This window comes from Hemicordylus capensis, chromosome 13 (genome assembly GCF_027244095.1).
Source record: "Hemicordylus capensis ecotype Gifberg chromosome 13, rHemCap1.1.pri, whole genome shotgun sequence".
NCBI classification, from domain to species: Eukaryota; Metazoa; Chordata; class Lepidosauria; order Squamata; family Cordylidae; genus Hemicordylus; species Hemicordylus capensis.
In genome coordinates, this window is record NC_069669.1 from 7,024,064 (window position 1) to 7,593,389 (window position 569,326).

The 569,326-nt window shown below is 46.6% G+C and overlaps 18 protein-coding genes, 1 long non-coding RNA gene and 2 other non-coding genes across 76 annotated transcripts; 9 read left to right on the top strand and 12 right to left on the bottom strand.

The window, feature by feature from the left end:
• Positions 1 to 25,760: 25,760 nt before the first annotated feature.
• SPSB3 (splA/ryanodine receptor domain and SOCS box containing 3) lies at positions 25,761 to 39,123 on the bottom strand. 4 transcript variants are annotated; one of them, XM_053276682.1, is made up of 7 exons: positions 38,984 to 39,123; positions 33,635 to 33,783; positions 32,223 to 32,395; positions 30,541 to 30,728; positions 28,271 to 28,373; positions 27,893 to 28,018; positions 25,761 to 26,733 (listed from the first exon to the last, which is right to left on the bottom strand). In XM_053276682.1, the coding sequence occupies exons 2-7, from the start codon at positions 33,700 to 33,702 to the stop codon at positions 26,387 to 26,389; spliced, it is 1,005 nt and encodes a 334-aa protein (XP_053132657.1). In that variant the 5' UTR covers positions 33,703 to 33,783; positions 38,984 to 39,123; the 3' UTR covers positions 25,761 to 26,386. The 4 variants fall into 4 exon arrangements, with proteins under 4 accessions (XP_053132657.1, XP_053132655.1, XP_053132658.1 ...); XM_053276680.1 differs by having other exon boundaries at positions 32,223 to 32,400; XM_053276683.1 differs by having other exon boundaries at positions 38,964 to 39,016.
• Positions 39,124 to 39,470: 347 nt separating this feature from the next.
• On the top strand, positions 39,471 to 55,841 carry NUBP2 (NUBP iron-sulfur cluster assembly factor 2, cytosolic). Its single transcript, XM_053276684.1, has 7 exons — positions 39,471 to 39,633; positions 45,958 to 46,076; positions 49,320 to 49,518; positions 51,107 to 51,261; positions 51,930 to 52,040; positions 53,050 to 53,119; positions 55,152 to 55,841. Exons 1-7 carry the CDS (start codon positions 39,615 to 39,617, stop codon positions 55,295 to 55,297), a joined length of 819 nt encoding a protein of 272 aa, XP_053132659.1. The 5' UTR covers positions 39,471 to 39,614; the 3' UTR covers positions 55,298 to 55,841.
• A 2,216-nt stretch (positions 55,842 to 58,057) lies between these two features.
• Positions 58,058 to 67,565, bottom strand: IGFALS (insulin like growth factor binding protein acid labile subunit). Of its 3 annotated transcripts, XR_008311920.1 has the most exons (4): positions 67,419 to 67,565; positions 63,390 to 63,431; positions 58,551 to 61,236; positions 58,058 to 58,490 (listed from the first exon to the last, which is right to left on the bottom strand). XR_008311920.1 is itself a non-coding variant. In XM_053275753.1 (3 exons), the coding sequence occupies exons 1-3, from the start codon at positions 67,432 to 67,434 to the stop codon at positions 59,435 to 59,437; spliced, it is 1,860 nt and encodes a 619-aa protein (XP_053131728.1). In that variant the 5' UTR covers positions 67,435 to 67,565; the 3' UTR covers positions 58,058 to 59,434. The 3 variants fall into 3 exon arrangements, 2 of the variants coding, with proteins under 2 accessions (XP_053131728.1, XP_053131729.1); XM_053275753.1 differs by having other exon boundaries at positions 58,058 to 61,236; XM_053275754.1 differs by having other exon boundaries at positions 58,058 to 61,233; positions 67,419 to 67,564.
• A 3,352-nt stretch (positions 67,566 to 70,917) lies between these two features.
• LOC128336444 (WW domain-binding protein 2-like) lies at positions 70,918 to 89,578 on the bottom strand. 2 transcript variants are annotated; one of them, XM_053276110.1, is made up of 8 exons: positions 89,451 to 89,578; positions 86,900 to 87,008; positions 85,585 to 85,705; positions 84,690 to 84,779; positions 82,089 to 82,175; positions 78,489 to 78,599; positions 77,610 to 77,694; positions 70,918 to 70,989 (listed from the first exon to the last, which is right to left on the bottom strand). In XM_053276110.1, the coding sequence occupies exons 1-7, from the start codon at positions 89,501 to 89,503 to the stop codon at positions 77,627 to 77,629; spliced, it is 639 nt and encodes a 212-aa protein (XP_053132085.1). In that variant the 5' UTR covers positions 89,504 to 89,578; the 3' UTR covers positions 70,918 to 70,989; positions 77,610 to 77,626. The 2 variants fall into 2 exon arrangements, with proteins under 2 accessions (XP_053132085.1, XP_053132086.1); XM_053276111.1 differs by having other exon boundaries at positions 77,606 to 77,694.
• Positions 89,579 to 91,273: 1,695 nt separating this feature from the next.
• MRTFB (myocardin related transcription factor B) lies at positions 91,274 to 199,135 on the bottom strand. Of its 6 annotated transcripts, none has more exons than XM_053276106.1 (17): positions 199,000 to 199,135; positions 189,844 to 189,905; positions 175,363 to 175,529; positions 121,140 to 121,205; positions 120,155 to 120,210; positions 118,298 to 118,373; positions 117,180 to 117,341; positions 115,738 to 115,916; positions 113,450 to 113,593; positions 110,642 to 110,889; positions 108,690 to 108,837; positions 103,593 to 104,606; positions 102,850 to 102,996; positions 101,714 to 101,869; positions 101,336 to 101,473; positions 101,011 to 101,071; positions 91,274 to 99,883 (listed from the first exon to the last, which is right to left on the bottom strand). In XM_053276106.1, the coding sequence occupies exons 3-17, from the start codon at positions 175,514 to 175,516 to the stop codon at positions 99,348 to 99,350; spliced, it is 3,285 nt and encodes a 1,094-aa protein (XP_053132081.1). In that variant the 5' UTR covers positions 175,517 to 175,529; positions 189,844 to 189,905; positions 199,000 to 199,135; the 3' UTR covers positions 91,274 to 99,347. The 6 variants fall into 6 exon arrangements, with proteins under 6 accessions (XP_053132081.1, XP_053132082.1, XP_053132083.1 ...); XM_053276107.1 differs by lacking the exon at positions 199,000 to 199,135 and adding an exon at positions 198,624 to 198,644; XM_053276108.1 differs by lacking the exons at positions 175,363 to 175,529; positions 189,844 to 189,905; positions 199,000 to 199,135 and adding an exon at positions 144,967 to 145,346.
• On the top strand, positions 137,162 to 141,723 carry LOC128336445 (uncharacterized). Its single transcript, XR_008311974.1, has 2 exons — positions 137,162 to 137,270; positions 141,406 to 141,723. It is a non-coding gene; the product is annotated as an uncharacterized LOC128336445 (long non-coding RNA).
• Positions 199,136 to 201,371: 2,236 nt separating the features above from the next.
• Positions 201,372 to 230,441, bottom strand: ERCC4 (ERCC excision repair 4, endonuclease catalytic subunit). 8 transcript variants are annotated; one of them, XR_008311960.1, is made up of 12 exons: positions 230,181 to 230,441; positions 228,882 to 229,062; positions 225,903 to 226,098; positions 224,520 to 224,727; positions 221,840 to 222,020; positions 219,902 to 220,030; positions 218,462 to 218,572; positions 217,012 to 217,579; positions 215,366 to 215,458; positions 212,870 to 212,982; positions 209,925 to 210,769; positions 201,372 to 207,435 (listed from the first exon to the last, which is right to left on the bottom strand). XR_008311960.1 is itself a non-coding variant. In XM_053275998.1 (11 exons), the coding sequence occupies exons 1-11, from the start codon at positions 230,424 to 230,426 to the stop codon at positions 205,222 to 205,224; spliced, it is 2,070 nt and encodes a 689-aa protein (XP_053131973.1). In that variant the 5' UTR covers positions 230,427 to 230,441; the 3' UTR covers positions 201,372 to 205,221. The 8 variants fall into 8 exon arrangements, 2 of the variants coding, with proteins under 2 accessions (XP_053131973.1, XP_053131972.1); XR_008311956.1 differs by having other exon boundaries at positions 201,372 to 208,616; XR_008311961.1 differs by having other exon boundaries at positions 201,372 to 205,736; positions 208,487 to 210,769.
• Positions 230,442 to 230,505: 64 nt separating this feature from the next.
• MRPS34 (mitochondrial ribosomal protein S34) lies at positions 230,506 to 234,038 on the top strand. The gene is made up of 4 exons (XM_053276001.1): positions 230,506 to 230,664; positions 231,513 to 231,836; positions 232,226 to 232,268; positions 233,071 to 234,038. Exons 2-4 carry the CDS (start codon positions 231,519 to 231,521, stop codon positions 233,355 to 233,357), a joined length of 648 nt encoding a protein of 215 aa, XP_053131976.1. The 5' UTR covers positions 230,506 to 230,664; positions 231,513 to 231,518; the 3' UTR covers positions 233,358 to 234,038.
• Positions 234,039 to 235,004: 966 nt separating this feature from the next.
• NME3 (NME/NM23 nucleoside diphosphate kinase 3) lies at positions 235,005 to 240,865 on the top strand. The gene is made up of 6 exons (XM_053276006.1): positions 235,005 to 235,186; positions 235,754 to 235,884; positions 236,956 to 237,057; positions 238,242 to 238,354; positions 239,177 to 239,290; positions 239,520 to 240,865. The coding sequence occupies exons 1-6, from the start codon at positions 235,144 to 235,146 to the stop codon at positions 239,524 to 239,526; spliced, it is 510 nt and encodes a 169-aa protein (XP_053131981.1). The 5' UTR covers positions 235,005 to 235,143; the 3' UTR covers positions 239,527 to 240,865.
• Positions 240,866 to 241,266: 401 nt separating this feature from the next.
• Positions 241,267 to 318,241, bottom strand: MAPK8IP3 (mitogen-activated protein kinase 8 interacting protein 3). Of its 23 annotated transcripts, none has more exons than XM_053275988.1 (33): positions 317,924 to 318,241; positions 307,217 to 307,337; positions 305,870 to 305,940; positions 303,791 to 303,882; positions 299,452 to 299,475; positions 296,057 to 296,105; positions 293,209 to 293,455; positions 292,332 to 292,431; positions 290,777 to 290,895; positions 287,153 to 287,164; positions 282,879 to 282,896; positions 276,816 to 276,873; positions 274,860 to 275,012; positions 272,664 to 272,745; positions 270,190 to 270,341; positions 269,999 to 270,055; positions 269,113 to 269,283; positions 267,079 to 267,205; positions 265,496 to 265,591; positions 263,872 to 264,033; positions 262,662 to 262,827; positions 261,277 to 261,462; positions 258,550 to 258,736; positions 257,632 to 257,754; positions 256,565 to 256,645; positions 255,388 to 255,455; positions 254,350 to 254,498; positions 253,163 to 253,334; positions 251,750 to 251,863; positions 250,163 to 250,201; positions 248,710 to 248,892; positions 247,893 to 248,036; positions 241,267 to 246,734 (listed from the first exon to the last, which is right to left on the bottom strand). In XM_053275988.1, exons 1-33 carry the CDS (start codon positions 318,239 to 318,241, stop codon positions 246,613 to 246,615), a joined length of 3,963 nt encoding a protein of 1,320 aa, XP_053131963.1. In that variant the 3' UTR covers positions 241,267 to 246,612. The 23 variants fall into 23 exon arrangements, with proteins under 23 accessions (XP_053131963.1, XP_053131948.1, XP_053131964.1 ...); XM_053275973.1 differs by having other exon boundaries at positions 295,964 to 296,105; XM_053275989.1 differs by having other exon boundaries at positions 270,190 to 270,320; positions 296,057 to 296,108.
• On the top strand, positions 288,520 to 288,588 carry TRNAA-UGC (transfer RNA alanine (anticodon UGC)). Its single transcript has one exon. It is a non-coding gene; the product is annotated as a tRNA-Ala (tRNA).
• Positions 318,242 to 327,730: 9,489 nt separating the features above from the next.
• On the top strand, positions 327,731 to 351,247 carry LOC128336412 (major facilitator superfamily domain-containing protein 1-like). Of its 2 annotated transcripts, none has more exons than XM_053276000.1 (13): positions 327,731 to 327,826; positions 332,383 to 332,483; positions 333,491 to 333,615; positions 333,716 to 333,771; positions 334,741 to 334,884; positions 336,402 to 336,560; positions 339,063 to 339,178; positions 342,545 to 342,645; positions 344,806 to 344,917; positions 346,470 to 346,607; positions 347,268 to 347,407; positions 347,486 to 347,597; positions 348,576 to 351,247. In XM_053276000.1, the coding sequence occupies exons 3-13, from the start codon at positions 333,569 to 333,571 to the stop codon at positions 348,690 to 348,692; spliced, it is 1,242 nt and encodes a 413-aa protein (XP_053131975.1). In that variant the 5' UTR covers positions 327,731 to 327,826; positions 332,383 to 332,483; positions 333,491 to 333,568; the 3' UTR covers positions 348,693 to 351,247. The 2 variants fall into 2 exon arrangements, with proteins under 2 accessions (XP_053131975.1, XP_053131974.1); XM_053275999.1 differs by lacking the exon at positions 327,731 to 327,826 and adding an exon at positions 329,789 to 329,941.
• An 827-nt stretch (positions 351,248 to 352,074) lies between these two features.
• JPT2 (Jupiter microtubule associated homolog 2) lies at positions 352,075 to 365,770 on the bottom strand. Of its 3 annotated transcripts, none has more exons than XM_053276004.1 (5): positions 365,549 to 365,770; positions 356,971 to 357,116; positions 355,963 to 356,105; positions 355,036 to 355,090; positions 352,075 to 354,452 (listed from the first exon to the last, which is right to left on the bottom strand). In XM_053276004.1, the coding sequence occupies exons 1-5, from the start codon at positions 365,590 to 365,592 to the stop codon at positions 354,271 to 354,273; spliced, it is 570 nt and encodes a 189-aa protein (XP_053131979.1). In that variant the 5' UTR covers positions 365,593 to 365,770; the 3' UTR covers positions 352,075 to 354,270. The 3 variants fall into 3 exon arrangements, with proteins under 3 accessions (XP_053131979.1, XP_053131978.1, XP_053131980.1); XM_053276003.1 differs by lacking the exon at positions 365,549 to 365,770 and adding an exon at positions 361,638 to 361,708; XM_053276005.1 differs by lacking the exon at positions 365,549 to 365,770 and adding an exon at positions 357,912 to 358,060.
• Positions 365,771 to 366,617: 847 nt separating this feature from the next.
• CRAMP1 (cramped chromatin regulator homolog 1) lies at positions 366,618 to 420,791 on the bottom strand. 8 transcript variants are annotated; one of them, XM_053276764.1, is made up of 21 exons: positions 420,549 to 420,791; positions 416,430 to 416,785; positions 406,306 to 406,499; positions 404,629 to 404,782; positions 401,929 to 402,012; positions 399,604 to 399,652; positions 398,701 to 398,786; positions 396,680 to 396,803; positions 395,041 to 395,122; positions 392,921 to 394,168; positions 389,048 to 389,225; positions 386,566 to 386,747; positions 384,724 to 384,798; positions 383,630 to 383,711; positions 382,730 to 382,834; positions 381,722 to 381,900; positions 380,382 to 380,462; positions 376,116 to 376,353; positions 374,007 to 374,171; positions 372,352 to 372,497; positions 366,618 to 371,638 (listed from the first exon to the last, which is right to left on the bottom strand). In XM_053276764.1, the coding sequence occupies exons 2-21, from the start codon at positions 416,782 to 416,784 to the stop codon at positions 371,468 to 371,470; spliced, it is 3,978 nt and encodes a 1,325-aa protein (XP_053132739.1). In that variant the 5' UTR covers position 416,785; positions 420,549 to 420,791; the 3' UTR covers positions 366,618 to 371,467. The 8 variants fall into 8 exon arrangements, with proteins under 8 accessions (XP_053132739.1, XP_053132737.1, XP_053132734.1 ...); XM_053276762.1 differs by lacking the exon at positions 420,549 to 420,791 and adding an exon at positions 419,780 to 419,942; XM_053276759.1 differs by lacking the exon at positions 420,549 to 420,791 and adding an exon at positions 417,910 to 419,225.
• A 536-nt stretch (positions 420,792 to 421,327) lies between these two features.
• On the top strand, positions 421,328 to 518,845 carry IFT140 (intraflagellar transport 140). The gene is made up of 30 exons (XM_053276148.1): positions 421,328 to 421,521; positions 427,378 to 427,538; positions 428,791 to 429,012; positions 430,452 to 430,573; positions 433,003 to 433,145; positions 436,087 to 436,259; positions 437,008 to 437,099; positions 440,137 to 440,243; positions 442,083 to 442,225; positions 443,832 to 444,035; positions 445,977 to 446,049; positions 447,044 to 447,135; positions 448,762 to 448,889; positions 451,016 to 451,133; positions 451,479 to 451,612; positions 453,238 to 453,388; positions 455,865 to 455,996; positions 459,686 to 459,882; positions 500,395 to 500,572; positions 504,058 to 504,248; positions 507,611 to 507,706; positions 508,343 to 508,475; positions 508,570 to 508,713; positions 511,047 to 511,175; positions 511,446 to 511,628; positions 512,441 to 512,647; positions 514,199 to 514,411; positions 514,488 to 514,654; positions 516,631 to 516,772; positions 518,174 to 518,845. The coding sequence occupies exons 2-30, from the start codon at positions 427,395 to 427,397 to the stop codon at positions 518,381 to 518,383; spliced, it is 4,368 nt and encodes a 1,455-aa protein (XP_053132123.1). The 5' UTR covers positions 421,328 to 421,521; positions 427,378 to 427,394; the 3' UTR covers positions 518,384 to 518,845.
• Positions 436,224 to 493,457, bottom strand: TMEM204 (transmembrane protein 204). 2 transcript variants are annotated; one of them, XM_053276153.1, is made up of 3 exons: positions 492,305 to 493,457; positions 480,860 to 481,015; positions 436,224 to 436,743 (listed from the first exon to the last, which is right to left on the bottom strand). In XM_053276153.1, the coding sequence occupies exons 1-3, from the start codon at positions 492,582 to 492,584 to the stop codon at positions 436,715 to 436,717; spliced, it is 465 nt and encodes a 154-aa protein (XP_053132128.1). In that variant the 5' UTR covers positions 492,585 to 493,457; the 3' UTR covers positions 436,224 to 436,714. The 2 variants fall into 2 exon arrangements, with proteins under 2 accessions (XP_053132128.1, XP_053132127.1); XM_053276152.1 differs by lacking the exon at positions 436,224 to 436,743 and adding an exon at positions 461,218 to 465,097.
• LOC128336463 (60S ribosomal protein L30-like) lies at positions 505,298 to 505,709 on the bottom strand. Its single transcript, XM_053276154.1, has one exon. It carries the CDS (start codon positions 505,675 to 505,677, stop codon positions 505,330 to 505,332), a length of 348 nt encoding a protein of 115 aa, XP_053132129.1. The 5' UTR covers positions 505,678 to 505,709; the 3' UTR covers positions 505,298 to 505,329.
• TELO2 (telomere maintenance 2) lies at positions 518,807 to 545,845 on the bottom strand. 3 transcript variants are annotated; one of them, XM_053276150.1, is made up of 21 exons: positions 545,512 to 545,845; positions 544,145 to 544,482; positions 543,501 to 543,778; positions 542,134 to 542,202; positions 540,652 to 540,799; positions 539,189 to 539,291; positions 538,105 to 538,173; positions 537,752 to 537,893; positions 536,131 to 536,267; positions 534,331 to 534,419; positions 532,977 to 533,078; positions 532,753 to 532,841; positions 531,977 to 532,068; positions 530,137 to 530,253; positions 528,677 to 528,748; positions 527,261 to 527,431; positions 526,459 to 526,550; positions 525,865 to 525,964; positions 524,981 to 525,045; positions 524,349 to 524,464; positions 518,807 to 520,266 (listed from the first exon to the last, which is right to left on the bottom strand). In XM_053276150.1, the coding sequence occupies exons 2-21, from the start codon at positions 544,468 to 544,470 to the stop codon at positions 520,160 to 520,162; spliced, it is 2,484 nt and encodes an 827-aa protein (XP_053132125.1). In that variant the 5' UTR covers positions 544,471 to 544,482; positions 545,512 to 545,845; the 3' UTR covers positions 518,807 to 520,159. The 3 variants fall into 3 exon arrangements, with proteins under 3 accessions (XP_053132125.1, XP_053132124.1, XP_053132126.1); XM_053276149.1 differs by having other exon boundaries at positions 544,145 to 544,485; XM_053276151.1 differs by lacking the exons at positions 543,501 to 543,778; positions 545,512 to 545,845 and having other exon boundaries at positions 544,145 to 544,180.
• A 1,104-nt stretch (positions 545,846 to 546,949) lies between these two features.
• On the bottom strand, positions 546,950 to 557,947 carry RNPS1 (RNA binding protein with serine rich domain 1). Of its 3 annotated transcripts, none has more exons than XM_053276421.1 (8): positions 557,804 to 557,946; positions 553,577 to 553,766; positions 553,138 to 553,293; positions 552,024 to 552,215; positions 550,610 to 550,712; positions 549,594 to 549,747; positions 549,240 to 549,381; positions 546,950 to 547,928 (listed from the first exon to the last, which is right to left on the bottom strand). In XM_053276421.1, exons 2-8 carry the CDS (start codon positions 553,645 to 553,647, stop codon positions 547,823 to 547,825), a joined length of 924 nt encoding a protein of 307 aa, XP_053132396.1. In that variant the 5' UTR covers positions 553,648 to 553,766; positions 557,804 to 557,946; the 3' UTR covers positions 546,950 to 547,822. The 3 variants fall into 3 exon arrangements, with proteins under 3 accessions (XP_053132396.1, XP_053132397.1, XP_053132398.1); XM_053276422.1 differs by having other exon boundaries at positions 557,668 to 557,805; XM_053276423.1 differs by lacking the exon at positions 553,577 to 553,766 and having other exon boundaries at positions 557,804 to 557,947.
• A 1,638-nt stretch (positions 557,948 to 559,585) lies between these two features.
• LOC128336552 (uncharacterized) lies at positions 559,586 to 568,934 on the top strand. The gene is made up of 5 exons (XM_053276420.1): positions 559,586 to 560,343; positions 563,271 to 564,350; positions 565,009 to 565,187; positions 565,609 to 565,743; positions 566,606 to 568,934. The coding sequence occupies exons 2-5, from the start codon at positions 563,849 to 563,851 to the stop codon at positions 566,993 to 566,995; spliced, it is 1,206 nt and encodes a 401-aa protein (XP_053132395.1). The 5' UTR covers positions 559,586 to 560,343; positions 563,271 to 563,848; the 3' UTR covers positions 566,996 to 568,934.
• On the top strand, positions 561,265 to 561,336 carry TRNAA-UGC (transfer RNA alanine (anticodon UGC)). Its single transcript has one exon. It is a non-coding gene; the product is annotated as a tRNA-Ala (tRNA).
• Positions 568,935 to 569,326: the final 392 nt, after the last annotated feature.

The window sequence follows — 569,326 nt, forward strand, 5'->3', positions numbered from 1 at the left end:
AGGAGAATATCTGCTCACACATAGTCTCCAATGTAAATGCAAACCAGGGTGGGCTCTGCTTAGTAAAAGGGACAATTCATGCTTGCTATCACAAGACCAGCTCTCCTCCCACAGACCAGCACTGAACCAGTAGACTTCCCCCTGGGCATGAATCAGTTACTTTTTCTGAACTTTTGAAGCGGTTCTAAATTTTTGATCCTCAATATAAATTGACAAGCTGATGAAAGAGTTGCTTTGTAAACCTGGTAACGCCAATGGATTTTTTGCCCTCTCATGTTTGAAAGGGACTGTTTGTTATAGATCAATAAAGCTATTGTACTTTAGAAATTAAAATTTCCATTCTTACAGCTCTATCAAACTGAAGATCATAACTAAAAAAAAGTTGTGAAAAGGATTATTGCTTGATTGGCACAATTGACCACAAGAAAGCAAGGCACTGTATTACCAGGAGAGGAAAAGCTACATTGTCTTTTGTTACCAAGAGGAAAACTACTTGGTCGTTTACAGGGAAATTCACCAATCAGCTGCTTGGTGATAACAAAATATCTTTCCTTCTACTCTCCTGTCTGATGTATTACAGTGTTATCAGTTTCTAAGGTACAAAGAGAGATTTCCTATCTAGCTCCCAGAATCAGAGTTTTGGTTTTCTTTTGTTAAGTGAAAAAGAGAAAAGGCAAACTATCTAAATGCAAAACCAAACAGGAACAAAACAGTGGCTCATTAGCTGGATGGCCATTCTTTTGTAAGTCAAGTAACTGTCTGATGGCGAAGAGGATGTTCTTAAATAGCTACTCTCACTTTCAAAAAAAACCACCACCAAGAAGCTTGAAAGTGTCACATTTCTCCCACCAGGACGTTTTCCCAATTACACACTGCAACGTACTCGCAACATGTCCGCTAAGTGTCCCTCCGTATTGCCCGGGTTTCCACATTGGAGTCGCTGTGTTGTCAGCAAGGTGCCATTCATATTTCCCATGCCCTTGATTCAAATTTAAATGATGATGTGTTTTTGCCCTACAACGTTATAAATGTGCTGCAGGAAAGTAGCGGTATTTTCCCTTTGTAGGGAGCCTTGCCCCGCATTTTCTGCGTTGTAGCGTGATGCAGTATGGACAGTTCTTTCCTGCCCCCCCCCCCACCCTTGCTTGCCTCCTCTGCCCCCTCACCACGGGGAAAGAAACAGGCAGGGAGAAATCTTGGCTTTCCCCTCCTTTCCTCCCCACAGACCCCAAACCCCACACCTCCCTGCTCCTCTGCTTGCTTCCAATATAACTTGAGCTTGTCAACACAGAAGGGGAGGGGAAAGCAGCCGAGCAGATTTCTGAATCCAACTCTTTCTCGCATACTTTTTACGAAAGAGGAAGCCCACTGAACTAAATCATTGGAACATAGGAAGCTGCCATATACTGAGTCAGACCATAGGTCCATCTAGCTCAGTATTGTCTACCCAGACTGGCAGCAGCTTCTCCAAGGTTGCAGGCAGGAATCTCTCTCAGCCCTATCTTGGAGATGCTGCCAGGGAGGGAACGTGGAACCTTCTGCTCTTCCCAGAGCGGCTCCATCTCCTGAAGGGAATATCTTGCAGTGCTCACACATCAAGTCTCCCATTCATATGCAACCAGGGCAGACCCTGCTTAGCTAAGGGGACAAGTCCTGCTTCCAAAACCGGCTCTCCATTTACTTCTGTGCCATCCCACTTGCTTTCTACAAGGCAAAGGGCAGGGAGAGAGAACAGTCCCTTACTTAAAAGGAAGCCCATTGAACTGAATCGTGATTCATTTACTTCTGTGCAATCCCACAGCCCTCACTGGAGGAGCGCTCCCCTCCCCTCTGCCTCTTCCGTCCTGTGTATGTATGTATGTATGTATTTCTGGGGAGGCACACCAGTTCCTGTCTTTCCCCCATCCTGGTTCGTCACAGGATTCCCTTTCGTGTCCCCCCCCCCATCTTATTCATTTGTTATTTCTCTGTGTAAATCGCCCCGAGCCATTTTTGGAAGGGCAGTGTAGAAATAGAATAAATAAATAAATAAGCAGTTCCCTTGTTTTGTCACTCCAAAGGACGCACCCCCCACCCCCTCAATTCCATTGGCCCACTTAGAGCACCCATCCGGGTGGGGGATGCCCAATGCAACATTTGTGCCACGTTAAGGGATAACTGGAAGCCAGAACATTAAGGGATACCTGCATTAAGGGATACCTGCATTAAGGGATACCTGCATTAAGGGATACCTGGAGGCCAGAACAACAAGTTCTGGCCCCAGATCCCTCTGCCCTGCTCCATGCAGATATAGCTCATATAAGCTATAATTACCAAAGGCATCCAGATATATGCATGCTTGCCTTAATATTCATATCCTGGGGTTTGCTCTTGATTACCAGCTGAAGGTTAAAGTAAGTAAATGCACCGCATTAACCCTCTGTAAATGTAAATATATATATATATAATTATTATTTTATTTTACATTTTATATCCCGCTCTTCCTCCAAGGAGCCCAGAGCGGTGTACTCCATACTTAAGTTTGTCCTCACAACAACCCTGTGAAGTAGGTTAGGCTGAGAGAGAAGTGACTGGCCCAGAGTCTCATGGCTGAATGGGGATTTGAACTCAGGTCTCCCCGGTCCTAGTCCAGCACTCTAACCACTACACCACGCTGAGTCACCCATGGCCGCTGCTTTAGATGCCCCCAGTAGTGTGGATGGTGCAGAACCACCCTCGTTTGCCTGCACCGAACGCCAGCCAATGATTTGCCAGGCACAGGCAGCAAAAGCCGAGACTGAGGTCATTCACACAATCAAAACCTGTGTCCTACCCGGGTTTGGGAGCCTCCGATGTTAGCTGAGGAGCAGATGCCAGCCGGGAGAGCATTCCAAAGTCAACTTGAGTTGAACATTTCAGCTTATGCCTTCATCAGCAACAGCTGAACACACACACACATATACAGGATTGTAAATTGCTCAGCAAGGAAATTGTTCCTGTAGAAGGGAATGGCAACAGGGAAAACCGAAGCCTTTGAATCAGAGACTTCTTTTGTGTCTGAGGATGACCCCACTGAACTCCTCTCTACCTTGGAGGCAGCTGCAGGAAATTACAACTCACCCACACCTTGTGTCTGATGGCCAGATAGCGCTGCTTCCCCCAGACGTTGCTCTCGATTGGAATCATCAATATGTTTTAAAAGAACCCAAGCATGGCCATCAGCTCATGACATCTGCACTCTCTTTCCACACGATGACACAGGACCTGGTGAGGGAAATTAAACCGCCCCCAGTTCCTGTCCACTGCCAGACACCGGGCCCGCGCAATAACAGATATTTCCAAAGGATAACAAGGCCTTGTGCCAAAATCCAAAAGGCAGCTGACACGTGTGGCTACAGAGAGGTTGATAAACAGGTATCCTGGATGCCTGAGGGGAGCTTATGTCCCTTTCTTAATAGGTGCCAAGAGATTCCCAACCTTGCTCTACTCTCCTAACCACCGATATTGCCCAGGAGGCATTATACAAGGACGAAGACGATGAATATTTAAATACGGACGCAGCGGGGAAGCAACCTGCCTAGAGAGCAGGAGGCTAGTGGTTCGAATCCCCACTGGTGTGTTTCCCAGAATATGGGAAACTCCTATATTGGGCAGCAGTGATATAGGAAGGTGCTGAAAGGCATCATCTCATACTGCGTGGGAGGAGGCAATGGTGAACCCCTCCTGTATTCTACCAAAGACAACCACAGGGCTCTGTGGTCGCCAGGAGTCAACACCGGTTCGACAGCACAACCTTTCCTTTCCTCACAAAAGTTCTTCATTGTTTCACGCACTCTGAGCAAGGGAGAGAGCAAGGAAGACACCCAGTCCATTTTGTGGTCAGTTGGGAAATGATGTCACATGGGGGGGCAGAGCTGGTGTGCAAGGGTGAGACCGTGTGGCAGAAAAGGCTGGGGTGGGGAGGCCAGCTAAAATCTGCAGGGGAGATGACCCTGCACACAATTCCTGGCCAGGAAGGAAGCTAAAGGATTGACTCAGCTCCTGAGAGGCTGGAGGAAGTCTCCAACATCGTGAGCTGCACTGGGAGAGCAAAAGGGGTAGCAGGGAATATTGGGGGGTGGGGGGACACACCTGCTACCCCTTGGAGTAATCCCTGCAGGAATGAAGGCCCACGTCTAATATTCTGAAAGAGTATCCCTTCCTTGAATGCTCCATTTTATTAATCCCAATCCCAATCCCTTCCTTGAATGCTCCATTTTATTATTGATGATGATGATGATGATGATGATGATGATGATGATAATGATGAGTCGACAAAAAACAATTGGAGAAAATAACTAAATACAAGGACCTTCAGATTGAAATTGAGCAGCTCTGGAAAAAGAAAACAATAGTGGTGCCAATAGTGGTTGGCGCCCTTGGTGGAATACCAAAAGAACTTGAACACCATCTTGACACCTTGGGCATCCATAAAACTGCAACATATAGAAGGCCACACTACTCGGGACAGCACGAATACTCAGGTGGTATCTTTAATTCTTCTTTAGTTATCCTTGACCAGCGTGGTGTAGTGGTTAGAGTGCTGGACTAGGACCAGGGAGACCCGAGTTCAAATCCCCATTCAGCCATGATACTAGCTGGGTGACTCTGGGCCAGTCACTTCTCTCTCAGCCTAACCTACGTCACAGGGTTGTTGTGAAAGAGAAACTCAAGTATGTAGTACACCGCTCTGGGCTCCTTGGAGGAAGTGCGGGATATAAATGTAAAATAATAATAATAATAATAAAATAATAGACCCTTGGAAAGGGCCTGATAATTAAACACCAAATCCAGTCAATAACATCTGGTAAACTGTGTGTAAATAGGAGTAAGAAGAAAGAAAAAGAGAAAGAAGAAAGAAGAAAAACAACAACAAGGCAGCTCACAACACAGCATAAAAACAGGAAATAAAAAAACATAACACATTAAATCATAACAGACCAAAAAGTGGAGGGGGGGTCAAAATACAATACAAAGCATTTAAAAACTCTTTTAAAATCAGTTAAAAATCAAAAATCTAAATCTAAAATGCCTGAGTGAACAAAAAAGTCTTTACCTGGTGTCTAAAAGAATAAAGTGACGAAGCCAGGAAAACCTCACGGGGAAGGCTATTCCATAATTGGGGTGCAACCTCTTTTGTTCTTAACTTTCAAAGGGAGGAGAGCTGGTTTTGTGGTAGCAAGCATGGTTTGTCCCCTTTGCTAACCAGGGTCAACCCTGGTTGCATGTGAATGGGAGACTAGAAGAGTGAGCACTTTAAGATACTCCCCTCAGGGAATGGAGCCGCTCTGGGAAGAGCACCTAGGTTCCAAATTCCCTCCCTGGCATCTCCAAGAAAAGGCTGAGAGAGACTCCTGCCCGTGACCTTGGAGAAGCTGCTGCCAGCCTGTGTAGACAATACTGAGCTAGATGGACTAAGGGTCTGATTCAGTAGAAGGCAGGTTCCTATGTTCCAAAAAGATAAGGGAAAGGATATGTAGGCTTGCATTTCAATAGTTCAGAGTCAACCAGCTGCTCCTCTCCAGGGTTCTACCAACTGAGCAAGCACCCCCCCCCCCTTGTTTTTAAAATTATGCTGTGCAATACAATTAAAGTTTAAACATTTTTGGCTACCTGTATTTAGGTGCTAATGAAGTTCTGCATCAATTTTTCTCCACCACCACCAGCAAGTTCCTCACCATAGAACTTCGGTCTGCAGGTCTGGTAGGGACAGGTGTGGTTGTACAGTCACAGTTGCTGGTGCCCCTAAGGTAAGAAATGCAGGTGAACATTCAATAAGGTGATCAGAACCCAGATGCTAACTAATTGCTCTCTTGACTACAGACAATATTAAAATATCAAAATAACTGTTGATTTAAAAAGAGTAGAAATTGAAAGTTAAGGTGGTAGCCTTAACTTCCTTACCATAAACAGTAAAGACTTTGTGCAATCTTGTATATTATGTTGGTTTTCTGCACCCACCTTTTGCCTTGCTCTTTCAGCTCAATATTGGCCTGGGGAGGGATGTGCCTTTTTTTTAAAAAAAAAGTAAAAAACCCTATATTTATGTAAACCACTTTGGGAAGTTTTGTTGAAAAGCAGTACATAAATATTTGTATTTATATGTGTTCAGGCAGAAATTCAGCAGGTGCAGCTTCCCCAATCGCTTGCTAGAAACGCACTTGATGAATTTATGGTGCATCTTCTACGAGGCACAGTGCTTCCTCAAAATGCCACCTAGTATAGTAATTGTCCAGGCAGAAATTCAACAGGTGAAGCAGATTGTCCTGTCTCCCCCTCTATTCAGACCAATGACGACAGAAGAGGATTATGGGCCTTCAACCTGCATGTCATCTTTTCTTTCTGAGATAAAAAATGGAACAAACACTATGGCTTCTCCTCCTCTCAAAGGTTCCCTGGATCATTTCTCTTGCTGTATAGAGCAAGAGGCTGTTGGTTCGAATCCTCACTGGTGTGTTTCCCAGAATATGGGAAACTCCTATATCAGGCAGTGGCAATATAGGAAAAGAAGAGGAGAGATAGTCTTATGGTAGCAAGTAAAGGATTTTCGCTTCGATTTGCTAAGCAGGGTCTGCCCTGCTTGCATATGAATGGGAGACTACAAGTGTGAGCACTTAGGGGATGGAGCCGCTCTGGGGAGAGCAGAAAGTTTTGAGGTCTCTCCCTGGCAGCATCTCCAAGATAGGGCTGAGAGAGATTCCTGCCTGCAGCCTTGGAGGAGCCACTACCAGTCTGTGAAGACAATATTTGTTTGTTTATTTATTTAATACATTTCTATACCGCCACAAACACAAGTTCTCTGGGCAGTTTACAAAACAATAAAAACAGCCAATAAAAGATTAAAACATTTCAACTATTAAAATTAAAAAGTTAAAACTATCAAAACACAATTAAAACAGGATCTAATTAAAAGCCTGGGTGAACAAATGCATCGTGACTGCCCTTCTAAAAGTTGTAAGCGATGAGGAGGCTCTCATTTCAGCAGGAAGTGTGTTCCAAAGCCTCGGAGCAGCAATGGAGAAGACCCGTCCCTGAGTAGCCACCAGATGAGCCAGTGGCAACTGCAGACGGTCCTCTCCTGATGATCTCAGTACTAAGCTAGATAGACCAATGGTCTGACTCAGTCTATGGCAGCTTCCTATGTTCCTATGTAAGGTGCTGAAAGGCATCATCTCCTTCTGTGCGGGAGATGGCAATGGTCAACCCCTCCTACCAAAGAAAACCCCATGGCTCTATAGTTGCCCAGAGTCGACACTGACTCGACGGCACTACCTTATACAGCCTCGGGGTACCAGGGACCGCTCTCACCTGGCTGCCCTGCTTTGCCACTTCTTGACGCAGCATGTTCTTGACATCTTCAGGTCCAGCATCAGCTTGTTTCTAATTTGCACCAGAACCTCTGAGTGACATAACCAGAGGCAACATAGCGCGCCTGTTTTCATTTGTTGTCTTTCCAGGGTGCATAATTATAGAAGCATATGCCTTCCCATCCATCTCAGAAAAGCCACCCTTCATCCGTTATTATTGCTTATTAAAGCCTTCCGCTGACTTGATTGAAGTGTGTGGGCTGCACTATACTTACCTGAAAATAAAGAGTACCTCTTCGGTGATTTAAGTTGGTTCAGTCACGGTCCCCTGCGATTATATACCTCCATTTCACATCATGGAGTTCTCTTAGCTGCCTTCCCAAACATGTTTATTGGTGGTAGACAGGCAGACGTAGACATCTAGGTTCGAGCCTCCCTGCTACTTGTCTCTCTTCCAACTTGGCAATTCAACTCGCATTATTTATCTTAATTGTTTTTCGACTATATTTCAAAAATAGTTCAAGATTGTATGTTCTATTACTTCTCTGGGCTGGCAGGAGGGGCAGGGAGAAGAGCGAATTTAGAGGCAACAGACAAGCAGGGAGCAACACAGGAATATATGAAGTCCAGCCATTGGTCCATCTGGCTCAGTATTGTCTGCACTAACCAGCAGCGACTTCTCCAAGGTTTCAAGCAGGCGTTTTCCCCAGCCCTATCTGGAGATGCTGCCAGGGATTGAACCTGGAACAGTCTGCATGAAAAGCAGGTGCTCTATCACTAAGCTTCAGCCTTCCCCTCCAGGGGTCAGATCTGCCATATGTTCCCTGGTCTGTCTCAGACACATATCCCTTGCATGATATTATCCCTTGCCACTAACAGCCATCTGGCTGGTGAGGACTAGAGACAGGGCCTCATTGGTTGTGGCCCTTCATTTTGGAACGCCCTCACAGAAAAGCTTCGCCATGCTCCCTCTCTCAGTGTTTTCGAGAAACTGAAACACCTTTTTAAGAGAGGCTTTTTAATATTTTATCTGCTGCTTATATCTGGTAGATTTCTTAGAGTTTGGCTTTTATTGATCACTTTTAATTTCAAAAATATTTAAATTTGTCATTTTAATTGTGGGTTTAGACTAGTCTTTTAACATTTTAAGTAAGTGTGTGTGTGTGTGTGTGTGTGTGTGTGTGTGTGTGTGTGTGTGTGTGTGTTAGACCCTTCAGGGTCTTCCTGAAAACAAACAGAGAAGATGCTCTTATTTCAACTGGGAGCATATTCCAAAGCCCTGGGGCAGCCACAGAGAAATCCAAGTCCCAAGTCTCCACCAGACAAGCCAGCAGAAACCATAACCAAATCTCTCCAGAAGATCGTAATAGGTGGCAAGGTTCATGACAAAGAAGGCGCTCTCTTAAATACCTGGGGCCCAAGCTGCTAAGGGCAGTGGAGCACCTTGGTCCAAAATCAGCCTGGACCCGAAGGGCTTCAGAGCCCCCCCACCATGAGCCCCCCTTGCCATGAGGCACACCCCTTCAATTTTTTAAAAAAATACCTCCTGCAGGCCGCAGTGGGCTGGCCTGGCTGCAGGGGCGTAACTAGGGGTAGGGCAGGCAGGGCATGTGCCCCGGGCGCCACTTGAAGGGGGGCGCCATTTTTTAAAATTAATTTTTTTAAAAAAATGGCCACTGAAAACAAAATGGACACTGTGCATGCTAAAATGGCCTCTGTGAGGCCCCCATGCCAGGCCTCGCAGAGGCCATTTGAGCATGTGTGGCAGCCACCACACATGCTCAAATGGTCCCTGCAAAGCCCTAGAGGCCAGCGAGGGGAGCGGGAACCTTTGCAGACCCACCCCACAGCCTTTAGGGGCTACAGGTTTTTTTAAAAATAAAATTAATATAATATGTCACTGTACACATATTCAGTTTGGCACTATGTACAGAGAATCAGGGCTTGTGAATATTGAGCTGAAGCTTATGAGCTAGGATTGTATTCATTTGCTCTTTGCTTCTTGTTATAAGTGAGTTAAATGTGATGTCTTAATAATATGGCTATTAATGGTGAGTTTGTCTTTCAATCAGTGTGAAATTAGTATTAATTAGCCTTAGTATTAAGGCCCACTGGGAGTTTCTTGCTCTCTTTCTCTCATTTTAACTGTCTTTCTGAAATACTAGAATATATTCCAAGCAGTGACACAGTTTACTCTGCATATATTTTAATTATTTTCAGAGTAAATTGGGAAAAGTCAAATTCTCCATTTCTTTTAAAAACTTATGTAATAGTGATGCTATAATGCATAGTAGAGAATTAGACATTAGTTTTCCAAGTATACCTCCACATAGTATTTGGGTATTTCATGAGCCCCAGCATACTGAAATTTGTAGTTTTCTAAATTGTTTTTGAAAAATTAAAAGATTAACGAGCTTGACTTGTATTTTTCAGCTGATATTATGGTAAAGTTATCTGAAAGATGGGTGTTGGATGTTTGGACAAGGGGCGCAATTTCAGTGCTTGCCCTAGGCACTATTTTCCCTAGATACGCCTCTGCCTGGCTGCCAGGAGCAGCAGGCAGCACCAGCAGGCTACCCAGCTACAGGGAATTGGCGGGCAGGTGAGAGGAGGTGGCAGGCAGGTGAGAGGAGGTGATAGGCCAGCTTTCTGGCTGGCCCGCCAGCCAGAAAGCGCCGGGTGGTGGGGTGAGAAGCAGCGGGCCTGCCGACCAGCCAGCCCACCAGCCAGAAGCCACGGGCGGGGGGGAGAAGCGGGCCAGCCAGGCAGCGGAGGTGCAGATGCTCTGCCCCCGGCCCAGCTAGTTTCTCCATATTTTATAAAATCATAGTTGGTGGGGACCTGTGATGCCATTTAGTCTAGGGGTTCCCAACATCTGTGGTACTCCAGATGTGAATGAACTACAACACCCATCATCTTCAGCCACAATACATTTAGTCGACGGTGATGGGAGTTGTAGTTAAGCCACATCTAGAGTACCACAGGTTGGGAACCCCTAGACTAAATGGCATCACAGGTCCCCACCAACCCTGATCTAATCCTACTTCCTATGTCCTGGTCAATGCAAGGAATCCAGAGAAAGAGCATCCGCAACCTATGGGGGCCACCAGTGAGGGAGAGCCCAGCCAGGTAATTGGTTCCACGGTCAGATTACCTATGAGCCGGGGTGAAGAAACGTTGGCTCAGTTTATCAGTCAGATAAAATATTACTCATCAAGCTATGTTGTTACATTGCTCATCAGGTCATTTTTTCACTCGCCAGGCATCATTTTTCACTCATCACAGACTAGTAGACTAGTGGATTTCCACAGCCCTGCCCATGAGGGCTATATTTGCCTTTTTCTATTCCTACTTCTGCAATGGAAAGCTCCTCAAGGGCAGCTAGCAGCGTCATAGTTATGCAAGCAAAGGAGTGCCTGGATAGTTAAGGAGGATAGTACAATGAATGCTCTACCATGTTAAACCCTGGATATTCTTCATGAAGATCTAATAACTCTGCTGCTAGCAGCAGCCAAGACAGAGGTAGCTAAACATTAGAAATCCTCAAAGGGTCTTTGCATTGAAAATTGGTTCAATAAGGTCTGGAAGGTCATATTATCCAAAAAGCTAACCCATCAAATCAGATTAGCTAGAGGAGTAACAAAACAAGACAAGTTTTTGGAAATATGGTTTCCATGTATTGAATATGTCAATAAGGGATGGTCAGTTTGTAACCCTCCATCCACTCAAATCAAATTTTGGAATGATGTTCTTTCTTGAATTTTATTTTCAATTGTCTCCTATCAAGTTATACCGGCATGCTCAGCAACCGACAATCTCTTCTTTAACACTGGACTTGCGTATAACCTCAAACGGCTCTTAATTTCTGGCTTATATATTCGAGTTTTTATTGTTTGTTCTTTTCCATTGCTGCACAGTTTTACATATGTGCTGTATTTGTTGAAAATAAAATAAAATGTCCGAAAACCAAACCAAACCCTGGATATTCTATTAGGTATAACATCCCAAACACTTGTCCAGCCTACCTGAAACCTGATACCAATCAACTCGGAGACAACTGCCATCACAGGTCCAAATTTGGTGCATAGCCATTGAAAAATTACAGAGAGAGAGCAGTTTGAAGACTGACCCATAAGAAGCAGATTTTCAACAACAGAGAAAAGCCCTAAAACAGGGTTTCCCAACATGTGGTCCTCCAGATGTTGCTGAACGACAACTTCCACCAATCAATTGTGGCTGGGGATGGTGGTAGTTGTAGTTCAGCAACATCTGGAGGACCAAAGGTTGGGAACCCCTGCCCTAAAAGGTTAAAAAAAAAAACTAAAGGGGAGGGAGGGAGGGTGCAAGAGAGGAGCTAGGTAGGACAGTGCCATCCTACTCCATGCAGGTACCCATCACTTTAATGAGCTGGGACGAAAAGCCATCTACCTAGATCACATCCTCCTCTCACAGATTGTCACTCCTCCCTAGGTTTTTGATGGCACACGATCACAAAACGGGGACATGCATAGCTCCCGAAGCTGGGTAGAACGCTTGTCCTACTCAACTATTGATCATGTGAACAGCCTCTCAGATTATTTTCCTTGTTTTGTTCACAAGCAAATAAGTAAACCAGAACATCTGGTATGTTCTCCTAAGATCCATGTATCTTCCAGGTTTTAACACCACCAACCCGGATATCTGGAGCATGCTCAGCTGGGCATTGACAGCTCAGTACTCCTGCTCTCCTCCTCAGCTCCATCAAAGTCCGGGAAGAATTCGCTTGCTTTTGTAATACCTCGACACAATTCCTGTCAAGATCATTATGCGGTGCTGTCTCGCCAACATCACCCTAGGATTTGGCAGTGCTGCAAAATGCCTATAGAATCAATGACACAACATTCTTTACCATCTCATCTTCCTTTTTGTCGATCGATAGATACAGTGGCTGCAGTTTTCCGCTCCTCTATTTTCAAAATGTGTAAGGAGGTAAGCATAATAGGAGGAAAGATCACGGTAAAAACCTCTAGTTGTCATCTCTTGTCAGCCTGTTCTCCACAGGAGGTGAAATCAAGTAATCAAATAGCAACATTTCTTCCAGCAACCTTTGCCTCAGAAAACCAAACGGGGCGAGGGAGAATTCACAGTTCCTGCATATAAGCTGGTTGGTTCCCCCCCCCCTTCTTCTTCACCCACTCTGCCTTGCAGAATTGAGTTGTGCAGGTAAAAATATGCCAACCACGAAGCCAGGTCTTTGCTTGTCAAATGGAAGAATTTCCTTGCTCAAGTCTGTTCTCTCCTCAAGAAAGACTTTAATGGCTGCTGTTTCTCAGCAAGGCGGAGGAGAGAATAAGTTTAAGGAAATCAGGCAGCCCAGAAAACAGCTGGGACTTCAAACCAAGGGCTGTCCTTTCATGAAGCCGGGTGAGGTGCTGGCCTCAGACGGCAGATTATTGGGGTGGCAGCAGAGGAGCAAGACGCCCCCCACCACTACCATCAGAGCAGGACCAATCTGAATCCAAATCGCTATCCAAATTGCAGCACGATTAAGGTGCAGGGAGAAAGCAGCCTAAGAGAACTCCCCAACTAATTTAACCAATGCAGTGGAGGTGTGGCAATTTTGGACACCTCCTCCTCCTCCCTCTGTGCGACTCAAAAATATGCCATCGAGGGTTGTACAGCCTTCGGGGATATATTTTCAAGTGGCAACAGGTTTTCTAGGGAAGGGAGGGTCAAAAATGGCCACTTCTCCACTGCAGTGAGTTGGGAAGTTCTGTGTTAGGCTGCTTTCTCACTGCACTGGTGAATCCTTGCTCTATGTCAGGCCTGCTCAACTTCGGCCCTCCTGCAGATGTTGGCCTACAACTCCCATAATCCCTGGCTATTGGCCACTGTGCAGGGAAGTAGCTATAATTGAGCGGATGGGTTCAAAGGACCCGGGGGCCCCCAGCTCGACCCCTCCCTATTTTCTTCATTATCTCCCTCACTTCGAGGGGCCACCAGGGAGAGGGGCAAACATGGGCCCATTCTTCCCTAGTTACACCCCTGCCACTGTGGCTGGGGATTATGGGAGTTTTCGTCCAAAAACAGCTGGGGGCCCAAAGTTGAGCAGGCCTGCCCTATTTCAACTAATATTATAATCTGTGCCCTTGGACCTTTTCATCCTGTCCTGAAATGTTCCCTCGCATCCTGTCCCCTCCGTTCCCTCGCATTTTTGTTTTTGTTTTAATGCTTCATATCAGAACTAAGGAAGGACTTTGATGAACTCAAAAGCGTGCTCACTTTCTGTCGAGACTGATAAAGGTATTACCCGACTGCTCCTTGTGGATTTACAGAGCATCGTAGAAACACAGTCCTTTCTGTCTGATTATCTCAGATGAAGAGCAAAAAATGGAAGAAGGGGCATCACTGAAAGCATGAAGTGGAATGAGGACATTATTGTAAAAAAAAAAAAAAAAAAGCGTAGAGTGATCAAAGAATGATTGCAAGTAGGTGGATTTTGTTCCAAATGTAGAAATCCAACAGTGCCATCTCGTGGGAGGATTGGAGTTCAAGTCCCCAAATGCAGCTTTGCATTATTTGCCAAAAACAAAAAAAAGGCATGTCTAGTGGCACTAATCCATTTAGCACAGAAAGAGTTTTTATAGGTGAGAGCCTACTTCACAAGGTGCATGCACAGGAAGTTACTGGAAACAGAGAGAAAAATAGATTTCCACACATACTATTAAATCTGTAGGGATACACTTTAGAAGAATCTAGCTAAACTGTGCTGCTTCAAAGCCACCTGGACACTGACAACCATTCCAAATACACAAAGCGTATTGTTTATAAAATATTTGCTAACAGAGCAAAGAGGCACCTTTGCTGATTCGAGTTGCTTAAACATTTCAATCAGCGGGACATTTACACGTGTATATTAAACAAGGAAGTTACAATGAGAAACCATATTTACCCTGCATGATCAGAATGCTCCAGACAGGGTCTTGCAAAGCACGGCTGCCATCACTGTCTGCTAAAGCATTATTCAAATCCCCAGGGACCTTTCCCCCAAAATCTATTTCAAGCCAAACCCCAAGCTTGCCATTTCCTGCCTGCCTGATAATAATAATAATAATAATAATAATAATAATAATAATAATAATTCAATTTCTATACCGCCCTTCCAAAAATGGCTCAGAGCGGTTTACAAAGAGAAATAACAAATAAGATAAGCCAGATGTCTAGACAGATATAGATATAGATATAGATAGATAGATAGATAGATAGATAGATAGATAGATAGATGGAGATATTATATATATATATATATATATATATATATATATATATATATATATATATGGAGATATTTTATATAGAGAGAGAGAGAGAGAGAGAGAGAGAGATTTTATATATATATATGGAGATATATATAAGGATAGGCAAGGGTCTGCGGAAAGAGGGGTCGTGAGGGAGGAAAGAGCCCCTTCAGGAGAAGGAGGCTGCCGTTGTGTGAATTAGATGAGGGAACAAGATGAACAGATCTGTTAACTCAGGAAGGGAGAGAGAAAGAGAGAGGGGGGAGGGGAAGAAAGACAGAGGGGAAGAGTAAGTGGAGGAGAAAGAAAGAGAGAGAGAAAGAGAAGGGAGGGGAAGAGAGACAGAAGGAAGGTTGAGGGATGAGCCCAAGCCTGTCAGCAGCCTGAGGGGAAATGAGCGGCCATGGTGGCAGCAGAAAGGAAGGGTCCAGTCAACCACTGCTGCTGTTTGGGCCATTGGCGGAGGCAGGCAGACAGGCAAGCACGGGATGGACGCAGGCCTGTCAGTGGCCTGAGGGGAATGAACGGCCATGGTGGTGACGGCAGCGAAGAAGGGTCCGGTCAACTGCTGCTGCTGCTGCTCCTCCTGTGGGGAGGAGCAGAAGCGGGGTGAGGGTGAGGGTGGGGAGGTCTCTGGGGATCGGGGGCTGCAGCTTGGCCAAGAGGCACCAGCAACACTGCAGCCGCGACCAAGAAAGTGAGGGGGATGGAGTAAAGGGATGGGGGAGGAGGAGCAGGAGTGCGGCTCAGGTGAGGGTGGAGAGATCTCTGAGGTGAGGGGCTGTGGCAGGGATGAGGGGAGCAATCAAGTACTAGCGCACAGACGCTCTGTGTGGGTTAAGCTAGTTATTATTTAACTTTGAATGCATTTTAACAAGGTATTCTTCAGAGGCAAACACAGGGGCAGCGAATGTAACAAGGCAGGTACCCAAAGGTCATGAAAAGCAGCCCTTGGGGATAAGGCCAGTTTGCAGGCATGAGAGTTTCATCTGGACCCATTCCCAGTTGAAATCGCACCCGCCGCAAAAATGTTCTTTGAGGAACAAGAGCTTGGAACTGGGAATGGCAACTCTAGCCTCACATTTTAAAAAAAGAATCATAAATGAGTCCAAAAGGCTAGGTTAAGGTAAAGTCAGTTCTTGAAATATTACATGAAACAATAGAGAGAGAATACGAGTGAGCAAGTGCACAGTGATTGATGCAGCTGCTTTATAAAAAAAAAACAAAAAAACAGTGCAGGAGAAAGTGAAAGACCAGAACATTTCAGCACTTTGAAGTAGTTGCAATTGCCATGGAAACCACCTCCATCCATTCAGCCCACCTGTCTCACTAGGCCTTCTGTAGGAAACCACACCGTAAAATGATAAGAGGACACAAGAGCGCATTGTACACAGAGCACCTGGGAAAGCGCGTCCAACATTGAAGGCCATTAAGTTGCAACATCTTTTTCCACATGGCCCATGCTCTAGGCTAGGATGAGAATTTACTCCTTTTCTCCATCAATTTCTACTTCTTTTTTAAAAAAATCCCTTTGAGTACCACAGAGTTATCAGCATAGGAAGAACATAGGAAGCCGCCTTCTACCGAGTCAGACCCTTGGTCCATCTAGCTCAGTATTGTCTACACAGACTGGCAGCGGCATCTCCAAAACTGCAGGCAGGAATCTCTCTGAGCCTTGTCTTGGAGATTCCAGGGAAGGAACTTGGTATCTTCTGCATGCAAGTCTGCAGGTGTTCTTCCCAGAGCGGCCCAGATATCTTACAGCACACCCATGTACAAATACGATGGATATTTATATACCACTTTTCTAGGTTCCCAAAGTGGCTTACGTAGATATAAATAAATTAATAAAATGGCTCCCTGTTCCCCAAAGGGCTTACAATCTCAAAAAGAAACATAAGATAGACACCAGCAACAGTCAATGCAGGTACTGTGCTGGGGGTGGATGCAGGGAAACCGGAGCTAAAACACCTCAATAGATCCAGTCTCTGCTGGAAGAATTCCAGCAAGGGAGAACCCATCCCTCCCTAGGGCAGCTGGTTTCTTCACAGTGGCAGTTGGCAGCAGGGAACACCCACAGCTCACCTGCCCTCTTTGCATTGGGTAGTGGCGGCAAGGCAAGCAAGCACGCACTCCCTGTTGCCCACCTGTGGCGGATGCTGTGGGCAGGAGAGCACCCAGGCTGGCAGCATCTGCCCAACTGTCATCTCCGGGAAGGCTTCACCAGGGGCACCCCAAGCCTTGGGTCAGCCTTGTTATATCCTGTTTCCCACAGTGGCCCATGAGACACCTCTGGGAAGCCCACGGGCAAGAGGGGAGAGCATGCCCCCTCTCCTACTGATGCTCCCCCTGCAACTAATATTATCATGCCCTTATACAAATCTATGGTGCCGCCACATCTGGAGGACTGTGAACAGTTTTGGTCACTGTATCTTAAGAAGGATATTGTAGAACTGGAAACGGTGCAGAATAGGGCAACCCAGATGAACAGGGACCTGCCTGGAGCACCTTCCTCATGAGGCTAGGCTACAGCATCTAGGGCTCTTTACCTTGAAAAAGAGACTACTAAGGGGATACATGATCGAGGTGTATAGAATTATGCATTTGATTGGAGAGGGTGGACAGAAAGAAATTCTTCCTCCTCTCTCACAACACTAGAACCAGGGGTCGTCCCATGAAACTGAAGGTTGGGAGATTTAGGACCAACAAGAGGAAGTACTTTTTCATACCGTGCATAATTAATCTATGGAATTCTTAGACATGGGATGTGGTGACGGCCAACAGCTTGGGTGGCTTTAAAAGGGGCTTAGACAGATTCATGGTGGACAGGTCTATCAATGGCTACTAGTCTGGTGGCTGTGGGCCACCTCCAGCCTCAGAGGCACGATGCCTCTCAATACCAGTTGCAGGGGAGCAACAGCAGGAGAGATGGCATGCTCATACCTCAATCGGCAGGAGTACTCAAGAGTAGGGCCTCTGAAGAAACTATCAAGGTCCAGCTACATATGGGGCAAAGTGCTCTCTCTGGTAGGCCATCTGGTCCCAAGCAACTTGGGGCTTTAAAGGTTAAAATTAATAAATTAACTGTTGGAATGAATTCCTTTTGAAGAGGGATTGAAGAGGGTTGGTGTTTGCTAGTTTGTACAGCAGAGGGCACCTGTGATTCAGAAATATACTTCCCCAGAGGATCTTTGAGTTTTCGACAAAGTTCCTCATCAAAGACACCTGAGAAAACTTCGCAGTCATGGGATAAGGGGACAAGTACATGTGTGGGTTGCTAACTGGTTGAAGGACAGGAAACAGAGAGTAAGTATAAATGGAGAGTTTTCACAATGGAGGGAAGAAAGAAGTGGGGTCCCCCAGGGATCTGTACTGGGATCAGTGCTTTTTAATTTATGCATAAATGATCTAGAAGCAGGGGTAAGCAGCGAGGTGGCCAGATTTGCAGAAGATACCAAACTCTTCCAGGTAGTGAAATCCAAAACGGATTGTGAGGAGCTCTGAAAGGATCTCTCCAAACTGGGTGAGTGGGCGACCAAATGGCAAATGTGGTTCAGTGTTGGCAAGTGTAAAGTGATGCACATAGGGACGAAAAACCCCAACTTCAAGTATATGTTGATGGGATCTCATTGAAAGTGTCAACTCAATGTGTGGCAGCTGTGGAAAAGGCCAACCCCATGCTAGGGATCATTAGGAAACCAATGGTGCTTACTTCTATGCATGCATAGAATGGCATGCATAGAATTTCAATCCAATGTCCTTAAACATTACAACACACAGTCTGGTAGGCAGGCAGTGATTTACATAAAAAGCAAGCTATCCTCTCAACTGCCAGTAGAGAACCTCTGCTTATAAAAAAACAAAGGCAACATTCCTCAGGAGATTACTGTTCTTGTGAACCCCTCCCTGGTAGCTTCCTGTGCTTTACCTGCCTTAATCCAAGTCCAGCAGTTGAGCAGAATAGTGACAATATATTTTGTTTGTTTGATTGATTGATTGATATACCGCCCTTCCAAAAATGGCTCATGGCGGTTTACATCAAAATAAAAACAACTGAAATCAATTAACAATTAAAATCATTTAAACATTAAAATCATTAACATTGAAATCATTTAAAACCAGTTGCAGGGGAGTAACAGCAGGAGAGAGGGCATACTCTCAAATCCTGCCTGTGGCTTCCAGCGGTATCTGGTGGGCCACTGTGAAAAACAGGATGCTGGACTAGATGGGCCTTGGGCCTCATCCAGCAAGGCTGTTTCTATGTTCTTAACACTAAACATTTAAAGCCATCAACCTAACTAAAAGCCTGGGTGAAAGAATGTGTCTTCAGTGCCTTTTTAAAAGTTGCCAGAGATGGGAAGGCTCTTATTTCAACAGGGCACACTTTCCAAAGTCCAGGAACAGCAATGGAGAAGGCCCGTTCCCAAGTAACCGCCAAACGAGTTGGCGGCAGCCGCAGATGAACCTCTCCAGATGATCTCAACAGGTGGTGGGGCTCATGGTGAAGAAGATGTTCTCTTAAATACCCTGGGCCTAAGCTGTTTAGGGCTTTAAAGGTAATAACTTTATAGGTCATAAAGCTGCCAATAAAGAAACGTATCAGCAATCAGTGTAGTTCTTTCAACACGGGAGTAATATGGTCTCTCTGAGATGACCCAGAGACCAACCTGGCTGCCGCATTCTGGATCAACTGCAGTTTCCAGACTATGTACATAGGCAGCCCTACATAGAGCGCATTGCAGTAATCTCTCCTTATTTGGCTCCATAACTCCACTTCTACAAGGGCTAGAGCTTAATTGTTGTTGTTGTTTAATGAAAGCTGAAATCTGAGTAGGCCAAGCAATCCGAGTGACATGCTTAAAATCCGGTTACTACCCGGAAAATCAGAGTTGATGGCAACCCCAACGTCTAACTCGGTATAAAAGGTCTAACATGGGTTTGTTTGTTTTTAAAAGAAAGCTTCCTATGTTCCTATGAATCTCATTCACACCTTCTTCTCTCTGCAAGGGGAGCAGGATAATTGAAACCCGGATTGCAGCCTGAACTGAACCAGCCCCACGCCACCCACTCACACCTGCCTACGCCTATCCTCCCAGGCATTTCAGCAAAAAGGATAAGAGCTACCCCTCCAGCTTGGAGCAAGAATTCTTTTTAAATGACAGCCAGTTCTAGTCCCAGTTAGGGGTGCCCGCCTCTGTTTCCCTCCCTTCAAGAGCCGGTTTGCTTATTCTATACAAAAGGTGAGGTGGAGGAGGGTGGAAAGGCGAGACTTGTAAACATGAAATAAGTGATTTCCCATTTCATAAAAAGGCTCTTTTCAAGTTTGAAGCATCCTGCTTGATTGAAAAGCGGAGTGAGTGTTTGGCCTGCAAAGATAACAAGAATATTCCCTGCCTGTGCTAAACTTGCCGTGCCTTTGTTATTTGCTTTCTTCTCCCCGCACAAGAAATCTGCCAGAAATAAATAATCTGCCAATTTACTGCCCAAAAAACGGGGGAAAGGAGGAGGAACACAGAGCGCAGTTTTCCCCGAGAGTACTGCCCTCGACAACAGACACTTCCTTCTCTATTCTTGAGAGAGAGAAACAATACTTCAGATTCTCTTTATTGAAATGATCGCTGCAAAGCAATCCCTTCTGAGCCGCGGTGGGGAAAAGCAATAGGTAAGAATCCTCAAACCTTGTGTTTGGTGCTCAACCTAGCAATGGATTTTATTGTTTCAGTGCAGTCTCCAACCCCGTTAGCAGTTTCAGCACATCCTTGAAGATTTCTTTTTTGTGTGCAGTGATCAACTGAAGGGGAATGATGTTGTTTTGCAAGATACTTCCTATTTCCCTCCTCATTTTAAGAGGCTTTACAAGAACTCATTCAGCTACAGCACCATTGCAGTCCTACAAATGTCCCTATCCTATATTTGTTTCTGAAAGAGTTGGAAATGTTATCATCTTTAAAGACACAAGCACCTGTGGGCAAGAGGGAAGTACTGGCAGACTCGGGGTAACTCTCAGATACATCAGTTTCAGAACAATTTAAGGAAAAAACCCAGTGGTACCAAAAAAAAACAAAAAACCCAACCCTCCAGAATTTAATGGAGTGGAATGTTTGTGGACTAGCAGTTAACAGGCAACCAGGTGGGCGGAGCAAATGGAACTTTGAGCAAAAAGAGCGAGAAATGTCTCCACTTTGAAAATATTTCCTCAAGACAGGCACAATCCCTTCTCTTGAGGCAAAAAGTTGTCATATCTATTTCCAAAAAACCTGGAAATTGATCCCTTGTCATAGCGATCATGTTATAATCCAATGGAGTCAAATGTTTGTGGACTCAGAGGGCACTTAACAGGCAACCAGGTAGGCGGAGCGAATGGAACTCAGTACCGAAAGTGAGGGGGGAGGCGAGAACCAGGCACAGAGAGGGACCACCGGTGGCCTGTGTGCAGCCGCGGCTGCAGCCCCAGCCCGCTGACCCCGCTCCCCGCGTCTGACATCAGACACGGGGCTAGCCTTAGTTTAGTTCCCAAGGGGCCATGTGGCCCCCGCTCAGGCGGTAAACTAGCACTCCCGCGTCTGACGTCAGATGCGGTGGGTGTGTCGGGACAGCAAGATGCGGCCCCTGATTGGGCGTGGCCCAGGTTCTTTGAACCTGTTGGCCCAATGGTGGCTCCGCCCCTAGCGAGAAGGGCTTGAATAAGAAGCGTGGGGAATTTCTCAGCCTGAAGAATACTCCCTCAAGACTGTCACAACCCCTTCTGCTTCTGAAGTGGAAAGACATCTAAGACACTTTCGTTTTCTCACCAGCTTTGAGTTTCTGAGGGGGAAAGGGTTGAACATATGGAAGCTCTTCCTGTATGGAGGGGTTAACCCTCCCATCAAAGTAACATTTTTAAAAGGAATGTGTAGGTACTCTTTCCTGAGGAATGGAGTGCTGATCATTGTACACACACTCACAACATTCACTTTGGGATGTTTTCATACCAGGGATATACTGCAATATTCTGCTGCAGGTCCATACTAGTTACTATTGTAAAAGCACCACATCCTATCGAACAAAAGGAAAGTTTTGGGGCTGGAAAATGAATTATCTCTGTCCATCAAGAACTCTTGTGGTTGCCTAAAGAGAATTCAGCAAGATGTATCATCACTGATGAAATCCGAGTCTTTCCTTCTCCAGAGATTAAAAAAAAAGAAGACCGGGGTTGGGCGGGGGGCCCTATTACCAGACTGACTGTTTTGCAAGTGTGTTCTCTGTACACAAGAATAATTTAAAGAGAAAGAACATTTCAAAGACTTTGGGTCAAAAGCAGACATAATCCATGCATATTCATTGCAACACTTAGCTGCTCTGTAATTGTAATTGCACTTGTAAGTTCCAAAGCACTTGACAAACATTAATTTATTAACCCTCCAGACAAGCTTTATGAAGTCACGCAAGTGTTTCGCTCTCATCTTCCACAGGGAGAGCTGACAGAGAGACGTTAAGTATCCTGCCAGAAGCTAGAGAAGGGTCAACACCACCAATGACGACAAGTTCAAGGGTTTTCCTGCATTCTGTTCATGGAATGTTGCTTCCATTCTGGATTCACTTGAAGGAATTAAGAAAAGCCAGGGTTCTCAAACATGGGTGCCCAGATGTTGCAGGACTACAATGCCCATCATCCTTCAGCTCTTCTATGACTTCTGCCCTGTATGCCTTCTGTTCACTTGTTGTGCACTTTAAACCAGGGGCTCCCAACAGGGGGTATGAGCACTCTTGAATTGTCCCCTTTGCTAAGCAGGGTCTGCCCTTGTTTTCATTTGAATGGGAGACTAACTCTGTGAGGACTGTAAGAGAGGGAGTTTCTCTCCCTGGCAGCATCTCCAAGACTGGACTGAGAGAGACTCCTGCCTGCAACCTTGGAGAAGCTGCTGCCAGCCTGTGTATTATTATCTTCTTTATATAGATTTCTCTAAGGCGTACCCGTCGCTAATCCCATGCGTGGCAGCTCTTGTGAGAGTTTATGAGCAGCTGCCGGATAGCCACAGGGATGGGTGGCGAGGAGAAAATGGCGGTAGTGGCATCCAGCCGGCTGGTGGGCAGGGCAGGCAAGGAAAAAATGGTGGCAAATGCCGGCGGCAATGGGCAAGGGAAGAAGGCAGCAGCGACGGGCGGGAGGGTGGGGGGAGAAGGCGGTGAGAAGAAGGAAGACGACAGGCGGGCAGATAGGAGGAAGAAGGTGGAGGCGACGGGCAGGCAGGAGGAAAACAATAGCAGCAGCGGACAAGCGGGTCGAGCGGGGGGGGGTACGGAAGTGGTGAACTAAAGGCACAGATGCTCTGTGCCCTGCCCAGCTAGTAGTAGTTGTTATTACTGATGATGATGATGATGATATTTATATCTCACCTTTCAACAAAAATTTCCAAAAATGTTTACACAGAAAAATCAATCAATCATAAATGATTCCCTGTCCCAAAATTCTCACAGTGTAAAAAGAAACTTAAGGTAGACACCAACAACAGCCACTGGAGGGATGCTGTGCTGGGGTTGGAGAGGGCCAGTTGCTCTCCCCCTGCTAAATATAAGAAAACCCAACCTTTGCCTCTTTGCTTAGTGAGCAAGGTGTAGACAATACTGAGCTAGACTGGAAGCTCAATACTTCCAATACTCAATATTGGAAGCTCAATAGCTCGATACTGAGCTAGATGGGAAGAGAGCTGGTCTTGTGGTAGCAAGCATGACTTGTCCCCTTGAGCTAAGCAGGATCTGCCCTGGTTGCCTATGAATGGGAGACTTGATGTGTGAGCACTGGAAGATATTCCCCTCAGGGGATGGAGGAAGAGCATTGGGGTTCCAAGTTCCTTTCCTGGGATTTGGATATGGACAGCTGTCCTCAGCCATTGTGTGATTTGGTTTAGGGGTTCCCTCTCCAAAATGTTTGGGAATCACTGGAGATGCAGCATTGCTGCAGAAAAACATTAATGAGAAGATGTATACTGGAATCCCTGCAGCATGTTGAGGACCACAGGCAAGAGCACCCTCTGCAGGATTTAGCTGTTGGTTGTGCTCAAAAAGAAATACAGGAAGCAAATGCTGAAGATTGGTTGAAATTGGTGAGGAAGCAAGAAACTGGACAGAGGGAAGCTAAAGGGACAATTTAGTTGTCTAAGAACCTCAAGGAAAAAACAGAAGTGACTGAGAAATGACATGAATTGCAGAAACGCATGGTCCAAAAGCCAAGGGGGCTGTAACATATTTAGAGATTAAAGCTGATGAACAAGGAAGGAAGCAACAGTTCAGCCTAACAGAACTAACTGTGCAGCTGCAGTGTGGAAGTGGTAATTTTTGACACACCGCTGCTTCCCCAGGAAGGGTGCCACCTGAAAATATGTCCCCAAGGGTTGCAGAGCCCTCTGGGACATGCTTTTGGGTGGCCCAGAGGGCTTTCTGGGGATGGGGAGGCCGTCAGAAACTGTTGGTGTTTGTAGCTGGAGTGGGTAGCTTCCTTTGTTGGCACTCTGAAAAATAATTACAGAGTAGAGTGCAGAGTTTTGTTGCTGCAGTTATCTAAAGAACATGCATGGAGATTGTTGTACAATCTAAACTAAGTAAGTTTATTGGTGAAGTACATTCTGGATAGGAAGGACCTAGCCCTGTCTAAAGGCTACATAATGGATAGGTGGAGGGAGAGATGTTTCCATCTGCTCTCTAAGAGGAAAGGAAGAAGACTGACTCCCCACAGGAAATACCTGAAGAGTCAAGGCAGGGGTCATAGAGTAGAGGCAAGCAAATCTATGAAAGAGAAGATCTGGTCTTGTGGTAGGAAGCATGACTTGCCCCCTTAGCTAAGTAGGGTCAGCCCTGGTTGCATATGAAAGGGAGACTAGAAGTGTGAGCACTGTAAGATATTCCCCTCCGGGGATGGAGCTGCCACTCTGGGAAGAGCAGAAGCTTCCAAGTTTCCTCCCTAGCATCTCCAAGAGAGGGCTGAGAGAAATTCCTGCCTGCAACCTCGACGAAGCCACTGCGGGTCTGTGAAGACAATACTGAGCTAGATAGACTCAATGGTCTGACTCAGTCTATAGCAACTTCCTATGTTCCTAAGCAGGGAAAGGTAAGGAGACCCTCACTCACTATCTCTACTCCCAATGCCCCTAGTGGTCATTAGGATAGTCAGTGCAAAAGGTCAATGCACTGGAACGCCAACTCCAACAGAAACTGCCCCTTCCCTGCTCCACTGCTGCAGTCAGTTGGGAAGTTCAGTTAGGGTGCCGTCTTGCTGCATCCTTGCCCTGTATGTCAGCCTGTTTATTTACTTACTTACTTATTTTGTCTAGCAGATCTTTATACCAGAGAGTTATTTTCATAACAAACAGCCACTTCTTTTCCTCCCCACTTGTTCTAGGACTTTAAAGGAAAGTTTGTTGCTAGCTCCCTCATCTTTCTCTTACTCTCATCCCACTCTGGAGGGTTTTTTAGCTTCCAATAAAATGTGATATTTTAACTAAAATTACTAATTGTACAATTTCAAACTTATCCTTTACTACAGAAACACCCATTTTTAGTTTTTAAGAACTGAGAGATTATTGCCTTCTAGCTACGAGCAACCTGACAGGCACAGCTTGAAAACGAGGGAAGTCCAGAATAGACAACCAGCTGCACCTCTCTTGCTCTCCCTCCCTCTAGTCCTTATACCAGTTTTTGTTTGCTGCTGGTTGCTTATTTTGTGTTTTTAACTTTTTTTGGTGAGTGATAATAGTATTGAAACATGAGATCTTCAGCATAAATTCTTTGGTCAGGTCTATAAACTATATGGCTTAATTTTCAAATCTGATAAAGCAAACGCTGCATAGAACTGCAACCAATTCTATACTGTTTCTAAAAACACCTGAAGCCATGTTGCTGCGATATGGTCTTCCAAGGGTTATAAAGTGTTGTTTGTTTTTTTAAAGTATCTTAATTGGTTTTAAATGGATTTGTTTTTGAATTGTTTTTATATTGTTTTTAGCACTGTGTTTTGAATTGTGTGTTTTTATGTCTTTTTAAAAGTTGTTGTACATCACTCAGAGCCTTTGGGGTGGTTCATTCATTCATTCATAAATAAATAAATGGGACCTCCTGATTCTGCCGGAAACCACTATTTTGACAGATCGTAATGAGACACATTTATCTACCCTATTTTAATCAATGCTGTTTGTATTTTAATTGGGTTTTTTATTCATACAGTTCAATACAGGAGAGACAGCCGTTAGACATGCAAAGCAAATAAGGAAGTTGCAGGGCTTGGTGAGATCATTTACAGTTCCAATCCAGCAAGTAATGCTCTTTCCCAAAGCTGTCAAATGTCAAAGCAGCCGGGGGTGGGGGGGAGACCTACAGATATAACAGCCCTTCTCTCTCTCCAATTGCCGGACCTGTGTCCCAAATATGAGAAGCATCCATCGCAAGTGCCAAACCCACACAGCACGTGGGGCAATCTTTCCATTTCCTTGTATAATATGGAGTCATGCGTTTGAAGGAAACGCTCCTTTATCCAGTCTGGCTGCTTCAAGTCCAAATTTTCAACAGCCTTGTTCAGAAAACCTGTCCAACCTGGATGATAAGCAGGAAACAAACTAAGATGGTGGGTGGCAGGAGTAACTTGTGCCCTGAAAGCAGATCTCTCTCAAAAGCAGAAGCTTGCAGTCCGGAGATATCAATCAGGACAACAGAGTTCTGAGTTCACAAGGAGGATGCCGGCTCAAATCACCCACCTAAAGGGACGCCAAGGGAAATCCTCAGCCCACGAGATGTCCTGTCTTTTTAAAAAGAGATCTATGTCCTCCTGCACCGCTTCCGTTGGCAGGCCTCAGCGTCTGAGCTACAAGAGCTATCCGAGTCGCTTCCCGAGGAAGGGGAGGACGACAGCGGGAGCGAGCCGCAGTTCATGCTCAGCACCCAGCCGAGTTTGTTGTGCAGAACTTGCTTGAGTCCTGGAGGAATGGGCAGCACCTTGAGCGTGTCCACGTAGTCAGGAAGCAGCTGGCGGAGGCGGTAGCAGCAGAGGTACTGCAAGGACGTGTGGCTGGCGCAGGAGCGGATCACCTTCATGCTGCTCTTGGCTGCTGTCGAACACACCATGGGGTAGACCTTCTTGTTCTGCAGTTTGGTGGCGGCAACCCCTGGGTGCAAATGTTAACAAGGAGGCCCAAGGTTAATTAGTGTATAGACTGAGGGTAAAAGGTAAAGTGTGCCGTCAAGTCGATTTTGACTCCTGGCGCCCACAGAGCCCTGTGGTTGTCTTGGGTAGAATACAGGAGGGGTTGACCATGGCCATCTCCCGTGCAGTGTGAGATGATGCCTTTATGCACATGCACAGAGCCTAAGCTTCACGTATGTGGTAAGCTACTTTATAGCAACTCAGACCATTGGTCCTTTGAGTCTGTGAGCCAGGCCCACAAATACTGGCCATCAGTACCAACAACAACAAATATTTATGTACTCCTTTTCAATAAAAGTTTCCAAAGTGGTTTACACAGAGAAATAAATACATAAGATAGTCCCTTGTCCCCAAAGATCTCACAACCTAAGAAGAAACATAAGATACCAGCAACTGTCACTGGAGGTACTGTGCTGGGGGTGGATAGGGCCAGTTGCTCTCCTCCTGCTAAATAAAGGAGAATCACCACTGAAGAGGTGCTGTTAATGGAACCCAGTTAGCAGGGGTGAGTGCCCATTCATCCCTGGTTAATTGCATCAAATGAGATGAATGCCCATAGTGTTTTTTGGCAATGTCTACTTCCCTAGAGATGAAAAATAGGCAATAACACACGGAAAGCTGTAAGTGCAGCAGTGCTATCTATTCCCTCCACCCCCATATGATTAGGGTAAAGCTGCCATCGCTTCTGCAGAGAGAAGGTAAAAATGAACCAACTGTATTCTCTCCATGGAGCAATCCTGGGAGGACATTCCTGCCAATTTTTATCTCCATTCCTCCAACAACATCGATTCAAATTTTGTAGCCGTTTGTGTGTTTCTAGAACACCATTGCACTGTTGGAAAAAGGATGCCTTGGACCTGATCCAGCAGGGCTCTTATGTTCTTAAGAGGAGTTATTGTTGGTCTCTTGAGTCTTTTGTTTGAGTCACTCTCACTCCCTCTAGAGTGCCTTTTCTCAATGATCGCATTCTTATAGGAAGACAGAAGGAGGGGAAACCATTTACACAAGTGGTGGAGTATGCCCTTTTCTACCATTAATCTCCTCCCATCCCACAAAGCTGTGAACTAGACCCGTCGCTGGTGCCAAGTTCAGCTAATCCAAGGCCACCCCCTTCCTCTTACCTATGCACTTCCTGTTCTTGAAGAAGGTCAGCGTTCCATGCCACGTGTCCAGGTGTACCCCAATAATGGAGCCTTGACCAAACCTAGTCGAGAAGTTGACCCTGTCTCCCTTGTGATGGAGAAGCCCTAAACGAGAATTGGCAGCCACAGTTACAACACGGTAGCAGTCATCCCATCTTCCTGCATGTTCCTACTTTTAAACAGGTTGCAAAATACAAGCTGCAGAGAAAATATCCTCCCAATTCTTCTTGGATACAAGGTACACTACCTACTAGGCCTGTACTATTTCAGCTCCGAGTGATCGAAGCCAAATAAACTGCACTGAGTAGTAAACCTTCACATTCCTCCTTTATTCCATGAATTCTTTGGTGCCATTACCTGTATAGGAGAGTCCCCAACTGTCTTCATCTTTGCCCAGCAGGCTGCAGAATGTGTGGCGGTACTTGTCCAGATTCACATCCGATGTCCCAATTCCCACCATCTTGGTTGACAGCAGATGGTGAGTGGACATTAAAAAAAAAAAAAAAAAGGACCACATTCAGTCAGAGCAGCAACTACACAATCACCCAAACCTCTGCTATTGTAAACCGTTTCCATATCCCAAGCACCTAAACATTCTGTTCCTTGGCTACAACATATTGTCTTGTACTGCCGGAAGGAAGACTCCTGCTCATTACACTGTTGCTTAGTAATTAATTGGGCCTGGTACAGGTATGTGTCTTGTGTTGAACAGAGATGGAAAGGTGGAGGATTATGCTGGGGCAGCTATTCCAATGGTGGTGGGGAGACTGACAAAGATATGGCATTGGTAGGCCAAAGGGCTATTACAGCGAAAGGAAAATCAGAAATTTCATTGCTGTTTCACTTTCGAGCAGGCCTACCACCTCTTTGACCTTGGAGCGCAGTGCCAACAGCCCACAGAACATCACCTTATTACTCTGTGATGCCAGTTCGGCTAAATCTGAGGTCATCCATGACATGATTATGAATGAAGGAGCTGACCTGGTAAGTATCATAGAGAGCTGGTCGGGAGAGACTAGTGGTCCAGTTTGGTCCCAGCTTCTCCCAGAGGGTTACTCCATGGTGGAGCAGGTGAAAAGATGTGGGCAGGGAGGTGGGATGGCTGTGGTCTATAAGAACACCATCTCCCTTACTAGGATCCCTGTCAGGGATTTGGCCTATACTGAATGTGTGTCTAAGTCTAGGGACCAAGAATAGACTGGGACTTCTGCTGGTGTACCAAGCACCCCGCTGCCCAGCGAAGTCCCTAATTGAGCTGATGGGCCTAGTTGTTGAGTTAGCATTGGAGTGGCTCAGGCTGTTGGTGGTGGGGGACTTCAATATTCATTTCAGGATAGGGTTGTCAGGAGCGACTCAAGAGTTCATAGCAGCCATGACGACTATGGGCCTATCCCAACTGGTCTCTGGACTGACACATGATGCTGGTCACACGCTCAATTTGGTCTTTTGTTCTGATGAGGGTGGTGTCCCGTGGGTGGGGACTCCTGTTCTTTTCCCCTTGTTGTGAATGGACCACCATCTGGTTAATGTAAAACTTACAGCCACAACCCACCTCTGCAGGGGTGAAGGACCTATTAGATTGGTCCGCCCAAAGAGGTTACTAGATCCAATAGGATTCCAAGAAGCCTTGGAAGGCTTTAGGGTTGGTTCTGTTAGTGATTCTGTTGATGCTCTGGTGCAAACATGGAATAATGAACTCACTAGAGCAGTAGAGACCATTGCTACTAAGCATCCTCTCTAAGAAGGTCGGAGAGGCCTGTTCTCTTGACCCTTGCCCAACTTGGCTTATCTCATCTGGTAATTATATTATCAGAGAAGGTCTGGTAAATATTATAAATGCTTCTCTGAGGGAAGGCAGGATGCTTCCTTGTCTTGAGGCTATTATTAGAACACTTTTGAAAAAACCTGCATTGGTTCCCTCAGAGTTAGCTAATTACAGACCTGTTTCTAAGCTTCCGTGGTTGTGCAAAGTGATTGAGCAGGTGATGGCCTCTCAGCTCCAGGCAGTTCTGGATGATGCAGATTATTTAGACCCATTTCAAACTGGCTTTCATGTGGGCTATAGGGCTGAGATTGCCTTGGTCAGCCTGATAGATGATCTTCAATTTACTATCAACAGAGGGAATGTGACTCTGCTGATCCTTTTGAAAGCTCAGTGGCTTTCAGTACCATTGACCATGGTATCCTTCTGGACGGCCTGAGGGAGGTGGGACTGTTCCTATCTCTCTGGTAGATTCCAGATAATGTCACTTGGAGACTGTTCTGCAAGTGAGAACTAGAGTGTGGAGATCCACAAGGCTCCATACTGTCTCCAATGCTCTTTAATATCTACATGAAACTGCTGGGAGAGATCATCAGGAGGTTTGGTGCTGGGTGTTATCAATATGCTGATGACACCCAGATTTACTTCTCCATGTCGACCTCTTCAGGAAATGGCATATCTTCCCTAAATGCCTGCCTGGAGGTGATAATAGACTGGATGAGGGATAACAAGCTGAAGTTGAATCCAAATAAGACAGAGGTGCTGACTAGCAAGGTAGACCCTGCTTGGAAAGGGGGACAATTCATGCTTGCTACTGCAAGACTGGCTCTATTCCAGCCCTGCTACCGTTCACCATTCAACATACCATATCGGTGCCATAGACTGGCGAGGTCATCTTGATTTCCCAGAAGTGCTGCCCGTCTCCCAACTCCTTGTTCCCCCGGATGGCAGCAGTGCCGCAGCTGTAGTCCGTGTGGAAATTCACCTTGCGGTTGTCACAAGTCAACAGTGTTGCTGTCGATTTGTTCAGGTCATCCCACACCCAGTCAAAATCTGTGGGTGGAGAGAGATGATGTACTTACAACATGAAGTTATTGGAAGAATCACGATCAGCTTATGCAAGTTGGCACCAAACAATAGCCCGCAACTTAACACACACAGAAAAGCAGCCTTCCTAGGCTTACACATGGTAAACCTTAACCTGAAGGAAGGGGGGGGCCTTACATGATTGAATGCTCCTCCATACAACAAAAAACCCTTCCATGTGTAAGTTAGCAGGTCAGGGAGAGGGTAAGAGCCGGTAATACAATCTCTGCTCCAACATAAAACTCACTGGCTTGTCATGAGCAAGCTGAGTTCTCAGCTTAATGTATCTTAGATACATTAAGCAGTATATGGAGGCAGTGTGTGCACACATGCATTCAGAGTGGGACCTTCCTGATTCAACCTCAGCAGGATCTAAAATCAAACTGAGCGGACATCCAAAAATGTGTGAGCACGCACACACTCTATGCACCCCATAACATTTAGACAGTAAAGCAATTCACACAATTGGAAACCGGGTAGGACACTTGTCCTCCCCAGCTTTGGGACTCCCAATTGCCAATTGTGTTTGAGCAAACAACTAGATAGGAGGAAGGGAGAGGGATCATATGTGGGATAGGAGCTGGGTAGGACAGCACTGTCCTACCCAGAGTTTTAACAGCATAGGAGGAAAAGCCATCCCACCCAGCTCCTGCCTTGCACATGATCACTCTTTCTACCTAGTCTGCTCACACACAATCCAAAATCAGGAGCACACACAGCTCCCAAAGCTGGGTAGGACAAGTGTCCTAGTCTTCAGGCATGTGAACTGCCTCACTGTTTAATTACCATCATTAATTTTAGATTCTGCACAAGCTGAATCAGGAAGGTCCCTTTCTGAATGCACATGTGTAGACACACTGCCTTGATATTGCCGCCCAGAAGAAAACTCATTCCGCACACAGATGAAGAAAGTGAGAGAACTCTGCTCCCCACCCAGACCTTTTCAGAGCTGACTCTTAGGAACAGCCTGTTCTAAGTGTGCATTTTTAAAACTTCACCCATGCTGTTGGCCTTTTCCATTTTGCTTGGAAAGCAGCACCTCAGCTCATCAGGACTGCCACTAGCCCAAACCCAACCCTGCTCTACGTGCAATGCTTGACCTCACCTAATGGGTTCATTGCTAAGAGTTGCGGCATAACCAGGATTAGAGTCAGTTACAGAATACACTGGAACCATAAAGGTCAATTGCACTTGTCGCATAAGCTGGATTGGACTCTCGGTCTCCAGAGAGGTCTCCCACTGGCAGAGTCAGTCTTAACTATAGAGTATTTCACAGAGTGGCAACATGGTTACAAGCTGCAAAAGTCAAGCTACAGCAGACTCCATCTCCCCCAAATAACCCAACCTTCTTGATCCCGCACATCCAGGTTGACCTACAGAACAGACAAGACACCTTATCTAGCGCTCCTTAGCTTGGGGGAAATGAGGGAACCCAAAGCAAGCATTCCAGCGCTTCCTTACATTCATCTTCTTCACCACACTGGCAGTCTTTGATCCGGTGCATGGCGTGGAGGCTTGAGCAGTACGGCGCTTCGTTCTGGTTCTCACAGTTGCAGTAGGACTCTCCGGTAACGGGGATCGCTGTGGGTATCGAAGGCGACAGAGAAGGGAACTCCGTCTCGGAATCAGAGTCGCTGTGCTGCCAGAGGAAAGAGCAGAACCAGTTGTGCCAGCTCTAACCAAAGGGTGCTCAGCAACCAGCCAGCAATGCAGTTGCCACAGAACTCTCTGGGGGTCCAAGCATTCTTTCCTGTAGCAGCGATCCCCAGATGTTGACTACAGCTCCCAGCATTCCCAGTCAAAGGTCATTGCAGCTGGGGATGATGGGAGTTGTAGGCAACATCAGGGGATCCCTGTTCCAGGAAAGAAACACTGGTTCCAGGTCAGAGTCTTTCCCAGTTCTGCTACTTAGGAACCTTTTAACCTGGGCCTTGTGAACTCAAAGCATACAGTATGCTCTACCAACTATAGGCCTACATGCTTCACAAAGATTAACCAATGATTTGCACTGAAGTGAGGGAGCCAATAGACCTCATTCAGCTGGTATAATACTACAGTTCAATTCAGATAGCAAACCATGACTGGACAGAACTATGGTTTGCGCTTCCAAAGGCACAATCAGCAAGCTACAATTTTAAGACACTTGTCTGCTTTAGTTTCTCAGCTTTCAGCTTCATAATTTCACACATCCATTCCTGCCTATGTAGTCCAACAGCCTCTGGAAGTGGACTGATGGCCACAGGTACATAGGAAGCTGCCTTGATACCAAGTCAGATTATTGGTCCATCCAACTCCATATTATCTACACTGCCTGACAGTGACTCTCCAAAGTTTCAGGAAGGAGTCTTTCCTAAAAATGCTGCCAGGGATTGAAAGTGGGATGTTCTGCATGTAAGAGAGATGCTCTACCACTGAACTATGGCTCCATCCCTAAGAGGGATATACAACGCTCACATGTGGCCACCCTTCCAAATGCAAACCAAGGCAGGGCCTGCTTAGCAAAGGGGACAATTCATGTTTGCTACCACAAGACCAGCTCTCCTTTTAAACAAAGGAAGCCAACAAATAATGCCCAAATGAAGCTAGTTGCTTCGTTTACTACACTTGCAGATTTACATTGGTTCCTGGGAAGAAAGTTCAAGGTAGTTTTTTTCACTTCCTGCTCCCAGATAACAAAACATGGGAACTCATAGATTTTGCTATCTGCTTGGTCCATGTGCTCTGAAAAGCTAGAGACCTCAGGGTCAAAAATCCCAAGTGATGACACATCAGCAGCCTTGATTCAAATGTGAGAAGAGTCTCATGCATCTGAGACACACCGGATCCTAGGAGGGTGGTTTTGCTTTGGATGATGGAACCCTAAGCAGGCCTACCTGTCCATCAGAGTCGTAAGCCCAGCCCCGTGTTCCAGAAGCCAACGCTGCTGTTCGTGGGTCTGCATCACGGCGCACCCCGCTCAGGACGTAGTGCCAAGCTCTGCTGTTCCGCACGCGCCGTGCCATGGCGTCTTTAGAGAGATAATCTGAAAGGGGGGGAAAGCTTCATTAATTTATAGAAAGGATTTGGGGCCACTTTTTTTATTTAAAACCTGCAAATCTGGTACATGGAGCTCGTGTATTCCATCATTTTAATTGTTTCGCCCTAGCCGTAACAAAAACACCGTACTTACCCAAATTGAAGATGGCCCTGAATTTAAGACAACCCCCTTACAAAATATGGGTTAAATATAGGTCATATATTATCTACCCAAAAGGAAGAGGACCCTAAATTTAAAATCAACCCCTCCTCCATTCCCAACATCAAATAACTTGGAAAAAACCTAGTCTTGGATTCAAGTAAATTCAGTATTTAATTCAAAGTTAGATTGTTAGAACAATGACAAAAATTTGCACGAGGCTCAAAAACGCAAACATTGACTCGGAATAATTTAGAGCAATTAGACTGTATCGGCTTGCCAAGGACTTTGATGGCAAAAACTAAAAAGCTGGCTACTTTTCTTGTAATAAACTGTCTTATTTTGATGCTCCATTTCCCCACAGGGAGAAGTCAGATTATTATTTAACATGTGTTAGGCAGAAATGTAAGGACTGTTTTATAAAGTAGACTGAAAACTGCTGAAATCTTGTTCAATTTGTTTAACCATTAATATGGTCAGCACTGATTAAAAAACTAATGTGAAGCCCGCAGCCTTCAAATGCAAAAGAACAATGTGGTTAGGTTTAGAGTTTCACATTCCTAGCAATAAACACTATCATGTTTTGCCTTCAGCTCTTTTAAAGGGGAGATACTGCAAAACTGGTCCTTGGAACTAAGGTGCCGCTGACTTAGTATTTTGTGTATTCTCATATTGCTTTTATTGTCATGGCGTAATGGTAACTTTATTTCCGCCATTATTTCCTGGCAGATCTGATGAGTTTTATCTTTGTTTTTATCAGATCATGTTTGGTTAATAAGCAAAAGAGTAGCAAAATACGTTTCTGCTGTGATTTGAATTCCCCAAAAGATTCCTGAATTGTTTACCCTGAGCCATGATCTGTGTTTATGTTTCTTATTAATGTTTTCAATGTTTTGTTTTACCTTGAACCCTGGTTTTGTTTTTTTAATGCGTGTTTATGGTTTATGAGCTTTTGGAAGTTTTTCTTGGATTTCCTCTGTTCATTAATTGGTCTCAAGTGGAAGGCATCTTGGATTTTGCTTTTTCAATAGACGAATAAAAATGCTATTCTGTTCTAATGGTAAACACTGCAGAATCCCACCCACAGCCTAATAATCCGCCCATCCTTCTTAAAAAATTGTTTAATTGATAAATTGTTACATTCTGTAGTGCAGTTATCATGTGGTGTACCTGATTGTGCTGGACTAAGACCAGTGAAAACCAGGCACACATTCCTGACCTCTCTAGCTGACCTTGAACCAGTCATTCTCTTTCAGCCTATCTTAAACTTTGCAGGGGTTGTGTGGATGAAGTGAGACCAATCTGGCTGCCGCATTATCAGGACAATAAAAGCATGACTGGACACTGAAAGCAGAAACTCTTGCCATGCTGTCCCCTATCTTCCACCTCTAGGGGTGAAGACCTTGTCAAAAATCACAACAAGCATTCACCCCCTCAGATCAGGCCTGTTCAACTTTGTTTCCCTCCCCACAGCTGTAGCTGGACTACAACTCCCATAATCCCCAGCCACAGTGGCCAGTAGCCAGGGATTATGAGAGTTGTAGACAAACATCTGCAGGAGGGCCGAAGTTGAGCAGGCCTGCCTTAGATGGTACTAACCACCCCAGATGACTCACGTACTATTAGTGGCTTTAAGGCATTCAGTGGAGCTTCTATAACCCAAATGGTTGCTAAGTGATAGAGTGCATGCTTTGCATGGAAGAGGACCCAGGTTTGGCCAACAGCATCTCCATTTAAAGAGTTCAGGTCACAGGCAGCAAAAAGGGTCTCTAGCAGATCCTGGAGAGACACAACAACCCATCAGAACACACAATGCTGGGTTAGATAGACCAGTGATCTGATTCAATACAAGGAAGCATGTTCAGTGACTAGCAAAATGAAGCCTTGAATCCTGTCCAAGTCAATAATCTTCAAGTCTGCCAAGCCCAGGAATCACATAAAGAACACCAGGATGGGCATAATGCGATTAAGGCTACTCAGGTCAGTGATCAAATGAACTGCTCCATGCAATTCAGCAGGTACAAAACTGAGCCACTCCGTGAGATTGATGCAAGTGAACTGCAGCTAGGTCAGCGTAGGATAAAGAGAAACGTCCATGGAAAATGGGTTGAAACACAAGACATGGCCAGCCGGCATCAAAACATGGAAGGGGTCTGGATGCAAGACACATAATATGACCCCTGCTAACTTGGCAAAGAGGTACCTTTTAACGTGGTGATTCTCTTTATTTAGCAGGGGGAGAGTAACTGGCCCTGTCCACCCCCAGCACAGGACCTCCAGTGACTGTTGCTGGGATCTATCTTATGATTCTTTTTAGATTGTGAGCCCTTTGGGGACAGGGTATCATCTTGTTTGTTATTTCTCCGTATAAACCGCCCTGAACCATTTTTGGAAGGGCGATATAGAAATTGAAACAACAACCACAACCAAATATGTAAGCCAGTACAAAAACATTGGTGCCAGAAAGGAAAGCACTCCAATATGCCAGTCTCCAGGGAAAGAGAATGGTGCATCATCAGCATACATTTAGTGCTCTAAGTACATAAGAACAGCCCTGCTGAATCAGGCCCAAGCCTATCTAGTCCAACATCCTGTTTTCCACAGTGGCCCACCAGAAGCAGGAGATGAAGGCATGCCCACTCTCCTGCTGTTGCTCCTCTGCATCCTACCTCTAAGGTAGCCTGTAGCCATCAAGCCTAGTAGTCACTGACAGAGCTGTTCTCTCATATTCAGTGTAAGAACAGCTTCATATATCCCTGCTAACTGGGCAAGGAGGCACCTTCCAACTCTTATGTATTTAGCAGAGAGAGAGAGAGAACTGTCCTTATTTGGTCCAGCATAGCATCTCTCCTGTGACTGTTGCAGATGTCTACTTTGTGAGGCATTTGAGAAAAGGAACCATCCACTGGTATCTTTTGCTATGTAAACCGCTTTAGAAACTATTTTGGTTGAAAGTAGCATACAAGTATTTTTACAGCTTACACTACAGGCAAAATGCCAGGGTCCCAAGGAGAAACCAGAACAGTAGTAGCCAGAGCCATTCCTGGATATCACAGAGAACTAGTTGTCTCAAGAATACAGTCCTAGGTAATTAGCTGAAGGAAAGGACCTTTCACCTGAAGTAGCCACAAGACTGTACCCAAAAAAATAGGGTGACCACAAAACACAGAGGCACCTTTTAATGTGGTGATTCTCTTTATTTAGCAGAGGGGAGAGTAACTGGCCCTATCCACCTCCAGTGACTGTTGCTGGGATCTATCTTATGTTTCTTTTTAGATTGTGGAGGAGGCAATGGTCAACCCCTCCTGTATTGTACCAAAGAAAACCACAGGGCTTTGTGGGCACCAGGAGTCAAAATTGACTCAACAGCACACTTTACCTTTAATCAGTTGGATTGTCAACCATGTATGAAGAGCTATTAATGGAGATTTCCACCTATCCTTATTTTTAAAAACACTTTTTCACAAGGCCAAGCCATGAAAATCTTCAGGATTGCTTTCTAGTATCACCTGGAGATTGATGCTAATGCCTGGAGTTTCCAGGCCAATTGTGGAGGGTTGGTAACCCTAGAATGATTCTAAGTGTACCCTCTTGATTGAGAAGGACCTTGATGGATCACACCCTCCTTTGGGGAAGGACCACAGCCCAATGGAAGAACATCTGAACTCTTGAAAAAGGTCCCAGGTGCAATCCCTGACATCTGAGGGGCTGCGAGAAATATTCCTGTCAGAAGTGCTAAAGAGCCCTTGCCAGTCAGTGTAAACAAAACTGATCCAGATGGATGGATCTAAATATAGGGCAGCTTCCTACACAATCTCCTCCAGCATTCTTTACAAGGATCCTAGGAACTAAAACACTGGACATCTAGAAATTGTTCAGTGGCCCACCATAGCCTCCCTGCTTTGTGTTCTCTACAAAACCCTGCGGTAAACATGGTAGCATCCAAAATCTGCCGGGCACTGATAAGCAGTGGGTCCAAGCAGTTTAGTTAATAAACCACCTTGCTGCATACTCAGTATCACTGTTTAGCATCCTTTTGCTCGGGGTCAACTGACCAAGATGAGACAGGGCACCTGCTTTGCATGCAGAAGGTTCCAGGTTGAGTCGCTGGCAGCACCTCCAAGCAAGGCTGGGAAAGACTCCCACCTGAAACCAGTAGTCTGACTCAGTAGAAGGTACTTCCTGTGGAAGGAAGGTAGCTTGGCAGCTGAGCACCTGCTTTGCACACAGAAGATCCCAGGTCCGGCCATGGGCAAGAGCTCCAAGAAGGGCTGGGAAAGACTCCCACCTGAAACCTTGGAGAGCTGCTGCCAGTCAGTGCAGACAATACTGAGCTAGATGGACCATGAGTCTGACTCAGTATGAGACACCTTCCTACAATTTCCTCCTTACTTCCCAGCCTCTCTCACACTCTCGGGATCTCTCCACACCCAAGCAGTGTTCCCTCTAATAGGGATGCCCAGATGTTGACAACTACAACTCCCATAATCCCCAAGCAAAAGCTACTGCAGCTGGGGATGTTGGGAGTTGCAGTCAACAGCATCTGGGCATCCCTCTTAGAGGGAGCACTGCAGCCAAGGCAGCCTTTTCAGATACAAAGCGAGTCTGACAACCCCACGGTCACAGGCGATTGCTACCGACAACCACCTGCAAGCCTCTATTACTAGCCCTAACTGCGAACCATGTCTCTAGGCGCCTAAGGCTCCTCGAGGCTTCGGGGCACCAGCAGCGCCTCGCTGGACCAGGCCAGGGCAAGGATCCCGGCAGCCCGCCAGCATCCCAAAGGAAGCCAGCCAGTCAGGGGCGGCCCAGCCAGCGGCCTCCTTCCCGAAAGAGGCCCAGCAAAGCCACCCACGGGCCCGCTGGGAGGAGCCCTGCGCCGGCCTTCTGGCCCACCCCACGACAAGGCCCCAGGCTTCGTTCCCCTCGGCCGGGCCCCAGACCCAGGCGGAAACAGGGCAATTCTTCCCGGCCCTCAAGCTTCCGATGCTCGTGAGAGAGAGACGACGACAGCCCTCGTCCCTTACCCTCCGATCACTCTCCTCACCTCAACAGGAGACGACGCCGCCGCTTTCTGCGCGCCCCTCCTCGCTCCCCGACAGGATATAAACACTCCTCGCGCCGCGCGCCCCCCTCTGCCGCGCCCATTGGCGGCTCGGACCCCTCCGCGCCCGCCCCCTCGCCACCTGCGTCACTCCTGCCGGCCAACCAGAGGCTGCGCCAGCGCCTCCCGCTTTCTGATTGGACGCTGGCCTCGCGAAAGTTTTCTTCGCCTTTTTCTTGGTCGCCTTCTGCTTGCCCTCCCCTCACTCCCCCTCGGCTCCAACGCGCGGTGGGCGGGTCTGACAGGAGTCGCTGCGAGCCCTCGCCTCTCATTGGCTGGCGTAGGGGAGGGCCTCGCGCGCGGTCACGTGAATCGAAATGCGTTCCTTAACTTCTTTCTTTCTTTTCTTTTTTTTAATGAAATGAAATAAAAATGAAGCGTTACCTGAAAGGTCAGGGGTGGGAAAAAGACGAAGGGGTGGAAAGGGGGCGGGGGGGAGACGGTTGCTCCTCCCTCCTTGGGCAGGAGGCGGGCCAGGCGATCCCTGAAGTCGCCTTCTTATTAGTCGACGTTAGTGTCATTCCCTGGCGGAGGTTCAGGAGGAAGCGGAAGCGGTGGCAGTCAACGAAGCAACATGGAGGAAGTGGCGTTGGGTGAGTGCGTTTCAGAAGCATATATAGAGAGAGCGCGCGGGGCAAGGGATGCATGCGTATAAATAAATCATTTTAAATGTCATTTCAAAATTTGGTTTTAAAAAGTTTTTAAGTTGTGTTGTACCGTATTTAGCAATAGCACTTACATTTATATACCGCTCTATAGCCAGAGCTCTCTAAGCGGTTTACAATGATTTAGCATATTGCCCCCAACATTCTGGGTACTATTTTCTTGTTTTGTGATTTCATGTGTTTTTACTCGATGTTTTAATGCTGTGTTGTGAGCTGCCCAGAGCACAATTTGTTATAGGGTGGCTAACAAATACAGGTTGTTGTTATTATTATTTATTAAGGGATGCTATCTGGGTTGCTACTTCTATTTCAACTAGGGCTCCTAGCAGTGTTCTCTCATCTTTTTTTAGCCTACTTTCCAGTAGGCTTATGAGATCACCCGGCATTCCTTGTGTGTGTCCATTTGTGTGCCTTCACAATGCCTAGACCAGTATTAACCAAATTGGGTATAGTTGTAGAGACACATAGGGACAGCTCAGCGGCATAGTTTGTGATGATGTCACCCACCCCGATTGAAGATGATGAACACGTAAACCTTTGAGTTGCAAGTGGGATAACTTGTGAACCTCCTGTAGGGACACATAGAGATGCCCCAATGGTTTAGTTTGTGATGATGTCATCCACCCCAATTCAAAATGTTGGATGTGTGAACGTTTGAGATGCAAGTGGCCTAACTTGTGGACTTTCTAACCAATTTGAACCAAAGGAGGTACAATTGCAGTGAGTGACACACAGGAACACCTCAGTGGTGTAGTTTGTTATGATGTCATCCACCACATTTCAAGATGGTGGACATGTAAACTTTTGAGGTGCAATTGGGCTAACTTGTGAACTGCCCAACTGATTTAAACCAAACTTGCTATAGCTGTAGGGGTGCATGGGGAAACCTCAATGCTATAGTTTGTGACTTCTGAGGTGCAAATGCACTAACTTGAGGTCTGCCTAACTGATTTGGACTAAATGTGGTACAGTTGTAGTGAGTGACACAGAGGGGCACTTCAGTGGTATAGTCTGTAATGATGTCATCCACGCCGATTCAAGATGGTGGATATATGAATATTTGAGGTGTAGGAGATCTAATTTGTGGGCCTCTAGTTGAACCTAGTTTAATCCAGTTGTAGAGATAGTGAAATGAAAGTAGGCAGATTAGTTCTCACTAGAACAACTTGTTTCACCTGTGTGCAGAATGAGTTTTGTTCTGGGCGGCAGTATCAAGGTAGTGTGTATGTGCATTCAGAAAAGGACATTCCTGATTCATCCTGAGCAGAATCTAAAATTAACTGAGTGGACTAAAAAAAAAACTTCTGAGTGTGCACACATACACGCGCCTCTGAGGGAACACTGCCTCCCAACTCTGCAAGCACCTAGAGGAAGAGCTTCAGGCATTAAAAATGTTAAAAACAAGTTCTAGTAGGGACTAATCTGCCTACTTTCCTTTCACTATCCCTACAACTGGATTAAATTTGGCCCAAATCGGTTAGGCGATTCACAAGTTAGCCCTTTTGCGCCTCAGACGTTTGTGTGTCTGCCATCTTGGATTGGGGTGGATGACACCATCACAAACTCTGCATTTGAGGTGTCCCTATGTGTCCCTACAACTGCACCAAATTTGGTCCAAATTGGTTCCCATTTGCACCTCAAACGTTCACATGTCTACTATCTTGAATCACGGTGGATGACATCATTACAAACTACACCATTAAGGTGTCTGTGTCACTACACCTGTAGCAAATTTGGTTCAAAATTAGCTCACTCGCACCTCAAACGTTTACATGTGAGCCATCTTGAACTGGGGTGGATGACATCATCACAATATGCCATGGAAGCCCTGTTCCTGATCAGCACCAGATGCATCTGTAACAGTGGCAGGCCAGAGAGCCAGCCTTACAAGGCTGATCTGAACACCCAGCAGGTTCATTTGGGCATAGGTGCTCCATCATTTACCTTTGTTTTAAAGGTTAACACCAGTTTTGAATTGGGCCAGAAGTTAAATTGTAACCAATGTAATGGGCACAAAATGGATATGCCACAAGCCTAAGTTCTCATTCAGTTGCTTCTTAATTGGGTCTACAGTAAAATTAGTTTTTCTGCTCACTCTTTGGAACATAGGAAGCTGCCTTGTACTGAGTCAGAGCACTGACTTGCTTGCTTGGTGATCTGCAGAGGTCAAGAAATGTTGGCTCAGTTCACCAGACAAAAACTTTACTCGTCAGATGGTTCGCCGACCTAAGATTTTTTACTCATCGGGCATAATTTTTCACTCGCCACAGACAAGGAGGCAAGTGGCTTTCCTGCGCGCCGGTGATCTGCAAAAGCTTTTGGTAACAACTCAGTGGTCCATGTAAAGCAGGCCTGCTCAACTTAGGCCCTTCAGCTGTTTTTGAATCCCCCACCACAGTGGTCAATAGCCACTGGGAATTGTAGACCAACATCTGCAGGAGGGACGAAGTTGAACAGCCCTGATGTAAAGGAAAGGTTGGGAACCATTGGTCTACACAGGCTGGCAGCAGCTTCTCCAGGGTTTGGGGCTGGAGTCTTTCCCAGCCCTACCTGGGGATGCTGCCAGGGATTGAACCTGGAGCCTTCTGCATGCAAAACTGAGCTATATCTATATCCAATATCTTACAGTGCTCTCCCATCCAAATGCAAACCAAGGTGGCTCCTGCTTAGCAAAGGGGACAATTCATGCTCACTGGCACAAGACCAGCTGCCACTCCCCCTTCTTCCCTGCCCTTGCCGCCCTCGTTTGGCACAGCTACACCTGCCCGTTTTCCCTGGGCACTGCCTTTTTACCTGTTGTGTTACTTATTCAGCCCAAAGGCTGAGATTGTCCTGCACTTCACCAATATGTGGGTGTAAGTTTGTGGTTGTAACCCACCTGGCCTTTAATCTGCCTTGATCTTAGCTCAGAATTGCCTAGGGAAATAACAGCATCAATGAGTGTTTTAGCCACGTACCAGATCAGAGCTATGCCTGCTGCCTGGGCAAAGAGGCACTGTTCAAAGTGGCAGTTCTCTTTGTCTTTAGCAGGGGGAGAGCAGTTGGCCCTATCTAGCCCCAACACACCCTCCTTCCAGTGGCTGTTGCTGGTGTGTACCTTACATTTCATTTTAGACTGAGCCCTTTGGGGACAGGGAACTTCCTTCCTTCCTTCCTTCCTTCCTTTCTTTCTTTCTTTCTTTCTTTCTTTCTTTCTTTCTTTCTTTCTTTCTAAACTGTTGTTGGGAAGCAGTTTATAATTATCCATAATGGTAGTAGTAGGCGTCTTGCATTCATTTAAAAAGCACCTGGTTCTCTGCTCGCTTACTTCTCCCTGCAGCCATTTGACCATGTTTATGAAAAGGGGTCTTGTTGCCCAGGGTCACCCCAGAGCAGTTCCATTAACAGAATCATTATCTGCTTGAAACAATAGGGAGGAGAGTTGGTCTCTTCAAGCATGAATTCTTCCCCTTGCTAAGCAGGGCCTGCCCTGGTTTGTGTTTGAATGGGAGACTATATGTGAGCACTGTAAGATATGGGGCCGCTTTGGGAAGAGCATCTGCCTGTTTGCATGCAGAAGGTTCCAGGTTCCCTCCCTGGCATCCCAAAGATAGGGCTGAGAGAGATTCCTGCCTGCAACCTTGGAGAAGCCGCTACCCAGTCTGTGTAGGCCAGGGGTGCATAACTCAAATTTCCTGGCGGGCCGGAAACGACCATGACTTGGTGTACAGGGACTGTGCACCCGATTCTGCCTCCCTGCCCACCCACCCACATGTGCGGTCGTGTGGATAGCCCCTTTGTATCTGAAATATGGAGACAACAACGCTGACCTATCTTACAAGACTGCTTGTTAAAAGAGTACTGGAATAAGGTGTTATATAAAAGCTAAATTAAGCCATGAACCAGGAGAATTACAGTGTAAAAATAAGCAATTTCCATTGCAAAGAGCTAGTAGGGGAACCTAAACTCCCGGAGCATCTCTGTAACTCTTCTCATGGACAATTAATTAGCTTGGCACCTTAATTAAGGCTCACAAATGACTGTATAAAATCAGGGTTTAAAAGAGAATACTATATTTGTATTTTTACACACACACCCATTATTGCATTGATTTAAATGGAGTATACATGCCTTATCACATCCGATCTCCTCTTAATTTTGTAGTAGTTTTCATTTTACAACCACAAGCCACTCTGACTTGTTTTAGTTATTTTATCACTACCACTCCCCTGTTTCTGTCCCCCACCCTCTTTTCTTTGCTCTGTTAAGAAAACAAATTGCCACTCACTAGCCCTTTTCACACAATCATTTAGATCTAGGTTTAATATGGCTTATCACTATTAGTGTGATTGTGTGAACTCATGCCAAGGTAGGACTCTTGGGCCATAAACCACATTCATTCATTCATTCATTCATTCAATTTCTATACCGCCCTTCCAAAAATGGCTCAGGGCGGTTTACACAAAGATATAACAAACAAATAAGATGGAACCCTGTCCCCAAAGGGCTCACAATCTGAAAAGAAACATAAGATAGACGCCAGCAACAGTCACTGTCGGTCCTGTGCTGGGGGTGGACAGGGCCAGTTACTCTCCCCCTGCTAAATAAAGAGCATCACCACATTAAAAGGTGTCTCTTTGCCAAGTTGGCATGCATTCACACATTCCCTTCAGCGTTAGTAACATTAAACCTAGATCCACTTTAAACCTTGATTCAAATGACTGTGCGAACAAGCCTACCATCTCCCCTTTGAGGATGGCAGCTGAAAAGCTTTCAAAGGGAGTGAGGGAACAGGCTTAGAAATATGGTGAAGCCCAGCCAGAGATCTTTACTGATTTTAACAGTAGAAATTTGAAGTCATCACAGTGTTACCTTTAGTAGACTTCCTGATTATTTCTGCCAAGGTCATTGGAGACTCTTTTTCCAGTAGAATTAGCTGGCCCATCCTGCTTAACTTGTTTTGTTCTCCATTAGAATTCCAAGCGTCTTTTTCCAGAAGATCCATCTTCCAGTATTGTTCTTAAATGTTCCAAACTCTCTGGAAGGAGGAATAGTATCTTCTGATTCTAATCCTCAACTGTATTCCTCAGTTTAAGAAACTACATCAACCTGGCAGTGTAAAACTGCAGGAAATTCCTGGCTGACTCAAGGTGTCCGTCCTTATTCACCTTTTGGTCCCAGGTTTATCATCATATAATGGTTGTGTTTACATGTCTGAAGTGTGACATCCTGGATGTCTTTGTTGCAAGGGCCGATGACTGAGGTACCAAGGAATTCTAATTGCTGTGCTGCCTTGGAATTCAGCTTCTACCAGACATAATCAGGATGCCACAATTACTAGTGCAAGTGCCGACACTGCTGTGAATTGAAAAAGTGGGTTGTACAGATCTGCAATGCATAGCAGACTTTGGCTTCAAATATTGTGGGAACTCAGCCATTAAGCATTTAGTGAAGATAAATAATTAAATAAATGACTTTCATACTCTGAATGCAGATAACTTTTCCCACTGCAATTTATAGCACACTGGGAAGTGAGGCCTGTCATTTGACCAGGCAAAGTCATTTTTATGTAGATTGTGCCTATAAGAAAGCTCAAACAATTAAATATATGTAATTTTAAAAATACATTAATGTGCTTGCAAAAGGGAAATAAAAAAACCAGTTTGAAATCTGTAGGATTTTAACTTCAAACATTATTTGTTTTATTGAATAATTATGCTCTATGGTAAATTTGAATCATAGGACATGTGCATCTGAGAAAGAGGTGCTTCTCTTGGGCATAATGTCATTTTTGAACTATTGATCTGATTGAGTGTGAGAAATCTGCTGACAACAACCACCTTTATAATAAGATGATTATAGTCAGAATTTCTTCTTTGAAAATATTTATTTTGCATTTCATATCCCGCTCTTCCTCCAAGGAGCCCAGAGCGGTGTACTACATGCTTGAGTTTCTCCTCACAACAACCCTGTGACGTAGGTTAGGCTGAGAGAGAAGTGACTGGCCCAGAGTCACCCAGCAAGTCTCATGACTGAATGGGGATTTGAACTCAGGTCTCCCCGGTCCTAATCCAGTACTCTAACCACTACACCACTGTGGCTGCCACCAATTCCCTCTTGTCCTTCCAATCCTTTCCCGGCACACAGGGAGAGGGCTTAGGAGGGAAACAGGCCTTCTGTCCTTTGCCCTGGGAGAGGGCAAATTTCGTTGGTACGAAACGATGGGATGCGATGCTTCAGGCGATCTCACGCTGGTCCTCTTGTGCCTTACAGAGAGCGGGAACCTGGCTGGGGTCCAGCACATCGTTCTGGTGCTCTCGGGAAAAGGGGGCGTGGGGAAGAGCACCATCTCAACCGAACTGGCTCTGGCTTTACGTCACGCTGGCAAGAAGGTAGGTGCCATTTTGTACCGCGTGGGGTCGTTTTTAGCGCAGTGCTCACCACTCTTTTTCAATTTTCAAGTAGGGGCCACTTGGGCAAAACACCCTTCGGTGCGAGAGCCGTTTCCCAGTGTTCCAACCTCTGTTCAGGACTGCACTTTTCTCAGTGCTGGGCGGGCCCTTTCAGAGAGACGGAGCCCCCTCTAAGGAGCTCTCTCTGGGGAAAGGACCGGGAAAGGCTGCCCTTCCCAGCAGTCTGTGCAGGCCTTCCAAGATGGCGCAGGGGCTCAAGAGGGCTCCGTTTCCCTCCAAGAAGCCCTGCATGGAGATCATCATCATCCCCACATGTACCAAGGGAACTGTGCATTCCACCTCCACCAAAGCCATGCACAGGCACAACAAACGATTAGTTGGGGGGCACACTTAGGGTTGATGGGGCCACCACTGACCCCCAGGCTTTACAGTGAAGAACAAAGAGAGGCACATAAGCTGAATCTTGCCCACTTGATCTGTGCACTCTCTTCCACTGTAATTGGAGCCCATCCTAGAATAGCGGCGGCAGACGGAGCCTATCGCACCTTACGTGCATCCCTCCGCAAACGGGCAGGGAGTAGAGGATCCTCCTATTTCCGAGGACACAGCCGCATGGCTGAGAGAGTTTGTAGCCAAAGAGTTTAAGGCTCTGCCCCTGGGACCCAAGCTCCAATTACAGTGAAAAAGAACCCTTCACAGGTAAGACCAATGTTTCTTTCCCAGGCACACGTCTCCAAATGCTTTGCTTTCTTTCCCTGCCCTCCGATATAAGGATTTCAAAGCTTGCTCATCGCAGTCCCCGACAAGAAGGCTGAAAGTGCTCCTCAATTAAGCAGCGGAGCAGAGGGAGTGTCCTAGTGTGGCAAATGTGAGTCAGTCTAGCTGAGAGAAAGACATCTGTCTAATAGCCGCCTGTCTTTCCGTGTCATTGTCCAAGCTCTTACACCTCACTGACTAATCGCTGCCCTGCTGGACCAGTGCTGTTTCACAGTCCTTCCTCTCTCTATAAGTGGATGGAAGCTGGAAATGATCTAAGAAGGGAAGTGGCTTGTGGATTTCAAATGAGAGCCCTTAGTCCATGAGCCAGGAAGGGGTGTGCACGGAACCATTTTTGGCGTCCTTCAAACTGGGTCAAACCAGCTCGACCTGGTTTGAATGATCGGACCAGATTGCTGGCCGATTCGACCAAACCGACTTGCAGACCAGGGGTTCGCTTCGAATTTGAACCGAACCACCGGTCCACAAACCGGTTTGGTCAAACCAGCCGCAATCCAGTCTGATCAATCGAACCATTTCGAACTGGTTTGACCCAGTTTGAGGGGCTTGCAAAGGGGAATCCAGTTCCCCTTCAAACTATTCTTTTACTTCCCTTTTCCCAACACACAAATAAAGCCTTCTATTACATATAGTTAATTTCTTGAACTTGCCTCTTAATTGTGAACTACACAAAATGACTTTGTCAGGTCAACAACTGGCCTCACCTACTAGTTTCATATATAAGGCTTGTCACACAACCAGTGGCAAGATAGATAAGAGTACCCAGCCTGGATAGGTGGCCATATCCAGCCAACTGGTGGCCATATCCTTACAAACATTAAGGGAGGAAGAAGAGAGCGTGATCACGTGTGAGGTGGCCGCTGGGTAGGACAAGCTGTTAGGATGACCACGCCCTACCCAGATTCCATCCCAGCTTTTTTTTTACTAAGGTAGCTCCATCTTACCAAGCTGCCACCTTGAAGATGATCATTCTCCCAGCTCCTGCCTTAACGTTTGCAAGCACATGATCATTGATCGGGTGCACAGCCGGATTTCCTGTCCAGGCCTGGCGCTTCTCTTAGAGCATATAAGAACAGCCCTGATGGACTGGCCCAAGGCCCATCTAGTCCAGTGTCCTGTTTCACACAGTGGCCCACCAGATGCTTCTGAGAAGCCCACAGGCAGGAGATGCTGAAGGCATGCCCTCTCTCCTCCTACTGCTGTTGCTCCCCTGCAACTGGTATCGAAAGGCATCGTGCCTCTGAGGCTGGAGGTGGCTTATAGCCACCAGAGTAGTAGCTCTTGATAGACCCGTCCTCCATGACTTTGTCTAAGCCCCTTTTAAAGCCACCCAAGCTGGTGGCCATCACCACATCCCGTGGTTCACAACCCCTGCCAACGGTTTATAAACATCACTGCCAACTGAGGGAAACATGTTATTTTGTGTGTTTACTTGCCTTGGCCAAGATTCTAGGCAAGTGCTAATTAAAAGCCTGGCCGCAGTTGCTTGTTGGGCCGTTGATTGCCAGCTTTACGCCTGCTAAGTGAGCAAAGAGGCACGTTTTAAAGTAGTGGACCTCTTATATTAAGCAGGAGGAGAGCAACTGGCCCTATCCAGCCCCAGCATAGCATCCCTCCAGGGGCGGCTGCTGTTGGTGTCTACCTTTTGTTTGTTTTAAAATTGTGAACCCTTTGGGGACTGGGGCGGGGGGGCATCTTCTTATTTATTATTTTTCATTGTAAACAGCTTTAAGAATTTTTATTGGAAAATCTTGGTAGTAGTGGTAGTAGCTTGCTCTCTAGGGCAGTGTTGCACTTTGATACCAGTCTTTGTGTGGCCATGAATTTGCTGCAATCCCTGGGCAAACAACACTTTGCATTGTTGCTGGGTTCATAGGAGTACGAAGCTATTTACACACTCAGAAGAAGTACAACAGAGGTGATCCTAGGAACAGAGAAAGCTGCCTTCTACTGAGTCTGACCACTGGTCCATCTCGCTCATCATTGTCTACACTGACTGGCAGCGGCTTCTCCAAGGTTGCAGGCAGGAGTCTCTCTTGGCCCTATCTTTGGGATGCCAGGGAGGGAACTTGGAACCGTCTGCATGCAAGCAGGCAGGTGCTCTTCCCCGAGCGGTCCCATCCCCTAAGGGGAATCACCTACAGTGCCTGAAAGAGAACCCCTGCCTTATACGATGGTGAACATGGGTGCATCAATTCTATGCAGCAATAGCTCTTGCCTTGCCAAGCCTGGAGGTGCCCAGGGAAGCTTCTGTATGCAAAGCAGATGCTCTGAACAGAATTAGGGGGCCTCCCGTGTTCCATAATAGCATCCAACCTGCTTTAGCACAGCAGTCCATTGAGAGGTAGACTCTGGGGCTGGGGATTGTGGGAATTGTAGTCCAACGTCAGAGGACCCAGGTTTGAGAACACCCATTTTAACTGAAACGGGCTCTCTTAAATGCAGGTTGGGATCCTGGACGTGGACCTCTGTGGCCCCAGCATCCCCCACATGCTCCATGTGCAGGACCGAGACGTTCACCAGTGCGATGGCGGTTGGGTGCCTGTCTTCGTTGACCAAGACAAAAGCATCTCCCTCATGTCCATCGGCTTCCTCCTGGAGAAGCCGGATGACGCCGTGGTGTGGAGGGGACCGAAGAAAAATGGTATGGAACACTCTGACTTTCGCTAACCAGGATGGAGAATCTCTCTTGTGACAAAGCCATGACCTTGCGTGCATGTAACAGTAGGGGAGAAGCATTTATGGCGGAGGTGGGGGAGACTGAAGAGAGGAAGCTGCCCAATGCCAAGTGGACCACTTTTTAAAAAGCATCGTTTCCAGTTCCTAATCTTACATCTCTTTCCAAAAGAGCTGGAAATGTTGTTATCCTTATGGACAGATAACTGGAGCACCTCTGGGCAACTGGGAAGGACCAGAAGACTCAGGGTGGCAATGCACTAGGAACCTAGGAAGCTGCCTTCTACCGAGTCAGACCATTGGTCTGTCTAGCTCAGTACTGCCTACACAGACTGGCAGCAGCTTCTCCAAGCTTGTAGGCAGGAGCCTCAGCCCTATCTGGAGATACCAGGGAGAGAACTTGGAGCCTTCTGCTTGCAGGTGCTCTTCCCAGAGCAGCTCCACCCCCTAAGGGGAGTCTCTTTCAGTGCTCACACATGTAGTCTCCCATTCAAATCCAGACCAGGGTGGACTTTGCTTAGCAAAGGGGACAACTCATGCTTGCTACCACAAGACCAGCTCTGCCTAGTCCACACTGACTAGCTGTGGCTTTCCAAGATTTCGGGCTTCTTCACTTTTGATATACAGTGAGGTCTAGATGCATAACGTTTTCAGAAGCCAAAGCCAGTGTCTTCAAAATTCCAGGGGAGAGCAGGATGACCAGTAGTGTTTCCGTCAGCCCAGAAAGGCAGCTACGTCACACCTCTGTTTAGGCTGCCTGGTGCAAGCGTGTTCACTGGCATGGTCTGCAGTAAAAGAATATTTGGTTCTGGGATGCACCAAGATGAATCTGAGATACCCTTCCCTCCCTGCCAGCCTTCCTCTCTCTCCAAATCCCTGTTGGATGTGCTCAGGCAATTTTGATTATGTGATGGGGAACGGAGGGATGACGTCTTCAGACAGCTCTCCTTAATCAACATAGAAAGCTACCTTATACCAAGTCTGACCCTTGGTCCATCTAGCTCAGTATTGTCCACACTGACCGGCAGCAGCTCTCCAAGGTTTCAGGCAGGAGTCTTTCCCAGCCCTACCTGGAGATACTACCAGGGATTGAACCTGGGACCTTCTGCATGCAAAGCAGATGCTCTACCACCAAGCTACAGCCCCATCTTGTATGAAGCTGCTGTCTACTGAGTCAGACCCTTGGTCCATTCATTTCAGGATTGTCTACCTTGACTGGCAGCGGTTCTCCAAGTTTTCAGGCAGGAGTCTCTCCCAGCCAACCTGGAGATGCTGCCAGGGATTGAACCTGGGACCTTCTGCATGCAAAGCAGATGCTCCACTACTGAGCTGCGGCCCCATTTCAGCAGCTAGTCAAGACTCTCTTGCAGCCTTGCTCAAATCGGGTGGCTCAGCTTTGGCCCTCCTGCAGATGTTGGCCTACAACTCCCATAATCCCTGGTTATTGGCCACTGTTCCTGGGGATTATGGGAGTTGTTGTCCCAAAACAGCTGAGGAGCCTAAGTTGAGCAGGCCTGCTCCAAAAAATGCCTTTTCAATCTTGTCTATCTGAACAGCTTTGATCAAGCAGTTTATCTCGGACGTGGCCTGGGGAGAACTCGACTTCTTGATCGTGGACACGCCCCCCGGGACTTCCGACGAGCACATCTCCACCGTGGAATCCCTGCGGCCCTATAAGCCTCTGGGGGCAGTTCTCGTCACAACGCCGCAGGTATGTGCCCCTAGCTACGCCATTCGACTTGGCCTCTGGAATGCGCTCCCTTGTGAGACTGTGAGATGCGATCCTCCCCATCTATGACTATTTTTTTAAAAAAATCTGAAGACCCACCTCTTCACCCAAGCTTTTTCAGCTTTTTAAATCTGTAGTTATAATTTTATACTGTTTGTTCTTAATTTGTTAAAACTGTTTTAATCTTTTATATTTGTTTTAATTGTTTTTGTGTTATTGTTAACCGCCCAGAGACGAAAGTTTGGGCGGTATACAAATTAAATAAATAAAATAAAATAATAAAATAAGAAGTAGAGCCAGAAGTTAGCTGTTGACGGATTTTGACAGCAGATGCACAAAATTTTGCAGCATTGTGAGTGATAGAAGGTTTCTTCTCTGCAAGAAGAAGTGTGGCATAAAATTCAGCAGTTCGGCCAGGAACGTATGATAGCAGGGGAATAATAAGATTACGCTGACTGTCATTTTAAAAAGAGCCAAATTTCAGCACATGGTGAACAGATTCAACCTCACCTGAGCCACCAGAGCAAATCCAACTGGCCAAAGGGATTTTGTGCTTGCTTGTCCCTGGCGTCTTGGCTGTATACTATTTCCAGCCCAACGGATCCAGGCCTCGGTCCAGCACTGCAACATGTGACCCTTTCTTCCTGTAGGCTGTGTCTGTGGGGGATGTGCGGCGAGAGTTGACCTTCTGCAAGAAGACAGGATTGCGGGTCCTTGGGATTGTGGAAAACATGAGCGGCTTCGTGTGCCCTCACTGCTCGGTGAGAGAGGGGGGCAGAGTTTAAACTTGGCACATGCAAATGTAGCTGTAGCTGCAATTGGTGGCAGGGGCAAGGATTTTGAAGTGTGGCATCTGCGGGAGGGGGGGCCTGGCTTCTGATTTCCGGAATGTGGGCAGAATAAGCCAGTCGTATCGGACTGGATGAGCACCTCCAGGAGTCACCGTTACAAGGTGGGTGTGTTTCAACCAGGGGTGGGCAAACTTGGTCCTCCAGCTGTGGTTGAACAACAACTCCCATCATCCCCAGCCACAATTGTGTCTGGGGACGGTGGGAGTTGTAGTTCCACACAATCAGCATAAAAGGATCTGCAACTAAGAATTCAGCTCACAACCCAAAAGACCCAATGGTACAGTAAATGCGAAAAAACCCACGAGAAACGAAATGTTAACCTTGACTGTATTATAAATCATAGAATCCTATGGAAATAGTGATAGTAATTGATCATATGAAGCAAACATACTAATAAAACATGATACACTAAATAACATCCAATCAAATAAGAACAATTTAATCTATAATATGACAGCAACCCAGTGATAAACCGTGTCAACCCGCTTGTGTCCGTGTATAAGTTTGTATTGTTTCTTCAACAATATCTTCACTGTGACTCAAGAACCATGTTAAAAAATCTTTTGAAGACATGGAATAAATCCTCTTTGTAAGGAACTTCAAAATCTTCTCTTATAATGTAATATATCCTATAGGATATACATACATATTTCCACTCATATATATTAAACTAATACTAACGACATACTATATACTACTTTTCAGACAGACAAAATTTCTCCATAGAGCCAATACTCAAATAATGTTAAATGTCCCTAAATGGTTAATACTCAATCATACAATTAACATGTCTAAAAATTATTGGGGACCCCCTGGTTTAAACAATACTGAGCTAGATGGACCAGCGTTCTGACTCTGTATGTGGCCGCTTCAGCTGTCACTACCTGCTCCTGCAATTAATTTCCCTCTTCTCTTCCAGGAATGCACAAATATCTTTTCCACAGGGGGTGGGCAGGAGCTGGCCAAGCATGCTGGAGTCCCATTCCTAGGTAAGTGGTGACGGGAATGCCGAGTCTCCTCAAGGAGAGTGCTTAATATCCTCACCTATTCCAGCACCATTGGGGGATCGGGCCGTTGCTCAGTGGCAGAGCATCTGCTTAGCATGCAGAAGGTCCCAGGTTCAATCTCTGCCTGCCTCTCCAGGTAGGGCGAGGCAAGACTCCCTAAAAAGTGGGGGAACAAATCACCTTTTTTGCAAAGCTTCTCCATCTGATCAGCTGGAGGCCGCGTTCCTCACAGACAACCAAGCCAGCGGCTTTTGGCAGTTTGATTTTATTTACTTGATGTTGTCAGGTGGGCATCGCCAGGATTTGGGAACTAGAAACGACCAGGTGGGAAGCTTTGCCAAAGAGAGCGGGAGAGAAAGCGGATGCTTGTCTGTGTTACATGGGAACACCATGTCACTTACTGATTGGGAGGACCAGACTTGTAGGGGAAATTTTAATTCTCTCTCTTTTCCGCCCTTGAATAGGAGCCTCAGTCCATGATGCGTATAATACATGGAGATATACCTTTGCAAGGGGGGAGGAATGGGGAGCATTCTAATAATCCCTGCCTCACAAATCCACTTCTTTCTTTGCCTCTCAGCCGTAGGCTCCTGCCCCGTCTCCCCAAACCAATGGACTCAAAGCACCTCTAAGTGACTGGACAATCGTTCAGTGATTTGCTTGCCTGCTCATCTCAATATCCTGTAAAATCTAAGTGCAAGCAGTTCTTCACGCTGCCAGCAGGAAAGCGGGTCCCTGCTTCCTGCCAGAGCAAGTTATAGAATCTTTACCAACTAGCAGTAGCTCCCTTTGTCCAGGCAAAGAAAGGGGAAGAGAGCGAAGTCCCAAGTTTGGTGGTGCGTGTTACACATGGAAACGATGATTTTCCTCCATTTTAGAAGGTAGCACTATGTGCAGCACGTGGGGGCGGATTATAATTGGGAGACAGTGGGAAACGCTAAGGCTTCAGTGATGTCTGTCCAGCTTAGTCCATGAGCCAAGCCCACAAATTTTGGCCATAGGTTCCATATTGGGGAACAAAGGCTCATAATGATTTCTGACAACATCTACCCCCCGAGATAGAAAACTGGTGGTGGCATTTTTGTGCTTACAGCTTTCTGTGTGTTCTCACCCCTTCTTTCTCCCTACCCCCAAACGATTAGGGTAAAATTGCAGTCATTTTTGCCCAGGTGAAAGGGTCAGGGTAACCATGAACAAATTATTGTCTTCTCTCCATGGGAGAAGGACATTCTTTGGAGGACATTCATGCCCATTTTTATTTCCATTCTTCTGACATCAACAAGATTCTGTGTCTTTTGAAACTTTGTTAGCATCCCCTGGTAACTGAGCCAAGAGGCACCTTTTTAAAGTGGTGATTCTCTTTATTGAGCAGGGGGAGAGCAACTGGCCCTATCCATCCCCAGCACAGCATCCCTCCAGTGGCTGTTGCTGGTGTCTACCTTGTATCTTTTTTAGATTGTGAGCCCTTTGGGGACTTTTGTTGAAAAGCAGTCTATAAATATCTGTCGTATTTGTTGTAAAGCTTTTAAAAGACCACTGCAAATGTGGCTGTTATGCAAGCTAAAAGACTTGCCATGCTATCACCTTTTTCCCACCCCTTGGGGTGTAAAGTGTGCCATCAAGTCGATTTCGACTCCAGGCACCCACAGAGCCCTGTGGTTGTCTTTGGTAGAATACAGGAGGGGTTGACCATTACCACCTCCTGCAAAGTACGAGATGATGCCTTTCAGCATCTTCCTATATCGCTGCTGCCCAATATAGGAGTTTCCCATAGTCTGGGGAACTTACCAGCAGGGATTCGAACTGGCAACCTCTGGCTTGGTAGTCAAGCCATTTCCCCACCTCGCCGTTAGGTATCTGCCTTCGGGGTGTAGACCTTGTCAAAACCCACAGTGAGCATTCATGCCCCCAGCTGCTACCAACCACCCAGCTGGCTCATGGTCTATCTTTCGGTCTTGTCTCCCTCCCCGCTTGCATCTCTCCCACCGGTTTTCCATTCTGCCTTCTTGCACAGGGTGCGTGCCGCTGGATCCGCAGCTCAGCCAAAGCCTGGAAGACGGCAGAGACTTCATCCAGGAGTTTCCCAAGAGCGTGGCCTACCCAGCACTAGCCAGCATCGCCCAGCACATCTTGGCTGGCGTGTCCACATCCAGCTCCTGAGGCCAGGGCAGAGACTTGGGATCTACATACACCGACGGCTCCTAGTTGAACAAAGAGGAGTGAGTCCATCTGGCCTGGAAAAGTGGCGACTCTAAAAAGTGCTCCCCAAGGTGGGAAGTGTTTTTGGAAGGCAACAAACGTGAAGAGACTTGAGTTGGGCAAAGCACAGCCCCAAGTGTCTGAGAGATACCCAGGCCCGTCCGTGCAAACAAGAGTCACTGGTTGATAGTCCAGCATTCCACACTTCCACCACTCTGAGCTCAGCGCAGTGGCGCTCCTGCCCACGTCCATGTCTGAGAAAGAGGTTGCCTGCATCCCCAGCAGAGCTAAATAGTGCCAGCAGGACTGCGTTATTTGGCACTTCTCGGTTTTCATCCTCCTTCAGCCCTCTTGCACTGAAGCCTTAGTAAGTCGGTACAGCATACGCCCCAGCAGGGCACATCCTCAAGCCTTGATCCATCTTTGTCACTTGAACCCAGCAGAATTAATCATGACTCAGGGATTCTTCGCAACCTTGAATTCATTAAACATTGCTAGTAAGACATGCTTGTGTGTGTGTGTGTGTGTGTGTGTGTGTGTGTGTGTGTGTGTGTGTGCGCGCCCTATCTTGCCAGTGATTTGTGGCAGGTCCGAGTAGTTCTACACTTTTCTCTCCTCCCAGATCTTCCACCTGTATGGAACCCAGTCTGTAGTTTTCTGGTGACTCTGTTCAGCCTCTCCCTGTACAGCTCCAGCAAAGTGCAGGATAACAGGCAACACAGAAGAAAATATATTTATGGCCCAACATGTTGGGCCAACTGGGAGGAGAGCTGGTCTTGTGGTAGCCAGCATGACTTGTCCCCTTTGCTAAGCAGGGTCCACCCTGGTCTGCATTGGAATGAAAGACTGCATGGGTGAGCACTGGAAGATATTCTCCTCAGGGGATGGGGCCGCTCTGGGAAGAGCACCTGTATGCTTGCACGCAGAAATGAAATTCTGGTAAGAGAAGTTTCCAAAGAATGGGAGTAATTCTGGCAAGTTGACTGCCTGAAAGGAATTTAACAACCGTGAATGTGTATATATAACAGGAAGTCCCTTCCTGTTCTTCTGCCCTCTGTCCAGCTGCCCAGGTTAAAGCCCTCTACCAGTGCCAAAAATATGAGCATGTCTAATTTCAGTTTTCTGCCTCAAGTCCTAGCCAACCGTTGTACAGACAAAACAAATCTCGTTGCAGCATCCTTAATCATTGCCCAAGTGGGGATTCTTTCAGAGCAGAATCCCAGGCCTCTCCCTGCTCAGACTACTCTAAGTTAAGAACTTAGCACTGCCAGCCAAAGAGTTATAAAAAGCATGTCTGTATTTTTGCAGGGCTGTGGCTGGTTCCTGAGTGCACAACCTTCTGTGTCCAAAGCCAAGGCCCATTTGTTTTTTGCAATAGCTTGTCTCCCAGAGACGTGTAGCCAGTGTCTGCTGGAGGTCGCAGTTTTCTTCTGAAAGGTCTGGCTGAGCCAAGGAAGAGGACACCTCAGGCTCTTCCTCTCTGCATGCTGCCTAGACCAGGGATTCTTGATGTTGGGTCCCCAGCTGTTATTGGGCTTCAACTCCCATAATCCCCAAACAAAAGCCACTGGGGCTGGAGATTATGGGAGTTGAAGTCCAATGACATCTGGGGACCCAGCGTTGAGAATCCCTGGTCTAGACAAGCTCTATTGAGACAAATAGAAGCTGTGAAAGAGCAGTCAGCGGCAGTCCTTCTAGGAGGCAAGGGGAGGTATTAGTCACCTCAAGTGGCCGGTTATTGGGATGCCGGTGGAACATCAAGATGCCCAACCACCACCACCTCCTCCTCCTCCCCTGCATCCCTCTACTGTAGTCCTTGAGCCAAGCCCCACAAATGTTGGCTATTGCTACCATCTCATGGGAAGAAGGGAGCTGGTCTTGTGGTAGCAAGCATGACTTGTCCCCTTAGCTAAGCAGGGTCTGCCCTGCTTTGCATCTGAATAGGAGCCTACATGTGTGAGCACTGTAAGAGATTCTCCTTTGGGGATGTGGCCGCTCTAGGAAGAGAACTTGCCTGCTTGCATGCAGAAGGTTTCAAGTTCCCTCTCCGGCATCTCCAGATAGAGCTGAGAGAGACTCCTTGGAGAAGTTGCTGCGTGTCTGGGTAGATGATACTGAGCTAGATGGACCAATGGTCTGACTCAGTATATGGCAACTTCCTATGTAAGAATTCTCATAGTGCTTTTTGGCAGTGTCTACCCCCTTAGAGATGGAAGGTAGGCAACAGCATTGTTGCACCTGCTGCTTTCTCCATGTTATCACCCCTTCTTTATTCCTACTCTCAAATGTTTAGGGTAAAATTGCAATCATTTTTGCAAAGGGTTAGGGTCAGGGTCACTATGAACAAGTTATTGTCCTCTCCCCACAGAGTGAAGGACATTCCTGTCAATGTCCACAAGACCAGAGGAGAGCTCGTTTTGTGGTAGCAAGCATGACTTGTCCCCTCAGCTAAGCAGGGTCTGTCCTGGTTGCATATGAATGGGAGACTAGAAGTGTGAGCACTGCAAGATATTCCCCTCAGGGGATGGAGCTGCTCTGGGAAGAGCATCTTGGTTCCAAGTCCCCTCCCTGGCAGCATCTCCAAGACAGGGCTGAGAGAGACTCCTGCCTGCAACCTTGAAGAAGCCGCTGCCAGTCTGTGAAGACAATACTGAGCTATATAAACCAATAGTCTGGTTGTTTCCTAGCTTCCTATATTGCTAATTTTCATTTCCATTCCTCTGACATGGATAAAACTTTATAAAACTTTAGTGTTTTTAAAAGCTTTTAACACACCATTGCAGATGTAGCCACTGCAGACTTGAAGGCACCACAATAAAAGCAGGATAACACACTGAAAGTGTTGCGATGCTATCACCTGTTCCCCATCTCTAGCAATGCAGAGCTTGTCAAAAAATCACGATCAGCATTTGTCCCCCCAGATGGTACTGACCACCCCAGCTTGCTCATGAACTGCTGCCCTTTCCACCACGGGAGCAGATGTTTGCTGAGGGATGGCAGCCGCTGCTGCTCAGCAAAGGATTGCTCTGAAAGGGTCGTCTTCTCTTTAACCTTCTCTGCAGTGGCACCTTCTGCCTCAGCACGTGCCCACTCCCCCACTCCTCCTACAGTATGCCTGCTCAATTTTGCCCCCCTAGCTGTTTTTGGACTACAACTCCCATAATCCCCAGCCACATTGGCCAATAGCCAGGGGTTATGGGAGTTGTAAGCCAACATCTGCAGGAGGGCTGACGTTGAGCAGACCGGTCCTACAGGCACTGCTGTGCTGGTTATGAAAAGGGGGAAGGAGCAGGAAATGTAGAGCAGCACAGATGCCCTATAGAACATCTCCGGTACTCTACTGCCTTTTAAACATTTCCTCCCCACTTTTCATCACCAGCCCAGTGGGAGGGCAGAGCACGCGTTGTGCCAGGTGGCAGCAGTACTACTGCAAAGAAGGTGGAGGAGGAGCGCGCCTTCTCAGAGTGGCTCCAATGCATGGTGTCCCCAAGTAGCAGATGATTGGAGCACCAGCAGGGTGGCAAGATCATCGCCTCACCTGCCTTCCTCCATCAGCCCCCTCCACCACTGGAGTGGCTCTTTGCTGAAGAGGGTCAACAGAGGGAGGCAACAGGAGGCACCCTGTTCCCCAAACAATCCGCCTACTTGCAATAACTGGAGAACCTTCCATGCCATTGCATTCCAAGTGCTCACTGAGTAGCCTGTTTGCTTGTATGAATTAGATCTGAACAAGTGGATTACACTGCTTAGGTTCTGCCTGTGGGTCTCCAGTCCCTAAGGAGTGCAAAGCAAGAAGGTATTGCAGGTCTACAGGAGGCTGAATACCCAAAGAGAGAGTAGGTATCAAAAACAAATTGGGAATATACCTGCTTTAAAGGAAGCATGATCAAAACCTTCCCTCCCCCACCACCGCACCCCACCCCAAGTGATAACATCTCAAATTGAGGGGAAAAGAAAGCACTTGAATTTCACATGGGTTGGATCACCCTCCTTTCTGAAAGACAAATTTAAGTCAAACCATGGAATCCAGGACATAGATGCCAACACCAGCTACCCAGAAAGCAGGATGTTTTGGAGAACACGATGGAAGAGCAGTCCTTAGCAATCAGCAAAATGGCCTTCGTGGATATCCCGCAGGTCCAGTCCTGCCAGCTCCACTGGGCTAAGGCAAGTGATATTGTTGTAAAAGTACAGAAGAGCGTCTCCTTCTGTGATGGATTGCGCATACCGCGGGACCATGTTGGGATGCTGCAGAGCAAAGTCTCGGAGTCCTTTCAGTGAACAATTGCATTGCCACTGATTGCCTTCCAACCAGAGGTGAACTAGCGAAGGGGACGTGTTGAGCCAGCCCACTGGGAAGGTCCTGAGCGAATTGTTCTTGACGTTCAGATATTCCAGTTTCGAAAGGGACGTCAACGCATCACCATCCAGCATCTCCAAGCAGTTGTTGGAGAGGTCAAGCCAAGAGAGCCGTTGAAGTGGGGCAAAGGCTTCTGGAGAGATTTCCAGCAGCTGGTTGGAGGAAAGGAGAAGATATTCTAGATTTCCGAGCCCTGTGAGGTGGCTTGGAGAGAGCCTGGTCAGCCGGTTGTGCTTTAGGTCCAAGCCGCGGAGTTCATGCAGGTCGTTCAGACTGTGGTCCTCAATCACGGAGATGGCGTTGTGCTGCAGGAAGAGTCTCCGGAGGCTGGGAAGTTCAGCGAACATCTGGGGCCTGATCCTGCTGAGACAGCTGTTTTCGAGGTGAAGGTTGTGCAGCTTGCTAAGACCCCTGAAAGCAAAGTCTGGAAGGGTCTTGAGGCAATTGCCAGACAGGTTCATTACAGCTACGTTAGAAAGGCCAAGGAATGCTCCCACCCTGATCTCCTGGATCTGGTTTTCATTAAGGGTAAGAACTTCCAGTTGGGTAAGCCTGTCGAAACCCCTTTCTGGCAAGCCCCTGAGCCGGTTGTTTCCTAGCTGCAGTTCCTCCAAGAACTGAAGGTCTTTGAAAGTCCTTGGCCTCAGACTGGCGATGGAATTGCTGGAAAGGCGCAAGACGTGCAGGTCCAGAAGACCCAAGAAGGTGTTTTCATACAGCATGGTCAGGCGGTTGTGGGACACGTCCAGCCATCTCAGAGATTTCATGCCCATGAAGGCCTGGGGAGCAATGGCGTTGATTTGGTTCCGATTCAGGTAGAGCTTCTGCAGCTTCTGCAGCTTCATGAAGACATTGGCCTTGACACCCTTGAGGGAATTCCCACTCAGGTCCAGTTCCCTCAGCTCACCAAGGCTACAGAACAGCTGGTGCTGCAGGTATTGGAGTTTGTTGCCAGCCAAAACCAGCTCCCTCAGGTTGGGCAGGTCATGGAACACTTTGTCTGGTAGGACCACCAAGGAATTCCACCCGAGATTCAAGTACCAGAGGTTGGAGAGCCCAGCAAACACACCTTCCTCAAGCTTGCTGAACAGGTTGTTGTTGAGATTGAGGGAGGCCAGGTTTTGCAGGTGGAGAAAGATGTTGGGTGTCAAAGTCTTCAACTGGTTGCGTGCCAAGAACAAGGTGTACATGCCTTCCAAACCATGGAAGGCATGCTGTTTAATACTGGACAACTGGCTACCCTGAAGGTTGAGGAATTCCAGGCTGGAGAGGTTTCTGAAAGCAAGAGCTGGTAAGGAAGTCAAGTTGTTGCCATCCATCCACAGCGACCGGACCCCGCGGGGCATGTCTTCGGGAAGGCCCGTGAGGTTCCGGGAGCTGCAGTAGATGCTCAACTCATCGTTGTTGTCGTCATAGTTGCAGATGCAGGGGCTGGGGCATTTCGGGCTTTCGGGAGTGGTGGGGTCCTTGGCTGCTCCTTCGGGATGCTGCGATCCTGCTGCCAGGGCCCAGATGAGAGCCACTGCCAACGCCAACTCTGCTGGGCAGATAACAACAGCTGACAAACAGGCTGAGGTCTGATAACAGCACAAGGTATCCTTGAACAAAGTCTAAAAACTGGCCAGTGCACACAACCTCGGCTTTCATTTACAACAGCTTTCAGTCTTGTGGTTGTGGAAGAAAAAGAAAGCTGTGAGGCAAAGCTGGGCAACCTTGGCTCTGCAGCCTGGCCTCTACCAATCCACTTGCCAGTTGCCGCCCAATGGTGGCTCCGCCCCTGACAGAAGACCCGCTACTCTCCTAAGACCTCTGCCTGTGTGCCAGAAAAGGAACTAAGGGGACTGACAATGACCACAAATAATGGCTGGCGAATGAGCTAAGCAAATATTTGTGGATCCCCGTCTCAGCTGTGGTTGAACTACGAATCCCATCATTCCCAGCCACAATGAATTGTGCCTGGGGGTGAAGGAAATAGTAGTTCAACCACTGCTGGAGAGGAGAACCAAGGTTGCCTACCCCTGCTGTAAGAAGTCTGACTGTCAACCATCAGGGGTTTCCCAACCTGTGGTACTCCAGATATCGCTGAACTACAACTCCCATCATCCCCAGTTACAATTTATTGTGGCTGGGGATCATGGGAGTTGTACTTCAGTGATATCTGGAGTACCACAGGTTGGAAACCCCTGACGTAACAGATAGATGCACCAGCACAAATTTTTAGAATCAGGATTGCCGGCATTACAAGACTTTAATATGGGTGAGTTTGTGATGCCTCAGAGCAAGGCAGCCCCACAGGCTTTCCTGTCATCTGGTCTCCATTCCTGGAATTTGCTGAATCCCTTATTAGGCTTGTTCATACAGTGGTTAACTGGGTAGGACAAGCATCTTACCCAGCTTCAGGATCTGTGCGTAGTCCTGATTTTTGGTCATGTGTGAGTTAAAAGCTAGGTCAGAGGCGAAGGAGCTTGATCATCAGCTAAGTGTCAGCTGGGTAGGACAGTTCCCCCTCCTACCTTGTTCAGAAGCTGGGAATGAAATCTGGGTAGGACGTACTCATCCTACCCAGCTGATGCTTAGCTGACGATCATGCTCCGTGCCTCCTACCATGCTTTTTACTTGCACATGACTAAAATCTGAAGCATGCAGAGCTCCTGAAGCTGGGTAGGATGCTTGTCCTATGCAGTTAAAGATAACATGAACAAGCCCGTACCACAACCATTCAAATATCAGTCCACTTATATCTATGGCCTAGCCACCCATCCTCTATTACGGGTGTGCACAAACTGTTCGATCGTGAACCGGGCAACCACGAACCGAACTAGTTTGATCGCAAACCAGACTGGCCTCTAGGAAAGCCTGGCTGGTCAGCGATCGAACCGAACTGAGCCTGGTCCGCGGCAGACGAGTTCGGCAGTTTGAGGGGCTGTGCTTGTGCAGGGGAATCTGGTGAGCATTCCCCTTTACAGCAGACCGCCCACGTGGCAGTGGTGCAGTTCCTGAACTGGCCTGGCCGCCGCAGATATGTGGAGGTCTGTGCATCTACGGCAGGCAAGTCAGTTCAGGAACTGTGCCGCTGCCATGTGGGTGGTCTGCTGGGGTGAGGGGACCACCGGACCAGTAAGCACCTTACAGTTACTTTTAAGGTTGCCCTTTTGCCACCGCCCCCAACCACCCCTTACAAGCCTTTTAAGCCAGGATTCCTCTTTGCTTATAAAAGGGAATCCTCACCAGATTCCCCCTTACAAGCATAACCCCTCATACTTACGAATCAGATTGAACTGGTTCAATCGAGCAGCCAGTCGGTTCGACCGAACCGGTTCGTGGACCAGCGGTTCGGTCTGAATTCGAACCGAACTGCTAAAATCGGTCCCTGCATACCCCATCCTCTATTACAGGGCTGCACAACTTTGGCCCTGATTTTGGATGACTCCCATCATCCCCAGCTACGGCAGCCAATAGTCAGGGGTGATGGAAATTGTAGCCCAGCATCTGCTGGAGGGCTGAAGTTCTGCAGCCCTGCTCTATTACTTTCCCAAAGGCCAGTGAGCAAAATACCACTATTAACTCTCAAGTTAATGGTGGGTGTTGTTCCTTGTTGTTCAGGCTAAAAACAGAAAGCTGGTCTTTTCAAAAGTTATAACCACTAGTATGCTAAGATGCAAGATGGCAAACTGTATTGTCCACTATACTCACCACTGTAATGAATGGACAATTTTGTGGGATTGCAATGGTCACCTGTAGAGGAAAGAACAAATATGTTGGGTAGAGAGGCATTGGGATTGCCTGACGTGTGGCTGCCTTATTTACCCTCCAACATTTCACCAATTAAAACAGGAATGTGCCCGTGAATGCATAGGGGGCGTGGCCAAGCACCCTGGGAGGCGTGGCCTATAATTCTAACTACAAGGATACCAAAAACAGGAAACAGGTCAATAAGGTTCATGCATGGCACATGATTCCAAATTACCGATGCAAATGAGCCAAGCCAAAACCCTCCAACCTTTTGCAGATGAAAACCGGTATTGTAACAACCAATTCTCTTCCCAAGGTTACAACCCAAGCCACACACCCCTCACGTTACACCTTGCTGAAGCCTGGATTCCGCCTGCTTCTAGCCAATGGGCGGGGTTGGGGGGGAGAGCTCCTGCAGAGATCGATCTGCATTTCTGAAGAGAGCATGCCTGTTATCATGCTAATGATTCTACATCAGTGCCTCTCCCATTTGCTCTGGCATTTTCAGAAAAGGTAGCTTAAAACCAGCATTTTAAAACCCCGGACATACGTCGAGATAAGCTAGAATTCTCATCACAGAACCCGGTTTGTGTGTGGAGTGGGTCCAAAAATCATGAAGGGACTTCAAGGTAAGTTTGGCTGGTGTGTATGCACACACTCTCTTCTGAAGGAGATTCAGGGCAGAAGCCCTGTGTGTCAAGCTTCCAGGCAAGCAAAAACTGCACCTCTTTTCTGGAGGAGCTTTACACAGATAATTCGGCCACCACCTCCTAAGCTGTTAGGAAATGTTGCAACTTCACTTACTTATTGCATCAGCTACAGGAGGCAAAGGGTCCCTAATTTTCAAGCATTTTCTCTCTATTTCCTGTTGGGGTTTTTTTTTGTACTTAAAGAACCAGGATTAATTGAAATCATTCTGTGTCAGGAGTGATTGGCAAACCCAGATTTCCTGCTTCCCAAAATGTAGAATGTCCTTAAACCTGCTCGCTTGAAAGTTATTGTTGGAAAGCAGTAAATATTTTTAACAACAACAAAAATCCGCAAAACAAATTAAATAGCAAAAGGAATGAGGCGATGGTGGTTCCTTGTCCAAAAGAGCACACACCAGGGAGGTGCCTGCAACAGCCACTTGAAAGACACTAGCTCTATTCACATGTTATGTCTGACACTCGTACGGGTTTGCAGAGATACAGATCTGTACACAGGTACAGTTATTCACATGTTATACCGAACACAGGAATGGTAGTACACTTTCTATCTATACCGTGCATTTGAGGGGCTTTACCCAGGTTCAATTTAAAATGAACACAGATACAGGCATTCTCACAAAAACGTGAATGAGTGTACAGACAGCTGTAAACATGTACAACATGATGTCTGAATAGGGTTTCTACACTGGGTTGAATAGGGATAGTTGCTCTGCTCCAGAAAAGGTGAGCTACCACTTTCGACGGTGCTTCTTAGCCCAGTTAGCAGGGACAATTGTTTAAATATATTAGCTACATTTACAAATTGAAAATATATACCACTTTTCATTTAAAAAAATCCTCAAAGGGGTTTGCATAGTCAAAGGAAGAAGAAGATAGCCCCCTCTTCTTAAATGTATTTAACTGGTTTTAAATTTGCTTTTGTATTGTTTTAAATGTTTGTTTGTTGTTTTGGATTGTTGTACACTGCCCAGAGCCTTTGGATGGATAGGGTGGTATAGAAATGTAACAAATATCTCAAATGAGGCTCACAATGTAAAAGAAGCACAAGGAAGACACCAGCAACAATCACTGGGAGGAATGCTATGATGGGCTGGATAGGGACGGTTGCTCTCCTCCTGCTAAATACAAGACATTCAAAGGTGCCTCTTAGCCTAGTTAGCAAAGTCAAACCACTTTCCAACAACAAAAAAGTGTTCCGAAGTAGTTGACATAGCAAAAGGAACAAAAAGAAGGAGGAAGGAATAGTTCCCTATCCTCAAGGGGCTGACGATCTAAAAAGTGAAACTCAAGGGAGATACCACCAGCAGATACTAGAGAGGGGATAAATGGGGATAAACAGGTTCTCCCATTGCTAAACACAAGAGCAGCCATTTTGAGATGGTGCCGCTGGGCCCAGTCAGCAGGGGCTGCTTAACAAGGCCGACCTTTCCCTCGGGGGGAAGGGGGGAACTCATTCATAATTGATTTAGCTCCTGTCCACTCTGCTTTTCAACCCCAAAAGTTCCCAAGGTGGTTTACAGAGCAAAAGGGATGAGAAGATGGTTCCCTGCCCCAAAGAGGATCCCAATCTAAAAAGAAGTGCAAAGGAGACCCCAGCAACAGCCATTGGGGGTGATGCTATGCTGGGCTGAAAAGGGACAGTTGCTCTCCCCCTGCTAAATATTGTGAACCTCCCGGGGTCTTTTTGTATGGGATGGTATATAAATATACTAAATAAATAAGAGAGCTGCCATTTTGAGAAGGCTCCCCTCAGCCCAGCCAGCAGCAGCCGCTTAACGAGGCCGACCTTCCCCTCAGGGGGGCATCTCATTTATTGTGGATTTTGCAGCTGTCCGCTCTGTTTTTCAACCACACAGCAGTCTTCAGAGCCCAAGGGATGAGAAGATGGTTCCCTGCCCCAAAGAGGCTCCCAATCTAAAAAGACGTGCAAAGGAGAACCACCCCCCCCAGCAACTGCCACTGGAGAGATGCAATGCTGGACTGAAAAGGGACAGTTGCTCCCCCTCCCCCCGCTAAAGAGGAGAGAGCCGCCATTTTGAGAAGTTTCCCTTCAACCCAGTCAGCAGCAGCTGCTTAATGAGGCCGACCTTTCCCGCGGGGGGGGGGGGGGGGAGGCATCTCATTTATTATTGATTCCGCAGCTGTCCAACCCAAAGAGTTCCCAAGGTGGTTTACAGAGCAAAAGGGCTGAGACGATGGTTCCCTGCCCCAAAGAGGCTCCCAATTGAAAAAGCAGCCCAGAGGAGACCCCAGCAAAAGCCACTGGAGGATGTTCTGCTGGGCTGAAGAGGGTGAGTTGAAGAAGAGGGGTTTTGTGGAGTCAAAAGGGAGCAGCCACAGGTTTCGTCTCTGCGGGCGAAATTTCTCTTAAAGGGACCGAAGAAGACCTGGCCTTTTAAAAAAATACATAAATAACCAGTTGGCAACTTTACCACTGACAATATGCAGTACTTATGTGTGTTTCTTTGTTTAAGGGATTTATGCCCCACCTTTCAACCAATTGGCCCTCAAGGCAGCTTTCCGTGGATTGCAGTAGTAATAATTACAACTAATTAATTGGTTTTAATAATTATAATTAAAATTCACACACACACACACACACCTTAGCAGCCCATAGCCGCTCAGGCTGATGGCTGGAACGACGAGGTGCTTCACATTGCTTCTGCTTCTAATATTTGCTTCTAATGATTTTTTTTTACTTCTAATAATGTTTGCTTCACTTTGCATCTGGGATTCTGCTGCTGCAGACCATTAATTCTGCAACAGCACACATGCCTTTATGGAGCAAGCAAGAAGAAATTCGGCAGGAGCACCAAGATCAACTGCGAAATGCTTTTGCTTCACTTCCCCTTAACACAGGGCTAAACAACTTTGACCCTCCTGCAGAGGGCGGACAAAAATTCCCTTTGCCACTGTTGGGGGGGATGATGGGATTTGTAGTCCCAAGAGTTGGAGGGGTAAAGTTGTGCAGCCTTGCTGAAACAAGGCTGCTTTTCCAAGTGGGCATCTGACATGCCCGGGGCACCCCTCGAGATGTGAAAGCCGGGGGGGGATTTAAAAAAACACCCTAACATTTCCCAGGGTGGGATGGGGTGGCAGCCCAGGGGAGCTTGTTTTTTCCTGGGTTCCCCCCACCCCAGGCTTTCTTACATCTAGGCAGGCCTACGCTGCACAACTCCAAAGAGACACTAAACGAAAAACCTTTCTTAAAACAAAACAAAGTGCTTAAAAAAGCTCGGTGGGGGGGGGCAAGGGAGTGCATGGAAATGTCTCCCCTTACCTCTCCGCAGGCTCATGCTTGCAGGCCAAGCCGTGGCAGCCAAAGTTCTGCACAGCACTCCCAAGGCAGGTCTGCTCTCTGCATTTCCCCACTACTGATAATGTAGCAATACAGCCAAGCACACTTTGACACTTGTCCAGCTGCCTGTGATAAGGTCTGCTTTTAACCCTTCGGTCACCACTCAGGAATGCCCGGTGGGTTTGCCTTCCTAACCCAGGCCGTTTTTATGACCCGGAGTCCTGAAGGCGCCCCTGCACAGAGAGATTGTCGCAGATTAACAAATGCCTTTAAGTACAGCAAGGGGGAGAAGAAGTCTCACTGGTCTATGTAGCCCTCTGCGACGTCATCCGGCTGGCAGCTGCTCTTCAAGGTGTAAAAAGCAGAGGGCTTCTGGCCACCTGGTAGTCTTTCACCGGCGACTGGACCCAGGGCCTTCTGCAAACAAAGCGTGTTCTGCCGCAGAGCGAGGGCCCCTTCAGGTAACTCAAGATAAGGCACTGACAGGTTGGGAAGGCTTCGGAGGAAATGCACGAAGCATGAGGAGAGCGGTTCTTGTGGGAGCGAGCATGAATGGTCCCCTTTGCTAAGCAGGCTCCATCCTGGTTTGCATTTGAATGGGAGACTAGTGCATGGAACCGACTCAAAGAGGGGGATAACTTTAAGGATATGGGAGGGTGCTCTTACCCCTCCCACCACATTTCCCCCACCAGTGCTGTCTTTTAAAATGGTCCAGAGGGGTGACAGTGTACCTCCCTGCCTCCCAAGTGCACCTGGCACTTCCGGCCACTTCCGGGCCAAGGAGAACATCGGGGCAGCAGGGAGGTACACAGTCGCCCCGCTGGACTGTTTTAAAAGACAGCGCTGGTGGGGAAAATGTGGCGGGAGGGGTAAGAGCACCCTTCTCCATCCTTAAAGTTATCCTCCCCCCATCTTTGAACCAGCCAAGCCACCGGATATTCGAACCGGTTCATGCACATCCCTATTGGAGACCACACGTGAGCACTGTAAGATATTCCCCTTAGGGGACAAGGCTGCTTTGGGAAGAGCACCTTCATGCTTGCATGCAAAGGTTCCAAGTTCCTTCCCTGGCAGCATCTCCAAGATAAGAAAGGCCTCCTGCCTGCAACCTTGGAGAAGCCGCTGCCAATCTGTGAAGGCAATAGTGAGGTAGATAGACCTATGGTCTGACTCAGTATATTGCACCTTCCTATGTTCCTAAGTGTTTGTGGTTTATTGCAGGAATTCTTTACTGCAGAGCTGGTCTTGTGGGAGCAAGCATGAATTTTCCCCTTTGCTAAGCAGGGTTTGCCCTGGTTTGCATTTGGATAGGAGACTACATGTGTGAGCACTGATAGATATTCCCCTTAAGGGATAGAGCTATAGCTCAGCGGAAGAGCATCTGTATGCCTGCATGCACAGAGTCCCAGGTTCATCTCTAAGTAGGGCTGTGAGATATATTCCCCTTAAGGCAGGCCTTCCCAACAGGGGGTACAAGCTAGCTGAGCAAAGAGACACCCTTTAAAGCGGTGATTCTCTTACATTTAGCAAGGGGAGAGCAACTGGCCCTATCCTACCCTGCTCAGTATCCCTCAGTGGCTGTTGCTGATGTCTACCTTATCTGTCTTTTTAGATTGTGAGCCCTTTGGGGGACAGGGAGCCATTTTATTTATTTGTGTTCCCATGTAAACTGCTTTGAGAATTTTGTTGAAGAGTGGTATATAAATATTATTGTTGTTGTTGTATACACAGTCAGACAGGTGTTATTGACCGGTTTGTTTTATCCAGACATCGAGTCCTTCCCAAGGACCTGGGACGGCTGAATTTTATTATTATTATTATTAGTAGTAGTAGTAGTAGTTTAAGGGTTTGCAAGGGGTACTCAGAGCCCTCCTGCCTCCCTATGCTGCAGCCACACAATTTGTTCCCCATCTTAGGATTGCTAGCTTGAAGCCAATGCATCCCCAGTGATGTATCTACTGCAGAAGGGGAGGGAGGAGAGTGACGACCCTCCTCCTCTGCTCCTGATTGGCTGGTTACATGCTGAAGCTCAGCGTACCCCTCCCCTCTACCTAACTGACAGCCTTCAGAAAATTAGCACGGCATACTCTTAAACTTGCCCCATTAATCTCAGCGAGAGTACTCTCATGAGTATTTTAGTCTGGACATAAGCCAGTGACAAGAAATAGCCTGTCTCATAACTGTAAGTTGTGTGTGTGTGTGTGTGTGTGTGTGTGTGTACATGAGCACACTAAGTGGAAGGTCTGCAACAGAAGGGGTACTCTTGCTAAAAAAAGGTTGAGATTGAATCCTTGACTTAGGGGATGGGGCCATAGGCTAAGGGGTAGAGGTTCACTCCCTGGCAGCATCTCCGGGTAAGGCCGCTGCCGCTGCCAGTCAGTGTATACAGTACTGAGCTCGGTGGAGCAATGGTCTGACTCAGTATGAGGCAGCTTCCTATGGATTCTCAAACTTGGGTCTCCAGGTTTTGCCGGAGTACAGTTCCCATCTTCCCCAGTGGCCAAAGGACATGGACAGCTGTATTCCAACATCCGGCAACACAAGGTTGGGCACCCCGACTTATTGGGCTGGGCTAGATTTCCATGAGGTGTATTGGAGCTGCAAAGAATGTAGACATTTATAGGACTGGAGCCAAAGATATGCTGGTTGTTGCTGCTGATCACGGATATGCTGCTGGAGAAAGGAGGAGGACACGGCCCAGAGTTCTTTATTGGTTCTAAGAGAGCTTTTCAAATATTGGCCCGATTGGAGACAAAATGCATGCAAAGAGCTGGGAGAGATCTGAATCATGGGAGAGGAAAAGAAAGAGAGAAGATGAGTCCGGAACACCGTTGTTCTGTGTGCTTTCACACAAAAGAACTTTGCTTTTCAGCCCCTTCCCCAGTTTTACTTCTATTTGGTTTAGGTGTTGTTTCCCGCTCTATTGTAGCCGTTCTGTTCCTGGAAATTATAGATCAAAAGGGAGAAATGAGAAAAGCTCACAATCTCACAGGCACTAAGTACATATTGACAGAAGCTGCCATCGCCTGGACACTCCAAAAAAAAAAAGCACCTGACTCAGCAAGGACTTTCGGGCCAAGAAATGTGAAATCAGGAATTGGGAAAAGGGCCCTTGACGTTTATATTAAAGAGGTCTCCTAAAAAGGTGGCTTTGCACGCACCCACCCATATTAAGTTTCTCTCAAATGGCTGGGTGGAGCCAGAGTTCAGAGTCCGTTTTGTACAATGTAGAGATTTGCCATGCAATTGGCCAAGGTATGTTCCAATAGCATTTTAGCCGTTTTAAAATATTTTCCATGCAATCGATTGAAGTATGCCCCAATTGCGTTTTAGCTGCAACAAGCAGTCTTGTCGGAGAAGATATTGAGCAGCCCGCTCAAAAAGAAAAGCAGCAGCATTGATGATCCCACCCCCTTGCTCCTGAGGATTTGACTAGAAAATTGGGGAAATTGCAAGTGAGAAAAAGAAAGGGAGACTCAAATTTCTCATAAGCCAGCAATGAATTATTATTGTAATAGTCGACAAGCATAAACGATTATCATTTCCACAGCATCTGGAAAAGGAGGAAAACAGAAAATTATTGTGAATGTACTGTGGAGTCAGAATTAGCAGCAGCTAAAGTAATATCGCTAGAATGGCTGGAACTTTAGCTATACAAGATGGGGGACGAGGGGCCATTTACTGATCTTCAGCTGAACAGCATTTGCTGTCACAGTAGGGTAGGACAAGCATCCTACCCAATTTCAGGAGCTGTGAGTGCTCCCGTTTGTGATTGTGCACTTGTAAAAGGCAAGGCGGAAGGTGCAGGAAGTGTCCTTGTGGCTGGGGATGGTGGGAGTTGTAGTCCCACAACATCTGGGGGACTCAGGACTGAGAACCCCTGCCTTAAACGAATGCAGATACGGCATTTGGAAGTTATAGCCCGTTGACTTTCTTTCCCTGCCCACTCTTGATTGAACCTGCTGCGAGTTCTTTCACCGAACGGTCAAAAATTCACAGCCGCCGCCGCACAAATTTTGCAAATGTAAATGGCGCATATTTCTGGGAAACAGGCTTCTCACAATTTTCAGCTCAACAGAGTTGGTACAGATGGCCGGCAAAGGTCAGTCAAACATCTTTTTTGTTTGTTTGGGAAAACTATCAGGCACCAGGCTAGGTGCTATGCCAAACACAGCCACCACCACCCCGCCCCCAGCTGCATTCCCTTGTACACTCAACAACCCCCTCTTCCCCAAGGCCTCCCCAGTTATTGGCAAAGGGACTGGATTTTGTTTCCGATTTATTTATTTTTGTTGTACCATACCCTTCCTCGAGCGCTTCAAGTGGTTTACACACGTGGTTTTCCACGTGGAAGAGGAGATGGCCGAGTGAGTTGTCCTGTCATGGGTCTTCCAGGTGTCCTCCCTGTTCACGAATCGACTTCCTCTCGATGCCCTCGTGATGACACAGGGAATGCTAGAGGAAGCCCATTTGCACATGGGGCAGTGCCTGGAAGCCCCAATTTTAGGAGCTTATCTTGGGGGTGGAGGAAACTGCAGCAGCCCAGAGCACTTCCTAGTGTGGCCATTTTTTAAAAAACCAAGAGTGCAGCGCTCCTGCCCCATTGCTGTATGACTGTGAGACATAGCAAGACTGAAGTGGACCCTGGAACAAGATGTGAAGAAGGGATCTTGGACCTCTGCCGCCGCCTTCTCTTCCTTTCCACCCCCGGCAGAAGAATTAGGAACATAGGATGCTGCCTTCTACTGAGTCAGACCCTTGGTCCAGTCTAGCTCAGTACACTGACTGGCAGCAACTTCTCCAAGGGTGCAGGCAGGAGTCTCTCCCAGACCTACATGGAGATACCAGGGAGGGAACTTGGAACCTTCTGCATGCAAGCATTCAGATGCTCTTCCAAGAACAGCCCCATCCCCTGAGAGGAAGATCTTCCAGTGCTCACACATGTAGTCTCCCATTCAAATGAACCTGGGACCTTCTGCATGCAAAACAGATGCTCTTCAACTGGGTTATGGCCCATCCCCTAAGGCAGGGGTGGGGTCTCCAGCTGCTGTTGAACTACAACTCCCATCACCCTCATTCACAATTTATTATGGCTGAGGAGATGGGCATTGTAGTTTGGCAACAGCTGGAGGGCCAAGTTTGCCCACCCCTGCCCTAAGGGGAATATCTTACAGCAGACAGTGCTCACATGTAGTCACCCATCCAAATGCAAACCAGGCCAGTCCCTGCTTAGCAACAGGAACAACTCATGCTTGCTAATGCAGGACTAGCTCTCCTCCCCTGTATTAAGTGTGCTTTACTGTGTTTGCAAGGAGTTTTTAAACCAGAAAGTGCGGAATTCCCCCACCCCCATCACAACAGCAGAAAAGAGGTTGCCAGAAAAATACTAACCTAGCCTGCTCCTGTCCCTTTAACAGATGTTTGACCTGCTAAAACCAGCAGGCAACAATCTATATACCACTTTGCAACAAAAGTTTCCAAATCAGTTTACATAAATATAAACAAAGAAAAATGGGTCCCTGTCCCCAAAGGGCTCACAATCTAAGAAACATAAGATAGATACCAGCAACAGCCACTGGGGGGGTGCTGTGATGGGGCTGGAGTGGGCCAGTTGCTCTCCCCCTGCTAAATAAAGAGACAGCGGACAGTTGGGCTGTTGAGTCGGTGTTAACTGCTGGCGACCACAGAGCCATGTGGTTTTTTTGGTAGAATACAAGAGGGGTTTACCATTGCCTTCTCCCGCGCAGCATGAGATGATGCCTTTCAGTACCTTCCTATATCGCTGCAGCCTGATATAGGAGTTTCCCATACTCTGGGAAACACACCAGCAGGGATTCAAACCAAGAGCCTCCTGCTCTCTAGGCAAGTTACTTCCCCGCTGCACCATTTAAATATAGAGAATCACCATGTTAAAAAGGTGCCTCCTTGCCCAGTGAACAGGGTGCTGGTTCAAAAGCTAGAAACTTTGGCCATGTTTACTGCTAGAGGAGCCACCTAATGGTGCAGAGGGGAAATGACTTGACTAGCAAGCCAAAGGTTGCCGGTTCGAATCCCCACTTGTATGTTTCCCAGACTATGGGAAACACCTATATTGGGCAGCAGCCATCTAGGAAGATGCTGAAAGGCATCATCTCATACTGCATGGGAGATGGCAATGGTCAACCTGTCCTGTATTCTTCCAAAGACAACCACAGGGCTCTGTGGTCTCCAGGGCAGCACACTTTACCTTTACTGCTGGAGGACCACAGTGCAGTCCTAGCAGCATGAAGAATGGGATCGTTTCTCCCAACAGACCTGCACATGCCTGGGGCCAAGATCTGCACCTGTAAGTAACACACAGCGTCTTCCCACAACAAACTCCACCTCACCAGTGTTGCTTCTCCTTCTGTGCTCCCCAGGTTTAAAAAGGAAGATGGCGGATGGAGCAGAAGAGGAAGCGTGGAGGAGAGGCAAGTGGTGGGCTAGAGTGTCTGCCAAGAGGAAAGCAGCTGGGGGGGGACTACAATTCCCAGCCTGGAGTCCTTGCTTCTGGTCTGCAGCCATCTCAACATTCCAGGCATCAGTGAGGCCCCGGGGGACCAAGGAGAGAGGTGCCAGAAGTTGGAAAGGTAAGGAAGGGTGGGAGAGAGCTTTGAGGTGGGGTGTGTGGACTGGCATTAAGGTAGGGCTTGGATTATATTATCATTATTTAATTTATGTATGTATGTATGTATGTATTTCATTAATATACCACCCATCCACCCAAGAGTGGCTCAGGGTGGCTTACATTAACAATTCAAGCCATTTACAATATTAACATAAAACATAAAATAAGAGCAGTTAAAATATTATCATAAAGCCAGGCTGAAAAGTCTTTATGGCTCTCTTGAAGGCTTCCAGAGATGATAAGCCTCCTCTAACCATGCTTTTCACAACCAAGGGGTGACAACTGCGAACTGTTTGGGGTTGTTTGGGGGTTGTTTATTTTTATGAACCTTTTGCAAGCTGTCTCGTGGATTCTTTATAAGTGGAAAGGCAGTTATAAGTTCCTTAAAACCAACAAAGAATGTTTGGATGCCGCTTTGGAAACATTAGCTGAAAAGATGTACAGAGCATTTTAATGCCCTTAAAAGAATGTTTTAAATGCTTTTGTCTTCATATTGGCTGGTACTTTTGTTGTTGTTTTGTTTTGTTTTAATGTGATGTTAATTGTGTATTTTATCCTCCTGTTTTGTGAGCTCCTCAAAGAGCAATTTGTTATGGGATTAGGGTTTTATATAGCCATTTAAAAGTCATCGTATTTATATTTATTTATTTATTTATTTAATACATTTTTATACTGCCCCATAAGCAAGTCCCTGGGCGGTTCACAATCTAAAAACACAACAATTAAACAACACAATCAAAACAGTTTAATATATATTATATATGCATTACGTTGTATGTGGCGAGCCCTGCCCACACAGTGCTTAGCCAATCGGCAGTGACATTGGAGGTCCAATCAGGGTGTGCGTGGGTGGGGCTACCAAGGCCAGCAGGCTTCTCCGATGGCGAGTGGCCATGGTGGCGGCAGCAAGGAAGGGCTCAGTCAACCGCTGCTGCTGTTTGGGGCTACCAAGGCCATTGGCGGAGGGAGGCAGGCAGGCAGGCGAGTGGCCATGGCAGTGCCAGCGGCGAGGAAGCGCCTGGTCAACCGCTGTTGCTGCTGCTGCGTGCAGGAAGGAGGAGGAGCAGGAGCGGAGATTGGGTGAGGGTGGGGAGGTCTCTGGGGTTAGGGCGCTGCGGCTGGGTCACTCAGTGCTGGTGACCAAGAGGGGTGAGGAGGGTGGAACAATGGGATGAGGAGGAGAGGAGGAGTGTGTTTCGGGCAAGGGGGCTATGGTGGGAGGTGAGGGGAGCAATCAAGTACTAGCATGCTGGTGCTCTGCATGGGCTAAGCTAGTACACCTTCAACTATAAATTAAAAACCTGAATAAACAGGCATGTTTTCAGGTCCTTCTTAAAAACATCCAGAGAAGGAGAGGCTCTAATTTTGTTAGGAAGCACATCTCAAAGTCCCAGGGCAACCCTAGGCCTGGTTTCGAGTCGCCACTAATCGAACTGGTGGTAACTGCAACCAGACCTTCCCAGATGATCTTAATAGGTGGCAGAGTCCATGAAGAAGAAGGCGTTCTCTTAAATTCCTTGGACCCAAGCCATTCAGGGCTTTATAGGTAATAACCAGCACTTTGTATTTTGCCCGGAAACCTATTGGCAGCCAGTGTAGTTCCTTTAAAATGGGTGTAATATGAGCTCTTTGGGGTCACCCAAAGAGATGAATTTATTTATTTGTTTATTTATTTACATTTATATTCCGCTCTTCTTCCAAGGAGCCCAGAGCAGTGTACAAGATTATGTTTATCCTTACAACAACCCTGTGAGGTAGGTTAGGCCGAGAGATAAGTGACTGGCAACCTGGCTGCTGCATTCTGTACCAACTGCTGTAGTGGTTAGAATGTCTTCAATCAAAAAATCCAGCCACTCAAGTCTGATTCTGCTTATTCAATGCAGCCATGGCCATATGGACTTTCCTTCTGTAGCCTTGGTGGCACCACTGAGTTAATGATCACAGTGATCTTCTATTTTTCAAGCAGGGAGTTATTTACACATTGCTTCAAGCTTTAGGGTAAATGTTGTGCAAAGCCACTTTGAAGTACACTCGTGGCATTGAGGGAAGCAGCCTCTCCCCTCTGCTCTCGGGTTTTGTTTTGATGCAGGTTCATATGGCATGCCTCCATGTTTTCCTTCTAGCCAATAGTGGGGGTGGGGGGAGAGATTCCTAAAGAGTGATATCTACATTTCTAAAGAGAGTATCCTTCTTATCATGCTAATGATTCTATGTCAGTGCCTCTCCCTATTTACTCCGGTTTTCAGAAAAAGTAGCTTAAAACCAGCATTTTAAAAATGGGGAAATACGTCAAGTTAAGCTAGAATTCGCATCACAAAGCCCAATTTGTGTGTGGAGTGGGTTCAAGGATCTCAAAGGGACTATGTGGTAAGTTTGTCTGGTGTGTGAACGCACACTCTCTCTTCTGAAGTAGATTTGGGGTAGAAGCCCTGTGTGTAAAGCCTCCAGGGGGGCACTTTGGCAAAAACCCTTCAGTGTGAGAGTCAAATCCTACAGTGCTGACCTCCACACAGAAGGGCCCTTTAAGAGAGATGGAGCCCTCCCTTAAGAGCTTTAGGTGGAAAGCCCTGGGAAAGACTACACTTCCCAGCACTCTGTGCATGCCTTCCAAGATGGTGCAGGCAGGGGCTCAAGAGGGCTCCATTTCCCTTAGAGGAGACCTGCTCCCCCAGTGATGGGCAGTGGGAACAGTCATCTCCACATAATGCCGGGGGACCATGCAGAGTAGACCACTCTGGTCAAAGCTTCACATAGATCCAATAAATAATTAGTCAGAGGGATGCAAGTTAGGGTTGACAGGCAGGGGCGTATATAGGGTGAGGCAGGCAGGGCACGTGCCCTGGGCACCACTTGAAGGGGGCGCCATTTTTTAAAATGAAAATTTTCTTTTAAAAATGGCCACTGAAAACAAAATGGCCACTATGCATGCTCAAATGGCCTCTGCAAGGCCCTAGTATCTGGGAAAAGTCAAATTCTCCATTTATTTTTAAAACTTATGTAATAGTGATGCTACAATGCACAGTAGAGAATTAGACAGGCACTTCTGTTTAGTTTTCCAAGTACACCTCCATATAGTATTTGGGTATTTCATGAGCCCCAGCATACTGAAATTTGTAGTTTTCCAGCATTTTTTGGTCTGGCTACATCCACTGCTAAATAGTTTTTGAAAAATTAAAAGATTAACGAGCTTGACTTGTATATCTGAGCTGATATTATGGTAAAGTTATCTGAAAGATGGGTGTCAGATGTTTGGACAGGGGGTGCAATTTCAGTGCTTGCCCTAGGCGCTATTTTCCCTAGATACGCCTCTGTTGACAGGGACCACCCTTGACATGAAGATCACTGCCTTAACAGGAAGATTGTGAGCCCTTTGGGGATAGGGATCCATCTCATTAATTTTATTTATTATTTATCTATGTAAACCGCTTTGGAAACTTTTGTTGAAAAGCGGCATATAAACATTTGTTGTGGTTTTAATGGGAAGGAAGGAAGAAAAAACTTGTTACAGTTCTAGAAGCTGCACTTGCTTTTCTGCACTTGCTTGTCAGTCCTGTCTGTTTCTTGGATCCTGGATCCTCTGTCCTCTACAATGGCAGCAACCTTCTTGGGTCTCTGGCAAGTAAAGAGAGAGCAGGGACCACATTAACACAATCACTAATGCTGACACGTCCTTCAAATTTATCCTCCACCTCTTTCTACCGGCCACACAAGATCTCCTTCTTCATGGTCAGCCTGACTCATTAATCAACTCAATGGGCATCACTGAGACTAAGTTAGTCATGTTTACATCCCATGGAAATCAATCGGACCCAAGTTTGTCATGACTAACTTGTCTCATTTCTCACCACCACCAAAGGTGGCGCCTCAGCCTCCCAATCACAGAAATGCCTACCATGATGGATATGACATTTGGATTTTGAGATGAACTCCACTATAACCCTGAGGAGTGTGCTGCTGGAGGGCAGGGTGCGAATCAAGGGCTGGGGCAGGACCTCTGGCCCCACTCTTGACAATTGTACTCTACAGCATCTGTAGAATAACGGCTGAATGGGGCTTTAGCCTGGACCCCACCCAACAGATGTTTATTCTGCCCCACTTCTGGGCCACTATTTAGTTACAACCTGAAACCGTGAGCTGAAAACTGATGACGAATACGGATACGACGGATATTTTTTTACCGCTTTTCAGCAAAAGTTCCCAAAGCGGTTTACACAAATATATAAATAAATAAAACGACAGAACTCCTCAAACTCATCTTCTTAGTACACCAAACAGCAGAAGATGCAAAGCAACAAAATAATACACAAATCAAAGCAGAGAAGGAGAAAATAGCAGAAAACAGTTGAAACATATGAAGTCTTGAGGAGTCTGAACACAACCACTTCTGAGATGCTTGGCTGGTTCACCTGGAACTCGGCTTTCCCTTGGGGACATTTCTTCCACTTCCGAATAGGGTGGGGGAAGGTCTGGTGGTCCGGGATAAGGAGGTGGCCACAGTGGAAGCATGTTGAGAGAACCTGTGAATACCGAGAGCAGAAACCTCTTGAGAATTGGGAGGACGATGAATTGGCTCCTGGATGGGGTTAACCTCTTAGAACTAGGAGACTGACCCATTATTCCCTTTTGTTGGTCCCTGATTTCTGAGAGGTTTGGGGCACTAGGACCCGTGAAAGGGCCTTTTCGGTTGCTGCCCCACTTCTCTGGAACTCCCTTCCCCTTCAGATTCATTTAGCCCCTTCCTTACTGATTTTTAAATCTCTGTTGAAGACTTCTTTTTTGCCAGGCTTTTGCCCTGTAGTTTACCTATTTGGTTTTTTCCTTCTTTGTTAGTTACTTTAGTTTTTAATTTAGAATGTATTTTTAATGTTGTCTTGCTTTGCATGTTTTTGTACACCTCCCAAAGTCTTTAGAGTGGGCGGTATATTAAACAAACAAACAAACAAACAAACAAACAAGTAAATAAATGATTCCACAATGAACAAACGTAAAAAGGAGCAAACTGACATCCCATCGTGCTCTACTGGGGATCATTTAGCTGATCCCCTTCCCCAGTCTGCCCTCACAGATGTCCTCTTTATTTGGATACTTGGCTCTTGGAAACAAACAGTTGTGCAAAATAAGTAAAATGTGTGCAATTGCTTGAAAATGTGGAATTTGAACATGGGGTATGTTGATGCAAGCACTGGGCAGACATGGCCATGAAAAATGGAGAAGCAAGAAATCCAGCTGGCCTTGTGGTAAAGAGAGCTGGTCTTGCAGTAGTAAGCATGAATTGTATGCTTTGTTAAGCAGAGTCCACCCTGGTTTGCATTTGAATGGGAGACTACTTGTATGAGCACTGTAAGATATTCTCATTAGGGGATGGGGCCGCTCTGGGAAGAGCACCTGAATGCTTGCATGCAGAAGGTCCCAAGTTCCCTTCCTGGCATCTCCAAGACAGGACAGGGAGAGACTCCTGCCTGCAAACTTGGAGAAGCCGCTGCCAGTCTATGAAGACAGTACACTGAGCTAGATGGACCAATGGTCTGACATGCTATAAGGCAGGTCCCTGTGTTCCTAGATGGGTGCTCTTCCTGTTCCTGACTTCTGAACACACTTGGTGATTAGATATATATATATATACACACACACAACAGCAGCCCTGTTCAGACATTACATTGCAGGGGCGTAACTACCATTAGGCAGGGGGAGGCAGTCGTCTTGGGGCCCCACTGCCTCGAGGGGCCCCCCAGAGGCACATCACATGACTCCCCGCCCACCCGTGTTGCACCCCCTATGAATTATGTTGCGTCTCTTGAAGATCGGCAGGAACAGAGAGTAAAAGAAACTCAATTCAATGTGAACTAAGTATTCACCGTATTCATAATGGGGATGTGAGTGTGAGTGCACTATATATTGTGAAGTGTGTTTGTGTGTATATATCAGCGGGGGGCCCATTTTAAAATCTTGTCTCTGGGCCCACTCCAACCTTGCTATGCCCCTGTTACATTGCATACATGTGCAGGTGTCTTACATCTGTGCATGCTTTTGTGTGGATGACTATAACGGCATTCATTTCAAAATGAGTTTGTTGAGAGTGTCAACTTTTGCTGTGCATGGAACTGGCACCTGCCAGTTCGAAGGTGGAGGGGGAATATCTCTAAGGACAGGGGAGGGTGCTCTTACGCCTCCCGCCACATTTCCCCCACCAGTGCTTTCTTTTAAAACAGTTCGGTGGGGCGGCAGTGTACCTCCCTGCCGCCCCGGTGCCTCCACGGACCAGAAGTGGCTAGAAGTGCCTGGTCCATGTGCTCATGTCATACGGCAAGGAGGTACACTGCCGCCCCGCCGGACCATTTCAAAAGAGAGCGCCGGCGGAGGAAACACAGTGGGAGGGGTAGCAACATCCTCCCCCATCTTTAAAGCTATCCCCCCCAACTTCGAACCAGCGGAACTGTTGGACATTTGAACCGGTTCAGAGGCCCGTAAAAGTTCATGCACATCCATAGTGTCAACAGGCATGTGGATAAAGGTGATCTAGTTTGACATAGTATACTTGGACTTCCAAAAAGCTTTTGACAAAGTTCCCCGTTAAAGGCTCTTAAGTAAACTTAACAGTCATGGGATAATACAGGTTCATGTGTGGATCAGTAACTGGTTGAAGGACAGGAAACAGAGGGTAGGTATAAATGGACAGTTTTCACAATGGAGGGAAGTAAGAAGTGGGGTCTCCCAGGGATCTGTCCTGGGACGAGTGCTATTTATGATCTAACCAGTGAAGTGGCCAAATTCGCAGATGACACTAAACTATTTAGGGTAGTGAAATCCAGAACAGATTGTGAGGAACCCCAGAAGGATCTCTCCAAACTGGGTGAGTGGGCGACAAAATGGCAAATGTGGTTCAGTGTAAGCAAGTGTAAAGTGATACATATTGGGGCAAAAACTCCAACTTCACATATACACTGATGGAGTCTGAGGTACTCCAGTATATGGCCACTTCCTATGTTCCTAAAAGCAGGGTACATTTGATAGGAGGAGAAGTGTCCCCTTTGCTAAACTTTTCCTTGGTTTGTATTTGGATGGCTGACTACGTGTAAGATATTTCCCTTTTGGGGGATGGGGCCATAGCTCAGTGGCAGAGCATCTGCTTTGCAGTGCAGAAGGTCCCAGGTTCAATCTTTGGAGGCATTTCCAGGTAGGGCTGGGAAATACCCTCATCTGAAACCCTGGGGAGCTGTGGCCAGTCTGTGTAGACCAGGGGTTCTCAACGTTGGGTCCCCCGATGTTTTTGGACTTCAACTCCCATAATCCCCAACCAAAGGCCACTGGGGCTGGGGATTATGGGAGTTGAAGTCCAAAAACATCTGGGGACCCAACATTGAGAACCCCTGGTGTAGACAATCTGGGAGCTAAACAGACCAATGGTCTGACTCAGTATAAGGCAGCTTCCTGTGTTCTTGTTATTTCTCTGTGTAAACCTCCCTGAGCCATTTTTGGAAGGGTGGAATAGAAATCGAATAAAAAATAATAATGAAAAAATGTCCCTACAGCCTGCTCTTTGTATTCAGTGAGGTTATAGGGACATAGGAAGCCACCTTCTACTAAGTCAGACCATAGGTCCATCTAGCTCAGTATTGTCTACCCAGATTGGCAGCAGCTTCTCCAAGGTTGCAGGCAGGAATCTCTCTCAGCCCTATCTTGGAGATGCTGCCAGGGAGGGAACGTGGAACCTAGATGCTCTTCCCAGAGCAGCCCCATCCCCTAAGGGGAATATCTGACAGCACTCAAACATGTAGTCTCCCATTCAAATGCAAACAAGGGCAGAGCCTGCTTAGTTAAGGGGACAATCCATGCTTGCTGCCACAAGCCCAGCTCTCCTCCCTCTGTCATACCCAATGAAATAGAGAACCATTAAGTTCAGCTGAGAGATGTGAGTTTCAGTTCAACCCTGGCTTTGCAAGCCTCCCTGGTACAAAGAGTAACCAAGAAGGCACCCAGTAACAAGAGCAGTCTATCCCAGTGCTTACGGGCTGTCCGAGACGCAGTGGGGTGGGCATAAGTGTAGATAGAAGCAGTGGGGTATTCCTGAAGACTGGTGCTCTCTCTTAATATCTCTGCAAGATGAACAAAAGAAAACAGAAAATCGTGCCAAGATGGCCATATTTTTGCATGTCTCTAAGGGCAAATTCATACCTCAAACTTCTTAAAACAATTTTTCTTCATCCATATCAGAGAAAAGGACATCACCTTTTCTTCTAAAGAATAGTAACAACTTTATTTTTATGGCCATCATATAACAAATTGTTCTCTGGGTGGCTCATAAAACAGAAAAAAACAAACCATTGGACAAGAATACAGCTAAAAACACATTAAAGGAAAGGTTATAAAGAGCTCATTGCAAATCACAGAATGCATTTACAAGATTGCGTGAAACATGGCGTCCTGTACCGATATTTATTCACTTAGTGCAACTTAGCCCTGAATATGGTCTTGGATGGCCTAACCCTGTTTAAAACAAGTGAAGGCTTTATGGGACATCCGATGGCTTTTATTTAGAGCAGTCACAATCTCTTCCTTTATTATGTAGTTTATGACTTATACAAAATGATCTCATAAATGTGACTATATTTACTGAAATAGTTATGTGTCCCCCCCCCCAACTATAATTATCCAGTATTCCATATGATATAGTATTGTTTGAAAGGACAGCTGGTCTTGTGGAAGCAAGCATGAATGGATTCTCTGTCGATTAAGTGGACAGAGAGATGTTTTCCTCCCTCTCTCAACCGATGTTTGTGAGTTTTGGGTGGTATTAAAATATGTTAAACAAATAAAAATTAAACCGATGACCCAGCGTCATTGGTTGAAACTAAAATGGCAGGAAATTCAGGAAAAGCAAAAGAAAGCACTTCTGTACTCAACATGTACTTGGAATTCGCTGCCACTGGACCAGTCTAAACTGTATTAGCAGGGGATTGGACACATTCATGTCGGATCGGGCTATCAATGGTTACTAGCCTAGAGAGCTGTAAATTTCCTTCAGGATCAGAGAGAGCATGCCCCTGAACACCAGGTTGGTGCCACCAACGAGAGGGGGCCATCTTTCCCCCACTGGGGGGCTTCCCTGCTGTGTGAGGCAGGATGCTGGACTGGATGAGCCTTTAGCCTGACCCAGCATATGACCCAGATGACTAGCTATTGTCATGGAAAGTCATTGAGGCGATTCTCACGATCGGCCAAAATCAGGCTAAGGGAGCCTAGCCCGATTGCGGCCGAGTGTGAGAGCGAGCAGGCTCGCAGGCGAGCCCCGTTTCTCCAAAGCAGGTGACCCGTTTCTACAACCCTCCCCTTCAACGGGGTTAGCGGAATGAGCACTTCGCTAACCCCGTTTACTTGGTCGTGTATCGCAGGCGTGGCTCCGCACCACAGCAACACACGAGGAGACCCCCAACCAGGATGCACTCTCATGGGGCATCCTGGAACTTCCGGGCACTGCGTGGTCCCCAATCCCCGCAGCCCTTACCAGCTCCATGATGGAGCTGGCTGTCGTATGGGCAGCCTATCCAGCCACTCAGGGCTGCAGGAATGTTTGTCTGTGGGGAGAGCGGGCTAAGTCAGCTCTCTCCGCTAACCCCCTTACAGTGAGTCTCACTGATCGTGAGACTTGCCTCATTTTCTTCCTTCTGCGGCAGTGGGGTCCCAACCCTACAATCAATTGTAGCTGAGGATGATGGGAGTTGTAGTTCATCAACATCTGGAGGAACCCAGGTTAGGAACCACTGTTGTTGTTGTTGTTGTTGTTGTTGTTATTAATTCGATTTCTATACCGCCCTTCCAAAAATGGCTCAGGGTGGTTTACAAAGAGAAATAAAACAAATAAGACGGCTCCCTGACCCCAAAGGGCTCACATTCTAAAAAGAAACATAAGACACACACCAGCAACAGTCACTGGAAGTACTGTGCTGGGAGTGGATAGGGCCAGTTACTCTCCCCCTGCTAAATAAAGAGAATCACCACGTTAAAAGGTGCCTCTTTGCCCAGTTAGCAGGGTTAGGGTCTGTTAGGGTCTGGCTCTTACTCTAGAGCTCAAAATGGAGATGACTTGTAGGGAAAGGTGTAGGATCAAAGGAGTCACTACACACTACTGCTAACTGAGCAAAGAGGCACTTTTAAAAAGTGGCGATTCTCTTTATTTAGCAGGGGAAGAGTAACTGGCCCTCTCCACCCCCAGCACAGCATCCCTCCAGTGACTGTTGCTGGTGTCTATCTTGTGTTTCTTTTTAGATTGTGAGCCCTTTGGGGACAGGGAGCCATCTTTATTTATTTGTTTATATCTGTGTAGACCGTTTTGGGAACTTTTGTTGAAAAGTGGTATATAAACACCCATCGTATTTGTATGCTACATAGCAATATTGTTTCTAGATCCAACATCATCATTCCTTTCTTGGTGACAGGGGTTCCCAACCCTAGGCTTCCAGATGTTGTTGGACTATAATTATCCTGATTGTGACCATAAAACCCCTTTTTCATGGCATGCAGTCAAACCAGAAATCCAAAATCTCTCTCTCTCTCTCTCTCTCTCTCAAATATCACTAGCAAAAAACCCCAACATTTGTCTAGCAACTCACCTGCTTCTGAAAGGTCTTTGATCATGTTTAAGCAGTCCATAGCTCCATACTGGAAGGTGAATTTGAAGTCAATAACCCCCTGGTTGGAAGCTAGGAGGAGAGACTAGAGTGAGAACTTAATCAAAATTCTAGTTCAAATTCTGTACTGTAAGTAAGCCAGATACTTATGCAAATACTGATACCATCACAGATTCTGCCCAGTTTATCCCTGCTTTGACTTCCTGACCATTCATCTGTTATCTCCACCACCCCCAGCACAGTACTTCCAGTGACTGTTGCTGGTGTTTATCTTATGTTTCTTTTTAGAATGTGAGCCCTTTGGGGACAGGGAGCTATCTTATTTGTTTGTTATTTTCTGTGTAAACCGCTCTGAGCCATTTTTGGAAGGGCGGTATAGAAACCAAATAATAATAATAATAATAATAATAATTATTATTATTATTATTATTATTATTATTATTATTATTATTATTATTGGGTTCCCGAACGTGGTCTCCCAGATGTTTTTGGGCTACAACTCTCATTATCCCCAGCCACAATGGCCGAGAAGTTCTGAATGGAGCTAGATCCCCAGAAGCCTGCACGTCTTCCCAGCAGATGTGTGGGCTTCCTAGGCTGCCCAGCGTCACTCCCTGACCACCCCACCCCACCCCACCCTACCCCAAGCTGTTCTGACAAACTGCCCCCACGCCAGTGCTGGGCGGGCAGTTAAAGAGCCACCACCACCAGCGCACTAGTCTGATGCCTCCTGGTGGTGGAGGCCAGGAATTTTGACATTGGAATTCTTTTTCTGACATGCACTGTCCTACTAATAACCCCCATAGGGAGAGGATTCCTCCTCCTAATTTGGGAACATTGACTACAGCAGCTGAAGAATCCAGGTCATGACACATACACAGAGTTCCTTTGATGTTCTGGAACTTAGAGCCTTGCTCCTCCTCCAAAACACAGTCTTCGAGGAGCTGCAGTGGGAAACGAATGATGGTGGACCCTTTGTCTTTGTGCTGGAATATCATCTAAGAAAACAGTCAAGAATAGACCCATTGGTAGGTTGCTACGTTTCTTACAAAAGCAACAGAGAAGCAAAGGAAGTGACCCCTCAACAATAGATCAGGCGATGGCTAACTCAGACCAAAGTGAGAATGATAGGACAGAGCCGTAGCTCAGTGTTAGAGCATCTGCTTAGCATGCAAAAGACCGCAGGTTCAATCCCTGGCATCTCCAGGTAGGGCTGGGGGAGACTTCTGCCTGAAACCTTGGAGTCAGTCAGCGTAGGTAATACTGAGCTAGATGGACCAACGGTCTGATTCAGTAGGAGGGAGCTTCCTAAGTTCCAAAGCAGACACTGGATTGTGCTGATCTGGTCACAGCTCATGTCCGAAGGCACATGATAGAACAATCCCTTTAAATCCGTGCAGTGGCTAATCAATGGTGAAATAATGAGTTCATGAGCCAGCTAGGGTGGTTGGTAGTGTCTGGGGTGGGGGGCACACAAATGCTTATTGTGATTTTTGTGATTGTGATTTTTGACAAGGTCAAAATGGCGGAGCTGGGAAATGACTTGACTAGCAAGCCAGAGGTTACCGGTTCGAATCCCCATTGGTATGTTTCCCAGACTATGGGAAACACCTATATCGGGCAGCAGCAATATAGGAAGATGCTGAAAGGTATCATCTCACACTGCGTGGGAGACGGCAATGGTAAACCCCTCCTGTATTCTACCAAAGAAAGCCACAGGGCTCTGTGGGCACCAGGAGTCAACACCAACTTGATGGCACACTTTACCTTACCTTACACTGTTAGACATGGAAAAGAGGCGATAAAATTGCAAGACTTTCCATTTTCTGTGTGTGCTCATGCTTTTATTGTCCTGACCACTGGGCCTGCAATTTGCAATGGGGTTTTGAAAGCTTTTTAAAACCAGAAAAGCTACTATAAAGTTGTATCAAAGTTATCAGAGGAATAGAAGTGAAAATGAGCAGGAACGTCCTCCAAAGAGAGACGGGTTCTCCAATTCGCCAAAGAAGTAAGTGCAAAAGTATCACTTATTTTCCATCTCTAGGGGGACTAGATGTTGCCAGAATTCACTATGAGCGTCCATCCCTGAGATGGTATGATTGGCCAAAATTTGTAGGCCTGGCTCAAGGTCTAAATGTGGTCAGGGTGCAATGGGGCTTAATCAATTACCCCTTTCTAGTCTGAGCTCTTACTTTGTACTGAGTGAGGTACAGCATCCCTTTCTTGGCTCCTCGGAGCTCATCTGGAAAATCTGGCCTCTCCTCCAGCAATAACGACACTTCACTGTAGTGAGCGAGAACCCTGCAGACAGAGGAATTGGGAACATTACATCTCAAAGAGGACACCATGAGGAAGGAAGGCAGTAGGGAGCCGCATGGGAATAACAGAAATGGGAAAGCAGATCGGGGTCTTTTGTCTTGGCGGGGCCTGGGATAAATTGCTCCCAAGATGCCTGCTCATTCAGCCACCAGCAGGATTTGAACTCGTGCAAATGTCCTCATTTGTACACACTGCGCCATCTTGCATTAGCAAGCATGAATTGTCCCCTTTGCTCCGCAGGGTCCACCTTGGTTTGCATTTGGATGGGAAACTACATGTTAGTGCTGTAAAATGGTTCCCTAAGGAACTTACATTAATAATTTTAATGTAGTCATTTTAATGTAATATGGTTTTATTGCTTCATAATCTGTCCTATCCTAATGTATGCGCTCCTCATAATTACTGCCTCACACCATCTTATGCTGGTCTTGGACTGTAATAAAGATGATTGATTGATCCCTTAGGGGATGGCGCCGTAGCTCAGTGGTAGAGCATCTGGCTGCATGCAGGAGATCCCAGGTTCCCTCCGTGGCATCTCCAGGTAGTGCTGGGAGGAGGGACTCCTCTCTGAAACCTTGAAAAGTTGCTTTCGGTCAGTCTAGGTCCAGTGGTTCCCAACCCATGGTACTCCAGAGGTTGCTGAACTACAGGTAGGAAACCCTGGGGTAGACAGTACTGAGCTAGATGGACCAAGGGTGTGACTCAGTAGAAGGCAGCTTCCTGCAACCACCACCCAATGCATTTTTCTAATCTGCATTGCCCCAGGGTACCAATACGTTTTATCCTGTGATAGAAACAGCAATTTTGGGAGAGGGGCTTCAGCTCAGAAAATGATGCAGGGGACGGTTCATCCTCTCTTCCCCCAGCACCATGGTCCCAGTGCAAATTGGGGATCCTGCATTAGGCCTTTAAAAAAATAATAAATGAAGACCCACCACAGATCTCTTCTTCTTCTGTGCCATCTCCGTCTTGGCCCATCACTCACCTGTCTTTCCAATCAGGTGCCCTATCTTCTATATATTTAATTCTCTAAGATGTACCCGTGCCTAATCCCATGTGTGGCAGCTCTCGCGAGAGTTTGGAGAGCTGCCGGATAGCCACGGGGACAGGAAAGGAAACAGCCACGGCGGACGGCGGAGGCGGCCTGCAGGTGGAGCCACGCTGGTGGGACGAGGAGGTGAGCCAATGCTGGTGGGCGATGCCATGCTGGCGGGAGGCGGCCGGCCGGTGGAGCTGCGCAGCAGGAGGAGGTGGCTGGCCAGAAAAGCTGCACCAGCAGGAGGCAGCGACCGGCCGGCGGGAGGTGGTGGTGGCGGGCCGGGCAGGCAGAGGTGACTGGCATGCGGCTGGGAAAGTAAGCACCGGCAGGCGGGCAGCGAGAAAACAACGGCAGTGGGCTGGAGAAAATGGCTGGGCCAAACTGGAGGCGCAGATGCTCTGTGCCCGGCCCAGCTAGTTTTTAATTAATGTGCTTTATAGCTTATATTTTCCAGTTTGATATCCTGGATTACTCACAAGTTCTTTATATACCGCTTCTCAACAAAAATGTTCTCACATGGAAAAACAAACCAATTAGATAGTTCTAAACACAGTTCTAAACTGTTGAGAACAATCCAGGATTTTCTGGATTGGGACCCAGCAAGCAATCCTGCTTCATTTTTAACCAGGAACAAAACCAATCAGTCGTCTTCTCTCCTTCACAAAAGAGACACATCTGAGGCTCGTGCCAGCGCTGCTAAAGCTAAATCATAGTTTACTGGTCCATCACAACATGTCCAATTTGTTGCTTTTTCCATTACAACCCAGTCCCAAATTTTAAACAAACCATCTTTATCCTCCTAGGTTTTTCTACATTCAGGCAATACTTTTTTTGTGTGGTCACTCTCAATATATGCTGAGTAAAGTCACCCTAAACCAGCCCACTATTTAATGAGCTTACCTACTCTGTCCCAGAGAAGAGCTTTCTCCCTTGCAAGCTTTAATGCACTTCCATCAGCTGTATTGGAGGGTAAAGTAAAGTGTGCCATTGAGTTGGTGTCAACTCCTGGAGACCACAGAGGTATCGCAAAATCCCTGTCACTAACTGGATCTGTCCTTGTGGCCAGGGTGTTGAGACTGTGACACACGTCCTTTTATACTGTTCATTTTATAGGAGTATTTGTATCTCTCTTACCTCTCCCTTTTCATTAAATATCCCTGTTAGAACGGCTGATAGATATGCATCCTTTTTATTATCTGATCGTTGTTTACCCATAACTTTGTATGCGGCCAAGTTTTGCGCGGTCTGAGCTGGTTTGAGTTATCGGTATTATGAAGACCCTAATGTTATCTTTTGTACTATTTGTATAATAATTACTGTGATTTGTATTGTTGGGTCAGTGACTGTAAAGTTGGGATCCTACCTGGGAGAGAATTCCTACTCACCTTTCCTCAGAACTGTTGGCTGACCTGGAGAACTGATACCTAGTCACCTCCATGGCAAGAGGCCCCGCTCTCTTCCCCAACTCCCCACACGCTCCCTTTGGCTGAAGGGGCACTGCTGGGGAAGACAAGTGGCTGCTGGACCATGTACAGCTCTCTGTGATGTCAACAGGTGAGGTAACAGAACAGGCTCTGACCTGAAATTGGGATGACTGCAGGGGTGTTCAAACTTGGGTCCCCAGACACTGGATTTTCAGGAAATCTAGGACTAAGAAAAATATTTCTTTCTACACAGCAAATCATTAATCCGTGGAATTCTCTGCCACGGGATGTGGTGATGGCCACCAGCTTGGATGGCTTTAAAAAAGAGGGCTAGACAAGTCCATTGTAGACACGTCTCTCAATGGCTACTCGTCCTCATGGCTATAGACTACCTCCAGGCTCAGAGGCAGGAGGTCTTTGGATACTGGTTGCAGGGGAGGGGGCATGCCTTCATCTCCTGCTTGTGGTTCTTTGGAGGCATCTGTGGGAAACAGAGTGTTGGACTAGATAGGCCTTGAGTTTGATCCAGCCGGGCTGTTCTTAGGACAAAAACTTCCACCATCCCCAGCCACCGTGACCAAAGGTCTTTGTAGCTGGGGATGGTAGGAGTTGTAGTCCAACAGCATCTGGCGACCCAAATTTGAGCACCCTTGGATTACTGCAAACTCATTTTCCCCAAGAGTTGCTCCTTTCTGCCAATAGGGCACTTTCTTTTTGGAACACAGCGCCACTGTGGGGGCATTTAAATTATTTTTATTTCCAAGTAGGAGACAGCACGAGAAAAGAAATAAATTACACACACACACACCCCTCAAATCTTTCCCGTGTGCGAGATTAAATCACAAAGCATCCATTCATATAATGAAAGAGAAGCACACATCAGAGTGAACATAACATTTCAACTGAGGCTAAATGTAATAAACTGAGGCTATTTACTGGTCCTAGAATAGACCAAGTTGGAGCTGTGTTTGGTCCATTAGGAAACAATCTAAAAGCTCTAATAGGGCATTGTCTCTATCAGGGCCAACTAAAATGTCAGTACGGCAGGACCTTGAAATCCGCAGACTCTATATTCACGGATTCTCTACACCTGGAAGTGGCGGGGGGTGGGATGCATCAATCTTACATATCTCTGTGTTGGATGTGGCCGGAAATGACAGCGGAGGTAATTTTATCCTTATCCCTACCCCGCAAAGAACTGTGGTAAAATTCCACTCACTTTTGCACAGAGCAAAGGGTTAGGGTTGGGTCAGGGTAACAATAAAACTAATTGTGGTACTCTCTCCATGGAGTCATCTTTGGAGGACATGCCTGCCAATCTCCATTTCCATTCCTCTGGCAACATCCATAACATTTTTTCATAGCTCTTGTGCTTTTAAAACTGTTAAGAGCTTTTAAAAGGCCATTGCAAATTTGGCTGCTGCAGGCATGATGGTCCGGGGTGGGGGGGCAACGAGCATGAGAACACACTATTGAAATAGCAAGCCTGGAAGTAAAAGGAGAAAAACAGTGTGGGGCGGGGGGCGGGGCAAAGCCTGCTGCTGTGGGCAGACTAGGCAGGCAAGGGCTTAGCCCCTCCCCCCCACTCCAATGTTGTGATCCCCCCCCAAATTTTTTAAAGGAATATGATGCAGTTGATGCAGCTGTAATTTCTGGTTTTTCTTTAGCTGGGAACAAATCCTGCTGAACTTAGACAGGCTTTCCACTAAGCAAACATGCACAGGGGATCAGGCTGGGTATTTGAAGAGAAGGATACTACCAAACAAATGCAAGTGGCCACCACATATATTAACTTGTTTATTTGACACACAGATTGCAAAATTGCTGAGATATCAAACATTTTTCTCATTAGCTACAAGATTGCCACTATGTACAAAATATATGATAAAGGTACTACACATATAAAAATACAGTATGCCTTACATATATACAATACAATGTGCAAAACATGGCAAAAATCAACATATGGAATTGATTTCAGGGGTGCAAACGGCAAATACGAAGGCATCATGGTTTCTTATACAGAGGCAATCACAGGATGCTCTGCTGCCTGGATATTTTTCTTTAATCTAGCGCTTGAACAAAGAGGCCTGTACAGAGGGGTATCTGTCTTCTTTTTTCATAAAGTGAGATGCCAAGACGTTCATTGTGACTATGAAAAGAAGAAGAGAAACACCCTACCATGCTGAGCACTATTTTCTACTGCAAGCATTACAATGAAAGAAATCGGCCTCCCTTTACACGGAGACCTGTGCTAATTTCTTAGTTTCGTTTCACCACAAAACAATTGGTGCTGGACATCAAAAACAACAACAAAAAAAGCCGCCTCAAAAATATCTACATCTTCTTTAAAACAAACTTTCAAATACTGTACGGGGGCTTCTATTTTCTTCTTACAGATTAAAACAAGAGGTGTTTTCCTTGGCAGCGGAAAAGGCAATGGTTTGGTGCTTCTCATCTTGTGGTTATGCTAGTCCAACTATATTTTAAGGCTCTGGAGCTTTGAAATGGTGTAACGTGCAAAACTTAAAATGCTGGTATTAAACAGGCTTGCCATTGCTGGTCACTGCGCCTGCTCTGTCAAAGGCTTCTTTGCAAATGATCATAGGGACATAGGAAGCTGCCATATGCTGAGTCAGACCATCGGTCCACCTTAGCTCAGTACTGTCTACACTGACTGGCAGTGGCTCTCCAAGGTCTCAGGCAGGGGTCTCTCCCAGCCTTACCTGGAGGTCCCAAGGACTAAGCCCAGGACCTCAGATGCTCTTCCACTGAGCTACGACCCCATCCCCTAAGGGGAATACCTTACAGTGCTCCATCCCCCAAGGGGAATATCTTACAGTGCTCACACATGTGGTCTCCCATCCAAATGCAAAGGTGGACCTTGCTTAGCAAAGGGGGCAATTCATGCTTGCTACTACAAGACCAGCTCTCCTCCGCATGGTGGATCATGGAGTTTACCAGATTTATATGCAAGGGTAACCACATACTGGTTCACAAATATTCTGCCCTCAGCGACACAGAGGAGAATGACCCCTTCACTTTTCAAAGCCAAACTGCAGTCAAGTAAGAAATTTCTATTTGTCATAACTTTACGTTTTTGAGCATTCTGTAGTGCAGTTTAAAAACCACTTGCTTCATCACAGGGGCTTGTTTCTGAGCAGATAAAAGTGTGTGGCAAATAGCCAGAGATCATTCCTTTTAGGCCCTTGTAATATTTCCTAACTTGATGTATATTTTAAAAAGCACAGATACATAGAGGAAAACTTAAAATGATGATTTCTTAAGAGGAAATCATCTTATGCTGTGGCAGCCCAGTTCAATTTATGAATAACAATTGTTTCTATATTCCAGTTCTATCAGAACTTTTAGTGCTACTGACATTTAACATCTTTATAATACCAACCGCACTAGAGGTTTTCAATCTGCATAACAAATTAATGCACAGGCCAGTCAAAATTAAGTTGGTCCTGATTTTAATGGGGCGTAAATTGGCCGGATTGTGTTCATGGTACAGATACCATCCATTAAACCTGGCTCACACATCAACAACCTATTTAATGCATTTAATGTCCCCTGCTAATGAGCAAAGAGGCACCTTTTTAAAGTGGTGGCTTTATTAGAAGGGGGAGAGCAAGTGGCCCTATCCATCCCCGTCATAGCATTCCTCCAGTGGCTGTTGCTAGTGAGTATCTTATGTTTCATTTCATTTCATTTATTTATTTGATTTTAGCCCTTTGGGGATAGGGAGCCATTATTGTGTGTGTGTGTGTGTGTGTGTGTGTGTGTGTAAACTTGCTTGCTTTGGGAACGTTTTGTTGCAAAGCAGTATATAAAAATTTGTTGTATTCGTATTTTGTCAGCAGTACAGTGCCTTCCTAAGCCACCGAATGGCGCAGCGGGGAAGCAACTTACCTAGGGAGCAAGAGGCTGTCAGTTCAAGTCACCGCTGTATGTTTCCCAGACTATGGGAAACACCTATATCAGGCAGCAGCGATATAGCAAGGTGCTGAAAGGCATCATCTCATACTGCATGGGAGAGGGCAATGGTCAACCCCTCTGGTATTCTACCAAGACAATCACAGGGCTCTGTGGTCACCAGGAGTTGACACCGACTCGACACCACAATATTTCCTTTCTTTCCTTTACAGTGCCTTCCTAGGGTTTCTGAAAGTTGTATGACAGTCAGGCAATCTACCCTGGACTTCTACTTCTCAAGGACATGTCATAATCAAAACTTAGAAATATTATTAGGCAAGCTATTTGCTCTGGAAGAGTCTTCTAGAATTTCATGACGTCCGGGATTACAGAGCACAGATTTACAGCTTGAAGCAGCTATATCTTGGCAAATCCAATTTTTCAAGAAATAATTACTGACAAAATGAGTGTTTTGTGCAAGCATACAGCAAGGTATCCACACGCACCGGCTAGGACAGCCCAGCCTGGGTTAGGCTGTCCGTGCGAAGCACCGGGAACGAGGCTGCTAACAGTGCTGCACCCACACAAGCCCCACTTTTAAACCCGAGGTTAGGTGAACCTTGGCCAGTGATTGGGCAGATGCTGCCAGATTAAATGGCTTCCCCCCTGGCCCGCCACCATTTCTGGCCACGGGTTGGGGGGTGAAGGAGCAGCAGCACTGAGCGTGACGGCTGCTTTAACAAGAGCAGCCTCCGTGCTCATGCCCTCCTGGGGCACCCTGGGATGCAGGAGAAGTCTTTGTGTTCCTTGTGTTTCCCTTCACCACACGGTTGCTCATGTGGGCGCGCCAGCCGCTCATCTGCTAGGGAGCTCCTGCCTCCCACCAGCCGGCGAGATTGTATGCATGACCTCAGTCAGTCGGTCACACTGAGTTTAACAGAACACATCTCTTACATTGTTTGAGTGGAGTCAAACATCGTAAGGAACATATTATGTGATCCAGAAAGCAGTTATTTGATCAACTCTGTTATGAATGTGTACACTTCAAGTATCACAGATTTCTTCATGAGAAGAATTCTGCACAGCCTGGAAGCATACATATTCCTACAACTTAAATATATCACTTAAAATAATATTTTTGCCTCTTTGGATGATCTTTTGACGATCTCTCTTTTTTTCTGGGGCCTGCATAAAAGACAGCACAAAATGAGCCTGAGAAAACAGGTCACCTTTTTTCCTTTGATATGGTGACCTCTGTAGGCCACTTCACAGATCATGTTTTAAGTGTACACCTTATGTACAAAGTGTAAACATGTCAAACACACAGGTTGCACACAGGGGCGTCACACAAGGACCCTCATCAGGGAGTAGCCAAGGCTCCCTGGTATGGGTACATGGTGTGACAAACCCCGTTTTGCTTCTTGTGTGCTGTGGAAAGGCTCTGCAGATGAATCCTACTTTAGCAAGGAGGGCGTGGTTTGGTACTGCTGCAAAGATTTAAACTGTTCTTGCGCTTTTAAAAAAAAAGTATACAAGTAGTGAGTGCCACATAACCGAGTCCTCAAATTTTAAAAAATTTAAATGTCTTGTGCTACAAAATAGTCATGTGCACAAAAGTTACACAAGCAATTTTTTTTTTAAAAAGGAAACTTTTCACAAATACCAGGTTCACAGATATGTGGTAAATATCGTACAACAGATTGCAGGTTTCCAAACATACGACCAAAAGCAAACCGTTATTTAGAAATGTCTGATAATAAAGCTCTATTTTGAAATGCACAAAGAAAGATCACACATTCCTATTCTAGAAAATAAATACTTTTGTTACAAATGTTTCATGATCCCTTTGAAATTTTCGTAGAAGAAACCAGTTCTGCACTTGAAGGGATTTTATTCAGAGGGGGTTTCTTGTTGCGTATGCTCCTGAGGCTTTGATAGCGCACCCAGTGGGGAGGCGTGCAATGCAGCCTCACACAGTATTGCAAATTTTAAGCGATATTTACACGCACTCTGCCAATTGTACAATATCCTAGTCAGTCTGTAGTTGCAAGACGACAAAAACCTCCATGACACCCAAGAGACTAACTGGCTTAATTGTGACACAGTCGAACCAAGAAGGCAGCAGATTAATCTGATGATGTAGGCTGTTGCCTACAAGAAACCAGTTGCTTTCCAGGGTGCGATGGCCCTTTTTCTTCTTTGCTACTGCTCTGGACCAGGATCCAAAGAGCAGGGAGGAGTTCCCTTTGCCTCAGCTCCCATTGCTGAAGAGGCAAGCTACCCTTTAAACTGAATGGATCTTTGCTTCAGCTCCCATTGCTGAAGAGGTAAGCAGCCTTTTCAACTGAATGGTTCTTGGTTTCAGCTCCCATTGCTGAAGAGACAAGCCACCTTTTTAACTGAACAATGGCTTGCCTTTTGGGGCAGTGAGAGCTGCTGCATAAAGAACTTCAAAAAGTGGCTCTAAATGTGTGCCTGTTTCTTACACACAGACATCTCTTTGGATGATGGCTCAGTTCTCTAATTGTTTGAACAAGTGATATTTCTATTCATCCCTGTAAGTACAAGGTACAAACAACAGACGCTATCTCATGACTCTTTGGTCTATAACTCTGTATACAACACAACACAAGAAATATGCTAGCAGACAGATAGTGTAGTGTTTAAATCTCACAGGGCTTCCTGCTATACCCAGGACAGGCTCCATCAGAGTGCCAAGTATCCTAACTAAACTTTGTGTCGGGGGGCGGGGGGAGGGAATGATACTTGGCATCTCATGGGAAAATACTCAGCACCTCACAAAATTAGCCTCCAGAAGAGGATGGCCAAGTGGAATGGTAAAGGTGAAGATATGTAGTCTCTCCTAAAACCTCTTATCCAATGAAAAATGCTATTGCACATATGCTAGGTCACAAGTTCTAAGCCAGCTAAAGCTTAATGCAAGCAAGGTATCCAATCACTGAACATACAACTTCAGTGGCAGTGCCAAGACAAAATGGCATAAACACAAGTCCCAAAGTATGTGGGTGGGGGGGAAGGGGTATAAAGCTACCCTGACATCAATAACATTTTCTATACTTTAAAAGCCTCCATTAATTCCAAAGCAAACCGAACTGTCTGAATTGGCATCTTCACAATTGTGGCTTTAAGAGGAAAGACACTGCAAATGAATACTGCAGGTGCAAAATTGGTGTGAAACACTGTATGATCACTGAAGAAATGCCAAGTTATACAGGTCTTAGTTGGCGTGATTGGATTTCCTATTACTGATTCTTGCACTGATGCCAATTTTATGGGAGTACAGATACACCCGATCACAAATGTATGATCAAAGACTGATTACCAACAGTACAAAGGTTAACAATTTTCTATGGGTTTTTTAAAAGTCAAATGATTTTGTGGCACTGGGCAAGAAAAAAAGTGTCTTCCTGAAAAATGCTACTGTATAAAGTAAGATTAATTTCATTTTGTAGTTTGGATTTATTAGCAATTGTTGCAATTTTTCCAATATTTTTTCATGGTTAAAAAGAGGGAAGAGCTTTCTGAAAGAAGTTTAAAAGAAGGAACCTGATCGTGAAGTTTTTAAATTATAAAGTTTTGGTAGCAGAACAGACAACAGGATTATCCACCACAATGCTTCTGTTTCACTGTTGCAACAGAAAGGATGGGAAGACAATGGCCTGATCCAGAGCTGTTCAAGAGCAGTCTGGGACTGGCTGTACAGGGATGCACTCAAGCATCCCTCCTCCTTTTTGCCAAAACACATCATTAGCTCTGATTACCTGTGGCTACTGCAAAAGGGATGCATGGACTCAAAGGGATCACACCTGAACCATTCGTGCTGCTCCAGTTGCCTGACTGAAGGGAGAGCCCATCTGTTTTTCTTGATTGTGGGGAACAAGCATGGCTATCATTTACTTCATTCAGCATTTCCCAAAAAACCCAGACAATTCAGAGATCATAGAAAAACAACGATTTGGGTTTGTTGAGCGTATGTACTGAAGATTCATCACTCATAGTGTTCTTGCAATTTGATTTTCAGATCTCGTGTCAAAGACACTGAAATGAAATGTTCTGAATGCTGAACTTGGAAGCATTTAATTTTCTGTTCATGTTTAGCAATGGCTAACGTTAATTCAGAGTCTGTGTGTTGGATGCAAGGAGCCATAAATGGAAGGAAAATAGCCACTAGCACTGATATGGAAACACTTGACAAAGATTTGTTCATGAGTAGTGCTATAAAAAGCGGATCATCGTCTTTGGATTTCATTTCACTGGCTGACATCCAGAGTAACCCTGTGTCAATATCATCATGCAAGGGTGTGTGGTTTTCAGCAATTCTTCCTTCCCTCTGCGTCACCTGTGCCTCAAGAACCTATATTCTTGAGAAGTGTTCCCTCTAAGGCATGCGCACATATGCACACTAACAAGTTTTTCAATGTTAGCTCCGTTAATTTCAGATCCTGCTCAGGTTGAATAAGGAAGGCCCCACGCTGAATGCACATGCGCAGACACTGCCTTGATACTGCTGTCTGGAACAAAACCCATTCCGCAAACAGATGGGGGAAAAATAGAGATAACACTGTTCTTGACGGTCCCCCAAACCATGGAGACACCGTTTCAGGAGGCACAGTCAGCTACGGAGGAAAGTGGGGGTGGGGGGGGGACACACATATCCCTCACATGATGCAGAATGCTAGTGTATCAGTGTGGAGTTAGTCTGGATCTTGGCCACAGTCTTGTGGGACATTCTAGAATAAGGAGTAAAACCGCTCTTCTGCAAGCGGAAGATGCTCTTCTGCATGCAGGACACCTTCAGATCCAACCCTATGGTAACAGTTGTCAAATAGCCATACTATCCTTTCTGTGATGAATACATGTAAGGAAACAGTGGTTACATTTTTCTACTACATATTCCATTCTTCATGATGTTCAGATAAAATTACGCAAGCTACCTGCTGAGATGACTTTGGAAGTCTGATCCAAAAGAACAAACAGAAGTACAATTGATTGTCAGTATATAGCATATAAGTGACGATGGGTGTTTTCTAGTGCGCATTGCATGTGTGTAAACACATACACATCTGGATTCAAATTCATTTGTCATCTAACTAAATACATCTTGATCGATTGTATGAGTTCTAGTTGTTCAATTGATGAAAACTGTACAAGAGTTGCATATGAGAATACCCAGTCATTTGGGGGTGGGGACTATCTTTCCTCTGTTTTTAGATGATGCGCACATGTGACCCAGCAAACACCATCTTAGAAGACAAGGGTACTTCTAACATGGTGCTTTTTGTTGCAGTTTTCATAAGGACTTGTACTAAAAATAACATTTTAAAAAAATCTGCTGCCCAGTTAATCAAGTACCCAATTTTTAGAGACCAAAATGACTTTGGGTTGATTCATATATTCTAACCAATTAAGTGACAAACTTTGCAGCACTAAAACTAAGTATTAACTCAAGGCTTTCAACTGAAAGCACAGAGAGATTTTTCTTCAAGTTGTAAAGCAATCCCAGAATACAAACATTTACAACTTTCCGTCCATTTCATGGAATTGGCCAGAGCTTTCATGATGCAGCTTAAGCTTGGCTCAAGTTGTCCACAGGAACAGTCAGGTGCAGTGATATTATTGCCTTCGCCCAAATATATGTTGCTCTCCCCTTTTACCATGAGCTATAATCCCATTTCTCTTTCCCCCCGCTTAATCAATTGCCAGTGATAGAATCTGGAAGGTGAGAAAACCGTATTCTCATACTTCAATTTTGGTGAAACACTCTGATCATTTTTACTATACATGCTTTCTTAAAAAAAATGTCATCCCTATGGATCTCTTTAAAGATTATCCTGAAAACAAGGATAGTGAAACAGTGGACCTGTACTGTAAGAGAATCTGGAAAAACCATGATCAAGTCGGCGGTGTCTTTTCATTCCGTTAATCCCAGTGCAACTGCAGGTCTTGAGGATCGAGAAAATCTGTCGAAAACATACTTGGCGCAGTTGAGCTGAGTGGGGTTAATCCTGACGAAGTGTTTGGCATGGTAATGTCCAACCATTCCATGTTGTCCAAATTTGTGTCCGGAAGGTCAAGGGACAAACAGGAATTAGAAGTGGTGAATTGCGAATCGGATGTTTCCATAGGCGACTGTGAGTGATCGAGTATGCCAGAATGGTTGAGAAGGTCGTTCTGCAGGTCCTCAATGAGAGAGAAAGACTCTGTGTCCTCACTGCTGCTTGTCAGTTGAGGGATTTCATTCCCTGAAGGCAACGTTCCTTCCAAGAGGGCTTCCAGCTGGTTCTCCAGACTTACAGAGAAGTTGTTTGTTGGTTCTAAGGAGAGAGGAGGGGCCGTTTGGACTTGGGGTGGTGGACGGGACACCACAGTGTTCACTGGCATTGTGGTGATATTGGCAGTAACTGGCCTCATTTTGGAAATCAAAGAAGGTTCTTCCTTGGTAGGCAGAGAAATCTCTGTTTGCATGAGAGGAAAGGATGCATAAATCATGACCATTATTTTAATCATTTACATAAATAGTAAAAACTACACTTGTTCACTTTGATACATCACATTTACCATATTTACCTGAATCTGATTAGGCTTTTTCCAAGTTCTTTGATGTAAAAAATTGGGAGGTCTTAAATTCAGAGTCCCCTTCCTTTTGGGTAGATATAGGTATTTAACCTGTATTTAACCTGTGCTTTTAAAAGGGGGTCATCCTAAATTCAGACTTCCTGCTATTCAGGTGACCCTGAATAGGGTCACCTGACCCTATTATGTTTTGGTATGCTGAATTTACATTACTTTGGGGAGCAGTGAGTTTCTAATTAATTAACTGTTTAGGCCTGCTCAACTGGGCCCAAAACTCCCACAATCCCTGGCTACTGGCCACTGTGTCTGGGGATTATGGGAGTTGTCGTCCAAAAAACAGCTGGGGGGCCAAAGTTGTGCAGGCCTGATCTAGAGCATGCCCTCTCTATCACCTCTACCACACAAGGGGGCCATGTCGCGGGTAATATTCTCATTTTCATGAACTGGCTACTCGGACTGGTGCAAGCAGCCATAATACCTGCATGCAAGACCTTCAGCCATTTAGGTTCGTAGACTGTGGCAATGACTGAAGGTGGCATGATCTCTGTTCAGCTTCATGGATACCAACTGGTTACTTGAGCTCACTACAACATGCAGTAAAACCTGTTGGCTAATAAACTGTTTTTGATGTACTGAAAGGCTTGAGGTTTGAGGCTTGAGGTTAGGACCCTGCCTTATAAGGACTATGATTATTTGCATAGTCAAGTCAACTCGCATTGAGAGTGAGCTGCTTCTCTACGCTACATTAAAGAACTCCCAACCTAGCACAAGTTATTCCTCCAATAAAAGGAAACAATTTATTCTGTATCTGATCTCTCTAGACCAGGGATTCTCAGCACTGGGTCTCTAGATGTTATTGAACTTCAACTCCCATAATCCCCAGCCCCAGTGGCCTTTTGTTGGGGATTATGGGAGTTGAAGTCCAATAACATCTGGAGACCCAGTGTTGAGAATCCCTGCTCTAGACTAAACAAGGGTAGCAAGGCTCAGTCTAGCTTCATGAGCTCACCTCCACTCTTAATGAGGATATCAAAGAGGTCATCCATCTGCTGGCTGTGGGAACTGGAAATCTGAAACACAGAGAATTCTTTATTTAGCTCAGGTTTAAATAAACTGAGGCGGGTACCATGGATTGGAAGTTCACGGCCTGCTAAAGAGGGCCAGAAATTCACAAGAGAGAAACTTGGCAGAGACACGGCGGGGGTAGAAATGTTCAGGGAAACATGTCCCCCTTAATGCTGGTGCTCTTCTGAGAAGATGCACAAACCAGCACATGATTATTCTATGGGAAATGGCTAACCGCACCCGTCACGGCATTTCTGTGGACACTCTACCTCTCGTTGAGAAGCCTGCACACTGCGGGTCTGTTTGATGGCTTCTTCATAGCGTGGGGGGTCTTTCGTCTTGGTTACTGAATTGCTGAACAGAGGCTGCTGTATCAGGTACTGCTGGGACTGAAGCGGGGAGGCAGGCTGTATGAAGCAAGGGCAACAATAAGTAAGCAAGCGAGGGCAACAATAAGCCAGTATGGCCACAGAAATCCTTAAATGGTGTCCCTATGAAGAACTGCATAGCTCTCTGCTTCCTTTGGAGCAATACGTGTGTTGCAATGTCAACATGCAACCAAACTATCTAGCAGGAGAGTGCACAGAAAGAGCAGCTTCCCTTTATATTGTACTATGTCTATCTAATGACTGCTCAATGAAACCTACCTTCTGAGGGGCACTGGGTCCATTTTGCACCAAGGGTACCTGGTTCCCTGAGTGAACTGTAGGATTTGATGCTTGTTTAAACAATGGTTGCTGCAGGGTTGAGACAGACTGATTTTGATAGGAAAACGCTGAATTTGGTGAGGTAGGAGGAAATACCTGTAAGAAGATATTTAAAACTCTCTTATACTCATTTTTTCCCCCAAGGCTAACTTCGCCGCAGTGCACAATTTTATTTTTTGTTACCCATATAAAGTTGAAATTAGTACATATTAGTAAGAAGCCACCATAAAAACACCAGCAAAGTCTACAAACGAATCCGACATAAACGATTAGAACAATTTAGAAAAATATATAAATACACTATACCAGCAACAAAAAAGTGCACACTTTGGAACAGTTTGACAGAAGTTAATAAAACATGTTGTCTCTGACAAATTTGTTTAGTCTTAAGAGCTAGGCCTCCTATTTCTTCTGGCTATTCTCTCAAGAGAAGTATGACTGAAAGCCTCCACTATTTCGCATAAAGAATCCTAGCTGCCATTACAACAGATGATGATGGTAATGATGTTATCACCTGATGATGTCAATTCTATATCATCATCTTTTTGAATTTCATCAATAGCACCACTTAAAAGAAACAAAGTTTAGTCTGATGGAACAAGGGATCCAGTATCTTTTTAAAGAACCATTTTAATTTTCCTCCAGGTTTGTTTGCTTTTTAAGCAAAGTAACAATTTCACAACTTTCTCTATTCAAAATAATGTGTAACACCACCGACCATTTCCAAATGAACGCACTTTGCATTTAGGAATACCTCAGTGTTCTAATCACCACTGTGGCTGGGGATGATGGGATTTGTAGTTCAGCAATATCTGGAGGACCACAGATTGGGAACTCCGCTTTACTATTTTAATAAGGGAAAACATTAGTAGTATTTTCATATAGGAAAAACTCAGAAAGAGAACTGAGAAACATGGTACTACTAAGCTCTGCATCCAACTCCACAGTACATCCTACTTTACAGAACACGCTCATAGAGCACATGGGTGAAATTAAAAGCCATGAAGCAGAAAATCAAATTAGTTCGGCTATAGCAAGCATGTCATTAACTGGTAAGTAAAGAACTCGTCACCAACCTTTCGAATTTGTGGGGCCTGACCCAGTGCATGCTGAGGGGAAGCATTTTGTTTGGGTGGTGTAGGATGCATCTGTGCTACTTTCTGGGCCAAGCTAGAGGAAGTAGATACTTGTGCCATGCTTGGAATTCCTGCCTGGGGCTGGGCCTAAGGGAAGAAAACAATGATTCAATTTCATTGGGAGAACAACGCAGTTTTTACATTAGGAAATCTCAGTGGCATTTTTGTCCAAGGCCTCCAGAAATCAGACAGTTCACATAAGTTAATAGATCAAGGTTATCATGATTAGTGTTTTGAAAATGAAATGCTAAACCTCTCTGAAGGCGCTGCTCTCTGCTAAGGGTTAAAAGAGCATGTTCCCAGCCCATGAGTTGCAATTTCATCAGGTAGTGAATGAATGAATGAATGAATGACTACTTTGACTGCCACTGGCATAGATCTCTGATGTAACAGCAGACCTTGCTAGCCATGGCCCAGGCAGCTGGGTGCAAAGAGGGGATCTTGAAATTGGAGCTGTATGGTCAATAAACAACTCATTAAGTTGTAGAGCATCTGCTTTGCATGCAGAAGGTCCCAGGTTCAATCCCTGGCAGCATCTCGAAGTACGGCTGGGAAAGACTCCTGCCCGAAACCTTGGAGAGCTGTTGCCAGACAGTGTAGACAAAACTGAGCTATATGGACCAATGGTCTGACTCAGTATAAGGCCGCTTCTTATGTTCTTAAGTCGAGGAAACCTTTCATACCTGAACCTGGATATTGCCCACAGGTAGATGCACTGAAGTGGCTGAACTTGGACCCTGGAGAGAGAGGGGGAGCAGCAGTTGTGCTGTGCCTTGTGCAGTTAGTAGAGCCTGAGGCTGGGCAACAACCGCAGTTTGAGGCTGTCTCTGCGAACTTACATAAAACTGAGATATGACATTCTGTGGTTCAGCTTTGGCCAAAGGTACCTCTTGCTTGATCACAATAGCCTTTTTGGCAACTAGGTTCTGGACATCCATTGACATGGGTTGCCCTAAAGAATGGCTAACTTCCAGTATGGATTGTCTTGCATCAGAGCAATCAGCTAATGTGCCTTCCTCTTTGACAGCAGAACCGACTTGCTTCTGATTCAACGTTGGTGTGGAATCCATTGCTGCTTGGGGCGGCTGTTGGCTCCCTCGCTTTTCAGCTTCCAGCTGCATCTTCAGCACTTCCACCAGCTTCTGCTCTCGTTCCAGTTTTCTTTTGAGCTCTTCAATCTGCTTCTCTTTTTCCTGGAGCCTACGGTCTTTCTCAGCTGCATCGAACTCCATGTTCGATATGCCTCCACTGGTGTGGCTGTCCTCATTGGTGGTCGCTCTAAGAGGCGATGTGCTTGAGAACTGCGACGGGGACATCATGGTCATAATTTCCGTCAAGGTGTCGCCCACGTTAGTGTCATCGGCCCCAAGGCTGGACTGTTCGGAAGGAGCTGGGGAGATGGGCAACGGGGAGCTGATACATTCCATGTGCGTCAGTTTGCTGCCAGTTGTGGTTTCTGAAGAAAAGCTGGGGACTGAGCTGGCTGCTGGCTTACTTAAGGTAGCAACGGGGAAGACGGCTGCTACTTCTCCAGAATTACTGGTACCATTAGTGGAAGGAGTTACTGCGATTGCATTAGTTGTGCTGAGAGAATTGTTGTTAAGATCCTGATAGGGTTTCAAACGTTCAATGAGATCCATTTTTGTTCCAGACACTGGCAATCCCCTTAGTTTTAATTCTATTTTCAGTTCAGGTACCTGCAGTTAAAAAAAAAAAAAAAAGCAAGTCAACAATAGTGTTTAAAAAACAACCACCAACCAACGAGTATCTAGACAAAAGCCTGATTCAGAAGATAGGAACTCCAGTTTGTTTATTTGTTTATTGTTCAATTTTTATACCACCTTTCATAAGGCATCCCAAGGCAGTTTACAACAGTTAAAATACAACAAAATTTCATAAAAATCACATACAAACCCTTAAAATCAGTTAAACAGTAAGAACCGCCCCCCCCCACACACAGAGATAACCATAAAAAGATAAACAGAAGCAGGGAAGCTGGAAAACCTAGCAGCCCCTGAACAAACAAAAAGGCCTTTCATTGTTTTTTAAAAGCAGCCTCAGATGTCAAAGAGTGGGTATTCACTGGAAGAGCATCCCAGAGCCTGGGGGCAACAACAGAGAAGGCCCCATCCTGTGTCCATGACAATTTAGCTTCTCTCAACATGGAGCAAAGGCCCCCCCTGACAACCTTGCTGGGCAGGCAGAAACCCTTGGGAGCAGGCGGTCCTTCAGGTATCTAGGTCCCAAACCTCCAAGGTCAAAACAAGCACCTTGAATTGAATCTGGAAACAAATTGGCAGCCAGTGCAGCTCTTTCAAAATAGGTGTAATATGCTCCAAGTGAGTAGTTCCAGAGAGAACCCTGGCAGATGCATTCTGCACCCACTGAAGTTTCTGAATATTCTTCAAGGGCAGCCCCACAAAGAGTGCATTGCAGTAATCCAGCCGCAATGTGTGACAAAGGCATGGGTGACTGTGGCCAGATCTGCCCTCTTGAGAAAGGGCTGCAGCTGGCACATTAGCCAAAGCTGTGCAAAGGCACCCCTAGCCACTGCCTCCCCTGAGCACCCCAAACCAGAGTTGAGTCCAGCAACACCCCCAAGCTATGCACTTGCTCTTTCAAGGGGAGTACAACCCCATCCAGAGTTGGTCGAATCGCCCTATCCCAACTGGCTTTTCGACCAACTCTGGATGGGGTTGTACTGGTGCACCTAACATCACTAGACAGTGTACAAAAATTAAATAGGCTCTGGCCACAGGTTTACAGACTGAAGTTGAAAACAAGACACACTAGGAATGAAAAATTAAGTAAAGGAAAAGCAGGATGAACTGGGAAGAACCAAGAGGAACAGATGTGTCTGACGAGCTTGGGTGTCAAAATGGAGGAAGAGAGCTGAGGGGAAAAAGAAAGCTGCCTTTTACTGAGTTAGACCCTTGGTCCATGTAGCTCAGTACTGTCTGCTTTGACTGCTAGGGGTTCTGCAAGGTTTCATAGGAACATAGGAAGCTGCTATATACTGAGTCAGACCATTGGTCTATCTAGCTCAGTATTGTCTTCACACACTGGCAGCGGCTTCTCCCAGGTTGCAGGCAGGAGCCTCTCCCAGCCCTATCCTGGAGATGCTGCCAGGGAGGGAACTTGGAACCTTCTGCTCTTCTCGGAGCGGCTCCATCCCCAAGACCAGCTCTCCTCTCCTTTTGGGCAGGGGTCCTTCCCAGTCCTACCTGGAAATGCCACGAGTTGAACCTGGGACCTTCTGCATGCTGCTACCACTGAGCTATGGGCCCCATCCCACAAATGGACCAATGGTCTGACTCACACATGCAGCTTCCTATGTGGGTCATGACCCTGCACAAGATGAATGCATGCATTGATGTAGTAAGCTATGGAATGATGAAGAACTGATTCACATTTGCACAGGGAATGTTCAATTCCAACGATCGCTACATCAGTGTTCCCTCTAGCAGCGATTCCCAGATGCTGTTGACTACAACTTCCCTAATCCCCAAGCAAAAGCCATTGTAGCTAGGGATTCTGGAGTAGTAGTCAACAACATCTAGGAATCCCTGTTAGAGGGAACACTGGACTGCATGCACTCAGAGTTGGAGAGGAGAGCTGGTCTTGTGGAAGCAAGCATGACTTGTCCCCTTAGCTAAGCAGGGTCTGCCCTGGCTGCATTTGAATGGGAGACTAGAAGTGTGTAAGAGATTCCCCTTAGGGGATGGAGCTGCTCCGGGAAGAGCAGAAGGTTCCCAGTTCCCTCCCTGGCAGCATTTCCAAGATAGGGCTGAGAGAGACTCCTGCCTGCAGCCTCGGAGAAGCCGCTGCCAGTCTGGGTAGACAATACTGAGTGAGATGGACCAATGGTCTGACTCAGTATATGGCAGAGTCCTATGTTGGTGGGATCATTATTTTTTGCCCAGGGGGTGGGTGGGTAAGATTATTGCAAGTCCTCCTCTACAGCATTACTATCAGGATGCAGCAGAGGCCAAGGCCTGAGGAGGACCAAGTACCTTCTGGACCCTTCCCTCTGAAAATGCTTTCTCCCCTTTTGGTTTTTTTTAAAAAGACCAGTGAGCCCTTTGGGGACAAAATTATTAATGTTAATGCTGCTCTGAGCCTGTCAGAGAGCAGGATATAAACGTAACAAACAAATGCCTGTCCTGCCTTCCACTTTTGCAGAAGCTGAGAACGTGTTCACTTCTGTTCCAGCGGATGGAACAGAGTGTTCGCTAGAGGTCTCTCTTCTTCCACCCAAAAGCCTTGTTCTCCTTTATGTGAAGAACACAAGGAAGAGCAGCCCTGGTGCCACTGGAGAGACTCACTTCAAAGTATATGCTGCTCTCAGCCGCAGGCAACTTACTTATTGAATTCCTTCCGATGTAATTCCCTCCTCACAGCCACACCAGAGGCAACTGCATCACTCTACCTCAAAGAAAAGCCTCCCCTGACTATGGACATGCATTCCGATTGGCTCTTTAAATGCTAGCAACTGGAAAAGAAACTAGTTTCGGGCCTGATAGGAACACATGAAGCTGCCATATACTGTGTCAGACACTTGGTCCATCTCGCTCAGTATTGTCTTCACAGACTGGCAGGGGCTTCTCCGAGGTTGCAGGCAGGAATCTCTCTCAGCCCTATCCTGGGAGATGCTGCCAGGGAGAGAATTTGAAACCTTCTGCTCTTCCCAGAGTGGATCCATCCCCTGAAGGGAATATCTTCCAGTGCTCACACACCATGTCTCCCATTCATGTGCAACCAGGGTGGACCCTGCGCTGCTACGGGAACAAGTCATGCTTGCTACCACAAGACCAGCTCTCTTGACCGCATCCATTTAGTCAGCCACAGGGAAAGACTTCATCAGGCCGGCTTCCAGCTGCGGTAGCCTGCCATGAGCTAACGGTGTCCCATCTGTTGCCTCACACTGGATGAGGCTTGTGGCACGCTGCTGCAAACCCACACTTATAAGCTTCCACATTTCTGGAAGTGTTCTTGTTCGATTCTCACATCCCAGTTATCAGCCAGAGATTCTGCTTCCTGGTTTCTTTGCTTCTTTCTGGGATGTGCCACCGAATGCCTGGCTGCAGGATCACATCATCAGGAAGAAGCAGCTGGCACTAAAGCAGCAGGTGATCAGGGCTGTGAACAGGCTGTGAATAGCATAGCACAATGTGAGCAAAGGAGGCCGATCTGGGGACATTTGGAGCTCTTCAAAGCACAACTTCAGGGGCAAATATTTTCATTCGTCAATTAGTCCATGAGCCAAGCCCACAAACTCCTGCCCCCCCCACCTCCCCCCGAGCCGAAAAAGAGGCAATACCACTGCTACGCTTACAGCTTTCTTTGCGTTATCACACCCCCACTTTTTTTTATCGCTACCCCAGAATAATACAATTGCAGACATTTTTGCAGAGTAAAGGGTAACAATTAACAAACTGTTGCATTTTCTCTGTGGAATCTTCTTGGGAGAACACTCCTGCTAATTTTGATTTCCATTCCTCTAATAACACTGATACAATTTTATAGTAGTTTTTATGTTTTCAAGGGACTTTTAAAAGCTTTTAAAACACCATTGCAAATTTGGCTGCTGAGGGTCCAATGGTCAGGACAAGAAAAGCATGAGAACGTACTGACAGTTGAAAATCACCTGTTTTCCATCTCTAGGGGTATAGAGCTTGTCAAAATTTACAGTGAGCACTAGTCCCCTCAGATGGTACTGACCCCTCACAGCTGGCTGATGTACTAAACAGTCAGCACAACCGCACTATTTTTTTTTTTACCTTTAAATCATCCAAGCTAGGAGGCAGAGGTCCTGGCTTTCTGTTGGAAATATTACTATTCTGTCTTGCTGTGTTGGAAGGTGCTGAAGATGTGCTCAAAGTATTCAGCGATGAATTCCCACTGTTGCTTGGTTTGTCGTTCACTGGCCTTCAAGGAAAAACAAACAGTTTAAAAGCTTAAAGCCAACATTTCTCTCTTCCATTCGTTTCCTTTAACGGGCATGGTCTTGAATCTTGCTCATTTAACTATAAATTTGAATACGATGAATATTTACATATCGCTTTTCAACAAAAGTTCCCAAAACGGTTTGCATGTACGTACATACATACATAGGCTCCCTGTCCCCAAAGGGATCACTATCTAGAAAAAGAAACCTAAGAGAGAGACCAGCAACAGCCACTAGTGGGATGTTGTTCTGGGGCCAGAGAGGGCCAGCTGCTCTCACCGTGCTAAAGAGACAGAATCACCACTTTAAAATGGTGCCTCTTTGCTCAGTTAGCAGGGGACTAACTATGAAGCATTCTGTGTACTGTACAGGAGTAGAATAGCTAGCATCCCAACTAATTAGTCTTGACGAACTTAAGCCTTATTAATTTCAATGGATCTTAGTTGTGACTTAGCTTGGATGTTGCCCATGATTTACAAGTAAATTATTCAGAACACCTAAAACTGCTTATTTCGATTGTTCTTGACAATGTATTCCATCAATATAAGAGAGACTCTAATCTGGTATTTAAAAAATGCTGGAAAGACTTAATTCTAAAATAAGAAATTGTAAAGCACTTTATACACTGGATCCAGCAACTGCTTCCTCATGGCTTCAGCTACACTGTGGATTGAGACAACCCACATTTCACCACGCAAAAAGATTTCTCTGAACTGATCCTGGTTATCCTGGAGAAAGAACATCTGGCATTCTCTCCAAACAACTTAAGTAAAATTCCTCAGTGAAACAGACAAATGCAGCATCTTCTCCCACTGAAAGAGTCATTCTTGAGAGTTTTCACCCTGCCCCAAAGCAGGATTGTGCCCACATATTTCATATTCTGAAACCCACCAGCTTTGGAATACAAAATCTGTACTTATGCAATACATGCTTAATATGAACCGCTGCATATATTGGACAAATGCAGGTCACCGTTTGCCTCTGATGACCGTGATTGCCGCCCCTGACTGAAAAGGAATGCTGTTGCCTCAGAATTTGCACCAGGGCAAGATACTTTGCTTCCTGTATTCTGGTTTGAGACACGGGCTTCAGCTCTTTGTACTCGTATTTGGGGAGCAACTGGCAGAGTTATTATTTACATTTACATTTTATATCCTGCTCTTCCACCAAGGAGCCCAGAGCGGTGTACTACATACTTTCACAAACAACCCTGTGAAGTAGGTTAGGCTGAGAGAGAGAAGTGACTGGCCCAGAGTCACCCAGCTAGTTTCATGGCTGAATGAGGATTTGAACTCAGGTCTCCCCAGTCCTAGTCTAGCACTCTAACCACCACACCATGCTCGGAGTTCTTCCTCGTCCTGTTTATGGGAGCAGAATTCTGCTTAGAATCGTCAGTGCTCCCTGGAAGAGGGATTCCCAGATGTTGCTGACCTCAACTCCCCCCAACAACGGCTGTTGCAGCTGGGGATGCTAGGAGTTGTAGTCAACAGCATCTGGGAATCCCTCTTACAAGGAGCACTGATGCCTACCCTGCCCGTTAACCCACCCACACCTGGTGGATGATGCAGCAATGACGCCCCGCTGCTGTCATGTGCCCCATCCCGGGGGGTCGGGGAAGAGGCTGCCATGACACTTCACTGGTAACTAGAGCCCTCACATCCAAGCCCATCCATTTCTGCCTTGCACCTCGGACCACATGACAAGGCTTTAGGCTCTCACACCTCCCGGGTCTCCCGGGGGGTGGGTGGGGGGAGAATAAAGGAGAACTGGCAAAGCCGCACGTACTTGAGAGGTGCCGGGAGAATCGTCTGGTAGTTGTAGTGTTGCTGCTGCTGGCTCAAGATCTGCAGTTGCAGAAAAAGCTGCTGCTGCTGCAGCAGGCGGGCATAGTTGGAGTCCATCTGCGGCTCGTTCTTCTCGCTTTTCTGGTCAGGCGGGATGTACTGGTGGTACTTCAGCTTCTTCACTCTGGGCTTGGGCTCTTTGCATTTCTTGCTCCGCGGCTTGTCGTTTGGGTTCTTGGGGTGGGGCTGCTAGGCCGAGACAGAAAAGAGACGCCATCCAAAAGTGCCCTTCCGCTCGCGGAAGGCGCCTCCTGCTCACCAAAGAGCCGCTTCACCCCTCCCGCGAGAGCAGTGAGCGCCACTCTTTGCCCCTTTGGCCAAACACCTTTGGGGCGAGAGCCCTTTCCCAGCGTGCTGGCCTCTGGCCTCTGCACAGTGCAGGGAGGGCCCTTTCAGAGAGACCCAGCCCTCCCTTGAGAGCTCGCTGGTGGGGAAAGCGCCGGGAAGGGCGACACTTCCCAGCACTCCCTGCAGGCCTTCCAAGATGGTGCAGGGGCTCAAGAGGGCTCCGTTTCCCTCCAACGAGCCCCCCCCCCCGGCACTGGGGAAAGGGCAGCGCTGCGTGGCAAGACTGGTTGCTGGGCAAGGTGCCAGGGGGTCTGGGCAGAGAATGGCCCGTTATTGTACAGGCCCAGGAAACAAGTAGCCAGAGGGCTGCACTTGGGGTTGATGGGGGCTGCCACTGGCCCACGGGCCTTACGGCGAAGGACACTGCATTAGGCTGGCTTCAGGCTGTAGCTTAGATGGCTTTAAAACGGGATTAGACAACTCAGACAAACAAGTATGGCCCCACAACAAAACGCGATCCCTGGTGGGTATGTGTCACCTGAGCCTGTGGCTGAGCCTGCCGGCAAACAAAACAAAAGTTAGCAACAAAGGCAGGAGGCCTTGCTGGAACTTGGGTCTTATTTCATAGGCACATTTTTATTTTATTTTTTTTTCATTTTCTGCAGGTTTTAGTTGTTGATGTGATGAGGGAAGAATTTGTGCTCAGTCCCAGCCTCTTTTCACCCTGTTGTGATTTTGAATACTCTGCAAGCTGAGAAACTCCCCACTCTTTTTATTCAAGCCCTCCTTCCGCCGCTCCGTACCACTGAGTTCCATTAGCTCCACCCACCTGCAATTTGTCTGTTAAATGCCCTCTGAGTCTGCGAACATTCTGCTCCATTCGGTTACACTGGGGCAACTCCTACGTTTTGGCCACTTGGGTTCTACTGTCTCCACATTTTTGGGAAACCAAGGTATCTGTAGGTTACCCCGAGTCTGCCGGTACCTCCCTCTCACACCCAGGTGCTCCAATTATGCACCCATAAGGATAACAACATTTCAATTTCTTTTGGAAACCGTGATAAGACTGATGGAGGAGAGGTCTGTCACTAGTGATTAGTCACAATGGCTATGTGAAGCCTCCATGTTTCTGATGAAGTATACCTCCGAATATCAGTTGCTGGGAAGAGGGGAAACGGAAGGGGAAGACGTTTCTCATCACACATCGCTTGTGGGCTTCCCAGAAGCATCTGGTTGGCCACTATGCAAGACAGAAAGCTGGAGCTGGTGGCTCTTTAGTCTGATCTAACCACTCCAACAAATACCGGCATAGTCTATAGGTGACATCATTTTTGTCCACTTAAGTAAGGGAAATGTCTTATAAAACAGGTTTATAGAAACTGGCAGGGAGGTGTCCTTTCCTGCATTTTCTTGACAGCCACTAATCCAGCTGGATGCAAAACAAATTCTAGCGAGTGTCTGAAGTGCATAATTCTACAGCAATGCCATATCCAGAGACGCAGAAGTGCAAAATGCTAGTTTTAGGAAGAGCCTGGAAATATTATGTCTCCCCGCACATGCTTAAAATTCTAAGCTAAGAAATACCAAAGGACAGATTCTGCAACCGGATCAGACAAAATGGACAATGGGAAGAATTTTCATCTAATGTCAAGTCTTTATTCTGCACTATTACATTAGGACTGTTCCTAGGATACTGATAAGTTTGGAATAAATTTGAGGATTCATAAAACATTGCTGGGGAAAGGTACTTATCCTTGAAAACTGAAGGAGTCCTTTTGAAAACTTGAAGGAGTCTCTAATTCCTCCTGAAACAAATATTCTACTTTTCATTTCTGTCCCATACACTTACATGTATCACACTGCTGCTGCTGCTGCTGCTACTACCACTACCACAGGAGAACAAATCATGGGTCATGGGTTAGGTTAATTTCCCACTCATTTGCAGGAAAGGATCAGTGGGCAGGCAAGGCCTCCTTCCAGTTCACCCCTGCTCATGGTATCTCAACACTCACAGGACTGAGAATACAAATTTGCCAAGATAAACATGAGCTTCTGTTCACATTTTTCTTTCTTCGAGTGAAGAAGAGTTGTATCACTAGGCATACAATTCTTTGGATAATTTGAAAGTGAACTATCTGGCAAAAGCTGCAAATGAATAAATGAACACATATTTCATATCATTCTTGTTTTCTTCAATGCATGCCTTCCGTGAAAGTTAGAAAACTGGATTCTGGCAAAAGTTCAGTGCTTTAAAAGAGAATGTTGGCCAATTAAAGATACAACCAATATTTGCACTGCTCTAAGAATGGCTTAAGTAACAAACTAAGAAAAAGTCCCAATTTTCACAAGATCCACATTACCAGTTACTGTATCTCCCTTACTTCTCTTGTTTGAGATTTTGCTTCTGTGTAGGTAGAAGAGTAATCTAAACCAAACACATGAAACACATGTTCTCACCTACCTTTACTAGACTTGGCCCACTGCAGTGTTTTGCTGCAGACACTATATTTGTGGTGAGAGGAATAGCAGCTGTAGAGCGTGTAGTGTCTCGGTCCGCGATAGACGGCTTCAGAAATTCAGGTACCGATGGTGGTAATGCAGGATACTGATTAAAAGGGAAAGTAAACAAAAGTGAGACACTCCCACCTGAACAAAGGCACTGGCTCTCCTTCAGAAAATGTTCAAATGTCTTGTAAAAAGTTCCCAAAAAGGATGAGAGCAGTGAAATTCTTCCAAGTCTCCCAAGAAGAGCAATGATGGGAAAGAGTCTTTGCATCTCCTGATGGTTTATCTCATAGCCTCGTTTTTTGCTCAGAATTCCCCCCTACCCCATTACTCATACCCGTATCTTTTGCCTCGTGGGTTAAAAAGCAGCTGGGGAGAGGGGGCAGAATTTGAGCAGAAAAAGTGGCTGAGAGTCTAGCATCTCCCTCATTCTTCCAATCAAACTTTGGAGAATTGCCCAGATCTATTTCTCTTTCCCCGAGTTCTTTTGGGCAGACCTATTTTTCTATTTGATTTGGAAATTGGGGGTGGGGCTGCTGCTGTGATACAGTGGGCAGAGATTTCCAGCTAACTTTAACAAGGATAATGACAAGCTAAGTTCTTCCACCCAAGTTTTCATACTGAAGAGGGAGGGAGGAGAATTCAGTCCTGGTCAAAATCGTGAGCTCTTCAACATCACCTTTTAAAGATAATGCATCTAACACACACACACACACACACACACACACACACACACACACACACACACACTCGATTGCTTTGTGATGTAAGAAGGCTGGTCGTTGACCGTAATAAACTGAACTGAATTATGTGATGTAAGAACATTGAACAGGGCTAAAGGGAACATGATCTGCAAATCAGAGAGCTGTGTTTAGCCCCTAGATTAACTGAACGGCACTGAAAGAGATGTTAAATGCTTTCATCAATGGACATTAAGACATCAGTTTGAGTCTTCTGGATATCTCAACAGTTTGCCGTTCCCTGCTGCTGGCAAGGAATGACTGGCAAGGAGGCAAACGGGAACGCTTAAGCCTTCGCTTGCATTTGGGCCACTGCCAGCACTGTGTATATTCAGTGATTTCCAAAAACACACAGACAGTTTGGTACTGGGCACAGAAGACATCATCCCTCATTAAAATGGCAAGTTCCTAGTCTCCAAGGCTGAATGCCCTAAGGCACTTTAAATGTCTATCTTGTGGAGATGTGGTCTGTGGAAATCTTAGAAAAAGAACACTGGGGAGGAGAATTGCCTGTGCCCAGGAAGAACAAGGTCTCCATTGCTCTGAATAGCTCTCTAACCACACTCGGCAGAAGCAGATTTTTGTCAAACTGTTTAATCTCTTCTTCCCCTTCCTCCCTCTGCCCCACCAGGAACCTGTTCAAAGCAACTAGCACAAATTGTGCAAAATAAGCCACCCGGGGTAGGCAACCTTGGCTCTCCAGCTGTTGCTGAACTACATCTCCCACCATCCCCAGCCACAATCAACTGTGGCTGGGGGTGATGGGAGTTGTAGTTCAACAACAGCTGGAGGGCCAAGGCTGCCAACCCCTGCACTAGAGTAAACATAATAGTGGAAGAATTTGCTTTTGCTTGGCATACCAAACCCTGGCGACTACATTCCGACTCTTCAGAGAAGGTTCCAATTCCTGCTTGCTCTGCCTGCACATCTACTTAGAGTGAATGGACAGATATCGTTGAAATGGTGAATATTTTTAAACAATCAAACCCTGTTACGATCTTCTGGAGAGATCCCGTTACGGTTGCCACCAGCTCATTTGGTGGCGACTCGGGACTGGGCTTTCTCTGTGGCTGCCGCGGGGCTTTGGAATCAGCTCCCTGCTGAAATAAGAGCATCTCCTTCTCTGTTTGTTTTCAGGAAGACCCTCAAGACTCTCCTGTTCTCACAGGCTGTTAATCAGAATTTGTTTTAGTAATTTTAATTGTTTTAATAACTGTTTTATACTATGGTTTTTATTGTGTCTTGTGTATTTTAATCTGTGCTGTCCTTTAAATATTATTTTAAATTGTGTACACCACCTAGAGATGTACATATCAGGTGGTATAAAATATGATAGATAAATAGATAGGTAGGTAAGTAGGCAGGTAGGTAGGTAGAGCAAGCTGCATATAAAACCTAACATGACAACATTTAACAAGTGGAGATAAATGCCTTCTAAATAAGACTAAAATGGACAATGTAACATTTTGACAACTAATTCAGGACATGGATTCCGACACGGTACCTGGTGAGTCGAGGAGGTGGGTGTGGCTGGGGACGGTACTTCTCTTGCTTTGGGCTCACCAGGGGATGCTGCGGAGCCTTGGGATTCCTGACTAGCAGGCTGATCTGGAGATAAAGCGTCACTGCTGTCCTCATCAAATAAGCCCTCCAAAACTTCCGGATAGTTCTCCTGACCCACTGCTAAAATGAGAGAGAGAGAATACCCTCCTTTTAGCTCTATTAAGAGAGACAAAGGGCGGGTTTCCAGGACCCGTCGGAAGTCAGTCAAAAGTCTCCCGTGGTGTGTGTGTGTGTGTGTGTGTGTTCATGTGCTGTGTGCCATCTGAACCTGCCCAAGTCTGGTTGGCAGCTGGCCAATCCGACTTGCTGGCAACCTTGTCATGCCAAATCCAGTCCTTGGTTATGAACCTCAGGTTGAAGTTGGTAACAAGTCGGGTTGGCCAGCTGCCAGCCGGATTGGGTGGGTCTGCATGACACTCTGCACAGGAACGCGTGCACCACGGGAACCTTCGGTCCCCTCCCCCAGACTCCTTACTGACTCCCAGGGGGGTCATGTGAATCCACCCAAAGAACCCACGGTACTCCCAAGCAACAGACTTCTGTTGTGGATAACCATTTTCTGTATGAAAACGAAATGTGATCATGGCAGACGTGTTTCTTTTTCAAGTGCCCACACAATTCACATATAAAATGTTGTGGGGGAGGTGGGATCTTACTGTCACAATAAAACAGCACATGGGAGAGGAGGACCGAACTCTTCCTCTCTCCCTTCCTCCCGCCAGCCAATTGCTACAGGCACTTTTCTTCCCAGCTCACTTCCTGTATTGAAGCCAAGAAGGGAGAAAAATGCCTGGAGACAGCTGGGAGGTTCAAGTGTGGGCGGGTTCGACACCCCTCTCCTGTGCATCCCTTCTGGCTATTCAAGTCGCCCCTGCTCCCCCAAGTTTTTATGTGAATGGAACAGACACATATGATGGCCCCATCACATCTACTTTGGCCTTTTGTTCAAGGTTATTTGGCTTAATTCCCAATTACAGCTGGTGCACAGCACACATTCTGTATAATTCTTCAATAAACCAAAACATGCTTTTTTCAATAAGCAAAATGTCAAGCTGGATAAAATGGAAAGGGCAATAATAAACAAGAAGCCAGTACCCAATTAAAAGAAAGCCCTGTCTTAATAGTAGAAACAAAATCTCTCCCTGGGGTGTGCAGAGGAAGAAAATAAATAAATAAAGTGGCTCAATAACATGTCAGAGTATTATTAAACCATCACAAAATGGTGCCACTGATCACAAATGATGGCATAGGCACTATACTAAGATTTGACAAATTCACATTTATCCCCACAACAAACTGCCTGGAAAATCCTTTTAAGGTTAGGCTTCTCATTTCCTGAACTTTCTGGCTACAACAGGTCAAACACACAATGTTTCTACTTGCCTATAATTGCTTCTTTAACACTGGAGTCTACTGGAAGGATGTTTTTTTCCACAAGTTCCATAGGACCAGGCCTTTGAGCAATCTTCTCATTCAGATCATCTGCTAGCCGGGCTCTCTTTAGTTTCATCTGAGTTGCCTGCAGAGAGGGTTCTGCGAATGTCTCTGGAAAAACAGAGCATATGTTTGAAAGAAACATGCATAAAAAGAACTTTATCTTTTTTGAGTTCAGTTTTTCTAGCATTTGAAGGTTTTGAACTTTGTGGTATGGTCACAACTCAACACTCGTGAAAGTCTAAATCACATATTTTAATGGGCTGTTGTGTCCATTAGCATGTTGTGATGCAGGGGCAGTCAACCTTGGCTCACCAGCTGCTGCTGAACTACAATCTGTTGTGGCTGGGGATGATGGGAGTTGTAGTTCAGCAACAGCTGGAGAGGCAAGACTGACTACCCCACTGTAGTGAATAGAGTGTTTGGGTATACAGAAAAATACTGTGAGGCTATTCTCATGAGCGAGCAAAACCGGGCTAAGTGCTGAGTTTGTCTTCATACTGTGGTTGCTACATCCATAAGTTTTGAAAGTTAGATACATGTTGGATACCATGCAGAATCAAACATGTGTGAGGCAGGACACTTCCAATCATGCAAGCAGGGAGGAGAAATCCTTACCAATTCCCCTGCAGCCCACTATATCCACTGAAAGTATGTCCCTGAGGGTTCCACAGTCCTCAGGGACATATCAACAGGCAGAGGGGGCTGCAGAGGGGAATTGGGGTGGGGTGGGAATAAGAGAAAATCACACACACACCCTCTGCCCAAACAAAGTCTTAATGGAAGTGCTCTGCTCATGCACAATTTGCTCTGGATGTGACCCATTGTAGTATTTTGGTGAATTAGGGCCTTTGTGCATTTTATGTGAGAGTCAAAAGAAGTCAGCAGTCTTTTTCCTGTGGAGGAAAATAAACCTCCATGTAATCAGGACAGGGGGAGTGCAACAACACATATTCATTATACATTTTTTTCAAGGGAGATCCACCATCTTTGTTTGAGGAGATCCAGGTTCCACAGTTCTATAGTTCTAAATCTCTTAACCAGAAACAGAAGATCAATGACCTCACCTTCGAGAATATGCATTCTGACTAACTCTGACCGATCAGGTCTACTGCGTATCTTGTGCTTCAGGAAGTTTTCAGTCTGGGGGAAAATGCAGACACACACTGTTACTGGCCACTGAGCAAGAGATTTCCAGTTCACACAAATGCTTTCGGTATTTGTACTAAATGGGAAATGGGTTCCAGAATATGTACCACTGCCTCGGTTACAATCTTGTATGGCAGGCAGCAATACACGTTATTTAAATTCTTTACTCAGAGAGAAAATGGTAAAATTATTATTAAAAGAATCATTTATTATCTGCCTATCCCACACTCAAGGCAGCTGACATATACAAATAAGAAATAAAATAAAACCTGAAAACACAAAATACAGCTGAGATACAGTGCAAGATCAGACAAGACTAACCAGCTGTGCCAAAAGCTAGCAGGAAGAGGAGGATTTTACAGCCCTTCCAAAAAACAAAACAAAACACAAAAAACCAACCAACCAAGCAGACAAAAAAACCACACCAGAGGAAGCGTCACAAGTCTTGGAGAGAAGATCATTCCAAGGCCCCAGAACAACCAATTTAAAGACCCTGCTTATAGTAAGCCAGTAATAATTTATTACGGTCAATGACCAGTCAACATACATACCAAAATATAAATCAGCATAAAAATAAAATCAAAACAGTAAAACTTAATAACACCACGTCAGCTTATGCAAAAATCTCAGTTACAACTAAGTTGCTCCCATCTCAGTTTACAGGCTGCTGCAGAGAATCTTGCTGTCCCCGCTGTGACGACCTTGCTTATAGTTCTGACTATTCTGGCCTCTTGCGGAGATGGAGTCAGAGCACAGGCCTGACGAGATGACTGAAGGAGACACGGGGGACATTGGAAGGAGAGGCAGTCTCTGAGATGCGACTTTTTAAAAGGTGCAAACTGGCACTGTGAATTGAGCCTGGAAGCAAACTGGTAGCCAGTGCAGTTGCAATACAACATACAAGGGAGAGCGTTTTGCAAGCTGATGTCTTATGTTTATTAAATCACTTAAAGAATATTAGAGGACATCAGGTTCCTGGCAACTCGCACAAGCAAGGCATAAATTGCAGGCTTCTCCCCGTCAGAGTTTGACAGAACAAAATGCGTCTCATAATTTTTTTCTCTTTACAGAGGACACATTCCAAACCTATTCCTCTAAGAATGCAAACGGGTAAAATATAAATTGTTCTGTGAGAGTGGAACCTTAAAGAAAAATACGTGACACAGAAAGTAGAAACAAAATGAGGCAAGATGCGATTTAACCCCAGGTTCATTTTTATTTTATGTTTTCACTCACAGTTATTTAGAGAATCACATACAGACAGGAAGTTCTAGGAACTAAATGCATGGCAGTGAATTCAAAGCAATGTGTGTAAAAAAAGAACATTCTCAGAATAAACATTTTCCAAACCACTTGTCTGAAACAGACCAGAAATGTGTATCTGATCTATTGGTTTGGGGAAGGGAGCAGTGACCGGAGGACCTGGTAGGTTTGGCTGGCTTGCAATAGTAACTGTACTAATTCTAAACTATTTTAGATAGTTTAGAATTAAATGATCCTATTTTAGCCCCCCAAACTAATGCCACATATTACAATTTGTTACAGCAGGGATTCTCAAATATGGCTTCCAGGTGGAGTTGGACTACAATTCCAATCATTCCCTTTGGCCATTGTGGCACAGGATGATGGGAGTTGAAGTCCAACACCGCCTGGAACGGAAATCTGAGAACCCCTGTATTAGTTTGCTGTTGCCTTACGAGTCTTGCATGTGTCACCCTTTTGAAATGCAATGAGTCGTGCAGAATGAAGAAACATGTTTAAGCTGGACCTCTTACCCGGGCTCTTTCCAAGCTCTTGATCTGCTCATGGAATGCAGCTGGGCTTTTCAAAGCTAGAACGGGGAAGAAAAAGTGACACGAAAACATTAGAATATGCTCACAATCTGGTAGTAAAGATGGATGTCTCCTCCCTACCCCCTGCAAAAGGTGGAAGCAAAGACAGGAGTTCTCTCTCTCAAGACACTGAGATTACTCTAGTATTTTCTAGGGATGAGCCTGCAGCATTTCGGCACCTCTTCGGAGAGGCGCCAAAACGCTTCAGCGCGGGGTTCCCTTAAGAAGAGGCCCGCCCGCCCGTTCTCCAAGCCCCCGCCACCCAGCAGTGCTGTTCAACCGGAAATACTGCTGTGCAAGTGGTAGCTTGTGCTGCTTTCCCCTTCAGAATGCCATACTGCGGCGAAGGGATGCTTCTCCAGCATCCTTCATGCGGCGTCGGCATGTGAATGGCACCGGCGCATGCGCCGGTACCATTTACATTCTGACGCCGCACGAAGGATGCCGGGGAAGCATCCTGTCACTCACAGGGCGGCATGGGCTTGGAGGACAGGCAGATAGGACCTGCCCCCCTCCTCTTAAGGGAACTCCTCGCCACCCTTGGGATGGCACTGAAGCGTTTCAGTGCATATCCCTAGTATTTTCTTTTCTCTATACCTTTAACATTCCATAAGATCCTGCAAGCTCAACAGGCCTTGGAAGGTCAAAGGGCCCTTTTTTTGGGGGGGGGGCATTTAAAAGATATGTTTCTTTTTAATTTACAAGTGTATACAAGTCTTCATACACAAGGAGTCTCCCATGTATGTCGAAATCATGACTTTATTTTTGGGTGGCCTCATTTTGCTTCCAAACTCGGCACTTGATCATCCAAGTTCATTCCTAGTAAATATGATTAAATGTTGATGTTATTGGTGACTTCCTTTCATCTTGAGCAAGAAAGCAGAGAATTCAACATCTTACAAGCTGCAGAAAATAAAATTAGTCTTACGTGGCATGATTCCCTGGTCCACCAGCTGTTCTCTTGTCCGCCTTTGCTGTAGCCTCAGCTGAAGTACTGGCAATAGAAAAAAGGAAATCATTATTTGACAAGCAAGAACACAATCTTACAGACAGGAAAATACACTGGGTGCAATCCAGAAAACACTAGTGTACATAATGTTTATTTTGTTAATCGGACTGAAATCCTACAGTGAAATGCTTAGGTAGCACCTATCGCTTTCAATGGGACTTATGTACATGTAACTTCCTTACCAGTATTTTAAATTCTGTAATGAAGAGATGTAGATTTTACAATGCTATATTAAACTAGGCTATGGTGGTAACTGCCATGGCTGTGATGGGGAATCTTTAAAATATAATTTCTTGAGCCTTTTTGTGAGATGGGATGTACAACTGTTTCAATTAGCATCTGGCCTCCTATATACAGGCACTTTTAACAGCAATCAAAATGATAGCACTTTGGGCTTATGCTTTAAATAGTATTTACTCTTTCTAAGAAGGAGTTATAATTACTATGAAGCACTGAAAAGAACCATGACCCAAAGGTGTTCACAAATAAAATAGTCAGACACAACAAATGAGATCCAGTTACCACTGATATTTCTCCCTCAGTGGTATTAACACCTATTCCTGCAGAGTGGTTATTACTATAGATGAAAAATAGCTACCTGGCAGGTGTTTAAATGGCCAGCAAGAGATAAAATAAAGACACCTATGGACACAAACTGGCAGGAGCCCTCTGGGAAGCAGAGGACACACGGACACACACACCCCCTGCATTTTAAATTGCCACGTCAACAGTCTTTCCATAGATGAATTTATGATCTCTTTCCCAAGAGGTGTGAGCAAGGCCACTTTAATTACACTCTCTACACTTTATCCTCAGACATTCCAGACAAAATGAACAAAATATTCTTCCTTTCAGTGCTAAGCAGCCTGACAATTGTACCTTGGACTCCTATACTGCCGTTATATAAACATATCAGTCTATTTCATTTGAGGACAGTAGAATCCTGCCAAGACGTCAGGCTAATGATCTGCGGTATATGAAATTTGTCTTCGAAAATGTCTGTTTCTTCCATACATTCCCCCGGAGATGCTTGCGTCATATGAGGCTTTCTTCCAACCCTGAATGAAAAACCTCCATCAGAGCTGGGGTCGTGCAGTGGCGAAGAGCGTGAGCTGGGAAGCCCCCAGTTCTTTTGCCAGGGACCCACAAACTTGGGCTTAACTCACTAACCAGACATCGTTTTGCTGTCACCCTCCTCTCCTTCCTCGATCCTTTTCTGGGACACAAGCAGAGGGCTTAGGAGAGAAGCGTGTCTTCTGACATTTGCACTGGGATATGGAGATGGTAAGAAACAGGGGGAGCCCTCTCCTCCTGCTCAGAGAGGATCCCTGCTGTTTCTTAGAAATGGCAGTGGAAAAGGAGCCTCTGAGGAGAGGAGCTCTGTGTGGTGCTGGGGGGGACATGCTGCTGGCAAGCGGATCTGTAGATGCCTGTCACTCACTTTAGGAACATAATGTTATATGCCTTGTACTGAGTCAGACCCTTGGTCCATCTAGCTCAGTATTGTCCACACAGACTGGCGGTGGTTGCAGGCAGGAGTCTCTCTCAGCCAAGGAGGGAACAATGTGTAACCTTCTGCATCAAGCATGCAGATGCTCTTCCCAGAGCAGACCTATCCCCTAAATGGAATATTTCACAGTGCTCACACATGTAGTCTCCATCCAAAGGCCAATCAGGGTGGACCCTGCTTAGCAAAGGGACAATTCATGCTTGCTACCACTAGGCCAGCTCTTCTCCTTGAAGGAAGACTCTCTTCTTTCAGCTCTCCATCGTTAATATGGAGAGAACAATACTGCCAGCACAATGAGTGTGAAAGGTGCTATCATGAAAGGAACCATCTCCAGAGCTTTAAAATGCATATTTACGTTCAGAGAAGCTTCAACAGGATTATGATTTCTTGCTAGCTTTCTAGCTATCCAGGTTCAATTACAACATTTGATTATGCCTATTCCTTCTCTAAACTGACTGACAGCTTCACTGATTTCTTCCGTTCTCGTCTTCCTCATCTGCAAGGCCAGGATGAAGTAACTTATTACAAGGTTCCTACGCGAACATCACTTGCATGCGGCTGCTTGTGCCCCACATACACAAGACCACGCATGACAAAGTTGTGTGTGTCTCCTGCTCTGAGTTTAACCCCTGAGGGTCAGACACTGTGTCACTGCTTTGATACCTACCACTACTATTTATATACTGCTTTTCAACAAAGGTTTCTAAAGCGTTTACATAGAAAAATAATATATAAGATGGAAGATCCTAGCTCACATCTTCTCAAGGAAAGAGCAATCTTGCTTTCTTTCCAAATTGCACTCAGTTACAAATCACAGCCAGCTATTAACGATTTACCTATGACCACTGTTCTTTCTAACAGGGATTCCCAGATGTTGTTGACTACAACTCCCAGCATCCCCAGGTGCAATGGCTTTTGCTTGGGGATTCTGGGAGTTGTAGTCAACAACATCGGGGGATCCCTGTTAGAGGGAACACTGCCTATGACTATCAAGACCTTTACTATTTGTGAGGGATATTGCTGTGACACAGCGGCAAAGCAAGACTGGAGTGGGTCCTAAGACAAAAGGGGGAAATGGGCCCATGCCCACCCACCTCCATGCCATCTTCTTTGCAGAGGCCGGGGGGGGGGGGGAGAGAGTGAAGAGGAAGCTGTTGTTCAGCTCTCCCTCAGGGGCCCCGGGACATTTTCACCCTCATTGTACAATTGTAGCTACACCCCTCCTGTGACACACATAGGAAGCTGCCTTATACAGAGTCAGACCATTGGTCCATCTTAGCTCAGTGCTGTCTACACTGACTGGTAGCGCCTCTCCAAGGTTACAGGCAGGAGTTTCTCCCAGCCCTACCTGGGACTTTTACACACAGCAGGCTTTACAGCAAACTCAAAGTTGTCCAAAAAAAACCCAACGCAAATAGCAGATTAAAAAAAACAAAACAAAACAAAACAAACCCTGGCTAAAAATCAGGCTACACTGTAACGCACAGTGAAAAACCCGAATTGTGTGTGAACTGCTCCCTGATAACTTGCAGGGACTTTGGTGTAAATCTGCCCGATATGTGAACGGACCCATTCCATTCTGGAAGAGATACGAGTTAAAAGGCTTTAAAAGCCCCGTGTGAAAAACTTCCTGCAGATGCTGCCAGGGATTGAACCTGGGACTTTCTGCTCTTCCATTGAGGAGAATATATCTTACAGTGCTCACATGTAGTCTCCCATCCAAATGTAAACCAAGGTTGAGCTTGCTTAGCAAAGAGGACCATTCATGCTTGCTACCATAAGACCAGCTCTCCTCCACTCAATAATTGAAAGGGATGTTTATCTATTTTCATTTATTTAGTACATTTATATTCCGCCCCATACAAAAAAGTCCTTGGGCAGTTTATTTATTTATTTTATTTAACTGTTTGTTTATTTATTTATTTATACTGCCCCAAATTTATTTCTCTGGGCAGTTTACAACAAAACAAAATAAATGACAACAGAAAAATTAAAACATTAGTTAAAAAGAAATGACAGCAGAAACCATAAACACATTATAACAAATTAAAATTTTAAAACAGTATTTTAAAGCAATGTTAAAACTGTTAAAGCAGTCTTTAATTAAAAGCCTGGGTGAACAGATGTGTCTTTAAGGATTTTTTTAAAAGTTGTCAGAGATAGGGAGGTTCTTATTTCAGCAGGGAGTGCATTCCAAAACTTCGGGGCAGCAATGAAGGCCCGTTTGATTGAAGTTGTGTGGTGTATAGCCATAAAGGACCTGATCACTACAAGCATTTATTGTGTAAGGAGGCTTGCAATTTTTGGGAGACCGATTGTTATTCTGGGACTGCAGAAGAGAGAGAAGTGTACTTTGCCACTGGGATACTTTTATTCCTACTTTTAGTTGTGAGTAGCCTTAGGGATCATTTTAATTGAAAGGGGATATATAACTCTTTTAAGGACGACAAGCAAATTGGTAAAGCCCCATGAATTTCAAGTATTTATTAGCAGCCTGATCCAAACCAAGTTTACCAATAACTGTACTGATTTTGGTACAACTGCCAAGTTAGAACACTTAGCCCTGAAGCTTAAAATAAATATGGTCTGCAGACTGTTGCTGTTTTTAAATCAGTTTTTTAAAAAAATTACATCCTAGAGTTTATCGCTTGAGATTTGATACTGGAGAAAAGTAAACTCAATTTAAGCAAACAATTAACCTAACTGTATATACATCCTCTCCCAAAAATGTGTTTTGAAGAATATTTTAAGCTAGAAAATATATACAATAATAAACTATATTGCATTCTCCTGATTTTTTCCTATAATAACTTATGGCTGTATATTAAATGCCAACTAATTTTAGGAATTAAGTTCCTGTTCTACTTTTTTTGGTTTTTTGCACAAGAACAAAAGTCATTGCCAGACTTGCCATTAGGCATCACCTCCTTCTAAAATTCAGGCTGGATTCAGGGCAGGTTGGTCCACCTCATATATCAAGGGCTAGTATTGCAGCATCAGGCTGAGAAATACTCAAGTAGCACCAAGTCATTCCCTCCTAACTTTTCATCTGAGGTCACTAGGATCTGTGGGCAAAAGTCTGCAAAGCCATTCGGAACAAATGGAGGCACATACAGGAATATAGGAAGCTGCCTTCTACCGAGTCTGATCCTTGGTCCATCTAGTTCAGTATTATCTACCCAGACCGGCAGCAGCTTTTCCAAGGTTGCAGGCAGGAGTCTCTCTCAGCCCTGTCTTGGAGATGCTGCCAGGGAGCAAACTTGGGACCTTCTGCTCTTCCCAGGGTGGCACCATCCCCTAAGCGGAATATCTTACAGTGCTCACACATCAAGTCTCCCATTCCTAGACAACCAGGGCGGACCCTGCTTACCCAAGGGGACAATTCATACTCACTACGGCACGACCAGCTCTCCTCTCCTCTCCTAACATATTGTTGGCAAAGACATTTTTTGCTGATTTAAGCCAAATGTGGAAATCTCTCTCCCCCCCCGCCACTCCCGTGGTAGCTCAAGACCTCTTCGCACCGGAGGTAGGTGCACCTGCTGCCCACCTGCCTGCCCTTCCTGGCCCCACTTTTAAAAAGAAATCTTGCTGCCACCAGAGGCGACTGCCTCGCCTCGCCTCACGGAAGAGCCACCCCAGCTCCTTTCTTACAACAAGTCTGGGCCGGGAGCTGATGTGTGGCCACTCACTCACTACTCCATGCTATTGCAGCTCTGGGGTGTAAATCGACTGGTTTTTCAGCCCTCCCTGCAGGTCTCAGAAGATGAGGAGCAAAACTGGCTTTTGGCCAGTCGGTGAAGAATACTTCAGATACCATCTCAGAACATTCTAAAAGAGAGTGTCCCGTTCTTGCTCTGGGATGAACATAAAGTCACAGAGAAAGCGGCGGTGTGTGTGGGTGTGTGTGTGTGGATCACACAGGAAAGACTTCCTGATTATATCTGACACAGAGGCTAAAAGGTATCACTGGAATCCAGGACAAGACCTCTTCTTACCACTTTGACAAGCTTTTATTTGTGCCTTTATTATCATTAGTACAGTAATTTTTATTTGAAATAATATATTATACTTCACTTAAGGCACAGGCTCAGTGTTTGAACAGTCACCCTTTGATGTGGAGGACAACTGTTGAAGCTTGCCAATGGAAACAAATGATTTTAAGTAATGAGCAATTCACCTTTCAGAAAGATCTTTCAAAACCAAATTGTTGCAATTAGGAATACAATAAGCAATTCAAGTGGACTGCAGTGCCAAACTTTTGTATCTGGTATGTGGTTGTGAAATCTACCTGCTTAGTACAATGAACAAGCCAGAAATACTGGTGCTTGTTTTACAATTAACAGAAATGCAGGAAGCTGCCCCATACTGAGTCAGATCACTGCTCCATCAAGCTCAGTGTCATCTACACTGACTGGCAGCAGCTCTCCACGGTTTCAGGCAGGCGTCTCATCTGAGGTCACTATGATCAGTGGGCGAAAATCTGCAAAGCCATTCAGAGCAAACAGAAGCACATATAGGAACACAGAAAGCTGCTTTCTACCGAGTCAGACCATTGGTCCATCTAGCTCAGTATTGTCTACACAGACAGGCAGCATCTTCTCCAAGGATGATGCCAGGGAGTGAACTGCATGCAAAGCAGATGCTCTTCCACTGAGCCATGCCCCATCCCCTAAGGGGACTAACTTATGGTGCTCACACAGAGTCTCCCATCCAAATGCAAACCAAGGTTGACCCTGTTTAGCAAAGGGGACAATTCATGCTCGCTACCACAACACCTCCTACAGTATGGATTCAGAAAAATACACACACATCTGATGCCTCAAGTCTATTGGAAGGACGAGTGTTGTCAAAACAGCTGCTGCCAAAAATGCAAAGTATATGAGACAAGCAGAAATTCTATTAGTTATGGGGATTAGCAAAATGTTTCCCATTGCCAGAAATGGAATACAAGCCTTGTGCAGGCTCCAGTGTGGGATTTATGCCCCAAACAATTTAATAATGACAATTCTCCATGTAGAGTGAAAGAAATGGTAATGCAAATATGCTCAAAGGCAGGGGCTGGCAGGGGGGACACATATTGTCAAGTAACTATTTCTTCTCTCCCCCTGCCCATTTCTGTAAGAACTCTAATAATATAATCTAATATAATGAGATTCATAATCTCATATTCTTAAACACAAACTCCATCACAAAGCAAAATGCTCTGTTGCACAGTTCTATTAAAATCTAATAAAGTGTTCACCAGGATAATGTATATATACCCATGCTAACGCAAATTTGAACTTTATGCATATAGCGACCATAAAATTAAGATCATCTCGAGCCAAAGACAGCACCCTGGTGGATTTAGATTTCATTTGCTTGGCAATGCCGAAAATGTCCTATGGGAACTCTGGATGGCCTCACCCTGGACTCCTTAAGTGGCAAATTAAACCATGGATTTTTTTGTTGCGCCTTTGAAGGGGCCGGATGCTATAGTAGGCCATGGCTGCTTGGCGGGAGGCAGGGTCAGGGTCTGAGTTGCACTTTGCTCTTGTGTTGGTTGTTGCTTGGATTTTTGTATATTTTGAGCGTTTTTTAAATTACTGCAAGTCATCCTAAGATTTGCTCTATCAAGAAAGACAGGATAAGTGTTTTGAAACAAAACAAACATAAATAACTGGCACTTCCACCCCATCTTTCAACTCAAAAGCCCTCATGGAGTTTGACAGGCTTTATTTCCAGATAAGCATGCACAGCTTGCAGCTTAGAAACATAGGAAACACCATTGGTCCATCTAGCCAGTATGGCCTACCCTGCTAACTGAGCAAAGAGAAACCATTTTAAGTGGTGATCCAGTTGCAGGGGGAGAGCAACTGGCCTTATCCATTCCCAGCACAGCATCCCTCCAGTGGCTGTTAGATAACTGCCTTAGTTTCTTTTTGGAATGTGAGCATTTTGGGGACAGGATTCATTGACTGATTAAGTGCCGTCAAGTTGGTGTCGACTCTTAGCGACCACATAGATAGATTCTCTCCAGGATGCTCTGTCTTCAACTTGGCCTTGAAGGTCTCTCAGAGGTGCATTCATTGCTGTCATAATCAAGCCCATCCACTTTGCTGCTGGTCATCCTCTTCTTCTCTTGCCTTCAACTCTTTCCAGTATTATGGACTTCACAAGGGAGCTGGGTTTTCAGATAATGTGTCCACCAAGCTATCCACCATTTCAATGTCTTCATTATCAATTCTGAAGTTGGTTGCTGTACCCGTTGTCATTAGTTTAGTCTTCTTTACATTTAGTCATAGTTCCCATTTTTCACTGTGCTCCTTGACTTTCACTACTATTGCCTGCAGATCATCCACATCCTCAGCTATAAGTGTGGTGTCATCAGCGTAGCACAAGTTATTGATGTTTCTTCCTCCAATTTTAAAGCCACACTCATCTTCTTCCAATCCAGCTTCTCTCAGTATATATTTTCCTAAGGATATTCCACAACTTGACATGGTCAATGCAATCAAAGGCTTTTTTGTAGTCAATAAAGCATATATTGGCTTCTTTTTAGTATTTTTTGGCTTTCTCAATTATCCAGCTTGCATCAGCAATAATGTCTCTTGTTGCTCAGGCTTTTCTGAAACCAGCTTGGACATACAGTAGTTCCCTTTCCACGTAGGGCTCTAATCTGCGTTGGATGATCCTGAGCATTATTTTGCTAGCATGTGAAATTAAGGATATTGTGTGATGGTTAGCGCAATCTGTTAGGTCTCCTTTCTTTGGTATGGGTATGTAGACTCTTCTTCCAATCTGTTGGCCACTGTGTCATTCACCAAATTTGCTGGCATAAGTTTGGTTAGAGCCTTGACTAATTCTTCTGTAGCTATTCCATCAATTCCTGTAGCCTTCCAACTTGGTAATGATCAGAGTGCTGATCTAACTTCATCTTCCCGTACTAGAAGTTCTTGCAAGTAGAGAATATCGTCTAGAGTATCTTGGATTTTGACAGTGGTTGAAGAGTGGTTTATAAATATCCGTAGTACCCTAATTGGCAGCAGCTTTCCAAGGTTCCAGTCTCTCCAAGCCCTACCTGGAGACGCTGCCAGGGATTGAAGCTGGGACCTTCTGCATGCCAAACGCTCTACCACTGGGACGCTCTACCACTGAGCTACAGCCCCACCCTTAAAGCTACAATGTGAAGCATTCTTAGAAATAAGTTCAATTTATTTCAGTGCAGTTTATTGCCGGAGGGGAAAATAAATTAAAATCAGGGTATAAGAAATATAGTCAGTTTCAAGGTAATTTTCCATCAAAAGTATTCTGTTCATTTGTGCATCAATCACTACAATCAGTCTGTTTGAGGCATGTCAGTATGAAACTGTTCAAATTCCAGAAAGAATTTCCAGGCTCATTAGCTTCAGTCAAAAGACTCTATTCAGTGCATTTTCATTAGCGAAGTATTTGCGTGACAGAAGTGACTCCCCTTGTTAATAATTCATTTGGCTTTAGCAAAACAGGAAAGAGCCATATTTATAGACGGATTCTCTACAGCAGCATGCCAAATTCAGGACATCAAGTCAAATCCAACCCACCACATCAGAGTATATGGTGCTTGAATGCATAACAGCAAATCTTAAGAAAAACCGCTTGTTCATCTTTAAGCTGCGCAATACACTCTGGAGAAGCAACACATTTTAATTCAGGTTTTAATCGGATTTGAATGGTAGAGCAGATGAAAATAAAAAGGAATTATTAAATATATTAAGGTGACCCATATTTATGAAAGCTGTTAGACTTAAAGATAATATTACTTGGTATCTCTAGAACAAAGGTGCACTGTTTGGGGTTTTTTTGGAGCCTGGACCTAAAGGCCTTTGGAGGGGGCCCCCATGCTGGAGGCCACCCCCCCCTTCCACTGCAAGTTAAGCATCATCCCCTCCCCCACACAACATATTTTTAACACTTGGGATATATTTATGCAAATATGCACTAGCAGAAACATTCCAACACACAACTTAACATATTCCAATCCCACATTTTTCTTTCCCCGCTGCCCCCTCTGTTGCTAAAGCACCCGGCATAGGTCATAATCACATTCGGCCGCCTGGCATAGTGCAGGACAGCAGTAACCACACCATGTGGGACAGTCTAAAGAGGATTTGGGCACCCCCCAGGTGGTGTGGAGGCCCTGGACTTCAAGCCGAAGTCCAGGGGCACCACTGCTCTAAAGTGTTTTTCCTGAGAACTCTAAGCACTTCATGTATATTAGTAATCCATACAGGAGTTCCCAATCTTTTATAAAGAAAAGTACCCCATAGCTCATAGGAACATAAGAACAGCCCTGCTGGATCAGGCCCAAGGCCCATCTAGCATCTTGTTTCCCACAGTGGCCTGCCAGATGCCACTGGGAGCCTACAGGTAGGAGTTGAAAGGGGCATGCCCTCTCTCCAGTTGTTACTCCCCTGCAACTGGTATTCAGAGGCATCCTGCCTCTGAGGCTGGAAGTGGCTTATAGCCCTCAGACTAGTAGCCATTGATAGACCTCTCCTCCATGAAGTCATCCAAACCCCTCTTAAAGCCATCCAGGTTGTTGGCTGTCACCACATCTTGTGCCAGAGAATTCCACAAGTTGATTATACGTCATGTGAAAAAGTACTTCCTTTTGTTGGTCTGAAATTTCTTGGCTCAGGTACCCCCCAGAGTGTGAGTGTGTGTGAGAGAGAGCGAGAGAGCGCACATGCACAAATTTAAATATTACAGTTTTGAGACAAGCTACCCCAGTCATGGCTTACATCCAGACTAAGTTACTCATAAATACTCCTACTGAAATTAATGGGACAAGTCCTACTAACTTCAATGGGAATACTCAGGGCTAATTTTCTGAAAGCCTGTCAATCAGGCTGAGGAGACGGGTATGCTGAGCTTCAGCACCTAGCTAGCCAATCAGGAACAGAGGAGGAGGCGCTTCACCCTCCTCCCTCTTCTGGTGATCCTTAGATGGGGAACAAATAGCGCGGCTGAAGTCTGGGGAAACAGGAGGCCTCCAAGTACCCCCCCGAGAGCCCTTCAAGTCCCCCTAGGGACACTAGCCCTTCAAGAACCCTTAGGGGCACTAGAGGTTCCCACTTTGTTGGGAAGCTCCGCCATACAGCGATCCTTTAAGGTATTAAAAGATCTAATGCAGATAATAATGGATATATGGAGTTGCGGCTGAGAGAGTTCAGGGAGTCTATGGCTGAGGTGGGGACCAAAGCACATAGCTTATAAGCACAACACTATGCGACCTCTCCACAAAATTACCATCCATAGCTTCTGGGCTGGCTAGGAAGGGCATCCCAAAGCTCCAGGTGACTGCACTAAAAGTCCTGCTCCCAATATTTGGCGGTTTTCCTTAAGGTAACCAGGTTAGAGGGAACAAGACCTGACCCAATGACGACAAGCAATGCAAAGGGTCATGGGAGGGGGGCGGCTTCTAAAAACAGCCTTATTTATCTGGATGGAACAGCTCTCATTATAGCAAAGTCTTATACAAGAAAAGAAAGTGTATCGTTTGATATTCCAATTCGTCTTGTAGCATGTTCTGCTCAGCTTCTGAAGGAGGTACTGTATTATGAAACGTGTCATCTAGATGTCCAGCTGCAGTTTGCAGCAGGTGGATATTATAAACATTGTGGTTTACAGTGCGAGATTCACTGGCATGTGTATACATCTCAAAGCAATAAGAAACAAAAGGTAGCAGAACATCGGTTCTCTTTTCTCTTAAAGCAACCCCGGCTGTTTAGTTCTTTAAAAGTGTACGAGCTTCTTTCCACGGACATCTTCATCATCATTATATGTGAAGTTATGATGCCACTGAGCAAAAACCAGAGCTGGCAATCAATATAGCCCTGACTAAGGCTTTGGCACAAGGACTGCAGTGAGCTATTGCAAAGCTGTGCGGCGGCGAGGGAGAGCTCCTTCCATCTCCCCTCCTCCCTCCTTCCCTCTCTGCACAGAGAAAGGCCCATAACGGACTACAGACGGAGGCGTGCAGTCATTTGGGAGCTGGAAGGAGCTCTCCCTCACTGCCCCCGCAGCGGCCTTGCTTTAAAGGTAAAAGGGGGAACTTTCCCCCCGCTGTGCAGCCATTGCTGCCACCGTCCCTCCCCTTTAAATAAGGGGAGGGACTTTCCCTTCACCACCCCTATCCTCACTGCGGTGGTAGAAGCAACAAATCCTTGGCCGCCTACAGGAAGCAAAAGGCTTAATCGGCCCGACACAGAGACTGAAATTTCACATCAACCCAATGTGCCAGCAAGCACTTCCTGCATCAGGGTCTGTTAGATGTTGCTGACTACAACTCCCATCATCCCCTGTCAAAGGCCACTGCAGCTGGGGATGCTGGGAGTTGTAGTCAACAACATCTGGGACACTGGTTACAGGGAACACTGGTGTCAGCAAACGTTGTCACAACTCTTGTGTTTGGACAGAAATAATCATGTCCTTCCATCATCCCTTGTACACATGTGAGCATCCCATTGTAAGTCACTTTATGATCTGACAACTGGCAATAGATAAATGAACTAAATACATGGGCTGGAATGAGAGTAGTGTCCTCAACAGAACTGGTGAACCATCCTCATTTTGAATTGACGTTCTCATGGTGCTAGGATTGCTGGCCAAACTGATGCTTCATGTTCTAGATTCTACATGGCTTCAGCAACATTTGAATTTGTCAGGGGATTCTGGAGTTACAACTAGGAATATTATGGTAAGTAGCAGGGACCGAGTCTAGTGAGCCACCCTGGACTGTGTGCACTCAAATCCACCAGCTCTCTTCAGGAACAGAAGAGATGTGTGACGTCAGAAACCATTCAACAGGAGCAGCTTCCCAAATCACTTGCTGATGAATTTCTATCTCGTGTACAGCGTTTCCCTACAGTTGTGCCCAGGCAGAAACTCATCAGACTCACAAGCCATCCATAATCAGTTCCTACAGATGGATTTCTGCCAGATGCATTCTGACATTATCGACAGCACCCCAAAACTAAGTGAAGAGAACGTACCATCAATGCCATGAGACAGAGCTCGCAGCATCCAGCTGCAATCCTCAGATAACTTGCACTCGATTCCAGTGGTCCTTTCAGCTCTGGAAAGCTGCCCAGGGTGACACTGCTTGCATCTCAGCCAAAAGTGGTATTAGCAATTGGATGAATTACAGAAAGAGTAGAATCAAGTCTTGGATTCCTCCCAAGTTTTTAAGGCAAACTTCTTTCCAACTTGGAAAAAAACCATACAGCAAGTTTGCAAGCAGAGGAGATTCCATAGCCATCTCAGTGGCACTGGAAACAGTCCTGGCCTGTCTTTTGATTACACAGAAGAACAAAGCAAACTGAAGTGACATCTTGTACGGAAAGTGGAAGCATGGAAGGGAATGTTGAGTGAGTGGGGAAGTGGCAGCTAGCTATGCCAGCTAGAGCTACGCCAAATAAGGACTAGGAGGAAGCATAGTTCACACACATTTTCAAGTCCACCACAAAAGTGTCCTGAACATAAGAACCCAAGAAAAGTCCTGCTGGATCAAGACAAAGCATCCCGCCCCATGCAGTGGCCAACCAGGCACATTCAGGAAGCTCACAAGTTGGGAAGAGAAGGCAACTGCCCCTCCCCTTGAAGCTCCCTAGCACCTGGAAGTTTTTCACATGGGGCTTTTAAAGCCCTTTAACTCGCATCTCCTCCAGAAACAAGGGGGTGAGTTCACATATCGGCCAGATTTACCCGGAAGTCCCTGCGAGCTATCGGGGAGCACTTCACACACAATTCAGGTTTTTCAGTGTGTTCGAGTGTAGCCCGATTTATATTCGGGGTAAAAAATATCCACTATTTGTGTTGGGTTTTGGGGACAACTTTGAGTTCGCAATAAAGCCTCCCAGTAAACGCGCAGTAAAGCCTGCTGTGTGTAAAAGTCCCTGGCGTTCAGGGCCATGCCACTTCTCATCCTGGTTGAAGTATATAGCGATCCAGGGTATAGTCGCCAATAGCCCTATCTTCCATGAATTCGTCTAATCCCCTTTTAAAGTAGTCTAGATTGGTGACTATTACCACATCCGCCAGCAGCCAGTCCCATAGTTTAACAACATGTGGTGTAACGAATTACTTCCTTTTGACAGTCAAGGATCTCTCAGCATTTATGAAAGAGAGAGAAAAACTTATCTCTGTCCTCTTTACTCACACTGTGCATAATTGTATACACCTCCACCATGTCCCCCTTTACTTGCCTTCTTTCTAAATGAAAAAGGCCCAAACTTTGGCTCTTTTATGGGAGGGGATGTGCTGTGGTAATGTTCATCTCCTTGTTCTGCACTGGCAGGCAAGGAAATGCGGTGAAATTCAGGGCAAAAAGTCAGGAAGAGATGCAACAGGGTGATCCTTCTCTGGTCTCCCATTCAGGCTGGGGGCCAGGAAAATTCTTGCATTGCCATCAGCTTGAATAGAGGGGAAGGAAAGTTCACCGGAAGAGGAACACGTGAAGCTGTTGTACCTGCTGAATTCCTGCTTGGACATTTACTACAGTAGGTGGCATTCTGGGAAGCACCAAGACGAAATTCATCAAGTACATCTCTAGCAAGCGAGTTAGCAAGCTGTACCAGCTGAATATCTTTCCAGCTGAAAGACCAAGGTAAAATGTGAGTGCACCGTGCCTAATGTGTAAATACACCATCATATGCAAGAATGTTGCATGCCCACCGCACCCCGGCCATACATTATTTGCTGCTTACATAATGTGGACATTAAGGTGACTACCTTAACTCGAAGCATACAACTCTAGGATGGTGGCACATAAGCAACTCCAGAGATCCCAAAGAGAATCCCAATTACTTCAGCATAGCCCTGTGAGTATATTTATTAAAATATGTATTATGATTATTATTTAACACACTTCTATGCCGCCCAAAACTCATGTCTCTGGGCGGTTTACAACAATATCCTGCCATTCCAGTAGAATGTTCAAGATGGCTTACAAGATGATTTTAGAAACCTCACATAACCAATAAAACAAACATCATAAACAAAACGAACAAACACAAGTGTAGCAGCCAAAAATAATTCCTTCACCCAAAAGCATTCCTAAAAAGCAGAATTCTGGCCCATCGCCAAAAGGCCAGCAATGGGGTGGATATGAGCATCTCTTCGGGAAGGATGGTCCACACCCAGGCACTGCAGTTGAAGGGATCTTGCTGCATGCTCCCCACCACCACCGCATTTGAAGGAATGGGGGTGACCGTCAGCAAGGCTTCCACTGTTGGATGAAGCACCCAGGATGGTTCTAAGTGGTCCTTGATCTTCCGGTCCCAGAACATTTAAGGCCTGAAAGCTTAAGGCCAACACTTTGAACAAGTAAGCGAGTCCTCATTCTCACCTTCGGCTACACATGTTGAGCTAGCACAGAACCAAAAGGTGAGTGGGGTTATTCTGGAATGCCTCACCCAGGGGTCCAGAATTATTTCCTGACCTTGGAGGCCAAGCTTCATGATTTTCTTTCACACTCGGAAGAGCTGGAGAGGCAGGCACGATGCTTGCCTAGACCAGAGATTCTCAGCATTGGGTCCCCAGATGTTATTGGACGTCAACTCCCATAATCCCTAGCCCCAGTGACCTTTGGTTGGGGATTATGGGAGCTGAAGTCCAATACTATCTGGGGACCCAACACTGAGAACCCCTGGTCTAGCCCATATGGCCTGACCTCGGTGCTCCGGGTTTTGTGGCTGAGCAGCTGCCAAGGAAGACTGCCTGCTTCTCCTGCTGCACAGAGCAATGCAAAAGCAGGGCTGGGGCTTGCCCTCTTGGATGCTACAGCTGAGCGATGGCCAGTGCTGGGAGTAACCACCAATCTCCCTTCCGTGACGTGACGTGTCTACACATACAAAGATAACTGTTCGGACAGTGGTTTTTCCTGTGACACTCAATGGATGCGAAAGCTGGACTTGGAAGAAACAGGACAGGAAAAGTATTGACGCTTTTGAACTTTGGTGCTGGAGAAGACTTTTGAGGATACCATGGAGCGAGTTCTTTTTTATTCTTATTATTTGTATGGAACTTTACCTGCTGTTTTAGTATCGGCAGTTTGTGGTTTTCAAATATGCATGCTCTTTTATCATCGTTACTGTATTAATGGGAATACAGAGGGGAGGGGGCAAATGGGAGCAGTCCCCCTGCCCTGGATTGAGCCAGTCCCCTTGAATTCAATGGGGCTTACTCCTAGGTAAGTGGTATAGGATTGCAGCCTTTGCTCTGCTCTCCCTATGCAAGAAAAAGCCCTGTAGATACCCATGATTGTACATTGCTCTGAATGCCATTTTAACAACAGATAAGGCGGCGGGCGGGGGGGGGGGGGGCTAAACAGAGAGACCAGCGCTTGAGATCTGCAATGTCAGGTCACATGCAGTGGCCTTCTAGCACTGCATTCTGCATGCCAGAGGCGAGCCAGACACAGACCACAGGCATGGCTGGAGAAACGGGGCTTCCAGCGTCCTCTCTCCGATGCTTGCAAGCGCCCCTGCAACGGTGCTTGCTGCCATGGAAACCTGGTAGGGTCCTTTAAATTTATCCCAGTTGTACCAAAACCTTATTTCCCCCTTTTGAAAAACAATAATTAAAGTAATTTTCTTCCACTTTGGCAATCTAGAATGTGTGCACAATGTCTTATACAAAGCTGCCTGGATGTTGGGCCAAAAACTCAGTCCTCGGCTGCAAAGAAAGACAGCCCCTTAACAATCCAGGCCCTGCAGTTTTGTTTTCGTAGGGACAGCTAAACGTTCTGTGGGAATATGCAAGACAATTCTGTCAATTCACTGGATCCTGGAAGCATTTGGCCAGCATTTCAGTAATGCTGCATACGGTGTCCTTGCAAATAAGAGAGTGTGTTCTCCCCTTCCCTTTCTGGAGGCCAGAGCCCACAATGGAATCCCTCCCCCATTGTTTAAAGGCCTTTAAGAAAGGATGCCTCCATCCCCTTATGAGCTGTACTCATGAGCTGTACGCCATGATCATCACAATTATAACAAATTAAGGCTTGACTTATCTCGCTTTGCATGTAATGCGTCTGTCTCATATATCAGTTTCACCTTTTAATTTGCATTATTGAAATTAATGAACTTTTGCACAATATTCTAATTTTTCGAGTTTCACCTGTACCTGGGTTTGGGAGTTGTGTGTGCTCTCAATTTTCAGTTGTGTGGAAGCAAGGTAGGAGGAAAACCTGGGTAGAAGTGATTGTGTGGAAGTAGGTTTTCCTCCTACCTTGCTTCCACACAACCAAAAACTGAGAGAGCACACAGCTCCCCAAACCCAAGTAGCACACAGTTTTTGACTGTGTGAATGACCTCGTGTTTTCGTTCTCCAAGAGGAATTTATGGAGCAGCTCACCTTCCATCAAGATCTTTTCTGGTGCTTCCTATCCTCACTGACCACAGGACTCAAGAGTCAGTACAGGCAGGAGCAAGCAGAATGGAAAGGCCTGGAGTGAGGAAGCTCAAATGAGCTCTCTTTAGCCAGAAATTGTTCTGTTTGTAACCAATCAAGATTTCACTGAGTTGTACATCTGTTATAGGAGCATCAGCTGGGATCAATGTATCTCATGATATTAAGAACAGGTATTAAGACTATATAGGAAAGGTCATCAGAAAACATTGGAGAACACAGATGTAATATTCAAAATAATTGGACTGGAGAACCATTACTGGAACATTTCTGCCAACACAATAATAGGTTTACTCATCTTTGTCTTTGGGGCTGTAGAGCACACGGATGGCCAAAATGACATTGTGAAGGAAAAAAGAAGCTCAATGGATTCAAAAACTGCAGAGTTTGATCCTCCAAGAGCTAAACGAAGGTATAGGATATCTACCACTTCTAAAAGGAACCATATTATATTATCTACAGTGGGATTGATTAGACTACAAATCAGTGTGATATTTTTGGTTAAGATGAGAAACAGGTGTACCTTCAGGTAGGTATTTATGAGTCACTATGGTCAGCATTCAGACTAAAGTTAATAATAACCCTGTTTAAATTGATGGGGTTTAAATTAGTCATGACTAACTGGTCTCATTGACTTCACTGGTGCTTAATCATAACTAATTAGGCTGGATGCTATCCAATGGATCTTGCAGAGGCTGAATGTTTCAGTAACTACCTGTATATAATGGATACCAGAAGTATAATTGTATTACTCATCTTCTATGCTTCTAAAGTAATATATTTAGATAACACGGAGTCTTCGTTCCCATAGCACTAATACTTGCACCAGAGAAGTATACCTATTACAGAGTATACAATTTCCCTCAAAATAACAGCCACTTATCATCACAATAGAATGCAGTCCGTGAAATTGGGAAACAGGACTCTCTAGGGTGCTGTGGCCAGTTCTTTTCCAATCACCTGCGTTTCTCTTCATTGACTTAGAAGGCAGAAGTCCAACCAAATCAATGAAATGCAGAACGGTTCATGATCCTTCCCATGTGTGGATGGTTGATGCTGTGCTTGGCCAACCTTCTCCCCCTTGTGCAACTTTGTTTGCTTTTGCCTCTTTAACAGCCATCTGGGTGTGTCTATACAGCCCTCCCTCCTCCTCCAGTCAATTTGTCCTAAGGCCCAGGACAAAAATGGACACCGCCAAATGAACATCTGGGGGTCGATATTTTGCCTTCTTGACTTCCGGAGGCTCATGACAACACAATTGGATCAAATTTGTCCTACAAAAAGGCAAGGTGTAGCCCCTCCACATGTTGCTCCAAAAAGTCCAAATTTGCAAGAATAAATCATGCAAACCACAGAATGGCTTTGTTTGATCTGCCAGCACCATCTGTGATGTGCTTACTTCTTAGCAAGAAAATCTTAGTAACAACTGAAGAGAAAGATTCAGAGTACATTGTGAAAGATGAAAAACCCCACCCTTTGGCCTCTGGAAGGCCCACTTTCAAATCTGCAGCAGCTATTGCTACAATGTGTTCTGTGTCTTCTCCCTATAAAGGCTATTTTTAAAAGACAAAATACTGTGATTTAAAAATAAATAAATACTGCATCTCAGATTCTGCTCTTAGTGGCACATGGGACACCCAGAAATCACGGAAAAATACAGCCACCCAGCATTAATATGTTCATGACAATCTAGTCATCTTTTGAAATAATGTATTACAAACTAATCTAACTGAACTTCTACTAGGATGTAACCATGACTACCAAGATGATCTAAAATCTTATCCTTGAGGTAAGACATTCTAAATGAAACAGTAGAAGCGACAGGTCAAAGTCAATGAGGCTCTGACATCAAGTATGTGCTTTCTCTAGATTTTTATCCAGAAAATGTCAATTCAATAAAATTAGGTTTCAAATAGTGCCAAAAGGCCAAGTTGTTACAGGATGAGAGAGCAATGCAATTTCATAGGATGCCAAAAAACACAACTGAAGTATTCATTACTGGTAAGCAAAACATAGTTAATTGCCATCTAAAGTCATAGCCTCTTTTTCACATTAGTGGTTTTCCTTTCTAAATTTGGAAAAATTTGGCACTTTGAAAGAGAGATTATGTTTTTAATGATGCAAGGAGAAGTACGGCAGGCATCTTTAGATTATCGGGGAGACCATCTGATGACTGTGTTTAAAGCTGCAGGATGGCTTTTCCAAAAAGTGAGATTTTTTGTAATAATAGAATTTAAAAAGACAAAAATCACTGTGCTTGCAACGAGATACTTTTGAACTTCCATAAGACATTCCAAAAACGTAATATCTGTATGAATTAACCATAAACACCCAATCCTAAATTAGTGAGACTTTCCCCCCTCCATTTTCTTCCTTTACTTTCTGCATTTTTAAGACCCGCATTAATCAGGATTTTCATGCATTTATGTATCAATGCATCTTTGTAAAACCGTTTTTCTGCCCTATCAAAAATATTTCAAGGATGGTAGACAATGCTAGCTCACATTTTAATGAGTTACTATTCTAGTGATGGTGCTTTCCAAACAATTATAGTGCCAATTACAAATGTATAGTAGGACCACATGTCTGGCATCCAATGAAATTTTCTAGCAATGTCATAAAAAATGCAAGTGGAACCTTTCACAAGAGTATTTTATTTAAATTGTTTTCTGAAAGATTCTGGCACCAGAGTTTGGATTTTAAAAAAAATATATTGTTGTGTGGTGTATATCACATAGATATATCTGTATGCACTATAGCATTACTTACTGCTGCTCCTTCTAGCCTGTAAGATGAAAGCAGAGGGAGTATATAAAAGGACAGAAAAAACTTAAAACTGCAGTGGCTAACTTGCTCACAACTCTGAGTATCACAAGGGAGTCAGAAAATGAAGTGCCAGAGCTGATTTGCATACAATTTACATAGCTGAAGCAGATGGCCACAGATGGCCAGTATGATGCAGTAATTCTGATTACCTCAGTCCACAAATCTTTTTTTAATTAAGAAATTTTAATATTTTTATTGGATAAACATAACACACACACAACAAAAACCAACAGTCAGTCCACAGTTGGTAACCTAGTACTTACTTAACTGGGCTTTGAAAGTACAAAAACATAGCCTTATCTCCTTTTCTTTCTGCTTCTATACTTTTAACATACTTACTATTGCCATTACATTTTCAAAGTCATGCTTGCAACCAAATGACTCAAAATTTGTTTTTTTTGGTTGTTTTTTTATCAGATTCTGAGGATTTGTTCAAGGGATGCATGGCAGTGCCAGGAAGCTTCATGTATGGCCTCCCTTGATGCTAAACAGCGACAAAAATCAAGGATGAGAAAGGACTGTTTCAATTGCATAATGAAATGAACTTCAAAATACACAGATTAAGGAGAGAGATTTTAAAAATGCACTCTCTGCTACAGGTGCCTTCACATCTACTTCTCCCAACACAGTCATATATTCCTCAATATCTCCTACTGCCCCCCACAACCCCTGCTCAGTTTTTCCGTTGCACTTGTATTGAAATTTGCATCAAATTATAAAGGTCTGGATCTGCAAGGAGCCTGTAATGCAATTCTTCTAGGTTTCTAGCCGGACTCATTTTTAAGGCTCAGGGCTGATCAGAATTCCAAAGAAACACGTATAAAATATCCAACCAACTCCAATTAAAACCAGATACTAGAAGAGTCAACCCTAGCTACCACAAGCTAGCCCAAATCAAAGGTCTTATAATGCAGTTAAATAATGTAAAGGGGTTTCAAGGGAAAGAAGTTCCACAGGAAGGAAACAGCTGCTCAGATCTCTTCTCTGAACCCTTGCAGTCGGCACAAAAATGGAATGATCAAAAAGGGACTGGGTGAGTTGGTACACAGGTCTCCGATATGGAGGGCCTAAGCCATACATGCAGAGTCCAAGATATAAGGCTCTATCGGTCAAAACCAATATGAGTGAACTGTGCCTAGAAGGCGGGGTGGGGGTGCGGGATGCTGAGGCAATAAGGTCACATCTGCTGACCTGACTGTGGCAGGAATCGGGCTACCAATCAATCAAAATTGTCCCTGCATCTGAGGAAGTGGATTACAACTCACCGAAGTTCATGCATTAAAATATTAGTTAGTTTGAAAGCTACTGACTTATTTATTTTTTTAAATCAATACAGTTGACTAATGCCATGAATCAAAATTGTATTACGGTCTATTCACCAGCAAAACATAACATGTTTTCCAATTAAGGCTAATTAACCAACAAAATAAATGTGAGGGGTGGGCTTAAAAACACTCTTAGAAAACTTAAACAAGCATTAATACAGAAGAACATAGCTCAGGATAAACACAAATGGGGCTACTACATTTTGCACCAGAGGATTTTATTTTTTTTTTAAAGTCAAGTTTGCACTGCCATGTAGCTCATTTAGTGACTCTGGACCGGACAACCTCTCTCAGCTTAGCCCACCTTGCAGGGCTGTTCTGAGAACAACATGAACACTGTACACCATCCTGAGCACATTGAAGAAAGGCTGGCATACAATGATTTTCAAGAGCGGCCCACGCAGCATGCCTTGAGATCAAGACGACACAAATGGTCGCTGATGAAAGCCACTCCAGGGCAGTGTGCCATGTTGTTGACTACAACTCCCATCGGCCCCGGATGCAACGGCCTATGGCTGGGGATTAGGGGTTTTGCCGTCAACGGCATCTGAGAATCCCTGTTGCAAGGATCACTGCTCCTGTCCCTCCTGCTACCTCCAAAACCTCTACTTCCTACAAACACCTCTCCACACAAGCAGCCACAGGACTGCAACTGCACAGGGAATTGTCCGTGTGAACCAAGTTGTACATGAAGACGGGAGCAGCCAGTTTATTATCACTGTTACCCTGCTCTTATATCCATGGACCCTCCTATCCATGGACGATCCAGCCCACATGAATGCTTTCCCCATGTTGTGGCAGGCACAGAAAGGGTCTGCGGTTCCTCAGGTGTGTGAGAAAGAAGGCACAACTTTAACATGCATTCTGAACCCCCCACTGCCCACTTTTTGTTAAATAGCAGCCATTTGGGGTGGGGGATAATGAAATCATGATCGGATACCAGCAAAAAGATAGATTCCTTCCACTCTCACCCCACCCCACCAGGCCATGGTCCCAATCTGCATGGCTGCTTAACAAGCAAAACAAAACACGACAAGGAACAAACAACACGTTTAAAGTCACGTTCTGTTTGGCCCAAGACGGGTTCTCGGTCTGACAGCATTCAATGTGTAGCAAAATCACGGGGCATGCATTCCATTTTCAATCACTCTTTTTTATCAGTGTTTTGTAGTGAGAGAGAGAAGAGCTATGGTTTTGCTCTGAGCCACATCTGTTTATATTCTAGATATCCCATTTTTGTTCGACTTTTGACTTATTCCAGAGTAGCAGTCAGTCTTTGAGGAAAGTGGCATTCAGTCAAGGTCTTGCAGTTTTCTTATCTCAATTTCCCAACACACTTTTGTTCTTCACACTTGTATTATTTTGAAGTAGAAGGAAAAAACAATCTCTCATTTGAAGGAAGTGCCAGTTCTGTATCAAAGGAAACAAGCACTGTTCTCTGGCTCACAACCAGATATTCCAGAGTGCTTAGGTAAAAGAATGGAAAACTGGGATGAGGCAGGGAAAAGGAAGCAGGATATTACTCTCGGCAGAGGGAGGAAAGCGTTTTAGCAAGACCTAGTCTGACATACTCTATGGGGAGAACAAGCATTTGGTGAGGAGAGCTGGTCTTGTGGTCATGAGCATGAATTGCCCCTTTTGCTAAGCAGGGTCTGTCTTGGTTTGCATTTGAATAGATGACTGCATGTGAGTGCTGTAAGATATTCCCTTTAGGGGATCGGGTCGTAGCTCAGTGGTAGAACATCTGCTTTGCATGCAGAAGGTCCCAGGTTCAATCCCTGGAAGCATCTTCAGACAGGGCTGGAGGAAACCCCTGCCTGAAATCTTGAAAAGCCGCTGCCAGTCAGTGTACACAATACTGATCATCAATCAATACTGAGCATCAATACAGATGTATCAATGGCCTGACTCAATATAAGGCACTTTCCTATTTTCCTAAGTACCATGTATCAAAATACAAATACAAAATTCCTACTACTTATACTGCTTTTTGCCTCATAACATGATGCATATGCACAAGGTGATTCAGGGAAATAGTCTATTTCCACTACAGCCAGGAGAACAATACGTTATATATTTCCTGCACAGTCTCTTTAATAAAGGTTAGCATAGATGCTATCAATAAGTTCTCCCAAGTCTCCCAACTTCACTAATTTTCTTGCCAATTTAAGTGGCCCTGCTTTATCCATTGCACTGTTCATCCAGTATAGACAACCGTAAACTTCACAATATATAGCAGATGAATACAAAGGCAAAGCAGAATCTTATCTACCAGCAAGAGCTAGAGAAACTCAGCAGCAGCAATTCTGAATTAGATTTCTACCAAGATATCTCGAGTTCTGTTTGACTTCAGTTTGTGATTATTATTATTATTATTTTAATAGTGTGTTCCTTGAACTGGCAAGCATGAAAGAAGCACTTGCCTCCAATGCATAGCTGAAAGATTAATTACCCTTCAAGCACCAGCTTTTGAGACCAGCAACACACCCAACCCCTTTCCGGATTTAAGACTACAGCTTTGTACGGATTAATTCTTAATCATCGATTCACATACAGGCTTGTAAATTCTCACCCATCTCATTTAAACGGAACTCGGTGCTGCACATTTGCCCGGCTTCGCCTTCTCGTTTCCACCCCCAACCGTGAAACTGACCTTCCTTGAGACTTTTCTGGCTGTTCGTGTCAAGCCATTCCTTCTCTCTCAGTGATTCAATATCTCCAACAGGTAAAATCTCTGGGAAACCCTGTGGCTGCTTCTTGGAGCTATCGATCATGATGAGGCTCCTTTAGAAAGGCGACATCCAGCACAGGAAAGAGACCAATTCACAAGCCAGCAGTTCGCTGCGGCTCCTTTTTGCTCAGCGCAGTGATAATTGAGCAATTATGTCTTTAAAGCATTTGAAAGCAGCCATTACCCTTTACTTCCCAGCTTGACCTGAAAGTACATTCAAACAGCCAGAAGGCTTAACTCTCTCTGAGATCCAAAGGCTGAGCCTGTGCGAAGCGCCTCCAAACCCCACCTCCTTCCCTAGACAGCCCCTCCCCGTCCTTCCGCCTTCCAGCCACCCTGGCTTCTTCTGTGCTTTGCATTCAGGATGCTGCTTCATGGTCAGAATCATCTGACAAACTCTCTGAGTCAAGCAGTTAAAAATAAATCCCTGCAGTTGGGGAAGGAGCAGCATTTGGCGATACCCAAGATGACAAAATTGGTGCTCTGGCCTCTCCTTGTGCTCTGCTGCCCCAGGCCGGGGAAAGATTTTTTTGCTGCCTGGTATTTGTTTTGCATCACATCCCCATCAAAACAGAAGTAGTTATCTGAAGCATCAGAAGGAGGAAAAGAGAGCGAGAACGTGTTAACAGAACTAGTACACATGTTCATTTTTAGAAGTTGCCTAGGACGGGGTTGTGGCTGGGGATGATCCAACATCGTCTGAAGAGGGAACCCTTGGTCTGTAACAGGGGTTCTCAACCTTGGGTCCCCAGATGTTCTTGGACTTCAACTCCCTCAATCCCCAACCAAAGACCACTGGGGCTGGGGATTATGGAAGCTGAAGTCCAATAACATCTGGGCACCCAATGCTGAGAATCCCTAGTCTACTACAACGTTTTATGGGTCCATGCGCAGGAAACCCTTTTTCTCTGCCTTCTTTTGCTTAACCACTTTGCTGGCATGGATGGCAGATGTATTATTGGGAAATGAAGAACGATGTTAGCCACCAAATGGTGCTGCAGGGAAATGACTTGATTAGCAAGCCAGAGGTTGCCGGTTCGAATCCCGGCTGGTGCGTTTCCCATGGGAAACACCTATATCAGGCAGCAGTGATATAGAAAGATGCTGAAAGGCATCATCTCATACTGCACGGGAGGAGGCAATGGTAAACCCGTCCTGTATTCTACCAAAGACAACCACAGGGCTTCTGTGGGTGCCAGGAGTCGACACCTGGCATCTCCAAGATAGGCTGAGAGAGACTCCTGCCTGCAACCTTGGAGAAGCTGCTGTCAGTCTGTGTAGACAATACTGAGCTAGATGGACTTATGGTCTGACTCAGTATATGGCAGCTTCCTATGTCCCTGTGTTGAAAGGCATTATCTCATACTGCGTGGGAGATGGCAATGGTAAACTCCTGTATTCTACCAAAGAAAACCACATGGCTCTGTGCTCTCCAGGAGTTGACACTGACTGACGGCAAAACTTTACTATAACAAAACCCAAGTGCATGTTCCTGAAATAATTGCATGTTCTTCCCCTGTTGACCTCTGCCTCCACTTCCTCCATTTACTCTGTTTCTGCTGTGACTGAAATTTACACTGAAAGATCCTCAGGCAAAGGAGCTGTTGTTCTGCACATTGTGAAATGCCATGAGCATCCATGGTGCTATATACTGTAAAGCCACCAAATGAATAAAAAGAAGGTGCCCCCTTTAATGCTGTGTTATCTAACCCCCAATTAAATTGGGGGTTAAGCTGACAACCCCAAATATATTCACTGGCCACAAAACCACCCAAGCCCATAACAAAGAAAAGCCCAGTTCTGCTGCAGTAGAGGTCAAAACCTGGTAAATAATTCTGCAAGTTGCTCTGTTACGGAGTTGACTACCACCCTCACGTCGCAGTTCTGTGGCTCCTTTATGGGCAACGGCACCCTCTCGAGCCTTTGCACCGTCTTGGAAGGCGTGCAGCTCTTCCCAGGACTTTCCTCCTAGAACTCCAAAGAGAGGCATAAAGGGCCCAATGGCCAACCCCTCCTGGATTCTACCAAAGAAAACCATGGGGCTCTGTGGGCACCAGGAGTCGAAATCGACCTGACGGCACACTTTTCCTTTTAAGGGCTCTCCCAGCACTGAGAAAAGTGTGTGGTCAGCAGAGTAGGAATTGACTCTCACATTGAAGGGTATTTGGGGGGGATTTGGGGGGGGGGCCAAAGCAGCCCGTGTTTAAAAAAAACTATGAACTCCCTGCATTAAAGCAAGAGAAGTCTCTTTGTGATAAAATGAGGCCCTGTTGCCATTGCTCGCTTCCTATTTTATTCGATGTGGCTTTCCCAATGTAGCAAAATTCAAGGGTTTGCTTTATGCAGCAACACTCGCCCTCATTAAATCACTCCACAGCTCCTCCTCCTCCACAGGCTTTTTGATCTGCGATTCTCAACTAGCAGCCTTTTCATCTTTTCAATTAGTAATTGAAAGCGGCTCTTCAATGTCAACCATTCAACAGGCGAACACAGTTTTCCGTAATGGTCCCCTGGAATTCTTTGGCACAACCAATGCCAGTTTTTTGTTGTAAGAGGAAATCACTTCTGCTCTGGTGTCAGTTAATTTTATTGCCCCTTTGAAAGCAACTCATAATCTGCTCTCATTTGCAATTCCAGTGAACCCCAAGGAGTTATCTTATGTCTTCCAGCCAGACCATGTCATGTTGTTCAGCTAATGCAACCTACTTCAGTCAAGCCCACAGCATCAACATTAGTCAATATTTTCAAGTGTGTGTGATGCTTCCACTCTTACTTCCTTCAGATTCCTCCTCAAATCCATGTTTCCTGTGAGGTCTTTGGCAAATAAATAAATAAATATTTCCCATCCCTTACTATTGCCACCTAATGGCGCAGCAGGGAAGTAATTTGCCTAGGGAGCAAGAGGTTGCTGGTTTGAATCCCCGCAGGTATGTTTCCCAGACTATGGGAAACACCTATACCAGCAGCGATATAGGAAGAGAGAAGAGCCGATCTTGTGGTAGCAAGCATGACTTATCCCCTTAGTTAAGCAGGGTCTGCCCTGGCTGCATATGAATGGGAGACTAGAAGTGTGAGCACTGTCAGATATTCCCCTTGGGGGATGGAGCACTGTAAGGTATTCCCCTTAGGGGATGGGGTCATAGCTCAGTGGAAGAGCATCTGAGGTCCTGGGCTTAGTCCTTGGGACCTCCAGGTAAGGCTGGGAGATATGCCTGCCTGAAACCTTGGAGAGTCACTGCCAGTCAGTGTAGTCAAGACTGAGCTAGATGCAATGGTCTGATTGGCATAAGGTAGCTTCTTATGCTCCTGTTCAGAAGACTTCCTTCTCCACGGATGGTCAAGGGCATCTCCACTGTTCTGACAACTTTAAAGACAGGGGACACCACTGCTCCCTCTAAGGCGTGCGCACATGCACGCGCTCACAGTTTTTTTTAATGTCGGCTCAGTTGATTTTAGATCCCATTCAGGTTGCATCAGGAAGGCCCCACCCTGAATGCATAGGCGCACACACTGCCTTGATACAGCCATCCAGAACAAAACTCATTCCACACAGAGATGGAAAAAAACTACAGGGATCACGGGTGGACACTCAAAGAAAAGGGTGCAGCCTATTGACATGGCTTTCGCTCAGACAGGCGCGAAGTGCATGAAGGAAGCCTGACCCACTCACTCTACTGAGATGGGGCCCTTGCTCAGTGGGAGAGCATCTGCTCTGCATGCACAAGGTCCCAGGTTCAATCCCCAGCAGCACCTCCACAGGGCTGGGAAAGAGTCCAATCTGAAACCTTGGAGAGGACAGAGAGGCTCTATCGTCCGTGCAGACAATGCTGAGCTAGCTGGAGCAAGAATCTGATTCAGGATAAAGTAGCATGAGGGGCAGGACAGTCGACCAAAAAGATAGTGCATGGTCTGGCACTCCCAGCACTCCCCCCACTGCCACTTCATTCCGAGTTACTCTCCAAACCAGCAAACAGTTAGATAGGCAACGGTAAAGTGAGCCGTCGAATCAGTGTCGACTCCTGGCAACCACAGAGCCCTCTGGTTTTCTTTAGCAGAATACAGGAAGGGTTGACCTTTGCCTCCTCCTGCTCAGTATGAGATGATGCCTTTCAGCATCTTCCTATATCGCTGCTGCCCAATACAGGAGTTTAGTCTGGGAAATATACCAGTCGGGATTCAAACCGGCAACCTCTGGCTTGCTAGTCAAGTCATTTTCCCGCTGCGCCATTAGCTGGCAAAGCTGCAAGTCACAAACTAGGCAAGGGTTTCCTTGTGTTTACTGTGGTGTGAATATTCTGGCAAAAACCTAAATTCTAAAAAACCACCAACTAGTCAGAGGTGGCCTGGGGCCATATTGGCATTAAGCCCCCCAAATCTCCCTTCTCTTAAAAAAAAAAAAACACCCACCAAAAACCCACCACATATTTGGGTCAATCCCCACCATCTAATAGCCATGAGCTTAGGGGCAGAAAGATTAGGTCTAAAGGATGGGGAAGAATGCATACTGACGTTAGAAGGAATGGCAAGGATTAACATTCCATGTTCCTCACAGATTAACAGAGGAAATATTTGAAAAGGAACTAAAAGATACTTTCATTATGTTATGAGAATAATGTCTTCAGTGTTGCCAGGCAGAGCAGCATACATACAACAGCCTCCTTCCTCCCAAGAGCATAAAATAAACTTCAGCATGAACCAGACAACTGAGCTATACAGACAATGGATGGGATCCAGAAAACGGCAAGTGCAGCTGGATCCCACTGTTGGCTATGAAAGGCGAAAAACCGGAGGCACAGGCCGTTCCCTAACAGACAATGGGAACGCTCCAACTACACTTTCGGTACACACTTGCTAGATCACAAGTGCCAACACAAGATCTTCGCCTCCCAGCCCAGCCCCAGAAGTCATTATTTTGCAGATGGCAGCAGCACTTTGCAAGCCAAATGTATAAGTCTGCCTGAAACGGAGTTCTTGACTGTGTGCATTTGCTCCTGCACATGGGCCACAGATAACGGGCCTTCCCACATCAGCTGGCTCCTGATCTCACAGCGCTGTGTGACCAGGCTGAAGGACCCTGACATCTATTGTGCTATCCTTCACTTTTGTTATATGGAAAACCAAAGAGAGAGAGTCTACTTTGAGGGAGGAGGGGCAACAGGGAATTCCAGATGTTGACTACCCCAGCACCCCCAGTCAAAGGCCACTGCAGCTGGGCATGCTGGGAACTGTAGTCAACAACATCTGGGGTTCCCTATCAAAAGGAACCCGGGTGGGGGGTATCTCCGCTGAAGCTGTTGAATCTGTTCAGCAAGATTACCATATTCTAAAATATAACTTCTAAAAGATAAACTACTCTGAGATGGACAGGGGTCATATTGGCATTAAACACCGAAAATCACCCATTTCTGGAAAAAAACAAAACCCACAAATTTGGGTCAATTCTGAATCACATTCCCCCTTTAGTAATTTGTTCTATAAATGATGGCAACAGATTATATTTGTCAAGAGTATGGGTTTAGATGATCTCATCCTTCTATCTAAATGGTGTGAGATCAGTCTTTATATTGTCATAAATCTTCTTTCATGGTGATCTTTTTACTGTTCAAAAACACTAACAATTCCATAAATCAACATAGTTTTCCCATCACCTCAGTGTAACTATTTATTAAGCGTGAGAAAGAAGGGGGGTGGAAAGAGGCTTCCTGGCAATTCCAGCCAAAACAAACTATTCCTAAGGGATCTATATCAAATTTGGCAGGGTCAATGTATTCTTACACAATTACGCCAAGCTATTATTTTTACAAATTCAGTTTAAAAAATGGAGAGAAGAAGAGCGTCTGTTGATTTTTGAAAAATTAAGTGAGAGAATATTAAGTAATTTAACTTAATGTATCCACTATTGTTGAACACAAAACATATAGCATAACAAATTCCTACATTTGTAAAACATTTTGATAGGGAAACAAGTTTTTTTTAAAAATCCTTTTTTCCTCCATATCTGTCTCCTTCCTATTCAAGACTGAAAAATATTGGGGAGGGGGTGATTATTAGACAACGTTTACTGATACAAGTATATGGAGACTCTGGAATTATGCAGAGTTCTTCCAGCAACATAACAAGTTTGCTAATTCTCCACTACACAGAAAACAATATTACAAGTGCACCTTGTAGTTAATTCAATGTTACAAAGTATTCCCCATTTAAACCCATGTAAAATAATAATGAGCATTAATTATACTGACCCACAGTAACTGCTTCCATCTTTCTTTCCCTCAAGAATATCAACAAACAGATTCTCAGAGAAATGAACATTGGTAAAACATGAAGACTTCTTCTTCCTCAGTGTATGGAGGGCATTGCTTTAAGGGTTGTGAGGTCCCGTTGCTCCCAATAGACAGGGCTGAATGCAGATCAGAGGCAGGCAGTCCCATGGGCACTGGGAGCAGACAGCTCTCAGTTCCAGGACTGTGTGGCGTATGAAAGAAGGAGCTCCAAAGAGAAAAGTCAACTTGCAACAGATATGATGAAAGAATTTATAAATATGTACAAATTAAGACTATATGTAGTGTAAAAGACAAGAGAGAAGGTTCCCCAATTCCCATAACTCCTTGAAACCTCACTCATAAACCAGGGTGGGTGGGATACTCTCCGTACAGTGAGGAGAAAGAACCTTCATAGTGAATTTTACCAATGTTCCTATCTTTCTCAGGGTAGGAGGATATCTTTTTAAAATGGGACGTACCAGAGCAGTGAGAAAGAAGGGGGGAGAATTGTTTATGAATGGACAACTGGCTGAAAAATCAGTGCCGCCAAAGGCTCCTCAAGCTGGTTGATACACATGAAGCTTGTGATGTTTGATGAAAGGAGTGCATATTTCTGAGATGGGTGCATAAGCGGAAAAAGCTACAGAAGTTGATGCACTCCTGGTTGAGTGGGCTGTGATCCTGCCCATGCTAAAAGAACCTTTTATCAGCTACGGCTGATACACCAGCTGCGTCCATTTCTTGAGATAAATGACCTTAGAACAGTAGTACATCTGCTGGTCACCTCCAGGCTTGACTACTGTAGTGCACTCTATGTGGGGCTGCTTTGTACGTAGTCCGAAACTGCAGTTGGTCCAGAATGTAGCAGCCAGGTTGGTCTCTAGTTCATCTTGGAGAGACCACATCACTCCTATCTTAAAAGATCTACACTGGTTGCCGACAAGTTTCTTGGCAAAATACAATGTCTTGGTTATAAGCTATAAAGGTCTAAACAGCTTGGTCCCTGGATATTTAAGAGGATGTCTTCTTCGCTATGAACCACACCACCCACTGAGATCAGTATACGATAAATAAATAATAAATAAATGTCAATTTCTTTCATCGGGGATCATGATCGAGTGCCTCCCTGTCTGTCAATGTGAGCGCCATTCCCTCTAAGACACGATGTCCGCTCAGTTAATTTTAGATCCCGCTCAGGTTGAATCAGGAAGGCCCCACTCTGAATGCATGTGCGCACACAGTGTCTTGATACTGCCACACAGAACAAAACTCATTCCACACAGAGATGAAAAAAATGAGAGGAATCACTGGATGTGGGCCTTGGTGGAGGTATTGTCTGTGCGTATCAAGACATGCTGACCTCTAACTAGTGGTTGGAAGTGAAGGAGTACTAGCTGGACTGCCCTCAGCTCTAACCAGTTTATGCTGTGGGTCACTTCTGATGGAGACCAGAGCCCCCGTGCCACTGAGGTGCAGCAATGAGCTCCCCACCCCCTATTACTTGCATCGGTAGGAAGTCTGAAGACAGGGTGGCTCTTTGAGTGGGAGTCTGTGAGAGATGGCTGCTGATGTCCACAAATCAAAGAGAGATGTGAGGGATCAAAATTCTGATGTGACCTTTCACCATGATTTGATCCTGATATGAAAGGAGGAGCCACTGACATGCCAACATGCCCATGGAACAGAGTCCAGGCAATAAATCATGGACCGCAGTAGTTGCACCAGGGCCATCAGGTCTGCGGATGAGGGATATAGGACATTTTGGACCAATACCCAAATTCTCTTCCTTTGTTCTAGAGGTAACATCAGTGTTTTCAACAAAGTGTATATTGTTACACCCAGGTGTGTAATACTCCAAGAAGGGATGGTTGAAATCTTTGCCAGATTTACCAGAAAACTGGACTGCACAGCCCATCTTAAAGGGATACCCTCCTACACTGAGGGAGAACAGATTTAATGTGCAGTCAGAAGAAATGAGCCGTGAATTGCTTCTAATGTGAAAAGAACATTCTAACCCACTATTTCTACCTGGGAGGACAGAGGTAGTTATTCCAATATATAACCTGACAACTGACAACAGGTTCATCCAGGATACCCATAACTGTGAAAACTTCCAGATTAGTTTAAATCACTTTTAAGCCTGAATTAGCACTTCTGGCTTCAGTCTCTCTAACATACCATGAGACTTATACACACAGCAGTTATACTGCGAGTTTACTGGGAGGCTTTACTGCGAACTTGAAGTTGTCAAAAAACAAAAAACCCCTGACGCAAAAAGTGGAATTTTTTTTACCCCAGATATAAATCAGGCCACACTCCAATGTGCAGTGAAAACCTTTGCTAAGCAGGGTCTGCCTTTGTTTGTACCTAGATGGAAGACTACATGTCTCCCATCCAAATACAAATGGCACTGCACGGTATTCCCCTTGGGGGATGGGGCCATCGCTCATTGGAAGAGCATTTGCATGCTTGCATGCAGAAGGTCCCAGATTCACTCCCTGACAGCATCTCCAGGTAGGGCAGGGATGCCCTAATACATCCTGCCGTAACCTTGGGGAACCACTGCCAGTCTGTAACCAGTACTGAACTAGATGGACCCAATGGTCTGACTCTGTGTAAGGTAGCTTCCTATGCTTTATGAGCACTGGATTCGGCTCATTCTGGCAGCCTGTTGTCAATCCTCCTCGATTTGCTCCATGAATTGTAGATGGGAGGTTAAAAGGGACACCTTTGCCTCTTCTCTGTCTCCAAATTATAGTGCTCCGTCAGGCCACTAGATCTTGAAAAATGATGTTGCTAGGGCTTTGCTTTGCTATGCTTTTGCTTTGCTATGCTCTGCCAAAGGCCACTGAAGCCAGGGGGGGAGGGGAGCTGTAGTCAACATCATCTGGGAATTCCTACCTGGAGGTGCAGCCAGGGACTGAACCCAGGACCTTCTGCATGCATGCAGGCAGATGCTCTTCCACTAAGCTGTGGCCCCACCCCCTAAGGGGAATATCTTACAGTGCTCACACATGTAGTCTCCCACCCAAATGCAAACCAAGGTGGACCCTGCTTAGCTAAGGGGACAAATCATGCTTTCTACCACAAGACCAGCTCTCCTCCTCTAATGGCACCATTTTGACATAACCCTAAGGGCCAAGATGCTCAAGAACAGCCCCATCATCATTACTGTTGTCGTTATACTTCTCTGTAGCTCAGAACCCCTAACATGCGTTTGCCACTGATCTCTAAATGCAGGCGCAGATTAGATGTACACCTTCTTGGCTTCACCACTCTATTACAATAGGTTAACTATTTCATCCATGGCTATTAATTTATGTATACTCACTTTAGCTAAAGTCACAGATAAGACTTCCACCACACCTCTTCCCCCTCACAATTCCAGTGGTAATTCTGTATCAAGTCAAATGCTCATAAACAGGACACCTCAGTTTTTTTTTAGTTGTTTTTTTTTTTAAAAAAAATCTGTATCTTATTTGGAAATAAATGTATATCACCTGAACAATTATTCAACAACTTGCAAGGTCTCAACAGTTACAGCTGTTGACTGAACAGAGTACCACAAAAAAAGAATGATGTATAAAACATAGTTATAGTAGGGTTTCCAGGGTCAAGGTCTCCAAGGTAACAAGGATGTTTTTGAATAAGGTGGTCTCCATTGCATTGTATGCATATACAGGAAAGACTTACACAGAAGGTTAAGAACCAAAGAATAAAATATTTTTCTTATTTATCTTTAACAGCTGCACTTTCTGCACTTTAAGTGTGCATTTTTTTAATTACATTGTAAACTGCTTGGGGATTATCTTAATGAAATGCAGTATAGAACTCAAACAATAAATAAATCTAAAATAAATAAACCTTGAGTTGACAGAACAACCAAGAACTAAATTAGATGAGCATATGTTAGGGATAATCTCCTCTTTGGGGGGAAAAAAAATCACTGAACAAGATGACAGTTAAAGACACCAATTATCGTGTTAGGAATACCATGTATAATACGATGTATGAGGCAGCTCTGGCTACAATTCAAGTTAAGATCTTCCATTATAAGATCCTACTTTCAGCTTGAATGAATTTTAACTTTGGGGCTTATATCGTGAGGGTTAAGTTCAAAATGATGTTCTCAGACATGTCAAGAGACCAATTTAGGCAGTGTTGGTTTTTTTTCCTGAGAATGAAAAAGTTGGAAAATATGATGGTTAATTTCTTAAAACTTCTAGCCCGTTTAAGAAAAACAATGAACAGCTGGTCATTGTGCTGGCTTTCTAAGGAAGTTGGAATTGGGTCTTTCGCAGCTTATGCTCATTACTGTTTCAACTGATTTTAATATTTTAATGTGATTTTTATCGAGTTTTATTGTATTTTAATTTTTGTAAACCGCCTTGGGAGGTTTTATGGAAGGTGGTATAACAGTGCAGTAACAAAAACACGGTTGGCTTTGACGCCACTCACATGTCAGGTGCTAGGGACAGTCCCACTGGCAATGAGACCAACATCTCAGAATTAACTTCAGCACAAGTTACAAACAGATGCAATATTAAAATGTATACAAGCCTCCAAAGGATATTTAACTTCGAGCAAACCTGGCATGCAGTATCAGGTTCAGAAAAAGTATGTAGCGTTATAATTAAATATTTTTTAAAATCATTTTTAAAATCCATCCAATAAAGGTAACCTGTGTGCTGCCAATTCAGAGGTCCAGAAGTGTTCCAATGCACACTTGAAGCTCCTGGCTAGCACAGATTTCCCAAGTCATTACAATGCTGCAGGCCACAGAATGAGAAACTTATGCTGAACATCCCCTACAAAGCAGTGAACAGGGAAACAACTGAGAATGAGAAGCTGCTGCCAGTCTGTGTAGGCAAAACTGAGCTAGATGGACCAAGGGTCTGACTCAGCATAGGGCAGCTTCCTAAGTTCCTATGTCCATGAGCCAGGCCCACAAATTTTTGCCACTGGTACTCAGGCGGGAGAAAGCAGTAGTAAACCACTCCTGTATTCTACCAAGAAAACCTCAGGCGGGAGAAGGTAATGGTAAACCACTCCTGTATTCTACCAAGAAAACCAGATGGCTCTGTGGTCACCAGGAATCAACACTGATGCGAGGCACAATCTTTCCTTTCCTACCATCTTGGGGGATGAAAGCTCATATTCATTTCTGGCAATTTCTACCCCCCTTGAGATGGAAAAGAGGTGATAGCATGGTTGTACTTACAGCTTTCTCTGAGTTATCACCCCTTCTTTATCCTGATCCACAAACTATTAGGGTATAGTTGCAGTCATCTTGGCACAGAGCAAAGGGTTACGGCCAGGGTTAGGGTAACAGTGAACAAATTGTTGTGCTCTCTCCATGGAGTAATCTTTGGAGAACACTCCTGCCCACTTTCATGTCCATTCCTCTGACATTGATAAAACTTTACAGTGGTTTTTGCATTTTTAAAAGCTTTTAAAACACCATTGCAAATGTGGCCAGTACAGGCCCGATGGTCAGAACAAAAGCATGAGGACACACTGAAAGCAGAACGTCTTGCAATGCTATCGCCTCTTTTCCATCTCTAGGGGTGTAGATCTTGGGGGGAAATCACAATGAGCATTCGCTCCCCTCTCCCTGGACAGGGGTTCGTAGACAGGGCTTTCCCCCCAAATCCAATCAAGATTGGAGTCTGCCAGTCCATATATTCGCTGGATTTAATCCGACCTCCCTGCAGGCTATCAGGGACCAGGACAGACAGGACTTTGTTTCTCCCCAAATGGAGGCTGAGAATTCTGGCTTAGCCCGAGTTATATCCGGGGTTAAAAAAATCCTCTATTTTCAGCAGCTTTTGAAAAAACCTCCAGGGCTTCTGATTTCTCTGAAGGAGTTGATGGAGGTGCTGGTGGCTATGTGAATGATCCATCTAATCCCTCAAATTAAAATGCCTCGAATCTGCTGCGAAGCAAATTCGCTCGCTCTTCAGATACCCCGGGCATAAAGACCTGTGTGAAAAACCTGCAGGTGTACAAATTCAGGAGCTCTAACATGGAAAGAGGACAACCAGCAGCAAGGTGGATGGACTCGATTACGACAGCAACAAATGCACCACTGAGAGACCTTCAAGGCCAAGTTGAAGACAGATTATCCTGGAGAGAATCTATCTATGTAGTCGCTAAGAGTCGACACCAACTTGACGGCACTTAATCAATCAATCAATCAACCAACCAACATATAAAAAGAGCTCCTGATTTAGGGCATGAATCTCTGCAACTAAATAATATTCTAATAGGTTGTGGGAAAGCTACCATGTCCGAAAGAGAACCAGAAGCTGTGTATTACTGTAACTGAATTGGTAATATACAAACAAGAATGAAGTCACCAATGATTGATTTATGTGCAATAAAAGACAGATCTTCTAATGATGAGTAAACAGTCTGCTGACTGGTTTTTTCCTTTGTACTTTTAAAGTACAATTTAAGGATCGAGGAGTTTTTCTGAAAAGGGATTTCTGTAGATTTTTTTGTTTACCTTTCAAAACAAGAAACCTTTCTGAAATGATAATGCTAAGCAGACAGTTTGCCCGGCTCAAAAGGGAACTCCGGCACAACAGCAAAAGCAAAAACAGTTACTGTAACAGCATCCTTAGTGCAGGAAGACTGACAGCGTTTGAACATCACACAAGCTGTTTTCTAATGCAGAAACATGGTTTGCATTAAGATGTTTTAAGGAGAAATGCTAAAAACATGTCATCCTTGGGTGCCCTGTTTTTTGTTTTTAAAAGGCTTGCTGTGAAAAAGCAAGAGAAGTCAAGACAGAGTCATAGAAAACAAGTCTGGGAATTTTACTTACACAAATGATGCTAAACTCTTAAAGCATGCAGAGTCTGTAAAGCCAGAACTTGCGAGGAACAGCAATAATGGAACCGAAAGCACTTCTAGAAGAAGGCAGATACATCACAATCCGAGAGTGTCTTTTGAAAACACCAAAATGGAAAGGTTTCAGCAAAGGATTGCGCTTTCATCATCAGACGCTCCAACAACACACGGAAACAACAATCTTGTCTCTTCACTCCCAGAAAGTTGTTCTCATGACAAGGGCATGCTCAGATGAACCAATCACATTTCCATCCAAGTTTATGAGCTTTGAAGCCATCAGCAAGTCAGGAGGATAAACTTCATTTAACTCTTTCATTTCTGTGCAATAGGACTGGGAATGTGTGGGAAGAATAACAGACATATGAGTAAGCTGAGGCACTTTTAAAAATGACATTCTGCTGGGCTACTATACAAGGGGCTTCACTAACACAAACTCTTTGGCAATTCAGTTCATTTTTGTAGCTGAAGTTGAGAAGTATGATACTGGGAAAGCAGCAAACTTTAAAAATCTTAGATTCCTCTGGTGTTCTCTTAGGGCAATGCTTCGAAACTATAGACTTGAAACACAGAAGGAAGCTTAAAACCAAACGTTGTTTTTAAAAGTGAAGTGAAGAAAAGTGCGCCATTGTGTCGGTGTCAACTCCTGGTGAACACAGAGCCCTGTGGTTGTCTTTGGTAGTATACAGGACGGGTTTACCATGGCCATCTCCCACGCAGTATGAGAGGATGCCTTTCAGCACCTTCCTATATCACTGCCACCCGATATAGGTGTTTCCCATAGTCTGGGAAACATACCAGCGGGGATTCAAACCAGTAACCTCTGGCTTGCTAGTCAAGTCATTTCCCACTTTAAAGAGGGCTAACATTGATAAAACACACCACCCAATCTTTGTACTTTAGCACCAAATCCCTTAAGTGCAAGATTATTTCCCACACACTTAAAATTTCTGATATGCAAGTAGCCACTAGGATATTAAAAATGTTCAAGTCCTAATTATCACTTTTCAATGCAAGCAGAACAAGGACCTGACCCCTTTCACGGTTTGTGCTCGAATCTATATTAGCATCTCTGTTCTTTACTCCTGGCAAACCACAGGAAACCACAAGTTTCCTTGTGCTTAACTTAGAAAGCACAATACTCTGTAAGAACTTTCAGAAAAGTTGCAATGCTGCTTGATCCTTGACACCCAGCTTCTAAAGATGTGTGTAGCTGGGAAAGCACACGGAGCGACAAGCACTGGAGTTGCTCTAACAACATCCTGTGAGATCCAAGTAGGGAAAATCCTTCCTGTTAGGCACTGTACCAACAACAATCCAATTCTAACACGTGGATATATATACACGTACATACATATGTATAGTACACCACGTTGTATGCAGCGGGGAAATGCCTGACTAACAAGCAGAAGGTTGCCGGTTCGAATCCCTGCTGGTACTATATTGGGAAGCAGCGATATAGGAAGATGCTGAAAGGCATCATCTCATACTGCGCGGGAGGAGGCAATGGTAAACCTCTCCTGTATCCTACCAAAGAAAACCACAGGGCTCTGTAGGCGCCAGGAGTTGAAATCGACTTGATGGAACACTTTACTTTACATATGTATAAGCCTTTAGGATAATTGTGCAAGTTGTTCCTAAACCTGAAATGTCCCAGTCAGCTGCTGTTATCATGTGTCAGGATTGCATAGTACCACCAGCAGGCGTGTAGGTATAACTGAGCAGTTGACCCCCTAGTCTTCAGGGGTCACCTCTGCCCCACCCCCCATTTTCTTCCTCTTAAGGCACCTGGACACCAGAGCACTTTATTTTATTCATTCATTCATTCATTCATTCGATTTCTATACCGCCCTTCCAAAAATGCCTTAGGGCAGTTTACACAGAGAAATAACAAGTAAATAAGATGGATCCCTGTCCCCAAAAGGCTCACAATCTAAAAAGAAACATAAGATAGACCCCAGCAACAGTCACTGGAGGTACTGTGCTAGGGGTGGAGAGGGCCAGTTACTCTCCCACAGTTAAATAAAGAGCAACCCTTTACCAAAGTGTCACTACGGATCTGCAAAGTGTGCTTCTGTACTTCCTGTGTTGTGACACCGCAGACCCTGCACTGACAGCAAGGTGCTGCTCACAGTTCCGCTGCCTTACTTCGGATTTTATATTTGCAATTTAGTGCTACAATGCTGCAGAAAAATAGCTGTATCTTCCCATTGTACGGGTTGGAGATTCTGGGGATCATTTTGATTAACGATCCTGCCCAGCCAAAGCATTTTACTGCTGTATTTATTTATTTATTTATTTATTTATTTGATTTCTATACCACCCTTCCAAAAATGGCTCACACAGAGAAATAACAAACAAATAAGATGGATCCCTGTCCCCAAGATGGACACCAGCAACAGTCACTGGAGAGATACTAAGCTGGAGGTGGATAGGGCCAGTTACTCTCTCTCCCCCTGCTAAATAAGAGAATCACCATGTTAAAAAGTGCCTCTTTGCCAAGTTAGCAGGGGTATAATCTGGAAAGCGCCCAAGGTTGCCAAGCTGCTCCAGATTTGTTTCTCTTCCAGTGTGCCACCACCACCATGCTGGGCACTGCTAGGCATGGAGCGCCCTGCCTTTGTGGCCCCCGCCAGCCATGTGGTTGCCCACTCGCTGCTGCCAGCCATGATGCAATCAAATGACATCACTAACACTGGCTCATGCGAGCACAGTGGCATCATTAGACAACACCGCAGAACAGCAAAGGCTGGCTGGCGGGTAAACAAGCAGCAAGTGGTGGGTGGCTGCCCAAAATCCCAGCCTGGGACTGCCCTCAATGCTGCTATGTCTCTGACCTCCAGCAATGGTTATTCCTGGCACAGGATCCGTCTTGACGCACCAGTGTCCCATGTCTGCTAATGATGGTACTGCAGTGACACAGAATTACCAGAAATTACCTATGCAGAGCGTGGATCCGGAGCTTGCATCACTTAAATAAGATCTAGTGACTGTTGCAAGCAAAGTTTGCTTTAAGGTGCAGAAACGGTCTGTTAACAGATTATCCTGTTGCATCAAAGAAAGCTATTATCCCACTTAGGGATGGCGCAACTGTTAAGAAACAGAAATTTCCTGGAAAACTACTGAAAGAGATCTATACAGATAAGATGAATCGGGGTTGTTGGGAAAGTCGCTTCCCTATTTTTGAACTGTGCTTCAGTTTAAAAGATATCAAATAAATTTTCTAGCTGAAATTAATGTTGATATGGTCAACACCAGATGTGTACACTTCATAGCCAAGAGCATGCTAATCAGTCAAGAGTATTTACTAATCATTGTTCTTTGAGCTCACTGATTATCTCCTGTAATTCTAACATGGAATCTGAAAGCAGTCTCGTGTATTCCAAACCAGGGTATAAACCGAAACAAAAATCATTCATTTTGCTCCTTCTGGCAATGAATTGTGTTGAAAAAGGCTAATCTGTGACCACAAATAATATTTATATACCGCTTTTCAACAAAAAGTTCCCAAAGCGGTTTAAACACACACAAACAAATAAATAAAACCACAGGACTTTCCTTGTGCGACTGTAACTCATAAGGAAGCATGACAATCACAAAGAGATATTCATTTGACAACAGAAGCTGTAGGCAAAAACAAACAAACAAAAAACCCAACAAACCACAAATCTGAATAGGAATCTCTCCTGATCCCTTCAAGCTGTGGATGTGTGTGTGCACACACAGACACACACACGCGCGGCTGCACATGCACACACAGAGAATGTCCCCTTTCATATAGAGGGAATCTTGGGAGGTTAATAGTTGGCCAATTTGGGGACCTAGACCATGAGAATATTCCACTTTCCAACAATCTAGTGCAACATTCAGCCAAAACCATCCAATCACCAGCAGTTCTTCCTTGAAATCAGTGCTGCAATGTCCACAGAGAGCACAACAGAAGGGTGCCCGGAGAGGTAAGAACTGCAGATGATTCAAGCAAGAAAAATCACACTCTTACTAGGTATTCTCTTGTAATCTGACCACAGGGAAAACTCCTTCCCTAACCCAGATATAACAGCAACACATGCACACGATTAGTTTCACTTGGGATTATTTAAGCACAACAACACACAACTTCCTGTCTCTGTGAGTCCCTGGCATGCTCAACGAAGTAGGAAAAGCAGGCATTGAACAGAACTTTGTAATCATATGTTGTTAGAAAGCTTGCTGCACCTCATTCTGATAACTTTCTGGTGCAAATACTAACAAACTCAGACATTTGCCTATGTGCAGAAATATTAGGTTAAAACTCCTGATTAATAACTAAATCCTAGTGTTCCCTCTAACAGGGATTCCCAAATGTTGTAGACTACAACTCTCATAATCCCCAGTCAAAGGCCACTGCAGCTGGGGATGCTGGGAGTTGTAGTGAACAACATCTGGGAATCCTTGTTAGAAGGAACAGTGTTAAGACAGTATTGTTTTGAAATGCTAGAAGTTGTATGATTTTCTGGATATGAGTTTATTGGGTTTCCCCCTTGTCACAGCTCTTAGACAGGTTTTAGTTGTGTTAGTCCAGAGAGAAACAAAAATGTCTAAAAATACACAGCATAGAAAAAATGAAAGTCATACCATCTATCAAGTCCTAGCAACAATAAAATAAACCATTTAAAAAAAGAGAGAGAGCAAATAAACACAGCAGCAAGAGCAACCAATAATATACAATAAAATCCAGTAAGGAAGGAAATACAGTACTATAGAACTAAAATAGTGTCATCACAGCTCTTACAGAATTTATCTGTAAAACACAGATAACATGCCTTCATTACTGTGGTGTGGATTCCTATAACATAAATCAGAACTATTTAATTTCTTAAATAAACTTATGAACTATAAAACAATTTGTTCAAAAGGAACAGGGTTAGATTTCACTAGACCAGAATTAAACCATAAACTTGGTTATGCCAGCTTTCAAACATATGCCTGTTCTAACACACAAATTTCAACATATACCTGATATCTAGCATCTTCATATTCTCAACACAAGTCAATGGAAGCCCAGTTTCAACAGCTGCTATATCAGGCAGGAATATCATTATCATTATCAGCAGGAATACACCACTGGAAGTATTACTAGATTTAACTGTGGCATTTCTCCTGAAGGAATAGGAAACTGAATTTCCCAATGCAATTGCACCAAATAGATATGGAGATTTTTAAAGAGCAAGCTCAAACAGGAGAGACATGCTAGGAATGTTTATTTTATGTTAGAGCATATGCCAGCCTAGTACGACTTACTCTAACTCCACTGAAATTGTGATTTTATGGAATCACAATACCCATGTTTTCCTAAACTGCACATGTACGTACGTACACACAGACACAACCCTATCTCTACCTTTTTTGGTTGTGCAATGTGTTGTTCATATCATGGGGACTGTAATCCCTCTTCATATCATCTCAAGATATGCTTAGGAGAGAAATTTGAAGGTGTTTAGCCACAAGAGAAAATGGACATTATCCCTTGAGGTATTGCCACACTGTGAAGAAAACAGTTATAGACAGTGTTCTCTGTAAGAGGGATTCCCAGATGTTGTTGATTACAACTCCCATAATCCCCAGCTGCAGCTGGGTATGATGGGAGCTGTAGTTCTACAACAGCTGGGGAACCAAGGTTGCCTATCCCTGCTTTAAAGCCTCAAATGGCTTAGGACTTGAGCACTTGGAGGAGTACCTTCTCCAGTGTGTGCCTACCCAAACATTCTGCTCATCATCTAAGGATCTGCTTTGGATGCCTTTGCCATTTGAGATGTGGCAGACCTACTAGGAGTGGAACCTTATTGGTGGTGGCACCGACCTCTTGGAACGCTCTCCCCCTACACTTTACAGTGTACACCTTTCAGGACCAGGCAAAAACCTGGCTGTTCCAGAGGATCTTTAATCTTGTCTGAGTTTTTATTTGCTGATCTGAGAAACTTGTTCCTGCTGGTTCCGTTTTTGCTAACTTTGAATTTGTTTTATGCTTTGCTGATGCTTTTGTTGTATTTTTTGTGGATTTTTAAAATTTTTGTTGATATGTGTTAGTCACTTTGGTTCTATATGAGAAAAGCAGGATACAAAGGACTTGCGGGTTTTTTAAAAAGTAAAAACTATTACAGTAAAATGGGTCGAGGCAAGAAAGAGCACAAGAAAAGTAATAATATGGCAGCTAGTGGGTGTTCTTCACAATTCCTTTCTGAACACAGCCCTCTGGCAAGTGTTGGCCCATCATCCTTGGCTACTAGCCACTATGACTGTGGATGATGAGGGTTGCAGTCCAACTAGGGATGTACACAAACCGGTCCGGAGGCCATCGTAGAGGCCTCCAAACTGGTTCGAACGTGATGCAGTTTGAAGGTTCGGCGCCAGGGGTGTGTGATTCTTTAAGGGCAGGGGGTGCACTTACCCCTCCCGCTGCTTTCCGCCCACCAGCGCTCCTTAAAAAAAAAAAACTTCTTGAGGCAGCAACATACCTCCCTGCTGGCCCTGCCTCTGTTTTCGGCCGGAAGTACCGTGCACACGTATTCATAGAACATCATTGTTGCCCGTCTCAAACACATGCCTGTGCTCTTAAAACATCTTGGACATGGACAGTAGTACTTTTTTTGCTCTTTTGCAAGTCTCCATGATCCTTGCACAGGACCCTTTCCGAGAGGACTATGCCCTTTGCTGAAATGGGAATGCTCATTCAGATGTGTAGGCCAACATGTCTTTAGCAGCAGATACGTTAATTCACAATTCACTATCCATCTGAAGCTGTCTTTTATTGTGACAAGAAAGATATGGCCAGACAATATATACAAGATCCTGGGGCAGTGGTGAAATGCATCCATGAGATTATTTAATCTTCTCACTGGGGATTTAAATTAAATTTTCTATTTCACTTTCGGCTGATATGATTAATTCTACTTGAGAGACTGCCATTTTCTAACTGACTGACAATAACTCAAAATAAATACCTCTATATAGAAAAATTAATCTCTGTGGATATATAAAACAGCCATGAACTATCTGCAAGGAGAAAGAGAAATGCCTCTCTCTTACAACAGGCTCCTGAAAAGACTCATATTGAAGATGTTATTCTTGGCTTGGCCATAAAGCTCGCTGGGTGCTCTCAACCTAACCCACCTCAGAGGGTTGTTGTAAAAATAAAATGGGTGGGAACCATGTACGCCATCCTGAGTTTCTTGGTAGAAAGGTAATTTGAAGTTATCAACAGAGATACCTTCTTTTTTCTTGTGCCTGCCTTGTATTCACCCATTGGAACCTATATACTAAGGGTTAGGACACCAACCCCCCAAAATCCTGTTATGCTGCCTCAGCGTGGCGGGGGGGGGGGTGTTCCTGGGAGGGATGAGCAAAGTATATAGGAGTTATATTAACAGTAGGGTCACCCAAAGCGCAGAGGTCATCCCAGCTGCTCAGCTAAAGCAAGCAGGCACCTATATTGGGCAGCAGCGATATGGGAAGGTGCTGGAGGTGGACGATCACTTCAGTGACAACGACAAAGGCATCATTTCATACTGCACGGGAGAAGGCAATGGTAAACCACTCCTGTATTTTACCAAGAAAACCACATGGATAGACAAAATGGAATGATGGTTGATCTATCTATGTGGTCGCTAAGAGTCGACACCGACTTGACAGCACTTCATCATCAATCAGGACACCGACGGTCATACATTTATTGCAACAGGCCATTGTATAATTGGTAGTGAAGCGTAAACACTCAGGGCAAAGCAAGAACAAATTCACCATCTGCCTCCTCCCCCAAGATACAGAGATCTGGTTCTGGTAAATGTGTGAACTGCCTCTAAATATTTTAGAAGTTATATAGAAACATTCTAGAATATCCTGTTGCATTCATCCACACACTCCAAAATACTGCATTTTGCACTTCGTAAGCTGCTGAAATTAAGACTGGAGCCATGCAGTCCATTTAATATGCTTCAGGGTGTGGAGGCTCTGGACTTTGGCCCGGAAGTCCAGGCATAAGAGCGCCTCTGGGTCCACGCCCTGGCAGCATCTCCAGGTAGGGCTGGGAGAAACTCCTGCCTGGAACCTTGGAGAGCCGCTGCCAAGCAGAGCAGACAATAATGAGCTAGATGGATCAAGGGTCTGGCTCGGTATCAGGCAGTTTCCTATGTAAAAAGGTGGAATATCAACAGTACTTAGAATACCAAGAACGTGATTGCAATTCACAAGTCATCAGCACTGGAAAACAAATGAAGCTATATTAGCGTCAAGGGCCGATGACTCATCATTGAATGTTATGCAAAGGGTTAAATTAATGCGAGTGTCGAGCAGCTTTGCTCTTACTTTTAACAGAACTTTCCCACAGGTCAGCAAGGCGTTTACCTTCACACAGGCAGACTCGAGCCTCAAAGAATGCCAGAGCTAGGAAACTGCCATTAGAGTCCCTCAAGCAAGACTGTGTAGGAAGTGATGGATCATCGCCGTTATCTCAACAATTCCTGTCTGGTTAGAACTATGGGAGAAATGGCTAACCTCAGTTTCAAGTACCAATGATATGAGAAATGAAATCAGGAACATATGTGGGCAATTTTATTGCCTCATTAAACATGAAATAGACGAACAAACATACCATTAATACTGCCTGGATCTTATCTTATGGGATTCATCCTATTACTCCTCGTAATGTCAAGCTCAACAAAGCCCTCCCCACCTCCCAACCTTAAAGAAAACCAAACACACAGATTAAGGGAAGGCCAGCTATAAAACTAGGAGAGCTATAAAGCCTTCCTCGTCGTAAACTCAGATAAAAGAACTTTTTCAGCTAACCCTATGAGACTGATCAGTTCATTTTTTTCTCCTGGAGAATGCTATGAGAGATTAAATCTATTTGTCTTCAAACAGCAAGAATTCAAAGTCGAGAAGAATCTGTTTTTCTTACCGTATCATACCGGTACATGCCAAGGACAAAATACTCAAAAATGCAATGAATAAGTGTATAGATATGCCACTAAAATCATATTTGTTTCTAGTTTCAGTGGGAACGACAAAGATGTGAACACTGCTGCATTATATCCTTACCCATAAAAGCCTTGGGCGTGCGTCCGTGCCGCCCGTGTCTTTTTCGCCCGTTCTGGGCATGCGCGGAGATGGGCGGCCATGTTGGACCCGGCCGCCGGTGGGCGACTGGCCCCGATGGCGGCGGCTGCCGCCACGGGAGACCAGAAGGAGCAGAAGCGGCGGGCGGAGAGTGCGGCCGAGGCGGCGGCGGAGCCGCGGCCTCGGCCAAAGGAGTGCGGGCCAAGGAGGCGGTGGCCGTGGCGGAGCGACTGGCTCCGATGGCGGCGGCCGCCGCCACAAGAAACGGCGGGCGGAGAGAGCGCCCGAGGCGGCGGCGGAGGTGTCGGCCCAAGGAGTGCGCCCGAGGCGGGTGAGGCGGCAGCGGGAACCGCCCCCCCACTAGAGCCCGTTATTACAACGGGCTTACACATACTAGTATTTTATAAAACACTTACCACGAAGGGGGGAAAGGACTGGTTGAAAAAATATTAGCAACCCTATCCTAAACACATACAGATTCTTTTGCTACTTTGTCTTTTATTCAGAATTCAATACAAAATCTCCCAACTCCCAGAATTCAGTTACAAAATTTGTAAATAAGAATTTATTTATTTTTTTTGCAGGAAGGGTACTTTTGCCTTTAAGTTAGCCGTCAGCCACCTTTCCCACTTTAACTGCATCACTTCAAGTTGTTAAGGAGGGGAGTAAAGACTATAATATATCTGACTAATCATGACAGAGGTTTTGTTGAAAACTTTACCAAATGGAATGACTCTACCGAAATGCCTTTAAGTAGCCTGTGAAAATGTCAGAAGAGACTCAACTGCAGAGGTCAAGTCTCTGGAGAGCACTGAGTTTTGGCCTGTGGGTCTTTTCACATGCTTTAATATTTGAAAATTGTTCCTTGCAGACACTGACTGATGCCCAGGGAATGCAAGGATTGTGGGAACTGGCAGTCCTAGTAACAATGACAGACCGAAGGAGAAATCAGTATATACAAAATTTGCCTTCTCAGTTCTTAATAATATAATAGATGTCATCTCCTAGATAACGCACACATACTCGCAATGGGTCAAAATCATTTCACACATCAGAAGAATGTTCTTCCTTCAGCTCAGTGACTTTAAAAAAAATCAGACATTGAGAAAAACAACTTTAAGTGTGATAAAACATTGATTGCAACATATTCTGTTCCCCTAGGAGTTAGGATTAGGAATACTTTGTTCTAGCAATAATGAAATATTTTCATTTTTAATGCATTATGGATTTTTAAAAAAACAAACAAATTTCAGTTTTAAATAAGACAAAATGGAGTTTAATTAGTAATATCTAATCTAAGATGTACTTCAAAATTTGATATTAGCATTTTATTTGAATTTTTGTGTGTGAATGAAGTCCCAAGAAGCTGAGGGTGGAACTAGACAACACGAGGGTTTTCTGCCATGTGGGGCAAGGGAGGGGTCTTCTTTTTTAAAAGCACAAAAAAAGAATATGCAGGGGAACATATAAGGGTGAGGGGAGCTAAAACTTGCCACCTCTCATACCTTACTTTGCTCCACTTTGACCCTTATGTTTTCAGGTGGCTTAAGAACGTAAGAAAAGCCCTGCTGAGTTAGGTCAAGGTCCATTGGAACCGACCCCCTCATAGGAACCTAGGAAGCTGCCATATAATGAATCAGACTATATACCATCTAGCTCAGCATTGTCTACAAAGACTGGCAGCAGCTTCTCCAAGGTTGCAGGCAGGAATCTCTCTCAGCCCTATCTTGGAGATGCCGCCAGGGAGGGCACCTGGAACATTAGATGCTCTTCCCAGAGTGGCTTCATCCCCTGAGGGGAATATCTTCCAGTGCTCACACTTCTAGTCTGTCTCCCTTTCATATGCAACCAGGGCAGACCCTGCTTAGCTAAAGGGACAAGTCATGCTTGCTACCACAAGACCAGCTCTCCCTCCTAGAACAAACCTGCTCAACTTAGGCCCCCCAGCTCTTTTTGGACTCTAACTCCCATAAATTCCCAACCACAGTGGCCAACATCCAGGGATTATGGAGATTGTAGGCCAACATCTGCAGAAGGGCCGAAGTTGATCAGCCCTGTCCTAGAACCTAGGAGTTCAGGGGCACACCCCCTCTGACCCTGATGGAAATACAGTATACAGCTATCCAGGCTAGCAGTGTTCCCTCTAACAAGGATTCCCAGATGTTGTTGACTACAACTCCCAGAATCCCCAGCCAAAGGCCACTGCAGCTGGAAATGCTGGGAATTGTAGTGAACCACATTGGGTATCCCTGTTAGAGGGAAGAGTGCAGGCTAGTAGCCATTGATAGCCTGATCCTCCATGTATTTGTCTAATCCCTTTTTTAAACCATCTGGACTGGTGGCCACCACAACAAAAAGTGTGGGTGCTCCTAACATCAATGAAGCACTAGTCCCTGCAATGATCTGCCATGCATGCTTCCAATGTGTGAGCACTCGTCCACTCCTGTGCAAAAGTGCAAATACATTTTGGAGCTTGCCAGCACTTTAGGAGTGCTCTGCTAGGCTGGAAACAAGTTACTCGACCCTCAGCAACATGTTTCTGGTCTACACACCATTAGTCAGGATGTCAGCTGAGGGCAGGAGGGAGTCATGTGGCTTTAGATATTATTTTAGTGAGTCACAGCATCAACAGGTTTGTAAGCCCCAGTCGACACTGACTGGCAGTAGATTTCCAAGGTTTCAGGCAGGGGTCTCTCCCAGCCCTACCTGGAGATGCTGCCAGGGAGTGAACCTGGGACTTTCTGCATGCAAGCATGCAGATGCTCTGCTACTGAACTATGGCCCCATCCCATAAGGATGTCCCATATAGCCACCTGTCTATATGGATGTCCCATATGGCCACCCATCCAAACACAGACCAAGGCAGACCCTGCTTAGCAAAGGAGACAATCCATGCTCGCTACCACAAGACTAGCTCTCCTCCCCGGACCAGCTCTCCTTTCCAGTTGAGAGAACATACTGGAAACCAAAAGGACTGAAAGAAATGAACCAAAACTTCAGGTTCCGGAAACAATTCATGACAATTTGAAAGCTGTTCCAGATGATATGTGATTTCCCCCCATTCCGGAGGACTAGCTTGGGTTTGTATTCTTCCTCGCTACCATGAAGGTTAACTACAGCCTTGTTTCGAAAAACAAGAAGATTGAGATTTACACCATTTTGAAGATCTGAAGGCTGCACAAAGTGTTTCTGTGACCACATGCAGATCTTGAGCTTTATACCGCCAGGCTTAGAAAAAAGGATTTTCAGAATCAAAATCCAAGATCAGCACGCAAAGCTTTTTCATTAAAGTATTGCAGCATTTCATATTTGGAAAGTGGAACTTGCCAGTGGTTGGTTTGTGCTCACTGTGTACAAAATGTCCAGAAACCAGAAATGTCCACTTCTGATCTTTCTGAGGGCCCCTCCATAGAAGGCTCTGGTTTTCTATGTCTATTAATATAGTCCGAATGGGGCGGAAGGATCTGCAGAAAAACACTGTGTGTGTGATAGAACCAAAAAGGCTTTTCACTGCTGTATCCATAACCTGCTGAACTCCAGCAAGCATGATGGACAACATTCTTTTTAAACTCTAAACTTAAATTTAAAAATGTATCAGCTGGCTATTTTCATGGGTATTTAAAATGTAGCAATCCACGGTAAGGAAGGGAACACACAAAGCAAAGAAGCAAAAGAATACAGTGACCAAATTGCACTATACCAGGGATTCTCAAACTTGGATCCCCAGATGCTGAAGTCCAGCAACATTTGGGGAGTTCAGCAGGTTATGGTACAACCATGAAGTGCCTTTTTGATTCTATCACACAAACAAAAAATATGGGGGCAGATCTTTCTGCCCTGTTCAGAATCAGGAAACAGTATATTAGACATAGCAAACTCCCATAATTTAGGTGCCATGGTTAAATTTCTAGGCGCCATGGCTCCCTGGCGCCTTGGATTTGTCAAGCCCTGTGTTAGGGAATACTATAGGGGTTCATAAATGGCTGCCTCTTCTGGCCCTTGGACACATTGTCCACATTCTCCCCTTAAGAAGGAAGGGGCAGAAAAACCTGCAAGTGAACATAGGAAGCTGCCTTATACCAAGTCAGACCATGGGCCCATTCAGTTTAGTACTGTCAAGTGGCGCAGTGGGGAAATGCTTTGACTAACAAGCAGAAAGTTGCCGGTTCAAATCCCCACTGGTATTATATTGGGCAGCAGCAAATATAGGAAGATGCTGAAAGGCATCATCTCATACTGCTCAGGAGGAGGCAATGGTAAATCCCTCCAAAGAGAACCACAGGTCTCTCTGGGTGCCAGGAGTCGAGATTGACTTGACGGCACACTTTACTTTTACTTTACACTGACTAGCAGCAGCCCTCCAAGGTTTCAGGCAGGAGTCTCTCTCAGCCCCACCTGGAGATGCTGCCAGGGATTGCACTAGGGACCATTTACATACAAACAGATGCTCTTCGGCTGAGCTACAGCCCCATCCCATCAGCTAAAGGCTGGCTGATGGTAAAACCGGCTAATGAACAGAAGCCCATTGAATGGGGATAAAAAACATGTATTTTATTTCCCTCAATTGTCCTTGTAGCTTTATTTTCTATTCTTCTCTTTGTATGCCTTCAGCACTAATGGCTTCTCACTGTACTAAGAAATAAACCAGCAAGAATTGCCTTTGAAGTCAACATCAAAGTTGACTGCCCATTAATTTGCCCCTCAAAAACATCCGCTTGAGTATCACAACTGCTGGGAGAATGCCCAACACATCCACATGAAACAGTAGTAATAGATTCCTGACACAGCTGTTGCCACAGTAATGTTAAGGCACAAGGATTCTTGTCAGAATAAATCTTCAATGAAATGGGGGAACTAAAATTAAGGAATTGGCTACTGAATGTACAAAGAACCTATATCTTAAAAGCTGGGATCGATGGCTATTGGACCTGCACGTGATCAAGCAAAAGAAACCACTGTGAACCACCCGTTCACAAGATGCTGTTTCCCCACCCCCAGTCTGTTGGTTCTCATTTTAAATGAACACCTTTCCCAATATTAAGTGCAGGCTCAAGTCACAACAAGCAGAAGATGAATAATCAATTTCATGCTGCAACGTTGCCCAAGATCAAGGTTGAAAAGAATGCCAGAAGAAATCCAGTCTGTTCAGAACAGGATGCCAATAAGGTGCTATAAAAACCAAATATCTGTTTTCAAGATCTGAATGACTCATTGGCAGTTACGGCACAAAACCCAGATCAGTGACATCTCTGTTATGCTGAAGAGGCCAAGTTACAGGCCAGGGGTAACTTGGGTCCCCAGATGTTGTTGGACTTCAAGTCCCAAAATCCCTGGGTGGGGGTTGTAGGAGCTGGAGTTCCAACAACATCTGAGGACCCAAGATTGAGAACCCTTGCGGTAGACACGTGCAACCTGATCCTCAGCACAGAAGTCAGTCCTGCACTGATCAGTTGAATTGATTGCTCAGGACTGTAGGCTTCATGAAACTGCGCTGGGTATCTCTTGGTTAACCCCATTTTAAGTATTTCCCTGCAAGCCTGAGGGCTGGAAAAGGAAGAGTAACTAAAGAGGGCCGTCCTGATCCAGAGGAGATGCTTCTATGCAGGGATCATGAACTATGAACATTAATTGGAATGCAGAAGTTGACCCCTGCTCACTCAGCAAAGAGGCCCCTCTTGGCAATCCTTTAATGCTGAGCAACTGACCCTGTCCAACCCAAGCACAGCATCCCTCCAGTGGCTGCTGTTGGTGTCTACTTTATATTTCTTTCTAGACTGTGAGCCCGTTGAGGACAGGAAACCATCTTTTTCAATTATTTGTCTATGTAAGCGGCTTTGAGTTCTTTTCTTGGAAAGCAGTATATAAATATTAGCAGTAGACTAGTTGTCGTAGTTCACATGCACTGCCTTAATGTCAGTGGGGTCTGCAAAGGGGCGTGGCAAGGTTGGAATAGGCCCTAGGCAAAAAAAATAAAGATGGGCCCCTGCCAGACACCCCACTCCCCACTGGCGTCTTCAGAGAGGCATGAGGAGGAGAGCCAAGAGCATGCCGTCACCTGGTCGATAGGCCACACCTCCCTCAGGGGCTCCAGGACCATTTGTCCCCCTAGGATTTGCTTCTGCAGGTGAATCTGCTTCTCTGAATTGCAACAGGTAACAGCAAAAGGGCTCTTCTTCATAAAGCTTGAAATGGTCTCTGGGTGGGCATTTAATATTTAAGTTTTCTTCAAATCACTTCTCTCAAAGACCAATCATCATCTTCATCTTCTACTACTACTACTACTAATATAATGCTCTGCAACCAAAGTTCTCAAAGCAGTTTACATATAAAAATGAATAATACATAAACATGGCTCCCTGTCCCCAAAGGGCTCACAATTTCCCCTGCTAACTTGGCAAAGAGGCACCTTTTAATGTGGTGATTCTATTTATTTAGCAGGGGGAGAGTAACTGGCCCTATTCGCCCTCAGCACAGTACCTCCAGTGACTGTTGCTGGGGTCTATCTTATGTTTCTTTTAGATTGTGAGCCCTTTGGGGACAGGGATCCATCTTATTTATTTAGTATTTCTCTGTGTAAACCGCTCTGAACTATTTTTGGAAGTGCGGTATAAAAATCGAATAAATAATAAATAATAATAATCTAAAAAGAAACACAAGGTAGTTACCAGCAACAGCCACTGGAAGGATGCTGTGCTGGGGATGGATAGGGCCAGTTGCTCTCCCCCTGCTAAATAGAAGAGAATCCCCACTTTCAAAGGTGTCTCTTTGCTCAGTTAGCAGGGGTTACAATATAGCCACAGCACAATACAGTATTACCATGGTGAAAACTGTTTTGGATGAAAGAGGGGCTTTTTTAAAAAGTCTACTTCTCTTTACTCCTCTACCGAAAAATACTCAACTATTGGTGCTAACGTTCTTATGCACATATTCCGGCATCATTAGGGGGTGGCCCATGGGGCACAGGGCCCCAGTTACTTGCTCAGAGCCCCAAATCTCATCAGACATCTCCCTCTTCCATGATTTTTCCACGGAGGAAGTGAAGCAGCGGAGAAAGCTCCAAGCCTCACCTTGCTCTCCGCGGCTTCAGTCTTCAAAAGTGCTTTATGATCATATTAGAGGGTTTAAAAACATATGTCATTATTCGGGGGGGGGGGAGGTGAAGTATGATTGCATCTAATTATCAAAAGGAGGGGCTGTGGGCTCAGACCATGAATATTTCAAGTACTCAACTATGCCCCTGGTTTAAGACAGTTAATATGGCGAGATTTGATTTTTCCTTCTATGAGATCATCTCCAGTTTTATGAAAATGTATCCTCAGTTGCCTCCCAAATAAGAGAGCTGAAAAAGCAATAGGTGGGATTACTACTTGGAGCATGCAATTCGGATCCTGGAAATCAGAAGTTATAGCAATGCATTTGTAAAATAAACCCAGATGTACCAGAATAACCCAGTCGCAAATAGCTCTAGGAAGCAATTCTGCGTTGGTGTAACGGAGGCAGCAGATGACCTGCTGCAAAAGATGGAGACCACAGCAAATGGAAACATATTTGGTTTATAAACCAGACTCTTCTGTCATCTTCTAGCCAAAAGAAACAAAGGAAGGATACCACATTTATCCAAATGGAAGGCAACTCTCGAATTTAAAAATGACTTCCTTAAAAACTAGAGCTTAACTACAGGTTAAATCTGTATTCACCCAAAAGGAAGAGGACTGCATTTAAGACAACCCCCCCAATTCCTAACAGCAAAAAACTTGGGGGGGAACTAGACTTGTATTCGGGTAAATACAGTAATCATCACTAAGTTCCATCAGTGCCCAAGAAAACAGGCTGACAGTTGTATTAGAATTTGTATTTTTGGAGAAACTCGGCACTCATCGGGAGTGCTATTCATTATGCAAGCCACAGAGGGACATTATACCAGATATTACAAGTCGCAAATAGGCATCCGTGTTTAAGACAGAGTCTACAGCAGGTTTTGCCACATTGCTCAGCACCACTCTTTATTTTCATCCTGTTGGACAGAAACAAGCACTAAACAAAACATTAACAATCCAATTGAGCTAGCACAAGAAACGACAGCAGATCATCCGCCATGTCTTGTACTCACCGTTCTTCCTTTCATTGAGGGGAGGCAAATAGTGGCTGGGTTGCAGGGAGAGCTCCTGAAATTCATGAGCGACTGCTTCACTATGAGGACTAGGCGCAAGGCACGGTGATGACCCTGGATCCTCTTCCAGTTCCACTGTCCCCAAGTGTTCCATTGTGCTCAGGCAGCTGAAGAAATTGAGAGGAAAGGGTGATTTAGCCACAGCAAGTTGACCAAATGGATAAGGGGGGAAATAATTGCACGCAAATAATCAACTGTGAATCAACAAAAAATAGTAATTATAACAGAGGCAATACATTTTCCTAACAATACTACCTTGTTTATAAATTATAGTCTGAAATGGAGGATGATCAAAAGGCAGCATGTGGCTTTTCTTAAAACACACCCTTTTGTTGGCTTTCCACAGCAACCAAGTTGATGAGGCCTATTTTTCTCTCTGTATAAAATGATAAGCACATACAGTACTCCAGACCACTCAATGAAAACGCAGTTACAACTAACTACGTGTTTCAGGTTGTAACAGTTACAACCTGGAGAGGTCCGTCTCCAGTTGCAGCCAGCTTGCCTCTTCTTCTCTTTCCTTCAAATTTTCCCAGCATTACGGACTTCTCAAGGGAGCTGGGTCTTCGCATCATGTGGCCAAAGTATGATAGTTTGAGCCTGGTCATTTGTGCCTTGAGTGAAAATTCAGGATTGATTTGTTCTATGATCCAATTGTTTATTTTCCTGGCTGTCCATGGTATCCTCAAAAGTCTTCTCCAGCACCAACGTTCAAAAGTGTCAATACTTTTTCTATCTTGCTTCTTCAAAGCCCAGTTTTCACATCCACAATAATAATACGATATTTGCACATTATTCCATTTATTTTAGTAAAACAACAGATGCATAGGCCAAGCATTTCAGCTGAAAATAATCTGCATCACTTCATCATGTGAATAATGAAGTGATGGGGCTGACGCTCAGTAGTAGAGCATCAGCTTTGAATCCCTGGCAATTCCAGGTAAGGCTGGGAAAGATTCCTACCTGAAACTCTGGAGGGCTGCGGCCAGTCAGTGTAGAAAATACTGAGCTAGGTGGACCCTCAGTAGAAGGCAGCTTCCAATGTTCCTATCATTAGCAGTCAACTCTGGATGAAAGACACCTTGTGTATATCTACAAGGCATCAATCCTGCCATTTTGCTTCTTCGTACTGGCATGCTTCCTCCACACCGTGGTGGGAGGGCCTCCGACAAACATAATACGGACAGTTCAGCCTTGACAGAACGTGAAGTTCTTGGCCTTTGCTAAATTGTGCTAATTAAAAACAAACTGTGGCAATGTGCTCATAATGCTGAGGCTAGGCATCTAAGAGATCCAGCTTGTTGAAAGGAGCTGGCTGAGCAGAACAGGCTCTCTGCCACGCAAGATGAAGCACATGCAAGAAAAATGCCAAGAAATGAGAGAGTACGGGCTGGTTCAAATGTGTGCCCAGATAACTGCTTTGTCCTGCATGTGGTGGTGTGCAACTTGCCTATTTATTTATTGAGAGGATTTGCGATTTGCTTTTCTGATAAAGACTCAAAAACAACTCACAGTAAACCACGCAAATATAGAATTTCGAGTGTAAATTGATACTTTAAAACTGTTCATATTTTTCTGCTGCTGCTTCATTTCGTGTTTTCTCTCTCCCTGGAACGCGAACAGCGGCATCTGCTTTTCTGCAAAGGCCTCAAAAGATTCAAATCATGGGAGTGCCATCTGCATATTGCAGGGCATTTCAAGGTGGACCTCCTGCTTAAGGCTGGTTAAGAGCTAGGTAGATCAACGGAGACACAACAGAGACAAATTTGGTACAGACTAAACCAAGCTATTTTTCATATTCAGGAAAACAGTATTTCCCCCTCAAGCCTATTTCTGAGCCCGAGTATGTGAGGTCTCCCCATCTGTAGCATTCAGTATGGTTATTGAATATCCACATAAGAATTTTTTTTGCAGTAGTCAAAGCCATTCTATGAAGGGAGGCTAGCATTTCCCCTCCAAAACCCTCCCCTTGTGGTAGTTTGTGTTTCTTCGTGCCTGTTCACACCACTGATCTGTTGCTTCAGCATCATTTTTAGGGCTCTTCCTTGTCACGGTGTGACCCCTTGCCTATCAGAGATGATGTTGTGATCACAAGGATATCACACAGTCAATCAGATTTGGCTGGAGAGCATCCGTGAGGACAAGCTAAACTAATCTCATTGCCCCCACTCCCAATTGAAAAATGGATCACAGGCTACAGCGAATGAGTTTGTGCGTTATATGTAGGTTGGCTTGAGAAAACAGCAGCAAGGTAGGAGTTGAACTCCAAGGAGCCGAGACCTGTCTGGTTGCTACCATGAAGTCCACATGGCTTCAGGTCAGTTAACACACATTTCTCCATGTAATCGTTTACTTAGATAACTGACAACAATTGATAAAGATGCAAAGCAAGAGATAGAGAGGAAAGTGGAAGAGTGTCTATCAGGGATTGTCGACAACAAAGACGACAACAAAAAATCTTACAGACACAAAGGCAAAAAGGTTGAACACTGCATTTTCCATAATCTATCTCCATACAACTCTTGGTTTTTAAACACACAATGGCTGTCCGGCTTTCTAAAATAGGCAACCACTCATATTACTAGCGTATTTATATAAAAAACCTTTGATACCATAGTGGAACATTCTGGCTTTACACCCTCATAACTTCTCATCAAATCAAGAGTTACCATTTTAGCATTCTTATATAACTTCTCAAAATTCATACATACGAAAGAGAAAGTGTTGCTTATGAAAGATTCTGTGGGTGTATCATTTGCAAAGCTTTTCGCTTGTATGTCTGTGACTCATCTTCTCTTGTGAAGCCTTTTTCACTTTCCCATGTTGCTTACTTTCTACTCATCAGCCCAGTGTTACTTCTATCCTTGACTAGGCAACCTATGGAAACCAATAATATTCAATACAGGCTACCAGAGCCATGATTTTACATGGACTAGAATGGGAGAAACTAGGGATGTGCACGAAAGGTTGTTCGGCACGGCGGGGGTAGGGCTTTAAGGGCGGGGGAGAGTGTACTCACCCCCCCGCCGCATTTCCCCCGCCGGCGCTCTCGGAATTAGAAGCCCCTCGGGACGGCAGCGTTCCTCCCTGCCGTCCCGTTGCCCCCGTCGGCCGGAAGTGGCCGGAAGTCCCGTTCGCGCGCGCGCGGCCGTACGCGCGCGCGCATGACGGGCACACGCGCAAACGGGACGGCAGGGAGGAACGCTGCCGTCCCGAGGGGCTTCTAATTCCGAGAGCGCCGGCGGGGGAAATGCGGCGGGGGGGGTGAGTACACTCTCCCCCGCCCTTAAAGCCCTACCCCCGCCGGCGCCGAAAGGCCGAATCGCCCCCACCACCCGAAACGTTTCGGCGGCCTTTTCAATGGCCGCCGAAATGTTTCGGGCTCAAGCCTAGGAGAAACCCTACAAAAGGAAAAGAGAACCCTGAGCACCATTCAAAAAGACCATTAAACTACATAGAAGCATAGGAAGCTGCCTTATACTGAGTCAGACCATCGGTCCATCTAGCTCAGCATTGTCAACAGTGACTGGCAGTAGCTCTCCAAGGTTTCAGGCAGGAGTCTTTCCCATCCCTACCTGGAGATGCTGCCAGGGGTTGAACCTGGGACCTTCTGCATGCAAAGCAAATACTCTTCCACTGAGCTGCAGTCCCATCCCCAAAGGCGCTGCTGGTATCTGAACCAGGGTCTCCAGTTTACTAGATAGGTACTTTAACCAACTAAGCCACAGCTCCCCTTGGTCATTTTAATATCCTAACTGACAGAGAGAATATTGCTAGGGGTGTGCAATTTGATGCAATTCAGGTGGTTCGAGCACCATTTTGAGGCACGTTTTTCCAAGAAGAGCTGGAAAAACTGGCCTCAAAATGGTGCTTTTTTTCCATGGAGAGTTGGTCTACCAATTGGGGTCAGCAGGTAGATCGGCCCTCTACTCTGTACTTAGCACGTCAGCCCGCCTTTGAAGACTGGAGCAGTCCTCTAAATTCTGCTTGGAGAAACAACAACAATCCATAATTCTGTGAATCAGATACAATTTATTTATATTTGCTTAATTTAGACCCCTCATTCTATTGTACAAGGAAGGGAAAGTAAGGACATAAGATTTGAGTAATTGACATTCTTGTGTTCTGTACGTCTTTGTACATTGTGAATAGGTACTTTTCAGGGATTGGTTCAGCCAACCAGATTTATATGTAGAGAAAAATGATGTGAGAAGCAGCATTTAGATCTAATTAAGTTTACAATCATATGCAGTTGCTTCTTGCTTAATAATTAGATTTTAGAAAGCAGAGCTTGTCACACTCCCATTACATTTTATGACATTATATGCTCCCCACACTCCCATTAAAATAGGTACATCATTAGGAGAGTATTTTCAGAGCAGAATTCCTATTAAGACGCTTACACAGATGCAAACCGCTATCTCAGTGGCTGCAGCACTATGCCCAACAAGAAGACCAACAGCTTTCAACTGCACACATTTTCATGGAACAAAGTTCTACTAAAATCAGCAGAACTTGAAAATAAATTTATTTCAGATCAAGGCCATAACAGCAGCTCTGTGGCAAGCTTGCCTCCATTTCAAATTAAACTGCAGACAAAAACAAATTTAAAAGAGGCAAATTAATCATTCACTAGCATGCATTTTAGAATGATGAATTTCTTCATAAACCTATGTTTCAAGAGAAGGGGTGATGTTAATGACAAATTATATGCACATAAATCAAGTTGGGTTTTATCTGCATTGTCTATTTTATTTGTCACGTTTCACAAAAAGGCCTACTTAGTGAAATCTACCAACCAGGAAATAGAGGTACGGTACCTAGCAACAGTTTCTGGTGCTCCCAATTCTCATTACTATGGTTACATGCCATATAAAAAGAACCACTACTGTATTATCTGAGGAATGCAAATGTTATAAGATGATATCATTACTGCCAAAATCTCAGTTTAACCCATTTGACTTCTGCTACCATTAAAAGGACTGCAAGCCTGATGAACCAGTGTTCTTCTGTCAAGAACCAAAGTTCTTTCTCAGGGCTACTACTGGGATATTTTTTTTAAAAATCTGGCATACTCTTTGAGTGATCATTCTCCAAGATGCAGCAAGGGATGCTGAACCAGCAGATTCACCCAACATAGCTGGATGTTGGGTGGTTTTGAGAGAAGCAGAAATAAGAGGGAAGTCTTCTTCTGAAGATGTGCCCAGCAAAGTCATAACAATGTCTGGGAACTGAGCCAAGATGTTGGATTGGCACTTATGATCCAAGGACATGACTCTGGACAGGTGACGGCATTTGTTTTGGGGCAAAGGGCCTTCTGAAAGGAATTCGACAACAATACAGGCACACCGAACATGACACCAGGGGCAGAAGAAATGTGAAAGTGGGATGGTCAAGGAGGGGAGCAATGACTGCATCACAAATTCCAAAATGTCCTCCAACACAGAACTCACAGCTTTTGCACATTCCAAAGGAGGCAAATATTCAGTAATTATATACAGGAGGTTTCCAACACTCCTGAATCGAGCTGGAAACATATTTCAAATGCTTAGTAACCAGGTTCATGTTTTTTAGGAGCCAGCATCAAAGGATTAAGGGTGCCAGTCCTGAACAGAGTTGAATATTTTAAATTCTTAGACACCAAATCAAACATTTAGGCACATGGGAGTGAGATCCTTGGGATTTCACCAGTCCAGCTCACTGTCTGAACAAAGAAAAACTGACAATATATAGGAAACATTTGGCAAAAATTAAAAAAAAACAATAGTGAACATTTGGGTGCGGCTTCCAAGAAGAGAAACATGTTCATTCAAAGCCACTTCTTCAAGTCCTGCCAAACCTACACGCTTATGGCCACCTGGGTTCCATAAAGCACAGCCTTCCTTCCTGCGCGTCTGCCAAGAAGACTGAACCAAATGATTTCCTAGTCTACAAACTCCAATTCTGCAACCCGAACAAAGTATGCTAGTTAAACAAACGCTCACAGAAACGCTGGTGCATGCTTACAAAATCTGCATCCCACGTTTCGATCAGGGTCTACAAACCAGCTTACTACTGTCATAATGTTACCCCTGCTAACTGGGCAAAGAGGCACCTTTTAATGTGGTGATTCTCTTTCTTTAGCAGGGGGAGAGTAACTGGCCCTATCCACCCCCAGCCCAGGACCTCCAGTGACTGTTGCTGGGGTCTATCTTATGTTTCTTTTTAGATTGTGAGCCCTTTCGGGACAGGGATCCATCTTATTGATTTGTTATTTCTCTGTGTAAACCGCCCTGAGCCATTTTTGGAAGGGCGGTATAGAAATCAAATGAATGAATGAATGAATAAAGCAAGTATTTGTTGTGGGGAAAGGGAGGTAGAAAACTTTCCATAAGATTTACACTAGAGAGTTGAGGCCATAATGACGTCTCGTCAAGTAGACACAGCACTGTGTACATGTGAAGACCTCCGCATAACCCAGCGAAAAGGCGGCACCGCATGCTTTTACAGGGTATATAGGAAGTGGGCAACAATGGAGAGGAGAGTGAAAGCGGATGGCGCTGGGGCCTTGCTTTGTTACCAGCAAGAGTCATTAAGTGATTAATGTGCGCTATCCAGCACGATGTTTATTTAGGAAGGTTGCACAATCTGTTCACTGTCCTGAGCTCATGGCTTTAATCTCCAAAAGCAAAATATGATCGTGCAGCAGGGCTTGAGAAATCCCAGGCACTGGAGAGCCATGGCACCCAGAAACTGAACTGTGGAGCCCGTCCTGTCCATGAGGCTGGCTGAGGCTAGGCTGCAGGACCCTGGAGAAGTCCCAAGGAACAAGCTGCCTTGCCACTGTCTGAAGGCAGACCCTGAAGTGCTCTGGAGCTTGGACTTCTCCTCTTCCTGGGCGCCATCTCCATGCCTGGTGGGCTTGAGCTTTAAAGGGGCTGCTGCCCAGGGTCTGGCACTCCTCCATTCAAGCTGTTCTCCCTGGCTTGCTGGTGTGCTGATTTTAAGGGAGGAGAGTGATGGAGGAGAGGCTGGCTCTGTGGTGGGTTCGAGTCCTACACGTGCTTTCTCGGGAGCTCTAACCCCAGGACGTCCTTTGTTTCTGGTCCAGTGGCATGCTCTAGGGCTGTTTCTACCTCCACTACAGTGGTAGGATCTAGGGAGAGGGCCAGCGTCAGTTCCACTCCTCCGCATCTTGCTTGGAGAGGGGGTAGTGACAGGCTGGGCCATGAAAGCACTTAGACTAGAATAATCAGAGGTCATGTTATTGAATTAAATAATAAAATATTTATTAAATGACAGTCAATTCTGTTTCTGTTCTGTTGCTTGAATAAACGCATTTCGGTCACTGGCCAGAACAAACATTAGAATTTACCAACAATTAATTGGGCAAAGAGGTTTTTTTAACATGGTGATTCTGTTTATTTAGCGGGGGAGAGTAACTGGCCCTGTCCACCCCCAGCACAGGACCTCCAGTGACTGTCGCTGGTGTCTATCTTACGTTACTTTTTAGATTGTGAGCCCTTTGAGGACAGGGATCCATCTTATTTATTTATTTATTTATTTATTTCTCTGTGTAAATCGCTTTGGAAACGTTTGTTGAAAAGCAGTATATAAATATTTGTTGTTGATTACAGCTCAAAAAGTAAATCTAAATCTGTTGCTTGTAAAGGGGATAAAGAGAAGCCCATTTACTCTCCTCCTCCACAATGTCCATCACTAAGTCTGGTAATTTTGTTATATCCATGGTCTGGCTCATAGATCCAAAGAAAATTTGTCAAGGCCTGTCTTACAGTCAGGTTAGTTTTAGTTCCATATGAGCCACAGGCAATAACAGAAGATGCAATTCATGGAAACAACAGAAGACCCATTCTCTTAAAATCAGTTTCCTCTGTTTTAGGTTCCCTATACCATAATACTCCTAGATTTTTCTCCATGCTGGTAGACTTTATTTGTGAACCACCCAGATAACAATTTGTTATAGGCCAGCTAACAAATAAAGTTGTTTATTAATTACTGTTATTATTATTTGCTACTCCTCCTCCTCTACCATTTAATAAAGGGTTAAATTCATTTCTGATTTCACTGGGATGTTTGCATGCCAAGGTATTTCCATCTATGACCAACTTGCAGGTGCTACACTGTTTATTCATAGCCAGCAACCCCTTGAACCAAACAAAGCAAGGAAAGCATTGAAATCAAGCTACAGAGGAAGGAAACTCAGGTTTGCTTCCTATGTGTAGAACAAACCGTTTTTCCAGCTGCTTTTTGAGAATGTCTGCCCTGTAGCGGAAGGGCTATGAACAATAAAATTTAATCTAAAAAAGAATGAACCTACCTGATTATAAGATCTAACACAGGAGTACATTTCATGTGTCCAGAGAGGTGGAAAAATAAATTTTTATATAGAGGCCTTCATTTCCCACTGGGCTGTCCTTAGGGCAGGGCAAGCAGGGCAACCGCCCAGGGCCCCACTCTTTGGAGGGTCCTTGGGCACTTGTTGCTGCCATTACAATTAGCTGGAGGTGCCCACACTGGTTGATTTGCCCAGGGTTCTGCATCCTGCCAGGATTCTCTAAGCTTCCTAAAAGTGGCAACAAGAGTACAGCAAGCTTTCCCCTATTTATTGTATTTATTTACTATATTTATATCCTGCTCATCCTTCAAGGAGCATGGAGGATGGTTTATGTTTATCCTCACAAGAATCCTGTGAGGTAGGTTAGGCCGAGAGAGAAGTGACTGGCCTAGTAAGTTAACCCAGTAAGTTATATGGCTGAACAGGGATTTCAGCTTAGATTCCCCCGGTCCTAGTCCAACACTTAACCACTACACCACACTGGCTAGATCCTCCACAGACTGCGAGGATGAGGAAAAGATCCAGCTTTCCTGGATCCTTTCCACGGGGGCTTCAGAGTGTCTCCCCAGGACTCAGTTCCATAGATAGCCACTGCCACGGCAGCCTCTCCGCTCCAACTCAAACAGAGATTGAGCAATGGTTATGACTGTCTTTAGAGCCAGCTCCATGGAGACCCATGGCAACTTCTCTTCTTGAGCCAGATGCTTCCTGGATTGAGCAGCAAGGCTGCAGTGGGGGAAGCTGTCCAGTCCCTTGCAATGACTTCATGAGGCACACCAAGTGTGTGAGCTTGCTCGTAGGATCATAAGAAGCTAACACAGACAGAGTCAGACCCTTGGTCCAACTTGCTCAGTTTCGTCTGCATCATCACCATCATCATCATCATCAAAAACATTTATACCGCGCCCCTCCAGTACATTACTGCCCGGGACTAGCAACAGCTCTCCAAGGTTCCAGGCAGGAATCTGTCCCAACTGTATCTGGAGATGCTGCCAGGAACTGGGACCTTCTAAACACAAAGCAGATGCTCTTCCATTGAGGCCCCATCCCCTAAGGAAAATCTCTTACAGAAGACAGTACGCCCATGTCGCCATCCAACCCAATGCAAACCAGGGCCGACCCTGTTTAGCAAAGGGTGCAATTCATGCTTGCTACCACAAGACCAGCTCCCCTCCCACAACCCCAGCACTGCATGGGTTCTTACACTTGTGGGATGAATGCAGTAAGCCTCACAAGGGCATTGGAGCTGAAGGGGGAAGCAGCCTCCTCGCAGCTTAGAATCTCCTGAGGACAGGAACTGAGCTTGGAGGATACATGCCTGTCCTCTGCTGTCAAGCACTGCCTGGCAGTACACCTCCCTAGTTTTGTGGGGCTGGGAAGAAAGAAGGAAGTCAATAAAAAATGTTAAAATATTAGCCATGCTTCAATGGATTACCCATCCAAAGGGATGCACCCCAGTAATTTCCCTTCCCCAATTTTATGCCCTAGTGCATCTGCACACTTCACTAATATAGGGCGTGATTAATACTTTCAATCAATAGAATACACTTCCCACACGTTTTTAGCACTGTGATTTAAAACATTGTAATTGCTTTCTGTTGGCAATAGATGCAAACCCCAAGAATTAGCTTCCATGGAAACCAGTTTTATAACTTATTGTAATACAGTTGCTAGTCAAAAATAGCAATTGAGTGTACTGGTAAACTAAAGACATTCAACAATTAGGCCTGCATTTAATATATAATTCTCTAGAGTCCCTTTCTTGTAACCCTTAAAGAGTGATGACATATAATGTCATGAATTTTCTCTACACCTATTTAAGAATGTGTGAGAAAGAAACCGCACTTTTAGAATGCGTTCACAAAAAGATTTGTCTTAATCCATTAGCCAGGCCCACAAATTTCGGCCATCTGTACCAGCTCAAGGGACAAAGCTTCATAATGGTTTTTGACAAAATCTACTCCCACAGAGATGGGAAATAAGTGGTAGGATTGTTGCACGGGCAACCTTATCTCTATTTTTACCACTTCTTCATCCCTACCCCCAAACAATGAAAGTAAAATTGCAGTCATTTTTGCACAGAACAAAGGGTTAAGGTAGCCATGAACAAACTGTGGTATTCTCTCCATGGAGTAATCTTTGGAAAACACGCCTGCCAATTTTCTTTTCCATTCCTCTGACATCGACAGAATTTTACAGGAGGTATTGCATTTTTAAAAGCGTTTAAAACACCATTGCAAATGTAGCCACTGCAGGCCCAATGGTCCCGATAATAAAATGCGGGGAGACATCATAGAGGTCTATAAAATCATGCATGGTGTGGAGAAAGTAGAGAGAGAGTAATTCTTCTCCCTCACACATAACACTAGAACCAGGTCATCCCATGAAATTGATTGCCGGGAAATTTAGGACCAACAAACAGAGGTACTTTTTCACACAACGCATAAACAACTTGTGGAATTCTCTGCCATGAGATGTGGTGACAGCCAACAACCTGGATGGCTTTAAGAGGGGTTTGGATAACTTCATGGAGGAGAGGTCTATCAATGGCTACTAGTCGGAGGGCTGTGGGCCACCTCCAGCCTCCAAGGCAGGATGCCTCTGAGTACCAGTTGCAGGGCAGTAACAGCAGGAGGGAGGGCATGCCCTCAGCTCTTGCCTGTGGGCTTCTCAGAGGCATCTGGTGGGCCACTGTGTGAAACAGGATGCTGGACTAGATGGGCCTTGGGCCTGATTCAGCAGGGCTGTTCTTATGTTCTTAAAAGCATGAGGACACACTGAAAGCTGAAAGCCTTGCAATGCTATCAGCTGTTTTCCATCTCTAGGGGTGTAGATCTTGACAAAAATCACAATGAGCATTTGTCCCCCGCAGACGGTACTGACCACCCCAGCTGGCTTTATCTAGGCTACCAGCTCTTCTTCTACACATTTATCACCTAACACTCGAGAACACATCCATGAAGGATGCTCCATCATACATGTGCTCCATTTGTTTCAGCAAGAACACAGCCCTCTTCTATTTTTGGACAAACATTCTATCAAAAGCAAATTCCTGAATCCATAATTGCCACATTTAAACATCTGCCATCATCACATGATTGAGTTTTACTTGATTAAACTAAGCTCACAGCTGCATGAACTGTACCATGTGAAACAGCTCTTTGAATCTTAAGAACCAGAACCGTCAATTTGAAAATCCTTCCTGATTGGAAAACTATGTAAAAACTGCACAGGTCAAATACGCTCAAACTTTACTAATTTCCAGCACTCAACATTGCCAATGTCTTTAAAAAGCCGTTTTTTTCAATTAAAGCCTCTAACCTTGATCTGAAACCTAAACTGATGCAACAAGAGTTTATGTTTTGCACCTACTGGACACCCTCAAAAGCAAATGACAGACTCTTCTACTTGCTGGAGTGGAAAAGTAACTGGCCCAGAGTCACCCAGCTAGTTTTATGGCTGAATGGGGATTTGAACTCGGGTCTCCCTGGTCCTAGTCCAGCACTCTAACCACTACATCATCATCATCATCATCATCATTATTGACATTATTATTATTGACATTGCAAAAAAGAGAAACTGAGAGTCAGTTCCTTAGCCAGCCAGAATGCACTGTTCTAGTTTACCGCATGGAACTGGCAGTTAATAAAAATAGGCTATAAGTTCCATGAGGCAAAACTTCAGTACACATCAGAAGCTCGTGTACATAGATACAGCTGAAAAGGTCAGCTTCCAGAGGAGTAGCCATATTAGTCTGCTGCAACAAAAACAACAAAGCATCATTGAAATAACAGATTTTGGCACAGGCTTTCATGGACTACAGTCCAGTGTGGTCCACAAAAGCTTTTCCTGAAAAAATGCCATCAGTCTTAAGGTGGTATAAGACCCTTTGTAACCAAAAGGGTGTGTTAAATAATTTCTTCCAAAATTCCTTTTGATATGCAGGGATTTCCCAGTTCTTATTATCCTCACGGCACAATCTTTAACACGTTCACTCAGAAAACTTAGTGGGAGGAGCATATGCTCCAGTTCAGCCATGCACCAAAAATCATCCCTGGGATAGGGTAGCTGACATCCAAGGGCATGGTCTGAAAGCAAATGATACAGCAATCTTGTGGGAGCTCAGCAGGTCCTGGTCTGGTCAGTGCCTGGATGAGAGACTACCTAGTAGGAACCTTGTGAATGCCATTTTGACTTTGTCAGAAGCTAGCCCTAATATTGCGAGGATGGCAATATGCAGGGCCTTATTTGTAGTGGCACCTTCATTCTGAAACTCCCTTTCAAAAAGGGCCTACCAGGCTATGTTTATTTTATTTTCAAGAAGTTGAAAATAAGTTGAACGGTTCTGTTCCAGCAGGCCTTTAGAGAGTGGGGCCTACTGATTAACAAGGTGACATAGGTCTGTAAGTCTCTAGAGCCGATAGCGAAGTTTTTATATTTTGCTCCTGCTACAGATTTGTATTTTTATAAAAAGAAAATTATTTTTGTAGTTTAAAATTAATGTTGTTTTATTATTTATTTTGGCCATCCTGGTAGCTTTGTGGAATCAAGGTGGCGGAGTATAAAGCTTAAAATAAATAAATAAAAATTACAGGTAGCCATGGTGGTCCATGATAAAAAATAAAAAGTAACTTAGTACTTTATTAGGACTAACAAGAACTAATAATTGATCCCAATAATAAAGGTCTTGCATTACTGTTATTGAATACATATACTGAAGTTAACACATAACCGTTCATATCTGGCAGTGAAGAACTTTAGAGGTCTTTAGAGTTTAAACTGTAATGCATAACAAACTATGATATTTTTGTCTATCCCTTGGGTTTCTGAAATTCATCATACTTCACTAATTGGGAGGAAGGAAAGAGGAGGCGGCACTTGCAGGAATGCCAGAAGTCTGGTCCAAAAGTACATTTTATTTAGAATTTTTTTTTTAGTATTTATTACTAAATAATAAATTTGGTATTCTAAACTTAGAATAGAATTGTAGTAAATTCATTCGGCTATTCAGATTCTGGGTGTGATGCTATTTTCTGCTGGACACAGTCCTAATATAAAAGCTGGTACAATTGAAGAGAAACAACAAGCACAACTTTAGCAGACTAACAGGGTGATTTCCCAACTGACCTTTTCAGTTCTAAGCAAACCAAGCAGTTCTGCAGCTTGTAACCTGAGGCAATGTACTTACTGTCTATTTGTGCATCTTGCTCCTACCCTGCCTTCCACCATATCTTGGACCCCAGCAGGTTACAGATTCAGTAAAACAATCTATCAATCAAGACACCTACTGTTTCAGAAAATGCTCACTTATTATTTACCCGATTCTTCAACCATCGCCACCGATACATCAAGGACTCTCCCAACAGCTAGGTGAGAGCAACTGCCATTTGGTCCCTCCCCTCCCAGGACCATCTTCTAAAGCAGGGCTGCTGGGGTTGATGGGAGTTGTAGTCCAAGAACATCCGAGAACCTAAGGTTAGGAACTTCTATCCTATAGCAACCATTTCACCAAGTCGTTATGTAGCTTTGGCTGCAATCCTAAACACACTAACTAAGGGATAAGCTGCAGTGAAATCAGGAGGACACTTCTCAGCAAGCATGTACAGGAATGCATTCCTCATTATGTAACACTACAACAGAGCTGGATTTTGCTTATTTTCTTTTCCCCTCCCCACAGCACCTTTTTGCCTCATTTCTCTTAGATTGCAAACCATTATTTTCAACTGTCAACTGACTTGATTACTTCAGCAGAAAGCATATTCATTAAGGTACAGAGGTAATTTAGGGTTGCGATCCCCCCCGCCAAGGCATTGTGTTTTTAAGAGTAGCAGCAAAAAGATGAGGAACTCTTACTCAAGCAATTATTTTTCTAATCCATCTAAAAATACACAACAAGCCAGTGGAGACAGCAGTACTATCAAAAACCGAGTGCAAGACCAATTTACTACTAGTAAAGGTAGAGCTATCCGTGCTCTGTAGAAAGTTGGTAGATTTGATAATTCCCACAAATTGTTCCTTTCAACGGCAATGTATTTTGAAAAAAATATAGGGGGAAGTAAAGCATGCTGATATGTAAACTCGCTTACCTCAATACGAAGCACTTAAAACGGTGTCCCTTTCGGTTCGTTCCAAAACATTCACTGTGAATCTGAAAAATAAAAGATCACAAAAGAGATAGCTAAGATTACCTCTTTATATATATTTATATGCAAAGACTTAATCCTAGTTTCTTGAGCAGGAAGCCACCTTGCGTAGCTGGAGGTGATCCAGCTTCTAATTAAACACAAAGAAGACAAAACTAATGTAAAGGGGACACTTACCAGTGGTGTAGTCACAAATTCGGAAGTGCAAGTGCTCTTCATGACAGTCCCCATGGCCACACCCACCCCAATGGCCACACGCATCATTTAAGACAGGGGTGTGTGTATGAGAGTGTGTGTGTGTGTGTGTGTGTGTGTGTGTGTGTGTGTGTGTGTGTGTGTTGGAAAAGGTTTCATTTATTTTGGTGAATGGCCAGTAACTACAACAATACAAATAAATACAATATCAGATAATACAATATAATACCCGATAGATGCAATAGTTTGGGGGGTTCTGTTACAAGAAGTCAAGGATAATTCCTAAATCCTACAGAGCTTGAACCTCATGTGGTTATGCTTCCAGGAGAACAGTCTGGATTGTCAACCATAAAGGGTGGAGGGTACTCCTCCTTGTAACAGAAGACAGAAAGAATGGTAATAAAATCAAGGATAGTCCAACATTCAGTTATGGAACAACCTGTCGGAATAGCAAGAGCAGCATATTCTTTCGATTTAGAAAGTAAGAGGATTTGCATCCCTACTGAGAGCCTGGAAGAAGAAAAGTACCAAGACAGCATCCATGCAGCACGACACCACTGACCCCCACAAATCAGCATTCATCTATACTGTTTGTACAACATAATATATATCGTCCAGACGGACAACTGGACATACACTTGAAAATTCTGTTAGCTTTATAGGACAGCATTACCAGTATGTAAGAATTGGTTGTGCTTTGCTGTTTCTATATAGAATTGAATCTAGAATATGCAATCCCTTAATGGCCAGCTTCTCCAATGAGAACACACCTGAGCTGTGATGAGATCAGCTACAGGGGCCCTGTTCTCTGGCCCACCGCTAAAACCAGGCATCCACAAACCCACTTGCCAGTTCTCCAATGGCAGTGCTCCCAGCAGAGGAGATCAGTGGCAACTACAAATAATGGCTGACTAGTGAGCTAAACCTACATTTGCAGATCCGTGACTGAGAAAGATTTGGCAGGTGGGTATCTTATTTCGCACAACCTTGTCCTGAAATGTAGCACCACAGCTGTGAAACTTCCTTCCTAGCCCTCTCTCACTATGTTTAGATGACTGGCAAAAACATTCCTGTTCCAGAAGGCTTTTAATTCTGCTGAATAAATCAGTCTTTCGTTTCTGCCATCTTTCCTAGACTGCTGCTATCCACTTTTAATTTGTTGATATGTATTTTTTCCAATTGTTTTTATTGTAAGTCACGTTGGTGGGGGGTTTTTTTTAGTGGGGTATGAATTAATAAAACAAATTATATAAATAAGTGATCATGATTTTTTAAATAAGCATGTACAAACCTGACTATTACAATATTGGTTTTACAATTAACAAATTGTTGGACAAAATGGAGATGTTTAAAGTTCTCCACTATTAATATAAAGCCCAGGTGGGGTAGGGGAGCTTGGTGCCTAACACCTATGTACCAAGCTTTTGCTATGGCAGTGATCAAGGCAATGAAAATTCATAATTTTATTCACACACATCCATTACAGCTATGCTAAAATAATGAAGACAAGTAAAACCAACAATATTTTCCCTTTCCAGCTCTAGTTTATATTCCATATTAGGAGCATCCCCCCAAATGTCAATTTCTGAGAATGCTACATAGCAATATTTGCTTTTGTGGGAGGCTTTTGCCAAAAGGATGTATATGCGGTATGCATTCTCATCCATGAAACACTCTGAGAAAATCTCCCATTGTTGCAGGACAGCTTTATGTCAAACATCTCCTTTAATATACAAAATATGTTCTGAGCATAAACCTAAGCTTCGAAGCATTTCAACATACAGAAATCACAAGTGAACATAGGGTCATCTGAGGACAGTTGCTGGTTAGCTTCTAGAGGCTGCTGTACTTTAATTATTTTGTTTCCTTCATCTCAGTCCAAATATACAAAGAGCCACACATTATTTCTGAAGCATTGAGCATATTTAATTTTATGACCTTTCATATACACAAATAAAACTTGTAAGATCAGTGGGATAACGCTGCTGGGTTTTAACTCTTGTTCACAGTATTTACACAAACACACACTAGGTTATGTAAATATTACCACACTGACAGCAGCATAAATTTCCCAGCTAGTCAATGACTGCAAACTGAATATGCAAAGTATTCCCTCTATTTATCTGTGTAATTACTGCAACCAGGACTTGATATGCTCATAATTGGCACGCTTCTGAAGTCCCCTCTTTAAATGATTGGTTTTTGAAATTATGAGATTATGCCTCAATTTCTAAAGTTTCAGCTTATATGAATGAAGTCTCCACTGAGTCATTTATGTCAACTTGGGATCCCTTCATAAACTTTAATATTCAACAAGGACATCATTTGTTCCCATTGTCTGGATTTGATTTGTGAAGCTTTATGTACCCAGCTTTACGCAACCAAGTGTTGATCAGAGGTGATCAGATGCTGATCATTGCTTCCGAATTTTCTTAGAACTGTTAATATATTCAGAATGTTTTCTTTCTAGTACTTGCTTAAAGAAATATCATTGGGGGGGGATATTTATCAGCGTGGTTTCTCTGTTCTTTTTCCAGCACAGAAAAGAAAGAAGAGTGTATCCCATCCCTAATTAATGTGAAGGCACCTTCACTGAAACAACAATGTAGCCTTTACACAGCCTGTGGGATTGCCCTACACCCCAGAATGGGCAGGGTGTGTGTGTGTCCTTTTCTGCTCCCTAGTTTGCAGACGTTCCCAGACAGAAAAAAAATGACACATCCATTTATCATTCAAAGACTTCCCAAAATCAGCTTAGCAGGGAACCCCATCTCCTCATCATTTTCTCAGAACAAAAAACAGGAAGTGGAAGTCAACAAGGGACTGATGCAAGGACCAGCACCAGAATCTGTTAGAGATGTGCATGAACCAGTTCGGAGGCCCTTTTATGGTTTATGTCCTTTACTGTTTACATAAGGAATGTCTCACTGCAAAGGAGGCAAATTGTCATGGGGGTCTACAAGTCAGAGGGCCTCCAACATAATATTACTATGACCTATTGACAGCATTTGGGGGGTAGGGGTGCAGGATAAGGCCTGAAGACTACATTGTGCCCTGTACCCTGGGTTACGTCTCCATGACCCCGAATTAAAGTACTCATTAATAAGTGATTTCAGAATGTAGCAATCTTTTACATATGCATTCAGTCCTTTAAAACAGAAGTAATCAGGATTTTTGACTAGCTGAATCTTGAAAACTATATGAGAACTTGACATTTCTATCTTCTGAAAGGTTGGCTGTTGGAAGACTTTTCCTTCGCAATTGCAAGAGCCCAAGTATAAACACGTTACGTGATCAAGCACATTTCTCAGAGGGCAAATATTAATCGCAAATAAGCGTGATGAGTGCTATTCCACAACGTATGGCCTTGTTCCAACATCGCCTTATATAATTTGGAAGACTGAGCGAGAAGCGTGCTCAGCAAGTTTGCAAATGATACGAGGAGCTGCAAACAGCATAAAGAATAAGATTAAAGACAACCTTAGATATGCTTCAAAAAGGGGGATGGGGCTGTAGCTCAGTGATCGAGTATCTGTTTGCATACCGAATGTTGCAGGCTCAGTCTCTGGCAGCATCTCCAGGTAGGGCTGAGAAGGTCTCTTTGAAACCTTGGAGAATGCTGCCAGTCAGTGTAGACAAGACTGAGCTAGATGGACCAAGAGTCTGACTCAGTATAAGGCAGCTTCCTGTGCCTGTGAAAGGATTCAGAGGACCCGGGCAAGTGAGGAGTTGACTAGCCTACAGGAGCACCATGTGACACAGCCAAGTAGCCAGCAGACCAACAACGTGGTAGCTTAGTAGGTTCTGAGTGTGGTCAGACAGCAGGGATGCGTTGGGCCAGGGAAGGATTTCGTTCTGTTAGCCAGTCGCAAAGAAGTCACTCTGGTTTTGTTTTGCCTTGTTAAAAGTAAGAGAATTGTTACATGTATTTACATGTAACATTTAGTATGGCTCCTTATTTCTCATATAGTAAAAGTTTCCCAGAAGTAGAGAGACTTTCCAAATACTCTTTCACATGCTTTTTTAAACTGTACAGATTTTACAACTGTTGGTGAGTTCTCATGTGCGATCTATACAACTTTCCTCAAAGGAGCACTGCTGTTGCAGGGAAATCTCATTTTCAGCAGTCCCTGTAGGCTAGAATTCATGATAGTTAGCACCTATGATGTCATAGTAACAAACAAAAGTAGAAAGACTTTCCAAAAGACTCTTTCAGATGATTTTTTAAAAAATTGTATAGTTTAAAAATGTCATTTTGTGTTCATTTTAAAACCAATTATAATATGTTGTTACCAAATATATATATATATTTACAGAAGCTAAGAGCTCTGATGCACCAGTCAAGCATAAAAGCACTTACCTAGGGCTCTAAAGCGGAGGCAGCCCACGGGCCACATTCAGGCCCTGTAACAATTTTTCTGGCCCCTGGAAGCCCTACCAAATTTTCTTTATCTATCTCTTGCATGTATACACTGCCTTTTGACCACAGACCTCCAAGGCAGAAATAAAGGTAAAATGAGCCATGAAGTCGGTTTTGACTCCTGGCACCCACAGAGCCCTGTGGTTTTCTTTGGTAGAATACAGGAGGAGTTTGCCATTGCCTCCTCCCACACAGTATGAGATTATGCCTTTCAACATCTTCCTATATCACTGCTGCCCAATATAGTAGCAGCGGGGATTCAAACCGGCAACCTTCTGCTTGTTAGTCAAGCATTTCCCCGCTGCGCCATGAAAAGCAACAGTGAGAAAGGCAAATTCGAGAAAGGCAAATTCCATGCTAGGGATCATTAGGAAGGGGATTTAAAACAAGAATACTAGTATTACAATGCCCTTATACAAATCTATGGTGCAACCACATTTGGAGTATTGTGTACAGTTCTGGTCACCATATCTTAAGGATATTGTAGAACTAGGAAAGGTGCAGAAGAGGGCAACCAAGATGATCAGGGGCCTGGAGCACCTTCCTCATGAGGCAAGGCTACAGCATCTGGGGCTCTTTACCTTGGAAAAGAGGCAACTATGGGGAGACAGAGCCACCTAATGGCTCAGCAGGGAAATGACTTGATTAGCAAGCCAGAGGTTGCCAGTTCGAATCCCCACTAGTATGTTTCCCAGACGCTGGGAAACACCTCTATCAGGCAGCAGCAATATAGGAAGATGCTGAAAGGCATCATCTCATACAGGAGGCAGCAACGGTCAACCCCTCCTGTATTCTACCAAAGACAACCACAGGGCTCTGTTCTTGCCAGGAGTCGACACCGATTTGATGGCACACTTTACTTTATGGGGAGACATGATAGAGGTATATAAAATTATCCATGGAGTAGAGAGAGTGGACAGAAAGAAATTTTTCTCCTTCTCTCAAAACACTAGAACCAGGGGCCATCCCATGATACTGAACGTTGGGAAATTTAGGACCGACAAAAGGAAATATGTTTTCACACAGCACATAATTAATCTATGGAATTCTCTGTCATGGGATGTGGTGATAACCACTAGCTTGGATGGCTTTAAAAGAGACAAATTCATGGAGGACAGGCCTATCAATGGGTACTAGTCTGGTGGCTATAGGCCACCTCCAGCCTGAGGCAATACCCCTGAATACCAGTTGCAGAGGAGCAACAGCAGGAGAGGGGGCATGCCGTCACCGGTGTTTGCTCTCATTTTTTTCATCTGTGTGCAGAATGAATTTTGTTCTGGGCGGCAGTGTCAAGGCAGTGTGTGTGCACCTGCATCCAGAGTGGGGCCTTCCTGATTCAACGTGAGCGGGGTCTAAAATGAACTGAGCGGACATCAAAAAATGTTTTGAGCACACGCACAGCTTAGAGGGAACCCTGGCCATCACTTCCTGCTTGTGGACTTCCCAGAGGCATCTGGTGGGCCACTGTGTGAAACAGGCTGCTGGACTAGATGGGCCTTGGGCCTGATCCAGCCGGGCTGTCCTTATGTTCTTATGCATTTTACAGCATCAGTAAAAACACAAGATATGAAAAAGCCACCATAAAACTACAAGATGAACCAAGAGAGTCACCAAGAACAGAGAGAGAAGAACTGAGGGGAAATCACCAACCAGCTCTCTCTTAATTACATTCCAGAAACCTGAAATGTCATTGAAAACTCAACTGCCTATGGAAAGACAGAAAAGAGGGGGCATTGTGGATCTCCCCTGGGACGGCATGTCATGGTCTAAATATTAAAGCAGGCTACTGTAAAAGGTTTGGCTGCATTCAAAGAGTTTCAAACAAAAAAGGCAGTAAGGCTCTCTCCACGGCAGCAGGAGGGCCAAAGTTGTGCAACCCTGAGCTAGGGGGATATGCACACAGAAGCAGGCATCTGCACATGTATTGCTTAACTGCAAGAGGAGCTGCTCACTCAAGTGAGTGGTCCACACATGATTTCCAGATGCATCTAGCAGCTGAGGTGGCACATGCACACCTACTCAGACTATCAGTGGCAGTGCAGACCAGCTATTCTGTGGTAGGAAGGGGAGCGGAACTGAGGTTTGGCTCCACACCACCATCACTCTCCTGAAACAGTGGTCAGTGATATCACTGATAGTCTTGAGTAGGGCTGGACATGTACAGCCCAGGCTGCTGGGGAGAACGTTTAGTGGTAGGAACTAGGGATGTGTACGGAACCAGTTCGGAAGCCCTTTTATGGACCTCTGAACCAGTTCAAAAGTCCAGCGGTTCCACTGGTTCGAAGGTGGGTGGAGTAGCTTTGAGGCCTGGGGAGGGTGCTCTTACACCACCCCCTGCCATGTTTTCCTTACCAGCGCTGTGTGCAAAAATTGGTCCCACGGGGCGTCAGCATACCTCCTTGCTGCCCCGGTATGTCGCGGACCAGAAGTGCCCGGTGTGTGTGCCGTGATGGATGCACGTGCGTATATGCACCGGGCACTTCCAGCCCATGAGGCACCAGGGCAGCAAGAAGGTACACTGCCACTCCGCAGGACTGATTTTGCACACAGCACCGGCAAGGGAAGCGTGTGTGTGTGGGGGGGGGGGAAGAGCATCCTCCCCAGTCCTTAAAGCTACCCCCCCTTCCAACTGGCAGTCGCCAGTTCCATGCACATCCCTAGTGGGAACTGTGTGCACATGCAGAGAGCTGGGCCAAGGCCAGAGAGTTTAGCTGGTCGAGCTCTTGTCCTGGGTGCAGGGTACAGACAAATCAGGAGGAAATCAACAGGAAAAGGGAGGCACAGAGTTCATGTTACCACACTGATGTGCACAGAGATGGATCTTGAGTCCACAAGAACACACAACAGGAGTAGTTATTAGAATGTCCAGCTTAGGAGTTGAGGGATCCAAGGTCAAATTAGCACTCATAGTACCCTCACTCATACATGAAGCTCACTGTAGGCCCTTAGACCAGTCACTATTTCTTTAGCATAACGTATCTCACAGGACTGTTGTTCGGATATAGTAGGTGGAACGACATATGCTCCCCTGAGATCCTCAGAGGAAGGGTGGAATATAAACAAAATACATTAAAAACAACATACCTCCCACTAAAGGACCAGGGATACAGTATAGAACATTTAAAAGTCATCAAGATGAATAAGGCCATTACAAAACATAATCATTTGAATATTTCTCAAAGTACATCTAGGCATCCAACTCTTTCGAGAACTGTGATCTAAAGTTTCTCAGGATTCTCCAGCCCCAAAGAAAACAGAAGTGAAACTGTTTGAACTTTTGGGGAACTATTACTACAGAAATCGGAATCTCTTCTCTTTTGATGTTGGCTCAGCAAATCATGAGAAGATCCAATCATGAGAAGAGTACCTCATATGTTTTTCACCTCCTACAGAAATGCATTAGTAATTTCCCCCTTCATTTTTATTCTTAGCATTTTTAAAATATTACAGCCACCTAAGATAAAGTGTTTGTATAATACTTCTGCATTTTGTTTTTAAGTATACAAACCAAACACAACTGGAATCTCTGTAACAGAAGATAAACCCTCATCTCATTTTAGCTAAGAAATATGAAACAGTCATTTTTAAGGTGCATATGATAGATGTTGTAGTTAACACCAAGGCATATTACTTAAATGCTAAAGACATATTACATTTTATTTCTACCAAATAAAACCACAGGGCTCCGTGGCCGCCAGGAGTCGGCACCAACTGGGCTGGACGGCACAACCTTTCCTTTCCTTAGCAAGCGTTCACACATGTCGCCTCCCATTCAAATGCAAACCAGGGCAGACCCTGCTTAGCATGAAGACCCCATTCATGCTTGCTCCCACAAGGCCAGCTCTCCTCCCGTGGGGGGCTCTGGCTGCAGCTTCCAGGGCTCTTTCTACAAAGTTTCACGGACACCCCTGAGATGGCAGGCGGGGCAAAGGAGAAGTTTGATCATCATCACCATCCCTAAAATACTGCACTTTCCTTCTCTTCTCTCCCCCCCCCCCCACTGCTCAGTCTCCCTGGTTCTTGGTGGGGTGGGTGGGGGGGGTGGTCGGGAAGCCACCGTCCTCCTCCCTGCCCGGTGGCTCCTCCCCCCAAAATCCTGTGCGGTTACCTAAGAGCCCGCAGGTAAAAGACCCTGCTGCGGGGTGCGCGCGCAGACGCGGCTCGCGCGACCCCCGCCCTGCGGAGGCGCTTGGAACGCAGCCACCTCGGGGGGGAGGGGCCTCCTCGGGGAGCTCGCGGGGAGCCCCGCCCCCTCAGGACCCTAAGGGATCCCGCCGCGGTCGCTCCGCTCGCCTGCCCTGCCCGCAGCGCACGGCGAGGAGGGTAGGGGGGCGCCTTCGCTGGGCTAGAAAAAACAGTTGTGCCCCCACCCCCCTGCAAGGAATGTCTCCCCGGCGCCCTCTTCTCCTTGCGCAGGACCCGCACAAGCGGACAGCCCCCCCCTCCTCTCCTCCCCCCCCCCCAAGTCCGCCCCTCTCACTCACCCTCTCTGGCCGCCGCTACCGCGGACATGTCCTCTCGCGAGCTTTGACGGCGAGACCTGGGAGGAAAGGGGTTGGAGAAGGGGCGGCAGCCGCGTGCGTCTGCGCGTGACTGCGCGTGCGTGCGCCCCTAATGAGTTCAGCGGCTGAAGCCAGCCAACTTTGTAGGCGCGCGGGGTGGAATAGAGCTGTGTGTGTTGGTTTGAACAGCGCCTCCTTTCCTGTAGGGTTTTTTAAGATGCGGTAGATAGATGGCCATTGTCTCCTACCTCAGATGTTCTGCTTTCCTGATACTTTCATTATTCCCTACCCTCCCACCAGTTTTCCAGCCCATTCCCATGAGAAAAGCTTACCACGGGAGTCGAATAGGGGGTGAGTGTGTGTAATGGCATCTGACAGGGTGCTGGAAACTGACACTCCAGCCCATCAGAGAAAAGCGTACGTGTTTCATGTCCATGTCTTAATCCCATGAGTGCTCTGGGATTAAGTTGCGGTGGTATAACATGCGTGGGAGCTATTTTCCATTTGTAAAAGCACACTGGTGGAGTTGTGGCAGTTCATCCATGACCACTCTCCTTGTTCCATCACTTTGCCCTCCGTCCTCTTGCAGTTATTCCTTTCCAATAGCAGGGGTCAGGCAGACGAAACCCACTTCTGAAACACGTGTGAAAACAACAGGATGACATGAATACAGCATAACCGAGGCAAACATACATCTTAAGTGTCTTGTTTGCTACATGTTACATGTCCATGTCCTGAAAACTGATGCTCAAATCTAGTCCCTCAGAAAAAAGTACCTTGATAGTGCAATTTGACAGTGTGCTGCCAAACTGACACTCTAGTCCATCAGAAAACAGCACCCATCAGAGTTAAAAATGTGGGGGTAGTGGAATCTGTTGGGGCCCAGCCCAGGAGTGAAAGTATGCTCCTTGAAAACTGATGGGAGTCCAGTCCAGGACTGGAACTCAGGACCTGTGCATTCAAAAAGTACTCTTTGCTGTTATCCTACATAATGACAGCTCCTCATCTGCTAATAAAGGAACTTTATTAATAAAGGAAAGATACAGCTTTACATTAGCAAAGCTGCACAGTTGATAAAGCTCACCCATGATCTTGCAGGACTAAACTTATAGGAAGCATCCAGACTAATTAGTCATGGATAAGTGCCACTTAAATCAATTGCCCAGTTGGTCACAACTAACAAATTCCATTCATTTCAATAGGATTTAGCCATGGGATCTCCTCTTCCCAGCATCCTCCATCTCACCCTCAACATAGCATTTTCAGTGTTGTGATATATTAATGTGATAGCTCTTATATTAATATTTATGGTGTAATATTTATTTTTATTTAGTTATTTACATTTGTAAACCACCTTTTGTCCTGGGACTGGGATATAAATATTTCAAGTAAATAATAATAATGTACTACATTATTAGATTGCATTAACAAAAGCAACAGAACCTTTATCTATCCATTGGACAGCCTATATGTCTGCATAAATCTGGATTCATAGTTTTCTGACCTCCAATACCCACCACATGCAGAACTGTGACTCCTTACCCTCCCTCTGGATCTATTCCTGACAGGAATATGGCAACCTTGTTGGGTCAGTTTGATTGGGACCAGAGTGTCATGCTCTATAAAGGCAAAGCGTGCCGATGCCGTCGAGTCAGTGTCGACTCCTGGAGTCCACAGAGCCCTGTGGTTGTCTTTTGGTAGAATACAGGAGGAGTTTACCATTGCCATCTCCCGCAAAGTATGAGATGATGCCTTTCAGCATCTTCCTATATTGCTGCTGCCTGATATAGGTGCTTTCCATAGTTTGGGAAACATACAGCTCAACTAATGATTAATCCAGTCCAGACATTGTCAAGTAGGGGATTCTTTTCATATTTGTAATAGAAAGAATAAGACAGCACCTTTTAAATGAATATTTTAATGCAAGAGCTTTTGTGGGTTATAACCTACGTCCTTCCTATGCAAGGTGAAAGCAAGGATGTTCCATTCCAGGCAGGTAGTGATAAACATTCTCCGTACCTTTAAAGACTAATTTAGTTTAAAGTTTCTTTAATAAATGTATACAAAATGTTTGTCACTACCTGCCTGTAATTGACCATCCATGCTTTCACCCTGCATCTGAGGAATTGGGTTATAATCCACAAAAGCTCATGCATCAGTATTAGTTTAAAAGAAACTATTATTTTTAATCTTTTCATATTTGACATTCTACAACATAACTGTTATTCCCTTTACAATTCTAATGTTCCATATATGAATAGGCCTGTTCTTGACCAGTACCCACAACCCATGGCTGTATAGGATCTCAACATTCAAATCCATTTCAGACCAAAGACCACCAAAGTAAGGCAAACCCGATGGAAAGTGCTATTTAATGTATCATTAATAATGCTAACAAACTATGCACAGAGGTTTGAAAGCTGGCCAAAAGGAACAAGGCCAAATCAGTTTAACTTCCCTGTAAACAAAAGTCTTACAACTGATTCTGCTTTAAGTCCATAACAATTGTCTTTTCCCAAAAATAATCGTAAGAAAACAAGCGGACTTGATTGCACAACCAAATGGGCTTCTCAAAAGAAAGCATGCCAGGAGGTTCCAGTTGCCAAACCCCAAATCAAGATAAAAGGCACATTATTAGATCTTCAGGGAAGAACTATCCGCTTGGAATGGGGAAGTGTTACATGAGTACATTGCCCTACAACATCTAATTAGGCTTGCAAAAATAAGCTTGCAAATCAGATAGTAAAATGAACAATCTCATTTTCTGTCCCTTGCCAAAGATTGCCTAGCAATCTGGTCGTATCTTTTTACACTCGAACCCAGACCTTGTAGTATCTTTCTACACAGTTGTACATACAAAGGCAACAGTCGTCTTAATGGAGGATCCGTCCACCAAGCAACAGCTCTTCCAATGAACCAAGGATCATCCCCATTTACTGATCCCTGGCTTGTTATCTTTTACCACATGCAATGTCTTGGAAAGCAGGTTGGCTGAGCACACTAGGGCAGAGGTTCCCAACGTTGGAACAAAGGCCACTGTTGCTGGGGGATGATGATGGTTGTAGTTCAAAAACAGCTGAGGACCCAAAGTTGGAAACCCTCTGGGCTAAGGAATGCATTCAGATTCCCTACTTCTCACATAGGGAACATATGTTGGACTACAACACCCCATCAGTAGTAGTAGTAACAATTTCCATTCACAATGGCCAGCCAAGGATGGTGGGAGTTGTAGGCCAACATCTGCAGGTGGGGCTACAGCTTGAGATCCCTGCCTTAGCCTGTCCAACCAACCTGTTCCCAAAGGCCCAGTGTTCAGCAGAGGACTTTTGTCTGCATCACAACACTTTGGCAGATGATGTTAGAAGCATAGGAAGCAGCCTTCTACTGAGCCAGACCATTGATCACTGACCATTGATCCATCTAGCTCAGTATTGTCTACACTGACTGGCAGTGGCTCTCCAAGACCTGAGGCAGAAGTCTCTCCCAGCCCTGCCTGGAGAGGCCAGGGATGGAACCGGGGACTAAATGCTACTTTGCCCCACAACCCTGGTGGGGACCGGCTTTCTTTAACAACCTTTGCAGACTGGAAATGGCACAGGGAGTAGAGGAGGAGGGAAGGTTACCAGCCTCCTCTTCTCTCCGCAAAGCTTCTTTGCAAACTTTGCAAAGAGTGTGAGGAGATGCACTCCTTGCAAAGGCCAGACTGGTCTTGAAGAAGTGTTCTGATGGCAACAGCAGAGGGAATCTTGCCTCAGTAATCTACCGCCTGAGGCTACCACTTTGCTAATTACTACTACGAATATTTATATACTGCTCTTCAACCAAAGTTCACAAAGTGGTTTACAAAGAAAAATACATAAATAAAATGGTCCCATCCCCAAAGGGCTCACAATCTAAAAAGAAAGATAAGGCAGATACCAGCAGCAGCCACTGGAGGGATGCTGTGCTGGGGCTGGATAGGGCCAGTTGCTCTCCCCTGCTAAAGATAAGAGAATCACCACTTAAAATTGTGTCACTTTGCTCAGTTAGCACGGGTTCTAATCCAATTGATTAAAGGGTTCGAAAACATTCAGAGAGCACTGGATTTCTTTAGAGCAGGGGTCCCCAACTGGTGATACTCCAGATGTTGCTGAACTACAAGTCTCATAATTCCCAGTTACGATGTGGCTGAGGATGATGGGAGTTGTGGTTCAGCAACATCTGGAGTGCCAGATGTTGGGAACCCCCCTGCTTGAGAGAACATGAAAAGTTTGAATTATTAAAACTGCGGGGATTGTGGGCCTGAACCCCAGATCTTTTAAGTACCAAGCAATGTCCCTGGTTAGCAACCCATACTGAGCTACACTGCAGTTCACAGGTTACCTTGTGAACCAATCACACAGAGAATTCACAAATATGTACGGGGACACATTTGCACACACTGGAGTCACTCACTCTTGGCAAACGTCATGGGGAAAGTCGACAACCACTACACTAAATGGTTGTAACGGATTACATTACATAAACAGGAGAGATTTCTGCCCTTGTAACCGGAGTCCGTGCCGTATCTATGAAAATGACACTTGGTAAAGCAAGCTCAGGACAACGTCCCTTTATATATAGAAACGGTTTTATTTGTAGACCATACCCAGAATAAACAATGAGGCAATTTTTAAGAGGATCCCAGAATAGTTGGCTGTTAAGATAACTGCACGCTGGAGCACCACTTCCCTTTTGGTTTCTGGAAGTGGTTCATTATCTTGGGACTAGCAATCACTTGTCAAAGGCTGTATGTATTTTATTATTATATATATTTTTTAAAAAAAACAACAATCTTTTGGCATGAGTCACAAGAACTCTCACTGAAGATCTTCTTAAACTCTTTGTTTGTTCAATTCAAAATACCCAGGCAGCCCTACCTTATGTAAATGTCCTTGGAAGAAAGCCCCATTAGGCTCAATGAAGCTTCTAAACAAATACGTGTGCAAAAAACCACAGACTCACTGAACGTTCAAGTGGGAAGGGGTCTCGGAGGCCTACTAGGGTAACCCCCTACTCAGTGCAGGAAACTGCTATAGGCAAATGGCTGCCCAGCCTCCATTCAAAAACCTCCAGCAAAGGAGAGGAGCTCAGCGCGTTCATACCCTGCACCCCTGCTGACTGGGCAAAGAGGCCCCTTTGAAAGTGGGGGCTTCTTTATATTTAGCAGAGGGGAACGAAACTGCCCCACACAGCAGCCTTCCAGTGGCGGCTGTTGCTGGTATTCCACCCACTAGATGCTGTGTGCTGCCCAATTCTGTGCGCCTATTAACATGTATTTATCTACTTACCGATCTGTTTTTACATTTGTAGAGCAGCGTACATGGTTACGCTGATCCTCACAAGAAGCCTTAGAAGTAGGTTAGGCTACCTCACCTTAAGGGAACAGCTTGGCCCAGCCCCCCAGTGGGTGACTGGGGATGTGAACCCAGATCTCCCCGTTCCTCATCCAACACTCTAACCGATACACCAGGGATGCAGGTACAGTAGGCATAGGATGCCATCATCCAGCATTTTAATCCTTTTTGCTTCCGCTCTGTTCTTTTGCTCCTTGTTGTTAAGAGCCTCTGTCAATTTTCGAAGGCCAGAAGTCGGGATACACATTTTAAAAATAAAATACTAGTAGGAGACAACACAGCCTAACAAGAACACAAGGCACCCAAAGTGGGTGGACACTGCCCCCCACCCCCGGGTTTTTGCTATTAACCTGAGACTTCCAAGCAGCACATGAGTCGATGTGTGTGCTCCGGGCCTTTTCTGTGGCTGTCCCAGGGCTTTGGAACGTGCTCCCTGCTGAAATAAGAGCATCTCCTTCGCTGTTTGTTTTTAGGAGGACCCTGAAGATGTACCTGCTTTCCCAGGCTTTTAACTGAAATTTGAATTTTAAATTTTAATGTGTTTTTATCTATTGTGATTTTTATCTTTTATGATTTTAAAATGTTTTATATTTTATATTATGTTTTAATTTGTACACCGCCTAGAGATTTCCATATCAAGTGGTATAGAAATTCAATAACATGAAATGAAATGAAATAAAATACACACACACACACACACACACGTGTGTCCGTCTGTCCATCCGTGCCTATGTTTAATACACATTGGCTGCAGATCATGGCTAGCTAACTACGTTCGGTTCAGTTTCAAGTTGTGGAGGCGTAATCCAGACAAAGCTCAATGAATGCTTTAGCCGATTTCCATGGAATCCTGGCTGCTTCCTTTGTTCCAGACTGACCACAGCAAAATGCAAAACAAAGCAGTGCAGGAAATTAAAGTGTTCAGTTCTGCTTTTGGATTTCTCCCTCACAGTTATGTTTTTCAAGAACATTTCTCGTCATTCACTCTCTCAAAAGCCACAATTGCAATATGAAGAGTGAACAAACACTATTCCCCCCCTCCACAACAATAAAAGCTCAAGTGAAAATTCATTTAATGCAAGTAGAAAATTCCTTTTAAATCAGCTGACCTGTCTTGCCTTTGTAGAGTACTAGAAACATGGAGAGACACTGGGCCATTACAGCAGAGCAGAAACATCTGTAGAAATATTCTACCAATAACATCTCCTAGCCGCAGCGGGATAACTTTTAACTCCCAAATTTACATTTTTGCTCGATTTCCATGAAAGCCAAAATATTTCTCAGATAATTCAATGCTTTTGCAGAAACATTTTTTCATCCACTTTATCGTCTGCCTTCATAGACCTAAGAATTAAACATGTAATGACTGCCTCGCAGGCAATCATTAGAGCTTTTTGCATAGGGGACCGCATGCAAACCATAATGAAGAAAATACTCGATAAGATTCCGTACTTAGTATACATCTGTACTCCCCCGCCCCCCAAGGATCACAGTATGGAGAGATTCCTTTTATTCCATTTCCAACCAGAGGTTTCAGAATACTAACTTGCCCAATTTCCAAATGAAATACTAAATGACAGGCCTGATAGTTCCCCATTCTAGAGTTGCTAACCCTCCAGGATCGGCCTGCAGTCTCAAGGATTCAGCATCGAGATCCAGGTAATTATTGAAAGCAATTCTGGGTATTTCAGAGGTTTGATACTGTGGGGGGGAAATGGAAGGGGGGAAAACAGAAAACGGAGTCTGCTGCTGTGCTAGGCCCTAGAGTGCAGAAGCCCTGGAGAACGGAGAGTAAATCCATATGCGAGTATGTGTGCAGGTACCTCATGCAGGTACCTGCACAGCCTCGGCAAATGCCGAGCTAAGCCCCTGCTAACTGGGCAAAGAGGCACCTTTGTCCAGTGATGCTTCTCTTTACATGAAACAGGGGGAGAGCAACTGGCCCTATCCAACCCCAGCACAACATCCCTCCAGTGGCTGTTGCTGTGTCTACCTCAGACCAAGACTGCACAACTTAGGCCCTCCAGCTGTGGGACTACAACTCCCAACATCCACAGTCCCAGTGGCCGATAGTCAGGGGTGATGGGAGCTGTGGTCCAATAACAGCAGAAAAATGCAGGGGTAGAGCATCTGCTTTGCATGCAGAAGGTCCTAAGTTCAATCCCTGGCATCTCCGGGTAAGGCTGCTACTAACAAGATACCGCTTCCAACAAACCTTTTCAAAGCGGTTTACATAGGGAAAAAATTAAGAAGATGGCTCCCTGTCCCCAAAGGGCTCACAATCTAAAAAGGAACATAAAGATAGACACCAACAACCGCCACTGGAGGGATGCTGTGCTGGGGTTGGATAAGGCCAGTTGCTCTGCTAAATATAAGAGAATCACCACTTTAAAAGGTGCCTTTCTGCTTCAGCAGAGGCAGCCCCTCATCGCTGGCAACATCTGTAGGTAGGGCTAAGAAAGACTCCGGTCTGAAGCCTGGGAGAGCCGCTGCCAGTCAGTGTAGACAATAATGAGCTAGATGGACCAATGGTCTGACTCAGTACAAGGCAGCTTCCTCTGCCTACAGAGTCCCCTCCAATTCTAGGATTCTATCAACTTGTCCCTCGACAGACGAATCCCGCTTGAGCACAGGGGCTGAAGGCTACTTATAGCGCTTTCTCACCTCCTCCCACCCCCTCAGGAAAAATTAGTCTGTAGGATGCAACTGTAGTCTGTTAATTCTAAGTTCATCCCAGCACTTACATGTTATATAACAAGACAAACTGAGGGAGAAAAGTCTTCCTCTGTGCTAAATAAAACATTGGGGGGTGGGGGGTGGGGGGATAATCAGCATGTGGGTGACAAAGCAATGCATTGATTCACAGATATTATGTCCTGCCTACCTTGGATGCTGAGAAGCATCATTAAAATAGGACACACAGTTTCAGCAGACGATCAGAAGCCCATAGAAATTATCTCCCCAAAGATGACAACCATACCCACACAACCCACATATAATCTCACCCTCCGAAGACAGAAGGACAACTTGGTTTTGGATTTTTCTGAAAGATATAAAGGTCAGCCAACACTGTTGCCCAAACAGAGGCTGATTTGCTCTGGCAATGTCTGCATCTCGCAAGTTGCAATGCATAAATACAGAAACCGGTAGAAATAGAAGCAGTATCCTCAGAATGTCAACATTCAGATACAGGAGTGGCAAATTATTGGGTTTTAAGGTTGCAAAGGAAGTCTTGAAATGGTTGTCAGTGCCTGGATAAACTGAATCTAAGGAGGGAAATGAAAAACGGGGAGGTGGGGCTTCTAAGAATTTTCAGCACGTAGGATGGTGGAACTTCATCAGCCAGCATCACCCTTCCCCATGACTAACAAATGCAAAGTGTTGTGTCTGGACCATGGGTGGGAACCCATGAGGAGTGTCTATGAGGGCAGAGACTGGTAAGGCAAGGAGGCAAATGGGAGTTTCAGCACCATGGACAGCTCCAAGGGAGAAGTGTGCTCCAGCAGAGACCAGAGGAGAAGCTCGGAGGGACCACTTTAGAGAAGCCACTGCCAGTCAGCGTAGACCAGGGCTGCTCAACTTCGGCCCTCCTGCAGATGTTGGCCTACAACTCCCATTGGCCACTGTGTTTGGAGGTTATGGGAGCTGTAGTCCAAAAGCTGGAGGGCCCAAGTTGAGCAGCCCTGGTGTGGACAGTACTGAGTTAAATCAACCAATGGTGTGACTCTGTATAAGGCAACTTCCTATATGTACTGAGGTTTTAAATCTCCCTGTACTCCACCTTCCTGTCGGGAGAGTGGAGCAGCCCTCTGCCCTGGAGTCTTGCACACTTTCCCCCTTCTATCAAATCCCATCTTGTTTGCAGACAGAGCTGGTGTACCAGTACTGGGGAGTGCAAGGTTGCTGGCTTAGGAGGTGCCAGTTCTTTGGTGGGGGGGCTCATCTCACCTCCTCATGACCGAATTCTGAGTCACTACTCAGGGGAGGTATCATGACACAAAGTACATCATACAAAATAAGCAATTACATAGAATCTGTCTAATTTAGCGAGGAAACAAATTCAGCGCCTCTTGATGAATAAATCATGGTTTTACCTTGGCACAGAATTGCAATACTTCCCCTCCTCACACTCCTAGGACATGTATATATAGCCTCTGAGAAATCTTTAAGGACTGTGGTCTCTTTTTTCCTTCTGCACAAAACTAAGCTCTGGAGATGGGTGGGCTAGAAATCCAAATGAAATACAATTAGAGGGTGTGCAGTTCTTCCTTTGCAGAAGATAGACTACTGGCCAATTTCAAGTGCAACACTTAGAATTTGACAGGTGCTGGGATTCTAACAAAGGACTCTGGATTAAATGGAGCTTGACCTCATGTGGAAGACACATAAGATGAGAATGTAACAAGAGTGCTGCTGGAGTAGACAGGGGCTCTCAACTTTGGGTCATCAAATGCTGCTGGACTTCAACTCCCATCATTCCCAGCCAGAACGGCCAAAGAGAGTTGTAGACCAACAATATCTGGTGACTCAAGCTTGGGAACCTCTAGATTAGACCAAAATTCATCAAACCCAACATCCAGTTTCTCACAGTGGCCAAGCCGATCCCTCCAAGAAGCCCACAACCAGGAGATGAAGTCAACCATCATGTCCTACTGTTGACCCCCAGCAACTGGTATTCAGTGGTATTCAGTCCCTCTGAACACGGAGGGTCTATATAGCCATTGTACTTATCAGCTACCAACAGATTTCTCCTCCTCCATGAATTTGTCAAATCCCCTTTCAAACCCATCTAACTAGTGACTGTGAATTCCATAAATTAAAAATGTAAGAAGACTAGAGCCCTGCTGGATTAGGCCCAAAGCCTAGGTAAAAGTCAGTGCTATGGCATGGGATGAAAGACAGGCCTACATCTGGCTAGACCTTAATGTACTGTATACATTTGTCCCTCCAGAATAACACCAACTTGGCTATTCTCATGCTCATCACAAAATATTATTTATAGACAGTCACATCATGTGGCCTGCATTCCACCCCCATCAGAAGCTTCCCTTCCCTTGGTTGTGCAAAGTTAATTGGTGGCATTTTTACCTATCCTTATTCATTAGTCAATATTTATAGGACACTTCATTTAAAACTTCTAGGATGATCACACAAAAGACCCAAAGGCGGTACACGCTTTAGAACAGGCGCAGGCAACCTCCGGGCACGCCAAATAAATTGCGGCTGGGGTTGATAAGAGTTGAAGTGCAACAGCTGGAGTGCCCAAAGTTGGCCTATTCCTGGTTTAGAGTCAATCATCACATCCTGAAAAGAGGGCCTGGTAGAGCAGAGTGGGACTATATCATTTCAAACACACAAGAGGGGGGACTGTAGGTTTGAAATGTCTCTTCTCGTTAAAAAAAGATCCCTGGGTGTAGAAAACTAGGATAACGAAGAAAAACCTATGCTAGAATCCTTGCCCCTTATGTTCGAGTTTCCCACAAGCAGGGAACTTTTGACACAAAATAACATTCAAAGATGTAACCGCTTCACCTGCACTCTGAAGTGGAACAATTTGGAGAGAATTGTAGCATGTCGATTTCCTGGAAAGGCAGACTGGTCCAAAGATGCAACAGTATACCCTCAAGGGGCCGATGCAATTCATCACCTCTTGGTTTTCCCTTGAGCAACGGCTTCTGCGGAGGGTACATGAATGAATTCGTACAGCTGTCTGGCATTGGCAGCATGGCCCAGAAGTTCTGCGAGTTTGTCTTGCGAAAGGGTTACGAGCTCTGCAATGCTCTTTATGCGATTCATTAAGGCCTGGCAGTTTTTGGCATTGACACCCGGCATTTTTAGTAGGAAGTCCTGAGGACCTGGGTTGTATTTGTCCGAGTCGGGGAGGCTTTCCGAATCTGCGGTGATGGCCGTGGCTGTCACCGCATCAGGCTGAGGCCGATTCTGCTTCAGTTCCTCAAACAATTCAGCAGTTGCGTGAGGAGAGGGGCACCACAGGAGCCGAAGGCGGGGGAAATGGAGCGTAAGGAGGGTGAGCCTGGAAATGACATCATTACTGGAGATCTCCTGATGGAGAGAAGCCCGTGGAGTGAGAGAGAAGGATTTACTGGGGTCAAACTCTAGGAGGAGAACAGGCCGCTTGTAGTAACGGGACATGGAGATGCACTGTGTATAGAGTCTTCCGTTGTTCAAGGAGCCAATCAGATCGCTGATGCTCTTTCGCTCCACGCAGATGTCAGGCGTCAGAATGTAGTCGCCAACTTCCAAGGTCATGGGCTCAATGTCGATGCCGCGGCGGTGAATCAAAGAGGGAAGCTCGCTACGAAATTCACGCATGTCTACTACTATGCTGTGCTGTACGCCCTTCTGTTCCTGGCCACCTAATAAGAGACAATGTCAGTGTTGGCAACTCCCAGCGTGAAGCAAACCTGAGATCTGCACACTATTCCCTCTGCTATGCCTACATTTCGTGTACCCTTGTGTGGTCGGTGTAGACATCCGCATGGCAGGGAACAGCCATCGCTCAGCGGCAGAGCATCTGCTTTGCATACAGAGGGTCCCAGGTAGCCCTGGCATCTCCAGGTAGCGCTGGGAAAGACTCCTGCCTGAAACCTTGGAGAAGCCGCTGCCAGTCCGTGTAGATAACACTGAGTTAGATGGGGCAATGGCCTGACTCTGTAGAAGGCAGCTTCATATCTCAAACCATAACTCAGTGGCAGAGCAATTGCCTTGCAGGCAGAGGGTCCCACGTTCAATTCCTGGCATCTGCAGTTAAAAAATAGGTGGCAGGGATAGGCTGGGCAGGAAACTCTGAAGAGCTGTTGCTGGTCAGAGTGGAGAAAACTACTAGCCTAGATTAACCAATGGGAACCAACTCTATAAGACCCGTTGGGGAAGGAAGTAGGGGCCTATTGCCATCCGCATTTCAGACAGAAGGTCCGAAGAAGCTGCCTGTCCCAGTCTACCAGCCCAACTACAGCAGGGGTTCTCAAACTTGGGTTGCCAGGACTACAACACCCACCACCCACAGGCACAATGGCCAAAGTGGCTAGGGATGATGGGACTTGCAGTCCAATATCTGGAGACCCAAGTTTGAGAACTGAATGACAGTATTACAACATCTGAGCTGTCCCTACAGACCTGCGGTCCAAGATCTAATGGTTATCAGCCTACTTTCCAGTAGGCTTATGAGATCACCCGGCATTCCATGCATGTACCCCACACCATCAATGCCTGGACCAATAGGAACCAAGTACAGTTGTTGGGACACATAGGGACACCTCAATGGCATCGCTTGTGAAGATGTCATCCACCCCAATTCAAGATGGCGGACGCATAAACGTTTGGGGTGCAAGTGGGCTCACTTGCAAACTGCTTAACCAATTTGAACCAAATTTGCTTCAGTTGTAGTGAGGGGCACAAAGGGGCACCTCAATGCTGTAGTTTATGAAGATGTCATCCACTCCGATTCGAGCCTAACCTACTTCACAGGGTTGTTGTGAAAGAGAAACTCAACTACAGTATGTAGTACACCGCTCTGGTCTCCTTGGAGGAAGAGCGGGATATAAATGTAAAAATACATACAATACATACATACAAGTGGGCTAATTTGTGAACTGTCTACCAGCCTCTGACCACGTGCATCTCCACCTTTTGCCCAACCTTGCCCTGGGCCTCTCCCGCAGACTCCTCTCACCAGCCACCGCTTCCATCTCTTCCATATCCCCAACGCCTACATCACAAAGACAGAGACCCCAGAGAACCAGCCTGCAGTCCTCTCTCTCATTCCCATCACAGACTGCCCAATCCTCAGACGCTTCTCATTCCTTGAGAGCCAGGCATCTACAAATCCACATGCCAGTTCGCCAGGGGCAGGTGCCCCCAGCCCTCTGGCAAGCAGGACACCCAGCACCACACAGATCTCCATAGAGGACTCCTTTCCACTGCCAGTTTTGAGAAGCTAAGGAACAGCAGGAATCCTCTCAGCGGGAGGAGAAGGCTCTCACTGTTTTTTACTATCTCCTTATCCCAGTGCAATTGACAGAACATAGGAAGCTGCCTTCTACGGAGTCAGACCCTTGGTCCATCTAGCTCAGTATTGTCCACACTGACCGGCAGTGGCAACTCCAAGGTTGCAGGCAGGAGTCTTTCCCAGCCCTCCCTGGAGTGAACCTGGGACCTCTTGCGTGCAGATGCTCTTCCACTGAGCTAAGGGCTCATCCCCTAAGGAGAATTTTTTTACAGCACTCTCACATGTAGTCTCCCATCGAAATGCAAAACAAGGTGAACCCTGTCTAGCTCTCATGCTCACTTCTACAAGACCAGTTCTCCTCCCTATTTCTCGCTTAAGCCCTATGCTAGAAAAGGATCCCAGGGAAGAAAGGGGATCAGTGGCAACCACAGATAATGGCTGGCCAGTGAGCCAAGCCTAGATTTATAGCTCCCTGTTGAGAGCTGACCTAGCCACCTGAGCTACTTACCTGCTTTGCGTGTATCAGTTGAAACGGTAGCTGAAGTAGCATCTCTTACTAGATCCAAGTTTGTTTCATCTCTCCCTTCTCTTTCCTCAGGGATGACCATGCTGGCTTTCTCTCTGGGGAAATCACAACACAGAAATAAGCAGGTCACCTTATGGCTACCCACACCAGCATTCATATTTAAGCTCTAAGCCAGAACTGCCCAACTTCAGCCATTCAGCCTTTGGACTACAACTCCCATCATCCCTGACTACTGTGGCTAGAGATGATGGGAACTGTAGTCCAACCGCAGCTGGAGGGCCGAAGTTGTGCAGCCCTAAGGATAGCCCAGCAGCTATCCTAAGGTGAAACAGGAAGAGAGGGTACAGACATAGGATAGCTCCAGCCAAGGAATTGTAAGAATGGTGTTGGTTACTCTGAGCTTTCATCAATTCTCAGTATGCATATCCCATCTTTATTCCTAGATGGAACTCGAGGAGGCCTATACAGGGTTCCCAGGCAATCTCTCATCCACTGAGAAATGCATCGTTGTACAAAAGAATGAAATGAAAATATTATTCTCCAGTTTGCATCAAATTTGAACATATTTATCAACAATCGGCAACTCATAGAGGAGCCTTTGGGCAAGAGATTTAGGACAAATCTCAGAGGATATTTTTCAGAGCAATTGTGTGGAAGCAAGATAGGAGGAAAAGCTACCTAGGTACCTCCTACTTTGCTTCCACACAATCACTTCTACCCAGGTTTTCTTTTTACCTTACTTCCACACAACCAGAAATTGGGAGCACACACAGCTCCCAAACCTGGATAGAACACAGTTTTTGACTGTGTGAATGACCTCAGTGTGTAACAGAAGTGGTCTTACAGGACTCTCTTCACCTTCTCGGAAGTGGCAACCTTGTGGATCTTTTTGGAATTTGAGAAATGAACTGGACAGAAAATTAAAATATAGGTAACTATAAGCAATCAACATGGGGGTAATTTCTGGCAAGCAAAAAGAACTTCTTGATGGTTCTTTGTCATCATTCACTTGATGGCAAATGTAGGACCACAAGGGTGGTAGGACACATGTGAACCTGCCCACATTTGGGCATTGCTGGCTTCCCATCTGCAGTCACCCTTCAAACCCAAACAGCCCCTCAGAGAGGAAAGAGGACTCCGGAGAGGAGCAAACCTTTCCTTTGTACATATTCTATGTTTATATCCTTACATAATCCCATGGCCATCCTGCACGATATTCAGATTCTTACATAAGTCTGCTACCTTGGCAACACACACACAAAAAAGGGAAAAGAAGCCAGAGCTCAGTACTGCATAGCAACCGAAAGCTACCCAACATGCTTTCTCAGCCTTTTAAAAAACAGGTGGAAAATCTTGCTGGAGAAACAGATGCTCTAAAGCAGAACACCAGCGTGATTTCACTAACTTATAAGGAGGAAGATTGTTTCCCTAGGAGCCAAAAAATTATCCGGCACCACATAATTCCTCCTGGATGCCCACGAAGGAAATAAGAGGTGGCAAAGACACCCCTTCTGTCGGCTTGATGGGTACCAAGTACCGTTTGGCCAAACATTCCAGTGACACTGCTCCTGCTCATGATCTCACTTCATTATGGAATGGGATGAAGGAGATGGGACTTGGATGGGCTTTCAATTCCTCTTCCCTGGGCACCCCCACCTCCCAGCCCACCTGCTATGCCAGCTCCTAAATAACCATCCAAACTGCCCCTCCATGAGGCAGGCCCACACATTTTGGCTATCATTACCATCACGGGGGATACCAAGATGACGGATATTTATATACCGCTTCTCAACAGAAGTTCCCAATGCGGTTTATATAGATATAAATAAATAAATGAAATGGGATGAATGCTCACAGTGATTTCTGGCAACATCTACCACCCCAGAGATGAAAAGTGGGTGATCGCACGGTTGCCCTTACCGTTTTCTCTGTGTTATCGCCCCTTCTTTATCCCAGCCCCCCAACAATTAGGGTAAAACTGCAGGCACTTTTGCACAGAGGAAAGGGTTAGGGTAACAATGAACAAATTGTTGTGTGTTCTCCATGGAATAATCTTCGGAGGATGCTCCTCTGATAACATTGTGGCTGCTACATGCCCGATGGTCAGGACGATAAATGCATGATAACACACAGAAAGCTGAAATTCTTACAATGCTATCACCTATTTTCCATCTTTAGGGGCATAGTCCTTGTTAAAAAAAACCCAAAAAACCCAGAATCAGCATTAGTCCCCCCAGAGAGTACCAATCACCCTCGCTGGCTTTGAACTCCCTGGTTCAAACAGGACCAAAGCAATATTTGAACTGCACGAAGAGGGGCAGTTCAGAACAATCACTCCTTGCACCCTACCGAGGCGTGTGCATTCACAATCCTCTCCTGTTCAATTAAAAGGGGCCAGATGGAGTATCGTCCAAACCAGTCCCATCAAATTATAGAAGGCCGACGTTCTGTGTTGGTAGCAGGAAAGCTGAACATTACCGAATAAGTTTCTCAAAGGCTTCCTTTTCTTTCCTCAGCATGGTAAGGTAGCGCTGCTCTTCTGTCGAACCCCCATAGATAAGGAAGTACACCCTGAAAGACAAAGTACAAAGATCGGTCCAAATCCAGAAGACAGCTTGAACCCCAAGTATTTGTTGTCCTTGATGAGTGTAAACCGATAGTACTTATTTAAAGTTTTATTAAAGTGTAACTCTTTGGGTGTTATCAGGCAACCCCACCCTACCTCACCTCTCCTTAGTTCTATAATAACTATTCTTATAGTATTAATATTATTTAATATTATATAATATTACATAATATCTCTATCTCTACCTAATGGCGCAGTGGGGAGATGCTTGACTAACAAGCAGAAGGTTGCCAGTTCGAATCCCCACTGGTACTCTATCGGGCAGCAGTGATACAGGAAGGTGCTGAAAGGCCATCCTCTCATTCTGCGCGGGAGGAGGCAACGGTACACCCCTCCTGTATTCTACCAAAGAAAACCACAGGGCTCTGTGGGTGCCAGGAGTCGAAATCGACCTGACGGCACACTTGACCTTATATCTATAAAAGTTATAGAATCTCCCCCGCGCTGGGGGAGAGTACAAAGAAAACGCTCAGCCAACAACTAAACCAGCTGGTAAATTAGCTCTGGAGGGCCACGCAGGTCCTTCCAGGTGCTGGCCACGCCCCCTGCATGTGACATCACTGGCAGGGGGCGTGGCTGCCACACACGCGGGGCTGCTCTGGGGAAGGGGGCAAACACAAGCCCACTCTCCCCTAACTACATGCCTGAGCCTAACCTCTTCTGAAGCAGCCAGCTGAAATGGTTGCCATGGAAGACAGTTCCAGCAGTGAACAGGTCCTTAATTTCCACAGGCCACAGACCCAGCTTTTCTTAAGGCAGAGGTTCTCAAACGGAGGTCTCCCGATGTCGGTCGACTACAACTCCCGTCTTTCCCAGCCACAGCAGCCTTTGTGGCTGGGGCTGATAAGAGTGATAGTCCAAACATCACCCAAATTTGACAATTGACAAATTTGTGCTGGTTATTACCTTTAAAGCCCTGAACGGCTTGGGTCCAAGTTATCTTAGAGAGCGCCTTCTTTTACATGATCCCCACCGCACGTTAAGGTCATCTGAGGAGGTCCGGTTACCACCGGTTCGTTTGGTGGCGTCTCAGAGGCAGGCCTTCTCTGTAGCCGCTCCTGGGCTGTGGAAGGCACTCCCAGCAGAAATTCACAATCTTAACTCCTTACCGACCTTCAAGAGAGCCCTTAAAACCCATCTGTTTGGCCTGGCCTTTCAGGGTTTTTAATTAGTTTTAATTGTTTTATGCTAACCTGGTTTCCAGGGTTTTAATTGTGCTGATAGTTTAATTGTTTTTATGATGTTTTAATTGTTATATTTATAGTTCTGTTTTAATTGTTATTGGTTTTAATGGTTTCTGTTTTAACTGTAAACCGCCCTGAGCCATTTTGGAAGGGTGGTATAAAAATCGAAAAAATAAATAAATAAATAAATAAATAACCCCTTTCCTGGGAGGTAAGCCCGGATTCTAAGGATCCACAAGGGCTCAGTCTCAACGGCCCTTGTGAATATCACGAGAAACTCCCATTCCGGCGGCCCTCTCTTGAGGCCAACGTACCTCAGAGGCTTTCCAGGCCTGCTTGCTTTGAAGACCTCCAGCTGACGGACGAAGGACAGCTCTGCGTCATACAACACCACGTAGCGGGGCTCCACCTCGTGCAGCACCCGGGTGAGGGCGTAAGGGTCGTTGCAGCCGTTCAGCGGATGGATGACGGTCAGAGGCTCCTTGAGGATCCCGTAATAAGCGTCCGAGGAGAGGTTGAGCTGAAGGTCTCCGGGCACGGCTTCACCGGCACTCTCCTGGCTGCTGCTCAATTCCTCGCATTCTTCTCGACCCCCTGGGGGCTCCTGCTCCCCTCTGCCCAACATCTGCGTCAGGGTCAACTCTGGCTTCTTCTGGCTTTTGTGTGGCTTAGCGGGCCCCAGCTTGGCTTTTTTCACCCGGGGTTCTCTGGCATGGCTGCCCTGGCTCTTGGCTGCCCTGGGGCCTTTCAGGCAGCCTTCGCCCTTGTCAGCCCCAAAGGTCTTGTTGTACAGCCTGGTGAGAAACGCTTCCGCGCCAACGGTGCAGTACTCCTTGAGCTGAGCGCAGGTCTGGTCGTCGGCCGCACAGATCAGCACTTGCCCTGCAGCCAAGGAGGACCACGGCCACGGTTACAGGGTGGCGCAGAGATCCTATCCCTCTTCCCCGCCTCTCCAAATACAAGAGTTCTCTTTGGGGGGGAAACAGTTCCTTTCTTTCCAGTTTCCGGGGGAAACACCAGCCATTCACAACTGGAAAAACGTTAACAGAGGGACTTCCCGTCTCATCTTACTTCAGGATGAGGAATCTTACTCCAGGGTGCAGGATTCTACCCACCATTTAAGGACTTCAGGACAGACTCAGGTCCGCATGCTGATGCTTCCCAAGCAGTTTCCCCTCTAGCAGGGATTCCCAGACGTTGTTGACTACAACTCCCAGAATCCCCAAGCAAAAGCTATCGCAGCTGGGGATTCTGGGAGTTGTAGTCCACATCTGGGAATCCCTGGTAGAGGGGAAACCGTTTCCAAGGCTCGTGTGGAGCGAACAAGCACATAACGTGCACATGAGTGTGTACACACACACACACACACACACACACACACACACACACACACAACAGGGCCTTCTCTGGGGCTGCTGCCACCCCACCCGCTCCCCTCCAGGCTCTGGTATGACCTCTGCCTCTTCCTTCCTGGCTTTTTGAAGGTGTGTTAAGACATGGCGATTCCATCAGATTTGGGGGGCTGTACGGTCTGGGAAATCCCATGGAACTGTGCTATTTGAACTGTATACATTGAGTTTTCAAAGGCTTGCAGCTGCTTTGTTGGGCTTGGAGGCCGATGCAAAATGTGGCCAAAGCATTTGATAGGGTACGATGGGATGCCCAAGTCTGAGAAAGTGGGGGGAGAGGTTTCTGCAGCCACCGCTCCCCACTGCCCCGCTGGCAAACTCCGTTACCCAGAAGACACTGCTCTTGTTGCCTCACCTGGCCCACCGAGAGCATCGCTGCTTGCATTCTCCGTTTCAATCTCCGCCAGCACCTCTCTCAGAGCCTCCCACTTGGGGTTGCTTTCCAGGACCAATTCCCTTTTCGGCTCTGAAAGGAGAAAGGGATTGTTTTCCCCCGCATGCCTCTAGCTTGGCTTCCAAGCGGGCAAGGGGCCAGCTACAGCTTTTGTTTTCTGTCCTCTCGAGGACTCGGCCGCAAAATGTCACTCCTGACTCAATTGCACAGTGGCTCCTGGAGGCTGGAGTGGCCACTTCCGCTAGGGTATGTCAAGCCATACACATGAACATATGGGGCGGCTCTGTGCAGAATCAGACTCTTGCTCCATCCATCTAGCCCAGTATTATGGACAGGAAGCTGCCTTATACTGAGTCAGATCACTGGTCCATCACTCTCAGTACTGTCAACTCTGACCAGCAGCAGATCTCCGGGGCTTTAGACAAGGATTTTCCCCGGCCCTACTTGGAGATGCTGCTAACAAGTAAACCTGAGACCTTCTGCATGCAAAACATGGGCTCTACCACCAAACAAAGACCCCTCCCCTTTATGCCATCACACCAAACCGTAGTTAGCAAAACCACATTGCTCAAATGCAGCAGCAACTGGTCTTGTGGCAGCAAGCAAGCATGAATTGTCCCCTTTGCTAAGCAGGGCCCACCCTGGTTTGCATTGGGACGGGAGACTACAAGCGCGAGCGCTGTAAGATATTCCCCTCGGGGATGCGGCCGCTCTGGGAAGAACACCAATATGACAAGTATTTATATACCGCTTTTCAACACGAGTTCCCAAATAAATAAATAAATGGCTCCCTGTCCCCAAAGGGTTCACAACCTAAAAAATATAGACCAGCAACAGCCACTGGAGGGATCCTGGGATGGATAGGATCCGTTGCGCTCCCGCTGCTAAATAAAGAGAATCACCACTTTCAAAAGGTGCCTCTTGGCTAAGGTTCCAAGTTCCCTCCCTGGCAGCATCTCCAAGATAGGGCTGAGAGAAATTCCTGCCTGCAACCTTGAAGAAGCCGCTGCCAGTCTGTGTAGACAATACTCAGCTAGATGGAACAAGGGTCTGACTCAGTATATGGCAGCTTCCTGTGTTCCTAACCTCTGGTTGGCCCACGTAGACATTACACTACACTGCAGTGAAACTTTTTTCACCGAAGCCTGAATAGTAAAATATTGTCCGTTATGACCTTGCATAAAGTGGGATTATAAAGTAATTCAAGATGTTCACCAATCTACAGAAGCTTTCCCAAGGACTTTACAGTCCACTTATCCATTATGGGAAATTTATTAATTGTCCTTGTAGAGGCTAAAATCAGATTCTGTCTCCTCTTGTGTGATAAACACATCTTCTTATAGCAATGTTGTACTAGAGTGTGTGCTTTTTAAAGTTATCAATGGAAAGTGTTTGCTGTACCTTTTCCTTCCTTGATGTCTGTTTTCTCTGAGGCTTTTCTCTTCTTATTTGATTTGTCATCTGGAAGGCGGTACACTCTGGCCCGAGCATTTAGAAACATTGAAGTGCTACAATCAAGAAAAAGCCAACCTAGGAGGGACCCCAAAAAAGATATTAAATATATTGCGAAGCGCTTGTGCTCATTTCCATGGATTTAAGCAATGAATTAAATATAGATATACAACCAGTTTTGAAGAAAAAACCCAGTTTGCTGTCAGATAATTCATTTATATGTTGCACAGAGGACACCTTAAAAGCAGCAAAGCAGAATTTCACACAGGAATAAATACCTTCTTTGAGATGGTGCCTGCCATAATATTGTCCCAAGGAGTGCTTCTATGAAAAAGTTACTTTTTCTTTAAAAAAAATAAAAGTGTTGCCTGATTGACCAGGGGTACCTCTTTAGTCTATTAGAAGATTTTTAATAGATTACTCTAACCAATTAATCAACTCAAGCTTACAGCCCAAATACTATTAGTGTTTGCAGTAAGGGAGTGCTTGAAAAACCACAGGCACACGGTATCATGGTCTTCACTGCATTTGTGCTACAGAGGGAATGGGGAGAGCTGGTCTTGTGGTAGCAAGCATGAATTGTCCCCTTTGCTAAGCAGGATCTGCCCTGATTTGCATTTGAATGGGTGACTACGTGTCCCACTACTGTAAGATAATGGATTTACAGAAGAACAGCCCTGCTGAATCAAGGCCTCTAGTCCAGCGTCCTGTTTTCCACAGTGGCCCACCAGATGCCCCTGGGAAGCCCACAGGCAAGAGCTGAGGGCATGCTCTCTCTCCTGCTGTTACTCCCCTGCAACTGGTATTTAGTGGCATCCTGCCTCAGAGGCTGGAGGTGCCCTATAGCCACCAGAGTAGTAGCCATTGATAGACCTGTCCTCCATGAATTTGTCTAAGCCTCTTTTAAAGCCCTCCAGGCTGGCTTTAAAGCCATCCACATTGTGTGGCAGATAAATCCACAGGTTAATGATGCACTGTGAAAAAAATACTTCCTCTTCTCAGTCCTAAACTTCCTGGCGCGCGCGCGCGTGTGTGTGTGTGTGTGTGTGTGAAATTTGTCTCTCTCCATTTTTTCCACACCATGCATAATTTTGTAGACCTCTTATATGTCTCCCGTTACTTGCCTTTTTTCTAAACTAAACGGCCCCAGATGCTGTAGCCTTGCCTCCTAAGGAAGGTGCTCCAGGCCCCTGATCATCTTGGTTGCCCTCTTCTGCACCTTTCCCAGTTCTACAACATCCCTTTTGAGATATGGTGACCAGAACACAGCACTCCAAATGTGGCCAGTTTGACTGACCTGACTTGCCTGCTCCCATGTAGGCCTGATCTCCTGGCTCTGGACCTTGACTAGACCTGATTTCCATTCCTTCTGCATGGACCTCACCTCTCGGCTTCTGACCCTGGCTTGTAACTTGTCCTCAACTTCTGCCTAGCTCTCCTGCCGAGTCCTCATAGTGAGACCAGCACTGACTGATCCTGCAAGACATGACACGATCCCCAACTGAATCTCCAAGTAGGGCTGGGGGAATCTCCTGCCTGAAACCTTGGAGAGCTGCTGCCAGTCAGTGTAGACAATACTGAGCTAGATGAACCCATGGTCTGACTCAGCATAAAGCAGCTTCCTCTGTACCTATGTCCTTATTCTTCAGCAGCTAAGTTCTTCTTATGTAATTATGTTGGCCTTGGAAGAAGGAACAAGTCAGGCTTCTGACGTGAGTGCTGCATTTTATCAAGCAACAGAAGTTAAGTGGGAGGCTGGATATATTCGCTGTTAGTCAATCCTACATCCTTATGGCTGGAAACATTTATGTTTTGGTTTTTTTCATAAAAAATAAGAACTTTTCCCAGCCCTGCTCAACAGCTTTGAAGACACCAGGAGGCTCATACCTGAGTTTTGACCAAAGGCTTTTTCAGATGCTCTTAAGGACTCCAAAAGGTTAAGAAAAGTGACGCAGTCATACTGAGTCAAGTACTGCAGCAACGTACGGAGGATCTTCAAATCCTGGACCAAAGACTTGGTCTTGCTTCCAAGCTGGTGCCAAAGAGGGTCTAAATAGTGGCGGATTGTCTGGAAACATAAAGGAAAAAGAATGGCTAGCAGACTGTCCAGATCTGGGCAGGAACACGGCAGTCTTCTTGATCCAGGTTGGTGCAGTTTTAAAGAGAGAGGTTTCTAGTCCTCATGAACATACACAAATAACCTGAGAGTCACCCATGACATTTGTATCCCACTTGTCCTCCAAACTGATCAGAGCAGTCAGATATCACACTGTGGAAGGCTCAGATATAAAGGGAGGGAGGGAGAATTTATTTATTTTTTAAGGTATTCCCCTTAGGAGATGGGACTGCTCTGGGATGAGCATCTGCATGCAGAAGGTTCCAAGTTCCCTCCCTGGCAGCATCTCCAAGACAGGGCAGAGAGAGACGCCTCCTTGCAGCCTTGGAGAAGCTGCTGCCAGTCTGGGTAGACACTACTGAGCCAGATGGACCAATATGGCAGCTTCCTATGTACCCATGCCTATCCCTGGTAGATATTGCCCTTAGGGAACGGGGCCATCGCTCAGTGGAAGAGCATCTGCTTACACGCAGAAGGTCCAAGGTTCACTCCTTGGCATCTCTGAATTGGTGCCTCAGGCAGCTGCATTTTAAAAACCTGCAGGAGACCCAACTGTGGATGTCTTGCACATTTACTAGATTTACTGCCGAGCTCCACTGAATTGTTGTCTCGGACTCTCTGGGTCACTGAATCAAAGCTCTCCAGTGCAGATATATGGACTCTTGTGAAGAACAATCCCAAGGATGTTATGGTCCTGGCACACGAGGCCCAAACAAAGCAGGTTTATTCCATTGTTAACAAGCTTACGCTAAGCAAGCCAGAGGCTTGGAGAGCTAATAAAACACTCTGAGGTTAAAAAAGAGACAGTTAAACTATTAGCAGATGTCGGAGTTCTTCGTGAAAGAAAAGAGATCCAGGCTTTCCCTGCCCCAAAACAGCACACAGCTGGCGGGAAGGGAAAGGGAAGGGGGGAGCGCTGGCTGTCTTGTGCCCGTGACAGGCAGTGCGCCCTGCCAAAGGAAGGACCACATCAGCTCCTTCCAAAAAAACAGACACACAATCTGGAGAGCAGAACTCCAAATTAATGAAGACGTGCGGAGCGGCCATTGGAAGACAAGCGCTTGCCAAGCAACGTGCTGCGCTCTGGAAGTTGGCGCATGCTCAACCCAAAGATGTTGCCGCTCCGCGGTCTTTGCATACAAGCCAGAGCTGCCCAGGAGCCAGAATTCATCCCTAGAATCAACTTCGAGTGCCGGAGGTGCACTCTGGGAGACGGCAAAGCAATGATGCTAAGGAGAGCATCCCTGAACACGTGCAGAGAACCCTTCCCTCACTGTGGAGGATGGAGGAACACAGAAACATAGGAAGCTGCCATATACTGAGTCAGACCCTTGGTCCATCTAGCTCAGTATTTTTCTACACAGACTGGCAGCGGCTTCTCCAAGGTTGCAGGCAGGAATCTCTCTCAGCCCTATCTTGGAGATGCTTCCAGGGAAGGAACTTGGAACCTAGATGCTCTTCCCAGAGCGGCTCCATCCCTTGAGGGGAATACCTTCCAGGGCTCACACATCAGGTCTCCCATTCATATGCAACCAAGGCAGACCCTGCTTAGCTAAGGGGACAAGTCATGCTTGCTACCACAAGACCAGTTCTCCTCCATCCGAGTACTGCCCACTGTAAGATATCTGCCTTACGGGTCTATTTCACCCAGGCTTTGAACTAAATATTGTTTTAATAGTTCTAACATTGTTTAAAATGTTCTAAGGTTTGAATTGTTGTACTGTTTTAACTTTTGCGGTATTATTTACTTGGTTTTAACTGGTGTTTTAATTTTTGCTGTCATTTATCTTAACTCATGTTTTAACTTTTTCTGTTTCTTTGCTTGCTTTGTTGTAAACCGCCCAGAGATGTGAGGTTTGGGCAGTATAAAAATATGTTCAATAAATAAAATAAAATAAAAGTAGGGGGCTGGCCTAAGTGGTAGAGACTGTGCTTTGCACGCAGGGCTGAGGTTGAGTCCCTGGCAGCAACATCTCCTGATAAGCCCTGCTAACTGAGCCAAGAGACACCTTTTTAAAGTGGCGAGTCTCTTACGTTTGTCAGGGAGAGAGCAACTGGCCCTCTCCATCCCCAGCACAGCATCCCTCCAGTGACTGTTCCTGGTGTCTATCTTATGTTTCTTTTTAGATTGTGAGCCCTTTGGGGACAGGGGGGCATCTGATTTATTTACTATTTCTCTGTGCTTTGGAAACTTTTTGTTGAAAAGTGGTATAGAAATGGTTGTTGACAGGGCTGGGAAAGACTCCTGGCTGCTGCCAGCCAGAGGAGACGACGCTAAGCTAGATGGACCAAGGGTCTGGCTCAGTAGACGGCAGCTCCCTATGTGGCGAGTGTAACGGGATCAAAGAACGAGGCGGCTACACTGCCTGCCCGGGCTTGAAGAAAAAGTGATACTAGATTGACCACAGAAAACCACCTCCCAAAAAAGCCAAAGCCATGAGAAAGAGCTACCTTGTCGAAAGACTTTCCAATTGCATTTTCCAGCGACAAATCCTCCGCTTGCAGAGCAGGATGACACTGCTTTAATTCCTTCAAACATGCATTCAGGACGTCCAGGACGGAACTCTGAATGGCACGCATGGCCGGGGTCATGGCAACGTGCATCTCCACCACTTCAGGCTTGTGCTTCTCCAGAAAGGCGTGCACCGCGGCGTGAAACCTGGATGCGGGAGGGGGGGTGGAGGTCACAACCTTGGAACATGTGGGCATCTTGACGCGAGCAAACACCAAGCCTAGTTTTCAAACAGTTTTCAAAAATGGGCCGTTCTCAAGTCGGGGGACAAAGACGCATTTACATGCTGGGAATAAGGTTCCGTGGGAGGGCATTTCCTTTGCATGCAGAAGGTTGTAGGTTCAATCCCTGGAAGCATCTCCCGGTTGGACTGGGAGAGACTCCTGCCTGAAACCATGAAGAGCTGCTGCCAGTCAGTGTAGACGATCCTGAGCTAGATGGACCAAGGGTCTGACTCAGTACATAAGGGAGCTGCCGTGCTGGTCTTGTGGTAGCAAGCACAAGTTCGCCCCTTTGCTAAGCAGGGTCCACCCTGGTTTACCTGGGAAACTACATGTGTGAGCACTGGAAGATATTCTCCAGAGGGGATGGGGCTGCTTTGGGAAGAGCATAAAGGTTCCACGTTCCCTCCCTGGCAGCATCTCCAAGATAGGGCTGAGAGAGACTCTTGCCTGCAACCTTGGAGAAGCCGCTGCCAGGCTGTGTTGACAATCCTGAGCTCGATGGACCAAGGGTCTGACTTGGTTTAGAGGAACATAGCAAGCTGCCATATACCAAGTCCTACCATTGGCCCATCTAGCTCAGGATTGCCTACTCTGACTCGCAGCATCTCTCCAAGGTTTCAGACAGGCGTCTTTCCCAGCCCTGTCCCAGTATTACCATAAAAATGTATATATAAGCAGCTGCAAGTGCTTGTCAGTGGTTGAATTCTTAAATTTAGCCCACAAAGAAACTCTTGAAATGGAATCCCTGTTAGAGGGAATACTGGAAAGGTGGTATGTTAAATAAATATAACAGCCTGCCTTGTCCAGCGGCAGACCCTCCTTCACTGGAGGTTTTCAAAGAGAGGCGAGGCAGCCATATGTCAGGGATGCTGCAGGGGATTCCTGCACTGATCGGGGGTAGACTAGAGGACCTCTGGATAGCCCTTCAAACTCTGACATTGTATGATTCATGTGGCCAGCGGCCAGCACCGGCAATCTGAGGTATATGGTCTCGATCCTAGAGGCTCTATTTTTGTCCAGAACGGTTAATTGCCATTGAAAGATGCATTCTCCCCGAGTGTGGGAAATCTGCCACAAGTACCAAAGGAAACGGCCTACCTTGGCCAGAGGTAAAGCTTCCTCACAAAGAGATTTCGCATCACTCTTTCCACATGACAAAAGCCAGTGCTGAATGCAACCGCATTGTCTGTGAAGGCTTTAACGAAGCCCTGCTTGTTCTTCTGGCGATAGAGCCGCAAGATAAAAGCTTCCTGGCAGGATTCGATGATTCTGTGGGCTTTGTACACCAGAATACCTGGCAGAGCAACAAGACGAATAAACTTGAGTCACAGGAAGAAAACAAAACAGAACAAGACGTGATATTTTGGCAGAGGGCGTTACAGGTTTCAGAAAGGTTTGACCAATTCCAGCATAACACATTCTCAGTTTCCTTTAATCAAACAGGGCTAATTGTTGTCTTCCACTTGTCCCCAAAGCCGAGCCAGTGAAAATATTTCCACAATTGGATTTGAAAGAGAAATGACAGGCACCGCACTTAATTTTTAAAAAGCACGCTTGGAAAGCACTGGGGTTGTAATTCCATGCATGCTGACTTGGGAGTAAGCCTCATTAACCTCGGCTGGATCAACTTCCAAATAAACATGCACAGGGTAGTGGTGCACAAACTAACAAGAGACGTCTGCGGGATCAGTCAGGAAGCCTGTCTAGACCAGGGATTCTCAACGGTGGGTCCTCAGATGTTACTGGACTTCAATTCCCATAATCCCCAGCCCCAGTGGCCTTCAATTGGGGATTATGGGAGTTGAAGTACAATAACATCTGGGGACCCAACGTTAAGAATCCCTGGTCTAGGCCAATAGTCTGTTTTCATAGGAACATAAAAAGCTGCATTATACCGAGTCGGACTATTGGTCCATCTAGCTCAGTACTGTCTACACTGATTGGCTGCGGCTTCTCCAAGGCTGCAGGCAGGACTCTTTCTCAGCCCTATCTTGAAGATGCTGCCAGGGATTGAATCTGGAACTTTCTGCATGCAGAGCACATGCTTTACCAATGAGCTATGATCCCATCCCCAATTACAGCACTCACATCACCCCTCCAAATGCAAACCAAGGCGTACCCTGCTTAGCAAAGCCGGCAAATAATGCTCACTACCATAAGACCTGCCAGATGGCCCAGACAAGCAAAAAGCGACTCGCTGCCCCCGGCAAACTGATATTCAGAAGTTTACTGCGCTAGAAAATGGGAGGTTCAATTTATTATTATGAAGAATATATTTATATACCGCTTTTCAACAAAAACGTCCTCAATCTGGTTTACATCATAAAAAGAATAAGATAATGTCCTGCACCACAAAGGTTCACAGTATTAAAAAGAAGCACAAGGGAGGCACCAGCAAGAACCACCAGAGGGATGTTTTTCTTTGTAACCCGCTTTGAGAACATGTGTTGAGAAGCGCTATATAAGTAGTAGGAATTGTTGCTTTCCTCCTTCTAAATATAAGAGAGCCACCACTTTTTAAAAGTGCCTCTTTACCCAATTAGCAAAGGTTCCAGTGAAGACACTGCATCATGGAATTTCGTTGCATTTATTAACCTGAAGGCCCCATAGCTCAAGAAAACCTGTGCTAAAAAGAGTATATATGATCCCCTTAAAAATCCATCCAAATCAGTGGCTATCACATCACTACTTCACTTTGGTTCTCAGCAGAGGAACAGGGGCAAACACGTATGGGACAGGGGAAAGTCCAGAAAGCAGCTGCAGGGCTGCTCATGGTAATGTTTCATTTATAGCCCTTATGTCATACTGACCTCTAGTGGGAATGACACTGTACTTTCCAGGACTTTCCAGTCACTTAAGAAGCGTGCCTGGTCTATCTCAAAGCTTTACATAGGAACCTAGGAAGCTGCCATATAGACCGAGTCAGAGCATTGCTCCATCTAACTCAGTATTGTCTTCACAGACTGGCAGTGGTTTCTCCGAGGTTGCAAGCAGGAGTCTCTCTCAGCTCTATCTTGGAGATGCTGCCAGGGAGGGAACCTTCTGCTCTTCCCAGAGTGGCTCCATCCCCGGAGGGAAATATCTTACAGTGTTCACACATCACACATAAGCAACCACTTAATGGCACGGCAAGGAAGTAACTTGCCTACTCCTGACCCGACCCCATTCCTCCCCCCTTCTCCTCTCCGTGTAGCCTCTTACCCTGTTGGCTCTCCCTCCAGGAGAGGATGGGGAGGAGTGTCAAGAAGCATCCCTCCCTCCTGCTCCTCATGTGACTGGCTGGCTAGGTGCCCAGGCTCAGCCTACCCCTCCCTCAGCTGATGGACTTGGCAGCAAGGACAAAGCAAAATACCAGCCAGCATTTCCCTCGCTGCTGAGCCTGTCAGTCAGGCCGGGGTGGTGGGGCTGAGCACCAAGCCAGCCAGTCACAGGAGAAGGAGGGAGGGATGCTGCCTGACACTCCTCCTCCCTATCTCCTCCTGGAGAGAAAGCCAACAGGATAGCATGCAAGTGAGCCAGGGAGGCAGAAGGGGTGTGTGTGTACTCCTTGTGCACCCTATGAGACTTCAAAGTATCCCCAAGGATTCAGGTAGAAAGGTCATCTTATGTTTGCAAGCATGAATTATCCCCTTTGCTAAACATGGCCCCCCATGGTCTGCATTTGAATGGGAGACTACATGTGAGCACCAAAAGATATTGCACTCTCCTTAAGGGATAGGGCCACTCTGGAAAGAGCACCTGCCTGCTTGCATGCAGAAGGTTCCAAGTTCCCTCCCTGGCATCATCTCCAAGAGAGGGCTGAGAGAGATTCCTGCCTGCAGCTATGGAGGAGCCGCTGCCAGTCTGTGTAGACAACACTGAAGCTAGACGGACCAATGGTCTGACTCAGTAGAAGCCATCTTCTTATTTTCCCATATACACTTGGTCAAAAACACCTGCTGTACACACTGCAGAAGAGTTAGCAAAGGGGAACAATGGCCAAACATTTGCAGCCAGGGTGAGAAAGCAACCCAAACGATGCAGGAGGATGGGTGCAGAAAGAGGGTTTGAACCGGCTCCCTCTTGCAAATGTCTTACCAGTGATCAGGTCCGAAGGAATTCGGTCTGTCAGGAAATCGACCACCAGAATCCGACTGGTTGCAAAGATGATACCTCCTTGGGTGTAAACTTCATAGCGACTGTTGCTTGCGATTTCATTGGTAACACGTCGAGGAAGATGAGCGACATTATCCGTCCTTAACGTCTCAATAAAAAACTCCTAAATCAAAGAACACAGTTCAGAATAAGTACAGACGCAACAATGCAGACAGCCACAAGCAAACAAGGAAGAGAGACAGTTTGGAGATTTGTCCTTAGGAAAACCAGCCTAAGACAAGCAACAATAAGGAGATCATGTTATTGGCCTACCTTACGTGGTACTTGTCAAAGGCCATATATGTGAAGTGATTTGAACACTCAAAAGTAGCGTTTGGAGCTGAACCGACTTCCAAACTGATTTGGCGCCACGGGGTGGGGAGCGGCGACCTTTAGAAAAGAGGAAAGCAGGTCCTTACCCGCCCTCTGACACGGCATGCAGCTTCCTGCTGCAATGGCGCTGCCCCCAACAACTCATGCACATGGCGTCCACACCATGTGCATGCCGACACCATGTGTGGGTTCTTGGGGGCAGCGCCGTCGCAGCAGGAAGTTGCATGCAGCAGCAAAGAGCAAGTCAGGACCTGCTCTCCTCTTTTAAAAAAGACCATGCTCAATTTTCCCCTCCCAGCGGCGCCGAACTTGTTCAGACCTCCGAACCCGTGCATAGACCTCGGTTTGTGCACATTCCTACTCAAAAGTGCCATACAAATGTGAAGCATCATTATTATAGTTTGCATACAAGCAATAAGCAGCAGCCAGTCAAGTCTATTAAACAGATCCATCATAAAATAAAAACGAGATTCAAAAGCACCAACCCGCAGAATTCAAGCAGACCAAACGATTTGAAGTGGGGGGGGAGAGACACCATATGGAATAGCTATATGAAATAGCTATACATAAATGCAGCGAGCAGCATCGAAACGGCTCTAAAACCAGCAATAAGAGGAAGCTGCAACCCAATGCATACTTCTCTGAGAATAAGGCCCATTGAATGCAGCGGGACTTGCTTCCTGGTAAAGATGCATAGGGTCGCACTGCCAGTAACTGGAGGGTCAGGAATAAAAATGAACCAACAGCTCAGGTCTGTCTACTCTGGTTCTCCAAGGCCTCTTGCACAAAGGAGACTCTCCCAACCTCGGAATGACCCACATGCAACTCCCATTCACCTACTGGCAGCCTCGGCCTGCCCCAGTTCTTCGTGCCTCCCCCCACCCTTCAGCCCGAAACAGCCTTCCTGACCTCCTCTGCAGGGCTGGTGTTCAGCACCAGCACCAGCCTGGCGGGCTCGCAATAGAGGCGGAGAAAGCGCAAGAGGAGGCGGTCGATGCCCAGGCCCCGGGCGCAGATGACCAGCCCGTCCTGATGGAAGAGGTCCAGGAAGATCTGGTTCTCATGCTCCAGCGGCGCCCCCGCCGCCATGACAGCCCAGACACCGGCGGGCGGGCCAATGGCTTGGCTAGCGCCTGGGCGGCCAAGGACGGTCATAAAGACACAAAAAGACTAGAGAGGCTGTAGTGCCGCTCTATCTCTAGCGATTTCTATGGTGAATGTCTCCGACACTTTGAAGGGAAGCGGAAATCACTCCACACTTGACTGCGATTGGATGCTTTTCTCCCCGCTCGTCGCCTTAAGTTACGTCACGACCGCGCCAGAAGGGGATTCTGGCTAGCATAGTGTTGCCGCTCGTTACAAGGAGCAAGCTCTCTGGTCGGGAAGAGTCCAAGTAAGTCCCATATTGTTCACAGGTTTCGTCCTTTCTCAGTGGTGGGTCGTTGCCCTTTATCCTCAGCGTTCTGCAAGTATCTGGCTGCCTACTGCTGGAAGCATGATGCTGGGCTCAGAGGAGCTTAGGAAGCTGCCAGAGTCAGACGCTTGGACCAGCTAGCTCAGTATTGTCTCCACAGACTGGCAGTGGCTTCTCCAACGTTGCGGGCAGGAATCTCTCTTGGCCCTATCTTGGAGATGCTGCCAGGGTGGGAACTTGGGACCTTCTTCTGCTCTTCCTAGAGCAGCTCCATCCCCTGAGGGGAATAACTCACAGTACTCTCACATGTAGTCTCCCAATCAAATGCAAGCCAGGGAGGACCCTGCTTAGCAAAGTGGACAGTTCATGCTTGTTACCACAAGGCCAGCCTCTCTTTGCTAGGTACAGCAGTTCTTTTCTTAAAGCTCCCAGATTTTGTAGCAGAGAAAGTTCCACTTCTTGAATTTTATTTGTTTTCCCTCTTACTTGGAAATGCCATGGCAGGGAAAGTTTCACCTCCTGAACTTTTTATTTTTATTTTTACTTTGACATTTTATATCCCAGGGGCTGTGCAGAATATTCAGCTTTGACTAGAACTCTGCACAGAATGAATAAACCATCAGGGAATCACTGTTAGGCTTAATGGGGAACTGCCACTGGTTCCTGGGCCTTGCAGTAGAGAACACTGACTCAGTAGCTGAGAGGCTGGAAAAAAGATGGGGGAGAGAATATGGAAGGGTATCCCATTGAGAGGGGAGCAGAAAAGGGGATGATGGCCGTTATTTCCCAGTAGTGCTGGTCCTCCATTTGCTGTTGCCTTTCCTCAGGCAGCCATGGTACGCAAGAAAGTGCATCGCCCGATTGCGGCCATGGCCAAACAGATCCGCGAAGCCCAGGCCCTGAAGAACCAGCCCACCGATTCCCAGCGCTATGCCGTGGACTACGAGACTATGACCTGCTTATTTACTGGCAAGCGCCTTCCCGTGCTGGCCTGGGAAGACGTGAGGAATGAGAACCGTCTCTTCACCCTGCTCAGCCGGCTGCGTCACTTTGGCATTGGACGCATGGTCACGCGCAAATCCTGGCTGTGGCAGTATGATGAGCCCTGTTATTGGGTCATCACCAAAGTGAAAGTGGATTACACCGCCGAGGTGAGCACCTCCCATTAACAAGCAATAGGGAGTGGTTGGGGGGGTTGCCTTGCCCTGCCCTGCCCCCTATAGCTGTACTTCTCTTAGAAATTATTTGGATGCATTTCCCTACCCATATACCACCCCCGGGCAATGCATGGTGAGATGAAAAGTAGACCCCTAGCTTGTGTTCTTCCTCCCTGCCCTTTCCCCACTTCCCTTATCTGTAGTCTGCAATGTCTGAACTGAGAAATGTGGGTGGTGATTCTCTTTTTTGAGCAGGGGGAGAGCAACTGGCCCTATCCAGCCCCAGCTACAAACTGGACTCTGGCCTTTCTGTGAAATGGGGAACTGTTTTTTATGTTTTGTTTACAACTGACCGGAAAAAAATCTTGTGTGCTCTTTTACAGAACATGGATCACGGAAAAGCCTGGGGATACTTGACATTCAGAGGTATGGAAAAACTTTCAGTACAAGAGGCAAGCTCATGGAGAAGGCTTTAGCAGCAAATTAGAATCCTCAGGGCTTCGTTCTTGTATTCCAAGTCCCTTACTAACTTAGGCTAGTGAAAACTGGAATTGAACAGTGAATCCACAAAGGTGCCTTCTGAGTGAGACTACTGGTCCATGTAGCTTAATATTGCTTGCGCTAACTGGCAGTGTATATCCAAGGTTTCAGACAAGTCCATTCCCTGGCATCTTCAGGTAGGGCTAGAAAAGCTCTCTGTCTGTAACCCTGGAGCTGCTGCTGCCAGTCAGTGTAGACAATAGTGACCTAGATTGGAGTCCCACCAAGGGGTACTTGAAGGGCTACTGGAGCCCTTCTGCCTCCCCACACTGCAGCTGCGCTATTTGTTCCCCATCTGAGGATTTCCAGTTTGAAGCCAATGCATCCCCAGCAATGTGTCCACTGCAGAGGAGGAGGGAGGTGAGTGAAGGCCTCCCCACTCTGCTCCTGATTGGCTGGCTATGTGCTGACGCTCAGCATGCCCCGCCCCTCAGCCTGACTGACAGGCTTCAGAAAACTAGTACTGAGTACTCGCATTGAAATCCCATCAATATCAGTGGGAGTACTCATGAGTAAGGTAGCCTGTCTCATAACTGTAACATTTAAAGTTTTGTGTATGTACACGTAACCTCTGTGGGGTACCTGAACTGAAGGTTTCTGATAGAAGGAAGCAGGAATGTGAACACGACTGCTTAGTTTCTAGTGTGGAACTGCTTCATATCTTCCTTCTTTGTCGATTACTTCCTAGGGAAGACAGAAAATGAAGTGAAAGAAATTGACAAACCCATGTATCACGACTGGCGCATGGTACCAAGACATGAGGAGGAGGCCTTTAAGATTTTTACTCCAGTGGAGGAGGAAACTGTCCAGTACGTCCTCTACCCACCATTGCTACGGGCCATGATTTTTGCTCAAAGACAGAAGGAAGGTAACCTGAGCACAGAAGAACCCATGGTTGACTTGAAACGGAATGTTTCCTTCACAAGGGAGTATTTTGAAAACTTTAAGAAGCAAGCTGAAGGGACGCCAGTGTGAAGATCTTGGACTCTTGTGTTTTTGTTTCCACAGTTCTTCATATTTTCATTTTTCAAGAAGATGTGTACTTGGGAAAAGCAATCAAGTATCTGTAATAGAAAACCTGTTATAATCACTTGTTCAGTCACTTCAGTGTGTTTTAGTGGTCTAACAATCCTCTTTGAATCTACAACCCTGAGGTCTCATGGGCCCAAATTTGATATCCAGTTATTGGAAAAAGTAAAGCCCAGGTCCCGATAGAGTGCTGTTCATTACATCACACAAACTCGATATCCATGAAGGAAGAACAGGGCCGGTTTGCTTCCTTGGAGGACGGTGAGAGGGCTCACTCCAAACAAGCTCAATAAAATGATTCAGCCAGTAATCTTGTTGTTGTTTTCCCCCCAGTGTCTAATTTCTAAAGCACTTTCCATCCTATAAGGTGTTTTGCAAATTTTTGCTTATTAATCATAACAAATGCATAGAGAGAAGGGCTGGCCTAAAGTCCTTTCTTGATCTTCATGGAGATTTAAATATGGGTCTTCTGCAGTTTAAAAAAAAAAAAAAAGGACCCTGCTTTAGATTGAGGTAGACCATAATTTATAGTTAAATTTCTATACTGTCTTCCTTGAAATCATCCCAAGGTGGTTTACAAAACCATGTTAATACACTAAAATCAATAAAACAGATTTTGGAAATACATTCAGGCACAGAGCATACTTTGAATGTGTCTTTTGATCTGAGTTCTCTTCCACTAGCTGATCTGCTGTCCATCTTGAGGAGAGCTGGTCGTGTGGTAGCAAGCATGAATGGTCCCCTTTGCTAAACAGGGTCTGGTTTGTGTTTGGACGGGAGACTACATGTGTGAGCAGTGTAAGATATTTCCCTTGGGATGGGACCGCTCTGTGAAGAGCACCTGCCTGCTTGCATACAGAAAGTTCCAAGTTTCCTCCCTGGCATCTCCAGATAAGGCTTGAGAAGAACCCCTGCCTGCAACCCTGGAGAAGCCGCTGCCAGTCTGTGTAAACAATACTGAGCTACATGGACCAATGGTCTGACTCAGTATAAGGCAGCTCAAGCAGTGGCTCATCGGAAGAATCTAGGGATAGACCTGCACTAACTGCCATGAAAAACTACTTCTATTTATATACCACTTTTCAACAGGAGTTCTCAAAGTAGTTTACTTAGAAAAAAGTAAATAAGATGATAAAATAAAAACTACGAATCTGCTAGGTGGGATTTCAAAGCTCAGTTTTGAAAGGAAAAATGTTGCGCAGCAGACAGAAATTCAACAGGCGGAGCACTGGGGTGTCAATGCAAGTGCGGAGGAGAGAAACCTGCTGTGCGGCTGTTAGGCTCTATCCCTTCAAAAAAGAGGCGGCGTTGCAATCCCAGCCGGAGCCCTTGCTCCATGCAGCCCCGCCGAACACAACGCACTTTGCACATGCTCAAGGGCGCTCTCAATCAATCATCTGTATTAGGGTCATAGACCAGCAAGGGCGCTCTCTGCTTCACCAGCCGCAAGGCTACGTCACGCAGGTGGAGGAAGCTTTCCTCGCAGCAGGGGCGGAAAACAGCGAGGACGAAAAACCCGCTTTGCAGCCCTAGAATCCAAGCAGGGGCCAGATTCCAACGATCGCACCAACGCGCGTCTCTCTCAGCCCTCGGCATCTCGCCCCGCCCACAAAAGCAGCGCGCGCGCCCCCGCGACAAATCTCCCTGCTGCCTGCGTGCGCGTTCTTCTGGCCCACCCTTTCCTTCGCCGGCTGACTCTTTCTTCCTGCATTTACTGCCGCCCGCGACCGTCATGATTTTCCTGCTGGCCTTATTTGCTAGCATCTTTCAGACAGGTGAGTCTCCTGTGTGGCCTGCGGGGGTGTCTTAGGAAGCTGCCATAGACCGAGTCAGAGCATTGCTCCATCTAGTTCAGCACAGTCTGCACAGACCGGCAGCAGCTTCTCCAAGGCTGCAGGCACGAGTCTCTCTCCCAGCCTTCTCTTGGAGATGCTGCCAGGGAGGGAACTTGGAACAAGCACACAAATGCTCTTCCCAGAGCGGCCCCATCCCCTAAGGGGAAGGTCTTACAGTGCTCTCACATGTGGTCTCCCATGCAAATGCACACCAGGGGCCCTGCTTAGCACAGGCAACCATTAATGCTCACTACCACCAGACCAGCTCTTCTCCTTTGAAGGGAAGACCTGATCCGGGTGCCTCCTCAGCCATGCACCCCTCTTTTCTCCCCTCTCTGTTTTAGGCTCCTATGTTTTTTCATTCTGTAGGTCAGGCCTGTTCAACTCCCCCCCCCCCAGCTTTTTGTGGACTACAGCTCCTATAATCCCACAGTGGCCAATAGCCAGGGGTTATCACCAATAAAACACTGAACTTTCAAGCAATTAGCTCTTCTTTCGTGTGTCCAGCTTACACCGGCGTCCATGAACGTACCTTCCTTGCCATCAAACCGGATGGGGTCCAGCGTCACCTCATTGGTGACATCATCAGGCGCTTTGAGAAGAAGGGCTTCAAACTGGTGGCCATGAAACTCATGCAGGTAAGAATACTGAGTCAAATCTATTCTTACTTGGCTCCTTTCCAGTGGTCCCTCTAATTTTTTGCATCTCTGTGCGGAATGAGTTTTGTTCTGGGCGGCAGTATCCAGGCATCCGTGTGCGCATGTGCATTCAGAGAGGGGCCTTCCTGATTCAACCTGAGTGCGATCTAAAACTAACAAAGCAGACATTAAAAAAAAAACTTGTGTGCATGCACACATGCACATACCTTAGAGGGAACACTGCTCCTTCCCCTCCCTCACTTTATAACTCTTCTGACCCTTTAGTCTGACCCTGCAAAACTCTGCAGTATCCTAGTGTTAATTTCCTGAACTTCCATCTCCATCTCCATTATTTCACTGGGTTCAGGGAAATCAACTTTCTCTTGGATTCTCCCAGTCTTGCATGGTTTCTCTCCTGGCCCTTTCCTTTAGTAAGTCTGTGAAGATCTCATTGGTATTAGCTTGGTTTATGTAATACATTTGGTTCATAGTTACAATAAGTGTTCCCTCTAACAGGGATTCCCAGATGTTGTTGACTACAATTCCCAGAATCCCCAAGCAAAAGCCATTGCAGCTGGGGATTCTAGGTGTTGAAGTCAACAACATCTGGGAATCCCTGTTGGAAGGAATGTGGGTTACAATAATGTTTACTTGGCTGGCGGGCTCAGCTTTTTGTCTGTTTTCAAGCGGTAGTTTTATCAAAGTGTAGGGATTTTAGTGACATTCTAAATAGGTGGTCTTCATTGTTTTTCACTTGAAAAATAATCTCATTGTACATAGTCTGTGATGTGTTATTATTTTGATGGTGTCATGATGTAATTTAGTGTAATACATTTCTCATCTTTTTTCTTCTTCATGTGCTATTTTGTAAGTAAAATATTGCTCCGCTGCTCTTCTGCAATGCTGCATGTTCTGTGCTTTCAGTGACAAGGTATATTTAAAAACTGAAAAATCGTTGTTGGAAGTGCCGTTTAAGAGATAAATTCCCCAAGCAAGGGAGTGAGGCCTAGGCAGTATTCAGCTTGTATATATGTCGAACGTGGTGATTGTGATGACCTGTCTTTCGACCAGGCCTCAGAAGACTTGCTGAAGGAGCATTATGTCGCCCTCCGTGAACGCCCTTTCTACAACCGCCTGGTGAAATACATGAGCTCGGGGCCTGTTGTGGCCATGGTGAGTGTTAGTCCGAATTGGTAGAACATATAAGGTAGTGTAGTGGTTAGCGGGGAGACCCAGATTCAAATCCCCTTATGGCCAAAATGCACACTGGGTGATCTTGAGTTAGTCTCTCTCTCAGCCCAGGCTACCTCACAGGGTTGTCGTGAGGATAAAGTGGTGGTGGAGGCTGCCCTGAGCATCATGGAGGAAGGGTGTGTAAAGTACAGTCGCCTCTCACCAACTGCAAGGGTTCCATTCCTAGAAAACCTTGCAGTTGGTGAATTTGCGGTTGACAAGGCATTAAAACCAGTGGGAAACAGGGTTAGGGGAATCACAGTTGCGAAAAGACCCAAACAAACAAAAAATCCCCACCCAGTTACAAATAGAGCCAGTGTGGTGTAGTGGTTAGAGTGCTGGACTAGGACCGGGGAGACCCGAGTTCAAATCCCCATTCAGCCAATGAAACTAGCTGGGTGACTCTGGGCCAGTCACTTCTCTCTCAGCCTCACCCTACTTCACAGGGTTGTTGTGAAAGAGAAACTCAAGTATGTAGTGCACCACTCTGGGCTCCTTGGAGGAAGAGCGGGATATAAATGTAAAAATAATAATAATAGAAAAAAACTGCCTCCTGGCCCCAAAATCCTCCCCAACCCCCAAATCTCCAAAAATTCTCACTAAACTGCAGATACTTGGGTCACAGTTGGCGAGACCTGCCACAATTTCCCAGTCGCAGATACTCAAATTTACGATTGGGGAAACCGCGAAGGTTGGTGAGGGACCACTGTATATAGATAGAAGTTACATTGCATTCTCTCAGGCTACCGCAGGAGGCAGCAGAGTATGCCCTACACACCTTTTTCGTTTTCACCAGAATCCAAAATGGAGGATGGAATAAAAGTTTGTTCTCAGTATCAAATGCATACCTGCCAACGTGTCCTAATTTCCCCACTGACCTGAATGAGAAAAGAGGGACATGTTGGCAGGTATGCAAATGTGGTCTGCCTGTTCCTGAAAGACCAGAACATAACCAGGTGGGATAGAAATGATAAGCTGTACACGTTCAGGTATTTGGGGTTATCCGTGGCCAGGCAGGTGGCGGAGGGGGATGGACGGCTGGCAGCCTGTCGCTGGGCTGCTTGCAAGCCCCCTATGCTACTGATTACCAGTGAAGATGGCCTCATCCTTTCACCTCATGGCAGGTCTGGCAGGGACTGGAGGTAGTGAAAACCGCTCGCACAATGATCGGAGAAACCAACCCAGCAGATTCCAAACCTGGAACGATCAGAGGCGATTTCTGCATTGAAGTCGGCAAGTGAGTGAAACACCTTTTCAGTTTGCTTCCACTGATAGGCCTCCCTCGTGGAAGCCAAGAGGCTCTCCCGTTACTGTGCTGCGTGACGTATCACATCCTACAGATAGGAACATAGAAAGCTGCCATATACTGAGTCAGACCCTTGGTCCATCTAGCTCAGTATTGTCTACACAGACTGGCAGCGGCTTCTCCAAGGTTGCTGGCAGGAATCTCTCTCAGCCCCGTCTTGGAGATGCTGCCAGGGAGGGAACTCGGAACCTAGATGCTCTTCCCAGAGCGGCTCCATTCCTTGAGGGGAATATCTTGCAGTGCTCACACATCAAGTCTCCCATTCAGATGCAACCAGGGTGGACCCTTCTTAGCTAAGGAAACAAGTCATGTTTGCTCCCACCAAGGATGTGCTGCCAATCAAGCTTTGGCTTGATCCAGCATGCCAACTCCTCCACTAAGTCTGCCGAGGGGTGGAACATAGGAAGCTGCCTTCTACTGAGTCAGACCCTTAGTCCCTCTAGCTCAGCATTGCCCACACAGACTGGCAGCAGCTTCTCCAAGCCTGTAGGCAGGACTCTCAACCTTACCTTGGAGATGCCAGGGAGGGAATGTGGAACCTCCTGTATGCAAGCATGCAGGCGCAGGGTGGAACATAAGACGCCAACTCCCATCATCCTTAGCACAATGGGCAAAAAGACTGGAAACCCATGCACTAGTTCCTCATGGGTCACGTCCTTAAAGTCGCATTGAGTTTGGGTCTAGACTGCTTTCTGTCTGGGACAAACTACCTTATCCTTGTGTGGCTCAGCCTATTTTTCCCCTTTCCTGCAGGAACGTGATTCACGGCAGCGATTCGGCGGAGAGTGCCCAGCGAGAGATCTCCCTCTGGTTCCACACAGATGAGTTGACCTGTTGGGAGGACAGCACAGAGCACTGGATTTATGAGTAAGCAGCAGCACTCCCCAGAAGCGGGCGCCTTCCATGGCCGCTCAGCAGGGCCGTCCACTCTATTTCCGCTTCCCCAGGATTTCGCTGGACTCCTGCTATTTAATGTATTCCCTCCTTGTGCGTGGGGAGAAGTAAGGGAGAGAGTGTTCTGGATCTGCAGAGCAGATAGCCATGCCGCTGACAATTCGTTCTTTTCCTCCTTTTCTCCCCACCCACTTTATCGTAGCCTTTGAATGCAAAACTACAGAGAGCTCCATGAAGGTGGAACACATCTGGGGGGGTTCTGGTGCTTTTAATTTTAGAATGTCTTTTTCAAAGGGCTCGGTGAGGGATTTGGATGCTTCCTCCCCTTTTGAGACTTGAAATTCTATTCGGCTGGGCTCTGGACAGGCAGCAACTTTGGTTGCGTCGTTTTGGGGTGGGGGGGTTGGGGGGCATGTTTCTTTAGCAAAAGCTAGGCTTCCAACAAGATGGCAATAAGGCTGGAATAATTGCCTAGCAATGGAATATAAAGACATGGGGACAGTTCACATGACCGTAAACCGAGTAAGCGACGAGTCCGGTCTAGTTTCGGGAGGTGGGCACGCTCCTGGGTTGTGTTGGTGTGCTTGTAAACAGCAAGTTTGGAGATGGGAAGCTTGGTTGTCGGCCGGACCCAGGTGGGTAGGAAGGTGCTTCTGGCTACTTTATTCGGAAGCTGGGAACGAAATCTGGGTAGGGCGCACTTGGCCTATCCAGCTCGTCATTAACACACGACCAAGCTCCCCGACTCCTCTCCTACCCTGTGTAAGGTTGCGTGAACTGCCCTCTTGCCTCCTGGGCATCAATGCCGGTAGTGACTCCTGCTGCTTGCTGTCTCGAATGCTGTCGTCGCCCAACACTAACGGGAACTTGCAGACTGGAAACTCAGTGCCTCGTTCTCATGTACCTGCCTAAAATGATGTTTCTAACCTTTCAGGCCTAGCATTGGGGTGGGGCGGCTGATTCTAGCCCAAGTTTACCTTTTCTCCAGAGGACAGTAATGTCCAGTGGCAAGAGCATTAGGCTCCAAATGTCCACAAATGAAAGACAAGCAAAACAAGGACGACCTTTAGTAGGAGACAGAGCAGCAGATGAGAAGTGTGGCTGTCACAGCTAAGATGAGGTCATTCAGACGATCAAAAAGTGTTCTACTCAGGTTTGGGAACGGGGTGTGTGTTCCCAACGTGGATAGACGTGATTGTGTGGAAGCAAGGTAGGAGGAAAGGCTACCCAGGTTTTTCCTCTTACCTTGCTTCCACACAACCGGAAATTGGGAGTACAAACAGCTTCCAAACCCAGGTAGAACAGAGTTTTTGATTGTGTGAATGACCTCGATATGTCTAAAGCCTACTAGGCAGTTGGGAAGATGCTTCTGTGTTACTGTGGTACCTGTAAGTATCTCTGGATCGTTGCAGGTTCGTCATCCAACTGAAACTGACTGTACTTCCACATACTTTCCCCAGAGAGATTGTTTACACCTATAAATATGTACAGAATTTTTTTAAATATTGGCTGTGCATTTGCTTTTCACAATAAACTTTGGAAAGATAACAGTCTTTGATTTTATTTGTAAACTCCTAAAACATTATATAACTGCAGGCTGATGGACTATCTGTAGTGAAGGCTGCCTAATGTTGGTGTATTGGCTGTTAGACACGACTGTAGCTGAGAAACATCCCTCTGCCCCAGTAAAAGACTGAGAAATTGCTGTTATGACTTGGTGGTTGTTATTCAAAAATCTCACTTTCACCCTGCCCACCAGCAGTGTTACCTCCTCTCATCTATGTGTGGCATGACCTGGCCATCAGTATCAAGGCAGTGCGTGTGTGCGTGTGCATTCAGAGTGGGGCCTTCCTGATTCAACCTGAGCGGGATCTAAAATGAACTGAGCAGACATCCAAAAACCTGTGGGCATGCGCACGCCCTCGAGGGAACACTGCCCACCAGTGCTGTCTCGTGCATGATGTTAACACGTTTTATTACGTACAGAACAGATATGATTCATCTTGTTTGGTAGCATACATGGGACGAAGCACAGGAAGAGGTTTTTTTTTCCATACAGCAGTCTCTTTACACCTTCAGACCCAAACAGCGGAGTTTACAGGCCTTTAAGACACTTTTTAAAAAATTCTTTTATAACATACAAGTTTAACTTTACATACATCACAGTGGAGATGTGGCGGGGAGGTGTGTGTAAGCCCATCAGCTTTCACCTTGCTGCCAGGTGGCCACTGCAGGTAGCAAAAGCCAGGACCGCACGGCTCTTTCCCTCGGCTCCCTCTCTTCTTCCTCCTCCTGCCGCCCCACCCCACCCCACATCCACCCCTTTGAACATGTGCTTCTCTTCAAGGAAAATGTACTTCAACCTGTGAAAGGTTCTTCTGGCATCGATGTGGGCAGGTGAGGCAAAGGAGGGTTCTAAGAAAAGCTGGAGAACGGGAAGGGCTGCATAGGTCTGTCCGGGTCTACCCCCTTCCCTTGGTTTGATTTATACGCGAGAACAACCCTGTGTCTACACTTCTGGCAACAGGTAGATTGGTTTGAAACTGTGGCACGTGGTCTCATTCTAAACTGTGCGTGTTCATCTAAGCCAAGGCTGGGCAAACGTGGCCCTCCAGATGTTGTTGAACTACAATTCCCATCATCCCCGGCCACAACTGTGGCAGGGGACAATGGAAGTTGTAGTTCAACAACTTCTGGAGGGCCATGTTTGCTCCGTCCTGCTCTACGCAGTTGGCTTCTGCAGCCTGTTGACTAAACTACACACTATCTTTCCCTTCCTCCCACCACAATCTCATCTGTCTATTCTTTAGTTATACCACACCCCTCTCTCTTCCTTCTCTTATTCTACAAGCCAGGCCCATGGATTTTAGCCACCAGTGCCATCTCAGGGGATGAATGTGGAGTGATTTTTGGCATCGTGTAACACTCCCACCCCACCACAATGGAAAATAGGTGATAGCATTGTTGCACTTAACAGCCTTCTCTGTGGTGGTGTTATTTTATCACATTTATATACCACCCAAACTTTCGTCTCTGGGCGGTTAACATAAAACAATTAAAATACATATAAAAAGTTAAAACAAGTCAACAATTTAAAATCAATCACAAAATTAAAACCAATAAATTTTTAAGAGGTTGAGAATGCTTGATTAAAAAGATGGATTTTCAGATGATTTTTAAAAATTACCAAGATGGGGAGGATCGTATCTTAGTAGGGAGCGCATTCCACAATCTCGGGGCAGCAACCGAGAAGGCCCGTCTCTGTGTAGCCATCAGATGAGTTGGAGGTAACTGGAGACAGACCTCCTCAGATGACCTCAATGGGCGGTGGGACTCATAGTGAAGAAGATGCTCTCTTAAATACCTCTCTTATCACCCCTCCTTTCTCCCTACCCCCAAACAGGATAAAATTGCAGTCATTTCTGCACAAAGAAAAGGGCTCGAGTAGGATTAGAGTAACAATGTGTAACTTGTATGAATCGCCACTGGTATGTTTCCCAGACTATGGGAAACACCTATATCAGGCAGCAGCAATATAGGAAGGTGCTGAAAGGTATTCCAAAGAAAACCACAGGGCTCTGTGGTCACAAGGAACCGAAACTGACTCGACAGTTTTTTGAGAGTCTTGAAATGATATCACCTCTTCTCCATCTCTAGGGGTGTAGGCCATATCAAAAATCACAACAAGAATTCATCCCCTGGAGATGGTACCAAACACTCCAGCTTATGCTGTGCTGAAGAGAGCTTAAATGGTGGCATCTCACCTTCCTGTATCCGCCCTCTGCAGAAACCAGCAGAATGAGTGGCAAGGACCTTGCTTCATTCGCTCATTCCCCAAGGTGGGAAAAGAACTATGGAACAAGCCAAGCGACATATTTTGCTTTTGAGGACTGCAAGAGATTTTTATATCAAATTTCAATTGGGTGAGAATAAACATTCTTGATTTTTATTACTTGTATGTGTGTCTTCTGGAATCCCAGAAGGTTGGAAATCAGCCAGAGATGAAAGAACCTAGACTTTCGGAAGGTTCCTTTCCCAATTAGTGAGGAGGGAATTTTTGATATAAAAATCTCTTACAAGGCTCGGTGATGCAGCTGCATTTTCTGTGCAGCACTTTGTTAGCCCAGGGAAGAGCATTGTGGCGGTAGTGCTAGAGAGAGAAGCCCTATTCACACATTATGTTCCAAGCAAACTGATTAAGTATGACTCCAGCACCGTCCTAGATGCCCTCCAGTCTAGAGTTCACCTCTGCTGCCCAATGAGAATTTCTTGGCCAAAGATCAATGCCATTTCCCAGAACATAAGATAATCCTTGCTGGAACAGACCCCAGGCCTATCTAGTCCAACATCCTGCATCCCACAATGGCCCACCAGATGCCGCTAGGAAGCCCACAAGCAGGAGATGAAGGCACGCCCTCTCTCCTGCTGCTGCTCCCCTGCAACTGGTTAGAGGCATTCTGCCTCTGATCCCGGAGGTAGCCTAGAGCCATCAAGCTGAGGGCCAGCAAGACTACCTCCATCTTTACTGAGTCACTCAACTCGCACCTTCATGCACCTCTTTATTTCCCACTTGCTGGTCCTCCTCTATTTTGCTCTGTGTTGGCTTTCCATGGGGGAACCTATACATCTTTCCCTCCTTATCCTGTTTTCTCTTAATGGACATTCTGTTCTTTCGGCAACATGTGCGAGCAACCAACATACAGCCCCACCCAAACTGATGCCTTGATGGGGGACTGAAGGTCAAATCTCTCTACCCAATGGCGGGAGGTGTAAACGTGGGTTGAATGAATCTTTGCAAGATCTGGTACGCACTCAAGGGCATACCCAATGAATGCACCCCCAAGCTGAAATCCAGCCCATGCTTCCTACTTCACCATGAATGGGGAATATGTTGCAGTCTGGCCAGGGTGGACCGGGTTGGTGGTGTGCTTCAGCACTCACACAATCTATTACTATACTTGCCAAAGTGTGGCTGGATCTACTTAATCCACTCCCCCCACCCCCAACCCAAGACTTGGTTGTGTGAACTGGCACTTAGGCTTGCCTCCACATTTGCCCTGGAGACTTTTGGTTTTCTGCACCAAAAAGCTTTACAAACCCAAGACTTGGATGAGGATATAGTTGTAAGCTCAAGGCTCCTGGGCAGTGCCTTCACAAATCCCCCTAAATGACACAAATATTGCTAGAAACCTGATGCGGTGAAAATGAAACAGTCCAGCTTGAAACATTCAACACTAGAACTGGGCACAAGCATGTTACAGAGAGGAAGAAAATGACATCAGTGAGGCCAGACGGGGTCTTAGGGTGGGTTCAAGAGACGTTAAACAATGCTTACAATGATCTTCCCATTGCTCGCTCCGACGATTTCCATCCACGATAATCGACACGGGGTCGCAGCGTTGGGCCAGTTGGGACTGGCTGAGATGTGGCTCTCCTCTGCGCCCATAAGGTGGCCTACCTCATGGTGAGAAATGCGAGCCTACGGTCCTCTGCAGGAACTGCGAGAGACACTGGGTGGAATTCAAAGCCAAGTGTGAAAGTTCTGCGGAGCAGGGGATAAGCGCACTTAATGTCCAGGTTGCTCCTACAATTTCCTTGCGGGTCATGAGTGGCCAACCAGAGGGGCTGGGGCTGCCGCTGGACTACAAACCCCATCACCTCCAGCTGCCATGGTGACTGAGGTGGGGATGATGGGAGCTGTAGTCCAGCAGCACCAGCAGCAGAAGCAAGAGAGCCTCTGGTTGCCCACCCCTGTTATAGATCACGTAAGGTGGGAGGCCACAGAGTTCGTCACACTCTGACCTGCTTGCAAACATCTCTTCACAGCCTAGATGCCCAGCGTTCGCAAATTCCTCTCAAAGAGCGAACCTCCCACAGTTGCTGCTGTTTTGGCCTTTCCCAAAAACTGATCATGAGGCCAAACTGGCCCCCTCACCTTCTTGCTGCCTCTATTAAGTCTCTCTCTCTCACACACACACACACACACACACACACACACACACACGTGTTATCCTCTCCCTCGTCCTTCATCCCTCCTCTTCCTTCTCCTCAGCTATGCCTTGCCCCTCTGAGTGCTTTGCTCAGCCACCTCGGCCCAAACTCATTCTCCCAAGCTCTCTTCCAGATTCCGCGTGCCACAGAGAGAGAGAGGGGGAGGCCCACTCTCTCTTTGGAACCGTTTCTTTCCTGAATGGCCTGCGCAATACCCTTGAGCCGCCCGCAAGCGGTAGCGGGGTCCCAAGTCTCCGTTCGGCCCCTCCTGGAGTAGCGCAGGGCGACCTCTCAGCCCAGCGCCAATAAAACCAGGGATGCCCTCGGGCAGCCTTTAAAGGTTTCAAGGGTGCTTCCTGGCCACGCTCAACCTCATCCGCAAAGCAGACGGCTCCTCACTACAAACTGTTTCAACAGCCACAGCAGGAGGAGAGTTCCTGCCCTTCAGGTGAACTGGGCCCCCCCGCCCCCCTCACCTGGATTATTATGGGTTCTATTTCATAGAATTTTAGAGCTGGAAGGGACCTGGGGGAGGTCATCTTGTCCGACCCTAAATATCACACCATTCTTCCAAGGGAATCAGAAGAAGGTACACAAGCTTCAGAGGTGGTCTCCCATCCAGGGACTGCCTAGGCCCATATCTACCTGGCTTTAGCAATGGACCCCCCACCACCATCAAGTCCCCCCAAGCAGCCCTCTGAGTACTGGCAGCTTGCTGTTGACCTATCAGCATACAAAAGGTCCTTCTGAACACAGTGGAACATCTTCTGGACTCTTAATCAGATCCCAGCCGTTCCCAAATTCTTCCCCAATCTCCAGGGACTGGCGGTGATCTTCTGGAGCAGAAAGGAGTTCTTCTTTGTGACCGACAGAAACCATCCCTTTCAGACTGCCATGCAGACAGGCGATGGCAGGGGTGTCGCAGTTCTCCATGCAGGTGGGTGAGAGAAGGTTGGGGGCTGTCCTCAAAACCCCAGCCAGCCCTTCCAGTCCCAGTGTGGTCTTCCCCATGCCTCTCGGCCCCCGAATCCCCTGGCTTGGCTCTCAATGTTCTCCTCCCACCCTGGAAGGCTGACGGCAGCCCAGCCCGACTCTGAAAGTTCCCAGGCCCAAGATGAAAGCTGCAAGTTTGGGGGTTAGAAGAGGAGGGAGCCACAGCCCGAGGTGGGAGCGATGGCGATCATCTGGGGATGCGGTTTCCAGCAGTAGGCGTAATGCGGGAGTTCTGTATGTACATATTGGCATTCAGGGAGTTGGGGGGTGGAGTGGGGAGAAAGTTATATTGGCAGAAAAGGAGGAGGAGCTCATTCAGGGATGTAGGAAACTTGCCACACGATGATGTGGCTCCGTTCGGCCTTGGAAAGGAAAGGCTTGACTTGGGTGGGGTCCGCTGGGTTTTCCTCCGTCTCGTCGTCTTCTCCGTCCCCTGCCAAGAGAACAGTGAACAGGATGGAGGCGGGAATGGGAAGAGATGGACGCTGAAATGCGGCTGCTTCCACAAGACCCAAGAAATGAAACGGCTCAGCGATGTCATTCACACCATTAAAAATGGTGGTTTAGCCGGGTTTGGAAGCTGTGTGTGCTCTCAGTTTTCAGTTGTGTGCAAGCAAGGTGAAAGGAAAACCTGGGTAGAGGTGATTGTGTGGAAGCAAGGTGGGAGGAAAAGCTACCCAGGTTTTCTTTGTACTTTGCTTCCACACAATCACTTCTACCCAGGTTTTCCTCTTTCCTTCCTTGCACACAACTGAAAACTGGAAGCACACACAGCTCCCAAACCCGGATAGAACACAGTTTTTGACGGTGTGAATAACCTCAGCATTTCTAAGCCCTAAACTTCTGAACAACTGAAGTTTTTTTTTTAAATTCCTACCTTGAGTTGTTAATTCCTTTTGGTTACCACTACTTTACTGTTAATCAAAAAGAATAGTATGAATTCATTTTTGATTAACAAAACAAAAATATAATGGGTACCTTTCCTATAACTTCAGAGCAGCTGAGGATGGAAGCCAAAACATCTTGCTCATTCACACACACACAGTTTGTTTCAACTGTATATTTTCTTAGTTTGGGAAATCATAAGGACTAGGAACATAGGAAGCTTCCATATACTGAGTCAGACCATTGGTCCATCTAGCTCAGTATTGTCTACCCAGACTGGCAGTGGCTTCTCCAAGATTGCAGGCAGGAGTCTCTCTCAGCCCTTTCTTGGAGGGAACTTGGAACCTTCTGCTCTTCCCAGAGCGGCTCCATCCCATGAGGGGAATATCTTGCAGTGCTCACACTTCTAGTCTGCCATTCATATGCAACCAGGGTGGACCCTGCTTAGGCAAGGGGACAAGCCATGCTTGCTACCACAAGTATGATAGCTCTCCTCTCATAACAAACTAAAAACTCCCTTTAAAAATTAATCAAAAAGCTAAGGTTCTCAGGATATTTAACAGTGAAACCAACATACAATTCTGGCCTTCTGGGACACACACGACATGGAACCTGAACATGGTTCCACGTCTTGCTACCCTAAATATTAGCTCATGCTTGGCTCACAACAAGTCCAGAAGATGAATGCATGGGCAGAAAAACGTACCAATCCGGAAGTCGATGTATCCTTCGCCACCGCTCAGCACCAGGACGTTTTTCAACTTCTGTCCCTCTGTTTCCGTAGTGGCCGTGCTGGGGTTCTCCGAGGGGCTGTCTAACACGCTCCCATTCAGCGTTGCAAGAACGTTACCTGAAAGAATGCAAAGCCTCTTAGGAGCAACTCTCTTTCTCTCTCTCATTTGCGCTCTCTTTTTAAAAAACTACTTTTAAAATGTATGTCCATAAACAATACAAACATTACAAGAAGCTGTAGTACAAACGTTTAGGGAAGTATTTCAAGATGGTTAACAGTGTTCTCTCTAACCTTGGGCAGCTAGTTATACCTTATTCAACAACAATGATACTAGCTCTCCCCCACCCCTTGGGGTTCCTTGAGAAGGGGTAGTAATATTTGCTTGGTTAGGCATTATACATGTGGGAAGGATATGAAAACTAGAGTTGATCATAAGCTATGAGTGCTATTCATGTAATACAGCTGCAAAAAAAGGCTAGCATGATTTTAGGCTGCATGTTGCAATTTCTGTTAGCAAAAGTTACTTGTATATGAGGCAGCTGGGGTTGTCCACATCCAGCTCCTGCTCCCCTTAACCGGCATCAGCCAGGAAAGATTTGGAAGCAGAGGCCATGATGTGTTGTGTTAAAACAAGCGCTCCTTTGCCGAGAGGGGAAATCCTGTGCCGTTTTCAACAGGTGCACACGCTCCTTCTTCTCCCCTTCTCTGCTCTTAGGTACTGCGCGTGTGCAGACACCACACTCTCCCTTTCGAAAGTTTTAAAGAGACAATAATGGAACGCTCTGCTTACCAGGCACAGAGACAAAGAATTTGACTGCATCGCGGTGACCATGAAAGCAGAGCTGAGCTTGAGCCATGAAGCAGTAGGGGATGAAGCTGCTGGCAGATTTATCATTGCTGTCATCGCTGCCATACACGTGAATGATTCCACCCGGGCGAGTCCCTTCTCCAGAAGTTGGGGATGTCTTATTGGCTGAGGCCAAAGCAAGAAACAAAAGATCAAGGTCAGCAACAAGAGGGGAAAGGCAACGGATATCTCTGCACACAAACTGATTTAATCATTGCCCCCAATCCTGGGGAACCGTAGTTCTGTGAGATGTGGTAGGGATCTCTAAAGATGGAGATGCAACTTTTATGGAGTTGTAGGATGCATTTTGAAGCAGCAGCACCGTTTTCAGTTCAAACATTTCTTTCATGACCCAGGGCGAGTTCTGAAAATCCTGCTCTACAGCTTTGTCCAGATCACTAATTTGAATGTGGGAAAGCTAGCATGGATTTGCCAGTGCCTGTGACGTCACCCTCCCCAAATACAATTAACAGCCTGAATTCTGGTGTGGTGCAATCTGGTGTGGGCAATATTGTCGCTTGTGCTGAATGTGCAGATCTATCTCTCAGTGAGAACTGATCAGGAATAAAAGGACGTTCTCATGGTCAAAATCAGGATAGAAGGAGGAGGAGGACTCAGCCAGGGTAGGAGAGCCTTGCACATTCCCAACTGGCAATTGTGTGCTTGCAAAGATCAAGGTAGGAGGAGGGGAGAGTGATTGTGTGGGTGCCAGGAGAAGTAGGGTGGCTTTTTGTCCACCCCCGATAGAATGTGGGACAGAATGTTGATTGGCCATGCCGTTCCTACCCAGCTCCCACAGATCACTCTCCCACACACACACCTTGTAGGGGCATGCATGAACGGTTCGTTGCTGAATTGGTTCGCCTCAAACCGGGCTAGTTCGGAGGTTCGATCGCGAACCTCACCACCCCCACCCGGCCTCTCCTTACTTTTGCCAGGATCCCCACCCCTGCACTTTCTTTGCAAACACATGACTGCCAATCAGGAGTGTGCACAGCTCTCCTATCCTGGCTGGGCGCTCCTCCTACCCTGATTCTGATTGTGAGAACGAACCCAAAGAGTGTTAAGGGTCTACTAAACAAGTCCTAAAACTTCCGATTGCTTCGCCACCTTCTTTTAACACAAGATACCAGCACAAGCACAAGTTTAAGGTTCTGAAGTATAATACACGCCTTTAGGAGTGCTCCGTTGCCTTCAACAATCCAAGATTCATGAGAATATTTCTGCTGCTATATTTCTCAGGGATTGCAAATGAAAATGAGAGGTGAATGGATGAGTTGATTCGAGGAGAAGAGTGATTGGATGGATAAAGGGATGGAGAAGTTGAGCCAGAGGAGTCAATGGATGGTTATAGGATAGCATATGGAATCTAGAAGGAAGGAAGTCTAAGACTTACCCCTGAGCCCAAGGAGCTGACCTCGGTGGAGGACTACAGCTAGGCAGAGGAAACAGGTAGGAACACGGGGGGGGCAGCGGGAGAAGACCACAGGTTGAGGGAGAGAAGAAAACAGCCATTATTGGGAGAAACAGCACAGGAGCTTCTTGGTGTTTAGTGTACTCACAGAAACTATAAAATCACTTGCAGAAGTGATACCATCAAGACATTCCTTAGGGCAGACTATAAAGGTAACAGGAAGAGCAGCTCGCTAATGACCTGGAGGGAGGGAGGCTGCCATAGGAACACAGATAGGAGGCTGCCCCATCCCCAAGTCAGACCATGGGTCTATCTAGTACTGACTGGCAGCCTCTCTCCGAGGTTTCAAGCAGCGGTCTCTCCCAGCCCTGCCAGAAAATGCTGCCAGGGATTGAACCTGAGACCTTCTGCATACAAGCAGATGCTATAACAACAACAATTAATTAAATTAATCATCTGTTTGTTAGCTGCCCCGTTAAATTGCTCTCTGGGTGCCTCACAACTCTGCCACTGAGCTAACTATAGCCCTTAGGAAGATACACATCAAATTACCTTTAAGTAAACTAGCAAGAGAGGAAACCCCAGAATTTATATACTCTCAGTATTAACTCCTGATCCAAAGGGGGCATTAGTGGACATAGGAAGCTGCCTTCTGCTGAGGCAGACCCTTGGTCCATCTAACTCGGTATTGTCTACACTGACTGGCAGAGGCTTCTCCAAGGTTTTAGGCAGGATTCTTTCCCAGCCCTACCCAGAGATGCTGCCAGGGACTGAATCTGAGATCCTTTGCATGCAACGCATAGGCTGTGCCGCTGAGCTATGGGCCCATCCCCTAAGGGGAATATCTTACAGCAGACAGCACTCAGATGGAGCCGCCCATCCAAATGCAAACCAGGGCAGGCCCTCCTTAGCAAAGGGAACCATTTATGCTTTGCTACCGCAAGACCAGTTCTTCTCCCCCCCCCCGAGGAGAGGTAGGGAGTTATGGACAGCCATCTGTTGGGGATGCTGTAACTCTTAACTTCCTGCCCTGCGCTGGACACGATGGCTGGGAGCTGTAGTTCAGCAACATCTGGAGAGCCACACTTTGCCTGGATTGCTGGGCTTGTGGCCGCAAGCATGAATGGCCCCCTTTGCTAAGCAGGGTCCATCCTGGTTTGCATTTGGATGGAAGACTACATGGGCGAGCCCTGTAAAATATTCCCCTGAGGGGATGGGGCCGCTCTGGAAGAAGCACCCGCCTGCTTGCAGGCAAAAGGTTCCAAGTTCCTTCCCTGGCAGCACCTCCAAGACAGGGCTGAGAGAGACTCCTGCCTGCAATCTTGGAGAAGACGCTGCCAGTCAGTGTAGACAATACTGAGGTAAGTGGACCAAGGGTCTGACTCGGTATAAGGCAGCTTCCTATGTACCTATGCCTATCCCCGATTTACACAATGGGTGGGAGACAGAGAAGCTTCCACCCATTATGCACCTTTGCATTTCCACTGCATACTACTACGGATCATTTCTGTTGTGAGATTCTATCCTTAGCACGCCTGGCAGAGGAGAAGAAAGAGGACGTCCACTTACTCTCAGTCAAAGGGATGGAAATGACGACCCCGTTGCCCGTCCCTACCCAAAGGCGATTGCCGGCGATGAGCAAGGCTGTGATCCGTACAAACGAGAAACCCAGCTTCCCAGTCCCTGAAGGAGAGGTGGAAACAGAGTTAGTCAGGATAGCGGAACTCATTGAAAAGAACAACACTCCCATAGAGCACTACTGACGTGCAGGATGCTTTTGAAGCAGAAGTGAGGTCCTTGCCCCAAGGAGCTTACAGTTTAACACAGGAGAGGCAAGAACAGAAAGTGGGGAAGGAGGGAAGGACAAACAGGGTAGAAACAGAAGACAGGTTCTTGCCCCAAGGAACTTACAGTGGTGCTAACTCAGGGCTGGTTATGCAAACTTGGCCCTTCAAGGACAGTGATGTCCTGACAATAACAGGCTGATATACCACCCTTGAATCAGCAGTTGTTTTACCCAGGAGTTTTACAGACAGGGATTTTACTTCGATTCTCCTCTGGAATGGAGTATGCCAGTCCACATATTAGTTGCATTTACCCCAAAGTAGCTGCGGGCTATCAGGCACCAGTACAGACAGGACTCTGTTTCCCCCGAATCGAGGCTGCACAGTCTGGCTTAGTCTGAAGTATGTCCGGCTTTAAAAAATCCTCTAGTTTCAGCAGCTTGGGGGGGGGGGGGAATCCAAGGCTTCTATTATGCCCCGCCACTTCTCCCTTCATGTGTGGAGTGGTCATGTCAGTAATTTGGCGTTTTTCAAAACTCAATGAAGGGGAGTTTACATAGGCTTTAGATATGCAGAATGAATGTAAGCTGAGCCTTTTTGTCTGAGCTGATTCCATGAGCCTGCAGTTTTCTTCATGACAGAGAGAAAGCTCTGATTTCTGCTTTGAACTTCCCTGCCTCTTAAATCGTCTGGTGTGTGTGTGTGGAGGGGGAAACATGAGGGCAGTCACTCACAAAGGCAAGGGTTAAGCATCCTGCTGTTGGATCCAGCTTTGGGGAACTTGTCATGCCATTCTTCTGTTCCTCCGTAGCTGTCAAACTAACAACAACAAAAACGCTCTCTCGCCGCCTCCTCTCTGTGATGTGATTTGTGATTGGTTGGAGGAAAAACCCGGAGCAAGCCGGTGGGAACACACAGGAAAAAGATCTGCCAGGAATTGCGGAGAGGAGCTGACCCTAGGTGGACTGTCCATTTAATCCCCCAAATTAAACAACTTGTGAATTTGCTGCAAAGCAGATTCGCGCTCCACACTTGAAGGCATGTGTGACTAACGCTTAGGAGAGCTTTTTACTTGCTGGGTTTAATTTCAACTTGCTTGCCCACACCTTCACCAACTCCAGGCACCGGTTAGGACATCCACTGCTCCACCAGCTGGGGCTGGGATCGAAATATAAAGCTGAGTGTCATCAGCATTTACCTAACATTTTGCTGACATAGGGCTCAATATCCACATCTTGGAGGTGCTGATGGGTGTGAGCATGATACAGCCTCAGCGTGGAGTCCAGGCGGATGGAAACCCAAACACCGTCCCCAATCCAAGCCAGCTGCCGAATCTGGCTCTCCCGACGTGGGTGGGCGTCAAAGGACTTCTGAAATGCAAAATGAAAGCACCCAGAAGCATGGAGTTCATGACAAGCTCTTCTTCTCCAGGCTTTTGATATTTGTTGGCATCGATCAACACCGTGCTTTTTAGTCTTAATCTGGAGGGGCAGATGCCCTTAAAACATACCCGACCAAATAAAATTGGCCTCAAGCCATCAGAACTGGTTCGCAATATCTAACGCTTGCATTGATTAATATATCAATTAAGCCATGCAGAGGCGCTCTTACCCCTGGACTTCAGGGCCAAAGTCCAGGGCCGCCACACCCCCTGGGGGCCCCCAAATCCTCCTTAGTTTGTCCTGGGTGGCGTGGTTGCGACACCACCAGCCTGCACTGCACCGGGCAGCCGAGCATGACTGTGGCCTGTATTGGGTGCCGAGCATGACCTCTGCTTTAGGGAAAGAGGGGAGGGTGGGCAAAGAAATACGTGGGATTAATATGTTAAGTTGCGGGTCAAAATGTTCCTGCTGATGCCTATTTGCATAAATATCCCTGTTTTATAATCTTACATTCTTGTGAGTTCTGTTGCAGAAGTTTCTGAATATTATAAAAATATCTGAAAGTTTATAAAACAGTGATATTTATGCAAATAGGCATTAGTAGAAACATTTTGACCCGCAATTTAACATATCCCCATCCCATATATTTCTTTCCCCCCTCTATCTCTAAAGCAGAGGTCATGCTCGGAACTCATATGTTAAAAATACTGCGTGTGTCACGGGGTGTGTGTGTGTGTGTGTGTGTGTGTGTGTGTGTGTATAGGGGGGTGATGCTTAACTTGCGGGGGGCAGGGGGGCTCCAAAGGCCTTTAGGTCCAGGCTCCAAAATGATCTAGGTGCACCTCTGAAGCCATTTATGAACTTAGTTTTAATCAACCCAATAAAGACAGACACGGCAATGAGGACTGCTGATAAGGAGGGCGCCTGGCTCCCCGGACCAGGCTGACTCATGCACAAGGCAGACACCAGATGACCACCTCCTTCACACACACATACACACTACCTCTATCTGCATCGTCTTGGGCTGGATGACGTGGATTTTGTTCTTGTACCCACACCACACTCTGTCGTAGACCACAGCCATGCAGCGGATAGAATGATGCATGTGGCCCAGATCCATGAGGTGATAGTTGCTGAGGTCCCACTGGCCATCTAGACAGCAGCACACAGAGGGAGGAGGAGAGCGAGCATCAGGACCAGCCTCTGCCTGGATCCAAAGCTAGGGGAGACCTCCTTAGAAGAGGTCACTGGTATCCCCACTGCGGGAACAGGTTCAGACGAAGGCGGCCGAGATGGTGAGGGGTCTGGAAACCAAGTCTCATGACAGGGAGAGGCAACCTTGGCACTCTAGGTATTACGATACTACAACTAGGGATGTGCACAGAACCGGGCAGGGGAATCAATCCATCAACTTGTTTCAGTCATTGACCAAAAACATTACATTACACAAGAGCCAATTGCAATTTACATAAAACATGACAAAACCTGGCCCCTACAATTGTGTACTTAGAATTAACATTTGCTAATAAAAAGACTAAATAAAATTCATCGGAATGTCCTGGAAACCTCTCAAGCAGAGGAGCAATAAGATTTAAACGATCATCCTTGTAAAGTGCACAATGTAGGATAACATGCTCAATAGATTCAACAACACCCAGTCCACAAGGGCAAAGTCGAGGGGAAGTTAGAAGGCAGTGGGGGAGGGTGCACTAAGCCCTCCCACCGCTTTCCCCCCGCCGGCACTCCACTGCAAACCGGTCCGGCGGGGCGGTAGCATCCCTCCCTGCCGCCCTGTCCGCTCCTCGGACCAGAAGTAAGCAGAAGTACCCGGCAACATAGGGACATGAGAAGTGCGCACACGTGCCGGGTACTTCCGCTTACTTCCGGTGAATGAATGAAGTGGCCCCCTGCCCACTGGAGTGATGCTGTGCTGGGGATGGATAGGGCCAGTTACTCTCCCCCATGCTCAATAAAGAGAATCACCACGTTAAAAAAGTGCCTCTTTGCTCAGTTAGTGGTTATTTAGAATATTGATCCATACCTTCTCCACGGTGGAATATAGCCAGAGTCCCATCAGCCAGGGCCACGAGAACACGGCCCTTCACATGCCTGCAACACATGGGGGGGAAAAACCTGTAGGCGGCTGAAGGGTGTGTGTTATCCTTGAGAGGGAAGATGGCCAAGGGGGTGAGGGGTGTTATTCCTCAGTCCAGCCACCATCAGAGGAAGGGCTGCAAAGTCAGAGCACCCTCTTTGCATGAAGAATGCCCTGGGTCAGGGTTTCTTAACCTTGGGCCCCCAGATGTTGTTGGACTACAACTCCCATAATCCCCAAGCAAAAGCCATTGCAGCTGAGGATTCTGGGAGTTGTAGTCCAACAACATCTGGGGACCCAAGGGTAAGAAACCCTGCCCTAGGTTAATGTTAGGTAGACAGCAAGCTGCCTTGCGTTGAGGTAATAACCAGCACTTTGTATTTTGCCCGGAAACATATCGGCAGCCAGTGTAATTGTTTCAAGACAGGCATAATATGGTCTCTCCGGGTTGCCCCAGAGACCAATCTGGCTGCCGCATTCCGAACTAACTGAAGTTTCCGGACTATGTACAAAGGCAGCCCCATGTAGAGTGCATTGCAATAATCAAGCCGGGAGGTTACCAGCTGATGCACCACTGTTTTGAGGTCATCCTCTTCAAGGAATGGGCACAGCTGTCGAATCAGCCAAAGCTGATAGAAAGCACTCCTGGCCATGGCCTCCACCTGAGATACCAGGGTGAGGCCTCGGTCCAGGAGTACTCCCAAGCTGCGCACCTGCTCCTTTAAATTGCAAAAAAAGAAAGGAGAGAGAGAGAGGCCTGTCCTTCATGAATTTGTCCAAACCGCTTATAAAGCCATCCAAACTAGTGGCCATAGCCACATCCCATGGCAGAGAATTCCATCAATTAATCATGCGCTGTGTGAAAAAGTACTTCCTTTTGTCAGCCCTACATTTCCCGGCAGTCCTGGATCTGGAGTCAGAACCTGTCAGCTTGTTTCGAAGCAGAATTTACCGTGATTTCAGCAATCACTCTGCCCATGCTTAAACCCAGCACAAATTTTTCGTTCTGTAGTACAAATTACACATGACCCGACGTGAACTGCTCAGCAAATCAGACAAAGGAGATCTCACCCCTAAGTAGCTGATTCTGCTTTAAACCCATACCAACAACATATCTACTTACACCAAGCTCAGCACCGAATCCTTCAGCTTTATCGAGTGTAAACATTTCTTCCAGTTTGAGACTGCCGAGTGCACATACAACCTGGTTAAGGGGAGAAGATTAAGAGGAGAAAGTAGTTTAGGTTATTTTGTTTAACTACAACTCCCATCACCCCCAGCTCATACAGAGAGTACCAAGGCCTACAGCAGTGGCTCCCAATAGGGATGTGCACGAACAGGTTGGTGCACTCCCAAGAGGAGGGAGGGGGCGTCTCCGCAGGAGGGCACACACATATTGGCCAACTTCCGGTATGATGCAGTTGCAGAGAGGTACGCTGCAGCCCTGCACCAGCGATTTGGGACACAGCACCAGTGGGGGGAAAGCGGCGGGGACAGTAAGGGAACCCTCCTTGCCCCTTAAAGGCCCCCCACCTCTGAACCAGCTCAAACGCCGGACTGCCAAACCGGTTCGGCACTTCGTAAAAGGAACGCCGAACCGATTCGCGCACATCCCCAGTTCCCAACCAGGGTTCCTCCAGATGTTGCTGAACTACCACTCCCATCATCCCCAGTTACAACGTATTGTGGATGGGGATGCTGGGAGTGATAGTTCAGCAACATCTGGAGGAACATCAGGATAGATACCAGAACAGATAAGGGGGTCATTCACACGACCGGCAGGGTGGGCAGGCAGGTGGGGATGGAGGGTTAGGGTTGCTGGTTCGAATCCTGACTGGTATGTTTCCCAGACTATGGGAAACTCCTATATTGGGCAGCAACGATATAGGAAGATGCTGAAAGGCATCATCATCTCAGACTGTGCGGAAGGAGGCCATGGTAAACCCTTCCTGTATTCTACCAAAGACAACCACAGGGCTCTGTGGGTGCCAGGAGTCGACACCGACTCGACGGCACACTTTACCTTTAGTAGGCTGAGCCTAAATTTGAGGGTCCCTGGCAATGACTGCTTCTGCCACTCCAGTGATCTCTTATGTCACAATGTTTTCAACCCTCCTTCCCTTGAACCTTGAGACCCATGCATAGGTGGGGCAGACCCCCAAACCCCCACAGCAGCCCAGAAAGCCTTACCAGCCATTCTGTGCTCCCAGCCACATGGTTGGGGCTGCACTTGTGGTCACCCCAGCTGCATTACCATTGGTCTCTTGGTCCTGCAGCGTTGCACTGGACTCTGTCTTTGCCTGCCCGTTCTCACTGTTAAGACAAAAGAAGGTCCTTCTATGGTCAAAAGACGCTATGGCCAGAAGACATCCATACCCAAGAATGTGTTCCCAGAAGATGCACAGGCATTTTGCCGAAATCTGTGCATTTCCCCCCACATCGGTTCAATAATTGTTCATACACTCTCAAGCACAAACTATGGGCTGGTTCTCACAACTGATCTAATGCAAGTTTTGCGGGAATCTAGAAATCCCCAGGGTGTGCGCGTTCCCATACAGCAACTGTGAAGAATCAGGAATTTCCCCCAAACCCCAATCAGTAGCACACCAAACCCACATGAAGCACACAAGGAACATAGGCAGCTGCCATATATCGAGTCAGACCATCGGTCCATCTAGCTCAGTGTTGTCTACACAGACTGGCAGCGGCTTCTCCAAGGTTGCAGGCAGGAGTCTCTCTCAGCCCTATCTTGGAGATGCCAGGGAGGGAACTTGGTGCCTTGTGCATGCAAACATTCAGGACACTCGTTACTTGTAGATCTGGCATCCGCGGTTTCACATATCTGAGGTCGGGTAATTGGCACAAGAAAAAAAATACACAAGAAAAAAACGGGGGGGAGGGAGGGTTAAATCCACGTATCCATGGATTGCGGGTGGCCCAAAATCACCACTTTAAAAGGTGCCTCTTTGCTCAGTAAACTTTCCAGTTGGAGGGGGCCAAGAATCTTCCTTCTGTTGAGCTCTACAGAATGGGTGGACTCTTTGGAAGAGGTGCATTGTACAAATTCTGAAACAACGGCCAAGCAGGCTCTAAGCAGCATTCCCCTACCTGTTCTGTCTTACAGGTGCCTGAGCGGGGGTTGGATCTGTAAAGACGTGTTCTGTAAGAGGGCCAGGCCGGACCTGAGCCGGCTCCATTTCATTCACACCATTCTCTGGCACCTCCGTCGCTTCTGTTGCTTCTTCAGTGGACTGGGACTGATTGATCTTTCCGTTGCTTACTGCAGGCACCTCACCTAAAGCGGGAAGCAACATGAAGGACAAGGAAGAAGCAAGAGATGGGATGCCCTTTATGGTCAGAATGATTCGAGTTAACCAGCTTCTCCTCCAAAATGGCACCAATAAGCAGAACCGGCAACCATGCAACTGAAGCAGCGAAAGCGGTGGTCAGGCGGACAAAAAGCTGGAAACTGCATCCAGATGCATCGGAGATCAAAACAGAGTAACAGTTTGGAAGAGGTTCTGTAGAGCTTTGGTTTTCATTGTTGGGTCCCCAGATGTTATTGGACTTCAACTCCCATAATCTCCAGGCCCAATGGCCTTTGGTTGGGGATTATGGAAGTCCAATAACACCTGGGGACCCAATGTTGAGAAGTCCTTCTATAGAGTATCCAGCCAAACCCCGTGCTCAATGCAGGAGAGCTGGAACATCCTCTTCCACACAGCTGGCCAACTCTTGTTGAAGACCTTCAGCAAAGGAGCCCACCCACCTCCAAGGTAAATGGTTACATTGTTGGACCACTCTTACCATTACCATTTTTAGCCTACTTTCCAGTAAGCTTATGAGATCACCCAGCATTCCGTGGGTATGTCCACCCGTGTGTCTGTCCCCCTGATCAGTTTTGCAATGCCTGAACCAATATGAACCAAATCAGGTACAGTTGTAGGAACACATAAGGTACGCCTCAACGGTGTAGTTTGTGATGATGTCATCCACCCCAACAAGATGGCAGATGCGTAAACTTTGGAGGCACAAGTATGCTAACTTGTGAACTGCCTAACCAATTTGAACCAGATTTGGTACAGCTGTAGTGAGTGACACATAAGGACACCTCAATGGTGTAGTTTGTAATGATATCATCCAACCCAATCCAAGATGGCGGACATGCAAACGTTTGAGGCGCAAGTGGGCTAGCTTGTGAACTGCCTATCTGATTGGGACCAAATTTAGTCCAGTTGTAGGGACAGTGAAAGGACAGTAGGCAGATCAGTTCTTATTGGAACTTGTTTCTTTTGCCCCCCCCCTTTACTTATTTTTTATTATATCATCCATTTAGGCTATCTTTTTAGTTGAAGTTAAATAAAAAGGGGGATAACCCCACTAAAACAGTTCTCACTATCATTAACAGGACAGGAGAAGTATCCTACTCAAATTTGGGAGCTGTGTGTGCTCCTGTTGTCTGAAGAAGTGATCTTCTGCTAAGCAGCAGCTGAGCTGGAGGGCTCTGTCCTACCCAGCAGCTGTACCCAGCTCTTTTACAAGGCAAGACGAAAAGCTCCCAGACTTGGGTAAGACAGTTCTCCTGTCCTAATGAGGAACACAGGAAGCTGCCTTATACTGAATCAGACCACCGGTCCATCCAGCTCAGTATTGTCTACACTGACTGGCAGCGGCTTTCCAAGGTTACAGGCAGGAGTCTCTCCTGGCCCTGTCTTGGAGATGCTGCCAGGGAGGGAACTTGGAACCTTCTGCACGTAAGCACACAGGTGCTCTTCCCAGATTGGCCCCATCCCCTAATAGGGGTGTGCACGGGACTGGCTGGTTCGAGTCTGAACCGGACCCGAAATGGACCAGGCCAGTTCACTCCGGAACCCCCTCAAACCTCTCCTGGTTCCATTTGGTCTGTGGGGGGAGGTTGCGACATTTTATTATTATTTTATTTTTAAACTCCCCCCCAGGGGGGGAGGTTCTCCAAGGCAGCGGGGGGGGGTGTCCTGCAGAGGTTCCCCCTCCCCCCACCAGCCCCCCATCCATCCCAAACCGTCCCGTTCCCCCCGGTGTGGCAGCCTGCTCAAGGGGCCTCTGTGGCCTGGGTCATTTCGTCGAACTGAACACGTTCGACAACCAACATGTTTGCACATCCCTTTCCCCTAAGAGGAATATCTTACAGTGCTCATATGTAGTCTCCCATTCAAACACAAACCAGGGTGGACCCTGCTTAGCAAAGGGGACCATTCATGCTTGCTACCACAGGACCAGCTCTCCTCCCATAATCAGAACTGTGTGAACCAATCTACTAAACAATTAAGAAGGTTCTCCAAATGTTCTGCTGAAATTTACCCTCCACTCATACCAGTTTTCCATTCTGTCAAGGCCATTTTTGAATCTTATTTTGAAATTAAGCTATCCCGTCCAGTTTTGCGACATTTGCAAATCTGATTACGATTCCTTCTACCTTGCTGTTTCCAGTTTACCCCTTCATCTACGTCACTGGTTAAAATGTTGAAGAGCCCTGTGGTGCTTCACTGGAACCCTTCCACCAAGCTGATGAGGAGCCATTGATGAACATTCTTGCATGGTTCTTCCAAGCAGTTATGAGCTCACCTGTTATCTAGCCTCTGACACAACAGGGGAACTGTATTCTTTACCGTATTTTTGATTTTATGATGCTGAATTTTAATTATGTTTTATATTGGTTTTATTGTTACCCACTCTGAGACCTTTGGGTATAGGGCGGGCTAGAAATAAAAACATAAAACAAATAAAACTTTGTGAAATGGATTATTAAAGGAAAAAACAGAAAAGGCCTCTTGCTCGTGGTGACCGGGGACTTACTCTGTCCTTTATCCAGCACTGGGGTGTCTCCGCGGGAGGAACAATTACTGCTGGGCACATTGCAACGGGTTGCACAGCCCACCAGCGTGATGCCTGCCAAGACACCATCCGTCCCTGATGATTCTTCTGGATTCAGGTCCCCTTCCAGAAATATCTCTCCCGGGGGGTAGTCGCTGTCACAAGCCGCTGCAAGGAGAGGAAAGATTCTTCGGTGTGTGTATAATATCCTAGTGTTGGACTTCGATTAGAGAGATCTGGGTTCAAATCCTGGTTTGGCCCCAAAGCCGACTGGGTGATTTAGGGCCACTCACTCTCTCCGCCTAACCTATACTACAGGATTGTTGCAAAGATAAAAAGAGGTAGCCATGCACACCACTGAGCTTCTTGAAGGAAGTGCGGGATGAAAATGTATAAGAAGGCGGTGCACACAACTGTTAATGGGGTAGGACAAGCATCCTACACAGCTTCAGGAGTTGTGCACACTCCTGATTTTCGGTCATGTGTGAGCAAACAAAGGAATCTGCCATATACCGAGTCAGACCCTTGGTCCATCTAGCTCAGTATTGTCTACACAGACTGGCAGCAGCTTCTCCAAGGTTGCAGGCAGGAGTCTCTCCCTCAGCCTTATCTTGGAAATGCCAAGGAGGGAACTTGGAACCTTCTGCATGCAAGCAGACAGATGCTCTTCCCAAAGCAGCTAACTCTGGATAGAGCACTAACCCCTGCTAACTTGGCAAAGAGGCACCTTTTTAACGTGGTGATTCTCTTTATCTAGCAGGGAGGAGAGTGATTGGCCCTATCCACCCCCAGCACAGTACCTCCAGTGACTGTTGCTGGTGTCTATATTATGTTTATTTTTGTGAGCCCTTTGGGGATAGGGATCCATCTTATTCATTATTTCTCTGTGTAAACCACTTTGGAAATTTCTGTTGAAAAGCAGTATATAAATATTTGTTGTTGTTGCAGCCCCATCCCCTAAGGGGAATATCTTACAATGCTCACATGTAGTCTCCCATTCAAATGCAAACCAGGGTGGACCCTGCTTAGCAAAGGGGACAATGCACACTCACTACCACAAGACCAGATCTCCTCCCATCCACAAGCAAGGAGGTAGGAGGAGCCAAGAGTGATCATGTGTGAGAGAGGAGCTGGAGAGGACAGTGCCATCCGACCCAGCTGCTGTACCTGCACCCAGGTAGAAGTCGTTCCACCCATTTCCTCTCTCCCACACAATCGCTCCCACGCTCCTTCGGCCTAGCTGTTTGCTCACACACGTCCAACAGCTGGAAGCACACACAGCCGTAGCGAATCATCTGGCTTCTAGAAGCTCTGGACTGCTAATGCATCATTGAGCAGGCGAGGTCTGCCAGGACGTTTCCACTCACCTGGGATGCTGGAGATGCAAAGGACGTGGGCATTGCAGACGGTGAACTGATCCACCACCGTGCCCGGTTGGTTGGCATCAATGATCACCACTTTGCTCGTTGACAAGGTGCTTGTGAGTATCCACACTCTACTGGATGTGGCATCCATTTCATGCAGCTCTTTGGCCTGTAGAAGAGTGGAAGGCAGAAGGGAAGCAGGGAGTAATCAGGCAGGGGGTGGTGTAGCACAGGGGCTAACAGACTGAGCTGCAAATCAGGACTTCCTGGTCTGAATCTCAACTCTGCCCATGAATTCATTAGGTGGTCAATCTCCTCTCAGTTTCAGCTCCCCAGATGTAATATGGGGATAAGTTAATATGGGGATAAGTAACTTGCCTAGCACCTTAAGTGGTGCAGTGGGGAAATGCTTGACTAACAAGCAGAAGGTTGCTGGTTCGAATCCTTGCTGGTATGAAACACCTATATCAGTAGGTGTTTCAAACCTACCTTCGGTAGCAGCGATACAGGAAGATGCTGAAAGGTATCATCTTATACTGCGTGGGAAATGGCAATGGTAAACCCCTCCTGCATTCTACCAAAGAAAACCACAGGGTTCTGTGGGCACCAGGAGTCGAAACCGACTCGACGGCACACTTTACCTTTAAATTGCCTAGGGACCAAGAGGTTGTTGGTTCGAATCCCTGCTGGTATGTTTCCCAGATACCTATATCTGGCAGCAGCGATATAGGAAGATGCTGAAAGGCATCATCTCACTCTGTGCAGGAGATGGCAATGGTAAACCCCCTCCTACCAAAGAAAACCACATGGCTCTGTGGTTGCCAGGAGTCGACACTCACTCGACGGCACAACTTTACCTTTACCTTACTTAGCTTGGGGCAGGACCTCAGCTCAGTGGAAGAGCATCTGCGTTGCATGCAGAAGGTCCCAGGTTCAACCCCTGCCAGCAACTCCAAGTACAGCTGAGAAAGATTCCTGCCTAAAACCTCGGAGAGCTGCTGCCAGTCAGTGCTGACAATACTGTGCTAGATGGACCAAGGGTCTGACTCAGTAGAAGGCAGCTACCTATGTTGAAGGGTAGGATATACATTTATGAAATATATGAACAAATCAGATATTGCATCTTTCCCATGAAAAACAATTCTGGTAGACACACCCTAAACATATCAGCAAGAAAAGGAAAAGACAGATATAGACAGCTTTCCTTGCCAACCTTTTTCTTTTCTGGAGAGGTGTGGTTACTCTTGCTGCTCTCTCCTTCCACTTCTCGGTCACAAGTTAGTGGGTCGCATCCTGGATCTGGCTTCTGTCCATTTCCAGTATCCGGTTCCACAGGCTTCCAACCCGTCAAGTTGACGCCAGCTGCGCACCACAGCTACAAATGCAAAGAAGAGATCTAAGAACACAAGAGCAGCCCTGCTGGATCAAGCTCAAGGCCTATCTAGTCCAGAGTGCTGGACCAGGACCGGAAAGACCCGAGTTCGGAACCCCATTCAACCATGAAACTCATTGGGTGGCTCTGGGCCAGTCATGTATATCTCAGCCTAACCTACCTCACAGGGGTGTTGTGAGGGTAAAAATAAGCATGTATTTATTGATACACACATATCAACAATATCAATATCTGAGCTCCTCGGAGGAAGAGTGGGATATAAATGTAATAAATAATAGAATAAAATAAATAAATGCCTCTTGGAAGCCGACAGGCAAAAGATGAAGGCAAGCCCCCACACCAGCTGTTGGTCCCCTGCAACTGGTATTTGGAGACCTCCTGCCTTTGAACCCCATGGTAGCCTAGTAGCCATTGACAGACCCGTCCTCCATCAATTTGTCTAAGCTCTGCTTGAGGTCATTGAAACTGGTGGCAATCATCACATCCCGGGGCAGAGAATTCCAGAGATTAATTATGCGCTGGGTGGGGGGGGAAATCACCTCTAGTGGCACAGTACCTGACGCTGACCAGAACATCACAAACCTCCAAATACTTTTAGAGTCCTGGTTGGCAATCATTAAATGTCCGCAAGAGTAAAAATGCAGCACAAACCCAAAAGGGTCATCTCAACACGTATGTTCTGAGAGAAGATTCACATTCCTGTCAGCCCCAGGGATTCCATGATAAAGAACAATAATGCACAGAGTGTGGAATAGTGTGGAACAGCACAGTTAAAAGCCAGGGCCCCCAAATCAACTGAAGTCAATGCTGATATTGGTCCTTCAATATGAGCAGGGGACAAGAAGAATAACCACAGACCATGCATTTAAGAAAAAAGGTCTTTAAACACACAAGCGCTGCCAGCGGCCCCACCATTGACTGAGATTTGGTTGGCGGGGACAAGAGACAAGGCCTTTTCGGTTGTGGCCCCTCAGCTCTGGAATGCCCTCCCAGAAGAGCTTTGCCATGCCTCCCTGTTTTGTTTTGAAGATCTCAAAACCTACTTGCTCAGAGAGGCTTTTTAATGTTTTACTACAGCCTGGTGGGCTTTTTATTTTAATTGGGTTTGTTTTAATTGTTTTTATTCTACAATGTGCTTCATCTGTTTCATTGTGTTAAATTTTATATTGCTTTTATTGTTGTGAGCCACCCCGTGCAGTATTGTACTGGAGGGGTGGAATATAAACAAACGAACAATTGAGCCTCAGGATGGGAATAAAATACACATGAACTTGACACTCCTCAAGTAAGAATTCAAGGTAATAATTCTGAAAAACCTTACCATTGTAAAAAAATTGTGTATCCACTTCTGCTAAAAAGGGTCCCAAATAGGTGATGCTGTGTTCGGGAAGGTAGAAATCTCTGCTAAAATAAAAAAAATTGTGTGCACATCCCAGAGGTTTACCTTCATGGTTGGGTCCTTCTCCACTAGAGGACGGCAGTATACAGGTACTGGGACATTCTTCATCCGATTGTCTTCCTGGCCACCATTGGGACTCAGCTATTGGAGACAGAAAAAGCAGGACACAGTCAGCACACAACTGGGATGCCATTTCAACCTGCCAAGTGGAAGAAAAACAGGTACAAGCACAGGCGGACCTCGTTATCTGCAGGGGTTCCGTTCCCGAAGATTTCCACAGTAACAAAGCCGCAGATAATGAGGCATTAAGTCTATGGCAATTGGGGGGTTAGGTTCCTACAGGGTGAAAAAATGGCACAAAACAGTGGAAAATGGCAGAAATCAGAGGGAGAGAGTGTTGTGTCATGCTCTATGGGTCACCAGCAATGCCCCCACAAATGCTGAATTTTGCTGATTTTTCAACAAAAAACGGGGGGGGGGTGTCTTTTTTTCTTTTTTACAGAAAAGAGCCACAAAATGGCTCTGTTTGACACAGTGGTGGTGTGATGACTCCCATGGGGGTCGTGGAGGAGGTTTCCTCAGATGAACACCCAGAGCAGGGGGAGCAGGCTGAAACTCTGGTCGACAGCAGAGCCAGAGCTGACAGGCCTGCAGGCCGCTCTGCCTCCTTCCCTCCCTCCTCCTGATGAAGCGTCTGAGGCCACTGAAGTCGAGGTACCTACCCCAGATCCCCAACAGCAACGTTTGGCTAGAGTACAGGTTCAGAGGGAGGAAAGCCGTAGGTTGGAGAGGCTGGCCAGAAGGAAGAGGTGTCCCAGCTCTGGCCGGGCTGCATCTCCCTGACAAGGCCCAGCTGCAGTGATGGGTGGGGTTCTCAGCACACTGCCTATTTAGAGCAGCCTGAAAAGCTGGATCTGTGCTGGAAAAAAGTCTGTGGCGACCAGCCCTACCGTGAGCAACCTTGACCTAGAACTCTGGACCTGTTTGTTGCTGTCTGACCCCGATTCGTGTTCACTCCTGATCCCTGTGGAATTCCCGGTGTTGACTTCTGGCAACGTTTGTGACTACTCTCCATTCCTGTCTGTCAGCTCTCCCTTCCCCTCTGAAAAGAGTGGTTTTTGCAGCTTCTGGGCAATCGGCCAAGGCAGGTCATTGCAGGTGGCTGGAAACGACCTCGGGGGTCATTTCTGACCACCCCAAAACTGTGAAAATTAATCCTTTTTTGTACCATGCATACCGAGGTCAGGTGTCAATTCCCTGACTGCCGATACACGGAACTGCGGATGTCAGGTCCACAATTAATGAGGTCCACCTGTATTCTCCAAGTGGGGGAGGAGAGGTGGTCTTGTGATAGCGAGCATGAATTGTCCCCTTTGCTAAGCAGGGCCTCCCCACAATCAAGCTGCCCATTTAGAACACACTAGAAAATGCCACCACTGCAACTTTCGCCCCACAGACCATACCAACAAGAAACAATTCCTTATCAAACAGAAAGCACTTTCCTGATCAAAAGGTACAGAACGGAAGGAAGGGAAGATCTCAGTGTCTGTTCGTTTCTCATACAGGGTGGTCTCTCCAAGACGGCCACCTGAGTGTCCCCCTCCCGCTGTTCAGTCAACAGATCCTACCTGCTTGTATTTGGCAGGCAAGCTCCACCCACAAGCCTGTAACCGACCATCGTCATTCCTCACGTGCTCCCGGACCTGGCGGTACTGCTCCCGCTTCTGCTCACGACGGGCGGTTGACGTACAGTCACTGAGAAGAGAGGCAACAGTGTTACTTCCCAATCTATGCTTAGAAACAAGAAGCAGAGGGTCAAGGAAGATGTCCCAGAGCAGCGGAAGGAAATAAAAGGCCAATCAAAAGCCTGGTCAAATAATAAATATAACAGGAACATTTTCAGACAGCAGGCTTTACCACAGGTTTACTGTGAGGCACTACTGCAAGTTCGAATTTGCCCCAAAAGATAAAAGGTGAAGTGTGCCATCGAGTTGGTGTCGAACCAAAAAAACCGACACAAAGAGTGGATTTTTTTACCCTGACTCTGAACTTAAGAAAACTCTCTTTTAAAATAAAAATAAGAGGTTAAATACAGGTTATACCTGTATTTACCCAAAAGGGAGAGGACTCTGAATTTAAGACAATGCTCTGATTTCTAGCAATCAAGAACTTGGGGAAAAATCTAGTCTTGGATTCAGATATATACAGTAGCGTTGAATCTCTTCGCAGCAACACGGTTAGTCTTTGGTAGACATTGGGAGATGCAATTAACTCCTTCAGAACATGAGTGGCTCCAAAGAGTATGGGGTAAGCGAAACTAGATTTATCAAGAAACTTGAGAGGATTTTTTGTCATCTGGCCTCCATTTTTCACTTGGTCTCCAGCAATAATATACACAATACATCAATTTCCTGTAGTTTCCTAAATATTTTGAAGAGTTTGTTTGTTTGAGGATGTGTTTGTGCAAAATAATATACACAATACATCAATTTCCTGTAGTTTCCTAAATATTTTGAAGAGTTTGTTCGTTTGCGGATGTGTTTGTGCAAAATGAAGTCATACTTTGTGATTATCTACAGATACCAAATTTTGCATACACAATCCTGCTACTTAAATTATCTGAATGCACTACTTTTTACACTGGAATATGCTGGGTGAAAAGCTTAAATAATTGTTTTTGTTTTTTAAAAAATCTGAATATAATAATCATATTTTAACTGCTATTGTTGTCAACAGATTTTTAACACTCAATAATCAGATCACTAATTCAAATATGACATCATGCCCAAGAGAAGCAGGAGATCTTTCTCAGATTCAAATTTACTATGATTCAGATTTACCATGTATGGCCATTATTCAATAAAATGAAAAATGTTTGAAGTTCAAATCCTACACATTTCAAACTGCCTATTTACTTCCCTTGCAAGCACATTAATTAAAAAAGGCTATTACATTACATATATTTAATTTCTTGAACATTCATATGAGTGATCTATGCAAAATGGCTTTGCCCAGTCAGTGACGGGCCTCGGAACATAAGAACAGCACTGCTGGATCAGGCCCAAGGAGGCCCATCCAGTCCAGCATCCTGTTTCACACAGTGGCCCACCAGATGCTTCTGAGAAGCCCACAGGCAAGAGCTGAGGGCATGCCCTCTCTCTTTTTGTTGCTCCCTTGCAAGTGGAATTGAGAGGCATCTTGCCTGTGAAGCTGGAAGTGGCCTATAGCCACCAGACTAGTAGCCACTGATATACCCATCCTCCGCAAATTTGTCCAAGCCCTTTTAAAGCCATCCAAGCTAGTGGCCATCACCACTTCCCCCTCGTCCACTAGAAAACAATAATTTTGCTTGGCTGAATCTTCTTGAGGACTCTGCGATATATCTGAAATATATTTTGCTTACTGCATATGTTATGGAAGTCTACCTTTCTCCTTTGACAACCATATTCTGTTTTTCTACGTAACGATTAAAATTTGAAAAAAAAGAAGAAGAAGCTGCCCATAAAATATCAAAAGCTGAGATTCTCACAATGCTGGATACAAACTGTGGAAGACGTGCAGCCCTGCCCACTTTTGATTTGTGCAAGCCATACTTTTGGGTTTTGCCAGCCAACTAGGCAGAGCCATGGCAGGGTCTGTGCATAATATCGGCAGCAACTCACTCTTCTGGGAAGAATTCGAGAGTGCGGCTCCCGGCAGAGATCTGGCACATCGTGTGGCTACGCCGCTGGCTGAACCCAGCAGCCGTGGGAGATTTGTAGTGAATGTTCACCGACGGGTAACTCCTCTTTGCAGGCGGGGGGCTGGAGGAGGAGCTGAACAGGCGGCTGAAGCTGGGGAGAAAGAGGGAAGCCAAGGCAGGCTGAGATCAGCATTTGTTACCGCCAGTCGGGAAAGAAGTGTTGGAGGCCCTTCTGGGTAGGTTGATGGGTGGGGGATTTAGGCTGAAGGAAAGGCTGGGAGAAAAAGAGGAAGCATCCTCATCCCCTTTTCTAAGCAGGATCTGCCCTGGTTTGCATTTGAATGGGAGACTACATGTGAGAACTATAAGATATTGCGCTTAAGGGATGGAGCCGCTCTGGGAAGAGCATCTAGGTTCCGAGTTCCCTCCCTGGCAGCATCTCCAGATAGGGCTGGGAGAGACTCCTGCCTGCAACCTGGGAGAAGCCACTGCCAGTCTGAGTAGACAATACTGAGCTAGATGGACCAAGGGTCTGACTCAGTATATAGCAGCTTTCTATGTTCCTAAAGAAGGGAGTCAACCCAAACCTGAGGCCCGCAAAATTGGTTTGGAGAGGTCTTTTTTTTCAGTGAGCCAGGACTCAATATGATTTCTTATTCGCTTTGAATCTGAGCCAGAACCAAACCCCCTAACACAAAAAGTGGGACCCAGCTCAAGATAAGTGGGTCAATAATCAGAACTCAGCTCGCAATGGTAGGATCAGGATTTCATCTTCCTATTTTTTTGGAATTGATATGAATTTTGTTCATGAAGATTTTGGGGGATGGGGGGCAAGCAAGAGCAAACCAAAAAAGAGCATGACTTACAATTGCCAGATGGTTGATTTCTTCTTCTCCTGCACAGAAGGATGCTCCCGGGAGGCTCTGTGGACAAATATTACATGGGTTGAGTTGTGGGGAATGCACAGGACCACAGGGATTAGAAACATGATTTTTTTTACATTTAGAAAAGAAAAGAGAAAAGGGAAAAGAGTTGTGTCATAAAACCCTACCCTCACCTGATCATCTCCGTCCACCTGACAGCTTCCTGCAGCTCCATCAACCTTTCCTTGTACTGGTTGCGCTCCATCAAGACGCGGGCCATCTCCACACGGGTGAACCGGCGTCGCTGAGCTATGGGGATGTTGTCCTGCAGGGGTGAGGAGGACGGCTTCAACAGTGGGAAATGGAAGGGGACTGAGGTTAGTACAGCGCAAGCCAGGAGACTAAAGGCACAGAGGTTAGTTTCTCACTTGTCTCTTTTAATTCCCTCTAAACATTGCACGTTTCTAATTCTAGCGAAAAGACTCTAGCAACAGCCTCATGTAGGAAGGAAAAAATATCACAACTAGAGAAGGTAGTATTGACAAAAAAGCTAACCGGATACACTAGTTAGCATCCAGGTCTAACTAGCCTGCCTTTAGGAGAGAGGTGTTAATATGGGTTAGTCAACTCATATTAAACCCATGCAAAGGCAATCTTAACAAAACAGATAGGAGCCCAATTTGTAAACAGTGCAACACAACACAAAAAAGGAGAATTATTTAGGAGTGAAGACAGGAGTAACGTTTCTTGTGGCCATTGCAGCTTCCTTGCCCCTAAAATGAACCCAGCTGTGCAAGTTGCTTTGCACATGTCTTGCAAGTTGTTCAGTTTTGCTCCTCTTATGCTTCAGATGGGCTGTCCATCTTTTTGTTTTTTTAAAGCAACACTTCAGAAGGCACATGTGCATTTATTTGCATACACATTCACCCTTCACACTGCCAAAATTATATTTGCAACAGTTTTTAAAAATTGCTTCTGGGAACTGTGGCAAGGTGATGGCATGGGCACTAGCCAATAAGTGCTCACAACATCCAGCTTCCCTCCAATAATTTTGTAAACCGCCTTGAGATTTTAAATTAGGTGGTATATAAATTCAATCAATCAATCAATAAAATAAATGCTGGAAACGGAAAAAATGGTGTTGTTGTTTTCAACTCAGAAAAATGTACATGTGTTATCGAAATGCATGCAAGCCACCTCTGCCATACATTAAAACATTACATATGTCTTCACCCCACACTCAGAAAGAAAAGATAATTCTAGATCTGAGTTAACACTGCCTGTATGGGCACATCAAGCGTGCTAAGGTGTTAGTATCAGGAAGCAAACTGCCAGCTCACAGGGATTAAAACTAGCCTGGTTTTCTGTACAAAGAAGTCCAAAAATACAAAGGTGGGTGACTGAGGAAGCAGCTCCTACTCATCACGGAAGAAGGGCTTGGCTCTTCTTACCTAGCATAGCCAAGCTTACCTGGTCACACTCATCATCTAGATGATTCCCTGGGGGAGATCCCAGTGACCACTGAGTAGCATGGAGAAAAGGACAGGTTCGAAATGCAGCGCGTTCTGCCTGTCCAAAAAGCTACTCCTAAAGGCCAAAGGGCTGCAAGCCAGGAAGCCAGGAGCAGCACTGCGGAGTAGCTAGAAGGCTAGTTGTGAGCAGAGCAGAGCCAAAGGTTCCCCCCACAACTTCGCCACCCTACTCAAAGGCTGCAGTGCAAAGTGGGGAGGTAGGGATTGAGGGAGAGATTACGAAAAGGGGCAAAGTGTTTGCCCCACTTATTGGAAGTGGCGTGCACAGATTCAAAGTTCCTTCCGATCAAGAAGATGCCAGAGTGAGGGCAGAAGCATACCCTCACTCCAATGGCATCATCATGAAGCCAAATCAGAGTGAGGGCAGGAGCAGAAAGCAATATTCTGCTGGGGGATGGGGCCATAGCTCAGTGGTGGAGCATCTACTTTGCGTGCAGACGGTCCCAGGTTCAATCCCTGACATTTCCAGGTAGGGCTGGGAAGGGCTTGTGATCGTGTGCAAGTAAAAAGCAAGGTAGGAGGCGGGGGAAGTGATTGTATCCGAGGCTCTTGGAGATGATCACTTCCTCCATCTCCTAACTTGCGTTTTACAAGCACACAATCACAAAACAGGAGAGCATGCAGCTCCTGAACTTGGGTAGGATGCTTGCCCTCACTTGGTGTTGGCTGGGGAGGCAAAGAGGTCCACTTGAGGTTGGCCCAAGATTTTATATAGAAGAAAAAAGGGTCTAAGAAGAGAAAGGCTTGGCTAAAAGGAGATGGGATGGGAGGCAGGCCTAGAAGAAGTGAGTCTGGAATGGGAGGCAGGCCTAGAAGTGAGGAGGGTTCTCCTTCTCAGGCTCTTAAAGCTTCTTCTAATCTGCCTAGTCCTGCCTTCTGGAGCACATAGGAAAGATAACCCATGTGAGCTGTCCTCATCCGGCAGCAGAGAAAGCATATCCCACCCAACCTGCTGGCTTCCATTCTGACATGACCAGCCCAAGATGGCCATGAGATGGAAGACGGTCGGCTACCTTGCACCCAGGAGGCAATGACGTATGTCTTTCATGATTCAAGTCAATCAAGAAGCACATCCCGCCCCCAACCCCCCCCCAAAAACCCCTCCTTTCCCCAGGCATTTTAATAATGTAATATACCAATTCTGTACAGAGATAGCTGCTTACATCCTCCACCTCTTCTTTGGGCTCTCGCCGGGCAACAATCACTTCTGATTTCACTCTAGAAAAGAGGCAGAAGAATGTCAGACAATGTAGGAGGCTCCATAGCAGGACTCCGGGGAAGGACCAGGGAGGAGAGCTGGTCTTGTGGTAGCAAGCATTAACTGTCCCCTTTGCTAAGCAGGGTCTGCCCTGGTTTGCATTTGAATGGGAGACTGCATGTGTGAACACTGGAAGATATTCCCCTTAGGGGATTGAAAAGAGCACCTGCAGGATTGCATGAAGAAGGTTCCAAGTTCCCTCCCTGGCAGCATCTCCAAGATAGGGCTGAGAGAGATTCCTGCCAGCAACCTTGGAGAAGACACTGCCAGTCTGGGTGGACAATACTGAGCTAGATGGACCAAAGGTCTGACTCAGTAGAAGGCAGCTTCCTGTGTTCCTATGACCTGAGTCTCTGGTCAGCATTAGGAGCAGCTCTAGAACCATTATTTGGAGGGGGAGCAAAGGAATGGCAAAGAACATGATTATACGAGCGAGGATTTTGCTGTACATTAAAGGTAACGTCATTGATGGAGGTAACGTTATTGATGCTGTCAGTTTATTTACCTTATTCATGAAGCTTGACATTATCAAACGTATTCAGAAAATTGATCAGGATCCTCTTAGAAAATACTGTCTTTTGGGATTAGGCCAAACCTTCCAGTCCGGTTTTCCCTCCCTGTCCCAAAGCACGTGGCAGGAAAGACTGGGGTGGGGAGAGAGGTCAGGGCCAGGCCAGCTGAAATCTGCAGGGGAGATGACCCCACATATCCCTGCATACACCCAGGGGATCTCACCCAGGAAGCTCAGGGGTTGGCCTGGCTCCTGGGGGGCTGGAGGAGTCTATGGCTGCACTGGCTTCTGCTCTACCTATTAAAACCATTTCAAAACCACTGGAGGCCAGGGGAAAAATATCTTAAGTCTCCGATATCTATAGGGCGGGCATCCCACAGCCCAGGAGCAACTACAGAGGCGGTCTGGACCCGGGTTGTGTCAGGTGACCTGGCAGCAGCTGGAGACGGACTCTCTCAATGACTCTAATGTGCGGCGGGGATCATTTTCATTTATTTATTTGCCACCTTTCCACACAAAAAAAGGACACAAAGTGGTTTACACAGAAGAAGTCGAAAAAGAAATAGATGGGAGCCACCAGCCACAGGAGGGATGCCGTGCTGGGGTCGGACAGGGCCAGTTGCTCTCCTCCTGCTAAATATAAAGAGAGTTGCCACTTTGAAAGGCGCCTCTTTACCCACTTGGCAGGGGTCATGCTGAAGAAGGCGCTCTCCCAGATAGCCTGGCCTACCTGGCCCTTTAGGACTTTAAAGGTAACTAGCTGGGCCGGGCGCAGAGCATCTGTGCCTCCGGCTGGCCCAGCCACCACCACTGTTCCCACCACCACCATGCCAGCATGCCTGGCTTTCTGGCTGCCCGATGCCCCCCGCCCGCTTCTCGCCCCCCTCCCCATGCTTTCTGATGGGCCGGCTGGCCAGCCCACTTCCTCTCCCCAACACCCCATGCTTTATGGCCCTCCTCCCATCCCCTCCTTCCGGCGGGCAGGCAGCTGGGCCAGGTTGGCCCGCCGCCGCCTTCTCCAGTGGTCAGGCCAGGGCAAGGCCGGCCCACTGCCACCTCCTCCAGTCGCCACCATTGTCTCTCATCCCCATCTCCCAGGCAGCTGCTCTCACGAGAGCTGCCAGGCATGGGATTCGCGACGGGTACGCTTAAGAGAATTAGATAGATAGATAGATAGATAGATAGATAGATAGATAGATAGATAGATAACCAGCACTTTGCCCGGAAATTTATCGGCAGCCAGGCATAATATGGTCTCCTAAAATAGAATATGGACTTCCAAAATGGAAATCTTCTGCTCCCGAGTAGCTGCTTTTAAGTTATTATTGATTGATTGGTTTGGCTTGGTTTCTATACCGGCCTTCCAAAAATGGCTCAGGGCGGTTTACCTTAAAACAAAACTAAAATCAATTAACTATTAAAAATCAAAAATGGTAAAAGTTAAAAACTCGAGAGATCCCATTCGATCCCAGAGCTCCTGAGCTGTGCTTGCTTTGGTCCAGAGAACTCTTACTGATGCCCTTGCAAGTGACACACCATCTTGGGCAGGAGTACCATGCTCACCTTTTCAGCTCCTCCTCGAGTTCCTTGATTCTGGCCTCCATCTTGGCTTTTGCCTGCTTTGCTGCTTCGAGTTCGCCTTTCAGCACTTCCTGCTCCCCGGTGAGCTGATCGACCTTTGCAATCAGATCATTCTTCACGATGTTCAGTGCGTTTCTTCGAGACAAGAAGAAACAGAAAAAAAGCAATAACAGAGAAACCAGCAACGTGTTTGCTGCAAAGCAGTTTCTGGCAACGTTCAGCAACGAAAGGGGGATGAGTGGAGAATGTTTTGGACAGTGGCAAGGGGAGTAAGCTTTGCAATTAGCAACTTCAAAGCTGAACATTCACATTGCTTTCGAGTGGGCTTTCGGTGCAAAAAACTCAAGGTATAAGAGGAAGAAGATGGTACATAGCAGTGTCCCTCATTGGAAGGCCCAGGAGCCAATGGCAGCCCCCCAACTGCTTATTGGGCCTGTGTGCAGTTTCAGGTGAAGCTGAATACTGTTGTTGTGGACCCACAACACTGTGCACTAGGGATGTGCAGAGTACAACAAAAGGGCATTTGCGTCCCATTCCAAGCTCAGAATGGAATGCAAATGACCGGATTGTTCCATCGGAATGACTGGTCGAGCCGGCTGTTCCAATGAAACGACCCTGTTCTGAATCGGAGCTTTCCAAGCTCCATTTTGGACTCCCAAATGGCACTCTCCTGGCCTCTGTGCATGCACGACAGTCATTTGCGTGGTGAACCGGTAACGTTTATGCACTCAGAACGTATAGAGTGTGACAACTCAGTACACGGTTGTTCCGTTCCGAGCTTGGACAGGCCCTTCAATTGAAGTGTAGTCCTTTCCAGTGCTTTCCCCATAGAGCTCTTCAGAGAGGGCTCAGTTGCTCCTCAAGACCTCTCCCAGCACAGAGGAAAATACTGTGCAGAAGTCAGCCCAGTGGGAAATGGCTCTCACATTTTTTGCCAAAGTGGCCCACGCTTAAAAAACTGCAAAGATCACTGGAGACAGAGAGGCTATTCCCACGATCACTGGAAAGCGGGCTAAGGGAGTTTAGCCTGCTTTCCAGGGATCGTGGGAACCATCAGGCCCGCTCTCCCCGCAAGCCCAACAGAAGCTCTTCTCACCGATTGTGAGAAGAGCTTCAGAGAGTTTCATCAGAGAGCTGAAGATGGTTGGAAACAAGGGGTTATTTATTGATGTTTTACATTTCTTTTCAAAAAGCACTCAAGAGGGGATACAATCATAACATGAACAATGCATTCATAGCAAGCAATTTATATATGCAGCTTCACTGGTCGGGAGTTTACTTCCAGGCCTTTGGTGAGCAGGTTTTGAAAACCTTGCAACACCGGGTCGGCCAGAGATTTCAGGGGGACAAAAGAAATGTGTATGCACCATGGGAAATGATGGGTTTTTGAAACAATGATCACTGCTCTCAGAAACCATTGTTTGTTTTCAGACTAAGAGATTTAAGGAGAACCCTGTTCTAAAGAAATCTCAAAAACACAATGAGAAAACCCACTTTTGAAGTTGGAGGGGTGGCTTGAACATTACTCCCTCCATCTTTTCCAGGTGTGGGAGCTGCTCTTGTGGTAGCAAGCATGAATTGTCCCCTTTGCTAAGCAGGGTCTGCCCTGATTTGCATTTGAATGGGAGACTACATGTGTGAGCACTGGAAGATATTCCCTTTAGGGGATGGGGCCGCTCTGGGAAGAGCATCTGCATGCCTGCATGCAGAAGGTTCCAAGTTCCCTCCCTGGCAGCATCTCCAAGATAGGGCTGGGAGAGACTCCTGCCTGCAACCTTGGAGAAGCCGCTGCCAGTCTGTGAAGACAATACTGAGCTGGATGGACCAATGGTCTGACTCAGTATATGGCCGCTTCCTATGTTCCTATGCGTCTTAGCCTTCCCACCACACTCACAAGCAAGCAAGCAAATATTTCCAGAACAGGCACTTGTTTCTTACTTCGTTTCCAGGAGCTGTCTGTTCTCCATCAATAGATTCCCCACTTCTTTTCCCATTCCTGGGGGTGGGAAACAAAAAAATAATCAAAGCAGCCACCACGTTTTGATCTGTATCCTTTGGAAAGAGAGACTCGTATGCTTTGCTAGCCCATGTTTGTTTAGGAGAAGTCAGCTTTTGGTTAGGGAGACTATATTCTTTGCTGCACGGGTCAAAGTGTCTTTCAGCCTGTCAAAATCATGGGAACTGTCCTCTGTGTGGTATCTTCTGTCTAAGTAAACTCACTCACTCAAGTAAAGATTTCCTTCAGGGATGAACAGAAGAAACAGCTGCACTAAAGGTTGCTCAAGGATCGAAACACTGGATCTCGGAGTCTCTTCACACTCGGATAATTCCTGATTTTTATAGGGAAGCTTCACAAGTAATGACAGCAACTAAGTACAGGAGAGCCATCAGCTGCCGTAGGGCGCATGTCCCCACTACTTCTGCTGTTTCTGTGACGTCTGAAGCCGCCAATTGCTGGTGTGATGAACAGAGCACCTTGGGTTCTGACTAAGAGATCTGGGTTCAAGCTCCTTCAGTCACAAACCTCACTGGGCAACCTTGGACTCTCTCTCTCTCTCTCTCAATCTAACCTACCTGGCTGGGTCACTGTGAAGAATGTTGTGGTAGCAAAGCATGAATACAGACCCTTTGTTAAGCAGGGTCTGCCCTGGTTTGCATTTGAATGGGAAACTACATGGGTGAGCACTGGAAGATATTCCCATTAGGGGATGGGGCCGCTCTGGGGAGAGCGTCTGCATACTTGCATGCCGAAGGCTGGGAAAGTGATCGCACCGAACCAGGCCTGGTTTGGGCAAACCTTTCTGCACTATAAGGGGCGGCCAGGTGGGGGTGGCAAGAGAGGGGGAAAGCTGCTTACCCAGCCCAGCCCAGTAGCTGGCACCACCGCTCACCCTCCCAACGTGCTCCCCCACCTTCACCAAGTTGCTGGCTTGGAGGCAGCTCAGTTCTGGCCTCCATGCATGACCAGCAACTTAGTAAAGGAGGGGGGCACATGCTTGGGGATGTGCCAGAAGGCAAGTGGCAGCGAGCAGTGGCACTGGCAGCCGTGCCAGGTCAGCAGCTTTTCCCCTCTCTCACCGCTCCCGCCCGAGGTCACCCCTTACAGTCCCCCACTGTGTTCTGCATAGTAAAGGGCGATCAGGTGGGGGCGGCGAGAGAGGGGGAAAGCTGCTTACCTGGCCCAGGTAAAGGCGAACGGACCTGGCTGGATTCCCATTTACAAATATATCCCCTGAACCAGTTCGGCCCAGTTTGGTGGCAAAGGATACCCTGCTTTTCACATTGCACATCATGTGTGGTGCCTTCAAAAACTGCAACCCTGCGCCGAGCTCTCGCCTGCAGCTTGTACCATCGCATTTCCAGGGTTGCAAGATGATCTCTAAGGGCCAGTTCTCACAATCCGAAGAACAGTGTTAGTTAAGTGGCAAATCGGAGATCCCTGAGCCATGCACTCTCCCGCGGAGCGCATCATGTGAACTCGGGATTTTTGCCCTCGATCCCAGATCCACGCTGCAAAAAGGCGACATTCAGCCAGGATTGTCCATCTTAGATCTGCAGCGGATTTGTCGATCCTGGATAAATGCCAGGGTTGTGCAGCACGGATCTGGGACTGACAAAAATGTCTCGAGATCACATGGCACCCGCTCTGTGGGAGCATGTGTGGCTTCAAGACAGTGTTCTCTCTAATCTTTTCCACCTGTGTGAGGAATAAAGTTTGTTCTGGGTAGCAGTATCAAGGCAGCGTGAGTGCACATGTTTTGAGAATGGGGCCTTCTTGATTCAACCTGAGCAGGATCTAAAATTAACTGAGCGGACATTTAAAACATGTGAGCATGCACGTAAGCACACCTTAGAGGGAACACTGCTTGGAGATCTCTAATGTGCTGCTTAATTAACATTGTTCTGATGGTAAGAACCACTCCATATTGTGTTTCCCTGTCCCAGCTCTTCCCCATCATCTGTTGCAGGCAGAGGTGGGAAAGTGCACCATGCAATGATGTCACAACATGGAGCAAGAGGATTGGACGATTTTGCCTTTAATGTCATGTGCAAAAACTCCCTTAAGGGTAAGAGAAGTATCCCAACTTGCAGATCAGAGTTGGAAAGGTGCATGTTTGCATACATGCATAAAGTATCTATGAGGTCATTCACACCATCAAAAACTGTGTCCTACCTGGGTTTGGGAGCTGTGTGTGTTCCCAATTTTCTGTTGTGTGGAAGCAAGCTACCCAGGTTTTCCTCCCACCTTGCTTCCACACAATCACTTCTCCCCAGGTTTCCCTTCTACCTTGCTTCCACACAATCGAAAACTGAGAGCACACACAGCTTCCAAACCCGGGTAGGACACAGTTATGATTGTGTGACTGGCCTCTATATATGCTTTAAAGCAAGGTTCCCAATCTGTGGCCACCCCAGAGGTTGCTGAACTACAACTCCTATCACCTCCCGCTTCGTTTATTGTGGCTGGGGATGATAGAAGTTGTAGTTCATCAACAGCTGGAGTCCCACAGGTTGGGAACCTCTGCTATAAGAGATCTGGGTCTTTGTTTGGGGGCTGAATTTCATACAATGCAAACTTCAGACTGTTGTGGGGGCTGAAGGGTTTCTAGAAGATTGCAAAGCACCTCCGCAAAGATTTAAGAACTTCCCTACCAATGTTGAGAATTCAATATTGGGGAAATTTAGGAAGGGCTTCACTACCAACTTGAGAATTCAGTATGGGGAAGGCTTCCGTTCATTGCAGTTTGGAAATTTTATTTGAATTGTTTTTGCTCATTTCAGGTTATTTTCACTCTCCTTCCTAAACAACAGCTGGTCCCCGAGTTCTGAGTCCATGCCTCCTATCTACATTCAAATTTTCCTTCCACGTCACATTGGGCAGGGAAACGTCCTTCTGCAGTTCATCGAGTTTACATTGGTAGGCAGACACACAGGCACACTCAAGACAAATGAAAAATCGCAAGACCCATGGCAGCGCACAAGAAGTGGAAACACATCACAACACACTCAGACAGTACACAGAACCTTCTTCCCACAATGAGATGGGGTGAGTTTGTGATGGCAGAGGCAAGTTCCCAGCAAGAATGGAAAAGAAGAAGCAGCTGAGTTTAAAAGAAACAAACCAAACCAAACTACAATAACCAAGAAGACAGGAAGAAGATGAATAACTTCTGATGTTTCAGGCAGCTTGTGAAGGGGACCACAGCCCAGTGCCCGAGCATCTGCATGCTTGCATGCAGAAGGTCCTGGGTTCGATCCCTGGCAGCATCGCCAGGCAGGGCTGGGTGAGACTCCTGCCGGAAACTTTGGAGAGCTGCTGCCAGTCAGAGTAGGCAAGGCTGAGCTAGATGGACCCAGCCGCTTTCCAGTTTATCCGCTCAACAGCAGCAAAAGGCTTCCATTCAGGCAAATCGCATTCAGAATGTAAACAGCAGGGGGAGCAGTCTCGCGGAAACTAACAACCCAAAAAACCAGAAACTCTTTTACGCCGGATATACGACGTCGTAGCACTATATCGCAGCAATTAAATTCGAATCAAAACTTTGGAAATAAGAACGGCACCCTGCTGTCAGTGGTGTCACAACACAGGAAGTGTAGAAGCAAATTTCAGAGATTCGTCGTGATCTTGTTGCAGAGTGAAATCTGGAAAGCGCCCCAGAGTTGATTCGGTAGAAGACAGCTTCCTTTGCAAGCAGAAGGTTCCAGGTTCAATCCCTGGCAGTATCCCCTTTGCTAAGCAGGGTCCACACTGGTTTGCATTTGGATGGGCGACTACACGAGAGTGCTGTCTGCTATAAGATATTGCTCTTAGGGGATGGGGCCACAGCTCAGTGGCAGAGCATCTTCTTTGCATGCAGACAGTCCCAGGTTCACTCCCTGGCAGCAACTCCAGGTAAGGTTGGGAAAGACTCCTGCCTGAATCCTTGGAGAGCTGCTGCCAGTCAGTGTAGACAATCCTGCGCTCGATGGACCAAGGGTCTGACTCAGTATAAGGCAGCTCCCTATGTTCCTATGATATTCATGCTGTATCCTGGTTCAGCATAAAATTTCTGTACAATTTCCTTAAACCAGAGTTGGAGGCTCCTTCCATGATCGTCAGCTAAGCAGCAGCTGGCTCAGAGAACTTTTCCTCCTATCTCAATCAGCAGCTGGGGACAAGGTAGACAATACTGAGGTAGGTGGTATACTATGGTCTGACTCAGTATAAAGCCGCTTCCTATGTTCCTAAGCATCACCTCCCAAAGAAACCCAAAGACAGATAAAGGAGTCAGTTATCCTGAAAGTTTTCATCAAGGAATATTCCCATCCAGGAGCAGCCAATAGTGTAGTGGTTAGAGTGTTGGACTAGGGCCAGGGAAATGAGCTGGTATTGTGGTAAAAGGTAAAGTGTGCCGTTAAGTCAATTTCAACTCCTGGCACCCACAGAGCCCTGTGGTTTTCTTTGGTAGAATACAGGAGGGGTTTACCATTGCCTCCTCCCACGCAGTCTGAGATGATGCCTTTCAGCATCTTCCTGTATCATTGCTGCCCAGCGGGGATTCAAACCGGCAAACTTCTGCTTGTTAGTCAAACATTTCCCCACTGCACCATCAGGTGGCTTGGTATTGTGGTAGCAAGCATGAATTGTCCTCTCTGCTAAGCAGAATCCACCCTCGTTGCATATGCTGGTAACTTCCAGACTTGACTACTGTAATGCGCTCTACTTGGGGTTGCCTTTGTATGTAGTCCAAAAACTACAATTGGTAAAGAGTGCGGCAGCCAGATTGGTCTCTGGGACAACACAAAGGGACCATATAACACTGGTTTTAAAAGAACTGCACTGGCTGCCGATATGTTTCTGGGTGAAATACAAAGTGCTGGTTATTACCTATAAAGCCTTTAATGCCTTGGGTCCAGGTTGTTTAAGAGAGCGCCTCCTTTGTCATGAACAACAGAATGCCATAACCGAAGAGGTCCGGTTATGGCTGCCACCAGCTCGTCTGGTGGCGACTTAGGACCAGGCTTTCTCTGTGGCTGCCCCAGGGCTTTGGAATATGCTCCCTGCTGAACTAAGAGCATCTCCTTCTCTGTTTGTTTTCAGGAAGACCCTCAAGACTCTCCTGTTCTCACAGGCTGTTAATTAGAATTTTAATAACTGTAATAATTTGTTTTATATTGCTTTTATTGTGTTTTATGTATTTTAACTTGTGGTTTTAATATTGGGATTTGTACACCGCCTAGAGATTTATGTATCAGGCGGTATAATTGATTGATTGATTGATTGATTGATTGATTATGACTGGGAGATTACATGTAAGATATTCCCGTTAGGGGATGGAGCCTCTCTGGGAAGAGCATCTGTATAAGGTTCCTTCCAAGTTCCCTCCCTGGCAGCATCTCTAAGATAAGGCTGAGAGAGAATCCTGTCTACAAGCTTGGAGAAGCCGCTGCCAGTCTGTGTAGACAATACTGAGCAAGATGGACCAAGGGTCTGACTCTGTATATGGCAGCTTCCTATGTCCCTGTTCAAATCCCCATTCAGCCATGAAACTCACTTGGTGACTCCGGGCCGGTCACCTCTCTCTCAACCTAACTTACCTCACAGGGTTGTTGTGAGGATAAACATAACCACAGACACCACTCTGGGCTCCTTGAAAGAAGAGCTAGATATAAATGGAAAAAATAGGAAAGGGTGTCTGGGTTTGTTTGCAATTCCAAAGCGAAACCTCCAAGGAAACCAACACAATTCATGATCATATCCTTTGACCCACATCTTGCAAGCTGCTTGAAACATCAGTGGACAACCAACCACATCCCCAAACAGAAGACCGTCTTTCCCAAACGATGGCAATGGGAGAATTGTCTACTGCTTCTTAAAAAGCAACATCATCACCATCACAAGAACAAACAAACAAAATGAAAGCCCTGAGAAATCCCCAAAAAAGCATGACCAGATGTTGAATGAGTGAACAAAAATGGGGAGGGGAACACCCATATGTTGAAAAATGGCCTTCGCCTTACCAAAGAAATCATCCCGTACTATGAAAGTCATTCCATATGAGAAAAGAGGAGGGGAGGGTCAGAGGAACAGAAAGATAAAGGAATAAAGAAGAGAAAAGAGGGGGGAGAGAGAGAGAAAGAGCAGCCATTAAATACCAATCTCTAAACGGCAAACGGTGATGGACTTTCTGACGATGCGTATGCATGGACATTAATTATGCGGTAGTGAGAACCACTCTCTGTCTGCCTCTGAGCCAGCTTGGCGGAGAGAAAAGTCTCAGACTTCAAAACAAATTGATCAAACAGCAATACCAGGCCCCACGGTTGTTCTCTACCCTGGAGAAACAGCGACCTTTAGGCCGATTGCACTTCGGGTAACCAAAAAGACAGCGTGGTCAAGGTCCAGGGGGAAACAGCAGGAGAGGAAAGTTGTATTGGGACTAAAGAGGTTATTGGAGGCCCTGGTAAAAACAAGCTTGGTTTGCTGCTATATAGATCCTTAATAGGCTGGTTCATAGGTCGTCCATCGGTAGGGTGTCACTGAATGGACACCAACCTTGGATTGCCAGGAAACAAAGAAACAGCAAAAAAAGGGAAGTCACAGGGCCAGCGTTCTCTGTAACAGGGATTCCCAGACGTTGCTGATTGACTACAACTCCCATATTCCCCCGCCAAAGGCCACTGCAGCTGGGGATGACAGGAGTTATAACCAACAACATCGGGGAATCCCTGTCAGAGGGAACACTGCATAGGGCTGGTTCTCACAATCGCAATTCCGGGAGGAAGAGGCCCCAGCCGAGATGGGGAGGTGACTGTGTGCTTCAAGTAATCCCGTTAGGTCAGTGCACCCCACATCAAATCCCAGATCACCCATGTTGGCTGCTCACACCAAACTATTGGGACTGCTTGAAGCACAGAGTCCGTTCCCGATCCACCACCTGCCCACATGAACAAGTTATGGGAGCGCACACGGCTTCCGAATCTCAGCTGGAGCCTCCTCCTGGAATTAGGATCATGTGCATCACACCATGTTCTCCGTTTCCACTGTAGACCACCCCCACCCCGCTTTGGGCCAGTTCAGACAACATAGAACCATGGTCAAAGCTTGGTTCCACGTGATGTCCCCGAGGATCAAGTGCACACTGCCTGCTTCCTCAACCATAGGCATTCGACTTCCAATATACAGCAGGTTAGAAAGAAACCAGGATCGGTCAGGGCATCTAAATCAACCAGTCTTGTTTATTCTAACCAACGCACTTGAACTAAACCTATATCAGAACTCACGGAGGAGCCCTTTCTCATGACTGAACACTAACCCCTGCTGACTGAGCAAAGAGGCACCTTTTTAAAGTGGTGGTTCTCTTTATTTAGCCGGGGGGCGGGAGGGGGGAGAGGCTGGTCCTACCCAACCCCAGCACAGCATCCTTCCGGTGGCTGTTGCTGGTCTTTCCCTGATCTCCTTTTTTGACTGTGAACCCTTTGGGGACAGGGAGCCATTTTATATATTCATATCTATGTAAACCACTTTGGGGACTTTTGCTGGAAAGGGGTATATAAATCTTCGCCGTATTCGTATTGAGTGAGAGGGCTTGAGGGCAGGTGGTGGGGGAAGGAGCAGAAGCTCGCCTTCCCCGCAGACAATCCACCTGTTGTTGCTGGGTGTGCGACAGGCAAGAGTCTCTGCAGTGCCGAGCTGCAGGGAGATCCAGCGGAAGGTAAGCAGCAAGGAACTGCAGGGGTCGGGACGAGTCGTCCAGCCCCCAGGATTCCCACAATGCACTGCACAAGTGTGGGACCTCCACGCAAGTGTGCAGAGCATTGTGGGGACACACACACACCCCGGCGACAGCCGGAAGCCTGCTCCTATATCAGCTCTAGCTGGGAGCAGCTGGTGCTGGCACAGAAGCAGTTAGCTTGAGTTAAGCTTGCGCCTTTAACCACGGCTAACTGCTGGGTTCGCTAGTGGGGCTTGCCACCAAGCCACGGGCCTCCTGGCGGTTCTCACGGGCAGGCAAGCCCGGTCTTGGTTTGCTCGTGAGAACAGCCTCAAGGTTTGAAGGGGGGGTTCAAATCTAGGTTCCTTTTCGGGAAGGTGGTTAGAACGGCAGCCAACTCATCTCTGGAATTCACTGCCACAGGATGTGGTGTTGGCCGGATGCCTTTAAAAGGAGATTAGACAAATTCAGGGACAGGTCTATCAATGGCTACTGGTCTGGATGGCTCTAGGCTACCTCCAGGCTCAGAGGCAGGATGCCTCTGAAGATCAGTTGCAGGGGTGCAACACTGGGAGGAGGGATATGTCTTCTGCTCGCAGGCTTTGCAGAGGCACCTGACTAGCAAGAAGATGCTGGACTAGATAGCCCTTTGCCTGATTCAGCAGGACTGGAAAACCATGCCATTGGGGGCTGGCAGCATGGGGTATCAAACCACCCTAAACAAAACTTCCATCATAACAGCAACAATCAACTCTTGCCAGGAGTTCTCAGGGTTAGAATCAGGACCAGACCAACTACTGTGGTGCCACCCTGTGCAGCACAGGGTACAACACCCTACTAAAGCCGCAGGTGGGTGTGCTTCTGGGATGAAAGGGCTTTCTAGGCACTAGAGTGACTCCACCTACCCAGGCTGCCCATTGAATGTCTCTGGCCTGGATGGACTCTAAAGGCTTCCGGGTCAGGCTGTGAGTTCACCTAGCCAACAACAGTATCCATTGTGTCTGGCTCCTTGGCATCTGACTCCTAGATCCCTACTTCGGGCTCTTGTTCCACGACTGCCTATGGTCCAGTACTGTCAGGCCCCCTTAAGTTGGAAGGATGTGGTGGAAAGTTCGAGGAATAAGACAGGGTGGGAGCAAGCTAAGATCCAGACCTCACATGAATCTACACCACTGAGACACGCTCCCCCGCCACATCAGGAGAACTGGGGAACCCAAGCCAGTACCCCAACCACAAGCTGAAGACACAGCTCTGCTTTCATTGCCCAACTCGAAGAAGCCTCCTGAGGATCTACCAGTCTTAGCAGAGGCTCCTTCAATACCGTCAGAGCCACTGCACAAGAAAGCAGGCAAGGCCCCTTTAAGAAACACTGCCTTTCCTAGGAAGGGGTGGGGCTAATTCATCCTTCCTGGGCAGCAGCCATCAAAACTGGCGTAAGAAGCTGCAGGAGCAACATTCCCTTTGCACTGCACTGCCCAGCTCTGGTTTCCCTGCTCAGTGCTGACCGAGGTGCTGACTGCTCCTCGGAGCTGTCCAAGGTAGCCTCAGAGCTGGTGCACTCCTGGATCCCTGGCTTGGTGGTCCCCTGTCTTGACCTGGAGTAGGAGAAATTCTGACACTCCCTGCCTGAACAGACGGGGTGGCCTACCTGTGTGCAGATCCTGCCTGGCCCCTTATGGGCTGCCATCATCCATCCACTCCATTTGAAGTGCTCCCTTTGCTGAGCAGGGTCCACCCTGTTTTGCATTCGGATGGGCAACTACATGGGAGTGCTGTCTACTATAAGATATTTCTCTTAGGGGATGGGGCCAGAGCTCAGTGGAAGAGCATCTGCTCGCATGCAGAAGGTCCCAGGTTCACTCCCTAGCAGCCTCTCTAGGTAGGGCTGGGAAAGGCTTCTGCCCAAAACCTTGGGACAGCCGCTGTCAGTCAGAGTAGACAATACTGAGCTAGATGGACCAGGGGTCTGACTCAGTATAAGGCAGCTTCCTATGAGGGTGGGGAAATCTAACGAATGACACTGCAAGATGAAGAAACTCTTGCCCTTTAAATTCACTCAGAATAAGGAAGCTCTAAGTCAGGGGTGGGGAACCTTGGCCTCCAGCTGTTTTTGAACTACAACTCCCATCATCCCCAGCCACGGGCTGTAGTTCTAAGTCAATATCTGGGTGCACTGCCTGCCCTGGGGCGGGGGGGGGGGGAGAAAGAAAAAAAACTTTCCACCCCATAATAGACATAAATTAACAGCAGATCCCATCCCCATCCCAAAGAGGGAGATCAAAGCAGAGAGTGTGGAGCAATGCTGCAGAAAGGTACAAAGAAAAGTTTACCAAGATGTCGCAGACATGTGAGCAAAAAGCAGAGATGTCCTACTGGGCCCAGAATCTTAGTCGTGCAAGCCAATCAAACAAGGGAGAGGCGGGACCAAGTCCGCAAAGCCAACCGTGATTGGACAACAGCAGGGGAGTGTCACATGTGTATACCCACGTCATTCCATTTAAAATTCCAGAAAGGGGGGAACGGGAGAAAAGAAACAAACAGGAAACAAATGAGGAATCTGAACAGAGGAGAGATACACACCTGAAAACTCCCCTATGGGCCATGTCCAGCGAAGCACAGAGAGACAGGAGGAGGGGTAAAGGAAGTGAAAAAACAAAAAAGAGTCAATCAGTGACCGAAACCAAGGAAATAAAAAATTCCGGAGGGGAAAAAATTAACAATGATTTTGCCATTTCAATGTCAAAAGGCATGAAATTGTAAAGAGACAGGACCCGCCATGACTGCAAATGGCATGAATCTACATAGGGAACACCTGGGGAGGTGTAGGGTGTGAAGAGATCAGTTTTTCAGATGAAAATATGGGTGAGGATTTGAGTCTCGGCCTTCTACAACCCTGGATTTAACAGTGCTTTCTCTCCATGGTGCCTGGTTTCCTACGCTTTCTTTCTACAAAGGCTGTTTTCTTTCCTCTAAGTTCTCTTTTCTAACGTGGAGAACAGTATAACATTGGAGAGCTGTTCTCACAACAGGCACCCTCCTGGCCGTGTATTTGCAAAGATCAAGGAAGAAGGAAGGGGAAGTGATCATTTGTAGAGCAGCTTTTCATCCACCCTTGATAAAATGTTGGAGACAGAATGTGGGCTGGCTGTGCCCATACTATCCAGCTTCTGGCTCACACATGATCACTCTCTCCTCCTCCTGCCTTGATCTTTGCAAACACACTACCAGTGATCAGAAGGGTGCCCGACTCACCTGCCCTGGCAGGAACAAACCCATTACCTTTTGCAACCAAACGCCATGATATCACTCATGATCTTCAAAGGCACTGAAACCTGAATCCTTTTGCACTGCTCATTAGAGCAGGCCATCCCAGCGTCAGACCCCCGAGCCAAACATAGTCCACCAGCCACGAACTGTGGCTGGTCAGGTGGTCAACCACCCTCCTTGCCTGAGCAGTTGCTGGGAAGACAGTGAATGTAGGGAGCGGACTGAGACGGAGTTGGCAGCTGGCCGTGCTTGGCTGGTGGGCCGTGTTTGGCTTGGAGTACTATCACTTGAGCAGGATTGCACTAGAAATACAGTATTCATCTCTGAATCGAATCTTCGCTCTTTTAATAAAGATGGTACATCACTTACCACTTGGGCACTCTGTGGCTTCCTCTCTTCAGCAGACATTCCCCTCTTAGTTGAGGGAAAGCAAGCTTTACTCCAAAATTATCAGGCCACCTAGAAGCAAAATCAAGTTCTTCCCGCCCCCCGTCCTCGAAGCAACCACAACCGTTACTCATTGGCTGGACATACCTGCCTTCTAGATGCTGACTGAACAATGAAAGACAAATATATTTCTTAGTCTGCAACAAAAAAGAGTGCCAAACTGGATGTGCTCACATATTTGACCTGTGCACATATAAGGTGGAAAGGAACATGCAGGGGAGGGGAGTGATGGGGCCGTAGCTCAGTGGTAGAGCATCTGCTTTGCATGCAGAAGGTCCCAGGTTCAATCCCTGGCATCTCCAGGTAGGGCTGGGAGAGAATCCTTGGAGAGCCGCTCCCAGTCAGTATAGACAAGATCGAGCTAGATGGGCCAATGGTCTGACTCAAGAAAAGGCAGCTTCCTAGATAACCTATGTAACTTTTGGGTCCCAGAGCACAGTCTATGGCAGGGATTTTCAACATTGGGTCCCCAGATGTTTTTGGACTTCAACTCCCATAATCTCCAGCCAAAGGCCACTGGGCCTGGGGATTATGGGAGTTGAAGTCCAATAACATCTGGGGACCCAATGTTGAGAATCCCTGGTATGGCATACAATACAGCCATATGGCTGAAGCTAAGGTGATCATGGTGTGGTTAGTGTTGGATGGGAGACCCATGCATGTCCAATTTGGGGATGGGGTTGTAGCTCAGTAGCAGAGCATCTGATCTGCCTTCAGAAGGTCCCAAATTCAATCTCTGGCTCTCCAAGAAAGGCTCCTGCTTGAAACCTTGGAGAGCCATTGCCAGGCAGTGTAGCCTAGTGGTTCCCAACCTGGGGGCCTCCAGATGTTGCTGAACTACAACTCCCATCCTCCGCATCCACACAAAAAATTGTGGCTGGGGCTGATGGGAGTTGCAGTTCAGCAACATCTGGAGGCCCCCAGGTTGGGAACCACTGGCATAAACAATACTGAGTTAGATCTATCATTGGAGATTAGTCTTGACGGCTATAGGCTACCTCCAGGTTCAGAGGCAAGAGGCCTCTGAATACCAGTTGCAGGGGAACAACGGCAGGAAAGAAGGCCTTTATCTCCTGCTTGTGGGCCTCCAAGAGGCATCTAGTCCAATCCTCTGCTATTAATATGCTGCTTTTCTTCACAATGAAAAAAAAACACAGGATATGTTTTTAGCCAGAGAATCCGACTTCCTGAAAATCTTGGTGTAATTTTTTGTTTAAGTTCCTAGCCCTGATTTATGGTTTGAAAGAATACCTAAATGTGCCTGAGGAATACCTGGGTGCTTTCCAGACTAGACCCTGGAACAGGGTCAAGACACATCTCTGAAGTGTACTTCCACACTTCCTGTGTCGTGACACCACAATCCCTACGAAAGCACCAGGGTACTATTCATATGTCAGATGCCTTGTTTTGAATTTAATCACTGCAACTTAGTGCTACGACGTCGTTTATCCAGTGTGAAAAAGGTGTTGTTTTTTCGGGTTGTTAGTTTTTGCGAGACTGCTCCCCCTTCAGGTTTTACGTTTTGAAAGTGATTTGCCTGAACAGAGCATTTTGCTGCTTTTGAACAGCTAGTCTGGAAAGCACCCTGGTGAAATCTCAGAAACCAAAACGTGGGTTGAGAAGGATTCCTAAGAATAATAGGACTTGGCCCTCAGATCAGTGAGCTCTGTAATCACTGATTTAATAGTGACCTAGATTATAGTGCTTTGAATTTTATTGTTGCATTTTTACTGCTGTCTTTTATCATTTTAACTTTTATTGCTTTTATTGCTTCTTGTAATGTCTTGCCCAGTTTTATTACCATTTTATGCTATTACCATTACCATTTTATGCTTTCTTATAATAGAAACAGAATTATGCTCTTTTAATCATATATCGTTTTTGCGCTTTTTTATAACAGAAATAGTACCATTTTATCTTTCTTATTCTTAGTAGTTTATTCTATTATTATTAATGTGTATGTAAGTAATCATTTTATCTTAATCTGTTTTTAAATTGCAATTCGTCTAGTTTTAGCCCTTCTATATGTATCATATTTGCAATCACCTTTATTCTCCCATACTTTCAACAGACAAATTTTAACTTGTATAATTTTATGCTGGTCTCTGGCCGTAATAAAGATTGATTGATTGATAGATTATAGTGACCTATATTATGAGCAGAATACATTATGCAAACAAATCAAAATTCCAGGAAAAGTCATATAAGGGAAATTAGACAAATGTGCACAATTTATCCAGGTCACACAATTCCATTTCTTCCTGCTATGTGAACAAGTCCCTTTTCTTATTTCCATACATCCCAGGATTTGGGACACAGATCATTTAAAGGGATCCGGTTTCTATCATCTCAGCCTCTGGAGCTTAACTGCCTTGCTGAACCATCTCCGGGTCTGCACCAAAGACCTCTCAACCTAACCTACCTCAAAGGGTTGTTGTGGGACACATGAAGTTAGCATATGAAAAGCAGCACTCTTGAGGCATCCTTTACCTAGCAGGTCTGCTCCTTCATCCACATCCCCGATGGCCTCTGAGCCCACCTCAGTAAGTTCGGTATACAGTGAGTCCGTGTTGATGCCGAAGGCTTTGTTCACGATCCCCTGCGTCGGGCTGTTGGGCAAGAGGGGCGTGGGAAACACAGAAATATTGTGCCTGACCATATGCTGTTTCCCTTGTTGTTATTCCATGTCGTCCAACACAGTCCAGCAAAAACAACAGTGCAGCAAAAGTAAGAGCCGGTCTACATGTTCGGAGCCTCTGTTTGGAAACCACCGGCAAAGGAGAGCCCACCACTGGATGAGGAAGTCTGTCAAACATGTCTTGCCTTTAGAAAATTCTTCCTGTTGCCTAGCCTAAGTCTGCTTACTTGAAATTTCATCCCATAGATTCTAGCGCAGCTCACAGGAGCGACAGAGGCCTTTCGCACAACCTTGCTGGGCAGGGCCGGAGGGTTCTGTGGGGAAGGCGAGCAGCCGCTGCCCTCCCCTCCACCCCCACATGAGCACTGGTGTGGCGAAGGGCAGCGGTAGATGCTGGGAGCGGGAGGACTTATCGCCACTGTATACTCCCAAACATGGGCAAGCAACCGTGCTCGGTTGGCTTCTGTCTTAGTATTCCTCCAGTGGCGCTCTAGGCGTCTTTTGGCTCACTTCATCTCTCGAAGTTCCTCAGAGAACCAAGGAAGTCAAGATCCACAAGGCCGCTGAGGAGCAATCTCATCAAGTGCCCTCATAGCCCTTTAAAGACCTTTTAACCTTTAAAGACCTAAACAGCCTGGGACCAGTCTGCTGGCTAACTGCGCAAAGAGGCACCTTTCAAAGGAGTGATTCTCTTATATGTAGCGGGGGAGAGCAACCAGCCCTCTCCAGCCCCAGCACAATATCCCTCCAGTGGCTGCTGTTGGTTTCTTTTTAGATTGCGAGCCTTTGGAGACAGGGAATTATCTTATTATTTATTTATTTATTTTTCTGTGTGAACCACTTTGCAAACTTTTGTTGGAAAGCGTTATATAAATAGTAGTTGTAGTAGTACCAGTACCTGAGAGAGCATCTTGCCCCATATGTCCCTACCCAGACCTTGAGAACTTCTTCAGAGGCCCTGCTCCGAGAAACTCCACAAAATGAGGTGAAGTGGGTGGCTACTAGGGAGAGGGACTTGTTGGTGGTGGCACTCCCTCTATGGAACAGCCTCCCCAGTGAGGCTCGCTTGGCATCCTCACTTTATTCTTTTAGACGCCAGGTCCTTTCTGTTCATTCAAGCCTTTTAAAACAGGTTTCGAAGTTATTTTTACAATTTTTTTTTTATTTTACTGTAACCTTTGTTTTGTTTTATGTGTTTTATAATAGTATGTTTTATTCTATTGTTGTTTTCTTGTGAGCTGCTCAGAGAACAATTTGCTATGGGGTGGCTAACAAATAAAGCAATTATTATTTCTTATTGTTGTTGTTATTAGATCCACCTTTATTTATTATTTCTCTATGTAAACCACTTTGGAAACTTCTGAAGAAAAGTAGTATATACATATTTGTTGTTGTTATTTTTGTTACCTGTTTCCAGTGCGCTCCAGCCTAGGATCCTGGCCTATGTCCAACTCTGGAGTCGAGTCAATGTCCTGAAAATCTGACCCCTCGTCGCTGCTTCCCATTCCTACGGGATGGGACAAAGAAAGAAGACGCGTTTCTGCTCAGTGAGGGCCTGCAAAGTTTCTGGACCTGCAAAATGCATTTGTGCCTCTACTTATCATGGAGGATATTGGACAAGGTGGTTCATGTTTGAGGGCTACACTACACATTATGATCAATGCACAGTTTTGGGTGTGGTTGTGGTTGTGTGTGTGTGTCCATTCAAGCTGAATAGCAGCTGCTGTGTGGGGGAATGGGGAGAAGGCTCAGGACCAGTATTCCTTCTAACAGGGATTCCCAGATGTTGTAGACTACAACTCTCAGAATCCCCAAGCAAAAGGAGCAACTCCCATTGGTGGCTGCCATTTTCCTTTCCTTTCTATGCACCAGAATGACACTACAACAGGGGCATTGTGAGGAAAGAATGGTGGCCAAGAGCAAAATAGCCACTACCAGTGACTACAAAAACAGCGGCCAAGAGCAAAACGGCAGTTACCAGTGACTGGGCCCAATCTAAGAGCAAAAGGCAGTGACCAGGCCAAATCTTCTACCAACAACTAGGCCCAATCCAAGAACAAAATGGCAGCTATCAGTGATTAGGCCCAATCTTCTACCAGTGACTGGGCCCAATCCAGGAGCAAAATGGCAGCTACCAGTGACTGGACCCAATCTTCCACCTTCTGAGGGCAGACATCAGTGATGGGCCCTGCCAGGCACTGGAGCACCGCAGCTGCCCAAGAGTACCTCTGGCTGACCTGAGGCCTGAGTAGACTAAAGAGAAAGGCCCACCAGCCAGCCATACCGATGCTCACGTTCCTCATCTCTTGGGTGACTTGGACTTCCATATTACGGCTGTTGCGCTTCTCCCGAGCTCGCTTGTTATTCTTGGATGTGATGTTGTAATCGTTCATGGGCTGAAGGCTCTCGTTCAGTGGGGTGACGGCGGCAGAGGGCACGGATGAGGTGGGGGTGTTGGATTTTGTTCCAGTGGTGCTTGGCGTTGCCGCAGCAGAGGACTGTCCAGATTCGGACATTTCATCATGTGGGCACTAATGCAAAACATCGTTTGGAGAAGGGATAAAAAAAGAAAAGGGGGAAAACAGCACCCACATGTATCAGTTAATTCCTCCATTGATTGATTTGACAGCTGCCTTGTAGCATTACGACACATGAGCACTACACACCAAGAAGCTTATTATGGCAACTACATATGAACAAGAGCCAGTGTGGCATAGTGATTAGAGTGTTGGACCCAGAGCAGGGAGACCTGAGTTCAAATCCCCATTCAGCCATGAGGTTCACTGGGTGACTCTGAACCAGCCACTTCTCTTTCAGCCTAACCTACCTCTCAAGGTTGTTCTGAGGATAAACATAACCATGTATGCTGCTCTGGCCTCCTTGGAGCAAGAGTGGGACAGAAATGTAAAAATAAATAAATAACAAACAACTCTGAACAGCCAGGATTTGATCTGTAGGATTTGATGCCTTTGGTCAAGTCAGTATTAGCCTAACACACATCCTAGGGCTGTTATGAAGAATATACGGGGTGGGGTGGGGGTGAGAGATCTCTCAAACACTTCAGTACACTGAAACATGCTATGGAACACTCTTCACAACTGTGTTGTGTATGCGTAGGCTTGTTTTCGCTGTTATTATTAGGGTAGAAGTCGCCTCCTTCCAAAGTTCAGGAGCTGTGAGCTCCCATTTTGTGATTACATGTGAGTGTGAAAGAGACCTCGAAGAACTTGTCCTCCTCTGATTATCACTGAACTACAGAGTTGGAAGGCTAGAACCACTCTAGCTACCGGACCACTCTAGCTCCTGTTCACCTAAACAGCAGCATTCCTACTTCAGTTATAACTAAATGCTGGATTTCTTGCATTGCGGCAAAACACAGGTGTGAACAAGCTGTAAGGATCCAGTCCAACATGTGACAGGACTCAAAAGACATTAATATATAAATATATAAATAAAAACCAAGACACACGTTTGCACAAAGTCACGCCTCTACTTCCTACACACAACAGTACCCATCCCTACTACCACCATGTTCGAGACAGCATTCTCCCTACTTGGGAACTGAGAAAAACTGTCAGAGTTGGAAAACTCCATGAGCCAATCAGCTCTCCAACAGAGCCTGCACCATCTTCCCTCGCCAGCCCCAGACTTATGGGTTGCCTGAATGACCCTAATAACTACCCACTGCTGTTGAGACAGTATTAAAGATGGCCTCTCGCGCCAAGGCCAATAATAACCTTGTTGATACAGGGATAGTAGTCAATTCCTGTGCAATATATCTGCTATAATTTCACAGCTCACACACACAAAAAGCGCGTAGCAAAATGACAATGAAGCCTGTGGAAGGGTGGCTGCTTAACCCTTTGCAGCTCTATGCTTCTTAAAGGCGACTCTGCCCTGCTTTGATTAGAAACCAAAATTTGAAGTTGTGTGTGTAAAATGCCAGTGAGGTTCAAGTATTCAACGTGGCACTTTGATAGCGATGATTTTCAAGTGTGTGTAACAGTGCGTAGAAGGAGAAAAGCCTAGCATCAGATACCAAGTACAAAGGGACCTTCTGTGTCTAAACAATCACAGTGCAATTTTGTTTACAATGACACTTTTGTGCACAGTCTGTTTGTTTCCCTAATTGTTGAATGCCTGCGTTGGTGACCGGTTTGCACACGGGGAGCCACTGGTGTGGAGGTTTGTTGGCACATCATTGGAAAATAAATTTCCGTAGAAAAGGCACAGGGTGTGGAATTAGGTGTAGAACTCAGCTTCTTGCAAAGTGCATCTTCCTTTTTAAAAAAGCAAGCTGCTAGTAGGGATGTGAACGAACCGGTTCAGCGTACTATTCCTAGAATGCCAAACCGGTTTGGAGACCCTGTGTTCGAACCGGTCTGAATGCCGGGGGTCACTTTAAGGCGCAGGAAGGGTGCCCTTATCTCCCCCACCACACTTCCCCCTCCAGCATTTCCAGTTTCACACTATCCCACTGCACCCAGGAAAAAGATGGGGTAGACTATGGGCCAACTCCTTCCATCTTGGAAAAAAGGGAAAGAAAGGGGGAACTCCCACACACAGAGTGAAACTCTTAGTGTAGAAACAGATTTCAGTGATGGAAAGGGGACGGGGGCAGAACTGGTCTTGTGGTAATGAAGTGCCCCCTTTGCTAAGCAGGGTTTGCCTTGGTTTGCATTTGGATGGGTGACTGTGTGTGAGCCCTGCCAGATATTCCCCTTAGAGGATGGGGCCATAGCTCAGTGGAAGAGCATCTGCATGCTTGCATGTAGAAGGTCCCAGGTTCCCTCCCTGGCATCTCCAGGTAGGGCTGGGAGAGACTCCTGCCTGGAACCCTGCAGAACTGCCGCCAGTCAGTGTAGACAATTCTGAACTAGATGACCAATGGTCTGACTCAGACAGGCAGATTCCTATGTGACTTTGTTCCTATGATCTAGGCTGCAAAGGGTTACAGACACAAAGAGGTCTCTCTGCTCTTATGGAGATGTCATTGACAAGTAGGTGGGAAGCCCTTGTTCCATGATGGTGTAAAAAACCTTGTAGCTGGAGTTGGACTGCAGCTGGCCGAGGTCACTCAGGTGCCAGTGGTCCACTGCGGGGGCGATCTTGGCCCCCACCTGCCCACGTACCATGCCATCAGCGATGGGGAAGACGCTCAAAGAATTAGGACGGTCCTTCCTGCTAGAAAGATTGGGAGGGAGGGAGGGAGGGAGGGAGGGAATGAGAACAAAAGACAGAGACAGAGGAAGAGAGGGAGGGAAGTGTCAGAGCAACCAGCAGATCTTTGAAATGTAGAAACCAACACAATAATTCAACAACATAGTTATCAACATAGTTGTGAGGTGGATTACAGAAGCTGTTTAGGATCATTCCAAACAAATAATACACGCCAGCTTCAGAGTCACACAAAACTCTTCTTCCAGCAGGAAAACAAGCTCTGTGCAACATGGAAGTTTTCAGTTTTGCCGCATCCAGCTTTTCTGAGTTTGCACCAGCATCAGCGCTGCGGAAACGCCCCAGGCCTTCTCCGGCTGTTCCTCAGCCAGGCTGCACGGACCTCCAGAAAAGCATTTCCCAAGAGATCCTGCTGAGAGGTGGCTACAAGCACTCTGCCTGTGACCTTGTGCGAAACGGCTGTAATGGACTCAAGGCCCCAGGGACAAGCAAAGGCAGCAAGCATGAAGGCTGATGAGAGAGGCGCAAATTGCTTTGAGGCTGGGAAGTCAGGGCAGTGGGGGGTCCAGAGGAACAAGAATTAATTTCCCTGTGGGTGGGAAGCAACACCCTCCAACTCTTAGCAGTTCCAATCCCAGATTTCCTCTGCTCAGTACGTGTGCAGGCGTGTCCAGCGCTTCATTCCACTGCCAATCAGAGTAGAGCCGGGGCTGTTCAACTTTGGCCCTCCTGCAGAGGTTGGCCTCCTGCAGATGTGGGACTACAACTCCCATCATCCCTGACCACTCTGGCTGGGGGTGATGGGAGTGGTAGTCTGACAACAGCTGGAGGGTCAAAGCTGGACCAAGGGTCTGACTCAGTATAAGGCATTTTCCTTTGGGGCTGAAGGTCAGCGTTAGAGGAGGGAGGACTGAGAAAGACTCCTGCCTAAAACCTTGCAGAAGCCACGGCTAGTCAGGGTAGACAAGACCGTTGCCTCCAAGGGCTGCTTCGGGGCTTGGGTGCATCTGGTCGGCCACACTGGGCCACATGATGCTCAGGCCAGCTGACTTAATCTGGTCCAGGACTGGCAGCGGCTTCTCCAAGGTTGCAGGCAGGAATCTCTCTCAGCCCTATCTTGGAGATGCTGCCAGGGAGGGGACTTGGAGCCTAGATGCTCTTCTCAGAGCGGCTTCATCCCCTAAAGGGAATCTCTTCCAGTGCTCACACTTCTGGCCTCCCATTCATATGCAACCAGGGCGGACCCTGCTTAGCTAAGGGGACAAGTCATGCTTGCTGCCACAAGACCAGCTCTCCTACCAGGAGATGCTGCCAGGGAGCTACTGCCAGAGACTGAACTGGAGGCCTTCTGCATGCAAAGCAGATGCTCCACCGCTGAGGTACGGCCCTTCTCCCTTGAACACAGGAAGCTGCATTATATTGAGTCAGACCACTGGTCCATCCAGCTCGGTTATTGTCTGCACTGACTGACAGCGGATATATATATATTCCAGTGAAACGTACCACGGAATGATGGCTTCACCCCTTGAAGTTTATGAAGAACAGGCTGCTTCCAACCAGCGTTCCCTATAACAGGGACCTGCAGATGTTGTTCACTACAACTCCCATAATCCCCAGTTGCAATGGCCTTTGGTGGGGGGTTATGGGAGTTGTAGTCCACAACATCTGGGAATCCCTCTTCCAGGGAACCCTGCTTCCAACAGTCTAGGGCTAGGATTCTCAAAGTTGGGTCCCCAGATGTTCTTTGACTTCAGCTCCCATAATCCCCAGTCAAAGGCCACTGAGGCTGTGGATTATGGGAGCTGGAGTCCAATAACATCTGGGGACCCAGCGCTGAGAATCCCTGGTCTAGGATAGGGGTAGTTAACCTGAGGGTCTCCAGGTGTTTGTTGCACTACAATTCCCGTCATCAAGAGTCGCAATAAACTGCAGCTCAGTTTATGTCAAAAGAGCTGGTTGTGTGGCAGCAAGCATGAATTGTCTTTTGCTGAGCAGGGTCTGCCCTGGTTTGCATTTGAATGGGAGACTACATATGTGAGCATTGGGAAGAGCAACTGCATGCTTACAAGCAGAAGGTTCCAAGTTCCCACCCTGGCATCATCTCCAAGACAGGGCTGAGACTCCTGCCTGTAACCTTGGAGAAGCTGCTGCCAGTCTGTGCAGACAATACTGAGCTAGATGGACCAATGATCTGACTCAGTATATGGCAGCTGCCTTATGCATTGCCTTATCCAACAGATGGATTGTGGGATTCACGGAGGCCAGGACAACGAGTCCCGGCCTCTGTTTACCAGCGCTACCGGGAGCAGCATTTTTTGTGTGGGCAGGCGGCTTGAGTGCCCACCCAGGATGTGAGTGGTTGTCTGGGGGGCTGAACCCTGCCTCCGCCCTCCCCACCTGACCATGTGCATGATCGTATGAACAGAGAAGTCGGACCTGACCTCAGTCACTCATGCGCTGGTAACATCCAGATTGAATTACTGCAATGCCCTCTACGCGGGGCTGCCCTTGAAGACTGTTCAGAAGCTTCGGCTGGTTCAGAATGCTGCCGCAAAGATGCTCATGGGTGCAAGTCGCTTCACGAGCATTACACCCATCCTGCGTCAGCTTCATTGGCTACCAGTCCGCTTCTGGGCTAGATTCAAGGTGCTGGTATTGACCTTTAAAGCCCTACATGGTTTGGGGCCGGAGTACCTGTCGGACCGCATTTGCCCATATGAATCTGCCAGGGCCCTCCACTCATCAACTCAGGCCCTGCTCATGACCCCGCCATTAACAGAGATCCGGTTGGCAGGGAATAGAGACAAGACCTTTTTGGTTGTGGCCCCTCAGCTTTGGAACGCCATCCCTGAAGAGCTCCACCATGCTCCCTCCCTTCGTGTTTTTAAAAAATATCTTAAAATGCACCTTTTAAGGAGACTTTTTAATGCTCCATTATTATTATTTTGTTATATCTGGTAGGTTCTTTAGCTTGTTATAATTTTCAGTTTTAATTTGACCCCAATGCTTGTGGTTTTTAATCTGACAACATTTCTGTTTAATTTAGTTAATTGTATTACTTGTATTGTATCTTGTGTCTATCTTATTGTTGTGAGCCGCCCCGGACAGTAGTGCACTGGAGGGATGAGGTATAAATATTTTAAATGAAATAATAATAAATAAAATAACAGCCCCAGAGTATCCTACCTCCATTCATCTGCCCAGCCCATGGCAACACAGAGCAAGGAAATGCTCCCAGTGGCCACACAGCAACTTGGAGAAAAGCTCAACGCCCACTCAGCCTTCCACACCCCACCCCAACACATGCGCACACAATCCGCCCCCCTGAAAGCCAGGTAGTTGGAATTACCTTTTCCTCCATGGCTGGCGGTGACTGAGGTGACAAAACAGAGAGCAGCCAGCACAAGAGAGGCCACGGCACAAGAAGCAAGACAAGAGAACAACCATTAGAGTGCAACGGTCATGCAAGCACACGGACACATGTGAAGTGCTCACACAAAATGCTCGCTTGGGAGCAGATGGAGATATCGACACCCAGCCTCATAAACATGCAGCTGCCCAGAAAACACAGTACATACAATCTTGCTCGCCTGACCCAGGATGATGCCTGTTTCTTTAAGGACACATCGGCGGAGGAGATTTTTCAGGGACGGGCCATACGGCTTCAGGATGGCCCCACTAGCACATGGTGTTCACCCCCAGCTGGCCTCTACCCATCTTGTGCCATGGGAGGGGGCAGCCCTGTAGCCATCCATGGAGGTCATTCACACAATCAAAAACTGTGCCCTACCCGGGTCTGGGAGCAGTGTGTGCTCCTAATTTTGGGTTGAGCGGAAGCCAGGTGGGAGGAAAACCTGGGGAGAACTGATTGAAGCTATGCCCACAACCACTGGAAAGTGGGCTAAGGGAGCATAGGCCGCTTTCCAGTGGTCATGGGAACCACCAGGCTCACAGGCGAGCCCGGTGCTCCCAAGGCGGCTAGCCCGCCTAAACCACCCTCCCCTTAAATGAGGTTAATGGAGCGAGCGCTCCATTAACCCCATTTCATTGCTCATGTGCCGCCATGGTGCACAGCGACACATGAGTAGACCCCTGGCCGGGAGGCTGCAAGCAGCTTCCCTGGCTCAGGGCGTCTCTCCAGGATGCCCAGCGCACTCGGAAGGGGTCATCCTGGAACTTCCGATCCCCGCAGACCCTGCCGGCTCTGTGACGGAGCTGACGGTTGTGTGGCCAGCCGATCTGGCCGCGCCGCTACGAGCGGCTGCTCGTCTACGGGGAGAGTGGGCCCGCTCTCTCCGCAGAACCCCCTCAAGCACTTCACACATGTCATGTGAAGCGCCTCGTTGAGGCTCTTCTCACGATCGGTGAGGAGCCATGAGGGGGGTTGTGAGGAGAGTGGGGTAAGCCCGCTCTCCCCGCAGACAAGCCGTCAGTCTGCGACGGGCAGCTGCAGCGGCCGCCCACACGACTGCCGGCTCCATCACGGAGCCGGTGGGGGCCGGGAAGTTCGGAGGTCGCGCAGCCCCCAGAAGCTCCAGCATGCACTGCGTGAGTGTGCAGGGCACGCTGGAGAGACCCCCGAGCCGGGAGGCTGCTTTTCAGCCATGCGATCGGGGGTCTCCTCGTGAGTTGCTGCGGCAACGCACGATTTTAAAAAAACTGGGTTTAAGGGGAGGGGTAGTTTGGCAGGTTAACTGCCTGGAGGACACCAGGCTCGGCTGCGAGCCTGGTGGTTCTCACGGTCCACCGAAATCGGGCTCAGCAACCCTAGCCTGATTTCGATGAACTGTGTGAATAGCCTCATTGTGTGGAAGCAAGGTGGGAGGACAACTTGGGAAGAAGTGACTGTGTGGAAGCAAGGTGCCTGCACAAAATCCATCGCTCATGCAGTCCAGGAAGCTATTCTCACGGTCAGAAGAAAGCGGGCTAAGGGTGCTTAGGGTGCTTCCCACCGACCGTGAGACTCACCGGGCTCACAGCCGAGCCTGGTTGAGTCAAATCGGTTCACCCGCTTAAGTAGCCCTCCCCTAAGCCCAGGTTAGCGGAGCGAGCACTCCACTAACCCGGGCTTTCCAATCATGAGTTGCTGTGGTGCGGCTCCGTGCCACGTCAGCTCACGAGTAGCCTCCCGGCTCGGGGGTCTCTCCAGCATGCCCTGCGCACTCACGCAGGGCATGCTGGAGCTTCCGGGGGCCATGTGGCCCCCGATCCTCCCAGCCCCCACCGGCTCCGTAACAGAGCTGGCAGTCGGGTGGGCAGCCGCTTCGGCCGCCCGGAGCAGACTGCCTGCTCGTGTGTGGGGAGAGCAGCCTAAGCCCGCTCTCCCCGCTCACCCACCCCAGGGAGCTCCCACTGATCGTGGGAACCGCCTCCAGGTCTTCTCCATCTGACCCATTCTCTCTATGGATGTTTGGGGGATCCATTGGGGATGAGACCCTAGCACGGGTCTTGACCCATTTCTTTAGGATCTAGGAGCCAACCCAAAAATTTAGGAGGCAAAAACTTGAACCATTTTTTGGTACAACACCCTGGGACCTCAGAATAAAAGGCAGGATAAAAGTGTAAATAATAAACAAACAAGCAATATATTAGTATGTTCCTATACACAGCATGTACCATGCGCTCACACAAACAGACACCAATGGAAGCAAGACACAAAGAATGCACATAGACACACACATACACACCAGTGCACCCAGAAGCAGAACATACAAAGTATCTGGAGAGCAAAAAAAGACACAAAATGGTCTTACCTCTCTAAAAGACTGTGCATAAAGTGACACACAATTAGCCAAGGATTCTCATACCTGTGTCCCCAGATGTTGTTGGCCTATAATGCCCATCATCCCCTGACTGATCACTGTGGTGGGGGGAGATGGGAGTTGTAGTCCAAGAACACCCAGGGACCCAATTTTGAGAACCTCTGCAATAAGGGGGTGGGGCGGGGCAGGGCAGAATAACCATGCGCATGGTGGAACAACTGTGCAGAGCTTGGCCCAAACCTACTGCCTGGAATGAAGGAAAAAGCCCCCTCTCGCTGCTTAGTTGCTCACAGGAAACTGTCCCAACAGTGCGCCTGGCGTGGGTGTCCCTTCTCTCCTCCCAGGAGGCTAGCAATCCGCCAACACCCAGACAGACCCCAAGAAGAGAGGCAGCTTGGCCAACGGACAGCAAGAGACTCATGTTGCCAAGGTCTCCTTTAGCTCGATGCCAGGTTGATCCATCACTGTTTTTTTACATACTTGATCACATACCACCCACTCCCCCAAGGGCCAAGCCGAACATTAGGGGCCACTGCATGGTCGTTAAACGTGTGCTTTCCCCGTTCGCTTCTAAATAGGATCTTGGGGGTTTACTTTGGGTGGGTTCACATGAACTGCCAACCAGTTAGTAGGAGGAAACAGTGGATCCCAGAAGCAGTGTTGTTGCAAATTCAGAAGTGCGGGAGCTCTCCTTGACAGCCCTCATAGCCACACCCACCCTGATGGCCATCCCACCCCATGGGCCACATCCCCACTTAGATAGATGCAATAATTGGAGTGGGGTGGGGTGGGGGTTTCCTGTTACAAGGATAGTTTCCTAATCCTACAGAGCTTGAACCTCATGTGGTTATCCACCCAGAAGAGCAGTCTGGATTGTCAGCCCCAAAGCGTGGAGGATACTGCTTGCAATGGGAGACACGAAGAAGGGTCATAAAATCAATTGCAGTCCTGTATTCAGCTACTCGTGGAATAGCAAGAGCAGTACATGGTGTCCATGTAGAAAGCCAAAGGCTTTAAGTCCCTGCTGAGACTCTGCGGGAGGAGAGCCGGTCTTGTGGTAGCAAGCATGACTTGTCCCCTTTGCTAAACAGGGTCTGCCCCCTGGTTGCTTGTGAATGGGAGACTTCATGTTTGAGCACTGTAAGATATTCTTCTCAGGGGATGAGGCCGATCTGGAAAGAGCAGAAGGTTCCAAGTTCCCTCCCTGGCATCTCCATACAGGGCTGCAGGAGACTCCTGCCTGCAACCTTGGAGAAGCCGCTGCCAGTCTGTGTAGACAGTACTGAGCTAGGTAGACCAATGATCTGACTCAGGATATGGCAGCTGCCTATGTTCCTAAGAAAAGTACCGGGTCTGCATCCCTGCAGCACTACACCACTGGATCACGGGGAGTGCATGCTCCCAGTAGGTGTGTTGTTCGAATCCACCCACTGCTAGTCCCCAACTCCTCCGCCTGACTTTCACCCAACAGCAAAAAGGTTTTGTATTCTGCACACAGAATGTGCAAGCCCTTTGGGGGAGCAGGGTGCAGTCTTCCATATGACACTCGTAACCATTGTTCAGTACTTCAGAGGTGCAATACAACAGGGAGCTATATTCTGGCACTGTTTAGCGCCCCCCCCCCACCCAGGAACTGCTACCTAAGGCAACCACCTAGGTTTGCTTAGTGGATGGGCTGGACCTGCTGCAGCGTAGCTCACCGCCAGTCCTGAGAGAGAGACTGGAGAGCGCCAGAGGGTAGGGCAACCAATGGCGGCAAACTGGAACTGTCATGAAGCCCATGATGAAGAGATTGGCTGGAGCTCCTTGGAAGCATGAAGACACCACAGGAAAGGGCCAGCTGGAGACTGGGTTAATGTCAACACACACTCACAGCGCAGGAGTCACTCAAGAGCTTGCATGAGCAAAGCCAAGGTGCAATCCTACCTCCTCCCGGGTAAGCCACTGTCATTTTGACTATTGCCAGCAACCTGCTGCATCTTGGAGCGCTCAATGTGTTCCACGTAGGTTTGGATCATCTGGGAAAGGAAGGAAAATGCAAGTTTTGGGAGGTATAGAAATATTTTAAATAAATAACCAAACAAAACCCAAACAAAACCCAAACAAAACCAAACAAAACCAAACAAAACCCAAACAAAACACCACACAAGTTAACCCAAATACCAAAAGGCTCTTAGAGTTAATATATCCTGCCTTTTTCTTTTCTGGACAACCTTTTCTTTCACAGCAAAAAGCCTCCTTTGAGAACAGGATAGGGATGTGCACAAATGTTTTGGCGGGGCGGGGCACAGTACCTTTAAGCATGAATGTGCCGAATCAATTTGGCACGGCCCACCAAATCATTTCGTCAGGGCGGGGAGCGGTACCTTTAAGCATGATTAAAGCAGGTCCTTACCTGCTTCTCCACCGTCCTGCTGCTCAAAAGTCCGCATGCGGCCATGGGGCTTCACACAGCAGCCAGTGGCCATGTGCGTGGTCAACACAGTGAAGCCCTGCGGCCATGCATGGACTTCTGAACAGCACAGCGCCACGCCCGGAAATGCAGCAGGGTGGCGGACAAGCAGGTAAGGACCTGCTTTAATCATGCTTAAAGGCACTGCTCCCTGCCCAATGAAACAATTCAGTGGGCCATGCCAAATCGATTCAGCGCATCCCTACTGGATGCACCAAATCGATTTGTGCATATCCCTAGAACAGGATGGGTCATAATGTTGTGGCCTTCCTCTGCAGCAAGTGTTTCAAGTGCTGGACAAGGACTGAGGAGACCAGGCTCAAATCCCTGTTCTGCCACAAAGCTCACTAGGGCTGTTTACACGTTCAAAAACTGAGTAGGACTGGAGATGTGAAGGCAGGAGGGGACTGGAAAGCATGGGGGGGCAGGTTTTGGGGGGGTTCCATAAATGGGGGGGGAATTGGATTACGTAATAATTTCTTTTTGGAATGATGAATAAAATATTTAAGAAAAGGTGTTCGGATATATTCCTATAAAGAAAAATGTTCTGGCCTTTACTCTACCAAGCTTCTTGCTTGCTTCAGATTCCTCCAACTTCTACAGCATGTTAAAGAAACTGGTCTATGTTTGGAAATATACCAGATCATGAAATAAAGGAACATGTGAACAGATAGAGAGGTTTGTCTCAATACAGGCAATTCAGTTTTCATAAGTCACTAGGATGACAAAAATGAAGGATCCAAAGAAGCAGAAACTGCTGATAGTGATATAGTACTTCTAAATGTAATATACCAAACATGATCAAAGTTATGAACAAAGCAGGTTATACATAATAAATGCTCCGAAAGAAACAGTGTGACTCCAGACCAGTAAAAGACGCTAGAAAAAAAGTATTGCATATATTTCAATTCTTCCCGGGGGTGGGGGTGGGCGGGATGGGACAGAAAAAAACCCAGTTGTTGTCTCCCACCCACCCCCATGACTTCAAAATTTCTGGAAATTTTGCATCTCTAGGTAGGACAAGTATCTTACCCAGCTTTGGGATCCGGGCACGCTCAATGGCCATTGCTATTTCTTAGGCCATAAACCACACTAATAGTAGGTAAAACTGTAAAAATTGCAGGTTATGGAATTGCATGGATGCCATCTCATGAAAAAAGACATTTTCCACACACAAAACTAATCTTTTAGCGAGACGGCTAGGCAATAACTCTTCTCCATGACATCTAGTTATCTATACACAGGCTTGGCTTTTTTATTTGTAAGACCATTAAAACATATAATTTCTGCCGCCTTGAGGTGTAGTCAAAGAACACTTTTATCACCTAAAAACATAAGAGGCCTACATCAGCCTAGAAGTCTATTTAATTCGGCATCCTGTTTCCCATAGTGGTCAACCACCATGTCTAGCAAATATGTAAAATTGTGCTGATTTGTTCCAACTACTTCTTCTCTCTTAAATCACGCATCCGGTATCCTGCAATCTATCTCCAAGCCTGGAGGTAGACAAAAGGACTGCTGTCCACACCTACAAAGATGAGACAATGAAGTACCTCGGTGTGGCGTTGATGAAGGGCATTGTACTCTTTCTTCATTTCTGATTCACGCTCCTCCAACCGAGAAACTGTTCATTGGAGAGGGAGAGAAAAAAGATGTCGCCTGCTATTTCCAGAAGAAAAAGGCCCCCAAAGTTACTTAATTATCTGGGATTGATTGACGACTCAAGAGGCAGGACCAATAATCACTATACAGATTAAATCTATTTCAACCTGCATACAGATCACAGAGCCAGCAGCAGAATTTAAAAGGAGTGTGGACACAATCAAAACTGTGCCCTTTTGACACTGGATTAATTCATCTGACTTAACTGCCACCCCCTTGTTTTGAACTCACAAATTCGAAGGCCAGGTTCAGACGTAACAATAAACTGTTAGGCAACAGAAGCGATTAGCTTGCTCATTCCCCTTCATAAGTAAAGGAAGAGATTGAAAGCTTTTGCTTGTGGTTTGTGATAAACCACAGTTTCCCATTTCATCCGAACTCAGGAAACTGTAGTTTGTACAAACTGTGGTTCAGGGCAAACCCTTTCATGAGGTGAGGCGAGACAGCTGCCTCAACAACAATAATTTATATACTGCTTTTCAACAAAAGTTTCCAAAGCAGTTTACACAGAGAAATAATACATACATAAATAAATGAGATGGATCCTTGTCCCCAAAGGGCTCACAATCTAAAAAGAAACACAAGATAGACACCAGCAACAGTCACTGGAGAGATATTGTGCTGGGGGTGGATGGGGCCAGTTACTTTCTCTCCCCCTGCTAAATAGAGAGAATCACCACATTAAAAAGGTGCCTCTTCGCCCAGTTAGCAGGGGCAATCTCTGGGGTACCAGCAAGGTGTGAAGATCCCTCCCCCCACTGAGTAGATCTTTGGAAGCAATCTGACCTTAGCAACCTTTGCAAGCAAGCACCTCTCCTCACACTCATTGCAAAGCTTGCAAGAAGCACAAGGAGAGATGAGATCCTAGATTCAAATGACTGCATGAACCAAGGAAATCTCTTCCACTTATGGGCAAAGGGGAAAGGTCAGGGGGCATAAGCTAAACTGCAGTCAGCACACACACTCACCAAACATCTGAATAAAGTCCAGGGCTGCTCAACTTCGGCTCTCCTGCAGATATTGGCCTACAACTCCCATAATCCCTGGCTTCTGGACACTGTGGCTGCGGATTATGGGAGTTGTAGTCCAAAAGCAGGTGCTGAGCCAAGTTGAGCAGGCCTTCAGATGCACACATGCTCTGTATCAACTGCCACTGAGTAACACAGAGACCAGAAAACTCCCACAACTTATCCATGGGGCAGAGGATCACAGCACAGCCATGCACAGCTTTCACTTACGCTGGTCAGCATAGTTTTTGGCCTTCAGCTCCAGCTGCCGTGTTTGAAATTCAAGGTGCTCAACCTGGATCTGTAATTCTTTCTTCTCCTGTTCCAGCGCATCTTCAAATTCAATGAATTTCTGCGTGGGACAAGAAAAAGGCTACACATGAGTGGCAAAAGAAATAAAAGCACTACTTTTCATTGGTTTAGCGGGCTGGGAGCCTTCACTCTGACGCAAGAAAGAAGACATAAGTAAAAAAAATCAGCTTTTCACTTGCAGGACAATTTTCACCTAGGGACACTTTCAAACAAGCATCTAACCACGTGGAAACAGAAGGTTGACCTTCTTGTCTGAATCTGAATTGGCCTCCAGAGAGAAATTACATAGGGACATAGGAAGCTGCTTTATACCAAGCCAGACATTTGGTCCATCAGTTTTTTCTACACCAGGCCTGTACAACCAGAGGTGCATCTAGGTAATTTTGGAGCCTGGACCTAAAGGCCTTTGGAGGCAAACACACACACACACACTGCAAATTAAGCATCATCCTGCTCGGCCAGGTGACTACACCACCCAGGAAAGACTAAAGAGGATTTGGGGGCCCCCAGGAGCTGTGAATGCCCTGGACTTCAGCCCCAAAGTCCAGGGGTAAAAGCGCCTCTGTGCATAACATAAGGCCTGAGGGCCAGATCTAGCCCACAGATACTTTTTTGCTGGCCCAAGGGGGGGGGGCAAAGTATTGCAGTGCCTAAGGCGAGGTGCAAATTGCCACCTTGCCCCATGATCTGGTGGGTTCAGCCCCCTTTCAAAACTGACCTTCACAAGCTTTGAAAGTGCCTGGGAGACAGGGAAGAGGAAAGGTTGCTAGGAGAACCTTTTCACTTCCATCGTCATGCTGTGGGTAACGAAGAACGGTCTTAATGCAATCATAAATGGGCTGAACATTGACTTCGGCCCCTGCATACCAAGTCATGATTGGTTCCAGCCTGCCAGGGCATTGGAGTTGTGCAGCCCTGGTCTACACTGACCGGCAGTGTCTCTCCAAGGTTGCAGGCAGGAGTCTTTCCCAGCCCAAACCTGGAGATGCTGCCAGGGAGGGAACGTGGGGCCTTCTACATGCAAGCAGATGCTCTACCACTGAGCTACAGCCCCGTCCTCTAAGCGGAATCTCTTACAGCAGACCATGCTTACATGTAATCACCCATCCAGGTGCAAACCAAGGTGAACCCAGCTTAACAGAAGGGACAATTAATGCTCACTACCACAAGACTGGCTCTCCACCCCAAATTAAATGAAAGAAAAGAAGGCTTCAGGAGAAGGTACATCCACTTTTAATGTTTTTCTTCCTTATGATAAAAACTACACAGTATTGTAACACACAATATGCTAATGGGAACATACGTTCACCCATATCATATGTTCAATAAGTAGAGCCTATCGTTCAACCCATGTTGTTGTCCAAGATTGGCCTTTCACGCTTATTTTTTCAATTAAAAAGTCACATCGGCAGGGGTTGGTAGACGTGCCACTCACATCGCAGAGCATATTTTCATCAATCTAGCCACCTAATGGTACAGAGGGTAAATGACTTGATTAGCATGCCAGAACATAGGAACACAGGAAGCTGCCATATGCTGAGTCAGACCCTTGGTCCGTCTAGCTCAGTATTGTCCACCCAGACTGGCAACGGCTTCTCCAAAGTTGCAGGCAGGAGTCTCTCTCAGCCCTATCTTGGAGATGCTGCCAGGGAGGGAACTTGGAACAGAGATGCTCTTCCCAGAGTGGCTCCATCCCCTAAGGGGAATATCTTCCAGGGCTCACACTTCTAGACTCCCATTCATATGCAACCAGGGCACACTCTGCTTAGCTAAGGGGACAAGTCATGCTTGCTACCACAAGACCAGCTCTCCTCTCCTACCCTGACTAGCAGCAGCTCCAAAGGAAAGAGTCTTTCCCAGCCCTACCTGGAGATGCCAGAGAATGAACATGGGACCTCCTGCATGCAAGCATGCAGATGCTCCCACATTGATCTATGGCCCTATCCCCTATGGGGAATATTTTACAGCACTCCCACATGGAGTCTCCCACCCAAATGCAAACCAAGCTGAACCCTGCTTAGCAGAAGGGCAATTCATGCTTGATACAACAAGGCCAGCTCTCCTCCCAACTTCTCACCTAAGTCCTATGCCAGAAAAGGATCTGAGCAAAGAAAGGGGATTGACGGCGACCACAGATAATGGCTAGCTAGTCACCTTAAGTAGCACAGCAGGGAAATGCTTGAATAACTAGCAGAAGGTTGCCAGTTTGAATCCCCGCAGGTATGTTTCCCAGACTATGAGAAACTCCTATATCAGGCAGCAGCGATATAGGAAGAGGCTCAAAGGCATCATCTCAGACTGCGCGGGAGGAGGCAATGGTAAACCCCTCCTGTATTCTACCAAAGAAAAGCACAGGGCCCTGTGGGCACCAGGATTCGAAATCGACTTGACGGCACACTTTACCTTTTAGTGAGCTAAGCCTAAATTTGTAGATCCCTGAAAACCTGGGCAGCATTATTTGATGTCTAATGCAAGCGATGGGAAGCAGAACCTACGCAACTATCTTTCTATCTACCTAGGCAAACTAAGTGCAAATAAATAATTTAGAAGCAAACAGACATTCCTACTGCCCACTGCAATACTGACAGTCAATACTGGCTGTTCTTAGAGATCCCAGGCAGGGGGCAGGGCCCCCTTCCAGTTAATTCTAATAGGGGTTAAAAGAGTGGGGCCAGGGGCGGTCGCCCTGCTTGCCCTGCCCTAAGAACAGCCCTGTTGACAGTCAGCAGAGAACATGCTCATCTTAATCCGGGTCTCTGTGGGTCACGTACAAGCAAGGAAGGTAGACAGGATGCCATTCTCAGAGCTGATCTCCCCCACATCAGAAACTCCCTGAACAAAGAAAGCTATTACATCAGGAAGAAGACAAAGCTAAAACCCTTCTCTTTGACATGAGTGTTTCCTACGGGGTGGGAGCTTTTGATCGGGGGAGGGGGAGGATACCCAAGCATACAATCTGCTCCTGATTCTCATAAGAACATAAGAACAGCCTTGCTGGATCAGGCCCAAGGCCCATCTAATCCAGCACCCTGTTTCACACAGTGGCCCACCAGATATTCCCGGGAAGCCCACAGACAGGAGTTGAGGACATGCCCTCTCTCCTCCTGCTGTCACTCCCCTGCAACTGGTACTCAGAGGCATCCTGCCTTGGAGGCTGGAGGTGGCCTATAGCCCTCCAACTAGTAGCCGCTGATAGACCTCTCCTCCATGAAGTCATCCAAACCCCTCTTAAAGCCATCCAGGTTGTTGGCTGTCACCACATCCTGTGGCAGAGAGTTCCACAAGTGGATCACGCGTTGTGTGAAAAAGTACTTCCGTTTGTTGGTCCTAGACCTCCTGGCAATCAGTTGTTCTCAAGTGGGACAACCCCTGAAGGTCTATGTTCCTGGACAGTACATGAACTCCCTGGGGTGGTCAGGGCCATCTCGGGATATAAATGCTCGTGGTGATTTTTGACAAGCCCTAGAGATGGAAAACAGGCGATATAGGCTTTCAAGCTTTCCATGTGTTTTATCATGTTTTTATTGTCCTGGCCACCAGGCCTTGCAGCGGCCAAATTTGCAATGGCGTTTCAACAGCTTTTAAAAACACAAAGAGGCTATTCATGCGCATGTGCAAAACTGGGCTAAGGGAGCCCAGTTTTGCATGCGTGTGTGAACCACCGGGTTCAGACCTGATCCCGGTGGCTACACGGTGGAAAACCTGCCAAAGTAGCCTCCCTCTAAAATGAGGTTAAGGGAGCGAGTGCTCTTTTTTTAAAATCATGTGTCCACCGCAGCTGGCACACTCGGGGGGGGGGAGGGATCCCAATAATGCATCACACACCTGCATGGAGCATTATTGGAGCTCCAGGGGGTGGGGTGACATGTGGTGGAGCGTCCCGGCACCCCGACCCCCGGAGCTGCTGGGCGAACCACCAGTCGTCTGGGCAGGCGATCTGCCTGCCCAGGGAAGGTATGGAGATTGTCTGCAGGGAAGGTAAGTTAAGTCCACCTTCCCTACAGACCACCCTGGAGCTCATCTCACCGACTGTGAGAAGAGCTCCAAAGACTACTATAAAATGTATCAATGTTGTCAGAGGAATGGAAATGAAAATTGGCAGGAATGTCCTTAAACAATTATTCCATGGAGAGAGCACAACAATTTGTTCATTGTTACCCTAACCCTGACCCTAACTCTAACCCTTTGTGCAAAAATGACTGCAATATTGCCCTAATTGTTTGGGGGTAGGGATAAAGGAGGGGTGAGAACACTCAGAGAACTGTAAATCCAACAAGGCTATAACCTATTTTCCATCGCTATGGGAGGGGGTTGCACATTGCCAACAATCACTATAAACATTCATCCCCTGAGATGGTAAAGTTGTGCCGTCGAGTCGGTGTCGACTCCTGGCGACCACAGAGCCATGTGGTTGTCTTTGGTAGAATACAGGAAGGGTTTACCATTGCCATCTTCCACGCAGTATGAGAGGATGCCTTTCAGCATCTTCCTATATCGCTGCTGTCCAATATAGGTGTTTCACCAGCGGGGATTCGAACCAGCAACCTCTCACTCCCTAGGCAAGTTACTTCCCTGCCACACCATTAGGTGGCCCCTGAGAAGGTACCCATGGCCAAAATGTGTGGGCCTGCCTCATGGAGTGATTAGGAAAAAAGTAATACTAAAGCCAAGGAGCTCAATATCATTATTAGGACCAATTACAATCACAACCACAAAAATATCACAGAGTAGTAAGCCAGCTTTGGAGGTGTCTGTAGCCTTTCATCAGGCTGGGTGTTAAGTAAAACACAGCTGGGGAGGAGAGAATAACATGTCCACCAACTGTAGTTTAGCATCTGTTACGGGCATGAATATGCAAGGCAAATGATGCCAGTTGAATGCAAATAATCTGCAAAGTTGTCAAAGCCAGACCTTCCAAGTCCAGAGGTGGAAAAAACGGATGGCTTGTTCTCTATACCTAATCAATCTGATGCTACTTAAGAACTGGAGAGGATCTTTTCCCCAGCACTCTGTTAGTCTGATGCCTAAAAACATTCAAATATGGCTCCTAAAATGTCACTGCCGGAGATTCAGCACTGGAAATGTTTTCCATGCTCTGCTAATAAGGGCTATCTATACTGCTGAACAACTTGCAAATCCCGACTTTAAGAACAGAATGGAACAGCACAAGATGCCAGTTTGTTTGCTTATGAATAAACAAACAAATAATAAGTAAGTAAATAAATAAATGAATGAATTGCAGAATTATCTTTCCCTTGCCATTAACGTTTGGCAGTATCATGTTTTGCAACAATTTTGAAAAAAAGATGAACATAGGGAGCTGCCTTATACCAAGTCAGACCACTGGTCCATCCAGCTCAATATTGTGTACACTGACGGGCAGCAGCTCTCCAGGGTTACTGACAGGAGTCTCTCCCAGATCTACTTGGAAATGCCAGGGAGTGAACCTGGGACTCTCTGTATGCAAGAATGCAGATGCTCTTCCAGTGAACTATGGCCCCAGGGGAGTAGCTATAATTGAGCAGATGGGTTCAAAGAACCCAGGGGGCCCCAGCTCCTGAGGCCCCCCCCCAGTTCCACCCCTCCCTATTTCCTTAATTATTTCCCTCATTCCGAAGATGAAGAGCTGCCCCACCAGGAGGAGGGGCAAACACAGGCCCCCTCTCTCCTAGCTACACCCCGGTATGGCCCCATCCCCTAATGAGAATATCTTACAGCGCTCACATATCATCTCCCATCCAAATGAAAACCAAAGTGGACTCTGCTTAGCAAAGGGGATGAGCAAATTATTTTAAATAAAATAAATAAATAAAGAGGACAATTCATGCTCGCTACCCCCAGACCAGCTCTCCTTCCCAAGGAATGCTAATACTCAATTAAGAGCAGGGATGGGGCTGTGCTCAGTGGAAGAGCATCTGATTTGCACGTAGAAGTTCCCAGATTCAGTCCCCAGCATCTCCAGGTGAGACTGGGAAAGAATCCTGCCTTGGAGAAGCTGCTGCCAGTCAGTCTAGACCAGGGATTCTCAACGTTGAGTCCCCAGATGCTCTTGGACTTCAGCCCCCATAATCCCCCGTCCCAGTGGCCTTTGGTTGGGGGTTATGGGAGGTGAAGTCCAATAACATCTGGAGACCCGACGTTGAGAATCCCTGGTGTAGACAGTACTGAGCTGTATAGGCCAATGGTCTATCTCATAGGAGCACAGGAAGCTGCCATATACCGAATGAGACCATTGGTCCATCTTGCTCAGTATTTTCTTCACAGACTGGCAGCCCTATCTTGGAGATGCTGCCAGGAAGGGAACTTGGGACCTAAATGCTCTTCCCAGAGCAGCTCCATCCTCTACATGGGAATATCTTACAGTGCTCACACATGTCACATATGCTACCAAGGCAGACCCTGCTTAGCAAAGGGGACAAGTCATGCTTATTGCTACCACAAGACCAGCTCTCCTCCCAAATTGTGGTTGGGAACGATGGGAGTTGTAGTTCAACAACAGCTGGAGAGCCAGAGTTGCCAGCCGCTGACCTAGAACACCATCCTTCCCGAGATGTGGCACATTTAAGTCCCAATGACTTCAATAGGAAAAGTTAAGCACATGCTTAACTCTCTCCCATTGAAATCATGGGACTCTGGAATGCTTATTTTGGGCTGGGCTGTGACCCTAATACATGCTAATATCTCCTTGTATTACAGCCATCAAGATTACAGCCATCAAGAATTTTTTTTTTTTAAATGCAGTCGCCATTGTGGGAGGGAAGATTCCAATTAGGGTTGTTTCAACGGGATTATGCTGTGTGCTCGCTCAGGTTCAAGCTTCTTTTACTTCACTGCACGGCTGCCAATCTTGTTCCTAGTCACACCACCAGGGAGTTAGGATGTAGAAACAGGCATCAGCCTGCAGGACTAAAATGAAAGGCCTGACAACTGATTTAAGGGAAACCGGCATCCAACACTGATGAAGTGAAAAAAATCACCCACTCCACCATGACTGCCGTCTGAGCACAGAAAACTCCTGACGCCAGCCTCCACCAGGCTCTGGCAGTTAAAGTGACATCAATCAAAGCGTCTTCTAAAAAAGGAAATGGGAGACCAACCTCAATCTGATCCACATAGCATACAAAACCAAACTAGGCAGCTATACAATGGGCACGGATCCCTAGAGCTCTCTGGTCCATTTTGAGAGGGCAGAAAGAGATTTTCCTCCCTCTCTCACATCACTAGAACCAGGGGTCAGCCCATGAAACTGAAGGTTGGGAAATTTAGGACTGTCAAGTGGAAGTACTTTTTCACACAGTGCATAACTGATCTATGGATTTCCTTGCCATGGGATGTGGTGATGGCCACCAGCTTGGACAGCTTTAAAAGGGGTTTAGACAGATTCATGGAGGGCAGGTCTATCAATGGCGACTAGTCTGGTGGCTGTGGGCCACCTCCATCCAGCCTCAGAGGCACGATGCCTCTCAATACCAGTTGCAGGGGAGCAACAGCAGGAGAGAGGGCATGCCCTCAACTCCTGCCAGTAGGCTTCCAGCAGCATCTGGTGGGCCACTGTGTGAAACAGGATGCTGGACTAGATGGGCCTTGTGTCTGATCCAGCAGGGCTGTTCTTATGTTCTTTGAATGAACAAATTGCCCCATACCATACACAACTCAGTCAGCCTGAGCATCTGGCTCCCAATGTTTACAAAACACCCGGGTTGCTCCACACCAGGGATTCTCAACACTGGGTGGGTCCCCAGATGTTATTGGACTTCAACTCCCAGAATCCTCAGCCCCAGTGGCCTTTGGTTGGGGATTATGGGAGTTGAAGTCCAATAACATCTGGGGCCTCCAAGTTGAGAATCTCTGCTCCACACAATGGTGGAAATTGAATGCCACAAGATTCTAGGGCCCCAGCACCGAAAAACACAGATGTCCACTTATCTTCTTTCACATGGCCAAGAAATGCACGGATGGGGCCAGAGTGGCAGAGTGTCTGCTTTGCACACAGAAGGTCCCAGTTCAATCCCTGGCAGCATCTCCCAATAGGACTGGGAAAGACTCTCAGTGTAGACAGTACTGAGCAAGATGGGCCAATGGTCTGACTCGGTAGAAGGCAGCTTCCTAAGTTCCTAATCTTTGGAAGGCAGTGCGGTACTCATTTTAATTTTTAGGAATATTGAAATGTTTAGATTCTTTGGTGTCTAATAACTTTTCCTCATAATGAATCCCTATGAGGATTCATTATACGCCTTCGTTTCTTCTGTTCATTTTGACTATCATTGGACAGTGCCTATAACATCCCTGTAACAGGGGTTCCCAGATGTTGGGGACTACATCTCCCATAATCCCCAGCCAAAGGCCACTGCAGCTGAGGATGCTGGGAGTTGTAGGCAACAACCTCGGGGGAGCCCTATTACAGGGAACACTGGATGGGTTAGGGTTAGGGATGGGGCCATGGCTCACTAGATACAGAAGGTTCCAGGTTTAGTCTTTGGTATCTCCAGGTGGGGCTGGGAAGGACTCTTGTCTGAAATCTTGAAACCAGTCACTACGGACAACACTGAGTATCAGGCCTGCTCAACTTAGCGTCCCCACCCCAGCTGTTTTTGGACTAAAGGTAAAATGTGTTGTCGAGTCGGTGTCAATTGCTGGTGACCACAGAGCCTGTGGTTGTCTTTGGTAGAATAAAGGAGGGGTTGACCATTGACATCTCCTGCGCAGTATGAGATGATGCCTTTCAGACTACAACTCCCAGAATCCCCAGCCAGTGGCCAATAGCCAGGGATTATAGGAGTTGTAGGCCACAATCTGCAGGAGGGCCGAAGCTGAGCAGCCCTGAGCGAGATAGATTAAGGGTCTGACTCCGTATAAGGCAGCTTCCTATGTTCCCATGGACATGGCTGGGGAAAACATAAGAAGCTGCCTTCTACTGAGTCAGACTCCTGGTTTATCCAGCTCAGTACAGTCTGCCCAGAAGCTGCTGCTGTCCAGGGTCCCAGGCAAGGATCTTTCCTGACCCTACCTGGCGCATTTTCAGTCAGCAGGCTTGACGATGAGTTTACTGCCAGGCTTTACTGTGAGTTCGAAATTGCTCCAAAAAACCCAATGCAAAATGTGGATTTTTTAACCCCAGACAGAAATCGTGCTACGCTCTAACATGCAATGAGAAACCCAAATCGTGTCTGGAATAGTCCCCAATAGCTCACAAGGGCTTCGGGGAAAATCTGGCTATATGAATGCACCCTCCATTCCAGAGAAGAAGCGTGCTAAAGTGAGTCTGGAAATGCTGCTGGATTGAACCGGAGATTGAACCTGGGGCCTTCTGGATGCAAAGCATGCATTTTGCTACTGGACGGCAGTCCCTTCAGAAACCAAACTGAACTGGAAATGAAAATCTGGAGACATAGGAAGAAACCATAGACGGGCCTCTATGCTGAGTAATAGAGCATACAGCAACAGTGGGAGGGAGGATGTGAGAGTCTGGTAGGATTACTTTCTGGGACTAAAGACAGATGTCTCCCTTCAGATCACAAGAATTAAAACATGGTGACAAAGGTATATGGTTGGTTGCCAAGAGTGATCAAATGGGACCCAGGTAGGTGCAAGTATCCTAACCAGAGCTATGATGCAAGGCAGGGGGAAATGACAGGATGATGGAGATCCAGGCTGCCCAAAGACTTCCATCTATCAGAACAGAATGCAGAATCTGCCGGGTGAGCCAAGGAAGAGTGGTTTCCAAGCAAACCTGCCTCAGGGGAACGTTGCAAGGGGGAACCAGATGAAATCTGCAGAACACCACAGAAATGATTCCAACCATGCAGTTATTTTGTCATAGTGCCACCTCACCTGTCTCCATCCCGATGACTTGGGAGTAGATTCCGTTTTGGTTGGTTCCCCCCCCCCTTTTTTTAATGCCTCCAATACAACAGAGCTGTGTTGTTGTTGACGCCATTTCCCAATTCCAGACACTTAATCCACAACTGCTTTGGGCTAGAGGGCAACAATGCCCACATTCTGTGTGGAGGGTCTCATCTTCTACCACCTGCTTTTTATCCCCCAGAACAACAGAAGCCATGACTTGGTACCATGAATTTATGACAGGCCTAGCAAAGGGCCTAGGAGGGTTTTGCGCTGCAGAGTGGCTGAGGCTAAGAGGATGGGGTGGCTGATTGGGTGGCACCCAGGGATGCCTTGGGTGGCAGGTCATTGGGAGCCCCATCTGAAAGTGATGCATTCATTATTATTATCATTATGAGCCCCATCTGAAAGCTATGTATTATTATTAATTATTATTATTACATGATGATAATTTGGGAGGAAACCCCTATTCATTGATGATGATGATGATGATGATGATGATGATGATGGCGGGGACCCCTATTCATTGATGATGACGACAGCCAATGAGGGATCCATCCCAAGCTGCAATGCCCACCAGCCAAGCACTGCAAGCTAGGGGTCTGCTCTGGAGGAAGGGGCCTCCAGCGGGTCCATTCGCTGCTCCTGGCCTGGGCCTGCGCCCCCCCCCCCCTTCCCCGTGCGCCCTCGACGGACGGACGCCCGCAGGCCGGCCGGCCGGCCTCCCCCGCTGCGCGGCAGGTCCCCCTCTCCGGCCGGGGCCCCCCGCCCGCTCTCACCCACCTCCTCGGCCTGCTTGCGCAGCGCCTTCTCGCGCTCGTACTGGGTGAGCAGCTGCTCGTTGTCCTCCCGCAGCAGCTCCAGCTCCACCTCGTGCTCCTGGTTGTCGGTCAGCACCGAGTCGAGGTTCTCCAGCACGGTCACCACCAGCGGCATCAGCTCCTTGACCACCTCCTCGTCGTAGCAGTGGATCAGGCGCTCGAACTCGCGGTAGATGCTGCTGGCCAGGCCCGACACCCGCTCCGACATCACCGAGCCCGAGCAGTAGTCGTCGCCCGGGTAGCCCCCCACGCCGCCATCGTCCAGCTGGATCTCCAGCATCTTGGCGCGCCGCGGAGGATGGCCGGCGGACGGCAACGACGGCGAGGCGCTCCTGCAACAGCAGCAGCAGCGGCGGCGGCGGCGGCACCTGCTCCTCCGGCGGCGGCTGGCTGGAGGATGGGGAGGCGGCGGCGGCGGCGGCGGCTGCTACGATGCCGCTGCGGGCTCCCCCTCGCCTGGCTCTGCCCACCCGCCTCGCTAGCCCTGCGCCAGTGGCCGACGCCTCTCGCTCCCCGCCTCCCTCCCTGCCCGTCCTCTACGCGCACAGGCGCACCAGCGCCCGGGGAGGGGACGCCGCGCGCCGGCAGGTTTCCCCGGGCCCGGAGGCGGCGGCGGCAGCGGGTGGGTCGCTGCAGCTGGACTCGCTCCCGTGCGAGTCCCCGCCGCGGCCACGATGGGAGAAGGGCTTCCTTCTTTCCAGGAGCACGCTGGCCTGCTGGGCCGGGCGGAGGGCTACGCACGGCGAGGTCAGGGCCGGGCAGCGGCTGGTGGCGGCGCCCCCCACCTGCGAAGAAGACAATGCGGCGCTTGGTCCGCAAGGCGCAATTGCGAGCCAGCCCCGGGGAGATCCCTCGTCAAGAGACGTCTGTCTGCATCCTCGTGCAAGGGGTGCCGTCACGATACGCCGCTTTTCAACGGGAAGGTTATCATGACACCTGCGGGGGGCGGGGGAGGAAGAAAATCCTTAGGTGTAACCCCTGAGCCTATCTTTCAGTACCACATGGTTAAACCTTGCCGTTTTAATGGTTTCATTTATGGTTTCATTTATCATGATGGATTCATTAATATTCTGTATATCTATATAATGCATAACCATTCTATTATTAAAAGTGTTTTAATAAGCTTAAATCTGTATACCGTGCCATTATTATTACCATTCGTTATATACCGCTTTTCAGCCCCCCCCAAGTGTCCTCATAGTGGCTCACATAGAACAAAATTAGATGCCTAAGCAATGTGTTATCATGCTATCTCACAATACCACGTGGTTCCACAGTAAATATATATACCTATGTAATGTATAACCTTTATATTATTTTAAAAAATTTAAATAGTAAAAGTACATCTAGATACTATTGCTATTATTACTGTTATTTATATACTGCTTTTCAACAAAAAGGTTCTCATGGTGGTTAACACAGGGAAAATAAGATACCTATACAATGTATAATCATATCTCACAATACCACATAGTTTCATATGCGATAGTAATAAATCTGTATACCTATGCTATGTATAATCATGGTATCTCAATACCACATAGCTTTATCTATGTGGTAATAAATATGAATACCTATGTAATGTATAACCATTATATTATTAAAAATAGTTTATTAAATAATAATTATCTGTATAATCATGATATCTCACAATACCACATCATTTGTGTGATAATAAAAGTGTGTGATGTATAACCATAATATTTAATATACACCATTATAGCCTTTTAAATATTTAAAATAATTATAGCTTACAATACCACCTAGTTTTATTTTATAAAACATCTGTATACCTATGGGATGATATAGTTTTACTTATGCAATAATAACATAAATGTATTCCTATGTAATATATAACTATTATATTCTGTAAAATCCTTTAAATAATAATGTCTGTATACTTATGCAATGTGAAATCATTATATCTCACAATACATCACAGTTTTACTCATTTGATCATCATACATCTGAACAAGCATGTAATGTACAAGCACTGTATCCCAATACCACATCGCTCCATTTATGTGGCAAATGAGCCATAGATTTTATTTTACTCAAAAGTAAGACATTTATAAGCCACTGGGGAAATAACTTGATTAGCAAGCCAGAAGGTGCCGGTTTGAATTCCTGCTAGTATGTTTCCCAAACTATGGGAAACACCTATATCAGACAGCAGTGATCTAGGAAGATGCTGAAAGGCATCATCTCATACTGCACGGGAGATGGCAATGGTAAACCCCTCCTGTATTCCACCAAAGACAACCACAGGGCTCTGTGGTCACCAGGAGTCAACACCGACTCAACGGCACACCTTTAAGACACAGCCACCTAATGGTGCAGCAGGGAAGTAACTTGCCTAGGGAGCAAGAAGTTGCTGGTTTGAATCCCTGCTGGAATGTTTCCCAGACAATAGGAAACACCTATAATGGGCAGCAGCAATATAGGAAGGTGCTGAAAGGCATCATCTCACACTGCGCAGTAGGAGGCAATGGTAACCCCCCTCGTGTATTCTACCAAAGAAAACCAGAAGGCTCTGTGGTCACCAGGAGTCGACACCGACCCAACGTCACACCTTTAAGACAGAGGACAATGGGGCTTAAATGGGCATGAGATTGTAGCCCTGATTCTGGAATCTATTTCCAGTGCCCTGGCTCATCTATGGAGTGTGAAGCCATAATTTTAAAGGCACTTTCAGAGCCCTAGTCACAAGGGCTTGTGGGAGGCTAGAGAAAGTTCAAGCCCACAAGGCTGTGGGAGACAGGGGTATTCCATATCTCTCCCCGGAATTTTCACCATTTTTTTAAAAAGGAAGTCTGTTGCCCTTTTATTTGCAGAGAAATCAGGAAAAGCATGCAGGCAAGATTCTACCCAGTTAATTGTTCAAGAAGCAAACTTGCTCCCACCTTCTGGTATTCTGGCCAATGAGAGCAAAGACACTGAGGTTAACTGACAAGCACTAGGCCCCAATTTTTATTAATTAAATCAATGTATATATTTTTATTCCACTTTTAAACTTGAATACACAAGGCTGTATATAATAAAATGGGCCTATAGCTCCATGACAGAGCATCTGCTTTGCATGCAGAAGGTCCTGAGAGAGACTCCTGCCTGCAACCTTGGAGAAATCGCTGCGAGTCTGTGTAGACAATACTGAACTAGATGGACCAATGGTCTAACTCAGTATAAGGCAGCTTCTTATGTTCCTACAACTTTTTAAAAAATACAGTATAAATATAACTGTCCCGGGTAGTGTGGTGCCAGGCGGCCAAGTATGACCTCTGCTTTAGCGACAGGAGGGGAGTGGGGGAAGAAATATGTGGGATGGGAATATGTTAAATTGTGTGTTGAAATTCTCTGCTGATGCATATGTGCATAAATGCACCTGTTTTATATTCTTACATTCTTGTGAGTTCAGTTGCTATGTGTGCCCTCAAGAACCCATGTGTGTCACACGTGTGTGTGTCATGTGTGTGTGTGGGGGGATGATGCTTAACTTGTGGGGTGTGGGAGGCTCCAAAAGCCTTTAGTTCCAGGCTCTAAAACTACCTAGGTGCACCTCTGATTCTACTTCCAATTGCCCCAGAATTACAGGAGGAGGAGGCCACTCTGGACTTTACCACTGGCCAGAGGAAATAGGCTACTGGAAGCTCTCTCTCTCTCTCTCTCTCTCTCTCTCTCGCTCTCGCTCTCGCTCTCTGACTACTATGTGCCATTTTATAGTTACAAAAGGTATGGATTCCTTACTTGCACAGCCAATGTATTTGTGTGTCTTTCTCTTTCCTTTTAACAGCACTAAACTGCAGAGCAAACAGCAAAAAGGAAAGGAGCAGCTGAGAAATTCTCTGCGCCTCCTCTGGGAAGCACTAGAGTTGAAAATGTCCGTATGTCAAGGACCATGCAATATAATCCATCCCCTCCAGCTCCCTAATGGCTAATCAATGAGGCATTAGGAAGAGATGGGTAGAGATGTAATGTGAGCTTCAATGTTCAGAGGAGGGAGAAAGAAACTAGCAGGGAGCCAAGCCTGCAAGAAACCTCTGGAGAGATCTTTTTTTGTTGCTCATAATTCAAGGCAGTGCATGGATTCACAGAGATCTCTGCAGAATGGATTTCTGGACCTGCCTTGTAGAGATCACCATGTTTGTCAGACAGGGCTGGCCCCTCCACTAGACAGACCTTGGCAGTTGCCTAGGGCACTAGTTATTGGTGTGTGTGTTTGTGAGTGTGTGTGTGTGTGTGTGTGTGTGTGTGCATAAACAGTGCCAGAAGATAGCACTGTCAGTTATTATTTCTCTCCCTCTTGTATTGCACCCTTGAAGTACTGCACAGTGGTGCAAACAAGTAATACTGCCCCTTGTTCCCCAAAGGATCTGCACATTCTGCACATTCTGCACTCCAAAATACACAGTCTTCTTTGCTCATTGCACCTCAGTCCCCAATAAACAGCTCATCTCATATGCTACACTCCCTCCCTCCAGTATGAAAGGCCTGCCTTCAGAATGCCTTCCCAAACGAGACATGGACTCAGGCTGGATTTCCACAAGAACAGCAGTGTGTTTTCAGTCTTGAAGGTTTAAGCTTTGGCCCCCTATCATCGCCTGGGAACTCTCTCCCACTGTATCCTCAAACCAGAGTGGGCTAATCATCGGCTGGTGGTCTGCGCGGGCTGGTCATTTGAGCTCACGAATGAACAGTCTGTGCAGCTCTAGCTACAGCCAAGGCTCCCACACATCTCCACTGGTGGGAGACGCCAAACTTTGCCTAGGGCACCACACACCCCTAGGGCCCTCTGTCCTGCCTCATCGGCTACCTCCAGCTCAGCTCTGAAATGGTGTCAGACTGACAATTCTACCTATAATTAAAGGAGAGGAGAGCTGGTCTTGTGGTAGCAAGCATGACTTGTCCCCTTAGCTAAGCAGGGTCCGCCCTGGTTGCATATGAATGGGAGACTTGATGTGTGAGCACTGCAAGATATTCCCCTCAGGGGATGAAGCTGCTCTGGGAAGAGCAGAAGGTTTCAAGTTCCCTCTCTGGCTTCTCCAAGATAGGACTGAGAGAGATTCCTGCCTGCAACCTTGGAGAAGCTGCTGCCAGTCTGTGAAGACAATACTGAGCTAGATAGACCAATGGTCTGACTCAGTATATGGCAGCTTCCTATGTTCCCTATGAGTGTTTTTAACAAACATCTCAAAACGCACCTTTGTAAGGAGGCTTTTTAATGCTCCATTATTATTTTGTTATATCTGGTAGGTTCTTTCGCTTCTTTAGCTTTTTATAACTTTCAGTTTTAATTTGAACAATACTTTTTAAATTTTAGTTGATTTTATTACTTTTATTATTTACACGGCTGCCAATATGTTTCTGGGCAAAATACAAGGTGTTGGTCATAACCTATAAAGCCCTAAACATCTTGGGCCCTGGGTTTTTAAGATAACGTCTTCTTCGTTATGAACCCCACCGCCCATTGAGATCATCAGGAGAGGTCCGTCTGCATTTGCCACCAGCTCGTCTGGTGGCTACTCAGGGACGGGCCTTCTCCGTTGCTGCCCCGAGGCTTTGAAATGCGCTCCCTAGTGCAATAAGAGCCTCCCCATCTCTGACATCCTTTAAAAAGTCCTTAAAGACGCATTTCTTCACCCAGGCTTTTAATTGCTATTGTTTTGATTTTTTTAAATGTTGTTTTTAGAATATTGTTTTTAACATTTTAAATTGTGTTTTAAATTTCTTGCTTTTAATTTTTGTTTTGTTTTTGTTTTTAATTAATATTTTGCTTTTTAATCTTGTTGTAAACCGCCCAGAGACGCAAATTTAGGGCGGTGTAAAAACATGATAAATAAGTAATTAAATAAAATATTGTATCTGTGTCTATCTTATTGTTGTGAGCCGCCCTGAGCAGTAGTGCACTGGAGGAGCGGGGTATAAATATTTTAAACAATAATAATAAATATAACTTGTGAAAAACCTTCACTCTACTTGTGGTTTATATTGTATATTATGCAAACCTTTCCTTGACCTTTATTTTCTAGACTACCACACAGCATGCTCCTCCTGATCCCATAAGTCTAGGAAGCTCCATGAGATATAAGAACAGCCCATCTGGATCAGGCCCAAGGAGGCCCATCTAGTCCAGCATCCTGTTTCACACAGTGGCCCATCGCCAGATGCCTCTGGGAAGCCCACAGGCAAGAGGGGAGGGCATGTCCCCCTCTTCCACTGTTGCTCTCCTGCAATTGGGATCTAGAGGCATTGTGCCTCTGAGGCTGGCTATGGGCCCCCAGACTAGTAGCCACTGATAGACTTGCCCTCCATGAATTTATCTAAGCCCTGCTTAAAGCCATCCAGGCTGGTGGCTGTCACCACATATTGCGGCAAAGAATTCCAGAGGTTAATTATGCGTTGTGTGAAAAAAGTACTTCCTGGGGTTTGTCCTAAATTTGATCACCTCTGTGATAACGCTAAGAGGGCTGCCTATAACCATTACAGGAGATTACTGCGCTAGTATTGTATTGTGCTAATTACCAGCGCATGGACCGCAGTGCTGGTGCAGCCAAGCTCACAAGCAATTTCGTTTTCTATTTTGCTTATTTGATTCCTCCTTGTGTTTTTACTGAAATACTTTCTGCCTCCTCTGATTTGCTCCTAGAGAATTAATGTGCTAACTGAAGAGAGAAATGCACCATTCAGTTTTAAGAATGCAAGCACAGCCTGACTGTGTCTCTTGATAGCCCAGCTAGATCATCTCCTTGTTCCCAGCAGTGTTTCATATAATATGTTACAGGAGAACTGTACAGAACAACACAAGGCAGTTATAGGATGGAGGCAAGCAATAGTAGAGATGTTCCTTAAAAGAAAATAAAAGAAGATAGTTTGAAAGGAGGAATTGCTGCCTTTGATGTGTACACTCCTCCCCACTTCTACTTTGATAAGTATGCTGTAGGGCACCATCCTAGGAGAAGACTACGTGCTCTGGGATATCAACTGTAGAAGATGCCTCAATCTTGGACCATGCTGAATCCTGGGAACATGTTCTGTGCCCATTGCCCTGCAATACAGGATACCCCCCCCCGGATACCTCTTTGGACCCCAGGGACAATGATGCTGATGGGCCCATGTGGAAGCCAATTTGGGGTATTCCAGATAAAGTGATTAATTGTTTATTAGGCCAGTGTGAAGTTTTGGCTGCAGCTGAATAAAGTTCACTTTTGGCTGCAGCTTACTTTAGTGAAGTAAAGTAAAGTTGCGCTGTCAAGTCAGCGTCAACTCCTGGCAACCACAGAGCCAAGTGGTTTTCTTGGTAGAATACAGGAGGGGCTTTACCGTTGCCCTCTCCCGCGCAGGAGGAGATGATGTCTTTCAGCATCTTCCTATATCGCTGCTGCCCGATATAGGTGTGTCCCATAGTCTGGGAAACATACTAGCAGGGATTTGAACTGGCAACCTCTGGCTCCCTAGGCAAGTTACTTCTGCTACTATTGATATTTATATACCACTCTTCAACAATATTCTCAAAGCGGTTTACATAGAAAAATAAATAATATATAAATAAGATAATACTCTGCACAGTCCCTTTTGTACCATGCAGAGATGACCATTCTCACCATCTAGGGCTGTGCTTTGCCCAGCACCAGGAGGACTCCTTTAATGGAAATGGATCCCCCTTGAGCCCCTGCACCATCTTGGAAGGCACTCACAGAGTCCTGGGATGTATAGCCCTTCCCAGCACTTTCCCCATGGAGCTCTTAAGAGAGGCCTTCTTAAGCTCTTAAGGGCCCTTCCTGCCCTGAGAACAGTGCAGTACTGTAGTGTGCAAAAGTCAGCACAGTGGGAAATGGGTCTCACACGGAAATGTTTTTACCAAAGTGGCCCCTGCTTGAAAAACAGTGAAGATGGCTGGCCTGTATCTTAACTGGTGCAACACCTCTTATTGTCAGCTCCTTCTCTGCCCCCCAGCTCTAGCTACCTGGCTGGACAGCTCCCCCTCTGCCCCAGGGACCTTATCCTGAAACCTGCTCCTTGTACTGCTGGACAGCTCCTCTGTCTTACATGGAGGTGAGGAATAATCCCAGCATTGCAGCTCCACCACTGGTGGGAATGGAACACCTTCTAGTCCACTGATTCGCCTCTGCAAGTGCCTCTCCTAATTTGCCTTACAAGGAAAACACAGGGTTGGAACCTCTCTGCTTTTCTTGTTCTCTCTTAAAAGTTGGGCTGCCTGCTTCCAGATCGGCTTGCAAGGGCGTGAGGAGCAAGGCTGGCAGCGAAGAGAGAGCTATGACATAAGCCAGTTAGAGCTCCCTCTCTCTATGAGAAGAAGCGATTGCTCATGGAGGGATGCACAGGATTGAAATGATTGTGGGACTGACTGGGGAAAGCTACATTTGCCGCTGTCTCCCGCCAAGAAGGAACATTCATATGCTATCATTTTCAGATGTTCCTCCCTCTCTGCTACAGGCCTAGAGACGTAGAATGTGAGTCATCAGACCAGGAAGAAACAGCAAGAGTCTGGCAGCGTGTATTTCCAGAAAGCCATGTATGTGTGCATGGCCGGAAAATACTGCAACGGTGAATCCCCAAGGATAAGAGTGACAATCAGAGGCGTAACTAGGGAAAACGGCACCCGGGGCAAGCACTGAAATGGCGCCCCCCTGCGCCCCCCACCCCCCCAACGTACTACATTATACTTAGGTTTTTCCTCACAAGCACCTGCCGCCGCCGCCAAGCCAGGCCACTGACTGGCCGCCAGGCGCCAGCAAAGCAATGGGGGGGCGCGTGGGGGGTGAGGAAGGGACCGCTCGTGGGGGAGGGGGTGCCAACGTGCTCCCTTGACTGCTGCAGTGCTGCTGCACTGAGCAGGAAACATTTGTATTAACAAAAAATTAAAAAATATATTTTTTTTTGTCATGGCGGCGCCCCCCACGTGACCAGAAAAGATGGCGCCCGGGGCACGTGCCCCCCGCCCCCCCTATAGTTACGCCTCTGGTGACAATCACTGCCAACGTGTGTGGGAAAGCTCTTCAATTATTCAGATACTGATCTTCTCATTATTCCCAATGATGGGTAAAAATAATAACAATAAAGTCCACTGCATGTGTTTCTGTGATCGAAAGAGCCAGATTATTGAGCTTACAGCATTGTCTTACCCTGGGTCAGATCCGATAATTGGGCCAACTGGCTCTGACTGGCAGTAGTTCCCTAGGTCTCCGATAAGGATCTTTCTGCTACCTCATTCTGCATAGATACTTGGATATTAGAGTTAGTGCATGGAGCAGTCAAGGAAGAACTAGCATATAAAAATCAGGGTATGGAGCAGTGTGAAGAAAGATGTTGGGTAGGCTTTCCAAGTCTCCAGGACTGGAGGAGAGCTGGTACTGTTTAGGGAGGAGAGCTGGTCTTGTGATAGCAAGCATGACTTGTCCCCTTAGCTAAGCAGGGTCTGCCCTGGTTGCATTTAAACAGGAGACCACATGTGAGCACTGTGAGATATTCCCCTCAGTAGGGGATGGAGCCGTTCTGGGAAGAGCATCTAGGTCCCAAGTTCCCTCCCTGGCATCTCCAAGATAGGGCTGAGAGAGATTCCTGCCTGCAACCTTAGGAGAAGTCGCTGCCAGTCTGGGTAGACAATACTGCGCTAGATAGACCAATGGTCTGACTCAGTATATGGCAGCTTCCTATGTTCCTATGTACCTATGACTGGCCTGCAGTCTCTTTGTCACCCAATTTCCACATGACCCTTGAAACAACTTTGGAGATGTGAATAGCTTGGTATTGTGAAAAATATTGCACATTTGTTTGGGGTGTGAGGGAAATCCAGGAATAGTCAGGAATAGTCAATCTCTAGGTGACGCTCCAGTCAGTTAGTCTCCAGGTAACACTTGAAATAAATTCTGGCGATTTTAATAGTTTGTTATTCTAAATAATATTGGGCAGAAAAATCCAGAAACCGCTTAATTCATTTGTTTTAACATTTTAAATTTTAAATGGATGTAATGTTTTAACCTTTATATTTGTTGTTTTTATTATTTTGTTGTAAACCGCCCAGAGAGTTGCGTTTTGGGCAGTATACAGATCTTATTTATTTATTTATTGAAATAAATAAATTCTCCAGGTGACTTTTGAATGCATGCAATAGAGATTTCAACGGCCTGATGTTGTGGGGAAAAATATTGTGGGGGAAATATCCAGGAACAGCAGGGGTGCAGATGGGAAAGCTCAATTTTTTTTTTTTTAAGGAAAAGGCACATAATTGAGAGGAAGATATGGGTTATTAAGTTTGGCAGTAAAAACAACAACAACAACAACTACTACTACTACTACTACTAATAATAATAATAATAATACTTACATTCCACTTTTCAGTAACGTGAGGGGGAAACTCCTCAAATGCTTATGGGTGAGTCCTGAGGAATAGCTTCAGGGGTGACCGATGAAGTTTGTCTCCCAACTTAGATTTCTGAAAGAGAAAGAAATAATAGTACATTTCACATGAACACTTTCGGCCCTAAACATATTTTCTTCGGAAGTACCGTGAATGGAATTGATGTTGAGAGTTAATTTTGAAGAAAGTGTGCTTAAGATTTTGATCTAGTTATGAATTCGAGGTCCAAGACCCAAAAAGGTCCAGAAATGGTTGTTTGTGTGTGTGTGTGTGTGTGTGTGTGAGAGAGAGAGAGAGAGACCTCTTTTGTGGGGATGCTTGTCCCCATGACCCCCTCAGACACAAATTGGGGATATCTGTGGAAATATGTACAGCAAAAAGAAAAGCGGGTGTGTGTGTGTGAAGTTGCATCCAGGATAACCTGGTGTTTTTAATTTCGTCCTTCTTCCTCTCCTTTGCTTTTCTTCCCATTTCTTCCGCCACCATCCCAACTTTCCTGCTTATTTCATTATTTCTTCTCATGTGTGTGAATGATGGTTGGATGTATAGAAAGGCTAATAACAAGTATGTCTTTCAAAAGGAGGAATCTTTACAGATAATTTGAAATGACAGGAACTTTATTGGGTTGTTGTTTTTTTAAATGTTTGTGTGTGTGTGTGTTTGTTTAATAATAATTTTATCGATTAACAGGACTATGTGCTAAAATTAACAACATGTTTTCAGACTTGTTTGTGTGTGTGTTTGTTTGTTTGTTTTAACAAAAGCCAAACATTAATGGAGGGGACCTGGCATTTCTCTGAGGAAAATTCTTGTTCCCTGGAATTTATCTGAGGAAAATTCTTGTTCCCCAAATTCTGGTTCTCCTTCTTGGGCATACATTTTACTGGTTTAATTTTTTATGTGAATGAACATGCATATAACAAGTTGTTTATTGGTTGGCTAGTATGTGCTTAAATCACATACACACGTATATATGTTTAAAGTGTGTCTCTGTGTTTAACTTAAGCTGTAACTTAAGGCAGGTGCCCTGGAATTTGTCTGAAGAAAATTTCCATTGCCTTTCTGTGAGACTACATAAAAGTGGTTTAATACTCATTTGATTGGTTTTATTTTTATGTTATGTGGATGGACATGCATATAAATGCGTTAACACTGATTTTATTGGCTTTATTTTTACTTGAGGTAACTGAGCATACGTGCAAGTTGTTTAATGCTGATTTAATTATGTTAAATTCTGATTGTATTGGTTTACAGTGATAACATTAACACGTATCTTAAAAAAACAACAACATTGGAAGTGTAGGGATGTGTGCGTGCGGGCGCGCACAACCAACCTGCAGGGGCGGGGCAGTTATCGGAGGCCGCTGCAGTAGGAACGGCAGAGTGACAGCCGATGGGGCGGGGCTTTGGGCGGGGCTTGGAGCAAGGGCGCGGGGAGAGCGCGAACGAGCGCCAGAGATTGAAAGAGAGGGGGAGGAGCCCAGTGTCAGGCGGTACCAGGCGGTGTCGGGAGGCTAGGGGCGTGGTCAAGCCCCAGTGGGCGGAGACTCAGGTGTTTTCAGCGGGGCGTCTGAGCAGGCATGGCGGAGGCAGCGGCGGAGAAAGGTAAGTGTGAGCGGAGCCTGCTTGTCATGTGACCCGCGTTTAGTTCAGTCAGGTGACCGACTGGCCAAAAGAGTCTCCCTGGGCATTCCTCTTCTTCTCCCTCTTCCGCACTAAATTTCCAAAGCAAGAAACGTCTGTGCTCGAGTCAAGCTGGCCTTTTGGTAGCAAGAGGAGGAAGAAAGCTGGTCTTGTGGGTAGCAAGCATGACTTGTCCCCTTAGCTAAGCAGCGTCTGCCCTGGTTGCATATAAATGGGAGACTACATGTGTGAGCACCGTAAGATATTCCCCTTAGGGTATGGAGCAAGTTTCCTCCCTGGCAGCATCGCTGAGAGAGATTCCTGCCTGCAACTTCGGAGAAGCTGCTGCCAGTCTGTGAAGACAATAGTGAGCTAGATGGACTAATGATCTGACTTGGTATATGGCGACTTCCTATGTCCAAGCTCCTTTGCAAATTACCCTCCGTATATGGCAGCATCCTGTGTCCCTATGTTCAATGTTCCTTGCAAATTGTGCTCCTTGCCCCCCAAACCCCATTTCCCAGAAACCTGAAGGGCTTTTTGTAGGAGGCTCCTCTTTTGCACATGCTCAGGGGTCTGCCAATTCTCAAAGCAGAAAACAATATTAAAAAGCAGAGTGTGTGTGTGTGTGTATATATATACACATTCTCTCCCCCTCCCTGCCCCACTCAATCCAAAGAAGAACATTCATATGGGATTAGATTGGATCATTTTCAGTTTTTTTTACAAAATTAAATTTTTATTAATTTTAACAATAATCATTAACATATTAAACAAATATGGACTTCCGGCTCACACCTCCTTGTGAATAATCAACTATAGAATTAACCCTTGCTATAATAATAATTCAAAACATAGATTTAAACCTTACAAACATGATTTTGATCTACCCAACCTGCTAATATTACTAAATTTCAAACCCTGTTGTAAAATCAATATTAGGAAAATAGTTCTTTAAATTCAATAAGAATGGTTTCCAATCTTCTTTGAAACATTCTAAATGGATCATTTTCAGTTTTTGACTCCTGAGGAAGTGGACAAACTGTTTGGACTGTGTGCCGTACAACCTGCTTTCTTGACCCTTGCCCAACTTGGCTTATCTCATCTGATAATTATATTATCAGAGAGGGTCTGGTAAACATTCTAAATGCTTCTCTGAAGGAGGGCAGGATGCCTCCTTGTCTTAAGGAGGCCATTATCTGAACACTTTTGAAGAAACCTGCCCTGGATTCCTTGGAATTGGCTAACTACAGACCTGTTTCTAACCTTCCATGGTTGAGCAAGGTGACTGAGCAGGTGGTGGCCTCTCAGCTCCAGGAAGTTTTGGATGATGCAGATTTCTAGACCCATTTCAGACTGGCTTTCATGTGGGCTATGGGGTCGAGACTGCCTTGGCCTGAGGATGATCTCCAATTGGATATCAAGAGGGAGTGTGACTCTGCTGATCCTCTTGGATCTCTTTGTGGCTTTGGATACCATCGGCCATGGTATCCTTCTGGATCACCTGAGAGAGTTGGGATTGGGTGGCACTGTTTTACAGTGGATCTGCTCCTACCTCTCTGGTAGATTCCAGATGGTGTTGCTTGGAGACTAGGGATGTGCATGGAACTGTGACTGGGCGGTTTGGAAACGGTGGGGTTGGCGCTTTAAGGGCGGGGGGAGGGTGCACTTACCCTTTCTGCCGCTCCCCCTCCCCCCGCTGGCATCATTTTTTCTTTAAAAACTTCAGGGTGGCAGTGTGCCCTGGTTTGCATTTGGATGGTTGACTACATGTGAGCACTGTAAGAGATTCCTCTTAAGCAGGCCTGCTCAACTTGCCTCCCCCCCAGCTGTTTTTTTTTTGGACTACAGCTCCCAGAATCCCCAGCCACAGTGGCCAATAGCCAGGGATTATGAGAGTTGTAGGCCAACATCTGCAGGAGGCCCGAAGTTGAGCAGCCCTGCTCTTAAGGGATGGGGTCATAGCTCAGTGGAAGAGCATCTGGTCTGCATCCAGAAGGTCCCAGGGAGCTTCTCCAGGTAGGGCTGGGAGAGACTCCTTTCTGAAACCTTGGAGAGCTGCTGCCAGTCAGTGTAGAGTAGACAGTCTTGAGCTAGATGGACCAAGAGTCTGAATTGGGAGGCAGCAGTTTCTCATGTTCCTATGTAGTTCCTGTTATTCCCATTACTGGCTAACAAATGACAACATCCATAAACATTCACAGCAGAATATTAACGGTAAGATGAATGTTTGTTATCTTACATTCCTTGAGCAAGCTCAGTTTCAAGTGTGCAAGTCAATTGCAGGGTGCCTGGGCTTGGTACCAGTTCTGGACTCTGTTTTGAAAACAGAGTCCTCCTGGGGAAAATGGACATGGTGAGGAGGATGTCACCACCAGAATTGCACACTTCTCTTCACAGTAACCCCTTTCTTCCCTCTGCAGCCTATTACCGGTTCGTTGTGCTTTTCTTCAATTGCCTCTTGACCTTTGGCTCTTACTTCTGCTTTGACATCCCCAGTGTCTTGCAAGAGCAGTTTCAAGGGGTAAGTGTTTAGGTGGAGAGGGGCAACGGTATCCAAAAAGTCATATTGACTGTGGAGGCAAAAAAGGATTAGTGGTGTACAGCTGCAAAACAGTTCAGAACACAAATCTTCTCAAGCCAGAGTGGGAGGGGAGGGGCAGCAACTGGAATGGTTCTGCTGTATCTAGAATGGAAGCAAAGCGAATATTTCCTTAAAACCTACCGATTTGGCCTGGCCTTCCAGGGTTTTCCCTGGTTGCATATGAATGGGAGACTTGATATGTGAGCACTGGAAGAGATTCCCCTTAAGGGGATGTAGCCAATCTGGGAAGAGCAGAAAGTTTCAAGTTCCCTCCCTGGCAGCATCTCCAAGATAGGGCTGAGAGAGATTCCTGCCTGCAACCTTGGAGAAGCCGCTGCCAGTCTGGGTAAACAATACTGAGCCAGATGGACCAATAGTCTGACTCAGTATACAGCAGTTTCCTATGTTCCTAATTAAGCTGCTACCAGTCGCAGGGATTCTCAGCGCTGGGTCCCCATATGTGATTGGACTTCAACTCCCACAATCCCCAGCCCCAGTGGCCTTTGGTTGGGGATTGTGGGAGTTGAAATCCAATCACATCTGGGGAACCAACATTTGAGAATCCCTATGTGTAGACAATACTGAGCTAGATGGACGAGTGGTCTGACTCAGTCAGGCAGCTTTCTGTGTTCCTGTGCAACCTGGGAAATTTTGCATTCAGAATGCACTAATCTGCTGCAGAGTTATACCTGGTATAAGGTATTTGTTTTAGTGAGTGTTTGTCATTGTTTTGTTCCCCCCCCCCACCTTCATGAAGACAAACCAGCTCCTGCCTATGATTCTAAAGGTTCTGCTCAGTCTCTTGATCAGTGGCATAAAAGTGTTGGCCCTTTGTGGCAAACAGGCAGTTGAGCATCTTGGGATGGTTCTTAAATTAGGATGTTCTCCAGTCTGGCCCATTGTTGTTGCTGGAATTTATGCTCCCTTTACACTGTCTTGTTATCCAGAATCTAACCTGCCCCAATGGAACGCAGCATAATGGCACAGGACACAACGGAACAGCCGACTGTGTCGAAGGCCTTGGCATGACGCCAGAAGAGTACAATCTTTTGTACGCCATCTATGCCTGGACGTGAGTCTCTCCTTTTACGCAGGGGAGGGAAATGGGTGGTAGCCAGTGGATACTGAAAAGGAGGAAAAACCTGCAACCCTTGTGTTTTCTTTTGTCTTAGTAATGCACTCGTGGTGATCGTGGCTGGTTTCTTGATTGACAAGCTGGGAAATCGCTGTAAGTTCTGAGGAGTTCAGTGTTGACATATCTGCCATGGAGTGCAGAATCTTGAACTGGGCACACAGTCTTGCCTCCCACAAATCTCTTGCTTTTGTTTGTTTTTTTCAAAACAAGTGCCAGGTGCGAAGTGCAGATATTAAGAACACAAGAAAAGCCCTGCTAGATCAGGCCCAATGCCCATCTAGTCCAGCATCCTGTTTCCCACCAAGTGCTGCTGGGAAGACCACAGGCAGCAGCTGAGGGTATGCCCTCTCTGCTGCTGTTACTCCCCTGCAGCTGGTACTCAGAGGCATCCTGCCTCTGAAGCTGGAGGTGGCCTATAGCCCTCCGACTAGTAGCCGTTGATAGACCTCTCCTATATTGCAGTATCAGATACGGAGTTATATGGATACTGAGTCCAAATGAAAAGGAAATTGTAGTGGTTCTGCACAACTCCCACGCTCCTGGCCCAACCTGCTGCTTCTCTCTCTTTCTCTCTCTCTCTCATTCTCTGTCAGTCTAAACCAAGACTGCACAACTTTGACCCTCCAGCTGCTGTTAGATTGCAACTGCCATCATCCATGATTATTGGCCAGAGTGGCTGGGGATGATGGGAGCTGTAGTCTTAACATCTGCAGAAGGGCTGAAGTTATACAGCCCTGATGACAAAGCAGTATAGATTTTGCTGGAACTTAAATATGGCAGTTGGCATAAATATTTGTGCGGCTTGTTTTGGGCACAAAATTTGGGGATCTTCGGAGCAGTAGGCATTACTACCTGCCTGCTTGGCAAAGCAGCAACAATCAAAATAGAGGCGGTGATGCTCCCCCCTTCTCGTAACGGATGATGTTTATGTGCTCGGGAACTGTCAAATGAGATGGTAAACCGTGGTCTTAAAACTTGCCTGCAGTGTGGTCTGCTGTTATGACTCTGTGTCCCACGACTGAATGACTGGCTCCCATATGGTTTTTCTTTTTCTCTCCTTAGTTGGCGTCTTTGTCTTCTCATTCCTCACTGTCCTGGGGTCATCCATATTTGCTCTGGGCTCCCACTTCAAAGGAACTCCGTATCTTTTGCCACTGATGCTGACGGGCCGGTTGCTTTTTGGTTCCGGAAATGGGTCGCTCACCAGTAAGGAACAGAATGAGCCCTTGGCTAGTTAGGCCGTGGATTAAAAAGCTTGCCTCACCCCTAAACATCTGCCTTTTGGTGATGGAAAACCTGAGTTAGGTTGACACATGCCAGGGCACATGAAATACCCCAACTTGAGCTGCATGTGACATTTTCCTTGGTCTGTTGGCACTTACCACCTTGGTGTCATGGCTCCGTGAAGGGTATTGGAAACGCTGTTTTTCTGGGGCTAGCCGGACACTGCAGCAGCCCAAGATCCCCACCCTTGTGTGATTTCCTAGATGCCCCAGGCGCTACACTGAGCCACACAGGTACACTGCAACTTGCCCATTCAGTCCTCCTGGCCACAGACAAGCAGCAACTGGCATCTTGACAAGCACAGTGAAGACACAGTAGGAGGCTGCTCTTAAGGCCGCCAGAGAGCTTCCCTGCTGCTGCACATGTGCAGCGGGGAGGGAGCACTTTCCGGGAATCTTCTCTGCCTCCAGAAGTACCTTTTGGAAATATGCCCCTGAGGATCATGCAGCCCTCAAGGACATATTTTTGGGAAGGCACCGGACACTTCCAGAGGCAGGGGAGATAATTAAAAAAAATCACTCCCCATGCAATCATAACATATGGTTGGCGTTTTAACAAGAAATGGAAACACAGCAGCAAAGAAAGCAAGGTTGTACAGCCTGAGGCTTTCCAGCTGTTGTCAGACTACAGCTCTCATAATCCCCTGGTTATTGGCCATTGCAGCTGAGGATGAGCCACAATGGGGCTGTAGCTCAGTGGCAGAGCATCCGCTGTGTATGCAGAAGGTCTCAGGTTCACTCCCTGGCAGCATCTCCAGGTAGGGCTGGGTGAGATTCCTGCCTGGAACCTTGGAGAGCTGCTGCCAGTCAGTGTAGACAATACTGAGTTAGAGGGACCAGTAGTCTGACTTGGCAGCTTCCTGTGTTCCTAGGATGGGAGTTGTAGTTCCACAACAGCTATAGAGTGTCAGGTTGGCCATCTCTGAAACAGAAGGGAAAGGGCAGAAGCAGCAGCAGGACCCAGCTGCAAAATGCCTGGCAAATAACAAAGTTGTGACTTTGTTGCTTGACAATGCCAAGGTTGTCGCCATGTGAATCCTTGGGGGGTGGGACTGTTTTTTCACCAATGGCGCCTTAGTTGTGAGACGGGCTTTGCTGAGTGGTTTGGGGACCATCGTTCGACGCCTTTAGGTCCTTCATTAAGACTTTCCTTTGTAGGCAAGCGACAGGGGATTTGGCTTAATTTTATGTGGCTGATTGGGCTGCTGTGGTTAAATGCAGGGCACAGTTTCTTCTGCTGTTTTCTCTTTTGATTGGTTCTTGTATCTTTTAGTGATTGTGTTTTTATTGTTTTGTTCTGTTGTCTTACGTTTTGTGGAAAGAGCAATATGGATTTATTTTTTTTAAAATAGCTCTTTTGCAGAGACCATGTCTGTCTCTAGAACTTCCATGTACAATATTTTCCAGCTAATAACATTGATCTCTTCTCTGCCTTTTGAGTTGTTCAGAACCGCATTACTGCCTTCTGGTTCAAGGGAAAGGAGCTGGCTCTGGCCTTTGGGCTCACCCTTTCCTTCTCCCGGCTTGGGAGCGTCCTCAACTTCTTCTTCACCCAGCAGTTTGAAAGTCACTTTGGCATCCAGTGGACACTCTGGGGAGGTGAGTTTCCCTTTGCGGACTGGCTTCGGGTTGCTTTGCTTCTGCAGCATCAGTGTCTGCTGGAACCTTTCCAGAAGGTTAATTCACATTGCAGTGGATACGCTGTGCCATCTTTCGGAGAAGCACTGCTGTTCCTGAAGTCTCATGTTTTTCTCCAAACTAATGCTGTTGTTGGGGGGGGGGATGTAATCCCTTCCCATTTTGTGGAAATGCTGTGATTTGTCACCTTTGAGATAATACCCACGGCAGCACTGATTTATTAATTATTATTTTATTATTTCTTTAGCATATTTGTATACTGCCCGCTACCGAAGTCTCTAGGCGGTTTACAACATTAAAACAAACCAAGACATTTTAAAACATATCAAAGTTCAAGTTAAAATAGCTAAAAACCACTAAATAGCTAAAACGCTTAGTCGAAGATATGTGTCTTCAAATGTTTCCTAAAGGTCAACAGGGATGGAGCAGCTCTAATCTCAGCAGGATTCTGCATTCCACAGTCCTGGGGCAACTACAGAGAAGGCTTTCCTTGCCTCTGAATCGTCACTGGACTAGCTGGTGGCACCCTCAGATGAACTTCCCCTGGAGATCTTAATAGGTGGCGGGGTTCATAACAAAGAAGGCATTCCCTTAAATACCATGGGCCCAAGCCATTAAGGGCTTTATAGGTAATAACCAGCACCCTCTATTTTGCCTGGAAACCTATTGGTAGCCAGTGTAGTTCTCTTAAAACTGGAGTGAAATGGTTTCTTTGAGATGTCCTGGAGACCAACCTGGCAGCAGCATTCTGCACCAAATGCAGTTTCTGGACTATGTACAAAGGCAGCCCCACGTAGAGTGCATTGCAGTAGTCATGCCTATAGGTTCCCAGCATGTGCACTACTGTCTTAAGGTCACTCACTTCCAGGAAAAGGTGCTGTTGGCTAACCAGCCAAAGCAGATAGAAAGCATTCCTGGCCACTGTCTCCACCTGAGGTATCACAGAGAGGGTTGGGTCCAGAAGTACTCCCAAACTGTGGACCTGTTCCTTCTGGGGGAAGTGTAAGCCCATCCAGGACCGGTGAGAGACCCTCTTTCCACCACCTCCTGCTCTGTTTTGACCCTAGCACAGGTACTCCTCCTTCAAAGAGGTGGCTTGTATAGGAGCTGAATCAGACCAGGCCCATGGCTGTGTCTGGGGGAAAAAAACAACAACCCTTGACAGTTTCACTCCTGCAGAATTTAGCCTAGTGACCTTAGCTGGACTTCCTCCCTAGGTGAAATTGATGACGATGAGAATAATAATAATAAACAACTCACTATCTCTACCCCTAATGCCCCAGTAGTCAGTAGGGTTCATCTCCAACAGAAATTAGCACCTCATATTTCTGGTGTGATGTTGAATGAGATACTTACACATTGCAAGATGTATGGGCTCCCTACATACCTGAAGGTTTATGCTTTCCCCTGGAAATCATGCTGGAAACTCGAGCATATGCTTCTGTTGCTTCTGGAGTATCCTCTAATGGGGCATCTTGAACACTATCCCAGTGGAGATGTGCATAAGCTTCGACGTGTTCAAATCTTCAGACTTCTCTTGCTTCTCAACTGGAGATGCAAAAATAGCTCTATTGAAGAGCTAAGCTGCAGTTTGTATTTCATAGCCCTTAGTTCAAAATGCATCTCCATTTGGTGCATTGTATTATAACATATTCATTCATTCATTCATTCATTCGATTTCTATACTGCCCTTCCAAAAATGGCTCAGGGCGGTTTACACAGAGAAATAAATAAGATGGATTCCTGTCCCCAAAGGGCTCACAATCTAAAAAGAAACATAAGATAAGATAGACACTAGCAACAGTCACTGGAGGTACTATGCTGGGGGTGAATAGGGCTGCTCAATAAAAAGGATCACGATGTCAAAAGGTGCCTCTTTGCCAAGTTAGCAGGGGATGTTTTTGATACTCACTCATTGAACTTTTGTGGTCACCAAGGAACTATGCACCCGCCTCCCACCCATCTCCAAGGATGAACATCCAGTGGGCAATTCCAAAGATAATGGAATCAGGCACATTGCCACTTTCCCCATGACTATAGCTATAAGCAAATTTTCAAGCTGGCAAGAGAACAGCTCCTACTATAAGTCCATATTTTTACAAAACCTTTAAATATGGATAGTGTCTGAAACACTATCCATAATAGTGTTTATGTGGGTGAGAAAGTCAGAAATGATGTCCAACAATTCTGACTCCGTTACCGATGTATTTTGCATGTTTCAGATGCTATCTATAATATTTAAGAGTTTTGTAAAAGGATGACTTTATGGAAGATGTCTTGCCACTGGGTATATATAATATCAGCAATATATAACAGGGAATGGCTTGATGTGTCACCCAGACAGTCCTCCTGCTTAAGGGACTGAGCGCTTCTCCTAAAGGAAATCAGCTAAATGCTTGTCTGACATGTTCCTAAGGATTTCCAGTGATGGAGTTTCCACCAACGGGTTCTTCTCTGTCCCAGGGACTGTGCTGTGTGTGTTGGGCTTCCTTTCGGCCATCATAGTCAGCGTGCTGGACAAAGTGGGCATGAAGCAGCTTGGCTTGGATGGCGTGATCCAGCAAGAGTCCAAGAAAGTGGTAAGTAGAGCGAAAGGGGCAGCCTACAGCTCAGCTTGGCTCTTTGGGGTGGAGAGCTGGTCTTGCAGTAGCGTGAATGGAATCCCTGTTAGAGGGGAACCCTGGTGACTACATGGGAGCACTGTCCGCTGTTAAGATATTCCCCTTAGGGGATGGGGCTGTAGTTCAGTGGCAGAGCCTCTTCTTGCATGCAGAAGGTCCCAGCTTCACCCACTGGCATCTCCCGGTACAGCCGGGAGAGGCTGAAACCCTGGAGAGCCACCAGTCCATCTAGCTCAGGCCAGACTGAGCTAGATGGACCGATCATTTGATTCAGTATAAGCAGGGGTGTAGGGAGCTTGCTGGTGGCCACGGGATGAGCTTGACTGGTGCCCGCCCCCCGCCCCAACCCTGTGCTAATGTCTGTGCATGATAGCGCACACCGGCCACACACCCCGCATATGACATCATACTGGGGGGCGTGGTCACCAGCAGAATGACAAGTGAGATGCTCTCTGCCTGGTGCCTTGTTTGTGTGCTGTTGGAGGCGAGGCCAATGTGCTCTTTCTCGGCCCCACCTAACTCCAGTGGCACGCAAATTGGTGGCCACGTGGCTGAGTAGAAGACAACTTCCTCTATGGGAGGAGAGCTGGTCTGGTGGTCGTAAACATGACTGGTCCCCTTAGCTAAGCAGGGTCCGCCCTGGTTGCATTTGAATGGGAGACTAGAAGTGTGAGCACTGGAAGTTATCCCCCTCAGGGGATGGAGCTGCTCTGGGAAGAGTATCTAGGTTCCAAGTTCCCTCCCTGGCAGCATCTCCAAGATAGGGCTGAGAGAGACTCCTGCCTGCAACCTTGGAGAAGCCACTGCCAGTCTGTGAAGACAATACTGAGCTTGATAAGACCAACAGTCTGACTCGGTATATGGCAGCTTCCTATGTTCCAGAAATGGGGCCTTGCATGCAGAAGGTCCCAGATTTACTCCCTGGCAGCATCTCCAGGTAGGGCTGAGAGAGACTCCTGCCTGGAACCGTGGAGAAGCCGCTGCCCGACTGGGCAGACAACAACGATCTAAATAGACCGGTGGTCTCACTTGGTATATGGCAGCTGCCTATAGCTTTGTTTAGCTCACTTACTAGTAGCATTTGCAGTCTGTAGCCAGCAAAGGGCGCCAGTGCCTTTAGCGAAAGCCTCTGAGCTCTAGCTGTCCGCCTCCTTTGTCGGCAGTAGCAGGGTGTTTGCGATTGATCTGAGCACCCTAGGACTCTGATTACTTTTTGTTCGCGATGCCCGTTTCCCGGTTGCATCTTGCTTGTAGCCATTTGGCCTGTCTGGAGCAAGCCGCACGAATTTAGCCTGGGAGACCAATTTTGGATTTGGTGTGACCTGGTTCTCACGGTGGGGGTGTGTGTCATGTAAGTTTCACAGCCTCTTTGTGTGGCTGCTTCATACGCCTCTGGTTAGGTGATGAACTGGAAGCACAGAGGCCATTCATGCTTCCCCTGCTTAGACCACAGAGAGCTGGTGATACCAGCTGTTTGTTGATATGGGTGTGGCTTGCCAGAGACGGAGCACAGCAATCCTTCCGTGCTGCCTAGAACCTTGCTTTGGTCAGCGTATGTAGGGTTTAAAAAACTGGAGGGTGTGTTTGTTCTGGCGCTTGGCTTTGAAGATCTAAACGTCTCTGGTTTGCACTGTCTTTGGGCATGCCTAGCGCAGAGTCCTGGAGTGCATTAAAGGACAGGAAACCCTTCCTTACTCTGGCAAAGTCTTCAAGGTCCCAAGTTGTCAGGAAAGGTTTTAATTTAAGGGCGGAGAAGTGGCTGGGTGCAGCCTGGTAGCCCCCGCCTTTCTAGCCTGACAGGTATTCTCCCAAATCCCCCCCTCAATCTTAGAAAACAGAAGTGTACCCATGAACGAATGTGCACTTCTGCACAAATATAACATTTTTTGTCACATGAAAAAATGTATTCCAGTCTTTGTATTGTGGGTTTCCTGGCTGATGATGATCTACTCTTGTTAGTACAGCATTTCAAAGGTTGGTTTTTGAATTTCCTTGAGTTCTGAGAGGCCTCCCCCAATACATGCAGTGAGAAAGAAGATGTCTGCAATGAATAGTGGGGGTTTTGAGCGGGGTGGGGGGCAACATGAGAGTGTCTGAAATGGCAAAGCTTTGCAAGCTTATTTTCCCGAGGCTGCAACTGGATCCAAAGTCAGGAGTCTGTTATGCACAGGGTTTGTCCCAGTGTGCAGCTGATGGCAGATGGCCAGCTATGGGTGCCTCCTTGATGCTGATGGTTGCCCTGCCATGGGAGTAGTGTTGGCACAGGATTCTCCAGACAGGGCTGGGAGAGACTCCTGCTGCCTGCAGCCTTGGAGAAGCTGCTGCCAGACAGTAAACATAGGAACATAGGAAGCTGCCATATAGTGAGTGAGTCAGGCCATTGGTCTATCTAGCTCAGTATGGTCTTCACAGACTGGCAGCGGCTTCTCCAAGGTTGCAGGCAGGAATCTTTCTCAGCCCTATCTTGGAGATGCTGCCAGGGAGGAAACTTGGAACCTAGATGCTCTTCCCAGAGTGGCTCCATTCCCTAAGGGGGAATATCTTGCAGTGCTCACACTTCTAGTCTCCCTTTCATATGCAACCAGGGTGGACCCTGCTTAGCTAAGGGGACAAGTCATCAAAATACTGAGCTAGATGGCCTCTCTGGTTTACATTTGGATAGGAGACTATATGTGAGCCCTGTCAGAGATACCCCTTAGGGGATGGGGCTGTAGCTCAGTGGAAGAGCACCTGCAGGCTTGCATGCAGAAGGTCCCAAGTCCCCTCCCTGGCAGCATCTCCAAGAGAGGGCTGAGAGAGAGACTCCTGCCTGCCACCTTGGAGAAGCCGCTGCCAGTCTGTGAAGACAATTCTGAGCTAGATGGACCAAGGGTCTGACTCAGTATAAGGCAGCTTCCTGTGCTCCCATGTCTGGTGACCCACCCTTCCTTCTTTCCAAGACATCCAGAAAGCTAAAGCCAGCCTTGACAAACTTTCTTTGCGTCTTGGAGCCAATAGACACTTGACAAAATTACCAGATTTACCGACGAGGACATTGTGGAGGGGAAAGTAAATCTGCTCCTCTTTATCCCCTGTACAAGTAACCTACTTAAGGTGGAAACAGGGCTGCCGGAGACAAAGATTTTATTGAATGACTGCCTCTGGATAGCCTAGTGTCTCGGTGCTGCAGTTAAGTGTCGAGGTGTCCTGGCTCTCTGGTACCCGGGATGTATCAAGCCCCAAGTTAAAGTGTAGCCCGAGTCCCTTTGACCCGCAGAGCGTTGCAGATGGTCCTTGGCGCACCCACAAGCAATGTGCCTTATCCTTTCCGCTCTCTCTTTGCAGCGCATCCAGGATGTCCGGCGCCTGCCGCTCCGCTACTGGCTCCTGATTCTCACCATCATGTTCTTCTACAACGGGGTCTTTCCCTTTGTGGCAGATGCCAGGTAAACCGATCGGGGTGGCCGTGCTGGTAACTGGGCCAGGGCTGTTCGTGTCTGAAGGAAGGAGTGTTATCAGGAAATGGGCCAAAATGGCCCCAAGACCCTCATGCCTGCGACCTTGGAGAAGCCACTGCCAGCCTGTGTAGACAGTCCTGAGCTCAATGGGCTAAGGGTCTGACTCCGCATACGGCAGCTTCCTCTGTTCTGCTTTGAAATGCTGTGTGCAGTGACTCGAGAACTGTTGCAGCTTCCCCAAAGCAGGGGGTGGCGGCAGCGGCAAAGCGACTCCTGAGTAATGGGCTGGGGAGCCTGGGGAGCTTGCTGAACTCCAGCTTTAACATGGCGACCTTGGCACGTCTCCTTCTGCTCCCTCTTTTCTTTTTACATCATTGAAACGGGAATATTGATTTGGAGGGGAAGGCTGGATATTACACAAGGGCAAAGCCTGCTGGCTCAGGAGTTGTATTTATTTATTCATTCGTTCGTTCAGTTTTTTAATACCGCCCTTCCAAAATGGCTCCGGGCAGTTTACAATGAAAACAAAAAACAGTTAAAACAAAAAACAAAAACACAGCATACCACAACTATTAAACTATTAAAACATCATAAAACAACCGTTAAAACTATCAGAACAATTTAAAAACCCTGAAAAACCAGGTTACAACATTAAAACCATTTACAACATTTTGAAAACCCTGGAAGGCGAGAGCAGGCAGATAGGTTTTAAGGGCTCTCCTGAAGGCCAATAAAGAATTCAAATTATGGATTTCTGCAGGGAGTGCATTCCACAGTCCAGAAGCAACTGAGTTGCCACCAGACGCACCAGTGGTAACTCTGCCTGGGGTATACCAGCCCAGAGTTTGCCTTAAGTGGCACAGCATGGAAATGCTTGACTAACAAGCAGAAGGTTGCCGGTTCGAACCCCTGCTGGTACTATACCGGGCACCAGTGATATAGGAAGATACTGAAAGGCATTGTCTCATACTGTGCGGGAAGAGGCAATGGTCAACCCCTCCTGTATTCTACCCAAGACAACCACAGGGCTCTGTGGCCACCAGGAGTCGAAATCGATTTGAAAGCACACTTTACCTTTACCTTGTACCAGCCCAGTGGGCTACAAATGGGTCTTGGGCTTCATACCTGTGCAGAGCCAGTCTGGGTGGTGAGCCGGTCTTGCGGTAGTGAGCAGGAGTGGTCCCTTCTGCTAAGGAGGGTCTGCCCTGGTTTGCATTTGGATGGGAGACTACATATGAGTGCTGTAAGGTTTCTCCCTTAGGGGACAGGGCCATTGCTCAGGGGAAGAGCCTTTGCTTGGGGGAGCATCTTTAGGGGCAGCACACTTGAGGGCTATGCAGAGGTCAGCAGAGTGGGAAGTGACTCTCGCAATGAAAGGTGTGTGTTTGTTTTTTGCCAAAGTGACTCCTGCTTGGAAAAGAGTGAAGGTCATTGAATTAAAGGTAGAGCTCAAAGAGGAAAATGTATAATCAAGTAGGCACGCCCGTTCTTTCTTGCACGCTCTCTCTCTTGCATTTTTAATTCTAAAATTCTAAATGGGGTGGCTGTCGGTGGAAGATCTGGGAGGTCCATAGCTGTGAGATGTTTTAAGGCCCCTTGCAATAGTGGGACACGGTTCAGGGCTCCTTGTGTGGCTTTGAGAACTGCAGTTTCTTCCCCCTGCTACTTAGATACTGCTTTTCACCCAAAGTTCTCAAAGTGGCTTACATAGAAGAATAAATGAAATATAAGATGGTTTTCCTGTCCCCAAAGGGCTCAGTCTAAAAAGGAACACAAGGCTGACACCAGCAACCACTACTGGAGGGATACTGGGCTGGGCCTGAATCGCCCCTGAAGCCCTGACAAGGACATCTAATGTAATTTGGAAGCTGCTCTGCAGGAACTGCTGGCATGTGGCGAAAAAGAAAAGCGAAGCAAAACGTTAGTGACTCCAAAGTGCCAAAGGGCTGCATGTTCCTGCTCTCTGGTGCGTTATCGCAGCACAAAGCAAACATGCTCTGGCAAGGGCCTGAGAAAACCTGCACTACAAGCCAGAAGAACAGGATGTGTTTTGATGAGGAGGGGGAACCTTTCAGTCTCATTACTTTTGCCAGAATAACCAAATGTGAATCCTGATGTGTTTATCTAGCCCTCCTTTTTTCCTTCTAGCAAGTTTATCCAAGATAAGTATTCTGGCTACAGCCAACAGGCAGCTGCTTATATTGCCGGGGCAGTCTACGACAGCTCCCTTGTTCTCTCTGCGGCGGTTGGCATATTAATCGTAAGTATGTCTTGCCTGGGGGAAATCCGCGGATGGGTTAGGAACCTAGGAAGCTGCCATATACTGAGTCAGACGCTTGGTCCATCTAGCTCAGTATTGTCCACACAGACTGGCAGCAGCTTCTCCAAGATTGCAGGCAGGAGTCTCTCTCGGCCCTCTCGAAGATGCTGCCAGGGAGGGAACTTGGAATCTTCTCCTCTTCCCAGAGCAGCTCCATCCCCTCAGAGGAATATCTCACAGTGCTCACACATGTAGTCTCCCATTCGTATGTAACCAGGGTGGACCCTGCTTAGCTAAGGGGAGAAGTCCTGCTTGCTACCACAAGACTCTCCTTTCCCTAGAAATAAGATAGAGATAAGAGTTTGGGCTTCCATGGGCAGAGCCACACAAAAATAATGCTGAATTAGAAGAGGTTTGCAAGCAGAAATGAGGGGAGGTGGTTTCAGAGTCCGGAATGGGTGTGCTTTTGGACATCCTGTTCCATCACCTCCAAAATGTAACACAGGCAGTGAAACCTGGTTCTCTCTGCAGATACACGGGGCTGCCTTTTACAGAGCCAGCAGCCCTTCTCAGAGAGACCTCCTCCTCCTCCAGCCCAGCTATTTAAGAGCTGGACGATGGACTTAGCATATGCAAAATATGTGACCAGCTGCCCAGCAATGGGCCCCCTGTTAATTCCAAAACAAACGGAGGGAGTGTATTGCCTTGTGCAGGTTTTAAGTTTGGCTCCTTCCCACTGCGAGTTGAAAGGGGTCCACGTGGAACCTGAGCACGTGGCACGTTCTGGACAAAATAGTAAACCGCTGAGTTTAAGGCAGGGCTGCACAACTTCGGCCCGCCAGCTGTTTTTGGACTACGATTCCCATCATCCCCAGCAACAGGCCAGCAGTCAGGGATGATGGGAGTTGTAGTCCAGCATCTAAAGGCAGGCCAGAACAGCTCAGTCCTGGGATAGTACCAAGTTGTGTGTCAGCTCTAGGGCACCACAGTGGCTACTGAGGAATGTCAAAGTCAACATCTTTGTGTTTATGAGAGTCAGTGTGGTGTTGTGGCTAAGAGGTTGGGCTACAAACTGGGAAGCCACTGGTTCAGATCTTGCTTCTGCCACAGACTCACTAGGTGGCCTTAGACCAGACACTCCTCCTCCGCATCTGCAGCACGGGGATAATAATGCCCCCTTGCCTTATTGGGGAGATAAGGACCTTTGCGTGCAGAAGGTCCCAGGTTCGATCTCTAGGTAGGGCTGGGAAAGACCCCTGCCTGAAACTTTGGAGACCTCCTGCCAGTCAGTGTAGACCAGGGGTACTCAACTTTGGCCCTCCTGCAGATGTTGGCCTACATCTCCCATAACCCCTGGCTATTGGCCACTGTGGCTGGGGATTATGGGAGTTGTAGTCCAAAAACAGCTGTGGGGGGCAAAGTTGAGCAGGCCTGGTGGTGTAGACAGTGCTGAGCTAGGTGGACCAAGGGTCTGACTGGGTATAAAGCAGTTCTCTATGTTCTACTGGTCTTGTAGCAAGCATGAATTGTTCCCTTTGTCGCTCTTCCCCAGGACTATGTTGGCCTGAGAGGTGTGTTTGCTGTTGGCTGTGCGGTCCTGACTTTGCCCGTCTTCGCTCTCTTGGCCTTCACGTTTGTTCCTCCCCTTGTTTCTACCATCTGGCTGGGCATCACCTACTCCTTTGCAGCAGTAAGTGAATGGAACCAACTCCCTACTGGCTTCCTCTCTTCTAGAATATATTGGGCAACTTCTGTCACTTACCCCACATTACATCATCTGAGGAAGTTTCTATGGCCCATTTTAGAGATGGGTAGGGGAAAGGACTGAAAGTAAACCTCCCCTCTCTTAAATGGGATTTGACCTCCTGCAGCCCAGTATCCAAGTCTTAAACGTTCTCCAGAAGTGAGCTGATAGCTGACAGAAAAGAGCAGATCTGTATTTTTCTCCAGTACTGAATCAGTGCTGGAAGTTTCAGAGAAAGCTGTTGAGGCCTCATAAGTTGTAAGATTCCACAGCTGCTTTCGACTTGAAGTCAATGTATGAAGAAGACGAGTGTATTGTAAACCAAAGATTCAGCTGGATTTGTGGATGGCTTGGTCATGTTGAGCCAGATCATAATCCAGAATGTATATATTTCAGTGCAACCAAGACAACTTCTTAAGGGGTGTTGCTCTGCTCTCAATATCTGTCAGATCTGTGCATAAGTTCCCTTGTGATATGGGCACAGATACATGAATAGTCTTACTCGCTTCTGTCCGTTAGCTGTTGCTTGGTCTGAATTGAACACATACAACCTCAAACCCCTTGAAATGCAGTTATTTGTCTCAATTTTCTGTGTTCCAACTACAGGCTAGCATGTGGCCATCTATACCACTTGTGGTCCCCCAGGCAACCCTGGGAACAGCCATGGGGCTTGCGACTTCTGTTCAAATGATTGGAATTGGCCTCTCAAACGTGATTGTGGGACGGATTCTGGGAACAAAGTCCAGGTGAGAAGAGCTAACTTTCCACCTTCCCGGGGGATGTAACCCAGTAGTCTTATCTTCCTCTTTTTCCAATTCTGCTAGTGAACTAAAGATTCCGCTGTGGCGTTGGCAACAGATGATGGTCTTCATGCTGGCCAACACCATTGCCTGCATTGTTGCCTCGGTGAGCCTCAATATAGTGGACAAGAAGCAGGTAAGAATCAGCCACACACAGGCCTAATTCTGTGCCATATTCCAATCATGCAGCACAATCCTGTATTTGGTTACTGAACGGGGCTTGCTCCCTTCTAAGTGTACTTAGGAATACAGTACAAGAAGATCTTCCTTTTAAAAAGGAAACTTCTCGCCCTCATGATTTGTAAAGGAAAACATCAGAATTTAGAACCACTGTTGGCTACAGTTCCAAAAACAAAATGGGACCTGAGGGCTGGGTGTCTACAGCAATGTCCTTCTCATCTCTCAAGTCAACCGAACACATACTTGATGCTTTATGGCCTCCATTGCTTTTTGTTATACTGGCAGCCACAAACCTTAGCATAACTACTATGAAAATTTATACACCGCTTTTCACCAAAGGTTCTCAAAGCAATTTACACAGACAAAAATAAGATGGTTCCCTGACCCCAAATGGCTCACTATCTAAAAAGAAACACAAACAAGATAGAAATCAGCAATAGTTACAGATGGGATGCTGTGCTGGGGGTGAATCTGGGCCAGTTGCTCTCCCCCCTGCAAAATAGAAGAGGATTGCCACTTTTTTTTACTTAGCAGGGATTAATACTGCATAGTGATTTTAATACTGCATAGTGCTTCAAAAATGCAATTGGCAGGTTTTATATTTTTTGACTCCCAGTAAACTAGACTGTCTGTCCAGTTGCATCATAGCTAAACTGCTGCTTCATGAAGACTTGAGAACCATGGGGCAGGGTGTAAGCTGTACAATAAAGGCTCCAACCAGCCCTAAACTCACCCCTCTCCTTATTGTCTGGTCCCTATATCCTGCAAAATGTGCATATGAGGTTCCACAAGCTGCTTCCACCCACTGTGCTAGACAGTCTAAAACATTCAGGACCCCGCTTCCTGCTGACAGTGAAATTCCAAGTCATTTGCAAGAGCTCAGCCCCATCGCTCCTCAGTTTTGGTCTCCTTTTCCATTTCTCTGCATTCCCAGGGTGGAACGCTGAACCGCACGACAAAGCGCTCCTCCGCAGAGCCGGAGGCGAGGCAGCCGGTGGACACAGCACCACTCCTCAACGAGGAGGTGGAGGATGAGAGAGCCATTAACTAACCAGCCTTCTGCGACCGAATCCAGAGTGCCAGTGGATCTCAAACATACCCCGACTTTATTTCCTCTAAGTGTTTTACAAGGGCATTCAAACACACCAAGAAAGGGATTCACACATGAACACATGTCATGTTTAGGATAAAAAGGAAGATCTGGAAGCTTGCCTTGACTTCCAGTTCCTAGAAAATGTAGCTGTTACTTTTTGAAAAGTATGGGGTTTTTTAAGTCTTTGGGCATGGGAGACTCAAGAGGGCAGTTTCTGCTGAGAGTGAAGTAGGCTGCACAATAACTGTTCTCTAACACCTACATACCTTATCAGTATTTTTGTAGCATTTGGAATAAAGTGCTTTAATCGTGACTTCTATAAGAAAGGGAACTGCTTCCCACAGGGGCCAGCCAGAGGCCTACAAGCAGGGCATAAATGACATAACTCTAAACCCACTCTCATTGCTCCCCAGCAACTAGTAGTTTGTGGCATACTGCCTCTGAAGATGATATTTCTATATGGTCATCATAACTAGTAGCTATTGATAGACTTCTTTTAAAGCAGGCCTATCAACGTAGGGCCCCCCTCAGCTGTTTTTGGACTGCAACTCCCACAATCCCCAGCCACCATGACCCATAGGCAGGGATTATGGGAGTTGTAGGCCAGCGTCTGCAAGAGGGCAGAAGTTGAGCAGCCCTGCTTTAAAGGCCCCTAAGCTGGCATCAGCGTATCTGGTGGTAGTGAAAGGTGGATTTCTTTTTCAGATACAGAAAGTTGCCAGCTCTCACGGCAGAGATTATACAGCAGAGGGAAGCAGACAGGCTATCCTAGAACACACTAAAAGATAGGAGCAGGTATGACAAATATTGGTATGGTCTTGTGGTAGCAAGCATGACTTGTCTCCTTAGTTAAGCAGGATCTGCCCTGGTTGTATATGAATGGGAGACTTGATATGTGAGCACTGCAAGATATTCCCCTCAGGGGAGGTTCCAAGTTCCCTCCCTGGCAGCATCTCTAAGATAGGGCTGAGAGAGATTCCTGCCTGCAACCTTGGAGAAGCCACTGCCAGTCTGTGTAGATAATACTGAGCTAGATGGACCAATGGTCTGACCCAGTACATGGCAGCTTCCTATGTTCCTATGGATAGAAGACAGACCCTTTGAAAAATACGTGTTAGATACCAGTTATTCCTGTATTTACCCCAAAGGAAGAGGACTCTAAATTTAGGATGAGCCCCCTCCCATTTCTACTATCAAAGAACTTGGGGGGAAAACTACTCTTGGATTCAGGTAACCACAGTAATATACCACCTTATAGAAAAGGTGGTATTCTACAGTTGGATCCAGCAATTTAGACCAGCCCTTGGTTGAGATACGTTCTAGCTCTAACTTGACCCCTCCCTGAAGGGGACAAGTTAGTCTCTTGGCTAGTTGAGGAAAGGCAGCTGGAAATGGTAAGGACCTCCAGCATAAGCTGATTGGCCAGTTGCCGATGACTTGAAGGGAATAGTTGCAGCATAGAACCAAGAGCGATAGCCCCTTTCCTTCGAGGCGAGAGGCTGACTTGAGGATGGGGTCACTAGCTTGCTTGCAGAGGCACTAAAGATCTGCTCTCATGCCATTTGCCTGGAAAGCTCAACACTTTCCTTGAAGTGCAAAGCCCCACTTCACTCTTAATCACTAACTCACATTGACACTTTTAAGAGCAACACTACTCACTAACTATAGGGCGGGCGAAAGGTATCTACTAATGCTGTGGAGAAGACAAATTAGGACAGCTTTGAAGACAACTTGACCATTGTCTTGAAGTGCAACTATTAATTTCAACTAATGTGAGAACAGAACAGATGGTGCCAGGGTGAATCCAATCACGTTAACTCCTCCCACAGTGACTGATACAAAGTCACTCTTACAGGATGTCTGTTCCCATGACATACTTTCACAGATAGGAGAGGAGAAATTAGGAGAGACTAATTCCCTCCCTCCCCCATCTTCCCTTCTCTCTAGGATTCAGATTGCAACTCTTTAGAAAAGGGACTGTTTATACTGTAACCTTTTGGGATAGGACTTCAGGTAGACTCCGGTCAGTGGAATGTTTACAAGCCAGTGTAATGGAAGTTTTAATATCATAGCTTGCTTTACAATGGCTGACACCACAAATAAATGGCATTTTATGGAACTTGCCTATTTCTTCCTTAAGCAGCAACGGCTTCTCTTTATTAGAATAGAAACCTGGGCCTGAGATACTCAAGAGAATGCTTTCATGAGCCCCACTGCCTACTAAGATCATTTGGGGAGGTCTGCCTGTGGTTGTCACCAGCTCATTTGGTGGTGACTCAGGGCCAGGATTTCTCTACAGCCACCCCAAGGCTTTGGCATGTACACCTTGTGGAGCGAAGAGCATTAACATCCCTGACTGCTTTTTAAAAAATTATTTGGGTAATGGTTTTAAAATGTCTGTTTTGTTTTAATTTGTGACTTAAATTTGGGTTGTACATAAACTGCCCTGAGACTTATGTTTTGGGCTGTATACAAGTATGTTGAATAAATAAATTTATATACTGCTCAACTGACCAATGTCCTTGAAGCAGCTTATAAAACGTTTCTGACTCAATTCATAGGATAAAAAGTGAAAATCATCATCATGTAGAACGTAAGAACAGCCCTGATGGATCAGACACAAGGCCTATTCCGGAAAGAGTATATGGTCAATATCCTCCCCTGTGAAGACAGATGAAAAGATCTCATTCAGCTTCTCTGCAATCTCCTTATGCTCCTTAATAATTCCTTTCACACCCCCATCATGTAAGGGGCCAACCGCCTCCCTGGCAGCTTTTCTACTTCTGATATATTTAAAGAAGTTTTTGTCATTCCCCATGACACTTCTAGCTATATGCTCTTCAAACTTTTTGCATCCCTTTTCATCTCCTTGCATTCCTTTTGCCAGAGTCTATGTTCCTTCCTGCTCTCTTCATTAGCCCATAGCACATCCCTAGTAACATTTCCTTTCAGTCCTGGTAATGTTACCCTTCAGAAGAACAGTGGCATGGGCGTAGGCTATTAAATCTGTTACTGCCATTTCAGTAACTTCCAGCTAAAAGAGTCTCTTGTTGTACGTGCTCACATGGTATCTGATGAGCTGTTGACAGAACTAAGAGTGACTAAATTCTTCCAATGCCAATGTTTGAGTTGCATCCGAGCCTGAGACAAAGAGCTCCAATCTTTTTTGCTTAGTATACTACTATGTATGATATTATACCACAAAAAATATACAAATCAGTCACACTAAGTGTGTGTGTATATATGTAGAAGTATGATACACTTATTCCAACATTTGGCATGTTCTCATACTGGTGGTTAACCCCACGAGAGACAGTCCATGAAGGCACGCCACTAGAACTTGCCACCTTAACAAAATACAGTTTATTGAGCAGTACATGCTTTGACACACATCTGAGTTGTTAAATTCCCTCTGCCCATTAAAAAAAGAGCACCCTTTTATCTGGAAAGTGCATACTCCCCAGCCATCCCTTGGGGAAAATGGCACACTTGTTAAGTCAGTAATAATTTAAGGCTTAGCTGGAAAATTATCCAAGAGAGAGGCACTGGTGAAAATGCACCTTTTAATACTTCCACCGCAGACTGTCCAAGAGCAGTGCTTTAGCTAGGAGCAAAGTCCATATACAATCAAGACGCCAAGCCAGAGAAGCAGGCTCTGGCCTGCGTCCCCATGTTGTTCCTTTTGGACAAATCCAGGACTCACTGTCCACACCCAACTGTTCTTATTCCCAGCCCATTTCAGTTTTGGGTGGGCCACGAACAAAGAGTGCCAGAAAGTGACAGGCCATGAAGAGCTGCTCTTCCCTCCACTCCCCAAAGCAGAAGACAAATCAAGAGGTACAACAACTGTTTCATCTACTACTTGAACAGATGATGCCTGCTACCAAGATTGCTCCTCAGAAGTAGTTTGCCAACCAATCTGGGGTTTTGCTGGTACAGGGAGCCATTCTACAAGCCAGGCTGCTAGTTCTTGAGTGTGGCTGGTGAACTCATGTGTATGTTAGGGAATCAGGAGTAAGGCAAGCCAAGCCACTACAGTCTAAGGACTTGCTGTTGACAGATAAGGAATCCTGGGACATCGGTAATGAGGACTCCACTCTAAGGACTCTATGATGTTTTTAAGAACCTTCCCTTTTAATCTTCCCCAGCCCTAAATCCACATACTGTGACAGAAAAGACACCATTATTGCTAATACATCTGATCAGCCCGTGTGTCATAAGTAGTACCAGACGGCAAGGAACTTGGAACCATCCCTAGTTAGAGGGAGGCTCAAGCCAGCTGCAATGTATTAGGAAGTAACAGGAAGGATCATCCATGGCTCCAGAAAGGGTTGCCAAATCCTTGCCTGGAGAGACTACTCAACCCTTATGCTGGTCTTGGACGGTAATAAAGATGATTGATTAATTACTCAAACCTCTAAATGCAATGAGAGGGGCTATAGCCCCCACCCTATTTACCCCAGTGGTCTTCTTCCACGCCTGCTGCAGCTAGGCTTAATTCTGCTGCACTGCAGTCAGAAGGAGGCAGACAGGCAAGAGGACTAGTGGAAGACACAGTGGCTGGAGCACCATTAAAGGTACAGGTGTTGTCTCCGAGGGCCTGGCAGCATGACTCCCACAGAATAGGCCGAAGCGGCTAAAGGCAACTGAAGGCTGATCAAGAGAGGAAGGCAAATACACTAACAGAACTAGATCAGTTAAGAGTCCAAATGGAAGCCAAAACCGCCAAGCGCAACCTATTTGGAAGCTAGTGATGGAGGAGAATGCTAGCTTCTTAACCATCTCTTTGGACAGGATTCACAATCTAATGCTACACGATGTGGTTTGGCAGAGGCCTTTCAACAGAGAGGTTGTTCTGTGCCGTTCATAACTGCAAACACCCCCTTCACTGCTGTTGAACTCACATCTTCAGCTACCTGGAGAGACCACACCAAGCTAATCACTGAAAGCAGACTTCTGCCACCACAAGGGAAAGGTGAAGGCTTTGGAGACTGCTTTAGAAAGCTTTTGGATGACTTGTGTTGACTGTAATTCCTGCCCAGAAGAGAGAGTTTGCTTACAATCTCCTACCCTTAACTTTTACAACAAGACAGACTAAGGGAGAGCTTTAGTTCACAGTTCAGACTGATGTTCAGTCAGAGCTGTGGCCAGCTTCTCTCCTTATCCAGCAACATTAATTCTCTCAAGATTACATTACCTAGTCTAAGCATCAAGGTGGCAATATGGGGAAAAAATATGATACATAAATCTGCCTCTAGCAGGAATGTACATTGCAACCCTTTACAGGGAGGTTTTCCTTAACCATGTTCAGAAAGCAACAGAAGAGTATAGGCTAGAAGCGTTCTCTCTCAAGTCTGTGATCAGTATCTTTAGAAACAGAAACGCTCACATTGAACTTCTGCCAGCATAGTAAATCAGCCCAACCACTAAAAGCCTCCTTGCTCAAACACCTATAGGGTAGGCTTTTGGCTCTGCCCTTGAACACTCAGAAAATATTTCTGTGCCAACTTCACTAGGGGAAAAGGAGCAGCTTTCCCTAATAGAAGGCAATGCTGGATTTGCCCCCAGGGGGGTTGAGGACTTTGTTGTGAGACCTTGGCCGTGGCCCCAGCCTGGGCTCGTGGTCATCTATCTTGGGTTCAGGCTCTTTGGTGGGCTCCGTCTGCAGCTCTCTCTTTACACTCTGTTCTTCCACCGGAGGCCTTTGGACTTCTACAACTGCATAATAAAAGAAGATGTTAGATGGCCATGCCAGGACATAGCTATTTCTAGCGTTTGAATGCAAAACACAGGTGGAGCAAACGTCGCATGTCTCCCAGAACATCTTGCTGTGCTTCTCCCAAATTTAGGATACTCACAGGGAAGTAAGGAAAAATAGCTGAAGATGCAAGATGTGGTGACAGAGCAGAACAGTCAAGACAGGCTTACAAAGACGTGCCTCTTCAGCTACCGGCATCCTCCATGTGTCTTAGAGAGCCAATGCAGTGTAGCACAGAGAATGTGGGATTTAAGGATGGAGACCTGGGACCCAAACGTCACTCACCCCGAAACCCCCTGGAGCAACCGTGGGCCAGTTACCACCTACCAAGCTAGCTCTTTCACAGGGTTGTTTAAAGGATAAATAGGAGAGTGGCATGTACACTGCCCTCAGGAATACCAGGTAAACAGTCCAAGTCTTGTCACACAGTGACAACACAAATGCACCACAGTAATGGATAAAGTACAATTGTGCCAAGGAGAAGAAGATCCACCCCTCTGGGCATTTTTTGTGTGTGCTTCCAATAAAGCATGCTTCATTTACCTTTTTGTTTTACTTCTTGTGGCGAGTCTCCTCTGTCATTCAAGACAATGTGATCCTGAAAAAAATATACACAGTGTTTTGTTTTTTAAAAAGCTTTCCATTCCATTGGCTCCAGCACCATCACAGACTACCATGGATCTACAAATGTAGGCTTAGCTCACTAGTCAGCCACTGTTTATGTCACCACCAACCCCCTCTCTTCCCTCGGATCCTTTTCAGATCAGAGGCCTTAGGAGAGAGGTGGGCCTTCTGACATTTGCACTGGTAAGAAACAGTGGGAGCCTTCTCCTACTGTTCGGAAAGGATTTCTGCTGTTTCTTACCTTCTCAAAAATGGCAGTGGTAATGAGCCCTCAGATGAGGAGATCTGTGTGGTGCTGGGTGTCCTTCTTGCCAGAGGGTTGGGGGCACTTGCCACTGGCAAGCAGATTTGTAGCTGCCTGCATAATACTCTAGATGTGCATATGCCCTAGCGATGAAGCCCACCTTTCCATGGGTGAAAATTAACAGATTTCTGCCATCAGCCCTTTTCAAGGGCAAAGCTTCTAGCTTCGCCCTTGGACTTCACATTTCTGCAGTGTTGTCTGTACATGTGGTACAACAGTGCAACTCAATACATTAGGCAGGTTTCAGCATCTTCCAGGTATCTGGCTCTGTATCTGTTCAACACCTCCCACTGCAGCACACTTCTCATACAGACAACTGTGCACTTTCAGTTCAGCACTCTGCAGCACACAGAAGGCTAGGTCAGCATTATCAGGATGGGACTCTCTGCATCAGTAGCTTCTGAATCCTTTACCCAGGACCCCAGTTCAGCAACTTTATGGATAAAAAGTAAATGCATAGCCATTTGATTCGCACTATTAATTCTTCCCCAGACTGGGCTTCCATGAGGTTGGTTTAAGGAGATGAAAAGTATAATAGTTACCTTTGGCTTGTTTGGGTGTGCTCTGACAGTGCTAACAGGCTGTGGAGACCCAAAAATATTGCTTGATTTCCCACCAGGTGGATTTGTAAGTTGACGAGAAGGGTTAGGTTTACGGTCCTCAAATATGCCACTGTCCTTCCCACCTGCAAGACAGTTGTACCAACAAATTTAGCAGGTACTGTTCTTCCCTTCAGATTCTCCCAGGTATATCATGTGTGTTCCAGATTATGAACTGTAGACTCAGATTAACATTTCCCCCCTGCTTTGGTGCCAACGTTTTGCCATCATTACACATAGGTAATCAAACAGAACTAACACTACATTGCAGAAAGCCAGTGTGGTACAGTGTCAGAGCATCCGACCAGGACTAGAGACTCTAAGTTCATTCTGCATTCTGCCATGAAACTCAATAGGTGACTCAGCCAGTCACTTATCTCTCAGAGTTGTTGTGAGGATAAGCATAACCAAGTACACTGCTTTGGGCTCTTTGCAGGAAGAGTGGGATATAAAATGCAAATAAAAATAAATGCCAAAATTCCGAGGCATCATATGCAACCGACTGTTTTTGTAAGCCTCTGAGTGATTTTTCCCGTATTAAATTTATTTCTTCCTCACTCCAATATATATATATCTATACTAGTCCAAAGGAATAATCTCAAACATTTCATATCAAGACTGTGCCAACTGTGGGGGAAAAAGGTTCAGTTTAGCTCATGAGCAGATTACATTTAGGGCTGAAGTTTATCCAGCAGTTTATTAGTCAACGAAGCAGTGATATGTCCTGTTGTATGGAAAGTGTTGGCTGACCTCCACAACCCATTTACCCTAAAACAATCTTACTAACTTGAACAAGGATAGTATGCTTTGGAACGGAAGCTCAATATAACAGACTGTGTCCACAAGCAGTGAAACATCAGTCACAGGTTATCTATGTTATTATACTGTTATTGGGCACCCTGCCACTCCCTTCCATGGTGCCCGCCCCCAGGCAAATGGGATGGCTCTTACCTGGAGGATTGGTTCTCTTTGGGAGGTTCTGAGGTTCTTCATCTGTTCCAAATATGTTCGATGCCATTCTGTGTGACTTGAAGGGAGACACTTTTTCTGGGCTTCCAAAGAGATTGCTAGAGCCTCCTCCAGGGGGTTTCAGCGCCCTGTTTACAGAATAACGAACCATGAGCACAGATGTGCAGTATGAGTTCTATGGCAGAACAAGGCGATCTGTAGATCAACAAGGTATCTCCCTAATCTTGGCATCCCCATAGTGTGATTTTTCCCATGGCTGGGAGGAAAGGCTACAGCAGCTTGTTTGGGGATGCCTCGATAGGCTGTATGTATCCCAGGGATCATATACTACCTATCTGTGTTCTGCACATCCCACTGCTGCTTTCTACAAAAGTTAAGATTTGCTTAAGTACTTTTTTAAAAAGTGGCATATCATCCTATTGAATGAAAGATGATTGCTGTGAGAACTGCACAAACATCTTCTACATGATCCCCACCGCACATTAAGGTCATCTGAGGAGGTCCGTCTCCAGTTGCCACCAGTTTGTCTGGTGGCGACGCAGAGGCGGGCCTTCTCTGTAGCTGCTCCTGGGCTATGGAATGCACTCCCGGCAGAAATTCGTGATTTGAGATCATTGCTGTCTTTCAAGAGAGCCCTTAAAACCTACCTATCTGGCCTGGCCTTCCAGAGTTTTAAATGATTAACTGTTTTAAATTGTTGCCCTGATTTTCAGGGCTTTTAGCTGTTTTATTGGTTTTATTGTGTTTTAATAGTTTGATTTGAATTGTTAATTTGTTTTAATTGTTTTTATCATGTTGTGAACCGCCCTGAGACATTTTGGAAGGGCGGTATATAAATCTAATAAATAAAAACAACACACACACACACACACACTTCCACAAGCAAAAAATGGGAGGGTTGTGTGTGGTAAAGAATTGCTTACATCATCTGTAAATTACTTCTGCTGGATATCTTCCCATTGTCTCAGTTGTTGGGTGAGGTCATTTACCACACCTAGTTTCAAACCTAAAAAGGCTGAATGCATAACTCTATTTCTTATGAAGTCATCCACACCCTTTCCCAGTTTGTATTAAAGGTGCTCCTTATTTGCATCTTGAAGTCTATTATATTACTCAGAAATATACCAAGGTTGTAAAATGTACAACAGCATGTGTTGTTTAGTTTACTGGACTGTTATCAATCCTCCCCAAACCTCAGTTTGCCTTCCCACTTTTTTGTCAAAGTGAAGGCTGCTTTACTGCTACATTTCAGAGAAGGAACAATTAAACACAGATCTGATTTTGACACTGGCATCAACAAGACAAGGCCACCACAGGATACAGAGAGCCAAGTCTGGATCTGGAACAAAGGCAAGGGGCATGAGGCTCACTGTAACCGAAAATACTAGGAGGGGCATCTTAACAGGCTCTATCTCAGATGGACAGGCAATCCTTAAATGAGAACAGTCCAAGAACAGCTCCTCCTTTGTCCTGTGCAACTAACACAGCAAATATTGCTGGACTGCTAAAGTCTAAATGTTTCTTCTTCAGCTTTAATCAGAAGGACACATTCCAGAACAAAGTCAAGGTTGCAACGAACAGGATGAGAGTGTCATTAAAGAATGTAGCTTAGATGGAAAGAAAAGGAGTGTCTAGAAGTGTCACTCAGGGCAATGTTAAAGTTCTCAACCATATACTAATAAGCATGAGAATCAAACTGGTCCCATGATGAGCAGCGATTTTTACTATTTTTCAAGTGGAGGCTTGAAATTTTTTTGAAAAAAATTTTTTTGGAGGGGAACCTTAAACATGAGTGTCATTTCTCTCCATACTGACCTCCATGCAGTACTTTCTCCAGCACGGGATTGGGAGTGGAGGCTTTAAAAGAAACAGAGACCTGTTGAATCCCAGTGTCATCTTGGAAAGTGACATACATATTTCCCATATAACTCTTTGAGAAAAGAGCTGGGAAGGAAGGACTGCACTTCCCAGCATTCCATGCACGCCTTTCAAGATGACACTAGGGCTTGACCGATTCCCATTTCTCTTAAACGAGCCCCACCATCACTAGGCAAAGTTTCCATGCAGTACGGAGGGGGCTGTGTGGAGTATATGGTTTCAGCTGAAGCTTCAGACACACCTAATAAGCAACAAGTCAGGGAATTGTGCTTAGGGTAGTTGGGAATTGCCACTGGCTCACGGGTCTTGCAATGAAGATTACTGGACTACACAAAGACTCACGTTTCCTGTTCCTAGACAGAAACGACTGTATCAACACTTAGGCCTCCATTGTATTTTGGAGACTATCATCTGAAGTGGTGACCAAACTCTGAAATATAACAGAGGCAAAGAAGAACTCAAATGGAGAAAGAAATGGCTTAGATATTTTACTAGCACCATTTGCCAAGATTTCAGCTGCCATCATAATAAATCAACACTTTAACTTATTTGATGTCTCCCAAAATAATTAAGAACAGACACAATCTAGTATCATTTAACTCAACATTTAAATTCAAACATTCCCAACTGGCAAGCCTGCTTCCAATGATCCATCTTTGGTTCCACGCTGGGAACACATTTGTATATCTGGTATTTTTAGAGAGTCTACAGAGGAAGCACTTAGCCGTGCACAATGAGAGAAAGGAAGCAAGAAGTTCCTCCTTTAGGATTCCTCAATCTAAGCAAGATTTGGCTTTTGTTTTTAAATGGTGTCAAGTCCTACACATTTCCTTCATTAGACAAATGACAATCACCAATCTTCTTAGAATTTTCAGTAACCACTTAGCTAAAAGGCATCACAAGATCAAAATGTATAATGTAGCAAACACTTATTTTATCAAATTATAAAACTTTCAAAGTTAAGATACTTGCATGCAGCTGCACATGCAAATAAAATCCAAGGCTTATATAAACTCAGTATCAGTGCTGATGCATGCCAACACATTCATTACAATGAACACATGCATAAGCTAGCCAAGCTTGTTCTCACTGCCAGCTAGAGAACTAGCGAGATATTCCACCCTGTGGGAAGCAGTATATGTGCTAAACATATGAGAAGTGCTAACCGAGCCAGCAAAATGTCAGGCTTTTGATTTTCCTTCCCCAATAAATCTCACCATTCCCTCTCCTGAACATTTAGACTATAAGAAAACATTCACTAATATTATTGCTCAAATTTCAGTTGAATAAAGTCATCAAGAAAGGGTGAGGTGTACATTAAAAATAAATGAATTATTCTTTGCATGATTTTTCTGTCCCCATCTACTCTGATTAGGCTGAGTAATTCCTTATGTATGAAGGGAGGCACTTAACACAATAGGACTGAGACTACAACAGTGGCTTTCAAGCCTTGTTCCTCCAAATTATGAGCTGAACTTAAATACTGAATATCCCTATATTAATTCTAAAGCAGTTACACTCTGAGGTTGGGTGCCTGAGCTTTTCAACTAAAGCCACAAAGCAGGTGCGGTTTGCACACTTACTGTACTTTTAATTGTAAGACACCTTAGAGAACAGAGACCTGTGTATTATTTGTAGCCTAAAGAAAGTTAAATATTGGGAAATTGTCCTCATGCCAATGAGTGGACCAATTACAAGTAATATCTGTGCACTATTTACCAGAATCGCCTGAGATCACCAACTACAGCATTCGGGCATCGTTCCAACACATGATTGCATTGCACCACTGGCATGAGTCTGCTAACGAACATACACATTGCACACAACAGAGCGAGTTTCCGTTGCAGACTTTGAACAAACATTGCCAATGACACAAACAAGCTCACAAGGGAAGTTTCACATTACTCAGCTTAAAGGCTGAACACTATGAAGCTTCTCAGCAGCACAGTCAGCAAGACACACACATCCCAGATTGTCAGAAATGTGGACCGAGGAGTTCCAGCACTTCATCTGAGCCAGATGCCTCTTCTTTTACAATCCTACGGAAGCTTTACTCTCTAACCCAGAAGCCTCTGCCTTGTAATCCAAGGTATGCACAAAATGACTGTATCTGTTTACATATGGAAGGGAAAAGCAGCCCATGTATGTTCAGTGACTTCAGTGAGATGCAACTAACGTACTAGATGACACACTAATGTCTCTCAGGGCCATATCCCAACCGATCTTTTGTTTCTCAGGGGGACAATTTGGAGTGGAAGACAAACATGTGTATATTGGTGCTGGTGCATTTTTGTGTGTACACACACATACTCTTTTGTTTCTTGTCACTTATTACAAACATGTTTTTTGGAAACCAGGGTGAGATATTAGAGTACAAGAAATGGCAGGCAAAGGGCGAGTCACACTCGGCTGCTCCAGATTGCCCTCCCCCCGCAACAGTTTTTCTTGAAATAAAAAGGACCACTAAGGTGCAGTTTACGTGCAACATGTAATTGGGCTTGTCAAAACAGCCTTGGAAACAGATTCCAGAGCCCAACAGTAGCAAGTTATACCTAAAAGTACATTCTGAAACTGACGGATTTGTTCTAGCAGCAAGAGTGGTCTGGCCCCATGAAAGCAGTTGGACAAGCTTATTCAGTTCCCTAGCAGGACTAGCCTACAGAGCCTATTTTATATTCTTTTATCTTTGAGTTGTAATGTCATACAAAAATGCTGGCAAGAGACCATTCTTCTTCAGCTGCATATCTACCGCATGTACACAAGCCTCTTACCTCACAGATTCCAGGGCTGAGCTCTGGCTCCAAGTCAGTCCTGATCCCTTGTGCATTTCAGAAAGGGCGATGCCTGCACAGTTCCCCTCCTAAAGTCAAGAATGCTACTGATGATGCACAAAATCCATCCAAGTTACTTACCCTTGTGACACTTTCACTATGTGAAACACATTTTTACACCATCTGGGAAGCAGCCCCTCCACAGCTGTTATTTTTGCTTTCACGTTTGCCTCAGTTAGCCCTATTGCTACCCAGGTTGATTGGGCTCATTCATATATGCTAGCTTAGAGGCGAATTATTGGTGGGGAAATAAATAATGTGCCTGTTCTTATCCTTAGTTATTGCTCTACTGGAAAAAGCAAGAAACCTAGGTTGCCTGAAGCAGTTATTAGGAGACAGGTTCATCAACTACATTTTATGTCTCAGATAAAAAAGCAACACTCTTTGAAGTTGTAAGAGAACAGCAAGATCTTGTCTTCAACGTCAACACCCATTGTGAAGACAAAGCTTGCTGTCAGAATTGAGTCCTCCTGAAAAATCATTCCAGACAACATGGTCAGATGCCCTTTAACGGTCAACATCCAATCCACCTCCTGCAGCAAAAATTCATTCTAGAGTATCACAGGACATGAGCAATGAAACCTCTTAGGAATATAAAGATTCCACAGAGCAGTCAGCCTCAGCCTGATAATCAAGCCTTAGACAGATTCTTCCCCATCGAGTAGCATCTCAAGGCAATCACAGAATACAAGAGCTGCTCTGCCCACAATTTTTATTGTTGTGAGTGTCTGCAAGTATAATGTATTCCCCTCCCGCCTTCCTTCACATGCGCACAGACACAGAGTACATAATTCTAACCACCACCATCCTCCATGAAAATGGCATGTTTATTTTGGAGATCACAAGTACCAAGCATTCTTCCACTCTGCAGGAAGTACAAGCAAGGTTGTTCAGTTCATGCCACTACTTGCCTGTTTACATGGCTGATGCGGACCGCTTTAGAATCACTGATAGCTGTGCAAAAATTCCAATATCAGTGGCACTCAACTTTCCCGGTGTTAACTAGCACAATCCCATCTGGGAACTAGAGTATCAAACCAGAGGATCAGGTACAGGGGATGCAGACATGCCCAAGAGTCCTCATCAGCCATCTAATTTTGTCCGCAGGCCACACTGAGGAGCAGATTGAGGATAGTGGGTCAGCCTCCTTCCCTAACACCACCCAGATGACAGCGGAATGTCAGCAAATCCTACTGCTAAAGCCTCTGCTCCTTCCATGCACCCCTCTTGCCCCCAAATTGGCAACTGAGGGGGAATTATCACTTTCTTGCAGCATTTCCTGACTGAAAAACCACTCGCCAAATATAAATGGTTTTTTTCTGGCATTTCAAACAGTTTGAGCTTTATTTATCTTTCTTATAATAACTGGAGTCACATACCACCTCATTAACATGTAAGAGCAGTTCTCCAATAATCATTTTAGGAAAAAATGCCTACCCTTTGGTCCACAAATCTTCTCAAACCTGCAGTGCATTAAAATATTACCCTGTCTATCTTGGATCTATCTTACAATATAATATTTCACCTACTCAAATTCATGTTCAGACTAAAATATTTATTGCAGGATAAACTTCCACAGTCTAGAGATACATGAAGTGGTAACCTCAGGGAGAGCAAGTGTGGGGGGAAACAACAAAGCTGAGGTCAAAAGGCCAAGCAGTGTATGAGATTACTTTGCAGAGCGCAACAGAGAACAAGATCCAGTCAAAAGGGTAAGTGATCTAATCATAGTGCGTATTAAACAGGATATTACATCGCCCAGATGTCATACACTTTTTTTAACATAGAGAAAGTCATTCACAATTTTCAGTTATAGAAAAAATAATTTAAAAATATTAAATATATTAAAAAAATAATTAAGTCACCTAAAAAAGGGTCACTTTCTGTCTTTGTCGGAGTTAGCCTAGCTATTGCATGGGGTTGGCAGCAAACAAGTTGAGGAAATGCAATTTAAAATGCAGTTTTCCTTTCCCTCCATTAACACATGAGCCCTATTTACATATGTTCAACACACATACAATCTGTGTACAGTTCTTCACTTGTTACATTCAACAGAACTGTACCTAGGTTTACTTTTAAAATGAAGACATGTACAACCATCCATACAAAGACACAAAATATGTACAGACACCTGTATGTGTATAAAAGCATGCACAGTGTGGATAATGTGGACCGAAGGAAGCTTTTCTCTCTCTCTGTCTCATATCATCAAAAACCAGGGTCATCCGCTGAAGCTAAATACTGTGCAGACAAAAGGAAGTACTTTTTTTGCACAACGAGCAGCTAAACTATGGAATTGCCACTGGATGTGGTGATGGTCACCACTGTGGGTGTTTTTAAAAGGGCATTAGAGAAATTCATGGAAGACAGGGCTATCGCTGGCTACTAGCCTTGATATCTGCATACTTTCATCAGGATCAGAGATAGCATGCCCCTGCTAGGGAACACCAGCGGGAGGGGATGGTTGCCTTCTTCCCCACTTGCAGACTTTCCAACACGCACCTGGTTGGCCACTACGTGAGGTAGGATGTTTGACTGGATGGGTCTTGGCCTAATCCAGCAGAGCTTTTCTTAGATTCTTAATGTCTTTATAGGGCTATACAGGTCAAGTATTGAGCTCACAGAGCTGAATACAGACTAAACTGTTTCCTAGGTCCAAGCATCTATGGAAGCTCACTCATGCCATGGCCAGAACCAATAAGCAGCAAAAAGGCAGAACTCCACTGAAGCAGCAGCAACTCCATCCACTGGGATCAGTCTCCTTCTGTGCATATCCACTCCCTCTCCTCTCACTCGGGAACGCTTCCGGTTATTCAAAACACACAGCAATTATTATTTTTTGCTACTTCTGCAGTCCTAACACACTCCAGGTCAATGTTCTAAGCATTTCTCCATACGTTATCTCAAGAATCCTCACAACATCCCTGCAAGGAAGGTCAGTCGTTTCGGTCTGCTTCAACTCATGAATATTGTGCAAGTCACTTCATTTGCCACTTATATCCTTTCGAAAGAGGACGATGAGGCGTAAATAATACTGAATATTCTACCTAATATGTGCTCTTTTTTGTTTTGTTTTGTCATAGGCACATAGGAAGCTGCCTTCTGCCGAGTCAGACCCTTGGTCCACCCAGCTCAACATTGTAAACACTGACTGGCAGCAGCTTCTCCAAGGTTGCAGGCAGGAGTCTCCCTCAGCCCTATCTGGAGATGCCAGGACAGCCTAAATTAGAGAATGAAAATATATATATATATATATATATATATATATATATATATATATATATATATAAAAACATCATGCATCTAGGATATCATACATCAAAAATAAACCCACCGGGTATGTTTACTGCCATAATAGGTTAGTCAGGACCGAGTCCCATTGAAAACAATGCAATCACTCAACTAGCTTAGTGCAGATTCTGCCAATTATATTTTATCTGAGAAGAATTTATCTCGCCTTTGTTTTTGTTTTTTTGGTGGCCATACAAGTTTCCTCCCCCACCCCCGTGAAAAACCCACCTCCAGCTCCACGCGAGGCAACGACGGGAAAGAGGCCACGTCCACCAACACGCCCCTCCGCCGCCAGAACGGATCCTAGTGAGGGGCGCCCGCTTAAATCCGAATTAAGAGCGTCTACACAGCGGGCGCTTCGCAGCCCAATCCGAAGCACGCTCCTGAGCGGCCACACACGGACTTCCTGGGTCTCCACAACCAGCGAGGCGGCCCCGCAAAGCCCTCGCAGGCGAGACGAAGCAAAGGAGGAACCCAGGCGTCCGGCGGCGACACCCGCTTCCCCCTCAGGCAGGCGCCACGGCGGAGGAGGCCGCCCCACCACCGACCGGCCACGTTACCTGGAGCTGGGCTTAGCCGAGTCGGTCTCCGGACCCTGAAACATCACAGCGAGCGAGGAGGACACCGAGCACTGCAGGCGAAGAGTGCTTTCTCCTCGGGACTCCGCCGCGCCGGTCGCCCCCACAGGTCAGGCGCCCGCGCAGCCCATTGGCCAGCGAAGCCGCCGCTCAATCCTTCCAGACCAACCACGGCTCGGGGCCCGCCCCATTAGCGCGAGGTTCGAAAAGAGACCGAACAAAGTAGGCGCCGTTCCCTGCTCTGGAGGAGTTTTCTACGCCGCCGATTGGAGGGCGTAGCTGCCCATCCAAGGCGGCCCCGGCGCTTATTGGATATTGCTGGAAGAGAGGGGCGCGACCGGTCCCTTTCAAGGGCCCTCGCCCGCCTCCTCAAGAGCGGGCGGAGGCGGAGCGGGAATCACGTGCTCTGGGTGGGAGGGGCAGGGGAGTCGGCTGCCTCCAGCCCAGCTGCTTGACCTACGTGGTGGAAGAACCACATCTGGAGTTAGTTGCCCACGCTGGCTGGAGCGAATATTTCCGCCCCACACACCAAGCCGTTGAAAGCTCCAGGCTTGCTCTCAAGAGAAGCTTGGAAATTAATTCCAATTCCTGGAGATTCCAGCCAGGCCTGCTCAATTTAGGGGCCCCAGTTGTTTTTGGACTACAACTCCCAGAATCGCCAGCCACAGTGGCCGATTTAGCTTAGGATTCTGGGAGTTGTAGGCCAACATCTGCAGGAGGGCCGAAGTTGAGCAGCCCTCTGCTTGCAGGCTTCCTGAGTGCTTCTGCTAACTGAGCCAAGAGGCACCTTTTTAAAGCGGTGATTCTCTTTGGTGAGCAGAGGGTGAGTAATAATGTTCCTATGTTGCCTTTATTACCTCAATTCAAGTACAGTCATCTCCTGCCAACCTCGGGTTCCCCAATTGCGGTTTTAAGTCTCCACGATTGGGAAACTTATTATTTATTGGATTTATATACCGCCCTTCCAAAAATGGCTCAGGGCCATTTTATTGCCACAAGGACAAGGTTGCCTATCCCTGGCTTAATAGGTACAGACACCACACACATTGGATTAGACCAAGGATTAGTATGTATTTATGCACAATCATAAAAACAGCTTTACAAGTTGAATTGGAAATTTAAAACAGAGGAAAACAGCTTTTGTATATTATATTAAATAACCCAAACACCGTTTTTCTTCCAAAATTGGTAAAGAATAAATAATATAATTTACAATATGGTACAAAAAAAATAATCAGTAAGGACAAGCATTCTTGCTTTATACATACACTATATATGCATCTTTTATTATCTATAAAACAAATTCACATGTCAAAACAAGCCAAAAACCTTAGATGATATGGCTTAACTATTATTAAAAGGAACAGCAAGAAGGCCTCACGCCAAACCCACAAGCTCTAACGCCAGTTATCACATTTTGGCAACTAATGATAACTCACTTGTAGTGCTTGCAAATGTTTTCACTTATTAAGCATTGATAGATCACTGTGAAGTCAGGAGAGTTTTTAAGAAGAGTTTGGTAAATCAAAGTGCAGTACTGTGTTTTCCTTACAAACGCATCTGACGTGTGTGTGTTTTGAAAACAAAACCCCACAAAAATACTAAAATCCCACAAAAGATCTGTCAAGTCAGCAGAAAGGACAGCTTGGTAGATATGATGAGACCCAAGTTATTTAAACGGACTGGAAAGTAAAGAAGAGCAGTAATTTAAAAAAAAAAGTTATACAATGCCAGCTTAAAATAATATTCAAAAATCCTATTTTGGGCAGGGTTGGAGCACAACTGGTTAGGAATGTGCTCCTGCACAACTGATTTCAATAGACCCTGTGGAAGATAATTCCCAGATGGATTTTGTTCCTAGTGATAAAAAGGGTGTGCGGATTGATTTACTTGGCTGATCAAAATGCAATGCGCAAGCAAGCTGACCCATCACTATTACATACAGGCACTCAAAAAGGTGGCTGGTACATTGCCTAGTGAAGGTTCATCTTAAAACGTTAGATCAAGACACGTATCTAACTGCCACTGTTCTGCCCCGCAGGACTTAAGAAAACCATGTTGTCACTGAACACACGCTCTCAAGCTGACCAACTCACAACACTTGTCAAGCATCCACGGGATGTTAAAAAAACAAAAACGCACACAAAACCTTTGAGAAATAAGCTTTACAGGGACCAAATTCACCAGTGGAAACCAGCTAACCACAGTCAAGCCTTCTCTGTACAGCTCAGGCAACTGCAAAATAAGGCAGGAGAAAGATTCGGCGTGCTCCGAGAGAACTTTCTTCAGTGTACTTTGCCACAAGCGAAAAGGAATTTTGCTTCTGATAAAGAATACAGTTGGTTGAGGCTGGGTTCACACAATCACAAGGATCCTGGTTAAAAAGCTGAGCAGGAGTAGTGAGCCCTGCAGAGCTGACTGTGAAAATCCAGAATTGCAGCTCAATCCTGGTCAAACCACTCTGGTCTACTGGTATTTAATCAGGATAGATAACCAGGATTCCTGGTTACCTATCTTAGTTAAATGCTCCTTCACTGGATGGTTTGATCAGGATTGAGCTGCAATTCTGGGTTCTCACAGTCAGCTCTGCAGGGCTAACTAATCCTGATCAACGTTTTTTACTGGGATTCTTGCTATTGTGTTGATCCAGCCATAATAAAGGATCCTGCACACAGAGGTCAGTTTTTCCCCTTGGCAGCACGAAGGGTAAAGGCTCATACAAAGGGACACCTAGATATCCAAGCTGAGCCACTTCCAATAGTGACATGCTACTGGATTTTTCACAGGAGTGATAGCAGTAAGTCACTGATTAGAAGTCAACATTATTTGTTTTGGACTCCAAGTGCCTGTTGTTCATATATTTTAAATGCAACTTTCAGGACAAGAGATCAATTTCAGCAAAATGTCTGGAGAAGCCTAGATAGAAAAACCGGGACAGAAGAAGAGGCGATTAATGAGAGCCTGGAAAGGGGAGAAGCTAGAACTTCCATCCACAGAAGTAATCTTTAACAACCAAACCTGCAATACAGACTTTATTATAGATGGGTTTCAATTTGGACGGGTGGCTTCATTCCCATTCCTAACATTCACTCACTTTTCTGATGTTCCATAATCTGCTTCAGGCAACAAAAAGACATGAACATGTGCTGACCTCATCACTGATAAAAATAGCTATTACAACATGCTATCTTCTCATGGAGTGAGGAAGTAGGCTGCCAAAGGGAAATGTGTCAGCACACAAGGGACGGAGACCTGAGAAGCAGATACCACTAAACGGCAGGACTGGGGGACAATCTAGACGCTCTTGAGGATGGAGGGCTTCTTAAGTGAGCTGCAAACAATTTTTTTAGAAAGAAGGTCCAAGGGGAATGGTAGGACAGGGTTGATGGGAGAGGGAGAGAGCAAGAGAGAGAGAATAGCCAAATAAAACCAGAACTTAATGAAGTGACAAAGTCCCTGTCTTGTCTGAACATCAAACTCCCCAAAGTGTCAGAAAGCCACATTGCTTTCTATGGGTGACGGAACTCTTCACTGTCTGAATGACGGCAATGAGAAAACGGGCTTTGCCTCAAATGTTCTGGCAATAACCGAGGAGAGAACAGAATAATAGGTATTTTCTGCATCTAGGCCACATTGCTAAATGCACATCCAAAGCCCTCTCGCCACTGCTTTCTATGATAGAAATACTGTGCATGCATCCGAAGATGCCTCAGTGCATGTGCAAGTTTTTCTTCAGGTTGTAGAAGAGGAATGCAGAAGTGTCTGTACACAGAGAGCTCGGTGTGGGGCTTCAGAGACACTGGACCACAATTATGGTCAGCATCAGGGACAATAAAGGATTTATTTGGGTTGGAATAAGACTGTGCATGCCCCTGCAAAGCATGGCAGGCAAAGTATCTGTGAAGGAGAAATAATGATGCCAAGGGAAGGCCGTACGGAAATGATAATCCAACAAATATGAACATGATTCTGAGTTTCTCTCACTTCAGTTTATCCACCCTGTTCCTCAGCTATGCATGTTCAAGTTGCTGAGGACCTCCTGTTCCAGTGACAGGAGCCCATTAAAGAAAAGATCACAAGTATCAAAAGGAATGCAAATCGAATAAATAAATAAATAAAACCAAACCTAGCAGAGATTTCCTAATCCCGCAAAGAAAATAGAAGGCAATGTCGAAGTTGCTCTGGAGTTCAGAGGCACACTAGAAAGAAAGAAAGAAAGAAAGAAAGAAAGAAAGAAAGAAAGAAAGAAAGAAAGAAAGAAAGAGAAAGAAAGGGAACGACCCATTCTGGTGAGCACGCACATTTCTGTAAGTAAGATTCTGATGCCATATTCCCAAACACAACAAAAAGAGGGAAGACATTAGTAGCAAACAGTGCAGGAAAGCAAGTCAAGTCCGCACCAATACTGATGGACATATTTGCATTACCCACGACTATACTGGATTCTCACAATCTCTGAAGCTGCAGGAGCCGAAAAACAGCTTGGACTGCCATGTGGGAAGTCGCAACACTACATAGCAACTGGGTGCACAAAGAACTTTCCTTTTCTTAAATAAAGAAGGAAAAATGAGAAAGCAGGATTTTTAAAAGAAGAGGTAGAGTTTTCGTTTCTCTTGAAACTGTAGCTGTCAGGATTAGAGTCCAGGCGTTGAATGATTAATAGGCAGATGTGAAAAAGATCCATGGAGGAATATTTTGGACCCACGAATGCAGGTGAGCAATTCTAATGTCGAAAACTGCCAGTCACACTGGGATCAGCAAGGAGAAGCACATTAAACTACCCTACTTTCCATCATTTGCAGGACAGCAAAGCAGAACATGGTTACTGTCACAGGACAAAGTACTGTAATGGGTTCTCTCCCAGGAGGACTCTAGAGACAATCAGGCAGGCATGTAAAAGAAGTGGAAGATATGCATAAATATCTAGAGAGCTGCATAATAATTATTTTAAAAAACGGTTTAAGAGCCCCTTCAACATGGTTTCTAGCCTTCAGGAGAATCTGGCATGTACAAGGCCTTTTGGAGGCAAGATGGCCTTTGCAAGAGAAAGCTCTGGTTCACACAATGGCTTGACTCTAGGCTTAATGTGGGTTACCACCATTTACAAGATTGTGTGCACCCATGCGCCCAGGAGGGAATCTCAGATTCATCTTAGGCCACAAACCACCTTGGTGTAGGTTCACACAAAATGTTGGTAACCCACATTAAACCATGTGGTTTATGGTTTAAAAATCAAATGATGGTGTGAAACAGGCCGAATTGTGTGTTGAAGTAAGAGAGCATGAAAAATCAGCTGCTGGCTGAGACAGGAGGGAGATGAAGTGGTAGTAGGGAAGTTTTTTAAAAAGAGAGAGAGGAGGGAGGGGGAGAGGGAAGGCAGGGAAGAAAAGGGGTCAATGGAATGTGAATGAACTTGAGGGAACCAAGAAGAATTCTGGTAAAAGCATCATGGAATTAAACCGCTGCCTGTTAGGCAAGTGCAAGGACTCTAAATGCAACCGATTTGTCGTCAATGCAAGTTGCGAGAGACTGAGATTCGTATATTAAAATAAAATAACGCTGCCGCCCCCTCCACCCCTTGCCCAGCTCCAATGTGGATACCACAAAATGGGTTTTCCGTGGGATTTCTTGCCCAGGCCATTCCAGAGCACAAGTCCAGGGTTCCTTGTAAACGCCATTAGTCACCAGCTTACATATGTAAAATTTCCTATAATACTGCTCCCAGTTGTAGTGTTCCTAGCATACTGCACATCCCAGTAGATGGCTGAAGACAACACGGATCTTCTGAGGAGGCACGCGTTTGCCAGGACAACAAGGTTTCAGCTGCATAGCTACAACACCACTGCGCTCCAGGTTAGAGCCAGTTCAAGGGTTTCTACCAGCCCAGCTGGTTGAATGTGGTCACTGAGAGAGGTCTCCAATGGGAGGGCCGCCACCACCGCCACCTCCGTCAAAGAGGATTTCTCTGCGGGCTGGCTCCGGTATCGACAGCTCTTGGGCGAGGTCATTGAAACGAGATATGTAATCTATGCTGTTCTCATTCATCATGCAAGCCAGCTGGGAATCTACCACCTACGAACAAAAGGAAGAAAGATGCATGGTTGCATTGTATTGTTGTATTACAACAAGATCACACACATGAAGCATTGTGCATACTCGAAAAGCAGTGTAGCAAATGCTTAATTAATTAATTAATTAGATTTCTATACTGCCCTTCCAAAAATGGCTCAAATAGTGGCAATTATCTTATATTTAGCAGAGGGGAGAGCAAATGTCCCTATCCCAGCCCAGCACAGCTTCCCTCCGGTGGTGATTGCTGGTGTCTACCTTATATTTCCTTTTAGATGGCTCCTTGTCCTCTTTTGGGGACAGGGAGCCATCATAAAATGCTTTCGAAGGAGAAGGGGAAAAGGCTGCCTCTGGAGCTGGACACAGGGCTGAAAGAGCTGGGTTGGGTTCTCCTTCCCAGGCTCTTAAAACCTTTTTTCTAGCTAATTTGCACAGTCCTGCCTTTGGAGCAAGTGGGAAGGATAACCCACAGAAGAGGTCATCACCCAACCGCAGAGAAGCGGCACAGAAATACTGTAGCAGTACAGCATTGCCTTTGCAGCAGGATTGGCGGGTTTCATCCTGCAAAGGCTAAAATGCATTCAGTGCATACTTGGATTGAGTGAGTAGTCACTGCTTGTCAGACAAACAACCTGTCTATACTAAAACATCACAATATTCCCCTCAGTCCCCAGCAGAAAATTGTAGAGCATGACATGAGTTCAGCCAGGACGTACCTCCGCAACATCTGCAAGGGATCGTGACACAAAGGAGTCCCGCGAGTTTTCGTCCAGCAGACTAGGTACCAGTAGAGAGGTGCTGCTTGCGGTACTGGTGGAAGCTGGCAGCATTTTCCGGCCCTTCTCTGGGGAAAGGAAGCTCGCTGTAAAATGAACAATCAAGGAAGCAAGTTAGCGTTTGAATTCTTAGGTTTGCAGAGAGAGAAGATACAAGGCGCTATTTCTTCACCTGCCAAGAAAATAATTAAGGGGTGTCTTATACAGTGTTCCCTGTAACAGGGATTTCCAGGTGTGGACTACAACTCCCATCATCCCCAGCCAAAGGCCACTGCAGCCGAGGATGATGGCAGTTGTACTCAACAACAACTGGGGTTAATCAGGCAAAGTTCTAAAGTCAGTTTCCTTCCTCAGTGCCAGGAAATGCAATTGCCTTGGGATATTCCACTCGTAAATTCATCTAAGGTGGAATCTGAAATCCAAAGCATCTCAACTTCCGCTGGAAACAAAACCTTCAAGTTTCTTGCCATTATTAAGCCAAGCAAAGGAGTACCAGTGTGCTCCACTTTCAGCATTCTGCAATTTCTAGGTGCATAATTCGGGATTCTAGGCAAGGAGAGTTCACAAAGGCCAGGTCTCTCCACCCATTTAAAGGCTGCATCTAGAGCAAGATTGCACAAGATTGGCCTTCCAGCTGTTCCAGCTGGGGATGATGGGAGCTGTAGTCCAACAGCAGCTGGGATGGGAGGTCAAAGTTGTGTGCAGCCCTGATCTAGAGGCAAATCTACTTTCATTATTTAAAGGACTAAAAAGTCCTACTAAGCCACCTAATGGCACAGCAGGGAAGTAACTCGCCTAGGGAGTAAGAAGTTGCCGGTTCGAATCCCCGTTGGTACATTTCCCAGAGCATGGGAAACACCTCTATCGGGCAGCAGTGATATAGGGAGATGCTGAAAGGCATCATCTCACACTGCATGGGAGATGGCAATGGGAAACCCCTCCTGTATTCTACCCAAGACAACCACATGGCTCTGTGGGCACCAGGAGTCAACACCAACTTGACGACACAAGTTTACTTTACTTTTAAAAGTCCTAAGTAAAGGAAATGGTACTGGGCAGCGGGTGGGGAGAAGGGAGAGAGAGAAAATTGCAGAGCAGTCTGCAGAACTATGCCAGGACAAGCTATTTATTGTTCAATTTTTATGTCGCTTTCATTAAAATCTCAAAGCAGTTTACAATATAATTAAAACAATGCACAATTAAAATACAAAGAGTACAGATATGAAATATAAAAGTTCTAAAACCCATATAAAGACGGCAATATTACCGTCTTCATAGAGGTTTTTATACTTTTTCTATTTCAATATCACAGCGCTACTGAAGCACGGGCCCTGTTAATCCTCCAGCTGAGCACTTGGTCACGGCAACATCCCCCCCCCCCCAAGTGCACAGAAATGTAACCAGGGTCCATTCTATTTAAATCAAAGCATCCCCCTTCAGCTGGGCCCTCCAGCTCTCAGCCCCAGGGCGGGCTCTGGCAATTGCCCAGCCCTGCCCAAGGGGAGAGGAGAAGCTTCTGAGCCAAGGCAGGGGGAGCCCAGCCATGAGTCAGCCCCCGTCCGCCCACCATCAATCCCTCGCTTGCTGCCACTCACAGAACAGGCTGCTGAGGGAGGAGTCTGTGGAGTCATTGGGGTACCACTGCGGGTCGTGGCTGGGAGAGGCAATCCAGTTTTGCTGAGGGCTGCAGGAGGGGGATGGAAGACTCTTGGAGTTGTCGCTGCCATTCAGCTTGGCTGGGGACAGAGGGACAGTTTCACCTGCAAAAGGAAATGGTATGAACCAGTGACTGAGCCAAGATGGCCAGACATCACTCTGCCCTGGGACAGGGATCCCCAGCTGCTGCTTTAGACGACAACTCCCACAATCCCCAGCTGCAAGGGCCAAATGGAGTTGTAGTCCAGAACAATGGATTATGGGAGTTGTAGTCTATGGTTGTTGTCCAAAACATCTGGGGATCCCTGTTACAGGGAACACTGCCAGACATCTACAAATCCACTCGCCAGCGATGAGTGCCATCAGCCCTCTGGCAAACAGGACACCTGTCACCACACTCCCCTCCCCAGAGGTCTCATTTCCACTGCCATTTCTGAGAAGGTAAGGAACAGCAGGGATCCTTTCTGAGCAGGAGGAGAGGGCTCCCCTTGTGTTTTACCTTCGCCCTGCCCCAGTGCAACGGACAGAAGACCTGCTTCTCTCCTAAGCCCTCTGCCGTCTGCCAGAAAAGGATCGGGGGGATTGGTGGGGACCAGAAATAATGGCTGAGATAAGTCGACATTTGTGGATCCCTAAATATGAGAAATGCCAGGGCTCCGTGTGCTTTTGGAATCCGTAAGTAGGCGTGGGCACCTGCTCAGGAAGAAATGATGGCAGACTTAACTTGATTCCGTGAAGGGTTTGATACGGCCCACACAGGAGGCAGAGTTCCAAGTGCCAACCCCAGCCGCCCTATCAGTGCAACAGCCGTGGCTGTGCGTTTGGCCTGCTTGCAACGATGACAGATGCTGCCGACAAGCAGTGAGGCAACACTTTTACTATATTTGCCCAAAGAGAAAGCAATTTTAAATTGTAGACAGTCGCCTTAAAAATAGAGGTTAAATACAGGAAATTGCTGTATTTAAAAAACAAAAACAAACAAAAAACCACCATGTATTTACTCAAAAGGAAGAGGACTCTGAATTTAAGACAACCCCCTTGATTTCGAACGTCAAAAATCTAGCCTTGCGTTCAGATAAATACAGCATTTTTAGGAACACAGGAAGCTGCCTTTTACTGAGTTGGACCATTGGTCCATTCAGCTCAGTATGGTCTACCCTGAGGCTATTCACACGCTCAGGCAAAACCAGGCTAAGGAAGCCCAGCCTGGTTTTGCTGGAGTGTGCAGATCCTGGCGGCAACAAACCTACTTAGGGGTGCCCAGAAACTGGGCTAATTGATCTTGTGTCAGTGTCGCGCAGCTCCTACACACAAAGAAGCCTCCTGACCCCATAATGAACTGCGCATTCACACGGTGCATTACAGAAGTTCTGGTGGCCTCCTGGTCCCAGAAATGCCCTGCTACCGACAGGAGCTGGAAATCATTTGGATGAGCAATCCACGCGCTCAGCCAGGGGGAGAGGATCGTCTGCGGGGGAGGTAGACATTTTGAGGCTTGCTCCCCTCACCCCTTTTGAGCCCTTTCGCCGATCGTGAGAAAGGCCTCAATGACTGGCAAAAGCTTCTCCAAGGTTTCAGGCAGATCTTTCCCAGCCTTACCTGCAGATGCTGCCAGGGATTGAACTTGGGACCTTCTGCATCCAAAGCAGGATCTCTATCACAGAGCTATGGCCCCATCTAATTTTGTGTAATGGTCCCCCCATACCTCCCTTGGGGGGCTTTATGGCTTGGAGTTTCTCCCTGCCATGCTGCTGCCAAAATCTGTCCTTTGAATCGAACACTGATTGGAGACGATATTGAGCAAACTGTGTCATTGTGCGCACAGACACATGGTTTCCTCCCCTCGAGCAGATCCAAGCGTTCAGAGAGGTATATGATACAGGCCTCCACGTCACTGTATCACCTTGGAATACACGTGGGAAATAACTTGTTCAGAAATACGCCAACTTTAGAAACGCCCTGCGTGTGGAAAGCTTCGTCTCCATTTGCAGGAAGCGTTAGAAAGGTGAAGAAATGCTTGTTCAGGAAAGCTTGGTTGAGTCTCTCACCATATTGACCAGAGCTGATGGCAATTTCAATGATAGAGTCACTGATCTGAGTAGCATGTTCTCCTTGAGAGAGGACATCCTCCGGGGGTCCAGGAAGCGAGATATCCAGCAGAGCCGAGACATTGGGAGGAGACAGACGGGTGCCAGAAGCCTCAGACGAGGGAAGCGGAGGAGTAGAGAGACCATTCTGGAGCGAAGTTTTGGGCAGTTCTGGTAGAGAAAGGACTAGTGCTCCCTGCTGTAGCAAGCAGAATATGCAAATTATTTGTATACATTTTCTGGAATTGCTGTACTGGCATTCTACTGTTAAAAGCACAGAAGTCCCTGTCAGGCCAAGAACTGGCAACTCTACCTACATCTCTTTGCCCACCTGTGGTGCTCTCTTCAGTCCTACCCAAAACATATTGCCTCCATGACTCCAGTTCTATAGATGGCAAACAGAGCCACACAGAGACACACACAACTGCTCCCCTGATCTGCCCCAATACTCGGTTGGGGGACCACAGTGAGCCCTGCTAGCTAAGCTCTCTTACTATGCAACATGGGCACTCTAAAGTTTAGAGGTTTGTATATATTTTCCTGGATTTGCCTGATCTCTTCAACTAAGTTTATTTCAAACATATATCTACATCACATGGGCTCAGATGGAGCTATTCTGTTTCTTCACCCATGGCTTAGCTTGCCCCTTTCTCACTTTCCTTTCCCTACCCTTACCTTTCCTATAATGTTTTTTAAACAATGGAAAGGAATACTCAGAAACGTAAGAAGCTGCCTTATACAGAGTCAGACCCTTGGTCCATCTAGCTCAGTATTGCTTAACACAGACTGGCAGCAGTTTCTCCAAGGTTACAGGCAGGAGTTTCTCTCAGCCTTATCTTGGAGATGCTGCTAGGGAGGGAACTTGGGACCTTCTCCATGCAAGTGCTCTTCCCAGAGTGGCCCCATCCCCTAAGGGGAATAATCTCAAATGCAAACCAGGGCAGACCCTTCTTAGCAAAGGGGACAATTCATGCTTGCTACCGCAAGACCATCTCCTCCCATGTCTGTAGCTGAATATCCTCCTACCATCTCACTTTTTCACGTTCCAAACGTCCCTTCACTAGAGATGCTAAATCAGTACCACATAGCTAGGAAGATTGTGCTATTGCCAGTTCCTTCTGCTGTAACTGGTCACTACACTTTAGCTTGTTCTCCTTTCAAGTTTTGCACAGAAATATCACAGACTAAAGCCCTATCCACACATGCACAGATCTGTTTGCATGTATTTATTCATATACCACACGGCTACAGCTGCTTCCAGAATCACAGTTCAATGTTCTTGAAAACAGGCCTGAAGAAGCTTGAATTTTGGTCCCACACAAAAAGAAGCATTGGTCACATGTGGGTTATCTTTTCCCCGTGCTCCAGAGGGCAGGACAAATCAATCAAAAAAACCCTTCAAGAGGCAGAAGAGAATAGCCCCATAGTTCTGTTTGGGTGAGCCAAACTTCTAGAAAGAAAGTAACAGTAAAAGAAAAGATGTGCCACGTAAATGTGACAGAGTAACAGCAGGGAAAGATCTTTGGGGAAAAATGCTTACCAGTAGCCTTGGACGCCCCAGGGTGGGTCAAAATGTCCTCAGCAACAGCAGCCAGAAGAAGTCTTCACGGTGAGTGACCAATGCTCCTTTCTCGGCTGCTGGGTGAGGACCTCTCACATGGGACGTGCCACAGCTAAGAGACCTCGGGCAAGAGCATCCCAGGCTACTGGTGCAGAAGGACTTCTTGAAGGACACGTCTGCCGAAGGCGGCCTGGGCTGATTTGAAAAGGTCCAGCTTGTAGCACCTAGAGAACCTGGATGGAGAGGACCACCATTTAACCAAGGGGAGCATTTGTGGAGAAAGCCACTGAAATGGTTGCAGAGTGGGCAGTGACCCTCAAAAGCGTAGGCAGATGTGGGACCTTTTATGCCAAGGCGATGCAGGCCTTAATCCACCAGGCCTGGGTTGCAGAGGATACTTACTGGCCCATGGTAAATGGAACCTGAAAGAGGCTGTCCTGGACAGGTACATGTTCAAGCAGCGGCGAACATCGAGCGTATGCCACCACTTTTCCTTGGCCGCGGATTGTTTGGGACAGGGAAGGGAGGACCACATCTTGAGATCCATGAAAAACTGAACCAACTTTTGGGAGAATAAAAGGATCTGGGATCAGGCGCACAGAGCCCTGGGGGCGGGGGATGTAGAATCTGGGATTGGAAGAGAGCGTCCTGAGCTCAGAAATCCTCTGTGCGGAAGTAATGGCAACAAGGAAGATGAGCTTGAAGGAGAGTATGCGCAAGGGGATGGGCTTCATGGGCTCGAAGGGAGGTGCATGAAGGACTCAGAGCACCTCATAGAGGTCCCAGGATGGGAAACAATGGAGGCGAAGATGACGTGCCCCCTCTGAGAAATCTACAAAGGTAAGGATGAGATTGAATACTCCTCCTTTTGGATGGAGCCAGGAAGTTGAGAAGCATGGCGTTTGATGGTGTTTGCTTAGCCTTGAGACCTCTGTCAAGCCCATCCTGAAGAAAAAGTTGGGAAATTCCACATGTTTCTGGGGAAAACATGTGCTGGCAGCACCAGCAAAGAAATACCCTCCATGTGGTCTGGTAAATCCAGGATGCTCTCTGCCTAGAGAAGAAAGATGCGACAAAGTAGGCAACTGAGGAGCAGAACCAGTGGGAATGCAAACAGGAGCTCATGTGGCCAGTGAGATGACATGGCATCCAGTTGGTGATGGTGTCTATGATGACCCCAGGTGATTTATCCAGTTGGAGGGTGCTCTTGGTCACGTTCATGAGGAAGCCGTGAGTGGATAGATTTGATAGTGCACTGCTGAGATCTCTTTTGGCTGAGGCCAGGGAAGAAGACTGGATGAGGAGATCATCGAGGATCTTTTGTAGGAGCATGTGAGCAATCAGCAGTGCCAGAGTCTTTGTGAAAATCCAGGGAGCTAAGGAGAGACCAAAGCGGAGGGCTGCGTACTAGTAATGCAGGCTGAAGTAAGCGGCGATGATCATGATGAATGCGGACATGGATGCAGGCCTCCGTGAGGTCCACGTATGCCAAGTAGTCCCCATGACACAAGGCGATGCGTAAGTAGCCCCCGTGGAGATGGAGCGCATGGTTTCCATACCAAACTTTCTGCATCTTACAAGATTGTTTAAGTATTTGAGATCCAGGATGGCCTGTAAGGTACTGTCTTTTTTGGGCGCCCCGCCGTTCCTGCTCTGCCAGAACTCCTTCTATTGCCGAGAAGTTGAGTACATGTTGAACTGCCGCCAGCAGGGCCTTATGTTTCTGTGGCAACCTGGATCGAGGGGTGGGCAGGAACTGGTCCCTTGGGCGGGCTGTTTATCTTGCAACCGTGCAGGATAGTGTCTATGACCCAGTGGTCTGAAATGGAGGCCTCCCAAGCGTGAAAGAAGTGAGAAAGGTGACCTCCCACACACAGGGGCAGTGAGTCAGGAGGCTTGGGCCCGCAAGGGGTTCGATGTCCCTGGGGAGGGTCCTTTGGCTGGAGGAGGAGGTGGTGGTAGAGTCATCCTCTAAAAGGACGATGTTGGGGCTTTCCTCCCTCTTGGGAAGGGTGGCAAAAATCCTAGTTGCCGCAGGTGACCGAGATGGAAAAGTCACCTGCAGAGGCCTCCAAAGGACTGGATGTGCTCTACTCCCCTCTGGACTCCGTCACTGACCACTGAAGCCGCAGCATGCACACTGGTGGCATGCTGGAACTTCCTACCGTGCCCTTGCATAGCTCTCTTGCCCTTAAGAACAGGAAGAAACCCGGTCCTCTTGGGCTCCATGGGGAAGGAGGAAGGTAGAGGAGGATAGGGAAGGAGAAGGAGTAAAAAAGGACTTTAAAAGAAGAAACAGTTTTTAGGTGAAACGAAGAGGAAAGAACTGAAAAAGAAGAGGCTGGAAATAGAGGGGCAAAAATTTTGAGAGCCAGTGAGAGAAGGAGAAAAAACTAGAAGCTGGCTAGATATGACCTCCTCTGGAGCTGGCAGGACAAACTAAACTGGGAGGGGCTATCTGCTCCCACCTCGTAAAGGTTTTCCTCGATTGATTTGTCCTGCCCTCTGGAGCATGCGGGGAGGATAACCCATGTGAGATGACTGAATTCAGTCCCGCCGAGGACTGAATCTTCAAGCACAGAACATTGTGTTTGTGTGAATCCACTGCAAGTTGTGAAGATGACTACCACTAGAAGCAACACTTGCTTCATGAGCTCATACTCTACCTGGAAGCCCCCAGGGATCGCCTCCTGCTCAGGCCGTGATGGTAGACCAAGGAACGGAACCCGACATTCACTGCTTGAACCCTGGAAAATGCAACCAAGAATGCTCAAGTCACATGCTCAGACAGAGAGTACCCATTTGCACTAAGAAAGGGCTGAAACTGGTCCATGCCAGGATGGTGGCCAAATGTACCAAACAAAGCCCAATCCTGAACCCAAGCCATACAATTCAGCCTTCTCTTGTATTTGCATTTTAACATACCTGGCCTCAGTTGCCCATGCTCTAATAACTGGGACTACTTTAATGTGCTTTAAATAGTAATGAACAGTGGAAATGATCCAGAATCTTCAGTTGGCAGCAGCCACCGGGATTTTGTTGGACCAGTAGGTTGGACAATAAGTCAATCTTGCGACGGCTTCGAAGTTTACTGGTTTCTTTCTGGGCTCAATGCCAGCCAGTTTCGATCTTTAAAGTCCTACATGGACTGAGACCAGGGCAAACAAACCTGCCCAAGTCTCATGTTCTACTACAAAAGCCCTTCTCTCCTACAGGAGGAGGGAGGAAAAACATCCTTTTCTCTATTTTTAGAAGAGCTCCAAGTTGCTCTTCTGAGTCTATGGATTCATTGTGCCCACAGTGACTATTCAAGGAGTCAAATATAGTCTCCGAGATTTATTTTAGAGACTGCTCAGCACAAAAGCCAATAAGCGAAGAACTAGTTTAGCCAGAGTACATTTCCTACCAGTTTCTAACTGAGCCAGCTGGGGTGGTCGGTAATGTCTTGGGGGATGAATGCTCACTGTGTTTTTTGACGACACCCCTAGAGTTGGAAAACAGCGAGTGGCCAACTTGCATGGGGAAATTTTGTCGAGGAGCTTGAATGGGGACCCTAGAATTAGAAAAGGAGTATCTGAGTGTGGGAGGAAAAAGCAAAGCAAGTCGCATGGAAAGGAAGAGGAGGAACCAGTTACAGCCTCAGACAGGGCCTAGGGATAAAAGGGGCAATGGGTTGTGGACAGAAAGGGACCAGGAGACAAGGCAACTATGAAGGCAACTACAGGCTAGAAGGCAGAACAAAGTGATGGTAGAAGGAAATGAGGGGCTGCTTTGTCCTCAGCATAGTAGTTAGATATTTAGGCAAAGATCTGGGAAAGGGGGATCAAGAGAGCAAGAGACCTGCTAGAAACAGACAGTGCAACAGGTAAAGAGGGGCAAGAATTTGTGCAGTGCAAGTTAGGGACCTGGGTGAGTTAGAATCTCACAGCGTTTCATGATAATCTGGTTATAGCCTGCAAGGAGCATTAACACACCTTTTAAGGGCTTAATGGAAGCGAAAACTCACCGCTACTGTAGCAATGGAGCCTCCGTTCTGATGTGCCACTGTGGAGTCCTGCCCTGTGACCACTGTTGTCACGGCATCTGGCGAAAGTGGGGAAACACCTGACAAGCCTTCAGTATCCAGAACAGGCAAAGGACTGCCAGGGATAATGCCGGCACTTTTGGCTGCCAAATCGATAGCACCTTTGAACAAAGGAGGAAGAGTTTTAGTCTTTCACTGGTTCAGAAAGCCAAGTAATCAACATTGACATGTCTTATCAGCTATTCAGCAACTTCCTCCAAAACGGGGTTATTCCCCTCGGTCTTAGGTGGGCATGTCTTTTGACTTTAACAAATCAAATTCTGTCCTGCCTTGGAGCTCCTAAGAGGAATAACCCATGAGGTGTCCCTGACCTCAGCAACTGAGAACAACATTGACATGTCTTATCAGCTATTCAGCATCTTCCTCCAAAAATACAAAAAGATCTTCCTAATCCCTTATATTCTGTTCCAAAAATATTCACGGCTTTCTGTTTAGAGGAATACCTCATTTGTATTCCATTTAGACAGGGATTCATAAATTTAGGCATATATCAAATTCTTAAAGGCAGATTAATTAGAGACTGGTTTGGTATTTCACTCCCCTAGTAATCATATGGTAGCTGCAGGGTTAGCTGAACGCCTGGCCTTTATCAATACTGGTCTGGAGAGGCTAAGCCTTGTTCTTCCTTCCTTGGGGAGACACTTTATTCATTGGCAGTGGCAAGGGAGATGACAAGAGGGTGGTTGTGCTTATGCCCATCCTTGAACCGGAACCCTCATCTCACACTTGCATCTACTAGATAGAGCATTTGGGTCCTTGCCCAAAATGGCTTAGACAAAGATATACTTTGCACTTCCTGATCAGAGGAGAACCCCCAAAAGGGAGCGTGACAAGACCTGATAATGCTCTCTCTAGCCACTTCAGAGCCAGCATAAAATCCCACTAACAACATGCTCTCTCCAGAGCTTCTTTTTCCGATGAGAAACCTACTAGACAGATGGTTAGTGGCTTGAGCTGGAAGATCCTTGGGAATGATGGGACGGGAAACAGCAGCCTTCGTAAGTGAAGACTGGATTGGCCGGAAAGACCCTCTTCCTAAAAATGAACATCAGAAGTTGGTTAACATGGAAATGCTTCTTCTTCCTTTTGGCCATAGCTTATAATAATAAAACAAGAGCAATCGACAGCCTAGAGTAAGAGAAAATTCCGCACTACAGCCAACAGCAGAAAAAAAATCTAGCCCGACAATAGTGACTGTGTATAATTAACCTATGGAATTCTCTGTCACAGGATGTGGTAATAGCCACTAGCTTGGATAGCTTAAAAAGGGGTTTAGACAAATTCATGGAGAACAGGTCTATCAATGGCCACTAGTCTGAGGGCTATAGGCCACTTCCAGCCTCAGAGGCAGGATGCCTCTGAATACCAGTTCAGGGGAGTAACAGTAGGAGAGAGGGCATGCCCTCACAGCTAGCCTGTAGGCTTCTTGGAGGCATCTGGCGGGCCGCTGTCCGAAGCGGGACATTGGACTACATAGGCCTTGGGCCTGGTCCAGCAGGGCTGTTTTTAGGACTCTTCAAGTGCAAGGCAGCACAATGGTGACCATGTTGCCCTCATTTTGTAAACTTCAAGGTAGGAACCAAATTTTCCTTATTGTGCTGCAATATTTAGTGCCAGGAAGGCAAAACAGGTGAGCCAGTGTCTCCAAGTCTTCTTGTGTGCCAGAAGTCTTCTCTTCTACCAACATTAAAAACTCACCCGTTTTCGAGGGAAATGGGTAAAGTATGGATAAACCATGAGTAGGGATCGCCACCACACTGATCCTTTGCTATTTCCTGGCTCAGGACAGATGAACACCCTATACAGAGTACCCACAGAAGGAAGGTTTACCTGTTACAGAAGAGTTTGATAAGATCGAGAAGGAGCAGACATGCTGGGAGGGATTTCCAGAAGGCCTAGGAAGCAGCGTTCTCTGCAAAGGCAAGGCAATAAACTTTAGCATCAAAGAGAGGTTTCCTATCTACTACATTATGATCTTTTAGGGCTGCTACCGACATCACGTCACCTTAAGTGGCGCAGCAGGGAAATGCTTGACTAACAAGCAGAAGGTTGCCGGTTTGAATCCCCGCTGGTACTATATTGGGCAGCAGCGATATAGGAAGATGCTGAAAGGCATCATCTCATACTGCGTGGGAGGAGGCAATGGTAAATCCTTCCTGTATTCTACCAAAGAAAACCACTGGGGTACAACAACAGGGCTCGGTGGGCACCAGGAGTCGAAATCGACTTGTCAGCACACTGTACCTTTACCAACATCACATTTACATCACAATTTTTTTATTTTTTTGAAATTGTGCATGGAAGAAGTCAGGCAACAACCAAAGGGGTATGCCTCTATGATGACAGATTCAAATAGCAGCAGAGAATCTGAGAAGTTTTGCCAGATGTGGAGCTCTGATACTCAAGAATGACTGATCAGAAGTTAGAAAGAGGTACATCTTTGGGTGGTTTCTGGTCACTTCCCATGTCTGCATGGATTCCATTCTAGTGGTCTACTGCAATTGTTCTTAAGAACTGCTGTCACAGCCAACACCAGCTGAGCATCCCTGGTAGTGCTTCTACCAACAGAAAGTGAGTGTGAGCTGCCACAGTCGAAACCAATCAGATCTGCCTATCTGGGTGGGGGTGGGAGGAAGGAATAGGAAAGGAGTTGAACCATCAATTCAACCTGGAAGATGGGTCCGTAGCTCAGAGGCAGAGCATCGGCTTGGCATACAGAAGGTCCCAGGTTCAAACCCCGGCTGCATCTTCAGGTAGGGCTGGGAAGGACTCCTGTCTGGAACTTCAGAGACGCTGCTGCCAGTCAGTGGAGGCAATACTGAGCTAAATGGACCAATGCTATCGGTATAAAGCAGCTTCCATCATATTGAACCTAAGTAATTTGACATGCAGACGATACATTGCAGATAGTAATTTTCTCTAACCTGGACTACCAATGGTTTCCGCAGGTGTCTGTTATGCAGTTTCCGTGGCTTTGGCAAGAAGAAATCAGACTGCATCTGAGGAGAACAACCAAAAGGTAACTTGTGAGACACAACATCTATTTACTTATTTTATTTACAATTTTTAATTATATTTATAATGCAACACACGGATGGCTTGCATTAATATGCCTTTTTTTTGTCCTAGAAACAGTGAAGAAACAAAATTGCGGGGAGAAATGGGAGAGCTGGTCTTGTGGTAGCAAGCATGACTTGTCCCCTTTGCTAAGCAGTGTCCAGCTTGGTTGCATATGAATGGGAGAATGCATGTGAGAGCTCTGTAAGATATTCCCCTTAGGGGATGGGGCCCCTTTGGGAAGAGCACCTGCAGGGAGAAGGTTCCAAGTTCCCTGGCAGCATCTCCAAGATAGGGCTGAGAGAGAGACTCCTGCCTGCAACCTTGGAGAAGCCGCTGCCAGTCTTTGTAGACCAGGGATTCTCAACGTTGGGTCCTCAGATGTTTTTGGACTTCAGCTCCCATAATCACCAGTCCCAGTGGCCTTTGGTTGGGGATTATGGGAGTTGAAGTCAAAAAACATCTGAGGACCCAATGTTGAGAATCCCTGGTGTAGACAATACTGAGCTAGACGGACCAATGGTCTGACTATGGCAGCTTCCTATGTTCATAAAATACTACAGAGTGGGTTATGTCCCTACAGGGTCCTCTACATTCAACTCTTTGCTAAGCACCAATCAGCCTAGCTTCAGGACTTTCAACTCCCTGCAAAACAGCTTAAGAGCATTAATAATTTCAAGAAGTGGAGCACTACAAAATGCCGGTGCAACCTGGAACAAAAATCTTACTTCATCTACTAATTTGGGGGAAACTGGATTTATTATTTATCAGCCTCTTGGTCACTTTGCACACTTCACCATTTGACATCCAGCAGAATACCTTACACAGCGTTAATGCAACGTATTTATAACAAACAATAAAACACATTCACCAGTCTACCAGCCTTGTCATATTGCTCTGAATAGTGCACGTGGCTGAATATTATCTTATTTGTTATTCCAAACCATAACAAACTCAGTTTTCAGACAAGATTATTGGTCTACCTGCATTCAGTCCCTAACTATTGGTTAATTTCATCCTATATGCCAGTGTTCTTCACTGGAAGGCCTGGGGCCCAGTGGCAGTCCCCAGCAAACCCAAGAGTGGCTCCAGGACTAACTGTTTATTGGATGTGTGTGAACCTTTGGTCAAAACTGAGTCATCTGCACCGTCACTCTGGCACCATATAGAGGAGACTGTTCCCACAGTGCAGTGCTGCACCACTGGGGCCCCTTTAAGGGAAACGGAACCTTCTTGAGCCATTGGAAGGCATGCAAAAAATGCTGGGAAGTTAGAAACTTGTGCTTTCTTCCTAGAGAGGGCTCAGGCTCTCTTAAAGGGCCCTCCCACCACTGAGAAAAGCACAGTACTGTGCAGAGGACAGGATGATGAGAAATGGCTCTCCCAATCAAGGTTTTTTCCGCCCTGCCAAAGTGGCTCCTGCTTGAAAAACAGTGAAGATCACAGATATATGCCATGTCCTGGGCTCTACCTGCGCTGAAAGATCTGCTTCTCCCCCACTCCTGAAACATACCAAATTCTGGCTGCCATTAAAGGAAACGTATAACCATTTCTAAGCCTACTGATATGGTGTTTTAAGGAGCAAAAGAGGAATGGGTTAAGGGTAGCCTTTTGTTGTTTATATTATGACAAAGGAGATCTAGTAATGAATGTAATTCAGTTTCTTCTTGAAGCCAACTGAAGCCAGCTACATAGAGAGAGGGACTCACACTGATCGTGTCCAAGCGCTGTCGGAAGGAGAGCTCCGCTTCTTTGCTTTGCAAGAACAGCTTTCCATGCCGGCTGTTGGGTGGGAGAGTCGTGGGCACTGCAAAGAGGCCGCCGTCCGCATCAGCACTTCCGGAACTTGAAGGGCCAGCCACCAAGAGGGGTCGAGGGGGATTTCGCAAACCTGGAGGAGGGTCACGAAAATACAAGTTCTACAAGGGGGATTTCTCACATCTCTTCATTCTCTTTTCAAAGAGAGAGAGAGAGAAGGCTGATTTACACCATCATTAACAGGGTAGGACAAACATCCTTGCCAAATTTGGGAGCTGTGTACCAGTGTTCCCTCTAAGGTGTGTGCAGGCTGCCACACACCCACACACCAGTTGTGAAACTAGAAATTCAGCCAAGCTAGAGACTGACAGATGAAGTTACCCTTCTCCAAGGAGAATATGGGATTCCTAGTTGCAGAATTTGGAGAGGTTTTTCTTTAAGTGTACAAACCTAAACCCCTTGATAGTGGGGCCTTACAGATTGGGGCTGAAAGTTAGTAAATGAGTCAGCTGGGGTGGATGGTACCATCTGGGGGCACAAATACAATTTTTGACAAGGTCTATATCCATTCCATTGTAAGACTTTCAAGCTTCCAGTGTGTTCTCACACTTTTATGGTCCTGAGCATGGGTCCTGCAGTAGCCACTTTTGCAACTGTGTTTTATACGCTTTTAAAAAAGTTTTAAAAGACACAAAACCCACTATAAATCTGCGTAGATGTTGTCCGAGGAAATCTGGCCTGAAAATGGTCGGGAATGTCCTTCAAAGACTACTCCTTGAAGGGAGTACAATTGGCTCACTCTTATTCTAACTCTTCCCTCGGTGCAAAAATGACTGCAATTTTACCCTAATCGTTGGGGGGTAGGGATAAAGAAGGGGTGAGAACCCTCAGAAAGCTGTCAGTGAAACAATGGTCTCACCTCTCTTCCCTCTCCCGGGGGGTGGGGACATTGCCAAATATCACTATGAGCATTTGTCCTGAGATGGTACCTACGGCCAAAATTTGTGGGCCTAAGTGGCTGATATCCTCATTTAATAAAGGGCTTGCATAACGACAGATCATTCTGGAGAGATTCTGTGTGGTCGCTAAGAGTCAACACCAACTTGACGGCATTTAATCAGTCAATCAATAATGAACTAAGCTGCACTAATGCAAAAAGATCGCCTATTTGCACTAAAACATGGGGATTTTCAGAAAGGTGTTCCTGCGCAAGAGTTCCCTTTAAGACAGACGAGGTGTGTGTCTCTGGTTGTGCAACTGTTGTGCCAGGCAGTAGAGTGACGCTAGCGCAAGTAGCTCATGCAATATCCTTTCACAAGCAGTCAGTATGTACGAATACTACAGGCTGGCTCGGAGGATAAAACCCTGGCAAACAGGTCTTGCTGTTCAGAAGACAGCTTAACACGCTTCAGGCACAACTCCTCCTCCATGGCTGGAACCGCCTTGGGATTGTTTTAATGAGAGGAGGTACAGAAGTTTAATGATAAATAAATGGGTGAAATCTAAAAATAGTTTGTCAATATATTTCAGTGTAAGAGTTACTGGGAAATGATCAGTACCAGGGCGGCTAACAATGAGAAATCTCTGAAAAAGAGTATTTAATTCCGAGATACAGTCATCCCTCGCCAATCATGGGTTTCCCAATCGTGAATTTGAGTATCCACAACCGGGAAATTGTGACCGGTCTCGCCAACTGCAACCTGAGTATCTGTGGTTTGGTGAGATTTTCCTCCCAATTTGGGGTGTTGTTTTTTTTTGTAGTTTTTGGGGGTCAGGGTCATTTTCAGTGGTCCCCTTCACTCCTCTTATTCACTCCTGGTGATTTCCCCCCCCCCCCCGCAATGTTAACTGTATTTTGGGGTCTTTTCACGACTGATTCCCCTAACCCTGTTTTTCCATTGATTTCAATGGCTCATCTATTGCAAATTCGCCAGCCACGAGGTTTTCCTGGAATTGAACCCTGGTGGTTGGCGAGGGATGACAGAAAACCAATTAATGATGGTTTAGTGCCAACTCACTGAGTATACTCAGCAGGGTAATCACCTCTCATCACCCCATTCAATACATGCAAGTCTAATTTTGCAAGGGTATGAAGTAAGCACAGCCAGTATTGTATTTAACCAGTAAACACAGCCTAAAATAGAGAACCAGCATAGCGAAGTGGTTAGAGTTTTGGACTAGGACCTGGAAGACCTGAGTTTGAATCCCCATTCAAACATGAAACTCACTGGGTGACTCTGGGCCAGTCATGTTATCTCTCAGCCAGCCTACCTCACAGGGTTGTTGTGAGGATAAAAATAAGCATGTACTGAGCTCCTCAGAGGAAGAGCGGGATATAAGTGTAAAAATAAAAAATAAACCTGGTCAGGATACTCAGGGCACTGAGGACTCCTGCTGCTTGGTTTCCGTCTTCCCTTGACGGCAGAGACTCACCTGAGGAGCTGGAAGTGGCACTGGGGGAAAACGTCTTGTTGCGGAGGGCAGGCTGGTGATTGCGTGCACAGCCTGGGCTCCTGGTGCTGATGGCAATCACCTTCCCAGGAGGGGTCAGAGTGTGCTCCTCTTGGGTGGGTTTTATAGGGGATGTGGCAACGGAGTTCATTTCAGGGGTCTGAAAAGGAGAGGGAGAAAAAGAGCTGAATCTGAGTTACATGCACAAGAACAACAGCCCATGCCAGTTCTAGACATGGAGAGGGGAAATGCACTAGTGCAAACTTCAGATTATCAAGACCTTACTGCCAATTTTTATTTTACATCTTTTTATACCACCCAAAACTTACGTCAAAACACCGAGGGAGGGAGCATGAAGCAGCTTTTCTGGGAGGGTGTTCCCAAGTTGAGGGGCCACAACTGAAAGAGGCCCTGTCTCTCATCCCAGCCAACCACACCTGTTAGTGGCAGGGGGGTAAGCAGGGTCTGAGATGCTGAACAGAGGGCCCCGACAGGTTCATATAGGCCAATGTGATCAGACAGGTACCCTGGCTCAACTATTGGCCACTGTGGTTAGGAATTATGAGAGTTGTCGCGGGAAATGACTTGCCTAGCAAGCATGAGGTTGCCAGATTGAATCCGCGCTGGTATGTTTCCCATAGTCTGGGAATAGTATCTTCCCATAGTATGTTTCCCATAGTCTGAGCTCGGAACAGAATGACATAATTCCAACCCGCAACGCTTGGAACATTCCAAGTACCATTTTGGACTCCAAATGGCTGCTGTGTGCAGAAGCCAGAAGAATGCCATTTTGGAGTCCAAAATGGCTCTCAGAACAGGGTCATTCCATCGAGACGACCATTTGTTGCGACAGAACGATCCGGGTCATTTGGTTTCTGTGCCGGGCTCGGAACAGAACGCAAATAGCATCCTGTGCACATCCCTAATCACGAACAAGCCATTTCCAGCCTCATTCTCTTTGCTGAAAAAAGGGGACAGCAACCTATTTTCAAGGCTTACATAGGAAGCTGCTTTATGCCAAGTCAGATCTTGGGTCCATCTAGCTTGGCTCTGTCTACACCAGGACTGCTCAACTCTGGCCCTCCTGCAGATACTGGCCTACAGCTCTCATAATCCCTGGCTTTTGGCCACTGTGGCTGGGGATGATGGGAGTTGTAGTCCAAAACCAGCTTGGGGTCCTAAGTTGAGCAGGCTTGGTCTACACTGACCAGCAGATAGTAATATAGTAGAAAAATGCAAAGAACTAATTTTCAAATATGGTCATGGCTTTCCAAACTAATTTTCACCTGAAAACTGTAGACAGAATTAGAAGATTCTAAGAAATGTTAATTCCTGACAACTTCCTATTCTAGATGTGCACATTCCAATTATTATGAAGGAAAAGAAGTCAGCACATACAATCCACGCTGGTACTATACTGGGCAGCAGCGATAGAGGAAGATGCTGAAAGGTATCATCTCATACCTTTGGTCAACCCCTCCGGTATCCTACCAAAAACAACCACAGGGCTCTGTGGGCGCCACGAGTTGAAATCGACTTGACAGCACCCACATGCTCAGGAGTCTGAGCATATTTCATGTTCGCCTGTGTGGGCACCGCTGGACTAATCCATTCTTGGATGCTTATCTGCAAGACTGGGTTACACTGATTAAAACTTGCAGCCCTACTTGTAAACCATTATACTCTTGTGGCCATCACATCCTGTGACATTAAGACCCATAAAATGTGAGTGTTCTCAAACTGGGTCCCCAGATGTTCTTTAACTGTGACTCCTATCCTCCCCAGACACAGCGGCCTTGTTGGACTACAACTCCCATCACCCCCAGCCACAATGATTGAAGGCCGTTGTGGCTGGGAGCTGATGTTCAGTAACTTTTGAGGACCCAACGAGAACCCCTGCACTTATGGATCGTTCATTTATGGTTGCCCCACATTTATGGCTTTATGGCACAAAAAGCTATTTTTGCCCATGAAGCTTGCTGTCCATCAGATGACTGTTCTTTTTGTATTTTTAGAGCATGAATAATTTTTTCTAACTTGCTCTCATCATTCTTTCTCCTCAATTTTACCTCTAATATAGCACTAAGGCCAAACATGACATGCAGTGGGAGAGAATTATTCACCAGGCCCCAAAATGGGAAGCAACACGCTGCTACATTTACTCCCCCCCCAAAAAAAACACCCCACAGATTTGTTATATTCATATACACGACTGTATTGTAGCTCTCAGTACAATAATAAGAGCTAACTGACCTGGCACAGAGCATCTGCACCCCTAGTTCTCTTACCATCTTCATTTTGTGCTCCCCTCCTCAGCCCCATTTCGTGCTCCCTTGGCAGCCAGCCCTCGGCTTCTCCTTTCTTGGCTGCTGGCCAGCTGGGCCACCACTTCTCCCCGGCTGCTCAGTTGTTCTCCGGGCCAGCAGTTTCTTTCTGCCCTAATCGGCAGCTCGCTCACGAACTCTCGCAAGAGCTGCCACACATGGGATTAGTGACGGGTACACTTAGGAGAATTATATATAGATAGTGGCAGCAGTGTTCCCTCTAAGGAGTGCACGTGCTCACACTTTTTTTGATATCCATTCAGTTGATTTTGGATCCCGCTCAGATAGAATCAGGAAGGTCCCACTCTTGAATATGCACGTGCACACACTACCTTGATACTGCTGCTGCCCAGAAGAAAACTCATTCCACATACAGATGGGAAATTTTTTTAGAGAGAACACTGAGTGGCAGACATCCTAAGTACGTTTATCAAAGGAAGTGCTACTGAAACGTAGCCGTCCTTTAGAGTACTGCTGAGAAAACGAGTCTAGATGTCAGCAAATAATCACAGCTACCATTCGCATAGCGCTGCCCAGTGTTCAACCACTTCACCTATTACCTTGAAGTCCTAACAATCTCCCAGTAAGGCAATCCGGTTATTATGCCCACACTGCCAAGGTGAAAAGCTGGTCTTGCAGTAGTGAGCATGAGTTGGGCCCTTTGCTAAGCAGGGGTCATATTGGTTTGCACCTGGATGGGTGACTACATGCGAGCACCGTAAGAGAAGGATAGGGCTGTAGCTCAGTGGTAGAGCATCTGCTTAGCATGCAGGAGCTTCAGTCCCTGGCAGCTCCAAGAAAGGCTGGGAGAGATTGCTGCCTGAAACTTGTTGGACTGCAACTCCCATCATCCCCAACCACTGGGAATGATGGAAGTTGCAGTCCAATGACATCTGGGGACGCAAGAGCGGGGCTTGTGGTAGCAAGCAGGAATGGTCCCCTTTGCTAAATAGGGTCCACCCTGGTTTGCATCTGAATGGGAGACTACATGGGCAAGCACTGTAAGATATTCCCCTTCGGGGATGGGGCTGTGCTTAGAAGAGCATCTGCATGCTTGGGTGCAGAAGGTTCCCAGTTCCCTCCCTGGCAGCATCTCCAAGATAGGGCTGAGAGAGACTCCTGCCTGCAGCCTTGGAGAAGCCACTGACAGTCTGTGTAGACCAGGGATTCTCAATGTTGGCCCCCCCAGATGTTATTGGACTTCAACTCCCATAATCCTTGACCAATAACATCTGGGGACCCAATGTTGAGAATCCCTGGTGTAGGCAAGACTGAGCTAGATGGACCAAGGGTCTGACTCAGTATATGGCAGCTTCCTATGTTCCCGAGAACCCCTGGTATAGACAAAACTGAACTAGGTGGACCAATGGTTCGACTCCATGTAAGGACGTTTCCTGTGTTCCAGGTTGGGAGGGAGTGACTTGCCTAAGGCCACTTAGTGAGTCAGAGGCAAGATTCAAACCAGGAACTTCCCCATCAGGCTCTTTGCCACTCAATTACACCTGTTCTCCATGGTCCACGCGATACTTACTGGCTTGGGGTTAACTTCCGTGGAGATGAGCTTCAAGAGGCAGTTGAGGAGTTTCTGCTTGTGAAAGGCGGCTGAGGACGGAGGAGCAGATTTCGGGTCAGGCGCCTGCTCCCCAGCATCCTGGGTTTCCGGCCCCAGGACAGCCAGCCAATCATACTCAAGCTGCAGTTTGTTCGGCTTGCCCATCATGAGGTAGACTTCAGCCAAGGTAAGGCTCTCGGAGGTCCGCAGGCTCCATCCCTCTTCTCGGACCTGTTGCACGAGGCGGCTCGGGTCGTCCTTGAGAGACTTTGCGACTGATTGTCCCTGAGGTGGCGGCGGCGGCAGTGAGGTGTTGGGCTTCTCCTGAGAGTCCTCCATTACTGCGTCCGACAGCTCCTTGGTGCAGGTTTCTGCCTGTGGTCCACAGCAGTGGAGGGCCTGAGTTTCTGACCTGGAGGGACCACCGCCGGGCACTGCCACCCCGCCTCTCGCCAGCGGCGCTGGACCGACGTTGCCAGCCTCCGTGGAGTTCCGCGGCAAAGCCATGTCTTTCCCATTCAGCCTGTCTGTGCAAAGACACTTCTCCGGGACAATGAGATCCTGGCAGGACTTCATGTACCGAGGGAAGGGGTCAAGCAAAGAGAGTTCCTCCAGGTCAGGGGGGAGGCTGCCGCAGTCACAGTTTGCGCCGCTGGAAGGTAAGCCGGTTGCCAGCGCGGCGGCCGAGGTCTCCCTACCCTCGGCGGAGGGGGCTGGGGCAACCGGCTTCTCAAGACTCCCACCCGGGTCCTGAAGCCCAGAAGGTAGTTTGTCAAGACAGTTTGCAACGCTGAGACTGGAGGAGGACGCTCCTTCTGCGAGTCCACTCTCCAGAGCGCAATCCTCAGTGTTGGCTGCTGCATCCAACGTGGACTGAGTGTTTCTACTGACATCTGTAGTACTCTCCGACCTGGCCCCACCCTTGCCCTCGGTCCCCCGCGGGTATTTCACCTGCCCTCTGGCGGTGCCCTGACCGCTCTGGATGCCGAGAATTTGGGCAGGAGGCAGCAAGTGAGAGTCCTTCGTGCTCTGCTTGCACCTGCCGGATTCCTGCCAATGCACGGTGCAGAAAGCTTTCGAGTGTACGACTCTGGCGACCCCAGGGAGTGGAGTGAGCGTACAGTTCTCTCCGGGGAAGAGATGGAGCATCACCTTCTCTTCTGAATAGCTGCCACTTGCTTCAGAATCTCTGGAGTCTTGTAGCTGCCGTTCTGCAAGTGTTTTACGCTAAATGCAGGACGTTAAGGGATCCAGCAACATTACAGCAGGCAATGTGTGGCATTCAAGTGGCATCTTGGTCACCAGGCTACTGGCTCTAGAAGCGGGTGGGGAAAGCGAGATCTTCTCAAGAACACTGGAATGGCTTCCAGGACTGGGATGCCAGTTACAAGAAGAATCACTCCCAGAACACAAGCCAGGCAACGTGGTGTAGTGAGTAGAGTGTTGGACTAGGACCAGAGAGACCCAAGTTTCATATCTTCACTCAAGTGAAGATATGAGTGAAGATATGAAACTTCAAGTGAGTTTCATATCTTCACTCAGATATGAAACTCACTGGGTGAATCTGGGCCAGTCACTTATTTCTCAGTCTAACCTACCTCACGGGGTTGTTGTGAGGATAACCATAGCTACTAGCTGATCTGGTGCAGAGCATCTGCACCCCTAGTTTGCTGCTGCTTTCTCCGCTGCTTTTTTGCCTGCCCACCCGCACCGCATTCTTCCACAACCAGTCTTCTTCCCCACCCACCCCTGCCCTCCGTCTTTTTCCTTCCCCACCCGCTGACAGTCTGTTTCCCCGCCCACCCCACTACCTGCCATCTTCTTGTTTCCCCGCCTGCCACCGCCGCCGTTTTCTTTGGCTGGCTGGCATCATTCAATGCCGGTTTTTTGCCTGCCAGCCAGCTGGGTGCCACCACCATTTTCTTTCCGCTACCCATCCCATGGCTATCTGGCAGCTCTCCGAACTCTCATGCGAGCTGCCACACACAGGATTAGCCACGATTATGCCTTAGAGGGAAATAAATAAATAAAAATAAAAAGATGTACGCTGCTCTGGGCACCTTGGAGGCAGAGCTTCTCAACAACAACAAAAAGGATACAATGCGCACTTCATGGAGAGCCCACTTCTGTTTTAAGAACTCAATGAGGCTGGAGACCTTGCGATGCAGCTCCACAATCATCCTGGCAAGGCATGCAAGAAAGAAGACGGGAGGAGTCAGCAAGTGATGTTCCACTGAGAGTGTGGAATAGACGGCAGAGCCCCGGTTCAGAGGGTCACCTGAACTATGGTTTAGATCAGGGATTCTCAACGTTGGGTCCCCAGGTGTTATTGGACTTCAGCTCCCATAATCCCTAACCAAAGGCCGCTGGGGCTGGGGATTGTGGGAGCTGAAGTCCAATAACATCTGGGGACCCAACGCTGAGAATCCCTGGTTTAGATTACTGTGAATGAACTGTGGCAAGCCTCAGGCTCACATGCTTCCCACTCCCCTGTGCAAGGAAAGAGGAAACTGAAAGCAACCAACTCACTTTAGAATAAACCAGTTTCCCGTTACTAACAAACTAGGGAACTATGGTTTATTCTAACTCTGCTTTAATTAAATCAGCTTAGTTGAAGGCAGAGTTTGACTAAGCCACAGTTCTGAGTTCATAAACTGTGATTTATTCGAAAGCCAAAGCAGAAGCTTTTACTTTTTCTCTCACACTAAGAAGAGGAAGGAGCCCGAGGCAATTATTCCAAACCATGGTTTAGACCAGGGGTTTTCAGCCTTGTACTTCTAGATGTTGTTTGACTACAACTCCTAGCATCCCCAGCCACAATGACTAGAGGCCATCATGGATAAGGATGCTGGGAGCGGTAATCCAACAATCTGGGGACCCAAGCTTCAAACATCTGACTGGTTGAACCTTTAGACAGTCATATGAACTCAGACACCGTGCAAGCTAACCCAGAGGCCAGCACACATGCCACACAGGCTTACCTTGGCCTATAGTGGATTCTATGCCACACAGGCTTACCATAGGCAGAGCTGATTCCTGCTGACCGGGAAAAGAGGCACCATTCCAAGTGGTGTGTCTTATATTTAGCAGAGAGCGAGCGAGAGCATGCCACTGTCTTCTATTTAGCACAGGGTCTCTCCAATGGCTGCTTGTTGGTCCCTTGTGTCATTTTTTAGATTAGGGAAACATTTCATTTTTAACAAGCAGAAGGTTGCCAGTTTGAACCCCCGCTGGTACTGTATCGGGCAGCACTGATATAGGAAGATGCAGAGAGGCATCACCTCAGACTGCGCAGAAGGAGGCCGTGGTAAACTCCACCAAAGACAACCACGGGGCTCTCTGGGCACCAGGAGTCGAAATCGACTTGATGGCACATTCTACCTTTAAACTGTTTTGAGAACCTCTTTGTTTTTGTAAGGGAAAAAAGCATTATACAGATGAGAAGGAGGATATCCATTCACCCAAGGGGCCAAGGAGAAGAAACTACAGTCAGCATCAACAAGCGAGTCACCATACAGAAACGCTATTTCAGGGATTCTGGGGTATTTAATAAAAAGGGAGGGAGGCTGCCCCCCACCCCCAAAGCAGCTCAGAGACTGTGCCGACAGAATCCAAATTCTCCTCTCAAGATTCGTTATGCAAAACCCTGGCATTTACTTCCATTTGGTTCTTCCGCAGATGTTACTCCGTCCGGTTTCCCACCCACCAATCCATACGAAGCCGCTTGCTCCAGGGTACCTGAGCCGTGGATTCTGGGCCAGGCTCTGAACACGGGCCCACGCGTGGTTATTCCTTGGCTGTAACTCCACAGGGACCTTCAGTGGAAGACGCACTGGCTTCTGATCCTCCTCATCACTGATACCTGCAAAGGGGGCGGGGCACAAGCAGTGAGGACTCCCCTCACAAACCTGCATGTAGCGCCGTTACATTTCCAGGAGTACTAATAAAAAGGCAGAGAAACTGAAGTATCAAAATGGTGATGCACTGGGGGCACTGAACATCTTCTTGACCCTTGAGAATGAGCCATGCAGGCTGGGGAAGTGGCTTCCATTCCTAAGCTAACAATTCAGGGGGGCCATTCACACGACCTATTGGGGGGTGGGTAGGCAGAGGAAAGGCTTTGCAAACCTTGCCCACCCCCCTGCCCAGACAATTCTTTGTTTGGTGGGAGTGTGGAACACACTCCCACATGATCCCTGCTGCTCTGTGCAGTGCAGAGCAGAGCAGGAACACAGGAAGCTGCCTTATACCGAGTCAGACCATGGGTCCATCTAGCTCAGTACTGTCTACCCAGACTGGCAGTGGCTTCTCCAAGGTTGCAGGCAGGAATCTCTCCCAGTCATACCTGGAGATGCTGCCAGGGAGGGAACTTGGAACTTTCTTGCTCTTCCAAGAGCAGCCTCATCCTCTAAGGGGAATATCTTGCAGTGCTCATGTGCAATCTCCCATTCACATGCAAGCCAGGGCAGACCTTGCTTAGCAAAGAGGACAATTCGTGCTTGCCACCACGAGACCAGATCTTGCCAAGATGGATAGCTGGAGTTCAGTAGTGGCTAGAAATATGCACTGTGAACTAGGAAGTCTCTGGTTCAGCTTTCACATCAGTCATGAACTCAAAACGTGGACTTACACAAATCCCACCTCTCAGCCTGCTGCTAATGCTGGCCTTCCTTTCTGAGTTGGCGGATCGCTCTGAGGCCAGGACATGTTGTCCGAGCCTCCGGGTATCCCACAGTGCACCATGTGCCGAGCTCAGTGCACTGGTGGTGGTGGGTGTTCCTCCAGGAGATGGGAGCTCTAGGCACCCATCTCTGTGTCCGTACAAGCTGCAAGTAGCTTGTGCTGACACATGATCCCGGCAGCCGGCTGAGAGCCAGGCTTCGGCGCCAAGGCACAGCCAGGATCTGCATGGCTCCTGGAGGTTCTCACGGGCTGCCTAAGCCTGGGTGAGACCAGCCTCAGAGTGTGAGTCAAGACAATGGATCTCTCTAGCCAGTGTTCCCTCTAACAGGGATTCCCAGATGTTGTGGACTACAACTCCCAGAATCTCCAGCCAAAGGCCATCATAGCTGGGAGTTGTAGTCCACAACATCTGGGAATCCCTGTTAGAGGGAACAGCGTTTCTAGCCCACCACCGCCGGCTGTGGTTGGTGACAATAAACCGAAGACGAATACTGTGGATTGAGGGGAGAGGCCTTGACTGCCAGGCAGAGAGGAGACCCTAAACTAGGAGATATGGCTGTGCTGACTGTGGACATGCCAATATGTTATTTATTTTATTTACTAGATTTCCCCCCAGATGGCTCTAGGGGGTTCACAAATATAAAGACAGAGATAATTAAAAAACAAACAAACATTAAAACCTGTTTAAAATCACTTCAGTAATCACTAAAGGCCAGACTAAAAAGATATGCTTTTAGGGCTCTTTTGAAGACTGCTCAAACTCTGAAGCCTCTAATATCCATAGGGAGTGCATTCCAGAGCCCAGGAGCGGCTACAGAGAAGGCCTGATCCCAAGTCGCCAGGTGACCTGGTGGCAGCTGGAGACAGACCTCTCCTGTTGACCTTAAGTGCAGCGGGGATCATACAATCCATAGTTATGGATTCAACATTAATCACAACAACTTTATTTATATGGTTGCCCCAGAGCAAGCTGTTCTCTCACAAGCCATTGGCCTCAAAACTCATTTGGAAGTGACAAGCTTAGTCCTCCTAACCATTTGTTTCAATTCCTTTCTCTCCTAGATTTTCTGACCTACCATCGGGATCACAGAGTTTCTTCAGAGCCCTGCACATTGGAGCTTTGATGCGAAGATTCCTCCCTTTGTAGCGTACAGTCGTAGCCCTAGAAATGTTTAAAGAGTGAGACATTTGAAAGCACCAGTAGTACAGCAACTCTTTATAGATTTTTTTTTAAAAAGCTTCGGTTACCGAGCACTTTGAGAGTTATAACAAGGAATCAGACTCTCCCTTGCTTTGAAGCAGACAATACTGAGCTAGATGGAACAGTGTCTGCTCTGACTAGCAGCAGCTTCTCTAAAATTTCCGGCAGGAGACTCTCCCAGCCTTACCTGGAGATGCTGTCAGAGACTGAACCAGGGACCTTCTGCATGCAAGCAGATGTTCTACCACTGAGCTGCAGCCCCATCCCCCACACAGGAAGCTGCCTTATACCAAGTCAGACAATTGGTCCATGTAGCTCCATATTGCCTGCAATGACTGGCAGTGGCTCTCCAAGGTTTCAGGCAGTAAGCCTTGCTTGGAGATGCCAGGAAGTTAACCTGGGACCTTCTGCATGCATGCACACAAATGCTCTTCCACTGAGCTATGGTCCCATCCCCTAAGGGGAATATTTTATAACACAAATCTCCCATCCAAAGGAGGGCCAAGGCACATCCTGCTTAGCAAAGGGGGCATTTCATGCTTACTACCACAAGATCAGCTTTCCTCCCCTCAAAAAGGTAGAATCTATACAATGATTGCATTTCACTCACACACACACACAGGTTTATACGCAAGACAAAAGAGGTCTGTTATCTAATTTCTTTGTTCCTGTGCTTGTTTTGGTCACACAAACTTATACCTGTGTTTCTCCTCTTTTTCTAGCATTCCCATCTTCATTATAAATAAAAATTAATCCAGGAGAAAGAAAAAGTACTTACCCAGCTTGGATGAGCTCATTAAGTTTAGCTGCATTTTTGTCATCCATACCTTGAAATAAAACAGAAAACAAATGTGGAGAGTATTTTAGGACTGAAATGGTGACAGTCATTTATAATTTCACAATGGTTATGCTCACGGGTATATCATTTTAATATCTACGAAGAAAACATTCTGAACAAAGCACATGTATGCTCATCAAGAGAGTACAAATACATTTAACGGCATACATAGCCTCTCTACCCGAGAACAGAGTTCCATGCATTCAGGAGCCCTCTTGGCTAAAACAATCCAGACAATTGTACCTCCCTATATACTAATGGGAGGTCAGACTTAATGCAAACAGTAAAGCTTTTCTGCAGGATGGAATAATTTCATAGTGGGAGGTGTGCCCGGGAGGCGGGAAGGAGAAGAATGCCATGGGATGAGCAGGCCAGCACTTCCACAGGTACAGCCCCAAATGTCTTCCCAGCTGAGTCTGGCCCCAGTGTGCTAGGAATTTCTGCTGCAATCCTATACTTGGTGGAACTTCCACCGAACTCAGCAGAACTTACTTGGGAGGCCACCTCCAGCCTCAGAGACAAGATGCCTCTCATTCCCAGTTGCAGAGGAGCCACATGCCCTCCCCTCTTACCTGTGGGCTTCCCAGAGAAACCTGGTGGGCCATCGCGGGAAACAGGACGCTGGACTAGATGGGCCTTGGGCCTGATCCAGCAGGGCTGTTCCTAGGCATGTTTACTCCTAACCTAAGACATCACATTTCAATTTGTGGGTGATGGCTGACACCTGAAGGACACCAAGTAGGGTGTAAGCCCATTGGATGCAATGACACCTACTAGGGATTTGCACGGAACCGTGGTGGGGAGGCTCGAAGGCAGCGGGGATGTTGCTTTAAGACCAGGGGAGGGTGCACTCACCCCTGCTGCCACTTTCCCCCCGCCGGCATCCGTTGTTTTTTTTAAAGCCCATCGGGGCAGGACTGTATCTCCCTGCTGCCCCGTTGCCCCCCGTCTTCTGGATATGACCAGAAGTCTCTGATGCCCCTGCGCGCACAGGCACGGGCACATGCCGGGACTTCCGGTCATATCTGGAAGATGGGGGCAACGGGGCGGCAGGGAGGTATGCTGCTGCCCCAATGAGCTTTGGGGAAAAACTGATGCCGGCGAGGGAAAAGTGGAGGGAGGGATAAGTGCAGCCTCCTCTGCTCTTAAAGCTGGACACACCCCTGCCGTCGAACCGGCGGAACCGCCAGTTCCGTGCACATCCCGAACGCCGACTTCAGAGCCAACATGCAGAGGTCTGCACTGCACTGCACAAGACTGACTCTGGTGTAATGAGCAGAGAGGCTGGCTCTAAACTGGGAGGCGGAGGCATTAACAGGGAGATCTGCCGGCATGCCATGCACCAGGTCTCTGTTACCAAGGCAGCAGCGTACTGTGCAAAGCAGGCCGCTCCCTCAAACCTTGGTGCACTGAAAGAAGAGCCTGACAGTCGGCGGAACACTCAGAAAGGTAGTCTGAGGACTGAGCTTCCCCTCGCAAGGGCCAGTCGTTTCGGACTCGTGACTCTTCACGACCACTTTTGGTAAATGCTGAGAGTGGCCGCAGAGCAGTGGTCTTCCCTGTTTCTTGAGTGGGGGCCATGTGTGCCTGGGCTGCAGGGCCCAGAGACACCAAGATGCCTCCCCACCCCTTCCTACCAACTGCAATTAGCACTTGCTTTGCTGGCTGAAGAGGGCGAGGGGGGTCACTGCACATTCCTTCCCACTCCCAGCCACGCCCCCTCCGGCTTTGTGATGGTATGGGGAGGGGGAAGAGTGTGGCCAGAGTGGTGGCAGGGAGGGAATAAGGCAGCATCAGCCATCACCCAGCTTGCTACATCCTTGACGTAAAGGATTTGTTCAGACTAGGCAAGATGCACTCTGGTGCTGACTAGAGGAGCTTGGAGTGCGTTTTGTTTTTTAAGTCTCAAATCAAGGACCGGCATCATCCCAGATTCTGATTTTGCAAACATCTGTTATATACATGGCATCTATTATCCTTCTGTTGTGCAGAGACAAACGGATCTTTCAGTTCTATGTCAATGACAGCCACAAAACAACAGATGCTTCCTTGGATATTTGCTGCTTTATTGTGTGGGACTCTGCATGGAAAAGCAAACTAGAAGATTGCATGTGGCAACTTCTCTCCTTTAAAGCTACATATGCACAGAAAAAAAATGATGCCTAAGGGCACCAACATCAACTGGGTAGGCAGCGTGGAAGTGGTTCACCACAGAGAAAGCCCAGAGCCTCCTAGTTCCATGGTACTGAAGCACTGCATACTCACAGCCCCCAATCTTCTTCCTTAGTTCCCCATAACAAATTAAGCCATAGAGCTCCAGGGAGGATTTTTTCAGCCCTTGAGAAAACACTGCAAAGGAGAAAAAAAGAGAGAGAGAGAGACTCACCACAGGTGTTGGGGCAGGGGGAGAAGAAAAAAGAACACACTCCCCGCACCATATGATTAAGCCAGTAGTCACAGAGCGCACATACCCATTTAAAAATTCTTTGGCAAATATCCACATTTACTTCCCCAGTCTTAAGAAGAACCTCCTGCAGTTAGCACAACATGTATGTTGTAAGCTGAAAGACATATTTGTTTCACAGCTGGGATTTAGGATTAAGTGGGCCAAGGAGCCTACCCTAACCTTCACAATATTTTAATTATCAGGACGGTAACACATTCAGAAATTTTGTCGTATCACTATTCGAACCAATGCAAGATTCCGACACTGGATGTCACAGTATCAAGACAGACTGATGAAAAGAATGTCCATGCATTTCATACACATGTAAGCCCTGTTTTCTCTCTCACACACATACCCCTCTCTAGAGTCCTAGGAGCTCATTATTAGTATCCATTGCTCCAAAGGCCACCTCTCCCTAGCTGAGCTCCCTTGCAGCAGCTCAAGCTTGCCCCTTGAAGGAGGTCATGACAAAAAGGTGCGGGAGCAGGTTCTCCACTATTTTAGCCCACAGGCTTTGGAATGCCCTTCCTAGTCAAAGTCCTCCAGTGCTTCCCTTTGCTGCATGGGGGGGGTTGTATTTAGGCAGCCGTTTCAGGGCAGCTGATATGAGTTCTCTGGCTGCTGGTTGCTGTTTGTGTGGGCTTTATGGGAGGTTTTTACTGCAGTGTTGCTAGTGCTCAGTGTATTGCAAGTGCCTTGGGTTTACATAGAGAACGGTGTTTCTTTGAACAAATAAAAGGATTCCATTGTTCTCGCAGTGATGGGTCTGCGAGACCAGGAGAGCTGGTCTTGTGGGAGCAAGCAGGAATTGTCCCCTTTGCTAAGCAGGGTCTGCCCTAGTTTCTATCTGAATGGGAAACAACGTATGAGCACAATGAGGCAGCTCTTGGAAGAGCACCTACTTCAGGACTGTTCAACTTTGGCCCTCCTGCAGATGTTGGCCTACAATTCCCATAATCCCTGGCTACTGGCCACTGTGGCTGGGAATAATGAGAGTTGTAGTTCCAAAACAACTGGGGGACGTAAGTTGAGCAGGCCTAATTGTACTTCCTGCTTGCATACAGAAGTTTCTGAGTTCCAGTATTCCCTCTAACAGGGATTCCCAGATGTTGTTGACTAAAACTCTCATAATCCCCAAGCAAAAGCCATTGCAGCTAGGGATTCTGTGAGTTGTAGTCAACAACATCTGAGAATCCCTGTTAGAGGGAACACTGCCGAGCTCCCTCCCTGGCAGCATCTCCAAGATAGAGCTGAGAGAAATTCCTGCCTGCAACCTCAGAGAAGCCACTGCCAGTCTGGGTAGACAATCCTGAGCTAGATGCACCAATGGTCTGATTCAGTATGTGGCAGCTTCCTACGTTTCTATGGACTTGTTACATGTTAGGGTGTCTGGAATGTCCATCAACAGTCTGCTATATTATTTAGAATGTGTATATACCGCTTTTCAACAAAAGAAGTTCTCAAAGCAGTTGCCATAGCACAAAGGAATGAGAAGATAGTTTCCTACCCTAAAGGGGCTCACAATCTAAGAAGAAACACAAGGTAGACACCAGCAACTGCCACTGGAAAAATGCTGTGCTGGGATCAATAAGGGTCAGTTGCTCTCCTCCTGCCAAACACCACTACTTGAAAAAGCCACCTCTTTGCCCAGTTAGAAGTGGTGCCTTCCTATATGACTGCCTTCCTCATTTCCAGTTCGGCAGTTCAATGCGGAACTACAAAATGCAGCAAGGAGCACTCAAGAAAAAAGCACTGCGTTGTACAGCTTTGTTGTACACCCTTTATTGTATGACTGCACCACCCTCATTGATCTGGCAGTGCTTTCATCAGCTGTGTGACGACAACCACAGGCCAGCTTACAGCAGCCACCCGCACGAAATCAGTACAGAACCTCTCCCATCCGAAACCTGTGCAGATACAGACTTCAGTCCATTTAAACCCCACCCCTTGCTCCATCATGAAACTCAAGGCACTGTACATGGGATTGCCAGGCACTGACACAATCTGCTTAGCTTCAGCACAGTCCCATCATATGCCCTCCTACACACCAGAGATGTGGAGCCAAAAATTTCCCACAGTGAGTTTTCTAGAAAATTTCCCCCGTACTTTATTTTTCCATGGTGTCTTTGGAGAAAGCTCTGAATGTGTTTCAGGATAACACATAAAGTGTCTTTAATGATTTCTCTGCCAATCAAATATTTCAGTTCAAGTACTTGGCTATTTGAAATACTTTGAGATAAAGTGTGGGTGATTACTAAATACTGTACACTGGTCAAATGGCATGCCAAGTCAAAGGCATATAGAAAAATTATACAGTAACGCTTTCTGGGAATTTTGATGCACATTGAATCCAAACAAGAGATTTGGATTTTCCAGTTCAAAGTTTCCCCAAAAACCCCCATCTCTGCCAGACACGCTTAACAATTTTTTCTCAACTCATCAACTGGCAGGCATACTTATAAAGAAACCCTGGCACTTGCTTGCACCAACCCTAAGTCAAATCCTACAAATGTCCTCACCATTATCAAAGTCAATATATTTGGAGATCTTGTGCCAGGTGCGGTAGTAGAAATGTCGGACTTGCTCCTTATTCTTCACCATGCTTGCTGGTTTGCTTTTCTTCTTGTACTTCAGGGCAATGTTATTCTGAATTGCTTCAAAGTCTTTTCCATGCTGAAAAAAAGGAAACATTCCAGACAGATTGAGGAAGGCTACAGAGAAGAGTTTTATGCAATGAAACTAATTCATTTTTTTTTTTAAATCCTCATTGCAATGGTTTGAGGAATGCAAGAAGAAGCAAAATGATTAAGGAGAGTGCTCACAGGGGGGGAAAGGCATCCAGGTAAATAAATCCTGATCTGAAACATATAGAGCAATCTATTATTTCACTGATGCCAATATGGGTGTGCATGACCAATTGGTTTGAGAACCAATTTGGTGCCGCGGGAAGAGGAACATGAGCTGTAAGAAAGGGGAGAAAAGGTCGTTACCTTTGCCACCCCACGCAGCTTCTTGCTGGGGAGGCACTCAGTCCAAGTACTCCTGCATGGCGCCAGCAAGCACAAGGCATCCGCGCACGTGTGGGCACCATTTGTGTGGTCAGGAACACCATGCTGACCACATAAATGGTGCCCATGCATGCGCAGGCACCATGTGCGTGCTGGTGGAACCATGGTTCATGCACAACCCTAGATGCCAATGATGAGCACTGAGTATGGTTTTCGCAACAGTGGTGAATCCACCTGATAGTGTTATCCTCTAGCCCACATTTCATCAGTCTGCTAACCAAAATACAGTGGGGAACTTTGTCAAATGCTTTGCTGAAATCAAGATAAACCATATCCCCAGCACTCCCCCATCCATTAAACTAGGAGCCAGATTAAAAAAGAGTGAGAGTGACAGAATTAGTCTGGCACGTTTATTCTTGACAAATCTATTTTGGCTTTTACACTGATCACTGCATCGTTATCCTAAGTTTATCCTAATGATAAAATTCACAGAAATGAGGTACAGCCACAACTTGTGAATTATTGTCCACTCCACATCCAATACACTCAGAGATGTTGGGTGGGTGGATTAAAATATCAGCTTGTAGTGTGTACTCGGGTGCAAATATCTACCGCTACTTTGGCTTTATGTAATCATCCATCTTACTTTATGCTGGTCGATAACCATAATAAAGAGTGACTGACTGGTATATCAGCTTCAAATGGCGAAGGCGAAAAAAGGTATAAAGTACACTGACTTATTATTTCATAAAATATCAAGGAATTCCATGGAACTAAGCACTGTGTAAAACTCTGATCAATTAAGACAATCATAATTACTGTAATACAACTGATATCTGGAACACATTGCCACAGGATAGGAACATAGGAAGCTGCCATATACTGAGTCAGACCAATTGGTCCATCTAGTTCAGTATTGTCTACACAGACTGGCAGCGGCTTCTCCAAGGTTGCAGGCAGGAATCTCTCTCAGCCCTATCTTGGAGATGCTGCCAGGGAGGAAACTTGGAACCTTCTGTTCTTCCCAGAGTGGCTCCATCCCGAGGGGAATCTCTTCCAGTGCTCACACATCAAGTCTCCCATTCATATGCAACCAGGGCAGACCCTGCTTAGCTAAGGGGACAGGTAATGCTTGCTACCACAAAACCAGCTCTCCTAGCAATGGTCAGCTGCTAGACCAGCACCCACCTCATAGAGGCCCTCAAAAAAGGTATTCTTATCCTCCGTGCTCCATGATTCCCACTGGCGCCTAACCTTCTTCCCTTCTTCCTTTTCTCCTGCGGAGGAACCCAGGTTTCTTGCGGTAGATTTAGAATTCCCAGCCGGGGTGCTGGGAGGGATTCCCGATGAGCTGCCAGATGAGGCTCCGCCATTATCTGCGCCTTTAGAAAAAAAACACATTCTTAGTTTAGGACCATGTCTGCCATTTAAGCCAAGTCTGCTCTCGTAGGGTAGATTTCTGAAGATGTGCAAAGTCATGAATTTTGCTGCTGCCATTCCACAACTGCACAGTTTCTAAAAAGTGTTCACCAAAATTTCTTTTAAAAAAACAAACAGTTTTTAATTCTGCTTTTACATATGGGAAGTGAGAAGCTAGTCTTTCCATTTATTCAGTAAGTACAGAGTTCATCTCTCTTTTGCTCTCATCCTTAAGAGCGGATGTGGATTCCAAATATTATAAAGGAGTTCAGGAAAATTGGTGATGGCTCATGGGGGTGGAGAGATCGACATTTCTGAACAAAACCAGTAACAGGATGAAATGCAAAATGATTGAAGATTAGTGCCATTTCTTGCAGATGCCACACTTTAAGCCATCAGATTTGCCAAAATGGAGAACTCTTCCTACAATTATTCATCCTTGTTTTGGACATGATCATGGCAATGGTTTGAAATATACCTTTCGGCTGGAAATGAACAGTCTGATTTTTGGTGTACACTGCACAGCATTTGAAAAATAAATACTGTACCTCACTACCTAAAATGGGAAGGTTGCTATGAAGAACACTGTCAAGTTTCACTATCAAACCTAGGCAATGCTGGACGGGCCACAAGACCATTTACATTGCCCTATTACAGCGGTTCCCAAAAGGGAACATTTGAAGGGCCCCCAGGGGGTACTAAGAGCCCTCCTTCCTCCCAACGCAAGAGCTGTGCAATTTTCCCCTCATCTGAAGATGGTCAGCTTGAAGCTGGGATGTCTTCAGCAATATGTCTGCTACTCAGGGGAGAGAGGAGGATGAAGACCCTCTTCTGCTGTCCCCAATTGGCTGAAGCTCAGGGCACCCCTCTTCTTAACCTGACTGGCTTCCAAAAATTAGCACTGGTTACACCCATTGAGAGTCCACCTAATGGTGCAGCAGGGAAATGGCCTGATTAGCAAGCCAGAGGTTGCCGGTTCAAATCCCCGTTGGTATGTTTCCCAGACTATGGGAAACATTTATATCAGGCAGCAGCAATATAGGAAGATGCTGAAAGGCATCATCTCATACTGTGTGGGAGATAGCAATGGTAAACCCCTCCTGTATTCTACCAAAGACAAGCACACGGCTCTTTGGTCACCAGGAATCAACACCGACTCAACGGCACAACTTTACGCCCACTGAAATAGCCCAATAATCAATAATGAGTAACTTGGTCTGGATGGAAGCCAGTAACTAGAGTTGCCTGTCTCATAACTGTAATCAATCAAATCACTCACTCTCACACACAGAGCCCCTGAGTTAAAAATCCCTAAGCTACCTGAGCTGAAGTTTTCTGACCAAAAGGGTACCTGAGCTGAAGGTTTTTGACAGGAACTGAACCTGGAACCTTCTGCATGCAAAGCAGATGCTCTACCACTAATCTACGCCTCACCCCCAACCATCATGTCCACAGAAGCGTTCCACTAGTCCAAAAGCCCAGATAGACGCTGAATAGCCCTTGAAAGACAGGCTCATCAGATCTGTATGTAATTCAAAAGCAAGAGGAATCACACACCTTACAGAGGGCACAATTAACACAAAAAATGATTTTTATAAACTCAGCCCACTAGGTTGTAAATGAAGAAAAGATGTAAGACATTTCACACTGGAAAGAAAAGAAAGCACGTGAAAATACATGAAGCTCTGGAATGCACTCCCTGCAGAAATAAGAGCATCCCCATATCCGATAGCTTTTAAAAGGGCTGTGAAGACAAACACATCAACCTTTTAATTAGATTTATGGTATCTGTTATTGTCTTAATGGTTAATGTTCTAAATCTTGTTTTAATTTATTTTATTGTAAACTGCCCAGAGACATGAGTTTGGAGTAGTATATAAATATATAAAATAGCCCATGCTAACTGAGCATTGTAAGACAACTAAGAGAAAAACGACATTGATTTGTTTATTACATTTATATACCACCCCATCCAAATGGCTCTGGGCGGTGCACAGCAACAAAAATAAAACCCGTGAATCAATCCTTTAAAATCAATCATTACAAAACAATTTAAAAACAGTATAAAACAATTAACAATCAAAACATTTAAAACAATTAAAAAACCCTGAAAGGCCAGGCCAAACAGATATGTTTTAAGGGCTCTCTTGATGGCCAACAATGAAAAACTACAGGTTTCTGCCAGGAGTGCATTCCATAGCCCAGGAGCAGCTACAGAGAAGACCTGCCTCTGAGGCGCCAACAGACGTACCAGTGGTAACTGGAGACGGGACCTCCTCAGATGACCTCAATGTGCAGTGGGGATCATACAGAAGAAGGTGCTCTCTAAGATAATCCAGACCTAAGCCATTAAGGGCTTTAAAGATAATGACCAGTACTTTCTATTTTGCCCAGAAACATATCGGCAGCCAGTGCAACTGTTTTAAAACAGGCATAATATGGTCTCTCCAGGTTACCCCAGAGACCAGTCTGGCTGCTGCATTTTGAACTAACTGAAGTTTCCAAACTACGTACAAAGGCAGCCCCATACAGAGCACATTGCAATAGTCAAGCCTGGAAGTTACCAGCTGATGCAACACTGTTTTGAGGTCACCTGCTTAGGGTCATGTTATTGAAAAGGTCCCTTGCAAGCCATGGAAAAGTGTCACTTGGGAGAGAGGGGAAGCAATGAACAGAGACTATAAAGTGAATAAAAGCATTCAACTAAGTAGAGAGATGGTCTGAATGAATGAAGGAGTGCAAAATACTAGGCTCATTCACACAATTACTAGTAGGGTAGGACAAAGTAGCTCATAAGAAACCTCAAACAACTGGCACGTTCAACAGACAAGATAGGATATTTCTCCACCACTTCCTGGTGTCCAACACCTTTGAACAAAATGTTAATTACTTGCAATATACATGCAAATCAGATACAGATCTCCACCTTACGATACGTATACAATGCGGCTCTCAGTGCTGAGCAGCGTGCAAGAGCCACATATTATTGGTGAGCAATTTCACAGATGCCAACATCTCAAGATGCTGCTTTTCAGCACTGCCAGTTCAGAACTATAGAAATGGAACACTCCTGTGAGCTGAAAATGGGAGACTTTGAATCTAGTAAGCCAATAGGTAATGAGCAAGTTAATGATGCCCAACTCTCATTTACATAAAGGGAGTTTAAGCAGCAGGATTGCAGCTCCAAAGATTTCTGAACAGCTTACAATATTCTTCAGGATCATAAAACTTAAAATTATTTACTCCTAGGCTTTTCTTCAATGGATGCATTGTCTAGTCTTGGGTACACTCATAACTGCTAGCCTCACAACACAGATATACAACTCACCCAAATTACCTGCATATTCACACAGCTAATGCTGAACAAATATAAGGAATTCACGGGCCATGCAGTTCACATAGGGAAAGTGGCAATACTGCCATATAAAATGCTGTACTAAAGTAAAAATCGTAAACGGGAACACTTTCCACATGGATATTCCTTACATGAGTCATTGACCAATTTTATTGCAAGGCAGGTATGGATTTGAGCTTCAAGCCAATACAAATGTCCAAGTGGAAGAATTTAAGAACAGCCCTGCTGGATCAGGCCCAAGACCTATCTAGTCTACCATCCTGTTTCACACAGTAGCCCACCAGATGCCTCTGAGAAACCCACAGGCAACTGCTGAGGGCACACCCTCTCTCTTGCTGTTGCTCCTCTGCAATTGGTATTTAGAGGCATACCATGAGGCTGGAGGTGGCCTATAGCCACCAACTAATAGCCATTGACAGACCAATGAATTTGGTCTCCATGAATTTGTCTAAGCTCCTTTTAAAGCCATCCAAGCTAGTGGTTGTCACTACGCCTGTTGTAGGGAATTCCATAGATTAATTATGAAAAAGTACCTTGTGTCACCTGCAATAAAAACCAGGCATAACAACAACTCAACAAGGAGGTAACCCTAAGCATCAGGACGATTATCTGCTGTAATCGCTTGAAATCAAGGAAGAGAATTATTATGATATCTAAATGGAGTCCCAAGCACAGTATCTCAGTCAGTTATGGTGACCAAGAATCTTAAAATGGTCCATGAGGTTAAAACATTTAAGGAGTCAAATTAAAAGATCAAAGAAAGAGGTGGGCCTCAAGCAGACACTAGAAAGCAATTTATGAAGAATGCTCAGAGAGTATATATAGTAGAACAAATTGTCTGTGCTGTAATGGAAAAAGGCACATGAAGACTCTTTGCCTTGAGGAAGACCCACAAAGGAAACATTTTGGGCATCCTGTATAAATAAATTACTGCTTTCTAGCACCACTTTGAGGCTCAGGACATCTGGGGTTTTTGGTAGTGCACCATGTCCTTCATCCTGTTCTCTCCTCCTCAAGGAGTCAAATGTCAGCTACTCTTGAGCTACTGAATCCAATAAACAGAAAAGTTTACTGAAAAGTCATGCCTGAAAGAAAAAAAGTCTAATGATCTTCTGCTTACCAGTCTTTAAATATGTAAATAATTTCCCCCAAGCATCAAACATTTTTCTTCATTTAATTGTAGCCTAACAACAACAAAATAAGTATGTGTTTAAACTTAGAATTGAGATATCAAACCCATCAGTTGCTCTAAATAGAATAGCAATGTTAGAGTGTTGGACTAGGACTGTAAAGACCCAAGTTTGAATCTCCATTCAACCATGAAACTCACTGGGTGACTCTGGGCCAGTCAAGTATCTCTCAGCCTAACCTACCTCACAGGATTGTTTTGACTATAAAAATAACCATGTATACTACTCTGAGCTCCTTGGAGGAAGAGTGGGATATAAATGTAAAAATAAAGCACAACACAAAAACAAGGCTTGATAAATCCCAAGCATCAGGGTGCAGTGGTGCCTAGAAATTTAGCCTAGATTTGGATAGTCAGAGATAGTTTAATAAAATCTATATTTGACCCAGGCAGCCCTGTTTCTGTTCTAGGTTACTTGTAAAGCTGATAGTGAAGCCCATTTAACCCCGCCCCATAACATCTGTCAGCAAGTCTGATAATTCTGTCAAGTGTCCATTAACTGGCTCCTAATTTTTTGAGCTGGCTCCTAGATCCAAAGGCATATCACTTTGAGGTTGTTAACTACAAAGACATCAAGCTCAAACTGGCATGACACACAAATGGTAACAATTTAAAATTAAGTACTAGGTTTAATGAGCATGTTGTTAATTTCTCTCCTGACACCTTTCTCAAACATCCCCAGAAGACATTTCTATGGCTTTCTTGAGGAGCATTCCCTGAAGAACAACGCAACATGATCTTCCCAAACAATTCTCCTAGTAACTTAACGCAAGATTGGTTTCTCATTCTACTACAACATAAGGGCAAGCTTCTAAAGGGCAATTCCAGAGTAGGGCATGCAGTTCTATCTTGCCTGCAACAGGCATGACAGTTTAAGCTAATCCACAAATAGAAAAAAATCTGTTCTGAGTACAAGATGATAACTAAAAAATAATGGAGATATAACCTTTGTCAAAAGAAATTGGGAGAATAGGGTTTTTTTTAATCCAATTTTCTTTTAAAGCTTTTTATAGGATCCTTCATCTGCCTGAAGCTCACACAAGGATACTTAATTACAAACCTAAACACACATTTTTGATTTCTCTGAGCAATAATAAAATGTGCGGTAAAGCCAAGAATACCACTACAATACTTCCAAACTTGTTTGAAAGCACCCAGCCTTACAGATCTATTTTCTACTATTCCAAAAGGTAACATTTTGTCTGTCCATGTGCAAAAAAAAGAAAAAAAAAGGCTTCCAATGTGTATCACTATGCTCATCCTGGTCCCACTGAAATTACTAGCTGTGTCTTTTTATGTGGATGGCAGTACTTGTCTCCATGAGGGAACACTACTTATTGGCACACAACTGGAAGGGACTGGGGCATTCCAATATACTAACTGAAGAACCAACTTAAGTTGGATTCATATAGTACTTGAGCCAGCTGGGGAGATCAGTACCATCTGTGGGGGACAATGCGATTTTTGACATGGCCTACACCCCTAGAGATGGAAAAGAGGTGACAGTATTGCAAGACTTCCATTGCCAGGGGGAATGGAAGTGAAAATTGACAGGAGTGTCCTCCAAAGATGACTCCGTGGAGACAGGACAACCATTGGTTCATTGTTACTCGAACCCTTTCATCTCTGCACAAATGACTGCAAGTCTACCCTAATGGGCTTTTGCAGGGGGTGGGGGTAGTGATAAAGAGGGGGTAATAATGCACAGAAAATTGTATGTGCAACAATGCTATCACCTATTTTCCATCTCTAGGGCACAGACATTGCCAAAAATCACCATAAGCATTTGTCCCCATTTGTGGGCCTGGCTCATGGACTAATATGAGAAGAGAAAACAAGACCACTAAAACTGTGCTACATGACTCATTTAAGTATCTGAGGATGGTAAGTGGCTTTGAAAACGCTACATTTTTGCAGAGACAGGATTGGCTTCACATAGATAAACATAATATTGGGACTGTTTATTTTCAAGATTTACAATACTTAGTAATACATGTTTGTCAGCAAATCTGCGTATTTCAGGCCTCGCTCTGGATCTGTTGGGGATTCTCAGACACACGTGTATATAAATACGGAATGACTCTCATAAAAACACAAGAAGCTGCCTAATACCCAGTCAGATCACTGGCCCATGTATATTGTCTACACTGACTGGCAGCGGCTTCTCCAAGGTTTCAGGCAGGAGTCTTTTCCTGTCCTACCTGGAGATGTTGCCAGGGAGCGCAAAGCAGATGTTCTCCCACTGATCTGTGGCCCCATATCGCAGTTATCTACAATATTATTTCTTTCTTGCTTTATTAATTACATTTATATTCCACGCTTCCTGCAAGGAGCCCAGAGTGGTGTACATAGTTAAGTTTCTCCTCACACCACCCTGTGAAGTAGGTTAGGCTGAGAGAGAAGTGACTGGCCCAGAGTCACCCAGCAAGTATCATGGCTGAATGGGGATTTGAACTCCCATCTGCTCGGTTGTAGTCTAACACTCTAACCACTACACCGGAGACAGTATCTGTCCACTTTACACGAGTGTGGTATTGTATACGAAACACTATAAACATCTGATGTATAGTCAAATCCCCATTCAGCCATACTTGCTGGGTGACCAAAAAGCTTCTTATTGGGACACGGAAAAGGAACACACACAAACAGAACTTTGTCTGCTGCGTTTGCCATGGAGATTCTTAGTGCCGAAGAAGCAAGCTGTTCAACTGAGAAGAAAGCTTCTCTTTTCAGCAGTGGAAACTGCTATATTAAAAACAAGAATGAAGCCTTCAGTTGTGAGCTAAGCACTCTCCTGTGTTGCCAGACTGTTCCTTTGGTTTCCAACTTCTATGCACAAAGACTCTCTACTACTTTGACAATACATTTTATGCAACAGAGGAGACAATTCACTTTAAAAGTCAGGCCACATGCAAAGCAAGTAAAGCTGCACCAGAACATGGCTATGCTTTCGTAGAATTTCCATTCATTTCAGTGTGGCATAAGCAGGAAATTTGGCTATGGAATTAATGAAAGGACCTTTCCCCCTACTTTCTGCCCCAATATGGAGCACTCAAGATAGCACACAACAGAGCAAAGTGGTTTCAACAGAATAAAATCAGTCCCCCAAAAATAGCAAAAAAGAAAGAAAGCGCAAGACGCAGCTGAAAGACACACTGGCTAACATCCTGACTAAATTTACTCAAGGAAGTCGCACTGAAATTAAAACAAGTTAGGCATGCCTAACTTGTCCTTTTAATTTCACTGAGACTTCCTTGTCTGAATTTAGTCAGGATGACAACCACCATCCAGAGCCAGACAAAAATGTCAGGGGTCCAAACAGAATTGTAGACACCCAGCAGTTCACAAGCCTGTTGGAATAATAAAACCTTCAAGCTGGATGGGAATATCAACAGAGAGGGCAGGGGCGTAACAAGGCTGGAGTGGGCCCAGAGACAAAATTTTAAAATGGGCCCCTCGCTGATACACACACTTCACAATATATAGTCATGTGACTTGCCTCTGGGGGCCCCTCAAGGCGTGGGGGCCCCCAGGCAGCCGCCTCCCCTTGCCTAATAGTAGTTACACCCCTGAGAGAGGGGGCTAACCAGATCTTCCAGGGCAAAGGATTCCATAGCTGAGACAGAATACAACAGAAGGCCCTGCCTCATGTTCCTGCCAAACTAGTTAAATAAGAAAAAATAGCTCTAAGAACTTGATCCATTTTAAATATTGCTGAATCCTACAGGTATCTGCTTTCATCTCAATTGGATGTGAAAAACTGATCAGCTTCCATTTATCAGACACGCCCATACAAGAACAGATCCCAAATCCGACTAAGATCCACAAAAAATTGACACAAATGTGTGTTGTGATGCTTATGTAGATTCCACTAAGCAGATGGGACATGACTTTTTGTTGTTGTGGATGTAATGCACATCAGTGCACAACTAGCACTGGATTGGGGCCGAAGATCTTATGGGGTGGGTATATGGATGTTGAGGGGGTTGGAGCATAAAGAAACAAACAAGCTAAAAACTCACAGAAATGTTGTTTCTGTACAACATGGCTGAACCAATGTTCATCTTTCCCCTTATACTGAATTGGCACTCAATGCTATGTCTTTTTCAATGATCTACTATACTATAATATAACCAACTGAAGCAATTCACCAACTTTTGCCTTCACTGACCCAGTACACATTCATAGCAAACAAGACTGGAACTGATCAAGTGATGAACCTCCCAGACTGCAGACTTAGATCTCCAAGATTCTAATCAATATCACCATTTCCACAATACTTTCAAATATGTTGCATTTTTGATTTATCAGAACTCTTATGGTCTGCTTAATTAGGCCTTCTCTTACAAAGTTTGCTGCCACACAGCAATACTGGCGCAATGAATCTATTTCTCAGCATCTTACTTGCTACCATTCAACATGTTTGGGCTCGAACAGAGAAAGTGTTCCAGTGGTGACCATTAATTTGCTTTTAAAAGTTTTACAACAATCCCACTATCTCCCACAGAAGCTTAAAAAAAAAAAAGATGCAATAATCTAGAAAATTTTTTTCAAAATGTTAGTTTGCTTCTGGGATTACTTAAAATTATTTCCAACCAACTCCATTTGAATAATGAAAAATGGTCATGCTCTCAAGAAAAAGTTGTTCAGCTATTCACCATGTTGCACTTAAGAAGAAGAAAAAGAAATAATGTTACTATTAAAATGAACACTTGCACCAACATCTGAAGAAGTTCCAGTGCAGAAATATTCCAAAACATTCAAAAACAGAGCACAAGGCAGCCTGGTTCATGAGATTCACCCAGTGTGCACTCGTCATGTTCCAAAACAGTCAAGCTTTTGTTATAACCAGTGCCACAAATAAAACTTGAGAAGAGAGCATGAAAGCAAAATTTTTAGGCACTATTTGTTTGCTAAACAAGCAATCCATACACCAAGGAAGCCAAATGCCAGTTATGCGGGGTGCAATCCAGTAACAGTAGCTCCCAGTTCCGTTCCAGTTTAGCAGCCAAAAGGTTCGATGGCGGCTTTCAAGCAACTGCTCTAGGGTTAAATTTTGCCTCTAACCAACAGAAAACTGGCTCTTGGTCCTTTCTGTGCAGGGATCTCAGAACCCATTGCTGGAGCCCCTAAACGGGAGCAGAAGCTTAAATAAACCCCGACAAGCTTGGGCTACGAAGGGGTGCTCAGGGGAGCACAACAAAGCCGACGGGTTTTGCGGGGACAAAACTGGCCACGGTCGCAGAGGCCAGCCGCCCGCTTCCCCGTGAGGTGTGCCCCACCTTTGAGCCCCCATGTCTGTGTGCATTTGTGGGGCAAGTGGTGGGTGGGTGGTGAGCAATACCGTACCTTTCCCCTTGGCAGCCCCGTTGCTGCCACCGCTGCTGCCAACCGAACAGGACGCCTGAGAGTCCTTCCTTATCCTCTTGCTCTGAGGTCTGACACTAGACCTGAGGAAATGATGCTGGTCCTGGCTGTGGGCCGCCGCCGGGCGCGTGGAAGGGGCCGCCGGGGGCAAGGTGGGGCAGGCGGCCGTGGGGCAGGGGGCCGAGGAGGGGGGGTCCTCAGTGCCGCTGGGCAGGGGCTTCTCTTCTTTCTTTCCTCCTTCTCCTCCGCCTTCTTCCAGGGAGTCCTCCTCGCCCGCTCGCTTGCCCAGCTTCTTCAGCCCGTCCTCGGCGCTGCTGTCGCCTAGTTTGACTGTCATCCTGTGGATGTGGGGTGGAAGGAATGGGGGGAGAAAAGGAGGAGGCAGAGACAAGTGAGGAGGGGGCCCAAAGTCAGCCCAGGGACCCCCTCCTGCCCCCCCTCGACCCTCAAGAAGAAGAAGAAGAAGAAGCGGGGGGGGGGGCGCGGAGAAACACCAGCAGGAGTCAATAAAATTTTTAAAAAGGCAAATAAAAACGGAAAACAGCCCAGAAGAAGAGCCCAGCCCGCAGCGTGCCTTCAGTCCGAGAGGGGAGAAGTTTCGCTGCAGAAATTCCTCTCAACATGGCCGCCGTTGTTTGTGACTCAATCCCCTCTCGCGGCGGGCTTGTCCCGACCCAACAGCCGGTGCCCACGGGCGGGGGGGGCAGGAAAGGCGGCCCGCGAGGGGGCCCCGGCCCTCCCCAAGGGGAGCCGGCCTCGCCGGAGGGCGCCTGGGGCAGGGAAATCGGCGAGGCGAACTCGGGCGTCTGGGAAGCGCTCGGCGGAGGAGAAGCAGCAGCAGCAGCAAGAGGAGGAGAAGGAGCCGCCGCCACCGAGCCTCTCTCGGGCGGGGAGCGGCGGCCAGCATCCAGGGAGGGCCCCCCTCCCGAAGGGACCCTCGCCCACCCCGTCCTACCCATTGTGTGTGTCTTCAGGGCCAGGGGGGCTCTTCTTTCTCCTCACCATGGAGCCGAGGCGATCCGACCCACGGAAGGGGGGGGATTCATATTCCTGGATGCAGCAAGCAGCAGCTTCGCCTTCTCCTCCTCTCCTCTCTCTCTGCGAGCGAGTGCGTGTGTGTGTGTGTGTGTGTGTCTCTCTCTAGGGCTGGGACTGGCCAAGGCTATGGAGGTTCCCAACTCTCTCCCCCCCACACACAGCCACCCACTTCCAAATTACCGAGCACCTTTCGGGTTCCCCCGCAACCGCCCTCCTTTCGCGCCCCGCTCCTGCAGACGGGCTTTTGGAGTCTTGTCACAAAGCCACACGGCCCCCCCAAACCCGCATCATTTGCTCGTGTCAGCAGCATGTGGGGTGGGTGTGGGTTGGCATTTGGAAATGGGGTGCCCTTGCACCCACATTTTTGTGTTCTCTCCTTTTTTTTCGACATCCAGGGAAGGGGGGGGAGGACACACACACACACCAAGAAGGGAGTTGGCTTCCCAAAGCTGTGAACTTGGCTGGAAACGCCATCAACTTTTCGCATTTGGAATAACCTGCCACCAGATTGGCAGGCTCAAAGCAGCCCCCGTCTTGCACTTTTAAGCAGGGCACACCCTTCTAAAAGGTGGAAGCTCAGCCGGAAGTTTCAAAGTCACGATGGATGGCAAAGCCCTTGAGTGGTCTTTATTGTCAAAATCCAACCACTGGAAAAGGTTAGCCATTATTATGCCAGCATCCCCTAAACACAAGAAGTGCACACACGTGCACTCAACCCAAAGGTTAAATCATATCCATCCAGCAATGGATTTCTGGCTTATTTTTATATAAGCATATTTTGGAAGGATGACCGAACTACTTTCAAGGAAGCAATAATTTCGTAGAGCAAAAAACAACACAAATGCTGCTGTGCGCTCTCATTTAGAAGCAGCCCCATTGAACTCAGTGGGGCTTACTTATTGCAAATATGCATGGGATCATGCTGATCTAGATAAATGCAATTTCCTTCACAACAGAAACCCCAATTCAACCCCCAGCAACAAAAATAGACAAGATAACAACCAGCAACAACAGTCCTAAGGCACAGCCTGAAAGTTCAACACCCATTAAAGTGGGCATCAGCACCACATGCTTTTAAAAACTGGTGGCTATTCAGGTATATTTTACAACCCTTGAGTTAGGCATACGTGCTAGGCAAAGAAAACGTGAGAAGAGGTTTGTCATCCAACCTTAAGCACATTCACACATAACCAAGTCCCATGATTTCTACCTGGTAGAAAGAATCCCTGAGAGAATCAAAGCAATGTTTACACCATGACCTGTTTCGGAATTATTTGGGGCAAATGTTCTGTTGAATCAGCAGTTTCCATTATACGGTTAAAGAGCTGCATCCCGGCCATGAAAGGCAATGCAGCATTACAACCGGATAAAACGGATATCCGCACCACAGGACCCTCATTTCACAGACACGGCAGGGTTGCCCCTAATAAGTATTTACTATCACCTGAAAGTCGAGAGAATGGGCGGGGGGTTATTTGAAGCTGGCTTAAAAACAGGCTAACAAAAAATACCCAGCTCCACCGGAGAGGATAAAGTTATGAGGAAGTCACCATGTCAAGCGGTGGTGCCTACCAGACAATTTCACCAGTCATAACATTTCTCCTTGCTCCCCAGAGAACAAAGGTGCCTGTTGCCTTCATCCGGAAGAGCAAAACCTCCGACCTTTTGCTTGCCACCATATTATCGCTTTCCACAAACCCTGTCCTGCTTATAAGAGTTTTGCCCCACTTTTGTCCCACTTCTCCCCACCACGGCCCATGGTTTGCTTTTCTCAAAATATAGCTTAAGAAAGACCCTCAGACGCCGTTACTTTTAAGCAGGTGCGTCCTCACTATCGATGTATTTGTGTGTGTGTGTGTGTGTCTGTCTGTCTGTCTGTCTGTCTCTCTCTCCTCATGAAATCTGCTTCTCCTCTCTCCATTCCAAAGAAATAGGTCTGTGCCTTCCATTCACCCTTCTTGCTAGGGTTGCCAATTCTGACTGAAACAATCCCTGGTGGAAATCCAACCCCCGATTTCCCGTTCGCTTTTCCAGGATTGGACAAATCGTCATCTGGAGACAGATTGCTAGAAACTCCAGGCCAAACCTGGTGGCGGGAGGGGGATCTTCCTCTCACTGACAACCAGTAAGGCTGCAGTTTTTGACCAGGGAACCAGCCTCATGATGGGAAGTAGTGGGGATTTCTCCTGAGGAAACACTGCATTGTAGATCTCCAGCCTATGCACGCCAGCACCAGTCTAGGTACAGCTTTAGGTACCTAAGGACCCTGGAGGAAGGAAGAAATAAACACATACCTGATGCATGGAGGCACCGTTGCACCCCAGGACCAGAATCCACCAGCCCGGGGATCGCTCCAGCTCTAACACCCCAAAGGATCCGCGATCCTCCTCTCCCGAGGACCAGATCAAGAAGCCTTCCGTTTCCTCCTCAGCTCCGTGCAAGCAAGGCAGAAAGAGCAGGAAGTAATAAGGTTGGGGAGCGCCAGGGCAGTTGCGGACCGTGGTGGGTGGGTGGGTGGAGAAACCCGGCGCGCGCACAGCCACACCCCCCACCCACCTGGTTTCCCGGTCGGACCCCCCCCCCAAAACAAAGCGCTCCATTGGCCAGCCGAAGCCAGGAGGGAGGCAGAGCCTGAGGCTGCGGCGGCAAAGGCAGCCAATCAGAGCGCCGCACGCGGCACATGACCCTGGAGAAGACTGGGCGATGAAGGGGCGGAGTCAGAAGGCCCCGCAAAGGGTATCGAAGGCGGAGAGCGCTAGGATGGGGAGCCTTATTGGATAGGAAGAGTGGGCGGACCCTGATCTCAGAGTGGGAAGGACGTGGGCCGCTTTGCAACATTTTACTGGCTGGCTATATGCTTGATTGGCAGGTAGGAAGGATGCCGCCCCGCCCCCCCCAGCAGAGATCTCGCGGAATGTTAGAGTTGGAAGGAAGAAAGCCTGAAGGTTTTCTAGCATTCTCGATTGTGTAGGGCAGAACTCTGTGCTAGGCCATCTGTACAGACTCAGTATCCCCACAAAATCATGCAATTTTAGGGCTGAATTTTAGCTCTTTTAGCCCTACCTTTTGCTCAATGCAGGAATCTGCGGTAGCAGCTACAGTCGTAGGAACCAACGAAGCTGTACCGAGTCAGGCCATTGGTCCATTTAGCTCAGTATTGGCTACACTCGACACAGACTGGCAGCGGCTTCTCCAAGATTGCAGGCAGGAGTCTCTCTCGGCCCTATCTTGGAGATGCTTCCAGGGAGGGAACTTGTAACTTTCTGCCTGCAAGTATGTAGATAGTCTTCCCAGAGTGGCCCTGCGGGGAATATCTTACAGTGCTTACCCATGTAGTCTCCCATTCAAATGCAAACCAGGGCAGACCCTGCTTAGCAAAGGGGACAATTCATGTTTGCTACCACAGGGCCAGCCAGGGGCGTAGCTAAGGGAGAGGGGCCCTGTTTTCGTCCTTCTCCCTGGCAGCCCCTCAGAGCGAGGGCGATAATGAAGAAAATAGGGAGGGGTGGAGCAGGGGGCGGGTTCTTTCAATTATGACTACACCCCTGAGGCCAACTCTCCTCCATGCATGTTGGCCTGCTCCCATACGAAGAGCAGGGGACCCCTGTGTGCTCAGAAGAAACTGGAATAATAAAGAAACGGCAGTTTTGTGAGCACTTCTTACTATGCTAGTTTTCTATCTATATTCAGGGTTGCCCCCCCCTCCTCCATAGGCGTGGCCATTCAAACGAAGCCCCTACACAGTGGTAGATTCTGGGGGAGGGAGTGGAAACCCCTGCAGTCTCCAATGGTACATCTCGGGCTGAATGTACAAACTGACATCCAAGAGTCCGCGGCGCGTGCCAGCACTCGGGAATGTCCGGGAGATCTTCGGGGAACCTCGTATCTGTCCGGCCCTCCCTTCGGCTGTTTCCGTCAGCAGGGCGCTCGCCGTTGCCCTGGGAAACGCTAAGCATCTCGCCTAGCCCGAGTTGAGAGGCCCTCCAGCCAGGCCTCTCCTTCCCAGGCCGACTCGAGGCGGTGCTGCTGTGAGCTGGTAAGTACACTCCAGGCCAGCCTCCCGCGGGGAAACGAAAGCGGGGTGATCTGGCCTCGCTTCTTTCCATTAACTGCTCGGGGTTGGGACTGATGGCGGCTTGTGCCGGTCGGGGGGGTGGGAATTCGGGGTGGGGGGTGGACTCTGCTGGGCTGCGGCGTGGCGTGTCTTGCCTTGCTCATCAGCTCCAGAGGGCTCTCCAAGGGGGCTGCCAACCCCAACTGGAGCTATTCCTGGCAATTCCCCGCCCCATATTCCCCCCCCCCCAGCATTTTCCACAATACCAAGCCGGTAAAGTGTGCCATCGAGTCGGTGTCGGCTCCACAGAGCCCTATGGTTGTCTTTGGTAGATACAGGAGGAGTTGACCATTGCCTCCTCCCATGCAATATGAGATGATGCCTTTCAGCATCTCCCTATATCGCTGCTGTCCGATATAGGTGTTTCCCATAGCCTGGGAAACACACCAACGGGGATTAGAACCGGCAACCTCATGCTTGCTAGGCAAGTCACTTCCCTGCTGCAAGCCAGTGACTGATTGACTGATTAAGTGCCGTCAAGTCGGTGTCGACTCTTAGCGACCACATAGATCGATTCTCTCCAGGATGGTCTGTCTTCAAGCCAGCTGGATCTCAAAAATGGCTTTCAATAGTCACCTGGTGATGAATGGGAATCCCTGGAGACTCCTGGCTGATTTTGGAGGTTGGCAACCCTGCCTTTCAGGTGGCATGGCACTGCAGCAGATCGAAGCATTTCATGCAGTGCAAATACATTGGGTTTTTTAAAAAAGTATCTTAATTGGTGTTGCATGGTTAGGGAGCAATTTTTCAACTCTTCTAAACTGTTTGGGCGTATGTTCTAAACAAAACACTAAACAAACATTACATCAGTAAACTTGTACAGGGTGCAGTAAACATTCTTTGTTTAAAGCAGAGAGTCCATGTGGATCCCATAGGGCGGCTCCATATGCAAGGCAGATAAGTGTGTTTGATATACTGATGAGTACGTCTGCCAAAAGCTTAGTGAATTCAGGGGAAAGCCGGGGTCACTGCACGGAAGACAGCAGCAAATCTCCTTTTAAAAGAATGTCTGTTTGCCTTTTTGTTTGTTATATTTTTGTAAATAATAAAAACAAATTGAACAGAATGTTTTCTCTCTTTCCACAATGGATTCTGAGTGAATTAACTGTGTATACTTCCATGTTAGTGAAACATGGAGAGCTGGTCTTAGGACTGTAGGAAGCTGCCTTCTATCATATCAGACCCTTGGTCCATCTAGCTCAGTATTATCTGCACAGACTGGTAGTGGCTTCTCCAAGGTTGCAGGCAGGAATAATCCCCCACCCCGAAGTTACAGTACTGCCTGCATATACTTCATAACCTTGTGGGTTTCCAAATCCTTGTGTGTAAATCTTTGTAGATATATCATGAACAAACAACCACTTTGTATATAATTGTGCTTTGGCAACGTACTGTATGCTTTGGTAGTTTGTTGGTTCAATAAAAAAAATCTTGTCCTATAAAAAAAAAATCTTGTCCTATCTTGGAGATGTATGCAAGCGTGCAGATGCTCTTCCCAGAGTGGCTCCATCCCCTAAGGGAATATCTTACAGTGCTCACACATGCAGTCTCCCATTCAAATCTCTCAAAGGAGAGCTGGTCTTGTGGTAGCAAGCATGAATTGTCCCCTTTGCTAAGCAGGATCTACCTTGGTTTGCGTTGGGATGAGAGACTACATGTGAATGCAATGCTATAAGATATTCCATTTCCCTTACGCTTTGCAGCCGTAGTTCAGTGGCAGAGCATCTGCTTTGCATGCAGAAGGTCCCAGGTTCAATGCCTGGCATCTCCAGGGAAGGCTGAGAGAAACTCTCGCATGAAACCTTGGAGAGCTGCTGCCAGTTAGTGTTCACGAAACTGAGCTAAATGGACCAAGGATTTGACTTGTATAAGGCAGCTTCCTATGTTCTTATTGTTGCACAACCGGCGCCTTGGCATGTGTGCTCTGTGGACAATATATATTCAACTACTATAGAAACTTGGGTTCAACAATGGATGTTTGAGCCTTTTAATATTGCTGTGTAGAGGTGCCCTTTGAAAGAGAACCTGACCAAGTCGTATTGCTTCCACTCTGCTTCCTCTGTTAGTAATGTTTTATTGTGCACTAGTCCATTGGAGTATGAATTTCACTCATTTTATTTGTTTTGAAATGTGATTATTAACCTTCCAATGAAATCATACGTAAATTAATAACACCATCAAATAAATAAGGAGCTATAAATCAAATGACAGTAAAACTTTTACTGACAACCGTTTACCACAAACCAATAAATCTCTGTGTGCTGTTAAAAATACTCGTTGCCTCTGCATTAAAGTAGGGTATCAAATATTAGGCTTTCTGGGAAAGAGATTCTGAAGCTTGGGGGGCCACCATAGGAAAGGTTCTGTTCTGAGACCCCATCAGCCTAACCTGATGCCAAGATTAAAGCTGGAGGAATAGTTCCTCTTGTAGCCTAGAAGACGAAGGATGGTTGTTGGCTAAAGCCTTCCAGAAGATATGCTAGAATTACTTTATACTTGGGGTGTGTGTGTGTGATCTGGTGGTGGTTAATCATAGAGGAAGTAGCTATGCTTATTTATTTTTCTTTATCACATCCCACTCTTCCTTCAAGGAGCCCAGAATGGTATATGTGGGTATATATTTATCCTTACAACAACCCTGTAGGATAGGTTAGGTTGAGAAATAAGTGACTGACCCAGAGTCACCCACTGAGTTTCATGGCTGTATGGGGATTTGAACTTGGACCTCCCCAGTCCAAGTCCAACACTAACCACTATGCCACGCTGGGTAGAAAAAAGGCAGAGGATAATTATATCCTTCAAAGGGTATGAATTCCATGGGGAGGGGGAAGGAACCTACAGAAAGGGACTGGTTTCAGTAGTTTTAAAAAATGGGGACAGTGTTTTGGATTTGGAATACACATTTTTGTTAAACCGTTAAAAAAAAATTGAATTTTTAAATTATGCAATGGAGTTTCCTGAAACAAATCAATGGGAGCATAAGGACATTTCTATTAATATTCAGCAAGCTGCAGGGAAGTAATTGCTACATAACCAAGTTTGCGAGATGAGAGACTGTCATGTATGGATTTCCTTTTGTCAACTTACATACTTTGAGGAAGTTACTGCTGCATGGGTATTGTTGGTAAGAGAAATAATTACATGCTCATTAAGAAGATTTCGTGAAACAAACTAGTTGATTGGCCTCTCGTCAAGGGTCAGCTATTCAAAGATATAAAGTGAACAATTCTTTGCAGGAGCTCTGGAGTTCTGCAGTTCTTTGCAGAACAATTCTTTTGGGTCTCCACCACTGTTTCTCTGTTAAGGGTAAAAGTGCCGCACTCAAAGAAAATTGGGTGTCTCATATGCCTTTTTCAAGGGAAGAATGGTCACAGGTGGGTTTTAAGCTTCCTTGAAGAACCGCCCACCCCGCATGGCTTATCTGACATAGATAGCTTTGCTGGAAATCCCCATCTATATGTTGTTTCTCTTTTCTATCTTTCTTAGTCATGAGTCATAGATCTTCTTGTCACAGTTCTTAGAGCTAAATCTGGGAAGTCTATTGTTCTTAACAACCCAATTATAACCCCTCTTTTCCCTTGTCGTATTATGTTCCATACTAGCTGCCTCATCTGGAAACTTAGAAGCTTTACCAATATATCTTTTGGCTTATTTAGCTGAGTTGCGATTTTTCAGTTTGTTTCACAGATTAAAAAATGGGAGATCCATGATTGAGACCACCCATATTTTCTTTTCGGGGGGGGGGGGGAAATGCAGGGTTTAAACAAACAAACAAAGCTTTGCCCCCATGTATTTCATTTTAAATTGTTCCCCATTGCTAATTAGGAGGAGAGCTGGTCTTGTGGTAGCACGCATGAATTGTCTCCTTTGCTAAGCAGGGTCTGCCCTGATTTGCATTTGAATGGGAGACTAATGTGAGCTCTGTAAGATATTGGGGTTTCTAACTCAGTGGAGAAAGAGCAAATTGCATGCAGAAGGTCCCATTTTTCCTCCCTGGCATCTCCAAGATAGGGCTGAGAGAGATTCCTGTCTGGAGAACCCTACCCTGCCGGGGAAAACATATAGGTCAGTTTCCCCCAGTGAGACAAATGGCAGCTCTGCAGTGTATGCATGAGTTCAAATTGGGAAGGGTGAAAATGCCCCTCCTCCAACACTGTCAGTGATCTATTTTGTGCCACAAGCCTTCAAGTAATTCAAAATTGGTCCGGAATAACCCTTGACACAGCTCCTCTGCCCTTCCTTGAAGATTCTCACAAGTTCAGTTGACCTCTGCTAGGTTCTTTCCCCCCCCGCAATCCGTTCCAGTTCAGAAGAGGGGCATTGCTAAGTCCTTAAACCCCAGGCCTGCAGCCCCACTTTTGATAATTAAACTCAATCATATCCCCCTCCAAGCATCATTCCGCATGTTTTATGAAGGTCTCTCCTGATACAGCAGCCATGAAAGTGGAAGCCGCAGAGAGCTAGGTGAAGCCAGGAGCTCTCTCTCCCCCTGGCGCTGTGCAGGTGCCTCTATGGCTGCCCTTTCTCTCTAGAAGAGGCTGTGGGGAAGGGAGGTGGCTGATGAGATGTGGGGCTCTGAGCAATTCATTGGGGGCCCGTGCCCCATGGGCCACCCCTTAATTATGCCTCTGCTTCAGAAAAATGGGCCAAGCAGGCTTCTTATCTATCTATCTATCTATCTATCTATCTATCTATCTATCTATCTATCTATCTAAAATATTTATACCCTCCCCACAGCATTGCTGGTTTCTAAATAATGCAATAACTCCTCCTCCTCCTCTGCTTCATGTGGTGCTTGCTCCCGTACTTGCTCCGAGGGTGCACTTCGCAACGGTGTTGGATGTGGTCTTGAATGCAGCGCCGCTCTTATGGAACAGGGATCAGAAGTTCCCCTCTCTTGTGCACCAGTCTTCAGCCCTCCCAGACCCCAACTGGGATGAGGCCTTTCCGAGTTTGCTGGTAGAAATAGAGCAGCTGATGCAGCTTTGGTTGCATTCTGCCACTATCTCCCCTCTTCTTTCATTGCTGCAATGAATAGAACAGCCCTTGGAAAAGTAAATGTAAACTCCCGGTGTTTGCACTGTACTTTTATAGTAAAGGCATTTCATTTTAGCAGGGATCCGCAAATTTAGGCTTAGCTTGCTGAAGGTAAAGTGTGCCGTCGAGTCAGTGTTGACTCCTGGCATCCACAGAGCCCTGTGGTTGTCTTTTGGTAGAATCCAGGAGGGGTTGACCATTGTCTCCTCCCACACAGTATATGAGCTGATGCCTTTCAGCATCTTCCTAGATCGCTGCTGCCCGATATAGGTGTTTCCCATAGTCTGGGAAACATACCAACGGGGATTCGAACTGGCAACCTCTGGCTTGCTAGGCAAGTCATATCCCCACTGTGCCTAGCCAGCCCTTATTTGTGGTCACCTCTTCCCTCTGATCCTTTTCTGGCACGCAGGGCGAAGGCTTAGGAGAGAAGGGGGTCTTCTGTTGGTGGCACTGAGATGTGGAGATGGTAAGAAACAGTGGGAGCCCCCCTCTACTGCTCAGAAAGGATTCCTGCTGTTTCTTGCCTGTGGGAAAATGGTAGTGGGAATGAGACCTCTGGGGAGGGAATCAGTGAGGTGCTGGGTGTCCTGCTCGGCAGAGGGCTGGGGCTACTTGCCACTGGCAAACTGGCAAGTGGATTTGATCTTTATTTCAACATGTATATCACCTTCTCTACCTGTTGATGCTCAGGTCTTATTTCACAACTACTTGATTGCGGAGTACTTGTTTATGTTACAGATACTTGGGTGCTCGCTATGGCTGTGTATATTGATCATCAAATAGAAGCTCTCGAGTCCCGTGGGCCCCATTCCCACATAGCCTGGCACCATCTTCAACCATTTTTGGCTGTTGCCTCTCATTCCGACTCTGGTGGCAGTGTGGATATTTTTCTGGAACAGGTGAGCATAATGAATCTACCTCTCTTGATTTTATTTTTGCCTTGGCTTTTAAGTGCTGCTCTATCTATAATTCAATAGTAGTTCATTTTCACTTGGCTCTGCTTTCAGTATATAATACACAGACATGTATAAAGCCTTCAAATTTGTTGCAGTCTCTGTATTTGTATACCACCTTCTAGGCAGTTTACATACAGTTAAGAAACAGAAAACCATTTTCTCATATTTTTTGCTGGGTTTACAACTTTGAGAACTTTTGTTGAAACACAGTATATAAATGTTTTAAATAATAACTCATGCTAAGCAAAACCTACTATTTGTGCACTGAGTTGAGAAGAGCAAAGTGACAGGTTTTTTTCAACACTCTTCCCCCTGCGAGACATTTTTAATTATGTAATTTTCTGTTACAGTGAGTAACAAGGATATCAGTAGAATACTTCTGTCTATAGATATAGACAGGGATGAAGAAATGTTGGCTCATCAGCCAGACAAAATTATTTTACTCGTCAAACTATGTTGGTACATAGAACATAAGAACAGCCCTGCTGGATTGGGCCCAAGGCCCATCTAGTCCAGCATCCTGTTTCACACAGTGGCCCACCAGATATTCCTGGGAAGCCTACAGCAGGAGTTGAGGTCATGCCCTCTCTCCTGCTGTTACTCCCATGAAACTGGTACTCAGAGGCATCCTGCCTTTGAAGCTGGAGGTGGCCCTCTGACTAGTAGCCGTTGATAGACCTCTCCTCCATGAAGTTATCCAAACCCCTCTTAATAGCTCATCAGACTTTTTTCACTCATCATATTAGTAGACTAGTGGATTTCTGCAGCCCTGGATATAACAGTATAGAGCAGGGATTCTCAATGTTGGGTCCCCAGATGTTATTGGACTTCAGCTCCCATGATCTCCAGCCCCAGTGGCCTTTGGTTGGGGATTATGGGAGTTGAAATCCAATAATATCTGGGGACCCAATGTTGAGAATCCCAAGGATAGAGTCCTCTCTTATCCCGCATGGCGGGATCTACCTCTGTTCCCAGAGGTAGAACAGTGCCTTATTTGGTGGACAGAAACCCCCCAAATTTCCAGAAGGCTTAGAACAGGGCTGCACAACTCTGGCCCTCCAGCTGTTGGCGAACTACAGCTTCCATCACACTTGACTACTGGCCATTGTGGCTAATGATGATGGGAAGGGCTGAAGTTTTGCACCCCTGGCTTAGAAGGAGGCATGTAAAGAAAGCCGTGTCATTCTCTTTGCAGGGAGAACATGTGTCTGAGGCACATCTGGAAAGGAATTTCCGGGCCACATGCCTCAATTGGCACCCGTCCAAGCTGATATTGGCCGTGGGCTGCGAGATGGGGGACGTGGTGGTGGTGAACAAGCAAGACAAGGAGCATCATGCCGTTCCCTCCAACCACAATGCCGACATTACAGTCCTGAATTGGAGTACCAATGGCACCCGTCTGGTTTCTGGGGACAAAGTAAGTGACAAAAGCCCAATGGTGCTCTGTAGAATATTCGGAATGTGTGTCTGTATAATGTATACACTTAAAGGCACTCTTTGCATTCTTGGATTGTGTGTGGGGTGGAGGTTGTGGCAAGAACTGGGGAAGGTCTCCTAAAGCACCAGCATACCAAAAAAAGAGCTGTGGAGAAGCAAGAGGACACGATCTGGAATAAAGCTCAGGAGTCCCTAGGAGTTGATATTATCCACAGTTGGGTTTTTTGACTAACCGTTTTGTCATCTGAGGGTGTGGACTGTGTAGAGGTTTTTCATTCCTTGGCTTTGGCTGCTGGGGAGGAGAGCTGGTCTTGTGGTAGCGAGCATGACTTGTCCCCTTTGCCAAGCAGGGTCTGCCCTGGTTTGTATTTGGATGGGTGACTACATGGGAGCACTGTCCACTCTTAGGGGAGGGGCTGTAGCTCATTGGTAGAGCATTTTCTTGCAGAAGGTCCCAGGCTGAATCCTTGTCATCTCCAGGTAGGACTGGGAGAGACTCAGGCCTGAAATCTTGGAGAACCGCTGCCAGTCAGCATAGACAATGCTGAGCTGGATGGACCAAGGGTCTGATTTAGTATATGGCAGCTTCCCAAGTTCCTAATTAACAGTCAAATTCTTGGTAATTCGTAAAGTAAAGGTAAAGTGTGCCGTTGAGTCGGTGTCGACTCCTGGCGCCCACAGAACCCTGTAATGTTCTTTTGGTAGAATACAGGCGGGGTTGACCATTGCCTCCTCCCAAGCAGTATGAGATGATGCCTTTCAGCATCTTCCTAGATCACTGCTGCCCGATATAGTAGCAGCGGGGATCCAAACCGGCAACCTTCTGCTTGCTAGTCGAGCATTTCCCCGCTGCGCCACTTAAGGTGGCTTTTGTAATTTGTACATGTAGAGACTAGTTTTACTCCTAGGCCCCTTGATCCAAGTATAGAGCAGCTACCTTCTCTTGTCAGCCTCCGTTGACTTTTCAGCTGTGGCTGTCAGAAGCTAAGCTTGTCATATGTGAGCATGGGCTGGATCAGGTTTTGACACACCATCCCAAGAATGGCTCTTCGTGCTTCATTTCTGGATGCGGAACACTGATGCACGTTGACTCTAGCCCATACTCCTCGCTCACATGCCTGCAACGGCCTTGGCACATGGCAACACGGCTAGAAAGCAGTACAGCATGAAGGGCGGCGGAGGTTGCTGATGAGAACCAGCGCTTTGTACCGCTTCTTTGTATGTTTGCTTCTTTATTTCTCAGAATATATGACCTGCTTTTCCATACCAAGAGACTCTGGCCAGTTCACAACAGATTAAGAAAAGGGATACCACATATACTGTGTCAAAGGCACAGTTAAAACCCTAAGCATCGCAGTCAAAGACCAATCACAAAATGTTATGCAAACTACAGGCCAATCTCTCTTGTATTATTTATAGCTTGGTGTCCTTGTGTTATGGAGGATGGACCAGCGGGGGCGAGTTCAAGGCCCCCCTCTGCTTAAACATGAGTACGGAAAGCATCTCAGTCACTGCATTTTTCGGCCACCTCCTCCTGGCGAGTAAGTCGAGTATTTTGGTTGGAACGCTGGCAGGCAGAATTTCTGTATTTTAAAGAATAATAGTGTTCAGTCAATAGTATCTAGATCAAATTGTATCTCACTCTGAGGGTTCTTATAATCCTTAATGTTCACTCCATTGCCCTTCCCTTTTAACCATAGGGCTTCAGGACCCTCCTTTGCCTTCCTCCTACTGTATTGTCTGCTCCCTTTTAATGCCTTAAAATTATCTGTTTGTCCACTGCTGGCCCTCTGCCTTGCCTCATCCATGATCAGATCCTGGATTGCAGTTTTTATCATGGGCCAACCTAGCGTTTATTATCGACACCCTCTGATTTGATCCCACACACTAACATGCGATCCAAGTTGACCTTGGCCCAAGGGCGTAACTATAATAGGGCAAGGGGAGATGGTTGTCTGGGGGCCCACTGCCTTGGGCCCCCCCCGAAGCAAGTCACATGACTGACTCCCCCAGCCGCACACCCACCCAGGCTTCCTTCAGTTGTATTCATCCTCCGAAATTGATGTGGGTGTTAAGACCTGGAGCTACCAGAACAGCAGGTCTTTCTCTAGGACCATTACATGACTTGCATCGTCCACAATTTACAAAACCTTTAAAAAATTAGTTTAGGATGATGTTCTATTGTGGCACATAGGTGTGTGTGTGTGTGTGTGTGTGTGTGTGTGTGTATGCTTTTTGTTACCACTATTCAGCCTCATTTAAGATTTCTTTACTTCATGAGCTGAGCTTCAGTGGGGGGTGGGGGCCCCATTTTAAAATCTTGTCTCTGGGCCCCCTCCAACCTTGCTATACCCCTTGCTATGCCCCTAGCATTCTCTCCAGATTATTCCACCAGCCGCAGATATACCAACAACAAAAGCAGAGAGGAGGGAGAAGACGAACCGAGGCCGTCAACACCGTGAGAGTGATAGATGCTCTCGCCAGTGTTTAAGCTGCCCTTGCCTTCACCTGGGGGGAAACTGATCTCTCCACCCAAGAGCACATGCCAAAGGAATGGCGTTCTTGTCTTTTATTTTATCCCCTCAGGTGTTGACCCCCAAACCTAATGCCTTTAAAGTGTCTCCCTTTTAGTCTCTGTTTGTACTAAAATTATCCAGGCCCCAGGGGATGAAGCTCTGGAAAAAGTCCCTAGCAGACAGCAATGGTAGTTCAGGTGATGGTGGCAGGGCTTCTGCTGGGAGTTGGGAATGAGCAGAGGTGCACCTAGGTAATTCTGCAGGCTGGACCTTTAAAACCTTTGGAGCCGACCGCCCATTCCCCCCTGCAAGTTAAGCATCATCCCCTTGCACACATCCATACACCATGACCCATGCAGTATATTTTTAACACATGGGTTCTTGAGGGCACAAGCAGCAACTGAACTCAAGAATGTAAGACTATAAAACGGGTCTATTTCTGCAAATATGCATGAGCAGAAACATTTCAACTCGCAATGTAACATATTCCCATTCCCTCATCTTTCTTTCCCCACTCCGTCTCTATAGCAGAGGTCACGCTCGGCCCGGCCGCCCAGCACGACTCACAATCACACTCAGCCACCCCCACCCAGCGCAGCGCAGGCCGGCAGTGTGGTGACCATACCACCCGGGACAGACTAAAGAGGATTTGGGGGGCCCCCGGGGATGTGGAGGCCTTGGACATCCTCCTGGAAGTCCAGGGGGAATGAGACTGTAGACTTGGTGGTAAAATCTCTCCGCTCCCATCCTGCTACAAAGGCCATAGGAGAGCTTGTCTTGTGGTAGTATGTATGAATGGCCTCCTTTGCCAAGTAGGGTCTGCCCTGGTTTGTATTTGGAAGGGTGGCTCCTTGTGAGCACTGTCGGTTGTAAGATCTTCCGCTTAGGGGATGGGGCCGTAGCTTAGTGTTAGAGCATCTGCTTGCATGCAGAAGGTTCCAGGGTTCAGTCCCTGGCAGCATCTCCTGGTAGGGTGGGGACAGACTCCTGCCTGAAACCCTGGAGAGCTGCTGCCAGTCAGAGTAGACAATACTGAGCTAGATGGACCTGACTCGGTATAAGACAGCTTCATATGTTCCTAGGCCTCGGTACTAGGGAGCATGCTGCTTAGCTTTCAGACTACTGCCAATTGTGCAGTTTCTGGGCAGAATAATAAACAATATGGTGGTGTTTCAAATTAAATTGCACTGGGTATTCACCTTTGCCACAAAACACATTCAGTTCTTCTCTTAGCCCATGGCTGATGTCTGGTGTGTGTGTGTGTGTGTGTGTGGTGGTCATTTGTTTGCAATAAGTTTGGGGTTTCCTGTTACCTGTGCCTGAGCCTGGATTGAAAAGTGTCTTTCTTGCCTCTCTAAGCTTCTGCTGGTGGGAAGCCCCCCTCCATTTTCTTCTCTAAAGAAAGCTATGCAGAGAAAGGAGCCAAAACTAACATGCCTTCTCGTTGCCTGTAGAGACTTGATCCAGCTTGCAAAAGCTGCCGTGAGTGGTGATGAGAAGGCCCTGGACATGTTTAACTGGAGGAAATCTGGGATGGGAGTGCCTCTGAAGATGGGACCCCAGGAAGGACTCTCTTTCTTTGTCAGTGTGACAGATGGTAAGAGCAGCACCTCTGTTGCCTGCTGCCCCCTGGGCGTCTCTCAGTCTTTATGTTGGGAGAAGGTAGATGGTTGGAAACGAGTCTTCACACTCCTTTTCTCTGTCACCCTGTTCTTTTCTCCCATCTTTCGTTGTTCAAATGTATTAGCAGATCTTCATTACCCACCCCTAGTTGAAAAAGTGCTTTCCAGGGTGAATTTGAATTTGGGGTTTATCTTTGCACTTCTGGAGGCTGACGTGTTGAAAAAGGCATTAGCTGCACAGTAACATGGAGTTAATATCGTAGCGTATACTTTCGCTATGCTGTCAGAGCGTTTTTGTTGAAAACTAGCCCATACTTATTAATAAAAACGGGAGCAGGGCAGGCTTCATTGATGGGAATCCTGTAGTTTGACTAAAACTCACAAATTACTTAAACACTTATGGCTACCTTATCCCCCTTAATACTGCTTTTTCCAGGTCGGTAAAGACCATTTTGTGGGAACCAATTTTGTGACTGTATTTCTGGATTGAATAGTTTTATTCAGTTTAACTGAACCACATTTTCTTAAAAGGCGGGGGGGGGGGGGAGCAAATGCGGTAAAGCTTCATTCCCCAGTTCATAAAGGCCCTTTTCCCAGCAGCAGTGTAGGAGCATTGAATTAAAATTTTTGTAAAGGCTTGTTCAATAAAGTGTTGGGCACTTCATTTGTAAGGTAACTTCTTTTTATTAAAAAGATGTGTCCCATTTAAAAATGTTGTTCTCTCCCTGGTACTCGCATCATGTGTGTTGTTCCTTTCCTTTCTAAGGGGGCAGTGAAGGAAACAAGAAAAACTTGAATTTCTTTAAAATATATCATACACTTGTGGTCATGAAAAGATTGGTTTTGCCAAAAAGCATAGCACCGTGTTCTTTTTGAGAGTTATTTCAGAGATGCATAGCCCCACCTAGTGGTAATCTGTGGAGGTTTATTTTCAAATCATATAAGTGCATTTCGCTGTGTTTCTGAGCCAGGCGCACAAATTTTGGCTTCCGGTACCGTCTTGGGAAGCCATCTTGGTGTAGAAGGTTGCCAGTTCGAATCCCCGTGGTACTTTATTGGGCAGCAGTGATATAGGAAGATGCTGAAAGACATCATCTCACACTCCACGGGAGGAGGCAATGGTAAACCCCTCCTGTATCCTACCAAAAGAAAACCACCGGGCTCTGTGGGCGCCAGGAGTCGAAATCGACTCACTTGACGGCACACTTTACCATTACCTTTACCATCTTGGGGGATGAATGCATTAGTGGCTTTTGGCAATGTTTCCCCCTCCCTGCACAAGATGAAAAAGAGATTATAGCATTCTTTCATTTACAACTTTCTCTGTGTTATTATCACCTCTTCTTTATCCCTGCTTCCAAACGACTAGGTTGAAACCGAAGTCATTTTTGCACACAGGAAGGTCTTTGGTTGAGGGTTAGGTTAACAATGAACAAATTATACTCTCTCCATGGAGTAATCTTTGGAGGACATTCCTGCCATTTTCATTTCTATTCCTCTGATAACACTGATAAACTGTTATAGTCGTTATTGAGTGTTTAAAAACTTTCAAAGCATGCTTGCAAATTTTACCACTGCTGGCTTGATGGACAGGACAATAAAAGCGTGATAAGACACTGAAGTCTGAAAATCTTGCAAGAATACTATCGCCTGTTTTCCATCCCTAGGGTTGTAGACCTTGTCCAGAATCACAAAGAGCATTTGTCCTCCCCAGATGGTCTTGACCACCCCAGCCGGCTCATGGTTTTCTCTCTCTTTCTCATGGCTTTTGGGAGCCAAACTGGATCTTAGCAAGAGTGATGGAGTTGCTGCCTTTTGAATATTGGGTGGGAGTGGTGGGAAACCTTCTCTCCCATTGCCACTTCAAGACCGACCGTGAATAATACCAGTTTCCCTTAGTACTGTCCTGTGGCCCTCTGCAAACCAACCCCCCCCCCCCACTTCTTTGCTCCCCTTTGCCTTTGTTGGGCACATATTCTTTCCAAGTCTCACTTCAAACCCTGACTCCACTTGGCCCTCTCATATTAGCAGAGCTCTTTTGCTTTGCACAACTCTGTAGCAAAGACTTTGTCTTCAGGGCAATTAAAAGTCCGAGGGAGCCTTCTTCCCCTTAGATACTGTACAGGGTCTTGAAGCCGTGGGTGGTCTTGCATAACGATACCCAGCACTTTGTATTACAGTCATGATGCCTCTCTCATTCTTCCACTCTTAAGCAAGTTCCTGGGACATCCGAGACAGTTCTACAGTTCCCTGCTATTCTCTGACCTTAAGCCTACCATAACTTATAGCATTGCCAGATACTGAGCGGCTGCGATCGACATCCGCTGGTGGTTGACGGGCTCGGAGCCTTTTTAGCCCTGATTTGATTCTGTAATTGCTCACGCCTCCCCTTTTACTCCTTTTATTGGTCTTAATGTTCAATATAATTTTTACTCTGACACTTTTAGCTCTATTATATTATGTTTTTATAACTCTACTATTTTATGTCCCCTTTTAATGTCTTTTATGCATCTTTATGACTTTTAAACTTAGTAATAGTAGTATTATTATATGCATTTACATTTTTAGTATTTTAGTACTTTTAGCTCTTTTAGCATTCACATTATCACCCTCATAAATTCTAAGAACTATTAGTTCTTTTAATGTTAATATGCATCATCACATATGTAACTACCTTCCATTTCCACTTTTATTTACTCATATTCTCTAACATATATTTTTATGCTGGTCTGTGACTGTGTAATAAAGGATGATGTAGTATGCTGCTTTTTCAATAAAAGTACTTAAAGCGGCTTACATAAATAAATAAAACTTTTATTTATGTGAATGGTGTTTCTTTCCATGCTGTGCTTGTTTGCTTTGGTTTGTAATAAGTTCACAGTAGATGAGTATGCAACAGGCTTGGCTCTGTTTCAGGAACTGTGCATTACGTGAATGAGAGAGGGAAAACGAACCATGCGTTGACAGCCGAGAGTTCAGTCCAGAAGTTGCTGTTTATGGAGAAGGATGTTCTGATCGTCCTCACAGAGACTCTCCTCTTATCACTTTACAAAATATCCCTTGAGGCAGAAGTAGAGGAGATCATGAAGGTAGGCAATGTAATTGCTGTGATGGATGTCCCACTTGAAATGGGCTCCCAGCCTTTCTTTACAAGTGTGCCCCTTTTTTTGCAAACCTTCAGTTCAGGGATTGTTCACTTTCTTGTTAGAGCAGACGTTAGGACTGTAGCCTCCTGCAAGTATAGAGCTATCCTGATACTGAAGTGAATGAGGAATCTCCTGCTTGTGTGGAGTCAGGATGCGCAGAATTGGGTTGCTTGCGAACCGGGCCAGTTTGAGCTGTTCTCTCGTGAACTGCTTCAAGCTGGTTTGTCGAACCGATCGGCCCAGGCTTTGGCTTGGTTCGGTCTGAATTGGGGCCGAACTGTGCCAAGCAGTCCATGCAAACACCTAGTGTGGAAGTGGTGTGTCTGTGTCTGTGTCTCCGTCTCCATGCACCATGGGAGTCATGTGACTATTTTCAACCTTAGTCCCCTGCTTATAAATCAGAATAACAAATTACATCCTGTAAGGGCTGTAATGAAAAAGAATATGATTAGAATTGTACTAAAAGCATTCCATTATAAGCAAAACAGCATTCAGGACTTAAAACATATTCACCAGCTGGGGTATCATTGCATTGCATCTTTATTTATTTATTTATTTCTCTGTGTAAACCGCCCCGAGCCATTTTTGGAAGGGCGGTATAGAAATCAAATTAATAATAATAATAATAAATAAATAATTGTTTTCCATGATAAATGTTACAGTTGTTTCCTTGGGCGGTTCTCTTTAACAGGTGAAGCTGAGTGGGCAGATAGGCCACCCTGCCGACATCATTTTGATTGACCGAAGTCTCCTTGTTACTGCAATAGGTGAACCAGTTCTTAGGTAAGCAAACTGGTAAAGGGGATTTGGCTTAGGTACACAAGTAAGCTTCCTTCCTCCCACCCCCACCCCCACTACATCTAATTAGAACTTTGACTCTGGGGAGTAGTGGGCGCGGGAACTAGAAACGCATCACCCCCCACCTCATTGATGTCTCAATCTTGATCATTGGCCAGAGGACAAATAGATAAGAGGTGGTGCAGTGCAGTGGCTAAGAATGTAAAACTCCCTAGCTCAAACCTTGCTTCAGCCAGAAACTCTCTCTATGGCCTTCGGAAAGCCATTGTTCTCTTGGTCTCTCTGTGTGCCCACTCCCATTGTCATATGGGAATAATAATACTGAGGGTTGATGTCAGGATGACTGAGATAACTTAGATAGATAGTATTGCTAAAGGGTGCATCCACCCCTTTCATCATTCCGGTAGCTAGTCCAAGGACAGGCTTAGGCAGGGCTCAGTAAATCCACTAGTCTACTTGTCTGTGACGAGTGAAAAGTGATGCCCGACGAGTGGGAAGAATCCCAACAAGAAATGTACCAACATAGCTCAACGAGTAAAAAAAATGTGGGCTGATGTACAGAGCCAACATTTCTTAACTCCTGGGCATGGTTTTCTCCTGGGCAGAAGCTGCCTTATACCAAGTCAGGTCCAACGGCCAATAATACAACATAGCATATATAAGATGAAATATAATATGTACACTGTGATTCCAATCAGTAAATCATTTATAAATAATAATCATGAATAAAATAGAAGACTAAAAAAGCACATTTCACTCTATACTAATCAAAGTGACAATATAAAACATGAAATACAATAAGTGATACCCAAATGAAATAACATTCAAAACATGCAATGCAGTTCATAATACACACACTAATCAACCCGCATGACAGAAACCTGGTGTATACCTGTTTGGGAGCCAAACAAGTAACTAGCTTAACCCGAGCAAAGCATATGCGCACTAGTACTTGATTGCTCCCCCCACCCACTGCCGCAGCCCCCCTCACCTCAGAGATCTCCCCACCCTCACCTGGGCCGCACTCCTGCTCCTCCTCCATCCCATTGCTTCCATCCCCCTCACCCCTCTTGATTGCGGCTGTAGCATTGCTGATGCTTGTTGGCCAATCTGCAGTCCCCTATCCCCAGAGACCTCCTCACCCGAGCCCCACTCCTGCTCCTCCCCACAGGAGGAGGAGCAGCAGCAGCAGCAGCAATTGACCGGGACTTTCCTCGCTGCCGGCACTGCCATGGCCGCTCGTTCCCCTCAGGCTGCTGACAGGCCTGGGCCCATCCCTTGCCTGCCTGCCTGCCTCCGCCAATGGCCTCGGTAGCCCCAAACAACAGCAGTGGTTGACTGGACCTTTCCTTGCTGCCAGTGGGTGCCACCATGGCCACCCATTCCCCTCAGGCTGCTGACAGACTCGGGCCCATCTCTCGCCCTTCCTTCTTTCTTTCTTTCCCTCCATTCTTTTTCTCTCTTTCTCTCTCCTTCACTCGCTCTTCCCCTCTGTCTTTCGTCCCGTTCGTCCCTTTCATTCTTCTTTCCTTCTCATTCTCTCTCTCCCTTCCTGAGTTCATCTTGTTTCTTCATCTAATTCACACAACAGCAGCCTCCTTCTCCTGAAGGGTCTCTTTCCTCCCTCTCTTCACAGACCCCTGCCCACTGTCAGCATATGGAATCTCCACTGCCCAATCACCATGGTGCTTCTGCTCGTGAACTCTCACGAGATCTGCCATACATGGGATTAGCCACGGGTATGCCTTAGAGAGATATATATAGAGAGAGATATTATACCAAAATACTCTCTATATATATATTATACCAAATATTTGTCCAATACAAATACTTATAGAGGAGAATATTATCTTCAGTGCATTATATGTGTTGTATCATTGGATGATTCTATGATTCAGTAGAATGATGTGCATGGTTCTAGGTCTATGTTTCAGATCCTTATTCATCAGTTTTTGGTGGTATGCCAGGTCAGACCATTGGGACATGTAGTTTAGTAATGTCTACACTGACGGGCAGCAGCTCTCCAAGGTTTCAGGCAGGAGTCTTTCCCAGCCCTACCTGGAGCTGCTGCCAGAGATTGAGCCTGGGACCTTCTGCATGCAAAGTAGAGGCTCTGCCAATGAGCAATGGCCCCATCCCAGGCCATATTATGGTATTGCGGGTTTGCTCTACTGAGTAGGCCAGTAAATCCACCCATCAGCTGATAGCAAGGTTGTAACTTGGTTGGGACAACACTGACTCAGAGGAGGACTGCCCCCGCCACACACACACACACACACACACACACACACACACACACACACACACACACACTGGCCTTGGGAATTGCTGTGAGAAAGAGAAGGAAAGTCCTACCACAGAGGCAAGTGGGGGGAGGGAATTCTATAAGCTAGCAAGAGCTGTCCCCATAGTAACATCTGTTGTTAATTTTTAAGTCGATTTAGGATTGGAAGGAATTTCTGTGTAGTAATCATTTTTCTTGATTTTCTTACCGAAAGCTAAAAAGCCCAGAAATGTATTTTCCACTCTTATGAGTGGCTCATTAGTGTATCAATAAACAGTAACAAAAACATAGACCAATATAATAATCCAAATAAGCAAAAGCTAGTATATAAATTGTCTTTGACAAGAGAGGTAGTGGGCTTGCACATGCCTTTCTGACAGGTAATACTAATAAAGGGAAGAAAAGAATGGTTCCCCATGTATCTCGGTTATGAAAGAATATCCTTCCCTAGGCTTATCTGATCAATGTGGGGCGGGAGCAATTATTGGATGTCCTGTTTGTATATTAAATGAAAGAATGACACATTACTGTGAACTGATCTTCTTATACCAAATCATTAACTAGTTGTCTTTGATGAGTAACTTTTCTAGATACGGCAATTTGCCAAATTTTGCCTAGCCGTCCTGATATTGTGGAGCCCTTCTCCTATTTCCAGTTCTTTGCTACCTCCACCTTGGCAGCTGCCAAGATAAGCCATAGAAGGAAATCTGTTGTCAAACCCTTTTGCTTTCTTATTAGGTTCTGGGACTTGGAGCGAGGCGAGAACTATGTGCTCTCTTTAGATACACAGTTTGGGTTTCAAGCAGGGGAGTGTGTGAACTGCGTCTCTTACTGCAATGCGAAAGGTGAGGAAGATCTTGGTGCTTCCATAGAGATAGTCTTTGGAATTGTCTGTTGTTCTGGGACCTGCAGCAGCTCATGGTATGATCTAGTGGATAACCATATTTCCTGTCCCTTGTGACCCTGCCAGCCATTACATGCCCTACTGGATCAGGCCCAAGGCCTAGCTAGTCCAACTTCCGGTTTCACACAGTGGCCCAACAGCTGCCTCTGAGAAGCCCACAGGCAAGAAAGGCATGCCCTCTTTCTTGCTGTTGGTCCCCTGCAACTTGTATTTAGAAGCATCTTGCCTCTGAGGCTGGAGGAAGCCTATAGCCACCAGACTAGTAGCCACTGATAGACTTGCCCCCCCTAAATTTGTCTAAGCCCTCTTTAAAGCCATCCAAGCTGGTGGCCATCACCACATCCCATGGCAAAGAATTCCATAGATTAATTATGCGCTGTGTGAAAAGTACTTCCCCAACCTTCGGTTTCATGGGATGACCCCTGTTTCAATTGTTGTGAGAGAGGGAGAAAAATTTCTCTGTCCACTCTTTCTGCACCTAATGGCGCAGCGGGGAAGCAACCTGCATAGAGAGCGGGAAGCTGTTGGTTTGAATCCCCGCTGGTGTGTTGTTTCCCAGAATATGGGAAACTCCTATATTGGGCAGCAGCGATATAGGAAGGTGCTGAAAGGCATCATGTTATACTGTGCGGGAGAAGGCAATGGTAAACCACTCCTGTATTCTACCAAGAAAACCACATGGCTCTGTGGTCTCCAGGAGTCTACACCAACTCGATGGCACAACCTTTCCTTTCCTTTCCACTCTCTCTACTCCATACATAATTCTGTACAGCTCGATAATGTTTCCTTGTAGTCGCCTCTTTTCCAAACTAAGAGAGACCCAGATGCTGTATGCTTGCCTCATAAGGAAGGTGCTCCAGACCCTTGATCATCTTGGTTGCCCTCTTCTGCACCGTTTCCAGTTCTACAATATCCAGTTCATTAAGAATTGAGCCTTTCCTGTTGGCGAGCCCTTTCCTGTTTGTGGGCCATTCTAGAATAGGATAGAATGTTGGGACCTGGATATGATCTATCAATATAGGTGACCATGATTGTAATGATCCTCCTGGCGGGGTCAGGATGGATTAGCTTCAGAGCGACCCCCTCTTTACAACACTAGCCCATGGCAAGTTTGAGGATTTAGATACAATCAACACAGATCAGCCATTACGAAATCAAAAAGTGGTTTATTTTACCAAAGGGGCAAGGGCCTGGGTTTGAAAAGGAGTTGGGGAGAGAGAGAGGTTACAACACCACACATTAAACCAGATATAATAAGGAAGCTGACTAGTCTGAACTAGCAGATCCTTGTGGCCTACTTCAGGAGTCGAGGACAATTGCATATTGAGTCTCCCAAGTTCCACCAGGCAGACAGAATCCTTCTCTTGAGTTAGACTTCCCTGGGACCCAGGCACTCCTGGGGGCAGGGCCGAGCCCATCACCGCGAAGTTGTCTCTGCTCTGCAGCTCACCCAGGGATTTGATTACAACTTTGAGGGGAGTTGCAGACCACGAGAGCAGAGGTGCTCTTAGCCCTGGACTTTGGGACTGAGGTCCAGGGCCTCCACAGCCCCTGGGGCCCCCCAAATCCTCTTTAGCCTGTCCCGGGTGGTGTGGTTGCCTGGCCGAGCTTGATGATACTTAATTTGCAGGGGAGGGGGGCCTCCAAAGGCCTTTAGGACCAGGCTCTAAAATTACCTAGGTGCACCTCTTCATAGGAGCTAGAGTTTTGCACTTGGCAAGTGCAAGAGACTCATGACAAGCGACTCTTTCTAACCTAAAGTACATGGTGAATTTGGCAGGTCTCCTTTCGGCTGGTACGGACCAAGGGAGAGTGGCCATGTGGAGGAAAGTGTTACTCTCTAGCCAGAGCTCTCTGGAAGGCAAGGACAGATGGAAACTGCAGGCGCCTACAGAACTTAAGGGGAATATTGTCCAGATAAAGGTAAAGCAAATAATGGATTCCTTTTTCTGTGTCGACTTCTTAGCTGTCCCAGAGAGGGTGTGTTTGCTCACAAGCAAACAACTTGGCTGCTTTTGGAATATTTTCACACAGGTGTCTGTTAATGGACTAAAAGAGGAGGGAGAAGTCCTTTTGTCGGGATGATCTCCAGCCATGAATAGGATACAGAATCGGTTCTGACTGAACTGCCGGGGCATAGCTATAATTGAATGGGGGTGGGAGGGGGACACAAATATACCTGGGCCCCGGCAGCTGGGTGACAGCTTGCTCTTCACTCCCACCTCCCTGACTCACGGACATGCTGTTGGCTTCCGATCGGAGGACTCATATCTTCAAAAAAAAAAGTCAAGCCCTCTCCTGGAGGCATATATTTAGGTAGTAGGTATGTATGTTGGTTTTTTTAAAACTAAACAAAGGGCACGCACTTGTGCAAGTGTATGTGTTTTTGTGTGTGGGGAGTGTGAGAGAAGACACATGCCAAGAATACGTTGGGGTTTTTTTACCATGTCCTTACAGTTCTTCTGCAGCAAAGCTGTGTAGGAGGAGCGGGTGTCTTCATTTTTGTGAAACATCCTTGTTGTAATGGAGTTTGTGAAAGTGAAGTTTTAAATGGATTGTTCTATATCTGAGTGGAGCCACAGAGTTTGTATAGTATGCTATAACAGGGATTCCCAGCCTTTAAAAACAAATCTAACCCCTTCTGTCACAAGCGTTCAGCTCCCGTGCCCTATAGATAGATCTTGTATGTGCGTGTGTGCATGTGTGCGTGCGCGTGCATACATAAAAACGTAAATGCTACATTTATGAGACAGGCTGCTCCAGTCAGTGGCTTATATCCAGACAAAGTTACTCATTAATACTCCCACTGGAATGAATGGGACAAGTAAACTTGCCCCATGAATTTCAATGGGAGTACTAGGTGCTATTTTTCTGAAGTCTGTCAGGCTGAGGGGAGGGGTATGCTGAGCTTCAGTGTGTAGGCAGCCAATCGGGAGCAGAGGAGGAGGGCCTTCACCCTCCTCAGCAGACACATCGCTGAGACCTGTCGGCTTGACGCTGGCGATTCTCAGGTGGGGATTACATAGTGCAGCTACAGTGTGGGGAGGCAGGAGGGTTCTGAGTACCCCCTAGGAGCCCTTCGAGTACCCCAGGGGAACTGTTATCCCTTGTTGGGAACCCCTGTGCTACGGAATGCAGGAAAAAATATTTAGATGTCCACATTCCGTCAGCTTGCTTGTGCTAAGGAAACAAACCCTGTAGCATGAATAAACCAGGTTTATGCCAAGATATTGGTTTAACTAGCACGAAGGTGGTGATAAGGATTGTGGGGGTGCTGCATCCAGAAGCAGGGTGCCATCTGAAGAAGTGATGCAGCTAGATGTGTAATAATAGAGATTTGGGCTGTATGGTGGGTGGAAGGCACAACAGAATGCAAATATTTCACTGTTGCTATGGGATCAAATATAGGAACGGTGGAAATGAAAAAGCTTGCTGTGTGGGAAATGGGAACACTTTATTCTTACGCCGCATCTAAATGGAATATGTAGATTCCACCCCACCCCTAAACCTTTCTCCATGCTGTTTCTAGTGGGGCTCCAAGAAGAATCTGTTGGCTGTCAACACAACCAGCTCCGTGGTGATCCTCAGCGAACAGGCCATGTCTTCGCACTTTCACCAGCAAGTGGCTGTGGTGCAAGTGTCGCCAAACCTGTTCAACATTGCCTCCTTCAGCGCGAGAACAACGGACAACCTCCGCATTGACATGCATGTGAATGGCGTTTTTGCCAGCAAGGTAACTTATATCACAACTGATTGCATCATGCTCTCCACCTGGAAGGCTTTTGCGGGGTGAGGAATGGAAACGTACTTAAAATTTTGTACGATGCCTTTATACCAACTCTACAACTTAACACAATTCCGTACAAACATCAATTCTCATAAAAGAGAACAGCAGACAGAGTAAAAATGTGGCACTATATATATATATATATTTATTTATTTTAATAGCTAAATGTAGCAGTTAGCTGGCTCAGCAGCTAGTAAAGTATCTGGCCTTCTCTATAGCCACCCCAGGACTTTGGAATGTGCTCTCTGTCAGAATAAGAGCGTCTCCATCTCTGGCTCACCTCCCTCTGCCCCCGCACCAGGCATTTTGTTAACAAGAAATGGTTGATTGGTCGCTTGTTCTACTTGTTTTATTTTATTTTATGTAAACTGCCTGGAGATGTTTATATCAGGCAATTTATAAATCAAAAAGCTAATCTGTGAACCAGAATTGGCATACAACCACAGTGGTCAAGCCAAACACTACAATAAAACTTGCAGAATTAACTGTCAAAAGTCTGAATAAGCAGGACAGACTTGTCCTGGTGCCTTACAGATGAGAACAAAAGTGTTAGCTGGATCTTCTATGGAAGCAAGTTTGATTGTTAGGGCACAGTCCCAGAAAAGACTCTTTTAGCTTCCATCTGCTCAACCTCTGCAGGTGAGGGCCCCTAGGACAATCTCAGCTCCTGCTCAGGTTGCTATGTCCTCCTCTCTCATTTTAAAACTCATCTCCAGTTTTGAAGAGTATTGCAGAGGATAATTCTAGCACCTTGAAGAAGCAAGATATAAAAAGTATTGACGCTTTTGAACTTTGGTGCTGGAGAAGACTTTTGAGGATACCATGGACAGCTAGGAAAACCAACAAATGGATCATAGAACAAATCAATCCAGGATTTTCACTCAAGGCACAAATGCCCAGGCTCAAACTATCCTACTTTGGACACGTTATGCGAAGACCCAGCTCCCTTGAGAAGTCCATAATGCTGGGAAAAGTTGAAGGCAAGAGAAGAAGACGACGACCAGCAGCAAAGTGGATGGACTTGATTGCGACAACAATGAATGCACCACTGAGTGGGATTAAAGGCCAAGTTGAATACAGATCATCCTGGAGAGAATCTCTTGATGTGGTTGCTAAGAGTCGACACCGACTTGACTGCACTTAATCAATCAGTCAATTGCAGAGGGCATACTCAGGGCCAAGGGCAGAGGGTCAATTTCTAGAGCAAGGCCCTCCTAGAACCCAAACCTATATTTCTGCTTCCACCCCTTCTGTTTCCTCACTCTAGAGCAGGGGTAGGTAATCTTTGGTACTCCAGCTGTTCCTGAACTAGAACTGAACACCATCCCCAGCCACAATAAACAGCTGGAGAGACAAAGATCCCCTACCCCTGCTCTAGATCCTGGAATGAGCAAAATATTTACACTGGGGTGAGGGGATAAAGACTTGAACCTGCACAGATGTCTTCATGGAAGTGCAAGTTTTAGGATCCAGGGATCCTCATGTGTACTTATGCAATATCCCTTCTTAACACAAAAATAAGATGCAGAACTATCCCTCCAGTCCTACTTTCTTTGTTGTGATCTTATAGTCTGTAATCATTTTTAGTCTTTCCAACTGTTATTTCTGCAGTAGAAAATAGCTGCATCATTCTAACAAACTCCATCTGAATGGAACTGAATTGGAAACAGCGGAATTATGGATTAATAGCTACTAGCATAGGAGTGGATAGTATTTAGATTACTGCTGCTTACACCTGCAAGTGCTAGATGGATTTAGATGACTAAACGGATGGATTTCATACACTCTCAAAGCAAATTAGATGCTGCTCTTCTTCTTCTTCTTCTTCTTCTTCTTCTTCATTATTATTGGATGCTTACCTAATATCTAATCCTGTGGCAATTGTAGGATGCTGTTGCATTCTGGAATGGAAAGCAAGTTGCCGTCTTTGAACTCTCAGGAGCAAGTTTGCGCAATTCAGGTGAGACGCATAGACTTGAATAACCTTATGGGAATGGTGCTGTAGCTCAGTGGTAGAGCATCTCCTTTGCAGGCAGAAGATCCTGGGTTCAGTCCAGTGTCTCCAGGTAAGACTGGAAAAGACTCCTGTCTGCAACCTTAGAGATCTTCTTCCAGGTGCAGTAGATGGTACTGAACTAGATGGACTCAATGGTCTGACTCGGTAGACGGCTACCTGGTTGTGTAACATATCACGTTTTATTAATCCAAATAGCATTGAAGTAATACAGCTGCAGTAGGAGCCAGTTTGCTCCCTGCTCACCTTCTCACTCAGGGATGTTTGTTTAACATGGCAGTTTAGGAAGAATTTAGGTGTTATGTGTAGGCTTTCTGTAGTTTGTTTGCCCTACTTAATAACGGACTGTCTGTCAAATTGCATGTACTTTAAGAGAATCTGTCTGTGAAGCAAAGTGATAGTATTTTTCTAGCTGCTACCATGGATGATTGATTCTTCAATGTGACTTGGATTTGGGAATGATCAATGTTTCCTTAGAACTACTTAAGCGAATCGATGCTTAGTTCAACCACACCGCCTGTTAAGATCATCTGGGGACTGTGGTTGCCACCAGCTCAGTTGGGTTGCCATTGGTTGGTTGCTGTTGCCACTGGCTTGGTTGGTGGCGACTCAAAACCTGGCATTTTCTAGAGCTGCCTGGGACTCTGGAACGTGCTTCCTAATGAAATTAGAGTTTCCCCTTCTCTGAATGTTTTTAAGAAGGACCTAAAAACATACCTGTTTAGTCAGCCTTTTAGTTTATAGTTCTATAGCTTCGGTTTTAGAGTTTTTCTTGTATTTTAAATTGTTTTAATTCTGTTAATCTTTTAATGGCTTTATATTGTGAACGGCAAATGGACTCTTTTGTATGGGGCGGTATATAAATGTACTTAAATAAATAAATAAATAATAGTTGTATGTGTCTGTTATTATGGGATTGTGTTTGCTTGTATGGTTCCAGGTTCTTTTCCCTGTGATTCTCCAGTCCTGGCTATGCATGAAGAAAACATTTACACAATTGAGCCGAATCGTGTTCAAGTTCGCACCTGGCAGGTAAGTAGGGCTGACCATATGCAAGGTGACCACAGGTGCCTGTCGAAAGAGCACTTTGGAAGCGGTCCTAACAATATAATGAACCAGTTAAAGGCACCGTCTGAATCATTCTGGATCACTTTGGGTAAACTATTTTCTTACAGAATTATATCTGACAGTCTAATCCTGTTATAAATGTGAAGATGCAGAAAAAACTCTGCCTTGAGGTGGGAAGATGGGGGAGGGGGAGGGCTGTGTGTAAAGGGGAAGATCCGTATTCATGGGGGTTCCGTTCTTCGTAATTACTGTGGATAAAGAAACTGAGTAATTCATTATTATTATTATTATTTACTCAATTATTATTAATAATAATTAATCAATTATTGAGTAATTGTGTCTATGGGGTCACGGGGCTAAGGTTCCCAGAGGTTTTAAAACGTGCCAAAACCGGGTTAAATTGCCCTGAAACCGTGGAGTAAAGTGCTCTGCTGTGTTCAGGTTGTCCCCAGCTATTCAGCAATGCCCCCCCACCCAACCCTGCAATTTGTGGGTTTTTTTAGTGAAAGATCATGGGTTTTTTTTCTTTTTAAAAAAAACATAAATGAGCCATAAAATGGCCCCTTTACACCAAATGGGTGGTAATGATCGCAGAGGTCATTTCTGCCCACCGCCAACCTGTGGATATGTGAAAACTAAACTAACCCTTTTTTGGCTGTCCACCCCCCCCACACACACACACACACGTATACCGAGGTCGGGTGCCAATTACCCAGCTGTAGATATGTGAAACCACAGAAGTTGGGTCTGCGATTAACAAGGTTCTCCTGTATTCCTATTCCCCCCCCCACTTCCCCCTCCCCCTGGTCTTTCCATCTCTACTTCTATGTGATGCCATCCTGTGGCAGCAAAGGAAGAGATCAAATACTACAGGAGTTCTCATGCCTGGGTCCTTCGATGCTGCTGGACTGCAACTCCCATTATCCCCAGCCAGAACAGTCAAGTCATTGTGGCTAGGGATGATGGGAGTTGTAGTCCAAGAGCATCCTGGGTCTCAGTTTGGAGAATTCCTGAAGTACTAGGTTCCTGGGACAGGACAAAACTATACCTTATCAGGCCCCACCCTTGCCCCCATAAACAGGGGTGTAGCTATAACTGAGCAGATGGGTTCAAAGAACCTGGCCCCCCTGCTCCACCCTCCTTATTTTCTTCATTATCTCCCTCACTCCAAGGGGCTGTGGGGAGAGGGGCGAACACAGGCCCTCCCTCCCCTAGCTACCCCCCTGCCCATGTTTTGGCAATGATTTAGGCACCCATTTTAAAAGTTTGGACCCCAAAACTTTAGGCTTGGAATGGGCAAAGATAAAATCACATTACTAATAGCTCTTTCCTCCTAGAGCTATTAAGCGGTGGTAAAGTATTAGACTGGTAGAACTGATGATAGAGGAGGATACCTAAAAGAAGGCCACCCCCTCCCTCTCTGGATGTGGCTTGTCAACGTATGGCTGCGGCTCACTTGCTGCTTGGTTGTGGTTTGTTGAAATAACCTTGCGCGAAGCCACTGTGGTCTTTGTGGTCACAGAATGATGAGCGGAAAACCTCGTCGGTGGTCCGACCTCTTAAAAGTCCCCGTGGCCGCTCTTCCCCCAGGGCACAGTGAAGCAGCTGCTGGTGTTCTCCGAAGCGGAAGGGAATCCCTGCCTCCTGGATGTCTGTGGGCATTTCCTGACCGTGGGAACCGACATGGCTCACTTTAAGATTTTTGATCTTTCTCGCAGGTACAAATTAGCATTTACTGATACAGTCAAAGACCGGCAAAAAAACCCCATACGGGCCGAGCAAAGGGGGGGCGGGAAGTGTGTGAACATAATACAGTAGCACAATTGACATAGGAACGATACCTAACAGTATCTACCTGTACTGTACAGAGTAAGTTTAAACCTCTTTTGCTCAACCTGTGAGCAGTGTTCCCTCTAACAGGGATTCCCAGATGTTGTTGATTACGATTCCCAGCATCCCCAGCTGCAATAGCCTGACTATTAGAAATTCTACTCACAACTTTCTTTGCTTTCAAAATCTTCAGCTGACCTTCCCCATGCACTTCCTCACTCAGCTTTGCAGTCATGAGGACTAGAAACTTGCTATTTATACAATTAAAAAACCTGGATTTCCTAAGCACACCTCTGCATCAGATTCTGCTGGAGTGGCTCGGAATATGTATGATCTTGCTATTACACGAGGCCCTCAGTGTGCATATGACCACAGATAATTTTGTTTGCATATAAAAATGGCTCGACCACTCTTCAGCCATGCCTGGAAATGAAACCAAGTAGGCATTTCGAGGATGCTGCTAGTGGCGCAAGCTCCTTAAAATATTTGAAATTCCGATTGTGAGTCAGACTCCTCCCTGACACTTTGCTAGTTGTCGTGACACACTGTATAATGTGATTTGCAGCGTCTTTAATAAACCAACTGAAGGAGTTGAAAAGGGTGCCCTAGCTAGCGCAGAGCTGCGGTGACATAATTTTGCGTGGGAAGAAATGAACTTGTAATTCCATCTGGTGTGATTGTTGACTAATTCCAGAACTTGTAATGAGCTCTTCCTACCTGCCTGTGGGCTGCTTCACTTAAAATGATTTACCGCCTGAGTCTTGCTACTCCATAGGGGAACAGGGCCTGTGCCAGTGCACACAATAATATGCTGTCTGTTTTGCCATATGCAGACCTGATGAGAAGCTGCAGTTGACCTCAGCCATGCCATTATGCATATGCCATGTGTGTGTGGCACAAGGACGCCCACAGGAACATAGGAAGCTCCCTTATACCAAGTCAGACCATCAGTCCATCTAGCCCAGGATTGTCTATCCCAGGGCTGCTCAGCTTCGGCCCTCCTGCAGATGTTGGCCTGCAACTCCCATAATCCCTGGCTATGGGCCACTGTGGCTGGGGATTATGGGAGCTGTAGTTCAAAAACAGCTGGGAGGCCTAAGCTGAGCAGGCCTGGTCTGCTCTGGCTGGCATCAGCTTCTCCAAGATGTCAGGCAGGCGTCTATCCCAGCCCTGCCTGGAGATACTAGGGGGTGAACTTGGGACCTTCTAAATGCAAAGCAGATGCTCTACCACCGAGCTATGGCCCCATCCCTTAAGGCAAGGCTCCTCAACTTAGGCCCCCCCAGCTGTTTTTCAACTACAACTCCCACAATCCCCAGCCACAGTGACCAATAGCCAGGGATTATGGGAGTTGTAGGCCAACATCTGCAGAAGGGCCAAAGTTGAGCAGCCCTGCCTTAAGGGGAATAGTATTTTTTCAGCAGACAGTGCTCACATGTAGTCACCCACCCAAATGCAAACCAGCATAGACCCTGCTTAGCAAAGGGGAGAGTTTATGCTCACTATCATAAGACCAGTTTTCCTCCCCAAATACATGTGTGCACGCACGCACGCACACACACACACACACACACACACACACACCCCAAACGTGTGGGGATATATTAGATTATGCATTGCTTGTTATGAGGCACACTTTCCCCCTTTCGTTCTGGGAAGCAGGTTGTGTTGATCACTGTCCTAAAAGCAGGGACCTACACATTTGGGCAGAAGTTCATTGTCCAGCCATTGTTTCTGGCTGCCACCGATCCCCTCAGATCCTTCTGTGGCACACAGGCAGAGGGCTCAGGAGAGAAGTGGGTCTTCTGTCCTTTGGTAAGAAACAGGGGTAGCCCTCTCCTTCTGCTCAGAAAAGATTCCTGCCATTTATTACCTTCTCGAAAATGGCAGTGGAAGCGAGCTCTCTGGGAGAGGAGAACTGTGTGTTACTCACCACTCGCCAGTGGGCACTCACCACTGGCGAGCTGGCAAGTGGATTTGTCGATGCCTGCCTAAGAGCGTCTTCTTCCCACAGAGAAGCAAAAATGCACTGCAGCACAAAGGCCCTGGCTGATCTAGTGCCAGGCAGTAGTGGGATTGCGTCTGTGAAGTGCAACGCTGGAGGCAACAAAGTTAGCATCCTTATCAACAAGGTGAGTCTGAGCTGCACCTCTCTCTTGCATAAGATCTGATCAAAAGCTCTAAAGACTAGACTAAGGCTGCACCCGGACTAGAATTTTGATTTCTGGAAGCATTGAGAGGCTGGGGAGAAATCAGGTAACATAGTGTGTGGGGGGTGTGTGGGGGGGGGGGGCTCCTTAACAAGGGTCGTTCAAGGCCCCTGTGATCTAGGGAGTTACTGATCCAAGTTTGTGAACCTCTGAAGAATATACTACTATATAAATGTATCTCTTCCCCTCTTGTGATAAACCCCAGTCTGATGAACCACAGTAACCAGAAAGTAGCAATGTTAGATATTTTTCTTTTCATTCTTGTAGGCTGATGGGAGCCTTGACTCCAAGATCTGTTTCTATGACACTGAAATGGACTTGGTCACCCTGTTTGATTTCCAGTCTGGCCAACAGAAGGAAGGGAGGGAGGTGCTCTCCTTTGCTGGACAGGAGGCTGACAGGTGAGACGACTACTTTTTCAAAAGAATTGAAAAGCACAACTTTAAATAAAGCACCTGTTTAAAAGTGACAGTCTTTAATGTAATAGTTTAGCAGAGAGTAAGAATATTTTAAAAGCCAGGATAAGTCTAACCTAGCCCATAGTATACCAGTGAAATCAAATGAGATGGCTTCAGTCCCTCCACTGGGTGAGTACAGCAGCAGTAAATATTTGAAAGTCTTGCCTTGTTGTTGCTGTTGTTGGTCTAGCTCTTCAGTTAATTGAACAGCTTATTGGCACTTTTATTGACTATTTTTAGAATAGTCTTTGTTTCGGTCTTTGACCAGCATAACTGTTGACTATTTTTATCAGTACTGCAGTGGTTGGCGTCTTTATTGTTCTTCTAAGTTGATATTTGGTATCTTCCATATGCTTTGACACCAATTTTAGTGCCATTTTCAGCAGAAATGTTGATTTATAAACATTTAAACAGTCCACCAGGGGTCACTGTAAAACTGAAGCATCAGCAACCATAATTCAATGAAAGCACATTAGCGTCTTCTGAATATTCTTGATAGTGGATGTATCAGTTTTAAATCCTCTTCTAGTTTTATACACATGCAGAAATCAGTTTCTTCTTGGCCCTTACATTTGCTAACTTGTTGGCATGAATTTGTGGGGATTCATGCTTAAGGTTGCTTTTCTTGTTGGCTTGTTCCTTTTAACTTTTCCTCCCACTGGAAAATTAATGCCTTGTATGGCTTTTACCTTTTCATTTAAAGCAGGCCTGCTCAACTTAGCACCCCCACTCTAGCTGTTTTTGGACTGCAACTCCCATAATCCCCAGCCACAGTGGCCAATAGCCAGGGATTATCGGAGTTGTAGGCCAACATCTGCAGGAGGGCCAGAGTTGAGCAGTCCTGGTGTAGACATCGATGTCGATCGATGCAGAGCAGACATCCTCGCTCTGCCACTACTTAATAGGGATGTGCACGGAGCCGATTCGTAGGCTCTTTATAGGCCTCTGAACCAGTTCGAACAACCAGCGGTTCTGCCAGTTCGAAGGTGGGGGGTTGACTTTAAGGGGGGGGGAGGATGTACTTAGGAACATAGGAACATAGGAAACTGCCATATACTGAGTCAGACCATTGGTCTATCTAGCTCAGTAGCAGCGGCTTCTCCAAGGTTGCAGGCAGGAATCTCTCTCAGCCCTGTCTTGGAGAAGCCAGGGAGGGAACTTGAAACCTTCTACTCTTCCCAGAGCGGCTTCATCCCCTGAGGGGAATCTCTTGCAGTGCTCACACATCAAGTCTCCCATTCATATGCAACCAGGGCAGACCCTGCTTAGCTATGGGGACAAGTCATGCTTGCTACCACAAGACCAGCTCTCCTCTCCTTCTGCTTTACCCCTCTTTCTGCTTTTCCCCACCAGCACAGGGCAGACCCTGCTTAGCACATGTGACAATTCGTGCTTGCTACCACAAGACCAGCTCTCCTTCCTTAGAGCGTGTGTGTGCGTGCGCTGTAATCTTGCAGGAGTGCCCAGTTGGGTTTTTGTTGCCAGGTTCAGCATATTCAGAACTTTAAAGTCATAAATGTGTGTTTTGCAAAGTGTTGTGGCCTGAATGTATACTCCTGTTCAAACAGGAGAAATGTCACTGAACATCCAGAACTGTGTAACCGTATCCCTGTTAGTCACTTTTGGGATCAAAGCGAACCAAGACTTTTTGTATGTGAAACTATTCTTGACCCAAGTCAGCAGTCATCTGATAAGAAGCAGCAACTGACGGAAAATGTGGTACGTCTCTCTCTTTTCATCCTCTGTCTTGTCTCTGTTCCAAGGATTGGCTGTTGATTCTGACACTGTGCCCAGAAACCTAGCTAGGATTTTCAGTTTGGCTCTCATGAGGAGTCACACCAAAGGTCTTTAAACTTGTGGATGAAAAGGGTCTTTCAGTAAAGAAATCTTGTAGCAGCAAGTAATTAAAACATTTCCTTCAGGTTACCTTGGATGCCTCTCAAAGCTTAATGTGAGGTGGACCTCAGCCAGCATTATGCTTTGAGTGCCAGAATTCATATCTCTCATGTTGCGTGTTAGTCAGAACCTTTCCCCATTATATCTTCAGACTGTCAGGAGTAGAAAGTCCCTCTGTATTATGTATGAAGTGCCTTTTCTCACCGTTTAAATTGCCACAGCTACCTGTGAGCCCAAACAGATGGCAGACAATATGAATTTTGTTTCTACGCAAGAATTTCAGGCTCCAGATTCCAAGGGAATGCATTTAAGGCCTAGTGCTCTTTAAGCCACGTTCTTCATTGTAAGGCCCAGGGACCAGTGGCAGCCTCCATTAACCCTACCTGCAGCTCCCTGACTAACTGTTTATTGGACCTGTGTGAAGCTTCAGCCAAAGCTGAATACTTTACACCGGTCTATACCATGCAGAGGTGACCATTCTCTTTGTGCTTTGCCCAGTGCTGGGGTGTGTGCTTCTTTAAGGGAAACTGAGCCCTCTTTAGCCCCTACACCATACTGGAAGGCATGCACAGAGTGCTGGGAAGTAGGGATGTGCACAAACCGGTTCGGTGCTCCTCTTGTGGAGCACTGAACCGGTTCAGAAGTCCAGCATTTGAGCCAGTTCAGAGGCGAGGGGGTCTTTTAAGGGGCAGGGAGGGTGCCCTTACCTGCCCCAATTGCTTTCCCCACACTGGTGCTCTCCCCAAAACCACTGGTGCAAGGCTGAAGTGTACCTCCTTGCAGCCTCGGTCAGCGTCGTACCGGAACGATGCTGACCAGGGCTTCAAGGAGGTATGCTTCAGCCCCCCACCAGCCGTTTTGAGGAGAGCGCTGGTGGGGGGAAGTGGCGAGGCAGGTAAGGGTACGCTCCCTGCTCTTTAAAGGACCCCGCCTCCCTGTGCACATCCTTACTGAGAAGTGTAGCCCTTCCCAGCGAGCTCCAAAGAGAGGACTCTTCTCTCTTATAGGGCAAGATAAGACTTCTTTGATGCGTAAGTAAAACAATTAAAAACAAAGATCTTATCATACTTGAGTAAATGTGTCTCAGTGTTAAAACATCATTCTCAATGCTCTATCTCAAACAGCTGGAAACTTTTGAGATTAAATGCAGCAACTGAAACTAAATAACCAATCCAAGAACAGGGGGCGGGGAGGTGAGGACACTACAGAACAATGTTTAAAAACTTTTTTTTACAAACCAATGAATTTCATTGCCTCTTTCATTTCACTTGAGATAGAGCATTGTGAATAACGATTTAACAATGATACATGTGTGTGCTCACGTTTGGTAAGATCTTTGTTTTTAATTGTTTTACTTACACATTAGAGCAGCCTTAATACCTTGTCTGGGGTAAGGGAAAATGCATATATCATCACCACTATATCTTAATCTCTCTTAAAAAGTTCTTAAAAGCACTAAGAAAAGTGCAGTTCTGTGCAGAGGTCAGCACAGTGGGAAGTCACTTCCACATTGAAGGGGTTGGGTTTTTTGTTTGTTTTTTTGGCCAAAGTGGCCCCTGCTTAAGAAATAGTGAAGAAGATCTCTGTCCTAAAGTGAAGAAGCAGCACAACCCATATATTTTTTTGGTTTGCTTTTGTGATCCGTATCTTGGCAAGGTTCTTTGCTTCTGCTTAGCTTTGGATATAGACAGAATCCCACCGATTTTCTTTTGGAATTGTCAATTTATTCAGAATTGGTTCTTAAATCTGCTTGCAGAGAAGGAAGTTAAAGGAGTGTTTGATCGTGTAGCAGGAGAATGTGCTACTTCTTTTTCCACAGAAGCTGTAGTTCAATAAAACCCATTTTTGGAACTCCTAGTACGTAGGTAATCTCTGCAGTAGACTTTTATTGGCCGATCATTTATAGGCCAAAACAGACAGAATGTTTAGTAAGCTGAAAGGACAATCTACAATATCACTTGGTATTATGGTAGCTGAAATCCAGAAATAGCATTAAGTTAAGTTCAGAGAAACCACCAAGTACCCAAATTATTGCTCAGACAAATGTCCCTAGAGATATCCCTGTTGACGGCTGGTTCCTGAAAGGCCGCTACAACATACGCTGTAGTGCAGTGTGCGTTCTGGTCTGCTCACCTTAGAGAGGAAGCCTGTAGCTCAGTCATTTGAAACAGGTGTATGTTCTGTTTTGTTTGATTTCTCATTGAAGACTCTGCCAAGTAAAAATGGAACATGAAAAAAAAATCCTTTAAAAAGGATATTGTGTCATAAAACCCAAACATTGTTCAATTTCCCCTTCCAGATGGATGTTTTGATTGTATCGTTTTTCAGTACCGAAGAACATGGCCTCTTGCTCCAGGACAGCTTTCCATTGCCGTCAGCTTACCAGACTCTTCTGGGCATGGAGGTGCCGCATTATTACTTTGCCAAAAAGGTGAGCAGTCAGAACTAAAGAGGAAATGCTCAAATTTTGTCTCCACACAGGGAATATTCTGCATACAGTCGATTAGGGATGTGCACGAAATGCGATTCGGACACCAAATCACAGCACATCCCTTTAACATGGAGGACAGCAGGTCCATACACTTCCTTAATTGTGGCCCTCCCCACCAGCTATCATTGCGCGCAGGTGGCGCTCTCCCCCAGCTGTCCCTGTGTGACGCTAGCACGCACATGGCCTCCATGCGTGCCAGCATAGAATGGGGACAGCTGGAGGAGAGTGCCACTGGCACATGATGATAGCCGCGTGTGTGTGCATGTGCACGCACCGTGATTAAGGAAGTGATGGCATGAGCAGATATGGACCTGCTCTCCATGTTAAAGAGGAAGTGTAATCCGTCCGGGATGTGCTGCGGTTTGGCATCTGAATTACATTTCGTGCACATCCCTACACTGGATCAGGTTAAGCAAAGCAAAACTGAGGCTTGAGTAGTGGGTTGTGTGTAGGCCATGAACTGCTCGGTGCCTCCATCCAGCAGCAACATTAGCAATGTTAAAACAGGAATACTGGTTATGTCAGGTGTCCTCCAACTTGAGTTGCTTCTGAGGCCATTGGACAACACCATCAACAGCCCCTTCTGGGGAGAGCTGGGGATGACGGGAGTGGTAAGCCAACAATGTCTGGGGGTTCAAGTTGGAGAGTACTCTGACGGGATGTGGCGATGACCACCACCTTGGATTACTTTAAGCAGGGCATAGACAAATTCATAGAGGACACATCTGTCAATGGCGACTAGATCCATCCAGCTTATTTATTATTTCTCTTTGTTTTCTATTATTTCACTTTGGAAACTTTTGTTTTGGAAATATCTGTTGTTGTTGTTGTAGTCTTGTGACTTCCAGGCTCAGAGGCAGGATGCCTCTGAAAACCAGTTGCAGGGCAGGGCAGCAGAAAAAGAGCAGGCATGGCTTTATCACTTGCTTGGGAGCTTCCCCGAAGCATCTGGTGGGCCACTGTGGGAAACAGAATGCTAGACTAGATAGATAGGCCTTGGGCCTGACAGGCTGTTCTTATGTCAACTTGGTGATGTAAAATGCACTGGTCTGTCATTCTGGGGCTCTTCAAAGGTGATGGGTTGATACCCTGGAGGTATTGCAGTCCTTAGTGGGGAAAACAGCCAGGCAGCCAGGCATCCTGCTCCTTCTGCCATAGACTGTTTCCACTCCGTCAACATACTCGCATCCTCTTAGTTTGGCACCTAAGCACTAGACTGGTTTTGGAGAAGCTCCATGCCACAGTGGAGATCATGCAGTGTGGCATTCTCCCATGCCTGTGTTCATGAGGGTGGTATAGATAACACTGCCCATGTTGGATCTGCATTGCCTACAAGAAGGGGATCAAGAGAGCAGAGTGTTGGTCCTTGGGGACTGGGAGGTGCTGAAAGAGTTAACCCAAATTCTCCATGAAGACATGGGCCTTGTGCACTTTTTCTGGGTTGAGAAGACCAACTTAAACTAGGGAAGAAATGGGTATACAGTTGTTTGTGTAATTACAAGGCAGCGGATGAATTTGATTGCATCTTCTGTCACTATTTCTGCTTTACTGCTGTTGCTATTCATGCTCCCCCCCCCCTTTTAATTTGCTGCTTCTGTCATTCTGTTTTCTTTTTCCTCCCTTTTGCTGCCACTAGTTGTTGTTTTGGAATGGATCTGTCTATAAACCTTATGTAAGTATCCGTAGATGACATCTCATGCTTTCACTTGATGGGGCTGTAGCTCAGTGTTCGAGCATCTGCTTGGCATGCAGAAGGTCCCAGGTTCAATCCCTGGCAGAATCTCCAGTCAGGGTTGGGAGAGACTCCTGCCTGAAACTTTAGAGAGCCATTGCTGGTCAGAGTAGACAATACCGAACTCGATGGGCCAATGGTCTAACTTGGTATAAGGCAGCTTCCTATGTTCCTGTGGGTTGCTTTGTCTTAGCCACGTAAAGTCTAAATGCAAGATGATACGGAGGCTTAGAAAACTCAGTTTTATATTGGTGAGCTGTTCTTCAAGCTTGGTTTTGTGGCCCTTGGAGCCCCTTACACAAATGCACTGATTGTATCTAGACTCATTTCAGATTTCTGGGAAATATGGAAGGTATGAAAGCATTTGGATGGAATTCATAACAACTGGTTGTTTCAGTACACTTTCTTCCCTGAGAATATACACTTTCTTCCCTGAGAATATCTCGATTGCCAGCATGCACTGTCTAGTCATCAAGGTTGGGTCCCAGGGGAGTCTCTCCTCATTAGTACCTGCTGCTGCCAGGAATTTGCATGGAGCATCTTCAGGTGATTAAGGCAATCCATGGGTTGGCCAGCTTTCATGCATTACAGTTGTGGCCACCCAGAAGTATTGCCAAAGGTTTTCCATGTGGTGGGGGGTGTTGTAATATGAGCATGGAATAGTGGTTAGAGTGTTGGACTAGGACCACAGAGACCCGAGTTCGAATCCCGTTCAACCAAGAAACTCACTGGGTGACTCTGGATCAGTCACTTGTCAGTCTCCTCATAACCGACTTCACAGGGTTACAGTGTGTGAAACATAACCTTGTATATTCCAGGCTCCTTGAAGGAAGAGTGGGATACTGTAGAAATGTAAAAAATAATAATAATAACCTCCACAGAACAGTTTTTAACTAAATTTCCCCTTTAGTCTTGATGTTTTCCCAAGCTTTCCTTTTCACACATCTGAGTGCCGTTAGTAGCTTCTCCATATTTATAGTGATGGAAAACGGAAGAAGACGTTTTGACTGTACGTTAATTTCACTTTATCCTACCTTTCCTTCAGAGAACATAGAGTGACTTTCATATGATCTCCTTTAGCTTAAGCATCTTTGTGCCTTAGGCCAGAATACAGTCACCTTTTCATATTAAGCCCAAAGAGTGGAGAGTTCAGAAATGAGTAAAGGTTGCGTTTAGCTGCGGGGGCACAGCAGGGAAGCAGCTTGCTCAGGGAGCCAGGGGCTGTTTGTTCAAATCCCCACCGGTTCAAATCCCCGCCAGTGTACTTCCCAGACTGTGCCTAGTAAATATATATTTGTAGTCGCTTGTATCAGGCAGCCGCGATATGGGAAGTTGCTGGAGGCGGATGTTCACTTCAGTGACAACAGCAAAGGCATCATCTCATACTGCGTGGGAGGAAGGCAATGTCAAACCACTCCTGTATTCTACCAAGAAAACCACATCTCTGTGGTCTCCAGGAGTCGACACCGACTCGATGGAACAGTCTTTCCTTTCTTTTGAGTTTACAAGTTTACTACTCTGTGTTTTGGATATCTGACGAGATACTGAATTGGTTCATCACTCTGACGTGACACTCCTTTCAAGATGGGCTAATTTAAATAATTAAAGTAGGGATTCCCATCCCAACCTGTGGTACTTCAGGCGTTGCTAAACTACAACTCCCATCATCCCCATCTACAATTTATTGTGGCTGGGGATGATGGGAGTTGAAGTTCAACAACATCTGGAGGAGCACAGGTTGGGAAGGAAGCCCTGCATGGAAACAACACACAAGACTGTTTCTGAAATCCTAAGAGCAGTCTGGGTGCTTTCACATGCTTAGCATTTATTCAGGGACTTGTTCTCGCAGAAGAATCTTTTGATATTGTTAGTCATGTGACTGGTGGCTTCCTTTCAGCCCGAAGCAGAGAGAAAAGAGGAGGCAGAGCCTGGTCTCGTACCGCTCTATCAGATGATAGCCAGGATGCCGATGCGAGATTTCATCGGGCTGGAAGAATGTGATAAAGCCACACGGGACGCGATGCTCAACTTCAGTTTCTATCTCACCATTGGGGATATGGATGAGGCCTTCAAGTCCATTAAGCTCATCAAAAGGTAGGACCAGATTTGATTGTAGCATCTTTAATCTTAACTTTATCTTATTAATACGTAGAATATTTTTCTAATCATTTCTACAGCCATGAGGGCTGATGGTGTTTTGCCTTTTTTTAACTGAACTGGATAAAAATATCCAGTGGGCATATTTTTAGAGAGCCAAACTGCCAGTGTTGTTTGTGCGCTGATTCTGATACGCATGGGCATGAGAAGGCTTTGGTGTTTGATATATTTTGTACAACTTGGGATGTTGGTCTTCATAGAAAAAGACTTAATTTGGTCTTAGTAGGTTGATATATGCAAGAATGAGACATTTTTTAAAATCCTGCTCATCTGCCTGACTGAATGTATAATTTTCACTTTCTTCCCCGCCCTTGCGAGACAAGGAGTTTCTGTCTTGTAAACTTCATTTAAAAGATTTCCACACACAAGCAGCACAAATGTGGTTCGGACCTGCATTCTACCCACCTGTAAGCCTATCGAATTAACTTTTCTCTCAGAAGGGCTTTTAGTTGCTCCTGCTGTCTCATGTTATCTACTGAAAACAAATGTTAGGATGTATGAAAGTATGTGAGAAGGTGGATCTTCCAATAATGCCTTCAGCTGAGGGCAAATGACCTTGCTTGATAATAGTGTTGCTAAATGCTTCTTTCGATGAGACTCCTATGTATACCAATGCCGGCTTAGATCCAGATAACTAGTTCCCTGTGTCTGTTCTCTACCACAGGATGTGGTGATGGCCACCATCTTAGGTGGTTTTAAAGAGGGAGTAGAAAAACTCATGGAGGACAGGTCTATCGATGACTGCTGGTCTTGATGGCTATAGGCTACCTCCAGACTCACAGGCAGGATGCCTCTGAATACCAGTTGCAGGGGAGCACTAGCAGGAGAGTTGGGCATGCCTTCTTCTCTTGTTTGTGGGCTTCTCAGAGGCCTCTGGTGGGCCACTATGGAGAACAGGATGCTGGACTAGATAGGCCTTGGACCTAATCTGCCAAAATAGTTTTTATGTTTGTTGGAATTCTGATTTTGTGTGTTCTTGTTTTCCATGGCAAATTGCTTTTGAAACTACCCCCTAGTTTCAAAAGACATTTGCGATATGCCATGGGAGTCTACTGTTCAAAGGAAGAAGAAAGGAAGCAAATAAGTCCAAGCTTTCAAGTTCTTAGACACCCAAAATACCTCATTGGATGACTTGTCTGCTTCAACAGGACACTATACAACCTCTTTCTTACCTCTTGGCCTTCTTCTCATTTGCGTTTCTCAAAGGTGACTGAACATTCTCGAATTCTACTTAGAGTTGTACCTCTAAAACAAGCACAGTCATAGCAAATATTACAGTGGAACTGGCCACAGAGCCAACATTTGTTTTAATTTCACATTATTATAATATGGTTATTGCAATATTAACAGAAATAACATGTCTTAAATATTCCAATATTTTTATCTTTTGTTTTTTAAAAAAAGGCAGATAATTAAAGCAGACCTAATTCCCAGCAACTGCAGAGCTTTTTCAGAAAGCACGTTGGGCACAAGAAAACACAGCCCAGTTTTTGGCCTTACAATTGGTGGGGAGTCCTAGCAAGATGACCTTACAAGTCACTTTTAAGGAGCGCTGGAGGTTGTGGTGGATTGAATGTGAACGTGAGAGCAGAAATCAGTGACTTGATTCAGCAGGTAGCTGCAAATACGAGTCAGTGTTGTGGCCCTACGTGGTGATGTTTAGAATACTTTGTATGTCACTTTCAAGGTGTTGGTGATGGTTGGTGGATAAAGGTAAAGTTGTGCCATCACGACTCCTGGCAGCCACAGAGCCCTGTGGTTGTCTTTGGTAGAATACAGGAGGGGGTTACCATTGCCTCCTCCCACACAGTATGAGATGATGCCTTTCAGCATCTTCCTATATCACTGCTGCCCAATATAGGTGTTGCCCATAGTCTGGGAAACATACCAGCGGGGATTCGAACCGGCAACCTCTGGCTTGCTAGTCGCGCCATTAGGTGGCTTCTAGTTAGTGGATATGCTACACTTATTCCAGGGCTGGTTCCAAGCTGTAGAGGGTTTGGGCTTAGTGCCCGCAATAGGTCACGGCACCCACCCACTTGCCCACTGGCATTTGTGGTGAAGCTAGCTTTGGCATTGATCGTGTGTGTTTTTTGCGGGGGGGGGGGGCATTTCCCCCATTGCCATAGCTCCTTCTCTGTGCCCACTTCCATCTCTCTCCTCTTTCCTCCATAACACCCTCTCCATCCCCATGCCAGTAGATTAAAAAGAGCTGTCCCGGGGCCATTGCCAAAACTCACTACGCCCCTGGGTCAATGGCCATATAACAGTAAAATCTGATCAGATCTAGTCTGGATGCTGTCCTATTTAAAAAATAATAATAAAAGCTGATGTCAGGATTCTATCCTGAAAACATGTATTACAAATCTTAATTTATGTATTTGATCTGCTATCGAAATAAAGTTAGATTTGTTTTACAAAATATAATGTCTTGGGGTGTGTGTATGTGCATGATTGGTTATCCAAATTGGTGCTGCAATGTTTGCACATAGCTTATATTTGGCTGCATTTTAAAAGAAATGTGGCACTCAAGTTATGTTAAAGTGAAACTCAAGAGCCAGCTTGATGGTTTCCTTTAGAAAGAAAACAAAGTGGAGAAAAAAGGAGGTGAAAGACGCAAGTGAAAGCATAGGTATCAAGTGGATATATTATAAAAGTCTCGGAGAAAGAGACAGTACATGTACAAGTTCACAACTCCATCACCCAGTCCTCCTTCTCTTCCATTTGCTCTTCCTAAGGTAACATCTCCAGCGGTTCCCAAATGGTTTGCTAAGAGGGCCCACCAATAGTGTGTCGCCTTTTGATTAGCACCTACCTGTTGACACGACACTGATGTCATTTCCTGCTTCTCCTAGTTTTCTTTCGTCTACCAAACAGAAAAGTAGGTCTTGATCCTGTCCATTTGGCAATGAACATTTCAAGGGTACACTTAACAGATTAGAATCCGGCTGCTGCATGAAAACTTCATTTCACTCCTATCGGGTTAATTAGGAATAACCTTTCTGTCCAGAGAACTTGATGGGCAACGTTCTCCTCCCTTCTTTCCAAAATCTTTGATATTTTACTGGAGATTTTTAGTCAGCCATCTGAAATGCCCAGACCCAGAAATGGATCTAGCAGTATGGTGCCAAATAGGAAAATGTCCAGCAACAAGGATGCAGTTAAGACACTACAGGCCTGCTCTCATGACTGTTACGTTCCACCCAGCTTTGGGAGCTGTGCATGTTCCCGTTTTGTGATTGTGTGCTTAACAAGAAAAAGAAGAAGGTAGGAGGAAATGATTGCCTGCTAGCCTGTTGTTGGGTAGGAGGGCTTTTCCTCCTACCTCATTAAACAGCTGGGTACAGCTGTTAGGCAGGATGGAACTCTCCTATCCAGTGTGAGCCTCGCAGATGGTGCTTTCCTGCGCCTCCTACTTTGTTTTTGTATTTGCACATGATCACAAAACGGGGTGCACAGTTCCCAAAGCCGGGTAGGATGTTTGTCCTACCCTTTTGCTGGTTCTGAGAACCAGTCTTTAAGTTTGTGCAGAGTCATCCATTTTTAATTCATCGCAGGAGAACCTCTGTATTCATGGGGGTTCCATTCTCCACAATTACTGTGGATACAGAAACCGCAAATACTGGGTCATTGGGGCAATGGGATCACGGGGGTTAAATTCCCAGACGGCCAGAAACTGACAAAAACCCAACCAAAAAAAAAAAGGGGGGGGGGAGGGAGGTTTAAAAGGGCAACATACCCTACCATGCTCTGCAGGCCTCCAACGATCCAGCAATGCCTCCCAGAATTCAGAAATAGTCAATTTTTCAGCTTTCCCCTTCAATTTTTCACAGGGCTTTTAGAGTAAATGAGCCACAAAATGGCTCTGTTCACAAAATGGCGGCCAGAAATGACTCCCATGGTCATTTCCAGCTGGCTGCAACCCGTGGATATGCAGAATTAACCTCCTGTGGAGCGGTCCCACCCCCCCACCCCCCCTGCATATGCTGAGGTTGGGTGTCAATCACCCAACCGCAGATACACAAAAACGTGTGAATACGGAGGTTCTCCTGTAATTGTTTAGGGGTGACAGGAAGAGATACTAAAACCTTCCTGCTGTGATGATTAACAGAACTATATCACTGGAGCACACTACAAAGCACTGGGTGGTGGCTTTTAGTATGTACTTCTCTGCCAATTCCATGTAGTGGCATGCCTAGCTTTCTGAAACATTAACTTTGAAGCAGACAACCTAGAAGTCTTTGCTTTTTTAACCGCCCTTCTATCTTTTACAAGTAGCAGAAAGATGCCAATAAGTTTCTGGGCTTGTAGCATTTGCCAAACTTGAGTAGAGAAATCATTGTTGCAGCCGAATTAGATGCACTTAAAAGTCTGGATGTCTGTCTTTGTTACCAAGTTAATATTACAAAAGCATTTCTATAGTGGATGCAAATAGTGTCCATCTGTGTCCAAAAAAAGGCATCTGTTGGTTCCAAAGAAGGAGAATGTCCATAGCTCAGCCCTTGAACTTAGTCTTCTAGTGTTAGAGTGCAGGATCACTTTCTCCAAATCAAGGTTTGAGCTCAGGATATTGTATTGCCTTTTCCGTGTTTCTCTACCCCACAGAAACCTATTTTGCGATGAATCTGCCAAAGTCCCAAGAATGTCCGTGTCCTTTTCCAGAAGTTCCACTAGGACGATTGTACTCTTAATAGCTTTACACTGTACATCAGAGGAGAGGGGTGGTGTATAGTGTAAACATGTATATAAATGTAGCCCCTCCAAGTAATAATATCGGGCTTCTTTAGTTGGAAAGTGATCTTTGTGGTTTTCTTCAATGCTTAAATTACATGATATGTTTTTTTAAAAAGCTATCCCTTTGTAAGTCTTCTTCTCGGGAGCATCTCCCCTGTCACGGCCACATGCTCTCAACACGGCGATTCAACATAGTCATTCTCCAGGCCACGTCGGAAGCGAGCAGTCAGGGTACGGCTGATCACGATGACCCTGGGTGCCATGCAGTCCTCCCGCCGGTGAAGGATGTTCCATATGAGGATGGCAGCGGCCAGTGTGGCCAGGAGGCAAGCCCCAATGTTCAGGTAGCAGGACCAGGACAGACTGGTGTAGGGTCCGATGCGATAGAAGGTCACCAGCCCAATGACCAGAACGAAACCTGAAAGAGAAATTGGGGGGGGGGGATCCCGATGGGTCATGTTCCTGCAGGATCTAGAATCTTTAATTCTGTAAGATCATTTTAAACAAAATTCTCTTCCTTCTTGTCTAGTCGATAGACAGATATAATTCTATTATGGTCAAAGACTAGCAAGATAACACACCCTACATGTAATGGACTATGAGTAACTACAAGTAAATATAAGATTTCATCCCACATGGACAGAAAATATAATAAAACTGCAAATATACCAGTATATTTGGTATATTTATATACCAGTATATATGATAGATAAATAATATAAAACAAATGAAAATAACCATCAATAAAACTTTAAAACACTATAAACTATAAAAGCCTGATAAAATAGGTGTGTTTTCAAGTGTCAATTTAAAAACAGCCAGAGATGGGGAGGTTCTAATTTCTTTGGGAGCGCGTTCCAGAGCCCTGGGGCATTTCCACTGAGTAGGCTGTTCGAGTGGCACCACTTGAGCTGTGTGTAATTTTGACCCATGCCAGTGCGATTCCTATCTATGAGAGAACAGGGAATGCCTCTTCTTCTAAGATGATGCTAACTTCGACACGTGCGGGCATTATCTATTTTTTTCCTCTTAAAACCCCCCCCCAAACTAGTGGCGTGGTAGCAATGGCTGTCTCAAATAATCTCTCTCCTAAGGGTCTTGAATTGCCATGGTTAAAATCGCTTTAACCATTCACACCACTCACCAGTGCTCTCTCTCATTTTTCTCACCTGTGTGCGGAATGAATTTTGTTCTGGGCAGCAGTATCAAAGCAGTATGTGCGCACGTGCGTTCAGAATGGGGCCTTCCTGATTCAGCCTGAGCAGGATCTAAAATTAAGTGAGTGGACATCCAAAAATGTTTCTGCGCACGCCTTAGAGGGAACACTGCCAATGACTCATCATGTGCAGCTGCACCCACATGGTTCCGTTTCAAGGAGCCATTCGTGTGGGTGGCTACCAGGAATCTACAAATTCAGGCTTGACTCAACAGCCAGCCATGATCTATGGTTGTCGCCAGTCCCCCTTGGATCCTTTGGCACACAGACTGAGGGCTTAGGAGAGAAGCAGGTCTTCCGTCAATTGCACTTGGAGTATGGAGATAAGGAACAGTGGGAGTCCTTTCCACCTGCTCAGCGAGGACTCCTGCTGTATCTTAGCTTCTCAAAAATGGCCGTGGAAATGAGACTCCCCTCTGATAAGGGGATCTGTCTAGTGCTGAGTGTCCTGCTTACGAGGTCGGGGGGGCATTTGCCATTGGTGAGCTGGCACGTGGATTAGGAACATAGGACACTGCCTTCTACCGAGTCAGACCATTAGCTTCTGTCTGGAGATGCCAAGGAGGGAACTTGGAACCTTCTTCATGCAAGCATGCAGGTGCTTTTCCCAGAGTGTCCCCATACCCTAAAGGAAAGATTTTATAGTGCTCACACATGTTTCTCATTCAAATGTGAGCCAAGGCAGATCCTGCTTAGCAAAGAAGAGAATTCATGCTTGCTACCACAAGACCAGCTCTCCTCTGGTAGACACCTGGTAGCTGCACATCCGGGTCAGGCTTCTGATGCTTTCAAGGAAGAGTTGCAGAAACCACGGATATCAAAGAATGGGGGAATAATTTTTCTCCTGGGGAAGTCTCCTATCTAGGGATGAGCTCCTCCTGTGATGTGAAATGGCAGGAAAGCATCTGCTGCCGGAGCACAACTCGGTTTTCTGTTTCTGCAGTTGATTCCTTCTGCAACGGTCTTGGAGATCTTTAGGAACATAAAGAATCCCACTGCCGCTTCCCGCCTCATATGTATCCTAAATATCCGGTTATTCATGTTTCATAGATGAGGAAGCTGAGGTGAAGGGACTTGTCTAGCCATGCAGGAAATCTGCCGAGGGGTCAGAAGTAGAACCCAAAACATCTGACCCCAACGTGTCAAGTGTGTTAATTGCAAAACTGTCTTCTTTTCTTCCAAAGCGTGCATCAGTAATGCCTCGTTCCTTGACAAGAACAAGCCTTCGCACAATGCATTCGTTTCTCTCCCTCCCCTCCGCCCCTGTGGCTCTCTTTTTCCTTATTAACTTTGGATGGAAGTAATTTATAGATCTAATTAGCCTGACAAGAACAATATACAAAAGAGGCAAATCTGTCTCGCATAATAGGGGAAAAAACCGGCTTCCCTTTCTCTCATAAACACTTCCTTAACCACCACCACAACAGAAGGAATTCGCATAGACAAAAGGGCCTCTCTGCAGAGGGAGCCGAGAATAAACAAAGGCCAGTAAACAGACATAAAGATCTGCAGATACCATTTCCGTTAGGTTTGTGGGCAAGGACAGGTCAGTGGTGAACCAGCAGGCCTCTCCCAACTTTCATGTGTCCGTGTTTACGGATTAATGGCGTTGCTTGCAAGCAACAGTCTTTCCATTGCATAAAACTGCATCCTAAAAATGGCTAGAGGGGAAATTTCAGACTCATGCTTTTCCAGAGGGAGGCTGCTGTCGGGGTCAGTGGGGCCCATTCTAGCCACTTAACGCAGTATTGACTTTCTCTCCCTACCGCCAAAAGCCAACAGTGGATTTTGTTAGTCCTGGATACAAACCGAGCTACATTCTAACGCAGGATTTCTTAACCTTGTGCCCCCAGATGTTGTTGGACTACAACTCCCAGAGTCCCCCAGCAAAAGCCATTGCCGCGGAGGATTCTGGGAGTTGTAGTCCGGCAACGTCTGGGGGCCCAAGTGAAGAAACCCTGCTCGAACGTGCAATGAAAAACCCGAATTGTGTGTGAAGTGCTCCCCAATAGCTCGCGTGGGCTTCGGGGTAAATTTGGCTGATATGTGAACGCACACCTCCATTCCGGAGGAGATGTGAATGAAAAATGAATATGAAAAACTTCCAGGGGGTTTACTGGGTGTGAATAGGACAGCCAGGATTAGAAGAAAAGACCAGGGACAGGTCAGTGAGCAGTAGCAGAGTGTGGTTGATTTCCCATGGTCTCTTGACTCCCTGGTTCAAGAAAGTTCTGCAGTCGCCTTTTTGGCCAACTGCCACGGTGGTGCAATGAGCAGGGAACAGAATGCATCACAGGCCCCTCACCCGTTGCCCCCTGTTGACCTGCCTCACCTGAGCAGGTAGATGTGCTCTTTGCATTCTCGTGTAAGTAAGAGAGGAAGCGGCCTGTGCACCCTCTTACTGCAGCACAAGCTGGCTTGAGAATGGCGGTGGTCACGCATGCGCCCTGATGCCCACCACACGTGGCATCAACGTGCATGGGCCTTTCGTTGGCCGGCTCACGCAGCCGGGAGTGCATGGGCTCTTTCCTTTCTCGTGGGAGAGAGGAAAGAGACCACCCACCCGCTCACCACTGCACACGCCACCTGGGAAATGGCAGTGGCAGCAGCCGGAGAAGGAGCCACCGGCAAGGGGGGAGGGGCTAGCGTTGGCTTCCATATGGAAATGGCAGTCAGTGGGGGGCTTGGCTTGGTGGGAGGGCTTTGCAGCAGATGAGTATTAGCAGCAGGGGGGGTCTCCCCAAAAGAAAGGGGGCGGGAGCTTCTGACATCTTGAACATGGGCCATTATGGGGCTTCCCCTGCTAACTGAGCTGAGAGGCACCTTTTTAAAGTGGCGATTCTCTTGTATTGAGCAGGGGGAGAGCAACTGGCCCTATCCATCCCCAGCACAGCATCCCTCCAGTGGCTGTTGCTGGGGTCTCTGTCTTATGTTTATTTGTTATGCACTTTGGGGCCAGGGAGACACACACACTCTGTCTATCTGTCTATTTATATGCATACATATACATACACACACACATGCAAACCGCTTTGGGAACTTTTGTTGAAAAGCAGTATACGAATCCGTTGTATTTGTATTCTCCCACCAGTGATGTATAACACATGCACATCAGTGTTTATAATCTTCCTATAGCCACTCGAAGCAGCCACCCCTTCCCCACTACGGATATGATTCCTAAAGATTTACCAGTTGTGCAGTATTGTGCAGGGGGAGAGCAACTGGCCCTCTCCATCCCCAGCCCAGCATCTCTCCAGTGCCTGTTGTGGGTGTCTGTCTTCTGTTCCTTTTTAAGATTGTGAGCCCTTTGGGGGACAGGGAGCCATTTGATTTGTCTATATCTATGTAAGCCGCTTTGGGAACGTTTGTTGAAAAGCAGTAGATAAATATTTGCCAGATATGCAGTTAGGCCTTTGGACTGCAGTCCTGTGCAGGGGCTGCTTAAGCCTCACTGACGGGAATTGTGCAGGGTTGCAGCCCTGAGCGTGCCTGGAGTGTCAGCTTGCCTACTCTGCTGCCTCTCCCTTTGAACCTCTCTTGATTTCCCCTTCCCCTCCCCAGCAGTATAAGCCACTAAATGCAAGCCTGGCCTGAGCACACTCCCTCCTCCTTTTTATCTAAAGGACCAATTGCTCATCGCAAATAAATAAGTAAATCCCAAACCCTGCGAAGGCTTCCTTGTGCTGCTCTAAATAAAAGGACTTGTGTTAGCAAGACTGTTTCCCTTCACAGGACCTTTGCTTGAACTCTTGCTCTTCCCAGCAGCGAATGAATGACACACCGGTCTTTGCTTCTCTCCGAGTTCCAGGGCAGCGTCTAGATAGGAAGAAGGGTTGTGGGGGGCGGGGGGGGGCCCTCGTGCTTGTGCCACTAGATATTTTGAAAAGGTTTAAATATAAAAAGGCCTTTAAAAATCTGTTCAACCAAGTTTTAATTAGATTGTGATTTTAGACATTGTTTTTAAATTTGTTTCTAAATTGTCCCTAAGATTTGATAGCGTTTTCAGATTGTATGTGTTAGGAAGGTAGCCACCTGGAGTAGAGGCCAGATATACCGTGATTTTTTTGGAGAAATGCCGCAGCACATATGTGTTTAGAAGTTGGTTTTTGGCACCTGCAGCACTTAACGCTGATGCGGTGCCTCCTCCCACAGAACCCACAGTCATAGTAATCTCTGGGCTTACTATGAGAAACTAGACATAAGGATTGGAGTCCCTGTACTGATATCGCTCAACGCTCATGATGTTCCGTTTAGCTGCTGCATTTACGGTGACGCAGCATTTCTGCTTCTTAAAACAAATAATTTTTTAAAATCAGCTTTTTCTTTAGTGCGGCATTTACACCGATGCCGTGTTCGTGCCGAAAATTACGGTAAATAAATATGAAACCAGTAGGATCAGTTTGAAGCATTAACACTGAAGGCAATGATTGATTCTGGACTCTGCTAGGGATGGTGTAAAGCTGGTCTTGTGGTAGCAAGCATGACTTGTCCCCTTAGCTAAGCAGGGTCTGCCCTGGTTGCATATGAATGGGAGACTAGAAGTGTGAGCACTGTAAGAGATTCCCCTTAGGGGATGGAGCCGCTCTGGGAAGAGCGTCTAGGCTCCAAGTTCCCTCCCTGGCAGCATCTCCCAGATAGGGCTGAGAGAGACTCCTGCCTGCAACCTGGGAGAAGCTGCTGCCAGTCTATGAAGACAACACTGAGCTAGATAGACCAATGGTCTGACTCAGTATATGGCAGCTTCCTGTGTTCTGTATGGTAGCATCTGTGTCACCCATTCCAGGAGGAAGGAAAAGCATTCTTGGCAGAGTGGGTATTACCCCCAGGGCAATCTGTCTTCTCTTTGCTTATATGAAAAATAAGATTCTCCTCATTGTGTGGGTGCAAGTCTTAACTTAACCAGCAATCAGACAAATGGTTCTGAGTACCCAACCTAAGGGGTATACTCGTGAGTCAAATGGGCCGTAACCCAAAATTTGGCTTTAAAAAAGCCAAATCTGGCAACAGAGCCTTCAACCCACTTTCTCACAGTATAATACCCAGCAGTATACCAACTAACATAAAATAATAAAGCCCCCCCCCATCTTTACTTTCATTAAAGCACTGGAAGAAGAATGGAAGACACAATTGCCACTTTCAAATTGACACTGATTACATGTACTTTGTGTTTGGAAACTGGTTCTCCAGTGTAAATTGAAGAAGCTTTCAGGGTAGCAAGGATATTATCACAGGAACATAAGAAGCTGCCTCCTACTGAGTCAGACCCTGGGTCCGTCCAGCTCGGCCCTGTCTACACTGACTGGCTGCAGCTCTCCGTGTTGACAGGCAGGCATCTCTCCCAGCCGTACTTTGAGATGCTGCCAGGAATTGAACCTGGGATCTTCTGCATAAAAGCTTGCAGATGTTCTTCCACTGAGCTGTGACCCCATCCCCTAAGGGGAATGTATTACAGCGCTCACCCATCCAAATGCAGACTAAGGCAGACCCTACTTAGCAAAGGGGACCATTCATGCTTCCTATCACAAGAGCAGTTCTCCAGTGATGTGTGGAAGGGGTATGAAACTTGGGAAGTACAGAATTCCTTTTAAAAAAAACCCAAGAAGCAATATGATATACAATCAGTGCAAATTTTTCACTGTCTACAAAACCTTCAAAAATGTTCTGACTCTTGAATAAAAAGAGGAGGGCGGGGGTTGTTTCCCATCCCTGATAAAACGGGGTGGGTGGGGGGGTAGAGGGTGTTTTTCCGTCGGGGAAGGAAGCAGATAATGGGTTTGTTAGGAAGAATTTTGGAGGGGATGGTGTCAGTGGTGGGGCCAGCAAAGTAGGAAGGGGAGTGTTACTTTGTGAACTTACATTTGCGATCAGAATAATGAGCTTCCTGTTTAAAGGATTCTGGCAGGAAGCCAGTTCTAATTTCTAAATCCTATAAGCAAATGCATATCCATCATATTTCATTTCTATGATGCTGTCTCAGTACAGTCTCCCTGTCTTGAAATAATCAAAGGATGATCTAATGGTAGAACATAACACTTTAAAAAGTCACGTTTCAGGCAGTACTATGAATCGGTCCTTGTGGAACAACCAAAAGTGTTGTCTCGTTTCTCCCTGCAACACAAGATTATCTTGCACATGTGGCGACCTGTATTTGACTAGCTCAGCAAAATAAGAGCCGATTGGAGTGGAAATTTCTCCTTGGGGGAGAAGCCAAAAGCTGAGAAGTTCCTTCTTAAACTTTGCCAGCAAAATCTTGCTGAACACGATGGGTTTGGTTGGTGTGGTTGACCTGCCCAAACCACACTGGGAACCGCTTCACACAAATGGTCTCCTACATGGTTAGGAGCTACAACTGTCTTCCAAGGGAAGGAGAGCTGGTGGAGATATTTTATACACATACACACACACACACACACACACACACACACACACACACACACACACGGCTTATTTCCACCTGTGCAAAAGCTAGGAAGCAACCATGGTGAGTTTAGCTGCCAAGAAATCTTGAAAGAACTGGAGGCCCAACTTGCCTCCAAGTATGCATTATCACAGACTGTGCCGCTGAGGCATCCCTATGTCTCCCTACAACAGTACCCGATTTGGTTCATATTGGTCCAGGCGTTGCAAAGTTGATTGGTGGGGGGGATGGACACACACACGGAATGCCAGGTGATCTCATAAGCTTGCTGGAAAGTAGGCAAACAAGATAGGAGGCAGGGAGCTTAATGGTCAGTCAAGTCTCAGCTGGATAGGACAGTTTCCCCCTCCCTAACTTACGGCAAAGGAGTAAGACAAGGCTGTATACTTTCTCCATATTTATTCAAATTATATGCTGAACATAAACTGGATTGGAAGAAGATAAGTGTGGTTTTAAAGTTGGAGGAAGAAACATTAATAACCTGTGCTACGCTGATGACACCACTCTGATAGTTGAGAATGTGGATGATCTGCAAGCTCTAGTAATGAAAGTCAAGGAGCACAGTGAAAAAATAGGACTACAACTAAACGTAAAGAAGACTAAATGAATGCCAACAGGTACAGCAACCCGCCTCAGAATTGACAATGAAGACATTGTAGTGGTGGATAGCTTCTGCCTTTTAGGATCGACCATCAACAGTAAAGCATCCAGCAGTCAAGAAATACGCTGCAGACTAGCACTTGGTAGAGTTGCAATGAAGGCCTTGGAAAGGGTATTTAGATGCCGTGACATATCTACACCTACAAAGATGAGAATCGTCCGGACAGTGGTTTTTCCCGTGACACTCTATGGATGTGAAAGCTGGACTTTGAAGAAGCAAGATAGGAAAAAGTATTGATGCTTTTGAACTTTGGTGCTGGAGACGACTTTTGAAGATACCGTGGACAGCCAGGAAAACAAACAAATGGATCATAAAACAAATCAATCCAGAATTTTCATTCAAGGCACACATGACCAGGCTCAAACTATCATACTTTGGCCACATTATGCGAAGACCCAGCAACCTTGAGAAGTCCATGATGCTGGGAAAAGTTGAAGGAAAGAGGAGAAGAGGACGACCAGCAGCAAGGTGGATGGACCTGATGACAACAGCAATGAATGCACCACTGAGAGACCTTAAAGGCCAAGTTGAAGACAGATCATCCTGGAGAGAATCTATCTATGTGGTTGCTAAGAGTCGACACCATCTTGACAGCACTTAATCAATCAATCACCTTGTTCAGAAGCTGGGGACAGAATCTGAGTAAGGCTCACTCATTCTACCTAGCTGGGTCTTGGCAGACGATCAAGCTCCCTACCTCCTACCTTGTGATTGTCCAACACACACAGTTGCAAAACGGGAGTGTGTGTGGCTCCTGAAATGGGGTTATCCTCATCTCCTGCCCAGTCTATGGTGCTGTGAACTGCCTGTTGTGTACCTTTCACCAAAATGTAACACGTGCACATACATGCCTGTGGCTGTAGCTCAGTGCTTTGCATGCAGAAGTTTCCAGGTTCCTTCCCGGGCAGTATCTCCAGATTTGGGCTGGGAATGACTCCTGCCTGAAGAGTTGGAGAGCCACTGCCAATCAGTGTAGACATTGCCAGCCTAGATGGACCAATGGTCTGACTCGGTATAAAACAGCTTCCTATGCCCTTTTCAGAGGCTTTTCACCTAATGCAAAAGTTTAAGCCCAGTCACTTGAAGCAGCTATCCAGATATCTTTGCCTGTGCAGGCCTGCTCAACTTAGGCCCTCCAGCTGTTTGGGGACTACAACTCCCATTGTCCTCAGCCACAGTGGCCAAAAGCCAGGGGTTGGGGGAGTTGTAGGCCAACATCTGCAGGAGGGCTGAAGTAGAACGGTGCTGGTGTACAGCCTCCAAGAGGGAAACTTACGAACTTTGACTCTACATTCCCCACTCACAGAACTCCTTCCATTTTCACCACACTCCTCTTCTAAAGCAAACAGTTATTTTCCTGTAAGCTGCGAGGCCGCACGGCTCTGGAACTGTGGGGATTCCAGTGCAGTCACCGGAGCAATACCACTTCCTCTCCTCTTTCCTTCCTAGGTCTGTATTTTTGCTGGACTGTTCAAAAAGGCGGCTTCTCCTTTATATACCGGCAGGTGGCTCAAATAAAAATGATGCAGGGCTGGAAGCCATCAAAAGCATCAGCAGGGTGAGCGCTGACCGGTGAGCATTTTCCTTGCCAAGGTCAGCGTTGTGTTTGGGATATTTGAGGTATGACGACTGAAAAACTAATCTCTCTCTCTCTGCAATGAATGTTCCTGCTCGGGGAAACTGAACTCCATGTTGTGAATTTAAGAGGTAAATAAGGCTGTGACTTAGATTGTGTTTATTCAGCCCCGTTGGGCTTCAGCTGGTGGGTCATATCCACCATGATATTAGATATCGCCACCATTTTCTTTGCTTAGTGCTTCTGTTTAAAAGAATAAAGGGTGACCAGAGGCGAGGCCCCTAATGGCGCAGTGGGGAAGCAACTTGCCTAGGGAGCAAGAGGTTGCCGGTTTGAATCCCCGCTGGTATGTTTCCCAGACTATGGCCCTATATTGGGGCAGCAGTGATATAGGAAGATGCTGAAAGGCATCGTTTCATACTACACGGGAGGGAGTCGACACCAACTCAATGGCACAACTTTACCTTTAGAGGCAAGGTCTCCAGTACCTCCTCAAGTTATGTAGAAAGGGGAATTTCAGCAGGTATATCTCTATATGACAGGTGACACATTATAAAAATCCCCTCTTCTAGGAACATAGGAAACTGCCATATACTGAGTCAGACCACTGGTCTATCTAGCTCAGTGTTGTCTTCATAGACTGGCAGCAGCTTTTCCAAGGTTGCAGGCAGGGATGTCTCTCAGCCCTATCTTGGAGAAGCCAAGGAGGGAACTTGGAACGTTCTGCTCTTCCCAGAGCGGCTCCATCCCCTGAGGGGAATATCTTGCAGTGCTCACATATTAAGTCTCCCATTCATCTGCAACCAGGGCAGACCCTGCTTAGCTAAGGGGACAAGTCATGCTTGCTACCACAAGACCAGCTCTCCTCACAATTGGTTATGGTTCAAAGCCCTATCCTTACATAGGGATATGGAAAAATAGGAAACTGCATTCTGTTGAGTCAGACTCTTGGTCCATCTAGCTTAGTATTGTCTACACAGACTGGCAGAGGCTTCTCCAAGGCTGCAGGCAGGAGTCTCTCTCTCGCCCCATCTTGGACATGTCAGGGAGGGAACTTGGAACCTTCTGCATGCAAGCAAGCAGGTGTTCTACCACTAAGCTACAGTTCCATCCTCTAAGGGGAATATCTTGTGTAGCTCACACAAGTAGTCTGCAATTTAAATGCAAACCAGGGCAGACTCTCTTTAGCAAAGGGGACAACTCATGCTTGCTACCACATGACCCACCCTTCTCCCTTCCTTCCTTACATATGGGTTCTCTAGAGCAGGGATTCTCAACATTGGGTCCCCAGATGTTGAGAATCACTGTTCTAGAGCAGGGCTGGCCAAGGTTGACCCTCTAGTTGTTGCTTGACTACAACTCCCATCATCCTCAGCCTCAGTGATGAATAGTTGGAGATGATGGGAGTTGTAGTCCAACAACAGCTAGTGTCCATCCCTGCCTTAGAGAGAGAAGCAAGAAGATGGTCATGTATTGTTATAAAAAAACCAAACAACCCCAAAAGTGGTTCCCATGTTGCAGTCATAGTTTGTTTTAGTTCAAGGTGGGTGCTGGTCTAAAAAGGTTGACGTTTTTCTTCATCGTCCTCTGCTCATCCGCACTGCTGGGATCAGTGTTCCCTCTAACAGGGATTCCCAGATGTTGTTGACTACAACTCCCATACAGTTGTGCCCTTCTTTCACCCTTCAGTGAACCTGGTGGGGAAACCCTGCCTGTCTATAGGGATGTGCTATCCCTAAAACATGCCAAATGATGTGCCGTCTGTGGTGGTGCTTCAACCTTGCATTGCATCTCCCAATAAACGTGAGGAGCACACTTCCACCACTTATCTCCTCATTCTGCAGCAGAAAGACCCCAATTCTGCCTTCAGAATAAATGATGCACATTTGCATATAGTAAAGTTCAGACGGCTTGCAGACGTTATGGAAATCATAGAGTTTTTGGCAAACTACCATGGAAAAAGACAGGAATGGAGTTGGGGAGGAGAGAAGAGACGGAGGTTTGGGGTGGTCTACAGATTTGATAGATAGAAGGCATGGAGTCTGTGCCAAAAGTAGTTGGTGTGAAATTTGTACACAGAAGCCCATGTCTCACTGCTAAAAACGGGAATTTGTTTTTCTTTTTTATTGGAATAAATATGTATAATGCAAAAGAAGCAGAGCTTCAGGAGGGAAAACTAAAGCTTGGAGCCATCTCTCTCTCAGATTGAATGTCTGCCTGTTCCCTATACATTCCCACGCCCTTTGAGCTATCGGCACCAAACCTGGCGCAGTGACTGCCTAGGACCCTACGAGTAACGTAGGGTGCTTTGGAACCCAACAACAGACAGGTGGATATTCAATGTGTAGAGCCACAAAACGTATGGCTGCAATAACAAAGAGAAACTTGCGCCATAATGACTTCCTAGGACCCTATGGGTAACGTAGGGTACCCGGGAACCCCGACAACAGATAGGTGGATATATAACGGGTAGAGCCACAAAATAGATATGGCTGTAATAACAAAGAGAAACTTGCACCATAAGCCCGAGCAACGCCAGACACTTTGATCTAGTATACTACATACTGTATCCTAGACAGAAACTCTGATTTCTAAACCTTCACCAGATATTGCCCATTTCTTTCGGTACTTCTTGCAACAACAATAATACCCTGTGACTTGTGCTTACTTTATACACATCATAAAATAGGTGTTCCTAACAAGTAAGCTCAGACCCCCACCTTGCCAGCCTTCCACTGAAGGACAGCGGCTTCACCAAGGTTTCAGGCATGAGCCTTTCACAGCCCTCCCTAGGTTAAATTCCTGTCCCTCGCACCAAAAGAAACAAGCAACAAAGCAGTGTTCCCTTTCCTTTTTTTCATCTGTGCTCAGAATGAGTTTAATTCTTGGCAGCAGTATCGAGGCAGTGTGTGCGCACATGCATTCAGAGTGGGGCCTTCCTGATTCAAGCTGAGCGGGATCTAAAATTAACTGAGCAGGCATCAGGAAACTTGTATGATTCCTCCTTAGAGGGATCGCTGCATCCCAGGAAACCAAATGCTACTGGGCTGTATCAATTGGCTCTAACCTTTACAATGAGAGGATTCCATGTTGATCTGGAGCAGATCATGTAAGCAAGGCAAGTTCCATGGACTGTCTGATCTGCCTGCATTTCCCCTGCCTCTCGGGTCTTTTGTCACATGGTGCATCCAGGGGGTTCTGTGGGCCAGGCCACTGTGGGCTTCTCAGAGGCATCTGGTGGGCCACTGTGGGGAACAGGATGAAGCCGGTGCAGAAACCTTGTGCCTGATCCAGCCGGGCTGTTCTCATGTCCTTGATGGCCCACATATGGCTTGGGGCCTGCTGTCTCATGATGTAGGTCAGGGGTTCCCCACCTGTGGTACTCCAGATGTTGCTGGACTATAACTTCCATCATCCCCTGCCACAATGAATTGTGGCTGAGGATGATGAGAATTGTAGTTCAGCAACATCTGGAGTACCACAGGTGGGGAACCCCTGATCCCAGAGTAAGGAAATATGCTCACCCGGTTTTAATCCTGGAGATTTTACTTAAAGGATTCATAATTCTTTTTCACTCTTTCATCTGACCCGTATTAGTTTTGCATCTCTCCTCCGTTAAGGAAATCCACCCCCTGTGGCTAGCTACCCCGCAAAGTAACCAACTTCCCTGCATCTCATAGAAAGAATGAATGCCTGTCAGCCAGGCTGTCTGATTGTTTGGAAATATTTACGATCCATGTAGATTTGCATTACACTAACGAGACTCCCAGCATGCCCTGTGTGGCTCTTTACAGGAGTGGGGCGTATGCAGATGATACGACAGGAGTCCATCTAGCGTGGGCTGGAGCATCTGACAGCTGACCCATTCGCCTTCTGCAGGGCTCATTGCATCACTTTGCAAAGTGGAAGCGTTTGAGTCGAGCAGCTGATCACCCCCCTCGAACGAGATTAGCTTCAAAATCATGCTCTTTATCCCTGGAGCTCAAGCAATGGAACCATCGTGTTCATTTTTGCTTGTTCGTCTTAGCCTTGCATTAATCATCCCGCCTCTGGCTTCTCTCTCCTCTCCCCTCCCAGTGCTGGAGATTTCAAGGTTCAGCTTGCATAACAGGTAACAGCAGGCATTTCCTTCTCCTGTGTCGGGATATCCTGGCGCCCTTCAGTCTCTCTCTGACTGTGTTTAAAACAGACTCCAGCACAGGAGGGGAGGGGAACAAACCCTCCACTATCTAAAATTAGCAGTCCTGATAGAAGAAAGGCACACAGCCGCCCTCTGTACTGTTTGTCAATGAAACAACAAATCTAAACAGGGCCAGAATGCATTTCCTCCCTATGAAAAACAGGGGAGCGTAGCTTGGACAGCAGGAGGATCATGGAGTGGGAAGAGAATTCAGGCTGCTTTCGAAGAGAAGTGGGAGAAACAATGGGAAGGTTCCCAAGCCTTTGCTTCTGCCTTTACTGAAATACAAGTTGCAGTGCTCCGTGGGGCTGGACTGGGGTACGTGTGGGAGGCGGCGGTTATATTCCTTTATTACGGTCAAGGTTAGGGTCAAGGTGAGCATCTCTTGACATATTTTATTGGAGGGGGGCAGTTTACAATCCTGAGTTATAATCTGAGGCTCTAGAGTTCTCCACCGAAGCCCTGTCATGAGTTTTGAATTGAGGAACCCCTGAATCTGGTTCTCCTCTGAAACCGGGCTGGCCCTAGGGGTTTGGACACCCTAGGCGAAGGGTGATCCTTTGGCGCCAGTCAAAGAAGTATGGAGCCCTGACTTCAACGTGCTGCGCAGGGTCAAATAGGGCCTGCCTTGGTTTGTAGTTGGGTGGGTGACCATATGTGAGCCCTGTCAGATATTCCCCATAGGGGATAGGCCATAGCTATCAGAACATCTGCATGCTTGCACGCAGAAGGTTCCAAGTTCAGTCCCTGGTAGCATCTCCAAGTAGGGCTGGGAAAGACATAAGAACAGCTCTGCTGGATCAGGCCCAAGCACTGTTCCCTCTAACAGGGATTCCCAGATGTTGTTCACTACAACTTCCAGCATCCCCAGCTGCAGTGGCCTTTGACTGGGAATTATGGGAGTTGTAGTCAACGACATCTGGGAATCCCTGTTAGAGGGAACACTGCTCCGGCCTGTTCTCAACATGAAAACGTTGAGCAGCTCAGGACCCAGGACAGAGCCCTGTGGCACTCCATTCAGTACCTCCCTCCAGGATGACGTGGAGCCCTTCACGAGCACTCTCTAGGTATGGTTGTCCAACCAACTGTGGCATCATCTGGCCCGCATTTTATCAGCTTAGCAATAAGGCTATTATTATGGGAGGTTTTGTCAAATGCTTTGCTGAAAACAAGATACATTATGAACAGAGTATTCCCTTGATCTACTGAAACTAGTCACTCTTTCAAAAAAGGAGATGAGGTTAGTCTCGCATAACTTCTTGATAAATCCATGCTGGCCCCCACTAATCACCAGATCGTTTTCTTAAGTGCTCACAGACCGACTGCTTGATCATCTCTCCTAGGATCTTGCCAGGTATTGATGTCAAGTTGACAGGTCTGTCGTTTCCCAGCTCCTCCTTTTCCCCCTTTTGAAGATCGGCCCAGATCTGTTCAATTAAACCATTTTGCCTTAAACCTATGGATTATTTCTTCCTCTCTTTTTTTGTGCTTTTTGGTGGATGTGCCCTTTCTGCATTTCTACTTTCTCTTAAACTGATGCAATATAGGAGCAAAGTAATAGGCTTCAGTTCTAAACAGCTAGAGCACAGCCCACGAGGTCATGTTCAAAAGAAAAAGTACAAAAGAAAAATAATAAGCAGGAAGCTCACAAAATAGCTTGGGCATTAGGGTGATATTTGTATTTTCCTTGTCACAAATGATGCCATGTGCCTGTGGTGCTTGCACAACCATAAAGCAGGGATTCTCAGTGTTGGACCCCCAGATGTTATTGGACTTCAACTCCCATAATCCCCAACCAAAGGCCTCTGGGGCTGGGGATTATGGGAGCTGACATCCAATAACATCTGGGGACCCAACGTTGAGAATCCCTGCCATAGAGCACTTTCACATACCAGTGGATGAAGTTGAGGGGAATGGGTTGAGAGGTTTTACAAGACTAAGATGATGGGCGCCATGGTGGATCCAGCATGTTGATGGGCGCCATGGTGGATCTAGTTTGCCAGGGATATAAAGGGTATGAAACTGTGACCATCTCATTGTTCATTTTCATTTGGGAACTTCATAAGAGGAACGCAGTGTCTTTCCTGTTCTAAATAGATACACATTTTAGTTGCCAAAGAATGACTTACTGGCTAGCTGGAACACAGCAGCTATGGCTTCCTCCCACCACTGGGTATCCTGGGAAATAATGGGCAGTTCCACCAACCCCAACATGAAGAGGAGCTGACCGGCTGTCAGAGCGACGGTGGCAATCATGTTGCAGGCTCGCATCATGTCAAACTGCACTGAGAGAAACAAAAAAGTGAAAGGGTATTTAGAGATCAGCGTACACGTCAGGGAGGCAGAGAAAATGGCCAGTCCTTTCAGAAGAGCTCTGTGTGTGCTCATTTGCTCATCATAAACTGCAAAAGACTCGTCCATGTGATCAAGGACAGGGTAAGAAACGTAAGTTACGCCCAGAGATGTAAGTTTTGGGCAGTATAAAAATATGCCAAATAAATAAATAAGAGAAATGGGAGGAGAGCTGGTCTTGTGGTAGCAAGCATGGAAAATCCCCTTTGCTAAGCAGGGCCTGCTCTGGTTTGCATTCATTTTGTGAAGCTTGACTTTCAGGGTCTGTAGTCAGGAATATGGATACTTAATAGAGATCACCTTACATTAGATTGCGTTCCCTGAAAAGTCCTGTATGCCTCATTCTTTTCCTTTTTAACCTGGTAGGTTTCCTGTTTTTTATTCCTCTCCTTCCTTTCCCTCCAGGCTTTGTAAGTGCCACTGTGCCAACACAACATCCTGTCTTGCTGCTGCTCTCGAGTAGAAATCCCTTGCTCTATAAATGGGCATATCTCTGGGGGGACGTTTTGGTGACCCAAGTTGGCGCTTCACTCTGGTGCCTAGTCGTGACTGACGTTCTTAAGATACAACCTCGTAGGGTTAGGATGTGGCTTTAGAATATATGATGGCTTTTTGATGTGTTTAATTAGACTGGCTTTTCAGTATTATCGGTCTTAACATTTTTTTGGTGTATTATTTATGTGATCACATAGAAAGGATTTTATTGTATAGTCAAAATATGTGGAATGGAATTCATTTTAGTGCAGCGTTCGGAGGGGACCATTCCCAGCATGCAGTTCCCCCCAACGCTTGGTGTATGTGTGTGTGCTCCTTTAAGAGAAATGGAGCTCCCTTGAGCCCCTGCACAACACCGGAAGGCATGCACAGAGTTCTGGGAAGCGTGGCCCTTCCTGATGCTTTCCTCCTAGAGCTCTTAAGGGAGGGCTCCATCTCTCTTAAGGCCCCCCCTCCCCATCAGCACTAAGGAAAGTGCAGATCTGTGTGGAGGTCAGCACCGCGAAAAATGGCTCTCAGATTGCCAGTGGCCCGCACTTTAAAAAGATGGCTTTAGTGGTTGGCTAAAGGGGCTAAAAGAGCTTTCGTGGCAGGCAAGATGGTGTCATCCCATATCTTGTAGTTTGAAGAACCCAAATTCTCTACAGCTTGGGTTCCCGGCCTTTGGCCCTCCAGATGTTGCTGAATTACAACTCCCGTCATCCGCAGCCCCAATGTATTCTCGGCTTCTCACTATTGTAATGGCAAAAACTAGTCTATAAAGCAGATCTTGCTCAGCTGTATCTCAGAGTTAACCAGGGTGAACAAGCCAGCCCACAAACACCCCGGAATCAGCCAGGCCTGTTGGCAACTCTCTTGGTGCCCAAAGCAGATTTGGCTTGACAAATGCATTGCATCCGAAACCAGAAAAGGGGTTTATCAAAATCCAAATTAGCTGTATCAGAAAGCAAGCTTTGGGGCAAAATACCTGACAGTTCAAAGTTCAAGTTTTAAAGTAATAATTACTGCTGCAAAAAGAACAAAAAGAGACGTAGACATATGCTTAAAGCACCAGCGTAATTAGATTGCTAAATGAGATCATTTTTTATGTTGTTGCTTCAGAAATATTGTCTAATCTGACTACCCTGCATTTACACAGCACTGATGTCCCCAGGGATGTCATTTAACATAACCAAATAAAGCCTGTGTTTTGTAAGTATCAGAATCAAATCAACGTCTCTGTAATCCAGGTAACTGAATCTGGCTTGATCTGCTTTGGGTAATGATTGCAGAAATGAGGGTCTGAGTTGATTTAGGAACTTGGGTGCCAACCAGACTTTATTCTGGGTTGTGTCTTGTGCTCTAGACAAACCAAGGCTGCAATGCTGTGCACATTTAGGAATATAGGAAGCCGCCTTATACTGAGTCAGACCATTGGTCCATCTAGTTCGGTATTGTCTATCCAGACTGGGAACTCTGGGTAGACTGACTTCTCCAAGGCTACAGGCAGGAGTCTCTCTCGGCCCTATCTTGGAGATGCCTGCAAGGGAACTTGGAACCTTCTGCATGCAAGCAGGCCGGTGCTCTTCCCAGAGTGGCCCCATTCCCTCAGGGGGATATCCTACAATGCTCCCACATGTAGGCTCCCAGGGAGGATCCTGCTTAACAAAGGGGACAATTGATTCTTACTACCACAAGACCAGCTCTCCTCACTTCCATGGGACTAAGCCCTATGAAACTCACTGGGGCTTACTTAGGAGTTCATAAGAACATAGAAAGCTGCCATATACGGAGTCAGACTACTGGTCTATGTAGCTCACTCTTGTCTTCTTGTCTTCAGTATAGACAGTACTGAGCTAGATGGACCCAAGGGTCTGACTCAGTATAAGGAAGCTTCCTGTACTTCACTATTATGATGAAGAAGAAGAAGAAGAAATAGAAGAAATAGAAAAAAATAACAAAATACAAATATCTACAAATACAAATATCTACAAATTGAAATTGAAAGGCTGTGGCAGAAAAAGACCAAAGTAATCCCAGTGGTCATTGGCGCCCTGGGTGCAATTCCAAAACAACTTGAAGAGCACCTCAACACCATAGGGGCCACAGAAACCACCATCAGCCACTTACAAAAAGCAACTTTACTGGGAACAGCCTATGTTCTGCGACAATATCTATAATAACAGCAACAACACTGATAATAAAATCCAGCCATCCCAGGTCCTTGGGAAGGACTTGATGTCTGGATAAAACAAACCAGTCAATAACACCTGTCTGACTGTGTAAACCAGAAATAATAATGTCATCATCATTAATTTATTTATTCGATTTCTATACCACCCTTCCAAAAATTGCTCAGGGCTGTTTGCGCAGAGAAATAAAAAAATAAACAAGATGGATCCCTGTCTCTAAAGGGCTCACAATCATAACACAAGGTAGACACCAGCAACAGTCACTGGAGGTCCTGTTCTGGGGGTGGACAGGGCCAGTTACTCTCCTCCTTCTAAATAAAGAGAATCACCACATTAGAAGATGCCTCTTTGCCAAGTTAGCAGGGGTTTTGCTAGTCTCCCATAGCAGTGATTCATCAGGGAGCGACACTGTTACCCTGAACTAGCCCTCCCAGCATCAGTATTCTCTCTGAACCAGCGGTCAGGTGTTGCTTTCAGCAAAGATCGCACTGCGGGAACTGTGGCATCATTCCAGTCCGTGTGCAGAGCTAGGCGTGCAAGAGGAGAGGATGATGTCATGTTTGAGGAGACAGCAACGGCTCGGTCCCAGAAAGGACCAGGAAGCGTCTCCATCCAGGGCACCACTCTCCGTGCTGTATCCAGTTTAATGTTTTTAAACTTGCCTGTCAGATGTATGCCTTGAAAAGGGTTAGAAACAAATCGTTGAAGAAGCAATGCGTGGGTGAATTTCAAAGAGGGGATGCACCCACTTGGGAACGCTGTCTGGAAGCCTGCCTTACAAGTGTCTCCTTTGCAAGACACACGCCCTTCTGATATAGCATTCAGGCTCTTGAGGAATAGGGGTGAATCCCCTGAGCCATCTATGCCTTCTAAATTGGGAAAGCATCCCTTACTGGCCAGCTTGGGCTTTTGAATGGGATTTATGGTGGCTGAAAACCGGCAATGTTTGCTGAGGCTGGTGGGCTGGGCCCGAATGATAGTTTGGAGTTCTGATATGCGGCTTTTTATTTCACATTTGTTACCGCACTCTTCTGCTGGCGACGTACAGAAAACTAGCAACAGCAAAACGTTGAAAGCAGAATGTTAAATTTACATTCCAAGGAGAACGTTGCATTCCAAAAGACCTGGGCAACTAAAAAGGTATTCACCTAGCGTGGGAAAGGAAACCGGCTTGGCACTAGGCACACCTCCTCGCAGAGCGGCTTCTGGATTCAAGGCACCATCACCGAGAAGACACCATCACAGTCCCTGGTCAGCATCTGCCTCCTCACTGAAGATTGTGGGGGCGTGGAGAAGAGCCTTTAAGAATATAGATCAGGGCTGGGGAACTTGGCCCTCCTCCTGCTGCGGTTGAACTACAACTCCCATCATCCCCAGCCACCCATGGGAGTTGTGGTTCAACAACTCCTCCCTTAGGGGATGGGACCTGGCCATCCCAGCTCCACAAGGATCATTCATTACATTAGATCACTGACTTGCGGAAACACCCCCGCGGCCCTGAGTTGTCCTCAATGGAACAAGCTCTGCCATTCACCATCAAGCTGCAATTGTGGGAGCTGGAGTTGTGCTTCAACAGCTTGCCGGGGGGGGGGGGAGTTTGCCCAGCCCTGATGTAGATGCTGGATGAGTGCCTCGGCTTCCCCCTTCACCAGCAGGTCTGTGTGGATGCTGCCTAGCTTGCATATATTCTAATAGAAGGGGAAACAACGGCCAGCATGCTGCCTCCGAGTGCAACGTCCTTCCTCACCAGACCAGCCTGCTGCAGTTTCCCAGACATTTTCAGTGCAGAGGCTGCAAGCAGGGTGAGTATCAAAAGTGCCTTCAACGTCTCATGGTAGCAAGCATGAATTGTCCCCTTTGCTAAGCAGGGCCCACCTAGGATGTCCCCCTTAGATGGGCTTACAGCTCAGTGGGAGAGCATCTGCCTGCATACAGAAGATCCCAGGTTCAGCCTTGTGAGCATCTCCAGGTAGGGCTGGGAGAGACTCCTGCCTGAAACTTTAGAGAAGCTGCTGCCAGTCAGTGTAGACAGTACTGAGCTAGATGGGCCAACGGTCTGACTCTGGTATAAAGGCAGCTTCCTGTGTCCTAGAATTTGATTCTGGGAAGGAGAGCTGGTCTTATGGTAGTGAGCATGAATGGTCCCCTTTGCTAAGCAGGGTCTGCCTTAGCTTGCGATTGGATGGGAGACTCCCATGTGAATGCCGTAAGGGAGCGAACTGTCGCTCAGAGCATCTGCTTGTATACAACAAGTCTCAGGTTCAATCCTCGGCAGCATCTACCTTGAAGAAGCTGCTGCCAGTCAGTGTAGAAAAGATTGAGCTTGTGGGATCATGGGTCTGATTTGGTCTAAGGCCGCTTCCTCTGTGCAACTGGGACCCTGCAGCTGAGCCGACTGCGGCTTCTAGAAATGGCTTCACCTTCCTTGGCCCAAGACTTCGGAGCCCTCGAGGATGGCTGCTCCGCGCTGAACTCTATTTTGGGCATCTCTGGTGTTTGCCTGGCTGCTTTCCAAGGCGAAATATCTGCGACGTGGTTAATGAGTCCTGGCATTGTCTGGTTAGCTGCCTCTGTAAACAGTTTCCAGTTTCTCGTTCCCACACAGAGCTGTGCCTCTGGCCTCGCGCCCCCCATATTTCATAGTGAAAATGTCTTTATGTAAATCATGCCGGGTGGAGAGGCAGGTGTTTATATTTAGCACTCGTGGGAGTCACGTAGCCGCTGGTCGTATCGGGCCGCTCCCCTTCTCTCGAATCGATGACCCCGAGAGCTATAAGAAGGAAAGAGCTTCATTTCTCCGTGCCTCTCTCTTTGGGAAATGAGCCTCCCGGCGGCCAGCTCTTTCCTGTGTCTTTGAGATCCCTGAGAATCTTCCAAGGCCTTTGCTCCCGCACGCCTCCTTTCATGGCATTTCCGCCCTTGAGAACAGCACCAGGCCTGGCCTGTTGAGCTCCAGTGCCTGAACAGGATTCCTCAGCAAGGACGCCAGAGCTTCCACCAGTCTGAGTAGAGCACACATCACAATGGTGTTTCAGCAACCTAGGGTTGTCCCTGGGCAATGGCGACTCCTTGCTAACCGCAAGAGCGCTGTGGCGCACAAAAGACCCTCATCCCATTGACATCTCTGGTATGGAGAGCTTCCTAAAGGAACAACTGGGCTATTCACTTCAAGCTTCAGACAAGGAGCGTATTCAGCACTGGGAACCTCTAATGAGCTGCAGGGTTTTAACAGCCTCTCATCCGGAGAATCCGGAGAGAAACTCAAGGCTGTCTTCCCACTGGTGTGGCGTGCACAGATCCACAATGCCTTGTGAAGCCTGTCATACAGAAATGTGTCTGGGCTAGCTGTGCCTGAGAGTATGCAGATTTTAATAGGCTACAGGATGGAATCTTACCAGCTTTCCCACAACCTGCCATTGTTGGTACAGCACTGTCAGTGAACCTGCCTCACAGGGTGGCTGTGAGGATAAAATGAGATAACTTCCATATATGACACCTTGAGCACAATGAAAGATGGCTGGGATATGCACATGGTGATGAGAAGAATAATCCCTGTTTTATTACGCGTGCATATAATACAGGAGACTTTCGTGCAATAAATTGCAGGTTCTTATACTTGTATTCCTATCGAGTCACATTCTCTGCCACAACGGCACCCACAGCAACCCAATACTTCTGTTTGGGTTGCAGAATGTTCGTTCCTCTATCACAGATGGGATGATATAGGTGTTTCTCATAGTCTGGGAAACATACCAGCGGGGATTCGAACCAGCAACCTCTAGCTTGCTAGTCAAGTCATTTCCCTGCTGCGCCATTAGGTGGCTACTGATAGCAAGCCTGAATTTCCCCCTTTGCTAAGCAGGGCCTGACATGATTTGCATTTGGATGGGTGACTACATGTGAGTGCCCTTAAGGGATGGGACTGTAGCTCAGTGGAACCACATCTTCATGCTTGCATGCAGAAGGTTCCAAGCTCCCTCACTGGCAGCATCTCCAGGTAGGGCTGGGAGAGACTCCTTCCTGCAACCTTGGAGAAGCCGCTGCCAGTCTGTGTAGACCCTACTGGGCTAGGCGGACCAAGTGTCTGACTCAGGAGATGGCAGCCTAAGTGTGCTGGGCTGTGTTCATCTGGACCAGCCCTAGATTGTTTCAAAGATGCTATGTTCATATTGGTTCCTGTATTAAGCATGCAGGTCTGTTGAGTACTGGCTGTGCACCATGCACTGCCTCATGGGTGTGTTTGATGCAAACCAGGGGTTCTAGGGGCCTGGGCTGGCATCGGTTCTAGGTCCAGTTTCACCAAACTGTTCTGGCTTATACACTGCCTCGTTCCTTCTTCCCACTTCCTGTGATGTCAAGAGTAAGAGCAACAGCCCAGGCTCAGGCATTATAGTGGCTACTCTGCCCCTTCCCCAGCTGTGATCACAGAAATAGAGAGTGTGTCTTCCTCACCCTCCATTCATTCAGTCTTCTCAAGGAGAAATTAGATTGAAATTGACAATGCAGAAGCGGCACTCAGCTGAAACCAGCAAGGCTGTATGTTTTCGGTTCTGTCCTAAATCTGTTAGCTCGGCTAACCCAACAGGATTTACAACCCCCTTCAGCACTCCCCAGTGAGTTAACAGAAAGTGGCAACGGAACTGCATGAGTGAAAAATAAAAGGCTCACAGAGAAAAACAGTAAATGAATTAAGTCCCCTGAACTGCACTAGTTACCCCCCTCTAACAACAACTGAGTAATAAGTGAACAGAAAACATAGAGCAAGGAATGAAAATAGCGAAGGACAACAGAAGCAAGGAATTAACAGAACAAAGCAGGAAAGCATAAACAAGGCAAGCGGGAACTCGGACAAAGTTTTGGAATTCAGTAGCACACTGTCTGCGAACCAGCGAAAGTTGCAAACAGCACCTGAGCAATTGAGAGACTGCCAAATATATATGGCTCAAGAGAAGCAACCAATCAGGCTTCCCTGAGTCAGCACTTCGGCTTCCTCTCTTGTTATCTCCTGCCCCTGCGTGACTTCCACTGAGCCTCCCTCTTGAACCGTCTTCTCAAGACAGGTGATATCCCAGGCTCCTCCCCATCAGAAATCATGTCTGGCAGCTGTTGCGAATCCTCAGCTCCAGAGTCTGGTCTCCCTGCCAACTCCTGTTGCTGTGCCTCTGAGCCCTCACTAGCAGGCGAATCCTCCCATTCCTGCTCTGACTCTTCTGAGTCAGAAGTCTGAGCCATGACAGGTTGTTCTGCAGTCGCATCTCAACAGTGATTGGTTTGGGGCACAGAGTTCAGGTCCTATGAATCTCTTTCTTTCTTTCTTTCTTTCTTTCTTTCTTTCTTTCTTTCTTTCTTTCTTTCTTTCTTTCTTTCTTTCTTTCTTTCTTTCTGTAAGGTTCTAGCCCTTATGGCTGCAAAGTTAGAATGGTCATTTGTGGGCAATGCCCGGTCAAGCCGCAAAAGCCAGAGTGGACAGGATTACTAGTCATTGGGGAGTAGGAAGGGCTTCTCTGCCCTGGATACATCCTTGCTCCTTCCCCTGGCTGGCAAGGACAGAATACCTTATTAAAACCTATGGCAAGATCTAGCTTTTCCTGATGCAGAATCCTTTATTTTGACAGTTGCTTAAAAAAAAATTAGTGCAGGATACATGCAACTCTGTGGCTCTCATTCCCTTTTTCACAGCCCTTCAAGTAATTTCGACTTCCTCTGTATTTGCCTTGCTCCGACATCCCTTGACCATCAACGTTTTGGATTGCGTAGTGGATCGATCAGTGGCAGTATCAAAACACAGTCAGTGAATGGTTCTCTATACTTGATTGACACCCTGGAATTAATTCTAACTTCCACTGGCACCAACCTGAATTGTCCCAACTGGCAAGAGCAGAATAAGGACAGATAGGTTGGGTTGAGTCGGATAACAGAGAGTTAGATCCAGTTCTAAACAATGGCTATGGAGGAGCTTACTGGTGGCCAAGGGGTTAATATTGAGTAAGCGGAAATCTCCCAATCCCCCTAGAAGTGAGGATTGGGTACAGGACCTGCTTGAGTTAGCGGCACATGAAAAATGGGCCCTCATAAAAGTAAATAAATCGGATAAATGGTCAGAAATCTGGGACAACTTCCTTGAACTATTCTTAGAATAAAAACTCCTCTGACCTACCCACACCTACTAGTACAATGGTGAGCATCCCTTCTCCTCTCCCTTCCCTCCTCTTCTAATCTCCTTCTCCCTCTTTCTCTTCCCATCTCTCCTTTCTTTTCCCATCTCCCCCCAACCAGTGCTGAAAGGGGAAGGGAAGGTTGGGGGAACTGGGAAAGATGCTGTAAAATACAAAATGTCAATAAATAAATATATTTTTTAAAAAAGAACAACCCTGCTTCTGGAGATACACAGGAAGCAGCTTTATACCAAGCCAGACCATTGGTCAGTATTGTCAACACTGACTGGCAGCAGCTCTCCAAGGTTTCAGGCCGGAGTCTCTCCCTGGAGATGCTGCCAGGGATTGAACCCGGGATGCTCTACCATCATCCCAGGTCATGGTCTGATGTCACCCTCTTTCCAGCTTGGGAGAAGGCTTCTGGGGTTAGCTCCAGACATTTCTGCCCAGACCATTTTGTCCTGTCTCTGAAGACTGGCTTATCCCACTCCACACCTTGCGAAGTGTTGCCACCTAGTGAACTGGAAACGGCACAACGAAACGCCAGAGTCTCACGTTCCTTTTCCTCAGACTTAAAGATGCAACTGCAGAGGTCAGGCCGGGGGGGGGGGGGACGGGACAATTTTGAGAAGGGCTGGCTTCTTACTCCTTTCTCTTCTGGCAAAATTTCTGCCAAAAAACTCTCCCCCCCCCCGCCTGCCAAGCTGCTTTTTTTCCTCTTTCAGGGGGAAAACTTACATCGCTCAGAATGATGGGAAGCCTCCAGTTAGATTCTTGGCCCCACTGGCAGCTCAGCATTAGGGGTGGGGCCTACAAGGCTGAAGCCTCCCCCTGCCACAGTGTGAAATATTCTGGGCCATTTCTGGATTGCAATTTAGCCCAACCAGAAAGAGCTGGTAGGGCAATATGGCTGTAGGTCAGATTGGAGCTGGAGGACCTCTCCCCAGAGATGGGCTTCCGAATCTGACTTGGCTCAGCCCCTGCCACCTGAGCAGAGAGGCATTTTTTTCAAAGTGGTGATTCTCTTCTGTTTAGCCGGGGCTGGAGCGCGACGGGCCCAATCCACCCCCAGCACAGCATCTCACTTGCTGGCTTCTGCCTTCTTTTAGGCTGTGAGCCCTTTGGGGACAGGGAGCCATCTTATGTATTATTTTCCTATGTGAACAGCTTTGAGAACTTTTTGTGGAAAAGCAATATATAAATATGATTTGTTGTAGTAGAAGTAGTAGTAGTAGTAGTGTCCATGCTGCCTTTCAGAACTCTTGGTTGGCTCCCCACCTCTGCTACTGCAGCCCAGGGCTGTGATTTTCCTGACTCAAACCCTCTTCTCTTGCTCATGAATGCCTCCCATGCTTAGCTGGGGCTCCATCCTGAAAAGACGCTGAGCATGTGTGGGCCTCTGTGTGCCCAGCCCTTTTTGCATTGAAATACTTACCATCGCTCTCAGAGTTCAGAATAAGACTCAGTCACCTGTCACAGGAAGATAGGAATGCACCACTGGATTTTCTCTGGGATGGATTGAGACCAGAGACGTTAAGTTCTGGGCGTTATAAAAATGTCAATAAATAAATTTTTATATATATATCTCCATCTCCTAGGCATGGACTAGTTATTGGCTGAACTGTGGAGTATACATAGGCCTACTTTTTACTTTGTGGTGATACTGGTTTTATTTCTGAATTAATAATTCCTTATATTACCAGTATGCTACAGGTGTTGCATTTTTAAATAATATTTTTCATACATTCAGAATGTACACTTGAGTTCTGTTCTATTCTGTTCTGTTCTACCAAGTCAGACCCTTTGTCCATCTAGCTCATTGTTGCCTACCCTGACTGGCAGCGGCTCTCCAAAGTTCCAGGCAAGAGTCTTCTCTGGCCCTCCCCGGAGATGCCGCCAGGGATTGAACCTGGGACCTTCTGCATGTAAGCATGCCAATGCTCTTCCACTGAGCTGTGGCTCCATGCCCTAAGAGGAATACCTCCCAGCGTTCAGAGATAGTCCTCCATCCAAATGCAAACCAAGGCGGACCCTGCTGAGCAAAGGGGACAATTCACGCTCGCTACCACCAGACCACAAAGCCACCTAATGGTGCAGTGGGGCGATGTCTTGATTATCAAGCCAGAGGTTGCCGGTTCAAATCCCCGCTGGTATATTTCCTAGACTACGGGAAACACCTATATCAGGCAGCAGCGGCGATATAGGACGATGTTGAGAAGCATCATCTCATACTGCACGGGAGATACCCCTCCTATCTTCTACCAAAGACAACCACAGGGCTCTGTGGTCACCACGAGTCGACACCAACCTTTACCACCGGACCAGCTCTCCTCCCCAGGGTGTCAAGGGCCAGCATCCTAGTCGCATGAGACGGACAGAGACAAGAAGAAGCAAGACTTACGTTTGACCGTACTGCGGGATTCCTGGAACCCAGCTGGCTCGGCACCCCAGCCCAAGGACTCGCATTCACGCTCCGCCCCTTGCCCATGCTTGGCACCTGTGCCCACACCTCCTCTTCCCTTCTCTGCCAGCCAGCACATCTTCCACAGCCCCACGCTGCGCTTTCGCCCATCCTCCAAGGTCTGGTACACCCAGTTGGGGGTGAAGGCGGCGGCGTTGTTGAGAATAAGGGAGACCAGCGCTACCAAGACAGCTGTGGCTACCAGTTTCTGGACAGTCATATCTGACTGTCATCAACAGCTGGCAGCGTCTTGTGGTCAAAGATCCCCAGAGTCCTAATCAGCTGCAGCACATTGAATTGGGACGCAGATGGAAGGTGGGCCCAGGACGAGGTTATGGATGGCTAGAGAACATCACCGTTCATTCTCAAAGGCAACTCCTTGGATGCGTCTGATGGCACAAAGATCGGTTAGGCAGAGAGGGAAAATCCACATCAAAAGTGCACAAGCCAGGCTTCCAGAATGCTGTCGTCTCAAGCAGTGGCTTATCCACCTTCCTGCACTTTGAGCAGAGCCACGCTGGCGAAGAACTGCAAGGCAGGGAGGCACATGCTTTCTGGGACCAAATTTTGCAAAACTTCTGCGCCGTCCTAGGGCAGCTGAGGTGCAATCCCTTGCGGATGCTGCCAGCAGCACCTCAGCCTTCCAGAGGACCGCTGCAAGGAGAGGCTGAGGCTCGCGTATGAGTGAGGCAGCCTCCGCTCCGAAACTGCTTTTGCAGCCGCCGGAATTCAGAACATCCCAGAAGGACTGCCGGATTTCATGCCCCAAGCCAAGGCAAACTCCAAGTGAAATGCACCACTGATCCCCCCCCCCCCAGACGCCCTGGTAGGCTCGTGTGTATTCCAAGGAAACCTGCAGGGCTCCTGTTCCTCGCCCAGTGTGAGAGCTGTGAGCGGCAGGAAAGCTGGCCCGCGGCTGCAAGGAAGTTTTTTCCTCCTATCTCTCAGCGAAGAGGAAACGGTTGTTTTTTGTGGCTGTTTTTGGTGAGCTTCAGGGCGTAGCCGGCCGCAACAAACGGAGCGACGGCCACAGCAGTCAGATGTGAACAGGATGCGTTTCCTGAAAGAAAAAGACCAGAGAGACTTCGAAACTCCCAGTCTCTCTCTCTCCACCCCACTCCCCAGCCTCCCACCTCATTCCAGTATTCTCCTTCCTCCCCCTCCTCCTTGCTTCCCAGAAAAATGTAGCCAGTTCAGATAGGCTATCTTAGCAGGATTTGTTATGCAGGTGTGGCCCCGAAAGGGCCTCTTGAGGATCTGTGGAGAGGGCAGAGGCTGCTTCCCCCCCGTCTGGCCCTTCTTCTGTGTCAGATTCAGCCGTCAGGGTTCGGATCTGTGAATGATGAAATTCTGTTGGGAAAAGCAGGATTCTTTGGGGGACTGGAGGTATGTGGACCTCTTCCCAAGCAACCAAGTTCAACTCTTCAACCCAGTCCAAAGCAAACAAGAAGTCTGGAGAAGCCAGATGCGGGAGAGGCTTCTCGGAATCTTGCTTCTTGGTGGCAAACGTTACTGAGTGCAAGCTCTGCGAGTTGGGAATTGCTCTGGTAGCAGCAAGGCCTCCCAAGCTGAGGATTTAAGCATCGTGGGCACACTCTGAGGAGCGGTCATTCCAATCATGAGGCAAAACCTAGTAATTTCTGTGAGCCAAATGATTAGTTAGATTCCCTCAACGTTCTGTAAGTTGCTTTAATACTATAGCTCTTCCCTTCACTCATTGATTAAGTGCCATCGTCTACTCTTAACAGCCACAAAGATTCTTTCTAGGATCATCATCTTCAGCTTGGCCTTTAAGGTCTCGCAGTGGTGCATTCATTGCTGTCGTAATCGAGTCCATCCACCTTGCTGCTGGTCGTCCTCTTCTTCTCTTTCCTTCAACTTTTCCCAGCATTATGGACTTCTCAAGGGAGCTGGGTCTTCATATAATGTGTCCAAAGTATGAGAGTTTGAGCCTGGTCATTTGTGCTCCAACTGAAGATTCTGGATTGATTTGTTCTATGATCCATTTGTTTGTTTTCCTGGATGTCCATGGTCTCCTCAAAAGTCGTCTCCAGCACCAAAGTTCAAAAGCGTCAATACTTTTTCAATCTTGCTTCTTCAAAGTCCAGCATTCACATCCATAGAGCGTCACAGGGAAAACCATTGCCCGAATTATTCTCATCTTTGTAGGTGTAGACACGTCATGACATCTAAATTTCCTTTCTAAGGCCTTCATTACAACCCTACCAAGTGCTAGTTTGCAGCGTATTTCTTGACTGCTGAAAGCTTTACTGTTGACGGTCGATCCTAAAAGGCAGAAGCTATCCACCACTTCCATGTTTTCATGATCAGTTCTGAGGCTGGTTGCTGTACCCGTTGTCATCAGTTTAGTCTTCTTTACATTTAGTTGTAGTCCCATTTTTTCACTGTGCTCCTTGACTTGCACTACTAGAGCTTGCAGATCATCCGCATTCTCAGCTATCAGAGTGTCATCAGCGTAGCACAGGTTATTGATGTTTCTTCCTCCAACTTTAAAACCAAGCTCATCGTCTTCCAATCCAGCTTCTCTCAGTATATGTTCAGCATATAAGTGAAATAAATACGGAGAAAGTACACAGCCTTTTTCTCATAGCCCACTTATAGGAACAGAGCATCGTCTACACGGACTTGCAGTGGCTTCTCCAAGGTTGTAGGCAGGAGTCTCTCTCAGCCCTATCTTAGAGATGCTGCCAGGGAGGGAACTCGGAACCTTCTGCTTTTCCCAATGCGACCCCATCCCCTAAGGGGAATACCTTACAGTGCTCACACATGTAGTCTCCCATTCAAATGCAAGCCAGGGCAGACCCTGCTTAGCAAATGAGATAATAAGACCTCCCCAGTTCTCCTCCCCAGACCACTGTTCTCCCTTCCTTGCAAACTCACAAAGACTTTCTTTATTGGGTTTAGATCTCTCCCTGCCCCCCCCCCCCCCGCCCTGCCTCTCCGCTCCCACACACACTTATTTTCTGGTCTCCAGTGTCAGAGCTTCCAAAGTGTCTAACAGCAAGCATTTAAAATGACTGGGTCAAAATACAACAGTAAAATTGCAGCGTAACATTCATGAAAGCAGAGATAGCAGGGATAAAAAGAGTAAAGGCAGAAACTTCCACAATCCCAAACAACCAATAACCGAGCAATCAATAAGTCAAGATGCAAATAGTTAGGTAATATTTGCTCTGTATGTCACCTCGTACGCCGTTAACACAAAATTAATCTTAAATAAGAACAGAGGAGGTCATTTCAGCTTGACATTAGCTTGATTCCTCAATATTCGTTTTTTAGCCCGTGTCTTTCTTCCTATCACATAGTTATTGTAATGGTGTACGTTACAGTAAATCCAAACATATGTGGTGATTAAAATAATAAAAGCGGTAGAGGTTCTCAGTTTTCTTTAGGAAATAACACTTACTTGTCCCCATCCTTTTCCTTTATAGAACCAAACTGAAAGAGCACGTAGGCATTGGAATGGGCTTGGGAAGGGATGATGGCCATTCTGCAGACCTGGTTTGCCTCTCTTTCTTCCCAGGGAATCCTGGGTAACCAGGAATCCCTAACCGAGAATTCTCACCACCCTCACCAAACTACAGCCCCCAGGATCCTTTACAGGGAGACACGAAGGTTAAACGGGTATAAAACCAATGACATATTTGCAGTATAAATCTGTCCTAGTCCAGGGTTCCCAGTCTTTTAAAATAAGTGTACCCCTTCTGTCCCAAACCTTCAGCTCAGGTACACTATAAAGAAAGAGGGAGAGAGTGTGTGTGTGTGTGTGTGTGTGTGTGTGTGTGTGTGTGTGTGCGTGCGCGCGCACACACACACACACAACATTTTAAATTTTATAGTTATGAGACAGACTAAGTCCTATTAATTTCAATAAGACTGCTTATGGGCAACTTTTATCTGGATGTTAGCCAGTGACTGGAGTAGCCTGTCTCATAACTGCAATGTGTGTGTGTCTGTATGTCTGTATGTCTGTATACACATATACATAAAAACACAAATTTACGTGTTGCAGTTAGGGAGACAAGCAACTCCAGTGGATGCTCACATCCACACTAATTTACTCATAAACTGTGGTCTTATTGAAATTAATTTTAATAGGCATACTCAGTGCTGTTTTTCTGATGTCTGTCAGTCAGGTTGAGGGGAGGGGCACACTGAGCTTCAGCAGGTAGCCAGCCAATCAGGAGCAGAAGAGGCAGGTTTTCACCCTCCCCTTCTCCAGTGGACACATCTCTGAGGATGCATCAGCTTCAAGCTGGTGATCCTCAGATGGGGAACAAATATTGCAGCTGCAGCATGGGGAGGCAGAAGCAGTGTTCCCTCTAACAGGGATTCCCAGATGTCATTGACTTCAACTCTCATAATCCCCAGCCAAAGGCCACTGCAGCTGGGGATGCTGGGAGTTGTAGTGAACAACATCTGGGAATCCCTGTTAGAGGGAACACTTGGCAGGAAGGCTCTGAGCACCCCCTGGGAGTCCTTCAAGTATAGAAATCAAATAAGTAAGCACCCCTAGGATTACTAGTACCTCCTGTTGGGAACCCCTGCCCTAGTCCGTCTGTGTTTCTCTTGCTCCTGTTGCATTTGGCAAAAGGGGTGAATAGCAAGTCCTCATGGATAAGACCTGGCTTTCCTTTTGAATATGATTTAAGAGTCTAATTACTTATGACCACTGGTGGTGTTTGGAGCCTTCACGCCATTCAATCAAAAAGTACCATGGAAGCAAAGAGATGATGTGCCCAAAGGGGAAGTGAGTATTTACTCTGGCCCCCATGTACAATTTTCCAGTTGTCCATGTGTTTCAAGTACGCCTGTGAGATGCAAAAAATAAGGCCGCGCCAGGGTCTTGGGGTTTCATCTTGCTTTTCCTTTCCCTGTGGCGATTGGCAGGAAGGAGAAGAGGCGGAACTCTGATCTAGCTAGGGCTCAATATGGTTAATGCTTTGCTCCCCGCCCCACCAGCCACAGGATTTTTTTAAATTCAAGAAACCTTGAGGTACCTTTCAGTTAGAAGTTCTTCAGCATAGCTCGCATCACGCTAGAGACCCAGCAGGATGGGACTTTTCCTTCTTTAGTTCCTGTCTCCTTCTGTGGGGGGAGACAGATGGAGTTGGGGGCTAAATTGTTTCTGCTCTGTTTTGCTGTAGAACTCTTTGCATCTAGGGTTTTTTTTTAACCCACTCAAATGAGTAATCAGGCCTTTCCAGATGTTGTGGTTTTACCTGTGGGGGTTGTGCAGCCATTACCTAGACCATGTTGTCCCAGCAAGCACCTGGTCGGAATATAGCTGCCTTATACAGAGTCAGACCGCAGGTCCATCTAGTTCAATATTGTCTGCACGGGCTGGCAGCGGCTCTCCAAAGATTCAGCAGGAGTCTTTGCCAGCCTGGCCTGGAGATGAACCTGGGACCTTCCATTACCAGAGGAATCAGTGTTGATTGGCACTCATTTCACAGTTGCAGCTCGGAGGTAAATAGTGGTGGGTTATCCTGGATTATTGGTGTCCTTTCAGTCTGGATGGGTGGAAAGCAAACAAAGAAAAAAAGGCAAGGACAAGAAATAAGCTGGATCCGAAACTCTCATAATTGTATCCAGCACTTTTATTATTTATTTATTACATTTCTATACCACGCCATCCAAATGCTCTGTAAAATACAAACACCATTTAAAACAAACAGGTTAAAACAATATAAAAACCAAATTTAAAACAGTTCAGAGCCATTTAAAACCAACTGGAAATACTTAACAACAATTTAAATACCTTGGAAGGCCAGGCCAAACAAGTAAGTCTTTAGGGCTCTCTTTGAAGGCCAACAATGAGCCCAAACTACAGATAGTCAAGCTTGGAGGTTACCAACTGGTGCCCCTCTGTTTTGAGATCATTCTCTTCAAGGAATGGACACAAAGTTGATGGAATGCACTCCTGGCCATAGCCTCTACCTGAGATACCAGGATAAGGCCTGGATCTAAGAGCACTTCCAGGTACAAACCTGTTCCTTCTGGGGGAGTGTAACCCCAAGATCTAACTCATCCCTCAAATTATGATCCCCCACAATGAGCACTTCCATCTTGCTTGGATTCAGCTTCAATTTTTTATCCCTCATCCAGCCCATTACTGCCTGTGCGCAGGCATTTAAGGAATGAATGCCATTTCCTGATGATGATGTTAAGGAGAAATATATGATGACCTCACCCAGCAGTTTCATGCAGATGTTAAAAAGCATTGGTGAGAGAATGCTTTTAGCGTGCCATACATTGCTTCGTGCTTAACTAGATCATCCTCACAATGACTCTCTGGAGCAGGCAACTGGTGTGCCTATTTTATAGATGGGAAACGGAGGTGTGGAGATAATGAGACGGAGGACTATACAAACCGGCAGGTGTGTGCCTCTTTAAATGGGAGAAGAAAGATAGGGATCCTTCATCTCTCCCCTGCAGCATCTGGCCTTCATTAGGACTGCGAGCTGCAGCTGATGAAGCACAGATGTGAGGTAGCATTCCAAAGATAAACTCAGGAAATTCCCCAAGTCTGGTGTGGGGGTCGGGTTGGTTGTTACTTGACATATTTTTATTTCGTTCTGAGTGCTCAGCTTAATATTCAGCGGGGAAAGTAAGCTTTCCTAGGCAATGATGATGGAAGCTGCAGTCAGCAGGAGATACTGTATTTACCAGAATCCAAGACATGTTTCCCCACAAGTTCTTTTATGTTAGAAATCGGGGGCTCATCTTAAATTCAGAGTCTTCTTCCTTTTGGGTAAATATAGGTACATCCTTTTTTTAAAAGAGGCTTGTCTTATTCAGACTTGTCTTTGATTTGGTTAAACATGGCTGAATGCAGCATCAGCTAAGGACAAGACAACATCCAGAAGAAGATTCAGTGCTTTCTACCCATTAACTTGCCTTCTGTTGCTCTCATCTCTCTTGTAACCTTATGTTTCTTGTGACTCTTACCAGTGGCCTACCAGTATTCTGTTGTTTTATTCTTGTATATTCATTAACCATTACATGTTTAATTCCTTTAATCCAAGGAAGTCAGGACAGTATAGGTCCACCCTCCCCCCCCCTTATTTTTGTCCTTACAATAACCCTGTGAGGTAGGTTAGGCCAAGGGATGATGAGCCCTGTGGGGATTTGAATTTGGGTCTTCCTCATTGGCACCCAAGTTTTACACCATGCTGATAGGAACATAGGAAGCTGCCATATACTGAGTCAGACCATTGGTCTATCTAGCTCAGTATTGTCTACACAGACTGGCAGTGGCTTCTCCAAGGTTGCAGGCAGGAATCTCTCTCAGCCCTATCTTTTTGGAGATGCTGCCATGGTGGGAACTTGGAACCTAGATGCTCTTCCCAGAGCGGCAGCTCCATCCCCTGAGAGGAATATCTTGCAGTGCTCACACATGTAGTCTCCCATTCATGTGCAACCAGGGTGGGCCCTGCTTAGCTAAGGGGACAAGTCATGCTTGCTACCACAAGGCCAGTTCTCCTGGACTAATAAATGTACCGTTGTGGTCTAACTGTTCTTCAAAAGGTCTGCATTCTTAGATGGGGAACAAATACCATGGCTGCAGAGTGGGGAGGCAGGAGGGTGCTGAGTACTCCCTGGGAGCCCTACAAGTACCACAAGGAATACTAGTACCCCCTGTTGGGATCCCCTGTTCTACACCTTGCTGATATTCTAGCTTTATTTCATTGTAGGTATGTATGTATTTTTTCATTTATATCCTGCTCTTCCTTCAAAGAGCCCAGAGTGGTGTACTTGGTTTTATGTTTATCCTCACAAAAACCCTGTGAGGTAGGTTAGGCTGAGAAATAAGTGACTGGCCCAGAGTCACCCAGTGAGTTTCATGGCTGTATGGGCATTTGAATTCAGGTCTCCCGGCTCCTAGCCCAGCACTCTAACTGGACCACGCTGGTCCATTTTGGCTGACTTTGAGAACTTCTTAATTCTATGTACAAATCCTTAAAATGTCTCATGCATTCGGGATTATCCTTCCTCCCTTTCTGCAGTGAAGCTGTCTGGGAAAACATGGCCCGCATGTGCGTGAAGACTCAAAGGCTGGACGTGGCCAGGGTTTGCCTGGGGAACATGGGCCATGCCCGAGGAGCCAGGGCGCTGCGGGAGGCCGAGCAGGAGCCCGAGCTGGAAGCCAGGGTGGCCATGTTGGCAGTCCAGCTGGGCATGTTGGTAAGTTGGAGGCCCCCTTTTGCGTCATCCTTGGCCATCTGAGTAGCCTTGGCCAGTGATCCTCGTCCTTGGGTCCCCAGAGGGTGTGGGACTCTCATCCACAGCCACAATAGCTTTGGGGAGCCTTTGGGTCCCCAGATGATGGGGGTCCGAGGTCAGGAGTTCTCAACCTTGGGTTGCCAGGTGTTAGATTACAATGTCCATCGTCCCCAGCGGCTTTTGACCGCTTTTGGCTCTTATGGCTGGGGGTGATGGGTGTTGTAGTCCAACATTGAGCGCTGCTGGCCTGGGACAAGTGCTCTCAAATGTGGTTCAAGGGATCCTTCTTAACTTCTGTTTGCAACTCTGCAGGCCCTGGAGTGAGGCATCACAAAGAAGTGTCTCCTGGCATTCATTCATTCATTCACTGATATACCGTCCTTCCAAAAATGGCCAATTAAAATGAGCCAGGTCGAACTCACCCTTGTCCTTGGCCTCAAAGTGGGTGAAGTGTGGGGGTCATGTGGACCCCCAGGAGTCTTGAATGCTCCTGGGAGATTTCCTTTGTTGTATAACCTTTGGGTATGTGGAAGGTTTTGTCGTGAGGTTTGATATAAGAATGAGAGAAGGGCCCTGCTGCTCCAGACCAAATGTCCCTAGGAACATAGGAAGCGGCCTTCTACCGAGTCAGACCCTTGGTCCATCTAGCTCAGTATTGTCTTCACAGACTGGCAGTGGCTTCTCCAAGGTTGCAGGCAGGAGTCGCTCCCAGCCCTATCTTGGAGATGCTGCCAGGGAGGGAACTGGGAACCTTCTGCAGGCAGCTGCTCTTCCCAGAGTGGCCCCATCCCCTACGGGGAATAGCTTAAGTTGCTCACATGTAGTCTTCCATTCAAATGCAAACCAAGGCAAGACCTACCTCAGGTTGGAAGAACTTCATCTGGATGACATCTGGCCATGTTGAGAAGAGAGCTACGGAGCAGAAGGGGGAACAGTCCAAGGCCCAGAGCAATTTGCCTGCCCCTGGGCAAATGAATACCAAAAGTGCCACTTTAAAGTCCTTGCAGAAATGCCTTCATGTCCTTTTGGAAGTGATTCAGCAGGTCAAAATGAACTTGATCCTTCCTCTTTCTGCACTTGCAGTGTCTTATCCACGGATACAAACCTGCCAGGGCCCTCCATTCAGCCTCTCAGGCCCTCCAGCAGCAGCAGCAGCAGTTGGGCAGGGGGAGCACAGAAGGGGCAAAGTGCATTTCTGGGTGGGTGAGCTGTGTCCCATGTGCTAGATTTCTGAAACATAAATCGGAGGGGGCAGGGGCAGCTGGCAGTGTAAGTTATTTTCTCAGGAGACGCTTGTCCCCTTTCCCCCCCTTTGGGGCTACCTTTGTTCTCATGGCCCCGCCACTAATAGAGATCTGGTTGGCGGGAACTAGAGACAGGGACTTTTCAACTGTGGCCCCTCGGTTTTGGAACCCCCTACTTCAACATCTTGAAAAAACAGCTAAAGAGCCAGGGAGGTGTTTTAATGTTTTATCTGCATTGTATATCTGGTGGGGTTTAACTTTTTAACTTGTATCTTTAAATCTGGTTTTAACTGAGTCTTGATTTTTTTTTGTTAAAATTGTATTATTGTATTAGTTTTATATAGGGTTTTTTTTTTAATTGTCTCTGTTTTTATGGGTTTTATGAGCTGCCCTGATCAGGAGACTACTGGAGGGCGGGATGTAAATATTTCAAGCAAGCATATTTGATGACCGAAATCTGTGGGCCCATTTTTGTGAGCCGACACCTAAATCTGTGTGGCTTTCACGTTGTGTTCAAAATCAAAGGCCTCCCCACGATTCCGTGCTTCTGGGAAGTTGCTACCAAGAGAGCAGGCGCTCTTTCAACCTGCTAGACCAGGACAGTTTCCTCGAGCCACCAGCCTCCCCTGTGGATGCCACCTCCCTCCTGAAGTGACCTGGAGGTCTGATTGCTTAGCTCTTTCCTTATTTCTATGTAAACATCCTGCCTCTCAGAATAGGGCTGCTATTCTGAGCTGTGTGGACTCAGATCCCTGTTTTAACCCTTGCTGCTGACCCATACTAAGCATTACCAAAATGTACATTCATACTTTCCTTGAAACCATACAGCTATTCCCACCGTACACATTGCCACTTTGTCACTTTTTCTCAGGTAGCAGGGCAGAGGTTCTCAGCTATCTCACATTTCAAAACCATTTGAAAAAGCAGTTGGCTCACTGAGTATTCTGTATCAAAGCCTACTTACAATGGATAGTGACAAATTCCCTTCCTATGCCTGAACCTGAAGATAACACCTAGAAATGGGATTGGAAAAGGGAGGTTGGTCTCAGGTCTGACAATCTGCCTCAAAAGTCTCCATCTGCTCACAAGTATGAGGCACACAGTGGTCCGGTTCGGATGTCATGCAGAGCCAGGATTGAATCTTGGTTTCACATGATGTCCCCCAATCACTGGTGTTCATATTCAAGATGAAATTATTCTGCATTTGATCCTGGCTTAGGACAAGCCAGGATCTGTCGTGACACCCAAATCAGGCAGTCCTGTTGTGATGTCTGAATCAGGTAATCCTGGCTTATTCTAGTCCAATTTTGCAAATAAACCAGGATCTGAAGCTGGGATTGTGTTAGAAAGACTGTGACTAGTTGGGTACTTTTGATCATGTTTGGTAATACAGATTTTAGAAGCATGCTCTCTCATCCTACATTGCTTATTGGGGCGGGGGGGGGGGGTTGGACATACAATTGTCTGTCTTAATCTGTTGCCATCATCCTCTTGTTACCAGTAACTCTTTGGCCTGCTTCACACAATAGTTGAGTTATAAGTTTATTCGGTCATTGACCAGCAAACTTCACACAATAGTATGAACCTAGATTTAAAACTGGTACCCAACATTAGTGCAGTTGTGTGACTCTGCCTCATGGCAAGAATCTTAAATTCATCTTGGGACACAAAGTGATATCTGTAATCTTGGCGTGAGTCCAACATGATAAGCGAATATTGGTTACTGATTTTAAACCTAGATTTGAACTATTGTGTGAACCAGGCCATAAGGTGTCAGAGCTGCTGGAACAAACCAAGATTAAACCACGATTCAGACATCATGTGAGACCGTAATCACGACAAACCAACCAACTTCAAACCTTGGGTTCAGATCGTGGTTTGACTACTCAGAATAAGCCATGGTATGTTGCCTGGCATGGGTTCAGATATACAAAACTAACTGTGGTTAGAAAAATAAACCATGGTTCTATGTGATTTCTGAACCCACCTCTAATCTGATCTTGTTTAATTTATTGTATATTTGACTTCTGAGCTCCTAGAGGGTATATATTTGACTTCTGAGTATATTTTTCTGAACTCCTGGAGGGTTTGTTCCTTTGTTTTCTATAAAAGCACATTTTAATTCAATGAAAATCTATGCATTAAAAAACCAGCGTAATTCACAAAGCACTCCAGATCCAGCTGATTTGGTCTCCATTCCAGGAAGATGCAGAACAGCTGTACAAGCAGTGCAAGCGCTACGACCTCTTGAACAAGTTCTACCAGGCCTCGGACCAGTGGCAGAAAGCCATCGAGGTGGCCGAGGCTCATGACCGGGTCCACTTACGCACCACCTACTACAATTACGCCAAGCACTTGGAAGCGACCGCCGAGCACTACCTCGCCCTCAACTAGTAAGTGCTTGCTGGAATCCAAACCTGGCCCTTCATATTTTTAACGATTTGTTTTGTACAGATTGTACACTTTGATTGATTGATTGATTAAGTGCCAACAAGTCGGTGTCGACTCTTAGTGGCCACATAGATCGATTCTCTCCAGGATGTTCTGTCTTCAACTTGGCCTTTAAGGTGTCTCAGTGGAGCATTCATTGCTGTCGCAATCGAGTCCCTCCACCTTGCTGCTAGAACCAAAAACAAAGTGTATTGAATGGTTGGCTAAGACTCCAAGCGGTCCATGGGGGTGGGGGAGTTTGAGACTCTAGTCCTAGAGCTGTTCTTGAACCAAATAGGCCGCCTCCTCCTTTAATTCTTGTGAGCGGAAAACTTCTGCAGATTCTGGCTCGTGTGTATCAGTGGCATCATTTCAGCTAGCAGCTAGAGCAGGAGTGGGGAAACATGGCCCTCCAGCTGTGGTTGGACTACAACTCCCATCATCCCCAGTGGCTGGGGATGATGGGAGCTGTAGTCCCACCACAGCTGGAGGGCCATGTCTGCCCACCCCTGAGCCAGAGTGACCTTCATAGGCCTGCCCAAAGGGTAGAATCAGAGGAATCAAGTAGCATGATCTGGATAGTGGTTCCAACATCCATAAGGACTGGGTTCTGCGTCTGCGCAGACCATACTTCGGATAGAATTCTCTAGCTCCTCGTGACGCCCAACCGCCGGCAGCGCGTGGCTGCAGTACTCTTAAATGGCGGTTAGGCATCCATCCCCTTTCCTCAGTTTTTTGTTGACCGCCTAAGCGATCACATCTTCAGGAAACCTTTGCTCCTCAGAGAGATTACTAAATAGATAACTGCGACTGGCACGGATTTTTACTAACCTTTCGGACAATCCTCGGCAAAGACAAACTGATTTTAAAAAAAGACTCGGAATGGACGACGGACTTCCCTGGCGAGCGACTCGGAACAGACAGTGGTTTTCTCTGGCGAACAACTTAGAATGGACACGGACTTCTCTTTGGTAAACATCACAGACTCAAGAATTTGACTTGTTTGACCAGTTTTATTACATAAAATTAAAAGTTCTGCAGAATTTACTTCTCACTGGTTTGCTCTGGCATGCTTCTAATGATGTCAGAATCACCTGGATCAATGATGGCCAGTGTACATACTCTGTAGCACGTGCCACAAGCTGTACCCAATTCAGTATTGTTGCCGCTGTAGCGGTGCTCACCAGTTTTGGCCAACGTAGCATAGTACTCTATTTCTGATTTCCTCCGAGCAGGACTGTTGTTGGCTAGGATGACCAAGTTGGCTTTGCCCTGCCGGATCATTTTCAGAGTCTGCTTGTATCCCTGCACATATTTGCCACTTTTCATAACCAGCTGAAGTCTGGAATTTATGGACTCAAGGGACTTTTCCGTCTTCTTGGCGGCCACCATTCTTGTGGCTCGAGTCCGGCCTACCGTTACCAGAGAGGTGACTCCAAGATGGCCGGGCAACCGTTCTGTATTTCTTTCAATGTCATGCTATTTTAAAATGTGCAAATGCGACCCTGTAGGGTAAGAAATGCTTTACAGAGAGTGGCTCGTAACTAGGGCAGATCTACCTGTACACAAACTGCACACGTTGAGGCAAGCGTACTGAGAGGTGGAAAGGAAGCAGCAGAACGGATTGACACAAACCCAGAGCCAAGAAAAAGGAGCTCTCTGCAGGATCAAAAAGAAAAGCACCTCCTTTGGTTTCCAAACTTTGGACTTGCACGTTTTTCAACTTGTCTCTGCCCCGTGAGGCTGGAAACCAGGTCTTTTTAACTAGAAACGCCGAAGGCTTTGGATCAGCCGTTTTGTGTTCTTTGGCCAGGATATTAAAGGAAACGGTTACTCAGCCCTGCACATTGGCTAGAAGCAAAGGACTATTTGGTGTGTTGGGAATTTTAAGCAGAGGAAATGATACATTTTGGAGGCGGGAGGGTTGAGGCAAGGAAGGGAAGAACATTTCCGATGGATGGACAAATCCACCTAATTTAAGCAACCGTTCGACCTACATCCCTTGACTTTACCCTATATTTGTCACCCTTCTAAGAAAAAGGGTTTATGTGAACAAGTATAAATATCCTCTTCTGTGGCTACTTATAAATATGTTTTTTATTGCAGCTATTGTTGTATTAATTTGCCACTATAACCATTACATATCAGATTGAATGATTTTGGGTGTGGGGTGGTCTCATGAAGATTGCTGCACAGATATGATAACAATCATGCCTTGTCAATTGTGGTTTCCCCAATCGCAGTTTTGAGTATCCACAACTGGGAAATTGTGACAGGTCTCACCAACCGTGACCCAAGAATCTGCAGTTTGGTGAGATTTTTTGTGATGGGGGAGCACAATTTTCAGGGGTGATTTAGTGGGGTTCCCCCTCACTCCTCTTGCTGACTCTTGGTGATTTCAAGGGATTCCGGGTGATTTTTGGTGATTTTTTTGCAATTTTCTTTATTTTTTGGTCTTTTCGCAACTGCAATTCCCCAAACCCCTGGTTTCTAATACTTTTCAGTGGCTCGCCAACCACAATTTCACCCAACTGCAAGGTGTCCCTGGAACAGAACCCTCGCAGTTGGCGAAGGATGACTGTACAAAGATTTCTATGCCACTTATTTATTTATTTTGCATATTTCTATACCACCCAAAACCCACGTCTCTGGGCGGTTTTCAACTTTTCAACAAAACATAGAAAAATAATAAATAAATAAGATAGAACATAGGAAGCTGCCTTCTACTGAGTTGGACAATTGAACCACTTTGGGAGGTTCTCCTGAAAAGCGGTATATAAATAAAATAAAATAAAATAAAATCTAGTTTGGTATTGTCTACACTGACTGGCAACGGCTCTCCAAGGTTTCAGGCAGGAGTCTCTCCCAGCCCTACTTGGAGATGCTGCCAGGGATTGAACCTGGGACCTTCTGCATGCAAAGCAGATGCTCCAGCACTGAGCTACGTACAGCCCCACTCCCAAAAGCGGCATTCATGGGTTTTCCATCCTGGCACTGACAACACCAAGACGGGCTTAGCTTCAGCAAGGTGTCTGTATCATATACCCTTAGACCATGCCCTGGGGCCCAAGATGGTTCCCTGTCCCAAAAGGGCTCACAATTGAAAAAGAAACACAAGGGCGAATCCAGCAACAGCCACTGGAAGGATGCTGTGCTGGGCTTGGATAGGGACAGTTGCTCTCCCCCTGTTAACTACGAGAGAATCACCACTTTAAAAGGTGCCTCTTGGTTCAGGTAGCAGGCCAAGACTATTAGTTTGAGGAGCTGAAAAGCTCAAGAGTTTTCACTCAATTCTTCTTTCTGACATGCTGCTTTTTCTGCACAGCTACGAGAAGTCTGACACACACAGATTTGAGGTCCCTCGGATGCTTTCAGAAGACCTCCAGGCCTTGGAGTCTTACGTCAACAAGATGAAGGATAAGTGAGTGCTCATTGCTTTCCCTGAGTGTTTAGAGAAGAAATAATTGTTGCAGGGCCTGGATGGGACAGCCTTGTGTTGAGTGGGGCTTCATCCTCCTCTCAAAGTTTCAACTTTGCCGTGTGATTTGCTCTCAGGTGCAGCACTACACCTGGATGTCCAGATGATGGCCACGGCCAGGGGTCCTTCTCACCAGTATGGGCTGGTTCACTAGGAATGACCTTAGTGACCTCTCGATTAGATGATTGCAGTGCTCTATGTGAGGGCTGCCTTTGTAGAGCGCTCACAAAGCTGAGCCGGTCCAGAATGTGGCCCCCAGGATGTTTACTGGGGAAGACTGTGTATATAGCATATAATGCCAGTTTTATGGCATCTGAACTTGCATCCAGTTGGTTTCAAGACTGAAGTCAAAGTGCTGGTATTGACCTTTTGAAGCCTGAGAGCCAGCATGGTGTAGTGGTTAGAGTATTGGATTAGAACCAGGGAGACCCAAGTTCAAATCCCCCTCTCTAGCCATGAAACTCACTGGGTGACACTGGCGATGGTGGTGGTGGTGGTGGTGGTGGTGATTATTTTTAGCTACATTTTTTCTTAGAAGGTGCAGCAGAAATATTGAAACTCTGTTTTGCCATCCTCTAGGAACTTGTGGAAGTGGTGGGCCCAGTACCTGGAGAGCCAAGCAGATATGGAAGCAGCTTTAAAATATTACGAAATGGCACAAGATTACTTCTCCCTGGTCCGTGTTTACTGTTTCCAAGGTAACATCCAGAAGGTAAGCTTGCCTCCTCACAAGTGTCCCTCACACAGGCAGACATTTTGCAGGTAACCTGTATGTAGCACCAGCGTTTCTTTCTCCCTTGTTTCAGGCCGCAGAAATAGCAAACGAAACGGGGAACTGGGCCGCATCGTATCATCTGGCCCGTCAGTACGAGAGCCAGGATGACATCAAGCAGGCTGTGCACTTCTACACCAGGGCCCAGGCATTCAACAACGCAATCCGCTTGTGCAAGGTACTGACAGCACACACACCCATGTGCCATCACAGCATTGCCTCTATAACAGTCTGGTCACAGTGTACTTCATTGTAAGGCCAGGGGCAGCCCCCGTCAGCCGTAAGTGTGGCTCCCTGGCTAATAGTTTATTGGGCCAGTGTGAAGCTTCGGTTGAATATTAGTGCCCCCTGTCTCCATGCAGAGGTGGTTCTTCCTACCATGCAGTGCTACACTTTGCCCAGCGCCGGGGCGGGGTGGGGGCTCCCTCAAGGGAAACAGAGCCCCCTTGATCCCCTGCGCCATCATTGGAAGGTGTGTGTGCATTGAATATTGAGAAGCATAGTCCTTCCCAGCGCCTTCCCCCTCGACTTCCCAAGAGAGGGCTCCATCTCTCTTAAAGGGCCCTCCCAGCATTGGCAACAGCACAGTATGGAATGGCTCTCATAGGAACATAAGCGGCCATATACTGAGTCCGACCATTGGGCCATCTAGCTCAGTATTGTCTTCACAGACTGGCAGCAGCTTCTCCAAGGTTGCAGGCAGGAGTCTCTCTCAGCCCTATCTTGGAGATGCTGCTAGGGAGGGCACCTGGAACCTTCTGCTCTTCCCAGAGTGGAGGCTCCATCCCCTGAGAGGAATATCTTGCAGTGCTCACACTTCTAGTCTCCCATTCATATGCAATCAGGGCAGACCCTGCTTAGCTAAGGCGAAAAGTCATGCTTGTTACCACAAGACAGTGAGACTCATTGGTCTACTGTGATAGTAGAGAGAATTTCCTGATGACCTTAGGCCCAGCCTCCACAGGCCCCTGACTCTCAAGCACTCCTAATAATGGGAAAGGACAGCCCCACAAATCTGAAGGAGTGAGAATCCCCATTCGTAATGGGAAGCACTTGCTCTAAATTGAACCTCTCCAAAAGTCTGTGTTTGGGCGATCACTGCTTGTGATGCGAAAGAGGAGGCAAGGAGAAAGCTGTGTGCAGGCAGCAACTGATCAGGAATTCTGGTGTGCACCTACCTTACTGTCCATGCGTGCAGGGGTTCCCAGCAAGGGGTACTGGTACGCCCAGGGGTACCTGAAGGGTACTCGGAGCCCTCCTGCCTCCTCTCCCCCCCCCCCCCCGCTGTAGGCATGCTCTTTGTCTCCCATCTGAGGATTGCTGGCTTGAAGTCGACACGTCCTCCGCAGAAGGGGAGGGCCTTGCTGGCTACTGAAGTGTAGCACACCCCTCCCCTCAGCCTGACGGGCTTCAGAAAATTAGCACTGAGCACTCCCTTTGAAATTAACAGGACATGTTTACTTGTCCCATTAATTTCAGTGAGAGTACTCATGAGTAACTTAGCTGGATGTAAGCCAGTGACTGGAGTAGCTGTCTCATAACTGTGACACGTGTGTGTGTGTGTGTGTGTGTGTGTGTGTGCGCGCGCTCTCTCTCTCCCCCCGCCCCACTCCATCTGGGGTGCCTGAGCTGGAGACAGAAGGCGTACATTGGTTAAGGTTGGGAACGTCTGCACTAGTGGATATAGTCATTTCTTGGTAGCAGCGGTGGAAATAACAACGCTAACAGTGAGCTTTATTTGTTAGCTGCCCCATAACAAATTGTTCTCTGAGCAGCTCACAGCAGTAAAACTGCCCCACAGCAGTAAAAGACATCCAGTAAAAACTGCATAAAACAAGACAGACAAATTACAATAGAAAATACAAAATACAATTTTTAAAAACTTTTTAAAAGCCTGAGAGAGCAGAAAAGTCTTCACCTAGCGTCTAAAAGAGCAAACCGACAGTGCCAGGTGACCCTCACAGGGCTGGGAGGGCTGGGTGGCTATTCCATAGATGGGGAGCCACGACCGAAAAGCCCCTCTCCCTAATAGTCACCCGCCTCACCCCTTTTGGCAGAGGCACTTGGAACAGGGCCTCCAAAGATCTTAAGATCCAGGTCAGGCTATATGGTGCAAGGCGCTCTCTAAGGTAACCTGGTCCCAAGCCATTTAGGTAGCAACTTAACACGACTTCCGTTATTCTTTGAGGAAGCAATTCATTGTCAAAACCAAGTGGATATTTCGGGAGCTTTTCAGCATTTGAAACCTTTTGAAAGTAATGCAAACCTATGGTATAACCAGATCACTCTCTGAAACTCTGAATACATGGAAATTGATATAGTAAACATGCGATTTCATTGTCCATTTAAATGGAATTGCATCGCGTTGGGACCGACAAGATGTTTTGGTTTCTGGCTTTCATCTGATATTGTTGGCCTTAGCTCTGGGTAGAGTCCATCAAAGGAAGGCTCTGCAGAATGGCCATTCCTCATCATGTTTCCTGAAAGGTGCTGCTTACTTTTTTGGAGCAGGAGAACGATCTGAATGACCAGCTGATGAACCTGGCTCTTCTCAGCTCCCCAGAGGATATGATTGAAGCCGCCCGCTATTATGAAGAGAAGCGGGAACAAATGGACAGAGCAGTGATGCTCTACCACAAGGTAGGCACGGGTCCCTCTGCAGTGCCGAGATTTACACAGGGGGCGGGTCTCAAGGCCAGAGACACATCATGTTAAATTGGGGTAGACAACCTTTGGCCCTCCGGCTGTTGCTGAGCGACAACTCCCCTCATCCCCGGCCACAATTGTCGGCATTGAGGAATCGGCACCTACCCAACTGGAAGAGGCACCCATCTTTTGCAGGGATCAATTGGCAGGGTCCTGTGCCGTGATGGCCACGTGGATGCTAACGCCCTCTTTCTCCTTTTCCAGGCAGGGCACTTGTCCAAGGCCCTGGAGTTGGCCTTTGCCACACAGCAGTTTGCTGCCTTGCAGCTCATTGCTGAGGATCTGGACGAGAAGTCAGACCCAGCCCTGCTGGCACGGTGCTCCGACTTCTTCATTGAGCACGCCCAGTACGAGAAGGCCGTGGAACTCCTGCTGGCTGCCAAAAAGGTAAGTCAAAGATGACGTTTCCGTGAATGTCACCACCCCTCCTGGGCTGTCCTCACAGTTCTTTAACCGGATTTCTGCTTAAGGAGCATTTTTAGAACGACTTGTGGATTAAACACGTGCTTTGACCAAAAACCTCCACTTTGTGGGTGGAAAGTGCTCCTCCAGCGGTGCCCTTGATTTGGGCCTTGGACTCAGCAGGTCACGTGCTCCTGGTTTCCACGCATTCCTTCCTCCCCAACCACCTCCATAAGAACCTCCTCATAATGGGGAGGAGAGCTGGTCTTGTGGTAGCGAGCATGAATGGTCCCCTTTGCTAAGCAGGGCCTGCCTTGGTTTGCTTTGGGATGGGAGAATACATGTGGATGCTGTAAGATAGTCCCTTTAGGGCAGGAGTGGGCCAACTTGGCCCTCCAGCTGTTGTTGAACTACACCTCCCCTCATTATAAATTGTGGCTGGGAATGATGGGCATGGTAGTTCCGCAGCAGCTGGAAGGCCACATTTGCCCAACCCTACCTTAGGGGATGGGGCCATCTGGGTTGAACTACAACTCCCATCATTCCCAGCCACAATGAAGGGAGTTATAGTTCAACAAGGGCTGGAGGGCTGGGTCTGCCCACCCCTACCTTGGGGGATGAGGCCATCTAGGTTCTAGGTAGGACTGGGAGAGACTCCTGCCTGAAACCTTGGTGTGCCGGTCTGTGCAGACAGTACTGAGCTGGGAGCACCAATGATCCGACACGGTATAGGGCAGCTTCCTGCGCCCTCACCATCAACTCACAAGGGCTTGTCTTGCTTGCTGTCCCTGCCGCAGTACCATGATGCCCTGCAGCTCTGCCTGACCCAGAACCTGACCATCACGGAGGAGATGGCCGAGAAAATGACCATTTCCAAGGACTCCAAGGAGCTCTCGGAGGACTCCCGGCGGGAACTCTTGGAACAGACCGCCGACTGCTGTATGCGGCAGGGCAATTACCACATGGCCACCAAGAAGTACACACAGGCAGGCAACAAGCTGAAGGTGAGTGCGCCTAGGCCGAGAGGAGGACACACACCCGGCGGCTGCCTGAAGGGGTGGAATGCTTGGGAACAGTTTTCTGCTGACTTCTGTGGCTGCCGGGAGCACTTACGGCCAAGGGCAGCTTCAGCAGAAAAAGCTACCAGAGCAGATAACCTCATGATTTTGGTAGCCCTGCTGTAATAGGTGTCTGGTCTTGATGTCAAGGTGGGAGTTCTACAAGTTGTGCAGCATCCAGGGCCTTCTGTCTCAAAGGCACAGGGTGCAGGTTACTACAAGCACTCTTAGTTTTCTGTCGTCGACGAGCCAGGCCCACACATTTTGGCCACCAGTACCATCTCAGGGGACATGATTTTTGGCAGCGTCTAGCCCCCTAAAGATAGAAAGGAGGCGACAACCCACAGAAAACTGTAAGTGCAATGATGCTATCACCCTTTTTTTTTTATCCTTACCCCCAAACGATTGGGGTCAAATTGCAGTCCATTTTGCACAGAAAAAAGGGCCAGGGTTAGGGAACCATGAACAAATGGTTGTACTTTCTCCAAGGAGAAATGTTGGAGGCTATTCCTGCCACTTTTCCTTTCCCTTCCTCCGACAGCATCAGTTGAATTTTATAGTAGGCTTTTTCTGTGTTTTTAGAGCTTGTAAAAGCTCTTAAAACAACATTGCAAATTTGGCCACTGCAGGTTGGATGGTCAGGACATTAAAGGCAGGAAAACACACTGGAAGCTGAAATTCCTTGCAAAATTATCACCTCTTTTCCATCTCTAGCAGAGTAGACCTTGTCAAAAATTGCAGTGGGTATTTTGCAGTTGGCACCAACCACTCCAGCTAGCTCATTTATGATCCAATTCAAGATGCTGACAAATCCCCTTAAAAGCCTTGGGCCCTAGATCCTGATCATCTTCAGCCCAAGACTTTGTGGCTAAATAGCATTTTGCTAGACGACGATAGACACTGGATTGTACGGTCATCCTTTGCCATCTGCTAGGGTTCCGTTCTGGCAAAACGACCTAAAGATAAAGGAAAAAATACCCCCAAAATGCTTTTTTAAAAATAACCAAAAAATCCTGTAATATCGCCAAGAGTCACCAAGAAGAATGAGCAGATCGAATCTCTAGACATTTTTTGGAAAAAAACCCCAATTAAAAAAAACACTCAAAGGCAGTTTAAATTGGCAAGGGACAGCAAGGGTCACTAATAGGAACCCCCCCCCCCCCCCCAAATCATGGTTGGCAAGACCTGTCACAATTTCCTATTCGCATATACTCATCAAAACTGCAGTGGGCAAGGGATGACTGTAATGTGCTCAGTTCTGTGGGTCTTTTGTATTATTTTTAAATTTGATTTCTATACCGCCCTTCCAAAATGGCTACATTAAAACAAAGCTAGAATCAATTAACTATTAAAATCTAACACTGTAAAAACATAAAACCACTATTAAAACAGTTTTTTAAAACCCTGGAAAAGCAGGCGTTACCCAGCTCTGCACAGTTTGCCGGTTGCATTTGCCTATGGCTAACAGGAGCAACGGCTCTGGCCATTTGTTTGCAGGCCATGAGAGCCCTGTTGAAGTCAGGAGACACCGAGAAGATTGTGTTCTTTGCTGGAGTCTCCAAGCAGAGGGAGATCTATATCATGGCTGCCAACTATCTCCAGTCGCTGGACTGGCGCAAGGACCCAGAGATTATGAAGAACATCATCAGCTTCTACACCAAAGGCAGAGCTCTTGACCTCCTCGCTGGCTTCTATGATGCTTGCGCTCAGGTGTGTAGACTCCCCCCAGTTTAAGTTTTGTCTCTGAGTGAGGACAGAAGCTCAACACATTTCCTTGCCCTTTCAGGTGGAGGTGGATGAGTACCAGAACTATGAGAAGGCCCTGGGCGCCCTGACAGAGGCCTACAAGTGCCTGTCGAAGGCAAAGAGCAGGAGCCCCGTTGACCAAGAGAGCAAGCTGACACTCTTGCAGAATAAGATGGCCCTGGTGAAGAGGTTTATTCAGGCACGCAGGTGAGAGGAGCAGCAGCCGGGACATCTTTATGTTGGGAGGCCACTTCCACCTTCTGAGAAGCATCCTGGCTCCTGTAGTTAAGAGGCTGACTGAGTGTAGTTCTGAGGAGGGATGTTGAGCTGGTGGTCAGCACGGTCCTGCCCTAACACCACAGGGCAGGATCCAGACCGAGTTAGTCACAAATAAATCTCGTTGGCTGACACAATGAGGAGAATGATTCAAAGTTGGCCGACTGACATTAAAAGGTCACGGTAGGCATTGTCCGTCTGTAACGGAATCAGAATTTCTGGACATCATTTCTCATTCCGTTACCAGTTTTATGTTGCACATTTCAGATGCTATTGATGATATTTAAGGGTTTTGTAAAAGTATGGCCTTATAGTAGATGTTCTTTTGCCAGTGGTTATATATGGCATGAACTGGAAAATTTGCTTATGGCTGCCATCATTGACAAAGTAGTAACAGGCCTGATTCTGTTACCCTTGGAATTGCGCCCAGGCTGCCTGAAAGATGCGTCTGCTGTGTCTGATCTGCCCCTGCAAATGCACAGCTGAAGGAGACTGCTGGGCATATTCTGCAGTTTGCTTTTCAGACCCATAACCTTTGTTTCACAGTTACCTGTATATGCCCATTTTTCTCTGCTTAGAGTGCTCCTATGCAAAGCAGGGCAGGGCTCCTGTCTTTGTAAGAGTGACTTAGAAGAGGAAATTTTGGCAAATGCAACTTGTGCAGGCGAGAAGACACCACCCCTTCCAAAAATACCTTGTTTCTGCCTCCTTATGGAAGTTGGAGGGACTACCTCCATCCTTCTCTGCAGCTGGTCACCCCTTTCTCTCTCTGCCTTTCCTTCTCTTCAAAAGAAAAGCAAGAGAAAGAAAACAGGTGCTGCTTGCATGACCCCTTAGGTCAGGGCAGGACCCACTATTTGAAAACTGGCGCTCTGGACATAAGAACAGCCCTGCTGGATCAGGCCCAAGGCCTATCTCGCCCAGCTATCTTGTTCCCCACAGTGGCCCACCAGATGCCTCTGGGAGGCCCACAGGCAAGAGGTGAGGGCATGCCCTCTCTCCTGCTGTTGCTCCCCTGCAACTGGTATTGAGAGGCATCATGCCTCAGAGCCTGGAGGTGGCCTATAGCCACCAGAGCCATTGACAGACCTGGCCTCTATGAATTTGCCTAAGCCCCTTTTAAAGCCATCCAAGCTGGTTGCCATCACCAGATCCTATGGCAGAGAGTTCCACAGTTTAATTATGTGCTTTGTGGAAAAGGACTTTTCTTTTGTCAGTCCTAAATTTCCATGGTCCCATCAGCTGGACTATGTCCCGAGCACGGCATCTGCACCACGTAGGAATCCCCACCAGTCAAATTGATGGGGAAAAGGTTTCCTGGGAGTAGGAGCTTGCTTGCAAAGGGCAGAGAGTGCAAACCATTCCACAAGGCTATTGCATGGAGCAGGGAGAGGAATAACCAGAGTTCAACCTTGTGCACCGTTCACGGCCAAATCTTGCTTAGCTATCTCTTAGGTCACTGTCCCTAAGTCATCTAATTGGGAAATGTCGCAGGCACATGCACCTGTGTGTCTAGGAGCGCCTTCTCTGTAGTCACTCCTAGGCTGTGGAATGCGCTCCCTATAGACATTCATGGTTTAACATCCCTACCCGCCTTCAAAAGAGCCCTTAAGATGCATTTTTTTAGCCAGGCTTTTAGTAATTTCTGAGTTTTAAGTTTTTAATTACTGTTTAGAATTTTTTTTAATTGTTGTAATTTCTGATTGTTAGATTTTTTTAAAATTCTTGTTTTAATATTTCATCTTGTTTCTTGTTTCTTTGTTTTTGTGAACTGCCTGGAGCCTCTGGAGTCAATTTTATAAAATAAAATAAAATAAAATAGCAGTTTTTCCATTAGGAGGCAAATGAGAGCATGGAGCAACTCTTTCCACCAAGTTTTTCACGTCTGACCTGCTTTTCCTTCCCAGGCTCTACCCAGAGGATCCCAAGGAGGCAGCCAGGCAGTGTGAACTGCTCCTGGGCGAATCGGACCTCGACAGCGCCATCCGCCTGGGGGACGTCCTGGGCTTCCTGGTGCAGCATCACTTGCAGGTGCAGGAATTCCAGATGGTACGTGGTTTGGCCTCCTTCCGTGTTAATTACGATACAGAAAAGCCTTTGCTAAGCACAGTCATCTCAGACAGTCCAAGCATTCGGCAGTGTACCTGGGATACTGACATGGATACATGGGAGAGCTGTGTCATTGAATTCTTCCCCTTGTCAATAACCCCCTACACCTGGGCCTCAGTCACTGTCGTTCGAATCAGGTTTAATGTGGGCTACTGACCTTAGCATGAAGTGTGTGAACCCACGCCAAGGTGGTTTATATAACCCGAGATGAATTGCAGTTTCCTGCCTTGGCGTGGGTCTACACAAGCACACTATAACTAGATTTAAATGGTTGTGTGAAGCAGCCCACCGAACGCCAGCATGTCAGGGTGAAGCCTTGTCCCTGCTGTACTAGTTTTCTACATGCAGAGGGTGGCAAATAATCAAACATGCAGATATCTCGCCTGTACTCTGAAGCGCTTTTTCGGATCATGGTAAAGAGATTTTAAGAAGCATGCGGGTGTGGGTGGGTGTGGCGGGGGCCTATCAGTAATGCGATGTCCAGATTATTCCCAAATAAGTTTATATAGTTGGATGTCAGGAGTTTGAGGTGGTGATGCCAAAGACATTTGTAAGCTGGCTCACAAAATGGTACGAGAATATCTTTCTAGAGTATCCTCGTACTTCTCACAACCACCTGGTGGGCTGGGGGGAGGAAAACAAAGGAAACCGTTAAGTTGAGCCATCTGGAGATGGGATGATTCACTTATTTCGAGCAGGAAGTGTCAAAATGGCCCAAGTGCAGAACAGGGAAGACAGAATTACAGGCCCTGGGCAAAAAGGAACTGCTCTTCTGGAACTGCCAGGTGCGCTCCAGTCACATGGAGTTCAAAGGGGGCAAGCTGCATTAGAGCATCCTATTGAGTGCCAAAATCCAGCCTGCAGAAGGAGGACACAGAATGACAGGCAATGCTGATTATAGCTTTCGTTTCTTGAAAGTCAACCTATTTTCCAGCAAGAGTCAGAGGGGTGAATCTCAGTAAAGTAATCTTAAAGGAGAAGGAAGGGGATTTTTTAATGCCAATGATTTGGAGTCGGAGAGATAGGAGTCCTGCATTTATGAAGTCTGGGAGCCACCCTGTTGCCAAATAGAGGAAGCATCTCTCTGCCTGCCTAATTCTGTTAGGACAATCCTTAATTGGGTACTTGTAACCAGAATAAATGGTTTTGCCAAGGATACCCCAGATCAAAGTCAGCGGGGTTGCTTTTCCAAGTGGGCTGCAGGTTCCGGCCTGAGTTTGGAATAGGTTTGTCAGTACCAAATCCACCGGAAGATACAGCACATTATGCTTTGTTGTGCCCGTCTTCTAAGCTGGGACTATAGGGTAGCTGTTGGCAGTGACACACTCGGTGCTCCCCTAGGCCTACCGGTACCTGGAGGAGATGCGGAAGAAGATCCCCTGCGTGAACCTCAACTATTACGTCAGCCAACAGAGTGTGGAGGCAGTTCACAGAGGACTAGGCATCCCTCTGAGCCGAAACCCGGCCCCCGAGAGGGTTCGCCACAACAGCATGGAGGACAAGGAGGTGGAAGACGAAGTGGTGGATGAATCCGTGGCACTGCTCTCCTAGAACAGAGGAGCAGCCAGGATCCCGGCCGAGAGATGGTACGACCCTTTCTGCGCTGCTAGAACTAAGCCAGGGAAGCAGGCGGCCTTGCATTGCGAGGAACCAAGGAGCCAGGGCAGAGTCAGCTTTTGATCTGTAATCTGCTTGGCTTTTCCCAAGATGTTTGTCATGGTTTGGATGTACAGGCCAGACAGTAGACATCTGGGGCATTTCATAGGTTAGAACAGAGTTTCTTAGCCTTGGGCACCCAGATGTTATTGGACTACAACTCCCATCATCCTCAGCCACAAAGGCCATGTCTGGGGGTGATGGGAGTTGCAGTCCAACAACATCTGGGGGCCCAAGGCTGAGAAACCCTGGGTTAGAAGCAAAAGACAGCTGTCAGTTAAAATAGCAGTTATTTAAGAAAACAATTCCGTATTCAGATATATTTTAATACTTTTATTAAACTTTTTAGAAACAAAAGTGTCAGAGTCCTTTGTGGTATCATAAAAAGGTCTTGGAAAGGACAGATATTGACATGGGCTTCCTTGTACACCATTTGAAAAGCTAAATTAAGTAGTGTCCACTCTGGTGTCCTACCCTCGGTCACTTTGGGGCATCTGGTGCGTTGGTTCAGAACAAGCAGACCGCAGTTTTGCACACCAATGTAATGCGTGTTGAATAGTGGCATGGGAGACAGAAGTCAGGTGACCTGCACACCACAACCAAGACAGTAGTACCCACCAGCCCTCCACCGTGTGATGTTAAACCAGCCTCACTGTGCTGCCAAATCAGCCATTCAGACCCGAGCTGAGCTGCATTCAGGAGTCCCGCCGTGCTGCCATTAGCCATTACTAGCTTGTGCAAAGTCTGGCAAACTGCCCCCTGCCTGCTCAACCGAGACTCCGCAGCCCATAGAATGAGTCACTCCAGGCTCCGATGAGCCGGGCAATACAGACCTCGAACCACCTCTCCATGGTGGTGGATTTGGGCCGCAGTCACCCTACAGCCATCACATTCCGGTCTCAAAGTTCTGGGTAGTTCTCCTCGGTTCCTGATGCCAGGGACATCTCTGGGTTATCCTTCCTGGGTTATCCTGGGTCATTCCCTGACACTGCACAGCTGTCTGACCTCACCCTGTACTGCCTACAGCAAATGCTAAGAGAGTGGGAAGAGTTCTTGGCTAAAAGCCACGCTAGCCCCAGTTCTCAGCAGAAGCCCCAAGGTCCTGGCCTCCTGGGCTCTACAAAGCGAGCTCCCTAGGAACAAGCCACTCTTTAAATGTCTGTCAAATCATTTGGGGGGTGGGGGGGAGTGGGGAGAACCACACTCCAGACCATACAGTCTGGTTCCTCTCCTGCCCAGAAGGTTTCTCCAGCATGGCTGAAGATCAGGGTCTCGTGGGCAGAATCACGCCGTTCCACAGATGCCAAGAAGTGAAAGCCCAGAAGCTGATCGCTGCAACGCATTACCGCACGCTGCTCGTGGAACACTGGCCAAATGCACCTGGAGCACTGCCTTTTCGCGAAGGCCTCCAGGCCACAAACCAACAGGACACCACATGAAGGAGGGGGATGCATGCAGAAAGGATGGCCGTCCCCGCACACCTTCCTGTCCGTCCAGCAACAGCACACTCCGTTGGCCTCTGCTATCAAGCCCAGATGTCCAGCCACATTCCCTGGCCTGCAAGGCAGTACCTGGTTTCCCTTTCCTCCCGGCCGGGTGCGGGGCTGTGCTTAGGAAGCCACCAGCTGGCCAGAGGGTAGGCGAAGGGCACCTCCCCCGCGCAGCCCTCCTTCACGAGAAAGGAGCCATTCCGAGCTGCTTTTTCAGGTTTTCCATCAGCAGCAGGCTCTGCAGGGCCAAACTCCTGCACTCGCCATCTGGATCTTTCTCTGCAACATCTGCAGAAAATAGGAAGAGAGAGAGACAGGAGGGAGTGGGGGGAAAAGGGCTCGAGGAAATCCCCGCAAAGCATTCGCCGAACCGTCAAGTGTGCTGCGGCAAAGGAACAATCGGAGGAAGTTCTCCCCCGCCAAATATCCAGCTTGCTTCATTCTAGACCAAACTTTATTTAGAAACATTTCTTTTACGTCGCCTCGTCCCAGCGTAACGAGGACATACCCATGCCAGCAGCAGGCAAGGTAAAATACAGCAGCCCACAGTTTTCTCTGGCCACAGGGCCAAGAAAAGATCAAAGCCCAATTCGGACATTATGACGTACGAGTGTGCAGATGACTGTACACTCGTGCATGTGTTTGTGTGAATGACTCTATCTGTGTTCGTTTTAGGAGTGAACCTGGGCACAGGCCCTTCAAGGGCATAGTACAGATAGGTAAAGTGTGCCGTCAAATCGGTGCCGACTCCTGGCAACCACAGAGCCCTGTGGTTGTCTTTGGTAGAATACAGAAGTTGACCATTGCCTCCTCCCGCATAGTATGAGATGATGCCTTTCAGCATCTTCCTATATCACAGCTGCCTTGATATAGGTGTTTCTGATAGTCTGGGAAACACACCAGCGGGGATTCGAACTGGCAACCTCTGGCTTGCTAGTCAAGTCATTTCCCCGCTGCGCCATTAAGTGGCTTATGGTACAGATAGGAAGTGTATTTCTGTGCCTGCAGTCGGCATAACTTGTGAATGGCTTCGTGTGTCCAGGTCTGTAGCTGTGGACACTGTACACTTTGTGTACGAGTGTTGAACAAAACATGTGAATGGGCCTCAGATGTTTTGTTCCATACACATTAAAGCAGTTTGCCCATGCTTGAGCAGGAGATACACACAGACACCCCAATTCAGGAGCTGTGTGTGCTTCTGTTTTGTATGTAAGTAAGTATAAAAGTGTTAACCGCTCAGAGACAAAGGTTTGAGGCAGTGGACAAATTTGATAGATAGATAGAACGAACAAGGCCCGAGTCCGGGAGCTTGATCTTCTGCCAAGCTCCCGCAAGGTAGGACAAGTGTGCATTACCCAGATTCCGTCCCCAGCTTCGGAAGGAGGGAGGCGGGAAAACTGTCCTACCCAGCTGGGGCTTCGCTCACGATCAAGCTCCCCACCTCCCACCTTCTTTTACGCTCCACACACAGTTTCCGCACTGGAGTCGGCTGCGTCCCTTACCCAAGTACTGACTGGATGAACTGCCCTAGAAGCCTGGGGAACCACTTGGCCTTGTGCCTCAGAGTTGCAGAGCTTGTCTAAGCTTCAGGGAAGCATTTTCTCAAGACGGCTTGGGATGAGTTTAAAAACCAGCTCTCCACATCACCCCCAAACACTCGGGCTTTACATAAAGACTTGCTGCAAACTGGTGACTCCCACAACTGGCCACCTCAAGGGCACGAGGGAACCCTCTGACACCAATTGCAGCCTATGTCAGCAAACTCACCCGTCGTTGAGGATGACGGCGAGGTTCTTTCTAAAAGCAACTGTTCTCTAAAGTTAACCTAGTTACAGAGGAACATAGGGAGCTGCCATATACTGAGTCAGACCCTTGGTCCATCTCACTCAGTATTGTCCACACAGACTGGCAGCGGCTTCTCCAAGGTTGCAGGCAGGAATCTTTCTCAGCCCTCTCTTGGAGATGCTGCCAGGGAGGGAACATGGAACCTAGATGCTCTTCCCAGAGCGGCTCCATCCCCTGAGGGGAATCTCTTGCAGTGCTCACACTTCTAGTCTCCCATTCATGTGCAACCAGGGTGGGCCCTGCTTAGCTAAGGGGACAAGTCATGCTTGCTACAACAAGACTAACTCTCCTCCTCCGAACCAGTTAAGACTCTCCTTGGCATGACGGGGTAGAAACAGCCCGCACAGGTATGAAGAAAAACACACATCCGCTGTGGCACTTACATCACGGCTCGACTCCCCACTTGGAGAGCTGATCTCTGTGCCACATCGAGGGCGGACAGCTTCCCCGCCCACCGTCCAGGTGCCTGTGCTTCAACAGCTGTGTACCAAGGATACATTTAGCTGGAGAAGCACACTCTCGGCCTGCTGATGCTGTGACCGAGGAGGCCTCACCTGCGGCGTTTCTGCTTGTCAGGCAGCCCTGAAGAGGCGCCCTGCCAGAAAGCGCTTGGCAACCCTCCTGCGAGCCGGCTTGCCGAGTGGAAATCGGGATGCACTCAGGATGTCACTGAGGGGCAGGGGGGAGTCCAGGAGAGTGGCGGCTCTGGGGGAGGATATCCTGTGCGCACACGCTCCCTGCTCACAGCCCAGCACTAGGTCAGCCTGGGTCCATGACTCACGCCACTCTATTTTTAAAAAGACAGGAGAGCTCCGGGACGGTGTCCCATTCCAAGTACAAAGGAAAGCTGGCCATCCACACCTAGGAACAACCCAGCCGACTCGGAGAAAACAAAGGACTGGCCGGCTTTGTACTCCAACTGGAGACTTGCAGGTTCCCTCCAAGACAGGGCTGGGAGAGATTCCTGCCTGCGGCCTTGGAGAAGCCGCTGCCAGTCTGGGTAGACGATACTGAGTTAGATGGAGCAATGGTCTGACTCAGCATATGGCAGCTTCCTATGGGTTGTTGGGAGGATAAACATGACCATGTGCCCCACTCTGGGCTCCCTGGAGGAAGCGTGAGACAGAAACGTCACGAACTCTCAAAGGGTCCTCCCTGTTGAAATAAGAGCATCTCCTTCTTGGTTTGCTTTTAGGAAAACCCTCAAGACACACCGGTTTCCTCGGGGTTCTTTAAACGATTGACTTTGGTTTTATCTTAGGAGACGGTTATCATCTCTCTTGTGAAATTCCAACTGGTTTTACATTTGTGTTCTAACTCTGCATACTGCCTAGAGATGCACATATATCAGGCGGTATGAAAATATGGACAACAAGAAAAGAACAGACGTGCCGTACCGCGCCGGGGTCCGTGGAGTAGGAAATGGCTTCCACACTGAAGGCGGCTGGCTTGTTGCCAAAGTAGCCCCTGCTTGAAAAACAGTCCAGATGCCCGCGTTCAAAGCCCGCTTGCCCTTGAGGGCAGCCAGCGAGGGAGATCAGGGAAAGCTCTTCCCTTCAGCGGCGGCCCGTCGTGGGAAAGGGGGCCTTGTGGCCTCCCTGGCAACTCTCTTCCCTTTTAAGGGCACAGAGTTCTGGCTCCCTGTGCAGGGATCAGGGGGCTGGCTGCACCAGTGTCACTTCCTCTCCAGCCCCTGTGGGAAGCCGGCTCTCCGCATCGGGAGGGCGAAGGGAAGCAACCCTGGGGCAGCTCTGGGCAGGGACCTGGGCCTCTCCAAAGCACACGGTGCCACTTCCTCCTGCAGATTCCCAGCAGCGGCCACACACAGGGACAGAGGCAGCTGCCATTTACTGAGTCAGACCATGGCGCCCTCTAGCTCAGTACTGTCTGCACAGATCGGCAGTGGCTTCTCCAAAGTTGCAGGCAGGAATCTCTCTCATCCCTATCTTGGAGATGCCGCCAGGGAGGGAACTTGGAACCTTCTGCATGCAAGCCTGCAGGTGCTCTCCTCAGAGCGTCCCTTAAAGAGAGCTGGTCTGGTGGTAGCAAGCATAACTTGTCCCCTTAGCTAAGCAGGGTCTGCCCTGGTTGCATATGAAAGAGAGACTAGAAGTGTGAGCACTGGAAGAGATTCCCCTCAGGGGATGGAGCTGCTCTGGGAAGAGCACCTAGGTTCCAAGTTCCTTCCCTGGCATCTCCAAGATAAGGCTGAGAGTCTCTCCTGCCTGCAACCTTGGAGAAGCCGCTGCCAGTCTGGGTAGACAATACTGAGCTAGATGGACCAATGGCCGGACTCAGCAGGAGGCGCAGCTCAGGCTTCTCACCCTGTTTAGTGCCCACACAAAGCCACGCCACGATCTCCCCACAGAGCAGTCTCCTGTCATGGCTTGCAGGACAAGAATCGACCCTGTCTACGTAGGATCCGTTCCAAGAATCAGGCACATGCTATAGAAGTCTTGGCCTGGGCACAGAAAATCCCACCAAGTAACCCGTCCCAATGTCCTACTCGCCCAGTTCCTCCTTACCTGCCAGCCAGGCCTGGGTCTCCAGAAGCTCCTCCGTCAGGTCCTCCAGAAGACGCTCAGCGGGAACACTGAGGAGCGTGGAAGAGACAGAAGACAGAAGTCCCTGGCGTACGTATCTGGGGCGGGGCAGAAAAAAAAGAGTCCTTGTGAATTCTGCAGCTAGCAAGCAGCAATTCATGGCCGTTACTCTGTCTCCCATGGATAGGAGCAGCTTTGCTAACTGAGCAAAGAGACACCTTTTTAAAGTGGCGATTCTCTTTATTGAACAGGAGGAGAGCAACTGGCCCTATCCATCCCCAGCACCGCATCCCTCCAGTGGCTGCTGCTCGCGTCTCTCTCAAGTTTCCTTTTTTAGATTGTGAGCCCTTTGGGGACAGGGAACCATCTTATTTATTTATATTGATATATACTGCTTTGGGAACTTTTGCTGAAAGCGGTATCTAAATATTCACTGACTTCTTCATTTTCTGTTGCTGCTGGAGCCACCATCATTAATATCATTAAGCTTATTCCTTGATTTCCACCTAGGATTACCTCGCCGCGCCCAGGACAGCTCGATCAATACCATGTGAATGTGAATGAGTATGAGTGAGAGAGATCAAAAGCCAAGTTAAACACTGTCAGGAACTCACGTGTCTGCATGGAAACGCAGAGCCCAAACAAACTCTAGCAATGCCTTTCCCATTGAAGTTGCTACCTGGGGAAGGAAGGGGGGAAAGGAATTATGTAAGGGAGGTGCACTGAAAGAAATAACTGGAGACATTTCATTTGTCCGAGGCTGAAAATCCAAAATGTTGGCCCCACCCCTGGTAAAAAGTTAATAAAAGGCGGACAATTTACTGCCCTTCAATAGTACCCTAAAATCTGTGGCCACTCATAGACTTCAATAATATACATTTTCCAGTTGTAGGCTGTTAAAGAAACTAAACCCCTGGAGGAGCTTTTTAATATCTGCAAATTTAATGCAGACTGTCTGGAAAGGTTTTTATTACACACGATCCCATTGAAAACAAGGTCCCAATTTGGGGAAGTTATCATAGGAACAAAGGAAGCTGCCTTATACTGAGTCAGACCATTAGTCCATCTAGCTCAGCATTGCCTACTCTGATTGGCAGCAGCTCTCCAAGGTTCCAGGCAGGCGTCTCTCCCAGCCCTACCTGGAGATGCTGCCAGGGAGGGAACCTGGGACCTTCTGCATGCCAAGCAGATGCTGTGCCACTGCAATTGAAGGAGGAGAGCTATGGGTTGGCAAAAGCCCTCCCTTTTAGCTCAGGTCAGGAATGCCTGGCACTCCCACTCCACTGAATGGGGACATTTCTCCCTTTCTCCGTCACAACCGTCACAGATATATTGCTCAGATGACACTGAAATACGGGAGAGGGAGAGACAAACCCCGGCTGCTCATTTCAGCCGTCCATGAATACAGGAAATAAGCAGAAGTTCCACTACAGGCGCCTCCTCCCTGATCTAAGGAAATGCAACTGCATGCTTCAGAGGCACTTCTGAAGATCCTCACCGCAGTGTGGACAGCAAAGTACATCAGAATCGCCAAGGTGTGCACCAGCCGACCCAGGACCAGGTGATCATCTCCCAAGAGGTCAAAGGTGCTGAGTGGCCTGGAATGCAGAAAAGCAAAGGGTTCAGGAGGGGCTGGCTGATGCTCAGGGCTGGGTCCTGGCTGCAGCTCTTCGTCGGCTTAGCAGACCATCAGCAAGCCGCAAACCGTTCAATTATTTTTACATTTCCATTCCACTCTTCCAGAAAACAGTGGGGGCCCCAAAATTTGGCATTTGTGTGGGGCTGGAACAGTCAGGTGCTCACTGAGCGAGCAAGGACCGGGCTTGTTTTCTGGCCACTATCCAGGGGCGTAACAAGGCAGGAGTGGGCCCAGAGACAAAATTTTAAAATGGGCCCCTCGCTGATACACACACACTTCACAATATATAGTCATGTGACTTGCCTCTGGGGGGCCCCTCAAGGCGTGGGGGCCCCCAGGCAGCCGCCTCCCCCTGCCTAATAGTATTTACGCCCCTACCACTCTCCTTGGTTAAAATTGTGGGGAACCCCATGAATCATCACCCTGAGGACCCAAAGATGCTTGTAGCCTCACCTGTCAAAGTTCTGAAGAAGCGGGAAGAAGAAATGGCCAGCCACTGGACCAAACTTGTTGGGGGCAAACGCTGGCTGTGCTCGCGTTGAGCCCTGTGCCAAAGAGAGAGAGAGGTCAGGCAGGAATCGGCTCCCAGCATGGAACTCCTTCACAACCCTCTCACGTGGTGTGCCGCTCTTCCAAAACAGGCTTATTGACGGCTTCTCTCCTAGCCAGGACCTTCCCTGCACTTGGATCGGGAGCACCTGCTCTCGAAGCACTGAAACGTGGATAAGCGATTGGTATCCAGGAACAAGCAGAGCTTTTACAAGTCCAGTGGGGAGAGACAGAACAGCGGAAGGAGACAATCAGGAAACGGTAAGGCTTTCAAGAGAAGAAGTGGTGGCCCAGCCAACACTAGACGAGGGGAGAGAAATTTAAGAGAAGCTACTTAAGAGAACAAGCCACCAATGGCACAGCAGGGAAGTAACTTGCCTAGCGAGCAAGAGGTTGCCGGTTCAAATCCCCGCAGGTATGGAAAACACCTACACAGCAGCGATCTAGGAAGATGCTGAAAGGCATCATCTCATACTGCACGGGAGGAGGCAGTGATCAACCCCTCCTGTATTCTGCCAAAGACAACCACAGGGCTCTGTGGGCGCCAGGAGTCGACACCGACTCAACGGCACAACTGTACTTTACTTAAAGAGACCATCTTCTTTGCCAAGAACCCCACCGCCCATTGAGATCATCAGGAGAGGTTCGTCTGCTGCAGCCAAGTTTGGTTCGAGGCACAAGGCAGTCCCAGATTTCCTGGCCTCACCTTTGCAAACCTCCGAGTCTTGCTTTGGATCCTTTCATCCACAACTTTTCGCCAGTCTGGAGAGGAACTGTTGCCAGATAGGATCTGGATGCTGGAATGTTTGGGGTTCGGAAGCTGTTTTGTCATAGAAGTGACAGACTGAGAGAGCTCCTGAGCTGCCATTGCCAAAACCTTAGGTGAATGGAGAAGAGGCAGTCAGTCTCTGCTGGTCTGGAGGGGTCAAGGATCTCCTTTGCAAACTAGGACTCCATCACCCATGTAGAATCTTAGGGAAGAGGGTGTCAGGAAAACAAACAAGTTGTTCCAGTAAGAACTGATCAGCCTACTTTCCTTTCACTCTCCCTACAACTGGACTAAATTTGGTCCTAATCTGTTAGGCGGTCCACAAGTTAGCCCACTTGCACCTCAAACGTCCATGCGTCCACCATCTTGAATAATGGTGGATGACATTATCACAAACTATGCAACTGCGGCGTCCCTATGTGTCCCTACAGATGTATCAAATTTGGTTCAAATTATTTAAGCGGTTCACAAGGCAGCCCACTTGCACCTCAAACATTTACCATTCAAGATGTCCACCATCTTGAATTGGGGTGGATGACATCATCACAAACTACACCACTGGGGCATCCCTATGTGTCCCTACAGGCAGTTCACAAGTTAGCCCATTTGCACCTCAAAGGTTTACATGTCCGCCATCTTGAATTGGGGTGGATGACATCATCACAAACTATGGCGTTGAGGTGTCCCTACAACTGTACCCCACTTGGTTCATATTGGTCCAGGCATTGCAAAGTTGGTGGGGGGGTGGGGGGCAGGAAACGGACACACACAAGGAATGCTGGGTAATCTCATAAGCCCACTGGAAAGTAGGCTAATCAAAATGCAAGGAAATTCCCAAGAGCATTAGGGCTTGCATACATTCTCAATACACAACTAAGTCCCTTTCATTCTGTGTGGTTGCACGAACACATGGGCATAGCCAACTAGTATACTCCAGGGAGGGCCTTTTCAGTGGTGGCACCCCACTTGTGGAATAGCCTCCCCAGTGAGACTCACCTGGCACCATCACTTTGTTCTTACAGACATCAATCAGGTCACCTTTCTGTGAAACCCTTTCACACAGATGGATTCAAGGGCTGGCTGCTGTTACAAAGACGCCAGCCCACAGAAGTAGCCCCCCTGTTGCTTATGCTTAAACCAATCCTGCAAGGTAGGCCAGTATTACTATTCCCATAGTGTGGGTCGGGGGCAGAAGCTGAGAGACGGTGGATTTGGCCAAGGGCACCCAATGAGTTAAAGGCAGGTGAGAATCAAACCGAAGTCGTCCTGATTGGGGGCCTCTGCTAGGCTAGCTCTCACAGGTCATCCTACTGGGCGGAGAGAGAAGCTCAGAGCCCGTCAGAAGCCACTTACATCCAGGATGTCCATGCGCTGGCGGAGGCTATAGTTCAAGGAGTAGAACTCGGAGGTCAGGTACTGGGCTACCTAGACAACAAGGAACATTTTAAAATGTGCACCCCCGCTTTTCTCTGTAGACTCAAGGCAACAAAAATTAAAGTGACTACAGCAATAAAGAGCACAAGACGACACAAGAACAGCTTCAGTCCTAGGTGTGTGCAAAGGGAAGCAGGAGACTACAGGGACGTTCTTTATCCAAGTACAGTCCAACTCCTCAGCTAGCTCCAAAAATGGTCCTCTGCAAGGCTGACATGAAAGCCACCTTGCAGTTCTTCAGCCCCCATACTTTGTACTAGGGATGGGGCCGTCGCTCAGTGGGAGAGTATTTCCTTTGCAGGCAGAAGGTTCTAAGTTCAATTCCTGGCAGTATCCTCAGGTAGGGCTGGGAGAGACTCCTGCCTGAAGAAGTCGGCTTGAAGAGCCGCTGCCAGTCAGGTAGACAATACTGTCCCATCTAGGACATAGGAACATAGGGAGCTGCCATATACTGAGTCAGACCATAGGTCCCATCTTGCTCAGGATTGTCTACACAGACGGGCAGCAGCTTCTCCAAGGTTGCAGGCAGGAATCTCTCTCAGCCCTAACTTGAAGATGCCATCAGGGAGGGAACTTGGGAACCTAGATACTCTTCCCAGAGTGGTCCCATCCCGAGGGGAATATCTTACAGTGCAGAGACTTCTAGTCTCCCTTTCACTGAGGTGGACCCTGCTTAGCTAAGTGGACTTCCTAGGTTCCTAGTCCACTAGACTGACACCATGCATCTGATCATGCAGGCCGGTAGTTCCCAACTTGGGAGTCTCCAGCTGGGGGTGAAGGGAGTTCAGCAACATCTGGAGGCCCGCAGGTTGGGAACCACTGACGTTATAGGGAACGTACTTAAATGAATGACAGGGAATGCCCACTGGAAAATTTGTATTTATTTATGGAAAAAAATCATTTATTTATATCTACAAAGATATAACAAAAAAGATATAAATAATATTTATTTATATCTAATACAAAAATGTTTATCTCTAGCTGAACATTTATTTATATCTATGTAAACTGCTTGGGGAACTTTTGTTGAAAAGCAGAATCTAAATACCGGCCGAAATGCACGGACGCCTTCCCAATAGCCCTAGGAATGCATGCAACTTCCAAACGGCCACTGGCCATTCAGAAACTCCATGCATTTCAGTGGGCAACCCCGTCATTCATTTCGGGATGTCCCAACACTGGTCCACCGTAGGACTTGCACGCTGATGCTCCCAGGTTCACTTCCCGGCAACATCGCCAGGTCGGGCTGGAAGAGTCTCTGGAGCCGCTGCCAGTCAGTGTCTACGACACGGAGCTAGACCGGCCAATGCGTTGACTCGATATAATAAGGCAGCTTCCTGTGTCCCCCACGTAGTGCCCGAAACAGTACGGAGACTTACTGGGACTGGGTCTGTGGCAGCGATGGCCACCAGAGCACTTTGCCGGAGCATCACAAAGCCTTCGATGTAGCTCTTCTCTTCCAGATGCAGCAGGACCTTTGCCACTTCCACACTCACCTGTTTAAAGTACCAAAGCAGAGAGTACCTGCTGTTAGTTATTATTTATTATTTCTTGTTTACGCAGTCAGACAAGTGTTATTGACTGGTTTGTTTGATCCACACATCGAGTCCTTCCCAAGGACCAGAGATGGCTGAGTTTTATGATCAATCTTGTTGCTGTTATTATTATAGATATCGTCGCAGAATATAGGCTGTTCCCAGTAAAGTTGCTTTTTGTAATTGGCTGGTGGTGATTTCTGTGGCCCCTATGGTGTTGAGGTGCTCTTCAAGGTCTTTTGGAACTGCACCCAGGGCGCCAATGACCACTGGGATTATTTGGGTCTTCTTCTGCCACAGCCCTTCAATTTCAATTTGTAGATCTTTGTATTTTGTGATTTTTTTCTATTTCTTTTCCTTCTATTCTGCTATCCCCTGGTATTGCTATGTCGATTATTTTGACTTGTTTTTCTTTCTTCTCGACTACAGTTATATCTGGTGTATTGTGTGGCAGATGTTTGTCTGTTTGTAGTCAGACGTCCCATAATATTTTTGCATCTTAGTTCCCTACAACTTTTTCAATTTTATAGTCCCACCAATTTTTGGCTACAGGTAGCTTGTATTTTTTGCAGATGTTCCAGTGTATCATCCCTGCTACCTTATTTATTTATTTATTATTATTAAATTTGATTTTTATATAGTTGCAGAATACAGGAGAGAAGACAGGGTGTCATGTTTGGGTGGGGGAGCGGGGGAGGCTCACAGGGGAAGACAAACCATACATGCCCCTCTGTCCTGGGACACTGAAGGGTGGAAACTGATGGTGCGCCCAGACTCTTGCTCTTGCTAGGGAGTGGGAAAGCTCATTATCCAAAGCAAGTGCCTGGATCCCAATGATGTGGGTCGCTTATTTCTAAAGCTGAACCGGGACCAAAGCCCAACAGAGTAGAGCTCGGGAGAGCACAGAAAAGGGCAACCAAAATGATCAGGGGGTTGGAACGTCTGCCCTGCCTTTTTAGTTTAGAAAGGAGGTGGGTAAGGGGGACAGATGATAGAGGTGTATAAAATCATGCACGGTGTGGATCCAGAGGGTAGAGAGAGGTCTTTCTCTCTTTCTCTCATAATATTAGAATTCGGGGCCGTCGGTTGAAGCTAAAAGCTGGGAGATTCAAGACAGACAAGACGACAGACAAAAAGGTAGTCGTTCTTTACACAACACGTCGTTAGACTATGGAATCCGCTGCCACTGGATGCGGTGGTGGCCACCCACCTAGGTGGGTTGAAAAGAGGATTCGACAAATTCATGGAGGACAGTGCTATCAATGGCTACTAGCCTGGATGGCTGTATATATATTTCCATCAGCAGGGGTGAAGCAACGTTGGCTCAGTTTATCAGCCAGACAAAATATTTCACTTGTCAAGCTATCTTGATACATTGCTCATCGGGACTTTTTTTCACTCGCCAAGCATCCTTTTTTACCCATCACAGACTAGTAGACTAGTGGATTTCTGCAGCCCTGTCCATCAAGATCAGAGGGAGCTTGCCCCCGAAACACCAGGTGCTAGGAAACCCCAATGGGAAGGGGGCAGGGGGCGGCTGCCCTCTTTCCACCGGCTTGTGGGCTTTCTAAGTATATCTGGTTGGCCATTGCACAAGGCAAGATGATGAAACAGATGGACCTTGGCCAGATCCAGGTTTTTTTCCTTCCTATGCTCAGGTCGAGTTAGGCACAGGTGCAAATACCTCTCGTGCAGCTGATGCATTCCTTCGAATCAGGGACTCCAGGACGTTCATCGTGGCTTCATATTTGTCTGCATCTTCAGGCCCAGTCAAGACTGAAGGAAGCAAAAGAGGAGTCCGCTTCAGTCTGGAGCAGCACTGACCAGATGCCCCTGTGTTCTGTGTCAGATTCTGCGTTCTGAATAAATGACTCAGGCCAGTATGGACTCTGTGCGTTTATACAATACGGCTCAAATCCAATATTTGGGGGCACACAGAATTCACTCAGCTTTGCCAAAGTCCTCGGAAATGGCAGAGGACACACAATGCCTGAAGGTGCTTTGAATACTAAGGGGGAAAGAGCCAAGCACAGAAGACGTCAGCACTACAGGAAGGCTAGAGAACGTTTTGCAGGCAGTGATCATACCACAACATGAGAAAGAACATAGGAAGCTGCCATATACTGGACCAAGACCCTTGGGTCCATCTCGCTCAGTCTTGTCTACCCAGACTGGCAGCAGCTTCTCCAAGGTTGCAGGCAGGAATCTCTCTCAACCCTATCTGGAAATGCTACCAGGGAGGAAACTTGGAACCTTCTGCATGTTAGCCAGCAACTGCTCTTCCCAGAGTGGCCCCATCCCTATAAGGGGAAGATCTTACAGTGCTCATCCATGCAGTCTCCCATTCAAATGTAAACTAGGGCAGACCCTGCATAGCAAAGAGGATCATTCATGCTTGCTACCACGAGACCAGCTCTCCTCCCCACAGAGACTTGCTATACAGCCCCCCTAACCCCTTACTTTCAATACAATCTCGGATGTAGGCAGGAGCTTTGGTCTTCTTCAGTTCTTTATCCTCCGACATGTCATACGGAATGAGGTCATCATCACTGTGAAATAAAGAGATCAAGAACAAATTCCCTGCTGGGCCTGAAGTGACGGATCTGGGCTGCATTCTCCAGCTCCAGTCAAAGATTCCACACATGTGAGATCTACCGCTTCACGGCTTCATCCACAGCAGGTACCTGTCAAGCTCCGAGTCAACCCCTGGGTCCAGTTCTTCAGAGGCAGCCGGCTGCAGCTTTGCACTGGATTTCAGAACTGTGTCTGGCGTCAAAGCTGATTTCCTGCAGCAGCAAAAAAGAGTCCATATCTAAAAATAATAGCAATCATGTTGCAAGTTCTACGGAGCGCAAGGCATTAAGACCAGAGGAGGCAATATACGGGCTCCTGCTGATAGGAGCTCACCAGAAACCTGAGAAACGGATTTCAAAGAGACACCAAACCCCACACATACACAAAGTACGCCATTACCCAAACTGAGCAACACCAGAAGCTGTATATCCTAGGAAGAGAGGAAGCTGTCTTCTACAGAGTCAGACCCTTGGTTCATCTAACTCAGTATTGTGTACACTGACTGGCAGCGGCTCTCCAAGGTTTCAGAGAGGAGTCTCTCCCAGCCCTACCTGGAGATGCTGCCAGGGATTGAACCTGGGACCTTCTGCATGCAGGAGGAGAGCTGGTCTTGTGCTAGCAAGCATGACTTGTCCCCTTAGCTAAGCAGGGTCTGGCCTGGTTGCATATGAATGGGAGACCTGATGTGTGAGTAACAGATATTCCCCTCAGGGGATGGAGCCGCTCTGGGAGGAGCATCAGAAGGTCCCAAGTTTCCTCCCTGGCAGCATCTCCAAGATAGGGCTGAGAGAGATTTCTGCCTGTAACCTTGGAGAAGCTGCTGCCAGTCTGGGTAGACAATACTGAGCAAGATGGACCAATGGTCTGACTCAGTATATGGCAGCTTCCTAGGTTCCTATGCTATGTGCTATGTGCTAATGTGCTATGGCCCCATCCCCTAAGGGGAATATCTTACAACCGTGATCACATGTAGTCACCCCCATCCAAATACAGACCAAGGCAGACCCTGCTAAGGAAAAAAGGATAATTCATGCTTGCTACTGCAAGACCAGCTCTCCTTCCTTGAAGCTTCTGGTAAACATACAGCTTCTAAAGTCATGTGAATTTAGAATTCACTCGTGGTTTTAAACTTGTTTAGGAGTTTGAACATCAAGCAGGCAGGAAGACTTCAGCTAGCAGATTTCACGGCACTTTCCAAAAGGAGCCAGAGATTTGACGATGAGGGTAAAAAGCACGAAGACTTGCCTGCGACCAAACGAGGTTGCCACTCTGGCGGCCTCCTCAGCCACTTAATTGCCATGAACCCCAACACCTCCAGGACGGCCCCCCTCTCCTCAAAAAGCCACAAACATTCTCTAAGGCGTCAATCCTGTGCACGCTTTCTTAGGAGGAAGTCCCATTGAACTTAGTAAAAATTACATCTGAATCAGGCAAAGCCCACATGAAAATGAGGCTACAACTTACCCCATGCTCGGTGCTTCATGGACAGGGGTCTCTTCTGGTTTCTGAATAAGCAAGGATTTTAATTCTCTTATCTCATCTTCTTCCTCATACTAAGACATTTAAAATAAGTAAGAATAAGAATAATTAATGTCAGGAGGACTTGCGTGGGTCTCTTGGGGCTGTCTTTGCTGAGTTAACTAACCTTTTAGTGGTGATTTTCTTATATTTAGCCGAGGGAGAGCAACTGGCCTTATTCGACCCCAGCACAGCATCCCTCCAGTGGCTGCTGCTGGTGTCGATCTTGGGTTTCTTTTTAGACTGAAGCCTTTGGGATAGGCAACCATCTTATTTATTATGGTATTTACTTCAACAGATTTAAGATCATTTAAGACAACTCCTTTAAAATGGAGCATGTTGGGTTTTTTTTTTTAAACACCTGAAAGGAACAGGACTCTGAATTTAAGACGACCCCCACACTGCCAAACCGATTTTGATCATCAAAGAGCTTGGAGAAAACCTAGTCATGGATTCAGGCAAATACAGTATGTATTTTTCTGTATTAACTGCTTTGAGAACTTTTCTTGAAAAGCGGTATAGAGCGGAATTACAAGCCTTTGTCTCAGAGCAAGCCCACGTGAGGGGAAGAAAAATGCTAAATCATCCCCCCTATGCTTTCTGAGCAAAGGCTTCCCCACCACCCACTTATCGACAGAGTTTAAATCCCCCCTTGGGCTTGGGTGGAAATCCCAGGGAAAACTCTCCTGCTTTTGCTACTGGAAAAGTATACAAAAACCATCCACGTGCAAGCTTACACGTGGTGAGATAACAGCTGCTGAGCTCTTGAGGCGTGTGTGCGCACCAGAGTGAGACCCCCTTCCAGCCCCCTTTCTTCTGAGTCAAAAATCAACTCAGAGAGGCTTTTAAAATGCAAAGAACAAAAAGAGAAAAAAGCTTTATGCAAGATACTACAGGCAGCTTCCGTCTGAGGCTCCCTCAGCTTTTAGTTACAGGCAAACAAAAGCAATACTCAGTGGTTACAAGAATACTTCAAAAAGCACCCCAGATTATATTGGGGTGGCACACTTTAAAAATCGTGGTTACCCAGTCGCAAAGGACAAGGATGTAAGAAAATACAAACACACCTTTAAAAGTTTACAGAGTCTTTTGCAACACCCTAGCTGGTTGGGCGCAAGCTTAGCTTAGTTACATTACAGGGATATGCAAAACACACAAAAGTCCAACACAAAATATGACTAAACAAGCTTTCCCTAAACGAGAAACCAAAAGCCCTGGCTTCCAGAAACCAAAAGCCCTGGCTTCCTTCTTGAACTCACCAAAACCATGGTAGAAGATTCAAGTTTCCTGCCCTCCTGGCTTTCCCCAGACCTGCAGAGAGATTTTCCTGCAGCTCATGGCCACATGTTCTCCTCACTGCACACCCAGCCAGCTTCCTTCTAACAAAGAACCTCTTCTCTTTCTCCCAACTGCCATCTAAGTCCCACCCACCTGGTGTGCTGGTTGGCTGATCCCTGGAGTTCACCAGCCTGTCAGTCAGGACAGGGTTCACTTCTGGCCAACTCCTTAGGGGAGAGGAGGGGCTGGTCAGTGGCTGATCCCTACACAGTATACAAATATTCACAGTAGTAGCCCCAAAGGGGGATCCCCCATCCCCTAAGGGGAATGACTTACAGTGCTCACCTGTGCTGAACAACCTCAAGCAGCAGTTGCTGAGAAGCAGACACAAAGGAATTGCCCATCACCAAGTTTAAGAAGCAGCATTTATTTAACAACACAGCCCAAACATTGCTCTTCTCAACTCACCTGGAATATCAAGGCAGGACCTTCAGGTGTTATCCTGGCACTGACACTCTCTGCGACCAGCATTCCCAGATGTCGGACGCGGGGTGAGTTGCTGTCCAGGTGGCATTTCATCCCTTCCATCATGTTTGTGAGCAGCTCTGGAACAAGAAGGTAGCCAATCAAGTTCAACACAAATTTGGCAGCCTCCAATGAGCTATCGGGCTCGGTTTTTTGTTTTGAAGTGCCCAGAAACATATCAACGGCCCTTTGGAACACTTCGCCAATAATCCTAGAGTGCAGGGTTGCCATACTTGGGTCTCAGGTGTTCTTGGACTAGGCCCTCCGGAAAGAGCTTTGCCATGCTCCCTATCTCTGTGTTTTTAAGAAGCAATTGAAGATACGTCTTTTTTGAGAGGCTTTCATATATTTTATCTACTGCTTCTGTTTTCAGCTTTTTATTTATAAGTTTTATTTTGAAACTTTTTATATCTGTAGTTTTAAAATGTGGTTTTAGCCTACACACACACACACACACACACACACACACACACACAGAGAGAGAGAGTTAAATAGCCTTACTTCCATAATTTCAATGATTCAAAATAATAGATCATGACAAATCGTAAAAAAAGAGAAAAAGATGGAATTATACCTTTTCAAATATTTAAACAATAGGTTAATTTTTCAGCCGTTGCTATATACCAAGGTTTATATACCTCTAAAGATAACACTCCCTCTAATTTTTAGCTCTGATCAGCCTGGCAGCAACTAACTTTTAACTTTTTATATTGTATTATTTTTTCATTGTGCTATATTGCATCTACTTAATTGATTTTGGAAGTCACCATGAACAATAGTGTCCTGGACGGAAAGGGTAAGAATATTTTCAACAAATGAATACAACCCCCATCATTCCCAGCCACAATAGCCCCAGGGAAACCGAGATGCATGTGGGACTCTGCTTTCCATGTGGAAGGTCCCAGGTTCACTCCCTGGCTGCATCTCCAGGTAGGGCTGGGAGAGACTCCTGCCTGAAACCTTGGAGAGCTGCTGCCAGTCTGTGCAGACAATACTGAGCTAGAGGGACCCATGCTCTGACTCAGTATATGGCAGCTTCCTATGTAATCGCTATAAAGCACTTTGAGGAAGGGACCATTGCACAGTGGAAGAGCATCTGCATGCTTGCAGGCAGAAGGTCCTGGGCTCTGTCCTTGGCAGCTCATAGGAACATAGGAAGCTGCCATATACTGAGTCAGACCATTGGTCCATCTAGCTCAATATTGTCTAGACAGACTGGCAGTGGCTTCTCCAAGGTTGCAGGCAGGAATCTCTCTCAGCCCTCTCTTGGAGATGCTGCCAGGGAGGGAACTTGGAACATTCTGATGCTCTTCTCAGAGCGGTGGCTCCATCGCCTAAGGAGAATATCTTACAAGGCTCACACTTCTAGTCTCCCATTCATATGCAACGGGGGCGGACCCTGCTTAGCTGAGGGGGCAAGTCATGCTGGGGAAGACTCCCATCTGGAACCCTGGAGAACTGCTGCCAGTCAGTGTGGACAATCCTGAGCTAGATGGACCAAGGGTCTGACTCCGTCGAAGGCCGCTGGCTAGGTTACTCATCACAGCCAGTCTCCCTCGCTTACCTTCCCTGTGGCTTGCTAGTTCCGCGTCTTCCAAGTGGGAGAGGCAGATCACGATGGCCTTGCCGATATACAGCTGCTGCTCCACGGGGGAGTGTTTCACAGCACTGCTGCTACCCCAGGTCTCCAGCAGCTCCTTCAGAACCTGCAGCCGACATTGGAAGGCAGGGTCAGTCAGCCCTCCTGCTCTCGGCTAGTCTGGGTCAAGGGGTTTCCCACCCTGTCTCGTCCCCAAAACTATTTGCTTCATTCCTCAAGTTTGAGGCGGGGCCCCAGATCCGGGGGTCGTGACAGGACACCAACTCCACCCGAGTTGCACATCTGGCTTAGCATCTCCTAACAGCCGCCTCACTAACCTTGATCAGGAAGGGACGCCGCGTGCGGTCCAAGGCCAGGTATCCAAGGAGGGTCTGCAGCATTGCAGTCTGTAAAGAGAACCACAGCATTCCATTTACTACTACTACTACTACTACAAATATTTATATACCGCTCTTCAACCAAAGTTCCCAAAGCGGTTTACATTAGGGATGTGCCCGAACCGGTTCGGAGGCCATGCTGGAGGCCTCCAAACCAGTCCGGTTCCGAGCCGGTCCGGCGGTTCGGCATGGAGGGGGGTTGTAGCTTTAAGGGCGGGGGGGTGGTACTTACCCCCCCCGCCACTCTTCCCCCTCCAGTGCTGTGGTTTTAGACAAAGATTCTGGGGCGGCAGCGTTCCTACCTGCCGCCCCTAGTGTCATGTCCCCTAGCTCTGACAGCGAGGAAGAAAGGGAAGCTGTCGGCATTCCAGCCGAGTCTGGAATGTCTGAAGGGCAGAGCCCGACTGCAGTGGAATTAGCTGACGGTTCAGAACAGACTCAACAGCCTGAACCAGCAGAAAATGTCAGCGACCAATCGGGGGATGATTTAGGCATTGGAGCTCCACCAACGCCACGGCAACGCAGGTGTTTCAAACGCAGGTCACAATTGGAGGCGGTGCGGAGGAGCAAGCGCCTGTTATCGAAGGCTGGCAAGCCGTAAATCCTGACACCTGGGAGCTTTCGACTGGCTCCATAAATTGGAGCCTCTGACTCCCACTCATTGCTGAGTTTCAACAATTGTCATTCACCCACAGCAAGCAGCCGAGCCGTGTACTTCGCTGGCCTTGGGCCAGACCTTGACACCTGGCCCCGTCGTTAGCCTGCAAGTGCCAAAGTAAAGATCACGCATGTGCCCGTTCTGCCGCGCGTGCGCACCCGCCACCACCACGCGCGCGCTCCGCTGACGTCACACGTCGACGTATAGTCTATCTAGGGACTCAAGGTTGAGACCCCTGGCTTAAAGGGGGCCAAGAGGACAAGGACTGTTTCCCTGTGTGGGTTTTGTAAGAGGACCAGAATCTTATCACTCCATCCCGACAAATATAATTGCCTCCCAACCCATCAGGAAGAACCAAGAACTCACCGGATGGCTGTACTGAAGCAGCAGCAGTTTCTGGGTCATCACAAACTGAACCTTTTTGCTTTTGACCACCAAGTTGCCCAGCAAGCGTGACAACACAGCAGACCTGGCAATACAGGCAAAATTTCAAGGATCAGTTTCCGCCTTCTTCTTCACCACCTTTTGATTCTGTGACTAGCCGAATCAGGAACAGAACATGTAAACAATGGAAGCACACTCTATCTATCTGCCAGAAAGGGCAGATAACAGCAAAAGCCCATCTCAGTTCAAAACAGACATGTCCGTCTACAATTAAGGATAAGCGTATGGACTTAATTAAGGATGGACTGTCCTTTAAAATCTGCAGAACACAGGGGGAAATCCAGTGCATAAGCAACTAACAGAAACTCGCCAACTAAATCGCCTAGAGATTTGAATTTTGGCAGAACAGAAATGCGAAAAATAAATCATAAGCATGTGTAAAAAACAACTTATTTTTAATTCTCTATTACCATGATTAAGTACCCAATATGCTTTACAAGACACAGCTACAAACTAGCATGTTCTTATTTACATGAGAAATGCCATGTGGTGTACTAGTCAAGAGTGTTGAACTAGGACTGAGCAGGCCTGAGTTCAAATCCCCATTCCGCCATGCAACTCAGTGGGTGATTCTCGGCTAGTCACTTCTTTCACAGCCTAACCTACCTCACAGGGTGGCTGTGAGGATAAACATAACTGTGGACAGAGGCTGAAACCGATTTTAACTTTTAAAATCACCGGGTATTTTAAAATTCCCAGTCATCCCATGAATTTGAAGGCCTGGAATTTTAGGAGCAACTAAAGGAAGTACTTTCTCACACAGCGCATAATTAATCTATGGAATTCTCTGCCACAGGATGTGGTGACGGCTACTAGCTTAGATGGCTTTAAAAGGGGCTTAGACTAATTCAAGGACAGGTCTATCAATGGCTACAGGATACCTCAAGCCTCAGAGGCAAGATGCCACTAAATACCTGCAGCAACAGCAACAGAGAAGGCATGCCCTCACCTCTTAACTGTGGGCTCCCCACAGTTGGGCCACTGTGTGAAACAGGATGCTGGACTAGATAGGCTTTGGGCCTGATTTAGCAGGGCTGTTCTTAATGCTCTTAACTTGGAGTACAAACCAGGGTTCCCTCTGACAGGGATTCCCAGATGTTGACTACAACTCCCAGAATCCCTAGTCAAAGGCCATTGCAGCTGAGGATGCTGGGAGTTGTAGTGAACAACATCTGGGAATCCCTGTTAGAGGAAACCCTGATGCTAAAATGCCTTTGCGAACATGCCTTTGCGAACATGCCTTTGCGAACATGCCTTTGCTACTGCTTCTGATTACAGCAGAGATGCAACAAACAACTACACGTGTCCAGCTCTCAAGAAAAACCTTCTTCCCGCAGTGACTTGACAACTTCTTGACAACAGTCGTCCTATCTGTAACTTCTTACCCCGGTGCTGCCTGCACAAAGCCGCAGACCACCGCTTCCATCCAGCGATCGGGCACACTCTCCACCAGCCGCCAGCAAATCCTCTGCCAGATACAGTCAGAGTGGGTGCGCTCGGTTAGGTGGGGCACCACGGCTTTCAAGATCTCTTCTGCATCGCAAAACAAAACGAGTCACTTTGGGATGGGGAGGAAATGGCCCCTTTTACTTTTTTGTCAATCAGTAATCAAGAGAACCGAGGAAATGAACTGGAGGCTCTCCCTCTCTGTTTTTAGAAGGTAGGCTTTAAAAAAAAAAACTTACCAGAATGAAGTCCACGATGGCTAACGTACAAATTCTGTTATTTACCCAAATACAAGACAACTCTGAATTTAAGGTTGAAGTTAAATACAGGTTATACCCTTATTTACCCAAAAGGAAGAGGACTCTGGATTTAAGACGGCCCCCTGATTTCTAACACGAACGAACTTGGGGAAAACTTAGTCTTGGATTCAGATAAATACAATGTTTATTTTCTCAATTGTTCTTTGACATTGTTCGCCTCCTAGTGCCAGAGAGAGGAAGCGCAAGTCTCTATGTCAACTTAAAATATTGCTCAGCTCAAATGCATGGCAGTCTACATAAATCAAGCCATGGAAAGAGGGACAAAGAAAAGAAGAGAAAAAGCCTCTTAACCAGCCAACCTTCCATGTTTATTCAGCACATCTCCCATGCAACCTTCCCGGCTTGCAAGGTCATGGATAAGCCAGGAGGTTCCAAGAATTCCTGGTAGCAATTATGTAAATCTGAGAGCTGGTCTTGCAGAAGCAAGCATGAGTTGTCCCCTTTGCTAAGCAGGGTCTGCCCTGGTTTGCATTTGGATGGGTGACTACATGCGCATGATGAAAGATATTCCCATCTTAGAGGAAGGGCACTCGCATGCTTGCATGCAGAAGGTCATAGGAACTTAGGAAGCTGCCATATACCAAGTCAGACCATTAGTCTATCTAGCTCAGTGTTGTCTACATAGACTGGCAGTGGCTTCTCCAAGGTTGCAGGCAGGAATCTCTCTCAGCCCTATCTTGGAGATGCTGCCAGGGTGGGAACTTGGGACCTTCTTCTGCTCTTCCCAGAGTGGCTCCATCCCCATATGGGGAATATCTTCCAGTGCTCACACTTCTAGTCTCCCATTCATATGCAACCAGGGCAGACCCTGCTTAGCTAAGGGGGCAAGTCATGCTTGCGACCACAAGACCAGCTCATTCCCTGGCATCTCCAGGTAGGGCTGGGAGAGTCTGGGATAGAATCTTGCCTGGAACCTTGGAGAGTCACTGCCAGTCAGGGTAGACAATACTGAACTATATGGACCAATGGTCTGACTCAGTGGAAGGGAGCTTCCTATGGAATGGAAAATCAGAAAGGAAGACATTTTGGAAGCAGACCCATCTAACAGAGTTAAAAAGGAGAGGGTGGCACAGCCAATTGCAAGGTTTAAAGGACACTCACTTTGCCTTCCGTGCATGCATACTTTCCCCAGCACCTGAGACACAAAGGAGATGGAGCTGTCCAACCCGCCTGGAACAAAACAAAAACCACAAGGTTAGCAAAACAGGCAGGTCATCATCAATCATCAATTCATTCCATACCAAAGTAAAGCGTTCACATTGTTGCACAAAATTCATCCACAGGGAGAAAATTTGTCCGATACAGAGTTCTGTACAAATCAAGACCTGTATATTTTTTGATTGCTTTAGTGCCGTCAAGCTGGTGTCAACTCTTGGCGACCACATAGATAGATTCTCTCCAGGACGATCTCTCTTCAACTTGGCCTTTAAGGTCTCTCCGTGGTGCATTCATTGCTGTTGTCATTGAGTCCATCTACCTTTCTGCTGGTCATCCTCTTCTCTTTCCTTCAGCTTTCCCCAGCATGATGGACTGCTCAAGGGAGCTGGGTCTTCGCATAATGTGTCCAAAGTATGATAGTTTAAAAGGTAAAGTATGCCATCAAGTCGATTTCAACTCCTGGCGCCCACAGAGCCCCGTGGTTTTCTTTGGTAGAATACAGGAGGGGTTTACCATTGCCTCCTCCCACGCAGTATGAGATGATGCCTTTCAGCACCTTCCTACATTGCTGCTGCCCAATATCAGTGGGGATTTGAACCTGCAACCTTCTGCTTGTTAGTCAAGCATTTCCCCACTGTGCCACTTAAGGTGATAGTTTACACCTCCTTAATTGGTACAATAAAATATTTTTCTTGTTTTGTATTTACCTTATGGACCAAACATAGTGATCACAGCTGTTGAATTAGTTGGCATACTTCTACACAAACTGAGGTTGGATCTTTAAAAGTTATTATTGTACATACTTTCTAAGGTTGTTCTTATGACCAGAGATTCCTGGGTAGGAGAGGGTTAAACCCAGGAACCTCTGGTCCTCTGGGACATTGGGAGTCACTACCCAGGATAAAATAAGGGTGGAGGAACACAGAGCCTGTCCTACCCCATGTTCTGGTTGTCTGTGCTGCTGCCACTTTTAAATTTCTCCCAGATAGCCGGCGGCCATGTTTACCATAAAGTCTTGAGACTTGTGAGGCCAGGGAGAGGAGCACTGAGGGCTGCCTCTCTGATGCTTGTCCCGGTGCAGTATGGGATACTGGAGGACCCAGCTTGGTTTCTCCCCTCTTGACCTCAGCTATGGAGATCACTTGTGCAGTTTGCGTGGGCGCTCAAGTGACAGAGCCATGAACAGGCTTGGGTCGACTGGGAGCAGGAAGGTACGATCCTGCCTTCCCTCCAGCTCCTTGTGACATTTGGTCGTGTGAACAAGCCACGAATCTCTTATCTACAGACTGTCAGATGCTGTGCAGTCTTACCTCGTAGCGACTCAAAGATCCTCTCCAGCACCTGGACCATTTCCACACCCAGCAATGGAAAGTAGTTTTGGGGGAAGAAGACTGAGCGGTTTTCTCCCTGGAGCTTGTTTCCCAGGTGGTCAGGCAGACAGACAACCTTGTTGAGGATCGCTTCCTGGAGCAGTGGGAAGCCGGCTTGCGTTTGTTGCTTGCAGACCTCCCACATCAGAGACGACATCCCACCTCTCTGCAGGAACTGCTCCAGGACATCGATGGCTTTGTTCAGTCGGAAGCTGGGCCTGCAGAGAGAGGTATTGCCCATCATTAACTTAATGCAGCGTTTCTTCAAAAGGGATCTCCATATACGGTTGGGGTTATGCAGGAGCTGGTCTGGTGGTAACAAGCATGAATTGTCCCCTTTGCTGAGCATGGTCTGCCCTGGTATGCATTTGAATGGGTACCTAAATGGAAGCATATTTGGGTCCTGTCTACGCAGAACAGACCCTAGCTCAGTTCAAGTAAATAAATAAATCCCCTTTTATTCTGGTGGCCATCACAATCCCCTGCTATGCCCTCACAGGTTGGGACTCTTGGCACAGAACAGAGAGGCTGAACAAACTGTGTAATTCTAGAACTAGAGATCACAGAACAGAAGCCATCCTTACTCTGTAGAAATGACAGTGTCCAATAAAACCATGAAGGACTGGTCTGCTGGTCCTTCCAGGAAAAAGCTATCCCAAAGCTCCATCTCCAAATGGACTTGCTCCAGCCAGTCAGGACTCAAGTTTCTGATAAGACACCGAAGAAAGGTACTGAAATGATTGCGAGTAAATTCTTCCTTCTCGTTCACGGAGGGAGGGTTTTCCGTTCCACCCAAGTAGCACTTCATTGCCCTCAAAGTCTCAGTGATCTGGACCCCATCTCTGGAAGAAGAAAGGAGGCTCAGTGCCTCTTGTACTGTGTGACGAACTTTGTGCAAGTCAGGGTCCATTTTTGCTGGTCACTGCTGGGAAACAACAAGCATATGAATAAGTAATAATACAGAAGTGGGTACAGCTGGTCATTGCTATCCTCTGAAGGAAATAAGACCATTTAGTAAGGGGAGAGCAATATTCAGCAGAGGGAGAGCAACTGGCCCTATCCAACCCCAGCACAGCATCCCTCCAGTGGCTGTTGCTAGTGATCATTCTTTTTTAGACTGTGAGCCCTTTGGGGTCAGGCAGCCATTTAATTAATTAATTCTCTGTATGTAAACCGCTTTGGGAACGTTGGTTGAAAAGTGGTATAGCTCAACTGCAAATCTTAGATGGAATTATGTGAATATCTTCCTATTTTTGGAAAAGCTACCTCAAATCTGCCCTGAACCATTTTTGGAAGGGCAGTATATAAATCAAATAAATCTCTATCCTCCACTCCCCCAAAATGTTAAAGAGAATCTCAATGCCTGAAATTATTTGAGAGGCAGAGTCTGGAATTTTAACCTGCTAATTTAGAATAGATTTTTTTAAAATCGCTTTTTAATTATGCATTTTGAAGACATAACTATTTAGAGTTTTTAAGACCACGCAGAACATACTGCTTTGGGCTATGGCAGCTGGAAAACCTGGTTCTGTGCTGATCCGATTCAAGGAGGGATTGAACCTGGCATCTTCTGCATGCAAAGCAGGTGCAACAAATGACTTAACAGCATCCTGTGGCTTCACCCCTAGAAGCTGGCAGCTGCCTTATCCGGAGGTCCACTTAGCTCAGTAATGTCAACACTGACTGGCAGCAACTTCCTTAGTTGTTTCAGAGAAGGGTCTTTCCCAGCCCTACCTGGAGATACCACAGACTAGACCTGGGAGCTTCTGCTTGCAAAGTAGGTGCTCTGCCACCCAGCCCCTACCCTGTCTTTCAACTGAACCCAGCCAGCCTACCTCAAAGGGTTGGTGTGCAAATATATATGCACAGAAGAAAGGGAGGGCGACCTTGTATACCACCCTGTTTCTTGGAAGTAAAGCAGAATAAAAACCCAGTTAATAAATACACAAACCTAGGTCTAGGGAGAGAACTGGGTGGTGGGGAGATGGTGGTCACCTGTAGACCTCAGAGAGGAAGAGAGAGAAGATATACAAGAGTCACAGCAGCCCCATCCTCCATCCCGAAAGGCACTTCCGGCACTAGCTCGCCGTCCTAACTTCCCATGCAAAAGAGACAGGGCTTCTCATCAACGAGAAGACGGCTAGAGCGACGCCCTCCTGCTCCCCTAAACATTAGACCGGAACTTCAGGCTGTTGTCCGCTCTAGGCTTTCCCCCGCTTAATGCTTAACACCCTGCACAGAAGAGCATTTCGGGCGTCGGAAGTTGCCATTCGCCGATTCAACGCTAGCTTAAGAGGTTTGTCGGCTCTGCTGGGCATGCGCAACTCCGTGGTGGCATTTTACGTCTGGTGATGCGTCGGACGCGCTTATCTTAAAGGGACAGTCGCAAAAGATCCCACAACCTCCTGTGTTCATTTTAATTGAAAAAGGTTTGTTTTGTTACTAGTCCCAGGATTATCCCACAAAACCTTTGATGGTAACATTTCTATCTTGCAGGATATTAGAGGCGTAAGAGCTTCAGCAGCCTTTAAGAGCCCTAAAAACATATTTTTAGCCTAGCTTTTAGTGATTACTGAAATGATTTGAAATTGGTTTTAATTTTGTGTTCATGAGTTATTTGTATGTATATATTCATGAGCCATCTGAGTGAGGTGGTATAAAAATCTAATAATTTTTGCAATGGAATTTCTGCTCTGGAATCTTGTTCCAGTATCGGGTCTAAGCTAGGGCTTCACAACTGTGGCCTGCCAGCTCATTGGATTACAACTCCCATCATCCCCAGCCACAGTGACCAAGTCAGGGATGACATTGTAGTCCAACGTCCACAGACAGGCTGAAGCTGGGCAGCCCCAATCTAAGCGCTAGAACCTTGGGCAGGCCACACAGCCTAACCTCCCTAGCAAGGTTGTTGTGAAGGCAAAAAGGGGAAAAGACCTCAGCTGCCGACAACAGGGCTTCCTGGATGTTGTTGGACTAACTCCCAAAACTGGCACCCTCTACCTGCAGCCTGAAGCAGCAGTCATTCTACCATCTTATGTTGGTGCTGTTTAGACCAGGCCTAAGTGGTGACCCACACATGAATAGTCACAATTTACAAATTTGCAATTTACTTTTAATTATCTGGGCAGTGAAATGTTGTGGCTCCCTTTTCCTTCTTCCTCTTCAGCAGCCAGTTGATCCTCATTTGTAATTGCAAATCACAGCAGTGTTAACTGATGATTAAAAATTATCTTGTTTCTTAGTCTATATAAGCCATTTTGTGAACTTTTTTTTGGTTGCAAAACAGTATATAAATATTCATAACACTACAACAAAAACAGAAAACCCTAAAATTTGTTCACAAAAGACAGAAGAACAATTTGTTCACAAAGGAAAAAAATCAGCACACATTTGCTCTCAACCTTATTGGTTTATTCAGTCTTGTCATTCTACACAAGTACAAACAAAACGTGACTACAAGATGCTACAAAGTTGTACAAAAATCAAACTTTATAGTAATGACTGTACAGTAGGCTGTAAATCGCTCGCCTTTTTGCGAACAGAGCCCAAGTTGCCCCAATTGGTCTGTCTCAAACCACCATCTCTTTGGGGAGAGATCTCGGGGGTTTTATCATTTTTTGAAAGCAAAAGGATTTCCATCGGTCCTGGAAGGAGTGGGTGTGTGAAATATGCACCAAAAACATTTGTCAAAAGGAAGAGGAGCCTTAGAAAAAAACTAGATTTTCATATTCTCGGGTTGGTTTGAAGCACACAACAGGCCATATGAGATGACCAGAAGCGTTTGTGTTCCTGTGCAAGAACTTTACATGGGCTGTGTCAGAAGATTCCCAATCCCTAATATTCTCATAGGCAGGAGCTAATTTGGGGAAAGAGAATAATTTGCATTTATACTGGGGCAGCCAGGAGGAACATTCTGACATTCCAAAATGGTATCTTACTTGCAACAATTTCAACTTTAGTTTTTGGTGTTTCCTAAGCATTTTGGTAAATCTGGAGCAACAACTCTCTGGACTCAAAGAGGACAGATTTGGCATCTAAGACACAAAATATCTTGTTGAGAACCTGGAACCAAAGCCATGTTTTACAAGCACATTAGTTCAATGCAAGGAAGTTTAAACCCCCGTAAGGGCTAAGCTGTCCAACCCTTCGTTACCAGTTTCTCAGCGTTCCATTTGCTCTGTTCCCATTCCTTTATTTAAAAAGGTAAAAATGTAAGCTGAAGGGGATTTAAGTTAAAAGAAAAAACAGCCAGGTTTTGTGTTTTATCGGGAAGAGTTAGAACTGGAGCGACTGCGGTGACGCCTTCGGCCTGGAGATCTGGATCTGGACCGCCTGCGAACTGGAGATCTGCGCCGGGGAGACCTAGACCTGCAAGGAATGGTGGGTGGGGAGGAAGGACAGAGCTTCATTAGGAGAAGGAAGATTATTTGACACCCATTTAGTCCAAAGTAGTTTCCATGACCTACAGGAGGGCTGCACAACCCTCCTGCAGATGCTGGATTACAACTCCCATAATCCCCGACTATTGGCCACTGTGGCTGATGGGAGCTGTAGTCCATAAAGAGCTGGAGGGCAAACATTGTGCTGCTCTGACCTATAGATGGACTGTGCACTTGGGAAGGAATTGAAACAGGACTCTCATAGCTCCTCCACTCCGCCAGCACTTGGTTGGAATATAATCTGCGTGTGCATAATAATGCCAAGAGGCAGAATTTAAGGCCAACTATGCTTCCAGTCCTCAAATCCCTTTGCAGGCATATGTTTGGTTCACCACCAGCTGAAATATAGGAAGCTTCTTCATACCGAGTCAGACCCTAGGTCCATCTAGCTCAGTACTGTCTACATTGACTGGTAGTGGCTCTCCAAGGCTTCAAGCAGGAGAGTATCCCAGCCCTACCTCGAGATGCTGCCAGGGAGTGAACCTCAGACATTCTGCAAGCAGGCAGCTGCTCTACAACCAAGCTACAGCCCCATGCCTAAGGGGATTACATTATAGCAGACAGTGCTCATGTATCCATTTAACAACCCATCTAAATGCAAACCAAGGCAAACGTTGCTTAGCAAAGGGGACAAATCATGCTCACGGTCACAAGACCAGCTCTTCTCCTCCAACACAGCAACAAACTCACTCAAACTGCCCATCCTCGGTGTACCTCATATTAACCCACTCACATTTCTTTTTAGCTTGCCAAGTGACCTACGGTCACAAGTTTAGAGCCTGTAATGATGGAAGTATGGAAAGAAGATGCCCTCCTAGCGAAGTACGGGGGGGGGAGGTGTCCCCTTTTTGCCACTGTGAGTTTACTCAATCAACAGCTTCGAGGGACGGAGCAACATTTGAAAACACCGTATAGACTGGTTCCCACTACGGAAGACATTATTAAGGCCTTTGATTTCAAGGTTACAGCCAACAGAATTCTGATTTTTGGAAGTGACCGATTACTTCCAATGAAATCTATGGACACAGCCAAAATATTTCAGTTGTAGGGGAGCAACACCAGGAGAGAGGGCATGCCTTTACTTACCTCTGGGGAGTCCAGAGGCATCTGTGGGTGGGTCACTGTGGGAAACGGTGCTGGACTAGAGAGGCCTTGGGCCTGATCCAGCAGGGCTCTTTGCATGTTCTAATCAACAATGGCACCCCTACTCTGCTTATACAGTCCCATCAAAACAACCCACCTTCTCCTCATGCGAGGCGGTGAACGACGCCACATGGGTGGAGGTGGCAACATTCTCCTCGGAGGAGAGAAACGCCTGGGAGCTGGCCTAGGCCGCGGAGCCAGGACAGCGGTGGCAGTGATCTCCTGACCATCAATCTGTCCTGTTAAAGATCACAAAAGCAGAAGTTTGACTAAATGGGTTACAACATCCAACATCTCTCTGGACAGAGCACTTTCTCACCTCAGCACTGGGAAGGTGGCTACAAGCCTGATTTTCAAACCGACACACAAGCCTCAGTGCCAATTTCTTGCTCAGATCCCACAGTTCAGTGGTTTGCACGGCTCTAGTCTCACTCCAGTTCCCGACACCTACCTCCATCCATGTGCTTCAGTGCCTTCTCTGCATCATCTGGATTCTCAAATTCTACATACGCATAACCCTTGGAGAGGTGCGGGTTGAGCCTGTCGACTGGCATGTCAATCATTTTTATCTTCCCGTAAGTGGAAAAAATTTCCATGATGTGATCCTGTTGAGAAAAAGAATTCTCCTTAGTGACTGGGGTCTTCTCCATGATGGCATGGGGGCATCAACACAACATGCACCTCTGCAGCTAGATTTGGAGCAAGGGAGGAGAACTAGTCTTATGGCAGCAAGCATGAATGGTCCCCTTTGCAAAGCAGGGCCTACTCTGGTTTGCATTTGGATGGGTGACCACATGGGAGCATTGTCTGCTGTAAGATCTTCCCCTTAGAGGATGGAACCATAGCTCAGTGGTTGAGCTTCCCAAGTTCAATCCTTGGCATCACTAAGTAGGCTGGGAAAGACTCTTGCCTGAAACCCTGGAGAGCCATTGGCAGTCAGGGTAGATAGTGCTGAGCAAGGTCTGACCCAGGAGAAGGCAGTGACCTGTGTTTCTCTCTTCCACTAGCCAAATCCTTATTAAAAGGCTTCAGATTCAGTTTAACTTCCACACTTTACTGAACTACATCAATATACTATGCAGGCATAAATTATAATAAATTTTTCTTTTTCAATCAATGCGACCGTTAAACTGAGCCCTGCAAACTGGGCAAAGAGACCACTTTTAAAAGTGGTGGCTCTCATGCATTTAGCAGGGAGAGGAGCAACTATCCCTATTCAGCCTAGCACAGCATTTCTCTAGTGGCTGCCGTTAGTGTCTTCCTTCTATCTATTTTTAGATTAGGAGCCCCTTTGGGACAGGGAACCCTCTTCTTTTTGCTAAGTAAATTGCTCTGAGATGTTTTTGTTCGAAAGTGGTATGCAAAGAGTAAGAACAAGAAGTTGCTCCTCATTTAATATGAGCTTCAGCATCTGTAACCTCAAAGTCTTGCTTGCATTAAAAGAAGCAGAAAGTTCCAGGACGTTACCTTGGTAACATTTCTCGTGAGTCTCCCAACATGCACTTTGGTAGGTTTGGGTGATGGACTCCTCCTCTTTCGTTCCTTTTCATCTCTCTTGGGTGGTTTAGACCTAGTGGAAATATTCAATATCCATCACATTTTCCTAACAAACTAATCTGCAACAGGAGCTAACTGCTAACACCTAACACCTTCCAAGGCAGGGACCACTGAGTGAACTGAGGCAGCAGCACTGGTGAAGTTGGCTAGGAGCAGATTTCTGGTGAAGGTGACTAGGTAGCCAGGTAGTCAGCCCCTTGGATGGGAGACCACAAGTAAGAGCAGCACACTGATGAAAACATGGTTTTTAGAGAAGGTCCAATGCCACAAAAGAGAACAAACTTGAACATTTTGCATCGCTTGGTGAATTTGTTGAAAACAGAAAACACAAAAATGTGGCTTTACTGTTACCTGGCATGTAGAGACTGCAAGAAAATTTCGTTTCAAATTTTTTTACTACTCAAGACGAAACTGATGGTTGAGGATTAACTGCATCCATTTTAATTTTAGTGTCTGGCGTACTTTTGCTAGATACTGCCCAAGAAGATAACCTAGTTCAGAAGCATCCTGCTCACACACTGCAGCTTTCAAAGATAACAACAATGGAAGAGTCTTTGCTGAAATAACAGGAATACTGGGATACAGTGTTCCTCCTAACAGGGATTCCCAAATGCTGTTGACTACAACTCCCACAATCGCCAAGCAAAGGCTGGGGATGCTTGGAGTTGCAGTCAACAACATCTGGGAACCCCTGTTAGAGGGAATACAACTTACAACTGGGAAGATCCAGTATTGCCCTCCATAGAGCAATATCCCACACACACTTATTTCAGGTCAATGTTTAGGGCAAGTTACAGTGACCTTAAACGTCTTATGCCTATTGAGAGCCAGAGGGGTGTGGTGGTGAAGAGTGTTGGTCTACGACAGGGGAGGCCCAAGTTCAAGTCCCCATTCAGCCATGAAACGCGCTGGGATAATCACCCATCTCAAAAGGTTGTTTGCGGGGATAAACCTAACCATGTATACTACTATAAATACACATGTATACTACTCATCAAAAGACACAGAGGACCTGAAGAAAAGGCCCAACGGTTTGCTTCAGTAACTCTCACAGGAAGTGCTAATCAAGGCCAAAAGGAGGTACAGACACCCAGGCATATGGCAGGGAAAAGCTTTCAAGGACCAACCAGAAACAACCGAGGACCACCATCATTATCAGAATGTCATGTAGCATAAGGATGGATAGATGGACACACACACACACACAGAGCTTCAGAGTGGTGCTGGAAAGAGACAACTGCTCAGATCGCAAGTCAGAAATATTTGCCATGTAATGTATAACACTTGGGGGCGGAGGGTGGCAGCACAGGTAATCCACACTCACTTGGAACGGGAACGCCTTCTGTTGTCATGCCTGCGCCGAGACGGGCTCGGAGAGCCAGAGGAGCTGCTGGAGCTGGAGCTGCGAGAAGTGCTGGAGCTCCCGGAACGGCTTGAGGCGGAGGAGGAGCTGGAGCCGCTGCTGGAGCCAGTGCTGGAGCTGGACCCTGAACTTGAGGTGGAACTAGACCGGGACCTGGCAAAGAAATGACAGGACAGATCATAAGGGCGAGAGGAACAAAGCTCCCCCACGATAACCTAGAGAACTTGTAAAAGGGGTGGAAGCATGTACACCCAACTTTGTGCCATTCCAGCCCATCCATAGGAGCTGAGGAAGCTGCGGCCTACTGAGTCAGACCCTTGGTCCACCTAGCTCAGTATTGGCTACACTGACCGGCAATGGCTCTCCAAGGTTTCAGCTAGGAGTCTCTCCCAGCTCTGCCTGGAGATGCTGCCAGGGAGTGAACCTGGGACCTTCTGCATGCAAAGCAGATGCCCTACCACTGAATTACGTCCCCAGCCCCCAAGGGGAAGATCTTACAGTGCCCACATGTAGCCACCCATCAAAATGCAAGCCAAGCAGTGTTCCCTCTGACAGGGATTCCCAGATATTGTTGACTACAACTCCCATAATCTCCAAGCAAAAGCCACTGCAGTTGGGGATTCTGGGAGTTGTAGTCAACAACATCTCGGAATCCCTGTCAGAGGAAACACTGAAACCAAGTCAGACCCTGCTTTGCAAATACAAATATTCACGCTTGCTACCGCAAGCCCAGCTCTCCTCCCCAAGCTCAGAGGGAATGCTCTTCATAAGTGCAAAGTGGATCAAATGAGCAGTCCAAAGCAAACTCTCAATCCCTCATTCACTCCCCAAAGAGGGACTAAAACCAAATGATGTATCCTTATGTTTTCCCCCATCAGGAAAGAACTAACGCTGTATCAGACTAAGGTCTCTCTCTTCCAGCACTCAGTCTGTAGCGGCCATTACTGCTGGGAAGTTCATAAGCAGGACACAGTGGAGATTGCTATCCCACCCTATCCTACTTGTCTTCAGCATCTGGAACTCCCTTGATACATCCTCAGTAAGTCTCAGAATTCCCCAAAGCCAGTCAGCTCACCTGGTGCTGCTGCTACCACTTGAGGCACTGCGCCTTTTGCGTGTTTTGTCACGACCCCGATCCTTTTCACTCGATTCTTTTGTGGCTGGCTTGTCCTTGGACCGATCCTTGGATTTTTCTTCAGTCCGGTCCTTGCGCTTGGTAGGCGAGGGAGCCCTTTAACGAACAGAGGTTCGGCATCTTATTTCCCAACTTTGATTGTTCACAAAAGCAAGAAACAACCACTGCTCTAGGGTCAGAATGCTAAACACAGAGATTCCCAGCATGGAGAAGCTCTATGGAGCAGCTTCCCCAAATAAAGCCAAATGTGTGGATTATATGCAAGTTACAAAAAGGGGGAGAGATGCATTGCTAATTCCTCATGCTCACTGGGAAAGTCCTAGTAGGCTGCACAGCGCCCCAAGAGGGGTTAGGCCTTGAAAAATCAGACAATGATTACCTAGTGCTGGACTTTTTATTATTTTCTTTGATGCCTAGCAAACTCTTCTTTTTCATTCCTGAAAGCTCCATTTCCCCTTCTGAGTCCAAAAGCGACACTGCGGGGGCCTCACTTATCTGAAAGCTTACTTCTAACTCCTTGATTCTGAGAAACGATCCCTAAGCGAGCGCAATACACTCCAAAGAGCAGCCTAATGACGAGATAAAAAGGGGTGAGAAACAATTAATATATAGGCAGAAGAAAGAAACCTGCTTCAGAAGAAAATGCATGAGCCATGGAAACATTGTGCATGCAAAGCATCATTGCCACGTTGTTGAGTGGCTGTTATAACCCACTAGAGAAACAGACGAGGGCCTTGTTCAGACGATGGTTTGAATCTAGGTGCCAAGGTGAGAATCTCAGGTCATAACCCACCTTGGGATGCATTCACACAATAACTTCAGTGTTGCTAACCCACATTAAACCTAGATTCAAACAAAGCCAGTATCTGCTGAACAACTTGCAGAGTGTCTGCTAATACGGAACATTTGAGGTTTCCTTCTAAACCACTTTAAAAGCAGAGGAACAGATTATTAACCAGAGTAGTGAAGCACACAGAAATTTTTAGTATTTTCAGGATTTTAGTTTCCTGCCAGGAAGACACTCAGCATCCCCAACAGCAAGTGGGACATCACATTTCCAAACTCCCATCGTGTGTTTGGCAAGCAGGAAGTGTCACCTTAAAACCTGCTGCAGAGTTCTGCAGTCGCTGTGGTACACAGCCATTCAGTGAATCCCTAGGCGGTTGCCGAGAACCTTTTGAGTCAGGCGGTATATAAATCTAATCAATCAATTAACCGGGCAAAGAACCTCCCTTTCAACTGATGGTTTTTATATTTAGCAGAAAACGAACAACTGTCTCTATTCAGCCCAGCACAGCATCTCTCTAGTGGCTTTTGCTGATATTTCCTTCACACTTCAGGATTTTGTTTGAAGATTGTGAGCCCTGTAGGGCAGGGAACAATTTCCTCACTCCTTTTGCTATATAAACTGCTTTGAGGACTTTTGTTGAAAACCAGCGTATACATATTAATAACAATAATTCCAGTTATAGCAATTCCAGATTCACTCACTTGGAGAATAATTCCATTTTATAACAGAGGAATGCAGTACAACTAGTGCTCAAAACCCTGTTCTTAAAGCTCAGATGAATCTCCATTGATAGCACTGAGCTGGTCACGACATACAAGCCACAGTTAAGTCATCATGAGCCACAACCAACGAGGGCTCAAAAGTTTCTGTACAGTTTGAACAGTAGCTATGACTTTTAGCTTAATCCAAAAGAATGGCACACAGGTTCAAAGACAGGTTCTTCCTCTTAGAAATGTACATGAACCTATTTAGAGAGCTGCTTGCATGTAATTACCTGCTGGGTGACTCTGGGCCAGTCACTTCTCTCTCAGCCTAACCTACTTCACAGGGTTGTTGTGAGGAGAAGCTTAAGTATGTAGTACACCGCTCTGGTCTCCTTGGAGGAAGAGCGGGATATAAAATGTAAATAATAAATATCATCATTCTACAGCCCCTTTATTTGGATTTATTCCAAGAGGAAGCTGGGAAGTGGCCTTATACCAAGTCAGACCACCACTGATTCATCTAGCTCAGTACTGCCTATTCCAGGGCTGCCATCATCCCTAGCCACAGCGGCCAATAGTCAGGCGATGATGGGAATTATAGTCCAACATCTGCAGGAGGGCCAAAGTTGTGCAGCCCTGGTCTACACTGACTGGCAGCAGCTCTTCAGGGCTTCAAGCAGGAGTCACTTCCAGCTGCCTGGAGATGCTTCCAGGGATTAAAACTGGGGCTTTCTGTATGCAGAGCAGACCCTCTTCCACTGAGCTACGGCCCCATCCCTTAAGGAAAACAGACAGTGCTCACAATATCACCTTTCTAAATGCAAACCAGGGTAGACCCTGCTTAGCGAAGGGGACAATTCATGCTGGCTACCGCAAGACCAACTCTCCTCCCCATGCATGTTCAAGCACTCAAGCCTTCTCTCTCAAGTGGAACAGAATATACCAAATACAGGTGCAAAGGAGAGTGCATTTCTCTCTCCAAATCTGGACAGGGCTCTTAATAAACCAAGCTTCAAATCTGAGTACTAGTCTTGCCAAATAGATACCCGGTCCATCCTTCTTCAGATAACTGTAACTTAACTTGCAAAAACCATAAAAATTTAGAATGCTTATTATTATAATTTATTCCATTTCTATACCGCCCTTCCAAAAATGGCTCAGGGCGGTTTACACAGAGAGATAATAAATAAATAAGATGGATCCCTGTCCCCAAAGGGCTCACAATCTAAAAAGAAACATAACACAGACACCAGCAACAGTCACTAGAGGTACTGTGCTGGGGGTGGATAGGGCCAGTTACTCTCCTCCTGCTCAATAAAAAGAATCACCACATTAAAAGGTGCCTCTTTGCCAAGTTAGCAAGGGTTAACTTATGTGGGAAGTAAACCCGCCTGAAGAACATGGCACTTGCTTCTGAGTAAACAAGCAGAGGATCTGGTGGTTAGTCTATTGGTGAGCCTTAGCCACCGAGAAACTGGGGAGATGACCCCAGGCTTCCCACAACCAAGCCCCCAAACACCATACTAGCTCTTTAATATTCAGAGTGAAGAGTTCCAAAAGGATCCCTCCAAACTGGGTGAGTGAGTAAGAAACGGCAAATGTGTCTCAATGCAAGCAAGCATACAGTAATGCACACTGGGGCAAAAAATAAATAAATCTGAATTTTGTGTCTACATGGGTTTTGAACAAGCAGTGATGGGTGTGTAATGTCAGGGTGGTTAGGCTCAATGAAAACAGGGTGCAGTTGTGAAAAAAGAAATTTTCACGCTAGGGGTTATTAAGAAGGGAATTGAAAATAAGAGTGCCAGTACTGTAATGCCTTCTATAAATTTATAGTGCAGCCACATGTGTACAGCAATGCTTGCCCTTATCAGAAAGGGTGATCATAGCACTGGAAAATGTGAAGAAATGGGTAGTCAAAATAACTAGGTTGTAGCCCTGTGAATCGCTTCAGAGCTGGAAGCACTATTTGGAATAAGGACTTGCTTTCATACCAGGACAGGTCGGCATCAATTTCCAATTGATTATTGAAAGCAATCCTGGAAATTTTGTGATTTTTTGTTGTTTCTACAAATATTTATATACCACTTTTCAGAAGAATTTCTCAAAGCGGTCTACACAGAAAATAATCAAGATGGCTCCCTGTCCCCAAAAGGGCTCACAATCTAAACAAGACAGTCAAGGTATAAGACACCAACAACAGCCACTGGAAGAATGCAGTGCTGGGGTTGGATAGAGAAGTTGCTCTCCCTGCTATATGAGAACCAGTGCTCTGAAAGGCACCTCTTTGCTCAGTTGGAGAACTGGGCTTGAGACTGATAAATACAAGGGTGAATTGAAAAAATAATAATCTTCAGGAACTCAACTCCTGCCTGTAGGCTTCCAGCGGCATCTGGTGGGCCACTGTGTGACACAGGATGCTGAACCAGATGGGCTTCATTGGGCCTGATCCAGCAGGGTTGTTCTTATGCTCTTAACTGTTTCAGTCAGATCTAGCAAGCCTATGGACAGACCCAGGCCAAGCATTACTGAGACAGTGGAGAAATAAGCAGCCTCAATAAGCAACCAAAATACTGTGTGGGGAAAGGAAGAGGCTTAAGAGCAGTGTTCCCTTTAACAGGGAATCCCAGACGTTGTGGACTACAACTCCCACAAACCCTCTGGTCATTGCACCTGGGGATTAGGGGGGTTGTAGTCCACAACATCTTAGGATCCCCCGTTACAAGCAAAAGAGAGACCTCCAAGGGAGATACCAGCCAGGAAACTAGAGAAAAATACAAGGGGGGAGAAGAAGCTGCCGCCCTTTTTCTTGGGCCCGGTTGGATTTAAGCCTTCGCCCACCAACACAGCTCCAAGCCATTCGAAAGGGGCGGAGCAAACTGGCTATGGCGTCAGCAGCACACACAGGCTCCCCCTCAGAACCCGCCAAGTCTCCCGCCCCGGTCAAGGCCGTTCCCACAACCAGCCCGGGCTCACCCGCGAAGCCGACCCTCTTCATAAGGCGCTCTGCAGCTCCATGAGCCTCCACCCGACACCCTCAATGGGCCTCACCGCTCCCCGCCACCCAACCGGGACCGGATGGAGACCGATTGCCGCCTCTCTCGCTACTTACATCCTCGGAACCCGACCGTCGCTCCCTCGACGCGCTCGCTGTGACGCGACGCGGCCGCCTTCCACAGAGAGAGCGCGCGCGGCAAAAAGCCGCTACCTGGCGCGCGCCGATGACGTTGCCCAGTGTAGGGAAAGGGAGGGGCTCAGTGTTTCGATCATAGAGTTCTCCGTCCCTGCGGGCACGGACGGTGCTATTTAAGAGGCTAGAGCGGCACTATTTTTTTTGCTTTGAAAACTGTAGACATAAGCAAGCTTTTCACTGGCAGTTAGGACTATAGGAGGAAGTTGCCCAACCGAGTCAGACCCTTGGTCCATCTAGCTCAGTAGTGTTTACACAGACTGGCAGCAGCTTCTCCAAGGTTGCTTCTCTCTCAGCCCTAACTTGGAGATGCTGCCAGGGAGGGAACTTGGAACCTTCTGCATTTAAGCAGGCAGCTGCTCTTTCCAAAGCAGCTCCATCCCTAGAGGGACTATCTGACAGTGCTCACATGTAGCCTCCCATTCAAATGCAAACCAGGGTGGACCCCGCTGAGCTAAGGAGACAACACATGCTTGTTACCACAAGACCAGCTGCTAAATATGAGAGACACCATTTAAAAGATTCCTCTTTGCACAGTTAACAAGGGTGATTTCCAAACTGTGTGCAACAAGCAGGCCTAAAGGTGGTTTCCTGTCCCCAAGGAGCTGACAATAAAAATGAAACACAAGGAAACACCAGCAACAGCCACTGGAGAGATCCTGTGCTTGGCTGAATAGTGCAACCGCTTCTCCTCTAGGATCACCACTGTAAAAGGTGCTTGATGGCCCAGTTAGCAGGAATATGCATTCCACAAAACCGAAACCCTTTAGATCTATTCGATTCTGCAGAATTTTGCATCCCTGCTCACGGGCAAAGCGGGGCACCTTTCAAAGCGGTGACTTCCATATTATTTGTTTAGCAGGGGGAAGCAAGTTTCCCTTTTCAGCTCAGCATAGTGTGCCTCTCAGTGGATGTTGTTGGTGTCTTTTTAATGTTTCTTTTTAGACTGTGAGCCCTTTTGGGAAAGGGGACTATTTTTTCGTGCATTTTGCTATGTAAGCTGCTTTGATAACTTTTTGAGAATGTTGAAAAGTGATATATAACTATGAGGGCCACCATACCCCCTGGGGCCCCCCAAATAATCTTTTGTCTGTCCCGTGTGGTGTGGTCATGCTGTTTTGCGGGCCTGTGCTGCACCAGGAAATGTTTCTGCTAATGCATATTTGCATAAATATACCCATTTTATATTCTTACATTCTTGTGTGCTCAGGAGTTGTGTGTGCTCCCAATTTCTGATTGGATGTAAGCAAGGTAGGAGGAAAACCAGAGTAGCTTTTCCTCCTACATTGCCTCCACACAATCAGTTCTACCCAGGTTTTTTTCTTACTTTGCTTCAACCCAACCAAAAATCGGGAGCACACACAGCTCCCAAACCCAGGTAGAACACAGTTTTTTAATTGTGTGAATGGCCTCATTGTCTCCTTTCATTTCTTTTGCCGGAGTATATGTTCCTTCCTGTTCTCTTCATTTGGGTAGGACTTCCATTTTCTGAAGGATGTCTTCTTCCCTTTTATAGCTTCCCTGACTCTGCTTGTTAGCCACGCTGGCGTCCTCCTGAACTTGGTGGTACCTTTCTTCCTTCTTGGTGTACATTCCAACTGAACTTCTATTATTGTGGTTTTAAATAAGTTCCATTAAGCTTTCTGGGGCGATTGACATTTCCTTTCAGTTTCCTTTCCCTTTCAGCACTCCTTAATTGCCAGGTTCTTCTCTGTCTTTCTCCCTTCTCAATCAGGAGTGGAGTGTGTGTGTGTGTGCATGCGCATGCGTACGTGCATGTGTATGTGCGCACGCAGACGTGCTCTTACCCCTGGACTTCGGGCCCCCCAAATCCTCTTTACTCTGTCCCGGATGGTGTGGCATGATGATAGGAACATAGGAAGCTGCTATATACCGAGTCAGACCATCGCTCCATCTAGCTCAGTATTGTCTACACAGACTGGCAGCTGCATGCTTGATTTGCAGGAAAGTGGGGGAGGGTGTGTGTCCAAAGGCCTTTAGGTCCAGACTCCAACATTACCTCTGTGGGTGTGTCTCAAGACAGGTCTCCGGCACACAATCAGCATGCAGTGACTCTTTTGCTCTTTCCGGAAGGGGTTAAGCCAAGGCTCCTCCCCCTTGTCCACACCACAGACCTTGTTCCCAGCAGCCTTTGCAGAGTTTGGCTTTCCCCCAATCCAACAAAGAAGGCTGGAGCTTTCGGAACAGCTGCTGAAGCCTCATCAGCAGCATCCGAGCTGTGCAAAGTTGCGAGGAAGACAGGGAGACCTTGCTGATCTGTTCTCAGGGATGCAACTGGCAGCTTGTAACCCAGGGAGTGACTGCAATGAAGGAAGTGTTGGGCTGCTCCGGCTGGAAGCATCTCCGGCTGGTCCCTTGTAAAGTAGCAAAACAATTTCTTCTCCTTCTCCAGAGAGGAGGGCTCGAGGCTGTTCAGCCTGGCAAGCACAGAGAACCGAGAGGTGAGTTCCACTAGATTGTTTGTAGCAGGTAAGATTAATTGCACTGAACTGGACACCGAGCAAGTATGGCAACACATACCGTTGCATCAAATTTGCAGGCAACTGTGTTAGTCTTTGGAGAGGGGGACCAAAACAAAAACAGGATAAGACCTGGTAAAAAGTCCTAAAGAGGCGAGCAGGCTTTCAAGTTCTTCAGAGCTCTCTATCTGGCTGGATGATACTCACAGAACGAATGTTGCGGAATGGCCTGGAGCACCAATACTGGCAGATAAAAGGAAACAAAGATAACAGAAATTGAATAAATAAAATAAAATAAATATAAGCATCTTAAGTCCTTAATACATCCCCCAGGATCTTTTTCTCTCGTCTCTCTTTCTGGTGGACATTCATTGTGGAGAAGAACTCTGTCGAGCTTAAAAGCTTGTACCTTTTTTGTGACCTAATAAATACATTTGCACAGTTGATAAAAATAGAATGTACAAGATCTGGAGATGATGCCGTTCCTCCTAAAGTTATCTAAGGTCAGTTTTTAACAGACTTTTTCTCTTGGCTGGCAAGGTGAATAATGCAACAGATCTTGTAATGCTTATGATTTATTCCCAGGCAATAAAGCCAGTGCACAAAGAAGTGAGTCAGTGACAGTAGACCTAGGAACTAGCAGAGCACTTGCATATATGTTTGTTAATTTTTACATTTATGTCTCGCTCTTCCTCCAAGGAACCCAGAGAACTGCATATGGTTATGTTTATCCTCACAACCACCCTGTAAGGTAGGTTCGGCGGAGAGATAAATGACTGTCCCGGAGTCACCTACTCAGCTTAATAGATGGGTGGGGATTTGAACCTGGGTCTCCCCAGTCCTAGCCCAACACTCTAATCACTACACCATGCTGGCTACCTTTCTAAGATGCTGTTGTGGGATGGGGCTGTAGCTTAGTGGGAGAGCGTCTGCTTTGCATGCAGAAGGTCCCAGGTTCAATCCCTGGCAGCATCTCCAGGTAGGGCTCTTTTTATGGAGCGCCAAACCAGTTCAGAAGTCCGGCGGATGAGGTGGGGGCGGTCCTTGAAGGGACAGGGAGGATGCCCTTACCTGTCCGTCTTCCCTCACCCACTGGCGCTCTCCCCAAAACCGCTGGCACGGGGCTGCATCCCTCCTTGCAGCACCGAGCAGCATCGTACCGGAAGCGGCTGATGCGCATGCGCGTGCACGCATGTTTGACACTTCTGTTATGGCACTGACCAGGGCTGCAGGGAAGGATTCTGCAGCCCTGCGCCAGCGGTTTTGGGGAGAGTGCCAGCAGCAGAAAAGCGGCAGGACCAATAAAGGCACCCTCCCTGCCCCTTAAAGGACCCCCCCTGCCCGCCTCCTGGGAGTGCACAAACCAGTTTGTGTACATCCCTATCACTCAGCACCCTGACCGGGGGGGGGAGGGGTTGTGGTTCACATTTATCAGATACCAAGTTCTGTGCGGCTGCGATTGGCATCCGGCGAAAGATGATAGCTGATGGGCTCCCCTAATCTGAGTCCTGAGAACACTCGCCTCCATATTCTTCGTATTATATTAATTGCGCCATGGCAATGCATAATATTTTATTACATTAATGCAGTGTAACTTCATCGTTTAGCGTATTTTAGTGTATTTTACCATTTAGCATAATTCTGTGTAACTTCACCATTTTTAGTAATAAGTCCAACTTAGGGTAGCCATTATAGTTTTAACCATTCTTAATTTTAATTCTAGCTTTTTACCACATATGAAATCATTTTCAGCTATATTACTGCCACTATTTAAATTCCCCCTTCTATCTTTTCCGTGCATTTTATTATGGAAAAGTATGTTTAGCAGTTTTCGTTTCTTAGCAGCTTGTTTCCTTTTAGTAGCTTGTCTCTTTTTAAATTGTAATTATTTTAAATGTTAGCTTTTTTTTACAATAGCTATCATATTTGCAGTCACCTCTATTAACATGTAACTTTTCTCCAGTATTACCTTCATTTAATGTGTAATTTTATGCTGGTCTCTGGCCGTAGTAAAGCTTGATTGATTGATTGACATTTATCAGAATTGGACATTGGCTCTCACTGTCTTGTAAGCTCTCTGAAATAGGGCACATGCTGTTGTTCTGTTTGTGGAGTGTCATGTATGAGATCGCCATGTGTCTTTTGTCTGAGCCACTTGGCCCTACTACAGTAAATAATTAACAGTCGGGTGATATGCTCACGATAAGTGCCTGTAGTTTCCTGGGACAGGCATGTTTACCCAACTGCTTATACTGAAATCAGATCACACTAACTTGCTTTGTCCTTGGATCCTGTTTACATGGTTTGTAGGTGAACATCTGAGGTTGGAAGGAAGCCGGTGGAAATGAAGCAGCACCCTAACCCTTCTACAGATAAAGTGGGACTCCTTGCTTTAATGTCACTCAGGACACATGGCCTCAGATAGCAGCAACTGGTGTTAATTGTGAAATTAGGTTTCAGCAAAGAACTGTATATAGAGCAGGAGCAGGTAGTCTGTGGCTAAAACTTGTGTGTGCCACAGTTGCTAAACATGGCACACACAATGCCACCTTTGGCACTCACACTGCTAGTCCAATTAATGGCAAAAAAATCTCTCAAGGGGAAAAAAGTCATCTACTTATCCTGCAAAGTCCCCTGCTAACTGAGCAAAAAGGATTCTCTTTATTGAGCAGGGGGAGAGCAACTGTCCCTCTCCAGCCCCAGCACAGCATCCCTCCAGTGGCTGTTGCTGGTGTCTATCTTGTTTCTTTTTAGATTGTGAGCCCTTTGAGGACAGGGAGCCATTTTGTGTATTTATACCTATGTAAACTGCTCTGGGAACTTTTGTTGAAAAAAGGAGAGGTCCGCATCTGGAAGCAATTTTTAACTCTTAAAAGTATGTAAAACTCTCACACTCTTTCTGTTTAAAGGTGGGACATCTTGGAATTACCGAAATGACCTGTGAATTGTGAAATTCGTGTGCTGCAACTTAGCATTTTCAGGATACCTTCCTATCAAGACGCCCACTCTGTTTAATCTTTAAGGCAAAGATTTGGACTGAAGATTCCCAAGTGGTGGCTGTAAGCGTTCATCCAACTACTCATGGAAAACTGCCTTGATATAAATCGACTGCAGAGAATCAGAGTAAATCTTTCTGGATTTGAATCCTGTTCCTCTCAGACAGGATAGACTCCGATTACTTCTAGAACCTATATTCATTCTCCCTATATTCCAGATATATGGCTTTGTGGCAGAAACGAGATTTTAACCATCTATGTCCTGGTTTGTAGCCTGGAGTCTTAGCCACTACACTATGCCAGCTCTTGAGCTGTAGTTCTTTGGAAGCCAGGTTGGTTGGCCTCCTGCCGCCATCTTGTTTGCGGCTTCAGGAACATCCCCATCAGCACCATTGTCTTAGTTGTATCGGACAAACTGCTCGTCTAGAATCTAGCTACTAGCATCTATGCCAAAGAAGTAGGCAAGACCCTGGGCTCCCTCAAGGACCATCATGGGTCGCCTGGACGACCACGCCAAGAAGCGGATTGTGGAGCTGAGGAAAGCCGGCTTGAGCTTCCGCAAGATAAAAAAAGTCTTGGAGCTGGACAATATCCGGGTCACACCGCAAGCCATCTACCTCTTCCTCAAGCGCAAGAACGTGGAGCCCTCTCAGCCTCCGCCTGCCTGCCCCTTGCCACCGGCTCTCGAGAAGGGAAGCAGGAAACTCGGCATGGACCCGGCTGGCTGGGAGGACGACCAACTCTGGAACTTGCTCCAGGAAAACGAATCTGGGCCGAACAAGCAAAAAGAGCTTGCTGGCAGCAAGCCGCCTGGCCTGGCTGGAGGGGTCGGCGTGAGTGGTGAGGCGCTGACTTGTAACAGCGATTGGGACGGGAAGGAAGGCATTAAGATCATCAGTATAACATCCCTGAGCAAGGATGGAGAGCAATTTGGGAGGCAGAATGCTGTGCCTAGGGGCATCTCCATGGGATCACAGCTGCGCCCAAGTGTTGGTAAGGCTTTTTGCAGCCGTTTGTTATTGTACACCTGGAACATGGGAAGCTGCCGTCTACTGAGTCAGACCCTTAGTCCATCTAGCTCAGGATTGCCGACACTGACTGGCAGCGGCTCTCCATGGCTTCAGACACGAGTCTTTCCCAGCCCTCCCTGGAGATGCTGCCAGGGATTGTACCTGGGGACCTTCTGTACACAAACAGATACTCCTCCACGGAGCCACAGCCCCATCGCCTAAGGGGAATATCTTACAACGCTCACATATAGCCACCCATCTAAATGCAAACCACGCTTAGCAAAGGAGGCAATGCATGCGCACTGCATGCATCCCCTCGCCCCTCCCCACAACTGCAGCCACCCCCAGAGACGGGCGGCAAAATTGGCCACCCCTCAAATTTTGTCGCCCTAGGCAAGTGCCTACTTTGCCTATCCGTTCGTCTGCCCATGCCTCCCCCTCTGAACCTTCTTTGCCTGATCGCTAGGGTAACCCCCACACACTCACTCACCCACTCCTATATATACGTCCCATCACACCTTGTCTGAGTGCTATTGTTTGTGTGAACTTGTAGGCTGCTTTGGTCGCTGTAGAAAAGCAGTCGTTTTCCTATCGGGACAGAGCGGAGGTGAACCCCACTTCCTTCTTGGTTGCTTTTCTAGGTGACGCTTGCTCAGCACCGCAGGCCTCTGGGCTGGCCAGCTGCTCGGCTCCAGCCGTCCTGTCCCCTCCTCAGCAGAATCTGAATGGCAAGGGGAGGGTCTTCCTGCCCCCTGCGAAGAACCCTGCTTTAATTGTGAAGAGGAAGATCGTGGGCCGGGCCATCCACCTCCAGAAAAAGGTAGGAAAGGCCGGGAGAGGGAACGCAGAGACGTGTCTCCGTATCGCCGAGATCTTGAGCAGGAGGAATGGGTGCAGAAGCCATCTCTGGGGGGCATCAGGCAGAGTGTAGAACTGGGATATTCCAAGCTGGGCTTTCCTGCTAGCGTGGGACTACAACTTCCATCTTCCCTGGCCACAATGGCCTTCAGCCATACATGGGCATCCGGTGGGAGGGTGGGGGTGGGGGGCAAGAGGGAGCAAGCTGCCCCTCCCAGCTCAAGCCAGTTCCCATTGAATTCAGTGGGGCATACTCGCAGGGGGTGGGCTTTGTTGGATTGTGGGCTTGACCCTCCCCTGCCGGCAAAAAGGTCCTGTGGGCATCCACGCCAAGTTGTGTCCCCGAAGCCTTGTGCCCTGAATCCTCCTCCATTCTCCGTTAGGCAAATGTCCAGAATGCACAGAATCCATCGGCTTCTTCGCCAGCCCCGGGCTTCATGCTGAGGGTGCAGCCAACCAGTCACCCTTCCAACGGGGGCCCTTCCGTCATGCCAGCATCCTTTGGTTGCAGCACTCACGTAAGTAATTTGGGGTCTGCTTCGGCATTGGCAGCTTGAGGCGGGAAGCTTCCTGGCGAAAGGGACGTTGCTAGAACAGAAGAACAGCCCTGGTGCTGGATCTAGTCCAGCGTCCTGTTTCCCACAATGGCCCACCAGATGCCTCTGGGAAGCCTACAGGCAAGAGGGGAGGGCCTGCCCTCCCTCCTGCTGTTACTCCCCTGCAACTGGTACTCAGAGGCATCGTGCCTCTGAGGCTAGAGGTGGCCTATAGCCCTCAGACTAGGCCTGGCATATTCTGGCTTTGCAAATGTGCCTAATGTGCATATGATGTCAATGGGCTTGAAAATAATTGAAAATAAGTTTTGAGCAGAATAGTGACTGCACGTTTTGCTCTATAACTCTGCTTCAACAAGGCCTAGATCTTAGCTTTTCAGAAAAAGAAAGCTGAAATCCGGGCAAATCTGGGTGGGCTAAGCAATTTGGGTGAGATGCTTAAAATCTGGGTGAAACCTGGAATTCTGGGGGGTATGGCAACTCTACCGCAGACTAGTAGCCATTGATAGAGAGGAGAGCTGGTCTTGGGGGTAGCAAGCATGACTTGTCCCCTTAGCTAAGCAGGGTCCACCCTGGTTGTGTTTGAATGGGAGACTACATGTGAGCACTGTAAGAGATTCGCCTTAGGGGATGGAGCCGCTCTGGGAAGAGCAGAAGGTTCTGGGTTCCCTCCCTGGCAGCATCTCCAAGAGAGAGACTCCTGCCTGTAACCCTGAAGAAGCCACTGCCAGTCTGTGTAGACAATAGTGAGCCAGATGGACCAATGGCCTGACTCAGTAGAAGGCAGCTACCTATGTTCCTAATTTCCTTCTTGTGTTTCTTCTAGACAAAAGATGCCAGCACTCAGACGTCCACATTGAATCCCATCTACTCGACAAGCAATCAAAACTCTGAATGGGGAGGTCAGATAGCTGCCTCTTTGATCCCCAGTACCAGCCTCCACTCCTTTGTAGAAAAACTGGATACGGTGCACACTGAGGTCCAGAAACTTGCGCAAGCGATGCACATGGTGCTGGAGCGCCAGTGCCGGCTCGAACGCCAGCAGGAGCAGCAACAGCGTTTCCAGCAGGAGGTGCTCATGACCCTGCAGCAGCTTAGCTCCACCATTAGCCACGGGGCGGCCCCCGGCAACCAGCCCTGCGCTCCTTACGGCAACATGGCGGACCCCTCGCCTTCTTTGCCAAACTTCAGCCACTTCAAGATGGAACTCATCTGACCAAAGATGGAGAAGGCATCTGGTTTGGGCAGTCCAGAGCTGGTCCTTAGGGACTTAGGCAGCCTGTGCCGTCGCCAGCAGCTGATGAAGAAAAGAGGAGCCTAGTTGCCAGCGGCCTGTGCCAAAGTGTCTTTCAGGGCCCTCTCATGCCCTTCGCTTGCTAGAACGGCTAGGCTGTTGCTGGCACCACTCACGGCGTGTTAACGAAATCAGGGTGTTGGGGAATGAGATTCCAGTCCTAGGTTTGGGAGCATGCCTAGATTGTGGAGGTGCATAATAAGTGACAAATATTATTATTATAGTCTGCAACTAGCAAAGTGTCCTTCATGTGACAGCCCTGATCAACCCCCAGGAAAGCCCCTCAGCCAATTATTTATTGGGCCAGTGCAGTGGGGAAATGCTTGACTAACAAGCAGAAGGTTGCCGGTTCGAATCCCCGCTGGTACTCGGGCATCAGCGATCGAGGAAGATGCTGAAAGGCATCATCTCATACTGCGTGGGAGGAGGCAATGGTCAACCCCTCCTGTATTCTACCAAAAGAAAACCACAGGGCTCTGTGGGCCCCAGGAGTCGACATCGACTTGACAGCACACTTTACTTTTTACTTTATGAAGTGGGGTGGGGGGCAGGTGAAACTGAGTCCCTGCCCCATCTTGGAAGGCGTGCACAGAATGCGGGGAAGTGTAGCCCCTGCCAGTGCTCGCCTCCTAGAGTTCGTAAGAGAGGGCTCTTTCTTAACAGAGCCCACCCAGCACGGGGCACTCCCAGTATGGGGGGAAATGCAGCCCTGTACAGAGGTCCACACAGTGGGGAATGGCTCACACACTGATGGGTTTCTGCCAAAGTGGCCCCACTTCAAAATAGTGAAGATCACCAACGAAGCCCAAGGCTGGAGAGGAGAGCTGGTCTTGTGGTAGCAAGCATGATTGCCCCCCTTTGCTAAGAAAGGTCTGCCCTGGCTTGCATTTGAAAGGAAGGCTAAATGTGAGCGTTGCAAGATATTCCCCTTAGGGGATGGGGCTGCCCTGGGAAGAGCAAGAAGGTTCCCTCTCCTGCATCTCCAAGATAGGAAAAGATTATTTTTTATAGGACAAGATTTTTTTTTACTGAACCAACAAACTACCAAAGCATACAGTACGTTGCCAAAGCACAAATACATGAGTAGCAAGCTCTTCCCAGACAGGCAACACAGATGGGAAAGAGGTGAGACGTAACCCCTACCCACTCATATGGGTGATAATTGGGAACTGTCTGGTCTGTGTTGGACTGGCCCCTGCTTACCTGTTGGTCACTGGATGAATGCAGAGAACCTCCAGTACCCTTTAACTCGTGCTATATAATACAGGGATTCCCAACTTTAGGGCCCCAGCTGCTGTTGGACGACTACTGCCATCATCCACAGCCCTGATGCGCTACCACTGACCTACGACATAGCAATAATGGGAGTTAGGAACACAGGAAGCTGCCGTATACTGAGTCAGACCCTTGGTCCATCTAGCTCAGTGTTGTCTACACTGACTGGCAGCGGCTTCTCCAAGGTTGCAGGCAGCAATCTCTCTCAGCCCTATCTTGGAGATGCTGTTAGGGAGGGAACTGGGAACTTTCTGCTCTTCCCAGAGCGGCTCCATCCCCTAAAGGGGAATATCTTCCAGTGCTCACACTTCTAGTCTCCCATTCAAATGCAACCAGGGTGGACCCTGCTTAGCTAGGGGAACAAGTCATGCTTGCTACCACAAGACCAGCTCTCCTCTCCAGTAGTTGTAGTCCATCATTCCCAAGGCTGGGAACCCCCGCTGAAATATACTTCTCCATGCCAGCAGGCTACCCCACACTCCCAGATTAAGTCCAAGGATGAATGGACGGACAGACCCCATTTTTAAAATCTAGCTTCTGCTGGTCTATGACTATAATAAAGAATTGAACTGAATTAAATTAAAGCCAGCCCTCATTGCAACTCTTCTTCTTAAGTCTGTGCCTAGGACATTTCTATTTTTCTGCAGTTCTGTTCCAGCAGTAGCGTCATTGGCAGCATCCACGAAAGAGGGTCCCTTCCTTAGCCATGGAAACAGCCCCCCACACATCCCAGACTCTACAAGTAGCCAGATTTCCCAGTCATCTCCCCCACCACATCCTTTGAAACAAAGTCAATAACTCTCCATAAAGTCCACACTTTATTTACAACATGCTTAGCTTGTCTCTCCAAACCCCACTTTCCAAGAGTTTTCTCCCCAAGAGAAAAGGATGGGGGTCAGGGGAGAACATTACAGGACCAGTCTATGGCTTTTATCCGTATGGTGAGACCACACCCTGAAAAAGTTTCAGAAAGTCAAA

What these genes read in the sequence shown, in the direction of transcription:
- CRAMP1 (XM_053276759.1), bottom strand. Translation starts at nt 417,959, where the DNA reads ATGGCGTTTCCAGCCAAGTTCACAGCTTTGGGAAGCCAACTCCCTTCT. An exon ending in CGGAAGTTAACCCCAAGCCA is followed by an intron (nt 389,226 to 392,920) that starts GTAAGTATCGCG and finishes TCTCCTTTTCAG; the next exon opens with ACCCCTGAAATGAACTCCGT. An exon ending in CATCAGCTCTGGTCAATATG is followed by an intron (nt 374,172 to 376,115) that starts GTGAGAGACTCA and finishes TTCCTTTTGCAG; the next exon opens with GTGAAACTGTCCCTCTGTCC.
- ERCC4 (XM_053275997.1), bottom strand. Translation starts at nt 230,426, where the DNA reads ATGACCGTCCTTGGCCGCCCAGGCGCTAGCCAAGCCATTGGCCCGCCC. An exon ending in ACACCAGCCCTGCAGAGGAG is followed by an intron (nt 229,063 to 230,180) that starts GTCAGGAAGGCT and finishes TCTTTGATTTAG; the next exon opens with GAGTTTTTTATTGAGACGTT. An exon ending in TCCTTCGGACCTGATCACTG is followed by an intron (nt 226,099 to 228,881) that starts GTAAGACATTTG and finishes TTGCTCTGCCAG; the next exon opens with GTATTCTGGTGTACAAAGCC.
- NUBP2 (XM_053276684.1), top strand. An exon ending in GAGGGGACCGAAGAAAAATG is followed by an intron (nt 49,519 to 51,106) that starts GTATGGAACACT and finishes CTATCTGAACAG; the next exon opens with CTTTGATCAAGCAGTTTATC. An exon ending in TTCTCGTCACAACGCCGCAG is followed by an intron (nt 51,262 to 51,929) that starts GTATGTGCCCCT and finishes TTCTTCCTGTAG; the next exon opens with GCTGTGTCTGTGGGGGATGT.
- MRTFB (XM_053276104.1), bottom strand. Translation starts at nt 145,087, where the DNA reads ATGATCGATAGCTCCAAGAAGCAGCCACAGGGTTTCCCAGAGATTTTA. An exon ending in GACCCAGTGCCCCTCAGAAG is followed by an intron (nt 101,474 to 101,713) that starts GTAGGTTTCATT and finishes TGCTTCATACAG; the next exon opens with CCTGCCTCCCCGCTTCAGTC. An exon ending in TATCCTCATTAAGAGTGGAG is followed by an intron (nt 99,884 to 101,010) that starts GTGAGCTCATGA and finishes TCATGCAAACAG; the next exon opens with AGATTTCTCTGCCTACCAAG.
- LOC128336552 (XM_053276420.1), top strand. Translation starts at nt 563,849, where the DNA reads ATGGGTCGCCTGGACGACCACGCCAAGAAGCGGATTGTGGAGCTGAGG. An exon ending in ACAGCTGCGCCCAAGTGTTG is followed by an intron (nt 564,351 to 565,008) that starts GTAAGGCTTTTT and finishes TTGCTTTTCTAG; the next exon opens with GTGACGCTTGCTCAGCACCG. An exon ending in CCTTTGGTTGCAGCACTCAC is followed by an intron (nt 565,744 to 566,605) that starts GTAAGTAATTTG and finishes TGTTTCTTCTAG; the next exon opens with ACAAAAGATGCCAGCACTCA.
- IFT140 (XM_053276148.1), top strand. Translation starts at nt 427,395, where the DNA reads ATGGCTGTGTATATTGATCATCAAATAGAAGCTCTCGAGTCCCGTGGG. An exon ending in CACTACCTCGCCCTCAACTA is followed by an intron (nt 504,249 to 507,610) that starts GTAAGTGCTTGC and finishes TTTTCTGCACAG; the next exon opens with CTACGAGAAGTCTGACACAC. An exon ending in AGGCAGGCAACAAGCTGAAG is followed by an intron (nt 512,648 to 514,198) that starts GTGAGTGCGCCT and finishes ATTTGTTTGCAG; the next exon opens with GCCATGAGAGCCCTGTTGAA.
- NME3 (XM_053276006.1), top strand. Translation starts at nt 235,144, where the DNA reads ATGATTTTCCTGCTGGCCTTATTTGCTAGCATCTTTCAGACAG. An exon ending in TGCTAGCATCTTTCAGACAG is followed by an intron (nt 235,187 to 235,753) that starts GTGAGTCTCCTG and finishes TCGTGTGTCCAG; the next exon opens with CTTACACCGGCGTCCATGAA. An exon ending in TTCTGCATTGAAGTCGGCAA is followed by an intron (nt 238,355 to 239,176) that starts GTGAGTGAAACA and finishes CCTTTCCTGCAG; the next exon opens with GAACGTGATTCACGGCAGCG.
- TELO2 (XM_053276150.1), bottom strand. Translation starts at nt 544,470, where the DNA reads ATGGACCCTGACTTGCACAAAGTTCGTCACACAGTACAAGAGGCACTG. An exon ending in GTCCTGCCTTGATATTCCAG is followed by an intron (nt 534,420 to 536,130) that starts GTGAGTTGAGAA and finishes TAAATGTCTTAG; the next exon opens with TATGAGGAAGAAGATGAGAT. An exon ending in CTGCCACAGACCCAGTCCCA is followed by an intron (nt 528,749 to 530,136) that starts GTAAGTCTCCGT and finishes CTTGTTGTCTAG; the next exon opens with GTAGCCCAGTACCTGACCTC.
- LOC128336412 (XM_053275999.1), top strand. Translation starts at nt 329,917, where the DNA reads ATGGCGGAGGCAGCGGCGGAGAAAG. An exon ending in TGCAAGAGCAGTTTCAAGGG is followed by an intron (nt 332,484 to 333,490) that starts GTAAGTGTTTAG and finishes CTTGTTATCCAG; the next exon opens with AATCTAACCTGCCCCAATGG. An exon ending in CGGAAATGGGTCGCTCACCA is followed by an intron (nt 334,885 to 336,401) that starts GTAAGGAACAGA and finishes CTGCCTTTTGAG; the next exon opens with TTGTTCAGAACCGCATTACT.
- LOC128336463 (XM_053276154.1), bottom strand. Translation starts at nt 505,677, where the DNA reads ATGGTGGCCGCCAAGAAGACGGAAAAGTCCCTTGAGTCCATAAATTCC.
- IGFALS (XM_053275753.1), bottom strand. An exon ending in ATTGTCCATTCATTACAGTG is followed by an intron (nt 61,237 to 63,389) that starts GTGAGTATAGTG and finishes TTATCTGCCCAG; the next exon opens with CAGAGTTGGCGTTGGCAGTG.
- RNPS1 (XM_053276421.1), bottom strand. Translation starts at nt 553,647, where the DNA reads ATGGAGCTTTCAGGAATGAAAAAGAAGAGTTTGCTAGGCATCAAAGAA. An exon ending in AGTGGTAGCAGCAGCACCAG is followed by an intron (nt 552,216 to 553,137) that starts GTGAGCTGACTG and finishes TTTCTTTGCCAG; the next exon opens with GTCCCGGTCTAGTTCCACCT. An exon ending in TCACGAGAAATGTTACCAAG is followed by an intron (nt 549,748 to 550,609) that starts GTAACGTCCTGG and finishes TTTTCTCAACAG; the next exon opens with GATCACATCATGGAAATTTT.
- LOC128336444 (XM_053276110.1), bottom strand. Translation starts at nt 89,503, where the DNA reads ATGGAGGTGACTAGGTATCAGTTCTCCAGGTCAGCCAACAGTTCTGAG. An exon ending in GAACATCAAAGGAACTCTGT is followed by an intron (nt 84,780 to 85,584) that starts GTATGTGTCATG and finishes CTCTCCTCCTAG; the next exon opens with CTTCCAACCAGGGGGTTATT. An exon ending in CACTGCGTCTCGGACAGCCC is followed by an intron (nt 78,600 to 82,088) that starts GTAAGCACTGGG and finishes CGGTATTCACAG; the next exon opens with GTTCTCTCAACATGCTTCCA.
- MAPK8IP3 (XM_053275972.1), bottom strand. Translation starts at nt 318,241, where the DNA reads ATGCTGGAGATCCAGCTGGACGATGGCGGCGTGGGGGGCTACCCGGGC. An exon ending in CGCCAGCCATGGAGGAAAAG is followed by an intron (nt 296,109 to 299,451) that starts GTAATTCCAACT and finishes CAATCTTTCTAG; the next exon opens with CAGGAAGGACCGTCCTAATT. An exon ending in AGTGCTGGATAAAGGACAGA is followed by an intron (nt 258,737 to 261,276) that starts GTAAGTCCCCGG and finishes TTCCCGCTTTAG; the next exon opens with GTGAGGTGCCTGCAGTAAGC.
- MRPS34 (XM_053276001.1), top strand. Translation starts at nt 231,519, where the DNA reads ATGGTACGCAAGAAAGTGCATCGCCCGATTGCGGCCATGGCCAAACAG. An exon ending in AAGTGGATTACACCGCCGAG is followed by an intron (nt 231,837 to 232,225) that starts GTGAGCACCTCC and finishes GCTCTTTTACAG; the next exon opens with AACATGGATCACGGAAAAGC. An exon ending in GGGATACTTGACATTCAGAG is followed by an intron (nt 232,269 to 233,070) that starts GTATGGAAAAAC and finishes ATTACTTCCTAG; the next exon opens with GGAAGACAGAAAATGAAGTG.
- JPT2 (XM_053276003.1), bottom strand. Translation starts at nt 361,693, where the DNA reads ATGCACAAGGGATCAGGACTGACTTGGAGCCAGAGCTCAGCCCTGGAA. An exon ending in AAAGAGAACCAATCCTCCAG is followed by an intron (nt 356,106 to 356,970) that starts GTAAGAGCCATC and finishes ACTGTCTTGCAG; the next exon opens with GTGGGAAGGACAGTGGCATA. An exon ending in ACAAGAAGTAAAACAAAAAG is followed by an intron (nt 354,453 to 355,035) that starts GTAAATGAAGCA and finishes TTTATTATGCAG; the next exon opens with TTGTAGAAGTCCAAAGGCCT.
- TMEM204 (XM_053276152.1), bottom strand. Translation starts at nt 492,584, where the DNA reads ATGACTGTCCAGAAACTGGTAGCCACAGCTGTCTTGGTAGCGCTGGTC. An exon ending in ATCCCGCAGTACGGTCAAAC is followed by an intron (nt 481,016 to 492,304) that starts GTAAGTCTTGCT and finishes TGTTTCTCTCAG; the next exon opens with TGCAGTTTGACATGATGCGA. An exon ending in TGCTGTGTTCCAGCTAGCCA is followed by an intron (nt 465,098 to 480,859) that starts GTAAGTCATTCT and finishes TTTCTCTTTCAG; the next exon opens with GTTTCGTTCTGGTCATTGGG.
- SPSB3 (XM_053276680.1), bottom strand. Translation starts at nt 33,763, where the DNA reads ATGGCACGGCGCGTGCGGAACAGCAGAGCTTGGCACTACGTCCTGAGC. An exon ending in CTTACGACTCTGATGGACAG is followed by an intron (nt 32,401 to 33,634) that starts GTAGGCCTGCTT and finishes TTCCTCTGGCAG; the next exon opens with CACAGCGACTCTGATTCCGA. An exon ending in GTGTGGTGAAGAAGATGAAT is followed by an intron (nt 30,729 to 32,222) that starts GTAAGGAAGCGC and finishes CTCCACCCACAG; the next exon opens with ATTTTGACTGGGTGTGGGAT.